The sequence below is a fragment of the Rousettus aegyptiacus genome, unplaced genomic scaffold (genome assembly GCF_014176215.1).
Source record: "Rousettus aegyptiacus isolate mRouAeg1 unplaced genomic scaffold, mRouAeg1.p scaffold_m13_p_3, whole genome shotgun sequence".
NCBI lineage: Eukaryota > Metazoa > Chordata > Mammalia > Chiroptera > Pteropodidae > Rousettus > Rousettus aegyptiacus.
Genome location: NW_023416306.1, coordinates 141,236,020 through 141,812,735, shown reverse-complemented (window position 1 = coordinate 141,812,735; position 576,716 = coordinate 141,236,020). Strand labels below are relative to the sequence as shown.

Sequence of the window (576,716 nt, the reverse complement as noted above, 5' to 3'; positions counted from 1 at the left end):
CAAGCCACAGTGTGGAATGTGGCTGGAAAAGAACAAATTAATCAAGGCTAGCAGGAACCTGCTTGATTAATGGATCAGCAAGTTTTCCTGAAATACATCAGACTGGCATAATCAATACAATAGCCAAAAGCAGAAAACCATTGCAGTACTAAATATATTTTCTGAAATAAGATTTCTAACTTTGTTTTGATCCTTTCTGAATTGTCTCATACTTACCACAGTTTTTATGACTCCATTTAAACGTAAATCAGTCACACCGGATGCTAGTCACAACTCAGCCTGTATTCTCAAGCATGCTAGGTGCCTGATGCTATGGTGCAAATAAAATAAACCCTGAGATCCACTCCCTTCACCTTACTCTGAGTGTGGAGAAAATCAGGATCTCATTCTTTTGTTTGATGCCTCCCATAAGCAATTCCATATATTCTCTTATGTCCCAAACATCATGTAGGATATTAAATGAAATTGCTTCTGAAATTTAAACGTCTATTTCTCAAGTGACTGTTCAAATTTAGCTTTTGATGATGAGTAACATACCCACAAGTTGGGTCTGTTGGTCTTTAGATCACCAAATGAGAATCTGTCTTGATACATTAACCCCTACCCTGAGTTAGTGGAACATTTACCCAGCCTTAGAAGGCTGAAAAACATTTCACCTTCAATTTCGAAGGCAATGGTATAAAATTTGAAAGGGAATGGACATTTCCTCTGTGCCTGTTAAGACATTAAAAAATATACAGTAAAATGGCTGTGTGTGTGTGTGTGTGTGTGTGTGTGTGCGCATGTGTTTTGTTTTACAATGTACAGTCTCCCTGTCTGGCACGACACAGACAAGGAGAAATGTGGCATACTTATTTCTGCCCCCTGTAAATCCTTTATTTCCTTTCCTGAAAATATCCAATGGCATACCAGCCATGACCAGCGTCTGATGTGTGTGTATAATTTCATGTTGATGGTATTAAGGATCGAAGCATCCCTAAATCCACCTCACAGGAAGCCAGTCCATAGCTGTTAATATTAGATTACACTCTAATTATTCATTCTATATCCCTCTTCACACCATTATTCCAAGACCAACAGATCAGGGTTTTTCACTGAATACCCTTACTATCATTCTTGAGTACTCTAGAGCTACATTTGTGTGTCCCTCTGGACAGAGAGACCGATCACAGGACAAAAAGGAAACCCACACTCTGCTCAATATCACATTAGCATGCCTCCTCCTATTTCGGTCACAAAAAGTCATTTCCCAGTTGTCCACATGAATAGCTCCTTTATCACTTATCAGTATGGATGAACCCAAACCACCCACTTTATGCAAAAGGGTAAAAGGGAATTGTCCTTTCTTAAAAAATAATAGCAGATGAATAGACCGCCTCTGCCTTTTTTCTTTGTAAGAGCAGCTGCTTCTGTAGCTTTACCTTATCTTCTAGAATTTACTGCCAGCCTACCTACATCAAAACCAAACAGGAAACTTCCCATGAAAACAAGAAACTGAAGTTTATGATGCAAGGAAAATATTTTTACAGAGAGGCAATGAAGCAATGACTGACCCAGGAATACAGCAACACCCTACCCTCCTTCTCCCTGGAAAAGTGTTACAGCCCAAATCCAAGGGGGGAAACTCCTGATGGGAGAGAGCAGCTACCTGACCTGGTGCGGGAGCCAGCAGGGAAAAAAAGCAGGACAACCTAGAGGAATTATGGGAAAGAAGGGTGGCTAAGTCCTCACCGAAAATGTTTATTTGACTATTTAAAAAATTCCCTGCAATCAGAGGTACACCCTCTGATTTTGAATAGAGCCGGAAGACAGGCTATTAAATTAATTGTTTTGCTACCTGTAATGTAAACACTCTGGCACGTCAGTGAAGATCTGGTAAATATTTTATATCTAACTGTGAGGTTGGGCTTCCAATCAACCATCACGCGTCATTCAGTTAGGTACTCAATAACTACTTTTCAATTGTGATAGCTAATAAACATTGAGCTCCTGTTATATTCCAGATCCCCTTCTAAGCACTTTTAAACACCTTTTGTAATAATTATCGAACCACTCCATAAGGTAGATTGAATTTACTTGTGACGGTTAATTTTATGTCAACTTGACTGGCCATGAGGCACCCAGATTGGTTATTTCTAGGTGCGTCTGTGAGAGTGTTTCTGGATGAAGTTACCATTTGAACTGGTGGACTCAGTAAAGTAAATTACCCTCCTCGTTGAAGGTGGTCGTCATCCAATCTGTTGAGACCGTGAATAGAACCAAAGATGGGGAAGGAGGAATTTGCCAATTTTTTCTCACCTCACCGATTGAGCTTGGACATTTTATCTCATCTTCTCCAGCCCTTCGACTGGGATTTATACCATCAGCTCCCCTGATTCCCAGGTCTTCAAACTCAGACTGAATGACACCACTGACTTTTCTAGGTCTCCAGCTTACAGACAACAGGTCATGAGACTTCTCAGCCTCCTTGATCACGTGAGCCAATTCCTCATGATAAATCTTCATATATATGTAGATCCTATACGTTATGATTCTCTAGAGAAACCCAAATAATACACTATTACAAAGAATACTGTGGCTCAGAGCCTTCAGTGAACTTGCCCAGACTTACAGCGAGTAAGTGGCAGAGGCAGGATTTGAGCCAGGCCTGTGTGACTCCAAAGCCCATCCATGCTCTTTCCAAGACACCAACAAATATCCACAATAAAATGTGCCAAATTCACTGGAATTTGAAAAAAAAAAAAATGAGGCAAGTCCATAGTTAAAATTTCGGTAAAATGAAAAGGTTCTCTTTTTCAGTAAAATGGAAAGTCAGACTCAGAAGAATTATTAGCTGTCGAAACACTTATCATTAAGCATCCTTGCCTAGCTCCGAGGGTCAGAAAAGTCAACAATCTAGAAATTAAAGTGCAAGCACATTTATCTCAAGAATTTAACATAGAAGACAGTAGAATGAACTTCTAAATGTTTTGAGCCCTGGGCTGGAATTCCAGAGACCTAGGTTCTCCTCCTAGGTCAGTTATGAAGTAATTGTGTGCCCCTAAGCAAATTGCTTGACTGCCCTGGTTTCAGTCCTGACCTGCAAAATAAAGGAGTTTGATTCTACAAATGTCTAAGTTCCCATCTTGATCTAGGGCTAAGATGTCTCAGAACTGACACTAATTCACCTCATAACATCCTAAAGAGACATGACTCATTTTGCAGATGAAAAGAAGAGATTCAGAAAAGTTAGGTGCCGTACTCAGTACTTTGTCACAGAGCTAAGCACTAATGTCTCTCCTGTTCTCCTTTATTGCCAGACCCCCATTCTTCCCCATCCTACCTTGGGATACTTCATTGACAGTGGCTGAGGTGGGACAAAAGGGAACCAGAATGCGTTTCTCCACCCTTCCCTAATGCTGACACCATATCTCACTACCTACAGTCATGAGGCTTCCTAGAGAAGCCTCCACATCTCTAACCCACCCCAGGCTGGCAATCATCCTGTGACATAGGGGAAATGGGGGCTATGAGGTAGTTCTCATCCATTTGTGTGGAGATGATTAACAGTGGATTCGCCCAGTCATCTGGAACCCAAAAAGGGTCTGTGTTGAGGACCTGCACTTCCTCTGCCAGTTTACTGACACCTCAACACAACCCTACAGTCTCTCTTTTGGCCACCTGCCTCCCACTTATTCCAGTTGCTAGGCACAAAACCAAACCACGGTGTTCTTCTGTACAAAGATGTCCTTGAGTGAAAATTCCAAACACAAGCTTATCATGTTACATGAGAGCTATTAAACAGTTTAAGCCAGCCTTTTGCTAAATCACTTGGGTTTGGCTGTTTTTCTCTACACATCACACACTCACACCTCCCCGCCAATCTGGAGAAATGCGCTTTTGCCCTGATCCAAATTTTCAGCAGTGTGCATATTAAGAGCCCTTTACCCCTTGTTTATTTCTTCTTTCACCATCTCAAGGTATTTTATTCCTAAGAACCTTATTTTTCCATTTCATAGTTTCTTGCTCATACTCATTAATTATGTTCTTTCCTTCCTCTGCCTTTATTATTTTCCTTTCCTCTGGCAAAACAAAACAAAACAAACAGACCAAAAAAAAAAAAAACCCTCTCTTTTTTAGTATTCTAAAGAGTTCAACATTGTAGTTTTTATTTCTCTTTATCTTTGTGGCACATCATTGGTCCTGAACACAGAATTCACTCTCCCCTCTTGGGATTTACCAAGAATATTTATTAAGCACTCACTTGTACACCTGCATGTATTAGGTGCTCTATGCATGCTTTCTCATTAAATCTTCACAACTACCTTATGAAATAACTCTTTCCCTAAAACGGTGCCTCTCAGGTGCATATAAATATAAATCACTCCATCCTATTAACATATTCTGATTCAATTGTTTTAGATAAAGCCTTAGGATTTGTATTTCTCGCAAGCTCTCAGGTGATGCTGAAGATGCGTGTCTGTGGACTGCATTTGCAGGTTTGGCATGTGTTGAAATAGTGGCAGTAATTTCATATGATTGAAAAGCTGATGTGAAAATTCTGCCTTCTGTGAGTGCTTGGTCCCCAGTGCCAAGCATTGCCCTTTCCCACCATCCTCTCCTAAAATTAAATCATTCCTCAAAAGGTCGACAAGTTCATCATGAACAGTGAATTGGTGACAAGTTCAGAATGTGCAGCCTGAGAGAAATGAAAGCACAGAGACAGAGAATGACACCAAAAGGGAAGGGAAACAGGGAGGCAACAGTTGTTAAAAGTGAAAGTGATGCAGTAAGAGACTAACAGGATAGGATACTTCCTCAAGGAAGATGTATGGCCCTCACCATGGAGACCAGTACAGGGGGCGAGACACAGACTCTGCCATCTTGGAACTCACTGAATCTCCTTTCAAAAAACATTTATTATGTGCCTACTGACCTAAGCTCATGCGCCAGGTACCCTCTTTATACATACACATTTTCTCATTAAATACTCGCGATCATTTTTTTAAGTAGCTACCACCCTCAATTTTACAGAAAAAAAAAATTGAGTCTCAGAGAAATTGGTTAACTCGTCCCAAGATAATTAACAATTTGCATAAGTAGGATTCAGTCTACCACTTCCCACTGTAAGTTCAAGGCTCCATAATTACACAAGCTACCAAAACACTGGGGGAAAAAAAATAAAGCCCACTAGTTCCAGAAATAGAAAGGACTTCTGCCTTTGAAGCTTAAAAAAAAAAAAAAAAAAAAAAAGCACGTGTGACTCAGAAGAGAATGAATCTGTTTATGCTACTCATGGCTTTGGATGCAAAGAAAGAAAAAGAATGTCCAGGAATACATGGTAGAGGAGGGTCTGTGTGGTGTATAGTGAAAAACTTCTGTGGTATCGTTATTTGGTATACCTCTGATCTCTATTACAAGGTTGGAATCCTTGAGAGCAGGGAATAACTATCCCTGAGACTGGCCTATCTCTGCAGGAGAAACAGTGCCCAATCTGTGTTCGATTACATCCCTTCCCACCCCTCCAGGCCTCCTGACACCTGTGTACCATAAATCACCCCAAGCATAATTATATCAGTTTTTCTGCACTGTCAAGTCCATCTTCTCTGTTTTCTAATAAACTCTTAGTTATTACATTAAAATTTTTTTAAATCAATTCTGTAAACCTATTTCCTTCTCCTTTCCTCTATTTCCCCTTTTCTTCACCACCAGTTCCTTTAGTGAGCCATCTTTGCTCCCTGCCTTCCCAACTGAAGTATTCACTCATAAGTTCTTATGATGGCTTCAGTTCCTACTCCTCTTTTTAAAACGTTTTCCTCCTTGATCACCAGTCACTTAATTGCCCTTTCTCTCTGACTGCTTATCGCATGCCTGATCCTTCTCAATTTTGCTGTGCTATTTAATTCTGTTGCTCACCTGCTTCATCTTGAAAAGCTCCCCCTGACTTTCAAAAGGTAGTGCTGCCTTGTCTTTTTCCAACTTTTTCAGTCTGTCTCTCACTTCCTTGAAGACTCTCTTCTTTTCACCCCTAAATGTGAATGACCTCTGACTTTAATCATTGATTTATTTCTATTTCCCCAGGTGCGCCCACCTTTAATGAGTTCCTCCCATGATAACTTTTCAGTTACCATATTTTGTGTAAATAACTTCTTGACTCTGGATTCACACCTCCATCTGGCAACTGAACATTTCTACTTACCATTTTCTAAGTAGCAATACCACCTCAAAACAACAAAGTCTTTCCCCTGATTTTACAATTCCTATTATTGGTATATCTATTTCCCATCTATCCAGTTAATTTGTGTCGTCTCATATTTTTAGCCCTTAAGACCCAAGAGACTGTCAAATCCTATAGCTTCAATCTCCCCAACATCTCTCACATTCTCCCCTTTCTTTTTATTCCTACTATTACTCTCTTAGTTTAAATCCTTGGTGGACCTTTAATCTGTTCTCTCTCTTCCATTTTCACTTCCACCACTTAGATAATCTCATTGTCTTCCTTCCTTCATTTCTTCCCACCTCCCATCCTTCCAAAGTCTTTTTGCCAGATAAATTTTCCCAAGACAGAGTTCTGGTCATGTCACTCTCTAAACCTTCTAGTTATTAACTGCACAAATAATAAAGCTTAAACTCCTCATCTTATTATTAAATAATCTCCAAGCAATGACCTTAACTTACTTTCCAAAAATTAAACCCTACATCTACTTTATTCATACCTTATTATGCAACCACCAAAGCAGACTGTTCCTTATTCCATGAACATTTACCATCCTTATTCTCTTCTGAGTCTCTAGCCATGGCTCCTCTATTGGAAATGTCCTTCCCAACATCAAACGCAGTTGCCTGTTTTTCCCCTCTAATCAGGAGTGATCTCTCTTCTCCCTGCTTTGAATTCCTGGAAATTGTACTTAAGTATCTTTAATAGTTTCTTCCTCAAGTTACTTTTATAACTTATACAATAACTTATAATAAAATGTGTGTAACTACCTTAGAATCTAGAAGCAAAGACAAGACATATATCCAAATAGCTATGACCAAAGAGTTTTCATGGTGGCCAATGCATCCCAATTTTTATTAATGATTATAGTGAATGTATGTGTAGAAGAATGGGGGAAGGGGCGGTCACGTAAGTTCTCACTGATAACACTAATAAAATATTACTTGTTAAATTTTTAAAAATATATAATCTTGGCAGTTCCTAAAGCAATTCCATTTAATCATCATCTCAGGTGGTGAAAACATATGCTAATGTTCTCAAACTATAATATGCATTGGAAGTACTTGAGAATCTCATCAAAGTGCAGATTTTGACCCATAGTTCTGCAAGAAAGGAAGGTAGGCTGAGATTCTACATTTCTAATAAGTTGCTAGGTTATGCCTTTGATGCTGGTCTAGGGACCACATTGTGAGTAGCAAGGAGTCTTAAACCATGATTAAAAAATCATGCAATATTTTCAGTGTGATAATTCAGATATACACTAAGGTTTATACTCCAGTTGACAGCTGCAGAAATTTAAAGTAGGATTCAAATGTATCAAAATTTATGAATTTAGTCTGAAAATGGGCCTTCAACTCTATTAAATAGCCTTGTAGTTTAAATTTTCTAATTCTGGGGAGCTCAAAACAATTCGGTAATAGAAAATCAATATAACATCCAGTTACCTGTGGTATGTAAGTGTGCACACCTACGTATTCTTAACCCTGTCAGCAAGTCTTGTTTTTTCCCTGTGTAATTTCACATGTCTTCTCTCATCATAAGGAAGTACAATCTTGTGAGTCTCTGGGATCCAATAATTTGGGTTTCTAAGAGCCCCTTAATGCCCCAAAGCCCTTGCACTAAGAAATCAGCTCAAAAAATTTTTTCTTTCCAACAAATTTCCATGACCACTAAGCCATCAGCCTGCAGAAAAATAAACTGTTTCCACACCCTGCGTCAATCAATTTCATCCCAATCTTTCATAATGTGGCAAGCATTAAGGGCAGAAATGAGAAGAACATTACAACTCTGATCATTTCCTCCATCACATCATTCAAAGAACTTATGGAGTTCTCAGCACAGACTTTCCCAACACATGATGCAATGGAAGGGTCACACACGCACCTTCTCATATGATTTGAGCAAAATGTCAATGTCTTTTTTCCTTCACATTGCAGGTGCCCCATATGTGACCACTGGACTCAGTTTTTCCACAATAAAACTATTTAAATTTCTTATTGGTGAGAGGTTAGTCTCTTCTGGTTCATGTTGGCTAATTTTATAAAGGCATTTTTACTCAATATTTCTGACACACAATATATCCTGTTATTAAGACCACATTTTAGAAGACCCAAATTACAGTTTTTATTAAGTTGCTATGTACACCCTTCTACCTCATATACTAGAAGTTTTTCCCAGGGAAGGACTGGTATTCTTCTTCTGTGGGACATCATTTTCTAAAAGCTCCGTCATGAGTCAAAAACATTATTCATCCCAAAATGTAGTAGATTATAAACCATTTCCTCAATTATTTGACAAAAACAACCATTCTCTCTTATTTGGGTAACAGCACTGCATTTTTCATCAGAGGGTTACCTTTCCTGAATTCTCAGTTCTTATGGTCCTGGTGGGCTATGACATGAACCAAGTCAGGCTGATGAAAGTAACGACCTAAAATTGGGGAAAGTAAGAAGGTGAGACTCTCTATTGGGTTGCTAAGCTGGTAAGATATAAATTGGGAGCAGCTGGTAGCCCTCTTGACCCTCTCAGAGTGGGCCCATCTGAGAGCAGAGACTACACAGAAGAAAGAAATGGAGTATCAGATTTAGATAATATGTGAGCACCTGGTTACAAATACCAACATATGCCTTTTTTGTTTAACTTGAACTGAGTTTCTGTTAGTTATAATTGAAAGTGTCCTGACTGATAATAAGACTTAGGAAACAGTATAATAGTAGCTGACCCCTTCACAGCACTTATTATATGCTGGGCACTATTGTGCCTCCTGTATGTTAACTCATTTAATATTTGCCAATATCCTATGAAGCACATGTTATTATTATCAACATTATCTCCATTTTACATATGAGGAAACAGACAAAAATTTCCTCAGGCCACCCACCTAATAAGCGAATGAAATTGGGATTCAAACTTAAGAAGTCTGGCTCCAGAGTCAGTGCTGTGAATCAAGGCTGCTCAAAGAGTGGCCCACAGACTGACTCCAGTCTATAAACTATTAACTGTCTGTGAGGATATATTGAAAGTAACTGCCTAGAAACCTTCATGGCGTCTATGGCCGTGCCACCCTGAACAAGCCCAATCCCGTCTGATCTCGGAAGCTAAGCAGGGTTGGGCCTGGTTTGTACTTGGATGGGAGACCACCTAGGAAGACCAGGTGCTGTAGGCATAAAGAATAAAAAATTAGGGATTGTAAGCTGACAAGGTCCTTGCAATCTGTAAGGCCAACCAATGGTTGCCTCACCTAAAACAAAAAAAAGAAAGAAGGAAAGTAACCTTCATGGTAACCTGACATCGCTGCAACATTTTTATTTGTTTATCTATTTTTTAAATGCCAGTTTATTATTTTTTCATAATATATATATATATATAATTTTTTAACATTTTATTTTTTTATTTTCCCCATCTCCCTTCCCTTCTGGTAACCACTAGTCCATTGTCTATGTCCATGAGTCTCTGTTTGTTTGTCCTGTTCATTTGTTGCTTTTAGGTTTACATCCCACATATAAAGGATATCATGTGATTTTCAAACTTTTCTGTCTGGTTTATTTTGCTTAGTATGATTATTTCAAGCTCCATCCATGTTGTTGCAAATGGCAGTATTTCATCCCTTCTTATAGCTGAGTAATGTTCCATTGTATATATGTCCCACAGCTTCTTTAGCCAATCATCTATGGTAGGACACTTCAATTGCTTCCATATCCTGGGCACTGTGAATAATGCTGTTATGAATATCGGTGTGCAAATATCGTTTCGAATAAGAGTTTTCAAGCTTTTGGGGTAAATACCCAGTAGAGAGATTGCTGGATCTCATGGTAAGTTAATTCTAAGTTTTTTGAGGAACCTCCATACCACTTTCCATAGTGGCTGTACCAATTTGCAGTCCCACCAATAGTGTATGAGAGTTCCTATTTCTCCACATCCTCTCCAACATTTATTATTACTTGTCTTGTTGATTATAGCCATTCTAACAGGTATGAGATGGTATCTCATTGTGGTTCTGATTTGAATTTACCTAATAGCTAGTAATGTTGAGCATTTTTTCATGTATTTGTTGGCCATTTGTATGTCCTCTAGGAAAAAGTGTCTGTTCAGGTCTTCTGACCATTTTTTGATTGTATTTGATTGTATTTGATTGTTTTTGTTGTTGTTGTTGTTGTTGTTGTTGTTGTTGTTGTTGTTATAGAATCATATGATTTCTTTGCATATTTTGGATATTAGGCCCTTTCTGGAGGTGTTGCTTACAAATATATTTTCCCATTCAGATGGTTGTCTCTTTACCTTGTTGACGGTTTCTTTTGCTGAGCAGAAGCTATTAGTTTAACATTTTTTATTTATAAAAGTATTGGTCCATGATGAATTGGAATTTTTTTTAAATTTTGTCCTTGACCAGAGTTTGGGGAACATTATTTAGCTTGGAGCATAAGCACAGTGATTTAGATATAAATCACAACCTTTCTTTAAATGCTCTTAAGTTTCTATGAATAATGTTGGTGTCACTTGGCAATCCCCAAATATATTACTTCTTGATTCAATTCCAATGTTTCAAAATAGAGTTCTTTGAGGTATTTTTAGTTCTCATGACTCTGGATTAGAATGGGATCCTGAGCTCTCAGTGGACTTTTAAAGATGCTAACATATTATGAGTTAAAGCTATATAGCACTAAGAATCTTGGCAATGGTTTCTTCCCAGTGAACCTTGCCCTAAGCAGACAGAGAAAAAGCAAAGGGATACACAATCCCAGCCAAATGAGAAATCACAGAAGGTAAGTACTAGGAAACAAGTGATCCCAGAGAGTTGGAAGAGGGGCTTCAAATAGAAGAGAAATCGAAAACAAAGCATAGACGCAAGCTGTGATCCTGCAGAGCTTTCTTACGCAGTCTGCTTTGAGGAATATACTTCAAGCCTGTGCCCAAGCACAGTCAAAGAAAAGCTGTCTAGGACAAAAGCTTAGTTCAGTGGGTCTAAAAAAAGTCTTTCTTGAACAGATACCCCACAAATGGACAGTAAACCCATGCAAAAAAAAAGTATGCTTGATATTGCCAGTCATCAGGCAAAAGCAAAATAAAACCACAAGATACCATTACACACCCACCAGAATGGCTAAAATTAAAAAGACTGACAACAGCAAATGTTGGCAAGGATATGTAACAACCGGAAATGTCATACATGGCTGATAAGAATGGAAAGAGTATTGGCAGTTTCTTTTAAAGTTAAAATATACCTACCCTTTGACCCAGCAAATCTACTGCATATTTACCCAAGAGAATTGAAAACATATGTTCACACTAAGATTTATACAAGCATGCTCATAGCTGAACTGGGAATAATCCAAATATCAGTTAGTAGGAGGATGAATGAACAAATTGTGTTATATTTCTATAATAGAATACTACTCAACATTAAAAATGAACAAAACTACTGATACATGCAACAGCAGCAATGAATCTCACACACAGGGAGAAACTGGACACAAAGAGTACATACCATATGATTCGATTTACATGAAATTCTAAAATAAGCAAAGTAAATCTAAGGCAAAAATTATCAGAATGGTGATTGCCTTTTGGGAGACAGGGATGGGCAGAAAGATTGCATGGAAAAGAACATGAGAGAATTTTCTGGGAAGATAGAAATGTTCTATATCATGATAGAGATATAACAGGCATGTATCAAGCGGACTTGATAAAATAATAGAGAAGCAAGAATGTCTGAATATTAATAATTGTTGAAGTTGTGTGATGGTATATGAGTATCATTATACAATTCTGTTTACCTTATATCTCTTTGAAATTTTCCATAATAAAAAGGATAAATACAAGTGTCTTGCCATTTAGTCCATGTGATCAGCATTTTTTACAAATAAATTTTTCCAGAAAAAGTGCATTTAAGATCCAAATGCCATTGTAAGAATAAGTACCACCAGTAAGATATCATGAGTATGAGGCAGAGTATGTTGTAATCTGGAGTGCAGAAGGTATGCTTTTCTCTTGATATATACTGTCCACCATTGTGTATCCAAAAATTCAAAGAGCTCATGATCAGAAAAAAAAAAAAAATCTTATTGATCTGCATACAATTGGTAATTGCTTCATTCAACACATAGCACAACTGTAGTGAAAAGTTCAGAAATACAAGGCAAAGGTTGTGAAATAAACACATTTTTTATTTTATCTTCTCCTTACAGCTTATTATTTTACTACAGATGCCAAATAGTGATATTTAAACCAAGCTATTTAAGATTTGATCAAAAAATTTTCTGTACATCATTTAGGAAATATTAGAAAAAACTTCAAAGTCCAACAACAAGGGAAAGAATTGTCATATAACATATTCTGTAAATGTATAGTCTATAAAGAATGATTTAAAACATGATAAAGTATTTATGCTTTATCATAAAGAATACAAATTATATATAATAACAACTCTTAAATATATTTACATTTGCAGAGGAAAAAACTCAAGAAAATAATAACAGTTAACATCACATTTGTACATCACTGGTGAGAAAATGAACGTTTTGTATTTTTTTCTTAATACTTATCTGAATTTTTCTAGTTTTCTCTAAAATTACTTTTGTAACAGGAAAACAAAACCAAAAAGTCACCTGTAAATGGGGAACAAGCCTTGCTACATATCAAATTCTTACTCAGTAACAGTACTAAAACCAAGTTTGTCATTTTATATTATGTGGATTTTCTGAGGAAGAACAATAGTGCCTGGCAAATTAGTGCTATAATAGCTTGCCTAGTAAGCCTCCTCTTTCTCCAAATGCTTTTAAAATTAGTTCAAAATACCCATTTTGATTATTTTCGCATGAGGGAAAACAAGGATAACAAGCCAACAACCATTTTTCATTCACTCAAATATCCTTTATTCCAAATTCTCTCACCATTTTCATCTCTCAAGTGATTCCAACAACATGCCATCTCTCAACCAAGGCACAGGGAACGATAGATCCTGGTCGACAGACCAACTAATCCGGGTTGAATCTCAGTGTAGAACAGAAAGGAAAATAAATTTGACTTAGTCTTCTCCCACTGAGTGTGAGGAACCTATGTGGCTGCCTGATTATAGAAAACAGTAGCTGGCCTTCCCTACCTTACTTACCAGGACCTCCAAACAGAGATAAATCAATACATTGCTATTGTTACTCCTGAGCACGCCATATGGAATTGAGCTGATGGGAATAGTTTAAACACAAAACCTTTACTGAAGCTTCTATGAAGAAGAATTGTCCAAGTCACCAAGGCCCACCTCTGGACCCCATTATAATCAATTCAGATTTGATGAGAATATAGCCTGCTGTTCTTAATGGTTTTTTGGCTGGTTGGTCTCATTCAGTGTGTGGGGGTGGGGGTAGTTTTTGTGGTTATCACTGTTCAGTAATACAGTTCATTCACTAATAACGGTTCATTTATTCATACAGAAGATCAGGTAGCATACGAAGCCATGCCTTAGAGTGGCACTGTCCAGTATGGAACTTACTTGCCACATGTGGCTAATGGAGCATTTGAAATGTAGCTAGACCAAGTTGAGATGTGTAGCTAGACCAAATTCACCTGAAATTTTGAAGACCTAGTACAGGGAAAAAAAAATCCTAATATAAAATAACTCATTAATAATTTTTATATTAAATGCATGCCGAAATGATAATATTTTAAATATATTGGGTTAAATAAAATTCTTTATTAAAATTAATTTTACTTATTTCTTTTCACTTCTTTAGTGTGGCTGCTAAAAAATTTTAAATCACATATGCCATGCGCATTTTATTTCTGTTGGAGAATGCTGGTGTAAAATGTGATTAGTATTCATTAAATAAGTAAGTACTTGTGACTACTCGCCTGTAATGTCCAAGTGAGAAGCAGCTTTATCCTATATAAACTACTCTATCTCTCAGCATGTCTGCCCTTATGTCTTTCAATTGTGACCTCACTTTTTATTTTCTCTGTCCTTGGAGAGTTAATACATATGGCCTGTCTCTCCCATTGGCTATCCCACAGGCTGCCACTGCTATCCCTGTTCTGCTGTTCTTGCAAGAATGACAAGGTATTGGTCAGGCACCCTAAGCATCTCTGTTGAAGCAGTCAAAACAGGAAACCAAGCACTGCAAGAAGTTCTGTAGGGCAACAGCGATGAGTACCTTAATGAAGGAGACAACTGCTTATGTGCCTCCACAGTCAGGTATGCCTCTCCTAGCTGGTACTCTGGTGACTTTTTAAAGATTCTTGTGAGAAGAAAAATTTTTAGCCAAAAGACACAAACGGTAAACTTGCTGGTTCTGAGATAATGAAGTTGAATAGGTTGCCTAGAGAATAGAGCCCCTGATCCCACCTGGATGAGTAAAGCCCACAGTTAGGCCACTAAGCCTTACCCTCTGGCTAAATGGCTAATTATTTCTGATAATGGAGGTCTCTGCTAACCCCTCACCTGCCCTACAGCAGAGCAGATCTATCAAGTGAGGAGGGTAGTAATTACTGGTGATACTTGCAAACACTCATTATCTAAGCTCCTGGGTCCTTAGGAGACAGATACGCGATATAAGGGGATCAACTCATAACAATGCCAAAAGGAAGCTGCAGCCATTTGAAAAGTAAAAGGTGGTGAGTGTTAATTTCTAAAAGTAAATTCAAAGAGTGTTATGTTCGAAATAAGACTTTAATATTGTACAGTTACTTATGTCTTCTGACATCTGAGAATTGTTTCTTGCCTTCCTGTCTCTCCCCGTTAGCTGCTGTGACTGCAACGGAGACCTCTGCCTCCAAACATGCTAATATCTTTTGCTTATGAACCTCCTTCCAGACTCCAATTTCTCATAGACAGAGGTTGTGTCATCTGCTGTATCCCCTACAGCTCCTTGCACTTTGGCAGGTACAGATAATGCACATCCAAAAGTAACCAAATAGATTGGTTACTTTTTGTCTTCAACTGCATTGGTTGTCCTCTCTTGATAGCAGAATATGCTCAAAACACTTCACAAAACCAAAGTCTGATGAGCCAAAGAGATCATCAGTTATGGTTAATAATATGAAACTTAAAAGTCACTTGTAAACACTATGAATATTATATTGTATTAACATGAAGAGTTGAGACTTCTCAGTTTCAAGGAAGATTTCTGATTCTATTGAGTTTTCAATATAGAATTTATTTTAGACTTTATTTTAGAAAATATTACAGGGGAAAGTGCAGAGAATGTGAATTCAACTGCAAAATCACCTTGGTTACCAATCTAAGACTCTCAAAAACACTCTCCTTTTCCTTTGTGAAAGTTTATAGAGAGTCATGATAGTCAGAATGGTGGAGCCCTTCCTTTTTAAGACATAACTGGGGTTTAATTTTGAAGAGAAGAAACCAGATTTCAAAAGATAGCCCCTATTGGAAAGTCACTAATTAGCCACAGATAAAAATGTCTGTGAGGGTTAATAGTTCTCACTCCAGTTGGGAGTTCTGTTTTACTTTTTACATATTCTGAATGTACTTGTCATAAAATAAAATCCCAAATTCTACATCCGTATAATCAGAAAAAGAGTTCTTTCCTCTTCCAAGTTTTTTTTTTTTACTTTTAAGAAGAAGAAAGAAAAAAAACAAGAAAATTTCAAAATATTTAAATCCTATATCTATTATAGTAAATGTTTTTTAAACATCATTCCACGAAATAATAGCTAACAAAAAATCTAAGAGAAAATGTATAGGTATAAAATAAAAAATATACACATATAAACCTCTGAATATATCATATGGAAAAACTTTTTATTTGGGGCATCAAAAGAGGGCTCTACTCAATATCATTAGGAGTCTACCTGAATCACAGGGCACATTACTGATTTCCCACCATTAGGTTTTTGTGTGTGTGTGTTTTGGGGTGGGGGGTTTGGCCTTTCTCACAGTCAAAAAACATTTCATTTGTTAAAGCTTTAAAAGTATATTTATCTTTTGATATGAAGGCCCACATAGACATGCACATAGAAAAATACAAAGTTCTGTACATTACCAAAAGGACAGTGGCATCTTTATTGCTATAGTCTTGATGTTTAATAACTTATGTCCCATCTGCATCTTCAACCTTATATGTATTAAAAATCCCAAGAAACCTCATCATAAAGCTTCTTACTACATGGCTCCCACTACAAAACATAGCAGTACTTTGTAGTATTATAGCACTTTCCATGCAAGAATAGAAAAGTATTTTTATGATCCTTTGCTTTCCGTCCAGATAACCATGGAGGAAGGTCAATGGTACATATGTTTTATTGAAACTCTTCTCCAGGAAAACATAAAAATAACAGAAGAGAACGATACTATGAGCTCCTTCAGGTTAATAAAACTTTAAAAACATTGATTGAAAATGTAAAGTTCTAACTCCATCTTAACATTATTATCAGCGTAATATTTCTTATCCCCTCTACCAACATCCTGTCTCCACCCAAAGACACTCCTCACCCCACCCATTATACTCAATCGCACAGTCGTTGAAACATAAAATATAGAAATCTGGATACTTCTCTTGTAGGACTGGAGTAACCTCAGCTTACCCAAATCATGAGTGCCTTGAAAGGCATGAGGCAATCTAACTGCCTAGACCAGGAAGAGGTCCCCAAACAAAAGTAAGAACAAGATGTTACTCTAGCCAAACATCCAGAAAAGTGTTTGTTCTTAATATATGGAACATTGTTTTGAGAGAGAGAGAGAGAGAGAGAGAGAGAGAGGGAGGGAGGGAGGGAGGGAGGAGGGAGGTGGTGGTCGTAACTAGAGCTATACTCGAAATAGATCCCGCCTATATACCCACTGCACTCACTACCTCCCTCCCTCCCTACCTCACCTCCCTCCCCTCAGATCCCTCCTCACTCACTAAATCAACTCCCTCCCTCTAGAAAGGAAGGAAGGAGAGAAAACCTATGCTTGTGATCAATTCCCACAGGAACCTTGACTAAGACAATTCAAGTTTGGTTTTATCTGACTCCTGTTCCATTTTCTTTGCAAACATAAACAGAAGAGCAATATCTTCCCTAGTTCTCACTATTTTGAGTGGCTGGAGTAGAAACTTCTATTTTACTTCCCTCCCCAACTCAATCATTCTTTTACTTTGTATCCGAATAACGGCAAAGAACCAGAGATAATTCCATCTCTTCCCACATTTAGTATGGAAACCACCTCTCTTCTTCTGTTTGCTTTCTCTAGCTTTTACCCATTTTTTTCCAGGCATACAATTCTATGCCACATATGGAATATGCTCCCTCACTAGAAGACCCTGATAGTTGACTTCCATGCCTCTCTTAGACAGGAAAGTCCTAGGTGGTTCATTTTCACACAGACATTAGTTTTAGTCAACTTTTCACAGTAAGGCAATGGATTAGAGGGAAATAATTGGGGTATCGGTTGAGATTCTTTGGGTTGCAAACAGTAAAAAACCCAACCCAAACTGGCTTAAACAAAAGAGAAGAAAAGGAGTATTTTATGGACTCACAAAATTAAAGAATATGTTGGATCTTGCTTACTGAAGGAGTTCGGTTCAGTCACAAATAACGTTTCTAGGCTCCTCCTTCCAGCTCTTCTTCTAGATAAGCGCCAATCTTTGATTCCACAGGATGTTTCCTAGCAACTTTAGATTCATATCTTCACAAACCCTAGTTCGACAAAAAGAAAATTTGCTTCCCCAGTAGATAAATGGCAGTGTCAGAACTGAATTTCATTTGATTTCAATTGGCCCACTTTTGATCACATGTTCATATCTGAACAAAAGACTGTGGCCAAGGGAATGACTAGTTCTACTTAGGTCACATGCTCTACTCCCTCAGGTTCAAGAATAAAGTCAGCCTCACATGAAGCGCATAGACTGAGAAGGGGAAAAGAGAGCCAGCAGTGTAAAATTGTGTCCCCAAGAATGGCAAAGTTAATGTGTTCATTATGCTATCCCAACTCTGTAGGGATGATCAAGAAATGCTTCAGAGAAGAGACTGAAAAAAACTTTAGAACTAAGTCTTGAAGGATGAGTAGGACTTTGATAGGCCAAATAAGGTTGAGAGAAGAGTCGACAGACCATCCAAAGCTGGGAGAACAGCATGCAAAATGCAGTAGACAGGCAAAAAGTCATGATCTTTTCCAGAAAATTCAAGTAAGCTCTGTATGAATGTGCCTGTGGGAGGTTACAATAGCTGAGGCTATAAAGTAAGCTAATCATGTTGGGTTTTATATGCCATGCACAAGCGTTTAGATTTTTATCCTTCATGAAGTGATGGAGAGTACTGAGTTAGGTGTATTAAGCCAGGATTTGATCCCTTGAGTAGTATAGAAGATGTGTTGAGATTGGTAAGACAAGGTTATGAGAATGGAGTGAAATCTCACTCAAAAAATATTTTACATAACCTGAACCAAGGTCATGGCCATGAAGATTAAGAAACGAAGCTAATAAAGAAGAAAATTCTGCCATTTGCAAAAACATGGATGAACCTTGAGGGTATTATGCTAAGTGAAATAAGTCAGACAAAGACAAATACTATATGATCTCACGCATATATGGAATCTGAAAAAAAAAACCAAAGCCATAGAACAGAGAATAGATTGGTCCTTGCCAAAGGTGGGGGGTAGGGAGTTTGAGAGACAGGTGAATGTGGTCAAAAGGTACAAACGTCCAGTTATAAGATAAATAAGTTTTGGGGAAGTAATATATAGCATGGTTACTATAGTTAACTATGCTGCATTATATATTTGAAAGTTGCCGAGAGAGATCTTAACAGTTCTCATCACAAAGAAAAAAAATGTGTAACTATGGAGGTAATGGATGTTAACTAAACTTATTGTGGTGATCATTTCACAATAGATACATATAGAAAATCATTAGGTTGTACACCTTAAACAAATACAATGTTGTATGTCAATTCTATCTCAAAAAAAAAAAAAACTGAAAAAGGAAAAAAAGGTGGAACTAAACTCAAAAATACCTAGGTGATAAAAATAATGAGGCAGATGATTGACTCAATGTGGGGGATGCAGGAGAAAAAGGATTCTTGCTTAGGTCTTTGGCTTGGAGGGCTGTATAAAATGGAATGCAGATTCACTAAAACACTGAATCTATGAAGAGTGGCCTTTCCATTAAGCCTTGGATCTAACTTTTCTGCTCAGGTTTAAAAAAAAAAAATACGTGTGAGTGATTATAGTTACCTTTCAATATTTATAGAAGGTTTTATATGACTAACCATTTCATTCACAAATGCATCCTGCAGTCCACCCACCTACACGCCCACATCGCATCTGTTCAACGTGGGTTATTTATGACACAGCTGTGTTAGCAGTTAGGATCCTCATGCTGCTCTGTCACAACACAAAACTAACAGATCCTCTCCACCATCTTGACTCTATTTGATTTCCAGCTCAATAAAGTGGAATATTGAGGAAAAGGCCTTATCACCCATTCTAGTCCATAAATAACATAGTTAAGGTCATTCTTGAAGCAATGAAATTCTCATGGTGACATTTTATCTCTGAAAAGTGATTTTTTAGTGGTGACAGAGTCCATTTGAAACAACCCTGGTATTTATGTGTTTTTATGTTTGTGAAAGATATCCCTGCAGGATATCCTCTTTAAGCTTTGCAGCTGTTGATAATGGGTCCCTGCCCAAGTGTGGATTTGTTCTACAAACACATTTATCATCTATCAAACATATTGGCTGGCAAAGGTTTTGTATATTCCATGACTTGTAACATTCTTGCTCCTAAGTATTCTGAAACCACTAAAACATTCATATTGTTCTTACTCACCCTTCAAGAAAGAACTGAAAGACTGACTCTGTCTGGAAGGTGATAGGATTAAATTGCATTTATGCTGAATCCACAGTGTGCAGGGAGCGTGAAGCTGTTTTCTAGATGAATCAGCTGATTCTTTGTGCTTTACAAGCCAAGGGAGGCATTAGTTAATGAAAATGTAAGAAAATAACTCATCTAACCAACACTCAATGGAAAAGAAAGAAAAACTAAGAAGAGAAATGAATAACAAGACAGCTACATCACCTTCCAAAGACAGTGCTTCACTCACTCCAGAACCTAAACTAGGAGCTGTGTTTCCAGAGAGATGGGCAGAAGCATGCCCAGAGTTATAAGTCAAAGAGGAAGCTTGCCAGGATGCTACGTGCGTCTCTCCCACAAGAAAAAGACCAGGGGATGGCCCTTGGGATATCAGGCTGTTCCCAGCAGCATCTTTTCAGATCAAAGGATCCAGGTGAAACTGAACCCAGTCTCAAATTGGACAGAACTTACTTTGGCTCAGAATATCATGCCCAAAGCCAAATCAGAACCAACCTGCACTGAAGTGAGTGGGAAAAATTCTACTGGTCTAAGAATGCTGGCATTCATTCCTTAGCTAACAGCTCACTGCAGCTGGACAGGAAACCGGGGTTTTGAACCGTACTGTTACTTTCAACTTTTTACTCTTCTGAAAGCATGAGAAGCTCTCCATTTCCTCCCAAATGAATGAAGAGGGTTCAAGCTCCGTATTTCATTTCTTTTTGGTTACACTGATGTCTTCTTTTTAGTCTTTTTCCTACATTATGACATTTTCTTTCCACCCCTTACCTCATTTTCCCATCTCCTTTGTTATGTTCCTTCTCTATTCTTTTTGTCTCTTTCAAGATTTACATTTTCTCTCCTCTCTACCCAATTCACTCCTTCCAAGACTTTCTCCCATTTGAGGTATTAATATTTTTACTCCCCAAAAGTTTGATAAACCTAAAAAGTTACAACATTCAGATAGAGAAAAGGTAAACAAGATTGAGAAAGTCATCAGGTAGAACAGACAGCATTCCTTAAAGTCTGATCCAGATACTATAGACGAAGTTTCACAAACTATAGTCTGATTCACTCTTCAGGTTCATATTTCTTCAATATTTCAATCAGCAAAATATGCCAAATCAACCAAGAGCAGAAGGTACTAGCGCAATGGCAGGGTCCCATTAAGCTGCCTCTGTGTGACTTGAGCCCTATTACCAGTCCTCTTCAAAACCCTCTGCCAAGCCTGAAAATCTTACCTTAGTGTCAATAATCAGTAAGAAAAAAAAGCAGGAAAGTTTTTCCAGAATCTCATGATAGCTCACTGATATGTCTTCTGAACCACTAGTTATTTAATCAAATTAGATCGCTGTTTTGGGAACAGAAAAGGTGAGTTGCAAGATAAATACCTTTCAAATGCTAGAAGCAAAGGTTTGGGGGGGGGAGGGGTATCAGAGGGACTCTTTTGATTCCAAGTGATAGAAATATAATTTGAACTAACAGAATTGAAAGGGAGAATTTATTAGTTCACAAAATCCAATGAAGAGTTGAAGGACCAAACTAAGAAAATGGCAAGAATCCATCTTTTCTCAGGAGCTCTTGGAACCAGAAACACAAATTCTGATTCCAGCTCTCATCTCTGCTTCTTTCTACATAGTAGCCCCATGTCTCACTGCATATCAGTCTTTCCTCCTGGCAGGAAACAAAGACTCTAAGAGCTCTCCTGAGCCTTGCAACCTACCATTGGAACCTCCAGAAAGAGACTGACTCTCTTTCCAATTTTAAAAATTCCCAGGAAAGAACTCTGATTGGCCCAGACTCAGTCAATGTCAACTCTGGGCAAATCAGCTGCAACCGTGGGGCTCATAGTACATACACATAAAAGATCGTGGTAGCTTTCACTGAAATCCATAGTAAGATTAAGGGGAGAAGTTCTCAAAAATTTAGTAGGGGAGGGGGTGCTATTAACAGACAAAAAAGATGTATTACACAAACAGAACACTTAGTGCCCACAACACATAGGCCTGAATGATAGAGATAGTAAAAAACAATGGCCAGAGAGACCAGATCAGAAGGGCCTTAAGGGACTGATAATCCATATCAGAAGTGAAGGGGCAGGGAGCAAGCTGTGCCTTTATTGCAGTTTTATAAGGCACTATTCCTATAGTTGGTTTCTCAGCCCCCAAAATTACTAGATCCAAAACACTAGCCATATAAAGCCCTGGAGCTTCCAAGCTATAAGGTTTAAATAGTTTACATGAAATCATCTCTCCTATATGAAATAAATATATATATTGGTCTCTGTTCCCAGTTTCTGAAACAGAGCTCCTAAAACCCTTGTAATTTCCTAAGTGATAAGAGCACTTGGAGCATCTTTTGTTCTAGGATTTGGTTTTGACCCTGGTTCCTGACAGAGAGCTCCTAAATCCCTTGGAATTTCCTGGGTGATAGGAATGCCTTTCCTTCTAACGAGGTGACTCTTGGTGGGCTCTGGGTTGGGGGCTGGTCACCAGAAAGACCATGCCATGATTAGAGGCTTAGAACTCTCAGCATTACCCCTCCCCTTTTCCCCTTCCCCTTCAGTGAGAGGGGCTAAAAATAAGAGTTAAAATCAATCGTGCCTATGTGATGAAGCCTCCATGAAAATCCCAAAAGCAGGGCGTTCAGAGGACTTTGAGGTTAGCGAATGAGTCCATGTACTGGTGGCATACCCAGGGACACAAGCTTCTGCGCTCAGGACACTTCCAGATCTCGCCTTATTAGCTCTTCATCTGGCTGTTCATCTGTTTCTTTTATCATATCCTCTATTATATAATAAACTGATAAACATAAGTGTTTCCCTGAGTTCTGTGAGCTGTTATAGCAAATAATAGAATCTAAGAGAGGGATCATGGGAACCTATAGTTTGTAGCCAAGTCAGATAAAAGTTGTGAGTCACCTGGAAACCTAATAGAAATTGGTGTCTGAAGTGGGGGTACAGTCTCATGGGACTAAGCCCTTAACCTGGTGTGTCTGAGTGAACTCCAGTTTGTGTCAAAATTGAATTGAAATGTAGGACACCCAGCTGGTGTCAGAGAATTGCTGGGTGTGGAGGGGGAAAAAAATCCACACATCTGGTTCATAGGTGTTGTGAGTGTGGTAGTAGTGTGAGAGCAAAGAAGCACACAGAAGTGTTTTTCCTTCATACTAAAGTATCTTATGTACCCTTAACCAAGCAAGATTATAAAATATGATACTAGGATGGACTCAGATATATGTAATGTCTCTTTAAGGAGCAGCACCTCCATCTCTAGAATGACAAAAAAAAAAAAATTAAACACGGGCTATTGTAGCAAATGTCTTCTTAAAAGTGGAAGTAAAACTACAGACATGCCAGAAACTTTCAAACCTTGCTCATCTACTAACCACTTTGCTTTTAGGAGAATTAAAACTGAAGAATTTTCCATAATCCTCAAAAATTATTTTAATAGTATAATATCATGAAAGACTAGGAACTATTAAAGGGATAAAATTGAGAATGCGTATAAAAGTACTTTGAACAATAAGAATTTTTACATAATTACAGTTAAGAGTTTATGTCTATCCTCCCAGGCTATTGTTTTTCAGAGAACTGTCTACCTGCCTTGCAGGAGTTAAAGCTGAAACTGACATTTAGTTGCCCTCTGTGGCAGGGTGGGTAAGACATTCGTCAGGTTTATTTCTATGAGGAATTATGCTGGAGGTTATCATGCAGTCAAGTAAACTTTTTTCTTACGGAAGATATGGAAAGGGGTCCAGAGGACTGGAGGGCCCGTTTTTCATTAAACAAAGTGATTTTGTTCTGAGGTTAAGTCCTTATGACCCAAAGTACAGGCTGGTATGCAAAAAGTCATGCATTGATTTAAACAATAATAAATTGAGGTCCAGAATGCAGGGGAAAATCTGTTCCCTCATGGACACTGAAGGCCATACAGTTTCACTGCTGTGATTTCAAAATAAACCTTGCACTTGTTAAGTTTTGAATTTGCAGCAAATATGAGAACTTTAAAAATGGATACTTAATCCAAACCAGTTAGATATGATAATTATGAAACAACTCTTATAACTCCAAATGGCTAAGTAAATAAGTAGAACATAAATCATTATAAAAGCCAATAAAATTTAGAACTTATGGTCAAATAATAAATTGTTAAACCATAAAATCTGGCAAACATGGTGACTAGAGTCTGTGTTATTCAGGATTCGGGATCTTTAAGCAAGATAATTGAGGAATGGGCTCATCCTTACAAAGCCCATGGGACCCATGGAAGGAGGTATGCTTTACAAGAGGTATGAATGAGTCAAAACTGTGCCTAGCACATGGAAACTATTCAATAATTATTTATTGAATTAATTAGTTGATCACTATGGAGTAGCTAAGTTAGTAGATTATTACTAAGTTCTACCAGTAATAAGGGGAAATTCAGTACCGTTCATGCCTAGGTGGCAGGTTACCAACATGGGCTCTGGGGCGGCCAAGCCATGTATGCCACGGTCTTTGCTTTCCAGATGTCATCGCAACAGATCATGGAGCTCCATCAATCGACTATCTTCTTATTACTATTCCCCACTATGCGAGATGAGGCAGCTTGGAGGTTATGACCTATCTGATTGCTCAAGTGGGTTCCTCCCATTAAGCCCCGCATGTCCCAAGATATATTCCTCAGGGCTCTTGATTTGTGATAGTTTCATTGGTGGAGTCGCTCTCAAATGAGTTCCTTGATACTAGGGAATGAAACCCCCAGAGAAGGTAATATGCCACAGCCAGCTTACCCTAGAAGATTCCTTTGAGCCCCTTGACTAATCAATAATAGCAACGACAACTCACTAGCAATAAAAATAATTCCTTACGTTTCTCTGGAGGTTTATGTTCAGACAGTGTAGTAATATTAGAGTGATGGCCTGAGAGAGAAGGTGAAAAACAAACCATTTTTTCATCTCCGGATCCAGTGTGTTATATTTGTATATCTATTTCATAATATAAGTCTTATGTGTATTTTTTTCCCTAAAGTATGCTTTATGCTGCTCATTCTTCACAGTTTAACAATTCAGTATTCCCAGGAACATCCTTTGGAGGCCTCTGGGCCTTTGCTGCTCAAAAGCCTCTCCCTCCCCAGTCATGTAATTCCTGATCCTTCTCTCTGAGGCCTCCCCCAGGCTTGACTATGGGCTCCTCCTTCTGTGATCCTATAGTACAGGGATCCACAACCCCTGGGCTGTGGGCTAGTACCAGTCTGTGACCTGTTAGAAAAGGAGCCGCACAGCAGGAGGTGAGAAGCAGGGGAACCAGCAAAACTTCATCTGTATTTTCAGCTGGCATCACCACCTCAGCTCCACCTCAGATCATAAGGCATTAGATTCTTATAGGAGAATCAGTTCCTGGTGTCAAAAAGGTTGGGGACCACTGGTATAGTAGTTCACCCCTTCTCACAGCCCTTAAGCACATTCTGCCACGGTTATAATTAGCTAGGCTGTCTGTCTCCTAGTTAGATTCTGAGACTCAGAGGGAAGGATTTTTTGGACTTAGTCATTTTGTGTCAAATCAAGACAGTAGACACTCAGTTATTTGCTGAATTGAACTAATTCCAAAATAAGGATTTTCAAATCAAATTTTCCCCAATTCAATTTGTATATGGAGACAACAGCCCTATATAAAATGTAAAGTGAATCACTGTAAACATTAGAAAGGAAAAAAAAAAAAAAGGAAACTTAGCACCTCTTATTAACCAGGAGGTTTCAGGAAATAGAGCTGGTAGAGATTCAATCAATCTGTTTTCTGCTCCACACCTCACCTTCGCCTTAAGAGATAGCTGGTGCTTCCAGTTCTTTAGCCTTTCTGGAGTTCTACTGTACAAGTTGGGGTGACGCTTGTTGGCTTCTCCCTCTCCTCAGATAGGCGTTCAGTGTTCTATGCTCTGCTGAGCCAGCTCCTGCTGATCCAAATGCTTCTGTCTTCCAGATTGTGTGGATATCTGTCATCAAGTGATGTTGCTTCACCCATAACCTTTGTTCTTAGGGTTTATTGCTTTTTAAATTTCTGATACCCCTCCCATTTTAGCAGTTTCCAGAGGAAGAGGATATAAAAAGACATGTAAAATTTCTACTGTATTGAATCAGACTTCTCTGAACTAATTATTTTGAAACACCAAGTTATAAGTTGGGTTAATAAAACAAATATCATTAATACAAATGACTTAAGAAAAATATCCTAAGAAATTGTATAATGCTCTATAACTTACCATTGATGCTTGAAAAGTATAAGGCAAAAACAAAACTCATAAAGAAAGGATAGTAGAAAATTGTAAGAAAAAGATAATCTTATTCTATGATTTGTAAATTCACACTCACTCCATCTTTATAAATTCTGAGCCATGTGAAAAATCCACTTCTGAATAGGAAGGTTACTGAACATATGGTTTAATTACAACTTTGTCTTGCAATAAGAGACAGGCTATCTGAACAGAATATCATTCTCTACTCACCTTAAACAAGAAATGTTGATGCAACAGAGAATTATTGTAAATAAGCAGAATGTTTCTGGTGTAAATTGGAACCCATGAACTAAACACCAAAGGAAAAATGAGTCATGAGAAGGGAGATAAACAAGAAATCTGGAGACCACAGAGCCAGTCCTTTCTGCCACCAACTAGCTATGTCAATGTTAACATTATCTCTTAGCTTTTCTGAGCGGCACTTTTCTCTTACTAAAAAACTAAGTTGAACTTTATCATCTGCCTGAATTTTCAAGCCAGCCTGACCCTCCTTCACCCCAGGAGCATGACAACTATAAGGCACATACATGCCCACTTTTTGGAGCAATGGTCTAGGACCATTGTTTTCCTTCCAGCTCCTCCTTGGTTCCCCTCTCTTGGCTCCAACTCCATTCTCTCTTTTGGCCCCATTGGTTAGGTAGTTGACTTCACTGTTCTGTATCTTGACTCTACTAAAAGGATAAAGAGTTTGACTCACCTTCACACACCATTCTCTAGTTTGGGCCCTGACTTATGCTAACATTCCATTTGTGCCCACCTCATTCACTTACAGGTAGAAAAAGGAGGAAGATTCAGACAATCATTTCTGAGTTCTCTTTCAGTTCTGGATCCCTATGATTCCATCAGCATAACAAAGCCTAAACAAATAAAGTTTTCTTTGGCCAAAATATATCTCAGCTGTGTTTGACCAACATGAAGAATGACAGGTTCATCTTCAGTAGGAAGACAAGAATTACTAAGCCTTAGATGCAGAAGGAAGTCTGTCTTATTTAGAAGGAAATTTCTCTTTTGTTACTGTTTTTCTGGTTAAAATGAGTCAGTGTCACTATCTATAAAATTCTTCATAGACACTCGGTTTCAATTACTTCTGTGCTAGAAAGAAACTGATGCCGAATGGAAAAATAACCTTAAAAGATATGAACAGCAGACACAAAGCTGCCATTGCTACACATTTCCTGGAATGAAGCCACATTTATCAAGCTTCACTTCTTGTAAATGTTTATTGACATGGAGCTTTTGACAGGAGTCAATCTGGTTGATAGCTTTTTCCTGTTAAATCCCAAGTTGTTTTTGCTGCCAAGAACTCTTAATGATGAAAATGCAGAAGTTGTGTCTGCATGAAGAGACAGATCCTTTGGGCTGGATTTCACCTAGCCCCACTTAGCCTGACCTTAATAAATAAGGGCAGCCATGCCGATGCCTATTTGATGAGGCTTGGACAAAATCAGGACACTGAAGAGAGTTTTATCAAGATGTCACAAAAGAGAAGAAAAGTAACATTTATTGAACATCTACTAAGTGCCAGAAACTATTTCAGGCACTTGGAAATCATCTTTTTAATTAAAATTATCTCTTTTGATCTTCATGAGATTCTTATAAGTAATACCGTCCCCCTTTCATGGATAAAAGAACCCACTGTAGAGAGGTACGTAAGTAGGTCAAATTCAAATAAGTGATAGGGAAAAAGAATATTATCCCAAGTCTGTAAACTGAATTTTGTTTACTTCTAGTGTGTGACCTTCAACTTTAATTCAACAAAGGATAATATTCATATGGAAAAATAAATCATAGAATCACATTAGAGGTCACTTACTACAATTTCTCTCATGTTATTATAGATAAGGAAATAGATCCACAGAGGTATAATGACTTGCCCAAATTACATGATTCTAACTGTACAAATTATAAAAATCTTTCTTGATTGACGTATTAGGGATTAAGAAGCAGCCCTTTTGTAGTTAATTGAAAATGCAATGTCCTAAATCAGCACAAACCGTTTCATTTGCTTTCAAATAACTGAGGCTGTAAAAAGTTCAGGTGGGAATTTCTAAGATAACCCAAGGACACAAAGTACTATTGGGTTTAACAAATATTTTCTGTCAAACCAAAGTCCTCCAAAGCATAACTGTTTTTATCTCTGAGTCAAAATGTGGCTAAGCAAGTTCCTCCACAATGAGAAGTAGCAAGTAGTCTGTGTTTTTTCAAAGCTCGAAATTAACATTGGGTCATCAGGTTTGCAGAAATGATGGGAAACAAGATAGGAAAGGAAAAAGGGGGAGGAGAAATAGAAAAGATGCATCCACTTAGAAACTAGGAAACAACATCAATTCCACATATGTTTCCATTGGTATAGGAATGATTTTGCATACAAGCTCACTTATATTTTCATATCTTGACCTTGGGTAAAAGACATGAACAGACTTAGGTCTACCCAGAGAGATTCAGTCTTAATCATAAAGCTGTTAGCCAATCTCAGTTATATTTTACAGGCAAAAGCAAATATTTAAAAGACTTCTCTTTCCAAAATGCAAATGCTCTAATATAGCCAAAGATAATCTATAATTTTAAAACACTTCAGAAGGACATCTACATTTTGGTTTTTATGAGCTTAAACTCCAAGGTCCAGAGAGTTATATAAATAACAATACTCAGGAAGGAAACTTATCTTTTGAATTGGGACTTGTGCAAAGCTTGGATATAAATAGTGCCCGAAAGAGGAATAAACATGATTCATAACTGTTGTCTCATGTGGTTAATTCTTCCAGTCAGTGAAGGACTAGATTCTCCACAGATGTTTTTACCAATTTTTTCTCTTGGAGCATTCAAGTAGGCGTAACTATTATTTAGCATCTGATTGAGTTGTCTGTCTACTAACCCTGGAGGACAGTGGAAAGATGATGAAGCAACTTGAAAACTGTCAAGGAACATTATTTAATGCACTTGATTTATAGGCAATCAACTCATTGGAATACAACTTTTATTGTAAATTAGCTGAAGCTTAAAAGATGCAGCCATCCCACGCTTGTTGTAACGCTTCAAACAGCAATGTTCTCTCTCTTGGGTTTAAGTTAATCTACTTAACAGATCCTCACTTGGATGTATACTAAAGAGGCCAACAAATGGAAAGGAAAAATCACACAATATAGAACAACACCATTAGTCCACAGCATTACACAAGTTTTCTCAAAAATGTCTGGTTATATTGTGCAACAGCCTTCACCCCTTTGACCAATATGTGCTGATGCATTCATAATAATTAGTAACTGCCTACCTTAAAACCCTTTGTTCCATTTGTACCAAATAGAAAGTAAATCACCCTCTTTTGATGGCCAGGAGATGGTCTGGGACTTGTCAGAAGATCCCGACAGGCTGGTCTCAGCCATTTCCCTCCCAGGAAGTGTTGTCAGGATGGCTAATGCAGAAAGTCGTGGCAACATCAAATGCTCTCCATTTAATACTTGTTCAGAAGTCAAGCAAGATAACACCGTGAAAATATTAACTGTTTATTTTTGAAAAACTTTACCTGCTGTTATCTTACTTAAAAATAGAATCTTTCTCATTCAGATAATAATTCCATCCATAGCTAGCAGCCAGCTTGGGTCTCATTTGCCTAATCATCATTTATATAAGAATTAGAAAGACATTAAACGATTTTTTTTTAACTTTTTTATTTTTACCCTTGAAAGTTATTGTTTATTTATGCCAGGGTTTCTCAACCTCAGCCCTATTGACATCTAGGGTGGGTTAAATCTTTGTTGTGGGGCCTGTTCTATACATTATAGGCAGCATCCCTGGACTCTACCTTCTAGATACAAGTAGCACCGCCTCCCACTAGCTTCCCAACAGAGTTGTGACAACCAAAACTGTCATCAGACATTGTCAAATGTCTCCCCACTGATAACCACAAAATGTAAAACACTTGGCTACAGAAATCCTGTCTTACCTAAATATGTTCTGCAAGAAAGTAGCATGGCTGTTGAACCAGGAGATGGAGGCAGGGAGGGGTCATCATCAGTCATTGCCCATAGCAGGGCACTGATTTGGGCAGTTTTGCTTACAGTCCAGTGAATATGGGACCAGAACTTATACTACCACTGCGATGGCCCCTTTGGGGATCTGAGTGTTTAGTATTCAAAGGCTGGCCAAGAGTAGTTGAACTTTAATTCCAAATAGCACAAGCTCCTTAGATACATTCAGTCCTTTATAAACCCCACAGCTAAGGAAAAAACACTGACCACCTTGATGCTTTCAACCACACCAGTCTCACTGGGCCACCACAGTACCAACTGCATGTCTTCTAACTTAAAGAAAACAAATTAGAAAAATAATGGTGTTCTAAAAGAAACTGTTTTTAAAAAGATGTTTTCATTAATAATGCTAGGGATCCAAGTTTGTAAACCGTGTGAGTCATAGGCAAAAAACTTGCCATTTTTTTGGTCAAAAGCAAATTCTCTTGAAAAACAAAATAAGGTCAACAGGTCACAGAAGCTCCTTTATCTTAGTTTGATCCCTCTAAGATATGATGGTATTAATCACTAAGGATTGGTCAAGAATGAATCACTACTCCTCATTTAGTGTTTTCATGCAACTCAGACCAGACAGTCTTAACCTCTCACTGCCCAGGTTCCAAATAAGAGTTACCTCACAGAACACTGGGGTTTGTTGGGCACACTTGCCTTGGAGAGTTTTTTGGTTGTTTACCTGATATCTACCCATCCATCCTCACCTTTCCTATAAAACTCCAATTTTTTTGGATGTGACAATTTATCTAACATTAAAAGGGTAGAGGGTACTTTCCCAAGCTTCCCTGGCAGGTGGAGTGGTTATTAGACCCAATTCTAGCCAACAAGAGAAATTAGAAAATTATTAGGTGAGGCTTCCAGGAAAGCACCTTAAAATGGAGGCAAATTAATTGCCTATGCCTTTCCCTCTGCTCTTTCTTCTTCTTCTTGCCTGGAACACAGTCACCATACAGGAGGTGGAACAGCTGTCTCAGGACCACGAGGCAACAAGCCCAGGCTAAGGATGGCTTAGCAGATGGACAGAAGGAAACGTGGTACCTGGTAGAATCTCTGTACCAACGCTGGTATATTAGTTTCCTGAGGCTGCTGCAACAAATTATAAAACCCTGTCCTAAAACAGCAGAGATTTAGTCTTCCAGAGTCCTGGAGGCTAGAAGTCAGAAATCAGATAGGGCCATACTTCCTCTGGGGGCCCTAAGGGAGAATCTATTCTCTGCCTCTTCAAGTTTCCGGTGGCCACATCACTGCAATCTTTGCCCCCGTAGTCACGCTGATGTCTCCTCTTCTGTCCGTCTAATCTGCCTCTGCTTCACTCTTATAAGGACACTGGTCATTTGATTTAGGGCCCATCCAAGTACTCCAGGATGATCTCAAGATATTTAACTTAATTACACACACAAAGACCTTTTTCCAAATAAGGTAATATTCAGTTTCCCGGGATTTGAATGTACACATATCCTCTGGGAGGCCACCATTCAACCCACTACACCTGATTGGCTACCTTGAGATTTCTTATTTATCCTCTTCCCCTCAAAAAAATAAAAATCTTTATCAATTTAAGCCATCATTATCCAAATTTCTGTAACTCACAGCCAAATACATTCCCTAACAGATTGCTTAACTCAGTGAGGACAATAGGAGGATTTCAAGAATGGATCCTGAGTCTGCTTTAAACTACCTGGGCTCTAAATTTCTATTTTTGGCTTTTTTGCGTAGAAGATCAAGTTCTGCTTTAGAATCTTAGTCCATTTCTCAGTGTGGACCCCAGAGTATTAGAATTACCTGGGGTGCTTATTTAAAACTCTGATTCTTTGCCCTCAAGATGGATTTGCTGAATTAGAATCTCTGGGAACTTATACCTCTAACAAGTCCCCATGAAGGCTGTTATGTCCACTGATGCCTGAGAACCACTGCAGTTCTTCCTGCTTTTTATAATGCTTCTCTGCATATTGACTTCAGTTTGATGAGTCATCTTTATCACTTAGTGCAGATTGTGTGCCTGAAATTCTGTTGATTTTGTAGTTAAAACTATTTATCTCCACTGATTACACAAAATCTATGTTTTCTTAACAAAAAAAAAATTATCTTTCTTATCCTGAGTCTTCACGAACTTCAAAAGCTACCTGATAGCCTCGCCTAGACTTTTATCGTGGATGCTATGTAAAAACGGGTTCTTTCTTAGTTACAAATTGCACAGCCAAAACATATTATAACATCAGATCAGAGAGAAAAAGGCAGCGCCTAATATACGATAGGATTTCTGGTTCTGTGGAGGGCCGCTATGCATCCTGGAGTACATGAAAAGAGGATTCCTCTTAGATTCATGACTCCATTGGGATTAATCAAATCCCTGGTTTGTGAGGGAGTTTATTATACATCCCTTTGTCCTTAATTTCTTTGATTCTTGCTTTTCAACTTCCTCTGGAGAGTGTGATGTATTAGTGTGATGTATTAGTGTGAGTATTAGTCATTTAGGATCAGGTGATAATTCCAAAGTGTGGCTTCAGATCATCCAATCACTAGTTATAAGTCCTTCCTTAAACCCCTGCAATTTCGCCATCCACTAAGTGTTAAAAAAAAAAAAAAAAAAAAAAAAAAAGCCAATTCCCTTCCCTCATTTACAGATAAGGGAGGTGAAGCAATTACATGAGGAGCCAGGCTTTGAACTTCTCCGACATCAGCCAATACAAGAGTCAGAGGTTGAGCTCTGAATCCCAGGGCTCTGAATTTCACTCAAAATTCAGGCTGCTGATAACAGAAGAAGCATAAAACTATAGTCAAGTGGCTGCACTCACAGCAAACTGACTGCACAGAAAAGGCTTCATGCCAAGGAGACGCTGATCTGAATCACATTAAAGGTCAAAGAAAAGGATTGTTTTATTTCCTAGAAACTGAACCACCAGAACCACACCCACCTCAAATCCCTTCCAAATCCCCTAAACTCAACTAGAAGCCAGCCCCAGATGGGGGAAGGGGTGGCAGATTCCTCCGGCTTTAAAAAGGGCTTTAAAAAGCGCTGTGACACATTAACCGCTTCCCTGCTAAGAACCTTTGCAGTCTCCAGAGCTGAAACCAATGTGTGTTGTTCAAGGCCCCCAAATGAACATTTGAACATTTATTTCTCAATGTGTGCTGGGATTGTTCCTCTGCCAGGCCTCCTCACCCGTCAGGGGACCTGCAAACCTACAGCAGAGAAACCGCCACACCTACTGATGTTTCAAATATTGGCACAAGTTGAGAGGACACGAGGCTCTCTTCCATGGGGCTACAACGGAGGCTCCGCCTCTGGTCGTCTGGTTTCTGTTTAGAGGGCATGGAGGGGGTTAACCTGCTTGGTCTCCACATGCCACTAAGCATGCTTAGAAAATGCTGCCAAAGAAACAGAATTCCATTCCTTTCCTAATTGTGTTGAGACTGCTGTTGAGAATGTTTTTACCTCTGCAAGTGGACAAATTTATCTATCAAAATCCTTTTCAGAAGTCAACAAATGCCACCTCGTCTGATTAATTTCCTCCAACTCTGAATCCCTGTAGCATTTCACACCTATTTCATCTACATGGCCTTTAGTGTGGCCTGCCTGGTTTTGTAGCTAGGTATATGTCTTATCTCCAACTCTGCTCTATGTCCCTAGAAGGCATGTAGAGTTAATGAGCAATCATCTTTAAGTGAATTAATAAAATCTTAGAGCAACATCTGTTTTCTATTTGGAGGCTATCATACGAAGTTGTTGTGTGGGAAATGAATGGATCAGTTTTACACTTTAAGCCAAAGCAGACTTGAACAAAAACATCCCTGGCTGAGTCAGGCAGAGACACAATGATTATCCCCTGCCTCCTGCCCATATTCAGAAACAAACCTTGAGTCCTAGATCTCTTGTGAGTAGACGGGCTGTCACTGCAACCAACGCCAAACTTCTAATGTTATGAATTAGAGACAATATGCAATGGCATTGAAGTAACTTTATAATGTTTAACAACAGCATGTGTGATGGCAGATTTGACATCAGTGCAGCTGCCTCCCTATTCAGAGGCAGAAAATAAGGATAAATAGGAAAATATTGGTTAGATACCTAAGGATAATAGAATCTTGGAATAAAATATCCAGTTGTCAGTAGGTTATAATTACACCTATAATTGAATTTCTTCGAGGTTACTTGCTCTTCAGAGATTAGATTTCAGCTATGCCAAAGTCTCATTTTTCATGGCTCCCATCCTGGGCCCTCCCCACCAGCAAAGGAAATTAAAGGTCAAATGGCTTTTTCAGAAGACAATTTATCACCAGTTTCTAGATTTTATTTTAATAAGAATTTATTAAATGCTAAATACGGACCTAACACAATCAACACTGGGCACCTGTGGTAGCTGGTCTCCAAAGATACCCCTCCAGCCATGCCTCCTGGCGTTCATTCCCCTATGTGGTTTCCTCTTTCATCAGGGCTCTCGCTTTGGAGACCCTGTGACTTCTTTTGAACAATAGAATGTGGCTGAAGTGAAGCTGTATGATTTCTAAGACTACATCATAAGACACTTTACAGCTTCCGCTCTTTGATCTTCTTGGAGTGCTCGCTCTGGGAGAAACCAGCCACCAGGTAAAAAGGACAAATACCCTGAGACTTTTATGCTTTGAGGAAGGCCAAGCTAGACATGTGAAGGCTACAGGAGAAAAATGGAGGGAGGGAGGGCGAGAGGGAGGCCCAGACAGCCCTTTAGCTGCTCCAGCTGTCTAATAAGAGTCAAATTTCTGAGACAAGAAGGCATCTTGGATGTCCAGCCCAGTCAAGCCTTCAGATGACTCTAGTCTCTTCTACCATCTAACTACAAACAGCAAGATGAACCTCAAACAAAAATAACCCAGCTAACACACACACACACACACACACACACACACACACACACATACACACACACACACGAGAAATGAAAAACTATTGTTCTAAACCTCTACGCTGTGGGGTGATTTGTTATACAGCCATAGATAATCAAACCAGTTCTGAAGTAACATTTTATTTTTATTAAAAGGCAAAGCCTTACCCTTGGAGAATTTAGATTACAACATGTCCACAGAAACAACATAATTACCCTACAACATAACTCATCTGCAAATATAAAAACAATCTTTTCCAACTAAGGAACTGCTTTAGGAGGCCTACAACTGAGTTTTAAAGGAAGAAAGTGGCACCAGCCTTGCCAAGAAGAGTAGCCAGATGAATTCTGGCAATCAGCGAGGGGACAGCTGTCACAACTATAGAGAGACTAAAGGCAGAGCTGAGAAACACTGATGAAACATAAAGCAGAAAAGTGAGAAGGGAAAAATGGCAAATTCACATAAAAATATTCAAATGTTCGTATTAAACATATAACCGAAGAAACACAAATTAAAGCAACACTTTTTTCAACTATTAGATTGGCAAAGATCTTTGGAAAATGATAATATTCAGGCTTTCAGGGTTCAGTAAAATCCATGTGTCCTCCCAGAAGTACACTGTAAATAAATCTATTCTTTCTGCAGGGCCACATGTATCAAAGCCTTTAACAATCATACCTTTAGCCTGTTATTGAAGTTCTAGGCATTTAACCTGAGGAAATTATAAGCCATTTACCAAAAAACAAAAAAATTATCATGTAAGGTTTTTTTAATAGATTTACTTAGCATGAACTAAACACAATCTAAATGTCCAATGACAAGGAAAAGGTTAACTCTGAAGGTGTAACTACAGGTGATATTCAAATATTTAAAAACTGGTATGGCACAGGTACTAACCGATTATAATTATAACCAACACACCAACCAATTAAACTGAAAGCACAAATAACCCTATCTATAGCCACTATGTTGCATAACAGCTGGATGTCAGCCTAAATTTTCCTCCATGTAACTGAAAATCATACAATTGTTAAAAATCATGTTTTTAAATAATTTTTAATAACACTACAGTGGAAAGTTAAGTGGGGAAAAAAACAGAAAAGACCTTATATAATATATAATCTATACACATATACAAATGTAACCAGACCCCCCAAAAAAAGAAGCAAATATATCAAAATATAGTTGTCTTGAATGATGGAATTATCGGTCTTAACTGGTAGGACTATCAGTCACTTATTCATTTTCTTTATGTGCTTTTCTATGTTTTCCAAATCATCTATAACAAATATGGATTATATTCGTAAGTTATCAGATAAAGTCACGTTATATAAAAAGAAGAAAATATAAGTAATCAGTGGGCTGTGGATGGTTGAAGTGTATGAAGTTGGAGTGATCAGTGAAAATGAAAGGAAGTTCTAGTTTGGGATGGAGTGTGGGAAACTTGAGAATGAAATTAGATCGAGCACCAAGAGAATGAATTCTAAGTGCTTAAACAAGGAAATCACAAGAGGAAATCAATGTTGGATGCAGACTTCTAACTGCTAGGAGGAAGTCTGGTGGAGAAAGGAAGAATAGCCAGAGAACTTCTATTCTAAGACAATATTCCTGACAGCTAAATCAGCAGGCACATTCATATCCACAATTTTGACTTTAGCAAAATACATCTGCTCTTGCCATGCATCCTTCAACATGTATCTCATTAATAAATGAGGCTTTGGTATCTTCTCTCAGTTAAGGGTCTGTGTTCAAGGTCAGAATTTTTACTTACTCAGTGGCAAGAGAGCTTTGGATTAGACAAGCTTTGGGTCAGAAATCTAAAGGTAAGCCTCTCCCTTTTTTTACTTTTTATTTGGAAATAATTCAAACTTACAGAAAAATTACAAAAATAAGAATAGAAACAAAAAGAATGCCCATAAACCCTTTACCCAGATTCACCTACGGTTTCAACTGTTTATTTTATTGTTTGTTCTGTCTTTCCCTTTATCTCATATACAAAATATACATATATTTTTAATCACTTAAGAGTAAGTTGTGAACATCACATGTATTTCCTAAAATAGGATATTCTCTTATATAACCATACCACAGTCCTAACTCCATTGATGAAATAATCTTATCTAATCTATTGTCCATATTCCAATTCTGTCAGTTGACCTAATATTATCCTTCGTTAGCGTGTTTCTCCTCTAATACAAGATTTAGTCTAGAATCAGGTATTGCATTCAGTTGTCACATCTCTTTAGTTTTCTTTAATTTGAAACAAATTAATTCCACAAAAAATTACACACCATACACACACACACGCACACACACACACACACAAAAGCATTCCTTTTGATTCAAACATCAGTTTCACTTGAATGACACACTTTCCAAATTAATTTTGCCAAGAAATCCCTTCCAACCTATTGCCCCAGATTTGCCCTCAATGTTCCTCATCTTGTCTGATCCTCTTACACTGGAACTCCAGGTAATGCAGATTCTGTTGGGGCGGTGGGTATAGTTATGTCCTCCCAAAGCATTTTTTTTCCTTAGCCTTAAAAGGACTCGTGACTGTACAATGTGTTTCAAATAAATATGAGCTGATGATCATTTACTTTAAGAGGTCATATTCTTCAATGCCTGACTGGAGAATGTAGCACAGACTCTTTTGTGGTGGTCAGTTACTAAATCACTTCATTGCCTTAGACCATTTCTCAGATCCCCTCCTCTACTTGTCTCCTTCTGAAGTACCATGACCTTTTGACAGCCAGCCTGACAGAGAGTCCATTCCTCTTCAATTACTCTGATAAATGTAGGAGCAGAGATGGCTGTGGTTGATAGGCACAACTAAACAAAAGCTCCAGATGAGACGTTTGATGGCTATAGTTTCCATCTGAGCCTAGGAGACAGGTATTAATCCACATAAATGTTGTAGTCGAACCGTATGGGTGGGGGAAACGTGACTACTAGACTGAAATCACAGACACTGCACGCTGAAAAACCACACCTCTCCCGATGTCACTGTGTATTTGCATGCAATCTCAGCCAAATCAACATCACCATCTTAATCAAGAGGGAATTACAGGCTTCAGCAGAGAGGTGACACTGTTAGTAATTACATCCGAGCCATTTTCAGACACACTGCATGCTGAGCTGAAACATTTAAACCATAGAGAGAGCTTGGGGGCTGTTTGTGCCCAGAGTAGCAATTCAAGAAGTCGTTGTGCCCACGTTCAAACCTTAAAATGGAAGTGCCAGACCCAAATCTAAAGGTCAGGGAACCAAAACAGCGGCAGCATTGTGGATGTGCACGACATGTGTGGAGGGTATTGCAATCCTAAGTGAAACTATCTAGACTATTTTTTCTTTTAATCAAAATAAATTATCTCTGTGCATCTCGTAGGGGGAAAATTCCCAGCACAGTTGTCATATAAGACATGGAGGATTTGCAGCTTGCCAGAGATACAATCTGGGAAGAGGACCACTCTGGCTGGCTGTGAACATGTTTGTGGAAGCCCAGGGCACTGTGCCCTGTGCGGACCTTCCTGCAGTGAATAGAAATTAAGGGAGGTGGGAATGGTGAGAGAACGAAATCAAACAACATTCATTTGTACTTAAAGGTTTGTAAAATTTTTCATCCATTTTTTCTCCACCCTGATTTGTATTCTCACATTTGAGAAAGAAAACCTGCTTAAATTAGAAAGTCCGAAATGGTGTCTGTGAATAAGGAAATGTGATTTTCAAGTGCAGGAGGCATTAAAGCAGGGGACATGGCTTTAGTTTAAAAAAGAAAAATGACATAGTTAACTGAGCCAGTAGCTTGAGCCATACTGGCCTCAACCCAAAAGGCTCTGTTTATATGCAAATAACTTTTTCTAAAGCACTAGAAAACACTTTGTTTCTTCAAGGAGGTAAACACTCTCTTGATATCTTGCCTATTCTACTCGTTTAGTTCTTTTTTCTCCCCAATACATCTAAAGCAAATGTCAACATTAGCACCTACTAGAAATGGTCACAAATTCCAAATTAATCATTTTTGTTGGTTAAATGTTGCCCCACAGGCTCCCCAGGGAACAAAGTCAGCCAGAGCAAGGAGAGAATGAGAATGTTGGGATCCCTGGGACTGTCTTGGTGGCAGCTGCGATGAGGCAGAGGAGGTTCCATCTCCATCCCTGGTTCTAGACATGTCAATGGGGCCAGAGCCCAGCCCATCTTGCTGCTTAGCTAAACTCCTTGCCTCCGACCACTAGCCTTCAGCAAACCGGTACCCTGACACCAGAAAGAGAGATCGATGGGTGAGTGGACAAATGGAGAGAGTCATGTTACCCTATGATCCAAAACCCTTCAGTGGTATATTAATCTCTCCAAGCTGTTACAACAAAATACCACTGACAGGATGGCTCAAACAACAGAAATTAATTTTCTCAGTTCTGGAGGCTGGAAATCTAAGATCAAGGTGTAGGCAGGTTTGGTTTCTTCTGAAGCCTTTATCCTTGGCCTTCAGATGTTTGCCTTCCTGCTCTGTCCTCACTTGGTTGCCCTTCGGTCTATGTACGTTTGCATCTGGTATCTCTCTGTTTCCTAATCTCCTCTTCTTATAAGGATACCAGGATTAAGGCTGACCCAAATGACCCTATTTTAACCTAATTACCTCTTTAAGGTCTTTATTCCAAATACACTTACATTCTGAAGTACTGGGGATTAGAACTTCAACATATTTGGCGGGGGCCGGGGGACAATTCAGCCTATAACACTGCTCGACCAATGGAATGTGTTGGAAGTGATGCTGTGTCCATTCCAGGCCCAGGCTTTAAGAAACTGGGAGCTTCCACTTCCTGTCTCTGCGATGCTTGGTCTTGGAACCCAACAGTCATGCTATAAAGAAGCCTCAGCCACATGGGGAGCACACGTGTAGGTGTTCTGGCTGAAAGCCCTTGCTAAAATCCTATCAACCACTGATATGTGGGTGAGATGTTTTCCAAGTGACTCCAATCTCAGCCACCCTCTGACTGCAACCTCATGAAAAACCCAGATGAGAATCTCCTAGTTGATCTCCGTCAATTCCTAGAATGATGAGAGCAACTAAAATAAGTGTTAAATTTTAAACCACTATGTTTTGGGATAATTCCTTACATAGTAATGAATAAATGAGACAGGTATTTTGTGTTAAATCCTTCAATTATAACACTGACAATTAATACAAATTTAAAATACAAAACAAAACACGGTTCTAACCAAATATTACACTTCCATTGGCTGGTAGTTTGTAAATTTTGTTTGCTCTAGCAATTCCAAAACACCTGGAGTATCTACTAAAATCATTCTTTTTCATGTCTTTAAAATGCTGTTCCCTCAATCCAAGCATCCCAGCTGCTTAGTTTTCTTGGAGTAGGAGCTTATTAACTTTTATTGAATAAACGAACAAGTAACCAGTCAAGGACTAACAATACCAAGGTCACTTCCTGTCTTTCTTGATTCTCTCTTGAATCCTTATAAACCCTTTTTAACAAAGTAGGCAGATCTGGCTCTGTCCTTGCCACTTGCAACACAATGGCTTTGATATATAACTTTTATTATCCAGTTTCCCCCACTTGGAGGATTTTTAGTGATCTCCTTCCAGTTTCTTTGGATTGCCTCCTTATTCTCTTCATCTTTCCTCTGGCAGTTCTGTTGTTTATCCACTTTTGTCTTGAATGGCTTTCAGTTATTTAAGGAAGACTGCCAAGCACCACAAGTTCACCAGGCACTGAACTCTGCAGTACAGAGGGTACAGTGGGTACAGAGACAGACACAGTACACACTCGCCTTCCAGTAAATGAAAATGCTTCTCATTGAGTATTAACACCTATTTGCAACTAGAGATAATCTATCAATATGCAAGGCTATCAGAGTCCAGGTCCAATTCTTCTTTATTTTGCACAACAATAAATCAAAAAGAAAACTTTATTTCATAGTGATAAATTCTTGGCTGCCTGGTCTTTTCTCCATCCTAGCTTCTCCATGATAATTAACTTGCTTCTTTGTCCTTAGATATAAAAATATTTTTTTTATCTTGCAACTAAACTATGGATAAATGTCACTTAAATATTTCCCCTACTTTTCTAGTCTTTCCACCGCTCTGGTTCCTCCCGCACAACACTGATAGATTAATCTTTTTAAAATACCATCTAAAAACTATCAACAGAAGCTATTCATACACCAGAGGACACTCTAAATGCCACAGCCTAAAACTCAAAGGCATCTGAGGCCTAGCCCCAACTCATTTCTCCCACTTCTTCTTCTGTAACACTCTTCATGAACTCTGGATCCAGGCAAATATATTGCCTTGTTATCCCACAAACACTAGAAGGCCTCCCTCAGCTCCATGGTATCCTTTCACTCTCCCATTTCCACTTCACAACTTATCCCACCCAAGCCCGACACTTGCTTGAGAGACCTTGCAATCCCTTTCTTTCATAATGCCTTCTTCTATGGCCCGGGATCTTAGAAGCAGAAGCTTCTATGAACCCAGATGATACAAACTTCTACAGACTCAGATATAGTACCTCGCATTGTCAACTCTCTGCATATAGGTTCCATATCTCCAGAAAGACTGTGAGCCTTTCAAAGGTAAAAGTCGTGTTTGTATAACTTTACATATCCAAGACCTAGCATGGTGCCCAATAGCAAATGCTCAATAAATGTCTGACAATCACGTCAATTGTATGTATATAAAGTGTAAGTATGCTGGCTTTGGTTATTGCTTAGACACAACTTAATTGACAGTTAAACACCTCACTTTGGTCAATGACCTTGATTTCCCTTCTGACCCTGTGATAATACATAAAGCTTAGCAAAATTAACGGCCACTAACGAATTAAATAATTGACCAGGAGTTATTCACTGTCAACCACTTAAAGAGATGTACAATCCTGTTTCTCAAACAAACCATGACACTTGATACCCCTGGGAAGTTATCAAACAGCATCTGAAGAATGGGCTAAAGGCACCAAAACAGGGAATCAAAATTATTTCCTTTTCTTCAACTCACAGGACCCTGGAATTAGCATCTATGCTGAAACAATGTGAAAGTGGCAAATCCACAAGTTTCTGACTTTACATATGTAAGAGAAAAACTAAAAAACAAGTCAGATGGTATAATTGAGAAAGCATTCAGCCCAGGGGAGCTGAGCTCATTTCTTACTTCTTGAGTGTGGAATGACTGGATTCTAAAGACCTCTGCCAAATGCCTGTGAAGGGAAAAGGAGTATAACCTTTAAGCGAATAGGGCCATGTTGCCAAATCTATATGCAATTAATGTAAGGAGTAAGAGATAATAAGCACCCTGGATTCTAGTTAGATTTCAAGTGGTACTTAATAAAACCACGGAAACAGAAAAACCTGACCAAGAATTGCTAAATCAAGGCAAAGCTTTCCTAATCATTTTTTAAATAGCTAAACAGAGCATTTTACAGTTGTTTGTGACCCAACAAATACAAAATACACGTTATGACTTTTCTTTAAATGACCAGATATATTTAGGTATTTCCATCGAAGACTCCTCATTTCATAGATGATTAAGAGTAAGGTTAAGAAGTATTAAAAGACTGACTCGTGGTCACACAGGCATCCTAACCTAGAGGTCAGCAGCTTTCCACTGCACCCAGTGCCCCTAATTCAAAACTGATAGGGCCTCTGGAGAGAAAGTCTCCAGAGATAAAGTGCCTGCATTAAATCACTCTGAAATGGACAGTACTAAAAAGTATTTAACATACGTTTGTGGTTATGATCAATTGAATTTCTTAAGTTGACTTCCTGGACTAAGGATGGCAAACTGGATTCTCCCTATGAGCTAATCTGATAAATTGTCTGAAGCCTCATAACAAGAAATGCTCAAAGGCTGCCTCTGGATTTTGTAGGAAAGACCGATACAGTCGATTAGTAATGTCTGCCACAGGCAAAGAGAGTTGCCTGCCGCATATTTGCCATTCCTTATTTAGATAGACACTCAGATGTTGAACTTATTGTGGGTTTTCCCTGGCTCTGACTGGTACTTGAAATCAGTCCTCTCAATAAAAAAAAATTGCTGTTTGAACAGGTCAGCCACCTCACAGAAGAATGATAGGGGGACTGTGAACACCATGCTTTAGGGAGATCCATCTCATTGGAAGGCCAAACCAGTATGTCTGAATTATTTGCTTTGTAATACATCTCAGGGAAAATGCACAGAATATGAAGATTCCAATTTCCCCTGAAGAAAAGCACATTATTCATCTTGTTGTTGACTGCAACTTCATGGGGAAAAGAGTGAGCTTATTGTTTATAATCTGCATTTATGAGATAGTATTACTTTTTAAAATATTAACAAATTTCTTTCTGCCATTACTTATTCCTTTTCTTTTTTCTATTTTTCTCCTCACCTCCCACTTCAAACTGAAGATCTATTTCCAGTGAAAGATTTGATAAGACAATAAAACTAAAATCACCTTCCAGATACTTGGACACATTTTGTTTATCCATTCTTCACTTGTTGGACATTTGTCTTATTTCTGCTTTTTGTCTATTATGAATAATGCTACTGTGAATATTCATGTATAAACTTTTGTGTGAAGATATGTTTTCATTTCTCTTAATTAAGTAATTACTCTTTTACACTGTTCCTTTTATTAAGGAAGCCAAAGATTCCCAAATAGGCTTTCCCTTTGTTTCAATGGCCAGAATTGAGTCACAGGGTCACCTCTGTCTGTAAGACTGGAAAAGAGAATGCTCCTGGTTTATTCTATCATGGGAGTTGAAAAAGGAAAAAAGAAGTTGAGAATGATTATGGTTATAAACTAACATTGTGCTTCCTACAGAGATGTGCCTACTGAATATTCCCACTTGAAGCAAAAGCACCTCCAAATCATCATATCCAGCTCTCAACTCATCATGCCCTCCCTCCCAACAAACCTGGTTCTTCTCCATCACAGCCTGGCTTCCTTGACTCCTTTCTTTCCCTCAATCCATCTCCAAGTCCTAGTTTACTCCTAAACACCTCTTGAATCTGTTCGCTTCCCTCTATCTCCTCTAAACTATTCAAGAAACCTTCATCTCCTCCCTGCATTGACGCCATTGCCTCCTCTTTCTCTCCTTCCAACCCATTCTCTACACTGTGCCCAGAACCACAGCTTCAAAGTGTACATTAGTGCACATCGTTGTGATACTTAAAATCCTTCAAAGGCTTCTCATTAGAAAAGCAATGATAAGGACTAACATCCATGAAGCCCCTTTACTATCTTGCCTGCCCCAGGCTTCTGCACATACCATTCTTTCTGGATCAAATGTTTCCCCCTATTTCTTTGTCTTATTAACTCCTACTCATTCTTCAAAGCATAGCTCAAACATTCTTCAATCTAAAAACTTCCCCTGATTCTCTGAACCAGGGCAGGTCTTCTGATACACGTTCCAAGAACATGTACTTTGCCTTTTCTACTTAGCACATACAATTAACTTGGTATTTAACATCTATCTCTCTTGTATGAAAGTAAGTTCCTTGGGCCAGGTAAACATTGTCTTCTTCTCTGCTCCTTCTCCCATGCCTAACACAATATCTCACACATGGGAGACACTCAGATAGTTGTTGAACATATACAAGAACAGAGCCAATTATTAACACGAAGAAAGCCACTGAAGCACTCTGCAACTGGGGAGCAAAGGGAAGAAGGGAATATTGAAGAGATTTTATTTCCTCCACAAAGTATAATATTGCCTTCCTTGTATACAAAACCTTCAGGCAGTAGCAGCCTTTGTGTACCTGATTACTAGAGCACTCAATATTTGCTCAGATATTATTTTCCAATACTTTCTTGTGTCAAGTTTAAGTCTATGGAAGGTTAGGATAATTTCAGATAAAGTACCTGAAGAGGACTACTGTGGCTTTAGGTACAAGGCTGATATCTAAGAAGATCTGGAGTTTAATTGAATCCCGATATCACCAAATTGTACCACCAGCGGCTTCTGGTCTCCAAAAGCATTGTAAGGAGAGAGGAAAAAGTTATAAGTGCTTTGAGGGCAAGGATAGTATATTATAATCTTCACCTTGCCTGACACATAAAGGACCAATAAATGCTCACTGATTTGGGACCTCGTACGGGTCAGTCACTCTCTGAAGACCTGGCAATTAACGGCCTATCTCACTAGACCCACTCCGACCTTCCATTTTCTCTCCTACAGTCTCTCGTGAGATCTCCGCTTTACAGAAGAAAAGACTCTATCTATACCCATGTCGGGGGTGAGTGACCTGCTTTAGAATAGCTCTTGTTTAAAAGTCGAGAGATAGAGACTCTGGGTCACACAAAAAAAGATCACAACTTGCCCTCTCAACGTAAGGAAACAAAAGTAGAAGCTGTGGGGCTCAAGCTCATTCTCTTCTAAGTGACAGGAAAAAAAGTGATTTTCTCTCAGTTGTGCAGCACATACCTGGCGATTTCTTTTTCCCCAGCACAGTGTGGAATTGCCTAATTCACTGCAGTCCAACTGTTCCTAAATCCTAATACTCTAGCTTTCTCTTTGATCTAACTGCCTCATAGAAAAGAGAGCCAAAAAAATGTACAAGCCTCTCTTTGAATCCTATTCTGATTCTACTCTGCTGCTCTGCCCCAAATCATAAGGCAGAGCATTATTTCAATCTAGGTTCCCTACTACACCTGCTGAACATCAAGCACTTAAGCCACTCGGTCAAGTAGAAATATACTCTTTGTGATGTCTGTCTCTGGAATCTACACCAGGCAACACAAATCAGCTCTCCACAAATGCTGGTTGAAGAATTTCAAGGCCAGCAGAAGACTTTCCAAGAGAAACATGGCACCTTTTGAATCCAATTTCAAATAAATGTCTACAAAGACAGTAGTATTATTAAAAAAAAAAAAAACAAAATTCTTCCTGAACCCATGTTCTATAGTTCTTTAGTTCAAAAATATATTTAAAAATAACTCATTCAATACTTTGCATGCAGATATTCAAATCACTTGGCACAGGATAAATCATAATTTTCACAATTTTACAAATAGAGAACTTGTTACGGGAGTGGGATTACATGGTCAATCTATACAGTTTGGGGTGTAAATAACACTCACCAGTAATTCCCAGAGAGTGAGGCTGAAACATCCACGTGACAGTAAATAGGATTTGCAATCTAATTTCCACTCTGTATCCTGAAATTGCTCAGGCCCTTCAGGTATCTGGAGAGCAAGTCCAAGCCAGCAAAGCTCCATCACCAGGCACAGACTAAAGCTGAGGGCGGCTGGCTGATGAATCACTTCCCTAGGGCAGAGATGCTAGCCAATGTCTCTAGTTCTCACAAGAACCGTAGAGGCTAAGGTGGCAGCAGTTCTTCAGGGCTGGGCTGTCCACTCCCCATGTTTAAGTTCAATAAAGGATTTCTTGCCAAATCAACCAGGACCCTTTTGATTAAGATTTTTTTCATTTTTCTCAATCTGCTACATCCACCAGGAGCCAAGATCTTCCAAGTGAATAAGGTGGGAAGGCCACATGTCAGTTCTCAAAGGTGTGAGGAAGTGGACATTCAGGTTGTGGTCAACCAAGAAGACAGAGGCCAGAGGGAGAAGAAGTGCTTCCTGCACCAGCAAAGCTATCCAAAGCACTGGGTCAAAAGCAAGGTGCCATGGAGGAAAGCAATGAAGCTTCCGGTCAAGATGGCAGAATTGGAAAATGCTGTGTTTCCCTCTTCCCACAACCACCTCAAAATTACAACTAAATTACAGAACAATCATCATTGAGGGTCCCTGAAGTCTACCCAAACAGAACTCCTATAACTAAGGAAATACAGAAGAAGCCACATCAAGACAGGCAAACACATGAAACAAGCTGGTCCCACATTCATGTGTGGTGGTTAAAATTTGGGATGGATATTTTTGCTGCAGAGCACCCCACCACCACCACCAAGGAGCTAGGAGTCCCAGTTCCTCATCGGGCTCCCCAGTCCCAGGTTCCAGAGAGAAGACCCCATAACCTCTGACTGTAAAAACCAACGAAGATTGTGGCTGAGTGAGACAACGGTTGCCGGAGTCCCAGACGTTCCTCTTAAAGGGCCCGAGTACAGGCTTACTTGCTGACAAACACGTTTGCTCTGAGTTCCAGTGCTGGGGCAACAGCTCAGTAGGTGTTAGAGACATAGGAACTGGCTTCAGGGAGAGGGCTGGAGAGGCAACTTTCTCCCAGACAGAATCCATTGGCAGAATCCATTGTTTCTTTGTTGCGCACTTTCTCCTCCTAGTGTGCAGATGTAGGTACCCACCATATCTGAGTCTCCATCAACCTGGCTAACACTGATTGCCCCACCCTAGTGATTCTATGAGACCCTACCCTATCCAGCTTTCAGGTCTATCCAAGCTGCTTCCAGTGGCTTTTCCATACAAACAAGCTGTCTTGAGCTGAGGACTTTCTTAAAACCTCTCAAAGGTTCACAAAACCCAAACAAGCAGCATCTGCCTTCAGCATGCTCCATACCTCTTGCTAAGCAGCCCCAAGCCTGGAACTAGCAGCAAATGGCCACAGTTCACAACTTAGCCTCTCCCAGGTACCTCTAAGCTCAGCACAAGTGGCAACCATCTGCAGTTCATTTTGTAGCTCATACCAAGTGGCCCTGAGCAGGGCATAGGCAACAACAGAAATTGACCTGCACCAGAACTCCTTCCAAGAGGCTCCAAAACCTGGTGGGCAGGTTCAGACCACACCAGGGCACCAGTCAACCACCTCCACAAATGACATACCCAAAGGCAAATGCAGCAGGCATAAGGGCCCTGGTAAAGCAAATCCTGCTCCATAGAGTCAGCCCCTACACAGCAGCTTCTCCACTATCATCACAGCCAGTTCTCACAACTCATCAGCCTAAGGGTCAATCCCTCCCATTGACATGCCAACAGCAATCAAGGCTCAACTACAATAGAAGAGCACACACAACCCACATAAAAGACACAGCTGGAGCAACCAGCTCAGGAGACCAGGGAGACTATGCCACTGGGCCCCACAGGACATGTACTACATAAAGCTACTCTACTAAGACCAGGAGACATAGCAGCCCTACCTATTACATAGAAACAGACATAAGGAGGTAGGAAAAATGGGGAGACCAAAAAATATGTCTCAAATTAAAAATCAGAACAAAGCTCCAGAAAAAAATTTAACAAAATGGAGACAAATAATCTACCAAATGTGGAATTCAAAACACTGGTTATAAGGATGTTTAATGATCTCAGTGAGAACTTCAACAAAGAGATAATAAACATAGAAAAGAAAGTCAGAAATGAAGAATACAATAACTGAAATGAAGACTACATTAGAAGGAATAGATAGTAGATTAGATGAAACAGAGGCTCAAATCAGCAATTTGGAAGATAAGGTAGCAGAAGACACCCAATCAGAACAACCACAAGAAAAAAGAATCCCAAACATTTAGGATAGTTTAAGGAGCCTCTAGGATAATATCAAGCACACCAACATTTGCATCATAGGGATACTAGGAGAAGAAAGAGAGGAAGGAATTGAAATCCTATTTGAAGGAATAATGACAGAAAAGTTCCCTAACTCAGTGAGGTAAACAGAGGTACAAGCCCAGGAAGATCAGAGAGTCCCAAATAAGCTAAACCCAAAGAGGCCCACAGCAAGACACATTATAATTCAAATGCCAAAGGTTAAAGAGAAAATCTTAAAAGCAGCAAGAGAGATTCAGTTAGTTACCTACAAGGGAGCTCCCATAAGACCATCAACTGATTTCTCATCAAAAACTTGTGGGAAGAAAGAATTGGCATGAAATATTCAAAATGCGTTGAAAAGCAAGGACCTACAACCAAGATTATTCTACCCTACAAAACTATGATTTATAATCAAAGGACAGATAAAGAATTTCCTAGACAAGAAAAAACTAAAGGAGTTCATAACCACCAAACCAGTATAAGAAATGTTAAAGGGACTTCTTTAAGAAGATGAAGAAATAAAGATAAAAAATATGAATAATAAAATGACAATAACTACAAATATATCAACAATTCCTTTAAATGCTAATTGCTTCAATCAAAAAATATTGGGTGACTAAATGGATAAGAAAACAAGGCCTTTACATATACTGCTTATAAGAGATTCACTTCAGATAAAAAGACACACAGAGACTGAAAATAAAAAGATGGAAAAAGATAGTTCATTTAAAAAAAAATGCTGGGATAGCAATACTTATTCCAGACAAAATAGACTTCAAAACAAAGGCTATAAGAAGAGGCAAAGAAGGACACAGTAATTCAACTTCTGTGTATTTATCCTAAGAAAACGAAAACACTAATTTGAAAAGACAAATGAATTCATATGCTCATTGAAGCATTATTTACAATAGTCAAGATATGGAAGCAACCTAAGTGTCCATCAATAGATGAATGGATAAAGAAGTGGTACATATATACAGTGGAATTTTACTCAGCCCAAAAAAAAAAGAAAAAAGGAAAAAGGAAAAAGAAATCTTGCCATCTGCAACAACATGGATGGAACTAGAAGATATTATGCAGAGTGGAGTAAGTCAGACAGAGACAGACAAATACCATATGATTTCACTTATATGTGGAATCTAAAATACAACATAAACAAACAAAAGAGAAACAAACTCATAGATACTGAGGACATTTTGATGGTTGCCAGATGGAAGGAGAGGTAGGGGGATGGGTGAAGGTGGGGAAGGAATTAAGAGGTAAAAAGTAATACTTACAAAATAGTTATGGGGATGTAAAGTACAGCATAGGAAATACAGTCAATAATATTGTAATAACTAAGTATAGCGTCATATGGGTAATAGACTGATCAGGGTGATCACTTTGTAAGTTATATAAATGTCTAACTGCTATGTCGTACCCCCGAAACTAATATAATATTGTATGTCAACAGTAATTCAAAAATTAAAAATTATTGTAAAATAAGGAAAGCAAAAAGAGAGAGAGAGAGAGAGAGAGAGAGAGAGAGAGAGAGAGAGAGAGAGAGAGAGAGAGGGGAAAGGGGAAAGAAAGAAGTGCCACAGCTGAGGCCTGAGTTCTAGCTGCCACCAAGAATGCCAAAGAGAATTCTTCACAGTATTTCTTCAAGGCATGGAGACCCGTCTCTCCTCAACCAGCCTCCTTCCTCAAAAGGCCAGAGCCCCAAGTGTTATTAGGGACAGCTCTTTCAGTTCACATACATACCCGCTTCCAAGTGGGCAAGCTGACCCCAGGAAAGTCAAGTGAGGGAAGACCAGTTCTAGCATCTCACCCATTCCTCTCTTCAGACCGTGACACCTACTCATTCACACACACGACTAAGGGAAGCCATGCAAGTAATTCTTTAAAAGAACAAGGAAAATGTGCTTCAGAATTATTTTCTGTCCTTGTCTGCACATAAAGCAGCTAACAACTTCTTCCTAAAGGAAAGGGAAAGGATGAGAACACAGAAATATAATCTCTGGCTGGAAGCTCCTCTGGTAGAGCAGCCCACCGCACCCCACAGTCTCTGCTTCCCTCTCCAGACCTCGTTTGTTGACAGGGCGTCACCCACTGAACACACCAGTTCTCATGGTCCATGACGCTGACACTATTCTCCACATTCTTTGGCAATTTAATGTAGTTCACAACTCAAGAAAAGAGAGTGAATCACGCTTCCATACCATGCTTTGTGTTTCTATAATTGAGAGAAAAGATCTTCAAGTCTAGCACCTTAGCTATTCTTTTCTCAAGTAGTGAGTTCCTTTATTTACACAGAACCATCGGCCCTGAGTATGCCGGGGTTTTCCCTCTGGAGCAGCAGGGCAAATACTGATAGTGCACAAGTTAAAGAAGTGAGAGTGTTGTAACTGCCCTTCTTACATTTCTCTTCATGAAACCAGAATAAATTGCAACTTGTGTACAATCTTATTTGAATCAGAATTCTTATTCCTGTTGGCAATTTTTCAACTCCCAAATAATAAAAAAGAAAATCGAAGATATACGTATCTTTCTAAAATAGCACTCTGTGTTCTCCTCCTATCTCTATTTTCTTTCCTTTGTCCTTAAGACTCTGCATTCCCTTCGGTCCACCTCCTTGATGAAGCCTCTGCTGTGAGATCTGCCTTCAGGTCACTTTCCCAGGATGGAACTCACCCCTCATTCTTCACCTCAATTATTTTTCATACAGAATCAAAAATTCCTTATGCCAGTGTTCCTACTCCAGAAGAACACACAGTGCCCCAGAATTTTTCCATTATGTAAAATAGAAGCTAAGTACAAAACAACATTAATATCAAAATAGCTTACCCCAGTGATGGGAAATTCTTGAAGTAATTGGTAATTGCTTATAAAATTTGATCCTGCATTCAGCTCCATTTATGTGAATTCCCCAAAAATTGGAAACTAAAAAGAGCAATCTAACCCTTAGCAACTTTCAACTACAGATCAACTGCAATCCAGTTATTTTGAAATAATCAACAAGAGAATACAACAACAGAAAGAAAGAATATATAATTGGAGGGAAATCAGTAGATGTTTGCTCAAACTAAAAAGCAAGATCAATATATGATTAATGATAGAGAGGAAGGTGAGTCAAACAGCTTTGGGATTTTTTCTGCATCAAGCTAGGTACATAAAATAAGTAAATAATGAAATCAACACAGTATTGCTGGGGTTTTTGCCATCAGGACAAAGATTAGCAGCATGTGAACCTGTCCAGTGATTTATTGAACCAGTCACTGCCTCTTAGATGAGTTATCTTAAACATTGCAGTTATATGCTAGTCACTGTGTACTGTAGCACCTCCTCAATCGACAAGGCACTATATGATGCAGTAATGCTAATACGGACTTTGGAATTAAACTGAATGGGTTCAAATTCCAGCTCTGTTACTTACTATCTGGTGCATGCCAGATGGACCCTGCTTTCTGCTCTGATGTTGAACTGTATGGATGACATCAACAGGTTTCAATAAACTTAAAGTTCTGCCTATGTCGAATACTGAAGACTCCTGACAAGAGCCCAGAGAAAGAGAGGATTTAAGGTGTTTTTTCCTTTGGCCTCTTCTCTGCAAGGCTCCCATGGGCTTATAGTACCCCTAACCAGAGATCACTGCTTCATGAAATGTGCAATGGTTTCAAACACCTCCCTCTCCTGAGTTTTGCTGACTCCTCGATCCTCTCCCTGTTTATTCAGACCTAGAGGTAGTAACAGCTTGCCTGCTCCTAATTCCACCAATGCTTCCCCTAAACCCTCACTCATAATTAGCCCATTTTGTAAACAAATCCTCCCAAGTTAACTACTTGTATGTGTCATATATGTTCTGTTTGGACCCTGACTGATAAACAATGTGGCTCTCGATAAATTACTTAATCTCTCTATTCCTCTATCTAGAAAATGGAGATAATAATAGTAACATACCTCTGAGATTTGTGAGGGTTAAATGAGTTATTAATACACATGAAACACTTAGAACAATACCTGGCATGTAGTAAGCATAATTATTTTATTTTTACTTTTATCACCATCATCATCATCAGTGCCATCGTTAGGCAGCGCTGGTAAACATAGGTGACATAGCCACTGTCCTCCAAGAGCTAACCATCTGTTTTCTAGCAGGCTGCGTTGTTTGCAGAGAGATGTTTTCTAAAGGAAAGACCCAGTGAAATCAGACAATTACTACTAAAAGTTGCTTAGGGGAAATACAGGGGTGATTTAACAACACTGGGCAGTTAAGATCAATGGTCATTACTCGGGGTCTCCAAGGAATTTTACAGTCAGCCGCTTGCTCTGCTTTTTCTCAAGGCCCTTTGATGTATCTTATCCTTGATTCATAGACAAGTAGAGCTAAAAAGAATTCTAACTAGAAATGTAACCCTTCATTTAGCACTTTATTTAGAAAAGAAAATTGATTTGACTAAAATGAGCTTTCAGGCCATTTAGATGCAGACCCTGCATGAGAAAAATAAGTGGGAAAAAAATATTGAAGCATTTTAGTCTTGCTCAAGGGACTCTCATCTAACAATTTGGAAAGATTTATTTCTAACAAAAGTTTCCTAAATCCAAGAAAGAATATAATTGTGTTCCCTCCCTAGAGAAGGGAAATGGATCTTAATAAAAGGAGGACGAGGAGGAGTTGGAGGAGGAGGAGGAGGAAGAAGAAGAAGAAGAAGAAGAAAGAAGACAGAGGAAATGGAAGTCCCCCAACCATTCTGCTGTGATTTACAATATCCATTAGGTTCAAGAGAATATGAATTGCTGTGTGTCCAAAGCATTTGACCAGGACTTATAGTCAATTCCAGGAGTGACAGTAAATGAGGCTGGGGGATACAATACCTCAAATGATCAGGGAAACTTCTAGGATATTATGTGTACCCAAGTCAAATTGCGAGAAACCCATTTCTTTGGGAGAATGAAGGGCTAAATCCATCCTTTTAAAAATTGGGATCTTTGAGGGAAAAGAAAGTAGATCTCAACCCACAATATTTTATTTCATCTCTCTGAACTTCTACTTCCTGTAAAATGAGAAAGTTGAACCAGATGGTCCCTGTGATTCCTTCTAGTTCTTCATTTCTAGATTTCAGTGAATTTTAAATTGGATATTACAGATATCAAAGAGCCCTTTTCACAGACTCAGATTCTATTACAAAGAAACAGATGAAGGCTACACTTCACTTGTGAAGGGATCAAAGTTGCTTTCTGATTTCTTTTTTTTTTTTTTTTAACATCTTTGAGTGGGTTTCTGATCTTTGAATCCGAAAATTCATTTTAAACTCATCCAGTTGTTTCAAACTCCTGGTGAACAAATTTAGTTGAAAGAAATTGATTAATGAGTAAAATGCCAAAGGCCACTTCATTAATATGTGCAATTAGGAAATGTACTTGGAAGACCGAATTGAAATTAGAAGGATGAAAAGACACTTCAAGCAACGTTAGAAAATGACAGAGAGAAGATACTTGTATCACAGATAACCAGCAAAGCACCAGTAGCTGGAACTTATTTAAAAACTGCAAATCAACAAGAGAACAATAATCCAACAGAAAAATAGGCAAAAGATTACAGTTTATAGAATAAAATGGCCAGTGAGCATTAAAAAATGCTCAGGCCCACTAATAATCAGGGAAATGCAGATAAAAACAACAAAGACCATCTCGCTACCATCAATTTGTCAAAAATTTAAATGAATGAGAATATCAAGGGTTGATGAAGATGTATAGACATAGGAACACACATGGCTGGTAGCAGTATAAGTAAAAACAGCTACATGGGAGACAGCATCTAATGAAGTTGAAGATATGTATACCCGAAGAGCTAGTAATCATATTCCCAAGCATATAATACAGTGAAATTCTAACAATAATTCAAGCAGATAGCTTATCAAATATTTTATAATAGCAAAAATTAGGTACAATCAAAATTTTTATCTAGCAATAAAAAATAAATAAATTTGGTATAATCCTATAATGGATTATTATATAGCAGGAAAATAAATAAGTTTTGAGCTGTATGTACCACAGAAATTTGTAAAAGAGTATTTATAATATTGCATTTATCTAGTGTTATGAAATATGCGAAACTACATTATTTATATACTCAATGTACAAAGTCATGGATGGAAATGTTTATAGGTTTTTGTCCAACATCAGGAAACTGGAAATATCCGATGAGGGAAACAAGGAAATTTGAGTAAGAAAGTATACACAGGGTAGAGGAAATTTCCAATGTTTTGTTTATTTTTTTTTTCAAATGATCTAGGGATGGAGAAAGGAAATTAAAAGATGAGCCTAGAACACCTTGTGGTACCAGGAAATATGGAACTACTCAAAAAAGATGTGCATATAGAATATAGGAGTCATCTTGAGGTAGTTACCAATGGCCAAATCTAGGACACTTTGAGTGATAAAATAATGACAGTAATTATATTTTATAGAATAAAGCAAATTCCATGAGTCTATGTTAATATATATATATATATATATATATATATATATATATATATAATGATAAAAGAGAAGGTACGATGGAAACATAAAAAACTTACCACATGGCAAACACTGAAATAATTGTTTCAGGCAAGATTCACCAATGGATGCAAATATTAGTAGGTAAAGTTATAATGAAAAAGGGATAATTGCATAGTGTCAATGTATTTCTACACAAGATACTTATTAATACCCATTAATTTCAAAGGAGAAAAGAGTAACTTCACAGTGGAGAAACCTGAAAAACATCTTTTTAACTAAGTGATCGATGTGAACGTCACCAGTAATGAAATAAATCAATGTTGGGGACTTCCTAATTTGATGCAGTGAAAAGGGCATCAAGTCACTTCTGTGGTATTTTTGCCAAACATGCATAATATGACCTTAAACATAAGAAGACACCAGACAAATCTAAATTGAGAAACATTCCACAAAATATCTGGTTAGTACTTTTCAAAAGTATCCAATCAAAAAAGACAAAAGAAGACTGAGGAACTGTCCCAGATGCAGTGTAGGACCTTGCACCAGAAAACAGATATTAGTGGGGAAAATTGCTGACATCTAAATAAGGTCTATAGATTAATTAAGAGTATTGTATCAATGTTAATTCCTGGTTTTGATCATTATACTATGGTTATGTAAAGTGTTATTATTTGAGGAAGCTAGGTAAAGGAGATATTCAGACTATTATTTTTACAATTTTTTTAAGTCTAAAATTGTTTCAAGATAAAATGTTTTACAAATAGCTGAAGCAAACACGGCAAAATGGCAAAGTAATAAAGTATATACTTCTCTGTATGTTTAAAATATTTCAGAGTAAGAGAAAAAATGAAGAATATGTAAATTTAAAATCTGAGTATAAACACGAGATTGTCTAAAGAGATATTGTAATGACACAGCAATTAAATAAGAAATAAGTTACTGTGGTAAGGGCCCAAGCTTTGAATCTGCCAATCTAGAGCCTTGATAAAAAATTAGAAATATGACCACTGGCATATTGAATAGTCATGGTCTTCTGACTCTATGCTAAGCAAAGTTCTTGGCATTAAATTCCTGTTCCTCTGCCTGTTTTCTCTTGTGCTGTTCATGTTAATTTCACTCAGACTGCTGTCACTGTAATACTTGCCCTGATTTGCTTTTCACCTAATTCCTCACCAGCCTCGAGGTCTGGGGTCCAATTTATTTTGCAGCTTTAGAAGTAATCGTCAGTTTATAGGTGGGGGATGGGGGGGAACATATGAAGGGAAATAGAAAAACCAAGTGTACAGACTAGTTGAAGAGATAATAAGCTCAGCTTTGAAATGTTAAGTTCTAATGGCTTCATCGTGACCTTCATGTAGAGATGCCCTATTAGCCATTGGGAATGCAGGTCTGGAATTTGAAACTGCAATTAGAATATGACCTGGGTATTTGAGGATTACCTACAGAAGATATGTGATGTGATAAGACCACCAAGGTTTGGGAATGAAACCTTGAAGAAAACCTAAGTTTAAAGAGTAGGAAAAAGAGAAACTAAGCTTTATTGGGAAGGCGAGAATGGAAACAGAATTATGCTTTATTACCAATAGTGTTAAATGATGTAAGAAATTCAAGAAAGATAAAAACTGAATGAAAACCAGCAAATTTGGTTATTAGAATGTGACCTTCAAAGCATCAGATTCAGCAGGGTAGTATGAGAGATAGGACTGCAAGAAGCTAAGGCCAAGGCGAATAGGAAGGGAATGGGAAGGAACAGATAATTAGTATGATTTGCTGAGCCTACTGTCTTCAGTGCTATAGTGAAAGACTGGAAGTGAAGATTTGAGAGGCAGAAAAGAGAAACACTGAGGAAGACCGCCTAGAGCCTCTGAGAAATCAGAATCAAAGTCACCTGCTGAAAGAGTAGTAGGAGAAAGGCTGAAGGAAAGTAGAGAGGTTTGGAGGGAAACTGATTTTAAACAGCATAAATATAAGTCCACTGCTACCCTATTTTCTCAACTGATTGTTAAGCAGCTCTGGAATAGAAAACAATGGATTCATACAGCATTTAATGTGAGTGCTTTTGGATTTGTTTTGTAACTTTATTTCAATAACCCTGTGATATAACTGGAATGGCTATTGCTAACCCTCTTTTGTCCATAAGGAAATGAAGGCTCAGTCATTAAATGCCTACCAAGATTGTACATCAGTCAAAGCAAGATTAGAACTCAGTTCTGTTCACTTCACTTTATTCACTCTAAGCACTTTGGAAGAAAGTGCTACTTTACACAAATTATCTGCAGCCAAGCAATGTTTTTTAAAAGCTCTCAAGAAAAGCTGCCAATGTGTGCACTGTCAACAGAATCATGCCTAAAAATCTTATTAGTTGAACAAGATTCTTCATTAAATTTGCTACATGGTTAGATGGGAGTTGGTAGCAGATGGTAGATACTGAAAGCAGCTCCTTACAGCTGAAAGCTGTTGGCAAGAGCATTTAGAACGTACGATGATGGATGACATAGTATTCAATTTGGGGAAGGTGGTTGAATCTAATCGGGTGACCCAAGGGTCAAGCTCAGGCTTAGTTCTATTAACATCTCTTATGATTCTTGCAGCATGCATAACAAAATGCTCATAGAATCTGAAGATAATCATAACTGATAGGTGATGAAAATATTAATGAGACATGGGAAAGAAAGTAAAAGGAACTTGATAATAGTTTAAGATTTAAAGTGAAGAGAGTAAGGAATTGCATAAGGTTTAAAGTAAAGAGATTTTTCACACACAAAAAAGAAATGAAAATATACTATAGTAGGGTAGAACCTTTACACTCTTGGAAAACAACGAAGAAGAACCTAGAAGATGATGGGTAAAAAATGATAATGCAGACAAGAGATTCAATTGAGTCTAGAGTTAAAATTACAACTGACCTGCTATCATTTACTTAACAAAAAAGAGGGGAGAAGAATGGATTTATGTGTCTGTGCACATATGTAATACACACACACACACACACACACACACACACACACACTGAGAGAACATCTCTGAAAGGATACAGGAGAAAATAACCTTGGTTACCTCCAGTGAAATAAACTGGTGGCCCACAAATTAAATTCAACCTACAGATTGTTACATTTGGCCACACATTATTGAATCTTTAGGCTAAGTATAAACTCTCCCATTTAGCGTAATTTACCTTATATCCAGCTGATTTCACACATTTATGTTATCTGCTTGGCCATTAGAGGGAGTTTAGTGGCCGAATCACTCATGCCACACACACGGACACAGCCATTTATAGAAACAGATAAACCTAGAAAAGTGCCCACACAGATACACACGGATATATTTTTAAAGGGCAACAATATGATCTCTGAGTAGTTAGATCATGGATGACTTCTTTTGCTTATCAGTACTTCTAAATCTCCTATTCAAAATGGATAGCACATTTATAAGATAAATAGTAAAAAATGGTTGCTCTTAATTCATGTTTAAATTAACATCAATTACTGGTCTCTGGCCAAATGCAATCATAGACTTTCCAGGGAGATGTGGTGGAACAATTATGCTGACAGATTTTGCTTTCCATTATCCTTTGCAATGTCTGAGCCTATGTCATTGTATGTGTCTTCAGCACAAGCCAGGGCAGATGAATGTGCACTACGCGTCGGTCACCCACATAAACTCCAAAAGCAAGCCAACCAGTATGGTGTTTACTTTTCAATAAGGAAAATATTTAGAAGGAATTTTTTAAAATTCCATTTTAATGGATAATATTTTAATGGATAGTTATAAATTCAATAATAGTCCACATCCCCAATCATCCAGTTCCCTTTTATAGAAGCAGCCAAAGTTACTAGTTTATTACTTCAGAGGTGGCCTATATCTATAAATAATTACACATAAATAAAATCTTTGGGAAAATTTTGTCCAGAGCAACGTCTGTTGTTTTTACCTGGCTATTATAAAAGAATTCGAAGTACATTTTTTAAAATTATGTGAACAGAGGTCACTTTCAATTTATTATGGAACACCATGGTGTTTGCTGTGACAGGTGTGTGGACATCTCGTTATAATGGTGGCCACAGGGACCAACTATTTTCTCACTCTTCCTGCTGTGGAGGAAGCGACAAGACAGGAAGCAAGGAGACCAGCAACTTAACCAAATATTTCAACCAAGCAAATCAACTGCTTTAGTGCTTTTAATGGTATTCCTCTAATCTGATCATTATTATTCCATTCCTTTCCGATTGCTGACAAGAAGCCTACAGAGAATAGTTAGTTTCAAAAAATGAAAAGGGCTTGATTATGAAAATATGCAACCTTATAATTTCAGTGACTATTTATCTTAGTCAGAGCTAAGTGAATTCAAACCCAATCCATCTTATTTCTACCTCCAAATCTCCTAAACAATCCTATTTCGGTATACGTGCTGCCCAAGCAAGCACAAACAATCCTGAAAAGACACGGTTATGTCTGCTTCTCCAAAGTCATTTATCATTTTTAAAAGAAAAGAGAGGGAAAGTAGTTTCCTACATAATTAAAAATCAAAGAGTTCCCCACTGTGGATGCCAGGAATCTAACAGTATTGTATGTCTTTGCCGAGGGGGTATGAAGAGGGGCTGGGATGTGTGTGTGTGGACAGTGGCCCAGGTGAGATAAACATCCTTCTATAATAACCCATGCAAGCGCCAGCCACACTAGAAGGGATTAAGGGAGAGGTGGTCTACCTTATCATCAGGATGTTACCACATAGCTGGTGACCTCTGTAACCTGGTCCTGACTGGTGTGAGAGTGTTTAGGAAGCAGGGGCCAGCTCTCTTCTCTCTCCTGCCCCTTCCCTCCAGCAATCTAAGTGGTGTGATTGAGACGTGCTGAAAGGTGAGCCTGTCACACAAATCTCCTCTCCAGCAGCCTGCCAAAATGTAGAGATGTGACAGGAAAGGTCAGGACTCTCAAACAGAAGTCTCCCTCATGATTTTGAGCTGTCATTCGGCAGGGTAGCAAGACTTTCTTCCACTTAATCCAGAGCCTGGATTCTCAGGCTCTTCTTCTGGCAAACCCTTTCTCCACAGCTCCAAGTCAGGAGCACATACTGTCAGCTACTTAGAACGTGATGCTATGCTAAGACTTGCCCAGAGTCAGTCGAAATGCTGAGTCTCACCATCTTTAGTTCATTTTGCTTTGCCCTCGGGCTAGCTAGCTCACTCCTCACTCACTCCCGTGTGGCCCCAAGTACACTACCCCTACCTTCAGGAACAAATTTTTGGCTTTTCTGACACCATCTGACCCCATCACCCCCAACACCTCTTTAACAAGATGTTCTCTCTCAGCCCTATTCTCACTCTCAAAGCTGGGTCTCTATCTTTAGCAAATCTGAAAACAGATGTCATGGAGAGATGAAAGTTAAGCTTATCTACTTCAGAAATTTGGTGATCATTTTTCACTCACCCATCCTCATTCCTATTCCATTCTGTGTCTGCAGGGCTCAAAGTCCCCAGAGCTGACGAGAGACATGAACAACACGGCACAGTTCAGGGGTAGTACTTGGGCACTGTCTACCCGTGCCATGTGACACGAAAGGTGCTGTCGCTTCAATGACTACACAGTGGCTGCCCCATTTTCCCTGTTAAGAGAAACACCCAGAGATGTACATTTGTATTTGTTGTAATAATCTCTACAAAGTAGATTAATTATCTTAGTTCTATTTTTCAGCAGTTAGGAGCATAAATGCCATCTAAAGTGTAATGTGGTAAGCCGGCTTTGTTTAATGAACCTGTATGTGTGTTTTTCCCTCGCTGAATGTGGACCAGTGACAGATTCAGTTAGATTGCTTGACACAAGACAAATGTTGCTTTAAAAGGATTCTTACCCTTAGATTTGGGAAGCCCATCTAACTGAAAGCCAAGTGTAAACATGATAAGGGAAAATGAGAGTAAATAACTCCCAGGCTCGCCTTGCACCCAAGGGCTGCTGGGCTGGATAAACACTGGAGGCCTGGCATTCAGTTTGTGTCTTGAGCTATTTTTAAAAACAACATTGTACTGAAATCAAGAATGTTATCATAAGAAAAACAAGAAAAATCTAATGGTTTCCAGACTAATTCTTGGGGGATCATCTGAAATTAGGATGAAACGCCCTGTCTGATGAGAGCACCGACATTTCTCAAAGGACTTCAGGGAAAATCGGGGTGAAGGTCTGTAGAATTGAACACTGCTGCAGTAGCAGCAAGGTCTCCAACAATCATATCAGTTGTTCATTAAAAAAAAAATAAAAACATAAAAAAATAAATAAATAACTTCTAAATTCCACTCCTGCAGGCCCCACCACGCCCTTGGATTTTTCTCTGGCATTTCACTGCCTGCTCCACCTCAAAGAGAAGCCACTTCTTTACCTTCCATTCCCAGTGCACCCTATGCTCCTGGACCACACAAGCCCACTGCAGTAGCACAGGCTGCCTGTAATCCTCCCCTGCACATTGTCATCTGACCCTTGTAACAGCTAGGGGCTTCAGGCAGCACACTCTCTTCAAAGATACCTCTCATCTGAGAGATGGGTGCTACAGAAAGCTAATACTTCACCCAAATCTAATAGAGAAAAATAATATGAGACCATACTAAATATAATATTTTGGGCCATAAATAACTTGAGATAGATATGAAATTTCTATCATCGAGGATTGTAATAGTGGGGAAGATGGTAATATGTGGGACAGGTGTTAAAGGGTGACTTAACACTGACATCTATCTGGAAGTAAAATAGCCTGTTAGTGTCACGTGTGGCGCATACAAACTGCGCATGTAATTATCAGATACAGACATTGTTTGTTATTCGGAGGCCTTATTTTTTGTGACAGGTTCACCACTAAAACTACTTCCAGCTGGTCAGAGACAACACCAGCTTACAGAGGGACATGCAAGTGAGAGATGAATGCACCAGAGGAATCAAAATGTGAGGATGAGTTTTAATTCTAATGACTTTCTAGGCACAAAACAATCCATAGCAACACTCCTGCCCCTTCATTATAATTTTTCCACCATGGTGCGTTTACCTGGGAAACATCTGAAGTTATTTTTCCCAAAAAAATACTAGATGGGAGTTCCGATTGATTCTTTGCTATCACCTGAAGGTTTTATTTAACACATTAGACACTGTTATTCCCCCTTCACACTCTGAGCTGAGTAGCTTTCAATACTAGCCATGTGTACCTGAATGTGGTAATTGTTAAATTTAAAGCAACTAAAAGGAGGACAGATTTTTTTTTTTGCAATGGAGGATATATATTATATTTACAAAAATCAAATCATGTGATTAAAAATAGATGAAATAGCCACTGGATGCTTTGGAAGTTTGTTTTGTTAGATTTGCAGATTTGGTATAAGCCAAATGTCTGAGCAAAATGATGCTTGGACAACATATCATTTAATCATATTATTTAATCATCTGCTAAAGAACCAGCAACATGTCCCAAACCTGTAAATCTAACAAAAATATATTTTGTAAGATAGACACTGAAACTTGAGACAAATGAACAGAAGGTACAAAATTATTTAATGGCACAATATGGTTGTAAACCTGAGTAAATGCTAAAGAGCCTAAGACATCCTTTCAGACACTGATTTGCCAAGGGAAAAGAAAAACTAAGAGCTTCTATGAACCAGCAAAATATCTGGCCCCCAAATTAAGGGCAGCTGACATGTCCTTCCAGGTCATCACCCTGCCTCAAGACAAAGCAAACATCATTCCAGAGAGACAAGAATCTTCTATTTGTCAAAGGAGCTACAGGAGAGGTCTCCGCTTTCTCCTGGAAGCCATCAAGCCTGTAGTCTCCACTGCCATCACCTCCTACCTTTCATCTGCCTGAATACCTTTTGCTGTGATTCAAGTCTGTCCTCTCTTCTTGGTTTATCTTTAGTAAAGACAAAAGAATAGTCAATCCCCATCTTCTTACACTAATAGTTTGTTATATACTTAAGACTGTATTATGCCCAATAGCAGATTTTTCTTGATGAATTATCCCCAGTCCTTTAGCACCTCCTCTCAGGCCTAATTTTTTTTTTAAGCTCTTTAATCATTCCTATGGCTCTCCTTTGAACAGTCTTTATGTGCCTCCTCAGGATGCAGAGTCCAGGCCAGGATACTGCATTCCAGCTGTGCACTGACAGTGCTGATTAGAATAAAGTTATGCCTAACAGACCCAACAGAGACACAGAGGAACAAAGACTAGAGACATTAAATCCCAACAGGTTTCCAGTCTTTGCTTCTAGTCTGCTCCCAAGGTCCCAAGGCATCCCTGTCTCATAATAATAAGTTCCTTTCATTTGCTCCATTTTCTGATACTTACAAGCTTTTTCTCACAAATTCAACATCTGTGTTTAACAGTTGTCCCCAAACAGAGCTGCTTTAAGACTAACAAGTCTCATGCAAGGCAGAAAGTTGTTAACAGTGAAATGCCAAAGCTTTGGCCACCTGGAGACTGTATCTAGGTATTCCCTCTTCCATCTTTGACCCACCACTTAAGCTTCATGACTCTTGTGGATTTGGTAGTCTTGGCTAGCTCTACCTGGATGGCTAATCCATTATTATCCTGATGATAACACCCAACTCAACCCAACTGCACAGCCCTAGCCCGCTCCTCGGCCTTTGCTAGGATCACAACCAACTATTCCAATGCCATCATTTCACAGACGTGGAAACAGAGGCTAAGAAAAATATAAAGTACATCTTAACATAAAGCTGTAACGCATTCTATTCATTTGACTCTTGCCAATCAATCCATGACTTGCCGCAGAGTCAATGAATTCCTCAGCAATACTTAAATTAATGCAGAATTTGCTAGCCAATGTTTAGCAGTGTGACCTTCAGTAAAGTGTTTTTATGGTTCTCCAGCTCTGTTTCCTCTTCTCTTTCTCAGGGTATTTTGTTTCTCTGAACACAAACCCTGTGGATGAGTACCCAATGGTCAATGGCTTTGACTGTCAATCACAAGATTTCTCTAGTCTCTGATCTCAGTTTCCCTTTAAAAGGCTATTTATTTTAACTCCATGACTATTAACAGGAAGAATAGCTCCAGGCAATGTATCTCAAATAGATTGTCCCCCTAGAAAAAGGAGGGATCTTTCTCACTATCTATTCATTTTCCCCTTATCATAAAGGGTTAAAAATCAGGATAGGGCCTGGTTAGTACTTGGATCGGAAACCACCTAGGAAGACCAGATGCTGTAGGTGTAAAAAAATAAAAAATAAGGGATTGTAAGCTGACAAGGTCCTTGCAATCTGTGAGGTCAACCGAGGGTGCCTCACCTTAAAAAAAAAAAAAAAAAAAAAAAAAAACAGAGGGTTAAAAAAGATCCTTCTTAATATGTAGAACCTGTGAATCCTACTCAAACTCCTGACTTTCTAGCTAAAAACCAATTTTTAGCATTTTGGAATATTTTGATTTCCACATTACATAAAGGCTATATGTGCAATTATTTTCCAGCCATCCTTCCTTTCATTCCTCTTTTCTTTCTCCCCACCCTACCACCTTCCATGTTCATATCTCTGCATTAATCCCCTCTGAATTCCTTTGTTTTTATCTTCATTTATTTCCCCATTTTACTGTTTGATATCTAATCTGAGTCTCCACAATTCTGGCTGTCCTTACCTTTTATAAATCTCATTTTAGGGTCCTCCAAGAACTGAATCAGGTTTTAATTTCATTTAATTTCCCATCAATCATTAACACTGTTCCTGAGCATTTATCCTGTATTTTAATAAGTAGTCATACCAGAGGAGAGCCAACTTGACTTTCTTGGGCAGTTTTGTTGTAAATATTTTGTATTCTATTCTATTTCTAGTCTCTCCTCTACATTCTGCTCACATTTGCTGGGATATTACACCTAATCCATTATCCAGAAAATGGAAATATAATACTAAGTGGCTTACTATATCCCCCATTTCTTTCATGTCATGAAAATTTATAACACTTAAAAGCCAGTGATCCCTAGGTCATTTGTCCTCAAGAAAGAACAAGTTTATTCTTGTGGAGTAGAATCTATATCAGATGAAGTTCTCACATTTTAAGATATGTACCCTTTATGCACAACATCAGGACAGCCTGCAAGCACCCAGCATCCATGCAGTGCCCCGATGGTGCAAAGCCCATTAGACAGAGGCAGGTGGGCTCTTGCCATTCAGAGGTAAGGACCAGTATTTCAGCAATTCACTTCAGATTCCACGCCAGATGTGGTTTCACAGAGAGATAATGATCCCCTTCAAACAATAGGGAATAACTGAGAAAAGTCATTATGTCACTGTTAAAAAATGTACTCGATTATCCTACCCTTGCTGTTACCTAATCTGAGTTTTATTTCTAAAGGCTCCTGAGTGGAAAGACTTAAGCACTGCACATACCTAGCTCATGAAGTAATTGCTTTCAATGTACATCAGATATTGGTAGCGGAATGTGAGCAACTGGGGAGTGAAGGGGTGAGGTAACTGGCGAATGAGGCAGCAGTTAAAGAAGTCAGAAAACTACACCTAAATTCAGAGCTCTTTCTCTGAAGAAAGGCAAGGATCCAGCAGATGAGAGCTGTTTACAGAACACCAGCTGGCCTGAGGTGACTATCCTGAGCCATCTGCCTCCAAAGAGGCCCTCACCTGGACTGCAGGCTGCTTCCTGGGGAGCCTCAGGCTATGAGCAATACTGACTTCCACTGACAGCCACCTCCCCCGACAGCCTCCTCTGGGAGCAACCAGTTGTCCAGGGATTAGATTCCGTCTCTCAGCCTCGGGCAACTGTGCAACTAACTTTCTCTGATGATCTTCTTTCAAACCTTCTGTGAGTTAGCAGTTCTCCTAAATTCCTGATAAAAGAAGCATTGAAGATAGATATATTTCATGTCACTGAAAACCAATCCTTCCACATCCTTCCAATAAAATATTATGCAGCCATTTGAAATGCTGCAGTCTTACTGAACAACAAAAAAGTTCACACTAACTCATTAAATTGAAAATGCAAATTATGAAGCATTGATTTGACAGTGTTTCTTAATAAATATTTATGTGAATATATTTTTAAAGGCATTAAAAAGTATACAAGGGCTTACACCAAAATATTAACTGTGATTAGCCAGATAAGTCTAGTATCTATCTGACACCATACATAATTATTATAATATTATTGACTATGTTCCTTATGCTGTACTTTACATCCTCCGTGACTGTTTTTATAACTGGCAATTTGTATTTCTTAATCACTTCACCTTTTCGCCCATCCTCCCAATCCCCCTCCCATCTGGTAACCACCCGCTTATTCTCTGTATCCATGAGTTTGCTTCTGTTTTGTTTGTTCGTTTGTGTTTTGTGGTGACCACTTCATAAGGTATATAAATGTCTAATCACTGTGTTGCATACCTGAAACTAACATAATATTGTGTGTCAACTACAATCAAAAAATTTAAAAATTTTTTTGAGTATAGGAAAAAAAGAGTAAATGTAATATATAATCATCACAGAAAAATTAGAATTAGATCATTTCCTCAGGATAGATATCTAAAAGTAAAATTATTCAATGAAAGGAGCAGATAATTTTTAGGGCTAATAATAATAAAGGGTTATAGCACCTTAAAAAATAATAGTGCTAACTGGGGTCATCTCTGGAGAGTGGAATACAGGTCACATTTTTTGCCCTCCCTCCCTTTTTCTAATGATTGGATGAATGTGTATAAATATGTAATTTCTTAAATAATAAGAGAAAGAAATTCGGCCTCTAAATATGGGGAGCAACTTCTTGATCCTTTTCTACGTTAGAGACTTATGGAACAGCAGTTGTTGAACAGGGGCGCTATGGTTCCCTAAGTCTAGGAGAAATTTTCACTGGCCACAAGAGCTCCCTGAATGTGCCATGTCCCAAAGGGGAACAGAAGAGCCTTATAAAGAAAACTGAGGTCTTGGAAAACCACAAAGTAAACACAGAAGAAACTCAGGAGGCTATAAGAGGGAAGTCCAAGTAACAAGGCTTTATAGATGTGTGTAAAGGACATAAAAACACCCTTTAAAAAATATATATATATATATATTTTGAAACTACTACTATGACCTTTTCTCGGTGATAAAAGTAGATAGAATTTTATCCATAACCATCATGATTTTATTTTTTGTATTTTACCACCTCCACCTAATATAAAACATCTGCTGCCCTCTTACAAGCTTCCAATTCTCCCACTATCCTTTGAGCATCCAGGCCCACCCCCTCGACTCTGATATCCTTTCAGTCAGTCAGTCTGTCTGTGCTTCATACATCTCTAAGACTTGTTTAGTTTCAATAATATAAAAGATTTACATGGTTTTTAAATCTTCAATGTGTGTATAACTTTGCCTCTTAAGGAAATTTAAGTTCCCTACCAAGAGATCCTGCTAATCGTCCCCAAAATACATTCTTTCCTTCTTCCAGAGAATTGGAGCTCCAGATTTTACCTGGAACACATAGCTACCCGTCACAAAGTCCGTGTTTCCTAGGCTCCTTGCACTAAAATTGACAACGTGACTAAGTTCCTGCCAATGTGACTTCAGTAAAAGGGTTCTGTGCAGCTTACAGGAAAGACCTTTAAAGAGAGGGCACATGCTTTTCTCCTTTTTCTTGTAAATGCAATGGATGGCTGGAGCTCAAGCAGTCAACTGGGACCCTGACATAAAAGTCACATGCCAAGGAATACAGAGCCATAAGACATGAGTAAATGGGGCAGGGCCCTGATAATATTTGTGAACCTTCCCTAACAGCCCTGGACTGCTTTTCTCTAGATTTATTTTATGTAAGAAATAACTTCCATCTAATTTAAACCAATGTTGTTTAGGGGTTTCTGTCACTCATTGATGAACCTAATCCTAAATGGCAAAAAGAGTGGCTGTATTTTCATTCATTCTACAAATACTTTCTGAACACCTACTGTGTGACAAGCACTGTTTTGGCTCTGGAAACACAGCAGTGGACAAAGAGGGCAGCATCCCTCTTTTTTCTCCAGTTGTGAAGCCTACATTCTAGCTCGGCATCCACACAGCTCCGAACAGTGCTATGCATCTAGGAGGTGCTGAAATATTTGATAAACAAGCTAACAATAAGCCTTCCTGTTTATCTTTTGGTTTAAAACTAATTTTGTGTTCAACAGTCCGAGAATCTTGGTACAAATAGTACTCAAAGAAACAAATCGCAACTGCTTTTTAAAAGAAATAAAATATATAACCGAGCTTTGCTGTTACCACATGTCCCCATCCCTCCCACCGAAAATAGGTAAACACATTAACAAAGCCTATCGTTGCCTTTTAAATTATAGTAAACGATGATAGTGCCATGATGTCCGCTCAAAATAATGCATTGTACTGTTACACATACTCCTCTATGCCTCCATTTCATTATCCATAATGGGAATATGGATAGAATTTATTGTGAGAATTAAATGAGATAATATCTCAGAAATGGTTAATAAATATTAGCTATATTCAGTTGATAATATATATTAACAGCTTTAAAAATAGTCATAGTCTTTAATTCAGTAATTTCATTTCTGGGATTCTAGCCTAAGAAAATAATCCTAAGTATGAGGGGAAATCTTATGAAAAAAAAAATGCTGCTCCCAGAATCATTTATAATAGACACAACCCGGAGACTCAGTAACCTTTCCCTGCCACTCTGACATCTTTCCAGTGGTGAGCTGAGGACTAGAGCTCTGGCCCAAGCTGAGATCTATAAACCCAGGACTAGCTGGAAGGACAGAGGCAGGGGTGGGAAGAGGCGGAGAAGAATGGAGAACTTAAGTCCAACTTCCTGGCAAGGCAGACTTACAAGAAGGGGTAGTTCAAAATGTCAAGTACATCAGGGTAGAGCAGAGCAAGAAAGCCAAAATGAAGCTTGACCCCTGAGAGCAGCCTCCTTGAGGAAACATTCTCGAATGCAGATCCTGGACATACGCCCTGAGAATGGGTGGGAAAGGAAAAAAAGAACCCTCCACATAGCATCTCAGGCACAATCAGTGGGTGGGCCAGAAGACGCTGGGTTCCGCATAGAAACAAAATCAAGTTCCATCATGAGAAGGATAGCGAAATAAATTATTGAATACCACAATAAAACATGATGCAATCATTACAAAATGCTGATTAGAAAGACTACAGTCATAGGAGAAAAATGCCTGACCGTTGCTAAGTACATAAGTCTATGTGCACACAATACAGGTGGTATATACTTACATACTTATATACATATAAATATAAAAGTACATACTATATGTATATATTTACATATACATATAGTATATAGTATGTACTTATATATAAGTACACATGTGTGTATATATATACATACATATATATACAGATATATAGCAACTATGACCTATGCATAGAAAAATACTTGGAGGAACAACATCAAATGTTAAAATTGTTTGATTAAAAAAGTAATGGTCATTTGCCTTTTTTCTCGATTTGTTAAATTTTATTTAATGGGCAGGTTTTAAACAGCTTTTATATCTAAAAACTTGGGCGTAAGGACAAAAAGAAAATCAGGCACATTCACCTAAATGTTATAGTGCCACTCTTCCAGAAATTTGTTTCTTAAGAATAAATTATGTGTGTCTTAGGCAATAAGCCGCATTTTCAGCCTTCCAAATCCTTCCTCCAAGTATCAACTGATGAGATTCCATAGAAAGAATGTTCTTCCCCTGGACTAGTTTTGGCTCTTGGGGAATAACTGTAACCCTTTCCTGACATGGGGTATCATTTAGGGGACAAAACTCAAAAAACTCATTTATGGGATACACACTTAATGGTCAGCAATTACCTGGTGTGTCCTTCCCAAACGTTCTAACTTGCTCTCAGGGTAAACTTTATTCATACATTATATAAAGAAGTACAAAAGGAAGTAAAATGCTACAAATATAAGGACTGTTACATTCCTCACATTATATATTTTGTCATTCCTACTAGGAATTTCTTAACAGAATAGATTTCATTTCAGTTCCTGAATTCCTCAGCGCACAAGTTCATCTTTGATTTTGGTAACTCTATGGCTGTGATTAGATCAATTCATCTATATGACAGATTGACCACATGATTACCAAAAGCAACTATTAGGTCTGCCAAAGACCTCCCATGAATGCTCTGAATCAAATCAATTCAGGCAAATATTTAGAATAACACCCTCAGTTATCAAGAATTGATTTTAAAATTAATTTAAAATTTTTTTTAAAAAGTTACTCCAAATTGTTGAAGAAATATGAATGTGAATTGGGCATTAGATAAGATGAAAATGAATATATATGGAAAGGAGACGATCCTTGACTTTAAAAATCAAGTGGTAAAATAGTAAATAAGGTGTAATCTCCTTCTAGGAACAAAAAATATGTTTATGTATAATTGGAAGGAGATCTGGAATGACCCACAATGAAGAATTGGCAAGAATAATCTGTGAATAATAGTGTTTTTATATTATTATTTTTTGCTTATTTGTATTTTTTCTATAATGCACATATGCTATTTGTAATAATAAAAGATAATTTTCAATTTTTTTTTTAAAAAAAAGCTCTCCTTTAGTTTAAAAATAGACCACTGCATGTCCTGGTTCTGGCTACTTACAATATTCAGAATAAAATGCCAGAACCCACTAGAAAACCAGAAATGTGAGAATAGCCTCCTCTTAAATAAGGAATAGAAACATAGAGAAACTCATAGGGAAAAGTTGCTCTTCCAAGATTCCCTGTCCAAGTTTTCCTGTAAAATGGCTTAACACATTTTGCATAAGATTTGGATAAACAGATTTTTGGGTTGTTTACTGAAACCAAATTCATATTCTCATCATTTTGATGTTACCCATCATTAATCACAATCTTCCGATGAAAATCTCCACTCCTAGTATGAGTTGATAGCATTCCCTTTAAAATATAACAGCTAGCAGAACTAGTGACCTTTGACATTTTTTATACATTGGTAACCCTAGGACATTCATCTGTTATAGTTAAACATAAATGTAAATTATTCATTGGCTGCTTCAGCTGTAATGCTTCCAAAGCAGCTGTTATTTACCTGGGCAACGGTCCTCAAATTAAAATAATTCTGAGTCAGCTCTGGGCTCCATGCTGCTGCTCCTTATGTTTAACAGATAGGTTGTAGCAGCTCCAAAAAACCTCTGTGGGCCAAGGAGTAAATAACCATTGTCAAAAGTGTAATTATACACTGTATTTATATTGTAGTCAGAGATATGATGATTGGGTAAATAATTAAAAGTGACAGGACTGAAACTAAACAAAATGACTCCCAAGGAAACAAAAGGCACTTTTACGCCACCTCTCAAACAATATACATATGTGTAGAGAATGTTATTTTTTCCTTCACCGCCAGAAACAGAAGTATATAGAAATAATTACATAGCTCTACTCTACCCTCCAAATTAATGGTTTGCACCTAGAAAAAAAAGTAAAATAAAATTGACTGTGCCAATCTTAAACACACCCTCTTCAACATTGATAAAGGATTTCCTTGCTTATAATGACTCTTACTATTTTGTGTGAGATTTTCAAACCAGAACAAAGCCTATAAATGTTTTTCAGAGTAGAGTGGGCAGTTTGGAGAAAGCACATAATTGGCTCTCCTGCAGGACTCTGCTGGGTCTTTGAATGCTCTCCATGTTAAAAATAAATGGGTCAGTAGATTCTAGTTCTGCCATGGCAGTGTGAGCGCACTATAACCTATCCTTTCTACTAATGGCAACTAAAAACTCTAACAAAAATATGGGAAGAATAAACTACCTAAGAACTGTGAAAGCAAATAAAAGCTAATAGGTTTGGGGGGATGGTAAGTTTCCTTTTTTTTTTTCTTTCCCCTTTTCTTAGGCAGCTTTATCCTGAGGGCAGGCCCCAGTTTCAGAGTAGTATTGCTACAGGCAGTTAAAATTTTAACAGAAACATGTCTTTCGAGCCAGAGGAACCAGGAACTGTTGACCCTGGGGGATGAAGTAAGAGAAATCCCAGAGGAAAAAGAACTAGAAAAAGGGGTCCCCTAATTCTGCATATGAACTCTTGGCTCAATCTAACTGAGCCAAGCATGCAAGGTACTGACTGAAATCAACACAGCAAAGGCTTCGAGAATTTCAATGAGACATAAGCCACCCATACAAGTGTCAGAGTAACCCCTGAACTATGCATGTGCAGGACAGACCCAAAGCAGCACAGTAAAGACGTATATAATTGAATGGAGATATAATCCACTGCCCACAAGGTGTGAACAATTTAGGGTAAGAACCTGAGATGATTGCCTGCTACAGTGAAAACATCAGTATTCTCCTGAGAATTATGAAAGAACCCAGAATCTACACAATATTATATTGACACTGTTCAGGATACAATCTGACAACCAAAGAAACAATAAAATATGGCTAATTCTCAGGGGGAATAAAATGAAAGATGCCAACATCAAGATGACCTAAAGGTTGAAAATAACAAAGATTTCAAAGGATATATTATAACTATGATCCATGAGGTAGAGGAAAACATTTGAAATCAGTGAAAAGATAGAAATTCTCAGTAGAGAAACAGAAACTACAGAAATAATTAGAAACTTTAGAACTGAAAAATACAATATCCAATTTTTTTTAATCCTCTAGATGGGCTCAAGAGCAGAATGCAAGGGAAAAACAAAGATAGATCAACAGAATTGAAGAATAGACGGAAAGGACTGAAAAAAATAATGGTCTCCAGAATTCTAGGACAATATCAACAAGTCTAGGATTGAAATTCTGCAAAACAATTACTATAACTAATAAATTAATTTAGCAAGGTGCAGGGCTCAAAGTTAATAAACAATATTAACTGTATTCTTATATACCACCAGCAAACAATTGAAAAATTAAATTTTCAAAACTTCTATTTACAATATCACAAAAATCATAAAATACTTAAGACTATATCTAACAAAAGGTGACCAAATGTCTTCACTAAAAACTATAAAACATTGCTGAAGAAAGTTAAAAAAAAGACTTAAATAAGTGGAAAGAGATAGTATACTTAAGGATTAAAAGTCTCGTTTTTAAGATGGCAAAATCTTTATAGTGAACTACACTCCATATGATACCAATAAAAATTTCAACGAGGTTTGTTGTTGTTTTGTAAAAATTGCCAAGTTGATTATAAAATTTATATAATACATAGGTTCTAGAGCATTTAAAGGAATTAAGAAGAAAGAGAAAAAAGAAAGCAAAGTTGGAGGACTTGCCCTACGTGATTTCAATACTTACTATAAAACTACAAAAATCAAGACAGTTGGTATTGGTGAAAAAATGAACAGATGGAAAAATGAAACAGAATAGGCAGATGGACAAATGAAACAGAATAGAATCCAGAAATAGGTACATACATATGTCTATTTTTTTTTTAAAGGTACCAATTCAGAAGGGAAAGTCATTTCCACAAATAGTACTAGGCCAGCTGAATATCTGTTTGAAAAAATCAAATATCATCCTTACTTCACATCATACCTCAAAATTAACTCAAAATAAGTCATTGTCCTATACGTAAACATAAAACCATAACACTTCTATAAAAAAGCATAGGAGAAAAAATTTGCAACCTTGGGTTAGGCAAGATTTCTTAAATGGACATCAAAATCAAACCATAAAATAAAAAGTAGAAAATTGGACTTGATAAAATTAAAAACTTTTGTTCTTCATAAGTCACCATTAAGAAAGTGAAAAGGCAAGCCACAGAGAGAAAATATTCACAACATATATCGAAGGACTTTTACATGGAATTAATAAAAAAACCTCATTACAACTCTATAATAAGCCTAACAACCCAAGTTTTTAAATGGACAAACTATTTGAATAGACACTTTACCAAAGAAGCTATATGGATGCTATAGGGATGGCCCTTAAGCAGATGCAATGATGATCAACATCATTAGTTATCAGGGAAGTTCAAATAAAGCCATAATGAGATACCATTACACATCCGTTAGATTGTCTAAAATTAAAAAGACTGAGCATGCCAAATAATAATGAGGATGTGGAGCAACTGAAATTCTCAAACATTGCTGGTAGAAATGTAAAATGGTACAACCAGTTTGCAATACATTTTTACAATTTCTAAAAAAGTTAAATATACACCTACCATAAGACCAAGACATTCTACTCTTATTTACCCAAGAGAAACAAACACATTTTTCCATACAAAGACCTATGCATGAAGGTTCTTCACAAGTTTATTTGTTAATAGACCAAACTGAAAATAACCCAAATGTCCATCATCAAGTAAATGGAATAAACGAATTGTAATATATCTGTGCAAAGGAATACAACTCAGAGATAAAAAAGAATGAACTATTGAGACATGAAACAACATGGACGATTCTAAGTCACTACACAGAATGAAAAATTCAAGCAAAAAGGAATACACATTTAATTCCACTTACATAGAATTCTAGGAAATACAAAGTAATCTATAGTGGCAGATCAGTGGTGGCCTAGAGAAAGGAGTGGAGGAAGACATGGACACAAAGAGTCTCAAGGAAACTTTTGAGAATGATGAAAATGTTTGTTATATTGATCGTGGTGGTTATACAGGTATATATACATAAGTCGAAACTGATCAAACTGTACAGTTCAACCATGTGTGTGCATTTTATTGTACTTCAATTGCACCTCAATAAAATTGTACCAAAAATAAGGGTGGGGGGAGAATCCAATTTACTGGTGAAGACAATAGGTAGCTCTATGGTTTGTTTTTCAGCTATAGGGTGAGCTAGATAACCTAATCAACTCACTGTGGAAAAATGTGAGGATGGATTAACTATTAACAAACACCCTCTTACATGTGTATCAACTTCACTGGAAAGAAAGGCATCCAAGTTTGGTCTATCCTCAGAGAGTAGGAGGAGAGTTTGCTGGTTCCTTCCCTAAGTGAGGGGTTTTGGTTTAAACAGGCACTCAGGGACCAGGACTTGGCCCTCACGGGATAGGAACTGGGACTGAGACTCCACTATATTTTTGAGAGCACTGAAAGACTACACCCTCAGTTAAAGGCTGGTCCAGAAAAAAGGTCCACTTGCTGACCCAGAATGAAAATAAGGAAGGTCTCTTGCCATGGGAAAGGTCTCCTCTGAGAACACGGAACCACAGCCTATTCTCATGTGGGTCTAGGGTTTAAATTTATTCTACCTCTGTAGTCATGTAACCCTAAGTAGAGAAATTAACTTAAATGGTGGTCTATCCTGGAAATCTCCTTGAGGCACCTGGCAGAAATGAATACCAAGCTTCTCCATACAGCAAAATCCTTAATCAGGCCTTACAGGATTCTGCCGATAATACTACAGAAAGTGGGCTCACAACAGAAAGTAACGAAACAGATGAGAAAACTAGAAAGGCAATATGCGTGCAAATGTATAGCACTTGTGTAAATTTTTGTTGCTAAATACTAGAATTTTTCTAAGCAGGGCAAAAAAGTAGCCCATAAAATCTGCTACCTTTTTTCTCAGTGAGGAAACCCTTTAAACCACAATACAAGTCCATGACGTGAAGGAAACAAGTTATAGAATAATACATATAGGTTGAGACTTCGTTTTGAAGAAAAAAATACAAAGGTTATATATTTGTATGTACATTTAACAGAGTATGGAAATACATACACCAAGTTTATTGAAGAGTGGGATTTAAGGATTAAAGTTTAAACACTTGATATATAATTTTTTTTCGACAATGAGCATTTGTAATTTATTTAAATCAGGGAAACTATTTTAAAGAGCTCTTTTGTTTGTAACAACAAAAGCAGCTATTTTGTCATTGAAATAATGGACAAAACCCAATTTTCCAAGTGCAGCACAACTGCTAGCTACAGGGAAGGCAAGAAACAGACAGAGGAGGATAAACCCAGGGTTCTTTGAAAAAATCCTGTTTTTCATGCTTCTCTTCTTTTGGTGTTCTGTCAGCTAAAATGTAATTATTCAGAAGCTGGTTTTCAGAAAGTATCCCCTTCTGAGAATAATGCTCATTAAGAAAAATCTGGAAATGATTCAAGAACTGACTGCAGGCCGCAGTTGCCTTACACAATAAACTTGATAGCCTGATCCCAAAGAGAATGGATCACAGCATTAGAAAAGATGGTAAGATCACCCTCACTTGCACTTGGCTTAGATCTAATCAGATAATCAAAGAAATTCTAGTCAGAGCAGGATGACTGGTTGTATATAAAAACATGAATACTAAAAGACACAACTCTACATTTTGAAGAACTGAGTTGTCTGAGATGTCTTACTAAAAAGATGTCTTTTGGAGGGAAAAAGATCTTACCTCTATAAGCAATGAGAAACGAATTTGCTATGTTCCAAAGTTAAAAGCTTTCTTGGAGATAAGAGGTATATAAAGCATAGGAAAAGAAGAAATTTCCAAGACATAGTCAAAAAGTGGATAGTTATGACATTTGTGTTAGTAAAATTCAGCATCTGAAATTTAGCATTTGAAAAGTTCATTTTAATTGAGTACATTTCATAATAAATCTATTAATTATGAGACTGAGTTGATTCTACAGTTTCCTTTTAACAAAATTTATCCTCCCACTGGCCAAATTTAACATATTGAGCACAAAAAAGAACAATAACTATAGGTGACTGTAAGATACCAAATACAAAAATCCATTGGTCCATAGTGATAGTCAAACATGAGAAAAGGAAAATAATGTAGAAAGTTTTTTGTTGAATGTCAGCTAATAAAAGTAGAAGTTACTTAGAAAACCACCATTTTGCATTCCCAAGGCAATAACTGATTCAGCCAAGGATAAGCAGTGTAAGCCAAAGCCATTAAGTGGAAGGTTGTGAAAAACAAGATATCTACACAGCACCAAATAATCACCCACAAATACTAACCATTTGCAAAGATAAAAAAAAAAAAAACTTTATAATGGAGAAATCACTGCTCGCCTACTTAACCGAGGGGTCTCTCCAAGTCAGTAATAGTAGGGCAACCTGTTATTATATTCTTTGATGTGATATTATAAAAGTACGCAAGATCACTAATAAAATCTTCTTGCCAAGAATGGTTAACCTGAATCCAATCAAGTCTTACAGTTTACAGGAAATAGAGGGACTAGAAGCCGTTAAAAAACAGCATAAGGAAACAACCAGATCCAGAATGTAGGCCCTTCTACAAGATGTGTTGACTTTAAAACCCAATGTCATTTTTTTTTAAATGTGGGGAGACTGTTCTAGACTAAAAAGACTTGAGATCTACAACCAAATGCAATGTGTAACATTGATTGACTCTTGGTTGGAGGGAGGGAGAAGCTATTAAAAAATTCTTGAAACAAATTGGAACATTTGATGATATTGAGAATTATTGTCAATTTTCCTTGGGTTGGTGTGATCATGATGTTGTGGTTATACAGGAGAATCTCCCTGTTCTTAGGAAATATATGCTTAAGTTTTTAGAGGTGAAATATCATGACGCCTGAAATTTATTTTAAAATAGTACAACAGTGTGGTCGAGAGAGGGAAGATTGCTAAAATCTGTCCTTGACCTACAAAACCACCAATATGGTTTAACTTAATAAACATATAGAGAAAAGCAAGCAATTGTTGAATCTAGGTGGTGGCTATGCAAGTGGTTATTTCAGTATCTTTTCTACTTTTCCATATTAGAAATTTTTTAAACTAAAAAGTTGGAGGGAGGGAATTCTTCTCAAAAATATTTTCCGTAGAAGACATGTGTCAAATTTACTTTAAATTTTAAAGAAATACCTTACCTATTCAAAAGAGTGGTTAGCTTTTCTTTATCGACTTATTCACCATTCATTGGAAGAATACTCCTAAAACCTGCCTTAACTGTTGCAAATAACATTGTAATGTTAGAATAGACCAACTATAAATCCTATAATAATCAGTACAAGATTTACAGGTGTAAACATCTGGTTTTATATCCAAATAACAAACTTAACAGCAGTAAAACAAATCATTTATTACAGTATATAATGTTATATTAAATTTACACAATGATATATAAAAACACATACTGTTTATGTCATACAGTAATTTAACATCAACAAGAATATCAAAACGAATACTACTCATGCACAAAACATGCATATATTGGTATAAAAAAAGGCAATTTTACACAATACTGTTTTACCAAAAAAAAAAAAATTTTTTTAAAGCCCTTCCAGACAGGGTCAGTGGTCCAATCTGGACTAGATTGCACTAACATGTTCGGGCCAATGCTTAGGTGGCACAGCGCTCAGTGAGCAATTCTGGGCTTGGAATCTTGCCCAAGGATTATTCCATTAGGACTGAATTTCTCTGTACCCAAGGACCAAAATTTATCTCAAAGGCAAATCTTCCAAGGGAGGAATGGTTGGATCTGCTGAAATTAGGGAGGAGGAAAAAGGCATCAAAATGTCTAACAAAGGGCCCTAGAAGTGGTTACTGTTAACCAGGGCCTAGGCACCAAGTGTGGCAAAAGTTTTAGTGAATCCCTTTAAGGTAGTACCAGCCTCCCTATCCAGCTCTCTGGATTTGGGGTCTGGTATTCAAGTTCTGAATCCAGTAAACCGAACAGTTCTGAGAAGAAAATAGAATGGGAGTACATCTGAGAAATGTAGGCTATATAAAAAGTTACATAAAATAATACCGTCCCTCGTACCTACTTCACACAATTGTATGAGATGCCCCTCAACAGGAAAGCCCTCGTGGAGACGCTGCCCCAAAGAAGCGAGAAACAAATGTATGACCTAAAATTCCATCTACCTGACCTTTTAAGATCAGAAGGTCTCATCTCAATATGACCTGAACATCAAAACCTGTACCTTCACAGATGTTCAGAAAATTTAAATAAAAATCAGCTGATTCCACAAAATTCATTCACTATCACCACCATTAAAACCTCAATATTTACTTCTAACCAGCAAAACATTCTTTACCTTCCATTAAAGGCACTAGTGTCCATATATGAAGAGACATAATTTACTTCAGTTTTATCTTAACAAAAGGAAAGCATTCTATGCAATAATTACACAAAAATCTAAGACGCCACCTTTTCTTCGGTCACTAAGAAAAAAACAATTTCTACATCAATGATGTTACTCAAACAGTCGTCATCAGCTTCAAAGAGCCAGACCGAAAGCGCAGGATTTTCTTCTTGAGGTTATGTGAAGCCTTAATTTTGACAAAGGTTTTGGTGGGGTTGTTGTGAAGGTCTGGGGCTGTGACCGTCTGAATCGGGAGAGTCTGGACGAACTGGGACCAGATTAAGCCCCCGCTTTCCTCCGAGTCGCTGGTGCTCGTGCTCTCCCCGCCGAACTCGCCCTCGCTCACACTGGACTCGCTGTCCCCGAAACAGTTGGTGGTGTAGTTACTCTGCTCGTCCTCGCTGGTGTCCACCACGGTGGAGTGGAACAGGGACTCGCACTCGGCCGAGTACTCGGAGTCGCTGGCCACGTAGGCGTAGGGGCTGGCGTAGGGCAGCGCCACCGCGGCCGGGTACAGGCCCGCGCTCTCCCGCCGGCCCCGCCGGGCGCGCCGCAGGACTTCTTCGTAGGACATCTCGGCGGCCGACCTCCAGCGCCGCGAGTCCGTTCGCTTGTGCTTGGGCTTGGCCACCACCGCCTCCCGGCCGTGGCTGTGCACCCTGCTCCCCGCCCGGTGAGCAGCGCCCAGCGGCCGGCTGGAGAAACCCGCCTCGGCGTGGCCGCCCCCTCCCTTCCTCCCCTTGGCTGAGGCCTTCCTGAGTTTCTTATTTGTATCCACATCGTCGGGGAACCGACACTTCTTACTGGGCGCCCTGGTTTTCTCCCTCACGGTGGGCAAGGCACCATCTGGGCCGTGGAGGGCTTGGACCCTGTGCTTCAGGGCTGAGCCCCTGGGGACAGCCATGGTCCGGGTGCCCCGGTGCGGCCTGACGCCCGGCTGCTGGCCCGGGACGAAGTGAGCCTTCACCAGAGGCCCATCCTCCAGGCTTTGTGAAGAAGAGCACTCGCTTTTGAAATCCAGGGTAGGCCTTTCTTCCACCGGAAAAGCTGAGGACAGCAGTACAGGCGGGGCAGGAGGGGGCACTGCTGGAGGGACGGCCTGCAGGCTGTTTTTCTGTGCCATCTTTTTCAGTGGTGGCTGGACAACTTTGTTTTCCTGCAGTGGGACGAGGGCTCTACCAGGACTCTCTTTTGGTGAGGACGCTGGGATCTGACTGCTTTCTTTAGGGGACTCCCCTGTCACAGTGGTGGGACACCGAGCATGTTCCTGGGAGGCTGGCTTGACATTTTTGGGCGGATGCTTGCTTTGAAGTTCAGCGGCAGCTCCAGGGGGGCAGCCGTCAGGCAGGGGCAATCTCTTGCTTTCCAGTTGTTCTGCCTTTGATTCCTTGGACCACTGCTTCAGTGGGGAGAATGTCCCATTGTCCGAAGAGGGGATTCCGCCAGAGGGCAAAGACGCCTGTTTAGAATTCTTGAGGTTCCCACTATTGCCCTGTGAGATGCCTGCAGTCGCCCTGACACAAACACTCCCATTCCTCAGAAGCCCCTTTGTGGGGTCAGCGTTCACGCTGGTTCTTGGTTTGTTGGTCCTTACAGGGTGTGTTTTTTTCTGGACCAGGCTCAGAATGTAGCCATCCATTTTCTTACAGGATGAAGGATGGGGAGCCGACCACAAACTGCTTGGAGATGGTAAGGAAGCATCTGTCTTGATGGCGTCCAGCTCAGATCGGACACAAATGTCATTGGCATGGTTACTCAACCTCTCCTCTTCCCTCAGGGGGTTGCCTGTCAGGCAGAGGAGAAACATTGGGCTCTGCACAGCCACGGCATGAAGCGGACTGGGATAGCGATAGACATCATTCCCGTTTTTAGACACCAGATCGCACTGATACTTGGGATTCACATCTGCAATGACATCAAGGGGATTAAATTGTGATGTGGAGGGGGAACAGCAAACTGTCTCTGAGGCCTGGTCTTCACAGCGGCCTTCTTTATAGTCCAACCATCCTATGAGATCTGAAAAACATTTAAAGGTACACTCTGAAGAAATGAATTGATCAGTACCAGCTTGACTCTGGCCGATTTCTAGGAAGAGAGATTTATGGGTAGAGAGAATGCCAAAGAATCAACAAATTGCCATGAGCTACTCTACTATTTCGCATACAGTTCAAACTAATGGATGAGGGAAAAAAATATTTAACAAAAAAAATTTTAAGATATATCTTCTGAAAGAAAAATATTCAGCATTAAAAATGCTTTCAAACTATTGAATAATATGGGGAAACACTTTAAAGTTTAATGAAAATCATGATATAATGCCACACTGTGGTTATAATTTTGTTAAAATTGTATATATGCAAAGAAAAAAGTCTGAGATGAAGCACACACAGATGCTAATAACAGCATCTCAGTGTGGTGAGAAAGCAAGTGATATTTACCTTCTTCTTTGTTTTCTATTTTCTAAATTTCCAACAATTTGTACTGCATTTTTAACTGGAAAAATAAATGTTTTCTGAGTCATTCTTTCTCTAGGTTACTCTCCCCTCTGTGTTCTATTCCTTGTTTTCCTTTAAAATATTTAAGATAAACTATACTTTCTGTGGGCTTTCAACTCATTTCATATTTTTTTAGAGCAAATTCTTAACAACATATGTTCAAATATAACTGTCAACTGAAAAGTCAGGGAAATTAGTCAAATTTCAACAGAGAATAATCAAATTTAAATAATAATCACTATATTTTCAATAGTGACGCTAACAAATAAAACACAGTACTTTTTTTTTAAATAGGGAGGCATTCTTGATAAAGTTTTAAAAGATCGAATAGTGATATTAATGAATAAATGTTCCACATCTCAAAAATATAAATGCGAAAATACAATGAAATCAAGTTTTCTTGCTTAATTAAATGATTTTGATCTCTAACCTTGGTGAATATTATAAATTTCAAATCCCCTTAATAACCTTCAATTAGAGAAAATGAAAGTTTTTATCACTGTTTAATGTGTCCTCCATTACATTTATTCACTGAAATACTGAAAACCAACCATGTGCCAGATTCCATGTTGTTTAATTTAAGGAAAATCTTCAGGAACTTCAATGATAATCAACAGTCTGGGGGAAAATATAGTCTAGACCCAAAAATGATACAATTCATTTGTAAAGAAAAGGTTATTATAAAATAAAAGTGCCACTCCCAATAAGTAGCTTATTGTAAGGAGAAACCTCTCTAGCCAATATCCTTACCATCTCTCCTTCTCCACTACCCTAAGGCTTATCTACACTTCACCATTCATCCCTTTTCCCTGCCGAAGTTAAGGAACAAGACAAGACATCCCAAGGCCCAGCCCAACTGTCTCAATTATGTGAAGATGTGGCATTTGTGAGAGGAGGGATCTGTCTTCAAGAAAAACCTATACCAAAGTGCTTTAAGGGATTTTAAAGTTTCCTTCTGAAACCAGATCTGCAGAGTGAAGGGGGGCAATTAACAACAAACTTGAGGCCCAGTCACTCTAGATAACACAGATCTGTGCTTCCCCAAATGATTATTGCTGACAACACACATTGTATGAATACAAAGACACGAGCCAATTAGCAGCCTCAGTTGTTTGGTGTCATGTTTGCATCGCCTAGACTCAAAAATTCAGCCTTATACCCAAGCAGAGAACACAGACAAACCAAGGAAGCAGGGACTTGTGCCAATACTTAGAGCTCCTCTAATCTCCTTATTTTCTCTGCTCGTCTGAGGAATCAAAACAAAGCAGAACTAAGGAAGGAGTCTGAGTTTCAGCAGTAATTCTGCCATTCATCAGATGAGGAGCCTCTGACAAATGGTGTATAAAACCAAATTTCTCTGTTCGATGAGAAGGTTGAACACAACTTCTGAACTCTCTTTGGATTGTGGAAAAACATGTACCTGGCAGTTAGTCCTGAACTTGAATCCTGCCTTTGCTATTTACTTGCTACATGGCCTTAAACAATACACCTAACCTAACCTCAGTAGGCCTCAGTATTCTGATACATAAAATGGATCTAACAACACCTGCCCCCTGCAGAACTGTTGGGAGGATTCAAAGATGTTAAATGTATGCAGAGCTTCCAGTAGAGTGTGTGACACATGGCAGATATACAAAAACTTCCAGTACCAATAATAGCATGATTCTCTCTGGAGATCATTGCGAGGAAAGCCCAAAATGGGGAACAATGGCACATGGCCTAGGGAGATCTCATCCCACCCACCTGCTAAAAGAAAAAGAGAATTGTCATCATGCAAAGCATTCTGGAAAACACAGAAAGGCCATTGTTCCCTAAAGTGCCAAGCAGCTCTTGGCCAGGATAATAGATATATTTAACTTAATGTAAGCTTTAGCTTTAAATGATTAAAGGAAGAAGAAAGCAGATCCAAAGTGGTTTTTGAAAAAAAATGTAAACAAATTAAACAAAGCCTAACAAAGTTTGTTACACAAAGGCTCAGAAATAGAGTTTAAGACCTATAATATTGGAACGAGATTTTTAAAGATAAGCTATCTTGCTACCATAAGACTATAAAGCCAAGTGGCATCCAAAGAAGATTAGAATAGTGGTCATCTTGGTTCTAGATGCAACTATGGAAGTAAATGTAGCAAGCCAATGAAATTCTCTGAGCCTCTGTTTTTCATCAGTAGAAGGGGTTGAAGCTAGATACCCTTTTAGGGATAGTTGACCCCTTCCAATTAAAAAATGTCTATTAATTCTACAAAATCTTACCTGCAGATTTGGGGCAACCATCTGAGATAGTCAAGGTTGCCTCCAAGGGGCTGCAAAAGCAGGTGCTGGAATGACAACTGGACAAACATTCACTGAAGACCGAGTTAGAAGAATTGGAAAGAGATCCTGAAGCCCCATCACTCAGCTCATAAAACCCTACAAATAAAAACACCATTTGGAGTTAAGATCATGTCAAGCAATAATATACACTTGTGCTTAAAAGGAAAAGGTATAATCATCAAAAAAAGATAGGAAAGGGAGACTTTTGCAGGGGAGCAACTTCGGCTCACTGGATATAGTGTCCTGATTTTATGGTTTTATTTCAAGCTATCTTCAGAAAAAGCAAAGAGCCTGTAAGTATGGGTACATTTCAAAGTTACACTCACCCTCAAATTGACCTTCCTCCTTGACCCAATCGTTAAAGATGAGTAAAGAAATAGACTTAGATCTGTCAAAGCCTCAGCGTTATCATGAACATTTCAGAAAGAATAACTTGAAGAGAAAACAAATCTATTTAAGGAGCCAAATGGTTTAAAAGGAAAAAAAAAAAAACTTTTGAAGTGGTCTCAGGAAGTTGAAGTGTGACTAATTTTCTACCCCAGTTCTGACTTTCTCAAGTTTCAAAGGAAGACCGCTCTTCCAGAAATTTGAATAGAAGCTTTTATTTTTAAACTCAGGGGACTCCAGATCAATCTCTTTATTAAAAATTTTGTAGTCAGGTTTAGTTTCCTCTCATGCAAGTAAACAGCAGTCTGCTTTTTAATTCTCTCTAGAAACAAACTCCACTGTCAATCTGCAGGTCTGGGAATGTTAAGCACAGGAGCCAAGGTAGAACTCCTGAGTGCAGAATCCTGTCCTTGTACACTCACACACTCACCTGAGCTGGGCCGGCTGTCTGTCTCCAAGTGCTCTTCAGATGTCTTTTCTACATCTAGTCGTAGGTCACTTATCTGCTTGTCAAGTTCTTGCAACTGGTTTAACAAACCAACGTCTCTTCTTCTCAAACAATTCTGATTAGGGAGAAACAGAAAAAGGAAAAATGAACACACTTGGTGACAAAGAACCAGAAAGTCTGCTCTAAGTCTTCAAATTACCATCTGGAGAGTTCGCTAAATCTTTTAAAATCAAAAATTTACTGGATGACCCAAAATAAAGAAAAACTTCAAGAATATGTCCTATGTTTTATTCCACTTTCTCATATTTTGTGGTGGGATAAAGTTTCTTCATAAAAACAAGACTTGCTTTTAGTTTCAACTAATGTATACAAACTTACTTTTTATAGGTAAGAATAAGAAAAAATGCACTAAGCTTTTATAAAATCTTCTGTGCCCAGCCAATTTTTTACAAAATAGCACTTCACAGTAGACTCTTTAATTTGAAGTAAGTGTAACAGATTTCCTACGAAATACTATAATCTTACTTAGGTGAGATTTTTCTGGCCAAATGTCCTGCAGAGCTTTGTTTTCTATTAGTTGCTTTGTGGAGTTTAATCAGTCTTAGGGCCTTTGAAAGTGAGAAACCAATACTTACAGCCAGTGCCAAGTATAATGTGAGCTGGCAGAATTCAAAACCCTCAAGGGAAAGTCCATCATGATTTGAACTCAACTCGGGTTTCCAAAGGTGACAGATTTGCAGTGCTAACTCACACCGCCACCTAGTGCTTCCTATTGCAAGAAAAGCCACACACACACACACACACACACACACACACACACACTCTAAAAAGGCATCTGGTTCAAATCACGAATGCCAAGTCTACAAATGAAAATAGTACCACAAACACTGACTGGACTGGAATTCTCCTGACATGCTGCCTTGCTCCCCTCTAGGGGACAACAGGAATGTGCCACTCACAATCCTGAGATTCATGAAGACAAAAAAGTGCTATTGTATAAGACAATGCAAATTATGTCAATGACCAGGCATAACCAGCAAGAATTGGCCCAACTCGATGTTATATACAAGTCTGGTCTGCCAACAATGAAACAGTAAAATGCCAAAAAAAAGACGTCTTGTACAAACCACACTGTACATACATCTGTATAAAATATATGCATATGAAGTATTGCTCCTTCTCCGTGTCCTTTGACTTAAAAAGATTGGGGACATAAACCATATGCTTGTTTGGTAGGATGAGTTTCTCAGGAAAAATGAACTAAACAAGTAAAGCACTTTGTCAAAAAAAAAAAAAAAAGGGAAATTATCTGAAAAGAGATCATATAAGAAAACACCTGACAACCACACAGCATCGCTGTTCCTTATTGTAGGTGGGGCATTATCAAGCATGTGTCTAGTTTCAGATAGTATCACATGGTCAGATAAGGTTTTTGTTCTTCTAGGTTTTTTAGTTGTTTTTTTTTTTTTCTTTTTCTGTTTTCAAAACTACATTTTTGAGGTCACTGAAACAAAGCTGCCGCCATTATTTTAGGCGGGGTCAAAAGCTGTTCACCAATACATTAAGCGCCAAAGTTCTTTTTCTTCCTCATTAATGAAGATAGCACAGAATGACTGAGATGCTGACAGAAATTCAATAAGATAGATGGTTCCTGAAAGCGGGTTCTCTCTTGTCCTACCTCCATCACCAGTCACAGCTGGCAGTACGTATAAAATATGAGAGAGGAGGGGGCATTTTCTCCAGCCAAATTGCCATCATTTGCGTCTGTTTCAGCTGCCTTATACAAAGGGCTTCTATTTGAAATTAAACGGCAGCCCAGGCAAAAGCTGGCATGCTGGGGAGAACCCTGGGAGGGGCAGGGCTCCTACGTGCGCTTCCGTGTAATCGTAAAATTCACCGTTGGACAGTTAACCGCACCACAAGCCCCCTCTTCGGCTTTTGTCCCCTCTCGGCGGGAGGACATGAAGCTAAGACGACCTCCAAGTGAAATGGCATTTTAAATGAGGGCTTTGGAAACCGGGGAGAGGGTAGGCATCCGTCTACCTAGAGAGAGTGAAGGTTACAACCAGGCCACTCTAAGAATCCCGAAGGCAGAGCGGAAGAGCCACCACCCCCTCCCGCAGTCCGCGCGGGGTCGTCAGCCCCTCACCTGACACAAAGCAGGCACACGCCAGCCCACGCGCCGCGGGCACACGCGGGAACGGGGGTCAAGGAGGCACGGGATGGGGGTTCCCGGAACCGCGAGAATTTCCTCAGCCAGAGGCACCCTCGCGCCCACCCCAGGTCACTGGCCCAACTCCCAGCCCCTCTGCGGGGACAGCGTGCCCCCACCTCCCGGCACGACCTACCAATTGCTTGCGCAGCAGCAAGATGTTCTCCTCCAAGAACTTCTCCTCCAGGCGGCTGCGCTGGGCCGCCTCCCCCGGTAGCTCCCCGGCGCGCGGCACGGCGGCCCCCGCGCCCCCAACGCCGCGCAGGGCGCCCCTGACCAGCAGCTCCTGGCGCTGGCGCAGGTACTCCAGCTCCGCCAGCCCAGCCAGCGTGGCCTCCTGCCGCTCCCGGGTGCGCTGCCTCTCCGTGTCCGCCTCGCCCTTCTCCCGCCAGCGCCCCTCGGACTCCGCCGCGCGCTGCTCGCCCCGGGCTGGCGGTGCCTGCGGCTCCAGCTCCCTCGCCGTCCCGGCGGGACTCGGCTTCATGGCCCCCGACCCTGCAGCGAGCACCCGTCACCGCAGCCCGGCCGCCGGGGCAGAGGAGCAGGGCGCTAAGGCTGCGGGCGCATGCCTCCCGGCGGCTGGGCGCGGCGGCGGGGGCGGCGGCCAGGAGCGCGGAGGAGTCACGCGCGGCCGCGGGCTGCAGCCGTCCGGGCCAGAGAGGCGCCGTCCGGTGCGCCTCGCGTCGCTCGCCGCGGCCCCGCAGCTGATAACGCCCTGCCCCGCGCTACGTCACGCGCGGCGGCCCGGCAAACCCCCGCCCGGCGCCCGCCTCCCCGCGCCGGCCCCTCGGCTCCCAGGCCGGCTCCCCCTGGCTTCCCCCTCGTCTGTCAGGGCGCCGTGCGCGCTCAGCGCCGGCCTCCTCCCAGCTCGGCCCTCCCCGCCCCTCCCTCTCTCCTCCCAGCTCGGCCCTCCCCGCCCCTCCCTCTCTCCTCCCCCGCTCTTCCCGCGGGTCCCCTCGCCCCCTTTTCGGGTTTACTGCACCCAATTTTTGCCTCGCTCCTTATTGGTTCTTTTCCACCGCACAAAGCAACGGGCGAGCACCTCCAGCCCCAGCATCCTGTTACAGCCGGCCTCGCAGGCAGGGTCCGCGAAGGGACGCCGCAGTTGGGCTCCCAAGAGAACTTTCTGAAACTCGACCGAGTTGCAGCTCACAATCTTAACCCTTTCCCCGCACGCCCACTGTTCACATCCACTCAGACAGCGTTAGGCTTCTCTCACCTTACCAAGCAAGGTACCGCGAGTGAATTCAAAGACTTCTGTGGGGTTGGATTTGTTGACTCCACTTCGTAAAGGCAAGCACTACAAAGCACAAAGCAGTGTTGTTCTAAAACTGTTCAACTCAGTTTTGTTGCTATTTTGATTTTCTTACGGAAGACATTTAAAATTAGGCAGGAGGATGTCGCTGTATAGCCAGCGGTTGCAATCCTTTTACTAGCTCCGGGTTTCTGTGTGCGCGCGTGCGCGTGCGCGCTTTGCTTTTTGTTTTTTATTGTTATTTAGTCTGCACTCACAAGAGCTTGAACTCTGAAACCAGACTGCCTAAATCTGAATCCTAAAATTCCAGCCAAGACTAGGCGTACTAGCAAGTTAACCTCGCCTCTCTGTGCCTCTGTTTCCTCGACGGTAAAATGAGCTACTAACAAAACATGTCTGTTGTAAGAGTTGTAATAAAATATAGTACAGTGTAATATGTGTGTGGGGGGCGGGGTGCGCTTACAATGTGGCAGGCACATACATACTATGAGTTATAGGAGAGTAGCTTTTTTTCCCCCTCCAGAAGGGTTTATAACTTTCCCCCTGAAGTAGCATTTGTGGTATAATCATCTGCTTGGGACACTGGTCACAGGTGATTCCAGTGGGACAGGGATTTGAAAATGTCACTTGTCTGTGGAAAAGTACATCTGTTTTAAAGCAGCATATCCAAGAGCCTCGGAAACTGAATCAAGCAAGTCACAATGGCTGAAGTTCAAGCAAAGTGTGTGAAGGAGTGCATCCTCTATCATTATTTCAGATTCTTACACCTTTGCCCAGCTGCTTACCTACGCTATGAATTATACATTTTTCCCCTCTGTGTAATCTAACCTTCCCTCCAAGATCAGTTCACTTCCCTTCCCTGAAATTCAGTTAACTGAATGAATATCTGATTCTTACCAAATGTTATTTGTACAGTTATTTATCTGGGTATATGCACATACATCTACGTACATAGCTGTTTATGTGTATCTCTTCTTTCCAATTATATTATAAAAGTTTCCTGGAGACACAGACTGTTTTAAAACTCTCTTTGCATTACTGTACTCGGGACAGTGCCTTTGCACGCATTCAACTGATGATCACTAGAGAGAGAGACTCAAGAAATTATCTTTTCATTAACGTACTGTTTAACTTAATAGTACCCATTTAATTTCTAAGACAAATAGGATCAAGTCAATATTTACCAAAAAAAAAAAAAAAGTGTGTCCTTGCCATCCTCCATCGACCTTCCCATTGCTGCCCTTCACAGACATAAGAACTATAGCTACAACTGAAATTCATAATTAACAAGGTTATATATTAGATCTAAAAATAGAATTATGTTCAGGGGTTCGTCAGCATACAAAAGGTCACCTATGCTTTATGCGTACTGTGTGCCAAACATTGTACTTGATAATATGGGAAATAAATTTTCCTCCTAATTTTAGTAAAGCACTAACAAATAATAACTGATAATGTCTGCCAAATGCCACTCACCCATGTCCTCTGTCATTCATTTTCTCATTCTATTCATTCCTAGGCAAGTTTCTTGCTTTCTAGTTCTGAATTAGATTCCTTCTAGCTAGGTGGAGTCTATTCCTGTGGCCTGTGTTATGTCACACCTCAACAACTATATTTATATAGTTGGGGGGGGGGGGAATTGAAACATGTTTTTGCACACCGCTAATAAATCTTGTTAAAGAAGATAGACAAGTCGCTATTTCTTCAAACCACCCTACCCTTCCCACCCTTCTCTTCACCAAATGCTACTTAGAGCTGGCTCATTAGTCCAAAGCAAACCATTTGCCATACAGCTTGTACACCTCCATGAAAAAGTGTTCTCCGCAAGTTTAAATATTAAAACTAATGTATTCAGATAGTTCCACCAATAAAATGGTCACAAATGGGGGGGAGGGGGAAGTTATGCATTCCAAAGCATCCATTACACATTAATAAATAATGCTGTTCATTCATGTGCCAGTTAAAACAAACTCAAGCTGTCAAATGAAGTTAGAAGCAAGGAACTCAATGCTATAATTGTTTTTCCAGGAAAACTCCCAATGTTGAGTTGCCCCTATTCTCGTCTTAATCCAACAGCCAAATTTTCTCTCTCAGTGCAGTCTAGTCTTCTGGGTTTCCTTCCTCTTTGATTCTTTGTTTTGATTGTAGGTATCTGCGAAGCAGTTGAAGATAATCGACCCACTGCTCACTGCTCACTGCTTCCTTCTCCTGTCAACAGGGTCTCACCTCCCTCTACTGTTTTGATTTTTCTTTCTTTTCCTTCTTAAAGCAAATGCTAGTGTTTCTTCCTCCACCAATGCTACTTTGTTATCTCCTTTCTAATATCTTTCAGCTCTAGTTAGTCCTTTTGCTGCCCAACTCCTGACCCCCGACTCCAGGCCTCTGTCTTCTCAGAAAAGCTGCTAATGACACTCAGAAAGTATGGCACTAAAGATGGGGTGGATGTCCTGCCTGGAGGATCTGGAAAGTAAGATAAAGCTGCCAGCATGAAAAAGAGTCTTGACTGAATATATCACAGTTGTATATCTATATTTCCTAGGTAGAGACAGGAAGGGGCCCTCAGATCACACAGTCTGACTCTTTGCCTTTGGGTAGAACAGTTTCTAACAGCATCCCCATCAAAGTCTGAGTATCATCCTACAAATGCCTTATCCAGCAGTGAACATTCTATTGCAGCCAAGCAAAGTAAAGAGCATCAATTGCACGTTTTGCTATAGAGCAAAGCAACAAAATGATGCCTTGCAGCTTTTATGGCCAAACACAAATGATGTAATTGGGAAAAGCTGTCTCCGAATAGGAGGGAAAAAAATAAAGGACAATCCTTTGAGTTGGGGTGATGACCACCATTTGAGGGTCTAGGATCAAAGCTCAAGCCAGACATCAAAGCCCATTTGAATCTAATGCCAGAAGAGACAACAGTGAATTAAACGTCATATATAAACTAATTATAGCTTGACTCCAACAATCTGGCTTCAGTGAGCACATAGAGAAAAGAAAGCAGACATTGAAACAAAAGATCAAGAAAAAAGAAAGTTGGTAGAAGACTGGGCAACATCATGGCCCTGACCACTCTAAAAATCTTTTTAGGGCAGAGTGGAAACAGCAAACTTTTGACAATGCTGGTCTTGTTTGCAAGGCTGTGTATGAAACAGCTTCTTACATCCTCACTGACTTCTGCACAACCAAACACATCCTTATTCCTGGAAGGGAAGGTTATCTTTAACTCTATTTTAGCATTGACAGAGGTTCCCTGTCAACAGGTTTCTTTTTAGGAAGCACAAGGTGATTCCATGAAGTTTGGGGGCGAGTTCTTCAGGAAGTTCAGGCTTCCCTATACAGCACAGCATGTGTTCCAAACACTTGAGTTTATCTGGGAGTGACTCGCATTCCCCACAGTCTTAATCACTGACATCTACACCAACTTCAGTCCCTCAGCTCTGCCATTTCCACTAGTCCTGTTTACAGGTGGAAGGCACAGCATACCAATTATGCAAATACCCTAGAAGTACACTCCCTGGTACTAATACCAAGAAATGATTAATATTACTTCATCCACTGGCAAAACTTTAAAGTGTTTCAAAAACAAGTGGCTTCTTTAAACAATTGTATTTGGTAGATTTTGCTCTTACTACGGTTTATTGGGACTGGTCCCATTTATTTGAAATTCTCAATCTCATGAACTGGTGAACTGTGGCACATCTGATTTGATACTCCATAGAACATCTTCGTATCTCTTTATAGATAAACAAAATAACAAAATCTAAATCTATAACAAGCCTTTTTAACAAGAAAAACATTTTAAACCAAGCATTCTTATAGGATGAAAACAAATATATAACATTGCACCTCTTTTAGTAATCATTCAACAGACATTTTAGTATTTAATACATGTCAGGCATGAGGGATACAATGGTGAACAAATCAGACACAGTCCTACCTTCATGGAGCTTAGAATGTAGGAGGTAAACTGGCATTAATTAAATAATACATACATATATCTGTGTGATATATATGTATATTCAGATATATAATTATATACACTTCCAAATATATATATAGTTCCATATTAAGAGACAACTACCATAATTTGCAGAATATTTTAAAAGCAAGTACATTCTATGATTATATCCAAAATGTCATAATCGAATGAAATCACAAAAAATTACTGACCTTTATAAAACTTAAGTTGTTTTTTTACTTTTTATTCTTTTTTTAAATTTACTCTCATTAAAGCTACATTTGAAATAACTATGAGATACTTGCTTTATAGCAAAATAATTCAAATTTTCATCTAAATATCATTCACTGAAAGGTGATCACTAACATATATATTTAAACTTAAAGATAACTAATTACCTTACAGATCTATTACCTTTTTCCTCAGAATATACTTAGAAAGGAGAAAGAGAAAGCATCAGTCTTGAAAGCATCACTCCAACTCTCGATACTATGAGCAATTTCCAGTATGGTTTCCTGATCATTTCTACACCAGCAAAGAGAAATGACAGAGGTATTGTCTTTAACATGGTTATTAACATGAAAACAGAAGCTTTTGCTTTAGGATTTAGACAACAGGTCCCGTTCTTCCACTTCCTTTGCTCCTACGAACCTAGTCTCTGAGGACAGCAGAAGCAGAACCACGAACTCAAGCTCCCACAAGGAGTTCTGGGCCCCTGTTTGCCCCCAAGACCCACAAAGCCACTTTAATTAAGATCCCTGGGGGGCCTAGGGATCCCTGTGGAAAAGCCCCAATGCCATTATCACCCCGTGAGCGACACAAAGCGCTCCCGGCTTGCTGAGGCTTAGGTGGCCTCACCCCACGGGGGGCGCTTCCTCTAATCCCGTTGCGCCTCCCCAGTCGGCCGTGTGAAGAGTAGCACGTCCACTTCAAACAGAAATTGTGCCCTAGGTATGTTTGGGTTAAGCGGAAGGCTGGGGGTTGGGCGGTGAAGACCCTCGGATTCAAAGAGAAGTCAGCCGGGATGACCGGCAGCGGCTACATGCGGCTGCAGCCCCCCAGAAGCCGCAGCCGCTGATGTGAGGGTTAGGGCCTCGGTTTCCATCTCCCTCCGCACCCCGGGGGGCTTTCTCCCCCAAGCTGGGAATCTTTGAAGTCGAGGAGGCTGGTTTTGTCAACAGATGGGACAATTCCCCTCTGTTCAGTTTGGTCCGTGCAGACTGAATTCAAAGTCGAAGGAGTTTTGCCTCAAAATGAAGAAACACTGCCATTTTGTTGCACCTAACTCTTCCCCATCCCGGGTCCTATGGAGTAATTTAGTTGACCTGCCCTTGCCTGTAATAGAAGCTGTCTCCACAGGAAAGAATCCGATTCTAACGTGTAGCTCTTTCTGATGTAGTGAGTGGATTCAGTCAGGCCAGCCTGGGTTTGAACCCCAACTGCACCACAACCCACACCCCATAGTGCTCACCATACATTGCTGTTGCCAACTTTGACCTCTCTTAGCCTCGCTTTTTTCATTTGTAAAATGGGGCTTATATCTAACCTTATAGAGAGGTTGTGAAATATCCGGAAATAAATGTTGTTTACCGCAAAGCCCCAAAAGTTGTACATGCACGTGCACTCACTCACACAGAGAATGGACATTTAAAGACATTCCTATGAGATAAAAATTATCATTAGCCATTGCTTTGACACTTTTCATGTTGTTTTGAAATTTTTCCTGAAGCATACATGGCATATTGTTTTCAGAACATTTTATTTGGTTTTGAACTGTAAGTAGGTATGAGAGACTTTTGAAGAGGAGCACTGTGGTTTCACCCACTGGCACTGCAGACTGCCAAGATAAAACACAAGGATGCTGCCCTTAGAAACCACATGGACCAGCACAGCAATGTGGTGCATTGGAAAGAGCATAGGCTTTGACCAGGGTTCAACTGCCTGAAAAAGTCCTTAAACTTCTCTGAGCCCCAGTTGCTTTATTTGTAAAATAGTCTCCCAGTTAATTCACAGACAGTGAATATGAAGGATATGGTACATAGTAAATACATCCTTCTTCCTTGTCCTTCATCTTTTATCTGAGATATTATTTATGTTTATTAAGTTTATTTACCCCCTTTTTTGCATAGCCTCTTATTTTGCAAAATTTTAAAACATAAAAGTAGAGAGAATGATATCATAAGTTTTCATCACTCAGGTTAACAGTTATGAACAGATCATAAACAGGTCCCAGTTAGAAATGAATACTTTGATAATTTGCAGCCCAGCAGATATAAAACAAAATTATAGATTAGAGCTATATTCCCATTATTAGTTTAGTGCCAGGCATACAATAAGCTCTCAATAAATGCTAGATATTATTATGCTGGATTTGATGATGATGATGATGATGATGATGATGATGATATCAATTATTTTTTTTTTCTAAACTTATCCAAAAATTGTCAATGAACTTTATAGAATACACCTTTCATGCAAAGGGTGCAAAGCATTTTCCACAGTCCTCAGTATAGAATGATGTAGAGAGATGAAGTTATCCAGAAGAAAAAGCAGTGAAGTGATTCTCCCAGCCTCTCAGGACAAGACCCCAGTAACTGGTTTTGAGGTTCTGATTGTTCTTGCACACCGATGACTTTCTCCCTTTTGTCTTGTCTCACCTACTGAGCTTAGCAGTGAGCTCCTTGAGAGCTTACTCTATGCCCTGCGCAGATTTACCTGTTCAGAGCAGGACTGGGTGATTGCTTAATGTTCAAACCCATAGTGTCTGAAGTACAATACTATTAGAAAAAGAACTAGGTAAACCAAATTAGCTTGAAAGTTGAAGTATCCCCAACATCTAGACTAAGTTCCCTTTTATTTGGGTTAGAGAGATGTTTTTTGTGAACAACTATATCTACTATGTTACATAGATTAAAACTAACAGATCCTTTTGGCCATTATACATAGAAACACTGAAGCCAAGAATGTGACTTCCAAAACTCAGAAGGAAATTCTTGGCTTAACTATTGTTGCCTCTCTTGTTCAATTAAATTTAAACTCCTCAAGGGCAGGGACAAATCCCGCTTCATAACTAACTCCCTCAAAACAAAGCCAGATATAAAGCAGATACTCACAAAAAAATGCTTGTTTAATTCAATCACCTTTCAAGGTAGATTGAGATGAAATCCCCTGTCTGTGATACACTGAAAAGATCAACTTTGGAAAATTCTATAAATAGATATTCAGAAATAAACCAAAATTTGGGTGCTTTTCTTGTCTGCTCCACTTTCAGAAACATCTTGTGTAAGTTTGTGTCTTTTAAGAACATATGAGGAAACGAGAAAAAGAGAAACAGTTCCAGTTTTGAAAAGATAAGAATAAAGTCTGATAAAGACAAAAGACATGTGGGGTGTGTAGAGTTAAAACAAACTCAGACATCCCAGCCTGTTTGAAGTTGACAAGAAACAGAGAATGGCTCACTGGTTCATTATGGAGCACAAACAGCTTAATCAGCATTTCATCAGTGAGGCGGACACCATGGGGTCTTAGCCAGGCCAACTGGCACTCTGTAAAAAGCCCTGGGCATTTTTAAGCCTTTCTAGAGGGCATTTCTACCTGAGCACATATGTGTATTTGTGTGTACATATGAGCATGAGGAATGGCAGGGGTATCGCTGATCGGGAGTTTATACTTTCTCATTTCTTCCAGTAATGGAGTTCCTGTGAGATGCTTGTACAATGGTTTGATTTTGCATAGTCATAATTTGAGTTTACTCCTTCATGATAGTCCATAGCATCTCACAGTGTCCTACTAGGAGCTTAATGAAGGTTGGTTGAATTGGGTAGGTGCAAGGGGTAGAAATTGCTAACATATTAAATAAATGCCATTTCCACTCAGGATATTACTTTGGCAAAGGCTCTTCTAACTGAAAATGCTTCCTTTCACAGATGGCAGCACATGACACCACCTCTCTGAGCACAGAAAGATTTACAGTAAAAACCGTTTAAACCCTAAACCCTCTGTCCTACTGAACATGTACCTGACAGATGCAAATACACTGTGACTGACGCTGGGCTCGTCCCAGAATTTTTCCAGGAAGCCAACTGCCGACCGCTGTGCCTACAGCTGCTTCAGTCAGCTCAAAAGGAGGGAAACCTGGTCTGCTGCACAACGGGTGTCCTTTATGTGTCATTCTGTATCGTGCACCTGGGGGATTTTTCACTGGCTTAGAAAAAGCAAGGCAGAAAAAAAAAAAAAAAGCCCAAAGCTTATACACACACCTTTTCCTTCCCCTTTCAACTCATTTCCACAGCAAGAATGAAGTTTCTCTGTTTTCAATAGAGGTGAGGTTATTTTAGAATTACAACACATTCCGCTCTCATATACCAATTGTGTCTTCTGACTTTGTCCAAACCACATCACCCCTCCCTTTTCTCCCTCCTTCTTTTTAAATATACTCCGCCTTCTGAAGACCCGAAATTGGCAGCTTGGCAATGGAGAGCAAAGGAAATTAAAGGGGATCTTTGGCACACTAGACTATGCTGAAGGAACATAGGAAACTGAGAGCCGTTTAGTATGTGACTCAAGTGGGGACTTGGATACTAACCCAAGGTGGGAAGAATGCAGACGCATAGGGTCTATGTTCCTAGACATCACTAAGTAATTGCCCAAATCCTTGGTCTTTACAAAAAGTTTGTCTTCCTGCCCAATGTGTCTTCCAAGAAAGAATAAAATTAGCTCTTTACCTTTCCCTCATGTCATCACAAAGAACTAAAACCCAAAGCTAGATTATTGTGTTTCAGTCATTCGTGAATTTTTTCTACTCCATGTGTTCTGATTGGGAGCCTATTAGAAGAATGTGAATAATGAGGCTACATTTCCTATTGACCCAGCTGTTTATAAACAAAGCTCTTCCTTCGAGGAAAGGCAACGACATTTAAATTGCTGAAAATTATCAGCCTCAACTCATCTGAATTTCATCGCAGTGCTACTCATTCAGGAAATAGGAACCACAAGAGAAGTTTCCCTTTTTTCCAAATTGCCTCCAGATGTGGCATACAGAAGAATCTTTATATTAAAATATCACACATTAGCCAATGCCCTACAATTTCTTCTTCTGTTACTTTGTTCAAAAGATAAATAACAAACCACTGATCATAGAGAAAAAAAGCTCTAGGCGTTGTCTAGGATCATCTTTAAAATTGCAAAGGCCGTCAACCTGCTGCCATAGCCTCCAGCCACCTTACCCTGCCTTACTTTGTCTTTTTTTCCATAGCGTTTCACACCTTATTACACTATACAATTTGCTTATTTATTACGTTCATTATTTATTGCCTGTCTCTCTTGCGAAAATGCATGCTCCACAAAAGCAGAGATCTTTGTTTTGTTTACCAATATATCCCAAGGGCCTAGAACTGTGTCCTACACACTGTGTTTGCTCAAATAAACATTTGTTGAGTGAATGAATGAATGAGTCAGTTTGTCAGTTTTTATTAAGTCAAGGTCACTAGTCCTCACCTTGAAATTGACACTAATGCCACATGTCAAATCCTATATAGGCCATTAAAATATCACAAGGATATTCCCAATCTTATTCCCAGATACCTTTCACTTTCTCTCACCCCTTTATCCGGCTTCTCTTCCCAGAGTATCTATTTTCGCCAATCACAACACAATCTATTAGTCCTAATACTAAAATTCTTGTTTTATTACTCTTTCCTCTTCTTCATCCCTCAGACCACTAACTAATGAAATTCCTGAAGATGCTTCTTTTTGTATCTCTCCAATTTGTCCCTTTCTCTCTATTCTCATTGCCCTTGTCTACAAAATTATCACCTCAAATTAACTCCTAATTGGTCCCTACCCTCTAGTCTCACTCCACTACAGTTCTTTTGTATATCATAAGCATCATTTTGATCACACATCAGTCCTCTTCCAAAGCCATCTGTGATCTGGTCCACCTAGCAAACCTAATCTTCCTGAATGGTCAAATGGTCAGGAGTTAATTCTTGAAAAAAATAGAAAGTGTTGCATAGGCAAATGAGTTAGGTACATAGGGGTGGAGGAAGGGGCAGGGAAGAGGATCATAACAGCCAGACCAAGGAATTTGAACTCCATCCCAGACACTGACTGAAGACAGAATTCATGGACTAATTGCAAAACGCTTCTATTAATTTAGTAATTATCTACCGTGTGCCCGCTATACCTCTGGCTGTTTCAATACCCTGGGGCTACAACAGGAAATAGTTATTTCTTGGAATTCTGGGACAGTTAAGGAGGAAAGACCAAACACCATCAACAAACTACCCACAGTCTCTGTTTTTGTGCTTACTTGGCCACTTCTCATGGTCTCAGATGATCTCTCAGATGTAAAAGAAGCAGAGTTAACCGGGCGAGCCATCACTACACCAATTTTCTTGCTCGAAGCTGCTGCTCCTGAAGACTTGGGCCACAGGTTATTTAGGAAAAACAAATGAAATGTTGCCTGTAAGTCACAAGTCAACAAACCTTTTCTGTAAACAGCCAGGTAGTAAATAGTTTAGGTTCGTAGGCCTTACATTACACTCTGTCACAGCTGCTCATCTTTGTAGTTGTAACACAAAAGCAGCTATGGACAAAGCTTACACAAGTAGGCAACGTTGTGTTCCAATAAAACTTTATTTTCAAAAACAGTCTAGAGCTTACTAACCTCTGCTCTAAGATATTGGGATATTTTAAATCAAACTCTCAGTTTCAATTAAGGGAGGAAGTGTGGAAGAATATTATAACAATGAGTTTTGGAGCTCGGAAAGCTAAAAAAGAATAGAATCCTGACTTTACAACACCATTTGGGGCATTAGTAAAATAAACTACAGTTTCCTAATCATAAAATGAGAAGCAGCATGACATGGTGGCCTGGGGTCAGACTGCCTGGGTTTAAATTCCAGCTCTGCCTCTTTCTACTTTCTGTGATCTTGGGCAAGTTTCTTAATCTCTCTGAGCTTCAGTCTCCTTAGCTGTTTTCATGGGGATAAAAAATATATATAACCTACCTCACTGAGAGGATTAAATGAGATCATGCATTTTAATTGCCTAGAACATAATAAGCACTCAATAACTGCTATCTTTATTTTTTTAACTATTACTGTAAAGTTTCCCAAAAAGTGGCTATTGAGACATTATGTGAAAGTCTGTATCTTCTTATTTCAGAAATTAAAAAGAGAGAAAGTGTTCTGTTTTTACACTCCTGTACTTCCTAAACATTTTTATACAATTAGAGGAAGCTGAAGTCACCTTGTAAACCAGCTACTGCTTTTTCATATGATTGCCTTTAATTTAAAGATTATCATGCATAATATATTATGCTTAAGTCAGGATTAAATTTTTCCACTGATTTTCTTCTTGCCTCCATCAAGGGTTTTGCTGGACAGGACTTTGTCTCAAAAAGAGGCTGCTTTTGCTTTTTCTCAATTACGAGCACAAAGAGTTTCTTTCAGACATAGTGTCTTTAAATCAACGAATGTGATTTTTGTCTCCAATTACAACCAAGTTAAAATTCTCCAATACACACCGGATTTCCCTTCCCAAGCTATACCTAAGAGTGTCTCAATTCATCCAACACCATCAGGAAAATACAGGACTGAATTTGGGGTGTCTTCCTCCAGAGCACCCTGTCCTTTTGGCTATTGGTGCCAAAACCCAGGAAAGAAAATAGATTCATGAGCCTTAGAAATCTTCTGTTCCGGGGCACTGTGGCCACAGTTTAATTATAATATACGAGTAATAGTTCAAAGCACAAAAAACAATATATATTCTCTTTCACGTTATATGGCACATGTCAAGAGTAATATTGCTCCAAAATATGTCAAAGCCAATCATGGTCTTATTTGAGTGACAATCTCTAGGACCACTTTTGTTGTCTGTTATTCTTTATTAAAATGCATCTCAGAAATCTTTATGGTTCTTCACATGGCGATCTCTTGAGCCAGGGGTGTGGGCAGTTTCCTTCTGGTCATTTCACCTCAAGGAAGCATAGTGACCTCTTTGCCTGCTCAGACAGTCACAGGCTGCATTTCAGGTCATCTCAGACAATCCAAGCCACTGTATACGTTGTGCTCTTTGTTAGAAGGAATCAGCCACAGGCTCAAAAGCAGTAAACAGTAATTAATATGCAAATTTGCAAGTAACTTGCCTCTTGGTGTTGAGGCTTCTTTGTTTGCACAGTCATGGACAAACTGTGGTTTGTCTTAGCCATAATTAGCAGGATAAGTATAAAATTATGACATTAATTGTTAGCTGGCTTTTTAAAAATGGTAGTATACCCCTGCTGCGTCTGAGATTCTACAACTCAGTAGGGGGTTCCTTTAAAAATGAATTTTAAGATGCTGAAATACCCATTTAAATTAAAAGGCAAACAATGAAATGAGTTTGTCACTTCAAAAATTCATAGTTACCAGGCAACAAATCATCAATGCATATATTAACAATTAGTATTCGGACATCAGTTGACCTTATTCCAATGTAACAACAAAAAAAAAGAGGATCATCCTTTTATATTACTTAATAATAATAATGAAGAGTAATATTTATTAAGTGCTCTGTACCTAGCACTCTGCTAAGCACTTTTGTTGCATTATTTCCATGAACGCTCACAGCAACCAGACCAGGTGGTGCTATTAGTAGCCACATACAGATGTGGAAGCTGAAGCTTTAGATAGGTTTTTTTAAGAGAGGTTTTTCTAGGTCTGCTCTCTAATTGTGGTGTCGTCAAGATTTTATCTGCAGCCCTAATGTCTTCCGTTTTTCCGTTCTGTCTTCTCTGAGAGGTTTACCACTTAGCTGCTTTCAACTAATTCTTCACCAGCATGCTGATGATGGCCTAGACCATATTTCTAGCTCTGAACTGTCTTTGAAATTCTAGTCAACAGATTCTCACTTCCACTATCATGTAAAGCCTAGATCCCTTAGCCTGATACTGAAGGCCCTCCACAATCTGGCCCAGCTACTTTCCAACTTTTGTTTCTCATTTTGCTCCCATTATTTAGTGCTAATTGGCAAAGGCACTACATTTGTGCCGGAGGGTGAGGTGGGATGTGAAAGGGGAAAGTCACATTTTAAAAAGCACCTATTCTTAAGGAAGATTAGGTGAGGATTCAAAGGAAGCAATGATCAAATTCTAAAGTAACGACTTTAGATTGCCTTGATTGTAGAGAAGTAGGACTGGAAAACCAGTGCCTGACGTTTGGTAATACAGCCAGTGCCTTAAATATAGCATGAAGCCACAAAGCCCTTGGTAATGGTTCTCTTCCGACTTGATCCATATAGCTTTGGAAGCTTTTATTTTCTTTCCAAGTCTCAGCTCTAGATTGCCCCCCACTCCTTCACTCACACAAAGCCTTCACTGCTTCTCAAAAGTAGATTAGGAATTCTTCTGATCTATTTCCACTCCACCTTCCTCTGATGATGACAATATGATATCACACCATGGTATAATTATGTGTTTGCCTGGCTGTCTTCCCACTGAATTGTGGGTACCTTGAGGTTTGGAAAAGATCTTTTCCCCTTTGTGTCTCCCCCTCCTAGAACGGTGCTTGGCACCCCACTGGCACTAGTTGCTCTTTGCAAACCTCCGGACAGTGTCAGACCTGCTAACAAAGTTAGAGTGCGCCTTCGGAGAGGAAATTAACAATTCAAAGCTGAGGCCAATGAAAAGGAAGCTAGGGGAGTAATCAGGGGAAAATCATCCCCGGCTGCCCAACCTATGACTGAGGGCTGGGAATAGGAGCAATTGCCAGAGGAAATCTTAGAAAGACGACTTCACAAACTCCTCCACTCCAGAACTTGCTGAAATAAAACACGGGCACAGCCCTGGAAGCCTACTCTTCAAATCTGGCAACTTTGGGCAGGTTTTCTGGGGGAAGAGGAGGCGTAGCACTTATTCTACTCTTTCAGGAGATGATGAAATAGTGGTGTCACTAGAGGCAGTTTCCCCAGTACTGACGTAGTAGGCATTAGGAGTCAGTGAAAACTTGACCTAAATGGGTGTTCAAATGGATATACGCCATCAGCCTGTGAGGCCCCTTTCTGTGGCTCCATAGTGCAGTGCCAGAGACAGCCAGGGCAGGAGAAAGAAGAAAGAATTATTAGAGGAAGAAAAACATCCCCATGTTTTCAATATGCCTTCAACCTCTTCCTCCCCCCACATAAGACCCATCAGTCATAGAAGACCGAGTCAGCATCAGTTATTCTCAAAAGGTAGGAGAGTGCCCAAAACACACATTGTAGGGGTATAGACAAAACGTCCTTGGTTATTCTGCTAGGACTAAAATCATAACCCTCTATCTGCCCAGGACTGCCTTTGACATGTTTGCTCTCTAGTTTTCCATACTTTCGCTCCTTTTAAAGCCTTTGTGCAGGGTACAATGGGGTGGGGACTGAGGAGAAGCTGAGGGTGCTTGGGAGTAGGCACCTGTAGATTCAGCTCCTGCCTTCCAGCAACAGCAATCTGAATTCTCCATTCTCATTCGCTTCATCCAGGACTTCTATTATTTTGCTTTTTGTTGCTCCACTTCGAATTTCATTTTTTTAAAAAAAGAGTTCTGCTTACAGAATAAAAAGTGAAAACCGTGGCCCTGGCCTCACTCATGAGTCAGGCAATCAGGAGTACTGATTAAGCACAGGGATTAGGGCCAAACAGCCAGGGCTAGATCCTGGATTGGTTATTTACTTGCTGCATGACCTTGAGCAAGTTTCTTAATTTTTATTCCCTGTTGCTTAGTTTCTTTACAGAATGTGGTTAATGATTGTACCTATCTCAACGGGTCATTGTGAGGATTAAAATGAGTTAGTACATGTACAGTGTGGTGAGTAGTCTTGGGACATGGTGAGTGCTGTGTACTTCCTTCTACTATCATTAGAATGTGGCCCCCATGAGAGCGAGGATTTTTGCCGTTTTATTTATTTCTGTACCCCAAGCACTTAAAACTGTCCCTGACACACAGAAAGTACGTGATAAATAATTATTGAATGGATCAAATGAATACATTCTGCTACCAACATTTGTGGAGGCCACAGGGCAGTATCACTTCTAACTGTCCCCCTCCCCTCACTCCTAACACTTGGTCCCTGGTCTGAGAAATGTGGTGGCGCCTCGATAAAGATGATGGCATGGGACAAATGACACTGCAAGGAGAAGGATGAGAAAAGACCTGGGACTAGCTCTATCCCTAGTATACTACGGCCTCAGTCTCTCTGGACTAGAAAATGTGAAGGTTGGAACCAGAAGATACAAGTACATGCCTCAGCCAGGGGACTGACGGTGAAAGATACCTGACCATAAACTAGACATAAAACCAGGTGGCTTATTTGGTAAAACCAGGTAGGCTCGCAGAGTCATGCTCCCAGGAAATAATGTTTCAACCAAAAAATTATCCCAAAGAACCATCAAAAATTATTCTAAAAATCTGTAATTCTCTTTAATTACAATACACTGTTTCTCCATAACAACCAATTAGATGTTTTATTACAATTTTCACTCAGAGTTTATGAAGAAAAGAGGTACTGACCTGAAAATTTAAGAGCTTCTTTAAAGAAAGCACTCTCCGGCCCACTGAAAACCTTGAAAACCCATGCACTCCATGTGACCACGGAATGGGATGCTCATTATGGCTGCCCCTCTCCTAGGAAAGAAGCGAGTGGCAGCACAGCACACTTAAGATTCATTACTGCCAGTTCAGTAGAAATTACATGTATTAGCGCTCAGATTAGATTGTTTACATAACAACAATTATTATAAGAGGGAAGGCAGGCATTGAAATGTGCTTGTGTGGTTGATACATGAATAATGAAGAAGCCCACACCACATATGGTCTACCTAATGAATCTTTTATCCGGGCACCCAAGGTGAGGCACAAATTATTATTGGCGGTAGGGCAAGCTTTCGTGAACATAGGGCTAATGGAACTCCTTGTTGGTAAATCATGTTAGTTAGACCCAGCAAAAAATCCAATCTCCATTCTTCCCTGTTGCAAGCTAAATTTGATCTATAAGATTAAGGTAATGATTTACCCTAAGGAGCTCTCAACTCGCTTTTGAAACTTTCATAGCTTTGCTCCGAGAAACATGGAATTTTCCTTTTTTAGACTAGAATCTTGGACTTTGTTTTAAGTTATGGTACCTATGCCTAGGGGCTTCAGCATATCACATATTTGTCAGCTCTTTTTAATACAAAGCTGCCTTTCTAACCTAAAGTAATCTTGACTTAGCAACTCCATGGAAATAGGTGTATCAGTGATCCAAGGTTTATTCTATGAACTCAGTGAGACTTTGGTGTTTAAGCCTGGTCTAAATAGTTCTGACCTAGGTTTCTTCCACATGTGGAGATTATTGGTCCTTTCTTGATAGATTCTAGTTATATGCCCTGGTTTAAAACAAAGCCATCCTATTGGTAGTGGTTGGCTTTCCAGCCTCTCTCAGAATCTCTCTCCATCTGCTCTGAATTCTGTCTAGTAGCTTTTGAATATTCATTCTTTGTTTCAGTCAAATACCATTAAGCATCTACTAGGGGTTATGCATTATTCCTGTGTCATGCATGGGACTGAAAAATACAGTGCCTAATGTCTCTCTGGTGGCCACTGCCTCTGCCACTGCATCTTCCCTCAGTCAACATTGACATTAGAGGTCCAATTTTTACTTTATCTCCTCATTATTTTTTTTACGTTAAAAATATCTGCTCAACACAAAACAAATAGGAAATACAGATAGGAAGGGGAAAAAAAAGATCATTGAAATTTAAGGTATTTGATCATTACTTGTTCTTTCCAGGTAAGCAGATATCATAATACCAGATCAATATAAAAGGGACAAATGCATTTTTGTTTGCTTAATTTTTTATGTGAAAGAATATATAAATTCACAGAAGTTTGCAAAAAATAGTACCGTTCACCCAATTTCCCCCGATAATCATCTTATATAACTATAGCTTGATATCAAAACCAGGAAATTGCACTCATTTTTGTGTTTGTGTGTGTATGTGTGTATTTCTATGTAATGCTATCACGTGAGTATTCATATAACCACTAACACAATCAAGATACTGTTTCATCATCATCAAGGAACACCCTCATGCTACTTTTTTATAGTTGCACTCACTCCTGTCTCTAACTCCTGGCTACCATCAATATATTCTACATATCTACAATTCTGTTCACTTGAAAATATTACAGACATAGAATTATGCAGTATGTGACTTTCTGAGTGTGGCTTTTTAAACTTAGCATTATGTCTTTGAGATCCATCCAAGTTGTTGCATGTACTAATAGTTCATTCTTTTCTATTGCAGAATAGTAGTCTATGGTGTGGATATACCAGAGTTTGTTTAACCATTGAAGGACTTTAGAGTTGTTTCTGATTTTCAGCTATTACAAAAAAGGCTTTTGTGAACATTTATGTACATGTTTTTCTTTGACCGTGTGTTTTTATTTTTCTGACACGAATGCCTGAGTGCAATTGCTAGGTTGCATTTTTAGTTTGATAAGAAACTGCTGAACTATTTTTAGAATGCTTGTATCAGAAATCTAGTTTCTCCACATCCTCATCAGCATTTGGTATTGTCATTATTTCTATTTTAGCTATTCTAAGTAAAAGGCATTTTTAGTAGCAACAGTATCTCAGAAAGCATGGAGATAAACACAATGAAACTTAACTTTCTAACTACTTTTTTTAAAACTAATAATTTTTCTTTATAATTTGCAAAGTGTTATCTGATGTTTATATCATATTCTATCTCATGAAATATTAATTTAGCTTCACCTACCTAAAAAGTAATAAAACATCTCATCCGGCATGGACAATTTATTCATTCAGGTGTCATGTTATCACAGCACTAATTTAAGATATTTTGAAAAGTGTGCAGGGTTTATAGGTAGATCCCAGAATATTGGTGAACAGAGCTTGCATTCCTCAACAAGTTGTCTTTATATCCCATTTTGCTTGGCAAAGTCCTGGTTTATGCCTGTTGTCCAGCATCTCAAATGGTCTAGCATTTTTTTTTCTGGATTTTAAACCTTTTTAATGAAATATAATTTGGAAATGTTGCATTAACATAAGCTGAGGCAGATTTAAAAGACTTCCACACTCAGTATTTCCAGCTTCTGCCATGCCACACCTCATAGTGTATGAGATGGATGTGTAGTGAACAAAGTTCTCACCTTAATCCATGGTTAGATCTCAAAGATCACTGGCAACACTCTGTCTCTCTTCTCCTGATCTTTCCATGTGAAACAGAACTCACATCTCTCTTTGAAGGATGCATACAGAGCAGTCGATGATAAAACAAAGAGCATTAAGATAAAAGCAACCAAAGGCTACTAACTCACATCTTAGGGGATGGTAAGAGAAGTTTTTGAAGCTTTTGCCCTGGCAGCCACGTAGTATACCAGCTAGTTGTGCTATGTATGGCCAATGTCAGAGCCAGAGAGATGCTGGAGTCAATGAGAAACATGGGACATAAAGACACACTGTAGCATATGTGAGAGGGCCTGGAGATTAAGTTTTTAAATAGTGGTTTTGTTATTTATTGTAAATCTACAGTTTTTTATTTAATTGATACTGTGTTTACATTGCAATAAATCCTTTTGATAGCAATGAACTTAATAGAAATGAAGGAAAATATTTAATGAAGACTTAAGTACTAAATATCCAAGAAAGTTAATGTTGAACATGTTTCTCACACAAAAAGTTCGTTGGTATTTGTCATTCTCCATGGAGGTCATACTGATATCACTGACCACATGCAAGCCAGGAAACTAAATCTGCTAAGGAAGCATCAGTGTCAATGGTTAATAGTTATTTTAAGAAGAATGTGCTAGAAGAAAAGTTAACCACTAAAGCTTCAAGAGTGCATTTACACATCACTCTGTGAAGTATGACTTTTTTGGTTTAAATCAAATGACTGTTCTTCTAAACACATTTCAATGTATTTTCAAGTCCAAGTTTTCTTGTGTACACAAAAAAAGTAAAACAAGAGATGTTACGTGTTGTCTCCATTAACGAAAGCATTGTTAAATGCCACCAGTTTCATGTTAGTGTCATTATTTACTTCAAATAAAAAATCCTTTAATATTAATATTGGGCCATTGTTTTTCATTCAATTTATGTAATCAAAATAAAGCTTTTATATGTTTACTCCTCCACACCTGATATTATTATGGATGCTATTGAAAATTCCATTTAAAAGTTTGACCCTGAAAATAAAATTATTTTTGTAGTGATAATAATATAAATTTTGGTGGAGTAGAATGTCATGGTACAGACAGATTCTCTAGTTATAGAACAGAAATGTACTAAGAATTAGTATAGTGCTCATATAATTTATAATTATATCCAAACAAATTGTGATATTTTATCAATCAAAAATGAAGCTACAACTTAAAAAATGGACAAACATAATTATATATACATAACGTTACTGAATTACAAAGCTAATGTTGAATACCCTAAATTATGTTCATTAGTCAGTGACTCTGGCTCCTTTTCAATGTCTTTGAAAGATAATGGTATTTAGACCCTACTGTCCTCCCATCCAACTCTCCTAACAAGTAGAAAATCTGAAGATATTCTTTCAAAAAGTTAAAGAAAGCAGTGTGAGAGTTCTGGGATCATTGAAAACCATTATCTGATAACGGATTTTCTATCATTCTGATATTCAATTTAGAAATGGGATGAAAGAGAAGAGTTAGGAAAATTGGGCCCCATTGACATTTGGAAGCCTTAAAAAACCTTTAGTCACATTGATCATTGGAGCTCCTAGGCTAAAGGCAATATACAGAGATAATACAAAAGAATCTTCTTAAAACATGTTGCTTTCTTTATGCCTTAGTTTTTGAAAAGCTGTGAATCAATTTTGTCATCAATTAAATCTCATTTAAATGCATCAGTGAGCTCAGTATTTGAAGGAACTCTATAGTAACTCAAAGCAAAGCAAATTAGCTTTTGCAGTGTGTATAGCTAGGCAACTTAAGACTTCTGTTAGAGTGATACGGTTTTTTGTATATCAAGACTTTTTATAGTGGAAAACTTGGTTACCAAAAACTACACTCAATTTGTTTATGTGAAGCACAAGGCCCATAAAAACCTCATCTGGTGTGAGATGGTCTCAGATGAGCCTTGTCGGAAGACAGCAGTATGAACATCATAATCCCGCTGATTGATCTGAAACACTGAAGAGAGACGTCTCACGAGCCATTGAAAACCTATATCCACAAGGAGGCCTATAAACCCCGAAGTCTTCTCTTCTAAGTAGGATAGGGATGAACCTCTGATCCAGGTGATTAAGGAAAGAAAGCTCAAGGTCCTAGGAGACAGCGTCTTACGTTTTGCAACTGACTCTAAGTTTCGAGTCCTGGAACCTCGGTGGACTAGCTGTGTCACCTGGGGAAGCACTTAGCCACTCTGGGCCATCCCTTACCTGTAAAAGGGAAACAATAAAGTCCCAATTTCAAAGGGCTACTGTGGGGGTTAAATGCAAGAATGCAACAAAGTACCTGGTGCTTAGTAGGTTTTTAATCATTGTTAGCTGTTTCTGTTTGGCACAACAGAGTTGTAGAGGCTCCAGTTATGAAAAAAAACTAAACCTGGGAGGGGAAAAAAAAAAGTGCTGATGGAAATAAACATGCCACACAGAAAAAGGTGCCAATGTCTTCAGCAAGAATATGCCTCAGGCATTTTCAGTTCAACAACTCTGTACTATTTCTCATCATTATCTCATTTAGAATTACAATGAAGAATGTCAAGAATAATTAACCCCATTCTATAGTCCGGAGCCTGTCATTGCAGGTAGGAAGGATTAGGTACCAGCTCTGTCAGTCCTGACATGTGAACACATTCAAGCACATTCCCCCAATAATACGATGTCATCGGCCTCTCTTTTCCAGTAGGCTCAGTAAATTCCCCACCCATTGCATAGTGACAAAGATTGCCACTTGCATTCATCTCGTGCTTGATAGCACTTTTACAGTCATAGAATAGCAGCAGCTCCTAAAAACACCCAGCCTTTTTAAAGGCTTAGAAACGACAACAGCAATGAGTGGAGCATCCTTTTAGAATCTGATGCAGTAAATCCTCTCTCTGCTGAGCTGCCAGCCTAGAAGGCTGCTCCCTCCTTTGTTAGGAAATCTAGTCACAAAAACCTACAATAAAATGTTGCAGAAGCATCAATAAAGGATGTAATGAAATCAAATGAGTTTTGTTCCTCCCATTTGCATGCAAAGTATATCAAAGGAGCATCCAGTTTGTTCCTGAGACCCACACAATGGATTCTTTTGTGTGGGAGGAGAGAAGATATATGAAGCTGAATTAGGAAGCAATTCTAATTAAAAGGGCTGTGTTTAAGGCTCCAAAGACAATGCAGTCTTTGCTAGACAGTTAGCTATTAGATGTGTCTGGTTGCCAAGCTGGTTTTATGGTAATTGGACCGAAGGGGTGGGGGGTGGCGGTGGAGAGAGCCCAGGAATACTACCACTGGGTCCCAGGCTCCAGGTCACACTACCTCCCTTCCAACTTACTCCTGTGTGACCTCAGGGATAATAGTACCTGCCTAATAGGGTGGTTATGAGGATTAAAAGAAATAAAGCATATAAACCACTCTGAGCAGTGCCAGGCACATGCTAAGCACTCTACAAATGTTAGCTATTATTGTTATGATTTCCTCTGACTTAGCCCTACACAAGCGCTAGCTAGCATGGGCTGGAATTACCCAGATAACAAGTAAATGGGACCCTGAAAAGGTTTGCCTTTGGAGGCCACCTGCTATGTGGTGAAGGGAAAGTTGTCTCTTGGTAAAAAGAAAATTAAAAAAATAAAGCCTCTTGAAGTCACTACAACTTTCTTTCCTAGAGAAATGGAGTTCCTCTTGCAAATATGGGACATGTACCATTTGAGTTAGCTCCCCTGTTTCCTACACAATTTTCACACTTTGGAGCTTTAGATTCAGAGAGTTGGTCGATGGCACCTTGGAGATGAGTTATTCCCTGTCAAAGCTGTCTGCAATGTTTCTCCAGATTCTTCATGTATCTTCAATGGGATCCACCTTCTTGAAAGAGAGCACACAGGCTACCTGGTGCCAGCTCAGATCTGTAGCCGAAACACTACAGCCTCCTTCCCTGTGTGGAGGGTCACACTTCTAAAGGAACCAGGGACTTAGCATTTGGCTGCTTCCCCTTTGCTCATTCACTGAAATGCCTCTGGAGTTTCCTGCAGCGTAGGAGAACCAAAAAGTCTCGGTTTTGTAACATTAGTGTCATCCGTCATTTACCTTATTTAAAGGGTAATCATTTTCGATTAAGAACATGGGTTAGGAGAAGTTTGAAGCATAAACTTAAAACTGGTGAAACTACAGAATATGAGAAATTCAAAACCAAAAGAACCTATAGACAGTTCCGACGGACATGAGGTACCTGAAGACCCTCACATGCACTGTAGACAAAGAAGAGAACAGCACAGTCCCCACTACACTTAGTCACTCTACAAAGCACAGGATATGTACCTGGATGCTCATTTCGAATATGGGTTTTATTATTGAGAAGATGTAAATGGGCCTAAATCACAATGCCTCTCATAAGAGAAAGCCCTGAGGAATAACGACATGAAGCCATCACTCTCGCAGTGACATTTTAAAACCAGTCATGAGCAAGGGAGAGGAACAGGCACGGGGAGGCTACAAAGGGGGCTTTCTTTACATTTGTAACACTGAATTTCTTTTTAAAAAGGACTTACAGCCATTATGGCAAAATGTAAATATTTGTTAAATCTACATGGTGAGCCACAGGTATTTGTTACGGCCCTCTCTACCCTTAGCTGTATGTTTAAAAGTAGTTCAATGTAGTTTTAAATAATTGTGTAGATTTTGAAGGAAAAGCAACAGAGTGGCAACAAAAAAGAGCGTAGAAGTCTTGGTCAGAACAGTGCAATGAAAAGCAAACAAAACAAGTGATAGGCAGCTCAAAGCTTCCTTCAGGGTAGGTTGCCAGACTGACTCCGGAAGGTGCAGCTCCTGGAAAGGAAAATCCATTCCCTTGGATGCGGCCGAATCTGTTTTAAGTCAAAGCAGCACAAGTGCTGGGGTGGCCTCCATGACGGGGCACGGCCCCTGAACTCATAAGCCGCAGCTTGACGCAGAGAGACTACTTCCTTTTTTCCTGACTTCAGTGAGGTAGTGAAATATAATTTTAAATCATCTAACAAATATGCAACAGCAACAATGTAATGGTTTGGATACTAATCAGTTTGGACAAAATTTTGATGAAATGGGAAGTAACTCTGAAAACCCTCTTTTGTAAAAACTTAAGTTGGCATAACCAAGAAAAGGTGCAATCAGAATACAGATTCGGAATTGAATGGTTGTGCTTCTTCATGAAGGAAAAAATAAATCAAAACAGAGAGGAGAAACCAAGATAGGGCGAATAAATTCAGCGTTCAGCCTAAATGTGAGAGCATCTTCCTAAGCAGGCTTACTTAGCAAAGAAGAGGCCAGCCACTCTCCATCGTCAAGTGCCAGGCCATATCGTAGCAGAACAAGGCTGCTGTGAGGAAAATGAAATCTGAAAAGCCATAAAGTATTGATTTTGAGGCCTACAACCCATTTGAGGCCTTTAGTTCATTTCCTTGTGATAAAAACTTCAAGGTAAGTGGCAAGGTGAAGAATAACACCATGAATCGTCTTTGTTCATGAAAAAGTCCTTTGACCAGTATTTCTCTGACACAGTAAGAGAGGCTGTCTCAAATCAGGCTTTCCTTCTCCCTAAAACTGACCACATAATAAAAAGATAGAGCTAAACAAAACCTCTTCTGATGTGAAACTGCACACGATGTCACCTCTCAGCATCTCTTCCATAGTCATGGTCCTAATACGGATTGCAAACCGATGGAAAAAAAAAATGGTTTCTATTTGAACCTGCAATAATATTTTAACCTAATTTTCAACACACTGTGACTCCAAAAAGACAAATTGCTGAGAGCCAAGCCTCATGTACATGTTTTCAGACTGTGTAGACCTACTGTGACTCATCCTTCCAAAAAGCTCAAAGAGACTCAGAAATGTTTTTGCTATTTTTTTCTGATAAGTAATTTAAAGTACTATATTAAAACAAACATAGATGGGGTGTTTGTTAGAATCTTTTGGGTTGCAAGTAACAGAAATCAATTTAAGTGAGAGAATACACAAGGAGGATATATTATAAGGATACAGGGAGAGTCTCAGACCCGAAGGACGAGAGACCATATGAGACCTCAGGAGGGGCCAACCTCAGGGAATTTTCTCCCTTCCTCTCTCTCTCTCTCTTTGAGAAATAGCTTTATCTTCTTAGAAGAAGGTCTTTCTGAGCTACTGAGTCCTCATGAATAGGAAATGAGCATCAGTAGCTTGCAAGTTCACAAGTTTTATAGTACCAGTCACTCCAATTGCTGGCTTACGCTCTCACTCTCTTCCTTTCACATGCCCACTATCATCCTGAGTTCTCTCACTCAACTCCAAATGCGTAGTTGAGCACGCTCACTGGTCCAGCTTAAATCAGGTTTCTACAGCCCACAGGACAGAGTTACACAGCTGCCGAGGATGAAGCCAGCAGTCTCCAGAGAAGAGGAATCTGGCAAATGACATACGAATTTCACTACACACATTACAGAGCAGAATGCCTTCATGCAAAAATATTTATTGAACACATCCTCTGTGCCTGACACTTCTAGGTTCTGAGGAGACAACAGTGAACAAAAAACACTCTTCGTCTCAGTAAGCTCACATTCTGTCGTGGGGGAAAACAATAAGCAAATACCCAATAAACACCAAATGTATCGTGTGGTTATAAGTGTGGTGAACAGTGATAGTGGCGTACTGGTAAATGTTTAACAGCCAGCTTTAGGAAGGCATTCAACAATCTCCACGGTGTAAATGCTTCCACCATGATCAAATTTCAAGCTGCCAATGTGATGTACTGACTGTGGAGTTGGGAAGAGATGTGCAGTAGTTTGCTATCGCAGAGTAGATACACCATACAGATAAAAGAGACACAAATAACCTCAAGAGCATAGATAGGAGTAAAACATGGCAAAAGGATAAGGAAGTTATGAGTTTTGAGTGTTTATTACCTTTGTTTTTAATATAATTAATTTAATTATGAGTTGAATTATTCAATTTTTAATTATGGCTTCGTTTCATAACTGGCTTACAAAATTCCTAAAAATTTAACCGTCAGCTCTTACAAGCCAGTATGAGCCAGATCCAGGATACCACTGGCAGTAGAGAAAATAAAGCAGGTCGAGGGCCGGCACACTAGTTATCTACTGCTGTATTCAAACCATCTTTAGACATAGTGGTTTGGAATAAGAACTGTTCTTTTAAATCTCACAAGTTTGTGGGCCAGACATCCTGACAGAGCTCAGCAAGACAACCCTTTTACTCATGAACATAGACTGGCAGATGGACTCATCTTGAGAGTCCAAGATGGCTTTGCTTATGCATCTGGTGCCTCGGTGGGGATGCCTAGAAGGCTGGGCTCTGTCGGCACTGTTGACTGGAGCACCAACACGTGGCCGCTTCAGCATGGTGGTCTCAAATGATCAAATCCAGGACTCCCTCGAAAAAATGTTTTCAGAGGCAAGAAGTAGAAGCTGCCAGTCTCTTAAGGCTAGGGCCTGGAAACTGTCCCAGGACCACATTTGCCATATTCTATTGCTCAGAGCAACCATGGAACCTGCCTACATTTTAGTAGACAGAGACCCCGTCTCTCAACAAGATCTGTGGCTATCTTTAATCTACCACAGACAGAGAATGGTAGTGGTGAGAGAGCTGTGCTATTTTAAATATAGCGGTTAGGGAAGACATTTCTACTAAGGTAATTTTTTCTCCCCCTGAAAAATAAAAGTAGTAAGGAGTGAGCCATATGAACAAATAAAACATGCCTACAGTTTTTAAGTCCAGCTTTTGGCAGCCAGTTCAGACAGAATCCTCAGACCCTACTCTGCCATAAGGATATCTCAGTGGAAAAGTTTGAGAAGCACCAATTAGACCAACTTCTTCATTCCCCAAGTAAAGAACACCGAAGCCCAAAACACTCAGATGTCTGCTCCCAGGTACCAAGCAAGGCTATGCTAGTTGGCAAAAGAACACGACTTGAGCCTGGCTCTTCTACTCAGATCTCCTATTTAAAAATCCGGTGCTTTTTCTACAATTCCTTTTTCTTTTCTTATTTTTACAAAATTTTTTCTAAAGTCAGTGTTATCACGTGATTTGGAATTTGATACTTTTCTATCTTAAACTGCACATAAATTATATCATCAATGAGAATGTACACTCCTTGAGGAGAGATACATACTTTTACATGTCTCCACGGCAGCTATGTATAATAGTACAATCTATATACTGCACGAGACATCTGACTGGGTTGGGGAGGGGGTTGAGAAGGAGGCTGAATGGCGCGGGGGTTGAACACTGCGTTTGGCTGTGTCCTGTGGGGCGGGGCTACATTGCCCAGGAGGAAATGGCATTTTTTCTCTGTGCCTACAAAGGAGAGGCTATTGGTAACCATTGACTTCTCTTCCAAAGTGCACATTGTCTAATGTAGTGCTGGGCACACAGGAGATCCTGGGCTGGGGGTCTGGGGAGGTACGGAGTTCAGGGAGTGGGGCACGCTGATTAATAGCAATCAGATTCCTCCAAAAGTGCTCTTATGGGCATGCTTTAGTTATCTGTTGCTGTGTAACAAGCCATCCCAAACTTAGCACAATAAAACAACTATTTTATTGTGTTCACAGACTCTGTAGGTCAGGAATTTGGAGGGCGTACAGCAGGGATGTTGTATGTTTCATAATGTTTGGGGCCTCAGCTGGAAAACCCATTGTGGGCTGGAATCACCTGAAGGTTTCTTTACTCACATGTCCTATGCCTAGCCTGAAATGACGCAAAGGCCAGCCTCCACCAGGACTGTCAACAGGAACACACACGTGTGTCCTCTCCATGTTATTTCTATCTCTCACAGCATGGCAGCTGGCTCAGAGAGAGAACACCTCAGGAGGGTTTTCCACAAAGCATGGCTTCCGTGAGAGCCAGGAAAGCTGTGTGGCCTACACGGCCCAAACCAGCAGCACCTCCAGCAACTTGTTATTGGCTACAAGTGAGCAAGTGTGGCCAGCTTAGACCCAAGGGCAGGGAAGTGAGACTATTCCTCTCGACAGTGGCGTTGCAGACAAGCATGTGGGATGAAAGATGCTGTAAAATACATCTTTGGAAAATGCAGCCCGCCACAGGGCACATCTCTTTAATAACCCAGTACCACAAAAAAGATGAACAGCAATAGAGGGAATAAGCCTCTGAGATGTCCCCCATGATGCTCATGGTGAATGGCTGTCTGGAGCAAGGTTCAAATATACTGCTTTTTGAGGCCAGAACCTGAATCTCCAAAAGCCCCTATCTTTTAAGTCCGCTATCAGGGAGTGAGCTTAGCGCCAGTGACGTGGGCAGCTGCATAAACGCATCGGCTGCTTTTTGCCTTTGGACTCGGTGGTTATGCCACCAGGAAATTCTACAGATGAGCCCGACAGCTTGAGGGTTTGCTTGCCTCTTTTTCAATTTCTGGGCCACCAACTAACTGTCAAAGTTACCAGGGCTCATGCCAGAGCCAGATATTTTTAACAGATGTGCAAAGAAAGTAGCTCCCTTATTACATCTTTTTAAGTTGTCTGATGCTATAAGATGCCCTTTTTAGTCTAGCAGAGGGTTGGACACCCCTGGCAAAGCAATTGTAGCCATTTCCTCTATTTTAGTCCACATGAAATAACCAGTCATGATCTCAAAACCCTTTTCTTCTTAACTAATTGGGTGGCCTTCTGCAGCTGGGCCATGAAACCAAGGGAAATTTCAAAACGAAGAAATACATATAATTTGTTTAAGTTCTGAAGTGCATTCCTCCCACCCCACCCCATGCCACTATGCCTTTCCATTAATATAAGATGTACTTATTTGGCTTAAGAAAATGAGATGAAGAAGTCACTAACCATAATCCTAAGTACATTACAGTGACCTCTTTCTATTTCTACCCCATCACCTCTACCTAGACTTCACACTTGGACAGTTTTGGGGAAAGTGTGGTAAAGCTATTATTTAGCTACAGAATATCTAAGCCTACCCCTTCACCCTCTTTCCTCTGGCCTGGTATTTCTCCAGTCGTGCTGTCTGTGAAATGAGCTGTCACCACGGCAGAACTCATCAGATCAGAAGTAGGAGAGAGCTGCACACCCACAAAAACAATTCTACTGGTGAGAACAGAATTCCTTTCCTCTACTGAGTGAGTTAAGTGCATATAAACAAACTACTTTTACTATTCAACTTAAACATAAAATTTCACCATTTAAAGTATGCATTTACCTCCATTGCCCATTAATATCTGCTAAAATGAGAAAGTTCTCTGCTATATTCTCGTTTCGCCTCCTCCTACCCCCCACCAAAATGACAATGTATAATCAAGGTTACAAAGAACAGAGACTAAAGGCAGGCATGTTTAGAAGAAGAAATACTTTCGAAATACTTATGAAAGGACGTGAGAGTTACAATCTAGGACTTGTAAGGAATGAGAGCTTTCCACATAGCTTTGTTAAGCCCCTGGCCTGAGCCAAGTCCTATGATGCTGGAATTCCATGTGAGAGAGCTGAGGGGACCCACACACAGCTCTCAGTGGGACATGACTAGGCCTATAGCACTGAATGTGTGAATAGGCCTTTGGAGTTAGTAAGAAATAAAACATGGAAGTAACTAGGTCTTGCAATTGACAAAAAAAAAAATTTGCTTTCCATGGTAACAAAGTGGTCCGTGAATTTCAGTGCATTTCTTTTCCTATCCTGAACCCCTAGTGTGAAAAGATGCAAAAATCTAGCAAGCCAAAGCTCTAGGCTCACCCGACCTGGTGAGTTCCCCCAGGGCTAGTGAACTCACTGAACTTCACAACCACTGAAGTTCCACTAGAAACAGAGGTGCGAGCAACTAAATCTGCTTGTATTTGTGACCATGTATAATGGCTAATTGTATCTGTCAATTTGGCTAGGTCATGGTACTCAGTCAAACATCAGTCTAGATGTTTCTGCGAAGGTAATTTTTTAGAAGTGATTAACATTTACATCAGTAGACCTTGAGCAAAGCAGATTGCCCTACATAATGTGGGCGAGCCTCATCTACTCAGTTGAGGGCCATAAGAGAAAAGACTGAGGTCCCCAAGGAAGAAGGAATTCTGCCTCCAGTACGCCGTTAGATTAAAACTGCAATATCAGTTCTTCCCTGGGTCTCCAGCCTGTTGGCCTTCCTGTAGATATCAGACTTGACATCCCACACAATCACATGGTCCAGTTCCTTAAAAAGATCGGCCTCACTGAGTCTCTCTATATACATACATATCCCACTGGTTCCGTTTCTCTGGAGAACCCAGACTCCACACTATGTCTATATACTTTGCACTGCTTACTGGCTGATTCAGTCATGCGGCAGGGACTGTAAGTTGCCTGAGCCATATCCATTCATCTCTCCTTTCTTGGTATCAGAATCCTGATCTTATTTGGGGTGGTAAAGTTCTACCTAAAAGACTACATTTCCCAGTCTGCCTTAGAGCCAAGATGGCCACGTGACTCAACTCTGTTCATTAACAAGCAAACACCATTGCTGATTGGGATTTACAGGAAAGTTACTTAAAAGGAAGGAAGGTTGCTGGCATACACTTTTTCTCTCTTTATCAGTTTCCCTATCTAAAAGTATGAAATGGCGTTTGGAGCTCAGTGGTCATCTTGGACCATGAAGTCATGTGCTAAAAAGGGCAGAGCAGACAAATAGCAGCTCTAGATTGCCTATTTCCCTTTTACTTGAAGGAAAATTGAACCTCTTTAAAAAGGCATTGTAACTTTCAGTTTCTGTCAACAACAGTGTATTGTATTTCCTAACTAATCAAACAATACACAAAAATGAAAATAATTCAAATCAAACCTCGCCAGGTCTCAAACTGAGATCAGCACTAGTGATCTAGTCTAGCTTGCCCTATAAAATAGATAATATTATTATTCCCATTTTACCAAAGATGAAACTAAGGTACAAAGAAGCTAAGTAACTGGCCAAGGTCACACAGTCAGTACATGACTAAACTGAGATTTGACGACAGATACGCTCAATTGCGATCTGTACTCTTAACCACAGACCTCAGTGGTTCCCAAGGGTAAAGGTAAGAATAATGGATGGAAGTTACAAGATGCAAATGTCAGTTCAATATAGGGAGACTCTTCTAATAGTGGGGGCTTGTCAATAACTGTGTAATCTGCATGATGAGGAAGTAACTATACTGTCATCGAAGTATTTAATTAAAAACTGAATACTACCTATCAAGGATGCTGGTTTGTGGTTTATTAACAGTCTATTTCTATTCTTCCAAGTCTATATGTGTGTTTTGAGTGAATTAAGTACTCCACACTAGTAATTTTTAAAACAAAGGAAAGGGTAGATTTAAGGACACTGGTAATATTCTAGTTCTTAATTTTGGTAGTGGGATTGAGGGTATTCATTTTATCATTGTGCTTCATTACTTACATATATGTTCCACATGTCTTTTAGTACATAGTAAATATTAAATAAAATATATATTATGTATCATATATAATTTATATTATATTCATTATTATATTGTATTATATTATATACGAAGTCATACAGTATATATTTTTTGCCTAGCTTTTTTCACTCAGCAAAATTGTTCTGAGATTCAGCCCTTTTGCTGTCTGTATCAGTTGTTCATTCCTTTCCACTGCTGACTAGCATCCTATTGCATGGATGACATGTCACAGTTTGTTTATCCATTGATCTGTTGATGAAAATGTGGGTTTTCTCCAGTTTTCAAATATTATGAATAAAGCTGCTATAAACGTTCCTGTGTAACTTTTTTATGTGAACATATGATTTCGTTTCTTGTAAATAATGTCTAGGAGTGAACTGGCTGGTTCCTATGATAGGTGCATGTTTAACTTTTTAAGAAACTGCCGAAGTGGTTGTGTCATTTTACATTCCTACAAGTAAAGTGTGGGCGTTCTATGTCTTTGCCAGCACTGGTATGATCAGTTTGTAATTTTCACTTGTCAAATGGGTATGAAGAAGTATGTTATTATTGTTTTAATTTGCATTTCCCTGATGACTAACCACGTTGAGCATTTTCCTCTGAGTTTATTGGCCATTCATATATCTTTTTTTGTGAACTATCTTTCAACCCATTTGCCATTTTTAATTGGATCTTGATTTATTATTAAAAGAATTCTTTGTATATATTGAGTATAAGTACTTCGTCTGTATGTATATGTGTTTCAATATCCAGGATGGCTCTTCACCATGCCATGTTAATGCTGGAACATACAAGATAGCTTCTTCATTCCCGTGTCTGGAACCCAAGCTGGGCCTGGACAGTTGTCTCTCTCTTCATGCCCCCTCCTAGGTGGGTAGCTTAAGCTTTCTCAGAAAATGGTAATTTCAGAGTAGTTAGTCCTTTTGTGTGGTGGTTGGATTCACCTAGGAGACCAAGGCAGAAGCTACAAGGTTTCTTAGATTCAACTAAATATTCAGATGCCCAAACCACAGTCATCCACACTTGGTATCAGGAAATAAGACAGGAAATTTGCCAGCAGGGCAGAGCAGTGTTCCTTTTCTAGAAAAGTAGTCCACACAGCAGTCCACATAGCCACCTGTGGGCTCTTCTCTTTAGTTTTCCAGGGTTCCAGTGTAGAATGAGACCACATGGGGTGCATGTGGAATCCTCCTGGGCTTGGGAGCCTCATGCCCCACAGGAGCCAAAATTTTTTATAACAACCACATAGGCATAGCTGCCAGGGTCTCTGCAAAGGACGTATTTTTTTTTCAAAAGTCACTGCTTTCAGGTAAGCCCAAAGCTACGGCTTCCTCTCATGTAGTTAATTCTCCTAGTCCAGACACAATTTTCCATGAGGGGATATTTTTGCCTTAAGTTATACCTAGTAATAACACAGTTATTATTGTCAGGTTTCCAGGGAAAAGTGAGAGAGAATGTTAACAGAAGGTAAAATTCTCGAGGAGGAGGAGAAAAGATTTTGTAAAATCCTTCACCCACAGTGGGCCAAACGAGGCAGGACCCTGACACAGTGACTTCCAGCTTCATCAAAGATGCCCATGCCCCAAGACTGGCCTAGAAGCAGAGATCCTGGTCATAAAACATAAAGAGTATCCTGCTAGTGACTAAACAGAACTCTTGTCTCCCAGTCCCTGACTATTCCATTGACTGCTAAATCAACCCACACAGAAAATTATAGTGAAAAAATCCCCTTAACCTCTCTATGTATCTCAAGTTACAACTGTAGCAAGAACTTACTCATATCATTCTTGAGAGTGAACCAGTTAACATTTGCAGAGCAGACAAAGGATAAAAGGTATATTAATAAAAGTACCAAGCATGCACTGGGGGCTGCTTATCCTCTGGCTACTTGGCATTCACAAACCATTTAACCACTGTTTGCAAAGTATCATCTGTCCATATCCAGTGCAAACAACCTCCAAGTTATAAGGGAATTCTAATCCCAAACTACTTTGTCATTTAAAACATTGGTTTTCAAGACATGGTATTATTCTGAGTTGTTCTTTTAAAAGATTAATTAGAATCTCATAGTTTAAAATACCTGAATGCAAGAACCACTTTTAATATGTATTATGTAAAGAATTTTATCTTTTAGAGAAAAATTATTTTAATTATAGGAGTAACACATTAATTTAGATTCATTATATGGAAAAGTTCAAAGAATACATTTAAAGTAAAAGTCTTCCTGGTTCCCTTCTCACCTAACTTCCCTCCTTGGAGATGAGCAGGATGTCAATTTATGGTGCATCCTTCCTTCCCTCTTGCACTACATTTATAATTAATGTTTTGAAGTACAGTTGATCCTTGAACAGCTCAGGTTTGAACTCTGCAGGTCTACTCATATATGGGTGTTTTTCAATAAATACAGTAGGCACTCCATATCTGCTGGTTTTGCATCTGTAGATTCAACCAACTATGGATCAAAAACAGTATTTTCAAAGTTGAATCTGAGGGTGCAAAGGGATGACTAGAGGCTCAAAAGTTATTAGGGGATTTTCCACTGTGTGGTGGTCAGCATCTCTAATCCTTTGTTGTTAAATGGTCGTCTGTACTTCTTTTGGCTCAGTAAAATTGTTATAGTGTACATCTTAGTCAGTTCGGGTTGCTATATCAGTATACCATAGGTTGGGTTGCTTAAACAATGGAAATTTATTTCTCATAATTCTGGAGGCTAGGAGTCCGAGATCAGGGTGCCAGCGTGGTTGAGTTCTGGTGAAGGTTCTCTACCGTGTTATGTCCTCACAGAGCCTTCCTTGGTGCATGCAGACAGAGAAAAAAAGAGGGAGGTAGAGAGAGAGATTCCTTGTCTCTCCTCTTTTTATAAGGACTCTCTAATCCTATAACAAGGGCCTCAGTCTCATGGCCGAAACTCACCCTAATAACCCCCAAAAGGTCGTGCATTTTCCTGATACCAATCCCCTTGGGGATTAGGATTTCAACTTATAGATTTAGGGGAGGGATGCAAACATGCACTCTATAACACTACAGATTCCATGTCCCTTAGAAACCATTAGATATACAGAGAACCCTTCAGAAAGTTTAGCACCAGGAAATGTTAATCGTTTCAAAATTAGCTACACACATGTTAGAGAAACCAAGAACTTGTTACTTTTCCCTTAAGAAACAGGAGATGTCGACAGTATAGGAGAGGAACATGATCCAGTAGCTTCACTCTATAAACATTCTTAGAATCCGCGAGCATTTCCAGCAGCCCCAGTACCCTCCTGTGACAAGTCTGAGAGGAGCTGGCATTTCCGAGTGGCGCGGTTCAAGCGCCAGAGTATGCAGAATAACGCATGCATGCAGCGAAGTCCACACTGTCGGCACCACCCCACGGCCCCGCCCTCTCCCCTCTGAAGTTTCCATTACCCCGGGGCTTTGATCTGGTAAACAAATCTGCCTCCAATCACGTGGCAAATGTTGCCCTTCTCTCACTCTCCTCTGCTGCTTGGGAGAACTGAACAATTAACAAATAGAAAGTGTTCTGTGATGGTTCATTATTTTGTACCTGATTTGGGCAGACTTGAAAAATGGCCCTTTCAAATAGTCTCTTTTGCTAATTTCCTCCCTTCCCTTCCCCCAGAACCTAAAGTCTGGGATTCTCCCTAGGGATTTTATAGAAACCAGCCCATCTGGAATATTCTGCTGACAGAAAGTCAGTAATTGATGCCAGCCGGAGAAAGCATGACTGCTGCAACTGCTTTAATTCCAGAAAAGTCTTACCTCCCTCACAGTGTTCACAAGCCAGACCTTGTTTTATTCGGCTGTGTAGCCTCAAGCACTTAACAAAGTCTCCAGAACCCAGTGCCCAGTAGATGTTTGTCAAACTGAATTAATTGCCTTGAAGTCACTTACTCTCTCTGAAACTCATTTAGAGATGGTAATAATCATATACTTCACAGTGTGGTAGTAAAGACTGAGTGTTATTTGATCATATTATTTGGTTTCTCAAAAATATGTGTTGGATTCCCATTGCTTCAAAGATAAATTGGGTGCAGTTTGTCACACTTTTATGTGTCAGGGAGGCTTTGGAGCTTATTGGATGGCTGCCACTCACGGGGTTACTTCATCTCTCTTTAGAATTAGTTTCTTCATCTTTAAAATTAGGAAAATAATACCTACTTTAGAGGGTTATTGTGAATACTAGATGAGAAGACATGTAGAACTCATTGCACAAGCATTGTAAGTTGTAAGTGCTCCATAAATGCTATTACTGTTATATGCTTAGTCTGTACACTGTGGGCACGTGACTAGAACTCAATAAATGCTCAGTGAGTGGATAAGTGAATGAACATAGCCTGTATCAGGAGTATGTGTGGGCTGTATGTGATAGAAACCCTACTACTGTGACTAAACCGAATAGATAGTTAATTTTCTCATGTAGTAAGAAGCTCAGATGTAGGCAGCCTAGAACTAATACAACTATTCAAGGAAGTCATTGGTGACTTGGCCCTTTCTTATCATGTGATCCTCATCTTTAGATCTGAGCAATGCTCTACTTCCTGTACTCCATTCAGGAAGAAGTTGCCTCATCTGTAAAATGGCTGGCTCTCTTTCCATTGAACTGTTCTATGATTCACTAACTAACTTAGTATCAAATAAGCATTGCTCATCTTTTTTTTCAAAGACTGCTTTGGTTATATTTGGCTTTTCCCTTATTTTCACAGGCATATTTTGCCTTTTGTGGATAAATTGTTTTGTGTCCAATCAATAAGCCATGTGGATATCAATTTTACTCATGCTCAATATTCAAGATGATAATTTTTAAAATATTTGGCAACATAAAGAGATTTTTTTAAAAAACGTTAAGTACAAAAAAGGCAGGCTATCATAGTTGATCTAGGTCCTGACATGGAAAATTCCTTATATTAAGTGAATAAAAGAAAATCACAGACAACACTTGCAGATGATATCATTTAAAAAAACTAAATTAAAATAAAACAAAAACTGGGTGAAGTGTGATAATGAAGACTTTCACTGTTAGCTCTAGTTTTAAATAGAATTCTAGTTTTAAATTATTACAGTGAACATATATTCATATATTACTTATCTAATAAAATTAATCTAAATTAATGAGTATAGCCTTATAATAATGTAATTATATACCATGATGTACAGATAGGGTAGAAATTGGAGACGATTCTAGAAAAATGAAAACAGATGTGTCAGGCTAGTGAAAATTTAGAAAAATTCCTTATTTGTATTATTACTGTTAGTAATATCGCATTACATGTTGAAAACTATGATTCCCTCTCATAGCTGTTCGAATGAGGCACAGGTAGATTTCCACAGCAACTCAAGTGAGGCATTTTCTAAAAGATAACCATAAGTTTTGCTGATTGAGAAATCAGACCAGTGCAGCCTCAGAAAGGACCAAAGTTTGGCAGAGATTATCTAGGATGCTTGAAACCAAATTATTTTGGCTGAACTTGCTGAAAAAAAAAACCTGTCTCTCCAGTTTGTTTTCTTTTTCTTTTTTTTTCTTTTACCTCCAGTACTGAAAGCCAAAAACACAGGACAAGAACTGGGATGATTGGTACTTTCTCTCTCCCCGAGAGCCTGTCCACACAATGGCACAGGGTGTTCTGTGCTCAAACTGCAGAACCAAGCTGGCTATTGTTTACGGTGAGGAGGCTAGAGCTTAAAGACAGGGCCTGCCAGACCAGCCACTTAGCATTGCGCTGTGATCCTACTATATGATTTCCAAATGGGAGGACATTACTTGGATCATTAGCCTTGACTCCTATACAAACCTAGTCACTCAAAGTAGCTCAAAATAAAGCAATTGTGATGGGAAGATTGGGAAGATTCTAAGTTGGGCATAGAAACCTTGGTCAGGAGGTCCCTGCTGGAACATTCATAACTAGTTGCCACTAATTAACTCTTATTAGGTGCCAAGCACTCAGCTATTCACTTTACAAGCGTGACCTTAGCTCGTCTTCTCTGTGACCTTAAAAGGTCACATACACCGCACACTCCCCATTTTATAGAAAGTCTAAATAACTGACTTGTCCAAGTGAGCTGAGACTCAAACCTACCCATTTTGATGATTCCAAAATCCACACTTTCAACCTATATTCAACATTTTTTCATGTGCATTTGCAGTTGAACAGTTTTGGACCTTTGAAACAAAGGACTCATGGAAATTTGAAGAACATTTCTTTGGCATTGGCAAAAAAAAAAAAAAAAAAAAAAAAAGTTCTCTGTATAGTATCAATGCTACAAAGTCCATAAAAAAGTAGCCAGACTTAATTCTACTAGTGTGCACAACTGGCCTTTAGGCAGTTGGGTGTTTTTTTCCCCCAAGCAATATTTCATTTGAGCCACAGTAGCCTGTAATGTATGGCTTTAATATATTACCAAGGGAAAATGTTCTAATGATTTACTGGGGTACACATCATTGGTATTATGAGGCAGCATTAATCAAAGCTATGGAGTTGGCTTCTGAAAACCATTAGGTAAATCCCACGCTCTACATTTAACATATTCACCTTGTACCACAGTCTAAAAGGAATGAAAAGATCTCATTGCCTTTGCTTTAAAGCTGCCTGCCATTAGTAAAACTAATGTGTGTGTATGTGTGTGCATGCATATGTGTGCACATTTACCTAAAAATTTTAACTGCATTTTAAATAAATAATTGTTAAATGGTCTCTTGACCTTTAGCAAGTGACCACGTCTCTCTCTGAAGGAAGAAAGGCCAGTTGCCTCATTATACATTCTGAGGGGGAAGGCCTGCCCTGGATTTCTACCTTAGCTGCCAACTGTAAGAACCAAAATATCAAAACAGAAGCCGTTCACTTTTTAAAAATAGATTAACATCCCTTATCAGAGACGAATACAAAAATGCTGAAAAACAAACTCTGATGAAGGAGGTTGGAGAATGGGGGCCTATGAACACGAAAGTGAAAACTGGATCAAGGGTACATGCTCTGTCTCTTCTCGGTGGATACTGTATCCTTATTGACAGTCCCCTGCTAAAATCAAAACAAAACAAGTCTGTTTACTTTTCTGAAGTGCAGAGTAGTCTGGCAGAGATGTCACTGCTGACAAGAATGAGAAGGGGCCCCATAATAAAGACCAAATGCTGGTGCTCATTTCTGCATTTTTATTTTCTCCATGTACCAATTAGCCCTGGTACAATGTAAGAACGCTTATATTTTCTTGCAATTTGAAGTATGCTCTTACCAGTAAAAATTGATCAATCAAAAGAAAAGGAATAGTCACTAGAGCTGAGGTACCACTTCTGGATTTGCTCAGAGGACTCAGGATTCCCTGTACTAGAGGAGATGAGATGCCGTGCCTCCAAAGTTCAAAGGGCCCATATTTTCTGACCTTGTTTATGCTGCTCCAGGCCTGTGTGTGCCAGAGTGTGCCAGAGCAAGCCATCACACTCCCTGCCCTGGACAGACATGGCAATGCTGGGAGCGTGGGCAGCCAAGTCAGGGCAGTTGTCAATGAGAGAGACAGGAGACCGTATCCTTTCCAGGGAAATACCCTTGACCATGACGGAAAAAGAAAAGAGATCAAATGATGGCAGGTCTGGGCAGCATTTTACGTCTGGTAGATGAGGAGTCCCTCCTCTCATGAAGCTAAGGGGATGGTCAGGTTTAATCAAATAAAAACATAAATAAAATGTTAATTATCAGGCACCCTGCGGCCTTTGTACTAATCGCCGTTTCCTGCCAAAGACTCCCAAGATTGCATTGGTAAGGGACTCTCTTCAAGAGCGTTGCAGAGTTTTGTTAGTCTTGTTCATCATCCTACACGAACAACCTTATCTTTATTTACAACTTATTTTTACCAGTTGACATTCTTCAAGAGCAGATGTTCCACCTGACCTCAGAGTGCCCCCCTCAGCAGCAGAGTGGCCCTATTCTGAACTGATCACCTTGTCCTGCTCTAGGGAAACCTACGTCAGAAAACTGGTTACTAACTGGATACTTTAGAACTTAACACATCATTTAAAAAAAAAAAAAAAAAACTACAAGCAATCTCATAAAGTGTTGGTAGATGTTTAAAATAAGATTTTATTAAAGTGGCAGTGTGCCTGCCATCAATGGCTCTACACATAATGTCTCTTCTACTGCATAAAAATAGTCTAATTAATGTTTACTTCTAAATTCCTGCCCACTGGTAGGATGGTCACTACGGAATATACCTCTGTCCCGGACAAAGTAACATTTAACATACAGTCTGTAAACCTTGAAGAGGCTGCATATTTTCCTTTCATCTTCATCTACACTACATTCTATAACGACATTTTCAGCTGCTCCAGAATCCATTTATTTGATTGTTTATTTACCCACATGCATTTCAGGAGTAGAAAATATATCAGGGTGAGGGAGAAGGCTGTCAAAGATCTTCTTTTACCAAACAATTTCCCAGTTCTCTGTGGTACATTAATTTAACAGGACTGACTCACGGAGTAGAAGACCAGAAAAAAATCTTTATTTTTGTTCAAGCTCCATTCAAGTCCATTGTCTGAGACAAATTGTTCCTTGAACCCTGGATGAAATCTCAAGTGAGCTTATGGCTTACTTACTCACTCCTAGATAATAAGCAGTAGTATCACAATCACATTATTATTTATTATTAATACTTAGATGATAAATAAAATCAGAATATAGCCAGACCCTACAGCTATCCAATTATCCTAGTTAACAGTCCTCTGACCACTTGCAGCTACAAAATAACTCACAAAACTCGAAATGCTTGGTCTTATACTGAGAATTCTGAACTACATTTTAAGTCGAACCTTCTTCCACTTCACAGATCAGCATTCTGCAGCAGGAAGAATAGTAGTGAGGAAGATTCTTCTGTTTCGTTGCTTCTCCTACTTCTGCTCTTCCCAACTCCCCAGGCTGCCCCAGGCTCCTAGCGGAGTGTTAAAGGAAAGAGGCAGGAAAGATCTTGATTGACACCAATATCATCTGGGGTTGAGTTCCCCTGGCTGGAGAGCTATCTTAAGCTGATGCTCCCTATATTGGGTGAGCATCACACAATATATATCTTGCACTTTGCTCCATCGAACTCACCACCACCCCAACACCATTCGCTTCTAAGAAATTCTCTCCTACCATCCAGCGTCAGCCTTTTGTATCTTTAAGGTGGGTGTTGGGCTTCAGGTTATTACCACCCCCTTTGTAGGTCCTCTTTTAGTGGTCTAGCACCTCACTTTAGAATGGAGGCATACTTACTACCTATTATCTAGTCTTGGACCGGGAAAAAGGGTTCATTTTATCCACTTGTTATGGAAGGATTCGTGTATTCCACAGGAAGCATCTTGACCCTCCTAGATGTTAGCAGTATAGCCGCCATACCAAACCTGCGTCCCAGAATGCCTTGCTACACTGCCTGCATCCAGTGGTTTGATCTGAATGCTGGAAATCACTTGGACCAAAGGAGACAAGATGAAATCACAGCAAAATCCATTGGGCGGGGGTGGGGGCAAGATTTACCTTCTCGATCTTTTTTAAAGATTCTAAAAGATATCCCTGGACTGTCTTGAGAGACTCAGAAAGCTAACATCCACACATACGCACCCCTATCCAAGGGGCTCACCCCTGAAACAGAAGCATAAAGAGGCTTCCCCTGCTGCTTCGTTTTTAAACTTCCTCCAGCCCATTTAATGACTTTTATTTTGGTAGAACAGCTCTGTATCAATTAAAAGTGCTGGCCAACATCCTGGGCCAACCTCGGCCACTGAGTGCCAGTCATTAGAGTTTAACTTTTATGGAAAGAAGACCTCTGAGGCCAGGTGAGCTTTAATTACACCTCTTTTGTTAGTTCAGAGTTTTGTGTTATGCCAAGAAAGCATTAGTCTCATACCTTGTTTATACTAGAGAAGAATGAATGGGGCAAAATTGCTGCTTTCCCCATGTTTCTAAATCACCCTTTTCTTAATAGGTTAAAGCTAACTTCTTATAAAACCTTAACAATGAAACATCATGCTTGAAAGAAAGTCTCAGGTTCTTGGCACCGAGCATTGCCAGCACTTCATGGTAAGATTTTCCTCTTAGCTAGCTGTTCTTTTCCTTTCAGCAGGAATGCTTTCTGGTTTTTATAGCCAACCGGGATGAGAGAAGCAAAACAGCACGAGGTATTCATGGAGTCATGTTACATTAAATTTCTCTAACATACGGATCCATTAGAGTTTTCTTTCTTACTTACAGAATACCATTGTGTATACATTAGGATTTCAGTCCTCTAGAGTAGGCCTGCTCACAAGACATAGGAGATTAAAGAACTGATGTCTCTATAGAAAGAGAAATAACATGTCAATTGTGTTTATTTGTTGAGTTACATGATTAATGCTTTCTCATGTGAAGATGGAACGGAGAAAAGAGGACACGTGACACTGTTTAGATAATCTCCAAAGAAAGATGGCGTTCTTCCTGCAGGAAAAGCGTCGCCTTTCATTTAAAATATAAATGGTCCTGACGGCTTGTAGGGAAGAGAAAGATTTCTTATGTCCTAAGAAATGAATTCAAGATGCTCCTAATTTAGTCTCCAAAGAAGGAAGATATTTAACATGCTAAGGGAGAAAGAAAAAATGGGAGGGAGGGGGATTAATGAAGAATCTCATAAAAACAGGGAATTTAGGGGCCTTTTATGAAGCTTTATGTTCAGAGATGTGAAAAGAGTCAATGCAATTTGAATTAAAGTACACGTTTAAAATTCTTTAGTTGCCCAAAACACATTTTAACCCCGCTCCTCCTTTTAATTTGTTCCTCATTTTATGTGGATAATTCAATCAAATAACACAATAATGCTGAGAGTTTTCTAAACTCTAACTTGGAAAAAAAAATATGTTGATAAAGTTTCTAAATATTCTCTTCTACCTAGTTGTTCTTCTTTTGAAAAAGTAGGTGGCAAGGAAGTGCGAGTTCAAGCTGTTTATTTAACCCATGATTTCACAAGGCTCCGAATTGGTACATGTAATTATCATTAATAAGCATCAAAAAACTTGTGTGTTTTAAAAGACTATGTACGGTCTTGTGCTAGGTGTTATATTCATTTTTTCTTTAAAACTATCCCCACTGCTTCACAGGAAGTTACATTCTAAACGAGAAATTCCAGATGTGAAAGTGTAGCAAGAAAAAGAACTAAAAATAAAACTATGGTTTATTGATTATGCTTCTGAAGAGAAAAACCACCACAAACACGCGCGCGCGCGCGCACACACACACACACACACACACTTTCTCATTACTGATCAGTGTGACCACTAATATATAAATATATAATGATACACCTTCTAGAAACCTATTAAGGGGGCAACTTATGTCATCTTTAGCACTTGAAGAATGGAAACCACATCCTGTCATCTCTATGTAATCCCTTCAGTGCATGGTCCCAATGCCGTAAACCCAAGGTCTCTAGAGCAGTCACGGAATGAAGCTATCGATTCATTGTGAAGCACACGTTCCTTTTGTTACTGAGAAGCTCAAATCCCCAAAACTTGACGTTTGTTCATCTCCTGAGAAGCAAGCGCTTTGTTTACAACATTAAATGGTAAAGGTTAAAGCCAAGAACCAGATTATTACCTTTTAAAAAATTATCCTCCCAAAGGACAGAGATTCTTGTTAAAAGGAGAGGATTTCAAAGTTGCTTTAGCAATGTACCTCTGGGTGTTATTTTTCAGGCATCATAAAGCATTTGTATTCAGCTGCTTTTTGATCCAAGTAAAACACTTCTAAAGATAAGTGAGGTGTGTTTCCTGAGTTAAAGATATCTTTAAGTGACAGATGCAAGACAATAAAAGGCCTTTTTCCAGGAGTATAGAAACTGGAACAAGGACAAACAAATTTCAAGACGGTTGAGAGATCGAGAAACCTAACAGGACACCTCACATTTAACACATTCTCAACGGACTTCAGACTTCCTGGCTGTTCCTGAACTATTTCCCATGCAGCAAGGCATCATATATCACTGTCAAAACATACCCTGGCTGATACTTTCCACAGCACTCGGACAAGTCCTCGACAATTCAGTATACATGAGAACAGGCCTGCAGACGAGGAGGCAGTTTGAACTTGTATGAATGATCTCACCAGTGCCAGTTGTGCATATGCATTAATTCACTCGTTCATTCAAGAAACATTTGAGGCCTGCCTCTTCTAGTAAAGGCTCCCAATCCAGGCTAGCCATCAGAATCACCGGGGCCCTTCCATCAGCTGTTAATTTGGTGGGTGTGCAGTGGGGCCTGTGCATCTTAGTTTTCACAAGCTCCACAGCTAGATTTGGAACTACTCCTGCAGTATCTTAGGATATCCCTGATAAGAGGAGGATAACACGGAAAGGGAGATCATCTCCAAATCTTGAGCCACCCCTTCATGCCAACAGCCTATTCTGTTCCTTTCTTCTTACTGAGTTCCAGGGCCTTTCTAGGCAAGCACCAGTAGTGGAAAGATTGGTGGTAGAGAGAGGAATGTGAAGAAAGGAGGAGGAGGTTAAAAAATGAAAGTGAGGCTAGCTCTCCCTTATCATTTTATTGCTTCTCCAATTCCAGCTTTCACTAATGGTTAAAGTATTTATAACAGGCTGACCCTCCTGCCGGTAACAATTATAAACTCTGGACAAAATATAAAAAACAGTCATTTGAAGGCACTGGAGGAAGACCAAAAGCAGGCAGGAACAGAGAATATTCATACCCTAAAAGAAGGAAAACACACTTGTTGAGATCCACATTTATCTAGGACACTTCCAAATGCCCACAGTCATGAAGGATATACCCAAGCAAAGGGGGCAATCTCGCTGGGCTTGAAAGTCAGAATCAGAATTCAGGGCTCTCAGACATGCCAGAAATTGAAGAAGGGCATGCCATAGAGAAGGAGGCCACAGATTGGGGAGGCCTAATATTTGCAAACAAAATTTCAAACTCTTAGCTAACTACTGCACTACACATGTACTGGGTGAAAATCCAAGGAACCTAGTAGAAGGCAACATCTGGAAGCCTGGAAATACTGAGTAGATATGTCAACGGTTACCTTACACTAAAAGACCTAGTTTAATATTCATGCCTCTCTAATCTAGAGGGGCTTGGTAAACAACTTGAATATTCCATTGAATCCTAGAAGGGCCACAGCTTAAAAATAAAAATGGCTTCCAGTGGCTAAGGGCTATGCTTATTAATGCCGATCCTGTCAAAATTCAAATAGATCCTTATAAACTTCTGCCTAAATTACCCAAGACTTATTCAAACCTGAAGAGATCTCATATTCAATCCCTTTTTAAAAATAAAATATGGGCTACTTTTACTTGTATCAGTCCTTTCAATACTCATGTACTCATGTTGCTAATTAATAAACCTAACGGGAAAGGCTCCTGATTTGAGACCTCAGAGAAATCAACAGAATTGTGATTTTCAGATTCATTACATTCCTACCCAAATACTATCCTGTCCTCTATGCCTCCCATAAGTACATATTCATGGCAGCAGATACACATGCAGCCTTCTTTAATAACCAGAAGTTAAGGAGAATTGGCATTAGCTTGCTTCATGGGCAAAAATCATGGGACTTGAGGACTTATGGAATTGCCCTCATATTTTTCTCAATGTCCAAATAAATGACCTTAAATGATTCAATTTTTTCCATATAAATCCACTCTAAGACAACAGGAAGATAATCTAGTACAACAGGAAGATATTGCTGTGATCTGATGTAAGTTGTTCACAGGAAGACTTCAAATATCTCTTAATAAAATTGGCAGAAAAGGACATAAAGTTACAACTCTGCATAATTTTGGTCTCTGTAATTGAAATTTTGTAACAACATAATTAACAAAATAACTAAAAAATCTGAAACTTCAGAATTTTGGTCATGATCTGTCTAAAGGCAGACTCTCTCTCTGCCCTCCTTCGAAATAAAAATTATTCCATTACATTCAAGGCCCCAAACTCAAGGACAATTTTGAGAGGATAGTCAGGATCCTTACTAGAGCTTACTAAGACATGATTCCCGTCCCCCCACCCCCACCCCATGAAATGCTACGGTAGAAATTTCACACAGCAATGCTACACTTTGCATATTCCTAGCTATGCCAAACCCTTCTCTCTAATTATTCCAGAAAGACAAGGCTGATAACAAGAGTGTTAATTCAGCATAGAAGTTCACACTAGAAGCTTGTTGCCTGTCTGAACAAATCTTGATCTGGTAGCTACAACACACCATCTATGCCTGCATATGGGGCAGCAGTGGCTAATTGATCCAAGCTCCTGCCCTAGGCCAATTAGTGCTTCCTTCTGCACTAACTCTGCACTTCGTGTGCTGTGCAATCCCTGATATTTCCAGGCAACACTCAGCTTTTCTTAGTCAGCCGCCATACAGATTATGAAATCCTTCTACTGTCCACTTTGCATACTACAATTTAACGACATTCACATTTTAATCTCACCATTTACTTCCCCTTCTAGATGAAGAGAAATCCATGACTGTTTAATGGTGCCTTAGGGATTAAGAATGCCTAGGTCCTACTAAAGCCAACCATACGCCTACCATGTTGCTCAGAAATATACCCAAGGGAATTAGTGCATCTGTCTGCCAGATTATACAATAATATGCAGGGCAGCTTTATTCATAACAAAGAGTGGCAACAACCCAAATGTCCATCAACAGCAGAATGAATAAATTAACTGTGGAATATTTATACAATGGAATGCCACGTGGTGATAAAAAAATAACAAACTATTGGTATATACAAAAAATATGTACCAATCTCAGAGACTTATACTGGACGACAGAAGCCTAAAAGAAATGGCTATATATTGTATGATTCCATTTAGGTGAAATTCAAGAAGCAAAACTGACTTGTGGTGATAGAAGTCAGGAAGGTGGTTACTTCCGGACAAGGAGGGCTGTGTTTTGACTCATGGAGGGGCATAAAGGAAGCTTCTGAGCTGAGAGGTTATTTGCACTGGTATGTATACACATATACGAAAATTCATTGAGTTCTTCACATTTAGAACTCTTCTGTATAAAATATATACTTTAGTAAAAACTACACACACACGAATGTCCAAGTCAAATCTTAGTCAATCCTGATTTAATACTATTTTTAGATGGGTCTTACCTTAAAAATGACAAAGGCATTTCCTGTGCGAACTATACTGTCACCACTAAACACGCAGCTACCGAAGCTGCTCCTTTGCCTAATGTTCAATCTGCCCAAGGGGATGAACTAATCACTCTGACTTGACTTTGCACTCTGGCGAAAAAAAAAAAAGGACATGGTAAACATTAAACAGATAGTAGATACGAATTTGGAATTGTTCAAAACTTTGGGATGCTATGGAAATAAAAGGAATTTTTGACTTTTTCAGGTACCTGATTCAAAAATAGTAAAGACACGAATAATTAACTAAAATCTATTCAATACTGAAAAATATCTATCAGTTGAGGTAAACACTGATAGACAATATGTTAACCCAGAAATCGATGAATGCCCTTGCTAACTCACATGTGAAACCAGTGGAAGGAAAACCGGCTCAATTTAGACCGACTATAACTGGCTCATAACCATCAATCTAACCTTCTAAAAAACAATACTTGCAACCACAGGGACATTTTCTCCATAAGGATGGGTCCTGACAGCTGCTCATGAGTACCACAATCCATCCAATGATTGCTAATTAAATTGTCCTATGATATTTTGCATCATGAGTCAAATTAAGTTCCACAGTAGAAAAATATAAAAAATGGAAAATTTTTTCAAAATTTGACCAAGAAGTGGTAGAATCATGTCTTATACTAACGTAACCCAGGTAAACCTGAGAAGGCAAGACAAAATATAGAATTTCTATAACTCCATCTCTAGGCCTCTAGAATATTTACAAATGGTTTTATACAACAACCTCGGTCTTTAGGCCATTAATATATATCATCGGTAGTCTGTTAAGTTTTCAGGATGGATAAAATCCATTCGCTGATGAATAGCTACACATTATGAAAGGAAGACATTGCTAGACGTTATGTTCCCAATCCAGGAATTCCTACTTTGCTATTGGTTGTGAAACTCGTTTCACTGTATCATTCATGCAGGATCTCTGCTGGGTTTCTCTCCTAACACAGAAACTTTACTTTCAAGAAAGGTAGAAAGAACAAATGAGACACGGAAGCTAAAATGGTCCCAATCAGGGGGTGGCAAATTATAGCCCATGGGACAAATCTAGCTTGCAGATTGTTTTCACTTGGTTCACAAGTAAAAAACCATGTTTCTTACGTATTTCAAGTTTGTAAAAAAAAAAAAAAAAAAGGTGTGGGGGGGTAGTGGAGTAGATATGAATTATGTGACAAAGATCATACATAGCCTGCAAAGCCTATGTAATATTTACTATCTGGTCCTTTACTGACTCCAATTTTAAAGATTCAAAAACCCTTAATCTGCTTTAACCTAACGTTTGGTCACTAGAGTTAAGGGCCACACAATCACTTCCTTGGAGCTCATACAGATTTTCTCATTAGCACATCATTATAGGATGCCCTATGTAATTGGGAATAACTCCACCAATCACTACATTTTGCTGCATGCAGAACTAGCTAAATACTGTCAGAAGCTAATCTAGTATATACTGTCTTAGGCCAAACACAAACAAGCCACATTTCCAAAGGAGAAATCATCTAGCCGCTTATATAAATTCTAGTTCAGTGATCAGGTTCACTAGAAAGATACCAGGGTGTGTTAAATTGGAAAAATGGCCACAAATTCTTCCCATTCATATGCATACTCCTTTGCATTTGACTTTACAGATCTTTCCATCGGGAGATGGAGTCTATTTCTGGTCCCCAATTCCCGGGCCACAGACTGGTAATGGTCAGGTCCCTGGCCTGTTAGCAACCAGGCCACATTGCAGGAGGTAAGCAGTGGGCAAGCGAGCAAAGCTTCATCTATATTTGCAGCTGCTCCCCAGCGAGAGCATTACCACCTCAGCTCTACCTCAGATCAAGGCATTAGATTCTCATAGGAGCATTGGCCCCTGGTGCCATAAAGGTTGGGGACTTGTGTGATGAGACACAAGGCCCAGTTAGTAACCTCCATTGCCATGCCAACAGCCAGCAACCACTGGACATGTGAATAATGCCATCAGCTATCAATTGCCTGGAAATGCATGTGTAAGGCCAGAAAACATCATAATAAGCAGAGCAAAGTTGTCCCTGTTGAGCCCAGCTGCTCATCCACAGAATTATGAATTAAATAAATGGCTGTTTTAAGCCACCTAGTTTTGGGGCGGTTTGCTTTGCAAGTTGAAGCTAATCAGAGATGCCTCCAGAAGCAAATAGAGGCAAATTTTACCCAAGACAATAAAACAAAAACAGAACTTTTTGTTATGCCCAATCAAACCTACCATCTTCTTTGTAAGATTAATAGAAGACTGTTAATGTGTAGCAAAGGGCTATTGTTTTCTTTCTGTGTTTACTATGACTCTACTTTTCTTCATTTTTCCGCTCCCTTTTCTGAAACAAAACACACTCCTCTACCTGTTTCTAAGAATGAATCAGACCATGGCTTCATCTGCTGACCTCTTGCTGGACCTGTTAGCCACTTCCAACTCCAGGGGTCACTCAAGTCATGGAAATACCTCTTCTTAATGCTAGCAAACAACCCCATCAGAAATATGATCTAAACATTTCCTTTATATTTTAGAACATACAACAAATAACTCTAGACCCAGATACTCAGACTTGTTGTTATAATTATATAGAATTATACATAGTCAACATGTTATCCAGAAAAAAAAATCAACCCAATCACCTACTGAAATAATCCTGGGTACCTTTGGTACTTTTATAATCTAAGAAACTGTTGAGGAATTCAACCAATGGAAATAAAAATAGTTACCAAGATTACCAAGAAATCCCATACAACAATCCCAATTGGTAGAAATACCTCCTATATTACAAGTTAATACTTACTCCTAATGTAATATCTTGTGAAAAATAAAAAAAAGAAAAATATCTTTCTTCAGGAAAAGTAGATTACAAAATGTCAACTGAAAAAGTTATCAATGTTTGTCATGAAGAAACTTTCAACTCTTTACATATGTATCATATCAATTGTGCAGTACTAGGCCTGTTCTTTACCTGTGACCTTTGTGTATACCAAGAACTATTCCTGGGACTCCTTACTAGCTCCTTTGAAGATTTTAAACCCTGTTCACTATCACCATCTAGGTTTTTTCAGAAGTCTCATAGGAGTGACCCCTCTGAAGTTAGAGAAGTTTATTGATTTGCTTGAGGGTTTTTACCTTGGTTAGGGGTCCCTGAATTTAAGAGATGTGTCAGAAACTTATCCCTCACTGTGGATGAAATTATAAATGAGATCATTTACACTATAAAGATCCAGCAAAAGAGCTTTGATTTGCTTGCTCTCTTGGTAATTAATGGACCATCACATAGCTTACAAGATTTATTGACCTCACAAGTAGACATCTGCACTCTGGCTAATATTTCCTATTGTTTCTAGGTAAACACTTCAGTACAAGAGGAAAAAATATCTTTAAAATAGCCAGACACAGGCTGATTACTCTTTAAGTTTTGACAGTCTAAGATTTGAAATCTACTCTCTGGGCATGGGTTAGGGCAAATAAAAAACTGACTTCCTGAAATTTTCTGAACTATAATGATGGGATTTTTCACTATAACAATTCCGTTTTTCTCTAATGCATCTTTAAGAGAGTTTTTAAAACTACTATGCAACTGATATTTGATGACCAAATGATGATTCTATACTAGGAAGAGACAGAATTCCTTGTGGTTGACCTCCTCCAAGAGAGGCAGATGGCCAAAAAGGAGAGAAAGACAAACCCTGATATGGCTGCCTGGCCCAGCCCCTAAGCATCCACATCACACTGTATGACCAATGTATCTCAGAGTTAGCTTTTGTTATACGGATACACCCCTGGATGTATGACAGAAAAGAATACTTCAGGAGGTTTGTTCTCAGCAATATCATAGGAATCCTCAGGCGTCTACTCTCCAAGTTACTCATCTATAATAAAATGGTAACATTAGAACATTTAAAAATGGTTTTTAAAATATATTTTTTAAAAATCTTAAAAAATATTTTCAAATTTAGAATTATTCTTGGATTGGGGCAGTAATCCACCATGCACTAAGAAATGCTATTTCACTTATTTTTATAGAAAAAAATGTTTTGAGTTTTTAATAGAAAAACTATAATACTGATCTAAATACGGTTAGCATTTAAAAAAAATTAAGAGACCAGAAATAGGCCAGTGAAAAGAAATATACTGAAGTAGTTCTGAAAGTAAAAACATTTATTCAAGATTCTCTTAATGTACAAATTTATTTTAGGATTTATACCGAAAGAGCATTTTGAATACTCGTTACCTGGTGGCAAGGCGTCTAAGTCCAGCAATAGTAACAGCCTTGATCTTAACAGAGTCCACCTCTTGATAGCATGTCTTATAAATAGTTCATTCCAGAAGTTGGAAATTATAAAATTAAATAAAAAAAATATTTTTAAAGCTTATTAACATCAAATATGCTGTTTAATTTAGTTTTACGTACCTAGTTTTATGCCAAAAGAATTGAGATGGTTGGCAGAAAAATATAGACAGGAGTCACCCTGGCCAGAAATAATCCTATAAAATAAAATACTGATGAGCAGGCATCAAAGATTTTTTTTAAAGAAAAGTTCAAGTGCACAAGGAATGGAAAATCAAAGATTATACTTCTACCCTAAAGTTAGAAAAGGCAGGTTTTCTGTGATTAGAGGGGGAAAAAAGCTACCAATACCTTTTAAAAGAAAATGCTTTCACTAAATAAAATCTTTCCCAAACAGAAAAAGGCTCAAAACTAGCAGCCCCAGCCTTCATCCTATCCAGAGACTTGTAGATGAACATCAAAAACATTATAATCCACAGAAGGCATTTTTCTTCAACTTATTTAATGGGAACTATGACAAACAGCCCTGTCCACAAGGCCTTAGCAAAGAAAAAGTTTCTTAAGTGAAACCTAAAGCATTTTAGCAACCAAGTATCAAGGAGAAAGAAGCCTGAGGAGCCGTGGCACAGGAGGAAACACGTGGAAGGCTGACACGCTTCTGAGTTGCCGGAGATTCTTGCAATTCCTATCTTCATTGAGAAGAAATCCTCAAACTCTTCCTAAGTTCCAGAGGCAATGGGCCCTATTAGAAGTTTAAAGAATTCTAAATGGCTCTTCAGTAATTCTCAACTTTGAGTTATATTAAAACCATCTAAGAAGGTCTTTTTACTTTTTTAATACCAATGCCTGGGCCCCACCCCAGATCAAGAAATCAAATCCCTGGGTACAGAAGTTCCCAAAGGTTCTAAAGGACAGCCAGGGTTGAGACTAAGTAACCCAGAAAAATGCTGAGAAAAGTCAAGGATGACTATAGTTACTGTGTACTTCAACTTCAGCTGTAACAGAAACAATTTCCAAGGAGATAAATTTTTCTTTGCTAAAGCAGGCTACCCTTCTCAGGTGCTTACATCTCTAGAGGAAGAAGTTGAAATCCCTCAAGATGATGCCACCCACCACTTATTGAGCACTTATCTGGTGCCAGGCACTGTGCTAGGTATGACCCCCGACATTATTGGTAATCCCAACTGTCCTGCACACTAAGTATATAACTCATTTATGCAGGCAACTGTGAAGGGAGAGTTTATTTGCCCCTATTGCAGGGCAGGCAAGTGAAGAAACTGGAATCTGCACCTACGGGTGTCTGATTACAAAACTATGCTTTATTTTCTTTTAACTTTATGTATTTATGCTTTGAAGGGTCATCCAGTCATATTTCACAGTTTATAAAAAATGAAGCTTTGGAATGCATACAGAGGTATATTAAAAAATTACCCTCAATTTTTTCCTATCACAACTGTAGTTCAAATACACAACAGCTACAGTCATCCTTGACTCCTATCACTTAGCCTCTGTCATCTCCAATACCAAGACAAAGTTAGGGGTTTCCTGTTTATCCACCCAAAGATATTTAGTGCATACATAAGCAAACGTGTGTATGTAAGCATGTGTGTGTATATACCATATATTTGGATTCCTTTCCACTCCAAAGTAAAGAATGGTAGCATAATTCACACACTATTTTGCATATGGCTTTTTTTTACTTTAACAACGTATCTAGGAGATAACTCCATATCAACACAAACATTTTTGGATTCTTTTTTATACCACACCTTATTCCATTGTACAGATACATAATCACTTTTTTTAATCAGTCCCTTAATGATAGACATTAAACTGCTTCCAATTACTTACTGCTATAAAAATTTTTGGAATGAATAACCTTGAGCAACATAATTTCATAACTATGTACAGGTAATTAGCATCTATAGAATAAATTCTTAGATGTCAAAAGTCATACCCCTTCCACTATTTCATCCTGCTTCAAGAGTCTAGAAATAACTCACAGTCAGACTCATGATGATTTACATTTAAATTATTTTATTTAAAAATTTTACCTAAATACCCAAATTAGGATTTTCATTTTAATAAAAAAATTAGAAATCATTTTTCAGAATATGCTCAAAGACCAAAATAGTCTGAGAGATGATTTTATGCCAGAGAGAAATGACTTCAAAATCAAAGGCACAAATATTGTACTGGCTCTCACTTTCCATTCAGAAGGTATCTGCTCCTGAGGACTCTGTGTCCCCCTGGATGGTGCTGATGCTCAGAGACTGAGAGCAGTCTTCCAGGTTCACTGAGGGTAGCGTCACAGACATCTTGGCAGGTGATGTCTGAGACGTGAAGAGTGGTACTGCTTTCCCGCCTATAAAAAGAAGAAACTCATTCAGCTAAACAAGTGTATCTTGAGAATTTATGTACTTTAAACTTTACTAAGTAATATAGGGGATCGAAACAAGGATTGCATATGAAGTAGTTTCTTTTTTCAAGGTGTTCTGAATTTGTCAGAGATAAAAATACACTCTTCATCGTTTCCACTCCCACCCGTAGACAGAGATATTTGAAAAGTATATGTTTTGATCTGAATGTGTACATCCCCTCAATTCATATGTTGAAATCCTAATGCCTGGTGTGATGGTATAGGAAGTGGGGCCTCTGGAAGGTGCTTAGGTCATGATGGTAGAGCCCTCATGAAAGGGATTAGTGCCTTTACATAAGAGGCCCTAATCCTTCCACCATGTGAGGATGCAGTGAGAGGTGCTGGCTGTGAACCAGAAAGGGGGGCATTGATCCTGGACTTCTAGCCTCCAGAAACGTAAGAAATAAATTTTTTGTTGCTTATAAGCCACCCAACCTATAATATTTTGTTATAGCAGCCTGAATGGACTGAGGCAGTATACAAGTGCCAAAAGTTGTGATACAGATAAATACTAGATAAGATCGGTATTGGAGATAGTTTGGGATGAAGAATTCATGAACATATTTAAAAACCCAGAGTGAGGTGAGGGGGGAGGGGGAAAAAGAAATAAAATGCTAAATAAATAAATAAATAAATAAATAAATAAATAAATAACATGTTTAAAGAAAAAGAAAAGAGATTGGTATAAATTACCAGTAAATTAATTAAATATGAACTTTGACAAAATAATAATAATAATAATAATAAAATTTTTTAAAAACCCAGAGTGGACTAAATATATATATCTATCTGCATATACCTTAATTCATTCCTCTAAAGTTAAAGCATGCCACCTAAGAATACAAAGAATATCAACTTGGTATTATTTAAGACTACAAAAACCATCATTCCAGATGTCATGGATTTACCATAAATTATAACATAAGAATAATAAGCATCTTAAAAACAAATTATCGTAAACAATCTTAAAGACATCTGAGTCAAAAATCACAGTAATTTTTCTAAAACTTCTTTATATTTTTTAAGTATTTTCTACAGTATTAAAGTATAATTTTCCGTTAAATTTTTATAAGGGCCACAGTAAAAGTAGGTAGTTCTGAAGATTTCAATGATGACTAAATTACAGCTGCCCAAGATGATCAGAATACTTGTAAAAGACAAATGCACTTTCTATTAGGAAGTGTAACAATGATTATTTTAATATTATACTTCTCTCTTTTGTTATCTGTATTGGTTTCTTTTTTTTTTTAATAAAAGAGGGAAGGGAAATAAGATTTGGCATCACAAATATCACAAACAGTAATACCACAGTAGAACCCTTTAAGAAAGCAATTCTTATGTCAATTTAAACAGAATAAGTATTTAAAATAGGAAAATACTTTTTGAGATTTAGCTCTGTCTGGATATAATGTAAACTAAAATCAAGAGAAAATAAAAACTGCTTTGAAAAAATCTCTATAGGACATAAGCATTATTTAAATATTCTGACATTTTACAAAGCCATAATTCAAAGTATACAAAATAACCAAGAGAAGTATCCCAGATCAGAGCTTACTTTGTAAGCAAAGGAAAAATCACACAAGGTATAACTATGGCTGAGAGCAAAATTAATTTTCAATTCAGAGAAAAATCGATTAAATGCCTTCCCCCAATTATTAAGAAAAATTTTATTCCTTGACTTGCAAAATTACAGATACTAGATACTCTTCATTTCTGTGTTATCTAATTTCACAAAATTGCTTTATATGTACCTTCATTTTCTATACGCATTAAATTACTTATTAAATTGTAAGTAATATTACAAAAGCTATAACTTTTTTTTTTGGATCTCAAAGAAGTTTCCAAATCTCAAGGACCATATTAAATTCAATTATTATAAAGTTATGCTATTTCTTGCAGCTACTGCTTTATATTTATATAGCAATTAAAATTTTACAAAGATCTTTTCCTCATCATTTCATCTCATCTTAAAGGTAATTCCGGGAGACAGAAAAGGCAACTGAGGCACAGAGTTACTGAAGATGGCTTTTCTGAAACCATATGCTTACTAACTAAACATCTATAAAGCCTACTGTGTATAGAGAGCTAAAACGGTACTGAGAGGATATACAGATGAAAAGAGAAATAGTCTTCACTTTCAAAAAGTTTAAAACCTGATAACTGGAGATAAACATACAAGAATTCTGAATTTAAATTAGGTGAAAGCAGCAGGTGAGCAAGAATTAAAAGATGTGGAAGGCAATGAAGAAAAAGAGAACAAAATAAAGTCAAGACAAAGTGAGTATGTTAAGGGAATTCTGAGTATTTTGATATCAAAGTGTTGACTGGATAAAAGAAATAATAAGAAAGAAGGCCTTAAGGAAAGACCAGAGTCAAGTTCCGTAAACAATAATGAGTCACAAAAAATTTTGGACATAGGAATAATATGAGCAAATGCATTTCAAAAGAGAGAGTTCTAAGAGTTGTATAAAAATGAGAGAGAAGAGGAATCTATGGAAATAGTCCATGTAAGCACTGATGAGTGGAAATAGATTCAAGATATTTTGGAGGGAGACTCAGTACTTACAAAGAATTGAGTATCTTTGAAGAGAGAAGTTTAGTTGATTGAGTAGGTGGGGAAATACTGGAATCAGTTACATACTTGGTGAATTTAAATGCCTGTAAGATGTATGAATGGACTTTTCCAGCAAGCAACCAGAGTCAAAGATGTCAAAAATTGTAAAGCGGTTTTAGAAATACATAAATAGCAGTCATTTATGCAGATATAATAATAATAACAATAAAAATAGTGATCAACTAGGGAGAGAAAATAGACTGAGAAGAGAAATGATGACAAAAATATGGAGGACAAAGAAAGGTGAATAAAGAGAAAATAAAGGAAAACAAAAGGGAAGTGTCAGAGAGATAGTAGGGAAAGACCCAAGAGTGAAGAGTCAGTCACACAAGGAAGAGATAGTTTTTTAAAAAAAGAGTCTAGTATAATTCATCTAATTCAAAATTGGTAGAGGTAAGGCTACAACTCACTGCTCTTTGCCCTATACCAAATACCTTAATTACCCACCATAAAAAATTATTACTTTTAAAGGTTGTTGAGGGAAATTCCATTTCAGTTGTGGTATGTAATGTCAGGGGCAGCTAAGGAGAGGAGTAGTGATAAAGTTTCAAGCACCAGTCTCTATGTTAGGTCAAGGTCATGTCTAGGGTCAAAATGAGTGAAATCTATTGTCCAGTCACTTGGGAATGGTCCTATCCAGATAGTCTGTGTGAAGCTTCTTTCTGTGTGGGAAGAGTGAAGAGCAGGGTTGAGTGGGGGTGGGGGATGGGAGAAAGCATGGATCCTGGAGTAGGATAGAGCTGGGCAGCAAATATCAACTGAGCACCTACAATGCACCAGGCACTGTTCTAGACTCTGGAGATTTCAGCAGTGAAAAAAAACAAAGGCTCCAAACTCACTGAAATAATATTCCAGTTGGGTATAGGGGAAAATGGCAAGCAAGAAAGGAAATAAACATAAAATACATCAGGAAGTAATAAGTATTGTAGAGAAAAATAGATAAGAGGTAAGAGGGATAGTGAGTAATAAAGCTTTGGGAATGTTATGTAACTTTTTTAAACCCTAGTTGCCTCATCTATAAAATTAAGATAAGAGCATACCTACCTCAGAGGGTTTTGTGAGGATTAAATGGGATAATGCATATAAAGTGTTTTGTATAGTGCTGACACATAGAAAGCACTCAAAATAGATTAACTCTTCATATTAGCTCTTTTACTTTTATATAACTCTTCTTGGGAAAGAAACTATCCAAAAGGGCAATGACCCTCAGGGTGGGCTGGAAAAGATAGTCGACTTTAGGGAGAGGGATAAGAATGGTTCACTGAAGTTCACTAAGAAAAAACTCCACAGCTCTAGAAAGCCTCTAAATAATTATGATAATTTTAATGCTAGTAATCATGACATAAATGAGTTATGTCAATAAAATGCACTATTTTATCTAAAGATGTTTCTTAATATACATGTTGGGAAGACTTTATGAAGTATTCATTAACATAAGCTAAACAGGCACAGTTTTAACAACTTTGGAAGGGAAATTGTTAGACTGGAAACATAAAAAAAGTATTATTTGATTCCTGTTAACACGCAAAAAGAGTAACATTCCTATCCAGTTATGGCCCTCACAGACTTTAACTTTTTTAAAAGAAAAGATATCTTAACAAATCACCATTGAAGCAAACATAAATTTTATACCAATATTAGATACAGTTTGTTTTTAAAGTTTGCCTTTTTAAATGTCCACAGTCATGTTATTACTCTATGATGTAATTGTTTCAACAGCTGTTTTCAGGTTTTTTTTAAAGAGACTATTCCTTGATTCCATGGGTTTGCAGTACGTCATTTAACCTGGCATGCATTTAAGCTGGGGTGCCATTGAGTGAGACCATGTATTTGAAGCTTCCTAAGATTTATTTAAATATATTTTTGTAGACATTTGAAGTTCAAAATTTTTTTGCCTTTTAAATATTGAAAATTCACTAAGAAATTTTATGTTTTCTGTTCTTTGATACTGGATTTATAAGACAAAGGAACAGAAAAGCTAAAACAAGGATTTTTAATGTCCATTTAAGATTTTGCCTATACTTTATATGTATATTTTTTTAAAATATACATAACTTTCTAAAGGTTTTTAGATTTAGATAATCCACTTCATCAGCAGGTTTTAGATTTTGACTCTAATCTTTAAACACTTGGTAGCCCGTTATTACATCTCTGTTAATTGCAAACTTAGAGGAATTCAAACAAAGCACTCTCTCCTAAAAGAACATGAGACAAGCAATGAAAAGAAGGAAAAGTTTCCTTGGTAGCTACATAGAAGAGGACAATATCTCAAACTCCTCATTCAGAGCAACTGCACTTAGCATAAGCCATCTATCTGAATCTGTGTTAAATATGTGCTCCACAGGGGGCAGGGACTTTGTCTCATTTACTCTCACATTCTACAAAGTTATAGCATAATGCTAGGCACACAGAAGGCCTTGAAATGATTGCTGAACCAAAACTGATTTGTTCCTACCTAGAGAGTCTATGGTTCCTCATGACTAACAGCTTGTTAGATTCATGCTGACCAGATCTTTTCTTTAAAATCAGTCCTCAGTTCCAGCAATGCAGTTGCTTCCCAGCTGTTTATGAAAATGTTACAGTATTTCAACTGGAGTTCTTGAAGCATTTTTCCTGTCCATCCTGGACTCATCTACTCTTACTTTCCTTGTTTAAGCAGCTGCTAAACTATCCTGCTGTATTCAATTCTCCTCACATATTTAACCCAGCCCTGCAGATTTTGCAACATTATAGTTTCAGTGCTTGACAACAAATGCTACAAGTCTTGATGAAGACGGTGCTTAGTCATTTGATGTTTAATATGTAATATTTTATTTTCCTCTGCTTTCCAGAATTAGTCACTATTAAATATTTCTTTCCTTACTTTCATGTTTAAGGGAGTGATATAAAATGTTACTATAGTCTTATCCCAAATTATGTTTTATATATATAAATTCTATTATAGTTTTTAAGTTTACTATTGCTTCTGTTTTTTGAGATGACAAATGCTTATTTTAAAATTTATAAATTAAGATAAGATTCTTCCTATAGGAAGAATAAATGTAATGGCACCTGTAAAAACAACTCTAATTCTTTTTCCTCTAAAAAGCAATAGTTAATGTGAAAGATTTGTTTCTTCTTATGCCAGGTTCCAGCTGCTTCACTTTGTTTAAAACTGACTTCAAAGTTTAAACACTGTCCTGTCCCAACAAATAACCTCCCCCAGATGGAATTATCTCAAGTACTATCCTCAGAGCTCTGAATACCACACCTGCAGGCTTTTAATTCAACATTTTATAAACTTTCCAAAGGGAAATGATAAATTTTTTTTTTCTGTCTCCTAACTTCTAGAGAGTTGAGTTTAGTGCATGAAGAGACTTCTACACCTGGGGAGAGTTTACAGATATTTTAGAGAAATAAAAAACTGGAATTACTATCTCTACTATGCTGATTATTATGAGAGAAAGAAATTGTAAGAACATTTAAAAATGTGAATAGGTCAAAGTTCAACAATTTTTAACGTAAAAATCTTACCCGTAAATACAGATGCGAGGTACAGATTGGGCTCAATTTGTGTCCGATCCATATCACCTGGTGAAGCGACAGTTAAAAAAATTTTTTATAAGAAAATCAGTTAAGCACAGACATAGTCATGACTCATTTCTATTCACTATGAAAGAACAAGAACCATATGCACTTCCACAGTTGCTCTCATAAAACCAGGTAAACAGTAGCCTGATCTAGAGGCCTTAATAGAAAGAAGGAAGTTAAACAGATGAATTTTAATGATTGTCAATAAAATCATACTTTACCTAATAGATTAGTATCTTTATGCATCAAAGATTCAGGAAAGGGGGAAGCAAAGGATCATAAGAGAATTTGCAATTTGTATTAAGAATTGCAGGGGCCATTTCTCCCAAGGTTAAATGTTTTCAGATTCTCTTATGTAAGGATTTAGTCATTACAGAAAGAAGTTTAGAATTCCCCTTCTCCATAGGCCAGCCTGGGGCAATATTGCCCAATATAATCTTCGGCAAACAACCAACAAAGTTGTCAGGGAGCACAGAGAAGCCCTACAATGTTAAACCACAGCCAAATTTTAATATTAAAATGAAACAGGCCGGGGGAAACTCTGTGTGGTTAGAAATGTTAAATAAGTGAAGAGAGAAATGGTTTGGAAAAAATTCGTAATAAGGTATAATCAGTTTTTTCTAAGCTTCTTCTAAGATAAAAAACTCATCTCTAAAGCTTCCTTTATTTCGCAAAAAATTCAGGTGGATTTAAAAGAAGATCATTAAACGAATGTGATTTTAAGCATTACATAGTGCATTAAACTGAGCAATATATTCTCACTGGTGACAAACATTCATGTTAAACTATTGTAGATATATTATAGGAAACATAAAAATTAAATATGTTTAAAAATTAAATGTAATATAAATCAATGAAGAAAAATCAAAGCTTAAAAAGGATAGTTTTAGAAGAAAATATAGTTTTATAAGGATAAGACTGTGGACAAATACAACTTACGTATATTGATAATCTGCAAATAGACCAAAACTGAATATTCAACTTTGAAATTGTTTTAAAAAAAATCTCTGAATTCATTAAAAGTGATGTTACTATGATGTCACTACTAGACACTACCTATGGTCACTTCCCATTCTCCTCTGAGTTTCTGAGAGCAACAGAAGTTCTCGCTTGGCCCCTCCAGGTTATTAGAACCATCTTTCTACATGGCACCTAAAGGATATTCGTGGAAACAGGTATCAGGACCACCTCAGAGCCCCCTTCCACTGAAGAATCACTTGTTTGTAGCAAGAAAAACTAAGTTCAGTCTTCTCTGAAGTGGTTGCCTCCAAGCCCAGAACTCAAACTTACCTGTTATGTTACGGTAAGAAATACGCAACATCATTCCCTTTCATACAAAATAAAACTGGGTGGAAACTAAGAAATAGGAAACTAAAACTTTAGGTCCAACAAGGGTTCAATTAAAAGAAACTTAAGTGTCCTTCATGTACCTATCATTACACAAGGTGTTGTGAAGACCACAGAGAGAAGTAAGATACTGTCTCAATCCTCCTTCACTGGAAAGACAAAACTAACAGAGCTGACTGAGAGTAGTGAGCAAATCCTCCAACTAATGCTTCTGTTCCACCTAATATATAAGGGATTTTAAGAGGCTAATACCTAATTGAGCTCCCTGCCTTTTAATACTGCACCACTGCTATCTGCTGATGTTTCCGCTTGTATAACTCACATTCTTCTACTGGTATTTTTTCCTTTCCTCTTCTTGATCTACGGTCTTCTTTTTTATTCTCTTTAAGAAGGTGATATATATGGCTTTGCAGAAAGGAGTTGTGAAACCTTTTCTAACCCAGTGATTTTCGACAGAGGCTTGGGGTAGAGAGAAGGGAAAGCCTCAATCACTTTGAGAGCTTTTTCAAAGTAACAAGGGCTCCCTCTATTCTGATAGGCCTACACCTCCGAAAGGGTGTATCCCCAAAGGGGGTTGCTGCTACAGTGGAACACTCTTCTAAGTGCATAATAATATAAATGTAAATTTCATATGCTCCATTTTCTTTGCAATAAAAAATGGAGTATGTTTTAGTTAAAAAAATGAATTTTAACAGAAAAATTACAGCTATTTCATTACGCTAAACCAAAGCATACTTTAGTTTAGTCACCTCTTTATATTCAACAAAACTAATTAGTATAAACATCTAAATTGAAATAACATACAAAATCTGTTATTATTATTATGTCTTCAATAAACCACAAGCCAAGTAAAATTACTGCAATGTTGGATTTTCTTAAAGGACAAGAAAGTAAATGGTTTCTCTTCATTTTCCCTGAGATTCAGTTCTTTGCATATAGTTGCTCAAGAAATATTCAGATGACCAATGTTTCTGAAATCTTTACGTCAAATGGATATACCACTTTGTGCTCTTTTAGAGATTTTTTTTTTTAGGGGAAAAAAAGGCTACTTTTTTCTAGCTATTCGATACTGTGGTATGTAAGATTTTTTTTTAATTGCAAATAAATGACAACCAGACTCTGTATAGAGAGGTGGCTATAAGCTAGTGGCTAAAAGCACAAAATCAGAAGCTAAGCTGCCTAAATGCAAATTACAGTGCCAACACGAACTAGCTGTGAGACCTGGAAGAAATCACCATTTTGTGCTTCAGTTTCTTCCTCCACTTCATGGGTTTCTTATAATCATTAACTAAGATGATATATATAAATAACTTTGAGTAGTGCCTACAGAGTAGGCACTCAATAAATGGTAGTTTTTATTATTATTTACCCTGTGATTATTTTCTAACTTTTCCCAATTGATAAAAAAAAAAAAAAATCATTTCTGTTAGGCAATCTTTTCAAAATCATCCTATTCTTACTAATAAGGAGAGGTTACTGACAAAGAAATCAATGTCACAAATTAGTAGTAGGAACTAACACCCATAGCAAACAGCTCTTTCCCCACCTCTAAACTTTTTCATATTCTTCTACTAGGATATGTCTTCAGATACTGAGACCTGTAAGTAATAATCAGAAATTATTTTTTCTACTTTTTAAAAAATCTGCAAGGAAAGAAATATAGTATAATGTTTAAGAGTATAGCCTTTGCTTTTGGAGCTGGACTTGGTCTGACTACCAGCTCTGTCCTTTATTAGCTATGTGACCTTGGGCAAAATATGTAACCTCTCTGAGCCTCTGGTTCCTCAAATGAGAATAACATTACCTAACTAATTGGTTTGATTAAGGATCTTAATAGAATGTCACATATAGGAAGTATATATAAATGGCAGCTATTACACATTGTTGTTGTTATTATTAACATAAATAAAACTCTCATCTACCAAAACTGGGGGAGAATCTTGATTTCTAGAATGATTTCTCCTAATAGTAAAAAAAAAGCCACTATGTCATTATCAGTGACTTGTCAGTTATTCCTGTAACAAGTAGTGGCCTCATAATTTTCACTTGTTGGATGATGTTTACTGGAAGAGTAAGTATTGTGCTCTGCAGGTGAGGATTAAAGTAGCAGACACAACCTACACCTGGCCAAAACCATCTGAACATTCTTTATCAAGTTTGTTGATTGACATACTTCCTCATTCTGTTGTTCAAAATTAAAGAAACATAATACTCATTGGTATTTAAGTCAAAGGATAAGAAGAGAAAATTTTTAATTATTTAATCTACAAATTTCTACAAAAATTCTGAATGGTTAATACTGACTAAAAATTGTCATAATTACCATGAATATAATTTAACCTTTTACTTTCACAGCAAAAGGGAAATGTGTCAACCTTTATTTAAATGTTTAAAGATACCACAAAATAAGAACAAGTGATCTTAGATCTGGAAATAGAATTCGAGGCTGGGAAAGCAGGGATACTGCTGAAAGCACTTTAAATTAGGGCACACAGAGGGAACTGAGATTGTACCACTTGTATATTATGCTTCTTCCAAACACGCCATATTTCAATACTTTAGCTTTTTATTTTAAATGGTCATTCAAAATCTTGTAGCTACATAATGCTAATTTTAAAATAAACCATGTTTTTCATACTATTTCAAAAAGTGGTATTTAAAAGGATAGAAACTTGGACTTTATAATTTTTATTTTTGGTTTGAGAGTTTATCTTTTGCTCTTTTAACTATCTTTAATTTAGTAAGAATCAATAGTATAGCAATTCTTAAATCTGTAAATCATTACATTATTGTTATACAAATGCTTTATGGGTTACTTAACAAAACTATATAATACTATAGAGTCATTAACTGCAAAATAAGGACATATAGACAAAGACTCACTGATACATATTTTTTAACCAACAAAACAAGAGTTTTTAAATGAGTAATGTCCAGAATTTGAAACAAAATCTAATAAGGAGAAATATAAAATGTAACAACATTCAGAACAGCTAGATCTTCTATACTAATTTAAGTTCCTTGACAAAAAAAAGATTATTATAAATATTATTATAGTAGTTAAAATATATATTAAAAAGTTAACACTTTTAAAATAATCTGCCCAGATTAAGTTACTCATTGGCTGCATATCTAGTAGGTATACACCATGCTCCAGTAACAGCATTTTCAGAAGCAGTATCTTGACAGCAGCATAAAAGCTTATATTCAAATGCCAAGAAGCTGATTGGAAATTCAGAAAATAGATGAGCCATCTATCCTGAATACAAACCATGGTTTATTTGAATAATGTATATATAATTATTCAAGCTCATTAAAAACCATTTAAGTGCTTGAATGTATTGCTGTGTGGTGTTATGACAAAGAGAGTTCTGCCTTTTAGGGGCAGGAATGTCTAGAGGGACATTCCAGCATTAGAATTTGGTTGAGAACTGAGAGACTTGATGTTTTAAGAGACAACTTTATCTGCAATGCACTTCCTGTGGGTTGAACAGCCTGTGACACAGCTACTAAAACATGTTCCTCTCAGATAATTATTTATAAAAGCATCCTATAATGGTTTGAAAACAAAAAGAATCTTAAAAATTGTAATAGGTTTGCCTCATGAAAGAAGCCATACATTCTGTATAATTTCATTAATTTAAAGTACAAAAACAAGAGAACTAATATATTCTGTTATAAGTCAGAATAGTGGTTACCCTTTCAGGGGTGCAGGCTGTGACTGAAAGGGAACATGAGGGGGTTTCAGGGGTGTTGGCAATGTTCTGTTTCTTGAGCTGGGTATGAGTTATAAAAGTAGCTTAGTTTTTGGAAATTCTTTCAGCTGTATACTTATGTGTAGTTTTCTGTGTGTATATTTCCATAAAAAGATGAAATTGAAAAAAATAGATTTGTTTCAGGAATTAAAAAATGATTCCTTTACAGTTCTGAAGTGTTCTGATGTTATTGAAGTAGCCAAACAACTAACCTTACTTACTAGGTAGTCTTTAATATCAAGTGAATGGTTACTGCTAGGTCATGGGCCATCCTGCTGAATATAAAGACAAATTCTTTTTTTAAAATCTTGAAATATCAGTGAGCCAAAATTATTTAGAAGCAGAGGTGATTGTTGTTGTTCTAATTTGACTCTCACAGGACTCATTGTTTAGGATATTTGATCTTCTGCAATAATTAGCCACTCAATTAAATTGAAAGCACAAACTAATCTCATTTTAACTAATCGTGAAAGCATTTTATTAAGCATAATATTATAAAGCTCATTTCTAAAATATTAATACATTCTGTAAAAGCCATTTAATTACTTATTTTTAGTGCAAAAAAAAATTTGCTGTTGCAGTTTATAAAAAGCAATGACATCATAACTACATTTAAACTCAATTCTAACACTTATTCAACAATAACTCCTAAAACTTAAATCACATGAGTCTACAGTTGTTAGAGAAGACCACGACTATCACATTATTATAAATGACCTTTGATAGCAAACAAAGCTGAAGGCAAATAACTCCTTAATAGTTACTAGACTTTCTGAGATAGAAATCCTTTCTAAATATAAAAACTTCATTCAATTTATGGCCTGTGACTATCACTAAAAATACACTGTATTATTTATATAGCCTTTACAGTGGATTTTCCCATATCTAGCCATTCCTAAGGTTGGAAACAAAAATTTAATGTGACATAGTGACCAGTTCACTTGACCAAGACCAGACCTGGTAACTTTTGAAAAAGAGTGATAGAATGAAAAATGAGCTTTCAAATACAGGAAGCCACTAGAAAATAAGAACACCACCATTCCATGTCCTAAAATTAGAGCTTTAAAGATTTTCTATTTAATAGTAAGTTTCAGAGCAAGGGGGTGGGGAAGCCAGCATGGATTCTGCTCACTGTACACACGACACCAATGGGAATAAGGGCCAGTCCAAGTTCTACATTACCATTACTCTAGGTAATAGTTCCAAGCTGTGAGACACAGCTGTATAGGCCCTGCCAGCAAGGCCATAGCAGCAGTGCTTTGATAGCGTGGGGCCCTGAAGTGTCAGGATATAGAGAAGGCAGCAGTTGTTGGCTGTGAAAACAGTCTGATACAAACCAGATGGGAACTTACTAGATGGGCAACACAAAGGAAAACAATTGGCTCATTCAACAAAGTCAGGCCTCTGCCCCAGAGAATTCATAGAAGACAATAACAGTCACCCAGAGTTGATGCAAACAAGAAACAGCCATGTGGTTACAGTTTAAAGAATTGTTTTTCCTCAGACTAAACAAAGTTTTGATTTCTAATTCTTGTATTCATTAATTGTAGTTTGGTGTACAGGCCTTTTGCCAAAGACAAATATTTCCTTTATACAATATATACTTTTGTGGCACCAAGAGAAATATATGGGGACATAGAAACTAATTTGGTGCTGCTTCCTGTAAAGTGCTATGAACATAGGCTGAGCTATTTCAGGAAACTGGCAAATTTAGAAAATGATTGATCATGCTGACATAGTAATTAGAAAATATCCAACATAATATTTCCAGGACTTCCTATGTCTGATTTGTTTTAATGTAGGCAGAATGACATGAAAAGCAATAATAATCACAAGTTTCTCAGAACTACATTTCTACCTAATTGATTTTTTTCCCAGCTTCATTAGTTGGGACAGTATCATAGCAATTATATTCACAGGAAAAAAGTGCCAGGGTTCGCTATAGCCTGACTGTGTGAAGCTCATTCAGAATAGAAAATGCCTCTACATTCTGAGTTGACAAATATAATATAGATTAACAATTAGATTTTAAGATAACTTTGACAGTAACATTTCACTTAAAGACTTTTGTAGGTATATATCCCATATCAGAGTAATTGATTGACTAAATTTAATCCTCAAATCCAAAAATTCAGTTTTCGTTTTTATAATCAGAGCTGAATAACTATGTAAAAAGTAGGAAAAGAAAAACTAAAAAAAAAAAAACATGTTATTTATTTGAAATCTTATATAAGAGGAAGTAAGAATAAACATCACTAATCAATGAATCAATTCTGTTAAAAGTTTGTTAAAAGTTTTTTTCAACACATGAACTCTCTTACAAAATGATTAACAAAAACAGTCTGTCTTAGATTTATCAGTAAATTATTTCTTAGACCTTGGCTTAACTCATGAAAAAAAAAAACAGTATATCATTAGGTATACTGATAATTATTTAGGCACTTCTTCAGAAATTGCCCATTTCTACTTTCATGGGATGCTTATACATATAAAGATATCAACTCAATAGACTAGCATAAATTTTATAAGTAATTGCATTTAACAAGTTTTTATTTCATAATAGATCCTGATATGATTTCAGAGAATAAGCCAAGGGCCAGATCACGTAGACCTTTTAGGTCATAGTGAGGAGTCCGAACTTTATTCTGGTACAAAAAGAAGTCTTTGGAGGATTTTGAACAGGGAGTCATGTGATCTGATTCATATTTTTAAATATGAATCGCTCTTGCTCTGGGGGGGGGGGTAATAGACAACAAGGGATCAAAAATGAATATAGGAAGACCAGCTGAGATACTTCTTTGGATAACATTAAGGTTAAAGGATATTATGCCTAAAAAATCAACTGCAGAACTACCGAAGGTAGAAAACTTAGTTTAATATCAAATCATTGAAAAAAATCTTGGATAGTTTCATTAGAACACTGAAAAGCAGAGTATCGAGCAACAATTTTTAAAAACTTCTGTGGACATTGAGACAGAGTAATGAGGTTACTTAACCAACCTCTGTGAGCCTCATTTTTATCATCTGTGTAATAAAAACAATTATAGAAATATTTTTACATACTCACAAGTTTGCTGGAAAAATGAAAGTTACAGTATGTGGAGAGTTCTTTGTCAGCTGTAAAGCATTTGACAAATGCTTGTTTCATCACTGTAGGTTTGGGGGAGGAAACGGATCTACCATACTTGGCAGTGATTATATTCTGTCCTAGTATATCTCTATGCAAAATATACTGACTAGAGCATGATCAAACTAGTAAAGAGCTTGATAAAATGATATAAAACAAGGAAAAGAGTATCAACTTTGTACTCAGGTAGATACAGACTTGAATTTCAGATTTTCAATTTCTAAACTGTGTGCTATGGGAAAATTAGTTAACCTTCATGAACCTCTCCTTCTCTCTTACAAAATGGAAATAAAACTACCTGTATGGCATGTACTGCAAGGAATAAATGAGATATTGTAAGGAATAACATGTAGTAGTCAAAACCTACTCTAACTCCTAAGAAACCACTGGTTTGTTCTCCATTTTTATAATTTTCTTTCTTCAAAATGTCATATGAATATATTTGTCATAAAAAAACAGTATGCAGCCTTATGAATTTGGCTTCTTTTGCTTTATATAATGCAGCTGAGTTTCATCCATGTTGTTATGTGTATCAGTACTCCATTTCTTTTAATTGCTCAGTAGTATTCCATCGTATGGATGTACCACACGTTGTTTATCCAGTTACCTATTGAAGAACATTTTGGTTGGTTGCAGTTTTGGGTAATCATGAATAAAACTGCTAAAAAATATTTGCGTACAGGTTTTGTGTGAATATAAGTTTTCAGTTCTTTTGGTAAATTTATATTTAATTTTATTTAAAAATTGCCAAAATGTTTTCCCAGGTGGTTGTAGCATTTTGCATTCCTACCAGCAATGTAGGAGAATTCAAGTTGCTCTGCTTCCTCATCAATGCACGGGATTATCAGTTTCTTTAATTTCAGCCAACCTGATGGGTATTTAGTAGGTAATTTTTAACTAGCATCTCTCCAGTAACTAATGATATTGAACATCTTTGCATGTGCTTAATTATCATCTACATAGCTTTTTTGGGTGAACTTTCTATTCAAATCTTTCACCCATTTTTAATATTGGGTTGTTCATTTTCCTACTAGGAGTTTTGTGAGTTTTTAAAATAAATTCTGGATCCAAATTCTTAATCAGAATGGATTTGAAGATATTTTCTCCCAATCTACAGTTTGTCTTTTTTCATTCTCTTAACAGTCTTTTGAAGAACAGATGTATTTATTTTGACTAATCAATATATTCTTTTATGATCTATGGTTTTTCTGTAATATCTTAAAAATCTTTGTCCAACTAAAGGTCACAATGATTTTCTCCTAGAATTTCTGTAATTTTAGACTTTATATTTAGATCGAGAATCTGTTTTGAGCTCATTTTTACACATTTGCGAGATACGGGTTGAGGTTCCTTTTTACATACAGATGACCACTCGTCTCAACACCATTTGTTGAGAAGATTATCCTTTCTCCATTAAATTCTTTGTCACTTCTGAAAAATCAGTTGATTATACATATGTGAACTATTTTTTGATTCTATACTATTCCATTGATCTATTTGTCAATCTTTATGCTGATATTACACTATCATGATTACTATAGCTTTATAGTAAGTTTTGGAGTCACATAATATAAATCTTCTACCTTATTTTTCTTTGTAAAAGTTATTTTAGCTATAATAGGCCTTCTGCTTTTCCTTACTAGTTCTAAATTTAGCTTGTCAATTTCTACCAGAAATCTTATTAGAATTTTGATTGAGATTGCACTGAATCTATAGATCAAGTTGAGAAGCATTGACATCTTATTTTTGAGTCTTCTAATACATGAAATTATCATCGTCTATCCAATTAGTTAAGTTCTTTTTAATCTCTCTCATTGGGTGTTTTTCTAGTTTTTAGCACACAAATATTGAAAATATTTTATTAGATTTATACCTAAATATTTCATGTTTCTGTTGCTATAATAAATTGTAGTTTTTAATTACAATTTTCAATTTCTCACTACTAACACAGAGAAATATCATCGATTTTTATATATTGACATTATAGCCTTGACTTGATAAAATCATGTATTAGTTTCAGGTTTTTTTTTGTTTTTTTGTTTTTTTTTGTAGGCCTTGTTGGACTTTCTACAGACAATCATGTATCAGCAAATAATAATGTTTATTTTTCCTTTTCTAATACATATGCTTTTTATTTCTTTTTCTTGCATTACTGCATTGGCTAGGACTGCCAGTACGATTTTTGAATAGGAGTAGTGACAGGAGACTTCATTTGCCTTGTTTCTAATTTATTGGGAAAAGATTTAATTTTTCACCATTAAGTGTGATGTTGGCTATAGGTTTCTTATAAATGTCCTTTATTGTGTTGTCCTTTGATTCTCAGTTTTCTGAAATTTTAATCATGAATAGATGTTGAATAATGTCAAAAGCTTTTCTGTATCTATTGAGATCATCACGTTTTTTTTTTCTTTAGTCTGTTCACATGTTGACTAATATTGATTTTTGAATGTTGAACCAATCTTATTTTACTGAATGATCCCACTTGATCAAAATTTACTATCTTTTTATATATTGTTTGATTCAATAAATATTTTGTAGAAGAATTTTGTGTTTATGTTCATAAGAGATAAATATTTGTCCATAATCATCTTTTCCAGTAGTATCTTTGTCTGGTTTTGGTATCAGAATAACACTAGAAAGAGTTCTTTCCTCTTCTGTTTTTTCAAAGATTTCGAGTACAGTTGGTATTATTTTTCCATCAAATATTTGGTAGAATTCTCCAGCAAAGCCATCTGAGCCTGGAATTTTGTTGGAACATTTTAAACTAAGAATTCATTTTTCTTTAGTAAATATAATATAGGTTATCAGTTTCTTCTCAAGCGAGGAGATAAAAATTGTCCATTTTAACTACATTGCCAAATTTATGAGCATAAAAGATATTCATAATATTGCCTTACGATCTCTTAATTTCTGTAGAATTTGTACTAGTTTCTTCTTTTTAATTCCTAATAATGATAATTTGTGTGTTTTCCCTTTTTTTTCCTTCATCACCTTGGCGAGGGTTTATCAATTTTATTAATCATTTCATAGAACCAGCTTTGGGTTTCATTGAGTTTCTGCTATATTTATGTTTTCAGTTTCATTCTGCTCTTTATTTCCTTTCTTCTGTTTATTAGAGGTTTGATTCACTTTTCTTTTTCTGGTTCCCTAAAGTAGAGACTTAAGAGTACTGATTTCAGACCTCCTTAGTCTATCCTAACATAATGACATAAATTTCCCTCTAATCACGGCTTTAGTTGAATCTCACAAATTGTGATGTGTAATTTTTTATTTTTATTCAGTTCAAAATATTTTCTAATTTCCTTTGTAATTTCCTCTTTGATTAAAGAAAGGTTTAATTAAATGTGTGCAATTTAATTTCCAAATATTTATAAATATTCCAGGAATCTGTTACTGATTTTTACTTTAACTCCACTTAGATCAGAGCATACATTCTGTACAATTTCAACTGTTTTAAATTTGTTTCATGACACAGAATAAGGTCAATCCTGGTGAATGCTCTATGCGTATTTAACAAGTGTAATCAGCTTTTCATCTATTAGGTCAAGTGTTGTTGCTTAGGTCTTCTATAGTCTAACTGATTTTCTATTTACTTTTTGTAATTCTTACTAAGGAGAGTTAACATCTCCAACTATAATTGTGAATTGGTCTATTTCTCCACAGAGTACTACCAATTCTTCCTTCATGTATGTTAAAGTGATGGTGTTAGATATATACATATTTAAGATTGTTATATCTTCTTGATGAATTAACCTTTTATCATTATTTAATGTCTCTATCTCTGGTAATACTGTTTGCTTTGATAGTCTTTACTTTGATGTGGCTGATGTTCATATAACCACTCGGGCTTCTTTTAATTAGTGTTTGTACTGTTTATCTTCTTTCTATGTTTTTACTTTTAATCTATGTCTTTACATTTAAAGCAAGTTTCTTGTTAACAGTTATTGTTTCTTTTCCCCTCATTTTATGCCCTCTTTTGGGGTAATTTAGTAGTTTTAATTTAGTACTATTTTAAAATATTTTAATGATTAGTTTATAATATACATCTATTACTTACCATAGTCTACTTTCAAAAAATATTATATCACAACATAAACTGTTAGAAACTTTCATCAGTATACTTTTAATTACTCCATCCTATATTTCATGCTATCATTGTCATTTTAGTTTTAGAGGCTCTATAAATAGACAATATACTGGTATTATTTTTGCTTTAGACAATTATCTTTTATAGTGATTGAAAATAAGAATTCTTTTATTTATACCTTCGTTTTACCACCTCAGAAGCTCTTCATTTCTTAAATCCAAGCTTCTTTTTGGTTATCTTTTAATTTCTACCTGAAAAATTTCCTTTAACTTGTCGGTCTCTCAGTTTTCATTTACCTGAAAAAAAAAAAAAGTATTTATTTTGCCTTCATTTTTGAAAAGCACTTTTGCTAGATACAGAATTCTGGGTTGACTTTTCTTTTTCCTTTGAAAATGTCACTCCATTGTCAACTGGACTGTGGGTTTGAATAGAAGTTGAAGTATTTCTTACCTTTCTTCTTCTGTGATATACCTTCTTTCTCTGGCTCCCTAAAACATTTTCTCTTTCTCTTTGGTTTTCGGTAGCTTGAATATGGTGTGCATAAGAATTTTTTCTTTTAATCTTGCTTGGAGTTCTCTGAAATTCTTGGATCTGTAGTTTAATATTCTCCATTGTTCTTATAAAACTATTGGTTATTATCTCTTCAAGTACTCTTTTCTGTTTGCTTTCTCTTTTCTTGTTTGAATTCCAATTAATGTATATTAGGATACTTGATATTGTTCTTGGATGCTCAAAAATTTTTTCCATTCTGTTTCAATTTCAAATTACTACCATCCTATTTACTGATTCTTTGCTTATGTTGAGTCTCCTGATAAGCCCAGTGAAGTCATTCTTCATCTTTACTACTGTTTTTCCCCTTCACATTTCTATTAGATCCTTTCCTATAATTTCCATCTCTCTGCTCAAATTCCTATCTGCTCATGCATGTTGTGTCTATCTTTACTACTATCTTTTGTCTATCTTTTCTATGAATATAATGATTTCTGCATTAATCATAGTTATTTTAAATTCGCTGACAGTTCTAACAACTGAGTCATCTGTGAGTCTTGTCTTAATTGCTTTTGTCTCATAAGTGTGGATTGTTTTTGTTTTCATGCTTTTTTTGTATGACTGAATTCCAGACATTCAGTGTAACTAAGACAATAGAAAATGAAGTTAAGTGGCATTTAAGCTCGGAATTGGGGACTTCTCTTCTTCGGCCAGTCCATTAATGTAAAGAATTGAATCAATTAAGTCAGGAGTTAAGTTGGCTTTGTGTTTTGTTGTTGCTGCAGTTAACTTTGGTGTAATACCAGCTTAAAAATCCTCTAGTGTTATACTGTGTTTAGGGTGGGCCCTAGTACGCCAAAGTGTTTTTCTCAATGTTCTTGCTCTACCTTTAGCTTTCAGCTTCACTGTGCGTCTACAAAAAAAAAAAAAAAAAAAAAAAAAAAAAAGGGAGTTTCTCCTCTCTACACTCTTGTACCTTACCCACTGGTAGGCTGCTGCTTCTTATTACTCAATACTTGTTGGTCTCATAGTGAGGGACAGGAAAGGAATAGTTCTCTGTTGTCCTGGTCCAGCCTCAGTCCCAAGCAGATCCTGTATGCCTGGGTCTTGTGATGGGGGTTTCTCAGTGATCCTGTCTCTATTCTCGGTGGCAGCCAAACTCTTCCTTGTCCCTTTAGCAAGTTTTATGTAAGTGAGTTTCCTATCCTCTTTCCAGCAGTAAGAGCCCTCTAATGGTATTGATATAAGATTGTGAGATAAAGACTATTTCCTTCCTCTCCCCCAAAAGTTAATAGGTTTTTCTTTACTCTTCCCCCAGCCACAATGAGTTTTCTCCTACACTTTGGAGGTGACAGATATGCTGCCCCTTCCCCAGTGACTTGAGGCTTTTGTTCTTACAGGAAAATGGTCCAAATAGGGCATCCAGTCTTTCTGGAACTCTTCTCTTTCAGGCCTGTACAGGTGAAGGATCATCTCTCTAGACTCCTGCCCTGCCTCCTAATCTTTCTTTTTCTAGGTCTGTGGAAAAAGACTTCAAGTGAGGATAAACGTTCCTTATATCAGTATGTGTATGTTTGGTCTCTAGCAACGCATTAATAAAGTCCAGCCAAATACAACTTATGCACTTGTATGGTGACTTGTATTTCTTCCTGTGATCGAGCTCTGGCACACTTAGATAATGCTTTGGTCCCATCTCTTTAGAGGATTCTGTCTTTCCTTGGACCTTGGGCAACTTAGTTGTTCTGTATCACAAGCTGTTTAATGGGTTTAAAAATGTTATGATTTTGTAGTTTATCTGACATTTTATTATAGATAGGGTAGAAGTGACACTCTTTCCACTTTCTTCATCCGACGTGGAAAGAGAATTCCCAAATCAGGCAACATTTAAAAATGAATTTCTATTTTATTAATCAATAATAGCATGGATTTGCAGGAGATACATTTATTCAGATAATGCTTGTTAAGCACTTGGGTTTGGGGACGACTGGTTTTCCACACATGATTTTGAAATCACTTGTTATATACCTTAGGAACAAAAAAAGCAACTTAAACTTTTAACTATGATTTTAAAATTGCTAAGATCAATTATAATTCTGATAGCTATAGTAGTTTAGCTATATATGAAATACAAAGGCAAAAATATACCTTCTTATTGAAAAAAAGATTTCATTTGCACTTGGTCAGAAATAGCTTCTAAATATACATAAGCTTTGAATTTCCTACTTCTCATATATTTAAAGTCATAATTACTATATGTGTTATATAAAAGGTGCTAAGATAGCTAGGAATTAAGCTCAGAATATAACGTCAAAAAAATCTGTGATTCTGTAAGTTTATTTCCAATAAAAATGTAACCTGCTTTTGATAAATTACTACAATCACATTTGTCACTTTTTGGATTTTGACATATTTTCTGAACAACATATATAATCTACAAATAAGAAAACTGAAAAAGCCTGAGATTTTCAAGCAACTTTGACAACTAACCTGCTTTAGCATAATCACAAAACACATGATCTACATTTTCCCTATTGATTATTGTATAGCATGTCTGACTTTCTAATTATTATTATTAGTGTTTTTTAAATTTTAAGAGAAAAATGAAAGGCGGAAAATACTTTTTAAAGTTAGCTATTTTAATATATCACTACAGAATTAATTGTTCCTGGTTCACAATGAATAAAATGATTTAAATCTAGTGTTTCATCTGTATTGAAGAAAGTTAACTTGCACAGTGAAAGGAAAAAAATTAAATGACTTAAAAAATCACTTAAAAAGTTGCTTTCACTATAAAACTATTAGACACATTAATTGGGACATAGTGGCAACATATATGTGGCCGAAAATATACTCAATGAATTCAATACCAGATGAAGGAGTTTTACTCTTTGACTCCAAAGATGTCATTTGTCAGAACAATCAATTCAATCTTTCTTTTATATTCAAATCTTAAAGTAATAATCAAGAGGGAGTGGGGACAAGGATTTTACAGATTTACCAGAAGCACAGTGCTAGAACCTATGTCTTGCCATATCCTCTGTTAGTTTTTAATGGACAATCATTGAAAGAGCTGCTACTGCTGGTAAACTGCTTGATTTTTTTGTGCACACATAGTAAGCTATTATGCATTTCAGAGTAAAATACTTCCTCCTGAAACAGCCATAATTTGGGGTTCAAGTATTCTTCAAAACATGTATCTGCCAAACAAGATCTGGTTTTGATTCCCTTGTGATAAGGTGAATTTGCTTCATTATCTTCAAGGCCTCTATGTATGAGATAGGATTGAATTCCTTCAAGGTCACCCAAAGTCCTGAGAACCCTAGAGAATTATTTTGGCACTCTAACTCTCCTATTCTCTGAAACATTTGGCCATGTCTCAGAGTTTCATCAGAGAAAAAAATAAAACCCAGAAAATGTATGGGAAAAAAGTCATAACTGACTGTATTTGCCAAGGCAATTATATTCATTCAAAAAATATTCAGTATGGAGATATGTATCAATTATAAAGTGAAACACTTGGCTTCTATTTAAAATACTCTATTTATAGCTCACTGGGTATTTATTTGTCTTAGTCAAGCTGACAAAGGTCTGCGCTCCTAACTTATGTATTCAATGTAAAATTAAATGAAACAAATTTACACACATTAAATCTACTGTTCTAAATTCTTTCTAAATAAAACTTCCTCTTACCAGTTAACAACTTGGTTTCTTTTATTCCAATGATTTTTATTGACTTATTAAATGTTAATTGGACATTATTTAATGGCACTGTTGTAAGTCAACAAAAATTTAACTATTGCCATCTTGTGGTCAGACATTCATATAGATGAAACAATGTCACTTTCTTAAAGAGAGGTATTTACCTTTAAAATCTTACCAAGACATTTTCATATAAGCTGAGAAAAATGATCATTTTACTGCACATAACATCCCCCCAGGAGACATTTATAATTTTAAGAAATTATAATTTTTTAAAAACTAAATTAAACATAAAGTCATTGACCATGAATGATAACAGTATTCAGTAGAAGAACATTGTCAGTCCTGATACTATGTTAGGAATATTCATTTGCTTTATACACTCATGATTAATTTTTAAATGCCATAAGAAGAGTTTTATAGGCAATTATCTGTAGGATTCTAAAATATAATATTAATGCTACAATACCAAAGTTATAAGGTTAAAAAAGTAGTTGGGAAGGCAAAGTTGTCACAAGTTGGAGCAAGAGAGGAACAGAAAACAAACAGAAAAGTAAAAACCTAAACCTCATATAGCATAATATTAATAAACAGCTTCTTAATTTGGGTCCTCCCTAAAATGCCAAATGCATAGTTATATTTGCAATTACGCGGGCACTCAATAAGTGGAATAAAAAAAGCACAATTATAAAAACAAAGAAAAATATTCCACCACTTAAAATATTCCAAATACTTCTTCCTGGATTGTGAATAGAAAGTTTTAAACAGAAGGCTTCTTAATTTCTACTGCTAAATTTCAGAATTTAGGTTATATGAAATTTAAATGACTAAAAAGCAAGAAAAGTTCATTCATATGATAGCATTTAATGTAAGAATTCCTTGTTTTTAAGTTGTACTTGGTCAATATCACCACATAACACTAAATAACCTTTACAAAGCACCTTACTTAACAGCCATAACCCCTGCCTTTATCATATTATAATTCAAAATAGACAACTATGATATAGATACAAACCCATACATAGATAAAAAGACATTCACTTGTATAAGAACCAAAAGGTAAGATTAAAGGGAAAACACTAGCTGAGAGTTTTTAAAATCTATTTAAAAATAGAGTTTATTGGTAAAAAGAACTAACAAATATATCGTCAAATATGATACCAGATTATTTAAATGGACCAAATGAGAAAAAACAAAAAGAAGACTTAGCAAGATGTATGTAAAAGTAAAAATTTCTCATTATATATTTGTTCGATATCAAGACAAGTATCAAACTATTATATTATTACAAGAAAATGAATCTTACCTTGCTGTTGTGAAAGTGAAATTTCAGATTTGTTTCTTACACATATTACACGACTTTGTGCTGGCTTGTGTTCAACTTGCTTCACATCTTGGTCTTGCCTTTGTTGGTACTAAAGAATTTAAGACATGAAGTCATAGTATTATTTTTAAAGTTACTATAAATTAATTTGGACAATTAAATCACTTAGGTACATGCCTCCTAACTGCCCAAATGGGTAATACAGTACATGTTACTAAAGAAAAGATATGCAAACAAAATCTTTAAAAAGATTTGGATAATACACACAGATTTCCAATATTCAAATCATTTGTCTATTTTTACTAGAAAATTCAGAGCTACTTATAAATCAAACTATGCTTGATATATATAAGATGGATTTAGACAAGATAAAAACTTAATCTGGCTGTAAGCTCTCCCATATTACTATTTTTGCATAAAATGAACATTTGCATAATGCACTGCAATTTTCAAAAAGCTTTTATGTATAGTAACATCATTTAATTCTCACAGGTATAAGAGGTATTGTTATATTCCTTCACCATTCAAGAAATGTATACTCTACCATAAGCCTCACCGTTGCTCCTTCTTACCTACATAACCTAAACGAATTTGGAATTTACGACAGTCAAAAATCCCTTCACAATCACACATCACAAATTGTGATGACTTTAGCCATTTTCTTTCTTCCCTTTCCTATTTTATGGGCCTAATTACGAATGAGTCCCTAAAAAAAACAGCTATTAGTATATTTGACAGGAACTTAAAAAGAAAGATATCTCTGGACTCATAAACAACTACAAGCAGAAAAGAATCTGAAACACCTGTCCACATGGACTCAAATGTAAACCACCCTGACTGGCAGGCACCTATTTACAGATAGAAACGAGTAACTTTAGACTGCAGTCGTAACAACGAGCTTTAACTGTGGTCTTCTAAGTTTAGAGTCATTTGTCATGTAGGTTTCTGCCTTGAAACAAGTATTATTTCCATGTGCATTTCTAAGATGGGTACTATGACTATCTATGGCTACGTTAGCTTAGAACCTCCTTATTGATTCTCTTCCCTACCCATAGTGATTAAGGGATGAGCATTGTAGATCTAAAATGCTTGTGTTCAAATCTGGCTGTCATTTTCTAGCTTTGATCTTGGGCAAGTTATTAACCCCTCATACCTCAATTTCTTCATTAATAAAACGGGGATAATAATAACTAACTCATGAGGTTGTTGTAAGTATTAAATGAATTAAATATGTAAAGAACTTAGAACAGCATCTGGCAGAGTAAGTACTGTGTGTGCTATTATTATTACTAGCCATATTTCTCTGATAAAGAAATCTAATGAATGAATTTTTTGAGGTCCATTCTTCAGGTAACACTTCATAGTTTTATTTTAAAATAGGCCAACAATTAAAGACAGTAATCTTTATTTCTAAAATAGTTTTATTGAAACATAATTGACAGACAATAATTTTCACATACTTACAATTTGCTAAGTTTTGGCATATGTATATAATATCCCCATGAAACGATCACCGCAGCCAAGAAAATATATTGAACATATCCATAAATCTCAAAAGTTTTCTCAGATCCTTTTGTGTTCCTTGCCATTACTATAGTTTGCATTTTCTAGACTTTTATATAAGTGGAATCACAGAAAATGCATATTTTGGAGGGGGGCGGTCTGTCTTATTTCCCTCAATGTAACTTTTGCGAGAATCATTCATGTCATTTTATGTTTCAGTAGTTCATAGCTTTTTGTTGCTGAGTAGTATTCTTGTACAGATTATACCACAGTTTGTACGTTGACCAATTATTGATGTACATTTGTGTTGTTTCCAGTATGGGGGCTACTACAAATAAAGTAGCTACATTCAAGTACAAGTCTTTCTGCAGACATATGTTTTAGTTTCTCTTAGGTAAATCCTTAGGAGTAAAATGCCTGGGTTATATAGATGTTTAACTTTTAAAAGAAATTGCCGAATTGTTTTCTAAAGTGGTTGAATCATCTTACATTCCCAACTAGCAGAGAGTTCAGTTGTTCCAGTCTTTTTAATTCTTGATATTCTAATGGGTGTGAAATAGTATTTCTTTGTGATTTTAATAAGCATTTTCCTAATGATTAATGATGTTGAGAATCTTTTTATGTGCTTACTTACCATCAGTGTATCTTCTTTAGGAAAGATATCTGTCCAAATACTTTACTTTCTAATTGGATTGTTTTCTTCCTATTGAATTCTGTGAGTTCCTCATATATTCTGGACACAAGATAAGTGATTTCTAAGTATTTTCTCCCAGCCTTTGGCTTATCTATTCATTCTCTTAACAGTGTGTCTTGAAGAGCAGAAGTTCTTATTTTGACAAGACCCACTTGGTAGTTTTGTTCTTTCATGGATAGTGCTTTTGATGTCATTTCTGCTTAACCCAAGGTCAAAAACAATTTTTCTTTTATTCAGAAGATGTTAACAGATATTTATTCGTTAGTAACTAGTTTTTCCTGATCTTTGTTTGATCACAGGTTATTAATACTAAATCCTACATAATAGTGATTCATAAAGAAATCTTTATTTTACATATTTTCAGCTTTCATTCTCTATATCATGCAATGCTATACAATACCATGCAATGAATACTTACTGAGTAAACTACTCCACAGTGAGAAATATACTGCTATTACACAGATATAAAACTGTACTTAATAAAATGAGCATTTTTTTTTACATCTTAGAGAGTAATTACCCTATTTTTTTAAATATATGATTGCATGGACCTCTGGTTTAACTCAATATGAAATTTCTTATCTTTTATGGTAACACATTTTATAAATTTTAATGTAATAAATATTTACTGAGTACTTATATGTACAAATAACTGAGCTAGAAATTACATGGGGTTATAGAGGTATAAATGTTAATAGCTACCTAACCTAGGTAGCAGGCATTTTAAACACATTAATTTATTTTTAAAAATTTAAATTTTTAATTTAAAGACGAGGAAATTAAGGCTTAGAAGAAGGCTAAGTGATATGTTCAAGGTCACAGCTAGAAATGAAATGAGCTAAGGTTTATATCCAGGCTTGAGTAAGTAAATAAAGGAGGCATGATTTGAGGCTATCTGACTCCAAAGACTATGCTCTTAAGAGTGTACCATACTAAGGCAATATTGTTACCATTCTCATTTTAAATAAAGCAAAGTACTATTGACCCTGTACCTGAGGAAAATCTTCAGCTGCTACTGGTAATTTAACATCATTTTCTTGTGCTGTCAGAAGTGTTGTGGGAAGAGAAAGATGAGAATCTGGCTGCAACTCCAATTCTCTCATACTCATTGGACCATTACTAGCACATGAATCTTCATAAACACCACCTGTTATCAAATATACAAACAAAAAGTTAAAATAAATTGTTTCTCTTAGACAAAGAATAAATAATTGACTAAAATTACCAATATTCCTTACCTACTGAATTAGAGGTAGCAGTGTCCTTCAACCAAACACCCAGTACAAAGCCTTTACTGCAATTAGGACCAAAACTCATAGAGAATGCAAAAAGTGACTATGTTCAAACAAATCTATGGACTGTTCTAAGGTTCCAACCAACAAGTTGCTCATGCAACCTAGACCAAATCTCCATTCCTACACACCAACTCCTAACACATTAGCTTACCTTTTTTTTCTAGTAGGATTGAACAGAATACTTTCTATCTAAGGGGCAATTTCTTGGCTAGAAAATGTTGGTATTGCTTAGTGTTGTTCTGTAGATATTTTTCTTCAAATGATCAAGTTACTCTTTTCTAGAGTTTATATAGAAGAGCAAATGACTGACAATTGCCAAGAAAAGTATAAAATATAATTTTAAAAAGGGAAACTTGCCCTATCAGATAACAGAATGTGTCATAAAGACAGAATAGTCTAATAATATATTTTAGATAATAAAGAATGTTTTAGGTCCAGAATACATAGAATAAAGAATCCAGAAATATATTCCTACATCTATAAGAATTTAATATGTAAATTGGTTAATATTTCCATTCAAAAAGATAGTAAAAAGATAGTTTACATAATAACTAATGCTGACACAACCGGCTATTTATATAGAAGAAAATCAGATGGGACTTCTACCTTACACTAGCTGTAAAAATAAATTTCGGATACATTTAAATATAAATATATACTAAATAATGAAAATCTTGCAAAAAAAAAATCTAGGAGACTACAAGTATAGCTTGCATTATGGGAAACCTAACCAAGCCATGAAAACAGAAAATATAAAAGACAAAAATATAACTATGTAAAAAAATTTCATTATATGGCAGAGATCATAAATAATGTCAACAAATGAAGTACAAATTTAGAAAAAGGTATTCGTAAAACAGATGACAGAAAAGATCTAATAAATATAGAAAAGTTACAAGAAAATTTAGAAGTTAAAAGATGGGGAAAGAACCAAATGGACAACAAACATGAAAAGACATAAACTCAGTAGTTGGAGACACGTTTTTATATTTCAACCGACAAAAATAAAATAACATAAACACAATTTCTGCGGGGGGATGTGGGGAAAAGGCTCTAAAAAATTACTGATAAAAAAACATTGGTTTAAACTTTTAAGACAGTAACTTGGCATATTTATTTTAAAATTAAAAATGTATTTGCCCTGGGACCAGTAACTATTCCTGGGAAACTATTCCATAAATTTAAAATGCAACGATATGTTAGGATATATGTGTATGGATAGGTACTTGAGCATTATTTACAGTGGAGGGAAATGGTAATAAAGTAAATATTCATCAACAGAGCAAAGACTGAATAAATTATCAGAAATCCACACTAAAAGGTTTTATGCCATTGTTTAAAATAAATCTAAGCAATATCAATTGACCTGGAGTAATTTCCAAAGAGTTTACTGAGTAAAAACAAAATGCAGGTGAGTGTGCATGATATAATCTCAACTTGTAAAATAATGATACACACATACATTTATGTGTGCCTACCGTATACATCTCGTGTGTGGATGTGTATGATTATATATATGTGTAAGGAAAACAAAGTTTATACACCAGAATCTTAGTATGAGTTACCTGGGGTAAGGCATAATATGGGACAGGAAAAAATTGTGAGGAGGAGGAGGGTGGATGAAGGGCTCTCAAAAAAAAAAAAAAAAAAAAAGAGTCTACAATGTAATGTATGATATAAACATATTTTGTTTTTATATAAAATTATATGTGGTTAATGTATGGGTATAAAGAAAAAATTAATTAAAAGGCCACAAGGTATATTTTTATGAAGAAAAAAAACTAAACATAGAAACCCAGAAGGTATATAATCAAACATCTTCCCAAAAGCATTTAAAGTGCATAATAGCTTTCAACTCACGTAACACTCTATCATTTAACATATATTTACTGACGATACACTAGGAGCTACATGCTCTGCTAGATGACAGGAATGACAGTGAACAAAGTAAAGTCCCTACCCTCAATTGAGATTATAAATCAGTGTAATAACATCAACATTAGGCAGGTGACATTAGAGGACTATACAGAAAGCACATGACAGGTACCGACTCAGTGATAAGGTATCAGGAAAGGATTCTATGACAGCAATCATAAAAACGTTGGATTTGCTGTGCCACTTCTAAAAAGTATGTTCTTTGAGTGTGGGTATATTGTCTATATAATGTAAGTTAACCCTTTGTAAGAGGGATGCTTAAAGTATTTCGTTCAAGTCCAATTAATTTAATGAATCATAATTTGAAATCCCTGATTTTACTTTCCTAGAATTTTCTTATGACGAAGCAACCATGGTAGACTTTCAGAGAAGACTAAGTCCACTTGGAATTGCCAGGAGCAGCTTTGGATCTGGCATGTCTAATAGATAATTCCATTTGTATGAAACCCAAAGGCACCTCAAATTCCACATCCATAAAAGCCCACTCATCTATATTTCCTCCTAATTCTGTCCTTCCTCCATATTCCCTCTCTCTCAGTGAATGCAAATACCATCTATTTAATTATTCTAGCCAGAAACCTGGAGATTTCCTAGACTTCTCCTTCTTTTGTACCTCTTGTATTCAAACTATAAATTGTTCATTCTCATAAATTGTCTCTCATGTCTCTCTTTTTATATATCCTTGCTGCTGGCTGAATAATGTCTCACCAGGTTTACTTTAATAGCTATCTAATCAGCCCCCTTGCCTCCGGACTTAATCCTCTCCAATTTGTCCATCACATTGCATCTCAAATGATCTTGGTAAATAAAAGGCAAATATGATATCACTCATTTACTTATAATCCTTAAAGATCTGTGAATATTACAAAACTTTCAGAATTAGTAGAAACTCAAGATTGAATTTTCCACAGGAATAAAGTAAGATTGATGTTATTTTCCATTTTGCACAAAAATTTATTCCTACCATCTAGCATAAATCCAAAAACTACCTGATATATAATTCAGGGTTTTTTAAGACCTGGTTTCTGCTCACAGCTCCAATCTCATCGCATCCTCAGCTCTAACTCATTGATAAAGTACTTATATTTCTGATTAAGTCTTGCTATTCTTTATCCCCTTGTCTATATTCTGCCTGGAAGGTCACTCCTCACTCACTACATGACAAACATCTATTCGTCTTTAAGAACTCATTTCAAGCAAGCCTCCTCTCATGCATGAAGCCTTTTTTGATTGTCCTTCAAGACACAACTGTCCTGTACTCCCATTCTATATGGACTTCTTCACAATAACTATAATAATTGATTGCATATTTTTGCCATCTCTTTTAAAGATGGCAACTAGTTTTTCCTCTGACTAGAGAAAAAACTAGTTCATTATGGACAGGGCCTTACCAGGTTTTATATTCCAAGCACCCAGAATGTGCTTAGAGCATAGCGAGCATTCAAAAAATATTTCCTGAATGAATAAATGAACAAACTGGAACACGCTTATCATAATTCACCATCTGGCTAATTCCTTTAAGATTCAATTTCACACTGGCTCTTGTGGGAAACCTCTGAGCCCTCGGGGGTGGGTTGAGTTCCTCCACGCTCCCAGAGCAGTCTGTGTTGTACTAAACACATGATATTGTAATTGTTGTCTTTCTTGTATTTCATCTACAGTAGTTTATAAACTTCCTTGAGAGCAGACATGTGTTATCTCTGTATTTCAAGTGCCTAATATAGCACTAATGTAGTTCCGGATACACAGTAGGTATTCAATTCAAGTTTTCTGAATATATGAAGAGCTATAATGGATAGTAAATCCCAGGGTCTTTACAATTTGTTCAAAATACCAGTTTATATTTTAGAGTTACTTGACCCAAAATACACAGAACTGGAATTCAAACTGACATCTGAAACTCTAAAAGCCCAAATTCTTAGTCACTTTGCTTTATTGCCTCATCTATATGTTCAATCTTATATTATGCCACATGACTTATTTTTTTCAATTAAATTAAACAATATCTACTGTGTACCTACTATTAAAAATACACTATATTGTAGGTAACCTGCTAGACCCTATCACAGTATAAGGAGGGACTGAATACGACATAGTCTCCTGGATTTATTCTATAACCATTTAACTAGTACTTAGTTGTTCCCTAGTACCTATCAGCTCTCATGTGATCTGCAAGAGCCATCTAGTGTCAATTCTGTTTAACTGCAATCTGCATAGATAACTGGATACAAATATGTCACAATTTATGTTTTTATAATCCTACTAATTTTGAATCCTACTAATTTAAAAGAATATAAAACATTTAATGCACAAAATGAGAAATAATTCCATTCTTACTTTACATTTATTCCCATGGAAAATTTGGTCTTGAAATTCTTTTAATTCTGAATGATATAAGGTGTTTACTCAATATAAAATTGAGACTTTAAATACTCTATACTAATGGTTTTCTAACTTCAGGCATTTCCTTTTCGGATTTCTGGAAAATCTGCATCTCTCCAGAAGTTGTTTTCACTTAAGAGAATGCAACAATAAAAATGAGAAAATGGTAAATGAGAATATATATAGTTGATCCTTCCTCACTAATTCAAAAACTCCTTATCTGCAAATTCACCTACATGATAAAATTTAGTTGTAACCCCAAAATTAATACTTATAGCACTACCGTAGTCATATGAGAACATGTGTAGAGAAGTGAAAAATATGAATCACCCTAATACACTTTACCAGCTGAGGGTGAACGTAAAGACGCTTTGCTGTATTTCAGCTCCTACCTTGCAAACAAGTGTCCTTTTTACTACTTAGTGACATGTTTTAAACATTTTTGTACATTTAGTTATTGACTGTTGTTTAAAATGGCCTCCAAACATAGTGTTGAAGTGCTTTCTAGTGTCCCTAATTGTGAGAAGGATGTAATGGGCCTTGCAGAAAAAATATCTGCATTAGACAAGCTTCATTCACGCATGAGTTATAGTGCTGTTGGCCATGAGTTCAATGTTAATGAATCCACAATATATATTAAATAAGTGTCTTTAAATAGCAACACACATAAAACCAGGTTATGTATTAATCAACAGACAAAAATGTTATGCAGAGGTTAATAGGAATCTAACCCTATATTTTCCCGAGGAGCAACGGTTCAGTATTTGCTAATTCAGCATTCCAGGTGACTCTATAGAACACAATTACTGCAAATAAAGAGAATCAACTCTAGTGATTAATATTCTCTAGTCTGTTCTAATTCCCCAAGTGTTACAGTAGAAAGTTTAGGTAATAAAGTTCCAAAATAGTCCTGAGTACACTGAGCACTGACTTTTATATATAGTGTAAAGAATGAATTTCTACAGTATTATCTAATTTAATCTTAATCCTAAACAAGATCTGTTATATCAAAGTTTTGATGTGCTAGTTATATTTTTTCCAGTATACATTAAAATAACTATATCACTATTAAAAATGTTTAAGGGTACATATGCATATCACCAATATTATAACATGTACCACCTACGCAATGATTCATGTACCAACACTGAAAAATGGGTCACATTCGAGGAAACTGCTGTAGATCTCACAGAAAAAGTTGTTAACAAACTTTTCAATTATGACAGCTCTTTTTAACAAAGAAATCTTGCAAGGTCCCACCTAAAAATAGTTAAACACTTTTCTCAATTTCAGATTAGGAATACTACTATAGATTATAATACAAAACAGAATACAGCATTCGGCATGGAAACAGTACAAAGAAAGTATAATGGGATTCAAAGTGAATATCCTGTCAGATGATACATCAAGAAGAAATATTTTGGTGTATACCTGTAACTGTGTTAAACTGCTGAGGTAATGGCTTAAGAGCGCATTTTTGATCCAAAGACTCTGCATTAGTGACAAGCTGCTGCCCATAGACAGAATGTCTCATTAAGATGTTCTCTGCTGCTGCTGTCAACCTAGGCCTTTGTCCTTCGCTAATTTCACCAGCACTCCTTTCCAAGTCCTGTAAAAAGTTGAAACAATTGTTAAAACCATTATATTAAAACCAAGTCAAAACAGAAAGTATTTGTCAAATACCATGCATGATCCAGACCACTTGACTACCTAAAGGTATTTTAGAAAGTGCTTATTATATCACATACATGGTACATGAAAGAAAAGTTTAAAAAGTTAGTTTAAAGAGGCACTTAGCCATAGGCTTTCTTTTTAATATCTTATTTTTATGAAGTTAAATAACCATTATCTACTTTTTCGAACTTCGAATTAGATATCAATAAAATACATGAGAAAATTTTTATTATTTAAGGCACTAAATGCTGGAATACATTACCTATTATTCACAAAGCTTCAAATCAGAATAGAAAATTTATCTCTCATTCTTCATTAAGAACAATTGCCTAGATTTGTTAGTGTAAACTTCATAATAAACAACTGATGAGAATATATCTAAAATGATATAAAGATTATGCCTAAACAGTTACATTTTTAATAAGTAGTCTGACTAAAAAAAGACTACTTTAATTATGTTCAATAAAGTTCTGTATGAATAAAAAAAGTACAAATGTTTCTTTATCAAATATATGAAATAAAAAACTTTAAAAAAATTAAGACTTCTATTTTCTTTCTGTTATTAAAAATTAGGTACCTAATCATTACCATGTTTTGTGACTTGGAGATATTCTAATTAATGAGTTTACTAAACAAGACATGAATAAAAATTCCAATACCTGGAAGCTCTCATGTTTTTCACTTGAAAGGAGTTAATTTCAACCAAGTGGGATTTTTTTACTAGAATATGTAAAGAAATCACTGCTGAAACATTTTCGATGACTCTGATGACTACAAAATAAAATCTAACTTCTTAGTGCAGAATTCAAGATTTTCTACAACCTGCCCTAATTCTCCTCTGTACACTTCTATCTTTGTTTGATTTCTAACCTGACTTTTCTTTGGCAATACCAACTGCCTAAACATCATTCAAATAGAAAATGATGTTTTGCAATTAATACAAAACCCTTAGAGACTCTTGGGCAAAGTTCAGAAGAACAATGGCAGATACATTTTCTCTAGAAATTAATTAGAAATATTTCACAATGCCTATATTACTCTGTCACTACTGTGTAAAATGTTGTGTATTATGAATCAATTTTCTAGGGTACTTATAACTGTTGAACACCTTAATACTTTATGATCCTACTGAAGATTTAGTTAACCTATTCACAAAACGCTCTCACACTCACATGTATTATTTCTGTATTTTACCCAAAGCTTAGATTCATGTAATTCTTTTTTTCTAAGTTACGCTGTCTGTAACTAATAGTAATGTATCTAATCCAACTGTATGAACGTACAAATCGCAGTTTTGCCATCATACTGCTCTCACTGACCTAAACCCCCCTCCGGGCAAACACTGAGAAAGACTGATGGCTAACTTGATCCAGTGTGTTTGAAGAAATGGGCTGCATCATGAGGCGGTGGTGGCTGGAGGGGCTTTAGTCAGAGGAACGATTGGGGGCTTGTTTCTTTCCCTCATCAGCCTGAGATCATCTCTGCTTGCCCCTTAACCATGAGGATCTTGGCAATGACTCAGGCTAAGATACTAGTAAGCCTAGAGCAATATCAGGAAGCAAGAAGGCCCAACTGGGGTGAAAAATTACAGGTGAAATCTGACCAGGAATCCATGGGCATTCATTCCTTCACCCTCTTCTCCTCTAAACCCTAGGACTACATTATGAAACCTCCATACTCCTTCCTAAATATCTTAGCTTGTGACGCCCTTACCCAAAAATATCTTAATGGGCTCCACAGACCTTACTACCACCTAAAGTTATTTATGATCATCTGCTTCAACCTACTTCTCCAGACTGATCTCTTTATCTAAAGCTCTAGTCACACGGAGATTTTCAGCACTTTCTAAATATGCCCTAATCTTTTTTGGCTCTTGTCCTTAACATATGCTATTTCTACTTCTGAAAAGTCCTTCCCTTTCACTGCTGCCTGGAAAAATCCTATGGGTCTTTAAAGATTCACATCACTATCATATCCTGTAGAAAGTGTCATCAAACTTCAAGCGGAGTTCTCCATCCTCTGAACTCATATAGACATACAAACACAGCTATCTGACCTTTTATTGGCACTATAGAGTAATTGATTAAGCCCATATCTCTCTACATGACTGCTAGCTATTTATAGGTAGGAATCCTGTCTCCTTTTTATCTTTTCCAAGGCTGTATCTGGCATATAGTAGATACTCAGTAAATGGCTGTAGAAAGAAAAAAATGAATGAATAATTCTCATATACCACTTAAAAGAGTTTCATTTTTGTTTTTGTTTTTGTTTTGTTAACTGTAGAATAAGAAGGCTGGAACAGATGGCCCAAGTGCCTTTCAGCCGTAAAACTCTATAGCCTTGTGATTTCAGGTTAAAGTTACTACAATGCTGATCTCCAAATAAACTGAAGTATTAGTATGCTTTAACTAAAAGTAGAAATATTTTGTTATTTTTTTCCTGCGTGTAGATCTAACAAAAAAAAAAAAAAAAAAGGTTAAAAAGTACCTCTGAATGATTAATTGCTTGATGTGAAACAAGTGATTCCTGGTTTTGTTTAGCAAGGAGAGAAAGAACTGCACCTCCAAGAAATTTTTTATGGGGCATTCTAATCACTTGTCCTTCACTGGGAGGATCATCTTCCTGAATGAAATATAAAGACAATTAATACATCAAAAAAATTGTATCAAACAATTGTATTTTTCACAATTTATGATTACTAAAACTTAGCAGTTATCATGAAAATGGTCATATTAGCACTTAATGAAAAGAAGATGGATTCTCCATTTTTATTTATTTCTCATTCCCATTTGACTAAATCAAAAGCCTTTTATATTTGACTCAAATATAAACTATGATATAAAGTAATTTGGTTACATTTAAACTGGAGATTATAAAAAAAGGAAAATTAACTCTGTCATGTGACTGAGTTATGATGATTCATAAATATTTTATACTTGGGCTCACAAGGTTTCCAACTTCCTTTATGGAGTACCCAAAGCAATGCCACAGTGTGGTAAGGAGGCAAAGCACTATAGTGATGCTGCAGCCTAGACAACAAGCAAAAATGAACAACTGCAGGAATATATTAAGGCATCTATAAGATCTTCAACTGTCCCTTTGCCTTTGTGCTGACTGCTGGTACTTGGCTGGGGAGCAGGTTAACTGTGAGCCCTCACTGGAACACCCAGCCTAGGCTACCTGGCACCTCAAATTAGAACTGTCTCCAAAATGAAGTACAGTGTGGGCCTACGAGTCAGAGAAACTGGATTCCTTTGCAAATACGAGTATTAATATGATTTTAAATTCCATATTTTTTTTTTACTTAAGTATTTTATTTTGAATGAAATAAAGTTTATTAACTCTAGATTACAAGTCCTTATTTCCCCAGCTGTATACAGATAAATACCTACTGGTACATGACTTCAAGTTATTCCCAGTTTTTCAAGATTGTACTTCTACATTTGACTTTATTATGAATTTGTAGTATATCTGATTTAATCTTAGTAAAACTATCAATTAGAGTTTCGTTTCAAATGTAGAAAATGAAAGATGTTAGTACTGGTTCAGTTCGGTTATTTACTTTGAACAAACTTAAACATGCTATGGCACCTTAAAGTTCTAAGAATGGATAAAGATGCCATAATGACATTAAATAGGACAAATGATAGTATAATGCTTATCTCAAAATAAAGACATCTCATTTATGCTTTCCCCCATGTTATTTTATACATTATATCTATTAAAATACATAACATGACAACTTAAGGGCCATTTTTTTCTTCCACAGAGCTAGATAATAACTAAAAAGAGTTAGTATCTCTGGGTCCTATTTCAGTATTTTTTTTAAGCCACTGAATTCAATTACTTTTTAGCAAAAGAATTATAATAATGGTTGGGGAAAACATAAACGTATCATAATAGAGTTAAAGTCCTGCCCTAAATATTGTAAAGGCAACATCCGACATCAGCTAGCATTTCATTACCTAATTATATTAACTGTATTTTTCAACTACTGGAGCCACAGAGGTTAACGATTTTCATTCTCACAATTATAATAAAGAGATATGAAAGAAACCTTAAATTCCTTCATAGACATTTTATTAAATTTTATGTCTATAACCCAAATATTTGAGAAAAAACCCTGATCAATGGCAAGAATTCATTGAGAAATTCTTCACATCAGAATTCAATGTAGAGTCAATCATTTCTTACCATTTCATGGGCATCATGCAGAGTACTGGATAAGCTATCATTTAGGTTTGTCAGATACAGTCCTCCATCTCCTAGAACTAAAAATTAAAATGTGAAACTTTAGAAAAAAGAAACATAAATTTATAAAATAATCTGACCATAAAGCCATAGAACATTACATTTAAACTACTACAATAAAAACACTGTCAAACTTAATAAATAACAAGTCACAAGTTAATCTCACCAGTATTTTTAAAGTACATTTTTCAACAAAGATGAATTTCTGTTTCACAGGCTTGTCACAAATTATAAACATCAACTATCACTATGAAATTGAGAAAGAGGCTCGCCTATATACTACTGATGTAATTGATGTAATTTAAAACTGGTTAACCTTTCTGAAGAGCATGTTGGCAACGTGTCATTACTTTAAACGTGCATTCTCTGACTCAGCAATTCCACTTCTAGGTATGTATTCTAAGTTGTCAGATAAGTGCACAAATATATATATATATGTACATATGTGTGTGTGTGTGTGTGCAAAGATGGTCAATGGAGAGTTTAGTATGGAAACTCTGAAAACAATCTAAATGCCCACCACTACGGAAGCTCTGTTTTAAATAAATAGCACAGCCACTAAAACAACAACAACAAACAATGAGATAGAGCTATATGTATTCGTTTAGAAAGATGCCCACAATATATTATTAAGTTAAAAACTTCAGGTTTCAAAACAATATTTCTAAAATAAAAATACATACACATAGAAATGTATTGAGTTATCTATATGTGCATAGAAAAGACTGGAAGGGAATAACTCAAACTATTAGGAGTGATGCTAATTCTGGAGGGTGGGATTTATGAGGTTAAGATCCAGAATAGTTAACGTGCCCAGAGTCCATATTCTTCCCACTATACCATGTTAAATCTTGAAAATTAAATAGAAACACTTTGAACAGAAAAGTATTATTTAGGAATTATCAAAATCTAAGTATTACTTAGGAATTATCATAATCTAACCAATGAAATCGATTGATACAAGTTAACTTACTCCTGGGAGCCACTTTTCGATTACAGTCAAATAAAATCTCTCCTTCAGAGATGTGTCTATCTAGAGTTTCAGTTTCAGTTTCAGTGGCAGTAATGCTCAAGGTGCTCTCCACTGTTGAGGAATCAGAACTTGGTATCTGTATGGGGGAAGGGGCCTTGGTGTCAGCAGGAAGCGGCATCAAGGGAACCGGCTTTGGAGGTACTGGTTGAGCAGTAAAATCCATAATCTCAGGTTCTTCATCTCTGGCCACAGACATTACACTAAGAAGAAAAAGACATATTTCGAACTTATTAGGCCATTGAAGGCCTATATTAATTTTGATATTCAAAAGCAAATTCAAAGGTAGTATGCCTCCAAAAAAGTATTTCTAAAATCTGCACTATTATAATTAATTAACAAGATTTCGTTTTCAAAAATTGTTTTCATGCTTTAATCATAGGCCATCTTGAAAGTTCTACCATCCACAAAAAAATCTACATGGGGATATATGGTACTATAAAAAGCGACTGCTCATGGTAAATGAAGATTCACACTGGGAAGAAAACGTTTTCTTTTATTATTGTTATTATATTATTATTGTTATTATTATTTATGCCTATAGCACCTGGTCTTCCAAGGTGGTCTCCCATCCAGGTACTACCCAAGTCCAACCCTGCTTAGCTTCCAAGATCAGATATCGAGCTTGTTCAGGGTGGCATGGCTGTAGACCATGGACTGTGGCTCCTCTGGGGTGTGAACCCAGGACCTTCTGCATGTAAAGCAGACATGGTAACCACTACACTATGGAAACAAGTCCAAAAACATTTTCTATTTTATTGACAGTATGCTCCCAAAAAAATCTATTTAAAAAAATGTAAGGTATAAATAAATTTGGTAAAATTTTAAAAACTTAAAATTTGTGAAATTGCTGTCTACTAAAGTATACAGTAGCTAGTGATTTACAAAGCTTCATTTATCATTTCTGATGTTTTCAATGGGTCACATAAGTCAATTTCAAATGAAATGTACAGTTCCTAAAAGTGAATATGTTATCTTTACATAGCTCTCGGGTGAAGTTCTTCTTGAAGAGAGTTGGGATTCTCTTCTTCCAATGGCAGGTCTCCATCACCCCATGGCTTGGGAAACTCTGGACTTGATATCTTCAGTTTATCGATAGAAATCTCTGACAAAGTTGGGGTAAGAGCTGCTGCAGGAGGTGGTGTAGTAACGGGGGTAATTATTGGAGTATTAACAAGTGTGACAGCAGGCATGTTATTGCCTAAAGATTTTTTTAAAAAAAGAAAGAAAAAAGTCAAAGATAAAAGATAAAAGAATTCCACAGGAAGACAAGATATATTGTTTCAGAAGTCCCATAATATTTTGGCATACAAATAATGGCAATAATAATTAATCATAATAATGGCCACTAATGGAAAAATTCCCAAATTAATTTTGTAAAATATAAGAAAATAACCTTGGAAAGCATCAGTTTTAACATCAAACTGATGTTAAGGTAGTCTAATTGTCTATTAGATTATACATTTTAAAAAGTAGCAACCAATTACTTAGTTTCCATGTAAGAAAAAATGATTCAAACCTAATAAGCAACAAGTATATGTATGTATACTAATCTATAAAACATTTTATAAAACAAACCATGAAATTTTCTTTAACAGTTGCTAAAGTTAAAACTGAGTAAAGAAATAAGGTATCTACCTTTTTCAGCAAATATTTCCTTCACAGGAAAAGCTACATCATGATCTGAATCACAGGGAGAAGAATCTGGAGTTTTCACCAACACATACTCCTTAGGAGGTGATGAAGGTGAGCGAGGAGGAGTTGGCTGTGGGGTAGCCACAGGGGTACACACTCTTGCCTAAAACAAATTAATAAAATAAGGTAAATGTGCAGATAATCACCCAAAGGTAATGTGAAATAATAAAATAAGTTCATTCACAGATTACATAGAATTTAAATGAATCAGGGGAAAAAATAGAGCACTAAATACTCTGGCTTTTGAACTTCTAAGCTATTAGTTTCACGACGAGCCTGTAGAAAGCCTCAGGTGACTGAAATAGTTCTGCCTCTGAAATGGCCACCCTCACCCCCTAAAAAAATCTTAGGCTGCCTCTTCTGATATAGAAAAGATGATTAAACAGACACAGATGAAGATCAAACTCAAATACAACCTTGGGTAGACCATGTAACAGAAAGAAAGCATTTTAATTAACTGACAAGATATCAAAAAAATCAATCTTTTAGCACAAAAGAACAGAGCTTGTAAACAGCAATGAAAGAATAAGAACAAGCGTGGCGGGTGAAATGAAGACAATATAGAGGTGAAAAGTACCGGAGAAGAAAAGAATAAACATTTTAAAATCAATTTGTTACGTAGGTAATCATTCAAAAGATTCAAAATTCAAAAAGTACAAAAGGATGATAGTGAAAATTAAGTCTCCTTTCCTACCCATGTCCTATTTACTTGGTTCTCTTCCTCAGAGTTATCAAATATAATCTTAAGTCATTTCATATGTATAGATTATCTATGGAATAAATACCCAGAAGTGAGACTGCTCATTTAAGAGGCTAATTGCATTTTTAATTTGAATACATGTTGCCAAATTTCCTTCTAAGGGTTGTGTTAATTTACATTAACACCAGAAAGTATGAGAATTCCCATTTCCTCAAGGTTTGGCAAATAATGGCATTATCGAACTTTAAGAGTTTTACTCGTCTAATCAGTAAAAATAGGATTTATTTCAGTGATTTTCTTATTATTAGTGAGATTGAACATCTTTTTATACATATGGAGCCATTTTTTGTGTGTGATCTGTTTAGATATGTCTTTTTCCCACTTTTCAAATATATTACTTGACTTTTTCTTCTCATTTAAAGGTCTTTATGTACTAGAGTGATTAACCTTTATTCTGTATTATGAATTACAAATTGAATCACAATTTAAAAACCATAAAGCATATTAGAAATTCTAGAGCATTGCTTAGTAATTAGCATATTCTTAGCCTTGATTTTTAAATGAAATACACTCTATTTTTTTCTTGACTGCATAAACCTGTATCATAAGAGCACTGTTTTCAAACACTACTGACTCAGCATCCTGAGAGGATTTGAAGGTATTCTACTAGTATTGGTAATGGATAATGATGATAAACTATTAGTTACTGAATATTTACCAAGTCCCAGACACTAGATTAAGCTCTTTTTATGTGTCATCTCATTGGATCTTCCACAAAATCTTATACGATGGCTAAGAAGATACAGTATCATAAAGATGTCGGTTCTCCACAAGTTAAACCAATTAAAATGGAATAATTCCCATAAAAATCCCAACAAAATCTTTTATGAAAACTAATTTTAAAATATATTTGGAGGCCCAAGAAAAGACATGACAATTCTGAACCTAAGAAACAATATGACAGTGGGGGAGAGGAGCTTGCCCTCCTAGATATTCAGTAGGCAGATTTTGGTTAAGCTGTGTTTATTTAAACTCTAAACATTTTACTCTGTTATACAGATGAGACTAAAGTAACAGAGCTGAGGGTTCAAATTCAGATCTTACCAACTCCAAAGTCCATGCTAGTAACAATTACATATACTGCCTATTTATATTGATTTTTCTACATTTTCTCATTCAAGCACCCTCATGTAAGTATGTGCATTATACAGGCAGTAAACAAACTAAAGTTAATTAGCACTGAGAAAACCATAATCCTGATGACATCTGCACTGCACAAGTTACCAACGACCTAATAAAGGACAGACCAAAACTATGTCCTAAATACTTTGTACACTAATCACATTACACAAATTGCTTAATTTTATGATTTTGTTTATGCCTCAAATGAAACATTTTAAATGTTTCACCTACATAAAATGATGTCTTCGTGATCTCTAGGATCAGAAGTGACTACAACTTTTTAATAGAAAGTAATATAGAGTACATTTTGGTTTTGTATACTTTTGTGTTGCTACTGTGGGGGTTCAGAACAAGTCATCCCAAGATGTACTTCCATAATGTGCACATTGTTTTGAGCTAAAAATAACTTTAGCTTCAGGGTCAAGAGAAATTTCTGCTTCTCCCTTTACCTAGAACTTGGATTACGGGCCTTGCCCATAATAAAAGATTATACTAATTACTGAACATGCAATGACCTTCTGAAGCCCCAAGACACATTATCTCATGCTTAGCTCAGAATGTCTTATGTACCCATTTTCCCTTTCAGTCTCTTAACCTCTTACGCATGCAGGGTCTCTAACTCCCTCATACATGCAGACTTCCCATACTTATGTATGTATTAAACTGGTTATTTTCTTGTTAATCAGCTTCGTGTCTATTTGAATATCAGACGAACCGAAAGAACCTTTAAGGGTAAAGTTTCTTCCTCTCACACACTATAATAGATTAGAAGCTCAATATAATAAGACTCATTAAACAACAAAAGTACTTAGAATATATTTTCTTTTAAAGACTAATAATATCAATTTACATTAGAACCAAAAGCAACATGTGCTCATTAGTTGTATCTTAAATTATTTTTAAACAAAGCTATAAAAGCTATTTTTGGACAATTGGGGAAATTGGAATATAGACTATACCACATAGTATTAACGTATCCATGTTAAATTGTGGGAGTATGATAATGTTATTTTGGTTATATAAGAAAGTATCTTGTTCTTAGGAGATACTGCTGATGCTTTTAGAAATGTCATGGTATTTGTAACTTTCAAATAATTTTTTAAAAAATATAGTAACATATAAAGACAAATAAAGGAAGTATGTAAAACGTTATCAACTCATAAATATAAGTAAATGGTATATGTTACCTTTTTCATACTTTCAACTTTTCTATGGATTTAAAAATTTTAAAATAAAAAACTGGGGGAATTGGTACTATAATCACAATAACAAGGAATCAATCTCCACCACAAACTATAACCTTATGATACCAATTTAAAACTTGTCCATTTTACTGCTCTTTAATAAATGTATCGGAAGTTCCCCCAGGACCCCAAGTTATGAAAGGAGAGTCGCACCTACCGGCAAGTATGTTTTGCTTGTTGAAACCTCCCCAGAAACACTTGTAGCAACAGGACCCTGCTTCTTTGCTTCTCTGTCACCCAACATGACAGCAATGGTTTCAGCAAGAGCTTCATTCACAAAATGACTAATCATGTGCGAATTCACAGGAACCCCAGCATCAACAAAAAGCTGGAGGGCTCCACTGCTTGTTCCTTCCACTAAAAAAATGAAATAAGTTCAGAATAAGTGTGCAAGAAACATGTTTTCGATCCAAGCCTTACTTATTAAAATTTTAGAGACACAAATATATGTGTATGAGGGGGTGGCAAGAGGAATAAAAAATACATCTACTTATTATGAAAGAATAAGATGATAACTTACATAACAAACATCCTCTTTAAATAAACAAAAAAGAGAAGGAAAACACAGAGATGAAAATCTACTTATATGACCTCTTTGCTACCACAGAATTTAGTGATAAAAACGATTTACATCCACATTAAATGTTCTATCTGAAAACAATCCATATTTCAAAGAATATGCAACAGGAAATCCCATGATAGATCTTGGTCAAAATGCAAAGACACAATGACTATTAGACTAATGACTTTAGAGAAATGGTAATTGCTTTATAAATATGAAAACTATCTTCCTTCTAGTTTCATATACATCAATTATTAACACGATAGGCTGACCTTCCTCAAACTTTAATAGTAGTTTATGTGCTTAGCATCAGAAGCTCTATAGGTGTATTAATTTTCCAAATAGATTGTATCTTCACCTGTATGAATGTACATGAAATTTAGTAAAACTTCCTTAACAGATTTTTCTAGACTTAAAGTGGCTAAGTTTCTAAAGATTTGTATGGAAAACATGTAAGACTTGATCTATACAACTTGATGGAGATGTGACCTTTCCAAAGAATGTTCCTTAATTAGTACAATTATGTAGCAATATTAAAAGTTCCCTAAAAAATGGATGTATGTGTCTTGGGATCACTTGTTGAGGGATAAGTAATAGTAATTTACTCTGAAGTTACCATAGCAAAAACTATTACAATCCTTAATTTATATTCGACATTTAATGTCAATATCTCTCTTTTTTCGTTTCCATTGTTTGGGCATAACCAAAAATCAGAACATCTTCTGTTGGAAAGCCCAAAAGCCCCACCTACACATAGGCAAAATAAAAGCAAATGGACAGGCTTTTAAAGAGAGAACAGGATCTAATGACCTAATTTGGAAATTTTAAGATTTTCATCCAGAAAAATATCAATTTCCTTATAACTTTGTTGGTCAGTTTTTTCCTTCCTTCAAAAAATGAGATAATGAAAGAAAACCTGAGGAAGTAGCAATGAAGGAGGCATTTGAGTTATACTACATAGGAAGAATTAAGCAGATTCAACGATAAATTGTATGGATCTACGCTGTGACTGGGTAGTGATTGAGGAAGACCAAAGAAAAAATAGAATAAACAGTAACTCCAAGGCTTTGGAGATTGAGTGCTTAGAAAGTCGTGATGATATTAACAGAAATAGAAACAAATGAAAGAGGAGTTTGGGTTAGAAAAATGAGATATGTTTTGGACATGCCAAGTTTTGGATGCCAGAGGAACATCAAGTAGAAATATTCATCAATAGGCAGACAGAAAAGAGATCCACACATATATAGCTGATTTTCAACAAGAATGTCAAGGAAATTCAATGGAAAAAAAGGGTAATCCTTTTAACAAATAATGCTAGAACAACTGAATATCCATATACTAAAAAAATAAATCTTGATCCTTACTTCACACCATGCATAAAAATTAACTCAAAATGTACCATAGGCCTAAATGTATAGTCTAAAACCCTATGTCTTCTAGAAGTAAATACAGATAAAAATCCTAATGTTCTTGAGTTAGGCAAAGATTTCTTAAATAGTACACCTAAAACATCACAAACTATAAGAGAAAAATTGTTAAGTTAAATTTCATTAGAAGTAAGCCTTTGATCTTCAAAATATAATGTTGAAAAAAACCAAAGGTTAAGATACAACTAGAACATATTTGAGAAACATATACTCAATAAAGAACTTGTATCCAGAATAAAGAACTTTTTTACAACTCAATAATAGGAAGACATAAAGCCCAATTTAAAAATGAGCAAGCCATTTAAAAAGATACTTCACCAAAGTAAATATAAAGGCAAATAAGCATATGGAAAATTGTATATCGTCATTAGTCATTAGGAAAATGCAAATAAAAACCACAAAGAGCTATCTCTAAGTGTTTATAGAATGGCATAATAATTAAAAACACTGACAACAGCCAGCATTGGTGAGGACATGGGGCAACTGGAACTCTCAAATACTGCTGGCTAGAATGCAAAATATAATAGTTACTTTGGAAACATGTAGCAGTTCCTTGTAAAGTTAAACATCTATTTACCATATGACCAAGAAAGATTAAAAGATGCGTTTAAAATGTCTGTTTGCAAATATTCATATCATAGCTTTATTTATAATAGCCCCAAACTAAAACTCTATAAATGTCCATCAACTGGTACATGGATTAACAAATTATATCCATACAGTGTAATATTACTACATGCAACAATTGTTGAAGCATTAAGCTAAAGAAGACAAACACAAAAGACTATGTACTATATGATTACAAATATATAAAATTCTGAAAAAGGCAAAAATACAGTAATAGAAAGCAGATCAGTGGTTGTTAAGGCTGGGCGGGCATAGGAGAGGGTTAGGAATTAGCTGCAAAGTGGCATATGGGAACAACTTTTTTGGATGACAGAAATGTTTTTTAGTATCATGATCATGTGGGCTAATGTACAGCCGTGTTTATCAAAACTCATCAAACTATACAATTAGAATTGGTGAATTTTATGGCAAGTAAATTGTACCTGTAAAAAGCTGATGGAGAAGGAGGGGAAAGAAAAGGGAGGGGAGGGAGAAGAAAAATGAGAAAGAAGGAGGGGGAAGAGAAGAGAGAATAAGAGGAGGAAGATGAGGAAGAAAGAGGAAGAAGAGAACAATGTGGGCTCCATAAAAAAAAGAGGCTCATTTATCCACTCAGTGGATACTTATATTCTTATTAGGTGTCCATCAAGGGCTCGGCACTAAAGGAGAAACAACTTAAATTCTGAGTAATTTTTATAGTCTAGTGAATGAGACAGATATGTAAACCAATCATAATACAATGTGATAATTACTAAAACAAAGATATATACAAAGTACTATGGGAAATAATAGATTTGGTGTGGGACAGATGGAAGGTAATATAATCATTTGAATGCTGCAGTATGAAATAAGAGAGTGAGGGAAAACTAATGTCCACGACAGAGAAGAACTGAGAAGTAATATGGGAAGAGCTTGTCTTTTGTCAGCCAAAGACTTCTAGACTACATAAGTCTACAATGACCTGAAAGTGTCTTTTAATAACAAAATAGTTAAAGAGATTCCATTTCACTTACCAATGTCAGAAGTCAATGGTTCACTTGCCTCGCTGGCTGAAACACTGACATTAGCTAGGGCCTGTTGTTGGATTGGGAAGAGCCCAGAGATGATTCTTGACATTATTTCTTGTTCTACCCTAGGGGATAAAAGGATTCCTGAATCTGATTAAAATGTATAAAGTGTTAGAAACATCAACCCTAAAAAATAATTTCTACCCATGGACACAACATTCATGTGTGAAGCAGGCATTCTGAAAGCCAGATCTGAAAAGGAGAAAAAAATCAAATGTATCCCCTAGTGAAATAAACCATGTGAAACAGATCTTCATGTGGAAGATTGTTCATTACATCGAATTAGTTTAATTTCAGATTAGTTTAATGAAAAGTTTAACAGACCTTCTAAATTCATAAGGTTTAGGGCAATGATTAGCATATCATATCCCTAAAATGTTGGGTTCCCTACTCTGAAAGCACACATACAAAACCATACAAGATCAGAGCTAGAAAAGAAGTCTAGCTGCCTTCTCTCTTCGAGGAATATAGACTGCAATACAGGTAGGTAGTATTCCTCTTAAAGAGGAAAGAAAATTTATTTCCAAGGTCATTTTCAGGGAGGAGAGAGGGAAAGAGAAGGGGAAAGGGAAGGGGAACACAATAGGAGACTACTACTGTATGTTAGAGCAGTTAACAGAATGAGTAACAATTTTTATTATTCCAGTAATAGATGTTCATTGTGAACAAATCGGAAAATATATAAAAGTTGAAAAAAACAGATAAGGCTCACTCATAATCTCAGATTCAGAGATTAACACAGTTAACAATTTGGTATGTTTTTCCACTTTATTTCCTATGCACATTTATTTTTTTGAGTTCTTTTCTTTTCTTTTCTTTTCTTTTTTCTTTTCTTTTCTTTTCTTTCCTTTTTAAGCCTATAGCACCTAGTATACCTAGGTGGTCTCCCATCCGAGTACTAACCAGGCCTGACCCTGCTTAGCTTCTGAGATTAAAGTAGATCAGGCATGTACAGGGTGTCATTGCTGTAGACTCTATTTTTGTGAGTTCTTATAAAGTACAGTTAAATCAGTAGTTTAACACACCACTGTGCTATTAATCTTTCAACATCATTAAAAATTCTTCTAAACTTAATCTTGATAACTGTATTAATATTCAGTTTAGTTTATTCCATAATTTCCTTAAGATTTCTCACAGGTAAAAACAGGGATAAAAAATAGTTCATAAGTTTATAAAAGTAACAAACACGATAGCGCCTTGTTTGTAGTAAGTGCCATACATGCTAAGTAATCTATCACCTAATATCAGAATTGTAATTATTTTCTAAGGATAAATTTCTGAAAGTAAATCACTGGATTAAAGAATATGTACATTTTTAGGCTTTTGTTACTTAACAATAGCCTCTTTTACCATAATAAACAGTCTAAGTAAAAATGCTCAAGGACAGAAACAATATCTCCAACAATTAGTTAAATCCTCAGCAACACATCAAATAGTTTCCAGTGACTACAGCAAGGGAAAAAATTTAATAAATAAAAGGAGACAAGGAATATTTTCAACCAAAACTTAATACTTTTCATTTTTATATGCTATTATGATTCTGTTAACATCAATGCCACTATAAACTCACCATTGAATTAAGCTATTTTCCAATGTTTCTTTTCTCTGAATTACTTTATCCAGAGTATCAGCAGTGGGCTGAAAAGTAGAAGCAACTGGTGGAAATGGAGGACCATTATATTTTGTGGAAACAACTTTAACACCTCTGTTAAACTCCAGAATTGGTTCAGAGTATTCTGGAATTTCATCGCATTTTTCCTCTTCCTGATAATAAAAATAAAACTATTATAGTCATGTATCTGTTCAATATTTACTGAGTGACAAGAATAGCCAGGGAACTTAGGTAGATGAATTAACCAACACTTCTAAATTAATGAACCACATTTCAATTAGGTTATATCACATTATTTATAATTTATACATTTGTCTAGCACATGGAAAAAGAGTGGCAGAAAACAGTTTCTAAGCTTTGTTACCTGTATGACATCAATTACTTCATCAAAGTTAGTTCCTGGAAACTTCACCTCTTCTTCATCTACCTTCATAAATTCTGGAGTCTAAGAAAACATTTTCAGAAAGCTTTGGTTGTACTTACTGTCTTTTAAATTTATATATAATTTTTCATATTTCCACCCATAGCATAAGCTTATAATTACATAGCCCTATTTTTTTTATTTTAATATCCTGTTCAGAATTGATTTCATCACTAAATGAAATCTAAGGTAGTCCCCAAAACTACTATGTTCTCATTTCAATAGCTATAAAAATTAAATATAAATTTTTCTGTCAAGGACTCCATGAACAATACAACTTAAGTCAATTGATTAAGTTGATCTGATTGTGATTTCTCTCCTAGAATTAAGATAAAGTGTTTATATGTGTATATATAAGTATATACATATATAAACTCACAAAAAGACAAGATACAGAATCAAATAATTCAGAAAGATAAAAGCTACTTTATAAATTTAGTCTCTAGGCTTCAATATATATAATCTAGTCACCAAAAACCACAAGAATCTCCTTCTGACAGTAGAATAATAAACAGTTCAAAAGTTATTTGTTGTTATGTTTTTAAACAATTATGGTGAAGAAAAATTAGTGATGAAAAATTAAATTGGGCACAAATGCATTTAGGGGCAGTTCTATTTTACTATTTCTGATCCGGAAAAATTGTTGGCATTCTCCCTTTCCTTAAAACTGTATCCTTGATAACCAAATTTGCTTACAAATAGATGAAACCTGGGAAAAGTTACAGTATGATGCTGCTATAAAGTCATAATTTTGTTAATAGCAAATACTGGGAAGAAACGTATATATTTGCATCATGTCAATAGTATAATGACAAAGTAACATGCCAAAACATGAACTCCAATATTTACGATAAAACTCACATTCAGAAAAAACTATACTTAATTCTCATTTAACACAAGCTTCTCCAAAGAGAGAAATTCTTTCTTCACATATGAGAGCCTTACAACTTAAGTAACCAAAAAAATCACACTAAGGATTATTACATTTGGAATGTTGATTAAATGTAAAGATCTTAATTAAAGTTTCTTTTTCAAGTTTATAAGCAATTCCAGATTCATTTTGAATCTTTTCCTTAAAATCTAAATTATTATGCTGGGTTATAATTATAATGGAAGACTTTGCATGGAACATCATTAGTTAAAATCTATAGTCAGACATTACTCAAAACTATAAAAATTTCTCAACAATACCTGTATCCAGGTGTTCAGAGGAGGAGATGCTTCCTTGGGACTAGGCAGAGATGGACTGACATCAGCACTACCATTTGAAATGCTATCAATATCTACATTGGGTAAAACCTAAAACAAAACACAACATCCAGATTTCTGTTCCTCATTTTGACTCAAATATTTTTCAATCTATACATCAACAACATTTATTTAACTTTTTTTAATTATAAAAAGGTATTTTACAAAATTTGGAAAATAAGGGAGAACATACAAAATCCTATCTTGAAATAACTTCATTTTCACTATTCCCTTTATCTTCTTGTAGATAGCTAAAATATAAAAGTTTCATTTCTGATTTTTCATTGTATTTAGGTCATAAACATCTTATCACACTTCCATATAGACCTCATAATTATATTTTAAGTGGCTGTATAATATTCCAACAAATATACATGCCTTAATTAATCATTTTTCTGTTGGCTAACACCGAGGATAGTTCAACATTTCCAATATTATATGTGTATTGCTACAAAAAACTTCATATATATATGTGTATATACATATATATACATATATATATATATGTGGTTGTTTTCCCTAACAGGGCATGAAGATTTGAGATTCTTGGTAATTACTGCCAAAATGCAATCCAAATGACCATCACCTAAAACATAATCTATTATAAGTTTTACCCAACCTTCATCCAAATTAGATAAGTGTCTCGGCAATAATAGTTTTATTTGGAGGTATATTATTTTAATTTGTATTATTTCGGTAACTAGCAAGATTTAAATTATTCAGTTTGCTTGTTTATAAACTGTATTTCCTCTCCTGTAGAGTCTTATTCACATTCTTTGAATATTTCTGGATTTGCATCTATGATTTCTTATTAATTTATGGAGATTTTTATATTTAAAATTAATCCTTTTCAAGGCAAGAGTATACAATGAAGTAAAGACAGTCTCTTCAATAAATGGTGCTGGGAAAACTGGACAGATACATGCAAAAATAAAAAACTGAACCACCTTCTTACATCATATACAAGAACAGACTCAAAATGGATTAAAGACTTAAATGTAAGACCCAAAACCATAAAAGTTCTAGAAGAAAACACAGGCAGTAATCTCTCTGATATTGCTACTAGTAATTTATTTTCAGACATATCTCCTCGGACAAGGGAAGCAAAAGAAAAAATAAACAAATGGGGCTACATTAAACTAAAAGTTTTTGTACCGCAAAGGAAAACATCAACAAAATGAAAAGACAACTGACTAAATGAGAGAATGTATTCACTTATGGTACATCTGATAAAAGGTTAATATCCAAAAATATATAAAGAACTCATACAACTTAACAACAAAAAACCAAACTATCCAATTAAAAAATGGGCAGACACCCTGAAGAGATATTTCTCCAAAGAGGACATACAAATGGCCAATAGACATATGAAAAGATGCTCAAGGTCACTAATCATCAGAGAAATGCAAATTAAAACCACAATGAAATATCACCTCCAGCCTGTAAGAATGGTTATCATCAAAAAATCAAAGAACAAGTGTTGGTGAGGATGTAGAGAAAAGAGAATCCTTATACACTGTTGATGGGACTACAAATTGGTACAGCGTCTATGGAAAACAGTCTGGAGGTTTCTCAAAAAATTAAAAATTGATATATCCTTTGACCCAACAATTGTACTTCTGGGTATCTATCCAAAGAAAATCAAATCAACAATTCATACAGATCTATGCACCCCTATGTTCATGGCAGCAATATTTAAAAGAGCCAAGATATGGAAGTTACCTAAATGCCCGACAAGAGACAGACGATTGGATAAAGAAGTTATGGTTCGTATATACAATGGAATATTACTCAGCCATTAAAAAAATGAAATCCTACCATTCGCAATGACATGGATGGACCCAGAGGTTATTATATGAGTGAAATAAGTCAAACAACGAAAGAAAAATACCATAAGATATCACTTACATGCAGAATCTAAGGATCAAAAAGAACTAATCAAAAACAAACTCACAAATATAGAGGACAATCTGGTGATGGCCAGTGGGGAAGTGAGAGGATTTGGGGAGACTGGGAGAAAGAGGTGAAAGGTTAAAGAAGTACAAATTAGTACATGGTCAAGGGGATGGGGAGCACTGCATAGGGAATGCAGTTAGCAGTAATATAATGGCTAGGTGTAGAGCCAGAGGAGAGAAAGCAATCAGGGGGATTGTTTTATAAACTATATAAATGTGTAACCAATGTACTGTATACTTGAAACTAATAATAAAATAAAATTTTTTAAAATTTTTTTTAGCATATTCCTTTCATATAGTCTCACTATATGTTTTTCTTTTTATTTAGGATTTTTTTTACATATTTAAGTTTTAGATTTTACAGATTCAAATCCATTTTTCTCTCATATCCAGACTTAGTTTCAGCTTTGATAAATATATTATGCAATTATCTTCTTCTATATTTTTATAGTTCGTAGTTATACCTACCCTATTGCCTGTTTGGAACTCATCTGCTATACATTAGGAGTTTTAGAATCTAAAACTGATCTATTTTCCACATTGCTAACCAATTATACCACACATTATTTCATTTATAAGAATCCTATTTTCTACTACACATTACATTCTTTTTTAAATAATTAACATTATTTCAGAAATACTTTTTTATACAGGACCAGTACCAAACACTTAAACTTTTCTAAACCTTTTGTCCTTCAAATGCCAAACTGATTTTAAATATCAAGTTTAAATAAAAGTCATTGTTTTTTTAAATTACAATTTCACTTAAATTATACATTTACATAGGAAGACTTGACTACTTGAATATTTAATCTTCACATGTAAGTCCTTTCTCCATTCAAGTCTTCCTAAGTTTGTATAAATATTGAAGTATTAATTACACAAATCACACACATTGTCTTTATTTTTTAAATTAGTTATACTATTTAATTGTTCTCTTTGGAATATCATGGAGTCACCTGGAGTCACTGGCATAGAAAAGGTAGCTTAAACCTTGCAAAACAAGGATAGATAGAGACGTTACATTAACATCAGTTTTAAAGAACAAAAGACTCATGATGAAAGTAAAGTTTTCATGAAGCAATATAACACATTTTAAGTACTGAAGTCCAAGATTTTTTTTCCTAAAAAATTTCTGTTCATGTATTCTGGCATACCTGTACAGTAAGTTGAGGAGGATCCTTTTTTTCCGACTTCATTTCTACAACTGCTATGTTAGGTTTCTTTACTCCAGTTCCTGTTTTTCGAGATGATGGAGGAATAGAAGTAGTCACTGTTACAGGATGGGGCTTGTTTACAATTACTCCAGCAGGTGGCATGGAATCACTATTACTTTGGGTTTGTCCTAAAAAGTTTGGGGGAGAAAATGAGTCAGCCATTTCAGAAATAAAGGGAAAAATCTAATACACAACTTGGAGCTTTATGGCTGAATTCTCATACCAAAGAAAACACTATCTGCAATCACTTTTCCCTCTACCCTCACCATTTTCAATAAATCATGTCACCCTTTTAGCAATGACTAACATTTATTTGGCACTCATATGTACTAAACACTTCACATACACTATCTATGTTATTTAACCCTTTAATTTAACCCTCAAAACAAGCTTATGAGGTATTAATATTACCCACATTTTACATTTGGGGAAACAGAGGTTTAGAAACATATAATCTGCCAAAAGTCATAACTGTTTGTAAGTGACAAAGCCAAGACTAAAGTGTACTGCATTTTATTGTATTATTTTTATTTTCGAATTCCATAAAGCAACAATAAACAGAAATAAAAACAACCACAAAATACTACTGTTTGACTACAAATAAATAGCATGTGGGCCAACTATTTGATAACTACCATAGCTGTCAAACACTTGTCAGCTTTCACTTCAAAAGTTCTACTTGTTTCCTATATTTCAAAGCAAAGAGGGACAATATAGTGCAATCATTAAAAACACAGACTCTAAATAAAGCCAGACTGCCTGGATTTGAATCTCAGCTCCACTCTAGCTCTGTAGCCTTTGATGAATTACTTAACTCCTCTGTGTCTGTTTCTTCATCTATAAAACTGGTATATCACCATGTGTTTTATAGGGTGTGTTAAATAAATTAACATATGTAAAGTGCTTAGATCTGCACCTGGCATACAGTAAGGACTTTATAAGTATTAGCTATTATATTAGTAAAGGCATGTTTAGACAGACATTAGCTACCAAGTTGACATGTCATTAACCCATAATATCAAAAATAAAAAATTCTCTCCTATTGCAAATATTCATCTTTAAATCATTCATCAAAATAAAGGAAGAATAGCAATGGCACTAAAAGAAAAAATAATAACTAACTAGATTTGAAGAACTAGTGAAAGCAAAAGTAACCCTGATCAATTTTTACAATGATGAGTCTGATGGACCTCGAATAAGTAAAAAAACAACTATTGGCTTAGAATACATATCCACACAATATTTACTTATCAGTCTAGTTCAAAGGTACATAAAAGGTCCTTTAAAGACTTCCTTTAAGACATGATGATATTAAACTGGTCAAAACTCTTGAATTCTTTAATTTTATGAATGTCTATGATATGCCCAAACATTTTTAAAATTTCATTTGATCTACAATAGTGTATTATAAAATACCAAAAGAATGCTTCTTGTGAATAAAATTATAGCAGAAACCCATATCAGAGTTCGATATTATACAGAGTAAGACACATTCTGAGACCTTACCCACAAATATAAACAGCATATAAAGGAAAAAATAGGTGACTATCATGTCAGCATCATCCTGTAAGTTCTGCTACTGCTAATAAGAATTTTAAATTTACTCTATATATTTTGTTTGATCTTACCTAAAAGAATTGCCATAGGAATCAGATGACCTTCCAGTGTACCTGAAAGAGTAGGCATTTCTCTGCTTGGGCTAAACAAATACTGCTGATCACCATGAGGCAGCATAGTAACAGAATGTTGTGGTTTAGAATCTATCTTCTTAGGTTTTGTTGCATAAAAGTCGGTTTGTGTTCTTATTGACTTGACTTTAGTGCCTGTAATAATCATCAATGGCAGATAATTTTAAATATTTTTGGAACATGTACTATCCAGCCTTCTAGAAATACATAACTCTTCTTCACAGAAAGATCTCATTCTATATAATAAGATTATAGCACCCCAAAATGGAAGGAACACATAAACCAGGAGTTGGCAAACTTTTTCTTAAATGGCCAGATAGTAAATACTTTATTCTCATGGGCCATGTGGTCTCAATTGCAACATCTCAGCTCTGCTATTGTAACATAAAAGCAGTCATAGAAATAGATAAATAAGCGTAGCTGTGTTCCAATAAACCTTTATTTATAAAAACAGGCAGTTGACCTACAGACCATGGTTTCTCAATCCCTGAAAATATGTAACAACTTTTACAACTACTATGACAGAACAGATACAATGCCTAGAAAACGAAATGTTGAGTTAAGATTAAGAATATGCAGACTGTATTATTTAAGTCATTAAAATTTTTTCTATAGGTACAAAGAAGTTAATAATCATTTTTAGAATTAAATTTTTTTCACTGTCTAGACTTTACTCATGAATAATTCTTATTAAATATTTTTAAATTAATTTACTAGTAGTATTTTTTTATTTTGGTAGCACTGGTTAACAAAATCCAGTAAGTTTCAGGTGTACAATTTATTTGTTTTTTATTTTTTAAATATATTTTTTTACATTTTTAATTATTATTTATTTTTTTAGGTGAGGCAACCCTTGGTTGACCTCACAGATTGCAAGGACCTTGTCAGTTTACAATCCCTTGTTTTTCATTTTTTATGCCTATAGCACCTGGTATTCCTAGGTGGTCTACCATCCAGGTATTAACCAGGCCCGACCCTGCTTGGCTTCAGAGATCAGATAGGAGCGGGCTTGTTCAAAGTGGCATGGCTGTAGATTCAGGTGTACAATTTAGCAGTAAGACATATATATATTGCATTGTGAGAATAATTCTGAATTATCAGCCTTTATCCTTTGAAAATATGTACAGTAATCAAATTCTATACCTATTAAAACCTTACAGAAATTAATATCATTATACATTTTTTTCTATTGCTATGAAGTAAATCTGCTTGTTTATATAGACACTAAATCTTGAATTCTTAAAGAATTAGAAACTGTTCTGATTATCAGTTAGTCTTTTTGAAGAAAAAGATAAATTTCTATGGAATCTGAGAAAAATGAAGGAAAGTTAAAGTGCAAAGAAAAAGAAACTAAAATATTTTCTAAATAAATTCCTGACATCATTACATTTTTATTTTTAATATGCGAGTTTTATGAATCTAAACTTTTAAATATAGTTTCACGATCCCAGGAAGGAAATTTTAGTATCGCCATCTGTATTTTTTCATCCTGTTGTCTAGTATTCATTCATTTGATTGAATAAATATTTTCTTGAGTGTTTACTTAAAATATATTTTTTCACAAACAAAAGAACTGAGAGTGAGCCATGAAAGTGTCTAAGGGATAAGGTCTCTAAGTAGAGGCAAAAACAGGTGCCAAGATCCAAGGATGAGCATGTGTCCAAAGGTTCTCAATCACTTCTACCATTAAAAAAGTTACTTAATGAAGTTATTTTTGAACATGAAAATGTTTTAAAACCTTGAGTTATTTTTTTCAAAAGCTTTCAAAATCCCAAATATAATTTGATAGAAAAGTTTCAATAAACAAGAGGAAACTTTAGGGTAAATATCATCTATTCGGGTAACCACCATCCATAAGTTATAGGCTTTTTACTAAAATAATAGTAGGATTTCTAAATAAATCCCTACATGATCACATAACTTTTAAAAATGAAAACTAAAGCAACTGCCACTGCTCCAACTTCCAAAAAGTATAAGAAAGAAAAATGAGTTGGCATCCACTAGTCACCGTATATTGTCAAAGTGGCTTATTTACTGCTAAAATACAAGTTGAGGAATTTTTAAATGTAAGGCCAAGAGACTCAATATTTACCTAAGAGTTATATTTAGATATACTAGTGATATGGTAGCTGTGATAAGTGAAGATATTTTTAGTTGTGGACAAAATAACCAAAAAAAAAAAAAAAATTCACTTTTTCTACCTGCTGTTCTTTGAGAACAAACAAAACTGTTAAAGCACCCATAAGCACTGTTATGATAATATACAGCATATGGCTAGTCTTCCTGTTCATAAAAATCATGATGGACCAAGGTCTTCAAGGAAATGACTGCTTTCCCTACATTATAATTTAAACTGTTCGAGATTCATCATCTCATAAATGAAAATTTAATCATGCTTTGCTTAAAGATACCATTTAAGTCTATATTTTTTTCCCACTTATCCCTACCTTGTGTCTTGAATCTGGTATGTTTTTTCCCACTTATTTCTATCTTGTGCCTTGAATTGGGTCTATTTTTTCCTTCTCTCTTAGAAGGAATTGTTTTTCTATCCCTAAGCATTGAACTGTATTTATAAGTAACAAATAAAAAGCAATAATTAAACTTTACATATTAAACATTTTTTACATATCAACATTTTTTATGGTGCCATAAAAAATGAGGTACACCATAAAAAAATGAGGTTCCTTACCTTTAACTCGTTCTATTATTCTTGGTCTCTGTGGTTTGCATTTAGGAGATGGAGAATTAAATCTGAGATATGGTCCTTTTTTAAGAGTGCTGCGATGGCCCTGATAAACTGGTTTTCCATAAATTTGTAACATATAATCTTCATCTTGTATCACTGTGTTTGCTTTCAAAAAACCCTAAATATAAAAAGTTATTCAACACACCAGCAAAATAGTCATCAAACACTTATCTCATTCTTCAAAAGCCTCCTTTTACCAGCTTAAATGTTCTATTTTAAATGGCTCTTAAATTCTGGACATAGTTTTCAAGCTATAATTTTAAAGTTTTATAGTTTTCAAAAGCAAGAAAATTAAATATAAAAATCATCTACCCCAGAAACATAAAGGTTCTTCTTATACTACTAAGAATAGTTTCGGCATTAAAAAGTATAGTTTAAACACATTTTAAGTATTACATAAATCAAATAAGTCTTTAAATGATTTTCTATATTTCTGATCCCACCATCAATCATAATCTAAATGCCACAGAAAGGTAACATTTTTTGAGCATCTACTATGTGCTAAGTATTGAATTAGATGCTTCTTTAATCTGCCCCAAAATCTCTATTTGGCATTAAGAAAGTTACAGCTTAGTTAGAGCAGCCACAATATTCCATCCATAGCATCTAATAACCATGCCTAACAATCACATTTGTTAAACTAAAAAATATATACAAAATATAAACAAACAAAATATATACATATACACACACAAAGATGAAATACAATTTGAGTATCATGAACTACTAATTTTTGACTAGGTGATCTCCATATATACCTGCCACAACTAAAATACTGTGATTCTTAGTGTAAGATCTCAGAAGGAAAGAATTATACATTTTGTGCAGTGCTTTTCACATTATGGATATCCTAAACCTAAATATCAATAGTTTAAAGACAGTTTACATTTGCACAGTCCTTCTTATTTTTAAAACATTTTCATAGTCACTTCATTATTTTTATCTTAAAAGAAATAATCAGTTATAATGAAACATCTATGCCATAAAACCAAAGCAGGATCTTACTTCTCTTCTCTCTTTCTGTAAGCTTGAAGCAGGCATGTTCCTCATAGGTGGATTTCTAAAATGTTCTTCTTTTTGTTTTTGAGAATGTTTTCTTGGAATTACAGAATTATTTATGGTTTTGTCTTGCTTATTGCTTTTAATATCTTTACCCATATTATGAGTTTTCTTGATTCTTTGATTCTTCTGATCAAATTTCTTTTGTTCATAATCTTTTCTTGCCAGTTCATCCTTAACATAACCAAAATTAAAATTACTTAAGAACTATCCAAGTAGTAATGCTTCCACATCAAAAGCATTAGAATTCATTTTCTTTGTTATAGAAATACAGTTTAGCAGTTTTAAATGCTTTATATATAAATGATATTGGCTTACATATGAATACAAATTCTCTGGAAGAATAAACAAAAAACTGAAAAGATTGGTGTATTCTGGAGTAGAGCAAATCAGAAATAAGAGATGAGGTACAGAGGTAGGAGGGCAAATTTTCATTATAGACCTTTATACATTTTTTGATGTTTGAATCATATGACTAATAACTATTCAAAAACTAAATTAAAAAATATTTCCAAAGGAGTAAACAACTTTGTAATAAAACTCTGAAGTAAATATTTATAAATTAAAGTTGCTTGAAGGTTTAAACAAACATATTTTGTATGGAATCCACAGTAATAGAGTGCCATATATAGCTAGCTGTCTGCAGAGCCACAGCTGATCTCCAAGTCTTTCTACTCTCAGTTCAAATTGTTTCTGGTGCATCATTAGATACTCTAATATAAATTCATTAGATACTCTAATATAACTTCTTAGATACTCTAATATAAATTCTCAGATACTCTAATATAAATTCATTAGATACTCTAATATAAATTCTTCACAACCACATTAGAGACATATATTCTTAAACAATGAAATGTAAAAATATATTTCATTGTTTATTGCTGTGAAAACAGAATGGACACTTCATCTTGCTTTGATTGTGGATAAAAATAGACACATACTTTACAGTCAGGAAAAAAACATTTTGTTCCCCTAGGATAAAAATAATACGTTTATCGTGTCTAGTTCTGTTCCTTCAGATACATAAAATTTTAACAATTTCCTTTAAATTACTGACCCCCTAATAAAAATAACTCTCCTAAATTTTTACAAGGCTAATGTCTGAAGATACACTGTAAATGGGAGAGAGCGTCAGTTTTTCCATCTGGAACTAACTTCTGTAAGCTCAGTGACCTTAGAAATCTTGTGGGATATTTTCCCTTTAAATAATTTCAGCGAGTGTTTTTACTTTAGTAAGCCAATGCTTCTAAATCTGCTGTCTTAAAACATTTTTGTAAGTATATTTTTCTCTTTTTTAAATGCTTTTGCTAAATTTTCTTTCAAATACCCATATTTTACTTATTGTCCAATAATTTTCCAGATAAAAGCCACAGTATAATTTCTGAGATAAAGCACTTATTAAGCAAAATGAAACATCACTAAATAAATATAATGACAGAGTGATATTAAGAATTATAAGTAGAGTATAATTTTGTAACTACTACTTACAAAACAGTGGGGGGGGGGGGACTGTTATAATTTTGTACCTACTAGTTACAAAACAGTCACAGGGATTTAGAGTATAGCATAGGGTATACAGTCAATATTATTGTAATGGCTGTGTGTAGTACCAGATGGGTGATAGGGTACTGAATAAATGAATGAATGAATGAATAAAAAGAATTATGAATAGACTTACACATAAGAAATTTGAGAATAAGTATAATACTCATAAATTGAAAATGTTATTTCCTAAGAATTCACTCAATTCTATTTTTTTTTCAAAGCTACCTGAATTTCTTCAGAAATAGTTTTAATCCACTCATCCACTGTCTTTCTGATCCGAATCTTCTCTGACACCTCTCTACAAAAGAAACAATTTTCTTAAATTAACATTTAACATCCTGAGAACAGAACCAGGATCAGATCTCTCATCTCGTTTTGAATCTACTTGTATCCTTCATCTGAAAAGGAAAAACAAATGTTATTAGTTTCATCGAATGCTTAAAGGATGTCTGAAAAGCACACATAGATCTCAGAAGATTCGTACCAAAGAGAGAAATATAATTAAAGGTAAAATTCGCATCTGTAAAAGTAATAACAGCATGTATATATCCAAATTTCAGCTTCTTAGTAAGTCACATCATAAAGGCAATAACCTTTTCTAAATATTGAAATACACTAAACAAAATGAAGCACTTAGAAAAAAAAAAACCTGTAAAACTAGCAGCTTCATAAATAATCCGAGGATACCAACATCCTATCTTACCTGTTGGTAGATAGAGCATTGATAAACGAATACATGGCAGCTCCATCCTTCGCACGAATAATAGCTTCCAGGTTTTCTTCAAGTACTTTTTTATTGTTTTGTACTCCTCTCAAAATCTTCTCTGCATCTTTCAATATGGATCGTGTGCTGGTTGTTTGAAGTTTAATGTAATTCTGTGGAAGATCAGCAAGTGTCGATATAATCGGAGATTCTTTAGGCTTAAAAGAAAAATAAGGCAAAAATGTTACCATGTAAAACTCGTATTAAGTATTTTAACTCAGACAGGAGCTATTACTATAGTTGGGGCCATATACCATGCCAATACATTATAAGGACTTATTTAAGAGCTATAAAAGAATACTTGGCAATTAAGATTTCTTTCCATTTCGTAGTACTAATAGGAATAGTAGGTGAAATGAGGCTGGGAAGTACACAGTGGTGGTAGGTAGACCAGTGGTCAATAAAAGCCATATCTGCTAAAGAAAGCTAAAACAAATAAGAAAAAGTTGTCTCTAGGTAGGCGTGGCAGACATTGTGAACTAGGTAAACAAGGGCCATCTACAGTTTTCTCTCCCCCTTCTTTTGCCTCTAACAGAAGTTGGAAAGCTAGAGGGGGATGTGGCTCAGTCCTAGCCAAGGAGCAGGAAGGAGAAATCATGAGGGTTTCTGGAAAAGTCTATAAAGAAATCAGACTGGGTTGACATGTCTTTTTTCAGTGCTTTGTCTTAATCATTCTTCTTGATTTCTGTCTTCATAACTTTGTTGTTTACTCATAATTTTTACCTTTACTAATCATCAATTTTAATATCCTCTTTTCACTTTACCTGGAGTATGCCATTTGTTTCTTTCCTCTTTTGGCCAAGATCATAAAGAACATCATCAGACTTCTGCACAGTCACTTTAGCTGTTCCTAGTTCTTCATAGGAAGGAAATCTTTGAGAGAACAGAGTATCAACACTGCAAAAAAAATTTTTTTAATTAAGTTCCCTAAATTGTCATAAGTTCAGAAAACAGATGATTACATAAATCTTTGATATATTCTGAGTTATATGAATTCTAAATAGTATCCTATTAAAATTGTATAATTAAATCAATCATTTATATGATAAAACACTTGTAACAAAAAAATCATAGAAGACAAAATTACACAGACTAGACTAGTTTAGGCATAATGGGGGAAAAAAAAAACAAAAAAAGGTTTTACTTTGAAGAAGCTAACATTCAGAAGCACTTCCAGAATGGTTGAGTAAGAAACTCTAAAAATCTACTACTTCATAAAAACAGAGAACACTAGAAAAAATGGTCAAAAACAGCTTTTTCAGAACTCTGGAAACTTCAAAACCCAAGGAACATAAATCAAGAAAATGGCTGACTCTCAGTAAGAACAGGAAGTTTTTTTAACTTGCCCCAATCCCAGTGCTCTTTCCCTGACTCTGTGATAACCTTGAAAAATAAACAAACAAATAAACAAAAACAAAAAACAGCCTTGCAACCACTACGATGAACAGAACAAATCTGGAAGTCTTCGGAAAGTCCCATTCACAGAGTTTCTCTTTATCTGACTTGACTCAGCGCTAGCTCAGTGAGAAATCCAATCCCCAAGTCATTTTTCAAAAACAATGGCGACTGTTTAACATCTTTGCTGCCTGAGGTGGCCATATCAGTTGAGGCAAACAGGGCTGCCAATAAACTAAAAATTGAGGATGAGATGTTCATGGTGGAGCTTTGAAAAATTCCAATTAACATTGCTGGGGACCTAGAAGGTCATGTGCATGTACAGGCCTATGTACATGCCCAAGAAAGATCTGAGAAGGGCCTAATCTGTCATGTCTGGCTGACCTTGAGGCTCTGTAGAAGTAGGAAATTAAGGTTAAGACAGATTTGTAAACTGCCAGAGCACTGAATCTGTGCCCCAACACACACACACACACACACACACACACACACACACACGCAGTCTCTGGGTAAAGAGAGGGAAATTTAATCATTCAAAGTAGTTAAGGAAATCTCTTTTCAATCTTTAGCAGACTTAGCTAACCAAATACAGACTTGCTGTACATGACAAAGAATATATACTTTACAGAATTACTCCAGAAAAGAGTATCAAGAACAACAAACAAACCCTGGGGCATGATAGGGTGTAGAAGAATCTGATTTCCAGACTTACCACATTATATTATTTAAAATGTCTGTTTTAACAAAAAGTTGAGACACCAAAGAAATAGGAAAGTATAACTCAGACAAAGGAAAAAGCATAGTCAATAGGAATTGTCCTTGAGGAACCCCTAATATTGGAATTATTAGATAAACACTATAAATTAGATATTACTAAAGGAAGTTATGCTAAAAAATTAAAGAAAGTATTAGAATGAAGTCTTATAGAGAATAACAATCAAGATAGAAACTATTTTGAAAAAAGGGACTGAAAGCAAATTCTGAAGTTCAAAAATACAATAACTGAAATGTAAAGTTCACTAAAGGGACTAACCAGAATATTTGAGTTGGCAGAAGAAAAAACGAGTGAACTTAAATATAGGTTAATTGAGATTATCTATTATGAAGAACAGAGAGAAAAAAAAGTGTGAAAAAATTAAGAGTCTCAAAGACCTGTAGGACACCATCAAGCATGCCAACATACAACATAGTTCTAGGAGAGAAAAGAAAGGTCATGTGCACTACTTAACTATACAAGGAAATAAAATAACGGCCAAGTAGAATAAACTCAGAGATCCATACTTAGACACATCATAGTCAAACTGTCAAAAGCTTAAGACAAAGGGAGAGTCTTGAAAGCAGCAAGAGAAAAATGACTCATCATATATAGAGATTCCTCAATAAGATTAACAGTTTACTTCTCATCAGAAATCAGGGAGTCCAGAAAGCAATGTCAAAGTGCTGAAAGAAAAAGAATGTCAACCAAAGATTCCATATCCAGCAAAAACATCCTTCAAAAGTAATCTTAGATTGTTTTAAATTAAAATTTAATTGTAATCCCTAGAGCAATGACTAAGAACTCAAAAAGAAACAAGGGAATTAAAATGAAAACACCTATCTAATACGAAAGAAGGCATTATGGAGGAAAACTGGAATAAAAAAATCTAAGGAATAGAAAAAACAGACATGGAAGACATAAATCTTACTTCATCAATAGTTACAGTAAATATAAACAGATAAAATGTACATCTTCACATGAAGTTATTCAAAATGTGCCTCATTTCATTTTTGTTACCATAGTTTTCATGACATTCAAGATAAATAAAATTATCGTGGCTTAGATTTACTTGATTTAAAAAATTTTTTTTTATTATGTAAAGTTTCAAACATACATGAAAAGAGAAAGAATATTATAATGATTTTCGTATACCCTATTTAACTACGGTAATCATTAACTGATGGTTGTCCTCATTTCATTTATACTTCCAACCCAGTTTCCCCTACCCTTCATTGGATTATTTTTTAAGCAAATCCCAGATGCCATTTAATCAGAAATGAGTAATATGCATTCATTAGAAATTAATAATCTGTATTTTAAGAAAATTAGATATATTAATTTTATAACTACATTAAAGAGGAAAGATGTTAGAAGTAGTAACTAAATCTAAGATAATTTTAAAAAGCAATGTTGTATGTTTATTAAAATTCCTAAAGAAACTTTAGAAATATGAACAAAGCTCTTTTCAATCTATTGTTTATTCAAACCTCTTGTTTTTACCTGTCTCTTCTCTCAGGATTCCATCCTCTTTTTGACCTAGTTAGTGAAGTTTTGTCTGATAATTCACTTATTCTTGTTGAAGAATCTTGTCTATTCAAAATTTGTTCCAATAGTCTTACATGCTCTACAATAAAAGAAATATAGTATCATTTTCAGGTACTAATTAATTTTTTTATATAACATTTCACATGTCTTGGTACTAAATTAGCTTCTTACGATGATGATCTACTCAATTCACTCTACAATGTAATATATACACTTATCAAACAAACCTAAATATTTATAATTCATGAAAATTATGCCAGCAAAAGTTTAGGCCTGAGTTTATTTCCAACACAGAAAAAGGGAATTCGAATGAGAACTATTTTCTTCACACTAACTATTAGTTGAATCTTCCCTTTAGCCTACAACTTTTTTTTTCTGGTGAAGTTGTTTTTTTTTAAGGTTTTATTATTTTTCTGAATTCCTTAAAACTCATTAAATGTGTCCAAAACAAGCTGTGTATATATTTAAATAATACCAAGAATAAAAAACTTATACATTAACATTTTCTCTTTTACTAGAAGAATTGTATTTTATTAGAAAGATTATATTTAAGGGCTTAATTATTTCAGGACACTTATAAAAGTTAATATATGAGCAATTTTTCCAACTGAACACAGTAATAAATGTTAAATTTCTGAGTTTTATTATTGAAATTCATACCTATAAACAATAAGGAAACATGACCTAAATGATCAGTATTTTGTTTTTATTCATTAAAAACAAAATTTGTTCATTAAAGGTTTAAGTAATAACCTGCAGAAGACAGTCAGAATATAGTCATAAGTGTTTTATTTCCAATTCCTTCTATAAAGAATCTAAAGAAGCTTGATTTGTCCAGTAATCATCATTTAAAGAAAAATATTAAAAATAGAGATCTCATATTAGTTACTACAAAGCACATTAGAAAATTATAAGTCATGAGTGAGGAAACCTGTTCCTATGTTGATACAGGTATAATAATAGTGGGTGCTAATAATAATTGCTTTATTACCTGTATGACCTGACATCTCCACATTTTCTTTTTCTTCCACAGGATTTTCCTTCTTTGATATTTTATCATCCTTTGAAACAGGTACAGGAGCAAACCTGCGAGGTGCTGGTGTCTCCAAAGGAGATTTCTGTTTATCAAAATCCATATCTTCAACCTCTCTTAAAGGTTCTTTTAAAGAAAATGAAGAAAAATATCTAACATATTTTATGAAAAAAACTTTAAATTGTAGAGTACTTTCCCCATATTTAAAAAAAAAATTAAACTGTATATACAAATATACAGAAATAACTTCATCCTCACTACAAATCAAAAGAAATACAAACTAGAAGGATTTCACACTTATAACTAATAAGAAAAAAAGCAATATGATATATACAGTGCTATTTAAGCTGTGATGAAAATGGCACAGCCATACACTGCACATGGCAATAAAAACTGGTAAGACCATCTGACACTAAGCATAGAAAGTCCTAAACACTCAACAGACCATCCTTTAGTCACTAAAAATTAATATTATAAAGATAATTATGAAAAACATGGGAAATACTTTGGGTATGCTAGTTTAAAAGTACAAAATTATATTTATGCTACAAATACAAAAAAATGATGTATGCCCAGGAAATAGCATAAAAAAAAATATAAAGTTTAATTTCTTGAATCTTTAATTTACTCTTTTTTTTTTCTTTTATATCTGTTACTATCACTAAAATACACAAAGAAACCAATTCAGTATAGAACCAATAAAACATACACGTCTTTCCTTTAAAACTCAAATTTAAAAAAAAAAAAACAAAACAAAATTATGAGCAAGTAATTCTCCAGAATTGAGTATGAAACAAGTGTCCACTTCTACAGAAAATACATGGCTGGGTCATATTGAAACCTAAGTTCTGGCAGTAGCTCTGACACTAACTCTCAAGCCAGGTGACACTGACCAAATAAGTCATAACCTTTCTGTGCTTCATCTTCCTCCCTTCAACTTAAAAATTGACTCATATTACTTCACGACAGTTTTGTAAGGACCACTCATTTGTTGTAAAACATAAAACACCTTACAACTATAAGGACCCTTTAAAATGTCTATAATACCACAATGTTCTAACAAATCAAATGTTGGGGATATTGTACTACGTGGATCTATATATAATTCAAGAGATAGCCTTTGATTTTCATAAATTCATTATTCAAATATCAATAATTTGGAAACACATTTATTCACTTTAAAATCCAAAGGTTTAATACAAATAAGCTATGTATTCCTCTTTGATTATAAATATTTTTAAAATTCTATTAAGATAATCTTGTATTACTAACTTTCTAAAAATATTTAGAAATAGTTTATAATTGTTTTCAGGTGGTTTCTCTCCTAACAGAATCAAGAAAAACAGTAAATATTCAGTTTGTCAGAGAAATGGAGAATTGATTACAAGCATTTTTGATACTAGATAAGTAAACTTTTCTAAATTTACAAGTGCTTCTGACAATTTATGAACATTATTAATTAAAACCACAAAGTAAGGCATGATCCATAATTTGACTGAATAAGTTTCAAAATAATCTGAAAATTACTTGACCTAAAAAAAGAACTAATTTTATGAAACACTTAATCTTTGACAACCACAAAGAAAATTCACAGCTCACATTTTTAATTCATAGAGAACTACATATTTTTACCTTGTTTGGAACTGAATGTGTTATGTGAAGATAGATTAACACTACCAAGATGAGAATAGTCTGGTTTTACAGAATACTTTTCCACTGCTCTGGAAGGAGCCATAGTAACAGGCTGAAAACTACTAGTCTTGAGTGCAGCGCTCATGAAATGAGTCTAGAAGACATAAAATCATTTTATTAATTTCAAATATCATTTAAAAGAGTTAGATGAAAAAATGCATTGCAGTTTATTAAAGGACTTAAAAACAATGTATTAGATTTAATAAACAATGAAAGCACATACATGACTTGCAACTATCCACTGTAGCAGCGACAGCACTAGAAGGGCATAGTAATACAAAGACCGAGGATTAAGCCTGGCTATGTTGTGTGACCTTGATCATTTTATTTAACCATTCTAAACCTCAGTCTCTTCCTTTCTAATTCAGAGATGGCTCAGGGGCCACTGAAGCAGACTAGATGGCCAGAAGAAAGGGGCCCTAGTCCCTTGACCTCTACTTCAACCAAATAATTTAAAACCAAAATATCTCATCTTTTACATCCTAGATGATTTGGTTTGAAGTAAGGAGTTAAAAACCATTGCTAGTAAGCACTCAAATAATAGCCAGACTTAGTAGCAACAATAACATATGCATTTATATATAAGTGGAAACTATAATGATAAGTTTTCATCATTTATTAAAATATCTGGATTATATAGTATCTTTCCTAATAAAACTGATTTCGAAAGAGATCTTTATGCCAAGGAAAGAAAACCTAAATATATGCATAGTTTTATAGAATTATTACAAATGTGTAGAGATCTCTCTTCATAAAATAGATGGGAAACTCAAGAAATTTAATTTCCTTATGCATTTATTGAACTACTAATATACTTAGTATGTCACTGAAACATCAACTTTCTCTGTAATTATAAGGTTTATAAATAAGACGTTTTTATGAATTAGCAAAGATTCCATTCTTCCAAAATCAGAAAGTCAGTAACGTATGGGTTTATTAATGGAAGGATGGATGAATGGCAGACATGTAGGACAAATAGGACCTTTTCCTTAAGAAATCAATGTCCTTCTCATATATGTCATCTCATTTTCTCCTGGAAAAAAAATATATAATATTTTCTAAGTAAAGAAACCAAAGCTTAGAGTATAGTTATTTGTATACTGGGAATGAACTCGGATAGACTCGTTTCTAGTCTCTCACTGGATAACACACTGCATACTCAATTTTTGTTGTGCATGGAGTACTTACCAAAACTTTACTTTGTATGCCCATAATTATGACAATAAAAATACTATCTTCAGTCACATGAAAGCTCAAGACAAACTCTATTAAGAAGTCTTGAAAATTATAGCATAATAGTATTCACTTTGTGATAATATATTGAGCTATAATAATTTTTATATATTCTTTTGAATGTTATATTTATATTTAAATTTTTAAAGTTTTAATGTTGCATATTAATTAGAAAAAAAAAACAAAGAAAATTAAAAGTAATGAATCCACATATAATGCTGGTCATTTACTCATTCAAAAAAGCATACTGAGTACCACCCCAGGATCTGGAAATTCCACAATAAATAAGAAACTCTACTATCAGCTTCTCATGAGGACAATTCTTTTTTTTTTTTTTTTTTCTTAGCTCAGTGCCTTTTATTCAAAAGACACTAAATGTTCATTCTTTTAAGTAATTAATTGCAGAAGCAATATGTATGCTGGATGGTTCTCATCCACAGTGTGCATCAGAATGATTAGAAAGCTTTTGTTTCCCAGATCTCATCTCAGACCTGCTGTCTCAGAATCTCTGAGAGGTACAGTACGTATATTCTTATAAAGTTTTCCAAGTGATTCTGATGCACATTCCCAGGCTAAGAAACACTGATGTAAACAAATAATTGCAATGTGTGTGCTATAAGCACTTTAAAATGGTATGACTAGAAATACCACAAAAAAACATGACAACTATAAGGAGAGGTCTTCCAGAACTAGTGACATTTGAACTAGAATGTGCAGAGTTCTCCACATAGAAGGGAAGAATGATAAACAAATCATTAAGAACTAAAACTATTATAATCTAATGAACTACTGCAATAATCCATGAATATTAGCTTAAAGATCCAAGTGATAAATGACTATCTGCTGGCTTTGTTACAGATACCTGAATATCTATTTGTTGTTGTTGTAATTTTTCAAGATGTCTAATGTGCTGCTCCATAAACACATTCATTTGCTTTTCATGATCATGACAATGTAGTTTCTCATGTTTATTCTGAATGCTTGTTTGCTGCTCTGTAACACGTTGTAATTGTTTATCAGTCTCCTGTAACTTATTCAGTAATTCTGTAACAGAATTGACTTTTGCTTCCAAATCGCTCTGCACCTAAAAAAATATCAAAGTATCAAAATATGCTCAATTACTAAAAAGGTGATTTAAAACAACTGGTACTGAGAAATGATCAAACGAGATTTTTAAACTCTAAATCTGATGACTTTATGTCTTTATTTTTAGAATCACAGAAATAAAAGGTACAACATAGCTATCCTTAAGATCTTTTCTCTCATAGAAAAAATACCAAATTTGCCACATAAAATTTTTTATAATGCCATAAATAAAATGCTTAAATTAAAAAGAAGTAAACAGCAAAACAAAGTAGCTTTTGATAATTCACTTAATCTCAGGGTGAGTTAGGTCAGCAGCCTGGAGTCTAGTCTTGGCTCTGCCACCTAATAGCTCTGGGACCCATTTACAAACTGAGGGGATTGGCATAGATGATATCTAAGGTCCCCTCTAGCTCTAAAATAAGAATGACCAACTGTTCCATGTGCCCAGGACTGAGGAATCCCTAAGATGAGCTATTTTCAGTGCTAAAATTGGGAAAGTCCTGGGTCCTCTAGCATTATCACAGCAATGAGGGGTTAAGTATTATAACTCCTGGGAGATAATATACAACCCAAACAGGAAAATTCTTTCAAATTGAAAGCAACTAGAAAGTCCCTAGTCTATAGTTGGACATGACCATTTATAGACTCAGTTCCTAATAAATGTTTTCACACTTTACAATGTAGTTATGAATGCGTATCTGGAGAGAAAAGTATACTTTTATTAGTGGAGCCGCTGTTGCAATGGCGGCAGCAGTTGCTGCAGCCACAGTTGTAGCTGAATCGATTCCACTGGGTGAGGTTCTAATCTCCTGGGTAATGGCCTCCTTTTCTGTACCAGCATCCTCTAAAAGATGTACCTTAACTTCTTTAAAAACAGGCATGCTCTGAGCTCTGTAAATAAAAAGGGAATAAAAATTCAGTAAGCTAAATTGAACTGTTTCAAGAAGCACCTATAGTGGTAATCTGCTGAAGATGGGTTTTCTTGATTAAAAAAAAAAAAGTATAACACCCGGTTTTCCTTATCAGCATCTTACCAGTCATTTGATTAATGAACTCTATAAAGGCTCAGGTCACTAAACACTAAAGAAATAAGAAGATAATTCCTTGAAGGTAGTGATATTTCAGAAAAAAGACATGGGCATAAATAATCAAGAAGTATGAAATTTAAAATGTACAGAAAAAACTCTAAGAATTCAAGTACCAAGTTTTACCCCCAAAGGCAGATAACTCCAGAGGGACTGTTAAACTGCTAAGAAAAATGTTTTGAATTGTAGCACATTTAGAGTTAATTAACAATATCACACAGTTCATTAAAATGGGCACCAAACACACTATTAAATAGCCTGAATTAAAAATGAGGCCAGCAGATATATACATATTTGCAATAAGATTTTTAAATACTAAAAAAAAAAAAAAAAAAACTGGTACATCTTGTTTTATATTTGGCCTAAAGACAACAAAATAAATCACTGACAAAACTGAAGAGTCCCCAGTGAAAGAGTCTAAGCAAAATCGGCAGGAACGTGCTCCCTCCTTAGCTGCTGGGCCCCTCCTTGGTTTTTAAAGAAGGCACAGAGCAGCTCTTAAACTTACTCCTCTTTGGTATTTCTTCATTTCTACTAAGAGCATAGTAGTCTCAAACTTTTGAAGTTATCTTGACTTCTTTATCTTCTGCTTATCTTCTCATATTCAACTGAGTCATCAAGTTTTGTCAATTATTTCATCACAATTGCAAGAACAGTGACATAGAATTATAGAAGCAGGGGGAACCAATAGGCTAACTATCCTAATTTCCTAATTTATAGATGAAGAAACTGAAGTCCACAGACATAATGGGATTTACTTAATTAAAGTCACAGAACTAGTAAGCAGCAGTGAGAGTCCAATTCCCAGAGACCTTCCCATGACACCTGGCTTTCTCTCAGAATAGCACTTCTCCCTTTTCACTTCTCCCTGTCCAGTAAAACACTTCATCACCTCTTGCCAACTATTTTCATTCATCCAGTTTTTACTTGCTTAAAAACTTCCCACACATTATCCTCCACCATTCAAAACTCTAAATTGTTGCTTACAGACAACTGAACAGGCTAATTTCTTCTGTTTGGCCTTCTACACTCCATCCTCTAGCCATGCCCTAGTTTTCTATATATACCTTCTATTACTTCACAAAACAACTCTCCAGAGTTACACTCCTCACTGGCTACGCCACACCACTCCCATAGCTGATGCCATGCTTTTTCTTACTCTGTTCTCTCAATCTTCTTCTACCCACTTGCTATATCCTTCTCCTTTAAGATCCAACATCAGCCTCACCCTTTTCGATAAGCTTGTCCTTCTAACACTTCCTCTTCATCTCTCCCTTCATTAACTTCTGTTGCATTTACTGCCTATACCACACAATCAAGGCTTGACAATTAGCCATGCTATGGTTTAAATGTCTGTACAGAACAGTTTAATAATATCCTGAATGTAATGCTGTTTCCTATAACCTCTAATCACTCTTTCCTCCATATAGGTACATATTAGCTCCCCAATTAAGCTCTAAACAACCTGGGTTGGGCACAGGGGCGGGGAACTTTTTATATACCAAACAGCAACTATTAAAGAGTTAAGCACATAACAGTTGCTAAATATATGTATATTTAACTGACTGAGTGGTGTACTAAGAAAATATAATTCAGATATTCCCTATCTTTCAGTATTCCTTTCTGAAGTGGAATGAGTTATACTTCATGAACTCTCATTCTACATTAGCAGGCTAATTGACAAATAAGAGAAATAAAATTATAGGGCTAGATATCAACTTTATAGGCTTTTAAATTTTATTTTTTCCAACTATCAAATTAATAAATCCTCAGTGTAGTAAATGTAAAGAGCTTCTAAGTGTAAAGAATGGGAAAATGCTCATAACTCTCCCATTCAGAATTATTTCCTACTCGTCTTTTCTTAGAACTTTTTCCTTTATTCTTAAATCCTCTGAATCCTCTCTATTCCTTCAAAGATTCTTTCTGAAGAATGCCCTTTTTCTATGAACACTACTACTAACCATGCATTTATACAAGCTAAAAATCTGGGATACATCAATTCCCGTCAATTCTATCTCCAAATTATTTTCCATCTCTGTCTTCTCCTTTCTAACCCAGCATTAATCCCACCTCATTCCCCCACTCCTCAATGTGTTCAGGACAAATCTAACCCATCTCTCAAAGAGATCCTTGAAAAATATATAGCCAATTGGTTTCCTACACTCTAGTCCAGCCCTCTTCCAATCCATTCTTCAATACTGCTAACTGACTAAGCCTTTTAAGAAATACGTATCATGCTTTAAAACTTTTAAATAACTTGCCATTTTTCTTAAAGTCTTAACTCCTTTAAAGGCTAACTCCTAAAAGGCTCCAATCTATTATACCTTTTATTATTATAACTTTAGAACATATTATAATATCAAATAGGGCAAATTCATCATCCATTTTTGTTTTCCCAAAATTAGCTATTCTCAATTGCGTGTGTTCTACATGTATGTATTCTTAATAGTGTGTGTATACACACACACACACACACATATATATGTGTGTATATATATACATATACGTGTGTGTGTGTGTGTGTGTGTGTGTGTGTGTGTGTATATATATATATATATAGAAAGAGAGATTCTCAACTGTATGCCCTTCCAGGTAAATTTTAGAATCACTTTGCCAAATTACATCTACCATTTAAAAAAAAAAAAAAATCAAGTGACATGGACTACAAAGAAATTCATTTTTTGAGACATAATTAGACTGTCTTTTAATTCAACATCAGAGTCATTTTTACACTTCTGATTCCATTATTATTCCCTATGTTCCAATTACCTTCTCAGAGGCCCTTCCTAGTTTTTTTTTTTTTTCTTTTTAATTCTGTTCTTTCATCCTGAAATGGGGAGAGATCTACTGTCAACAGATAAGAAGGGAAGTGTTCAGGTACATCTCACTGTCTACTTGTTTACAAACAACTTCACCCTCTCAGATCTGTGAGTTCTGAGAGGTCTGAGAAATTTCATTTCGGAGAGTTCTGACTTGAAGGCAAGTTGACAAAGTCCCTATTGTGGGTGCAAGCAGCCACTTCTATGGGAGGACAGCTAGATAAAAGTGGTAATCAATTTCTGTCCAACTGAGTCGGATGTAATCTGCAATTTTAGTTCAAGCACAGAATTTAAGAGACTGCACCAGCCCTCATGCTCTTACTTTTGTTTTTTCTTCTATATTTACAACTCCCAGGATATACTACGCCATCCAGATTCCTCTCCTAACCAACATATCACATATTGTTAATTGTAGGCTAGACAAATGCAAAGAGGAAAAACATTATGAGGCCGAACAACCAGTTGTTAAACTCTGGCTGGCTCAGATCACACTCCTGTGGTTTAGAGATAATATTTATTTTTGTTAGTCCAGCATTTCCTAGAGCATAAAATATATACTATGGATAACTAGGTGGAAAAAGAATAAACTCTTTAATAGATGTGCATTTGTTTTAATTATATCATAACAAATACTGATTTTCAATTTACAGAAGTAATATAAAATTTCCTTTTTGAATAAAATGAAAGTTCAAAAGTTAAGTACTACGGCCATGCCTCCCTAAACAAGCCCGATCCCATCTGATACTGGAAGCTAAGCTGGATCAGGCCTGGTTAATACTTGGATTGGAGACCACCTAGGAAGACCAGGTGCTGTAGGCATAAAAAATAAAAAAAAATAAGGGATCGTAAGCTGACAAGCTCCTTGCAATCTGTGAGGTCAACCAAGGGTTGCTTCACCTAAACAAAAGTAAAAATTTTTCCTATTTTCTAAAGGGCTTCGATTATGCTCGGGTTCAGAAATAGAATATATTTAGCCTAAGAATACGTATCACGTATCTCATTCTGTCCCTATAATGATAAAATAAATAAATAAAAATTGCTTCCAGAATTGTGAATATACTCTTTCCTGTTTATGATGGTGCTGTTGTCAAGAATGGTTTTGCATTTCATTGCTATTTAAGATAAAGTTGGGAGGGAACATTAGGGTATAGTAGTAGCCATGGCCTCCTTTCACTCCATTCAGATACTGAGCTTGTCTCTTTCTCAAATCTTGACCAGGAAAAGTCTAAATATCTTTTGACAGTAAAGAACAGGTATTATGTACTTGGAACTACTTGACCACTGCCACAAATAGTACAGTGACAGGATCAAGAGTACAAGCTCTAAAAGCAGACAGCCTGTGTTGGAATTCCAGCCTAGTGACTACTTGCTAAATGACAAAGGGAAAATCAATCTCTCTGTGCTTCAGTTTCCTCATCTATAAAATGGGAGTTCTGTAAAACTGAGATGGTAATGGAATTTATTTCATTGTATTTTGTGAGTATTAAATGAGTCAATGCACATAAAGTATGTAGAACAGTACCTCTTCTACAATAACCCTTAAGTTATTGAGTATTTATATGTGCTCAGCATCATGAAAAATGCTTTATACAGATTTCTATAAAGTACATATTTCACACATTGAAAAGGATTTTTTCCTATGTCCAAAGCGTAAATGAACTGAATTTTAGAGAACCACATAGAAACACAAGAAGTGACCCACCTATTTCCTGTAAGTGAAACTTACTTTTGCTTTAAAGCTGCTCTTAGAGCATCTTTCTGTCCCACGGTGTACTGAGAAATAAAGATGTCATTTGCTGCAAAATCAAGATACAAAACTACACTTCAGATTCCTAAAAAATTATTAAATTTTAATAAGCTACTAAAAAAAAAACCCTTTTAACTAAAAGAATATTTAAGAACTCAGCAATAAGATTTCTCAATTTAAAAAAAAAAAAGGGGGAAAATAAAAAGACGAAAAAAGACAAGGAACAAGTTAAGTGACTAAAATAACAGTCATAATCCAAGACCCTAGGGGGAAAAAGCGTGTTAAAAAACTCGAGGCCAAATTGGAAACATTTGCTCAGACTCTAAAGAAAACCATTTAAAATAAGATAAAACCAACTGCTTTAAAAATGTCATTAAATAAAATTTTCAAAGTACATTTTAATCTATTATCTTACCAAAGACTATCCAAAACTTGAATTCAGAATTTATAAATAGGTTTCTAGTACTAAACCTGTGCAATAGTTGGTAGTAATAAAATTACCTTTACCACAGCACACTTTTTTCTGGATTTTAGAGATTCTATTAACAGCTGAACTTAGAAAGCAAAACTAAATTAAAAATAAAAATAATAAGAAAAAAACTATAAGCCCGTTTAATGAATGTCTAAAAATCAATGAATATCTAAAAATCTAAAATTCCATCCTTTCGAAGGCAATTTTGACACATCACAACACGGGTGAACCATTAAGCATGCTAACTGAAATTAGTCAATCACAAAAAGTCAAATATTGTATAATTCCATTTACATGAGGTATAGTGAAATCCATAGAGACAGAAAGTAGAATGGTAGTTGCCAGGTGTTAGAGGGTGGGGACAAGGGAGAGTTAGTGTTAAGGAGTAGTCCAGAGGTTCGGCTGAGGAAAATGAAAAAGTTCTGGAGAAGGATGGTGGTGATGGCTGCACAACAATGTGAATATATTTAATGCCACAGAACTATAACTTAAAAATGATAAATTTTATATTATGTATATTTTACCACAATAAAAAAGTCAAATTTATCCTTTTACCTTTTTGTCTGTTGCTCTCTTCTGTTTTATCCAAAGGCAACCCTTGCACTGCAACATCTTTAGAAAAATTCTTCAGGATATGAAAGGAAGAAATGAAAAGCTAAATAAACTTTGTGATTTATTATTCATCAAGTATTATTAACTAGCTCTGTAACTACTATGTTCTGAGAGGGCAGGACTGTATGCTTCATATATTTAATTCCCAGCACTCTCACAAGGCTCAGGTACCCTGAAGCTCTCAAGGATTTGTTGAATGAGTGAGCAGTGAGCTTTCAAATGAGTTGATGAGTTAATTAATAAGCAAAAAATCACGATTTGCCACTTTTAGCAGAGCAAATTATGTAACATCTCAGATGCTACAGTTAAATGTGAAAATCTGATTCAGTGAGTCCAATGGAGCACATGAGGATAGCCAAAGCATGGCACAACATCACAAATTAACCACAGCACTCTTTGTCACTAAGCTTATATTATGTGTGATCTCAGAAGGCTTCTCTATACAGGTGACACCTACTGACAAATAGCTTTCTGTACACATTTGTAACCCTAGACTTTATCTCTAAGATTCTAGTCAGTGTTAAGACACCATAACTTTTTAAGTACCAGATTGATTCAACATTGCAATTCCCCAGCCTTAGATACACCTTTTTGGGGGGTCTACTTCAAAAAAGTGAAAAGAGAAAATTATAAAAGGAAACTGATTCAGGCTGCCGACTGATGACAGGTGTCAACTTTCTAAAAATAGCCAGTGAAATTAACAGTACAGTAGAATGCAACTGGAAAATTAATATAAAGAACTACAAATCAGTAAGAAAAAGCACAGCACATAAATATGTAATTCACAAAAGAATAAATATAAATGGCCATATGCTTCACTAATAATAAAAGAAATACAAAATAAAACAATGAGATGCCATGTCAAATGGCAAAGGTGTTCTGTTTAATTTTAATGCTCCATATTGGTAAAGACGGAGAAATAAGTCCACTAATTCCACTTGTGACATTTTTAACAGTTAACACATCATTCTTTATTACACAAAAGGTACTTGTATTACGCACTTTACATATGATAAAAATGAAGCAAAAAGAGGTTAACTTGCCTAAGGTTAAACAGTTGGTTAAGAGTCAAATCCAATGGAGAAAATATATATTAGTATAGTCTTTCTGGAGGCAATTTAGAAATATTTCAAAAAGTATATATATCCTTTGATCTAATAATTTCACATCTAGAAATTAATTCTAAGGAAATGACCCAAGATGTTCACCAGAATGTTCATCACCTGGTTGTTTATATTATCGAAAATTGGAGGAAAAAACCTTAATGTCCAATGACAGAAATATCAACAAATAAACTATGATACATACATACACTGAAATTCTATGAACCCATTAAAAGTTTCTAGAAAAAAAAATGACATGGAAAAATATCCTTAATACTATTTAGTTATAAAACAAAATATAATATTTCATAACATATATATACACAAAGAAAAAAATGTTAACAGTTGTTGATTTTAAGTTGTGGGATTTCTTTTTTCTTTTTGTATTTTTGTACTTTCTACAATGATTTTTAAGTTTTATTTTCCTTCTACACATTTGTAAGGATTAGCCCCAAATAGTCTGAAAAAGGACATCTTCTGATAGTATGGGAAAATAGGTATGAATAGAAGCAGATATAAATGTGAGCATATTAGGCACTAACTCCTTTAGTTTAATGTGGATTGACTTTCTCATTTAAAGTCAATCCACATTATAATTTTAAAACTCACTTATGAAACAAAAATATGATGCAAAGAGATTGCAGTTTGTGTTCATTGTACAATAAGAATGAACTAGGTTTGCTTCGCAGGCATATTTAACATTAGACAAATCTACACAAAATGAGCTGATCCCATATTAAAGGTAATGGAATCCTGCCTGATCATCTTCATGACAAATGTCATCCATTTATCCTCAATTATATATTGTGTATCTATACATCTGGGAAATTATTTAGGTAATAGAATTCAAATAGCATTAATCATTAAATAGGGCCTGATCAAAAAATAAACAACAAAAAAAACAATCCGAAGACAAGGCATTTACTCAGGCACCAAATATAGCACATAATTATACATTTTTACTGTGAGTTTTTGACAAAGTTGACGATAGTTTCAATTTAATTCTTAGTTTACCAATTTTGATTTTCAAAATATTACATTGTGAAACTCTCTTCTTTATAGGTCTGTCAAATTGACAATATGTCGGTATACATTATGATTAGTGGTCAAAGTCTAATTAGACTGCATGACCAAAACATTATATTTCTCATAAATATTTTCAGCATGATAAATAAAAAGCTTAAGATGAGAATTTCACGTTTTTGTCTCTTAAAGACCCCTCAAAAAAAAAAAAAAAAAACCCTCAAAAGACCTCACAGTAGTTTGTATGATGTATAATCAGCTCACTTTTTAAAAAAATTATGTTGTTACTATTCCTTTATTTTAACATAATTCCCTGGTTTAGAATACCTTTTCCTTAGATAATAGGAGAGCTTTTTTTTTCAGTTTCAATATTTCTCTCAGTGGTCATTATCTTAAGCCACAATTGTATGTCAAATATTTCGCTTGGTAAGTAAAATTTAAATAAAAACAAGATCTGCTGCTAATCAATCATAATTTAAGAACACACTACTTGATAATACTGAAGATTTTAACATGAGCATAATTAGGAATCCTTCTGCTTACAGTTTCTGACACAGCGAGATTTTCTAATGGAGGCTGGTGATAATTTCTAGCAGAAAAGTCTGATAAACCTAATAAAACAAAGAAAAGAAATCAATTTTAGTGATTTTCAAATCAGAATCTTACATTTAGAAACTGTACAGGCATGATTCAAGAACTATAAACTCCATATTAATGTAAGACCTAAATTGGAAGATACTTTTCATGCAAAAAAACTTAAGAAAATAAAAGTTTTTACAACTGGCATTTTGGAAAATATGGGTCTGTACCAACAATCAAGTAAAATAAGTATAAAATGTTTTAAAATATATCATTACACTGTTGGCTCTGGACAAACTAGGGTAGACTCATTTGCCACAAATAAAATATGTACACAGTATAAAAGCCTGATTAATAGTAGGCCTATAATTTACTGTACCCAAGAGCTGCATTACAAAAGCATTTTTTGTTTTTGTACATATATTCATTAATTTGATCCTTACATGACCAGTGAATTGGGTAAAAGATATGTTATCTTCTTTTTCACTGAGCTCCAGAAAGGTTATGTGAATTAGAACATGGAAGCCATCAAATGGCAGAAGTTGTGCTTTTCTACTATGCCAAACTGGATAGCACAATCCAAGTAGAAGGTAGAACATTTGGTTAAAAGCCCTAGTAGTGAAAAATAAGCTCATCATACAAGTAAAGTGTTTCTATCACTGATGTGAACAAGAACATTTGCCAACAGGACACAAAAAGAAAACACAATAGGAAATGTTAAATTTCATTCATTTTTTCTATTCCATAGTGTTCCATGTAAGCTGTGCCTGGACATTTTCCCAGGGAATACGGTCAATATTCAAACACCTGTACAAACTAGACATAGCTTACGTTTGTGAATTTAAACATTAAAAATTCTCTAAATTTTGAAACGAAATGGAAATAAAGACCTTTTACAAAAATGAAAACTGGTTTAAAAACTAGAATCACATACCACACAACGTTCCATTCAAGCTAGTTCCTGTTCTAACAGGAAGACGTTTGTTTGCAGATAACGCTGGAGGTACACAGGACAACTCATCTTTCAGCAAAGCCAAATTATCTGCCTGATTTGGAGAAATTACTTCACGAAGCCTCTTCGCTGGTATTTTAACCGTTTTTTTCTTTTTCGGGATAAACTCAGAGCCTTTCATATTACTGCTAACAAGTCCCACAGTTCTGAATTGAGTAACTTCCTTCTGGGTCCATAAAACTTCAGAATAAAATTTTCACCGCTTTGAAGACTAGGAAGGGGGTGGAGTAAGAACCAAGGAAGTCAAGAGTATGATAAAGAAAACGTGAATTCCAAGTGATTTTGAAATATGCAGTCAGCTTTTAAATAAAACACTGTCTAAACAGACTATGCACAAAGCTAGAAATTTTAATTGTAGTATCTAATCCAGCATAGAAACCAGAACACTATTTTCACCCATTAATCTCAGTCTATTAATTCACCATGCCAGTGAATCTGAAAATGGGGATGACAAGAGAATGGACGCGTTAACAATAGTAACCATAGTAACAGAGCATTCCTCCCCCTCCCACCCCCCAACCCGCGAGCTGGCAGTTCAAAACCTAAAATAGATATGGAGGCGGAGTTAAGTTTGTTGAAGACAAGCAGGTAAAACCGAAATGCTATTATTTTTTAAATCACCCACATTAAGAAGCTTAATCGTTTTCTTCGGCCAATGCGTCTTACACACTCCTCCAGATGCAACCATCGAACACCTAAATTCGCCCTCTGAGTCTCCAGAAAACTGGGAAATGCCGCAGGCACTGATATAATCCGACAACAGCTTCAGTTGCCCGCGAGTCAACACCCACTTTCCTTTAAGCCCGCCCTTGAGATAGAACACGCATGCGCGCCAAGAAAATGGTCCAACCAAAGAGCCAAATGCTCCCAGGTGCTCCACCATTTCTTTCCGGGTGGAAACAAACTCCCAACACAAAAGGCTAAAACGGGCGTGATTATTTTTAAGGCAGTACGTTACCCCACAAGACTTAAATAGTGAATAAAACCCGAGAGATTCATCGAAGAACTGCAGAGCTCCGACTTAACGGGTAATACTACTCGCTTTTATTAGGAACTCTTTACGATGTAGTTCCCGAAGACCGTTAGAGACGCGAATTAAGTAAATTAGTTTTACAAAACGTTTGGACAGTTTCGTGTTATTGTTGGCGAGGAAGTCAGGAATAGAAAGCAATGTCTAAAGAGACAATCACAGAAAGTAATTTTTAGGGTGTTTTAGAATTATATCATGATGTCGACTTTTTTCTCTAGAGTCCCCCGCATTATAACGAATCGGCGTCGAAGGATCTAAGGGCTATTTGACATTGTCTCTCCCACGTGTTCTCTTCCATCCAGCGGCTTTGGCACCCGCCGTGACCCCGACTCTCCGCCCCCGAACTCGACTGGCAGCGCAGCCCCCCAAGCCTGTGCTGTTCTCGGAAGCGAGAGCCTGTGCTTAAGTATGATGTCTTTTCTCTGCCCTCAGAATCCCGGGTTCCCGGGCGGGGGGCGGCAGGCTACGCTTCGGAAAGGTGGCAGGTCTCTGAATGAGGCCGCGGCACATACGTGGGGCTATGGGGGGCTGCGGAGGGCAATGCGTCATCTATCCCCAGTGCAGTTTTGGGACCTAGCGACCGTGTCACTGCGCAAGGGTCGTAATTTGAGGCACCCCCAAACTGGGTTTGAAGAATCAGGGTCTAGTCCTGGGACAGTGAGTTAGACAAGGCATCCATCCACGCTTCGACCTTGAGCTAACAGGCAGGAGACCCTCGGTTAACTGAAAAATCCTTTGTAGACACAATGTCGAGGCCAGTACCCCTTATCTGATATGCTCATTTTTGAAGACGCACTAATTAGACGTTTCCCTTTATGCATTACTAGAGGCTTTAAAAAAAGAAAAGAAAGCAAAAAATGTAATCTGATGTAAAAGCTAAATAAATTTTATTTTTACATCCCATCTGTCAGCTTTCAAAGAAGAAATCCTAGAATTAAAAGGGAACTTAAGGTCTCAGCTTTGGATAACCTTTTAATTATTCCTTGCAAATTATTTCTTATTTCAGTTACATTTCCATTTTTCATTACTGGGCTTTTACGTATGTGCTTGTTCGAAATTTGTTGTAGAATATAGGTGAATTAAAAGATAGAATGACAATGTCACAGGTGTAAGAGACTCGAGATGATTTAACGCTCTTCTTTTTAGGTGTAACTTAAATGTGAAAGAAAAAGTAACCTTTCCCTTCTTAGGTCTCTTAAGGTGTGAGCATAGGCACTCATTACAATGAACAAATGACTTGATTTGGGTCTTACAACCCTTTTAATATATATCAGAGCTGGGGTCCAAACCCAAGTATTCTTGCCTCCTCTAGTACAGTACTCAAATGAGCATCCTTTAGGCCTTGAAGCCAGCCTTTAAACTCAAAGGCAGTATGCAGTGATCTTTCAAAAGTATTTTTGCTCTGATTAATGATTGCCAGTTCATCAGACATAACTTCCTAAACCTGCTACAAATAATCTAAAGTTAAAGGGATATGTGGTAGAATCCTATTAAATTATATCAACTGAACAAGTTCAGATCAGTTCAAACATCTGACTTATCAAATAAAAGACACTGATAGCCCTGAAACAAACAAACAAACAAACAAAACACATGGCTCATGAGATTGTTTTCTTTTGTTATTGTTTTAATTGTTAACATTTTTACTTATTTGCTGTCTCCCACTCTCTCTATACATATATACACTTTTTTTTTTCTTTTGCTGAACCATTTGTAAGTAAGTTGCAGACCTCAAACCCTAATTCTTCAGCATGTATCTCAAGAACAATCTATTACATAACCAGGATAAGATTATCACACCTAAAATGTTAACACATTCAGATCTCTCCAATTACCCCAAAAATGTCTTTTTAATTCAAAAATGTTTCTTTTTTGATTCAGGATCCAAAGTTCACACATTGTGTTTAGCTGTCATGACTTTTAGTCTCCTAACTAGAACAGCTAGCTCTCTGTCCCTTTTGATTTTTAGAAGACCAGTCTAATCTTACAACTTGTTCCATATTGTGGATTTTCCTAATTATTTCCCCATGATCTGACTCAGATCATGGGGAAATAATTAGGAAAATCCACAATATGGATTTAGTGAAGCTGTCTGTGTCTATTGTGTTCATAATGCTAGGTATAATCACTTGGTTAAGATGATGACTGCTAAATCTTTCCAAATAAAAAGACAGTTTTCCTTTTGCGATAAGTAACATAAGTAACATATGGAGATGCTTTGAGATCATGGATATATTGTTTCCCAACAACCTACCATTCAGTGGTTTTATGATCCATTCAGGTCCTTGCCTCAATCACAAGATTACCAATTACCAGTACCAGTTATGCAGGTACCAGACTACTGATAGAGGCCAAGGACATCAGAAGAATCATTTACCGTAAGCTAAATTTGAACAGAATTACAAATTTGGCTCCAGGCCTGGTACAAATCTGTATATGATTCTTCAAAAACATGGAGGACATCTCCCCCATCACATCCTGGTTAGTCTATTTATTTTTAATATTCAGAAATTTCTGAAAATTGTCCTTGTGATATTCACCTGAACATACTACCTGGAAAGATAAGGAGGTTATTATTATTTTTAATATATATAATAGCATAGCATGCTAAGGATTTTTTAACCTCAGAATAGATTGAGGGAACTAATTTCACCTATCGAAAAAGAAGAAGCTTTTTTCTTTTTACTTTTTCCTTATTGAGATATAATTGACACACAACATTATGTTTCAGGTGTACAACATGGTTCCATATTTATATATATTGCAAAATGATCACCACAGTACATCTAAGGAAGAGGCTTTTGAAAAAATGATTTAGCCAACAGAAGTTTAGATTTCATTGACTAGACTATTACAGCTTATAGAGGCCTCCATCACACAGTCATTTGTAATCCCCTCATTTTTCAGGTAAGAAATCAGGCCTCACTGGAGACAATCAAGCAAAGGTTGGACAACTGCTTTGCCAGAACAGAAAAAAAACTCATGCATCAGAAAAGGTTTGAGCTTGATGACTGATACAATCTCCCTTTACTCTTAAGGTCTCTGGTTTTATGATATATTTTCTTTGGCACAAAAATAACAGCATTGTTATAATCATTCCCGAGATCTAATCCAGAGATTTTGGAATTCTTATCCCTTCCATTCTATCTCCAGGTTTCAGGGATGTAATCAGAAGGTAACCTCTGGTTCGAGTTTGCCTGCACGATAACAAACATTTGATATAATATCTGGAAAACTAAGACCAAATAAAAGGGCAGCCATATTGCTGCAACCTGTTCCCACCATCAGGTGGTTTGCTTGGCTGTTGGTGTTTGTCAGTCAGCATAATTTATCACTAAATAACTACAAAGTAGAATGCTGAAAGACTTAGAAGACACCAAATAGCAATTAAATTTGCAAATCATTTATTTAAGTAATCATCTTCAATATTTTCTAGGAACAGTTGCCTACAGTTATGTATACCATAAACTTGATACAGGCATACCTCAGAGATATTGCAGGTTCAGTTCCAAACCACTGCAATAGAGTCAGTCTTTTTGTTGGTGAAGAGTCTTGCCTTCAATTTGTAAAACAACTCAACGTCTGTGAAGCACAATAAAGCAAAGCATAATAAAATGAGGCACACCAAAAAAAAAAAAAAAAATGAGGTATGCCTGTATTGATGACTACAGAGAAGAGCTCTAGAAATTTAGGAAGACTTAAGAAAATTGCTGTTAAGTTTGGTTATAGGTTTGGGAAGATAAATGAACAATAAAATTGAATAATTGAATTAAAATTGAATAATTCTAGAGAAAAGGAAACCATAATATTAACATAGTAGTCTTTGAGTAGTAGAGCTATTTCTCTTTATTTTCCAAATTCTCAAGAAAAAGATTATATTTTATGATAAACTTTATTTCATTTTTAAGGAGGAACTATATACTAATAAGGACTGGATATTAAAAGACAACACCAATAGAATGATTTTAAATAAAAAAAATCATACTAATACCATTGAGGCGCTCATCTGTGTCTTATCAAATAACCATCATTCGTCACTGTGAGTTGTATATTAAGGGGCAAGTGGGATAGATTCAGCACAGTGTTACCAGTCTAAAGCTTACAGAACATTTAAAGATTTCATACTTTCTGCTTGTGACCTCTTTTTGAAAAAGTTATATGAATTTTAACCTGAAATAAAAGGATAGCAATAGGGAAAAAACATTTTGGCATTAGAATTAGCAAATATGTAAATTTCTAAGATGTTATAAGTAAGGAAATCAGATCTGTTTTCTTTTTTGGTGTGAGCTGTAGAAAATCCAGTTTGCTGCATGCCCTCCTGAAGTACAGCAGGTATACTGTACAGCTCAGCAATTCAAAAGGTTAGGGTTTCATGGATGCCCTTTTGTGCTTTCAGTTAGAGCCTGTTGGTAAACTAAGTTCCTTAATGCATAGTTTTATTGCCCTTGTATTTTTTCCACAAAACAATGGGTCTCATTTAATACCTATTTCCACAAAAGTTATCTTACCAGTTCTGGGATCTTTTGGGGCTGTTTTCTGAATAGGAAGCCAAAAGAATTCTAGTTTTGAACATTTACTAACATTTACAGTAATGCATCTTGTTCTTTGGCAGGAATTAGAAAGTTAGACAGCTTCATTGTTTTCTTTTTTATTAAGCTTTTTATTTGATATTATTTAGATTTATATGCAGTTATAACAAAAAAATAAAGAGATCCCTAGTGCCATATACCCAGTTTTCCACAATGGTAACAGCTTAAAAAACTATAGTACAACATTGCAAGCAGGGTAATGATATGGATACAGTCAAGATACAGAACATTTCTGTTACAAAATTCTCTCATGTTGCCTTTTTATAGCAACACCCTTTTCCCTCCTACCCCTACCCCTACTTAAACCCTGGCAAGCATTAATATGCTCTCTATTTCTGTAATTTTGTTAATTCAGGAAACACAGTATGTTACCTTTTGGGATTTTTTTTCACTAATTCTTCAGAGATTCATCCAGCTATTGTGTGTCTTTAATACCTCATTCCTTTTAATTGCTGAGTAGTATTCAGGTATGGTGTACCAGTTTGACCATTCACCAATTTAAGAACATCTGCATTGTTTCCAGTTCTTTTACTGTTATGAAAAAATTTCTATAAACATTCACATGCAGGTTTTTATGTGAACATAACTTTTCACTTCTCTTAATAAATGACCAGGAATGCAGTTGCTGGGTCATGTGTTATATGTTTAATTTTGTAAGACACTGCTTTACCAGAGTGACTATATGATTTTACATTATTACTAGGAGTGTCAGAGTGATCCAGTTTTCCACATCCTCACTAGCATTTGGTACCGTCACTATATATTTTTTAATTTAGCCATTCTAATAAAGTGTGTAATGCTCTAGCATTGTGTTTTTGTTTGCCTAACAGGGTAATATTATAGAATATCTTTTTATGTGCCTATTTGCCATCTGTGCTTTCTCTTACGTAAAATGCCTTTTAATGTCATTTGCCATTTTCTAATTGGATTGTGCTTTTATTGTTAATTTTGAGACTTTCTATTTAGTAGTTCTTTGTCAGCTATGTAGTCTGCTTTTGATGTCAGGTCTAAGAACTCTTTGTCCTAAATGTTCATTTTGAATTAATTTTTGTATATGTTGAAAGACTGAGTTTGAGGTTGCATTTTTTGCTTATGGATGTACAATTGTTCCAGCACCATTTGTTAAAAAGCTTATCCTGCCTTCACCTTAATTGCTTTTGCACGTTTATCAAAAACCAGTCGGGCACATTTGTGTGATTCTATTTCTGAGTTCTCTATTTTGTTTTGTTGATCTATGTGTTTGCCATTCCACTAATACCACATAGTATTGGTTACCGTAGCTATATAATATAGTCTTGAAATCAGGTAGATTAATTCCTCCCACTTTATTCTTTTTTTCAAATTTGTTTTAGCTATTCTAGTCCCTTTACTTTCCATATAAATTTAAAAATAATCTTGTCTGTATTTTCAAGAAACCTTACTGGAATTTTAATAGGCATTGCATTAAGCCTGTCTATCAGCTTTGGGAAAATTGACAATCCTTATTATGTTCAGTCTTCTAATCCATGAATGTTTTCCAATCCATAATATGTCTCTCCATATATTTAGGTCTTGGATTGCTTTCATCAGCATTTTGTAGATTACAGCATATAAGTACTATACATGCTTTGTTAGATTTGCTCCTAAATTGTTTTTTTTTTTTTCTTTTTGAGTGATTGTAAATGGTACTGCCTTTTTACAAGGTAGAAGAGCAAATTGCCTTAAACCTGGAGATTTAAGTAGACAGGGTCTTTGGGTCCCATAGCTAGCATTAAAATTTTTCATCCTAAATTTTATGGTTCTTTGTTGTCATTAATGATGTGGTTAGATATTTATAATTATATACATGATTAGATACTTATAAAATATTAATAACTTCAGATAGACTTGTTTCAGTTCTATTTCATAAACTTTTCTAGTTTTGATTACCTAACTCTTCAGCTAGCCTAAAAACATTTGTTCACAGATTAATAAACTTTTTAAATTTTTAAAACAGGTGACTAATAGACGTACCAAAAGAATATGGCGGCACAAATGCCAGAGTCTGATCAGATAAAACAGGTAAGGCTTTATAATTAAGGAAAAAGCATTTTGCAAAAACTTAAAGGCACTTACTGGATGCAACCATGTCAGTCAGCAATCTCACAACATAACTGTTTGAATTCCATTCCCCAAAATGGGTATTAAACAACAAAGCAGATAATTTGACAGATAATCCAGGAAAGAATAAATGTTTAATGAGAAAATTTCACTATATTTTATAGCTCATATTACATAGGTCATATTATACCCATTTAAGTTAGCAAAAGAACCTTTGATTTCTAGTATTACAGGATATTTTGCCTAAGTAAAAAACATCAGTAATTAGTTTCAAAACATTTTATTTTAAAAAACAAATATTAAAGAACTTTCTGATGTGTTTGTAGTTTAAGGAATTTCTTGGAACCTACAATAAACTTACAGAAACTTGTTTTTTGGACTGTGTTAAAGACTTCACAACAAGAGAAGTAAAACCTGAAGAGGTAAGAAAATTCTAAAAATACTCTTAAGCTCATCATAAACAATATCAGTGGGATCCTCCTAAGCATTTTGCTTACTCCTAGTTATTACAGGAATTTCAGCTACCTTTTATGTTCCATTGCTTGGAGAAACTGAAGCAGCCACGGACATCTAGTTTAATGGTGACATTTAATATGACAGTCACATTGAACCAAGGCAGACTTTTTAGAGAAGATGCCTAAGGCTGGCTGAGTTATCGTACTGTAGTAAATACTACTAATTAGCTTTCAGTCAAGATGGCCTGGCTAGAGAAACCTGACATGGCTTTTCTATCTGATCCTGAGAACTCAGATTAACTTTGAGAAAAGCAGAGCTTGAATTCTAATGGCTTATTTTACATAGGTGTTTTCTAAAAATCCAGTCCTTTTGGAAATCATAACTTTCAATACCACCAAGCCTTTATATATTGGCTCAAAGTGATAAAACTTCTTCCAGTAGAAGATACTGATGAACATTCATGCCAAAAGTTCAACATGTAACCTGCAATGAATAAGTACTTATTAAATAAATGACAAAGTTTAATAGCTGCTAAATGTAATATTCTTCTTGGTAAAAAGTAAAAGGTTGAGAATTAATGTTAAGAATGGAGTTTCCTATTAACAAGGAACAAACTTGCTACTGGGTCTACATTTTAACAATCAGAATAAAGGGATAGGAATGTGGGCTTTCAGTTATTAAGACATATCTGCAGAAAATCTAGTCCAGATGGCAGGGACTTACTTACCATTGTTCTTAGTGCCTGCAAACTCGTAGGCATTCAAAATCTTTTAGTTCTTGTATTAACAATTGAAAGCTATGGTCACATGGAATTCATTAATACTAATTAATTCTCAGATATAGTCAAAAAGAAAAGGTACCTACTGGTTGTTCTTTTAGAATATATGCATTTTTTAAAATTAAGATTTTTGTGTTGCCTCTTTGATCTTTTTTTATTTCTAGACCACCTGTTCAGAACATTGCTTACAGAAATATTTAAAAATGACACAAAGAATATCCATGAGATTTCAAGAATATCATATTCAGCAGAACGAAGCCCTGGCAGCCAAAGCAGGGCTCCTTGGCCAACCACGATAGAGCAGTCCCGATGGATGGACTTTCCATGAAAGATTGCCAACAGCTGTTGCACTGGAAATGAGGATTCATCTGATAGAATCCCCTGAAAGCGGTATCCACCATGTTAAACCATCTGTCATGACTGTTTGGCAAATGGAAACCACTGGAGAAACAAAATTGCTGTTTACCAGGAATAATCAAAATAGAAGGTCTTATTGTTCAATGAAAATAGTAAGATACAACATTTGTTGAGGCCTTAAGATTCAGCAGCTTAGCCACTTGATTAGAAAAATAAACCATTGTTTCTTCAATTGTGACTGTTAATTTTAGAGCAAAATATGTGTTCAATCATGTATGAGATAGAAAAAAATTTTTATTACTAAAAGTAAAATAAATTGAAGTATCACTGAGCAGTTGTTTATACTATATAGTACCATAGTATTCTGACTGGACTGTGGATACGTTGAAATATTTTCAATCAGGATCATCCTCCAAGCATTCCTGTTCATTCATGTCTGCCTCAAATTGCTGGTAAATACATAAAATAGTTATTTGCTGATCATTTCAATGCACGATCATTTTCTTGCCGCCCTTCTTGTGTCAGGGTGGGCATTACACATTCTTATTCTAGCTACATTTTTATATATTTCAGGAAACAACCGATCTGAGACTAGCATGGGAATGTTTAAGAGCTGACTGCTATGCTCTAGTGGAGTCTGTTGTTTTGTGTTTTGTTCAAAAGCTGAGAATCAATATGAATGATTCTGAGTCAGACCAATAATACACAGTGTATTCTCAGTGGCGACATGTGATTTGTATAATAAACCGTGAACCAAAGGTAAAGTAATGTCTTATGATGAAATGAATCTGAAAACAAATCCAAGCATTTTCAGGAAATTCTAGTTGATGCATAAGCATATCAAGCAGTTTGATAAATGTAAATGGAATAATACCTATAAATAAATTAGCTTACAACTAGATTTCATTTGATACTAACCTAAACTTGTACCTAAGAGAATACTAATTATCCCATAGGTTTAAACTTACCAAAGTGATTTCTATGTTTTGCCATATTAATTAATGGAAAGTAGCAGTATTCTACTTTGGTAGTTTGCTGTTTTCTATATTACATCTAATTTTTAAACATTAGGTCTTTTAACTAACAATACCATTTAATTTAAAGGCCTCTGCTGAGTTTACAATCAATAACTGATATCTTTGAACATACAAAGACAAAATATGAACAATGCTATCTTTAAAATGAAACTTGAAAAATGTATACTACATAACAAAACATATAATTCATTATAGTCAAAGAACATGAAAGAATTGGCTTGTTTTATCTTAAGGCCAGAAAAGCAACCAAAAATAAAGAGATTTTACTCATTTTACTTAGGGCCATTCACACACATACTTTGCTATTTCTATGTAATCAAGCCTAACCTGGTTAGTTATCCTTTTCATTTTACAAAAATAATTAAATATGTGCTTACCTGGCAAATAAGGGGAATTTTGTGTAACAGCATCTCAAATACGTTGGGAGGGAGAGTGTGTTTAAAAACCTTCAGAAGTTCTTGTGGTTGCCCACACACTAAAAGAGCATTGCTGAGATGTTCAACCCCCATTCTGTGCTCTCCTGAAACAATAAGTTTAGAGCAAAATTTTAAAGTTCTATAGATTACAAAAAAAGCATCAAGAATTAAAACATAAAACATATCAAGCTAAAGACTACATAAACAAGTCTCAAAGTGTAGAAAGGTGAGGGGAAATCTTGAACTGCCAAGTAGATTCACTGTGGTAAAGGTGAAATGTGACTAACTTTATGACCTAAATTACAGTAAGAGTACCCTCACTGTTTTAAAGTTTTCTTGTTTTGGAAATGTCCATGCTCTGCAATTTGGGTATGTCCGTGGGAGGGTGGGCTGTACTGAGTCTTTTTAAAGGTGTTCTGTTATTGACATGAGGTAGGTTATCTTTACAAATTTGACTGATAAAATATTATAGATGAAACATCTCGTTAAATGATGCTTTTTAAAAATAGTTTCTATTGTCAGAGTTGAAACAATTTAGTGTGGCATGAACTATAGATCCGGGAAAAGAAAATAAGATTTCTGAACTTTTAAAATGAGTTTTAGGATGATTGGCTGTAAAGTAATTAAGGATGAAAATCTGTGACGAGTGGAATTAATCAGAATTAATTAATTAGAATTAATCGGAATTTCTGTTTAAGTGAGAACATGGAATCACTTAGTCTCACTCTTGCTTTAGGAAACTGAGGCAAAGATCAGTAAAATTAAGATTTCAGAGCTAATGTCAGAATTAGTCACAGAACCTAATCTGAACTTTGAGACAGCATTGTGCTGCCTCTTTTCGAGTGTTACATAATAACAAGTTTTAATATAACTAGGTAGGAAATAAAATATATTTCTCTACATTTAAATATGACATTAGATTCTTAAGAACAAATGAATTTTCCATTTGTTGGTTGAAATATATGGCCCTATGAAGATGTGTATGGTGGACCAAAAAAAAAATGCTTTCCAAAGATTTGTATTAAACTGAAAAACTATGAGAAAGACATGACCTAACTTAGACACATAGACGAAGCAAGCCTTGTCAATATGATGTAGGTTTTAAGACAAGGTTTATGTCTATAGACACCTAATTTTATGTTTTCGACATAAGAAATTTTCATTGCTGAGTTTTTAGTAACTTTTCTTAGGCATTTAAAGGACATTTCTTAGATGAAATACTTACTAAAAGGTTTATTTTAATAAAATTACAGATTTGAGAAAATGGTATATTAAGTCAAAATACTTTGTATTAATCCTTTTAAAGAAAAAAAATATAATAATGCCTGCTCTTAAGTTGATGGAGCTAACGTGATACAAAACCAGTAATCAGGGTCAATTAAATCATCCAATAAATTCAATCAAATCAGCTAATTAAAATTTCAATCAAAATTACTGGCTCTGTGGTCCCATATCAGCATAATTACAATTGAGATGATTACAAAACTATACTGAGAGCAAACTAATGAAAATTGGTGTCAGCAACAGAGGGGAGTGGAGAAAACTGAAAAAGATTGCAGAAAACCAGGTGAAAAATTATTGCTTTAGATTACTGGTTCTCAACATAGGATTTACATTGTAACAACCTAGGGAGGTTTAAAAAATACTGATGCTTCTTGAGTCCCACCCCCAGAGATGCTGATTTAATTCATTTGGGGTTTGATGGGGATTTAAAAACTAAGCAACCAAGATTGAGAACTGCATTATAAATAAAATATAGTATAAGTACATAACCCTTAAAGGGCTAGTTAATCAGTTTAAAGATTCACAGAAATAATGTTACCATTATGAGAGAGAAAAACTTAAAGCCACAAATTTTCAATTTTTTAAATCATCTCAATATCTAACATTTATCTCACGTCTAAACTATTACATGATAGCTCTTAAACAGTGAATAAAAATACAATGTAATAAAGTGTTTTTTCTTTTAATATTCAGAAATTGCCATATTTATACTATTGTAATCAATAAATGTTAAAGCTGAAAGGTTCTGTTTTAATTGTTCCTATCTCTAGGGACTACCTATATCTAGGGATTAATCCAGATTTTATGAGGCCCCAGTTTATATAATTTGGGGGTTCCTGTTTAAGAAAAAGAATATAAAATTATGAATATGAAATTGGTAGGCCTGTGCAAATGAAAGTCCTTAAAGGTTATACTTCATTACCTTGTGTAAAATCATTCCTTTTTATATCATTTAAGTTCTACCTTCATTTTGTCATTAATATTTAACAGATTTTAGTCCACTTATAAAACTACCTAAAAGATTAGTAAAGAATAAAATGCTAACATTTCAAATTATGATTAATGTGCAATGATTTTGAATTCTGCAATATTAATTTCTCAAAAACTTTATCATGGTATTCAGCCACTGAATAAAGTAAAAAATTTGGGTATTGCTATGATCTGGACTTGCTCTTTGTTTTTATAAATCCTGAAGGATGCTACCCTCTTAAATGCAGGTTGAAAAGCAAAATCTTTTTTAAAAGGACAATAAAAAGAAGGAAAAACAGGTACAGGTACTGTGATATGCAAAGGCATTTGCAACGTTTGGAAAAAGATACATAAATGGGTGTAATGCTCATTTATCCAGCAACATCATTTATCCTTTACATAAAAAACCTCAAAATAATTTTTTTCCTTTACAAGGTTTATCATCAAAATAAAAACATGATTATTACATACATACTTCTGTAATACCGATATTATCTACCATCATTTTACCTGACAGTATTTTGAAGTTTTCTTAAATCTATCTGGAATTAAATGGGGAAAAATTATAATTCAAAATACAGGTCAGGACCATTAAGTGCAAAATAGCTACAGGCATCACTATATTAGAACAAGAATGATCATTCGAAATGATTTTATCAAAAAGTATTAAGGATACTCTAAGAAGGCAGGAATTTTTTTTTTTTTTTTTACATTTTGATTAATGCAAATAGTCATTTGTAAAATTCATTTACTTAGAATTTTACTTGACAGTAAGGGAGGTGTTCTTGTATCTGGCTTTGTTTCTCCATCTGCCCACTTCCAAGACTGGAACATAAACTAGAACACTATAACCACTGGAACTGGGCAGCGTGATGGAGTGAAAATGCTAGGAAAGTTTCTCTTTAAACTGAAGTAAGTTGGTTAACACACCTAGCTGGTAAAATCATTTGACATACAAATAACAATCGATGAATATTCTTAAACATAAATTATCATTAACAGCTGCTTACAGAAGAATGTTTATATTCTTACCTCTAGATAACCAAAGTTCTCCCATTTGTACCTCTTGCAGAAAAAGTTCTTGCAATTTTTCATTTTTTGCTGGATCCCACAACTAAAAGATTCACAAAATATTTAATAATAAGTAATGAATGTAAGAGATTTGGTTACTGATCAAAATTATTTAATTTTTACTTTAAAAAGCACACTTTGAACCAAGTCTCAAAATCTAAAGTATGACTAATTCAGCTGTTCTTTATAAATATTTAAACCAATTTCTTAAAATGGAGTTCGGTTTCAGGCAATAAAAAATACACGGCATAGTCAAGTTAGGTTACAGTGCTTATAATAACTCATCTGTATTTTACTCAGCTAAGTACACAAAGCAGAAGTCCTACTGTAGTTAACTATATAACAAAGGTAGCTTTTTATGTTGCAAAACTATTTTCTTGCCTAGGGTATTAACATCGTTTATTGATTTTGGCAAAGGGCGTGGTGTGGGGTTGGCAGGGCAGTGGGTGTTGTTCAGAAGGTTGCTGTTGTTTGCTGCAGCCTGCTTCATGAAGGTGAAAGGTCACTGGGTGCCGGCATCTCTGGCACCATAGACAGGGCTAGTCTTTAAAGGTAGAGTGGCCAATCCCTACCCAAAATATTAACTATTAACTCCACTGCCAGTCACTTTAGCTTCAGTCTGTATATCTGGTGGGGTAGACGGGGGAGGGAGGAGTGGGAGGTGCATTGTGTTTGTTTAAAATGGAATGAATCTGGGAATTAGGATCATATTCTACGCTTTTACTGGCAAACGTCCTAATGCTTGCTAACAACCACAGGTTTCATTAGACAGATATTTAGTGAGCACTAGTGACAGCAGTTCACTCTAGAAAAAGCTGGAAAGGGAAGGAGACCAAGTCCCCTGTGCCCATCCCCAAGGAACCCAGAGTCCAACTAAGGGAAAGGACAAGGATGCATAAGATTAATAACACATTAACAATGTGTTATTAGACTTCATAAAACATTAACAATGAAGTCTAATGTCCTCTATACAGAGACATTAAATCTATTTGGGGAATCAGAGAAAGTGTCTCAGAAAAAAAGACAGCAATTGAGATGTGAAGAAAGAAGCTCAGTGAAAGTCTGATGAAGCAATGCAAAATTGCAGGCAAAAAAATCAAGTGATCTTTATTCAGCTGGATTATGAGAGGGTGAATGTAGCAACAATGATAATTACCAATTACTGAAGGCCAGCTATGGGCTAAGAACTTTACATATATTATCCCCAACCCTTAGTAAAATAAGGTTGTCAATACAGAATGCACCTGTGGACGGCAGTGGTACCAAGCTAAGAGGGCTGGTCTTTCACCTGCAGAGTAGGGAGCTACTGCAAAGAGTTCCATATTCAGAGCTACAGTTTAGAAGGTATTTACTCTGACGGTATAAGAGAGGCAGGGAGACAAGCTAGGAAATTATTACAATAGCCTAGGTAAACGGTAATAAAAGCCTGAAGTAGTGTGGAAGCAGTGGAAATAAAAAGGAAATAAGATATGAGGTAGAGCATAGAAAAACAAGAATTGGGGACTGTCTGTGGAGGATGGGGTCGATATTTAAGTAAAAGGAGTCAGGGTCACAGTATCATGAGAAAATCAGAGGAGGTGCAGTGGCAATGGATGAGATGATAGATTTATTTACGAACATGCTAAGATGAGATGCCAATAAAGCATCTAGGAAATAATCAGGCTAGTAGATGAAATTCGGGACCCTGGGTCTAGAGCAAGTACACTTGAGATCACTTGGAGAAAAGAGAAGGAATTCCAGGGAGATGAAGGAACAGTGCAGAATCTGAGGGCAGTGTTTCACAAAGAATCAGCTGAAGGAACTATTAGAACTGCAGTTTCTTAGGCTCCACCCAGACCTACTGAATCAATCTCTAAGAGCAGGGCCGAGGAATATTGACAAGCTCCTCAGGTGATTCTGAGAAATTCTGAAGACTGAGAATCCTGCCCCATAGCCCTCGGTCTACACCTGCCCTTTCAAATCAGAACTTCTGGTACCTACTCGATATTTTAACAAACCCCACAGATAAATCTAACACAGATGATCCATGGACCATAGTTAGGAAAAAAAAAAAAAAAAAAAAGGCCTGTGGGAAGAGATCCTAGAAGATGTGGGAAGAGACATCTCTCTGTGCCTTACTTTACTTGACTATAAAATTAGAAGACTAGAGTTTTCATGAGGATTATATAAAAGAACGTTTGAAAAATCCTACTTCTGCCTCTTCCTCATTTGAAATAATTCAGATCTTCATTATTTCCCAGCTGGATTGCCACTGACTGATTTTCCTGTCTTTTTCAACTTCCCTCCTTTACCCTATCCTCCGAAAAGAAAAAAAGCACTCATTCTCTGAAATAAAGTCACCATCATTATCCACCATAATAGAAAAGTATCAAAACTTTCCAGTTTGGCATTCGAAGCTCTCCACAATAAGATATCAAACTACCACTTAGCTATCTCTCTGGCCACAACACTCTTTAAATAGTGGAATATTGTGGTCTGTGCCTCTGCACAAACTGTTTTCCTCTGCCTACTAGGCACTAAAGAGACAATGGAGAGTAAAAAACAAAAACAAAAAAACAAAAAATGCAGACGAGGTCTGCCTTTACAGAGCTTACTCTAAAAAATAGTAGCATTAATCAAATAATCACATATACTATATAACTACAAGCACAGATAAGAGCAATGAAGGAGGGGGACATGGAGCTGAACCAGGCTCTGCCCCTGTCAGGTACCAGTCCTTGGCCTGTTAGGAACCGGGCCACACAGCAGGAGGTGAGCAGCAGACTAGCGAACATAGCTTCATCTCTTTTTGCAGCCACTCCCCACAGCTAGCATCATAGCCTCAGCTCCACCTCAGATCATCAGGCATTAGATTCTCATGGGAGCACCAGTCCCTGGCGCCAAAATGGTTGGGGACCACTGCTCTAAGAGTCTCCATCTTGAAATCCCAGAAATCTCTTTGACTTCTGCTTCTCCATGACCTTTTAATCCATCAGCATGAACTGTCTATTCTTCTTTGACAATTTATCTCACATCTCTTATCACCAGTGACAGCACTGCAGTTCAGGACTTTTATGACCTCTCAACTGTACAGCTGCAATAACTTGTCCTTTCCTCCAATCTACCCAGCACACAGCAAGCTGCCTGATCAGTCTAGCCTAAAACATTTTTTTTTCTTTCCTTCTTTTTAAAAAATGCCTGCTCAGAAATGGTCAGTAATTCCCCCCATTGAATCTGAATTCCTTATCCTAGACTCAAAGCTTAATGCAACCTCTACTTTGCTCTCCAACCTTACCTCCCCACGTGACTCCTTTGTCAAAGTGGTCTACCGAATGGGCCTGGCAGATCCTCCACTTTGCACATTTATGTACAGTGCAGTTCCCTCTGACCTGAATGTTGTTTCCCCTGAAACCATGACCCACATTTAACAAATCCTTCCAGGCTCAGTTCAGTGCCACCTCTCCTTCAAAGTCTTCTGTGAAGTACTCCACGTTTCAAAAACAGCCACTGCAATATTTCCGGTCCCACCTGCACTTCCAGGACCTTGCCTCCCCTATCAAGAAGTGGATTCTATTTCCTCTCCCCTTGAAACTGAGCAGGCTGTAACACTACAGAAGTGGCCTGCGTGAGCACACACGCACACATGGGCACACGCACAAACACAAACACATACTTGCCCCTTGGGACACAACCACCATACTGTGAGAAAGACCATGTCACATGGAGAGGGCATGTGTAGGTGTTCTAGCCAACAGTCCCAGCAAAGTGGACAGCCATCATCAACTGCCCAACATGTAAGGGAGTGAGCCTTCAGATGACCCAGCTCCTAGCTCTGGAGTCAACCTGCATGAAGTTGAGTGCATCAGAAAGAGCTAACCCCACCCAACCCTGCTCAAATTGCAAATTCAAAAGCAAAAGAGATACTGTTTTAAGCCATTATGCTTAAAGCAGCAATAGGTAAAGTAGAATAAACTCCATGATAATTCTGCCCTGAAATGATCTTCCTCCTCTAAGCTCTTGTTACATGGGTGTTATTCTTCCCTTATTGCCAATCTCTGCCATAGCTAGGATGATCTTCACACATAGGAGGCTTTCAAGTAGGTGTTGGTTGACCAACTGCATAATTAAACGTTAAGACTTAATTCTTCCTGAAAATTCATAGAACCAAAGAACTCTCTGTAGCAGTTTTAGAGCCGATGTGAGTTAAGTTGGGCCCATCACCAAGATGACTGTGATTAATATCTTTAAAAATGATTAATTAAATTCTTCTTTGGAGAAAAAGAGAATATGTTCTGCTTCTGAGCTAGAAGAAAGGCCCTAAAGGACAGAAGTGGGCGGTGTAGGAGCACTTCCATGAGCCATTGTGGCCGGGCCTGGGTTTTTAAGTGTTTGGCACAGCTCTGGTAGGGGAAAGTCTTCTTTGCCTTCTTTCAATTAAAAGAAGCGCCTGTATTGTATGGTTGCCTTTTCATAACCCCAGATGGTTTTCCTTTCTTTCCATTTGTAAGCGACATTAAAAACTAAACCTGAACCGAACGAACATAAGCGGGGCAAGGGCAGGTGATCAGACGCGCCTGCTCAGGAGCCAGCCAGGAACCCGGAGCCGGATCGCAATGGGCGGGGAAGTTACTCACTATAACGCCACCTCGGCGTCGCTAAAGCACTTCACCTGGGCGCACGGTCTCTCAGCCTTTTGCTGCCGAGCTCTTCTTTCTGCAAACACAGAGTGGCACGTGCTGGTTAGGAGCCATCCCGAAGCCAGCCTCGCCCAGTGGGCCCGCCCCGCCCGCCTGGCCCCGTCCGGCCCCGCCGCGCCTCTGCCGCCTCCGACTCACTGTCCCGCAGGCGGCGCTTGAACGCGGGGTCTTCCCGCCGCTTGCGGTCGAAGTAAACACAGTAGCCCAGGAAGGCGACGGCGCCGCAGGCCGCTAGGGCCGCCAGGAGGCCGAGGAAGGAGCGGACGCAGGGCATCCGGCCGCGGGCGTCGCAGGAGCCGGGCGTTGGGCGCGGGCCGCCGAGCGCGGGCGGCCGGGCGGGCCGGCAGGGGGCGTCGGCGCGGCGCCCATCCCGACCGCGGGCCTTCGTGTGCGTCGATGCCCCGCACCGCTGCCCGCGGACAGAGGAGGAAACCGCGCGTCCCAGAGGGCGTGTGTGAGAGGTCTCACCGCCACCGAGCGGCGGAGCTCTCTTGGAACCCAGGTCTGTCGCACTCTAAATTCTGAACTTCACTTACCCAAACACACCCCTGTCCCTATGCCTGCGACACCCATTCAGGCAAATCACGGTATGTCTGGAATCTAGTTAGCTGGGTAAGTGGATCCTCCTTAGGCATCTGTTCCTTCCCCTGCAATTATAAGGTTACTTTAGTCATCTCCTAGTTCACAGCACTGCCCACCGAGCACCTGAACACTAGCCCATACTCCCCAACCTGGTCTGCGTTGTCACCTTAAAGGACCTAGCAGTCCAAAGTCCCCAACTATCTTAGCTCAATAGCAGGAGGAAGGAGGAATTTTGAAGTAATAACAAGTAGCCTGAAAACAAAACAAAACAACACATTAATTTGCTGGGCTGAGTGTGACAGCCAAAGGTCCCAGAGCAAAACCAGCTCTGAAAGACCCATAATACTAGCCTAGATGCTTTTCTTCCTGTTATTTGCCTTATTCGGCAAACAGCAGAAAGAGTGCAGGTGAGACTTTACTTCAAATACCAAAGCTTTGATTTTTATACTAAGCTGAAGAGAAGGATAAGCTAGGTAAGGACCTAAAGCACTAATTTATCTTTTTTGTTAGGTTATTCAACTGCTCTTTAGGATTTACTGATCTTACTAGGGTGTGAATATCAAGGTGTCCATCACTGCTGTGACTATCAATGAGGCTGAGAAGCAGCCCATGCCCTCACAATTAAGAGTTAGTGGGTGTAAGTTAAATATAATTGTTTTATTGAGTGCTATATGTTTCTTCCTATGACAACCCAGTCTTCTAGCTGGGAACTTGGGCTATTGTCAAAACTTGATTGTAAACACAAACAGAAGAGAGGACATCATCAGAATCCAGTGTTACTGGGATCTGGGAGTGGATTTTTGGTTCAGAATCTTGGTGTTGGATTTAGCTTAGCTCCAAATGATCTTTGTCTAGGCTGACTGTTCTTGGCTCCTAATAAAACCACTCTACCTCCTTTCCGCCCCCTCCCACGCTTCATTTCCACTGACCTCATAGTAGGTCCCTGCAGTACATGGAGAGGGATAAGGCCAGGTAAACTGTAGAGCGAGGTGGGTGTTCCAGGTACAAAATAAACAGTGACATGTAAGGTTGGAGAATTATTACAGCAATTAGAAAGAAACAGATTACTCAAGTTGAAATTGCCACAGAGACCCTGTGGGAAAGAAATTCAAAATTTTTCAAACAAGTTTCTATGGTAAGTAAATTTTCTCAAATATAGACACCACTCTTGCAAATTTGGTGATCAAAATTCCTACAAACCTTTGGTAATTTTCCAAACTGAGGTAGCATTGACAATTGTCCCAAAAGCATAGGTCTCCTTCTTTTAAACAGCTTTATTGAAGTGTAATTGATACATAATATTTACTTATTTATATACCTACAGCATCTGGGCTGCCTAGGTGTAACTTACATATTTTAAAAGTATTATAATTTGATGCATTTTGACATGTATATATCCATAAAACCATCATCAAAATCAAATTAGTAATTACACCCATCATCTCCCAGTTTCCTCAGGTCTCTTTTTAATCCTTTATTCCACCCTTTCTTCCCCACCGTCCCCCCATCCCCTGATTTCTGTCACTATAGTTTGTATTTTGAAGATTTTATAAATGGAATCATACAGTATGTACTCTCATTGTCTAGCTTCTTTCACTCAATAAAATTATTTTGAGATTCATCCATGTCGTTTTATCAGCACTTCATTTTTATTGGTAAATATTCCATTTTATGGCTATACTACATAAGTTGAACCATTCATATGTTGATGGACACTTGGATTGCTTCCAGTTTGGGGCTATTACAAATAAAGCTGCATAAACATTTGTATCTAAGTCTTTATATGGACCCATCTTTCCTGTTAATATCTAAAGGTGACATGGCTGGGTCATATGGTAAAAGCATGTTTATTTTTTTTAAGAAACTATCAAACATTTTTCCAAAATGGTTATACCCTTTTACAGTCCTACCAACAGTATATGAAAGTTCCAGTTCCTCTATATCATTTCCAACATTTGGTATGGTCAACCTTTTAAATTTTAACATTTTAGTAGGCATGCTGTGGATTCTCACTGTGGTTTTATCTTGCATTTTCCTGATGCCTAATAACATTAGGCATCATGAAACACCGTTTTTAAAATGTGGTTTTTTAAAGTGTTTTTTTAAAAAAATTTTGCACAGCAAAATTGAGTGGAAAGTAGAGAGGGTCTCCACAGACCCCCTGATCCCAGACACGTACAACCTCCCTACTACTAAAATCTTAGAATGGCATATTATAATTGATGAGCCTACATTCACACATCATTATCACCCAAAGTCTATAGTTTACATTAAGGTTCACTCATGATATTGTACAAATACATAATGGTTTTGACAAATGTATAACATGTATCCATCATTATAATACACAGAATAGTTTTGCTGCCCTAAAAATTCAGTGCTACATCTTTTCATCCCTACCTTTCCCAAACCCTGATCTTTTTATTGTCTCCACAATTTTGCCTTTTCCAGAATGTCATATACTTGGAATCACATAGTATGTAGTCTTTTCAGACTGGTTTATATAATATTTATATAAAGTTTCATCCTTCTTTTCATGACTTGATAGCTTATTTCTTAGTGCTGAATAATGTCCCATTGTCTAGATGTACCACAGTTTACTCATCTACCCACTGAAGGGACATTTTGGTTGCTTTCAAGTTTTGGTAGTTATGAATAAAGAGGCTATAAAGATCTGTGTGCAGGTTTTAGGGTGGGCATAAGTTTTCAACTCATTTCAATAAACTAAGAATAGTGTTCAATGGATCACATATAAGAGTAAGTTTAGTTTTGTAAGAAACTTAAGACATCCAAATTGTCTTCTGAAGTGCCTGTACCATTTTTGCACTCATACCAAAAAGGAATGAGAATTCCTGTTGTCGCAAGTTATCACCAGCATTGGATGTTGTCAGTGTTTTGAATTTTTGCATTCTAATAGGTATGTAGTGGTGTCTCCTTGTTTTAATTTCCATTTCCTTGATGACATGATGTGGAACATCTTTTCATATACTAACTTGTATATCTTGATGAAGTGTGTTAAGGTCTTTAGCCCATTTTTAAACTGGGTGGTTTCCTTATTGCTGAATTTTAAGGTTTTTATTTTTATTTTTTGGTATATTTTGGATAACAGTCTGGTATGGTCTGAATGTTTGTTTCCCTCCCTCTCCTCACCCCCTCCTCCCCAAATTCAAATGTTGAAATCTTAACCCCTAATGGTATTAGGAGCGGGGATTTGGGGAAATAATTAAGTCATAAGGGTGGAGCCCTCGTGATTCAGATTAGTATTTTTATAAAAGAAGCTCCATAGAGCATCCTAGCCTCCAGAAGTGTTTGTTTATAAGCTGCTCAGTTTATGGTACTTTTGTTCCAGCAGCCTGAACAGACAGAAACAGGGTCTTTTATCAGATGTGTCTCATATTTTCTCCAGTTGATGGCTAGTTTTCTCATTCTCTTGATGAATACCATATATATGTGCTTATTTGCTATTTATCTTCTTTGGTGAAGTGTATGTTCCAATCTTTAGTCTATTTTTTTTAATTGCATTATTTGTTTTTTGGTTTTCTGGGTTTTTTTTTTTTACTGTTGAGTTTTGAATGAAGGGTTCTGGCCAGGGAATTCAGTCTTCAGTAAGAATGCAACCATTGCCTCTACGGAGTAGAAGCTTTAAGACAGCACTGATGTTATGGAACAAATGCTAGACTTGGAGATCAGAAGAAATGGGCTGGAGTCCTAATTCTGTCATATACTATTCCCTTGACCATCAGGAACCTGTTTTTTAATGTGTTAAAACAAAATAGCAATGCTTCTTTCATGAGGTTGAGATGGTATGAATTGACCTTGATTCACTGATAGATTACTCGGTTCTACCAGTTATCTTCATTTTATTGTGAAACAACTCATTGGGTATATTTTTTCCCCCAATTATGAAATATGTCAAACATAGTAAATGATTGAGAATAATGTGATCAATGCCCAGTTTATCAAATCCTGGCATTGCCATATTTGCCTTACGTTATTCTGGAGGCAGGAACAGATGCCCCTCTGTATGCCCTCCTCAAACCCATTCCTCTCCTCCAGGGAAAGCCAGTCCAGAATTTGGTGTTCCTCATCCACGCTCATGTTTTTACTTATGGATACATATACAAAACCAATGTATTATATTGTTTTGCATTTTCAACTTTTATAGAAATGTACTTATCACTTGGCAACTTGCTCTTTTCACTTGTTTATCCACATTGATATATATTTAGCTCTAGTCCATTTTTAACTGCTCTGTAGCACTGCAGTTATTACACCACAAATTGTTTATTCTTCTACTGATGGGCATAAATTTTTTTTTTTTTGTCAATATAAAACCATGCTGCAAGTACTAGTCTAATATAAGACTTCTTGAACGTATACAGTAGATTTTCTCTGGGGTATATGGAACTGTTGGGTCAAAGGGAGTGTTCACATTCATCTTTACTAGGTATCGTCAAATCCAAAATAGATGTATTAATTTACACTTGCACTAGCAGTGCATGAGTTCCCATTTCTTTACATATTTGCCAACATCTGAGATTGCTACATTAAAAATCTGTGTGACATCATTAAGAAAATACAAATTAAAAGCACCTTTGAAATACTACTGTGGAACTATTTGAATGGCTAAAGAAAAAATAACCAACTGACAGTATCTAGTGCTGACACGGATGTAGTACAATTGGAATTATTGTGTATTGCTGGTGGGGGTGCAAAATGGTACAGTCATATAATCCAGCAACCTTTCTCCTAGTTGTTTACCCGAGAGAAATGAAAACATATCCACGCAAAAACCTTTATATGTGAATATTTATAGTGGCTTTATTCATAATTATTAAATGTCTAATAAAGTTTTTAATTTAATACAGTCAGATTAATTTAGGTTTTTATTTGAAAGCAGGTTTGGATAGGATCAAAGAGAATTCAAGAGCAGTTAGCACTGAGTGGGAAAGGTACCCATCAAAGGAACCACTAGCAGTTAAATCTGAGTGGATTCACAACGATTTTGTCAAAGCTTAGCTATTACAGGACCAGTCTTAGAGACCATGACTACATCAAGGAAGTGGTTAATTCTACGAATCACTTATGGGACTGCCCAGACACATTCCTACTCGGAAACCAAGAGAAACATCAGCAGTTTGTCATCTTCTATCAGAGAGCAAGAAAAAGGTCCTCTGGAGGATGATAAATATGTCAGAAAAGAATATAACAGAAAAGAAACTAGTTGTAGGGTTTACAGACAAAATATAGGATGCCCAGTTAAATCGGAATTTCAGGTAAATACATTTTACATAGGACATACTTATACTAAAAAAAATTGCTGGTTATCTGAAATTCAAATTTAACTGGGTCTTGTATTTTTATTTGCTAAATCTGGCAAGCCTAAACTAGTGACACTCTTGAATCAGACTGTCTTGTTAAATGTAACTTTGCCTTGAGAAGAAATCAAATTACATGTGCAGAATAATCATTTGTCATATTTATGTGGAAGTTCCTTAAGCTTTTCACAATAGAACTTTTCAAAATGAATTTTGCATGATACAGATTACAAAATGAATATAGCTTCATAAGTTAACCACAAATTCCGGAAAAGGTTTTTTGTGCCTCTCAACAAGAAAAGCATCATTTGATTTTGTAATAAACTGTAAAGGACTGAAAAACATTTGTACTCTGAAAACACTAAACACATATTTGTTAAAAATTCTCCACTAGTGCAAACTCCATAAGAGTTTTTCAGCCCTCACGAATGATAAATGCCATCGCATATTCTTCCTGTAATGAGATAAAAATCTGTGTGTAACCACAGGAAAGTAATGGAAGCAGGAAGAAGAAACAGGGAGAGAAGGAAAAATAACTCAGTTTAAGAATAGTTTAAGTTGGGGATTAAACTGTTAAACATGTCTATTTTACATTTTTCAAACGATATTTTAACATCATCCCTTTTTGAAAAGAATCCTGAAACAAATTTTAAATGTCTGGCTTTGTACATAAGTATCACCTGTAAAAAACAGAAACAATAGCAATTCGAAAGCAATTTTTCTCAACTTAAGTAAACGTAATTTCTGACCATCTTTACTGTGTGTTAGATGCTAGACCAGGCACTTTGTGGGATACAACTGTGACCAAGAAGTACATAAGGAACTAAACATCTAATAGGGTAGAAAGAAATGTGTAAGTAAACATAATACAAGGTGAGTTGTCAAGGAAAATAATACAGATTGAAAATGCTATCAGAGCATAAAAGAGGATGATATTCTGGTGGTGGTGAGAAGTCAGCAAAAGCTTCATGGAAAAGTAGCTGCTGAGATAGCTCTGGACAAGGAGGGATGAAAGTCTTCATGAGGACAGGAGTAAAAAGCAGAGGTGGGCAGCTGCAAGGTTTGGGCAACATCTGAATAGCTCTGCTTGACCTGGCTCCTGCCTCAGATCTATTCCTGTCCTGACTTATTCCACCAATTTCTCTTCCTGCATGTGCTTAGAGCGCTTTACTCTCTGTGATCTTTCTTCTCCCATTTGCCTAGCCAATTCGTGATCATGACTGGGCTCAGTTTTTACTGTTGCTTTCTCAGACCACCTTTCCTTTAAAACATGTTGGGCTCTGTATTATTATCTCATGGCACACCAAAACTTCATATACTTCATGCCTGCAGTTTAGAATTACACGGGTTAACTGTTTAACATCTACCTCATTAGATTATATATTCCATGAATATGTGGACTTTTTTCTGTCTTATTCACTGTTGGGGCTCCTGGGCCTTAGCACGGCACCTGGCTCAAAGAAGATAATAAATAAATTGTTGATAAGTGAATTCTGGTAATAGTTTTTATGTGTGGTTGAATACAGCATCAAATGCTTTCACAATGTTTATAGCTGTGTTAAATTACAGGGCTTATAAGAAAGGTATATAAGCAAATTAGCTAATTCACATAGATTTCCATAAATTAAAGCAATTTCATAGAAGCCATGTATGTACTAAGTACAAACATCTCCCTTAGTGAAGGACTAGAAAGCTAGACATTTAACTCAACAAATAAAAAAAGTACACAATGGAATACTAAAATAGAAATCTCCGTAATCATCAAATAACTGGACTTTAATAGATAGCACCTTCCATTTTAGATATTAAAGAGTGTCTTTATACTTTTTTTAGTCACATGCAAGACCTATCTATTCAAAGTTTAGCTAAATTTAAAATATGCCTACTATGTGAATTTAATACCTAACTTTCATAATCTTTCCCAGGCCATGAATAAAAGATTTTAACAGTGTCCATATACTCATTCAATGAATATATAATCTTGTTTTCTGTAGTAAGGTCCCAATACTTCATTACTAGATTTATATCAATTAAAAGGGATAATATTCAAGCTGACAACTAGTTATCTCAGATTTACTGAATTTGGTACTGAAGGAAATCATTAAAATAGCTAATATATGAATCTAAGGCTGCCTCTTCCAACTGCATTTGAATGATGCTTTTCATTTTTATAATGATCAGAAATATTTTATTGTAAAGACCAAAGAATATATTGAATATGCTGTTTCGTGAAGTCTGATTTTCCAACTGTAAGTACTGGCACTTAGGAAAAAAACAATCACTTAAAAGAAAACTAAATATATAAAGCCTATGTTTAAAACATGGCCTTTATTAATACTGCCCACTGAGCTCCATTTTTTACTTTACATTGAAATACTTCTGCTTTGCAAAGAAAAGACAGAAAAGTGCATTTTACAAGAGTACTTTTTTGTTTTTAATTCTCTGTGAAAATGGAAGGAATCTGAATCACAAGTTCACAATGTTGTAAAATGAAATTAAGAAACAATGATTTCAGAAATGCTATGCCATCACTAGTGTTTGGCTCTGACTTTGTTCTTATAAATCAGATCCTGATATACAGTCTAGAGCATCTAGGTTATTACTCTACAGCATATTATAAACACAGAAAAAGAGGTTTAAAAAAAACCCCTTTCAATGTACAAACATGAATTTAAAAACTGATTTTAAAAAATCACTTTTTTACATAATGTATATGGCAAAACTGCTTTAAATACATGATTTTGGAAGACCTATTTACAAAATGTATCAGTCTGTGGAACAATTCACAGACATAGCATACATAGTTGCTTTACTTAGTTGTTGCATCTCAACTTTGGGAGATATAAATTTATTCGGCAGTATAGCAAACATAAAAACTGTGACAAAGTATCTTAAGGGCAACCAAAAATTTGATCCTCAAAACAGTTTAAATACTAGGACTGCCAAAGTTTTTAAAGGACATACTTTAATGATCCAGATGCCCATTTATAGTTCTATACTGTTTGAAGGACTGAGACAGACTCCCTTCAATACAGGCAAAGCTGCTGGATGCAACCTCCTGTAAAAGGGACAGCTGAGCTGAGAGCTATTGTCATCCAAAAAGTGAATTAACCTAGAATTTTCTTTTTTTCAATTTTATTAATATTTTAAAAAATACATAAAAATACAACATCCAATGTCTGAATAAATATATTTAACAAGTTGCAAGATAATACCTTATTTTACACAAAATTTTCAGCTTTAGAAATCTTGTTAAATAACTTCATTGTTGTTATATATTTCATTTTTGTCTTTTTGTAACAAAATAAAAACTCTGAAATTACATAGAAAAAAGACAAAATACTTTTGTCAAGGGATAAGATAGTCCACTGAAAACTTATTCACAATTCCACTGTAAACATTAATAAACATTAAAATATTTGCATAATTGTGTGCTCAAAAATCCTATAAAAAGTGGAAGACTTATTACAACTGTAGTTTTCAGTCAACTACACTTCCTTTCACAATTTATTTTGTCCCATTTACACCTTTAAACCTGGGCACACTGCTGAACATATACTTTGGCAGTTCTAAATAGCAAGTGCTTCCACAAAAATAAGAAATAAAAACAACAACAATAATAAAAAAAAAAAACATAAACCCCCAACTCACCAAGTGTTCAAATACATCTTAGTGAAAGTGCAGCAGTAACTATTCAGCTGGATACTATTTTGATGTTTATCATGTGCACTTGCTTGTCTATGATTTCTATAACACCTGAAAGCTTTATCATACAAATTCAAATCTGCTAAGTGCCCTTTTCTATCTTCACAAAAAAAATGAAAAAAAGTTGAGGAAAAATTATGACAAATATGGCAGGCTGCCTAACCTTCAATTATTAATCGGCTTTTTTTTTTTTTTTTTTTTTTTTCCAACAGAAAAAAAGAAAAGAGAAGGAAATAGATACAATCCAGCCTGGAAGAGTAGACAGGATATACTTAGCAATGTCAAACCAGTTGAGTGCTTTCTGTGGTTGTATTTCAGGGTTTTTGGATATATGTCCATGGCAGCAAACTGCTGGCCAGGTAGAGAAAATGAATATCACCTGCATTCTACAGCAAGTACATTTTGTGGGGGAGAAGATGATGAGGGACTCATTCCAGTGTCTGACGAAGCAGATGACATGGAGGCTCCTGCATGAGACACTGCAGAATCAAAACAATGACATTAGACTCAAAAACTATCAAAGATTCCGAGCCACTGGCAAGTTAGAAATACATTTCTTATCATTATTCACTTAATTATAGTCTTCTTAAATGGTGCGTGAAAAAATAACAAACTGTCAGCAAAAAATTTGGTTGGCTCAACTGAGTAGAATTGGTCTCTGATGAGTAAATTTCAAAAAATTCAGTTCAAAAAAGATACCATAAAATGTAAAGACTAAAAAGATATAAACTCTTAAACCCCTACTTGAAATATACCCTGGAAGGAACTCGCCCCAAATCAGAAACAAGATCAACCAGAAATAAATTCTCACTATAACAAATTCCAATTTTACCTCTGTAAGAGAATTCACTTATCCCAGAAAATTTCTTATAACAAGCTTGGCCTCCTACCTTTATCCTGCCCTGGTACACCTGAGGGATACAGCATTCCCATAAGCAACAGTAATTATCTAGCTCAGGTGTCAGAATCACAGAGATCAGGATGGAAGTGTGGGTGAGTGATTAGAAAAAAGTCCTCAAGTGACTTTAACGTAACTCTCCAAAAGGACATAATATGGATTAAGGATCATTACCTTAAGAATTAGGTACTTTGTCATTTTTTAGTTTTTACTTTTATCTTCACTTTCTTTGCAAAGCTCTCCTGTTTCCTGCCAATCTTAGCCCAATTTAAAAGTTTTGTAAAGTTTTAATTCCTATTTTAAAGTTTTAATTTTAAGTGTATCTCGTTCAGTGTGCGTGTCCTACCAATATGACATATAACTCATTACTACAATTCTAATGGTCTCACTTTAATAATTCACTTCGCCCTACAAAAAACTAAGAGAACAAAAAAGGGAAGAGTATAATAAGAAACTTTTTAGTTGAAACACATCACCTTTAGGAAACTCAAAACTGTTGAGGGTCCTATGGAGAAATTTCAATTTGTTAATTTGCTCTTCTTTTAGTATTTAAAAGTTCTGTGAAGACTTCTTGCTATTTACAGTATTTAAAGGACAAACATGAAAATCATATCCCTTTTATCCCAAACATATCCCTTTCCATTTGCTCCATCATATATCTAGGAATTAAAAACTGTTGGACAGAGAGCAGAATGATTCAAAACCACACAAGACAAAGGTCATTCTATCAGCAACTCATCATCTGCCATAGGTAAAAAAACTTCTCAGTATAGGCAAGCCCATCACATAATTTACTTTTTTCTTTTTTTCAAGAAGGAGCCCTCTTGGGGTCCTCCCCACCTATTCCTATTCCTGGAGTAGCTGCTTTCTAGGGCTGCTACGCAATGGTCATTCCAGAGCTTCCATTCACCATCACCTTGAGATTTTCCAGTTTTCCTTTGTGGGATTCCTTGTTTGCTGGATGGATCTCATGTTGTCTTCTTAGCTTAGCTTCTATTTTCTAGTGCCAACATTAAGAAATCTGACATGAGAAATCTAATCTGAGAACCATTTTTTTTTTTTTTTTTGTATGGACCTTTATATGGTAAGCTTTTAGAATCTCTTTATCCAGAGGTTCTGAAATTTTATAATGTGCTTTGGTGTGATACTTATAAAGGTCACAGTCCTTTCGATCTCATATCCTTCAGTTCTGGACACTTTTCTTACAATATTACTTTGATAACAACTTCCTCCTATGTTTATGCAGTACTTTTTCCAGAAATCCTATGATTCAGAAATTGATTCTCCTGCCCAAATCATATACTTCTCATTCTTCTCCCCTATTGTCTTTTGACCTACTGAGATTTCTTTAGCTTTGCTGTCTATCCCTTCTAGTACTTTTTTTATTCCTGCTATCACATTTTGAATTTTAAGAGATCCATCTTGTTCTCTGAATTTTATTAATATTATCATATTCTTGTTTCAAGAATGTAATATCTTTCCCGTATCACTGAATGTTAATTATAGTTTTGTGTTTTTATATGATACACATTGTCTGTTTTTTCCAAGTTCCTTTTTATTCTCATTTTCTACTTTGGTTTCTGTCTTTCTGTAGAGGCTATTCTATATGGTCTTATGGATTCCATATTTAAAAAAAGGGACATTAAAAAGTGAACTGGGAGCTGTGCATGAGTATGCAAGGCTTTTCAATGTTGGGTACTGCACATGTAGTAATTAGCAAGTATCTTTCTTTTTGGTTCAGGAACCTCCAAATGTCGGTATCTATATTAGATCATTTCTCTTGCGTTGTCCAGTTTCTTCAGAGGAATCCTTCAATCTCCTCCCAGGAATGAGCATAAGCTTGGTTGCCAAGCCAAGCAGGGAGCCAAGAGGATAAGATCTTTGGGTTGTAAAAGCATAGAAGTCTCACCATTCAGTATTGCAAACTGTTGCTCAAACTCATTCTTTTTGATTTAGCATTTAACCCTCACATTCAGCTATCACTGGTATCCCTGAGTCTACAAGCCTATGGTGTCCTCTCACCTTCCAATAAGTTAATTTCCTAGTTTATGATAGAGTTGTGGGAAAGGTAATTCATTATACAAAGTAGGGAAAACGGATCCAATGTCTCCTTCCATTTTCAACCAACCTCCATTTTCCAACCTTACCCTACAACCCTGCCTTCAGGAGCTTTTCTAGGGCAATGTGGTATGAACTGGCTTTTTTCTTGTTTTGTCCCACTGTAAGAATAAAAAAGCTTAGCTTTTGGCATTCTTTTATCTGCTAGGATAGGTACAGTAGTTTATCTGCTTCTTAGCTTCTAAAAGATATACTGTTGATATTTCTTGTCTGCCATAGTCTGCTGTCTCAGTCTCTTGTCCTTGTGGGTATAAGGGCTTTTGATTTCCTTTAATGGTATTTAAGTGGGGCTTGGGGATAGAGTTGACATGAACATGTCAATGTTAAACTAGAAGTTAATCCTATATATTTTTAAGGTCCAGGTCAGACACTACTCTCTCTCTAGGACTACTCCAAAGTAATCTCCCCTTTCACAAACTCCTTTACTTGTTACTAGCACTCTTGGGACCCTGATCACATGCTATCCCTCTAGCCATTAACAAATTTGAGATCAAGGACGGTATCTCATTCATCTCTGTACTTCCATCACCTAGAAGAGGTCCTAGCACATTGTATATATGCATTAATGTTGTTAAGCTGCACTATCTTATATAGTAATTGCTTAGGAAATGACTTATGATCCCAACAAGATAATCTCCTTGATGATAAGCCATTTGCCTATTCATTTTAGTGACCCTCATAACAAATACAGTGCCTGTTAACAGGCAGCCAATAAATGTTTCTTGAGCAGAGTGAATTTCAGAGGGTGTAACCTTCTTCTTGAGAACCCACCACATTCAGTAAAATCACACATTTTGCAGAACAGTTTGCTGAGTCTTTCAAGAGTCTCATTAATTTAGTTTTTGACTCACTTCAACAATAGCAACACAGAATACTAGAAATCTAAAAACAACAATTAATAAATGCTTATTATATTTGAGGAGTGACAAACACAAATCTTCTAAAATGATAGAAAGGATATTTGAAAAATAGAGAGAAAACTTATAATCATATTACCTTCTCTGTCTTTCTTTTTTAATCTTTTTCTCCTCCTGTCAATGGTTGCAACTTCTGACTTCAAAGACATGTAGTATTTTCTGATTTCCTGCAGTTTTTCTTGGAGAAAAGAGATTCTCTCTGTACTGTTCATATTATCTAATTCATCTTAAAGGAAAAAAGTTAATTAGAATTTTAAAATAATACTAATAGAAAAAAATATGGCAGCTCTATTAAAAGTCCAACTCATAAATCATCAAAATCTTTAGTTTATTAAAACCTACCATATTAATGCAAATAAACCTCTATAAACAGGGAAGACATTAAATTCCCGAATTTTTTATATTAACATTATTACTTGATGTATTATTTAAATGATTAAAAAACCCCATCAACACACAGAAACTCTGATCGAGAATTATATTTATCTAAATAGTTTCTTTGTATTGATCATTTCCTTATTTATTAGTCAATTGTCAACACTAGAAAGGGAATTTCAGTTTCATCAGTTATATAAATCATACAAATCTTATAACTAGAGAACTTCCTCCAGTCAATATTTATGAAGTTAGTATTATAAAAAGAAATGGATTTGTATTTAAGATAACAAATGGTGATTACTAATAAAATAATACTTGGAAATCTAAATAAGTGAATTTGCTAATCACTATTCCTTATTTTAACATTTTAAGGTATACATCACTTTACAATATACATTCAAGTTTTCTATAAGCTTCTTACTGAGTTGAAAGCTCCACTTATATGTCCTAGGGGATGAATTCGGATGTTTTTCTCTGTGTTTATCTTTTTCTCCATCTTTGATGTGAGGGGATATTCTTGCGGGAGATCGCGTAAGCTTCTGCGGCTTAGATGCACTAAGATGCTTTACTGGGGTACATTTGCTTGAATTGTCTAGGACAGGAAGATCTTCACTATCACTGCTTTGTCCTGTAATAGGAAGAAATTGACTCAGATCATAAGTGATAAAAATCTCAAGTATCGAAATGCAACAGACCCAGCAATTATACTTTTTGGTATCCTACATATGCGCAGTATAAAAAAATGGAAATCTAAATGCCCACAAGTAGGAAAATGGTTAAAAATTATATACTATTGAATACTTTGCTGAAGTTGTTAAAAAGAATGATAAGGTTCATATGAACAAAAATGGTAAACTAGCCAATATACAGTTAAATGAAAATGCAGTTATAAAACCGTATGGATAGTACTGCCCTATTTATGTTTAAAACAAAACATAAAACTACCCAAAAGAGGACTAACCAAAAGATATACATGCAAAAGCACGAAAAATATCTTGATGTCTACACTCCCTTTATATAATACATGAACAGATATTTGTTTGGAGCTCTACAGCCCTCTCACCAAATTTGTACTTAGAGATGCTACTGGTTTTCACTTAATAAATCAGAATTCTCTCTCAATTTTGTTTTTAAAGCTCTCTACCCTACTGACTCTCTTTTAAAAGCTAACTTTGATTTCTGCTGAAAAGGCAAAGTTGAGGGTTATATCCCAGCCCCCTCCCCTACCTGTATCTGTCTATATTGCCCCTTTTTTTGGCCTTAAAAAGAGACCGTTTCTGGGCAAACTAATCTCTTCAGCTATACTCTTAAAACCATCTATTCCCGGCTCCTCTGAAATTCTTAATGTCAGTAACCATCTTCTTTTACCATCGACTTCTTTTCCAGAGTCCACCAACATGTTTAGATGCTTCCCACCCTTAGAGAGAGAAAGAGGGATAGAGAGGAAAACTCTCCCCTTTAGGTGGCATTTCCTGTCTTCCGTACAGGGTCATATTTCTTGAAAGAAATTCTTTGTTATCCTGATTTCCATACCTTCCAATCATGTCCCTGTGCTCTTGTTAGGGTCCCAAACACTTTGATCACCAAATTCAAAGAATATATTTTAATCCTATTGAATATTCTATAGCATTTGAAACTCCTTATTCAAACCCACTAGTGTTTACTGGTTTTTATTTATATCTGATCAGTTTCTACTCTAGTCTTCCTGGCCCGTATAAAGGGATACCCCACATACTTTTCCTTTTGGTCCTTTTTCTTCTCATTTTACAACTTTCCCACAGCAATCTCATTGTTTTGCAATCCTTTGACAGCTATCTTCTAAAAACAGACTTTTTTCTAAGTGCTAGGCCCCACTTTTCCTAATACTGAGTACTTCTAACTCTACATTCCCTAAATTAATCTTCCAACAACCTGCTGCTACTCCTGTATTCCATGTTAGTTAACCAATTCCTCATATCTGAGTCCTAGTGACTTTACTTTCCAAGTCTCTTTAATTCATTCCTTCTTTCACTTCCTTAGTTAAGCTAAAGATTCTTTTCAAAAAATAAAATTGATCCATCTTCTTTCTTCCTTCCTTTTTAATGTTTTTAACTTTATTTTGAGACAATCTTCAAACTTACAGAAAATTTATAAAGTTACCAAAAAATGTATTTCTTAGCCATCTGAATGTAAGCTGCCCTACCACACCTGAGTACTTCAGTGTTTCTTATAAATAAGAAATTCTTGTATTAGTTATCTACAAATTAGTCCAAACATAGTTTAAAACTACAAATGTTTAATATCTCACATGGTTTCTGAGGGTCAGAATCTGGGAGCATCTTGGCTGAGTGGTCTGGCTCAGGAGATCTGGTAAGGTTGCAGGCAAACTTTTACCTGAAGCTGTGGTCTCTGATGGCTTGACTGGAGCTGAAGGATATTCTTCTAAGGTGACTTACTCACATGGCTGATGGCAGGAGGCCTCAGTTTCTTGCTTGCTGTTGGCAGCATAAGCTCAGTTCCTCACCACATGGGCCTCTTCATAAACTGCTTGAGTGTCCTCATGACATGGCAGCTAACTTCTCCCAGAGCAAGTGATCCAAGGGAGAGCAAGGAGGAATTTGCGATGCCTTTTATGACTTATTCTCCCAAGTCGTACTCTATCACTCCCATTTTGTGAGAAGTGAGTCACTAAATTCAGCCCACACTCAAAGGGAGGGAGTAAGGCTTTGCCTCTTGAAGGGAAGAGTATCAACAAATTTGTGGATGTTTTTAAAACCACCACACTCCTACAGAACCGTAATATAACCATCAAAATCAGGAAATTAACACAAATATATTACTATCATCTAACACTCAGATCCCATACAAGTTTTTCTACTTGACCCAATAACGTCCTTTTAGAGCAATAGGATCCAGGTGAGCATCATATACTGCATTTAGTTGCCACATCTCATCAGTCTCCTTCAATCTGGAACAGTTCTTCTTCCTTTGATTTTCATGACTTTGACATGTTTTAAAATTACAAGCCAGTTATTTTATAGAATACCCTTCAGTTTGAATTTACTGATGGTTTCTCACGATTACATTCAAGTTAAGCATCTTTGAGAGTAAATCACAGATGTGCTACGTTCTTCTTGTTGCATCCTGTCAGGTGGTACGTGATTTCAGTTTGTCCCATTATTGGTGGTATCCACTTTGACCATTTGACTAAGGTGGTATCTGCCAGGCTTATCCACTATAAAGTTATTCATTTTCCCTGTATAATTCCTGCTACATTTCTAGTCTCATTTCCCATCACTCTTTCTCTATACTCTAGACCTGTACTGTCCAGCCACTAGCCACATGTAGCTAGTGAAAACCTGAAATGCCTTTTACCTATTATAAATGTTATGCTCCTTCTTGGGCACATGTATCGATTATAACCTAGAATTTCTCTTTCAGACTTGTATGAGGCAGGTTTTGAAGGTAAAACTTTAAGTTGTCAAAATTGACCATGTTTATTTCTACTATATTCTGTGACTTAATTTTATTCTTTATTGTACATAAATCTGTTTATCATGTAATCTGTTTTGATTTACTAATGTCCTTGTTTTTTTTTTTAATAAGAACTTTGTTTCCCCTTGTTTTAAAATTACTATACGGTTTAGAAATTGGCTTTTCTAAAGGAAAACATTCCATTCAGAAATGTAATTTAATCTGCCTTTACCACCACAGCAAATGTTTTCTTTTTATTCAAGTTACGCAAATATGTCGCTCTAATATTAAACTACTTTATATAAGAAATAAAAAGGAAATAAGCATAAAGAATCACAGCTATCTCAGCTCTTAACAAAACTGACAAGCACCTCAGATTAACAATTAATGGAAAAGGCTATTTTCAGAACATAATAAACCAGATTTATTTTAAAACTGACACAAATGATCAAGCCAACAAACTGCTGAAAATACTAACACTGTACTAAACCCAGCTTTGAAAAATACCAACCTGTTCCATTCTTTTCATTTTTGGCTACAGCACTTGTTCGCTTTGGGGTACGCTTTTGTTTTTTTGCCAATAAGCCGCTATTTCCATCGCTTGACCTTTTCTGACCTGAAAGAAGGGGAAAGAATTAGAAAAAAGTCTGGTGCAAGTATATTTACTCACCTTTTTACTCTACATGGATTTGTACATGTTCAGTTTAAAAAAGGGTGGGGGGAAAGGAAATGGAGGAAGGGGGGATGGAAGGCAGGCACGTACTTTATAGATCAAGAGTTCCTAAGACTCTTAATTTACTAATTTTTGGTTTTAATATAAAGCTAATTTTTTCTCCCTACAAAGTCCTTACCCTTCTCTCTGCTCTCTCTTTCTTGAACAATTATACTACAGGTACCAGAGGCAATGCTGGCTTCAAAGCCATTTGCTGATTCCCTCTCACAGAGACCTTCTTGAGATTCTTCAGCAATACTATCAACTTCGATGGTTATGTCACTCTCACTTTTTATACTTCGAGACTCATCTTGACTGAGAGTAAGTGGTGAAGCTACTGAAAAGTTATGCTGTACTACAGAAGGTAGGGCAGGTGGAATAGAAACAAGAGAGTTAGACTCAGAGCTTTCAACCACTACATCCTCAATACTGGTCTTGTCCTTTTCATCCAAATCATCCAAATCGACTTCATGGCAAACCAAGGTTTCAGGCCCAATCAGAGGCATTGCATCCTCTTCTTCTTTTAGTGGAGTATTTACAGTTTCTTCAGCTGGACTCTCAAATTTTGCACTAGTCAATTCTTGAATGCATTGCTTTGATTCTGCTATTAATGATGGCATTCCTTCATTTTCTATTTCAAAATGTTGTTCGAAATTTAAGTTTTTCATTCCCTCGGATGCAAGACAATCACTCGTCCTTTCTTGAGATATGCTATTTGTCATTTCCATTCCATTCTCAATTCTTATTTTTTTCTCCGGTGATGACTGTCCCAGTATTTTCCGTTTCAACTTTTTCTCTTTTGCACATTGGTCAATGTCATCTTCAATAGTAGAAGAAAAGTTTTTACTTTCTAATGAAGAAAATTCCATATGAGGTTCACTTCCTGCTTCATCGTGGCTAAATGATGACATTTTTATAATTTCTAGAGAAAGATCTTTTGTTTTGCTTCGTCTTCCTTTTCCTTTAGGGGATTTTTCTACCTCTTTCTTAACTTCTTCTACTTGTTCTATTTTATTTCCAAAAATCTGTACTATTTGTTCATTCTCTCCAACATCTAACTTTGAGTTTTCTAAAGACTGCATTTGAGTTCTATCATTTTCCTTTAAGATATGTGCAGCCATCTTTGGATTTTCTTCGTCTAGTTTATCAGCATTTAAATTTTCATTTTTTTCTAGTTCTTCTTTACTATCAGGAGAAAGTTCTTCATTCATTAAATTCTTTTCTAAAAGGTCTTCTGTTTCACTATCAGATGAACATGAGTCTACAAAAGGAAATGTTATATTAGAAAGTTTTCTATCTTGATTATCAAAGTAATTTTATAATAAAGAATTCTACCAAAGACAAATAAAACTATTGATCATGTACCTCTAAATACCTCTATATAGAAATTTCTGATTAAAGTTAATCATATATTTGTGCCAAAATGTGTGTGTGTGGAGGGAGGGGGAAGGATATCAAATAAATTCCATGTAAAAATACATTACACAGAAAATATTACTATCCTAATTCTGTAAAAGAACTATTTTGCAATTTTCACTAGTATCATATTTAAGGCTATGATAATCCTCAGATAACTCAAAGGACTAATACTGAGATATGAAGTTATAAAGTAGTTTGATCTGAGACCTACCAGGGACTGATTAATAAATATGTTGGCCATTTTGTGTCCTTAGAAAGGACTAGGACATTCTAATTAAAATAATTCTGGAAAGAAGAGACAAACAAAATGAGTGATTTGAATTTCCAAAACTTTAAATACTCTTCTGATTAGGAGACATGGAAGTATAGGCTCACTACCTTTTTGCAAACACAATCATTCTCTTTAAGTCAGAGAATTTTTAAAATAAAGTAGGGTTCTAAGACTGCATAAGAGCTGTAAAATATAAAAATTCTGCCCACATGGTTCGCATATTCTGAAGAAGTTCAAAAAGGCAAAATTAAATTAATTTTGTAAATTAAAAGGTATATAATTTTGTGATTTTACCATATACAGAATTTAGAATTCATTTGTTCTCATGTTTAAAAAAAGGACTTCTTTTATATGTAGTTTAACAAGACTACTATGTATAGTTTTGAAGGTTGTACAATGCATGAGGTCATGACATATAAGAAGGCATCTTTCACTTTGTAAACAGCTTGCATCTGTGTATTATTGCAACCTTCCAGAAGATGGCAGTAAAGAGGAGGAAGAATGCCCTTTTCTAATTTGCACACAAGCAACATATGTATTAATGGCAATCCTGTAGTTCGGAACAGCTTTTTCCTTGAAGGAGGGACATTTTTATATAAGGCAACTATTTAATATTTCTTAAATTACATGGAAAAACATGTAAAGGTAGAAAAATGGGAAAAAACGTAAAATAAGAATAAGTTCACCTATATTCATCACAAAACATGTCTATACCACATCATTTTGTGTTCTTTGAACAGCATAATCGCAGCTTTGTTAAAAGATCCTAGGTGACAGCACTGGATTACAGGAGACACTGGTGCATGCTTTAAAGGACAGTGCAGCACACAGTAGGATGCATGGCTTGTTAACCCATCCTTAATATAAAATAGACTATTTCTACAATATTGACAAGAAAAGGTATTTCCAAATTAAACCAAAACATCATTAAGTTTTAAGTAAACATGTTATACTAAAATAAATTTTCTTCCAATTTTGTAGTTTAAATAATATGAGATTAAAAACCTAGATCACTTTCTATGAATTTCTCACACGACTGACATTGTATTTATATTATTGATTTTTAAAAAATCAGTGATCCTCAAAATTGAGCACCTTCCATTCCATTTGACAGAGGTGAGCTGTCTGGCATATTGCTGCGAGCACTTCTGGTACCTGATTTTCCTTCACTGTTTGGAGTCTTAGACAAACCATATGGCATGTTTGATGAAAGGGTGGATTTTAAAGGTGGTCGTCCCCGTTTTGACTTCTGCCTCTCTTCATCCCTCTTTTCATCTTTTTCACTGTCTTCTTTATTCTGAATAACAACAACAAGATGTATGAGAAGGGCCCATGCCTTATGAAAAATAAACATTCTGTTTCTTCAAGGAAAACTATAATTCAAAAAGGTTAGATATCATATATGTTTCCTAATCCGTACTAACAGAAAAATTACAATAGTTTTCTAACATATTTTGTACTTTTATGAATATGATGTCCCACAGTTTATAACACTGCAATTATATAGTAAAGGTCAGAGTTGTTGTATTAGAAAGCTGTACAACAACTAAGCACCCCTCTTGTTCCTTTACTATTCCTTGAGGAAATGAAAGAGATCTACCATAAAACAGACAAAACACAAGGCGAATCTCTACCACAAAGTTTGAAAACTGAGTGTGTGCATGAGGATACAACTGACTGGTAGGTATGTGTTTTAAAATGTAATATTAGCTTCCAATATTTAAAAATCAGATTTCACATTTTAAAAAATACAGTTGTCTTAAAAATTTATGAAATCTGGGAACCCAGACCCTGCATCCCACAGCAGAGTGGTTAGTTCCACCCTTTCTAGGTGAGGAACATGTCTTTTTGGGTCACTATCAGTCCTACTTTACCCTCTCTATATATAGCCTCTATGGCAGGGGTTCCCAAGCCCCAGGCCACAGACTGGTACTGGTCCACGGCCTGTTAGGAACTGGGCTGCACAGCAGGAGGTGAGCAGCGGGCCACCTCCCAGTGAAGCTTCATCTGTCTGTCTTTGCAGCTGCTCCCCAGAGCTAGTATCATCACCTCAGCTCCACCTCTCATAGGAGCCCTGGTCCCTAGTGTCGAAAAGGTTGGGGACTGCTGCTCTATTAGCACTTGAGTTTGAAGCCTGAGCATTAGAGGGTCACTGGTTTTCATCTTTCCCCAAACAATGTGGTAATGTGTTTATATTTTTCACTTTTGTACCTTCTGGATTATAAGGAAAAAAAAATCACAATTACCTTAAAAGAATCGAGATTATTACAGTGAGGAAACAAGATTTATAAAAAATATGATATAATTTCTGTACCTATCATAAAGGATATGAATGTATGAACATACTTTAGCTTTTTTCTTCTGTTTTTTCTTTGGTCCACCTTTGTCCAAAGGCCAGATAATCCTGTCAGCCTTTACCCACTCATCATACCTTAAAATAAAGAATATATTAAAAATTCACAATAATATCTTATTTGAAATGTATTTACCAAATAAAAACAACAGTGAGATAAACTAAAGTATTTGTTTCTAGTGTTGGCGGAAATTTGAATGGCACAGGAACAGGTTTGCTGGTAACAGGTACCAGCCACTGTACTAGGTAAGTGCTTTGTATACCTGCCAAAAATAGGACAAGGCAAGAGAATTCAGATAAACAGTCTTAGAGGGAGAGCTAGGTAAGCAAACTCTAAATAAATTCAACTGTTTAAACTGCTCTGTTTTCTACAATTTCCATAGATCTCAGCTTAATGAAATAAACTGATTCTGCACTGGAATTCATTTTATTGACCAAATAATTCGAAGATAAATTAGGTGAATGCAAATTTAATATGATCAGTTCCAGATATATGAAGTCCTTTTCAACTCTTTTCTTCCAAGAACTCTCTCTAGCCTCTAGTATTTCTAATAAAATTTTATTCTGAACTAAAAGTTCAAGACTCTGAAATTTTTTAGAGATATTTCCTTTCTTTTACCTAAGTTTATTCTGTTTAGCTCATGTTGAACACCCCTCACTTCCCCTGTACCTTTTTTCAAAAATCCTGACATTACTTTTGAATTCCAATATAGTTAGACCAGGTTACTAATTAGGGGCAAATAAGAAATTAAGCTTTCTAGAACTAAATAACAGTTCTTACATTATGCAAATACATAGGTATTTATAGAGCTCTATAGGAGCTCCAGTGCCTGGTGCAAAAAATCTAAAATCTGAACATTTAAGCAGAAAATTACAAGCAGTCCTTGCTTTGAACTACATCATGTTAATGGAAACCATACCTTCATTTCATAATCCAGTTACCATGGAACTGTGCAAAGTAAGGACACAGTTCCAATATCCACAAGTTTCCGTTGACATACCATGGCTACCTACACTATGATTTGAAAACTATCTCCTCCTGAGTCAACCCAATATCTTCATCTCACCAGGCTAAGTATCTGTACATTCTTACCTTATTTAGAAATATTCATTCATTTGGGCATTTACTGAGGACCTACTAGCATACCAGGCACTGCATAAAATGCATGTAGAGAATAACAGGGAGAACAAGGAAGACCCTTGCACTTTGTAGTCTGGTGTGAATGACAGACATAGAGTAAAACCAAGTATAATCTGATAAATGCAATAGGAAAGTTACATATCTGGTCCAGGACTAACAAAGAAGGAATGAGCAACTCAACCCAATTCCAAAATTCCACAGGACATACTGGACAACCAAGAAGCACAGGCCTGATCTGGAGTACACCTGATCCAGGCCACACTGGCCTGGTCACCACAGTGTGTCATATAGGTATTTCCAGCATTAATATTGCCACCCAAGGGTAATCCAAGGATTTCTTAATTAAGAGACCAGGACTCCCCTCACAGTTGTCCATGGTACCCTGTTTTAGAACTCCAACTAGGTTCTTTCAGGGTGGCTCTATGTCAATGAGTAGACCAGAATTATACCAGCTTTTGTAAGTATGAGAAGGCAGTGAAAAACCATGAACCAGTTAAGTAACTATTTAGGAAGAACAGGAGCATACAATAAAAAGGTCTGTTAAGAAGAATCATACAATAAAACATTAAAAAGATGAGAGAGAAGATAATAGGAAGGGGAAGTTCTAGAAAGCAGAACAGAAGAATAGGCACACACAGATGGTAAATAAGAACAGATGATTGTGAACTGGACCGAATCCAAGGAAACAAGAAGACCATAATGTGCTGTAACTGCAGAGGTAGTGACTCAAAGTTAGTAAATGTAGTCCTTTCCCCATGAACTCAACGATAGGTACATACAAAACAATGGTGAGAAAGACTAAAAAGTTTATTTCTAGTGCTTGTAGAAATGTGAAGGGAATAGGCTGGTTTGAGAAAAAAGAAAAAATTTAAAGGTTTCTATGCAATAAACCAAAATTCTTTTAAAATGATGCGAGATGAAAGAAACCTAACTCTCCCTCTTTAAAAAGAGTTAACACTAGAGCATTTACTAAGTGCCCAGCATTGTTCTAAGCACTTTGTATGTTAACACAGGTATTACCACTATTTCTCACATCTCTACAAAGTAGGTACTTTATCTTGAGGCATAAGAGAGTATACTGAGAGTATGCAGGGAAACTCTGGAGCACTCTGGCTCCAAACAAAAACAGAGAAAGCAGATATATCAAACACACAGAATTTCTAAAGGAGAAAGAGAAAAGTCGTCCCTGACATTCAGGAACTGGCCCAGTACTATCATCAGCTGGGCCTTAGTGTTGCTACAGAGGTGATCTGGCAGTCATAGCTAGGTTGTGTTCTTCTCCTGTTGAACATGAACATTTTCACAGACCATCAGTATCAAACAAGTCTGCTACATGACTGTGATGGATCAAGAAAAAAACAAGACCACTCCCTAATTGTGTGTAAACACAGAAAAAACAGGAACATTGTCCAAGCCACAAAATTGACCAAACATCCTTTTTTCCTGACTGCGGGTTCTTCACAAATTACAGCATTACCATTGGTCTATAATATACAATACTATGTGATAAAGTAAACATACATGTCATGTAATATATATTACATATATATTATATATTTTATATTAAGATAACCAATTACAGAATTAACTCCATTTCTTGATAGCATCCAAACTGGAGCAAAGCCCCATTTCTTTAAACCCTCCCCCCAAATCACCTAACAGAAACTCAAATCTAAGTCCTTTCTAACATTCTTTTATTAACCCATTCAGAATCATTACAATATTTGACACAGGCTTGATTTCTAATAAATTTAATAAGTAAACATAAAACCCACTTGCACTCTTGAGAGCTGTAGGCCTGGCTCCCTGCCTATGTCCTACAGGTGTTCCCACAGACTCCCGGGCTATGGCTGTTCCCAAAGGTGGTGCCCTGAGCTTTCATTTATTCTTCTAACACCCTCTTACTGAGTCATCCCATAGTATCTCCATGCTGTGCATTCTTCCTCACTGTAAATGAGTACTAAATCCAATTTTTTAAACTTCAGATATGATCCAAGTAGCCTTTGGCTAGAAGTACTGACACAGCTAGTAAAACAGTGAGAATGTTGGAAGTCTTGGAAAATTAGGATATAAGGTGTGCTTTGTAAATACATATATACCATTTGCTTTGGTTCTTCACATTAATTTGATCTTTTTGAACCACAGAAATTTCAATAGTAAGAAAATACATTTCTTGCTTACCTGACATTCCATCCGTAGTAATGTACCAAGTATAAAACTTCTCCATCATCAATTTCAGTGCTTTTAATACTGGCTTCATAGATTTTCTGTGTTTTCCCTCGTCCATATTTTACTTTCACTTTGGTTCCTGTCAGGCAGGGTTCCATGTCTTCCTCATCTTCCTCCCCTTCAGAGTCACATTTGCTTTCAGTTTCTTCCCTGCAATAAGTTATAACATTGACAAGGCTAATAACTTAATGGAGAATGAACTAATATATGCTAAAAGAATCCAACATGTAGAATAGTCACAACCTAAGTATTACCTTAATAGCATGTCAGTGGAGGAGGAGAAGAAGGAGGAGAAGGAGAAGATTTTTATGGACTATTTACTAAGAAATTTATTCATTCTGTAAAGGTGCACTGTACTAAAAGTAAATCCATACTTCTTAAAGGCCAATCAATAATCACAGTTCATGATGATGTGGAGTTAAATAAGTTACTTTTGGTAAAACAAAGTAAGAACCATTTGCTCTGAAAAAGTCTTTAGAATTCATACTCAAGTATCACCTTACATGGAAAAATTACCTAATGATAGTTTGTAGCTTCCTGTAACTAAAATGTCTTGAATTTAATTTATTACTATTTTCTGCTCAATTTAGAATGGTTCTTAACAAGACTATTTTTTGTAGACCAAAAAATGAGCAAAGGCTATCTGTCTTAGTGCCATATCTTTTAAACTGGTTTATATTTTAAAGATTTCCCCAAACTAACAAAGAAACAATAGATATTTGACTATCAGGTCACCTGTTCAAACTATGGGACAGAAAGCAGGAGAAAAAAATCTTTGGGTATTTTGTACTGACTTCTATTTGTTTTTACTCATCTCCCATTAGCTTCTGTTTTGATAATTGGGTATAAAGGAGATTTACATTGGGAGGGCCAACAATACTTTTAATATTTTTACAAATAAAATATTCTGTGTTAACCCTGCACGGATTCAGTAGAGATCTGCATCAAAGGTCATTCTAGTGTCACAAGAGTTTAAATGATTAAAAGGAGGTACTGTACTCTATAATAAACAACAGGGTATTACTTCAGAGACCACCAGGGGATCTGACATAAAAAACTTTGACAACCCATTTGCCATGGGAATGTTTTCTCTCCAAGGGCACCTTCCAATTATAGCCAGATAGGGTAATTTTAAAACATTATGAGAGAATCTACTTAAAACTGAAATCTCTATAGATAAAGACATCTCCCATTTCCATGATTCCTGCTATAGAATGAGAATAGAGACTATGTTTGTCTATATATTCGATTTTTATTTAATAAAAGGAAATATTTTTCTTCATTATATATTTCTGACATTTTCTCTAAAACATTTGTTCCATTTATATATCAATTACAAAGGCTTTTAACCCATTTCCTGTTTGCCCCGGGAATACTTGCCAGCAGCGCTTGTGGCTGCAGTTTTTAGTCCTAACCTTACCCCCAAAGTTTGCTATGAAATATCTCACATATATTATTATTTTCCCATTGCTCTAGTATATGGATAGTCTTTGGAAACAAATGACATTATTCTATGTATAGCACTCTGTTTTTAGTAGTGTTATTTCCATTTGCAAAATATAGTAATTCTCAATCGCTGAAAATGTCAAATTGTAGGAAATGTAGCATTCCTACATGTGATGTTAAATTAACGTTGGCAGTCAGCTGCATTTTTTTTCTATATGGGAAAAGAGTTAAAAGCACATATTATTTATCTATACTCATTATATTTTATGTATTATATACATATTATAATATACATGTTTTGATGGTTATTTTTAACAAAACTTCACACATAGTTAAGCCCTACTTTTTAAGTGATTCACCTTTGCTTAATTTTATTGTCCATATATTTGAAATACTACACTCACTTCGTTATTCTCAATTCCAATTATTTCCTCCTACATTTCCTAATCCTAATTATTTTCCACTACAGAATTTCTTTATTCACTAATCTAATCCACCAGTAATTGTGCAAGCTCCTGTACCTCTTTACTGAATCATAAAATTCTCTCTCCCACTCACCAATCATTCCTATTTTTAACAAATATTTTCTCAATAGTTAATTTTCAGATGGATGTCAGCCACTAGTTGTATGCAACAGGCAGGCCACTTTTCCCAAATTTTGCTTACCTACTCAAATTTCTAGAAAATTCAAGATCATGTAATAATTGAAAAATAACTATGGAGGCAAGCTTATATTACAAGTAAGTGTGTTATGCTATTGTTGCTGAATTAAAATTCATTTTTTAGTAGTAATAAAAATTAGTAAATCTATTTGACAACACAGAAATGGCCAGCTAAACAAAGATATTACTGTGATCTAGCTGGACTGCCTAATCTTTGGTTATTTTAAGTCAATTCAGTCCATACATGTATATAATACACGGAAAAAAAATACAGTTTTCACTCAACAGCAAACAGGATGGACATTAAAAAGCTGAAATTTATTGGTGTGATGTGGGGCAAGAATGTACTTTTCAAACAAGAATCAGGGGTGCATGCCACTTAATCTAATACGATAACTTGAAAAAGAAAAATGTCTTAGATGAAGCTAACACACAGAAACATCTGCTAGTACTGTGCACCCATGTGTTTGTTAGCTTTCCCACATTGTACCTTTTTTAAAATGGAATTTTTGCTGTCGCTGTTTCCTCTTGTCCACTTCCTCCATTTTTCTCCAGCTCCCTTCCCTGCTGTCAAGTGCAGGACCTTTCTTTTGACTGGGTGACGCAGCCTTCTTTGAGGCCACTGTTTAGGGCACAAGTGCTATTAAAATGGTGCGACCAGTGTATTCTCCAATTCCGAAAGGCGATACACATCATCTTCACAATGTGTCTCACCTTCATTAGACAAGAGGAATGGAAGTCCCAATAAGAAAACATTCCCTCAAACCTGAATATCTAAGCAGGAACAGAGAGCTGCTGTATCTCAGACAAGTGCTTCTGGAGAACAAAATAAGATAATGTACCTCTCTTGGCTTTTTTCTTCCTCTTCATCTGAGTCTTTGTCAGAATCCTCCTGCTTTTTTATTTTCTTCTCCTTTTGCTTTGGCGTATTTTTTCTCCCCAGTAGTAGGTCATTTTCCTTTTTCTCTGTAGTTTCATAGTAATCTACGTCCTTATTTTCTATATCATTATCTTTTAATTTGTCTTCTGTTTTCTCTTCTTCAATTTCCTTTTTAATAGAATTTGCATCTCGAGCAATTCTCCTTCGTCCCTAGTAGAGTGGATAAAAGCTTTAAAATAGCTATCATTACCAATGGGGGGAGGAAGCAGAAAAATATCTTTTTCTTAAATCTTCACAGCAATGACTAGCCTTTTTCTGGCTTGAGACATGACAATGACAACCCATCAACTCCTGTATATTTTTCTCTTCCTCTCGAAAGTAAAATAATAACCCATGTAAATTATTTAATTAGGTCCAGGTTTACTATGACCCTTGGTTATAGATACTTAAAAAATAAAAATGTTCCTTCTTCACTACATTATTTTCTCACTTTTAATATTTCTTGACAACAACAAAAGTTTTAAAAATTATCTAAACATCGGTCATGTAAGTTGTGAATAATAATATATCAACCCTCTTAATTATGGACCTTTTTAAAGCTCTGTGATCTCTAATTCTGTTTTTTAGGATTTCATTTACATTATCGCTGTATTTCTGTGCCACTACATTTTTGAAGAACTGAACTACATCAGTGGCCAAAAGAGAGAGGTGATTTCTTTGAATGAGTATCTGAAGAGCTCACTGGGCCTGCAGTATACTGTCCTATCACTAGCAGTCTTTACCCAGCCTCTTGCTGCATCATCAACTGACCGTGAAACTGTAAGCCTTTTCAATATCTACTAAATTCTTCTTTAAGTCAACCTCTACAACTGGCAGAATTCCCCTCTACTTGGAATAAAGTGAGTTTAATCCTCACTTTTTTAATCAAAGAGCCAATAATTTAGGGAGCACGAGAATACATTACAATTAATATGTCAGTGTAACAAATGTTTTCCCTAGTTCCTAACAATGTGTTAGTTAAAATTCAGAGATAGAAAAAGACATTTATTTTTCTTATCACTAAGAACTAAAATGTAAGTTCTGTGAGAGCAGGGACTCTGTCATATTTACTTCTACATTTTCACATCTAGAGAGTATATGGCACATAGCAGGTGTTCTTTAAATAATCTGTAGGTAAATGAATGAAAGCTACTGTTTTCTATCAAAATTTCAGTCTGTATACCTTTGTCTCAGAAATCCCATTTTTAGAAGTCTGCCCCTTATATTCAAATAAATTACGAGGACATTTTAACAATCACATTTACTGCTGCACTGTTTGCAATCATAAAAAATTGGGGAGAAAATCTTGAGGAAGGTAAATTTATGATACATCTATACTATGCAGGACTCTGCAGATCTTTTACATAAGATGAAAAAGGTCTTTATGTAATGACAAAAAAGTATGTCCACAGTACATACAATAAGGATATTATTCAGTCTTAAGAAGGAAGGAAATTCTGACACATACATAGATGAACTTCGAAGACATAATGCTGAATAAATAAGCCAATCTCAAAAGGACAAATACTGTATAATTCCACTTATATGAAGTACCTAGAGTAGTCATATTCATTATGGCACAAAGTAGAACACTGGTTGCCAGAGGCTGAGAGAGAAAGGAATGGGGAATTATTTTCTAATGGGTACAGTTTCAATTTTGCAACATGAAAAAAGTTCTGAAGATGTATGGTGGTAATGGCTGCACAACAACGTGAATGTAGTTAATGCCACTAAACTGTAAACTTAAAGTTGGTTAAGATGATAAATTTTGTTATATGTATTTACAATTTTTAAAAATTAAAAATTTTAGAAAGAAAACAAACCAATTTGAGTGTTTCACAAAATTCAGTAGAAGATTCCATTTGTAGATGACAATCAGAATTGACAATATTTAAAAAATGGTTTCTGAGCATTTTTCAGGTGATTTCACCTCTTTCACTAAATATTATTTTACTGAAAAAATAACACGTATTACAGTCACTTCTTTGAACTTGTTTGATAGTGTGATAAATTTTATTTCTCCTAAAATTTGATAAATCCTTTTGTGTAGACATCATTTGACAAAGATCAAAACAGTGGATGACAATTCCTTCGTAGGACTCATACACTAATGGAGAGGAAGCATTATAATACCAGTGTTCACGTGACTAGAAAACAAGGCAGAGCCTGAAAAAACAGATACAACAGCTGTACAGTGTGCTATGGAGTAACAGAGAAAGAAAAGATCGCACTGTTTGAGAACGCAGTTGTTATAAAAAGGAGATTCATCCATGCAACAACTATTTAATAAGTCCTTACTGTGTGTAAGCCACTATTCTATATGCCTGGGATCCACCAATAAACAGAACAAACACTTATTCCTGTACTCATGAGGTGTGATTCTAGTGCAGAGTGGGGTAAAAGAAACAATAAACAATAAACAGAATAAGTAAGTAAATTACAGATAAAAAGAGCAATATTAGAGGGAATGCGAGGTGAATATTTGAGGTTAACCTCAGATGAGAATGACTTGAACAGAAACAAACAAAAAACAACAGGAGGAATGGTTTTCAGGTAGAAGAAATAGAATATGATATGTTTTTTAAAAAGTAGCTAGGCTAACCTGGCTAAAATATAACTAAATATTGGAAAATAAACTAGGTTCATTTAAGTATATTTGTGCATATCTGAAAATGCTCATAATAAAAAAATTTTAAATGCTTGAAATAAACCGGATAAAACTAGTATTAACTACTTACCCTTGGAGATTTTAATTCTATTTCTTCTCTTTCACTTTCACTATTTGAATCAATATTTTCCTCAGGTTCACTCTTCACTTCTACTAAAGGCATTTCTTGGTCTAGTTTTAGAGACTCTTCCATTGATTCTTCTAAGTCTTTTTTTTCCACTTTTACTTTTGGTTCATGGTGGTGAATAGTTCTGAACTGAATATTTGCAGAACGGCAGTACTCCTCAAAACCATAAAGGTACCTAAACAAACAATATTTCTTTTTAATAAATAATAAATAATCTTTACATTTAACTTGAATACTGTATCATTAAAACTCATGTTTTTAAAAAGTAAAAATTAAGATCTTTCTTTTAAGTACTTTTTCTATGCTACTAATTTCCTGTTTTTTTTTTTCTAAAGGATTATAAACAGAAATATTGATCATAAAATAAAATTTCTTACTGAAAAAATCTGAGCTTGTGGTAACTAAACATAGCTAGTACAGTTTTGATCTGAAGGTTGTCCATGCAAAAGGTACAGTTCCATAGTATGTACCATCATTTCAGACTGTAAATACTGCCTTGCATCCCTGACTTTGAAAGGAAATTAGGGCAACATGAAAAATAAAGTACAGACTTAGTGCACTGAAATAACTTTCAATCACAAATATCTATTAATCTAAATATTTTTATTCACTTTCTCTAAATTCAATGTTCTTTGGTTAATGTGTTCTTAACTGTTAACAAATGGAAAATAGTCTCTGTAAATATGTATTCTTTTGACGAATAAACTATACTACTTACTTTCTATAAGCAGTTTTTACATTGTAGGAAGCAGCGGAATTCAAAATAGGAATGCCCAGGTCCATATAAATTTGCTTCCATACAGCACCACTATCAATCTGGAAAATTAAATTTTTATTTGTTAACATTTGCAAAGGGAAATAATCTTTATACTAATATTCTATGGTCATTAATAAAACGTGTTTATTACCTAAAGTACATGTAACAGTAAAACATCAGATGACTTAACTTTTTACATCTCTACTTACATTATCACATCCACCTTGATGATAAACCAGTCTAAAGAGTTTGAAGAGATTGAGATCTTTATAGCCCAAAACAGGTGGTTTGTTGATTGGAGTACCTATTTTTAATATCAGAGGGTAGAAATAATGTTTATTCAAATGGAAAATACTAAGTTTAAAAAAAAATTTTCTCACTTCCTAGATTTCATTAACCAGAGGCATATATTTAAAGAACCTTAAATTATGTAAGACAACACAAAACATCCTCTATATTCTTTATACTGATTCGTGGTGGTCTTTAGATTTACTTTCACAACTAATAAAATTCCCTCTTTACCACTGAATTAGGTAAAACTAAATTAAACCTTGGAACTACAAGGTGTAGCCAACAATGTTGCTGGTTCCAGAAACCTGAGCAAGAACACGCACATTGGAAATGGCATATTTTAGGCCACAGTTTCATTTTTCACTACTTTAACACAAATGTTAAGACCGTTAGCAGTAATCTGAAGGATAATTTCTGAAGGCTATAGAATGTCTCGGATGAATTTATCTGAGGATTTTCAGGACTAACGTAATGTCATGAAGTATGATGATTTATAAAGGTTCTATTTCTTCTAACTTCTGAATAGAAATTCTTTCTATTTAGATACTGATCTCCTATTATGTTTAATATTTTGAGATCAAGGATCAGGCTAGTTCTTGCCATAAAGATAGCAGGAGTAATAAATGGGTATTCAAATTAACATATTGACACTTCACTTTCTATTACTTAAATATTATTATATGTTTTGGTTTTATAATCTCAAGGAAATTAAATTTAATTATACCCAAACTACTTCCTATATATTCCTACTCAAAACAGATATTAATATTTTTATTCCAAGTATTTATTATTAGGCTTTACTTTAAATCTAAATCCATATATCCACGATTCTAACAAAAATAATACATAAACCTAGACTCTGAAACTGTAAAAGGAATTATTACTTTCAATTAATGAGCATGAAAGTACCTCTGTCTTCCATAAACTTATAAAGCTGTTGAAGGAAGTTGTCCCTCTCTTCAGGATCAAGTTCTTCCTCAGGCTGTAAAGGTAAAATACATAATGATATAGAACAATGAATATGATAAGATACATTGTCTTTTGTTGTTTGTTTGTGAGCTCAATGTAAGGGAATAAAATTTTAATGAAGCTAGGAAATGTGAATTTTCTCAAAACCCTACAATGCCAGATTTTACCTATTATGATAGAGTTGATTTGATGCAACTGTCAAGATAGATATACAATCTCTACTCTTCAACCCATTTATCACTCTAATACTGCCCTTGAGTACCACTATAAAAACTAAGATTAGCCATGAGAAAAAGGTTTAGGAATGGGTGAGTGTTTTCTCCTCACTTGGTATTTGGGAAAAAAACAAAACAAAACAAAACATTAAAACGCCATGTGGTCTATACAAATATATTGATAGATGAGCACAATTACAAATGTATTAAAAATTTGTTATTGTTGAATGAATATAAAATAGGATGCAGGATTTTTTTGTTCGGATAGTGCACTATTTATTAAAAAGATAAATGCATTTAAATGAGCTATGTAAATTCTATTTTGTCCCAGATTCCACCATTCTACTCTTGTATCACAGTAGCCTGTTTTTCTCATTTACCTGGCCTCTGCAGTTGACTTTGCAATCCCTGAAAATAAGACAATGAAAATGACTTCTTAGGGAAGGAAACTAGATAAACACTAATTTAGGTCTTGAAGGATGGGGGTACTAATGGAAACATTCATGTAAAAACAATTATCCTACAAATACCTATTTAAGTATTACTTTTTACTAATTATATAAACTTAATGATTTCTTATTAAATGGCTCAGGTCTGGGCTCTAATCAAACAAATGGGTTACGGGTTTCAATAAAATATTTTCTTAAAAACTAATATTTGGGGAAATAATACTATATGAAACAAAACACTGATATGTTTCTTCCATATAAATGATCATAACCACTATAATTTCAGAATACTACTTTTCTATGTTTCAAAGAAGTAGTCAGAGTTTTGTCCTTCAAAGCCATATTCAAAGCAAAAGCAACTGTCAGGCAATAAATATTGCATGTTGACAGTCCAGAGGGTGATAGACCCTTTTCAATTTTGTATCCTTTAAGAATTTTAAACTCTAATAATATATATCCAGGACCAATAAGCATGCAGTTGAATAGAATATATAATGAAAAAAATATATATGAGACAATCAAGAGAAAGGGAGTAAAATCTTTTAGTACACTCATTCGGAATGATTTATATAACACAGGAATACTTTTAGTTTTATCAAATATAAAGAAACTTAAGTCAAAATTTTACTAAGCCTCAAAATTAGCAATTTACAAAGTTAATAGGGGTCATTACTAAATGTTCAAATTAAGAGATGACGGTTTTAAATATAATATTGTATGTCAACTGTAATTGAAAAATAATTTTTTAAAAAAGCATTTATACAAAAAAAAAAAAGATGGTAGTTTTCTCCCCATGTAAATTAAATATTTTGCTTTCGCAAGGTTATTAGAAGAACTCCCAGTGAGTTAACTCAAGAAAAAAAAGTAATCGAGTAGCCCAAGAATCATTTCAGATGTTAATTTTAAGACTTCCAGTATGGGGAAAAAACCAGAAACATCCTATGCCACACTAGTTCTATGCTTTGCCTATTGCCTATAACCACAATATTCTCTCCTCAGACTAACGACTCATTTCCATTATTTAAAAAGGCACTGATTTGAAATCAAAGTTGCCTTTGAAACAAGAAAACAAAATGAAGCCATCAAATGCAGGTTAGGTATTTATTAAGATTGAAGCAAACACTTGACAAATTCTTAGTAATTAAAAATATAGTTTTATAGATAAAAACTGGTGGTTTAAATACATTTAATTTAAAAGTCAGTGGATGTCCAAGAGTGTATTAAGTTCCACGAGAAAGCATGGTTATAGAATTTTAAGTTTAAGTGCACTTATTAGGTATAAAAACAGGATATAAATGAATAAAGAATTTCACAAATGCCAAGTTGGGAGGATATTTATTTTCCACACACAAAAAAGGTGAGTCTATAAACAAAGTTTTAAATTTACCTGATGGTCTTTGCAAAAATTAAAAATTGCTTTATCTCTTACAATAAGCAATCTTTTTTTGAAAATAGCTGTGTTGTTAGTCACCTTGGGAGTAAAATTGCACATGCTAGAAAACCCCTCCAAACTAGAAGAATACGTCTGTATGACTTTTGTATAGGGGCTCATATTTGCTATTACGGTGTGCTTTCTCTGTTCATGGTATCTTTGTACATACAGCATTTCTCTTCTGGTTAATAGCCAGAAGATGCTGCATCCCTCAGGGGTTTTAGAATGGGAGAGGGTGTAATAATGGGAGGTCCTAGAGAGTCCACGAGACTACTGATGAGCCTTCTTCTCTTCATTTAGTCAAGCATGTGAATGGTAATTATGCATCCAGTAAAACAGCAGGGAAGGGAGTTAAGGAGATATAAGAGACATGAACATGATCATCATTTCAAGAAATGTGCAGTGTCAGTTAGCATCAATATATACTACCGAGTATTATAGATAGTTGTATATTTATCTACACTACTAGATCATGAATTTTATGACTTTAGAAACTATATCTTCAAATTCAGTTCAAACATCTCATCTATTGATGGTTACCATAAGTCAGGAACTATGCAAATTACTGTGATTAAATGAGAAGACATGGTACCTTCTACTTTTGACCCTCTGAGTTTGACAGGGGGTGCTGAGATGTAAAACAAGCTAATCTGATACAATGTGATAAGTTTTCTAAAATAAATAAAAGAATAAAGAGGGGGTGAAGGGTTCTGCTGGGCACAGAGTGATGGTGATGGTATTAGGGAAAATATCCAAATATGACGAGCAGACAGCCCAGGAGATACAGCAAACAGCATAAGCATGAGACTGGCAAAGGCAGGTTGTGATTATGAAAGGACTTTGTGATGATATGCTAGAGAATCTCAACTGGATACTCCAGGTAGATGTGAGTTCTAAGAGAGTTAAAGAAGAATTAGATTGGATTTGTGTTTTTAAAAGCTCTCTGCCAAGAATGATTTTGATGGATTAGAAGAAAAAAAAGCTATTACAACAGTCCACAAGGAGGAGGATCAATGCCTGAATTAGTCTTACCATCTCATGATGGAAAGATGACTCTACCCTAAAGGAGAAAGATGCTGAGACATTTTTTGAGTTTAAGTGTAAGCTGCTCATGTTTGTAGTCCTCAAAGTTCCAAAACATTGTAAATGCTTAATAAGGTCTAGAAAGTTAGAAACATGCCTATTTTATTCACAACTTTACCATGACTTGCATTTAGGTTAGACACTCTATCATGTGAATGAAAACAACTTCTGCGAAAGTGAACTGAGGTTTTCTTCAATTGTTCATTGTGTTTCAGGGCTCACACTAATCATAATATAAATGCAACAACACAAGTCAGAGAAAAGAGAAAAGTAAAAATAGCAGAGGGTATTCTTAAGTAACAGGTAGTTGTGGCACAATCACTTGCCAGCATTCACCTCATTCATTTCCCAAATACATTAATCAGAAAAGGAATAATTATTCACTGAGAAATGGCACAAATTCTAGCGAACAATGGACTTTCTGCATTTCATTGTGATGGGAGATAAATACATTTCATTATGTATTTTTTAAAAAGGATAATACCTTGAGCTATTAACTTTCTTAGCTATCAGCTCTACTTTTGAGAACACACATTAGGAAGGTGAACAAAAAGTGTCCGAATTGTCCCAATATATGTGAGTAAAAAATGATGCATATATACAAAGCCCCTCAGGCCCATGTAACTTACACACAGTGGGTCAGGATTGTTTCTTAGCACATAACAGATTAGAACTACAAAAACTGACTTTTTGAAAGTAGGGAAAGGTATGATTGAACTGTATCTTTGTGGTTTTCTTGTAAAGGTACACATCTTTTGTTGATGGATATCTCAGTTCTCACGAACCCCTACAAGTACTCTTAATAAGTTATTAATGGTGTTAATAACACGTTCTTTTGTGTGTGTGTGTGTTCTAGTATACTGTGCCTATTTTTCAATACCCAAATACTGTTTTTGTGAATTAATGTAATTCTGGACAACAGAAGCTTTGTTCACCCTTTCTATTACTGTTTATAGCCCCTACTCTGATCCTCCTTAGCGGCTGCCCTTCTCACCACACCCCAGGAACTTAATCACACATTCTCTGAACTCCTCAATTCTTACAATCTCTTGATCTCTCATGTTGAGGACTAGGGGTGGGTGTTAAGACAATGCCCTGAAAGCTCCACTTTGGGGAGCTGCATACTTCAAGTACATCAGAAGCGATAGCTGTGGGCCGGAAGACTAATGTGAAACAGCAGCAATAACCAGTAGCTGCATATTCTTTCTGTATAAAATTTTAAATTTCAACATATTAAACAGCCCCACTGCTTTTTTCAAAACTGTGAAATAAATACCAAAACAACTTAACTAAGGGTTAACACATTGAGCATTTATAGGTCATACTGAACCACTGTAATTCAGGCAGAGCTTTGTTCCTACATAGAAGACTGTTGGATTTTCTAAATCTTATCTAGTGTTTATTATTTTCTGAGTTTTTAAAACTTTCATTTTATTTACCTATTATAATTAATACTGGTAAAGGGAATACGCAACACAAAGGTGATACTCAATACAGTATATCTGACAACAAGCAGCTTATGAGCAGTATTTTAATAGGTGGCGAGAGGAAGCTATAAGAAGTTCCATACTGCCGGAGAATAGTGGAGGGGAAGAATAAAAAGGTGGGCATGTATCAAATTATGAAGAGCCAAACTTATAAAGACGTAAATGTTATCCTATAGGTACTGAAAGCCATTAAAGGGTTTTCAGCAAGAACCACTTATGTTTTAGAAAGGTGTTTATGGGCAATGGATTGGAGGTGAAGACAGACTAGAAAGGAAAAGAATAGTCAAAAGACATCTGAAATAAGTGGGGCAAGATAAGAAGGAGAAGGATTATTAGTCAAGAACTCTTACTGCCTGCAAGTGACAGAAAACTATCCAAAGTAGCTTCAGCCAAAAAGAATTAATTTATAAACTCACAATATTATATAAGGAAATGAGACTGCCTACAGAGTTTATTGCCTGAGAAAATAAATCTATTATGAGATACTGTATCACATGGTTCCTTCCAAAGTGAACTTCTGGAACCTTGCTACAAACTTTCCAACGCTTCCTTTCAAATAGCAAGTTGTTAGGATAATTGTATAGCCTACATTCATTCATTTACTCAGAAACTATTTAATAAAGGCTTACTCTGAGCCAAGCTCCATGTTGCTGTCTGGTAGATATTTATATTGGTGGGGAAAGGAAAATAAAAACCAAAAAAACCCCTAATATCCTATGTTTTCACAGACCTTAAATCTAGAGGAAGAGAGAAATTTTCCTAAAAGTCTGTGAAACCTTCTGTAATCTCTCTAAGCTTCAGTTTCCTGACTTATAAAAAATCCTGATGTGAGAATTAAATAATCTTACTTTAAAAACTCCTAAATCTCCAAGAATAAAAAAGAGCATTGGAGTACTTTCAAGTTTTCCATGAATAAAAACACTCAATCACTTGTGATTTTATAATAGTAGAATATTATTCTAGGAATTATGTATATCAGTGATCCCAAGAAAATTCAAAAATTAGAGAAATGGGTATCAATATTTCTAAACAAAAGAGAACATTTCTTTTAAAATTTCACTAAATTCTACTAAATATGAAGTTCACTAAATTCATTACTAAACATGAAATTAGATAAGATTTTTGAAAGATCCCAATGCTTAAGCCTACCGATAGCGAACCAAAAGGATAAAAAAGCTAAGACTAGTCGAATTCCCCCCATATTGTCTTCTAAACAATCAGCTATTTATTTTATTCTTAGACAACTTTCCTACATTCATCCAAAGTGAACATAAGTCAGAAGTAAATGAATAAATGATATCATAACTTATGTTTACCTCACTTTCAACTAATTTAAAAGATCAAAAGGAAATTCTGTATTATCTTTTCTAATATAAAAGTTTCTTTATAAAAAGACATAAATAATATCCATGAAAATATTCCCCATCTACCAGTCAGTTAAAATTTAAAGCCATCAACATACACAGGATCTATTTCCTGTCAGATTCTCTAGTCCCTTCCCACACAGTAACAGTATGAAATACATTTCTTGTACTGGAATCCTGAACTACCAATGCTTAAGAACTCAAAATAACATTAAATAAAAAAGATGCTCCTCCATGGTAAAGTCATAGACTCTCAAATCTCCTTATTAAGGATATATTAGGGTGCTCAAGCATCAAATATAAAAACAATGTCCACTGCCTACTAACACTGCAGACATATTTTAACACTTGTATGATTCTACTGCATAAAATTTACAAACACTAAATAACAGGCTATAGTACTGTTATAGTGGTTTACAGAATGTTGTAAATGATCTTTTTGATCATTATAAAGCAACATTAATCTTCATGAAAAGCACAGCATCATTACATTTCAGGAAGAATAGGATCTGTAATGTAATACAATAGCTTAACCTCACTTATGTAGTAAAGGCCTGTAATGACTAAGCCAGGTAGGCCCTGGCTTATCAGATTTTAATTCATTATTATACCGTATCCCTTTTTTCCTTTGCTATATATAGATTCAACTGCTTTTCAGTTTATCAATATATTAAAATTTTAAAAAATTACTTTCAAGACAAGTTAGAATGATTCAGCAACTAAATCTAAATCCAAAAGCAAAAAATGCAGCTGATTTTTTTTTCCTAAAGCAACCAAATCTCACTCAAGAAAAATCTACCTGTATGGCCAGAGAAAAAGAGGAATTAGTTTCCATCAAGGAATTCAATCAAGTATATGTTACGAAAAAACTGACCATTTGAAAAATAATTTAAAATAATAATCATATAAATCAATGTCTACATTTTGTAAATTTGCTTTTATTTTTCAGTAGATAAAAAGCATCCTGGTTCACTTAATTTTAACAGGTTCATATTTTAAGTAATACATTTGATGAAGATATTATCCTTATAAAGTCCTGCCTTACCTTTTTAAATTTCTTTACTTATTACCTGCAAACAATAGGTAACTGAGCTTGCCTCTGCTCTTTATTCCTTTTTATTAATATTTATTCACAGATTGAATAAAAAAATATTTTTATGAAATTAATAGCTGTAATAAGAGTACTGTTTACTATTTTATAGCTATCCTCTCCAATATTACTACAAAGCTCTTTTTATCGTCTTTGTTTAAAAATTTCAGGGTTTTTTTTGGGGGGGGTAGGGGGGAGTAGGGAAAATGCATTCTGAAAGTACACCAAATAAAAGTATTAGCAAAAATAGATTTATCTTTTTTTAGTATATGGCAAAATAAGATCCTAACTAATGTTAATTTAAAAAAAAAAACCAAACCAACCAAACCAGACTGCAATAGTTCACACCCTGAAAATGTGGCCTATTTATCCTAAAAACATATATTCTATAAATAAATACAAATACAAAAATCACATTTAATATTTAGACTTTAAATCCTGCCTTTTGCCAGATTGTCTCATCATTTTCATTTCAAAATCTATCTCATGTTTCAGAAAAATAGCTTTCATCCTCTGATATTCTAAAAATAGACTCCTACTGTCTCTTTTACAAAAAAAACAATTGCGCTTGGTTACAAGTCCTACCATATCAGCTACATCATCAATACCTAAAATTCTTATTTAACCCCATTTTTGGCAAGCAAAATGGTAACTAAATATTAAAAAGATCTTACCTATATGCTGCATTTTCTTTCAAATGCAAAATGGTTAGATTCCCCTTCTACTTAATCAGTACAGTGTCTGAACATTTTTCAGTCTGACTTGCAAATATTTGCTTTCCCTCTTAGGGCATAGCATCCGCAGGGTTATACAGGACTACTTACATTCTCTTCCACATAAAAATCAGACATTACATGAAAGGAAAAGAAAGACAGCCCATTTCAAAGCATCTGGCAAACCTCCATTGGCAACCTGCCAAGCCTCTGCTAAACCTTCCTGCCTTTCCGAGCATGCTCACTTAAAACCAACAGCACGTTACTATGGCAACTCTGTAGGCAGCCTGTAAGTATGAACCGCCATTCTGATTTCAGAGTGCAAAAAACCAAATACTGCAGGGGAAGTAAAGGAGAGAAGTATTTATGCTCTTCATCAAATACAAGTATACTCATTTTATTTCATAAATTAACATCTGTACATGTAAAACAGAAACAAACATTCTACATTTTTCAAGCAAATATTTTTCATGCTCAAATAGATTTCTTTTTCAGTAAACTCATTCTCTTTGTCTGCCCCTAAGCCCCTTTACCTCACAACAACCAAAAATATACTGGACAATTTGTTCTATTTGACAAAACACTGCTGAATAAATAGACAACAATATTAATGTAAGCAATTATGTGGTACTCCATGAATGATTTCCTATAATTATAGATGACATGTAATATTACAAAGAAAACCATTAGCACTTATAAAAAACAATCTAAATCTTTTCTATGATTATCAAACTGCCAATGAAATAGTCTTTCGGTTTGGATAGATTTTTTTTTTTATTCCTATTATCCTCGAAATGCTGTGAAATGTCTAAAACAGTAAAGTTTCAATGTTAAAAACAGACCAGACTTAGGTTCAAATCCTTGTTCACATTTGAACTGTGCCACTTTGGGAAAGTTACTTAAAATCTTTTAGACATTCACTTTCTGTTAAAAAAAGATAATATCAGTTACTCCACATGGTAACAATTTAAATCAATGTAATATACCTAAAAGTTACATCTCCTTCCTCCTTGGTTGTTTGGAAAAGACGTCAAAAAACAAAGCAAAACAAAAAAAAACATGTTTGCACTTCTTTAACCTAATAAGTTTTTCTCTGTAACCTCTTACCAACTAAAAATTAGTTCTGATTTACCCACTGAATTAGAAGCCAAAAAACTCCCCTTTCCTCAAATCGAGTTGAACTAGAAAGACAGAAACAAATAATGTAGAGAATCTAGACAGAGCGAAAATATACAAAGGTATCATTTTTACTTTAGAGTATTAAAATATTTTCATATATTACAAACATGAAATTTCACATACCGCCTCTTCTTCTTCCTTTTTGGCCTCCTTTTCTTTCTCTTCCTCATTTTCTTCAGCTGGGCCATCTTCATCGTCACTACTGGATGACTCAAGGATTTCACTTATATCCATTTTCCAATTATCAGGAACAACTCTAGTTTTTAAGAAGATGCTTGCGTTCTGCAGCCCTAAGAGTAAAAATATGCTTCAGTAGTTGTTATGAAATTAGCAGCATAGAATAATAGGAAGACATAACAGTCAGAGTCAGAATAGCTGTCACTCATAAAATGATAAACTTGAACATATTTCATAATTGTTATATTAATGTTTATTATTACTCCAAAGAATATCATAAAACATGAAAAGTTACACTTACAAAAAAATTATAAATCAAATGTTTTTTCTAGATATTAAAAAAATAGCCAAGTAAGAGTGGATATTAACTCCAAACAATTGAAATGGCACCAGAGAATATTGTCTTGCTTTAGTCATTTGGAGCCACATCATGAAACAATGGGTTGATTCACCCATACTTTACCTGGTTTAGCAGAGAGCTCAGATTCAGGTAAATTGAGAATGTCTACTTCCTTGATATCCTTTCTTGCTACAGAATAACTAATTATAGAGAAGAATAAAAGAGAGAGAACCATTACTAAAGAAAAGTTATTACTTAAATAGTCCATTTTAACACATAGAAAAATATACACCTCAAAATCACAACTATTTTGCCTATAAAATGTTTTTAAAAGATCGTGTATATCCTAATGCTTAATAAAAAGCAAGAGGTAATGTAAGCAAAGCTAGTATCTTCATTCTGATGACTCATACACTAAAAGTACATTCATTTAAGAGCCTCACATTTTTAATATTTCAATCTATGCAATCCTCCCCATAGGATGGGGTAGAGTTTAATCAGCATGATGTTTTCCTTACAGAAGATAACATATCTATTTTGATCGTTAATATTTCTTAAATATACAATTCAGTTTACTAAAAAGTCTAATAAAGGTAATTAAAATAGTTTATCATTTTAAGATATGTGATACGAAATTTTTCAGAGAATTACAACATAATAAATACATATATATTTTTAAATTTAATATATTTTTTGGAAACAAGAAGTTGAGGTTAAGGAGTTTCTAAAAACATTACTTTTAATCAGGAAAGTAAATAAATAGTCTCTATATATTCTTTTTCTGAAATTTTAAACAGAAAAAAATCAAAATAATTATTCTGGTTATATAAATTCTATTAAAAGTAAATTTCATACTTTATAACGTAATAGTACACATGAGAAAATAGATAATTTTTATAAAGAGAAAATAAGTACCATGCTTTATTAAAAAACTTTTTAATATTATTCTCAAATTGTTTGGTTTTTATATAAAAGTTTTCAGTAAACCATAACCTACATTACAAAAAATCACAATATATTAAGTAACAACTTCTCAGTTCATGAAATGATTAGCCTTTTTAAAAATATAGACTTAGAATACCTAAGAGTCTATCACTGTGATTCCATTTTTTTTTTGTCCCAATGTAATACTACTAAGTGATTCATTACTCACAATTTAGAATCGATAAATGATCGAACTAAGCACTGGTCTTTTTTCACTATGATGTCATCATTACAGCTGGGAGATATTACCTGAAATATAAAATAAGAACACAGTAACTCTTATTTTAAAAAAGACAATTCCAGATCCCCTAACTTTTCAAATGGATTATATTTTACAAGAAATAGCTTTATTATCAATAGTTTTCATTATTAATAAATTATTTACAAAAGATCACCTTATAATTTTTATTTAGCATATTGATTTTCCAGATATTTAATTTATACAGTCATCATATTATAAAATGAATAATTAAATATAAATTACAATGTGACCACCACTTTTAAAGTATTAGGATTTACTCTCAGCTAAGTAACTTATTTATTTCCATAAAAATAAAATGTATGATCTGTGATGAAAATTTGGCATATTATAAATTTTAAAAATACTCCTGAATCAGGATCTATTTTGAAATAAAAACCTAAATTTCTCTTTCTTACCAGGGCATGTAAAATTATTAGTAATTAATACAAATCTGAGAAAATCTGAGTAAAGAACTTTTAATTTCTTAACTTTTAAAAATAACGAAAGTCTCTTCCGATTATTATATAAAAACATGTAAAAAAAATAAAAGTCTGAACATAGTAAATAATCTCTGTATATTCTTTATAGAATTTAATATTTAAAAAAATTAGTCTAACAATAAATAGTCTAACAATAAATTAGTCTAACAATAAACTACTCATTATTACCCTTAACACTAGCCCATCTGCTACAATCTAGTAGCATCCACAGAACTTTAATCAATGATGAAAATCCTCAATATCTGCATTGACCAGTACAATAGCAATGAAACACATGGGACTGAGCACTTGAAATGTGGCTAGTGCAACTTAGAGATAGAATTTTTAATTCTATTTCATTTTCATTATTACATTTAAACTTTAATAACCATGCAGGGCTCACAGCTATCATATCAAACAGCATATATCCAGATAATTAAAAATTCTTGGCAGTCATATCAGCAGTCTTAACATTGAATAAAAATAAATGTGTGCTTGTTAGGTGCTGGTACTTATTAGATTAATAATATATTTGTGTCTGTCCTCAAGAAGCTTACGGTGTAATGCACGGGTAAACACAAAAGATATACAGAAAGAACACAATGGAGAAAAAGTACATTGATACCACTAGGCATAGAATATGAAAACACAGAGAAGTAAGATTTAACCCAATCAGGGGAAGGAAAAGGTGAGGCAGCAAAGGCTTAAAGTAAGTCTTCAAGGGTACAAGTAGGTACGGTTCAAAGCTTAATTACCTCACCTGTGAACCACTCTAATGGCCTCCAAATTGATTCCTGCAACCTCCAGTCTTTCCAACAACAATCCATCCAACACACCACTGCCTCATTAACATTCCTGAACATGCAGCTCAAATAATGTCTCTCTTCTAATGAAAAATTCTAGCAGAATTATGTCCAAATTCCTTGGAAGGATTTTTAAAGACTCTTCTGTCTCAGATGCAAATTATCTTCCCAGTCTTATTTCCTATTATTGTCCTACTCACATCTAATATTTAGCCAAAATGAATTCCCAGAGCACATGGTTCCATGAACCCTTGCTTTGCTGCTTTTACTCATCTTGTTTCCTCTAAGGAAGCCCTCTAGTGAAGCTGTTTACTAACTTTAAGTCCCTTATAGATCAGCGCAAAAGTGCCTGCTTCATGAAGACTTTCTGGATTTCCTTTAAATAAACGTAATATTTCATGATAAGAAGTCCTAATATTGAACATACACTACTTTATATTATAGTTACTTAAATTATTTTCTGCATTAGACTATAAAATCATCAAATGTAAGGTTAGTGTCTTACACATCTTTTATTTTCTACATTACCTGAAAAATAATACATTTGTTGAATAAAAGGATTTATTTTTTTTAAATCTCTTGGCAAATTATGACCTGAATATTCTGAATCCAAACCCCTTTACTTGTCTGCCTGTAGAATTGAAAGGTTCAAAAAATTTTCAGACTCTTTCTATGAAAACTAAATCTATTATATAGGAATTGAGTAATGTATTTATATGCACATAGAAACCTAGAAACATGCCTCAGTTTTTTAAAGGATTTTAATCTAATTTGGAAACATTTTGTGCCAAAATTATTATTAGAGGTATAAGTGATATAAAAACTCAAAGAAGAGGGCCTAATTATGTTAGAAGAAACCCTGCAAAAAATGTAGGACTTGAGCTGAACCTTAATAGAGTAGGAAGAGGAGAAAGTGGAGACAGGTAAATTCTAAGTATTATTGATTCCTCTCATGAAATAATTCTCTTACCTATCCCTTCTTCTTATTCCTTCCCCAAAAAAACAAAGATCAGTTTTCTCTATCAACCTATTTAAGACTTGCATTTCCAAAGCCTACGTATCTCCTTTCTTTCCCCAGTACTTTCTGTCCTCCTTCAGTATCTGCACCAAAAGTTTTTTAAATTACTATATAAATTTTAATTACCATGTAATCTCTTTTAGATGTATATAGTAAGCTTCTTGAAGGCAATGTGTTATAAGTCTCATACTTCTCTCTCTTCTGAGGAATGTAGAACAAACTTGAACTCAATGTGGATCCTCAGTACATACTAGTGATTTAAGGCAGGGGTAAAGGCTTGAAGGAGTGAAGTGTCTTATGGAGGGAACAGTTAAGAAATAACCTGAGTTACGTAGAGAGCTTACAATGAAAATGGGAACAAACCAAGAGCTAGGGATGGCCTCAAATATTCATTTAAAGGAAGCAGAATTGATATATTAGGCAGAGTAAGTGAAGGGTTTTTTTAGAATGGGACTATCATGATTAAATCCTATTTTTAAATGATTTCTCTAAAAGAATTTACATCTAGAAAATCGATCTGAATTTAGTAAAGAAATAATTCAATAACTGAGTCAAGGGAACTTGGAGGTACTTACTGTAGATCAGGTATAAAATAGTAATGGGAACAGAGTTAAAGGAGGCCACTGGACACATTTTGAAAAACTAAAAAATCCCAAGAAATGATCGGTTGTAGAGAATTAAAGAACAGAAATAACAAAAGAAGGCAGTCAAGTATGTGGAACCTTGATTTTGTAATAAAGTCCAAATTAAACTCGTGTAATACTTTCAAAATATTTTAAGTGCTTTTTAAAAATCCAGGGGAAACAAATATTTTAAATAACTGATTGATTAACTCTGCAAAATAACCTTACTTACCAAAGCAGGATACCATTCAGTCGTCTCAGATGTAGATACCACACTTATAACTTTTCCCAATAATTCATCATTGAGACGTCGCTTATCTTCATCTTCTTCTTCACTACTTTCTTCATCCTTTTCATCTTCATTACTTAAAGTTAAAATAACTTTATCATGATCTTAACATAAACCATTTTTGATAAAGAATGGTGTGAATTTAACACGTACAATTCAATTTCTAATCTGGATCACCCAGAACAGTAGCCTCTTTGTTCTTACTAGAACTGAAGAGATGAAAACTTCCCTAGCCCCACAGAAGTGGTCCTGAACTGTCCATGGTAACTCTGAGTCTACTTCACTAGATCAATGAGGGCTTGGACTTAGGCTCTCCTGCCAACTATTCACTGGGACAGGAAAGTCTAATTATGTCGGCATAAAATATTTAATGTGCCAAGGACATTTTTTTCAAATACATTTTTTTAAAAAGACTGCCTTTCTACTTTTTATGTATGCCAGATGCCAGATAATATAATTCTAATTTCCTAACAGGTTATAAAGAGATCTCATTAAAATACAAATGAAAGTTTATTTAGGTACCTATTTGGATAACTAAAACAATCAGACAAATCTGTAGTGTGGAATAATCTCACAGACAACTGGCCTGTGCTCTTCAAAAATGTCATGCTGTGAAAAGACAAAAAAGGCCTGAGGAAGTTTTCTAAATTAAAGAAGACTAAATTTAATGCCTGATCTTGGATTAGATTCTGGAATCAAGGAATCCTATAAAGGCTATTATTGAGACAACTGGCAAAATCTAAAATAAGACTATGTTATTAGAAAATAGCATTATTTGTTCTGTCCTAGGTAAAATATTTAGGGGTAAAATGTCAGGATGCTTGCAATTTCCTCTCAAGTGGTTCAGCCAATTAAAATTATTATTAAATTGAAAAAAATTATAATATAGAGAGGGAATGATAAAGCAAGAATGCCAAAAAAGTTCGGTTAGTGAATCTGGATGATGAGTATATGAAAGTTTACTGTTTTATTCTTAAAATTTTTATGTTTGAAATATTTTTGAAATAAAAAGGTTAAAATATACACATACCCACTTAAAATAGGAAAATCTTATCAATTATGGATTTTGGCAAAGTAATTCGAAACAAAAATAGCCGCTTTGAAAAAGAAGTTGTAATAATTATTGGGCAAAGTAGTGGGAAAAATTAAGAATGAGATCAGCTCAAGGTAAAATGTCTAACATAAGGATATAAGATACTATGGAAAGGTTACCCAAACAAATTTGCCATCTTTAGAAAAGTCATTTATGTAATGGCATAATAATTGTAATGTTATTGTATATAAAAACACTCACACAGGAAGAGAGGACCTCCTTCCTCTGTTTGTCTTCTTTGCAATTACAGGAGTTCCAAAATGCTCTGGATTTGTTAGTGGAAGCTGGTCAAGTGTCTGGATAAGAAACAGACAAATTAAATCACATTTGCCTCTACATTAGTAGCCTTTGTTCAACTCAAAGAATCAATGTCACCCTACCTCACTCTCGGCAAAATGTCTTTCTCCTTTTAGGCAAAGTGAGGTGCGTCGCAATGTTCTCTCATCACCATCATCGAACACTACAATAAACAAAAATAAAGAGAATTTATGCTCACTGAATAAAAATTTAACTGCACAGAATGCTATTATTGTTATTTATCTGGGGCTTAATTAATATTTCTAAGAACCATTTGTTGTTTTGCAAAACCTTTAAAAATGTACACATCACATTTTTCATTCTATCGATATCAAAAAAACACAGGTTAGATGGATGCCCCCAAGTACTTAAGTGTCTCCATTCACTTTTTCAAGTTCTATCACTACCAAACCACCTTCTTTAAACCATTAGCAATCAAGTCGAAGCACAGATATTAAATTACCTTTATTTCTAGAATGAGCAAAAACCTGGTTTTGAAAAAGTTATGAGTTTTTTCTCAAGTCATCAATGGAACATCTCTAACTTAAAGAAACTGATAATGCTCTTGGATTATCCTACTGCTTCCACTTACTTATATGATAACCTACCATAGTAGAAATACTGGCTACCAAATTCTAAAGTCATAAGATTAAATTTTCTTTTGGTAGAAGAGGACGTAAAAAGTTTAGAAATAAAAATTGAAACAAGGAAACATAAAGATAATTTAAAAACAATATTTTTAAATAAGTCATAATTGCATGGAAGCTTTCTTATAAAAGTTTTTACTTTTACTACATTTTTTTTTAAAATCATGCTACTTGAGAGGGAGACCGAAAAAAAAAAAATGGCGCAGATGATAGAGGCTCTGTTCACCCCTCTGGCGACCAAATCAAAGTTGTGACGGAAACTGGAGCAACAGTAAGGAAAAATCACCTGGGATCTAGAGGAACAAGCCATACAACTAGGAAAAAATACAAAGAATCACCCTTTAACTGCAGAAGGTAGGATGGGGCGAGGATGTGGGGCTGCCCAGTCTCCAGGGACTGAGTGAGATGGAGATTGTGGCAGCAGCAGCAGCAGACGCCTCTTAAAGGGGCCGCATCCGCAAGCGGATTTTCATGGTGATGAACCTGCTCACTCTGAGCACCAGAGCCAATTAGGCTGCATGCAGCGGGTACCACAGACTTACAGGGAGACACTGTCAGAGTGAGGGCCAAGGAGAGACTTGCTCTGTAGAGAAGTGCCGGCGGTATCCATTATTCCCTGTTGAGCCCTCCCCACTACCAGTGTGCGGGAAACAGCGCCAGCCATGACATCATCAAACTGGAAAACAGAGGTCGCTCTGCCCAGAAGATTCCCTGAAACCCCGCCTCCCTCAACGTGCAGCCCCTCCCAAGCCACATTCAGGTTTCTTCTCAGCAAGTCAGGTGCTCCTTGCTGAGCAGCACCTAGACTCACACTGGAGGCAGCTGGACTTGGTATCTGGTGTGGATTGCTTGCTGAATTTCAACAGGTGACCCAAGAGGGGTAAAGACTTGGGCTAAATCTGGTCTGCAGCTGAACCCCTCTCAGGACTGTGCCACTGGACAGACAGACACTTCACAAATCCACACTAATAAGACTGGGAGACTTAGGAACTTTGCTTGGTACATAGAAACAGACACAGAAAGGCAGCCAAAATGGGAAGACAAAGAAGCAGAAACCATATGAGAGAACAGAACAGAGATCCAGATATAATGGAGTCAAGTAATCTAATGGATGCAGAGTTCAAAATACTGGTTATAAAGATACTCAATGAACTTTTGGAAGTGTAGAGAACTTCAACAATGATCAAAACAAAACAAAACATGGAAATGGAAGTTATAAAAGGGAACCAGTCTGAAATGAAGAACACATTATCTTAGATGAGAAGTATATTAAATGGAATAAACAAAGAAATAAACAAAAGGATCAAATGGCCTATCTAGAGGACAGAAAAGCCTCTAAATAGGCAGAATGGCAAGAGGTACAATGCCAAGACTATAAAAATAATTTAAGGAGCATACGGGACACTTTTAAGGGTCCAAATATCCATCTGATTGGCATAACTGAAGAAAATCTCGATGTTGAACAGCTGTTTGAAGAAATAATGATGGAAAACTTCCCTAACCTGGTGAAGGAAATGGACATAAAACCCCTGGAAGCTCAGAGAATTCCAAAAATCAGGGATCCAAAGAGGCCCACACCAAGACACATCATAATTAAAATGCCAAAGGTTAATAAATACAAAGAAAGACTATTAAAAGCAGCAAGAGAAAAACAGATAATTACTTATAAGGGAATACCCATAAGACTAGCAGCTGATTTCCAAAAGCAACTATATAGGAAAGAAGGGCTTGGCAAAAAATATTCGACAGGGTGAAGACCCAGATCTACAACTAAAGCTACTTTATCCAGCAAAGCTATCATTTAGAGTTGAAGGACAGATAAAGAGCTTCCCTGACAAAAATAAGCTAAAGGAATTTATCACCACAAAGCCAGCATTACAGGAAATGTTGGAGAGACTTCTTTAAGAGGAAAAAATACAAAAGACTCACTTTAAATTAAGACACACACAGACTAAAAGGAAGGGGATGGAAAGATATTGCTTTGATGGACCTAGAAGGCATTTAAGTCAGACGTTGAAAGATAAACACTATATGATTTCACTTATATGCAGAATCTAAGGAATAAAAAGAACAAAATAATCAAAAACAGATTCATAAATATAGTGGACAATTTGGTGATGGACAGAGGGGGATTTGAAGGGCTGGGAGAATGGGGTGAAAGGTTAAAGAAGCACAGATTAGTAGCTGATGGATGATCACAGGGATGGGGAGCATGGCATAGGGAATGCAGTTACCATTAATACGTTGGCTAGGTGGAGGGTGAGGGGAGGGAGGGAGCAATTGGGGAGATTGTTTTACAAACAATATAGATGTCTAAGCAATGTACTGTATATTGGAAACTAAATTTTAAAAGATCATACTACTTGAAAACTCTGTTCAAATATTTAAGGGAAGGAATTTAATAATTAACAACTAATATTCAACATATAACTATATTATTTTGATAATTTTATAGGTTTAATTTTTCAGAAATGTCCTGATTTTTAACATCTAACATTTACAAACCTTATTAAAAAGAAGAAAAATTTGACACTACCTTGATTTAATAGTATCTTAGATCTTTTACCTTTTTATCTATGTAATTACAAACCTGCCTTTTTTTTTTTTTTAAATGCCTACAGCACCTGGTATTCCTGGGTGGTTTCCCATCCAAATACTAACCAGGCCTAACCCTGCTTAGCTTTTGAGATCAGACGAGATCTGGCACGTTCAGGGAGGCATGGCCGTAGACACACCCTGCATTTTTAAAAAGGGTTGTTTTATTAGCAAACACTTTGCCATCAAATCATAAACTTGTTTTTTTTTCATGCTGGAAACTTAATTACATAAGAGCACTCAACTTCGAAACTTACCTCAGTCATTTCTTTTTTGTAAGTACATCTAGTTTAGATTCTCTTACATGCAGAAGACTACAGAGACAATTAAGAGCTCCTGAAGCACATATTCAAAGAACTATAATGATTCCACAAAAGCTGTTTTATACATCGTCATTACAGATATTAATGACCAACAGACACCATGACAGGATATAACACAACATCCTCCAACAATTACATCACTAATCTATATTTGATTAGCAGTGTCTTGAACGTTTATAACATTTATATCAAAATGATTTATATGGTGTCAAGTCTAATGAATAAATCACTGTTCTTTTAAAAGTTCAAAATCTTCTATGGCCATGAAACCCTGAACACGCCCAATCTTGTCTGATCTAGAAAGCTAAGCAGGGTTGGGCCTGGTTAGTACTTGCATGGGAGACCACCAAGGAAGACCAGGTGCCGTAGGCATTAAAAATAAATAAATAAATAAATAAATAAATAAATAAATAAATAAATATTTCAAAATCATAAAAATTATACCAAACTTAAAATAATTCTTCACATTAGTATTAATGTCCATAAATATACTAAAAAATAAAATCTTAAAAGTTCCAATTTTCCTTAATGCCTACAATACCAAAGATAGTGACATTGGACGCACACAAACATACTCACATATACACAAATTTAAGTGGAGGTGTGAGGGAGAAAAATGAGAATATAAGCCAATTAATAATATCAAATTTATGCAACAAAATCTTTTCCACAGTATTTTATTAGTAATCAATGGCAGTCCCAAATCAAAATATTCTGATGAGAAATTTTGATGATTTAATATACTTAAGTACTTGTTTTTTAAAACAATCACTTCGATTATTTTTGAATGAAAAAATTCATTTCTTTGACATATTTTACCATGAGTTGAAATAATGTAAGAACCAAAGGAACTTCTCAAAAGACTGTGATGCAAACGACAATTTTTCAGCTTTCACAGGAACCCTTCCAATTTCAACTAAATAAGGAAAACAATATAAGACGTTTTTTAATTCATAAAACTATTCAAAGGTATGTATTTGAGTACTTTATACAAGTTTGTTAAGCCATGTAACTTCTCAAGATTTTCTGAAAGACAAATAGAAAACTCAACAACATAGTGGACCTATTAATCACGACGTCCCTGATTACCAAAAGCATGAAGAAATTCCATCCATAAGAAGTTGTCTCTGTAACTTCCATGGTAGAAGTGTCATCTAAAAGAGCACAAAATTGTAGGCATTGAAGAGTGACTGGCATTTTAATAATGACTGGCATTTTAATAAGAGTGAAATAATTCACTGGTGAATATAGTAAATGTAGCTTCTTTTTAGTTCAAGATCCAGCAGTTCCCAACCTTTTTGCACCAGGGACCAGTGCCCCTATGAGAATCTAGGGCCTGGTGATCTGAGGTGGAGCTGAGGTGGTGATGCTAGTGCTGGGGAGTGGCTGCAAATACAGATGAAGCATTGCTTGCTAGCCCGCTGGTCACCTCTTGCTATGTGGCACAGTTCCTAACAGGCCATGGATAGTATTGGTCCAAGGTCCAGGGGTTGTGGACCCCTGATGTATACTACAGCATGCCAGAAAAAGTCAGACTATTAGTATTTAGTGATTCAATGAACTTCCTTATACTTGCCAAAAATAAGATCTGAATAGACTATTCACTGAATGCGACAGAACAGATGTTACAAAAGTAGTATCTGTCATTATATTACATATAAATACTAAACCCAAATTTGAAAAAAAATAATAAAGCTGACACTCTCTTGATTAACATTAATTATACTAGGCAAAATAATGCCAAAGCAAACAAATATACGAAGCCTAATCCCAAACTGTTAAAATTCAAAGAAACAAAAGCAGCAAGGATCTAATCTAACTACTAAATACAAAAGATCTACCCGTTATCATAATTTTGTTAGGTGCTGGAGGATAGTAAGATAATAACAGTAAATTAATTTTATTTACCCAATATGTAACTGGCTATCACTTATTAAGATTATATCATGTCCTGATCCTCACAGCAGACTCTGCAAAGCAGGAATCACTACCTTCCTTTTATAAAGAAATTGAAAATCGGAAAGTTAACCAATGAGCTAAAATTTACTTAAGGGAAGATCAAAATGCATAATAAATAGGTATGAAGCAGAGGAATAAAATAAACATGGGAGGAAGTCGAGAATTCTGATTTTGGAAAAACAAGTATCACTGTATATCACAGTTCTGATTAACAAAATATTTCACATAATGTAGTAAAAATTTTAAAATTAAAAATATAAGTATGCCCTAGGTAAAACCAATAGTTCTGTTACTTATAAAATCATTTGAGAGAACTATAGAAGTCCCTCATCAGCTAAGATCAAAATATTCCGGAACTTGGAAACTTAAGAAATTGACATTCATATGTCTAATTATATTATTAACAGAATATCATGAGAATGCTAAGTCTTATGGAATAGATTTCTTTGTTGCTTAGTACTTTTTTCTTAAGGAATGATTTCGAGTCGATGGAATAATTACCTGGTTTTGAAAACATTTTGTGGTTGATTTTAGTTATAAAAACATTTGTAATAAGAGGCCCTAACTCAAGTAAAAGCCTGAGAATAAGCCTGCAGCACATTCTAAAAAAGTCAGTTCATTTACCAGTTTAATCTAAGTTTCAATTCCATTAATTAGGACTTCCATGAACTCTGATACAACTGATGTGCAAAATAGTAACTACAAGGCATAAAAAAATTTGACTCAAATATAATGTAACAAAAATCTATAAATGATCAGAGATTTTAGTATTAAACTTGATATATGATGTATATGTACATTTTATATGTAAATTACTAAAAATTAGTGATAATTTCTTTCCTTGGTATATTCCTTATTTTTCAAATTCAATGTGCTGTTTTTATATTCCAAAAAAGCAGAAGAGTTTTACACTGACAGTTGTATTTACCAGGAGTTAATGGCAACAGTCAAGTAAAGATATGATTCTAATCCCAATTTTGACACCTTTTGAATGACTGGACAGATAACAACACAGTTCCATACATTACAGATTCTTTATCTTTAATGCAAGGATAAAAGCTGCCAAATAAATAAATTATGCTAGGAAGCACTCTTTTATGATAGGAAGAGGAAATATTTCCAAGGTTCAAAAAAATAAACAAAAATATCTATGAGCTGGAGCTATTTATTATTCAACACTAGAGGCAAGGTATTTAATTTTTAAAAATTGAGTCACATTACATCAATAATCTCTTTCTAGATTGGTTATTCAGTCATATCAGGAAAAACTAATACCCATATGAGGAGTTAATGTGACTGACTCATTGCTAACACTTGATTACCAATGATCGTTAACTCCTGTTTGATCACAACCAGCAGTATGGTATTCTCCTTCGTTTCGTTTTTAATAGTCTGAAATAATTTCAAGATCTTTTAAAAAAGTCATGAATAACATTCATACTTTGTATAACTTTCTGATTCTACTTATGCAACACTTTGGTAGGAACTAGAAATGAAGAAAAATTCCCGAAAAGAGCAATTAAACCCAATAGGTAGTAGGTACTCAAAGAAAAAGAAAGTTTATGACCTTTGAGAGGTCATACATTTTATTTTGTCATCTTTTAAAATCGTTATACTCCAACCATTCTTTATATGGTCTGCACCCTTCAATACCTAAACATTCTTTATAGTAGAGTACTATATTGAGTATACTTAAGTGAATAATTCCTCTCAACATCTTAACTTTTATACGTCACTCTGTCTCATTATGTAGATACAAAAATTTTAAATATTTTGAGTTTTTCTCCCAAATAAGTCTGTTTCTTGTCTTTTAAAAGTGTGTTAGACTCAGCGATTGTACATATAAAAAGATTCCTGGACACACCCGATCCCATATGAGCTCAGAAGCGAAGCAGGGTTGGGCCCGGTTAGAAGTTGGATGGGAGACCACTGGGGAATGCCAGGTGCTGTAGGCTTAACTAAAAAAATAAAAATAAAAAGATTCTTTGAATGTCACTCAGAAATACTGGAGAAATTTGGGGTCCCAAATCTGATTTTTTTAAACAAGCGCTAAGTGATTCTTATGTACACTAATGCTTGATACATGAATTACATGCAATTACAATTCTAAGCTCTCTGAGAAAAAAAATTATACATTTCATCTGTAATTACCTATCACAGAAAATCACTACAGGGAATGCTCAGTAGCAACTAGTTTTTAGAAATGATAAAATGCCATTCATGTAAAGGGTAGAGATCCCTATTTATAATTGAAGGATTATTTGGGGGTCTGGAAACCCAGAATGTAAAAAACTGAAAAGTACTGCTTCTGCAGAAGCATATCAGTAAAACTGCACAAGTGCTTTGTATGCAACCTTAATATTAAGTACCAAATAGGATGCACTATTAGTATTTGAACATGCATCATATAATTTCTTTTGATTCTGCACACAACTCCTGTAATTTTTTACCACTGCCTTGTTTAATATAGCAAAATTGTATTTAATTAATCTCTAAGAGTTAACATTAGCTTAGTTTTTAAATGTCTAACTATCCATAGTCACAACTAAGCTTTCTAAAAATATGCAGATCAGAATAATAGATCATTGTGAACCAATACCAACTTTTAGGAGGTCCAAGAAGAACGAAAATGATTAGAAAATAGTAGTTACATATAGTAAATCACTACTAGTACTATTATAAATCACAGAGTAAGAAACAGGAAATACAGTTTACAACCAAAGCTGTATTCTTCACAGCTTTGAACATCAACTGGAGATGAACAATTTTTACCCAAAGCAACAAATCAAATAAACTAAAAGTAAACCTAAAGGGCCATTTCTTTTCCTTCTACAAGGAAACCACAACACTATTAATATACTGTTTACACCAAGACATATTATAAAAACCAAACAATGCTATAGTTGTTCGGTGTAAAACAAAGGATTGGATGTTATCCAGAGGATTGTGCAGTTTGAAAGTACTGAGAGGAATAATGGTTTAGAAATAACTGTTTTATTCTCATCAACATAATGACAGAAACTATGTAAGTACTACATTTAAGTTTTATTTACATGTATTATGACACTTGTTACTACTCACTACAGCAAAGTTTTTTAAAGCCAGTATAACATTAAGAATGCACTCACATTAGTAGCATATGTCTTTCTTGAAAGGTGTTACTAACAGAGCCTTCACTGTATCAAAAATAAAAAATTAAGCTATAGTTACCTAGGCTTGAATCTATTCTGGTTTGAATTTTAGTCTGTAAATTCTGTGGTAACAACTATATTACCCTTATATAAAACCAACAGCAACTATGTAATTTTGTTTATAATTATAGAATAAAAGATTGCAACTATATAATTTTAATTATAATTACAGAAAGGGTTAAAAAGTCTGATTATTTACAATATTAAATTGTACTGACTTTTCTTATGGAACAAAACCATATAATTTAACTTTCTTGAAAAAGAAATACCAAGGTAATCTAAAAAACAAGTACTTTCTTGAATGAAACAGCCACAAGTGGCCAAGTTACTATAAGAGAGAATTATTTTTGTTACCAGCAAGGACCCATTAAAATCTTAGCCAACTATATCAAGTAAATTGACAAGAAAGAATACATATTTCTCTGCCAACATAATGATTCAGTGTATTTACAAATCGAATCCTATGGTATAAATTACTACTTAACTACTTACCAACAGTATACCAACTAGCATCTGTCAACTTGCTGATAATAGCTTCCTGAAAGGATCCATCAGATGTCCTTGTTTCAACAACAGCTCCAACCTGAAATATAAAATTAAAATTTAATTACTAAATTTAAACAAACCAAATAATCTCCACTAACTGTATGACTTGGGTTGTCAAAAAAAAAAAAAAAAAAAAGATACTTACGATAATTCTACCTTATATTGGCCTAGATCTTTATTATTTATAGTGCTCATGCAATTTGAGCTCCAAAACACTTTGGTGTATGGTAGCCATTGTTAATTATCCCTATTCTACCCATTGGAAATTGTGGTTCAGAAAGAAAAAATAATTTGCAGAATCCAGGATGACAATGAGAACACAGTCCCTTAAATCTTACTTTAGAGCTTTTACTGTAACATACAGTCTTCAAGAAAACTGCAAAATTTAAGAATCGAAAAACCATAAGACACAGCAAAAATAGCTTCAATTTTCTTTCATAGAGATATTGGATTCAGCATTTGTATTTAAAGGACCTTTTCAATAAAGGTTCCCTTGGAGAGAAAGGAGTGGACCAGCTGACCTTCTTTCAGCTTCCAGACCTTTGTATATCAGATATTAACCAAACCAATATGCTGACATAACAAAGATTTATTACATAAACAGTGAGAAATGGATGAAAAACATAATATAGGTATTTATTAAATTGAATTATGAAGTCAACATAGTTTACTTGGTAAGTAATCTTATAACAACAGAAGACACATATGTGGCAACAGGTAAAAAACAAAATGAAGAATTCAATCCACGAATTTAAAACCAAAAGTGGCTGAAAACTCCTGCTAATATATTAAATTAACTTTTGTAAGATGTTTACCATTCTCAAATTAAAGACACAGCCATTGTAAGTCATAATTTATACTATTTAACACTTCATTTGTATTTGTTTCCTGATTAACATTCTTATAAAAATTTAAAATTGTATCTACAGATGTAAAATTCAATGTTATTGTATGAATTTATAATTCATCATTTCAGATTGTAGTTTTTTTGTTTGTTTGTTTTTTGTTTTTTTTAATGCCTACAGCACCTAGTCTTTCTTGGTGGTCTCCCATTCAAGTACTAACTAGGCCCGACTCTGCTTAGCTTCCTGAGATCAGACAGGGATCGGGCTTATTCAGGGTAGCATGTCCATAGATATCATTTCAGATTTTAAACTGTAGAATATACGTACTCTTAAAGGCCCTTTTACTTGATCATCTTGCACCAACTGTGTAGTATTGTCCTGTTTCAGGAGTACCTGAAAAATATTTTGCATAATAATTCACATGTTATTCTTTAAACAATATATTTATGGTAACACTGTAACAACGTCTTTATGCTTCCTTAGCATCCTGTGGTTACTTCTGTTATAATAGTTATTACATTGTCTTATATTTATGTTGATCGTCTCTCATTAACTGTGAGTTCCTTGGAGGCTAGAGTCCTCCTTCATCACTATACCCCCAGCAGTTAGCAAATGTCATACATATTACAGGCACTTAATAAATGTTTGCTGAATTAATAAACTATAGAAGATTTATAATCTGTAGTGATTATTGTAAAAGCTTAAACTGTCTTCAAGAAGTCATAAAAGGTTCTGTCACCAAGTATACAAAAAAAACCAATATCAACTTTTCTACTACATGTAAGGTAAATTAAAACCAGAACTTTCTGGGTCCTTTATTAAGTAAACCTGAATAATAATCATGATACATAATTTAGTTATAAATAAGTACTCTTTTCTACTACAGATTCTCCTAAATACACAGGGTAAACATCTAAATAAAGTACCCAAATACAAAAATTCTAATTCCAGGTAATATTTGCTTAGACCTTCCCAAACAATCAAAGTATTGATTTTAAATGGAATAAATAAAAAGCCAAAATACTAACAAAAAGTTTAAATTCTCAAAGAATTACAAGTAAATATTTAGTAATCAAATCCTGCCTAGCTGAAAGAGTAAAAAGACTATATGAAACAAAGAAGAAATTAATGTTAAATGATATCCTAATAACAACTGAAGAAAAGTTTCACTGGCAGATCAAAATATAAATAAATTTCATAACAATCATAGGTAAATCTACTTATCCACCAAATAAAAGATATCTTTCTAGTTCTTAAACTTAAACATGCATCAGATATACTTGCAGGGCTTGTTAAAACACAATCACTAGACCATATCCCCAGAGTTTGTGTGTGTCTCATTTTAAACAGGTTCCCAGGTGAGGACGATGATGCTGGTCCAGGGCCACACTTAGAGAATCACTGCTCTAGTTCATTTATTCATGTCAACATATTTTTGAGTGCACACTCTGTCAGGCACCTCTTTAGGTGCTGAGGATAGAAAAGTCAAACATTTCCTCCTTTCATGGTGCTTAATTTTTATAGGAAAAGATCAGATATGTAAGTGAAAAGTAAATTGCAAAACTGAAAGTACAGCATGATCCAATAACGATGACAGCACCACTATTATGATATGCACATCACTTGGTAGACCACATCAAATCTTTTTACAGTATCCAATATAACTTTCGTGAACTTAATTATGTAAACCTAAAATGTTAAAAATGTTTATAACAAGTGCGAAATACTTTAGTAATCTAAATAACTAAGATTATTAAAAACATTTATACAAGAGAATTACTATAAGGAAACAAAAAATATTAATGGTAGTATTTGAGAGGTAAGCTATAGGTATTAATCCTTCAGTATGTTTCTATATTTCCAAATATTGTATGGGAACAATGTAATTAACTTTTTTCCTGGTCGTCAAAGCATCTAAAGAATAAAATTCCTAAATCATTTTTAATGCTGTCTTGAAAATGTAATTCCCACTGTATTGTTTTTTCCTAATTACGTGAAATTGTCTCAGCATGAAAATTATAAAAAAGGAGAAAATAGATTATAGCCTAGGCAAGCATGACACCACAGATAGGAAAGATCCAAATGAAAAGAAGTATCATGGGCATAGTATTTCCATAGAAGCATTTTGGAACAATTTCTCATTTTGAGTTCTTTATTTCTCAAATCTTAATGTGCTTTTCCTATAGGTTTAGATAAAACGGTGCTTTCACATAATTGTGACTCAATAAGTAATGGTTCAATAAATAAAATGCTGATTTCTAGTTTCCCCCTCCCTAACTTTCTTCACTCCAGAGTTAATAAAGCTGTTGCATTTAAAAAAAAAAAAAAATTACCTTAACTTTTACCAGCCTTTTCACAGTCTTAATTTTTGCCTCACAAAAGGCACCCCGGTACTTGGCACTGACATCTGTTCCCACTGTCAGGTAGGCAGGCTCATCCCCCGCCTGAAGAAAGGAATATAAAATGTGAATTTCACTATTTTGCCCTCATCCAACTTCAAGACTCATTAAGACGTTCTGTGTTTAAAGTAGTAAGAACATTAACACTATTTACTTAATACCATCGATAATTTTTAAAATACCTCAAAGCACTATATTTATTAATAATATTTTTTAAATAAATTATATCCTGATAACATGAAACATTTTATACTGTAACTAGGAAGTATCAGTGGGGAAATATAATAATGTTTTATTCCCCAGACACAAAATGTTTCAAAAATTCTACAACTTATTTATTAAAAATAAGAAAAAAGTAGAAAAGTATAAGTACATGCATATTAAATGTCTCATAAAACTTTGTAATTCAATTATGGCCTCCAGAAAATTTTCTTTTCAAATTAAAAGAAATGTTGCTATTAAAATTAACACTAACAATATATAATTAAATGTTTATTAATAAAGCTACATAAAGGCAACGTCTTTTTGGATGTAACAGTATAGATAATAAATGAAGCCAATTCTTTGATAAGGAGGTTATTTGAAAAAAATCCTTGCTAAAAGCTGCATTTTAAATGTTTAAGTCTAAATTCAGCTGATGAATGCAGAGATATCAACTGATTATTCAAGATTTAGAGCCATACCTACCTAGTCTACCACACTAACCTTCTTCGTAAATGTAAAAATATTAATAACCTTTAATAAGACTATTTTTAGGCAATGACCATGGTACTTTGAAAGATGTGAGAAATTTTATTCTACGATTCATTTTAATCTTGACAGTAACAGAATGATTCCTATCTAGTCTGTTATTTTACCTCTTTTTTCCAAAGTTAAGTGTATTCATACAAACTTGATTAACGTTGCCAAGTGCAAAGATTACATTGATACTTAAATATTTTTAAGTCCAAAATGATTATCATTTTCCAATTCTCCCAAGTAACATTAAAGAAGGTTACATATGTCACTTTGAGAAGAAAAGCAAAAGAAAATTTGGGAAAATGTTATATTTCAGAGTTTAATACACTGAAACAGTAAATAACTAAGGGATCAAGTATCTTTTAAAGTCAGTGCATTTACAAATGCAAATTGAAAAGAAATATTTTGGCAAGTATATATCTGACCTGGAACACTTAATGCCACAGCACTACAGATTGATTGCTATACCTTCAGTTTCATTTAAATATCACATACGATGTTTAAATATTAGTTGTCTTCAGAAGAATATATATATTTTTAGGTTGAATATGTTTAAAAATATTATAACAATCGAATTGTACTATTAGTTTTAATTCACCTTCAAATATTTTAGCCACAGAATTTCACTTTATCCCCAGCAGAAATGATTCTCTTACACAATCTACATATTCTTTCCTTAGCAAATCGCATTGGCACTGGGGAAAAATAAAAATTTTAAAAAATTCCCCAAAGAACCAAAGCAGGACAAAAGCTTTACTTCTGCAAAGGTTGCTGCCAACACAGGAAGTGCTTAAAAATACTAGCCCAATGGACAACAATGGAAAGGCTGCCACAGCCTTTCCAAAGTGCTATCGCTTCGGAGAGGGGCCGAACTGACTGCATTTAGGCACAATGATCATTCCTCACTCATTCAATACGACCTCATTTTCAGAAAGCGCTGCTTAGTAGAGGAAATCAATCTTGAGTAGCAAAAAATAAAAACAAAAAAAATAAAATGACATTCCACAGCAGCAGCCTCACGACAGGCAGTGTCCAGGGCACGAGGTTCAGAGCAGCGCTGACTTCACTTACCTTCATTTTTATTGGTGACCTGTGGGGTTCCAGCTCAACGAGCTATCTTCTCCGTCACTAGAATCACGGGGAGGGGAAAGAAGCATAGAATCAGTCTACATAGAGGAGCGACCCAGGGAAAGAAAGTAAACAAACGCCAACGAGGAACAGCAGAACCCTCACCAACGAAAGGATAAGATCCTCTTGGAAGGTAACCAGGCAGGACTCAGGAGCTGGGGGGCAACCCGTTTTGCGCTGGAGTTCGCTAGCGGCCCACCGCGCCCCCGCCTCGCTCTCCACTTGGACCCGAAATGCTCAACTCGGAGCCCCAGGACCAATCGCTCTAGAAAAGGACAGGGAGCCGTTTGGGCTTCCCCGAGACCCCGACAGGCGCGGTCGCCGAGCCTTTGCTCCGCCGCCCCCCGGATACCTCGACTTCGGCCCGCGCCCCGCCTCCGCCGATCGGCCCCCTCGGCCCGCCCCGGGCCCGCGGTGGCGGCAGCGGAGTGTCACGGCGCCATTGCTCTCCCTCCTCCGCTCTGCACCATGTCAGGAAGAAGCAGCGCCTCTTCACCCAAAGGGGCAGGGGCCGCGGCCTTCAGCTGGAGGCGCGAGAGCCAGGGGCGACCCGCGCAGGGGGAGGGGGCCGGGGGGCGGAGAGGAGGAGGGGAGGTGGCCCGGACAGTGTGTGGGAGGGGAGGGGAGCCGCACAGCGGCAGCCACCGCCTCCTCCCCGCGCCCGCCTCAACTTTTTGTACAGCCCAGAGAAGGACCTGTCCCCCAGCCTCTCCAGGTCCTGCTGCGGACTCTACCGGGGAGGACGCGCCGCGGAGTTGGGGGCCGGCTCCCCAAAGCAGCCCGCTCCCCGCGGCGCGGAAGCAAACTTAGCGGCGCGGCCAGCCCCACAGCCATTTTCCCGGGGAAGCGGCCGAGGAGGCGGCTGCGGCGGCGGTCCCGGCACTTGCTGCCGCTGCTCCGGGACGTGCCCCTTTCCCGGGGCTCGCCGCACCATCTGCCCAGCATCTCCTTCTCCACCTCCAAAGCTTCCAACTGCACCGGGACCCCGGGCAGCAGCAGCAGCTGCTATGCTGCTTCGTCCATTCAGTGTCCCCCGCTTCCCTCCTCCCCACCTACCAACTGCGGGTAAAGTGCGCGCTGTCAGCTCCCGAGTCCTCCGTCCCACCAAGCCCCGTGGGCCCCTGTCTGGGCAGCACCACTCCCGGCCGCGGCGGCAGTTCCTGCGCCCGGTTCCCCACTCGCCCGATTTACTGCCACAATCCACCAAATAACAAGCTGTTGAGCAGGCTCGCTTCGACACGAACTCCTATTGGCTGCTCATGACGCCGAAGAGCTTCGGGTTGGAGCCCGCTGCCTGCCGTCCTCATTGGATGTAGCTCTGAAACTTCAGGGATTGGTGCGAAAAACAGCAGGTAGGACATATTCCACTTGTCATTGGCTGTGTCCGGAGTCTAACATTACTGGAGAATCAGGTATTGAGTAAGCAAGTTCTGAAAACTGATTGGAAGAGACAACTCCGGATGTGCTTGATTGAGCACTGATTGGTAAATTGAAGGGTCAGGAAGAGCAGTCCCGCACGAGGATTGGCAGTGGAGTGTCCCACCGAAACCGAACCCGGAGCTGCGGCTAGGACTTGCACGGGGGGCGGGGCAGTGTCTTTCCAAGGCGCCTGCGCTAAAGCGGCTGCTCGGCGCCATTTTGTCTGGGCAGCGGTGGCCGCAGCTCTATCGCATTTCACGTTTCTGGTGAGTCAGGAGGACAGTTTTTCTCCCATAGATTCTTTTCAAGGCGGCACCCATCCATGGTTCCCTCCAAGGCAGCACCTACTGAAGGTCAGAAGAGTCGCGGGTCTTTTAAAAAGGTCAGTTGGAAGCTATGGTCGTCCGATTGACTGGGGGATGGCGCAGCTCTAGCGGCACCGGCACCGGAAGTTAAGGGGCCACAGGGCAGCCATGGCAAAGTGCTCCCTGCCGCGGGGTGGGGAATGGGGGCGGGATGAAAGGGGGCGAGGCTTCCTCTCCCGCCGCCGGAGAGTCAGAGGCGGAGAGGACGCGCACATCTCTTTCTCGGGGCCGATCCCTTGGACTCGTCTCGAGAGGTTTTCTAGAGTTTGTCTGGCTTCTCTCCGAGCAGTTCTTCCTCCCTTTAGACGCGCATTTCGGGAATTCGTCATATTCTCAGCCAAGCGCCTGCCACTGGTTGTGGGCGCCTTCTTAATTAAGATAGGAAAGGCAAGGTACATAGACATATTCTGCGTGGGGAGAGGCGGGTCCGCGTGCTCCTCACGCAAATAAGCTCCAGTTTCGGAACGCTGAGGAATTCACTTGAACAGAGACTCTTCTCCGACCTTGGACAAGCAGCTGTTCCACGCTGCATGAAGTTACGCTACTTTTTCGAAGGAAGTAACAGTGTTTTCGCAGGGACAGAAAACACCTTGAAAAAAAGGACCTCCCAGACAGGATCTTGTCAGGGCAGCCATTGATCTTGTTCTATTAGCAGAATCTTGTGTTCTGTGAAGTAAAACAAAAACGTTTGAAATGGTGGAAATAGAGTATTAACTGGCAAGTCATTTTGAAGAATGAGATAATTGGGAAAACGGAAAATATCGCCGATAATCCACGTTGACTAAATTTACTCACGAGAACGGTTTAAGTAAAGTCGAATCAATTTTTCATTCATAAAGTGATTTTTCTCAAATTTACTTATTAATACGATGAACCGTATGTTAGCCTTTTTATTGAGTAATCTAGTCACACTGATCTGGATATTTTCTTAAAATTATCTCAATACTTTGTATTGAACTCTGTTACTCTGTATCATTGAGGTTCCAGAGTAGAAAATGATTGAGTGATTTAATAATTGTTGGGTTTTGTTGGCAGTTGACCTGAAGAAAACGACTTCTCAGAGACAAAAATACCTGGAAGGATTTATTTTTTTCTTTTTTTCACAATAAACACCTTTATTACAGGAGCTAAGACAGGAGGAGGATTGTTTGCTTTTCCGGCCTTGATTTTCCTCAGATAGAAGAACTCCATCCAGCTCCTTGCCCTCTAGCGCGTAGCCATCTGCTCAGCCACACACTGGCCTGTTCTTGAAGCAGTGCATACAAGGAGCTTGCCTTGCTGGAACTGTGCCTCTAGAAGACTGCTGATTTTGGCATTCCTTTTCCTTTCATCGTATTTCTTCTGAATTTTCCTTGATTGTTTTTTGTTTAAAATCTCTTCCTCCTCAGGAAGGCCCCCTTCTTGCAGCCCAGGGGCAATGGCATAGTGGGATGTGTACCACTGTCGGGTGCTGTTAATGAGCACGATGCAGTTCTTTACTAGGGTCTTCGTGCTGACCAGTTAATTGTTGGATGCATTGTAGACAACATCTGCCCTTGTTTTGCGCTTACAACACTCGGAGCCTCAGGAGAAGTTCCCCACATCCAGCCTCAATGCGCGGTACTTTTTGTTGCTTCCCTAGACCCGGACTGTGTGTATGCGGCTGCGGCGGGGGGCCAATCTTAGTATTGTCAGTGGTCGTCCCAGCTCATATTTTCGCTTCTTGTGGTAGGGCTCTCTCTTGCCCCCCGGTCTTGCGGCGCTTGTGCCAGTCGTCCCGAGAGGGTGCCCATGGCTTGGCGCCGGCTGGAAAGAGAAAACGCAAAGAGTCATGGTCCGACCTGGAAGTATTTCTGAGGTGAGTTCCTACATCTGTAAATATCTTTAGAATTGAGGAGAACGCCCGGAAAAGTTTTTTGTGGACCAGTAAAGTAGAGCTATTAATGGCAAAATGGAAGAACCATAGTTGAAAGATGTTTCATTTGGTCAAAGGTTCAAATGAATCTGTAATTAGCTTCCTAATGTGATATTTTAGAATGAAATCTTAAGCTTAGGACATGACTTTACCCATTCATGCAGGTCTCATTTTTGGACTTAAGTACTTAATGTTTTTAACATTTTTGTGATTTTTTTCTTCCTATTTAGAAATTTGGCATTTAGAAAAGCTATTTCAATAAGTTTAGAAGGGAAGTGGGCTTTTTTCCTTAAAGAAATTAGAAACAATACTGCTGAACTTTCCAGGAGATAATCACCTATCATTCCACTATGAAACTTTCAATTATTGTCTGATCAAAATAACACATCTGTGGGCTATGGGAGATTACTAAAAAGCCAGGAGTAGAACACAAAATCTATTCCCTCTACCAAAAGGTAATTACATTTTAAACTGCGCTTATGTTTCATACAGAGGGGTTTCTCTTTTTCATTGGTTTTGTTTTACAAAGTAAAGGTCATTTGAATCAGATTCATTTTGTCACCTATGTTTTTTGTATATATAGAAAACATTGGGAACATAAGAAATATTTTGTTTCTTAACGGATTTTTTCTTGGCTGCATAGTGTTCTACAAGATAGACGTACCATAATTCATATAACTTGAGCTCTTGATTTTTCTCTTAATAGCAATATTGTGTTTGAATATCCTTGTGTATATTTTACAAAATTTTGCATAAGAAGTGACATCTATGGCTAAAATTTCTGGGCATCTAGATCTTCCTTCACTTATTATTCCTTCAGGATAGATTCCCAGAAGTGGAACTGTAAGGCCAAAGAAATTACATTTAAGTCTTTTGATCCTGTGCAATTGTCCATCAGAAAGCTTTTGCTCTTCTTGCACTTAAACTTTTTATTGTCATTTCTGCTTTTATTACACTTTATGTTTTTTCTTTAGCTTTATTTTTTAAGTTTCTCTCCTAGATCTCTATTGAAAGTAGAATTATTACAATCTTTAAGTCACAGCATATAGTAAAATAAATTTGAAAATTTTTTTGGACCTTAAGAATTCTTAAAACTAATTTATTTTTATTTTTCACTTTATAATAGGCTTTTGTATGGTGAAACATTTTGCTACAGAGCAGAGACATTTAAAGCTTGTGAAAAAAAATTGTTTTTAAGGTATAGTTAGTTGCATTTAACTTTTTTTTTGTTTCCCTGTAGCCTTCTCTAATGTTTCCATCCTTGTATGCAGGCTCATGGTGATTTTGTGCCCTCACAGGAACTTTTATATGCCTCATGGCAGTCGTTTGGCTCTTCCCCAGTTTGAGACTCTACTTCCAGAGGGCAGCAACAGAGATTTTAATCGCTATTACATTTGCCTACCTGATACATGATAGATGCTTTGTCAGTATTTCTTATGAATCTCTATGCACTTTGTATACAAAATATGTAAAATAAGCTAACTTATGTTTTCTTTAACAATAATTTCTTCTGAGAACTCATGAGACTCCTCAGATGCTGTCTTAACCCTCAGAATTATTTTTGTGTTCCAGATATTTGATTTCATACTAAATTTATTTGTAGTTGCTAATGTTGTTTTAGAGAACTCATTAAGAACAGTTATTCAGGATTTTATTTTCTTCTTTTTTTTTTAAGGACTTTATGATATGTTAATGGAAAGAAACTAAATGAATAAAGCATCGCTAGACCATCTCAGGTATGAATAAAGGAAAATTATGATAGAATTATTTCTGTAAACTATATCAATGGGCCCAAATTAACAGAATGTTTCCTACAAAATCAAAATTGTCAAATTTTTAATAATGTTTCTGTGACAGAAACCTATTTTGAAAGCAAAATGTTTTATTTGGTCAGGGGTTACAATGCAGCTATTTAATTAGCTTCCTAATGTGTTATTTTAGACTGAAATCTCGAAATTAGAACATCCCTATGGATTTGTTCACCCATTCATGTGGTTCCCATTTCTGTATTCTTAATCATGGAACACTGAACATTTTCCTGATTTTTTTCTTTTACTCATGGTAAAATACTTGACATGTAGAGAGAGGTCTCATCAGTGAAAGTGTTCAGAAGTGAAGCAAATATTTTTTTAACCCATTTCCCATTTGTCCCAAGAACACACACTCACTGATGGTGCTTGCAGCTGCAGCATTTACCCTGAGATAACTCGTAGATATAGTCCTAACCTAACCCCTAAAGTTTGCTGCAAAATATCTCACTTTTATTATTTTACCATTACTCTAGTGTATGGATAGTCTTTGGAAACAAATTACATCATTCTATTTATAGCATTCTGTTTTTAGTAGTGGTATTTCCATTTACAAAATGTAATTCTCTATTGCTGAAAATGTCAAATTTTAGAAAGCATAGCATTCCTACACGTGATGTTAAATTAACACTGGCAGTGAGCTGCACTTTTTTTCTCTAAATGGGAAAAAGGGTAATGGAAATTTTAAAACAGTCTTTGTTTTGAGTATGTGGACTATAGCATACTGAAATCTAAAATAAGTCTTTGTCTTCTAGAGTGATCCTCATTTTATGGAAAACTGAAGGAAGGTTTTTCAGTTTTAAAAGACTTGGATTTGCTATCTTGAAAATTCTGTTTTTGGTAAGCAGTTTTACTTAACTATTTTTTAATAATCAAGATCAGCTGTGTTACTATTACATATGTCTCTTTTGAGAAATGGAATTTGTTCCATTGTACAGATGTTTCTGTAAATATCTGTGTAGAGAAGTAGAACAATGTTGTGTTAAATGTAGCTGCTTTCCTAATTTCATTTTCCGGAAAGTTACAAAGTGTGTATTTGTAACCAAAGCGTCCTTTATAGTCTCTGTATGTCTTTTGCCCTATTAGATGCCACTTCTGATTTTATGGCCACATTGTGTCATAGATACTGGATTTCCATTCATATATGTGTCTAACTAAAATGACAGCATGTTTCAGAATTTGGATTCAAGCTGGTCTAGGTTACCTAGTAGCATTCCTACATGGCAAGGATCTGTGCTCAAGGAATTTATTGTCAGTAAAAGGAAGAACATAATTACACATGTGAAAAGTAAATAAAAGGTTATTTAAGAAGAATGAATTTGGATAACTTTTTAAAGATTTAAATCATGGCTCAAGAATAATAGATTTTTGAAAAGTTTATTATGTAATCAACCTAAATTGTTTATAAGAAGACATTGTTTTATAATGAAAAACAGAAAGCTTATTTAGTGATCATTGGAGGCTTTTCAAGGTTAGTGAGATATAATCTGTAAAATTAGAAGAAAGGGGGATATTCTAAGTGGATGGAACATTGTGATCAAGGATGCAGTTGTATAAGAGAAGCTAAGTTTGGGACAGTGAGTAAACCAGTTTGGAGAGGATGACTGACTAAAGATTACATTGGGAAAATTGTAAGACCAAACATACCAGTATTTCTAAAATTAGCTGAACATCAGAATTGTGTGGGGTGCTTATCCTCTGTACAGGTTTGGCAACCTCTAGAGAGCCTTCAAAGCTGGATGTTCAGATTAATTTTTGTTTTGTTTTATTTTCAAATTGGAACCAAACAATCACTTTAATTCTACCCCAACATTAGATTTTTTAAATTTCCTTCTTCCTTGTCTGTACGTATATTCTTTCTTTCATCTTAACAGTAATTTTTGTTTTTCTTTGTCCTTTAACATTGTAACAGGATTCAATATGACTACACAATTTCCATAATAATTTTAATGTCTGAAAATATTCAATCAAACTGTTTTATCTTTAACTGCATTTTTCTATTTCCTGACCATTTAGTTTCTAGTTCTTCAATATTATGTTGCATTTATCATCTATGGCATAGAATATTTTCTGTCCTTTGGACTGTTCTTTTAGTATTGATTTAAGAGGTCATTGTGTCAACATTTTTATGACTCTTGAAACATCGCCATGTTGTTTTCCAAAAGAGTTATACTGTCACCATCTCTCAGAGTTTAATGGCCAGCTTTGGGTAGTCTGTAATCATTGTTGCTAATTTAATAGGTGAAAAATATTTTGAGCTCTTTTTTTCTGTGTAATATTTTGTTAACTAGTAAGATGGGACCTTTTACTATAATTTCACTTATTAGTAATAGATGAGTTGCCTATTCAAGACTTGTCCATTTATATTAGAGTGTTGATATTTTATTTTTCAATTGAGTTTATTATATACTATTTAATCATAATTTGCTGTAGCTATTTTTCCTATAGACTTTTAATTTTAGTTATTTTTGCTGAAGGTTTTTGAACAGACACAGAGTTGTAATATGCACAAAATATAGTGCAAAATTATTTGGAAACAGTGTCCAGTGTGACTGAGAAATGACAAAAGAATTGGAGGTAGGGAGACAATTAAGATTCTGTTACAGTGGTGTCAGCATGAGATGAAACTAGAGTAGGCCCTGGAGTGAGAAGAATAGGTAAGAGATTGTGAAGAAAAAAGGTTGACAGCATTACATTTCTTAAGTGATTATAGAGGTAAAAAAGAAAGAAAACAAAACACTCAAGATTTTAAGGAGCAGGAAATAGATCATACCATTAACTAATATTGAAAGTCAGGAGAAGCCACTGTTTGTTAAGGAATGTGAAATCAGTTTTAAACATGCTAATAAGAGCTTGAATGTCCAGTACACATTTATTCTTTTCTTTCTCAAAGTGCCTATGAGGTCCCTAATCAGGACAAAACATATGCTTGACCTCATATTTTCTGTTTTGACCTTCAGTTTCATTCAGGGGCTTTCTTATTTTTGATTTTTAAAGTACAACTTGAAAAGTTTAAGTGGGTTAATAAGTAAAGTCAGTGTAGGGAAACCAGATGATTCTCCAGCTAAATTAAGGGAAGGTTAGTTTTTTATGTTTTAAAAATATAGTTCTAAGAGAGTGTCTTATATATGTATGTTTTTAAACTATTCAGATATGTGGGGTGAAATATCTTTCCATCCTCTTACTCAGCGGACCAAGTTTTGTGTTTCATTTTATTTTCATTTTAACATAGAGAGGTAACATAATTTTGTGCAACATGACTGTTTAGTCAGTATTTAAATATATGAAATCTAAGAATGTTAATTGTCTTGTTTTGGTTAACCACTTTTATTTCAAAAGATGAAATGTAAGTGTTCAGTTCAAGGAAGGACTTTGGCAGTTAGACGTATCAACATGTAGAATAGGCTAACTTTTGAGTATTCTTAAAGAGGAAGAACTTAATTTAATTAGTTAATCTCCATTGGCTTCCTCTTTTTCCTAGGGCTTTAAAAAGTGTTTTCTGCCATTTAGCAAGGGAAAAGTTACAAATTTGTTTTAGAAAAAAGTTTTTTAAATGCTTTGTTAGGTACCAATCATAATATTAATTTTTTTTTTATTTTTGATTCGGATTTTTAATGTTTTTATAAAACCTAAGCCTTTTGGGATGGTAGATGAGCTTATGAAATTTGACCTACTTCGCTAAGGTGTCAGGACTCTCTGATCTCATTTAAATAAATGTAAAAAAGTTTTCCTGTCATCATACTAGCTTTGAGTTACAAGGACATAAAGTATTTATAGATTGAGAAAAAGTAATTAATACATTCAGAAATATTTGTGCATTAGTTGTCAGTATTGTTTTTTAATGACTATGTGATTATGTGTATGTTTTTTTTAATTGCTTCTCTTATTAATCACTTGCCTCTGGTACCTTTTATTTTTCAAAGATTAAGTTATTTGAGTTACAGGATGTAGGTCTTCTCCATGCTCCCCATTAGAATAATAGCTTTAAAATTACTCAGGTATACTAAAAAAGATACCTCCAGCTTTAGAATGTGTAGGTACAGCCAGGCTTTTTGTGGGAAGGGGTGGTTTTGGTCCGATCTCTTAACCTCTAAGCCTCATTTGTAAAATGAGGATAATAAAACTGACCTGACAAATGTTGAGATTAGTATTAAATGAGTTAATACATGTAAAGTGCTTAAAATGATGCCAAGTGTGTAGGAAGCACTCAAATATTTGGTGGTGTTAGTTTGTAGAATGATGTTGTATAGTGTCTGTCATCAGTGTCTGTCATTCCAAGAATATTTTAAAAGAGTATATTATTACATTTATATACAGAAATAAAGCATTTAGACTTTTCGCCTCTGATTCAGTACCTTCCTGAAGCTCATCAACCTCTCTAAACCTTCTTCTCCTCAGGTATGTTTGGTGTAGTCACACTAAAACTATCATGGCTCCCCCCTACAAGCTCTGTGTTTTCTCAGTTCTTTGTTTTTATTCATACTTTTCCCACCATCTAAAATGTTGCCCTATTGCCACATATTCAAGAGCTACCTTTTAAGTGAAGCTTTCCTTGATAACCTACAACTGTAGGTAATCGGTTCATATGAATTTCATATATTTCTTCTTTCATTATTCCTACTACTTTCTACATTTTAGCTTTTTATTCACTTTTTATCCACTTGGATATTCTTTATTAAGTTATGAAATTCTTATAGGCAAAGAACTAACTGTACCTAATTTACCTTCAAAGGTTTAGAACTTATCAAAGTTCTTGGTATTTAGTCGGCACTCATTTGTGGATTGAAGGTTTGTAAAAGGTATAAGCAAGCTAAATGATATTTCACTGACATGCATGCCAGTGAAATGTGCTTTGTTGGTGTTTGTACACTAGGAACGTCTTGCCTTTTGGGCTACTTAAAGTGAGATCACTTGAGGTTTTAGGAATTGGGTCAGATTCAAGGTCATGTAGTGGGTAGAGCATAATGGGGACTATCCACAGTTCAAGAATTATTATTATTATTTTTTTTAAGAGAGTATGTCTGATTAACCACTAGAGGGATTGTTTTTTTCACAGTAGATCTGCATGCCCATTAATTTTCCTCATCACCAGTGATCCAAATTTATGAAAAGTTTGGCTAGGACTTGGTACATCTGCTGCCAATAACAACATACAAGCCACATGGCTCGATCAGTTATTAAACTCATAATCTCACTCTACAAGTACATTTTTCTTATCACAGTACCATTAGGCCTCTCAGCATGAAAGTAGGGATAGGCTGAGATAAGAAACTGGGTGAGATATTTCATGAAGACACTTATGTGATTCTTGGTTATTATAAAATTGATAGGGTCTTGGCCTCTAGATTTAGAAGAAATGAGAATGGTGAGAAATGGGGAGATAAGTTAAACTGTCAGGCTCATAATAGGCATTCATAGAGCTAAAGTGGCAATTATGTACTCTTAGCTAAAAAATTCTCAGAACTTTTACAGTAGTTCAGTGACATGTTGGATTAAGTATCCTAATATAAAAACACTGTGTTTGAAAACCAGATGTTCTGTGCTCCGATCATAAGCCTGTTCTCATTTGTTGTGACTTGGGGCATACGTTACTCTGCATGAGTATTTACTTTTAAGAGTATAAGGGGTATGGGGCTAGGTATTTGTAGTTCTTGATACATAACAGGTCCAAGCCACTGTATTTTTCAAATAAGAATTCCTAAAGGATACTTGTAATATCTCAAAGATTAACTGATATTTAATAACCCCTGAGAATCAGAAGTATCAGACGTTAACTCTATAATTTTAGCACTTAAGGAAGTTGCTTCCTACCATGTAGGATCAAAGTCTGACAGAACTTTATTGTCCTGCCTACCTTACTGTTTTATTTAACAAGTGTTCTAAATGCTTTCATTGGCTGATAAAATATATTTGAAATAATAGCTAAGCAAGTGAAGATTAATTTTGTTATAGTAAAGTTTCTGTTTTCTGTATATGTGTGTACTGGCCATACACACAACAAATGAAAGTACTGGGTACTCCAGTATTTTTTTCCTGTATTTATTTTTAAAAAGTCTATTATAACCCACAAAATTGATTTTATGACTTCCTGTATAGGTCTCAGCCTTCTGAGATGGGGGTGGCGGGGGTGGGATTCAACTAGATAATGATGCTTTACATTTATTTGATAGTTTAACATTTTACTGGGTACTTGATACATGCTGCTATACCCTTAAGTAGGATAGTTTAAAAGTTAAGATACAAATTAATTGTTATCTGTAAATGCTTTGTTTCAGCAGCAGTGGAATTGGAGGGGGCTGTGCAGAGTGGCATGGGGGAAATGTTTCTTTCCTTTTTTCCTTTTGTTGGCTTTATGTTATGTTTAGTAGTGTTAATTTATTGAGTCTGCTAATCCTAACAGTCCACTTAGGGATTTATATTCCTGTTTTTTGTTGTTGTTGTTTTTTGTTTTGTTTTTTGTATGTAGGGTTACCTCAAATCCTGTGGCAAGCATATACAAAAACTTTTTCCCCAAGTAGTTTCCCTTAAACCAAGCCAGAAATCTTTTTAAATCTTCATGTTCCTTAGTCATAAAACTGCTCCTAGTGTTTGTATAATTTCGGTGGCTTAGACAGGACAAGGAGGGGGTTTTATATAGAGGAACATAACAAAAAGAAAAGCCATCTTTCTGTTTCTTATTCCTCTATTATCATATGATATTGTCTTAAAGGCTTTTAAATTGCCAGGGGAACCTTGGTAACCAAGGCAGCCTTTTGCTGTTTTCCTCTCAGATGTGAAGTTCTGCATTTTATTACACCATCAAGAAGAACTAGTCTGTTACCAGTAAATACTTAAGCCACAAAACTTGCTTCTCTATGCTGCCAAGTACTTCCTGTTTTTTCATGTTTCCATTTAGGGAAAAGAATGAATTTAGAGTAGATGAGCCCGAGTTTCATGTTTAAAGCAGCTCTCCTGATACTCAGTTTGGAAGCTGTATGAATATCGAGATAAAGGGGAAATGGCACATCATACCTACTTATGAAGTCATTTATCAGAAAGCTTCAGTTGGCTTCATATCATGAAAGAGGGTTGCCAGGAAGAGATGCTTTTGTTGTCAGTAGTAATTAGCATATAACTTGACAGCGTTGTGGCTTGCCTTTAGATTAAATATATTTTGTTTGTGAACGAATCATTGCCTATGAACAAAGAATTCCACGTTCATTTCTAGTAGACTTCTCTAGAAATATGTAAGAATTGCATTCAACCACATTTATACCATTTTCAGTCGGAACAGGTGAAAAGTCAGATGGTGATTAGAAAAGAAATAGGCTACATTGTGAATATAGACTATCTTTGGACAAAAAATACAGTAAAATGATTTTAATAATCTTTTACAATTAAACTTGTGAATAAAAAGAACATTTAGTGATAAAGTGGTGGATTATCTGTCACTTTTTTGTCCTATGAAATCAATTTCTAATTAGGCGTTAATAGAATGTGTCAGTAGAACATACTTTCAATGTAATCTTGAATCCTTGATATTGCTGGAAAGGGTTGTGTTAAGGTTCTCTTGCAGTGGTAGAGCCATGTGCTTCTATAAAATTTTCTTTGACCAAATTGACCTGGCCTGCCTTAAGTCAGAGCTATTTTTCTCTTTTTTGACCTGTCAGTAAAATATGAAAGGTGCTTTTTAATTCCTGAACATTTAAGCAATTTGTTCCTTATCTGCTCCGTGGCATTTTGGAAATTTTCAGAGAACTAACGCTGAATTTTAAGATTTTTGAAACCATCTACTGTAAAGTTTCTACCATTTACTTCTTTTTATCATCTTACTATGTGCTCATATTTCTGAGACATGTGTTTCTTTAAAAATTTAGTGAAAAAAGAATGTTTTCCTAAATACCCTCCTGACCTACAGCTTCATCCTCCACTTTGCTTTATAACAGAAATCTCATCTGTTGAAACCCTGTAATTGTTTCTGTTGCCATGTTCTCCTTTTAATAACCTGTGTCCAAATCAGTGATTCTCAAATTTTATTCATAAGCATATCAAGTACTTTTTCAGGGTACAGATTCCTGGGCCTCACTTCAGACCTCATGGTTTCAAATCTGTGGCGAATTCTTACACAGGTGGTCTTTGAACCAGATGGAGAAAGTTATCCACCACATGTAATTCCCATTGTCATCTAAATTCTGTTCATCCTATTCTTATAAAGATTAGTCTTTTTACTTTGAATTATTGGCTTCTCAGAAGTTTTTTCTTACTACTTACAGACATCCTTAGTTTTCCTAAATTTTCTAAATTCACTGATTGGAGAATTCATCCACCAGCTCTCCAGAAAACTGTCCCAAATTCCCTTCCTTGTTTGTCAGTTTATCTTCCTCTCTTTCCAAAGCACACATTTTTAGTTCAGTATGTACATACAGTATATTTATATATGATAATACAAATGCACATATTTCTAATATATCTTGCTAGTGATTTTAAATGTTCCTTTTTTTCTACTGGGGAAAGAATTGGATTTTACTTAACTTTTTAAATCTTTCTTGGCAATGTGACACATTTTAGGCATGCAAATGTTTGCATTGATTCTTTTCTACTATCACTTGGTTGCCGTTGACAAACCAGTTTACCAAACAAAGACTGTACGTTATCATCTTTTTATTTCTAATTCTCATATACTATTTCCTTTTCTCTAAATTATCACTATTTCCTTGGTACCAGCTTAAGAATAATTCCTTTCATATTACATTGGTCTTGAAACCTGTTGGCTTTTCCTGGAAAAAAGTTTTTAATAATTCTCATTCGGACTTTTTAGTTCAACTCCTTAGTCTTCCTAAAATTCCACTTCGTGATTTCACATAGTAACAATCAAAATTCCAAATTGTACATTTCAAAGACAAATTCAGAATGTATAAGGACACTTGCTCTTCAACAGCCTTTATATATTAACCATATTACACCAGCATTTACTTTTGCAAAGAGCTTTTATTTATGGACTAAGGATACATATAATATGGCAATTACCTCTTGAAGGGGTTAGATGGTCAAAGAAGGAATATTAGTTTTATTTGTAATGTGAATTATCTGTTTGAATCTTTTGCCAATTTTTAAAAATTGGGTTATTTTCTTATTGTTGAATTTTATGAGTTCTTTGTACATACTGGACATGCCCTTTGTAAGATGTGTGATTTGCAAATATACCTAGAGTTTTCACTCTCAGTGTTTTTAGGAGAACAGGAGGTTTTAATTTAGATGAAATTTAGTATTTCAGTTTTTTTTTTTTTCATTTGTGTGTCACGCCTTTTTGGTATAGTATCTGAGAACTCTTTCAAATTCACAGAGCTCTTTTGTTTTCTTCTAGAAGTTATAATTAAGAGTTTGAGGTACATTTTGGCTTAAGAACACTTCCGAGTTCATTTCTTTATATGTAGGTATCAAGGTATGATTTGGTTCTTGATGGTTTCTGTTTTTGCATATGGATTTCCAATTGTCTAGTACCATCTGAAAAAGCACTATTCCCTATTGATTTATATTTTCATTTTTGTCATTTGATCATATTTGTCAATCTTTTTAGATTATTTGTTTTGTTAATGTCTATTAAAAAAAACACAGTTCTAAAATTTTAAAAATGTCTGTTATAGTAACTTCAGTCTTGAAATAAGATGGCATGGGCCTTTTTTTCTTTTTTGAAATTGTTTTGGCTATTCTAATTCCTTTTCCCATATAAATTTTAGAAATGGCTTATGGATTTCTTACCACCACCACTATCCCCAACCCCCACCCAGAAAAGAGCTTGTAAATTTGACAGGGTTTACAGTGAATCTGTAAATTAGTTTACGGAGACTTAACAATGATACTGAGTCTTCAATTTGTTTAGTTCATTCTATCACCAACATTTAAAATTTTTCAACATAAAGTCTTGCATAAGTTTATACCGAAGTATTCCTCTTTTGATGCCATTTTCAGTAGTACATAATCATTTTATACATGACAAAATTAAATAATGTACCCAAGGTGACATAATTATTAAATGACAAAGCCAGGTTGAAATCTACATGAGCTTATAAACCACTAACCTGGTTTTAATTATGCTAGTTTTATTATGAAATTGGTGCGGTTACAGTGATGGGAGAGAGGAAGCCCTAGCTGTTAATAAGAAAAATCCCATTACCATGCTTCTATAAAAGAATTGATCCTCCAGAGTTTACATATTTTCTTAGCTTAGGTTTTTCAGATCTGTTCAAATCATAAACTATACTTGTCTTAATTTATAATCCTTTGATCAACACATTTGTGAACCAGTGCTTTTAGATAGTTTACCTCATGCTGTTCACTAGTATGAATTATTTCAAATAAAAAAAAAATGTGTACCTTTAGCATTTGAATGTCTACTGTGTGCTCACCAGTGGAGATAAACACAATTTCTTTTCTTGAAGAACTCCCCTCTGAGGAAGAATACGTTTATTATAGTAAGCGCTGTAAGAGATGCATAACCGTGGTCAGTGGTAGAACAAAAGCTTTTATTTGGGGTTGAGTACTCTTACTCATTTCATATGTTGCAGTTCCTTCTTTTTAATAGTTCGACAACCTGTGGGAAACTTGTAAAGGGCTTTGAGAGGGAGAAATTAATTATTTTAGACTTTTTTTGGCAGATGGTTGGAGTCCTTAGGAAAGACCAGTTAAGAAATAGCCTAGCCATGGCGAATTCAATATGAATATGGTAGACCACAGGAAAGTAAAACAGAGGTCAAGTCTGGGTTCCATTTTCAAAGGTAAGGAATTCAAGTTAGGGGAGCAATGTTAGGATAGAGTGTTCTACTTGAAGATATGATTTTCAGTTGTGGGCTTTTTTCTGGTTTCTTAATATTTCGTTAAGTACTTTTACAAAGTAAGAAAGGAAGTATTATATTCTTAATTTGCTCTTCAAATCTTAATTTGAAGAGTATTTTGTTTCAGTCAGTTAAGCATATTGATGACATACAACTTGATTTTTCTCATTTCTTTTTCAGGTCCCTTTATGAATGGTAGAAATAAAAGCAAGCGGATAGTTTTAATCAGATAAGTGCTTTTTTAGGCTAAATATTTTTTATTATTTGTAATCTCTAATCCAAACTTTATTCTTTAACCCATTTCCTGTTTGTCCTGAGAATACTAGCTGGCGGTTGCAACATTCACCCCAAGGTAAACTCGTGGATTACAGTCCTAACCTTACCCCCAAAGTTTGTTATGAATATCTCACTCTAGTATATAGATAGTCTTTGGAAACAAATGACTTCATTCAACTTATAGCATTCTGTTTTTAGTAGTGGTATTTCCATTTACAAAATATAGTAATTCTTGAATGCTGAAAATGTCAAATCGTAGAAAACGCAGCATCCCTACACGTAATGTTGACATCGTTCTTCAACAATTGTTAGCCAAAGATTCATTTGATGAATCCGATTTTTCTGAAATAGACGATTCTGATGATTTTTCAGATAATGTTTCAGAAGACTGTACTGTCAGGCCTTCATCCGATTTGGAATCTGATGGAAATATCCCTACGTCAGCTAACTCATGTCACACTCTGAAATGGTCAACGTGTATTATGATTCCACGTCAAAGGTATGATTTTACTGGCACACCTGGCAGGAAAGTTGATGTCAGTGATACCACTGACCCACTTCAGTATTTTGAACTGTTCTTTACTGAGGAATTAGTTTCAAAAATTACCAGCGAAACTAATGCCCAAGCTGCCTTGTTGGCTTCAAAGCCACCTGGTCCAAGAGGATTTCCGCGAATGGATAAATGGAAAGACACTGACAATGATGAACTAAAAGTCTTTTTTGCCATAATGCTACTACAACGTATTGTGCAGAAACCTGAGCTGGAGATGTTTTGGTCTACAAGGCCTCTTTTGGATACACCTTATCTTAGGCAAATTATGACTGGTGAAAGATTTTTGCTTTTACTTCGGTGCCTGCATTTTGTCAACAGTCATTCTATATCTGCTGGTCAATCAAAGGCCCAGGTTTCGTTGCAGAAGATTAAACCTGTGTTTGACTTTCTTGTAAATAAGTTTTCAACTGTTTATACTCCAAGCAGAAACATTGCAGTCAATGAATCACTGATGCTATTCAAGGGGCAGTTAGCTATGAGGCAGTACATCCCAATGAAACGAGCACAATTTGGTCTCAAGTTCTATGTACTTTGTGAAAGTCAATCTGGTTACGTGTGGAATGCACTTGTTCACACAGGGCCCAGTATGAATTTGAAAAATTCAACTGATGGTCTGAAATCGTCACGCATTGTTCTTACCTTGGTTAATGACCTTCTAGGCCAAGGATATTGTGTCTTCATCGGTAATTTTTATACATCTCCCATGCTTTTCAGAGAATTACATCAAAACAGGACTGATGCAGTTGGGACAGCTCATTTGAACACAAAACAGATGCCAATTGATTTGAAAAAAAGGATTGCAAAGGGGACAACTGCAGCTAGATTCTATGGTGAACTTATGGCACTGAAATGGTATGACAAAAAGGAGGTGATAATGTTGTCAACATTTCACAATGATACTGTGATTGAAGTAGACTGCAGAAATGGCAAAAAAACTAAGAAGCCTTGTGTCATTGTGGATTATAACAAGAATATGGGAGCAGTAGACTTGGCTGATCAGATGCTTGCTTCTTATCCTACTGAGTGCAAAAGGCACAAATTTTGGTATAAAAAATTCTTTCGCCACCTTCTAAACATTACAGTGCTGAACTCCTACATCCTGTTCAAGAAGGACAATCCCGAAAACACGATCAGTCATGTAAACTTCAGACTGACGTTGATTGAAAGAATGCTGGAAAAGCATCACAAGGCAGGGCAGCAACATCTTCGAGGTCGCCCGTGCTCTGATGATGTCACACCACTTCGCCTGTCTGGAAGACATTTCCCCAAGAGCATACCACCAACATCAGGGAAACAGAATCCAACTGGTCGCTGCAAAGTTTGCTGCTCGCACAACGACAAGGATGGCAAGAAGATCCGGAGAGAAACGCGCTATTTTTGTGAGAAATGCGATGTTCCACTCTGTGTTGTTCCATGCTTTGAAATTTACCACACGAAAAAAAATTATTAAATACTGATCATCATCATACATTTGTTACATTAGGATTAGAGACAAGTTCTGTTCGGAAATAACTCCCAAGAACAGTTACATTTTATTTTCACATTGAAAACCACTTATATTTTCTTTGGCCTCAAAGAGTGTTTATGTAAAATTAACGCTAGCAGTGAGCTGCTCTTTTTTTCTAAACAGGAAATGGGTTCAAACATTTTTTATTTTTCTTTTTTAGGTACCAGTTATCAAGATTTACTTACAGTAAGCAAGGTACTCAAATCTTTTCTTAGTTTAAATGTATGAGTTATAAAATGTAACAGGTAACTTTACATAAAAAAGCCAGGGTATGACTTGTTCTTGAGTTGTTTGTATAATAGTTAGCTGTTCATGTATAATGATTTGCTATTTGAACTACACAGATGCTCAAAGTTCAGCAATGCCCTTGCTGCTAAAACTTAGTGATTAGATACATCACCTTCCTAAGAAAACATAACTGAATGGAGTAATACTGTCATGAGCCCAATAAATGGTGTATATGTATATATGTGGTATACTTGGCCTGAGTTCATTTTTTTTTTTCATGCTAAGTCCTACTGTTCAGGTTGTGACAATTCTTGCAGGCAACAATACTGATGATTCCTCAGTAACCATTGTTTACAGAGCACTTCTATGTAGTCTCATTTATCTTATAGCATAAAATATGGGTTTTTATTTTGAACTTTACGGATCCAGAAATATTTTAATTAAATAGCAACTTTGTGGATACTTAAATCCACTCAACAGAATAAAATATTCTTGACTTTCCAACCTGAAACATGTTTCTTGTGTTACACCTAAAGTGGCCGATGATCAAAATCACTTCACTAAATACAAAACTGTAGTAGTGTCAGTTGCCTCCTAAGTTTGGTAGGTACTTTTTACACAACATCCCAATCTTTAGATTCTAGTTGAGTGATGGAATGGAGCTTTGAATTTGATTCCAAAGCCTCTGTTTGCAGTATTTTAACTAAGAATTTTTAAATAGGTATCAACATTTTAATGCTGAGTAAATATGTGCTTAATTACCTCCACCAATTTTGTCAAGCAGATAGTAACCAAACTTCAGTCGTTACAAGACAAAATTTTAATGAAAATTGGTCAGTAGGTATGTGATAATCCACAGGGCTAAATAGTTACATGGGAACTGTAATAGAAATTTAAAACAGCTGCAGAAGTGTTACATATTATCATCATCTGATTCATCTTCTTCCTTCAAAGATTCCTGTTAAGAGAAAAATAGTGTTTAAAATCAAATTTTTAATATAACAACCTGAATCTAATTAACCACTTAATGAACAGTGATTTAGAATAAGATTCCCAAGTAAAGAAAATGGTAATTAAATATACCTTGCTTTAACAATTGACTATATTCTTTAGAGAACACACACAGTATGAATATTAAATGTCCTGAAAAACCCTATCCATTTTCATACACCATTTTGGAACTAGGGCAACTTTATCTCCATTGAGGATAACCCAGAAAATTTCTATCCTTAGTTCAACTCAACTCTTTTTATTTAACAGAAATCAAACCAAGTTCCTTTATTATTCAACACTCACATAGATTTTTTGTGTGGTGTCTTACCTTAGCGTATTTCTCAGCTTCTTCCCTTATATCTTTTGGAACAATTTCATGTCTTCCTTTAGTTACTAGAAATTAAGCCATATATTTAAAATGAATTAAACATGAGGACTATATTATGCAATCTACCCAATTCACAGGTATGGTCCATCTATGTTAACGTCGTAAAGCTGTACTTTGAGTAATATAAGATGCTTTGAACTCATTTTTATGTGTCTTCTCCACATAAAAGATTAGATCTACCCAAATTTAGCTCTTGTGGACGCAAAGGATAAATTATGCAATAAGTTATCTAGATGCTATGATAAATCCCAGGTATTCACTAATATACAGCATGATTTAAAAAGAAAATTTAACTGGCCTTGAAGCTCTATGGTTACCACGCTAGAAAGAAAAACTGGTGAATTCTCTCAGTAATATCTTAAAAACACGCAATGAAGTATTCACAACTTCAGTCAATTATTAAGCAGAACTTTCCTTCAAAACGATTACTTGGTTCTGTCTTTCTTTGTTCCATGATCAGGTGCATTTTGGCCACCCCCACTGCAGTTGAACATATGAATATTTCATGACCCAGCAATTCCACTCCTATGTACATTTCCAACAGAAACACTACACAGGTGTACCATAATAATTATGCATGATGTCCACACAACTATATTATTTACTTTATTTAAAAAAAAAAAAACTGGGAAAAGCCCAATCGGAGATGAATGAATTGTGGTAAATTTAGACAACAGAACACTATACAGCAAGGTAAATGAACAAATACTATTTAAAATACAAAGCAACATAGATGATGTACATTAATATGTTGAAAAAGGGACAAAAGAATACATACTGTATAATTCCATTTACATAAACTTCAGCAGGCAAAACTATCGTGTTAGAATTCAGGATAGTGGTTACTTTTGGGGAGAAGATAAGGACTAATTTCAAGGAAGGCCTAAAGGGGTGATCAGGACTGGTCTATTTGTTGACCAGAGCAGCGGTTACAGGAGTACATCCATATTGTGATCATTTATCATTTGTTATTTGTGTACTTTCTATATGTGTATGTCACTAACATTATTTTAAAAATTAAAAAGGCACACAGTAGGAAATTAGATTTGGTACAGATGACTCCCAAAGCAAATAAATGGACAAAAGTAACTTACTTTCTCCAACCCAGCTGAGCTCTAGTTCAAAAGCTTTATCCTTAACTTCATCGTGCACTATGTAAATTCTAGAACAGAAAAGGGAAAATTATAACAACCATTTGGTCATCTACAAACACTGTAGTTCATGCACCACTTCAGCACACATTAGAACTTCCATCCCTAGTATCAATATAAAATTATACATATGCCTTATACATAGTTTATATTTATGAACAGCTGGAAAAAGGCAAATCACAAAAGGATTAATATAAAATTGAATACTACAAATGGTTCAATATACTTTTACAACCCATTTGTTTGATACACTGTTTTTGAGGCATAACTAAAAAAGATACCGCATAACTAAAGATACCTCATAACAGATTTCACTGGGAAAAAGTGATCATTACCTGTGCCTTTTTCAGTATATATATTTTCTCTATCATTAACTGATTATTTTAAAATAAACTAATTTTTTAGTTTGCAATTATTATTCATCTATCTGCAACTTCTTGGCAGGAATCTTTTTAAACCCTAGTACATATTTTAAGAACTCTATGCCCTTCTGGTCTTTAAACTACAGTACGTGCCAAACTGCAGCAAACAAGTAGGCACACTGTCATGTGACATATTAAAAGTATCAAAAATTTAAGTACAGAGCAAGGCTTTCCTATTTTATACTTTCCATTATCTTACACATCTTACTTTTGGAAGGTATTCCTAAAGCCTGTGATATGAGAAATCGCCTTACTTTTTGGAAACTAAGTAAAATGCACAGTGTTCAATTTATTAAATGATGAGGGATGGCTTTTCTACATGGAACTAACTCATGTCTACTGTTATACCTAAACATAAAAGGTGTGGTGAAGGCTGATTTCCAGAAGCATTTCTCAGTGAAGGAAACTGAGTTTATCATGTTAGACTATTGTCAATTTAATGAGAATTATTTACTTTCTTTTTAAGCAGTTCTACTGTATACTTGTGTTCTCAAGTTATTATTAACTGACATTTGTAAAATGGGACCTGCTTCATAACTGGAAAGGTCTCATGGTATAAAAAGGTGGTGATGACAGAGTGGCAATAGCAGGAGTCGTGGACAATTAAGACTTTAAAAACTCTTTGAGATTTTAATATTTTGTTTTTAAAAAATTCAGTTTAAAAGAGATTAAGAGTACCATTAAGTATACTACTTATTATATAATAGAGCTCGCTAGGACTTTTTTTCCTTGCATGTATGATTAGATGTAAAACCTGAGGCACTTGCACAAATTGGCTAACTAGACAGACCATGTTCATGCAGTCCCATGTGAAACAGGTGCTATGAATTCTCTGAATTATATTTATTACTTTCAAATCTGAAAAGATGACTGCAAAATCAGCACTTTATTGGGTTTTTTGAAATACTAAATTCCCAGAAGAATCATGAATTTTGAACCAATGACACTCAGGATTACTGGCTTTGTTGTTGCCTACTATTAACTGTTACATAGCATTCCACTCTATGTACCTATAATATGAACCACTTTAGGCTTTCTTAAACTATATTTAAATGTTCTGAATACTGCTCTTCTTGTCTTGTTATAAGAACTATTAAAATTAATATATCTTGCCTAAAGAAACAGATTATGTATATGAGCCAGGTTCATGTATCATGTATAGTAACAATTAGCTGTAAAATGAAAATAAAGTTTGTAAATTAAGATGATTATTATTGAGACTTGTAAGATTTGGGAAGTTGGAAACTATGAAATGAAGCTTTCAGAGGTCCACTGTATCCTCCTAGACTTGAATTCTGTCACCTAAACACTTTATTTTGTTATAAGCTATTTTTTTCCCCAGCCCACTAATAGTCACTTGATACGGATATTCTCTTCCCTATTTACATACTAAGTTATCTTCAAACAAAACAGTCTCATAGAATTAAGGCATAGTGGAATATTTTGTCAATGGTAAGGAAAATTTCAACTTACATTTTTGCAACTTCTTTAACAACATCACGGCAGGTCATTTCTTTCATCTACAAAAAAAATAAAAATAAAATACATGTTATGAGTCACAAGAACAACACTTTCCACTTGTAACTATTTTCAGATTCTTTTCATGACCTATATCAATAACCCACACTCTTGAGAAAGTCTCAAATGTAAAACCAAGGAAAATAACCTAAAATCCCAAAAGACCAGAACCGAAGTTTCTTGATTCACGTTTTAATGTTTAATGTTTTAATGCTTTTAAATTATTATGCCAAAATATTCTGGACAATGCTTGTGTACCACTAATTTTGTGATAAGTATTAAAATTTATTACAATCCAGGCTGTTCTTGTTGATTCACAGGCAGACCCTCATGTTTAAAAGACTGTAGAAGAGTTTTGTTTTTTTTTTTTCCAATTTAGGATAATAAAATACAAACAAATCATGAGTACCTACTATATACAAGATATAGAGAGATGAATAAAAGAAGTTTTCCCTTGTGGAATTCAATTAAAGACAAACTTCAAGACAAAAATGTTAGGGAAAGTTTTGAAAAAAGATTTGAATGGGTTCTTAGAACACAGTTGGATTTGGTTTGATTTTGAGGGAGATAATGAAAAGCACAAGGCAAAAATGGGAAGCCAAAATCCTGTTCTAATGTATTAGAAGCAATCAGCATTCTTAAAGTGAACACTTGGGAATCAGAATAAAAAAAATAGCCCCTAGTTGCTCAACAGTTTGTATATGTATTGGTACTAGAAATAACCAGCACAAGATTTCATTAAGGCAAATGGGTTTCTGAACATACATGGCAAGATAAAAAAAACATTTCAGTAAACTGCCATTTATATTCTAACTGTATTGGGGAAGATGGAAGATGGAAGATGGTGAAAGATGAAGGGTATTCATAAAGCTGTCCAGATGAGATAATTCAGTTACTTTACCCCTCTAGGTTCATTAATATTTTATTTTTGGTGTTTTTTAATTTAAAAATCCTGATGCTCTGGCTGTACAACCACATGAGGAAGCAGCAACAACAAATCATAATTTTAAATTTAAGAATACCAGTCTTATTAGGAAATAAATCAAGTATGTGGAACCAACTACAAAAGTAATTGGCATGGGCTCTTCAAAAAAATACTGGGGGAGAGGAGGACAACAAATTAGAAGAGATATAAGAAATTAAGTGTGTGAACCTTAATTATATCATGGGTTGAAAAACTTACAAATGACACTGCTGAAATTACTGAGGCAATGATTATGCGCTGAATATCATGATATTTTGAATGTGGTAGTGGTAGTCTAACAGATGGATACTAAGGCATTTAAGGATGCAATGTGATGTCGGCCATTTTTTCAAACAGTTCAGAAAAAAGCATACAAATAAAACATTGGAAAATATTAATTACAATTTAAATGTAGATATTTTTATATAATTCGTATCTTTTCTGTGTTTATATTTTTTCATGTTAAATTGAGAGTGAAGTGAAGGAAAGGAATACCAATCTTCATACTTGAGACCTTATGGGTTAAGTTTTAGATTTAGTAAACATTATTTTTCAAAGGCACAAGCAAATGTGAAAAGGCACATTTCAAATGGCAAATATATTCTTACATATGTTCATGAAGTTTTTATTTCATAAAATATTTTTGGCAAACTGTTAGAAGAAAAACAAGCCAGAGCAGTTTTGTAGAACAATAGTTTGCAAATTCTTTAAAGGGCTAAACAGTAAATGTTTTAGACTTTGTGGTTCACATAATCTTTGGTCTCTTCCAACTAAAATTCTGTTTCAGTGTGAAACCAGTCGTGCCATACTTTGTTGACCTAATTTAGGGCATGTTTTTGTCATTTAGGTACACATATTCCTCACAGAAGTTATCTCTCTTAATTCCTAGCTAGGATTTGTTGGTATTGCCATTCTTCACTAGGATTTAACCTAAGAAAATCAAAAGGACACTTGACTGCTCTAAATACTGTTTTCAAATTTCTACATAGTACTAAAAAAAAAGATGAAAGCAAAAGGGAAAAAGAGTAGAAGACAGGAAATTAATTAGTGCTGCACCAGGAAATGTATAGGGGAAAAGAACACTGATCTAAGTCATGAGGTCCATGAACTGTTCATAACCAGCATAATTCTATGATTCGAGCCCGTGTGTTTAACCCAAGGTTGTGCTTGGGTTAAGGGATCTATCTAAGATCCTTTTGTCAATTTTATTAAAACAAAAAATATGTATTAGTTTTATAGGTCTAGAACTTGGCATTAAATTCCAAGCACTTAAAAAGATGAGTTATAGAGCCTGGCCTTAATACGCTGAATGAGCATTTGAGCATGGTTCCAGTACAGCATAAATTATGTGAATTTTTTTCTCGCTAATTTACCAATACACCAAAAAATCATATGCCTACTTTTTAGGGAAGTTTTTGGTAAACAATAAGGAGTTCGTAGATAACTTCGAATTTAAGTTGATCAATTTGGCCAAAAAGAAAACCAGTAAAAGTTTTAAAAAAACTTTTTTACACTAATAGCTGAATTTATGGCTTTGAGGCAAAGAAAAAGTAGGTAATTGGAACAGGAAAGGGTTTCTTTCATGACTTAATGTAGGTAGGAACAAAGAAAGAGAAGTGCTGGAGCAGTAAGACTCTTCATGTAAGACTTCCACAGACCAAAGTTATGTTCCAGAGAAGGAATTACATGATAATTTGTACTATTCTGGAGTAAGGACATATGTAATAGGCTGCCATCAAAATCATAAAGGAATCCATGACACAACTATGTAGGTAATATGTTACCACTTTTCCTATTCAACCACTTAACAGCTACAGTAAGCTCAGCTCGAAACAATGAACAACACTGTATCCTTGGACCAAAAGGTTTAGTTTGTGGTGATAAAACTTCACTACATGAAGATAATGTTATAGCAGAAATTCAAGCATTGAGTATACATTACCTGAAGCTTTTCTATTTCTGTCTTTGCAGCTTGCCTGGCTTTGCCGATAGCACAGCCCCAATAGCCCTATTTAAAAAGAATACAACAAAAATATTTATTATTCAATTAACGTACTATCATAAAACATTAATGACTATTTCTATTTAAAGGTTAATGAAAGGATATTAAATGACTTTCAAAATCAAGTATGGAGAAATACAGTAAAACACATTCTAATGAACAGAAAGAAGCTCAAAAAAATTAAAATACCAAACTTAATTCTAAAATAATCTGGCTATATCCAAAGAAAAACAAGTATCATTACATATGTTTCATGAACTACAGGCATTTGTGAGGGTAAGAATGAAAAACCTTTTTAGCATGAGAAATATTCCTATGAGTTCTATACTCTTAAACCATCACTATTATTTATATTATAAGTTATTTTTAAAATTAAGGATGCCCATTTATACTTGCACATGACAAAATATAAAGCCTTCATTTTTTAAATTAGTAAAAGCCATAAAAATCTTAGAAGATAGGTAAGAAAAGGTAATTAGGCCCAAGAAATACCACTTCAAATTATTTTTAAAAAGAACCCTGAACAGGCCTGATCCCATCTGATCTTGGAAGCAAAGCAGGGTCGGGCCTGGTTAGTACTTAGATGGGAGATCACCTAGGAAGACACCAGGTGCTGTAGGTATAAAAAATATTTAAAAAATGAGGTATTATAAGCTAACAAGGTCCTTGCAATCTGTGAGGTCAACCAAGAGTTGCCTCACCTAAAAAAATAAAATCCTTTTTAAAAAGAAAGATACCCAGTTTTAAGACATTGCTAATATAGTAATAAAGGAAATATCACATATTCACAAATGTTATGTTCACTCTGCAGTTTCAATAAACAGCATAACAGCCACTAATTTTTCCTCTGCCTCATATCCACAGGTTATTGTTATTAATGATAAACAAAAAGTTGCTTTCCTTGAATGACTTTCAAAGAACCTTCATATAACCCAATATACGATTTAAGTGCTGGTAAGATATCATTAAACTACAAATAGAATTTCATATGATTCAGAATTACTCACATATGAAACACCTGATGGGTCAATCATGTAGAGTTGTGCACCGTCATTCACACTGTAAGATCCTAACATGAAACTGCATAAAAGTAAATAGTTTAAATCACAGTTCTTAATACCATAAAGGTATTTTTAAAACAATAATAAAATGCAACTATACTTCCTGTAATAAACCACTAATATATATATTAACTCATTCAACATTTTGAAAGGTAGTTTCAGCAAAAACTAGTACATTTTTTAAATCATTCAAAATTCATGTGGCTTTGTTCGTTTAGCATTAAACTTTCTGATGAAACTTTCCTGGGAAGATAGCAGTGTACGCAAAGCGAATGAGAGGGCCTAATAAGTAAAGGCACAAACTAAGCCAAGATGACAGAATTCCTGATGTCAGTACACTGAATCTACCTCAAACTTTTGTTCCACCTTTCATTCTTTTTTGGCTATTCCCTCATATTCCTCCAGTTTTTTTTCCTACAATAAAACAAACTGTTTCAATGCATTTTTATATGCCCAACAAATTAGTCTATTAAATAATCATATGAACTACTGATTTTTTCTGAAACTGACATTTTCTTTCCCTTAGAAGTAGAAACCAGCCCTATCTTATATATCATTTCATGTACAAAATATCATGACAGCCACTATCCAGTCCCCACCCTTACTATCATTCTCTTTCATCTTCCACTTGGCCATGGGACTTCAGAATATATAACTGACTATCATTATTTTAACATCCTTCAATGTTTCCTTAGTATGGAGCAGACTTCTGTATGATCTAGCCCCTTCCCACATCTTCAAATATCATATAAACCATATAGTCTAAACACCAAGTATACTTGATTACCACTGCATTACCTGAAATGCCCATGTAGCTTCATTCCAGTCCCCTTGCTGTAAATACCCTTATCAGTTCCCCTATACTTCACACATACTTTCCTTGCCAACTCTCCAGAAAGAGGCAGTTCCCTAAAAGATGCCCCACTATACTCAATACAAACATGCCTTTATTATATCACCTCTAAAATTACTCATCTTTGTGGCCCCCATCTATGATTGACTCAGTGTATGCTCAATAAATGTTTATGAAAAAGTTTTCTCTCCATTATTCTCCTTTAAAAACTGAGAAGGGACAAATTCAGAGCTCAGCTGATAGGTTAAAAAGAAAGGTATTCTCTGAAGTCTGAAAGTGTTTCATAATGTAATTTAAGTGAGACTTAAGAACTAATATAAAAAATATCCACATGTCTAACCTATTGCCAATAGAATAAAACTCAGGTTTTCTCTGTCTTTAGTAATTTAAATGATGAGTATAAGCAACTCAAAGGTAGAGCTACAGCTAATAAACTTCCTACAATCTTTAACAGTGGCATGCACTCAGATGTTAATAAAAAATGTTTTATTATGACTGTTTTTTTTTAACATTATAAACTAGATATGTCTTTATTTAAGGAAAATCTAGTCATGACAGATCTCCTCTAAGAAGCCGTATTTCAATGTTTACATGTTTCCAGGTCTTGATGCAACTGAATCCAGCTTTTCTCCAAAAATAAAAATACCAGCATTTCACCTTAACAATAAAAAACTAACAGGAACTTGAAATGTAATTTTGTATGGATTCATTACTGACTGCTGAAAAACTGCCATTTAAGAGCATACAGTATGCTAAAAGTATACAGATGGAAATTAATAAGAAAACTGAGGTGTCAGTATAGTTGGCTACCTAAAAATGACAATAGGAATTACCAGTCTGTAATTTCCTGAGAATGTCAGGGTCTAACATCAGAGAATTTTTTTTTCCAGTTTTACTAAGAAATAATTGACATATATTTGTATAAGTTTCACATGTATGTACAACATGAGGGTTTGATTTATATATATTGTCATAAAATGCTTAAACACAATAATTTCAGTTAACACCCATCATCTCATATAAATACAAGAAAAAAGTCTCCTGTGATGAAAACTCTTAGTACCTACTCTCTTAACTTTATCATAAAGCAGTGTTATCATACAGCAGCATTAACTATAATTATGTTGTATATTACATCCCTAACTACTTATTTATCTTATAACTGGAAATTTATACCTTTAGACCAGACCACCGTTCTCCAGAGACTTTATCATAATCAGATTAAAGTTATTACTATGAGTTCTGTTTTATCATCAGTTTAAATCTGTATGTTTTTCACAATTCAAAGTTTTTATGTAGTTTAATTTCTCTAATGCTTCTTAGTAATAATTCATATTTTTACGTGTATAAAAGGCTACAATGCTAGAGAAAACATACTTATAGTACAGATCTCACTAAATATCTCGAAAATTTCATACCTGCAGCCAAAAGGTCTAACAGCACTGTAGAGTGTATATGCATGTACATACATGGCCACTCTGTCTGCAAGATGCTATGGGGAAGGGGGAGAGGAAAACAGAATAGCTTATTAACAAACTTCTATTACTGTTCAAAAGGCTCCCCAACATGTTGTCAACTTACTTTTAGTGGAATGTTATAGCCAAAGTTAGATCTGAAGTTGGAAGCTTCTTCTCTTGCAATGTCAGCTAAAGAACGAGCATCTGCCAACAAACCTGCTACTGCCTGAAAGAAAGTAAGTACAACTTAATAGATATACCTATTGTAAATCAAGGAATATATGTAATTATTGTAGGCTTATTTAATAGTTTTTTGACAAGCACCATCATTAGAAATAAGGTGTTTGGGGGCGGGGGGGTTAAAGGCTTTTATAAGGCATTCTCGGATTTTAATGCTTAGGTATGGGATTACAATTTTGAAATTTACCAACTGTGACTTCATTGCTTTGTCCAATTATCACATTCAGAAGAAATATTTATATAATTAATTCTCCACATCTCTCCACTTACCACTTTATTATACAGAATAAAACAACAAAAAAGAATAAAACTATTGGTCTTGGTAAGGATTGATCTTTATTTAAAGCAGTTCTGTGTTCAAAAGTTATTTAAAATTTTGGTCTAAATGGCATAACCTCAAATCTCCTTCAGCCTACTGACTAATAAATTACAATGACAAACCACATATCTTCCAAGACTGAAGGCTTGGAACTGCAGTTACCAAACTACGTATTGAGATATCCTAGGACACTGTAGTGAACTCAAAGTTGTGGGGCATTACATTTGGGGGAAACTCTTGTTGATGTAGTTCAGTTTTTATATTAAATCATTCTACATTCCTTTCAATACCATGATATCACTGAAAAGCTGGGTTCCTATTATAAAAAATAAATACTAAGCAAAAATCAATGTAGAGCAGAAAATGAAAGGGGCAGCATATAATATGATTCCAAACTTTAAGAAGTTATGCAGAGCAAATTAGTAATTGTGGTTGTTTAAAAATAAAAATACCTTGTTTTCACTCTGTATTTATTTATTTATTTATTTACCGCTTCTAAGTTTTTAGGACATAGACACTAAGTTGTTTGGACCTAAATACATAACAAATAGAACCACTGGGTATTTCTTTTGGCCCAAGGAAGCAATAAAAAAAGAATTACTGAAACACAGGTACTAGGAACCAAGAAAGTCTGGGAACCACTCGCTTATGAGATCTGCAAAATTTTAAAAGTGATATCAGAATTTTTAATTGCGTTTTTTACTACTGCTACCAACTAAGAGTAACAATGATGAAAATTCCTAACATACTATACACTCATTAATTACATGCTAATCATTTTACATAATTATTCTTAACCTTGCAACAACTCTATGAGGTAGGCACTGTTACCACTCTAGTGTAACAAGTGAGGAAACTAGAACAATTACACCATTTAAATCTTCTATTGTTTGGAGAAAGCTTATTGTGAAGTCCAAGAATTCTCAAATCACTTCAAGATGACAATTGTGGAAATAAAACATTAATCCTTAATTGTTTCCAACCCTCTTCAATGTGTAATGTTTTGCCAATTTCTAGCTATAAGGAATGCCATCTAGTTTCCTGACTTTAAATAATAAATGAGACAAATCTGAGTATTTTAGGACAATTTTTCTATCACTAAAGTGCCTATAAGCACATATTTTTTTTCAAAATACACCTACCTTAAGTGTTTTTACTGGCTGAAAGAATGCATAATTCTCTAATTCATCTCCTATCAACTAGGTTACAATCTGGCAAGTTTCATCAAAGTATATCCGTTTCACTGGAAATAATAAATTTGTTCAGGAGAGAAAATATGTTCAGAAAAAATAATCACTGAAAAAGCAAAAGAAAACCTTTACTTGTAGCTTTACAGTTTCCTGGTTATGTTTTACCAGTCCTTCTTTGTATTTGTGTGTAACAGAAACACCAAAGTTAACCGAAGAATGACTGGGTCCTATAAGATATCAGAATAGGTTCTGCAATAACATGTAGGCCATTTAAATCCAAGTTTGAACCCCAATTTGTATCTTTACCAGCTGTGAGTCTGTTTTCTCATTTGTAAAAATTGGATTAATATTAATTCCACTGGGTTTTCATGATTAACCAAGACTATGCAAAGAACCTCCAGCATAGTACACTGCACACGGTTTTCTCTTTTTCATATGCTTTTCAGTAAGCAGGGTTACAATCACTTCCTCTTTAGATTGATGCTTACTGAAGAGTCTGACATCTATCTAGAATAACTTCACTGTACACCGGTAATATAATCATGGCGTGTAATTGTGCAAAGCAGTCATTCAGGATACCAGCCGCATGAAATAAATACAGTGGTGCCTATAAGTTCATTTTTCCTTTCATTAACCATCCTTCCTGGTGCTCCACCTTACTATAGAGATATCTTCTGTTAATATCTTCAGTATGACTGATCCCCAAAAGGAATACAAAAAGCTAAAGATTCTTCGTCTCAAGCATTTGCCTTCACTGGTAATCTGTGCTGCCAAGACCTCTTTTCTATATACTCACCCCTCTCTCCTACTCATTTTCTTAAGGCAACTTGGTTTTCATAACTATGTCCAATCAGGTTATGAGAATGCTACCTTTCTTTTCGATAATAAACTGTTCACAAACCAGTAATGCTGTAATTACTTCTGTGGCTGCTCTCTGATCTGTTTCTGCCTCAATACTAAAGTAATACATGAGTTCTTATAATCACGTTTTAATATATACCAATTAATTACACCAGAAGAAATTGGACAAGGCAAAAAAACATTTTTAAATGTAACCTTACCATTCCAACATGCCGATCAACATTAAAAAGTCGTTTGTTGGAACCTTCTTCATAAAGTTTAGAAAGAACTAATTTTTCTACCCCAAAGACAACACCGTCTTTACATCTGATTCCAATAGCTGTACTGAAACAAAGAGATAAATTTAATGAAAATAAACTTTTTTTATAAACAAGTTTTAAAAAGACAAAAATAAGTAGCATTTACTTTTTTAAAGCATATCAAATATTTTAAAACAAATACATTTGAACACTAGAAAGGGGAAACATCCTAAAGTCTGATAAATTAGATCCATGTAAATGAACATATGACCAATAAAAAATATCTACCATATTATCACATAAAAAGACTTAATACATAAGTGAAAAAACATGCCAACAAAATATGTACAAAATGGCACAGTGCCTGCCATATGATAGCTGTATTTTAACAAATGTTGACTAAACTATTGTCCATCAAAAATGGTTCACAATATGCACAGAAAAAAAATGCTATACACAAACTAAAAAGTTAGCAGTGACTAATCTGGGTGGAGACATTATAATTCTTTTTCTTTCTTTTGCTTGTTTGCTTTTTCTGCAACATCCATTTATTGCTTATAATAAGTATATAAAATAAAATATATGCTATGTACAAATTTAAACCAAAAGATCTTAAAGTAACCTCTTAAGTAAAATATGGAGAAAATATATTGCCATTTCAAGATGAAAATACATTAATTACTTTGTTTTTCTAATTCTTTTAATAAAGGGAATTCTGATCAGAAACAACCAGAAAGTGAAGAGCAACATATTTATTTTGCAAAGAATTTCAGACACTTCTTCCCCATTCTTCAGGTATCTTCAATGGCTCTCCTTTTAAGTTTAAATTTCTTGCCCCACCTTTCAAAAATCCTGAGAATTTGCCAAGTCCATCTACCTTATTTCCTATTATAAATCCTGTGCTCTACTGAATTCAACCTCACTGTCATCTCTTAAACACCTGTGTTTGTTTTTTGCTGTTATGACTTTATTGAGGTTACTGCAGGTGCTAGAATATACTTCCCTCCTCACCACTGCATATTTAAATAAATTGCTACAAACTCTTGCAAATTCATTTGAACTTAAACTCTATAGCCTCAGGTAGCCTTTCCTAATATTCCAAGTCATCATCTTCCTCACTGTTCAAAATCTAAAATGTTCTTTATTCTGAACTAAAAGTCCTCAAAGTGTGGTCTGTGAAACCCCAGGGAATCCATGAGACCTTCTTAAGGGGTCTATGAGTTCAAAATTATTTTCATAAAAATACAAAGACATCATTTGCCTTTTCCACTGTGTAGTCATTTGCATCGATGGCACAGTAGCACTGGGTAAAACTGCTGGCACTTTAACACAAATCAATGCAGTGACAATAAATAGTAGCAGTAAACTATTAATTACATTTTTCACTGCTAGGCTCTCACAGTTCAAAAATAGCCACTTTTAGTTTAAGAATATCCTTGATAAAGCAGTAATTAATTTTATTAGAAGATAACCCTTAAGTTTTTATCTTTTTATTATAGTACTGAAGTGGAAGGTACTCAAACAACTTCTGCTATAAACCAAAATATGATGGTTGCCCAAAGGAACAAGCACTGGTAAAACTGATTATTTAAACTTCAGTATTTGGCAGATTTTTTACTTTTTTTTTCTAAAATGAACAAGTGAAATTGTCACTTCAAGTAAAACAACTGACAGTATTTTGTTGCCAGTGATAAAATTCATGTTTTCAAGCATAAATCGGAATTTTAAAAAAATATATTCACCAATGTGAGCTTGTCTGGTTCCTAATACTTACAAACTTTTATGCTCATAGTGATGGTAATATTAACAACTATGACATCTCTGACAGTTTGTAACTAAGCATGTCAAATTTGGAAGATTTGTTATAAGTCAGCGAACTAACATTTTCCAAATTACCAATTCATAATATTGCAAATCATGCATACGTAAAATATCCGAAGTGCAAGACAACCCAACAAATTTTAATTTCAAAGAATAAAAAGTTTATTGTTAAGTTTTTAGATACCACACTGCAACTAACCTTTAAGAAATTACCATTTGTCTAGTTTTTGTATATAAACATACAACAGCATCTGTAATTATCAAAAAAGTACTCATTTTTCCAACCACGTATCTGTATGAAGCCTGATCTGCTTCATGTGCTTTAGTAAAAGTAACAGCATGTTGAAGCAGAAGCAGACATGAGAATCTGTCTTCTATTAAGCTTCAATTAACTACTGAGATTTACACCACTCTTCTCACTACATTTTTTTAGATTTTGGAAAAGTTATTTTTCATTAAAAATGAAAGTTATTTTTCATTAAAAAATTATCAATGTAAAACATTTTTAATATGTTAAATTATTAATGTTAACATGCAGTTGTGTTTATTATTACTCTTAATGAATTATTTTGGTTTAAAATCTAACATGGTTAAATACTGAGAGAACCAGTAACTTGCATAAATAAGAGCTCTCTTGGGTCACGGTAATTGTTGGTAGAACCTAGGGCCTACATAAAAAATGCTCTTTGAGGTCCTCAGTAAAAGGATCCTGACACCAAAATTTTATGTACATTTTTATTCTAAACAATCTAGCGCTTATAGTTACATTGTACAATTTTCTTTTCATATTCTGACTCCTCAGTGAGGCTAAAGGGGAAGATTATAATTTAAACTTTTGTATATTACCTTCTGGGGTATACTTTTATAAAATTATGATCATGATATAGTTTAATAAAGTGCTTTTAAGTATTAACATATGTCGTTAATTGTTTCAGTAGTTCCTATACTTAACAGAGATTCAAAAATATTTTATTTAAATTCCTAAGATTAAATTTTTCTTTAAAAGAATTTATCATCTTTTGATCCAAGAAATCAAATCAAATTATTTAATTAAATGTCTAAATGTTTCCTAACTATTAGTTCATATGCTAGACTCTTAAGACAGTCAATATGCAGCCAAAGAAAACAATGATATAACCCAAGAATTTGAAAAAGGAAAATAGGCTAGCAAAGATGATAATGAATTTGGTTTTATGCACTGTATTTGAGACATGGTAAAATGTCCAAGTAGATAATCCTGGAATCAACTGGAAATATGGGACTGAGGCTAATGAAAAGATGTGGCCGAAAAAGAGATATAGAAACGACTAATAAATTAAAATGTTAGGGCACATATTATTTTACACCAAAGTAACATAACAAAGGCTAATTACCAAAAATATAGGAAAGGAGCTATTTAATAACTGGTTAAAACACACCAATTTCAAGTAAAACAGTGTTTCTTACCTACTATTTTCCACAGCTTTCATCGCATACTCAACTTGAAAAACTCTTCCATCAGGAGAGAATGTGGAAGCTGACAGGTCATACTAGGAGAAAAAAGGCAACAATAAGCCTAAAATAATGTACTGGCAGTAATAATCTTGGAATTTTTTTTTCTAAATGGCTTACACATCAGAAATGTGTGTTAAATCTCAAAGATTTTGCTTTAGCATGTCAGAGCTGCAAAAGTAGCTAATGAAAAATTTATACACTTTAGATTTCTGCTATTGAAAAGCAACAGATAAAAGTCCTAGACAAAAATCACAAGTTTTTCACACAAAACACAAAGCTTATTTTTAAAAAAAAAAAAAAAAAAATTACTACAGTATAGCAGAAAAAGCACTGGAATCATAATATTTTAATTCATAGCTGTGTCACTAACAAACTGAAGGACCTTACACAAATCATTTAGGATTGAAACATTTAATAAGCATATGTTAGTCACTGTATGGGAAAATAAAGAATGTTCTTGAAGTCCTTCATTTTCAAATCAGATCAGGCACAAAGTTAGGTGCTAGAGATGCAGCAATTAACCAGGAAAAGGGCATAATGAAAATAAAACAGAGTGAAGTAATAGTCTGAGGGACTACTACAGATTACCTGCTGAGGAAAGGCATTGCTGAGCAGTTATATTTATTTAGACTGAGTAACTAGCCATTTAGGATACGGAGGAACCATCGTGGCATCTGGCATAAAGATCTTAAGGTAGACATAATCTTCGTACAATCAAGGAAAAGAAATAAAGCCACTGTGTCTTGAGTACTATAATGGTAGAAAACTATATCAGACATGTAAGGGCCAAACCATTCATCTGGAAAATGAACTGCAGAGGTAACAAAAATGAATGGAAACATCAGGTTTCCCAAAGGTGGTGGCTTAGACTAAAGAATAAGAGATAGAAGGCATTATCTTTTGAGAGTCAAAGAAAAACTAGTTAATGGATTGAAAAATGAATCATAGATTTTTTTCATTTGAGCAACTAGAACTGGACCATTCACTGAAAATTAAAGATTGTAGGAAATGCAAAATGGCAAGGGAAGGAGAAAACCCAGAGCTCTACTTAGGACATGTACTTTAAAATCCTATTCATCAAGTGGAGAAAAATGTCAAGTAGACAAGTCTTTATATCTGGAGTTCTTGGAAGAAATGAAAATAGGCGATAAGCCTTCAACCATAGTGCTTCCTTAGTTTCAGTTTCCTGATTTGTTAAACAGAGATCCTTAATTCTACCATCGTAATACCAAAATATCTCACATGGTTATAGCATCAAGTATTTTTAAAACGTTTGTAGAATGAAATACTATCAATCGAAGGTGTTATTAATGTTGTTGCAAAGTCAATTGGCTACAACATGCATTATTAAGCGATTACTACTACTAAAAAAGTATGACATAACCTTAGCATCTCCTAACCGAATGGATTAAACCATTCCAAACATAAGCTGCCTATTATCAAACTCGGAAAACTAGTATTTGGGTTTAAAGCTGAGTATCAAATCTTTTGAACTGTAGCTATAGATGAGCTAAGAAACCCATTATTCAACGCTTCTAGTGCAAACAATAAACATTTCTAAACAAAATTATATTTTCTATGTGAAGAAATACATACGGGGAGTAAGCAAATGTTTGTTTACATGCAGTACATTTAACAAAGGTAGTAAACCAAACAAGTTAACAAGTCCAACTTCGAAATCCTCAACAGTCTTGTCTATTAAAAGTCAGAAGTGGTTACGTCTCTAGCTAATCATTTCAATGTTTACGGTAATGTGCTATTAAGAATTTGTGCAGGAAAACCCTGGACAAAGGAAAAGCGAAAGGATTTTTCAGATTTCACTTATCAGATAATTTTTTTATTGTCCCGACAGGGTTTCCAGGGAGTCGTATGGAACGGTCGATCACTACACTCGAAGGGACGATAGCGAAGGCCGCGTGAGTCAGCAGCACCCTAGGAACTGCAAAGGCTGTCCATGGAGAGCAGCGTCTCAAACCTCGGAACCTCGACACGCCTTGCCTCAGTGGTTCTCAGGAGGGACTGACACCCAAACCCTTTATAGACTATTTTAGGCCCCACAAGTTTCCACTTTCGGTTTCCCTAAGATGCTGAAGAAAGTGACTCAGCAATCCAAAGCCTCTCCAGATGTTACCGCTGCGCCGCCAAGCCCGCTACACCAGAGCTTAAAAGCTTCAGGTCACCGTCGCCGCAGACTCAGGCCTAAAAATCAGCGTAGGAAAGACGGCCGTTCAACAGACAACTAGAAGCGACCCACTTGGCCGAAGGCAGTCCCAACGCACCCAGAACTGATGTACCCCAAGCGGTCTGTCCTACTTCCCTTCAACGCTAATCGTTACACTAGACTATTGTACCGAAAAACAAGAACTCACCCCGGTACCGATTGAGCTCATGCTGCTAAAACCAGCAGAACGCGCAGCGCTTCAGGGCCTAAAACGCACCCTCTACACCGCAGCACGCAAACTAGTAATAGGCTCTTTCATTGGCGGATCTTTCGACCAATAGCCTTCTCTGTAGCTCTTTCCTCAGTCTATAGCCCGGTGAACAGAGGATTGTGGGAGAAAAAGGAGAGGGACATGGCGGGCGACGCTGGTAGGCAGATGCAATGGAGGTGGAGTTTGGGAAAAGCAGGGGAATCTCACCTCTTCAGTTTCGGCACTCAGTGTTGCTGAGCTGTTTTGAGCTACGTTGTATGAGAACCTGTACCATTCCATTTCCTAGGAATGATTTACCTTTTATATTACCCATTTATTTTGCTACATTATTCTTTCTTAGAGCAAAGCGGAAGGATGGTCTTACCAAGACCAGAGGAAACGGTAAAGGAGAGGTCTCCCTTTGGCAGCCAGGTTCTGACCCAGTATTTTGAGGACATCGCCTTCACCCACCTATACTCAAAAGGAAGGAAGTTGCACTCAAAGAGTTTCGCCTTTGACCTCAGGAATTTTACAGAACCAGTACTTTTTTAAAGAATATAACTATTTAGTAGAATTAAGGATAAGATTAATTAAAGATATATATTGAGCTCTAATATGACCCAAGTACTCTGTTAAACACTGGTGATAAAACGGTGAAGTAGACATTACTCTATCCCTCATGGAGTTTACATTCAATGGGAAGAAATAGCCAACAAAGAGTAAATAGGCAAAATAGTTGGACCTTGTGATAAGGTGGAAGAGACAAGAAAGGTTGGAACTTCAGGCCTGGTGCTTAGGTGCTTAGACTATCTGGATGGGTGATATTTAAACCGAACTTTTTGGGTCATTATCGGAATGTGAACTTGGAATGTTATAGGAACCGTAAGCTCAGTGTAGCCTGTCACGGTGATTAAGTAGGGGAGGGAAGAGGAAGTGGAAGTGAAATCAGATGTGGACATGGGACCAGATTTTGTAGTGGTTTTGACTTAATCTGATTATACTCTTATTAGCATTTTCTTAAACTGCTAAATACTAAAGTGTGTGTTTCAACATTTTACGTAGTGACTGCATAATTATGGAAATCAGAAAATTAACATACTGTTTTCAAATATACAGGCTTTTTTTAGATTTTGGCAATTCTCTCAATAATACCCGTTGCATCAAAAGAATATCCAAAATTGTCATGTCTCTAGTCTCCTTTAATTTGGGAAATAGTTGTCTCAGCTAGTCATAATTTGATCAAAATCAGTTTTTCTTTCTTCCTCTTAGAATTAACATTCTTTACCATAAAAGTCATGACTCTAGAATCCTTTCCTCCCAGCTTCTGTCATTTGAGCTGAATGGTAATTACCCTGAGGGTCCAATCTCTTAATTGTCAGTCAGTTACCTGAAAGAGGCCTTATTATTTATTGATTTATTTTATTTTATTTTTTAACAGCTGCAGCACCTGGTATTCCTAGGTGGTTTCCCATCCAAGTACTAACCTGGAAGATCAGAAGAGAGCAGGCACGTTCAGGGTGGTATCAGAGAGGCCTTATTTTAATCGAACTAGAATCCCCTTCCTCAATTTAACGGTCCTTGACTAGATTATATTAAAGGAAAATAGCTAACTTCTGCTGTTCTTCAATGTAGCTAACCTCTTAGGTTGAATGTTCTTTAATCTGCCGCCTAAATTGTAGGAATCCAGTATGCCATTTGATAGAAGGTGGCTAGCCTCCGTTCGTGTTTTTTAAAGAAGATAAATTGGGCAGTATTTTAAAACACGTCAGAGCGGATTCAGTGACTTTGTAACGATAAATTTTTGCATATTTTCAGCGATTTTGGAATGGATACACAATAGAAATTATTTAAATATCCGTAAGTGTTGAAACCCGATATAGCTGAAAAATCATTAAGGGATAGAAAAACAGCCCCATCACGCAGGCGCCCGGCTAGCTCAGTCGGTAGAGCATGGGACTCTTAATCCCAGGGTCGTGGGTTCGAGCCCCACGTTGGGCGCAGAGGTTTACCTTTTGCCTTCTGAAGGAATCTTATTTTAAGGTTTTCCCTAAGTACTATTACTAAGGAGGGTTCTTTAAACCGCATTAATTTAAATAATTTCAATATTAACCAGATCTTTGGAAAAAAGATTTCGTTTTGCAAACAGGTCTCAAACTACGCTTGCGCACTTAAAAGCACATATTACTCTTCCTTTCTGTACTCCCTTCCCAAACTCTTTAAAAACAGAGGAAATTGAAAAGCTGCTGTTTAAAGTTGAGACTCGTTTTCCATGTTAAAATGCATAGTTGCTGGTAGAGGGCAATTTTCGCTATTATCAAAACAAAATACGATCCCCAATTTTGGCAGCTTTTTCCCAAACTTAAGAAATCGTATATAAAAGCAGCTGGGGAGGCTGGGAGATTTCGGAGAAAATGTGTCTTCCTTTTTTATTTTACTTTTTCTTACCTTCATTGTAGAGCTTGCCCTAGGATTGTGAGTAGGTAGCGAAATATCCCGTGGAGACTATACATTGAGAAATGTTTCTTTCTGTGTCAGATCTGTACAACCAAAATAGAATATACATCAAGTTTTCTCCCATGGTTCTTAGGACTACATTTGGATCTATCCATCCATTAGGATAGCTATGAGGAAGTTAATATTCTGGGAAAGGTCAGGCTTTTTGAAACAGGAACACGAACTGAAATGTGGAAATTCGGTGGGCAATTAAATATTTGCGGAAGGCAGAATTTTTGCCTTCTTCCTTATTCACTGAGAATTTTGAATTATTCAGAAAGAGAACATCCTCACACACCCGTACCACCCACATCCAGGCACGTCCCAGGATCCCACTCACCAGAGCACATAGGTGAACTATCCATGCTCCCACCTAAAGCCACCCCTATCTAAAGCACTAGTTCCTATACCTCTGATATCCACCAGCTTCCCTCCTACTAAACTACCAATTTGTCTCGTTTTGTTTTCTTTAACATGCAAACGTGCTGTTCTTTTCCAACTTAAAACAAAAAAAAATTTGTTTCTGGGAACGCTACCATTCTATTTCTCTGTTCCCCTTTGGAGCAAGTCACCCAGTGGCCTAACTTGACCATACCTCTCCTCGCATCTCTTAACTATGTCAATGCCCTTCAGCCATACCAAAAAATCACTTATAGATGAACAATTTTGATGTATTACTCATTGTAGCAAGGGAGAACTATAGGATGTCTCAGTAAGAGGGTGTTACAAAGAACCTACTATAGGATTTGGGCCTTGAGTAATTTGGGGGAGGGTCCAAGGAAGTGAGGGCTCCTTCAGAATTGGGTGTTCTCAGAAGGCCAAGGCAATTCTTTGACTAAATTAGTAAAGTAACAGCCACTCAGTAAGATGTTCGGTATTCTGAATTGGAGAGTGACCAACTTGTCTAAAGTGGATGTTCTCTGAGATGCCAATCCCAAGTCCTAGGCCTTCAGCCCTTCTGACTATCCCACTATAAATTGACTGTCAATCGTAGTTTCCCACAAACTCTCTCCTCAGGTTTGATAATTCCCTAGAACAGCTGACAGAATTCAGGAAAACAGTTTACTACTTATAATTTATTATAAAGGACATACATAACTCAGGAAGAGCCAAAGATAAGCAATGCATAAGGAGCTTCCATGCCCTCTTCTAGAACACCACCTCCTAGCACCTGGATGCATTAAACATCATGAAAGCTCTCTGAAATCTGTACTTTAGGGATTGTTTGAAGGCTTCATTATGTAGTATGATAGATTAACTCGGTCTCTAGTGGCTCTCCTATCACTGGATGATGTAAGGTAGGGCTGAAAGTTCTAAGCTTCTAATCAGGGCTTGGTCTTTCTGGTAACTAGCCCTTATCCTGAAGGGACTCAGGAGCCCACCAAAAGTTGCCTCATTAGAACAAAAGACACTCCTATGTACCCAGGAAATTTCAAAGCTGTATAAAGATGCTCCTAGTATCTCTATCATTCAGGAAATTATAAGGGTTTTAGGAACTCTGAGTCAGGAACCAGGTAGAGATCAGATATATCCCTTATTACATCACACTTGCCTGATTTGTCTTTTTTTAAACCACCAAGAAGTGAGCCAAACCCTAATCACCCTATTCTGATTGGCAACTACACCACCACCCACTTTACCCTATTTTTTCCCATAGAAGGTAACATTATGTCTCATTACTCTTACCTACCCCCTTGGAATGTAGGTCCACAGAGGCAGGATTTTTGTCTCACTGATGTATCTGAAGCACCTAAATTAGCATCTGGCAGGTGTTCAATGAATGTGTTGAACTAGTAAATTAAAAAGGGTGTCTTAGTTTTCTACAGCTGCCATAACAAAGTACCACAAACTGGGTGGCAAAGAACAACCAAAATTTTTGTCTCAAGAGTTAAGGCTAGAAGATTGAAATCAAGCCATAGGCAGAGTCATGCTCTCAAAGGCTCTTAAACAATCTGTCCTGTGCTTCTCTTACCTTTCTGGTGTCACCAGCAATCCTTGGGTGTTCCTTAGCTTGCAGCTGGATAACTCCAATCTTTCCTTCAGTTTTAACATCCCTGTGTATCTCTGTTGCACATGGCATTTTCCTCTTCTTAAAAGGACATCAGTCATATTAGGCCTCACCCCAATGATCTCACCTTAATCTTATTACATTTGCAAAGATTCTATTTCCAGATAAGGTCGCATTTACGTGTAGTTGGGGTTAGGACTTCAACATCTTTCTGGAGCACACAATTCAACTCTTAACAGTGGGTTCCATTTGTCAACCTCAGCCACCAGGTATCTGCCACCTTACAGCTAGCTATAAAGGTCTACTTTGGTCAGAGATCCTATCTCTTATTTATTTGAGGATAAAAAACTTCTCATAATCCAAATTTGACAAAAACTAGAATTTTAGAAATTGTTTACTATTTTAAAAATAACAATGTTAAAAGTAAATCCATACAATTGACAATTTATAGTACATCTAGTCCTGGCAACCCCACTAGGAGATTTCAAAGTTAAGAAATAAAGGGGCTTTGTTTATTTATGGAGCTTATATTCCAGAAAGGAAGATAAAACCTGTATAGAAACAAATACAAGATGAAAACCCTAAGTGCCTCAGTTACAGTTAATGTGGTTATGGGAAAGATCACTACTTTGGGAGAAAGGGTGCTGTGGACAAGTGGTAGGAACAGAAGACAGAGATACTTTTAAGAAAGAATGTATTAGGAAAATGGGTGACAAAATTGAACTTTCATAGTTTTATTCACTGGCTTACCATTGTTTTCAAGTACTTCATAATCTAATCCTAAATTATAATTAGCAATGCCTCATCTCAATGCCAAATGCTTTAAGATATTATGTAGAAAATTCGATCCACTTAGCTCAAACTAATCCCCAATTACTAAATTCTACTCATAATTCAGGAACAAGGTCAAAGACCTCCTCTGAAGTTTTCCTTGACTCCCTGGTCACAATTATATCAGTAACAAGCAACTAAAACCCTTTATGGCACCTATGACATTCTGGTTTTTATCATCGGTTGTGTACACACCCACTTCTGACCTGTAAAACCCCTAAGGATAAAGGTTCATGTCTTACCGTTGTACCATTAAAGTACTAAAACTACACTAGGTACATAGCAGACAGTCAATATATACTGAATGAGTCTTAGACTTGAGCCACTAAAATAGTAGTACACAGTGACAAAATAGAGCTAGAAGTATTTTAAAAAGTAAAACATCCACAACACACCAATATAAAAAATTCAATCCTTTCCTATGCTTAATGGCAGGAACAAGCTCTTTTGAGTATTAGTTGATATTAGTATCTTTAATACATAAAGCATATGGCAAAACTAGGAAGGATCCAGATAAGGACAATCGAAATTATTAAACTATACGTAAGAATGGACTTGGGATATATAGTCCAGAAAATGTCAATTCCTACTCTCTTCCGGAATGAGTGTAGATATGTATTATTTCTCATCTTCAAAGGTACCTAGAAAGAATTAAATCAGCAAAATTTCATAAGAGGTAGTAGTTCATTAAAAAGAAAAAGAAAAACAAACAAAAATTAAAAATAAACAATGACCAAGTACATATTTCAAAGAATCTCTGCCCTGAGAAGATAAAAAGCACACATGAAAAGATGAAAGATTTTATGATAAATGTCCAAAAAGCAGTTGCATAAAAATACATAAAATGAAATATCTTTGCATAAGACTGAAATATCTTTTTTCTTAAAAATGTAGAATTGTTCATAAAAGAAACTGTAGAGTAAGAAAGTGTACATTTCCATGCTTTAACAAATGCTTAACTATACTACCAAACATTCTCGGTCCAAAGAGTCAACTACATTTCTGGAAAAGCACATTATTATAACATGGACATGTGAACACCAAAACGAACAGATTTAAAAAAATAGGCCTACATTAATATTTGAAATAACTGGTAATAGTAATATTATTTATTCTTTAAATGAAATAATTGCTGAAAATAATGAAACTAATGAAGTCTCTAAAGCCCAAGACAGATGTGAATTATGTTGTTATTGTTTTTGAAAAATGAGCTGTGTAACAAAGTTCTAAAGCTAAACTGCATTACCATATTTTGATATAACTACAACAAATTTCATAAGCATTAGCTACACAAAAGTCAAGAGAATTAAATATTAATGCGAAGAGTAATTACATAAATGCTTTTACTTCCACAAGTCATCTCTGACAGCATCCTACATACTTTGTACAATTTGTTTATAATTGATCTGATATTTGAAATAAAGCAAAGTTGAATTTATTCAAACTTTTATTTCTCAGTGGAAAATGCTCTCTTCATCAGAGGTGGCTGAGCTTTTCCGACATCAAACATCATTTCCAAAGGTGGGTTATTAAGAGAACACCAATCAGGAATACGGCCTGCCTGATTATAATACTCCTTTGAGACTGAACGGCTCCCAAGTATGTCTTGCAGTGCTCCAAAAATAGCTCCTGTGTGGTAAAAATATTTTTATAGCTAAGATGAAAAATTTTATCAGGAAATTTTATGTACACGTATATCTACTTCATTTTATAACAGAAGAGAACAGATAAAATTCAGCAATGCATGTTCACATTCTTCAAATTAATTCCAGTTTAGCTGTTCAATAGATTTTTTTTAAATAGGATAAGCCGTAACTTCTGTGTTAAAGCCCATAGAATTAAACAGCCTATAGTAGATTATAGTAAAAATGATAAGTATTACTGTCTCTAAAAGCAAGTGAGATAGAGTGTGGTGGAAACAGTTCCAACTCTGTGTAAATACAGTAATACCCTTAGTTTTCTTTGCTACAACTCTAAGATTATATGCCAATAAATAAAAGGGCACTGTAAAACCCAAAAAGCATCATGATAATGCCCTAAGAATTTATACTGAAGACCTCATAAAGACCCACAAGAAAGTCTTTAAAAAATAATTTAGTAATTAAATACATTGTCCTAGATCAAAACACATTCTGACAAAATTCTACTTTACTAGAAATACAATATCCATTTAAATCTCAATACTTTAGCTGCAACTGCATCACTAAATACATATCCGAGTGTATACAAATATAGATATCCATGACTGCTTTTCTCTTTAACGTAGTCTCTTTATTACACTATATCCTTATTTCAATAAAACTATTATTTTCTGAAACACTCAATGAACTCAGTCACAAAATAAAGTATAATTATAAAGAGATCAATTTTTATATGGCTCACAAACTAGTTTTGGAAGGAATTAAAACAACTGTTTTAAGGAATAGTAGCATCACTGGAATAAGTACATAACTATCACTATTATGAGGGTGATTTTACTTGGACAAAGTTTATTTTAAAAAATCAAAGTGCAAATACCAAGACAAATACGTATCTAATACTGAAAATAAATAATTTAAGGAAAAGTCGATTATCAAAGAAAGTTAATAGTTCTATTTATTAAGTGGGCAATTTTGAACATTGAATCATCTATTCTAATATATCCATTAGTTACACCATTCAAGGACTAATTACTATATAATCATTACATTTTAAAAACTAAATTCTTACCTCCCAACCAGGCCACACAATTAGCCTTTGCAGGTGGAGTATGAATTCGGAATGTCTTGGTGCCAAGTGCTTTTCTATATTTTGGTTTTTCTACCAAATATCTTATTTCTGCAAGTAATCTGTGGAGAAATCCTGGCAACATAGATGTGCCACCTATGACTACCAAGTTCTCTGCTAGTTGCTTCCTGGTGTCTATTGGGCACTGTTATTCAAGAGAGGAAAAAAAAAAAGGATTTATCCACAACTGTATAAATAATGCTTGACTAGGTTTAAGAAAATATACAGCTTATGCATTACAAATTAAATAGGTGATCATTTGTATTATAAAAGGGGCCACTGAAAGGTTTCTTTACCGAGGGAGTTTTTCATGAAACAAATATAACCACCATGATAATATTGCCGGATACTCATATATAACTTTAAGATTTTAAAATCTAATAGTATAGAATTTTAAATTCCACAGGGTATATGGAAGTAGTATGTGAGTATTCTCATTTTCAGGATGGAATGACTAAGTTGAGCAAACAACATAAGAAGAAATAACTTTTTATACCTTTTTCAGTGAGGAAAGTGTGGAAACTTAATTTTTCTAAGGTGTTATCTTCACAGTATTATATCCAGAACTGTTGTCAAGTGGGAAGATAACATTCTTAGAAAAATTATGTTTCTACATCAGTTCTAAGAATTAGGAATGTTAAAGTCCTTCACTGATGTTATGTTTTTCAGAAAAGTCTCAGAGGGAAGCCCTATCTTCCAAGGTGATGGTATTTCACATGGAGTTCTATAATTCCACAGTCATTAAACAAAAGAGACATGTTATCATACACCCAATGGAATTTAAAATTCAATACTACACAAACCTGCATCTGATGAAACTACAAATCACACTAGGTACAAAATAAGAATCTGTTATCATTGCTAGGAAAAAATGCATGATATATCCATAGTATTTATTACCCCTGGTTTTAAATGTTGTAGATACCATATCTTAGTGCAAAAGTAATACTAACTATAAAATTTAACATAAAAGCTAAAAAATGTAACCAACGGCTAAAATAAAAACACAGAAAATAACATTTAAAAACTTTCTCTAAAGGGCTATAGTCATAAATTTAAACATTTTACAAAATAAAAATACCTGCATAAGGGAATCCAATATTAAAGTGGCCACTGATTTCTCTTCGTTATCTTGTTCAAAAAGAATTTCCACAACTGAATCTCTGATGAGATTAAAAGCAGAGAGTGCTTTGTTGGCATCACATAATATGATGCAGAATATACCATTCCTTCTATGGACATATTTTAAGTACCAGTACTATGTTAATATAGAATAATTATTAAAACATGTGTTTGCATTTGTAAATAAAGAGAATAATAGTACCTGCCTTACAGGTGTTGAGGTGAGGATTCAATGAGTTAACAGAACAGTGTCGGCCACACAGGAAGCACTCCCTAAGTATTAGCTACAATTATTATTATAATATGTATATATTTACATATATTTTGTCCAGTTATACCTCCTTAAGCCTAATAACAGAAAAGCAGAATTCTGTAAAAGTCAGTAAGATTCAATAAGCAGATCAGTAGTAGTAATACAATAGATTTAAACACAAACGACATTCCCCTCCCTAAAATAATTTGTTTTAAAAACTATACATGGCAAACATTATTAGTTGCCTAGTAAAAATACCCCTTTTCCATTTTTGTTTGTTCTCAAATTAAAGGAAACTTATTTTTACATAAGGAAAATCTTTGTAGCAGTGGAATAGTTCTATATCTTGACTGTAGTGGCAGTAATTACAGAAATCTACCTGTGATAAAATTAAGCAGAACTATACATTACTTCGATGCCGATTTACTGGTTTTAATACTGTATTATGGTTAGGTAGCCACTGGGAGACAGTGGGTGAAGAATACATGGGATCCCTCTATGTTATCTTTGCAACTTCCTGTGAATCTATAATTATTTGAAAATAAAAAAAAGAACTCCATGTTTAAGGTAGCTACAATGTCCCACTCCAGTTGAAACTATTTATCAGCCTCCTTTGCAGCTAGACATACCTAAGTACCATACAATAAGATAGAGGCTGAAGCAGTATGTGGAACTTCTATTAAGTTTCCTTAAAAAGAAGAGGAAGCATCTTTTCTTTCCCTTTCTAGGACTGCTTGCTTGAAACACAGATGTAATCGTAGCTATAACTCTAGCAACCACACTGGACCTCAAGGAACAGGGTTAAACCCCAAAGATGATAGCTAGAAAGATGTATGAGTCTGGACTATCTTACTACAAACTCCTTTTAAATGATACAAATGTCTATCCTGTTGAAGCCACTATTTTCATGTTTGTGTAACTGGTACCCAACCTGAATCCTGATGAATGTAATGCAAAAGTAACTATACATATGGATATATAAACACTATTATTAAAAAAATCGGAATCATACATGCATCCTATTTAAATCTTTTTTGAACTTTTTTCAAAACATAAAATTCTCTTCATGAGACTCAACCTACTTGTTAACTTTCTCCATTTCATCAGGAAAGTATACCGAAGTCTGTAGTTCTCTGAACATTCATGGCTAGTCAGCTACTTGCTGCTATGCTTGCTTGCTTCTGCTTCTACCAGGTGAGTTAAATGGTAACTAAGGATCAGTGTTCTTTTTCCAAATCTTTTATTAGTGGTTGATTTGATACTGAAATTATGTAATTTAACAATTACTACTTAACCAATAAAATATTAGAGTTGAAAATAAGTTGTGTTTTCTATGTTAACTGTATTGAATGCTTTGGAAAGACAAAATAATTGTAAGGTCTTTTTATATGTTTAATACAACTGTAAAAGTCTGGAAGAAAGTAGCCAGAGGGATTCTGTACCAAGAGTAATTCACAAATAACTAAATTCTCACTGTACTTAAAAAAAAAAAACCGTGGAAATTATAAACCACGAATTACTCTTTCATGCAAACTTAACTTAGAACTCTAGAAGCAGAGTTATCCTTAAAGAAGGGGTCTTAGAAAGAAATCTGGCAAATAAATACTTATTTATAAATTTTAAGTTAAAATAAAATGTTTAGTATATGATTTTTAAAAAATGGTACTTTCTTTTAAATGACCCTTCTTCTGATTTACCACTAAACTGTATCTAATTAGAAGATTTCAATGAAACTAGATTTTAGTGGTAGGAAAAATACGTTAGCAAACAATTGTAAATTGGGTTTGGAAAGTGAAACATAGTGGCTTTTTTATTCCCAATGTACTTCTCTAATATAATGTAACCCAAAAGGTGCCATATTAGTTGAATTTCCTTACACACTTATTTTCTTCTAAGCTCTATTAAACAATCAGGAAAAAATTTAAGTATTAATTTAGCGAATATAACTTATATGAGATAAAATGATAAAAAGTCACTAGCAAAAAATGTTACTTTCTCACTTTTTGCTCCCCCAACCTACCATCTTTATCTGTATATTTATGTTCATCCTTTCATATCTTTTTAATATCTCAACTTCTATATTAATTATCTCAAATTCTAATAGGATCTTCAATATTTGCATAATAATTATTTTCTGTATATCTTCTGATCTAATATTTTACAGATGGAACTTTTATAACACAAATTTTATAAAGTTTGGATATAAACAAAAATTATATTGTTGCCAATATAATTGTGTAAGTCCTTAACAACAACTTAAACTGCATCATCATTTAGAATAATCTAATGAATAATGAAAAGGTGAATTACTACTAACTGGTTGTAAAGATTCAGCATATTTGGAAGAATGCATTCTTTCTGACAACGTTTTAAAACAGAATTCAGCAAACTATGTCCTTTAAGTCAAATGCAGCCTATTCTTTTTGCAAATAAAGTTTTACTGGAACAAAAGCTTACTAGAGCCAGGTTCACTTATCTACATATTATCTATGGCTGATTTTGCACTCTAACTGAAGAGCTGAGTAGTTGCAACACAGACCATATGACCCACAAAGCCTAAGCTATTTATCATTTGTCCCTTTACAGAAAGTCTGCTGAACCCTGTTTTAAAGTATCCGAATTTATTCTCCACCTCAAAAAATGGTTAGTTTCATAAATTAAATTAATTCTGAATTACTCTGATGAATAACAATAATTTTTAAAGTTTTATAAAATTAAAAGTTGAATAATGAACTTAATCATGGATGAGATTTAATGAAAAACATATAATTGTTATTAATAATATTGAAGACTTACACAAATATTTTAAAAGACCAAAAATTTATTTTATTTCATTATTTTGCTCATAAAAATTAAGGTCTAACCTGATTGATCCAAGGACATGTAAAATCTTCTCTCCATCTAACGGGTAGTCAACATCTGGTGGTGGTGAGGGACGCTGAAATATAAATATTAAGAGCCTAAGTATACAAGTGTACCTCTGAAAAAAATATATACATATACGTTTATTTTTACTTACCTCAGTATTCCCATCAATATTAAATTTTGCTGCTTGGATTTGTAGTCCACGCTTCAGATCACTTACAAAGCAAATGCGCACTTAAAGGAAAGAAAGCAAGCTTAGTTATGGTTTGTGATTGAGTTAATCTATGTCCCCGTTAAAACAATGTTATCCAAGTGAGCATGCTAATCACCCATTCCTTCAAATTTTATAAATTACCCATTTTAAATTAGATTTTCAAAATTTATTCACGAATAAAAAAACTTTTTCATTCACCAAGGAGTTAAGACATGTTGCGTGTTTATGTTCCATAAAACCACATTTCTTAGAAAACCACCTCTCAGGAAACTATTTTTCTTAATATTCCCTATAAAAGTGTACCATAATAAAAATAAATTTTAGCATATAAAAATGTAGTTATTCTAACTAAAAAGAACTTTTTTTAAAAATAAGATTGATTTACATCTCTATCCTAATCTTATGTATCAATTTCTGATTTTTTAAAATCTTGATTAGTGAAAACCAACTAAATTTTGCTCTCCTTAGTTTATGGTTTTGTTGCATGATTATTTTTTCCCTCTTGGCATACACCAATACCATCACTTTCCTTCTACTATATCACCTTATTTTTGTTTTGCACTTGGAATATTTACTCTTTTAAAGATTATTTATATTGCAAAGCACCTTTTATAAGCTGTTTCAAATTATTTTCAGAAATAAGGAATAAAACATTTTTTAAGTAGAGACAAAACTGATGTTCAATGCACAAAATCTAATGATGTAATTACTTACAAAGCATGTTAGTTAAATATATATTTATATATTAGTTATTTTTATTCACTAATTCAAAATATATTTAAGAATCTACAATATGCTAATATTCTAGACAGTAAGCCTAGGTGCTCAAGTTACTTACATATTTTATATTTTATTCAAGTCCTCTGAACTATCTAAGCAGGTTAAATTTAGCCTACAAGATATTATATACTTGGCAGAAGAAGGTGCCCTTCTTTAACCTATTTCCCATTTAGAAAAAAAAGTGCAGTTCGCTGCCAGAGTTAATTTAATTTGCACAATCTTTGAGGCTGAAGCAAATATGACTGAATTTCAATGTGAAAATAAAATATAAAAACTGTTCTTGGAGTTATTTCTAAACGGGACTTGTCTTTAATCCTAATATAACAGAAATGTATACAATTATCAATATTTACTAATTTTTTGTGTATGTGGTAAATTTCAAAAGCATGGAAGGACACAAAGCAGAAAACATCATTCTACACAAAAATAACAAATTTCTCGCAGGATCTTCTTGCTGTAACTTGTTTGCATCATTTGTTTTCAAAGACTATCAATATACTAGAGCGATGTGATAATAATAATAAAAGCAAGATATTTTGTGGCAAACTTTGGGGATAAGGTTAGGACTGTAATCTCTGAGTTATTTTGGGATAAATGCTGCAGCCAAGTACTGCCAGAGAGCATTTTCAGGGCAAATGGGAAATAGGTTACAGAAACTAAATTCATTCACTGAATTAAAAAGCCAAGAACAGATAAATTATACTTAAGAATTTAAAAATAATTTTAAAAAACTTAGGGAATTACATAAGTAACATAATGTGTGAGAATATGTGTGTTGCATACTTGTTTTAATAGAAATGGGTTTCTAATGTATATATTATTCAATAATGCTTTTTCTGTTAATGGATTACAGATCTTTTAAATCAATACAACTACCTCCTTCTTTCTAATAACTACATAGTATTCTTTATTATGAAGTTACCAAATTTCACTCAACATTCCCCTCTTAGTTGGGATGCATACTTTCAATTTTAATAAATATACTAGATTGCTTTCTTAAAGATTAATCTTCAGTCTTTACTAATAGTAATATATATTTATCTTTATCTTCCCACAATAGCACAAATGCTGGGTGTCCATATTTCAAATTTCTGCCAACACAAACAAAGATGTGTTTCCCTGACAAAGGGGAAAGTTAAACATCTTTTCACAAATAAGAGGCTATAAAGAAAAAAACAATCCGAATAGTTAACAATTGTTATATCACGGGGGAAAGCACTAAAAAAAGGGAAGAGAAACTATTATTTAACCCGAGATATTTTTGTATTTTTTGAGATACTGCAGTAAGCCTGTACAAAACTCTGTAATAACTGAAGAAATTTTAGGTAATTATACTGCATAAGTAAGCAATACAATATACAAAATAGCAAGAGCTATTTTGCAGTCCTAGCTCTAACTCTACCTTTTGTGAGACACTAAACAAATCATTTCATATTTCAGGGCCCCAATTATACCAGATTATCTCCAAGGTCCATTTAACTCTAAGATCCATTAATAATTCTCTATTAAATATTCTAGAATATTAATTTTACATAACACTCTCAGTACTGGAGAGCACTGTATTACATTTTAAATGCTTTTCCTTTTAGTGAATCAAAATACCAGAAAACTCAATTTAAATATCATAAAAATGCACTCTAGCAAAGGACAAGTAATATATCTTATTAAAATGAATCCAATATACTTAGGCTCCAAATACAGAATTTCTGAAGTCAATAAAATGACTGACTTTATAAAAATTTATTTTAAAAACTAGAGTAAAAAAACTACACGACAAAAAAAACTAGTGGCTTTCTTAAGCAATTTAACTGTTATTTCATACTGTGAAAACTACTAATTCCCTATTAACCCTGTATACCATATTTGCAATTGAAAAGTTTCTTCAATAACACATCATAAATAAAGCCAAAAGCTTACATAAATCTGAAGAAAACTTAAAATTTTATATTATTCCACAGCCTATATGTTAAATATTTCAGGATATTACATTATGAATTTAATATATTTTATACTTGTGTAAATATTTTAAAATGCATGCCCCCAAACCAAGGATGAAAGGGACATAAACAGGAACTTAGTTTACCTTTAATATCCTCTAAGACACCTTCTGGAATTGAACCTAGAACAGAAATTTTATTTAGAACTATATAACTTTAATAAGAAAAAAAGTTTTTTAAATTGCATTCACATTTCCATTTCAGCAAAAATTTTAAAATTGTAAGTGCTATAATTTTTTTTAAAGCCAAACAGAAAAATTAAATTTGCTTTTAGAGAGGAAATTTCATCAGAGTCCAGCCAAAGCACAGAATTTGAAGCCAGATGTGTACAAAGTGCTATAGGATGTCATATACTCACAATTTCATTAAAACAAGAGATCTTAAAAATATAGTAGAATAATTGGTATTAGATATAAATTACCTTTTCTACCATAAAAAGATTTGTTAGTTATCTCGTGGTACTTAGAAGAAATGTAGGGCTTAAACATGACTTTTTTTTTTTTTTTTTTACAAAAAGCGAAGTTTCAAGTTTGTTTATCTTTCCTGTGATAATAAATGTCAATAACATGGTAACATAATACATATTATTAAAAAGATCACATGCAGACTTTTAATTTTCTCCTTCAAGGTAAAGGTGACATTTTAAATAATGAGAGAGTATCTATTCAAAGAAATCTATATTAAGAATCTTTGGTAACAACAATTTTTGGAAGATGGATGTTTGGATACATGATTTTGTTGCTAAAAATCTTGTTTTCCAAATCAGACTCAGAAACAAAAATTTTCTAACCTAAGTACAAAATCTCCTAAACTCAGAATTTTTAACCCACTGTTAAACATGTAAACATATTCTGATTGTTTTATATGAAATAATTTGCATCAAGAAAGATAGAAACTTAAGAATAAGTTGCTGAAATGAATTTGGAAGAAGAGATAATGTGTTCACTTCAGAAAGTCTTAAGTTTGAGTTGCTTAGAGACATGCCTAGTTTATATCTAATAACCAGTTGGAAGCAGAATATCATGTTTAGAAGGGTCAGGCCCAACGATACATTTGAGAATCAACAGTATAACTGAAAGCCAAGGGGAGAGATATGTCAAGAGCACATGATAATCCACAATGTCAAAAGTTTTAGAAAAGATTCAACTACTAGACTTGGTGATTAAGAGTTCAATAAGTTATAATTAGAGCAATGTCATCAGAGAGATGTGGGGAAAAAGAGAATAACTACGCAATAAGGTTTAAAAAAATGTAAGTTGAAGAATGAAAACAGAATGCAAACTCTTAAAAGTCTAAAATGACTTTACCCATCACAGAGGGAAGGCTCTGTTCTTTAGCAGCGCCTGTGTCAACAGTACATTGTTCCAATAGCTGAGTTTCCAACTCCCTGAAGGGAAAAAAGTTACTGGAATTAAAATACTATAAATAATATCTTTATCTTATTTAATACTTTTACTACCTAATGCACTTTGATGCTTTAAGTAGTTTTATCCTTAAAAGATGAATACACTAAAGAATACTATGGAATGAAATGAATAACGTTAAATGTCCATATTACAAATCCTCTATTAATCACTGTCAGAAAATTGCATGTTTTTGTGACACAAGTAGAGCAAATGTGCTAAATTCCAAGAAACTCACCTGTGAAGAGCTTTTCCTCCTAGGGGGAGTGCTCCCCAACAATTCAGTACTGGGATTCCTTCATATATCTATAGTGTAGTCAAGGGTATTACTATTTTAAGAGCTAAAAGTGGTTTCCTTATTCTTTTCCTTACCTTTTGCATTACTGTTCGATATCAGAAAATTCTTACTTCTTATTTTTAAAAGCTACAGAGAAATAGTCTTTTTCCATACTCCAAAGAAAAAAGTTAAACGCACAAACACACACACAGAGAATTCATTAGTTAGTGCTAGGGTGTCCAATAAAGCAGCCACTGACCACATGAGGCTATTGAGCACCAGAAATGTGGCTAGTCTGAATTCAGATGTGCTATAAGAAACTTCACACCAAATTTAGAAGACTTAGCACAAAAAAAGCCCCTGTAAAATATCAGATTACAACTTTTTATACTGATTGTATATTCAAATAATATTTTGAATATATTAGGTTAAATATACAAATTTCATCTCTTATTTGTTTTTTTAAAATGTAGCTTAGAAAAATGTTTAATTACATGTTTCACATTGTATTTCTATTAGACATAGCTGACAGAGTAGTGCACAATACTGTACTGTGAGTTTGTTACCTTTTTTATATATTATTTTTGCTGATGTTCTGTAGGTGTATGTATGAAAGTATATTTATGAAAAGGTAAAAAATATACTAATAAAAGCATAGGTTTTGGAGACAAACATGAGTATATACCTTGGTTATATGACCTTGGGTCAACTATCTATCCAAACTTTCAATCTTCTCATTTATACAGTAATACTTACATTGCAGTGTTGTTACAAGACTTACACACAAAATACTTTATATTTAAAAAGCTATTGCCTAATTTAGTTCCTTAGGAGCTAATGAGTCTTGATATCCTTCCCATAATATTTCTTCTACTACGCATATAGATCTCAAAATTCCAAGAGTCTTGCATTTATGTATTTTGACCTCCTTTTCAATGTAGCAATGCCTACTGTCATATGTCTGGGATATATTTACCTATACTTTGCTTAAATGCTTCTAATAGCAAGGAATGTACCAATTTATATTCAGTAATTCTATTCTGGAACAGTGTAAATTACAAGGAATTTACCTGAGGTGAATAATGTAAAAACTACACCACTTACTGAGCAAGTTACTATGTGCCAAGTCCTTTGGTAAAAAGACTTTACTTCACTCAAGGCACCCAATACTCCTGGTGAGGGGAAATTATTATAATTCCCATTTTATAGATGAGGAAACTGAGGCCCAAAGAGATTATGCTACTGAAGCAGCATAATACAACTAGTAAGAAGCACAGCTGAGATTTACACTTATGTGTGTATTTGATTCCAAAACCCGAACTCATAACCCCTATGCCATTTTGCCTCCATGACAGCCCCTGGATACAGAAAAAAATGTATTCAGTATTCCACAGCAAGCCGTCTAAAGACAGACTTCGAGTCACCAGAAGTTTAAATTTTTATTGATTTAACTTTCTCATTTCCATTTGTCTACTCTCCATAAGATCTTTTCTTAGAACTTGACTATTCTAGTCAACTCTTTGACATCTCCTAATTAGCTGATGTTCCTCTTAAAAACTGAACATAATATTCGTGAGGTCTAATCCCTGGAGTATATACTGGGATTAAGTTATAATAATAATTTCCATAAAAACTAAATTTAAGTCTTACAATTCTGTGATTTTTTTCCACATAGTAATTTGTATTTGTACATAGTAATCCAAAATAGACTGATGCAATAAAAAAACCATTGGTAATAAGCCTAATTATCTTAAAGAGTAAAAATTGCAAAATTAGCTGCTTCACAAAAAAGATACAGGTAACACCAGGCTTTCCCTATATCCACAATCCAGGACCATGGCAGAGTTTATCCCAAGAGTCAGAAGAGCCATTAGATGACTTGGAGCAAGCAAGACAGAGGGAACCTAGAAAACAACAAAACCAGAATGAGTGTCAGCAGTTAAGGGTGTTTCCCTCACATTTCAAATACATTTGAAAAAATTCACAGAAACGTTATATTTATTTATATTATGATACCTAGTCAACCATTTTATCGCATTAAATTAAACTAATTCATTGATTTGAATTTACACATAATTAAAATATATTTTAATAAATAACAAGTCTTTAAATCCTCTAAATTGTTTTAACCAAAATGACAATTATGAAACATCTTTATTAATTCTTGTTCTCTCTCTTTTGGACAAAAAACTGAAAAGGATAAAAGAAGAAGTCCAGAAGGAGGCAGGGGGATGGCGTAGATGATAGACGCTTTGTTTATCCCTCTGGCAACCAAATCAAAATTGTGACAGAAACACGGAGCAAACAGCAAGCAAAGTTGCCTGGAATCTAGATGAACAGAAGCACTACAACTTCCAACGGTAAGAGGTAGGACAGGTGAAGACGCAACACTGCCCGCAGCTGGTAGCTACAGACAGGGACATGTCTGTGAGTAGACTTTCACAGTGACAGACCTGCTTGCTCTGAGCACCAGTGCTGGGTCGGCTACACGGGGGGCACCGGGGACTTACAGGGGGACAATGAGTTGTCAGAGTGCGGGCCGGAGGCAAAGCTCTCTCCTGGGCAGAAGTGCTAATGGTATCCGATGGTCCTCTATTGAGCCCTCACCACCCTCAGTGTGCAGACATAGCACCGCCATAGCTGAGACATCATCAAACTGGTAACAGAGGTCACTCTGACTAGAGGTTTCCCTAAAGCTCCATCTTACCCAACTCGCAGTCCCACCAAAGCCACATCCAATTGTGTCCTCAGCAAATCAGGTGCTCCTTGCTGAGCAGCACCAAGACTCACACTGGTGGCAGCTGGCCCCGTTTCTGGAGTGGTTTCTTGAGGTGACAATAAGTACAGCATCTGTGGATTGCTTGCTGAATCTTAACAGGTGGCCCTGGGGGGGCGCAACCTGGGGGTAAACTTGGCCTGCAGCTTAACCTCTCTCAGGACTGTGCCACAGGACACCTACTACACAAAGCCATGCTAATAAGACCAGGAGACTTAGGAGCTTTGCTTAGTACATAGAAAAAGACACAAAAAGGCAGCAAAAATGGGAAGGCAAAGAAGCAGAAACCATATGAGAGAACAGAACAGATATCCAGGAATAATGCAGTCAAGCAATCAATAGATGCAGAGTTCAAAATACTGGTTATAAAGATGCTCAATGAACTTAAGAGGAACTCAGTGAGAACTTTAACAACATAAAAATGGAAATGGAAATTATAAAAGGGAACCAGTTGGAAATGAAGAACACATTATCTGAGATGAAGACATATTAGAGGGAATAAACAGAGTAGATAAAGAAGAGGATCAAACCACCGATATAGAGGACAAGGAAGCCAAGGACACTCAATCAGAACGACAAGAAAAAAGATGCCAAGACTATAATAACTATTTAAGGATCCTATGGGACACAATTAAATGTAAAAAGATTCATGTCATAGGGGTACCTGAAGGAAACAAGAAGTTGAAAAGCTACCTGAAGAAATAATGACAGAAAATTTCCCTAACCTAGTGAAGGAAATAGACATACCACCCCAGGAAGCTCAGAGAGTCCCCAAAAAGATGAACCCAAAGAGGTTAACACCAAGACACATCATAATTAAAATGCCAAAGGTTAAATATTAAAAGCAAGAGAAAAGCAGTTAGTTACCTACAAGGGAACACTCCTAAGACCGGAAGCTCATTTCTCAAAGGAAACTATGAAGGATAGAAGGGCTTGGCACAAAATATTCAACATGATGAAAACCCAGGATCTACAATCAAGAATACTTTATCCAGCAAAGCTATCATTTCAAGTTGAAGGACAGATAAAGAGCTTCCCAGACAAAAATAAGCTAAACGAATTTAACAACACCAAACCAGAATGACAGGAAATGTTGGAGGGACTTCTTTAAGAAGAAAAACGAGCATCAAAAACATGAATAAAGAATGGTAATAACTAAATTCCTATCAACAAGTACCTCGAATGGAAAAGAATTAAGTGCTCCAACCAAAAGACAGAGTGGCTGAATGGATAAGAAAAAAGACCCCTACAAATGCTGCCTACGAGAGACTCACTTCAGATTAAAAGCTATACACAGACTAAAAGGAAGGGGATGGAAAAAGATATTGCCTTCATAGACCTAGAGGGTATAGCACTGAATGAAATAAGTTAGATAGATAAAGACAAATATTACATGATTTCACATACATGTGGAATCTAAAGAACAAAATCAACAACAGCAAAAACAGAAATAAGCTCATAAATACAGAGACTATTTTGAGGGCTACTCGATGAGAGGAAAGTTGAGGTGACAGCAAAAAAGGGCCAAGAGATTAAGAAGCACAAATGGATAGTTACAAAATAGTCATGGAGATATAAAGTGTAGCCTAAGGAAAAGTTAACAATGTTGTAATAAATATGTAAGAGGGAGGAGGGGTACTGGATTTAGTGGAGTGACCACTTTGCGAGTTATATGGATCTCTAATCACTGTGCTGTGCAACTGAAACTAATATGCCATTGTATGCCAACTATAATTAGAAAAAACTCATTGAATTGTACAATGTAAATATGAGCAATTAATTGTCTACATTTCAATAAGGCTGGAAAAAAAAGAGGTTCAGAAACAGATTTGGAGAAAAATTCTAAACTTAACAGAGATGCCATTATATCAAAATGAAAATACAGAAAATACAGAAAAAGAATTCTTGTCTTTATTCACAAAGTTTCTACTATGAACTATATTTTTAAAATATTTTAAATAGCAGTTAAAATTAAATTGAAGAACTATAAAAATCCTTAGCTTTATGTGACATTTTTCAGTGAGAATTTGCCAGATCTGGTGACGCTCCGAATATCATAATTTATTCAATCAAAATATGAAAGCCTATCATAACCAAATGGCAAATAAAATAATGGCTATTATTTCCCCTAAGTAGATATAGTAGGTATTCTAGTCATATATGAAATAAGGATACACAAACACAACTAAAACTCTAAGTAGAAAAATAGAGAACCATCTATTTTATTCAGATAAGAACTGAAACGACTTCTCATTTTGTTTTCTGTTCTCCCTAATACAAACCAAATTTCTAAATCTATGATATCAGTATATATGGGAGGGTATGTAATCTGTTTCTCTGTCTTACTAAACTATAACTCAGAAATATTAACTGCCCTTATCTCATAAGGACATTGTGATTTATGATATATTTTGAGTTCAGTAGAATGTATGAAAAATAAATTTATGTGCTTAATTTCTTTTGTACTGTACACATTTTCCACAATCTTATAGTTTCTCTTGCTGAAAAATCCTAAATTCCTAAGGCAGAGATTTTTTAAAAATTTAAATTATATTTTCTGTATGATCTTTTCGTAGAATATAAAATGTAAAATCTTAAGTCATAATTTTGGTCTTTAAAATAATTTTGACCTCTATGAAATGCAAGTCACAAAAAATATTACTAATATCAAGATGAAAGTTATCCCCAGCACTGCCTACTTAGTCTAAGGGAAACATGATTTGAATAGTCCATTTAAGAAGAACTTAAAAATCTAAAGTGAAGGAATTGAAGAATTTAGAAAAAGTAGCATACCTAAACAATAGAATCTAGAAAGGCCTGGAAGAAATATATCAAAAACTCAACAGCACATAATATACTCCTTAAATCTGAAAAAAAAAAAAAAAAGTTTCCAAATAGAAAAACATATTAAAATAACAGAAATATCATGAAGAAGAAATCTTCAATTATCTAAGCAGTGGATGAAATGCTAATTATGCATAAAATAACCATATAAAGAAAGAAAATAAATGATGAATTTGAAGAGGCTTACGTTTACTCTGTTATCTGGTTCCTTTAATGTGCTGTGTAGTATATACGATAAAGGAAATAAAATGAGGACCTTTTAGTTTAAGCTTTGAGTACCTACCCAAAACAACAACATAAAAAACAAGTACCTCAAAATATTTGAAAAGAACACGGGTGAGTGTCTCTCTGAAGTGGGAAGGACACAGTACTGACTCAATAACCACAACTCGGCGGTCTCTGGGATTCACCAACAGATGCCTGAAAAGTAAGTTTTGTTTTTAAAGGTAAATAACAGTTTGTATTTATTTTAGTACATAATGCAATTTGTTAATGATAGAAAAACTATACTATATTAGCTTAAGATTCTTTATGACAAAAAGACATCTTCATTTTATTACCCAGGAAAGATAACATTCCTGACCTCTTACTACATTCCATACACTATGTCAGGAACTTCACATCTATTAATTCATTTGTCTCAGAAAAGAAAAACTACAGCCTAGTCTGAATATCTTGAACAATTAAGAAGACATTTTCTTTATTTAGGTTATAAAAGTAATAAATGCTCACAAAACTCCAATTATAGAAGTTTATAACTTGGAAAAAATAAATACCTTCTACTTCTATTACCCAGAAACTACCACTTACAGCATTTTGTATGTATTTATTATTGTATATGTGCACGTATATATTTTAACGGAAATAGTCATTTCATAGATGTTGGTCTGCAACTTGCTTTTTTCAATTATCAATATATCTAAGACAACTTTCTGTATCAGTACATATAGATACAGAAGTCTTTTTTAGTGTCTGTGTGTTTCATTATATGGATGTACAACAATTTAATTATTCGGTCCCCTTTATTAATGGATATTTGATTTGTTTTCACTATCTCCCTATGCTTGCCAGTTTTCGCATCTTCAAATATATCTGGAAAAGGCTGAAAATAAGCAAGTAAAAGTAGCACTGGAAGTCAATCTTTTTTCTCTATCAGATGTAATATATCCAAATATTACTATGACTGGCATCAGGAAAATCTAATCACAAAAGCCAGGGAGAAAAACAAACAGAATTGCACCCTACCTGAAATACAGTATGTGGATGAATTCCTTTAGGTAGGAATATAATTCTTCTGTATTGATATTATATTGAACAACTTTGATAGGCTATGAAAAATTAAAATAACGTTATTAATTTATAATAAAATAATCCCACATTATTAAAACATGTTTATTTTTACTAATGCATTTTCTGGTGATATATCAAAAGCAATCTGTATTGAGAATAAATGCAAACATTAAATGTAGATTAATCACTTACATTAGGAATCCTTAAGAACTGGCATGTCCGAGATGATGGAATTTTTTTTGTTTATGGGGATAAAAGTACATCCACAAGGAAGTAAAGAGCTATACTCATTTGCGTTTTTCCTCCATTAGACTTATAATTTTGGCAGGAATGATAAAAATCAGCATCGATTCAAAAGCATCAAAGGCTTTTAATCACTCCCAAAGCATGGACACTTTTCCTTTCGTAACATTGCCCCACTTAATGACTTGTAAAATGTCTACCTTACTGTTAGTCTACAAGCTCCACAGGACAATAACTATTTCTGGCTTGCTTATGACATATCTTCCTTCATTTGATACAGTGCCAAGCTCAAAGCATATAACTCACAAATATGTGTAATAAAAATGAAAACATACATCATTTGCACTAAAGCAGTATATGCAAATACTATCAAACCAACAGTACTGCCAAAAATAATATATAACAAGAGCTTTACCTATGATCTTCAGAAAGCTATAAGTACTCTGATACATTACTGTCAGACTCTTCATTTACTCTTTTAAAGGAAAGACTATCAACTTTCATGATTTTATGTAGCTTCGAGGTTTCCAACCATGCATAGCTGAATATAGATCAATCTTTACATATATGTCTTTTAAGATAAAGAGCTGAAAGCACTAAGAAAAGTGCCAATGAGAATGTAAAAGTTTTAAGTCCAGTCAGGATCTATCCAGTAATCTATCTAGTAACATAGTAACACCAATGACTATAAAGCAAAATGAGAACAATGAAGACAGGAACTTTCGTCACACCTTGAATACCATACTACAAATATCTACTATATTTCTGGCTTGTCTAGGATTTGCAGCAAATCTTGAAATTAAAATCTTGAAAACAGTAAAATAATTTCCTAATCAAGCATAATTAAAAAGATTTCTGATCAATATATTTCATATGTTGATCTTATTGATGCATCCCAATACCAAATATAAACTGATGTACTAGTCTCTTCTGCTACATGTGCTTCTATAAAACAAAATATTCTCATATTCAATTGTTAAATAAGGGAATACTGTCTGTATTAATGTGAAATTTGTATTAGTTCATATTAGGAAAGATGAGCTAAAATTATAATAGTGATTGCCTTCATCAAGAAAAAGAAAGTCATCAACTCTGTGGCTGTACAGATAGCATCCTTTCAGATCTATTTTAAAAAGTTTATATGACCCTATGCACCAGGGGCTCCCTTCCCAGAGGGACCCTTTCATAACTATTGGGCTGAATTTACTCTTGGTCCAACCTTTACAATAGGCACACTGGCTGGCTCAGAGCTCACTTCCATTTGCATTGTCTTAGCACCCACTGACCAACATTTTCAATCCATTATTTCATTTTATTTAAGAAATATCCTCAAGAGAGCCTCTAGCCACATTTAGTTGCAAGCCAAAGCTATTCCAATTTTTTCCCGACGGATCAATTATTGTTTTCACTACCGCTCTGATTACAAAATTATATGGGTTTTATGTGGTCTGCCCCAATGCTAGTTTTTCCAAAAGTCTGTTTTAATGATCAAAGCTAGGTTTTTCAAGGATGCAAATATTAAGTTCCAGTAGAAACTTTTTTCTTTTTTAATAGGCAAGGCAACCCTTGGTTGACCTCAAGGATTGCAAGGACCTTGTCAACGTACAATCCTTATTTATTTTTTATGCCTATAGCACCTGGTCTTCCTAGGTGATACTTGATTTTAATAGGTGAATTTTATGGCATTCAAAATTATTGTTGTTCTATAATTCCTAATCTGTCAAATTAGCTTTGAAAATAAACTGTCTTTTGAAAAATGTTTTTCACAGTTCTTTGGATTCTGGAATTACACATAAAGGACTGAAGACCTGGCTTATATTTTGAAAAGGGTCAGAAAAAGTTATTCTATGTTATAAAGCTCAGAAAATTGTTTTACTAAGATTAAAAACTTTCTCTTGGTATTATATAATTCCATCTACATAAAATATACAGCAAAGGAAAATCTTTAGAGACAGAAAGAATATGAGTGGTGTGCTGGAGGTGGGATTAGTGATTGACTGTAAATGGGCATTAGAGATCTTATTGGGATGATAAAAATGTGTTAAACCTGGACTGTGGTGATGGTTACAGAACTTAACATATTTACTAAAAATCAATGAATTGTGTACACTTAAAACAGGTGAATTTTATGGTATGAAAACAAACTAAAGACTAAAAATTTTTTTCTTGGGCTACAGTCATAAATTATACATTCAGCACTATTCTGATCAATCTTATTTGAAGTCACATTTTAAAACATTTTACAGTACAGTATTTATTTTGCTAATTTGTTTTTAAAAATACCTTAGGCATGCCAACTTTTTTTATCACACTAGGAATTATGCATCTTGGACTAGTTTCTCCAGCAAATCCACACCTGTAAATAAATACAAAAATTGAAATATTCATAATATTCTATATATGTCACAGAAACAAATTTTTCTGTATCTATTTAAAAGTGGTAGTCACAAAAACAACTGGAAACATCTCTGATGCATTCAGAGAGACAAAAAAAAAAACCACCTAATTCAATTCCGGTGCACCTGAGTTCCAATTCTTAACACCACTTACTCATAACTGCCTATCAAAGGTAAAAAAAACACTGTTTCAAATTAGCAATACTGACATAAAGCAGAATACTGTTTTAGGGCAGCATTTATTTCAAGTTTTTAATTTCACTTGAATTTTACTTTTCCCTCTTTAATTACATCTTCCCCCCAACCACCACCACTTCCACCCCTGACCTATGGATGCTGCCATTTCCCCTCAAGAACTGGCTCTCTGAAGGCAGGGTGTCTCCTCCCACTTCCTCACAGCATGCACCTGGGGCCTGGTGTACCCAGGGCCTGGCACCCCAGGCACACTAGTGGGGCCTGGCACACCCAGGGTATGGTCCGTGGCTCCACCTGGGGTGCAAACCCAGGACCTTCTGTGTGTAAAGCAGACCTACTAACCACTATACTATGGAGCCACCCTCACCTGAATTTTAGGCAATGCATCTCTACGATCCTGGATCTATACTGTATCATGTCACTTAATTCATATGTTACTCATAAGTCCATCATTCTAATATATAAACTTCTATACTGACATGTCTACTTTTTAAATTATTAATATTTAACATAGTTATAATCACAGTACATACATCATGAACCCATATAATCTTCTACCTACATTACAGTCTTCATTGCTATCATGAACCCATGCATCACGAACCCATATAAGCTTCTACCTACATTACAGTCTTCATTGCTATCATATTAAAAATTGCATATTTCATCCTTTTAAAAAACTTTTCTGAGTATTTAGATATTTCCATTTGTTTCATGTTAGTAAAATAAAACTTTGCTTAAAATGTTGCTAAAAAATGATCACCATTTTAGTCTTGACAGTATCTTTTCTTGTCCTGTCCAGTTTTCAGTACTGCTCTTCTCCTATTCCCAGATAGCTTGCTCCATCTTCTACCAATCACCTATGTTTACATGCATAGTGCACCTCAAATTTCCTAGGATGCAATTCACTCACCAACTTCGATTCCTCTTTTACTTCATAAATTTGACTTATCACCCTCCTGTTGTCTTTGTCAATAATCATCTTCCTCTATGGTAGCTTTCTGCTTCTCAATTTCTCAACATAGCCAATGTAATTATCTTTGGGTGTCGGCCTAAAGGCATTTACTATGCTATTGAAATAAACCTTTAAACATAAATAAGAAAATATAAAAAAGGAAAGATCTTGCATAGAACAGTAAGTGAATGTTATGAACCAAGGACTATGTTTAATTCAATTCCGGTGCACCTGAGTTCCAATTCTTAAATAGGCTCTTTGACCACTTATTCAACAAAGTTATTGAATACCTACTGTATGACAAACATTATTTTGACTTCATATATGTTTTCAAATGTTCTATTTCAAATATATATAAGATGAAATTTTAGCTGTCACTTTCTCTCTTGAGCCTAGTACAAGGGTTCTCAACCTGGAGTCCAAGGACCACTATGATAGTCCGCCAATCCCTGAACTCGTGCAAATATATTAAGATTTGTGTATACGTGGCTTTCATTCAGTCGTCAAAAGGATCTACGCCATACGTTTGTCGCCTTTTAAAACATGTTAAATTTTCTAATCTGAGCCTGGGGTGAGGGGGCACAATCTCCTGAGTCTCATCTATGGAGTTTCACTTCTTAAGGTGTTTAGTCTCCCTAATTTGACTTCCTACTACTCTTGGGGAGCAATGGCTCCATTTTAAACATATCTGGATTTCCGGCAACAACAGAAGCTCCATTCGGTCTTCAATGATGAAGAACGTCATCCGGCGTTACAATTCATTGCTAGCTTCCTAAATCGCCAAGCCCAGAGAAAGCAGGGTCCAGGTCATCGCTGTCACTCCCTGCACTGGTAACCCCAAAAGGTCTGGTCGACTTGGAGTAACCCGGAGCGGCGGCGAAGGCAAATATCCCGAACCTTCTGGGCCTCCCTAGGATTCAGAACTTGACCTCACCACCAAATCCTCGAGATTCTCATCGCCCACGGTGGATATAATAGGCGCCATCATTTGAGGAGGTACTGGGAGGGTGGAGGAGGAATGGAGACGCTTGCCCTGCGAACCTGAGATGAGGCTTGGGTTTCGGCCACCCGCCCACCCTCGGGACGACCGCAGCCGGCGCCGCGGCCACTCACTTGGTAAAGGCCTCTCCTAGATCTATCACGACCGCCGTTTTCTCGCCGCCGCTCCCCAAGCCCTCGTACAGCGGCATGGTGGAAAACCACGCCGTAAGAAGGAGACCGCGGACGCAGAAGCCGACGGACCTCGGCTCTCAGGGGGAACGGCCAGCAACGGGGCGACGTCGAGCCCGTGGTGGCGTCGGCGGGGGCCTCACGTGGCCGCGGAGCGCCGGCCCCGGGCTGTCCTAGGCTGTGCCTCACTCCGCGTCGGACGCACATTCTCTCAGGCATCCCGGTCCCCTGGACTAGGAGAGAGGAGATGCGCCGGCCGCCGCTGATCTGGACGCAGGGAGCGCGGGGACCGAGATTGGCAGAGGCGATCAGGCGCAGCGGCCGCCCTAAGTGGGGCGGAGCCGACCTCTGGTCCTCCTGCCGGACACGCCCCCAAGTGGTGACTGCGTTTAAGGTTTTCCCTCCTGGTCCATGGCGACCTCTTTGGTGACCGGGTGGCTACTCGGGGAAGACGAAAGCACAAAAACTTTGATTTATGCAGTCTTGGGGCAACATTTGCTGTGTCATGTTTTGCTTATAACTTATGCTTCTCAAGAAATACAGAGAATAGGTGTTATCTTCCTACCTGTGCGAACCGATGCTCAACAGAGATTAACGTTGGCAGCGCCCCAACAGCAAAGCCAGGATTGGACCCCAAGACTTTGTGGTTTCAAAGCCTGTACAAATTATGCTTTAAAAAATAATACGTACGTATTTTTATTGGTAGTAATTCCGCCGAAAGTTTTCATGTTAATCCAAAAAAAGTTAAAATAGCATCTACGAATCTATGTATGGAGGAACGGCCAAGGTGGTTTAATGGAAAGAACACTGACCAAGGATTTCTATTTAACCGGAGAAAATTTAGTAACTCTGTGCCAATATGCGCACACAGTAGGAATTCTGTAATGTAGATAGTTTACAACTTTATCATTTCATAGTTCTGGTTTTTGTTTCTCTCTCTGCCGGAGTTGCCATGGAAACGAATTATTGGACTAGGTCTCTGCCTTGTCTCTAAGACTATAAGAAGAGGAATGACTTGTTTTTTTCCACTATGTCTGTCTTACCTTTTGTAGATACCTGAACTTTCCTATAAGGGTAAGATCTTAATAAGAGTTAAGGTTGAACACTGCATAAGTTTGGGCAATGTGATGTTAGTCGAATTCACTGATCATCTTCCTGAAAGCAAGTTGCCAGAGGTAAGAGGATGAAGTTGGAATGGCAATGGGGAAGGAAACTTCAAAAAGAGTGGATGATGATGAAACATTTTGCTTAATAGAGTAAGAGTGTTTGAACAGGACCCTTCACTAGGATTCATATTCTATTTCTTCCACCTCTGGCAAGTCTCTCATACTTCTGAACATCCATTTTCTTATCTACAAATTGTCATATCTCAGAAGGCATTTTGAGGATCAATTGAGATTAAATTTGTGAAACGATTTTGAAACTACAGCATGTTATTTTTACCTATCCTGTGTTTTTCGTGACTATTAGTTTTCTAAGGATGTAATAAAGTATGGCAAACTAGGTGGCCTTAAAACAAATTTATTCTCTTAGAGTTCTAGAGGCTGGAAGTCCTAGATTAAGGTTTTAGCAGGCAAGGTCATGCTCTCTCTCTCTGAAGGCTCTAGGGGAGGATTCTTCCTTGCCTCCTTCTAGCTTTTAATGGTTGCTGGCAATCCTGGGTGTTCCTTGGCTTGTACATGCATCACTGAAGTCTTTGTCTCCATCACCGGGCCTTCCCTGTGTGTCTCTTCATATGATATTTTCTTCCCCATGTTTTCACATTATTTTCCTTCTGCGCATCTCTCTATGTCTAAATTTCCCTCTTATGAGAATACCAGTTATTGGATTAGGGCCCTAATCTTAACCCAGTATGTTCTCATCCTAACTTGATTATATCTATGAAGACCCGAAGTCCAAATAAGGTCACATTTTAAGGTTCCCAGGGGGCACAAGTTTTAGGGGAATATTACTCAATGCAGCACACCAGCTAAATAAATGTTGGTGTGCTCCATGGTTCTGCCTTTAGAGCTTCTCTTCTTACTATATACCCTCTTCTTTGACAATCTCTTTCCCACCTATACATACAACTAGAGCTAGTATTTGAGTTCTATTTGCTAGCTCTGTTTGCTTTATATAATCCCGCTTATTTCTTGCCTTAGCTTTATGAATTAAGCATTATCTCCATTTTACAAATGAGGATAGAGAGGCCAAGAAAGTTTAGATTATGTGCACAAGGCCTCTCAGCTCTTAGTGGGAGAGCAGGAATTCAAAACAAGACAGTCTGACTCCAGAGCCAAAGCTACACTGTGTAATTATGAAGTAGTTATACATTATATGTTAATCCAAATAATTATATTTTATCATAGAATTTTACAATCTTAGTATATGAAGTGGCCTAATAGGTTTTCAAGTCTAAATCTAACCCAATACAAGACTCTTCTGTTGATCACTGATGATAGTTGTCTCTCCAAACGTTTCCAGTGAAGAGAGGACTCTTAACTAGTTGGACTCCACAAAATACTGAAAATGTGATTGTTAATACAATTTATTTTTTAAGAAAAATACTGTAAGGATAAGAATCATTTTAAATAAGCAGTCTTCTAGCAGTTTGGTTCAATAGACCTGAGTTTAAGTCCTAATTCTGTTAGCTGACTGACCTCAGGCAACTCCATTAAACCCTGGTCGCAGTTTCCTCTTTCATAGACTAGAAGATGTACAAGCACTAATAATCTAAACTAGGTTGAATTGGAATCTATATTCCTATAGCTAACACTTTTTATTCTCCACCACTCTCCCTGCTTTTTTTTTTTTTCCAAGCTAGGCATTCCTGTTCTTCTAACTGTTCATTTTCATAGTTTTCAGGACACTTATGAGCCAATCTACCCACTTCTAGAATTTCTCTATTTTGTTAATGTGTCCCATAAATTACACAGTACCCAAGATAGGTCTGAAGAGAGCTTATAGTTTGATAGGGCTCAACGCTTTTGCTCCAGCTGCTATGCTTTGTTAATATGTAGCAGTGGCTTTCTGTGTTTTATTTTCAGTCATATCATACTATTGATTTAGTTCTGTCTCACTTTGAAAATAAAAACAAAATATGAACCTAAATTTGAATCTTTATACCTCTTTCTGTTAAATATAATGTAGCTAGTTTTGATCCATCTTTCCAGCCTTTCTACATCATTTTTAAAAACCCAGGTATTTTTGAATCAAGAGTTTACCGCTAAACATGTTAAATATAATGTCACCCACAAGTTCGAGAGGAATGCTTTCAAGATTTTCATTCTTTTAATAAATGCTTCTTGAAGACTTATATGCTAGGCCCAGAAACTACAAAAATAGAAAAGAACGGTCTCTGCTCACAGATTATGTTTGGAAGATAGGCAAAGTAATAGGTACCATACTGAAAATATATGGAAAATATTAAAGGAAGACAGAGGAAGAGACCAATCAACTGCCTAGGGAATGGTCAGGGTAGCTTCAGGAAGGTAGGCAGGTAGCTTCAGGAAGGTAGGCGTTCATTCATCCATTCTTAAATTCAAGGAGATGCTCAGTCAGGCACTGGAAGTACGAACATGAAACAAAATTACAGGCCTGAGGAGCTTATAGTAACATTTACAGACAAGTAAACAAACTTAAAACTATCGATAAAAGCTAATGCTTGGATGAACATGGTGCTCTAGAGGCAGAGACTAGGCAGCAACTTGAAAAATTTTCAGGGGAGGTAAGAATGGGAGTATGTGACAGAGGACATAATACATAAACTCTGTCTAGAAGCTCATTGTCAGTTTTCCAATTTAGAGCTACAGGGAGGGCATTCCATGTTAAGACAACTGCATGTGCTAAGAGTGTAAGAAATATGGTAAGACTAGAGCACCTGGCATATAGTAGGTTCTGGATAAGTATTTAAAAACTGACTAATATATTACTGTAAAGTAATCTCTTATCTACTGTGCCTTTGCTCTGAGAACACGGACACCGTAGACTAGACTATGGAGTATACTTTCAGTTTTTTTGAATGGATGACAGTGGCATGGAAAGGTGGCCAGCTGAACTGCCCCCAGCTCACCTTATAGCCAGTTGGCAAGGAACAATAGGAAACTACTTTAGACTCCGTATGTATCTAGCTATCCATCTGTGTGATTGACCACAATAGTGCTTTTGAAGCTGACCTCTCAAAGAATATTTCATGCCACATTTTATGAATGCTCATGTCACATTGTAATAAAACTTCAAATAATGAACCAGAGTGCACAATGAGCTGGAATTATGAGCTGTGTCCCCTTTTGGGAAAGAAGTAATTCACTAGAGAATAGTATCAGGAACTCTTTTAAGGTCAGGACACATTCGGGCTGATTTATCATTCTCTTTATTTCTGTAGAATGCCATAATGAAAAGTTATTGCTAACTGTGAGGTACAGCAAGATGCTAAAACATCAATCACAGAAACAGGTATCCACCATATTTAAACTTGTAAATATAGGGAAAATTGACTAAAGTATTTAACAAAGATTTTAATAAACCATATATTGAACATGAAAGTATTTGCTGAACTTGCATCCTAGTTCATTAATGTTCACTATAAATGATTTTCATGCTGTGCCTACAAGTGGTTGGACAAAAATGTAAATTTTTTGGTTTCCTCAGTTACATATCTCAGGCTAAGGTCAGTTTAGGATAGAACCTAAGGACTTGGATTTTCTTTTTCTTTGAATTATCACTAAGGTGAGAAAATGAGCCTTTTTTGGTCTTTTTTGCATTATTTTCTTCTGTTAGTTTTATACAGAATGGTTTGATATTTTATTCTTAGAAGGTAAAATCAATAAAAATAGTTAAATTGACCTGATTTTTAAAAAATAGATTCAAATAAAATGATTTAAGAGTGTCTGTCAGTTACAGTTCAATTACTCTAAGCTCTTATTTAAATCCAAGGCAATGATGGGGAAACATTATTCTTTAGAGATTTTTGATCTATGTGTAGTAACATTATGGTTTTGTTCAGGCATCATTAATAATAATGCTAAAGAAAAAGTCATTCTTATACATTTTATAGTCATTCTTATACATTTATTTTATTAACAAGTTATGATTTCTTGATTAGTACATTCAGGCACAGTGCTAAATTTGTTATCATTTGCTTCTCACAAATCCTCATTAGTCAACAATTGAAAAATCTTTTTCAGAGGGGTTATGTAACTTGTTTAAGTTCATAATGTTTGTATGTGACAAAACCTGGAATTGCTTTTGTTATTACCCCACACTGACTTTTGAGAAAAATGACAGCTACATTATAAATGTGGCCATCAGGCACACCTAAGGGGAAAAAATCCAGAGCCAAAGCATTTAAATAAATGTGACAAGCTATATCTAAAATTAAACAATGCATTGAAGGGTGTGATTTGTTCAGCTACAGAGAAACTATTTCCAGACAGTCTAGATTGTCTCTAATCAATGTGCTCAGTAAGGGAAAGATATTCCATGTTCTGAAAAAGATCCCACACATTTTAGCTGCAAATAGTTAATTAGTCATTTTGTAACCAAAAGGAGAGAGTAATCCTTTAATGTCCATATGGCATAGGTTTTCTGAGCTTATTTTTGCATTCCCTTCATCCTTTAAATCCCAGCTTGACAAGATCATTTGGCAATGTAAAGAAACGTTACCATGTTTCTATCAGAAAGAACATGGAGCCTCTTCTTCAAGTCCTTATCAGACAAAGATTGTTTTACCCTCTGGGCTTATTGCTTTAAGTTATAAATCTAAATAACAGAAAAAATGATTAGAAATTTTACATTAATCAATTGTTAAAATATTTTAGACGTGATTGTAATTATGTTATTATCTTTTAGAGTTGCATTATGAAATATCGTGGATAAAATTACATGAGATCTGTTTCAAAATAATAGAGGGGGCAGATTTAATTTGTGGATGGGACAGATTGACCATGCATTGATGATTGTTGGGCCTGAGTAATAGCTACTTGGGGCAGAGGGGAAATGTGTAGAGGTTTCACTGGTTTGTATACTTTTGTATGTTAAAAAGTAAAAGTTTAAAAATACTAAAAAATATGAAAAGGTTGAATCACTTCTTCGGATATATATTTATTTTATGATAACTCTTACCTGAAAGTACACCATTTAAGCTGTAAATATGTTCTGATAGGGTTGCTTATTGTCATATAGAACAATATTTCAGGACATTTTTATTCCTATTTTGGCATAAGACATTTTAATGTAATTTTTCTCATTGGGGTCCCCCCAAATAGTTTCATTCTTTCCATTATTTCCTAGGATGTTTTATTGTGGTGGACATCATTGTCATTTTACTATTGTTTTGTGGTACTATTGTTTTGTAACGGCAACAGTTTGGGAGTGTGTGAGGTATACATCCTATGGAGGTGGCAGGTATACATCCTGTCAAAGTTGTCTGTGGTCTGGAAATATTTGAGAGGAACTGATCTCATGATTGGGTTTAATTATAATGTCTTCATTCTCATCAATCCATAAACATTGTCAAAGCCTAGCTTTATGCCTTTAGTGAAAATGATATGCCACACTGTCTAAAGTTGTCAGTAGGCATATTGAAAGAATGAAGAGAGAACTGTCAGCCTACTCTCTGTCATTCAGGAGCAAACGTGGAAGCAAAAGCAAAGTGGCAAATGTCCATCAGCTAGTGAATAAATGAACAAAAATGTGGTACAGCCATACAATGGAATAGTATAAACTACCGATATATGCTACAACATGGACAAACCTAAAAGTCATCATGCTGAGTGAAAGAGGCCAGCCAAAAGACCGCATAATGTATGAACTACCGATACATGCTACAACATGGACGAACGAACCTAAAAGTCATCATGCTGAGTATATGATTTATTTTATATTAAATATCCAGAAAAAGCAAATCTATAGAGATAAAAAAAGAGATTAGTAGTTGCCTGGGGTTCAGGATGGCAACAGGAATTAACTATAGATGGACTTTAGGGATTTTACGGGGGTGAAGAAATCTTCTAAAATTTATTTTTTCACTTAAACATTAGAAATCCAATTAAGTCTGTACATGTACATGCATTCTCACTTCTCACTTTTTAATGGCTATGGTTTTAATGTGTCATTTAATTTTTTTAGCAGAGCCCTTTTGGTGATTTTTTGGGTTATTTTTAGTTTTCCACTATTATCCAAAGCTACAATGAACATCCTTATAAAAAATATGTAATCTTTGTATAGTTGGGCAAGTATATCTATAGGATAAATTCTTTGAAGTGGAATTGCTAGGTCAAAGGATATAAATATATGTATATATTTTTTGTCTATAATGCAGCCCCCCAAATTATACCGATCTATTTTCCCACCAATAGTGGATACAAGTGCTCATTTCTTCACCTTCTCAAGCAAAAGGTATCATCAGTCTTTTTATTCTTTGCTCATTTAGTAGATGGAAAATAGTATCGCATTATTATTTTAACTATTATTATTTTAACTATGACAGGGGTTGAATGCTTTTCATGTGGTTATTTTATATTGCCTCTTTATGTTCTTTGCCCATTATTTCATTGAGTTGATGTCTTCTTAGTGGCAACACCAGAATTTCTATACAGAAAAAGGTTAAGATAAGCAATCTTGTTGGAGTGGTTAAAGCTAAACCTTGTTGGAAAGGTTAAAAGTTAAACTTTGTTAGGAAGGTTAAAGACCTTGCCTTGAATCTGTGATTTCTTGGTACTTTACAGAGGACTGAGAAAAAGTCAAAGTCCTTATCAAAGAATGGAGGACAGGTGATGGAAATTGACTTCCCATCTCATCCCCCCTTGATTTCACCACAGCTTTTATTTTTATGAGTTCTTCATTGATTAAATAAATTAGTTTTTTTATGTAATGTTTGTTGTATTTTTTCCTGTTTTTTTTCAACTATTTAAAGTAATTTTTACTTTTGAGAAGTTTAATTTTTTATATGAACTATTTTATCATATTTTTATGGCTTCTGGAATAACTGTTATATTTTTAAAATACTTCCATAATGAAATACTATAGAAAATTTTACCTATTTTTCCTGGCACATTTATGGTATCATAAATTTATGTTTAAACTTCTGAGCCACCTGGGATATATTTTTGGCAATAAAGACAGAAATCCAGGTTTAAAAAAAAATGGTTAGCTACTTGTCCCGTGTAGTTAACAATTTACAAAAATGTTACTTCTGAAATTCTGACAAGATCTAACTAGAGGAAAATGAACACATAAGCTTCCTTTTGTTGTAATTACTAAGAACTTGTTTCTGTATCTTTACGATATTTCAAGAAAGACACTTTTTAAAAAATATTTATTCTGGTTTAGAATAATCCTTTACACAAATTAAATGCTGTTAAAATAAAATTATATCAGGGGAGAACAAAATATGAAATGGCTAGATACATCCATACAGTGTAGTTCAACCTGAGGTTGACTTTATTGTCACCAATACAAGACAGTTCTTTGAGAGTAAGTTTCTATTATTTTTTTGTGAGTCACTCAGCAAACCTTCCCTCCAAAATTTATCATCTACCTCGTAGAATAATATGATTTATTTAGGTGATTTCTTATTGCCCTCTTTTTAAAAATTGAAATAATATACAGCTTTTAAAGGCAAGGAATACATTTTATTCAACATCATAGTGATACAAAAAATAATTTAATAAAAAAAGATTCAAAGAGCTTCCAGAGTAAAAATAATAATAATAATAATAATAATAATAATAATAATTTTTTAATAAATCCATGCATGCCAAGCTATAGAATATGTATTATAAAAGGCATATTTGTGATCATTAAAATTTGGGATTTGGAATTTCTAAAAAATGAGGTAGTTTTCAACCTGTGATTGGGGATTTTCTTTTATAGGTTTTTTTCTTCTTTTGTTAAAGAAGAAACCTAGGTCATATCATGCCCAAAGCTTATATACTGAGCATACTGTAGTTCAAAATATTTCAAGAATCAAAAGATAATATTATACTTGAATACAAAACAAAAAAAAGACAGCCAGAAAAATGTTTCCATTTATTAAAAGACTCACAAATAAGATAGATTAGTCAAGCCAACCCTCTCCTTTGCTAAGTCTTGGGAGAGAAAAACCCAGGACATTAACAGATAAGGCCCTGCTTCTGCGTCTATGTCCTTGAGGCAGAGGGAGCATGACAATGGTATACAGAAGTGAGAGGAATGAGTTAGAAGACAACAGTATAAAACAGTATGAAAGGTCTAAGCCCTGATCACCCGAAGCTTCAGAGCTTGACATTAGATATTCCCTGTAGAATGATGCTCTAAGACTTTACCTGACTCCTCTGGCCCTCTCCAAAACTGGAAAGATGACACATCCATGTTGTGGTTTAAGATACTTAAAGCTTCTGCTTTAACCTCGGGGAAAGCATGACTTAAGTGATCTTCTGTTCTGGGGCCAGAGGCAGGAAATTGGGTACAGGCTGATTGGTGTCATTTTTATTTCCCCTTTCATCCACATGCACAGAATAAATGAAACTTCTTTTCTCTCTCTTTTTAAGTGCATGATTTTAATGAGTACTTAATTCAGTTTGATCATGCCGTGGGCTTGAGAAACCACAACAGGCTATATATATTTTTTTAATGTCTACCCACAGAAGTCATTCTGAACAAAAATGGCCTTAGCTTTGGCAAAACACAGGCAGTAATTAAAGTGAATATGTGGTCTTTTTGTTCAAATTATTAAGTTTTTTTGGTTTTCCTTGCCAATGTAGCACTGTGATGGGAGAATAATGTAAGATTTTTGAGCTCTCAGTTTCTGAAAAAAAATCTTCTCAGGGACATAAAAAAAATCATTCTCATTAAGTACCAACACTTACTTATATGTTGACATTTATTTGTTTGAGCTTGATATGTAAATATATGTAAAACATGTATTTTTCTTTATTTAAAGTGAAAAAGATTATCTGATTTTCATAGGGAATTTCAAGGGGACCCAAATAGCCAAAACAGTTCTGAAAAAGAACAGAGTTGAAGTATTCACACTTCCTGATTTCAAGACTTATTATAAAGCTACAGTAATTAAAATAGTGTGGTATTGGCATAAGGATAGACATATGAACCCGTGATATGGAATTGATATTTGAGAAATAAACCCATACACATACTGGCCAACTGATTTTTTTTAACTGTAGTAAAATACATATTACATATAATTTATTATCTTAATCATTTTAAGTGTGCTTTTCAGTGACATTAAGTGCATTCACATTGTGCAACCATCACCATCATTCATCTTCAGAACTCTTTTCATCTTGCAAATTTGAAACTCTGTACCCATTAAACAGTAATATCCCAATTGATTTTTGACAAAAGTGCCAAGTCTATTCAATGGGGAAAGAACAGTCCCTTCAACAATTGCTCTTGGGACAGTTGGGTTTCTACATGAAAAGAATGAAGTTGGACCACCCTACCTCACATTATTTACAAAGATTAACTCAATGTGGATCATAAATATAAGAGCAAAACTCGTAAAACTCTTAGAAGAAAACAAAGAGGTAAACCTTGGATTTGGCAACAAGTTCTTTTTTTTTTTTTTTGAGAATTTTTATGAGTTTCTTTTAGCTAAACTGATGAGATATTCCAGAGAGCAAGATCTCAGATGCTCCAGCAATGAATTCTTAATATAACACTCAAAGCACAAGCAACAACAAAAAATTAAGTAAATTGGATTTCATCAAAATTAAAAACTTGTACATCAAAAGACATCAAAAAATGAAAACCTATAGAATATGAGAAAATATTTGCAAATCGTATATCTGATAAAGATTTAATATTCAGAATAAATACAGAACTTCTACAACTGAACAACAAAATAACAAAAACCCATTTAAATTTGGGCAAAAAACTTAAGTAGATATTTCTTCAGAGAAGGTGTACAAATGGCCTATAAGGATATGAAAAAATGTCAATAGCATTAGTCATTAGGGAAATGCAAATCAGAATTACAATGAGTTACCACTTCACACTTACTATGATGGCTATAATTTAAAAACTGAAATAATAACAAGTGGTTGAAGATGTGGAAAAATTGGAACCATCATATATTACTGGTAGGAATGTAAAATGGTGCAGCCTCTGTAGAAACAGTTTGGCAGTTCCTCAAAAAGTTAAACAGAATTATCATATGACCTATCACTTCTGCTCCTGGGTATATATTCAAGGGAAAAAAGAGTGATTTAAACAGATACTTATATGCCAATATTCATTGCAGAATGATTCACTATGGCCAAAAGGTGGAAACACCCCAAGTGTTTATCAACAGATAAATCGATTAAAACACACACATACACACACACACACACACACACACACACACACACACACACACACTGGAATATTATTCAGCCATTAAAAGGAATGAAGTTCTGATACATGCTACAAACGTAGATGAACCTTGAAAACATTAAGCTAACTGAAAGAAGCCGGACACAAAAGAGCAAATACTACATGATTCCAACTTAGATGAAATATCTGGAGTAGATAAAATCACGAGGCAGAACATACTTTAGAGGTTACCAGGGGCTGGGGGTAGAAAAGAATGGAGAGTTATTACTTAGTGGTTACAGAGTTTCTATTAGGAGTGATGAAAAAGAAAAAAAAACATGGTGATATTTGCATGACATAATGCTATTTACTTTTTACACTTAAAAATAGTTAAAATGGCATGTTTAATGTTACAGATGTTTAACCACAACAATAAAGGACCTATTTGAACATACCTCAGTCTGAGTTTCATATGGGTATTAGAGACTAGTTATTTTCTAGAGATTGTGAAGAGAGAGACATAAATACATATAAATTTAGAATCAAGGTGAGGAAGAATGTTCTTCTAAAGTTTAGAATCTAAACCTCTGGGTTTCCAATTTTGTTTGCATCAGATTTCACCCAATCCAGATGATTTGTTTCTACTCATAAAGATCCTAATTTGTTAAGGCTGGTGTGGGCTGGAACACTGATATTTTCATCAAGGTCCCCATAGGGTAGTGTGAAACAAAAACAGTGAGAATTGAGCTTCAGCTATTGCCCGGAGAACTCCTGACTGCAAGATTCTCTTGAATCTTTGCCCTTTTAATGTCAAGGTTATGTTCCTGCTCTCTGTCTCTCTGGCTCACAGTGAGGGCTCTGGACTTCCATCTGCAGCCCCAAGCCTGGGGACCAATCACAGAGTCAGTCTTCTGCTGACTCAGTACCAGGTCACAGTGACTCAGCATCTGGTTGCAGCTGTTCCCCCTGGTTTGATCTTGTCTCCCAGCTCCAACCTTGCTCCCATTTTCTATCCCAGTTTTGATAATTGGGTCTTTCTTTTTTTTTTTTTTTTTTTGGTCACCAAACACCTATCCTTTTCTCGCCAGTTTACTCAGGGGAGTCTGTCCCTGAATCTTGGTCTCAGGACAAAGGTTTTTCTGTTTTGACTCAGTCTTGTTTTTGTTTGTTTTTATTGAAAACGCCCACCTTTAGCACTTTGTAAACCTTGTTCTATTTCCAAAACCCTCCAAATTCCCAGTCCCTCTTCCAATACACATGCTTCCTGTTTAAATTTCCTGTCTTTTCCACTTGATCCTCAGGTATTTGGTGACTTCCTTAGGTTCCCACTTCTGACTCCTGAAGGAAAGGGCTTTTCAGAGTCTCATAGAGAAGTGAAAGGATTTTGGCTAGTAGATTTGAGGCCCAGTTTATTTATTTTGGAAAGGTAGTGCCTTCAGTCACCTGGAGGAGTGTTCTTATTCTCCAGTGCTAGAGAAACTAGCTCAGGGCTTAAGAAGTAGGCTGACTGGCTGCTCATGATTGGTTTGAGGCTTAAGGGAACAAAGGAGGGGAGACTACAGTTTTCCTTTGGGAGTACCTAGCCCTGCTCACTGGTCTTAAAAAGGAAACAAAATTTCCATCTGGTAAAGCAGACGGTGAATTTGATGGATGGGTTCCTTGGGTCATATTACTTAAGGTGCTTTGCTGTGCAAGAGAACCAGTGATGGTGTTAGTGGTGCTAGTGGTGTGTGTGTGTGTGTGTGTGTGTGTGTGTGTGTGTGTGTGTGTAAGTAACTGGATTTATAGAAGGGGGTTGCATATGACAGATTGTGTGGATGTTGGGGAGCATTCGGTCTGGGAAATTGAACAAGCTGGGAGGAACACAGGCCATGGGGATCCATGCTGGGACTGGGGGTGATACAGGCTGTGGAATGATTCATACTGGGGAGAGACATCCTGGAGAGATTCAGGCTGGGAGAGATAGACCAAGGGGATACAAGCTGGGAGATACAGGCCGGGTAGGGTTGTGTTAGTTTTCTATTGCTGTGTAACAAATCATCACAAATGTAGTGGCATAAAATAACACCCATTGATTAGTTCACAGTTCTGCGGGTCAGAAGCCCAGGCACGGTGTTGCTGAGTTCTCCACTTAGAGTATCACAAGGCTAAATTTAAGGTGTCAGCTGGGCTGTGTTTCTTCCTGGAGCTCAGAGTCCTCTTTAAAGCTCACATGGTTGTCGGAAGAATTCAATTCCTTGTGTTTGTAGAAATGAGACCACATTTTCTTGCAGGCTGTTGGTAGAGGCCACTCTCAGCCACTAATGGTCACTCATAGTTCCCGGTCATATGGCCCCTTCCATATGCCCTCTCATGCTTCTCATGCTTCACATCTCTGACTTCTTCTCTGTCTCTAATTTCTAGATCCAGATTTAAAGGGCTCATGTAATTAGATCAGACCCACTCACATAATCTATTTTAAAGTCAAATGATTTGGGACCTTAATTACATTTACAAAATCCCTTCACAGCACCTAGATTAGATTTTAACTGAATAACTGGGAGATGCCATATGCATATCAGGGGCCAGGAATCTTTGGGGCTGGCTGAGAATTATTCCTATTAGAATTCCTGGGGGATACAGGCTAGAAGGATCTAGGCTAGACGATATAGTTTGGTGGGGAGAGATGCAAGTTAGGATGTGTTCAGGCAGGAGAGACAGAAAGTGGGAGGGATCCAGGTTGAGATGACTGCTAATTTTGGAGTAATATAGGTTGGTGGGAGAATATGTTGAGGGTATGTGGGTTGGGGAGAACATAGGCTGGGAGGATAAAAGCTGAGATGGATACAGGTTGGAGAGTAGTACAAACTGAGGGGGAATATAGGCAGGAGCATGATACAAATTAAAGGAAGATACAAGCTGGAAAATGGTAGAAGCTGGAATGAGATGCAGAAGGCAGGCTTAGCACAGCACCAGTGTAGAGACTGGGTGCCTGAAATGTAACTATTCTGAACCTGAGTTCTATGACAAAGGTATACTCAGTTGTGATAGAGGCCTGAAGAAGAGCGTTTAGCCCAGCTTAGGTAATCAGGGACGGTTTCCTGGAGGTGATGCTCAAGGTGAGTCCTGAAGATGAGTAAGCATCCTTAGAAGAAAGATGAGACGAGCGTTCAAGTCCCATGAAAGAACATGAGCCCAGGCACAGAGGTGTCAAAGTAGATTATGATGCTTAGCTGTAAAGATAAATCAGTGATTAAGCCATTAAATGGTTCCCTCCTTTGAAACAAGGTAATGCCACTGAAGACAGCATAGGAAAGGAAGTGCCCTGGACTGTAAATCCAGAGGTATGGGTTTTTGTGTGGGCTTTTCCCTGGGACTGGGCAGTCTCTTGCAATTTCAGTGTCTCTGACAAATAAGGAAATTGCAGCAGATATACACTTCCATAACTATACAGTGTTTTGAGATTCTTAAATAAGAGAAATATTTTGAATGTCTGTACTAGGCCAGGCACTATTACAGTTCCAATCTATTTTCAGGTATGTGAGAGATAGAACTGGTGCTAATTAAATGATTTTTCATAAAATACTAAATCATTTAAATAATAGCACAATCTTAGCAAATTTTAAAATGTTTTCCGCCTATTTCAGAATATTTCTGTTTAGGAAAAAAAAATAGTGTTAATGGGTGGACATAGTCCAAATTACTTAAATGCAAAGGCCTTCTTGATTGTAGTTTTTGGTGAAATTACAAGAATTTCAGAATTATGCCCAAACTGAAATCTATCCCCAGATTATTCTTTCTATTATAACTTCAAATTAATAGGTTCACTTCTGCTCTCAGAAGTTCCTCCAGGGGAAAAAAATTCATTAGCCATCAATTCAGGAAATACCTGCTTTTATACCTCGAAATAAATACCTCATCAACTGAGTTTGTACTCTGTCTCAAATAATAGTATTTATTGAATTTGCAATGGATGTTAAAGATACTGTGCTAAGTACTTTACACATTACCTTATCTAAGCCTTCCAACAATCCTAGGATATCGAAACTATTGTTATCCTACTTTGAAGCTAACTGCACACTGCTGCTTCCTAAGCAGTACTTCTACATAAATTCTAGCATACTTGTTTGCTCTCTTATCCTAGAAGGCCAACTTATATTATAGATAGGCATGTAGATTGTCTTCTAGGCAAACTATTCAGCAAGTTCTACTTCCTTCTACAAGGCGCAGGCTCAAAGGCATGGCCAGAATCTATCATTAGGAGGATGGACTTGTAAAAAAGGCGCCACTTGAGAACTCTGGTCTGAAAATTGGCTTTTAGGGGGAAAAGATCTTTCTAAATATGACATTAAATGTCACTGTTCTGCTTCAACCATGGAGGCTATTAAAAATCCTTAGATGCTGTGAACACTACGCTAACCGATCAGAAGAGACCTCGGTCTGTTCTAGGTATTACCCACCTCCCCTTTACTTGGGGATGGTGGGGAGGTGGTGGAGGAGTTGAGGCTGGGAAGGGGAGGGCATTGAGAGCAATTGGGTACCAGCTTGGGAAAATGGCTTTTCACTAACCAATATGAAGGTGCTTCATTATTTCAACATCCAGTGTAAGTGTACCCGTGTGTATAAAGTAAAACTCCATCCTCCCAAACCCCACTGAGCTTTACAGAAGAAAGTGTGCTTCTCAAGCATATTACCCTCAGTCCCAAACTGCACCTCCTCAAAGTTTCTATTATGGCATCTAAAGAAGACTAGAAGAGGGAAAGGAGAAATCTAAGAGTCTCCTCTCTACCTCTTGACTCAAGTACCTTATTCCTTATTTTCCTAGTTGGAAGTCTAACCCCTGGGCCTGGAGGCAGAAATGGAGAAGGAGGAAGAGGATGGAGGTAAACATCTTTGCCGTTGTTTCTTTCTCTGTGGTGGGGAAAACATTTATATCATTTAATATTTTTATTTCTTCCTCATCTTTATCATCTGCTTAAGATGCCCTCATGTCTGCCACATTTCATCCTCCCAGATTGAGGGAGAGGGGAGGGGAGAAGAGATGAAATCAATTGCTTATATTTGTGCCTTAGGCAAAAGAATGGGCCTGTAAAACTGTTCATGAATTAGTAATGCATTGCACCACATGGGATTTGGTCATAGTCCTCAAGGCTGTGTCAAACACAGCAGCATAATGGAATTCGAGACTCTAAAATCAAAAAGGATAGAGCCAAAGTGCTCAGGCTTTCGTCTTTGAAACAAGGAGCGGTATACACACTGGAGAAGACATGTAGTTTCAAAAGCAGCACTAGAGAATCTAGGAAGCAAGTAGAAGTACGAGAAAAGAAAACCAGAAAAATAGAATTTACAGACAAAAAAATGGAGTCTAACCAGGAAAAAATAGCTTTGATTTTTTGATGAACCAAGCAGAATATGATCTGAGTGAAAAGTGCTCATCCATGTAAGACGACTGCTGAGAATCATGTCCTAAAATGAACGTTAGCGGGCAATGGTAAGTGCCTTAAAATGCCTTTTAGAAAGAGAGAACTGGAAGGAAAACAAAACATGTCACTATGCCTGAAAACCACTTAGAGAAAGCTCCTAAAAGCAAAAAGAGAAGAGAAAAGAAAAAAATATCACGTGACCATTCCTTTTATCTTTACTGGGAATCTTCTGGAGACAAATTTATTTCTTCCTTTGTGGTGATGCCTCATACTTTAGACTGTCCAAAAGTAAATAATTTTTTCTGTATGAGACATATTTTCAATTATTCTGATTCAGAAGGAAAATTTTTTTCCCCCTTGGCTATTTTTGTAAAAAGTTATGGAGGAATTGCCTTGAACTGATTCTGCAAAATGCATCTTTTATGTCTACTTTATATTGGAGGTCTTGACAAAAATAAATAAAACAAAGCATATTGCTGTGGCTATTTTAAAGGATTTTGGCCTGGATGGAATATAGAGTTCCAGATTCAGCTTGAAACGATTTTTTTCTTTCTTTTTAAAAATCTTAGATCCAGCATATTTCTTGTTTATGTATAACTCCTCTTTAAATGAATGTGAACTTGACGAATTAAAAAGATTGCAGACATGTAGTTAGAAGGGGACTTGAAATATCAATTGACCCAATTCTCAAGTTTCAGACAAGGTGTATATATGCATGGATTAACTCCTTCTCATAAAAATAATTAAATCCTGAGTCTCAGAGCAACTTATATTGGCATATCTTTTCTTAATTTGTGTGAAGCTGGTCCAGCTTCCTTCACATGTTAATAGTATTCAGTTTGTGCTTCATAGTTGTAAAATGATGAGCATTACTGTGTTTATTTTGGTAATAAGCTTATGGCCATGATTGAGTCGTCAACAAATACTTTTTGAACAGCTGCTACGTCAAGGCACTGCCGTAGGTGTTGTAGGAGTTGTGAGGCTATAAAAAAACAGTCTTAATTCAGAGAACTTACAATTTCTGTGGGGAAGGCAGTTACATAACACATGCACTGACTATATTAAGACATGGACTTTACACATAGGCTTTATTAGATAGTCCCTCTCTGTAGTAGTATCATGAAAAAAGATGATGAAAATCAGTACCACTTTTAGATCATTGAAGAAGCATGAGAAAATTTTATATTATGCATTATTGGTAATGTATATGTGTGTCTAATCTTTTCCTCTCCACTACATTTAAGTTCTGTGAGAAAAGTTGAGTTTGATTATATATCTCCACGTATAGCACAGACTTTCCACAAACCAAAAACACTTGTTGATTAATTAACCATGGAGCTAAACTCAATGCCAAAATAAATGCATAGCCCACATTAAATGATGCACTGTTTATTGCTTAATGACTATGAAACAGAAACTCAAGTCTGCAGCCATCTAAGGCAGTTTGGCCAGAAGAATTAGTCAAAATGTATAGGGACAGAGAATTTAGCATGAGGTTAGTGTTACACTGAAGGAAAGTCTTCTTTTTTTTTTTTTTTTTTTTTTATGCACTGATGTCTATGCCATATTTAAACCTTGGCAAGCCACTGTTCAAATCGTTGGTCTTATTCCAGTTATGAGCTCGAATAATATCTTCATTGTAATGGTATTAATACTCCATTGATAATATCCTGTTCTCTGCTTTTGCTGTTAATGTACTGCAGAATATATACTTGTGTATCCTAAATGTGTTGTTAATACCTAAATCATATTTTTAAAAAGTAAAACAAGCAACATTTGTTGGAAAGCAGATAATAAAGAATAATGTAGTTAGCCACAGTTAACACATTGGGTAATTTTCTCACATTTCTCTGTTCAGTGAGTTAGCAGTGTTTCATCAGAAACCCCAACCCAGCCAGAATGAAATTCATCATTTTTAGAAACCTAGAACAAAAGAGAATATACTACCCTTTTCATTAATCTACTCCAGTCTCTGAGAACTTTTCTTACAAGAATGCTTCCTTGGGCCTGAGTTTTGCCGTTCCTTGGTAAAGTCATTCTTTTTAATTCTATTCTTAGTGGAGGCAGAGAAGAGTAAATATTTTTTCTTAGCAACATAGGCAATAAATATGCATACCATTATGTTAATAATAAATATCTCATGCCCATTATTTAAGATAAGGAACCTATTAAAGTCACCGACTTATTTACCACAAGGCATATAAAAAGGGAGACAAGGGTGGAGATAAGACTCTTTTGTCTGACATAGTAATAGGCAATTCATACCTTTCCTAGAGTTATAGTTGCCATTTTGAATAGTTACTCATGATGATCAATTCATTTAGGATTAAAGAGTATATACCACAGGAGACATTAGACCTTCGATGTTCAAATCTCTTAAAAAGAATTTTTACAGTTGCACAAGGACATTATTCATGACTACAAAAAAATAGAGATAAGATTTCTTTCTTGTAAATCTTTTCATCCTTGGGTTTATCCAGAAAGTTTCTTTTTAAATGGCTGTATTGTTCAGAAATTTTGTTTCTGTACCTGCATTAGTAGCCTTTCCTTCTCTTATCTTGTTTTTCAAGGTAACAGACACAATTCTATTTGTTAGAACTGAATCAGAAAGTTCAGGGCCCAAACAAATCTAACACTTAATAAGGAAATAAAGAAAATAACAAATTTTTAAGAAGCAGGGAATGTAAAGCACATAATATTCTGTTTCTATAATAATAATAGATTTCTTTGGGGAGAGCAGAGAAACAAGAGGATTCTTCTGGGTGTTTGCATAATAAGAGTTAAATAATAAAGGTAGATAAATATAATGGACTCGTGTTAACAGTTAAAAACAACTTCGGTTAATAAAAATTTGCTCTTCCAAAGCTTTTTTTAAGGAAAACCATTTTGTTAATGGATTCATTCTAGCTACTTATCTTCCCAATATACTACATACTAAAGACTATTTAGCATTATTTACATCATCGTTACCATAACCATCAAATATTTATTGATACCCAGAGTGAGTAGCTTATACTTAGCAATATTATTTTACACTAAAGTTGACTCCTGGAAATTTCAAATTAAAAAATTAAAAGCAACCAGAAATCTCCAACAGCAAATGAGAATTTGAGAGTAGTTGGGCAGAAAACATTGGAAGATACTGAAAAGCATGAAGTGTTAGGAATGCCAGAAAGGAAAGACAATTTTTTTTTGTAGTGAAGATTATCCTATTTACAGATGACCCTGCTCTACATAACAGCTCCTATCTATTTCCTTCCATAATTAGACATCTTCATTGTGTGCCTTGAGAGCCAATAATAACACAATCTAAGGAAGGAGTTTTAGAGGGTTCAAAAATAAAGGGAGGGAAAACTAGCGAAAGACAGGGACAATTTTGAGGAGATCCCAGGTAAACTCAGTCCTTAAATGGCGCTTCCCTTAGTCAGCCCCACTCGAGGTCTTGTTCTCTTTTTACAAGACCAATAACCTAATTTTTGTGGGCATCAGAAGCAGATCTGTTACAAACACATATAATCTAGCTCACATATCTCATTTCAGCAATGACTTATGGGTAATATACATGGGAAATGAAGGTGTCAGATAGTTACTTGGTACTTGGGAGTCAGAATAAAGGGAATTAGTTGATCTACTGTGAAGCATTTCTAACCCAATTTAGTGATATAGCCTTACCAAGGACACCAACTCTGGATTGCCAAGATTCTCCCTTCTGGGTGGTGTTTGAATGGACGTTGTCTGCTTCTGGGACTGGTTCTCCTGTTCTTTGTTATGTGTGACCAATGTCTGTCTGACACAAAGGTTTTTTACTAACCAAGACAAAGTAATCACCTAATACTACAAAGGTAATCAGATACAATACAGGACGCCTAGTTAAATTTGAATTTCAGATAAACAATAAGTAATTTTTAGCATCAGTATGTCTAAAATATTTTTATTTACTAAATCTGGCAACCCCAAAACTGCCTTCCTGAGCTTCCTTGCTTGTAGTCTTGCTTTACCTATAATAGGTAAATAATGTTCATTATGTGGATTTACCAATTTGACTTTTAGAGTACAAATTTCTCTGATTTACGATTTGTGTGTGTGTATGTACTGGATGGAAGAAAGGATCTTGTTATCATTGACATGTACCGGCAGCAGCTGCTGAGATAAATTGCATTAATCAAAGTTGTTTAAAGGAATATAGACCATTTCAGAAAGGCTAGAGGACTACTATAAATGAATTTGAATAAAAGCCCTTTACTTTTACTACATAGCTGAAATAATTTGTGTTAAAAAAAAAAAAAAGGAACTAGGAATCCTATTATAGGAGAGGGGAATTGTGGAGAATGAAAAACTTTGTAAGGTAGGTGTGGGGCGTGGGGTTCTGTTGAGGACTTAAGGTGTCATGCATCTCTGAGGAGGAGAACACTACAATGTTAGAGAGCGGGCAGAGAGATGTCAAAGAAACTTTGTGTGTAGGACTGGCCCTAGACATGCCAGGAGCTGGAAGCCTTTCCTCTTGCTGTCTTCCATTTGGTCCTCTGGTCTGACCTCAATGATTAGGTGGTTGTTGTTTTCTATGTCCATTTTTTAAATTAAATTTATTGGGGTGACATTGGTTAATAAATCAATTTTTTTTATTAGTACCATACTACATAACATTGTTTTTATGAGGTGTGCCCTGAGTTTCAAATAGCTCACTTACAAATAAGCTGTTGAAACACAACTTGGTTGGGCTCTGTGTGGCTTATCCACCTGACGAGTATTGAATCAGGCATAAGGCCATGTCACAGTATACTGTATGACACTGTATTGCATTGAATACACATCAAACACAGATGGTATAGATTCAGTTCAATTCAATCACATTCAACAACTATTTGTTGACTACCTTTCTGGAAATACAAAGACAATATATTCTAAAGAGGGATGGAATAGATAACAGTGTATAATTGTGCCTTGTGTTAGGTGTGGGGGTCAAAGTTGAAGACCTTGTTTTGACTGACTTCAAGTTGTTTACCAATAACTACAAAATGGGACTAAGACAACTATTATAAAGAAAGGAAGTACTAAGTACAAGAGATAGTGTATGTAGAAAATGCTTTGCAAGTATAAAGTGTTGTGGTGTGGTTCTAGAATGGGCTTTAGAGTCCTGACAACCCATTTTACGTACAATTAGGAGTAATAGAAAAAGGAAACAGTTCTTGAGAGATTCACGAACAGAGGTCATGAATTCTCGGTGGCCACATTAGCGTAAGACCTTGGGCAAATAACACAGCCTTCAACTTCAACTTTCTCCCCCAGACTAATGTCCAGCAGCGGATTACCAAAATACACCTTTCAGAGTTATTGGGTAGATAAAACAGGTAGTGGCGAAGTATCTAGCATTTTGCCTGGCCGGAGCAAGGGCCCAATAATCCGTACTAATTAGCACTTACATTCAGCTTCTCTGAGCGATTGAAAAGGGAACGCTTGTGTAGGGCTACTTTACAGGGTCCTATTTAGGGGCACAGCTCATCATTAGTTTCTACAAGGAACATCTTACAGCCTCCCACTTGCGCCCCTTGCTCTAACCAAGGACCAGAGAAATTCATCTTTCTAGCGAAAACGGTGCCAGGTCTCTTCTCCGTAGGCACCGAGGGAAAGCCGTGGCAGAAGCCCAGGCTGCGAAGAAGGACCGCAGGGCAGGGGGCGTCCGGCCCCCAGCAGGACCCGCCCCGGCTCTGTCCGTAGCGCAGGGGCAGAGGCGGGGAAGTGGGCGCCGAGGGGCGTGGGGCGACCGCATCTAGTGTCAGTGCCAGTGGAGCCGGGGCGGGCACATCTTACCTCCGCCCAATCCCCAGCCTTAGCCGCGCCCTCATGAATAAGCAACAAAGCGAAGCGCCCTCCCCCTGGCATCCCAGACAGTGGAGCGGGCCGCCACCGCTGCAGGGGCTGCCGCGGGGATGCCGAGTGCGGGCGCCACCGCTCTCCGCGCACTGCTCCGCTGAAGGCGCACAGGTGAGGACCCGCCCGGCTCCTGCCACTCGGGCGGCCGCGGCTGCAAACCCAGCACTGGGGCATAGACGAAGCCCGAGCCTCGGGCTGCGCGGGGTCGCCCCGGGAGCAATGCAGTCTGGGGAGCGCGGCACTCCGGGGCGCGCCAGGCGTGCGCCCTGCGCCCTCGCCGGAACGCGGTGCCCGGCGCTGGGTGAGCAGGAGCAGCTCTTGGCGCTCTGGGTGCCGCGCGCAGGCCTCGGAGGACACGCCACACTCCTTGCTCCAGCCCAGCCAGCCTCACGGCTCCGCACCAGCGAGCGGGCCTTTGTGCTGGCGGAGCTTGCAGGGCTGGCTGCTTTTGTGTGGGCTTTTCTTTCTTCCCTCTTACCCTCTCAACCTCACAGCAGTGATAGAGAAGTTCTCTAAGACTGTGATTTGCTCCTTCTAAAGCATCGATCACAATGTTCCCGACGCCAATCAATGTTCAGCAGCCGAAGAGCAAATGGGGGCTGCGGTGGCCACCGAAATGTGTTCTGTTACTTTTCAGAAAACAAACAGTTGAGTGTTTAGCGCAGAGATGTCACTGAATCTCCTTACTCAGACCAGTCCCTCAGGACACGGCAGGAGGATGGCCCTTGGAAAGGTCACTTAGTTTGAAAGAGGGCCTGCTGGTCAGACGCCGAGGAGCTCAGGCTGTGCCTGAGACTCCAGAATGGTTGTTGGGAGGTGCTGTCTGGAGCTTCCCAGATGTCGCATGTGCGTCCTGGTCACAGACAGAACCTGACCCGTGTAGATTCTGAACATGTAGAGCCCTGGCTGGCAACGAAGCCGCCAACGTCTCTTAAGAGTTTGGAGTTCTCAAAGATGAGAAATATGGTTTCCAGGCTGATCTCGAGGATCTGCTAGGATCTTGGCACTTCATTTCAGGGCAGAGCTGATGTGGAGGAGAGGAGAGAGGCTGCTTTAAGGTGTCTGCCGTCTTCCTTTGGAAGTTTTAGTTTTAAACTTAAGGGGGAGAGAGAGTCGTTCATATAACCACCTATAGAGCTCTGTAGGATTTCTTCTGTAAAGAGCAAAGTGTGTGGCCAGAATTTGCATGCCTCTCCCTCCTTTTTGTGTTATTTCCCTGATCACAAGTGTTGCTGTCGGGCTCCAAGGAGTCTTGTTGAAGCCAAGCGCTCACAGAGTCACAGACCGACTCGTTCACTTGTGGGCACAACCCCACTGTAGCATCTATTGAAAGAAAGTGAAAACAGGTGAGGTTTCATGGAATGAGAACATTGCTACTTACTTTTATATAGAGTAGAGATTTAAGTGTAGTCCGATTTACTCTTCTAAATAAGGTAGAGTTGTTATATTTGTCATAGTAATGAACCAAACACTTATGCAGCAGACTTGATATTGATTGCATTTGTTCACAAAATTCCCAAGACTCACCGTGTCTAATGTAGCTACAGCAACAGAGCTAATTAGGGAGATATGGGTTTGTCTTTGTTTTCATGAGAAGCTTCTTACTGTTATATTCTGACAATTCCTGTTAGACTTTTCAATATCATAATTTGGCATTACAGAAATGATTTGATGCTAAATATAGAAGGAGGAAGATGGGCTTACCTATTATGAAAATTTACGCTTTTTAACTAGAGATGTACTTCATTATTTAGCAGACATTTGCCTGAAAAGTTGTGTATGGAATTGCATTTTTGTTCATTGAGTTTTGTTTATTCTCACAACAAGAAGATGGCTATTTCAAGGGAACTTGGGTTTAATTTCTGTAAAACGAAAACTTATTCCCTAATTAAGATGTGTGGTCAATCCTGTTTTACCATATTGTATTTACTTGGTGATTATAAGAAAAGTGTCTGAATCAAGTTTCAGCTTGAAATGTTAGATATTATTATGTTTGTTCCTTGACATGTCTACCTGAGAATTACCTTCTCCTTAAATGTCAGCTAGTACTTAGAGATCTTGTCAAGCAAATAAGGTTTGTGGACCACAAAGAAAAGAAATGATGTGTCAAATTGGGTCACTGAAAAGAACTGTGTGATGGATGGACAAGAGCTTGTTGACCAAGATTGATTAGGACAGGAATCTGCGAACATCAGATAATTCTAAGTCACTGTGTCTACATGAGAAGCTGAAAGGGGAGGCTCCATGGAAATAGCTAGGGATAAAAAGGATGTTATGGATACTTCAAATTGCTCACATTTCTGTAGTTTGAGGAGAATGCATATCAGTATCACGCTAATACATCTTAAATTGTATGATATCTAAAACTTTTTCTTCAAGCCATTTTCATGTCCATTATCATTTTCTTTTTTGTCTCTCTTCCACCTTTTGAAGAAAGCAGAATGAGCATTATTATCTCCATTTTGCAATAAGGAAAATGAGTTTCAGTGATTTTTTTTTTTTTGCCTAAGGTAAAGCTGGAACTTAAAGCCAGTTTTTAAATCTTCAAGTCTAGCTTCTTTTACCAGGAATAGGATGATGTGATAGGGGTGATAAGCACAGACATCTTCATTTGTCTACATTGCTAAATTGTAGAGAATGAAGTTTGTGGGCTCAATATGTAGAACTTAGCTGTGGTCTGCAGGATTGGTAAAGCACGATGCTGATAGCTGCCAGAGTAACCATCTTGACCCAGCCTACTTTACCTCTTCGCTGTCAGCACTGATGCCGTTTCCTCCTGGGTGAACCACGCTTTTCTTTGTGGTTACTCTAGTCTCCCTCCTTCCTCTGTGGTCAGAAATGCTGCTGAAAGGATCATCTGTCATTCCAGTTACTTAATTTACAGTGAAGGATGGTTGGGGCCAGATGATCTTAAAGCCAATATATCAGGCCAGTGACAGTTGTCAATAGGACAATGAATCAGAAATGAGGTACCTTAATGCCGTGTGCTACAGTTGGATTTATAGTGTCAGAGTCTTGATAAACTTGTCTTTAGACAAGTGAAACAGTATTGGCAATGAGGGCCTTCAGTATTAAAACAAAAAAGATAAGATGATGACAAATTAATCATTAAGAATCAGGAAAAACACAAAAAGGAAAGATTATAAAGGCAAGCAAAGAAGGGAAAGTCTCCTTTTCCCTTTATCAATCACTGAATCACTGATTGGATTTTAAAAGATGAGATGGTAATTGGGAAGCAAGTCGACCTGAGGCTCTGAGACTTGTCACTTGTTACTATTGATCTATTTTTAAAAAAGAAAACAAATGCTGAAAACCTAAAATATAGCAAAATGAGAATACAGAAATTATTACTATTATTAAAATGACACATTTAATAAGAAGCCCGAATTGGCTAGGCAATGAAGAAAACATACAGTTAGACAGTGGATAGACTATGAAATGTCATTGAAAATCTTATAATCTAAAATGGAGACTCTACACTTTCTTTTTCACATTCTTAAATGGTTATTTGTACTTCCTTCATGCTAGCAAATATTTACTGAACACCTCCTCTATGTGCCTACCATTATTAGCAATTATATGGCAAACAGAGTAAGCTGAAAGATCAGTGTTTGTGTGCAAAGAACATAATCTTACTTGAGGTGACCAGACCTACAGATATGATGCTTTGTGTTGGAGAAGCTGGGAGAGGGGTGGGAAGAGAATGGGTGAGTCGATTTTGTGACAGAAGTTAGTAAACAGGATGTGACCTGGGGGCCAAGGTTTGGATGCCTGCGGTAGGAAAGAAGGAGGGAGCTCAGACTAGTGCGGTGTCATCAGCAAAACTTACGAACCTGAAATGAGTATGGTGCAGAAGAGGGCAATATACTCAGCTGGTGATGGTGTCTGTTCCTGGGCACTAGTGCTATACGGTTGCATTGCAGATATGGAGTTTGACAATTGTAGGTTTGGTGACGTGAAATGCTGTGTTTTGAGAAGGCAGAGAGTTGTAGTGGCAAAAACAGGGAACTTGAAGTCTGACAGAATCCACAAGTTCAAAAACAGACAGGATTACATAGGTTAATTATAAGCCTGTAGCTTTCTCATCTAAAAAAAAAAATGTGGATAATGGTAGTATCTATCTTACCAGATTGTTATTAGGATTAAATAAGATAATTTATATAAGACATTTACAACATTTGGCACATAGTATCCCCCAAATGGTAGCCATCTTTATTTTAGTGTATGTGCTGCCAAGTGAGTGGCCATTTTTTATTGAGTATTGTCATTTTTATTCTTAAGAATAAACCATCTGGATTGTATAAAATGGATTTAAAAGGAGAGAGTCTGAAAAAGATCATTGATTTAGAGGCAATTAAAATAATCCAGTGAGGTGACAAGAAGGGCCAATTCTAAGAGCTGTCATGAGGAAAGGATCCACAGAAGTTGTGAATCTAGAATGTGAAGGAGAGAAGAGGTCACAATGACACCAAAGTACAAATGAAGAAGATGGTATGTTTCCGGTGGCATCTAAGTAACTTCCAGTAGACAATGAAAATCTAAGGGTAGGCAGGTTTCTTTCCAAAACCTCACACCAGCTATTTATGTATGGTATTTGTATTTATATTGAGAAAAGGAAAATATCAGGCAGATGGTCATTAGTTTTTTGGCATACTCTACAGCCCTCCTGTGTCCTGAGCAATTCTTAGGGCTCTGCTCATATTTCTTATATATTATACCTGGAACTCAATTTACTTTGAAAAATGTAGCTTTATTGCTGCTGTTTTTAACATGCTGGTTCCCTTTTCTGTCTCCTTTTGAATAACGCACTAAACAATAGCAGCATACATTTTAGTTGGAAAAACAGTGACCAGGTGTTTAAAAAAACCTGATTGTTAAGTCTAACAAGACAGCTAAGGCTGTATCTTTTATGTTGTCATTCATTTGTCTTTGAAACTTGAATATGCTTAGACTTGACAAAGAAAAAGAATCTGGACTGTGTCTTTTTAAGATTGTCAAGATAATGCTTGACAGGACAGTTTATCTGCCCACTGGGGGCAGAAATGCAGTAAATTGTTCAGAGGACTGCTGAGCCATTAGGATACCCTGATAGCGACTGAGAGACAAAGTGCTACTGACTTGCTCTGAAAGGGAAGCTTTTTAAGCTATTAGAAGCTAATATCCACTATCAGTTAGCAATTTTGTTAGAATTTATTTATCTGAATTATTTGTCCTGATGAATATGGTGAAGGAGAAGCAGCATTCTAACTCACAGTATGAAGGAAAAGTTAGAGAGATGTTCTTTTGTTTGTTAATTATGCGTATGTTTGAGTTGATTTAAGATAATTGAGAGACAGAATTCTAATAAGCAATGAAATCTCTTCCTCTCCCTTCCCCAGCAAAGGAGACTATATGCATTCATTTGTTTATTCAGCCAGTATTTACTGAGCATTTCCTCTGTGCCGGCACTTGCCAGGGAAGGGATACATTGTCGAGGAAAAAAAAAGAAAAGATCTTCAAAATATGAGTGCAGATGGTTATTTAGGTTTAGAAATATTGTGATTGAATTGACAATGGTCAGTCTTTCTTATTTATTCTTATTTTATTTATTATTTATGTCATACAACTCCCATGGGGGACACCAAGCTCATGTCTATGTGAACCTGTACTGTGCTTTGAAAGATGGAGAAAGACCTGGAACTTGAAGGTCATCTACCAATTTCTCTGAATCGCAGACGTATTCCCTGCTGCCATTTCTATAGGCTGTCTTTTCTGCTTCTTTAAAGTTCAGACATCGTTTTGAATAGGGGGGAGGAGGAGCATATGGCTGCAATACACAGACAGAATAGGCTAGCAGTTCACCCCCACTTTTTTGTTGTAATTGGATTTAGAAAGCAGGTGGCCGACACTTAATTACAGGAGGAAAGTCTTTTAGAGCAACAGCAGAATTCCCTTCATACAAACATTCTAAAGCTCAAGATCTAGAGGAAAATAAAAACTTGAAGGAAGATTATGTTTTCAATACGAAATTGAGGTTATATTAAATCTTTATCATTTGCACACCTCCATCTGATTTGATCATAAAATTATATTCTCCATCCCCATGACTCCAGAACATATTAAATAAAATATTAATTCATTCAGTTAGTCATTCCTTCAATTATTTGGGTGCCTTGCTTGATGACAAAACCGAGAATGTGAAACTATTTGTATTTTTATTTAATGTACTATAGACAAAATATGAAAATGGAATAATGGAGGTGGAAGGCATTTCAAAGATTATTTTAATTCTTCTTTTTGTCAAAGGAGAAGTTGAGGTTATTTGCCCAGTTGTCAAAGGAGAAACTGAGGCCATTTGCCCAGTATCTCGTAGCAAGTTTTAACTACAGTGAAGCTAGGATTCAGGAATCATTTTTCTGTTGCCGGTCCATGTCTCTCTAAACTTTACTGCCACTCATGATGGCCTGTTTTTTTTTTCAAGTTTTTATGAGAAGCATGGGATCAGTAGACTAAGCTGTTAGGCCACACCCTCCATCTTCTGGGATGGTTAGTAAGATTTCGCTGAATGGAAAAAATATTTGTTCAGGAAAGGGCAGCTCTCTGAACAGCTCAGGAGTAACCAGAGTTCTATTGCTTTTACATATCTTCGACTATCTAAAATTTAGTAGTTCAGCTTGTCTACCCAGAAATCTAAAGGTGTAATGTCATCAACTACGAGCACTCTTGCTTACAGCTCTCATATATTTTTGTTTTAAGGAAGGGAAATAGAGGTGGCAGGCCGAATACTATTAACAAATCTGTTACCTGGCTATGAACTGGGATGCTTTATGGCTCATCTAAAGTATAGTGGTAACTAGTGGCCAGAATGTTGACATGTCATTCCCTCTGTCAAATATCTTTCCCATATTCTCTCCATTTAGAACAATGCTAGCTATCTATATGTAATTTAATATTTAAATAAAATTGCTTCAAACCCTCATCCTACATATGGGGAAATTTAGCATCTCTCTCAGTATCTCTGAAGATTCTTGGAGTGAGGGACAGTGTCTTATGTTTCTTCTAGACATCTCTGGCTTCAATTTTATTCTGCTGCTCTATTTATGATCCTTGATATGCTCTTCCTTTTCTGCACAAGGCACCATGGCACCTCATAACATCAGCCCATTCCTGTATTCTCCTAAAGTACTGTGGATTTAAGATTTCTATGTAACAAATTACCTCCAAACTTGGTGGCAATAAATGTTTATTATTTCATCCCATTTCTGTGCATTAGGAACTTGGAATTAACTTAGCTGAGTAGTTCTGGCTCAAGTTCTCTCAAGAAGTTGCAGTCAAGATGTCAAATGGGGCTGCAGTAATCTGAAGACTTGTCTCGGTCTGGAAGGTCAGCTTGCAAGGTGATTCATTTATGTCGTACTGATAGTTCAGTAAGATGCCTCAGCTCCAAATCCACAGATTTCTTTTTCCTCCTATAGAAAAATTCAGCCTTCTTTTTCTCTTTAGACATGTAGGACTAAGGACTTGACCTTTTCTCTGTCTCAAAAGAATCTATAAGACTAAATGGGATAACATGTGAAAGCTTTGAATACCTTAAGGGGAAAAGGCCTTACGAAAATGTAAAATTTTATATTTTATGTGTGCACATCACTTGCTTAGGCAGATAGTTTAATGATTAGATGTGAAAGAAAAAGTTTAACTTTTATAAAGATAAGTTTTTTATTTTAGAATTTTCATTCCCTAGGTTTAATTTTCTAGAAAACCTGCAGCATCTGAGAAATTTCTGATGATGAAATTCAGCAAAATAGATAAAAAGAACTAAAACCCTTAAGTTTGGGGGGAAATTAGCAGTTTTGATATAGTTTTAGGATTAATGAGAGTGTGAGTAGTTTTTTAAAGTAATACAGTGAATCTTAATTGTATAATTTATGTATATTCACCGAGAATTGCTAATTTAAAATGTGTTTGGGTTCTCTTAAAAAGATTTTTTCTTTTAATAAATGCATTTATTTATATTAACTCTTTTACCTTGTCTAATCCTTAAACTTTGAACATGAAGTTTTTGCTATAATTTTAATAACTGTTGCAGAGAAAGAAATAATCTAAGTATTTTAAAGATAAAATTTTAAAAACTCTTGATTATAACTAGCATTCACTATTTTATGACATTTTATAAATTTTAAAACATACTTAAAAAGTTCTTTGAATGTAACATAAGATTTACTTTCTATATCCTTGACATGTTACTATTTCTGCAGTCATTTGACTACATGATTAATAGAGGAATTTGGGGAGAATATTGCAAATGTGACTTCAAGGTAGTTTATTTCAAGTAGACATTTAAGAAACAATGAACTTGGTACTTGAACTATGTGTACCTTTTTCTAGAGAGCATCGAGTTAAATCAGCTGCAGAATTCAGCAGGGAAAAATGAACTGGGTTATCCATGTCTCAAAGGTACAAAGAAATAGAACAGTTCTCTCTTACGTACCACCTCTGAGCATGAAGTCAAGAAGATTATTTTACTTATAGTTTAATTTAAAGGGGCTTATTTACAAAATATATTTATATGACAGTTTGATATGCTTTATTTTTCTGTAGGACTCAGTTACTGGAATTATCAGCACTACCATCTTTTGTGCAAATTTCTCTTTCACTATGACAAGAACAATTGTGTTGCACATTTGTCTGGCTTTCTGTGGCCTTCTACTTCTCAACATTGTCACACAATGTCTGGCCTTCCCTCAAATGGAAAGAAGGGAGATAGCTCATGTTCATGAAAAAGGAGGGCAATCTGAGAGGATAAACACAGATGACCTAGAAAATAACTCCATTACTTCAAAGTCCACTCACCAACCAGTGGGCTCTGAAGATCCAATGAGAGGGTTAGTGAGACCATCAGCAACGTCATTAAATACAGTATCCCCTATTAACAAAGAAACCCATTCTATGGGAGGTGAGCTCGTGCAACTCAATAGCCCTGATGTTGACGTTGCTACTGAACCAGTAGTCTCAGCAGGGGAAGAAGTGTTTGGTTCCAGCCAGCCAGAGAGGACGTCTCCTGAACGTTGGCTTCCCAAGGCCATGGTAACCAACCCTATTACTGCAACTGCTCTGATTATTGATGAGAAGAAGGAGCCCTTCAGTAGTACCAACGTTCAGCCCATTGGAGAAGGGACCACAGAAGCTACACAAGTCTTTCTGAAGTATATGGACAATCAATTGTTTACAACTGAAAGTCAAGAAGGAGTTAGTCTGGGACATTCAACCTCATCCTTTGTGAATGCTAAAAAAAAATTAACCACCAATCCAAGGGCTGAAAAATTTGAAGCAGGCACAGAACAAAGGACAACTTCTTGTGCTGGTACTGAGCCCACAACGGGCACTGAGTCTGGAAGCCTTCTGTCTGATAGGGAGAAACCGTCATGGATGAGAGCTGATAATACCCAGGCTACTGTCACTAAACACAGGCTTACAACCTCTGAGTACACTCTAAGTGTTGAGCTGGAAACTGATAGCCTGCTGGGAGCCCCAGAAGTCACAGTGAGTGTCAGCACAGCTGTTGCAGCTTCTTCTGTTGTAAGTGATGAGTGGGATGACACCAAATTAGAGAGTGTAAGCCAGATAAAGACCCCAAAACTTGGAGACAATACAGAGATTCAGGTGAGAATGGAAATATCTCAGACAACCCAAGTAACTGAAAGTGGCGTAGAAGGTATGGAAAGGGGTGAACCTTTGACAGAGCCTGCACACAGGGCTCTGGGGCTGCCTAAAGGGGAAACACGCATGGGGACAGCCCCGCTAATACCACACGAGGATAGCAGATCATCTGCCTTCACCGAGCAAAGTTCCTTTACTCCCACGAAGCTGATGGAAGATACGAAATCCTCTGTCGGAAACCTGTTTCAAAATACTGCAGGCTTCTTGGAACCCACCAAGGAAAACAATGCTATGGTTTTTTTAGAGACTCCTGTTTCCATCTCAGAATACGAGTCTGAGACATATCAACCACTGGGAAATACGTTTAAAGGTAAAAGAAAGAAAAACAAAATTTGTTTAATTTGGAATGTGTTAATTTGGTTTTATTATTTTTAAAAAAGTGAGATATAATTGACATATAACACTGTATTAGTTTTAGCTGTTATTTTATTTTTCAGAAGTGACCATTTAAAAATAAGTTGTCTAAGTTTTAATGAAAAGCAACAGTGAACAAATAAAAATATTTTATATAAAAATTACAACCAAATATAATTCCTGCATATAGACCCCTGGTATTGAACTGGGAACAATCTGTCCCCTTCCTCCACATCATTTGGCAATGTTTGGAGACATTTTTGCTTGTCACAACAGAGGAGTGCTGTCGGCTACTGTCAATCAGTAAGTAGAGGCCAAGGATGCTGCTAAACATCCGACAAGCCATGGGATAGCCCCCCAACAGCGAAGCTTTATCTGAGCCAAAATGTCAATAGTACTAAGAAACATTGATATAGACTAATATTTTTTAAACATTTTATTATGAAAATGTATAAATATAAAAGAAAATGTGAATTTGCTATATTTTTAAGTGATATAATAAACATGTGGGATACTTATTTACACGTTGTTGTAAACAATACTCACATCCCTGATATTTCTTACCAAAAGCTTTTGGTAAATATTTGTCTCATAATATTAACTGTGTGAGTTCTTTGATTTTGTTTCCCCCCAAAGAATGTCATCTAGAAATGGGAGGGGACCAATATAGATAAATCTTTTCCGCTGACTTGACTCTGCACGTTCTACTTCCTCTTGGCCTTTCCATCTGTGAATGTTATGAGCTGACAAGCCTTACATTTGTTGCTGCTGGATAATGTTTTTCTTTTATTATGTGTAGTTGGTCAGATAACAGCATGGCGAAGGAAAGATCACGTAATGTGCATATGCTCATTCCAAATTGTTTTGGCATATGTACAGCTTGTTATTTCAGCTAATTAGACTAATTAATGAAAAATATCAAATTAATAATGTCTTTCATAAAGTGTTATTGGGATTGAATTAAAATGATAAAAGATTGAATTTTTCATGTCCAATTCATTTTTTAAAGACTGAAAGACCTTGTAAAATGTAAGTTTTCCTAGAAGCTCCCCAAAAATGTTTTGTAGTTGATTTTTAAATTCCATGAGGACAGTTGGGTCCACATGACCATGAAGATATTAGATATGACTGAACAAGAAGTTTACTTCAATTCTCCACAGGACTTTAATATATCCATAGAGCAATAAGTCATATAGTTCAAAATTATTTATTACACAATAGAATCCATGCTTGTTATGTACTAGGCTTGCACTAGCTTCTATTTATACAACCTAAAAAGTAAAATGAATTTAGTAATTGTTTGATTATTTTGATTTTTGACTATGTTCCTTGATTAGTATAATTGCCTCACTTAATTACAGTCTTTTAAAAGGCAACTTCTTTTTTATTTCCAGGACATAGCATGATACCTGCAGCATAGTAGTTGCTCAATAAATACTTATTCAGTGGATGAGTAAATGAAGATAACTGGAATTATCCAATTTGACTGCCTGCATTGTCCAAATTAGTCAAACAGCTTCTAAATATTCTTTATAGAGAAAGGAACAGTCAAATAATTCCTCTTGATCTAATTTTTTTTTTTTAGAGTTAACTCTCATAGAGTTAAAAAGAATGTGAAAAGTTGAGATTATTGGCACCGGAATTTAGAGAATATCCAAAAAAGCTTTTCTACCCTTTTTCTGGTAGTTATAAGCGTTTTTCAGAAGTAAGCAACTCAAATGCCAATCATTTTAGGGCCCAAAGACTACTTAAAACATTATTCCCTTTGGGAAATGCAATAAATTCTTGGTTCGGGGGTACTATGAACAGATGAGAATCCTGAGATTATAGTCAGTCTTCTGATTTAGCTTGTTCTTCAGCTGGTTCAGTTGAAGATTAGGTTTGAAAAGTAATCTACAGTAATTACATTACTATTTTTTCTCTACAGGAAATAGAAAGAATGAGAGATGTGGAGCGATTTTGAATGCTATTTTTTAAATTTCCATTACTATTTCTAGTTCTCATTCTTCTTTCTCTAATAGCAGTCACTTCCTTATTCAAAGGACTATGCCATTTTGATATTTCTTGCTAGTTCATGAAACTATGACTGCTGACTATACCTTTATTTTTACATATTTGTTCTAAAATATTCATTTTGCTTTCAGAAATGAGGGCAACATGGAGGATGCATACTGCTTAAAATAATAAAACTATACATCATTATCTTTTTGTGACAAACAGCATTGTCCTAGGTGCTGGAGATACAAAAAGGGCAATGAATTCTAGCTCTCAAGAGGTTTACAGTCTTATTGGAGTAAGAAAAACTTAATCAGTTGTGTAAAAAGCAAATGTGTAAGAACCCTACTCTAACTCACATTATCCTATAACCAGGTTTATCAATCCATCAAATGTAAAAATCTCTTCAATTCAAAAGAAAAAAGTCCAAACTGAATGGGGATCAAGAAAAAAAAACTTTTGGAAAACCGTACAAGCTCAATTTTGAAGCAAATAAATAGTTTCCAATGAAAAATATTTTCAAATAATAGGAAGTACCATGATGTCATTAATAAAAACTTTGAGAAAACCTTTTCAGCTATCCCCAGAATGTTATTTTTTTCATTGTATAATTAACTGGACTTGCTAATATGCTATGTATCTAGAGTTAATATTTTAAAAAAGAAAGCTAATAGAGTCTTCTATAAATTAAGTTTTAATAATGGCTCAGAATTTGAAATTTCCAGCATAGTTCCTTCCTAAAAATGGGGCAAATATCGACCCTTATAATTAGTCTTAATAATTTATTTTAGATTATAATGTTGTCTGGGTAGTGGATCTATGATAGATATGTCATACCCTATAAGTCTGTTTCATTCTCTTTTATGACCCAAAAGCAAATTCCAGTCTTTGACAGATTGTCCCTTCGGCAACGGCAGACTGCCCTTTCTCGTGGCTGAATAGTATTCCAGTGTGTGTGTGTGTGTGTGTGTCTTACAACATCATTATCCATTAGTCCCATGGTTAAGAGCACTAACTACGTAAACTTAGGCAAGTTCCTTACCTTTCTTAACTTGATTCACTACCCCTGAAAGCAGCAACTCTGAGAACATTTATTTATTGGCATTTTGTTTCTGAGCCCTTCCCTTTGCCTTTTCATTCCCTAAAATAGCTATCTGAGTTTTTTCTTTCTAATTTGTTAATTATATAGTAACTTTTTAAGGTAAAGGGATTCGTTCTATTTTAAAATGCTGTTTTCCCTCTTTTAAGACATCGCCACTCAAGAGATGACAACAGTTGTTCAAGAAGCAGAAGCCGCTTTATCATTGGTGACACAAGAGCAGCAGGTTTCTACCCTCGAAGTTACCAGAGAAAATGGTGAGACTGAGGAAGGAAGAGAGTCCCCCTCGGCCACATCTGATGTTGCCAGTGTTACTCAGCTGCCGAGGAGATGGGAGCCTCTGGCCACTACAGTTTCCACTACAGCTGTGCCTCTGTCTTTCGAAGTTACTCCCACCGTGGAAGGTCTGTAAGGGAGGGAATTGGCCTCAGCGTTTTGAGGGTGGATTTTCTCTGTGAGTCGATCAGCAATAGAATGAGTGAGGCGGATGGCCCTGGTACCAAGGTGCATGCACACACCTTACCAGGAGAGTGAACAGGAAAGGTAGGGGCACTCTTCTTTGGAGAGATGTCACACAGTCTAAAAGGATAAGGGGGTAGTTTCTAAGAAAAATTTCCCTGTGGCTTATCTCTGGGACCCAGGAAGCCCGGACCTCACTTTCTGAGAACTCTCTCCTAACTTGAGGGCTCTGGCTGCTAGGGAGTCACAGAGTGAGGTGAAAACAGCAAGGACCTGGCTTTGAATCCCAGCTTTGGGCCTCACTGGTATTGTGGCCTCAAGCAAGTTTCTTAATGTCTCCAAGCCTTAGTTCGTTCATCTCTAAATAATGCCTACCTGTCAGTGAAGTTTTCAAATCTGAGTGATCATCAGAATCACCTGAGAATTTTTAAAAATTATTATTTAATTTTTATTTTTGGACCTCACGTGTCTGCCTCATCATTGATCTAGGTGAAATGCGCTTTTATTTATTAACTGAGTTATTTTTAACAATGTAATAAATACCTTCTAACCCTGCCCTTCCCAAAGCCCTAGGGACTTGTCAAAACTTATATCTAACCCCTTGACTCTTCTTTTCTCAACCCCTTCCTCCTCTGCCTGTTAATCATCATTCTGAATCTGGTGTGCATCATTTCCTTGACTTCCTTTTCTTTTCATTTTATTGCATCTATATTTACTCTTAAAATTATCCATTAAAAATTTTTAGTTGTTTTTAATTGTATAAAGAGAGTATTGTCCTGTAGATAGCCTTTTTTGGACTTACTTTTTAAACTTAGTATTATATGGCTAAGATTTACTTACCATAGCTCTTTTGTTTTGACTGCTTATAATATTCCATTATGAAAATATTTCATAGTTTATTCATCTAATCTTCATCCAGTCTCTCCTAGTGGTTTGCATTTGGGTCATTTTCAGGTCTGGCTATTGTGAACATTGCTTCTATGAGCATCCTTTTTCATATTCCCCATTGTACATGTGTAGGAATTTCTCTTGGGTATATACCTAGGAATTGAATTACTGGGCCATACGGTATATGAATGTTTGACTTTAGGAGACAATGCCTAACTATTTTTCAAAGTGTTTGCACCAACTTACACTTCCAATTTATACTTTCAAAGTGGTTGCAATGTATATGAGACTCTGTGGATCCATATCCTGGGAACTTTAAAAAATATTTTCTCAGTCTCACTGCCAAGAAGGTTCTGAGTTAGTAAATTGGGATATGTGAAATGCATGATATCAACATTAAAAAAAAATTACCAGAAGGGATTCTGATGTCCAACCAGGCTTGCAGTATACTACTATCCTAGAATTTTTGGATTTGGAAGTACCTGGGGCTAAGTTTGGCTGCTTTAAAATTGAACATATTTGAAACAGAGATCTAGGCTCTTACTCTTCTACTTGATTTTTAAAGCTAGTCTTTGGCATATAGTTTTATAAATTTTTGTTAAATTTTCTAAATTTGGTAATAAATTATTATATCTATATCTATATCTATATCTATATCTATATCTATATCTATATCTCTATCTATACCTCTATCTCTATCTCTATCTCTATCTCTATCTCTATCTCTATCTCTATCTCTATCTACATCTATATCTAATCCTGCAAAATAAATAATATTGTCAGTAGAATAAATGAGGGATTAAAATTTAAAAACAAAGTTCTTATTTGAGACAATATATTTTCCTGGAAGATCAAGTATTTGCCTTGCGTAGCTGGACTGATGCGATACGGGGTAGGGGATCTGGTCTAAGTGGCAAACTCACCGTATATAAGGTATTGGTTCCATTAATCGTTTCTTGCTTAAAAAGTAAAAGCACATGTGTGCATTTCCCATAACGATCATCTTTGCATCAAGTCCTGTCTCTTGTGTTTGGCAGACCTAATGGACACAGTCACTGGGCCAAATGAGGATTTTTTCACACCAATTTTGGGCTCTCCAGTGACACCCCCTGGAATAATGGAGGAGGCACCCAGCATTTCCCCAACATTTCCTGATTCTGAGGCATCCTCTGAGAGAAGAACCGTTGTTCCATCTATAACCCATGTGACTACAGCTGCCTCATATGGCCTGGACCAACTTGAATCTGAAGGTATCCATGCTTAGAAGGGAATCTTTCCTAGGACTGATTGAATGAGTCACTGAGCATAAAGGCTGTTTTTGATAAAGATTAAGGAGAAGTGGATACAATCTGCAGTGTAGATCAGGGGTCAGTAAACTATGGCCTGGCCAAATCTGGCCTGCCATCTGTTTTTGTATGGCCTGAAGACAAAGAATGGTCTTTGTGTTTTTAAATAATTGAAAAGGAAATAAAAGAAGAAAAATATTTTGTGACATGGAAAAGTTATACGAAGTTCAAATTTCAGTGTAGATAAATAAAGTTGTATTGGAATACAGCCACACTTTTCATTTATATAGTGTCTGTGGCTACTTTTGTGCCAGAGAAGCAGAGCTGAGTAGTTGTGTCAAAGAAAGACCAAGTGCCTACAAAGCCTAAAATATTTATGATATGGCCCTTTACTGAAAAAAGCTTGTTGACCTCTGGCCTAGATTAATAGTTCTTAACTACACTTGAACTTTAAAATCATCTTGGGTAACTTTTAGAAAACCCTAATGCTTGAGTTGTCCCAGCAATTTCGATTCAGTTGGCATAGGATGGGGTCTGGAATCAACATTTTAAAAGAGTGTTTTAGATGAATTCAATATGCAGGCTCAGTTGAGAATACTAGTTTAAATGGAAAACTTGAGTCTCTCCACCAGATTTTCGTGGGTGAAAGTTTTAATGTGGATTGTATTTCCTTAACCATGCTCTGGTTGAGCATAGTGATGGGTTATTCTCCCTTATTAACATCTGTGGATTAGTATGTTTCACTATTTGGAGATAAACAGTCTCCTTATCTGTTAAGACTGAGAAATTCATGCCAAATTTCCTTTCCAAGAGATTGTCTTTGAGCATGAAAAAGATGCTTGGAGCACAGCTACACAAACAGGAAGACTGGAAATATGAAAAAAGGTCATTTAATTAATCAACATTTTGACAAGTGAACAGCTCTTGGCTAGAGGTACAAAATGTCCAGAGATTTGTAGTGCTGAGCTTCTTAAACTAATCTGGAAGACGGGTAGGCTTTGGGGTACTAAGTTAGCCATGGTTTTGATGCATTAAAGACATAGAATGTGTTGTTATATTTTGTCTACTCTACAGCATAGAAGGTGGTTCAACCAGGCTTGCAGCAGACTCTGTTGCAGACTTTCAGGGTAACACTGTAGTTTTCTGACAGAGAAATATGACACTTTAGGAACAGAGCGGAGAATTCCATAGTAGAATGCTGGCTTAAGAAAGGAATCAAAGCGAACTCAGAGGCTCACAGCTCTTGCACTCCACATTAAAACAAAAAATCATATGACTTTGAGTTCAGTTTCATATTAGCTGTCAGCTCTTCTTGATGCCGTCTGGAAAAAGCAGGTTTCCCCACATTAACCTGAATTAGAGATGACAGCTTTACCAAGCAGGGCTCATTAAATCAGAGAAAAAAAAATCGTATTTGTGAAAAATCCATATTTGTGAAACTGCAATAATTTTCTAAATTTGGTAGAAGATGGCAGTTGTATTGAAATATGTTAGAATTTTTTTTAACTTGCCTAAGGTGTCCTGAGTTTTAGTTTTTCCTACACAATTCAATTTTAGCTTCTTTTTGAGAATATGTTTTGTCAGTTTTTGATCTAAGTTATGAGCCTTGTCAAAGCTTAGGAAAGACATTTCTGGTCTGAAAATATTCTTTCTGCTATGTTGTTGAGCTTAAGACAAGATTTTGAATGAGCACACCTTTTCTCCTAAATACCAGGGAGTACAATTTATATTTAATTATCATACATTAGTAATTCACACTTTTGTGCTTGTGCATGTAATCTTCTAAAAGCGGAAGTGACTGCACTTATTTGAACCAATAAACCTACTAGTTTTCTAGTTGTGTTGGAAGCCTCCATTTCCAATGGATATTTTTTCACCTTGCCTAGAAATATAAGTGCAGTTCGAGGCTTTGACTGGGTGAAGCATTTTAATCCTACCATAGAATTATATGCAGAGAAAGAGAATTTATTCTTACCTAGAACAGTGAGTTGTACTATGTCAAGTTATCTACCGGTAATGTGTTGACAAATGACATACGATTCTCCACTTTAAGATGTGTGTGTGTTTTAATTACATTATTGAACTCCTCACATGTTATTTTAATATATTCCTTCCCACTGGGGGACAGGAGCACTTCTCCGGAGAGTGAGGTATTTTTCTCAATGGGATATGGGCAAGAAACCTGCCCTTATTGGATGCCGGACACCCAAGGAGCAAGAGCTTTTGTGAACATTTCTGAATGTTTATCCTTTAAGGAATAATGAATGACCCAATGAACGAAAACATTGTATATGCCTGACACACTGTCTTCTTGTCTCCTTCTTTATATCTCTGCAGCATAATGATGAAGGGAGTGTATTCGTTTCCTAGGGCTGCCATATCATAGTAAGGTACCACAAACCGGGGAGTCACGTAACAGAAATTTATCCTCTTGCAGTTTTGGAGCCTAGAACTCTTAAATCAAGGCAGAGACAGGGCCAGGCTCCCTCCAAAGCCTCTAGGAGAGGCTTGATCTGACTGGTCCTTTGCCTCTTCCACCTTCCGGTGGCCTCAGGCACTCCTTGGCTTGTGGCACATAACTACAATCTCTCTCCATCTTCACATGGTTGTATTCCCTCTCTGTGTCTCTGTGCCTAAATGCCCCTTGTTTTATGGCACTGGCTATCGGATTAAGACTTACTCCAATAACTTCATCTTAACTTGATTACATCTGCCAATACACTATTTCTAAATAGGGTCACATTCGCAAGTATCATGGGTTGGGGCCTGAACATTTTTTGGAGTGGACACAATTCAACACATAACAGGGGTCTGCTTCTGAGGAGTTTTCCAGCTGGCTCTGAAGGCAGATGTGCTCTGTCTCTAGAACACCCACTTAAGAGGTGTGCATTGGTAGAGAGGGAAAAGTTTTGGAGTGTTTTAGATTTCTTAGTCACTGAAGAAAGCCTGTCTATAAATGCGTAATTGCTTTGTGCCTATTTCAGTAAGTCTTTTACCTTGTCAGCAAAAATTCAGTTTGACTTTTGAAGAGATAATAGTTTACCTGTTACCTTGCCTGATACACTTTACTTTGTTGTATTTTTTTGTTTAGGGAATCAGTGTTTTCAGGATAACAAGAAATGCATTATACTTATTTCAGGCACAACTCTACCAGGGTTGTATCGGCATCTTTGACATATAAACATGACAAAAGTGTTGTAATTTTTTATTCAAAATAGGATAACGTAAATTACATATATATAACTACATAAACTAATTCTTAGATATGATCTCTGTAGAGGTCGGTATTCTTTTTTCTTGTTGAATAGTTATGTCTTTCTCTGCTCCAAAATGGTAACCTAAAATTTCTGATTATTTATGAAAACTTACTTGTAATGTTTTCATTTGGGTTAACTGTCTGATATAAGTATAAAATATTTTAATACTTATATCAAATGAACTGGGACTGTCAATATTTCTTACTTAAAGAACTGCTTTCTGTATTTTAGAAAGCTAACTGAGGATATCTATTTATTCTAAATAAATCAAACTTATTTAAGCCTTTACTCTATTCCTACAGAAGATGGCAATTCATCTGTGCTGTAAAATTGTAACAATTTCGTAGGGTAGAAAGTTATTACTTTAACAATACAATATTCAAGAAAAGCTTTATCGTGAATCTTTTTGTATCTGGTACTATGTTTCTAAGAACATGTGGGAGACAAGAGTAGTAAAGCAGAGGTTGCTCAGATTTTGTGAGTAAGGTTTTGGTAATCCTTCCTTACACCCCAGCACTTCCTCTCTTAATGTTTGGAAATCAATATCTGGGCCTTCCAGCTTTCCAGCTAGTAGGAAATGAGAAAGCACTTCGTGCTCACTGTGGTGCTGACCAGATAGACTTGGAAACAGTGAATTTACTTGGACTCTCCTAAGATGTCTCTGGTTAACTTATTGCTCTTCTGAAAGAGAAGAAGAAATACTAGTGTCTCTATTCTGAAGAAGGTGAATTCTTGGTCTGACTGGTCCTATTTAATAACTTTCTGAGTCTTGAGGCTGTATATATAATTCAGTGGCATTATCTCAGCTAATTCCCGTTTTTTTTTTTTTTTTTCATCTCTTTCAAAAGGCCCATTTATTACCAGCTTTGTGGAACAAATCCACAATAATTGAACTGCTAGAGAATTACCTTTTTAAAACATATAATGTATGTTATATGTAAGCATTTAACAAAGACCTTTTTAACATATAAAAAGATTTTTAATTCCTAGTATCCAACAGAAAGGTCATGTTTGACTTTTTAAAATATCTTGGTTTTAAAAAACATAAGAACAAATATATCATTTACATTCAGTTTTTTCCTTTCTGACTTTTTTTCTTGTTTTTCTAAGATCATTTTGGCTGTCCTTATATTTAGGTTTTTAAAAACTGCATTTTTGATGTCCTTTTCCAGCCAGGCAGCACATATAGGGCAGAGGCTGTCATTATTTTGTCATTTGTTGTTTAATCTATTTCAGCGACACCCACTTTTCTGCCTTTGTGAATGTGTGTCTATGTGTATGTGCACATCTGTGTGTATGCATGCATTGTGCGTATGTGTGTATATTTAATTTCATGAATGTTTTCTATAGTCCTCTAAGAGCATTTCTAATATATATTTGTAGCACTTCTTAATTTCCTTTGCTGAAGAAATAGTGGTGTTATATTTCCTTTCTTATCTGGAGTTCTCCTAGGGATTCTCTCTACTGATAACATAGGAATTTCAGGAGAAATTCTTATTTGAAAAGTATGCCTTCATTTAGATGACTGATATTTTTTAGCAGTGTGGTGGCCTCATAGTTGGTATTGAAGTGATATGCTTTGTCTCTTTCTTTATTGGTCAATTAGAAATGAATGGGGGAATGCATTCTTTAAATGGCATCGTGGAGAAGTCTCAGAGATATGTTTCTTCAATAGTGCCACTGAGGATACTTTAGAGTTCATGTAATTTTTATGAGAGAAATGTTTGCTCTTCACCTGCATTTTAATTCACAAAATCAATTTTTTTGGCCTTCCAGTATGTACTCATTTTCAGAGAGTATTTTTAAAAAATTATTTTCTCAATTCTTGTGTAACTTTTCAATTCAGAAAGCAGCTAAAATGGATGAATGAAGAGATATTAAAAATCTCATATTGAGGCCATATTTATGAAACCAAGTTTATGTGATTTACTTCTGAATGCTACTGTGTGAAATATAAGATTAAAGATCAAGTAGAGTGTGGTAAATTTGAACTATCACTGCTGCTTGCAGTACTGTAGTACAAGGTCAAGGCTGTTCACTCTAATTATGTTAAAAATGGGTGCAAGTTTTAGCCTTTCTTCTTGGAAGTGCTTTGAATTTAATTTTGTTTCAATAGCAGAGCCACTAAAATGATACACAAGTGGAGAAGATTTGGAAAAGAGTATTCAATGGAATATGCCCCTCGTTTGATTTTAGTAATTAAATAGTGGATCCACCCTCCCCTCACCTGTTCTGGCAAAAACAATGAGAGTTTGCCAAATATGTTAGTTTTCATCTTTACATCATTTTCAAGTATATTACGTGGCATATTATGAAACACAGAATTGCTGGTGGTTTTAGTTATCAACTGCTTTTTATGGTATGTCACTTTGTTTTCTTGTCCTGAAATCATCATACTTTCTTTGGCATTTATGATAAATTTCTGTTCTTAAGAATGCTCCGTAGGGATGTGCAGTCAATTATTTAGCACTCAGACTGGTCGCCACATGTTTGTTACTAACGCTCATTTAGTCAGTGAGCATTATGATATATTACCATAACATCAGTACTGTGATGTGACCATAAAACTTTGCTTATAAATTCTGCTGTTGAGGAAAGAGAACTAAAATTACTCTATTTTCTAGTATGCTTTCTTATCATAAGGAATTAATTTATTGGTATGATCTCCATAAGTAAACATCGTTCTAGAGTTAATTCATCCCATCTTTTTTTTTTTTTTTTTGGCACCTTTGTTGCCCAGCACCAGAAAGTTATCACTGCTTAGTAAGCTTACCCTTGGATAATCATGAAATTTATCATAATAATAGCTCGTGATGGCAAAAGGATTTAGCTTTGTACATATTGAGAGGTTTTATTTATTCATTCATTTATGTGTGCATTTAATAAATATTTGGTGATTCAGATTCAAAGAAGTAATGGAAGTAGGTCTTGCTCTTTAGGGAGCATAAATTTTAGTAGAAGAGGTAAGACAGATACATAAATAACAGAAATCCAAGGTAGAAGATAGGAAACTATCACGAAAAAATTACGCAAAAGAGTCTTTGAAGTTTAGAAGAGATAGCTTAGCCCCAGCTTAGAGAAACAAGGAATTGATATTTATGCTTGTGAATCTTGTATGTGATCGTGTGTGGTGTTTATGTTTATAGATTTGTGTGTAGTAATGTTCTGTTGATAATTATGAGGAGATACGTGGTGACAAATCTAAAAATGTGGAAAGCATTCTAGAGGTTGGTGAATAGATACCACACACACCACACTAATCATCAGTTATTTAACAGGCATGTAATCAAGCATGTTTTTCTGATTTAGCTTATTGGTTAGATGAATTATTTCTTAAGAATCATTTTTAATAATAGCAGTGACTGTTTTTCAGTGTAGAAGAGGCAACCAGGGGCCTAACCTTGGGCTGACAAATACCTCATTTGTAGGAAACTATCATATCTCTCTGGAGGAATATTCAGAACCTCAAGCAAAAAGTTTCTTTCTGAGTGAGTCATCTGGGCTCATACTCCAGGGTTGAGAATCCCTGGGGGTTTTCATGTGTGGTGGTTTTTATGCATTTTTTGAAGCAAATGTGTAGCTTGAAACCACATCATGAACTGTGAAGATTTCAAAGGCATTTTAGATGTTTACAGAAAGTTAAGGCTCTTTTTAAGATATAATTTTTGAATATGAAGGTAGACATAACTCTGTTTTTTACTGGTATAAACATGAGAATTTTATTGCCTTTGAGTATAAACAATTACAAACTTTAACAATATATAAAACAACAAAAGGATATTATCGACTACACGTTATCGGGCTGTGTTCATGACCCTGAAGTTGTTTTGGCATCAGACAACATCTTAACATGTAAATGTATACATATCCCAAAAGGAAAATATTAGAAAAAATATAATGCATCAATTTGAAAGACCTTACAAGATTTAAAAAATTTTTCACATTGGGAGACATTAAATTAGTCCTGAAAGATCTATGTTGACTCCGCCTGCATTTACCAGTGCCTTTTTTTCTTTAGCCATTCTGCCTCCTTCTACATTGTTCACTATCTCCAGACAAAATATTTTATTGAAACTTCTTTTATAAAAACAATATAAAGGACTTCCTAGGTTTTAGCATGGGAAGGAGATTCTTCACGTAGGCAGAGGGTCAGACTCTGCTCCTTCTGGATTTTCTCAGTGTATCTTCCTCACATGCTGAGTCCTATTTCCTATTAAAACTCTAGTTCAAGCATAGATGGAAAGCCCCTTCACTTGTTTCAGCTGAAATTAGTAGAAGATTTAAAAATAGTTGGCTTAAACCTAAGGGAACACAAAGCAATAAAATCAAGAAAATAAAAGGAACATGAAATAAATTAGGCTCACAAGGTACAAATCCCTCTCTGGTCTTACCTTAGCTGACGAGCTCCCAGGGCTCCCATGCCCTGACCTGTTCCATGCTCTGTCTGAGAAGGATTTTTATATTCTACATCCAAAGCACTGGAACAATTTTTTTCAGGCATCTTGCCAGGCTTTCTGGCTTCTCAACTCTCAGCTTGTTTCTAGTACAGAAAGTAATTTATTTTCTCCTGCATTCCTGCCCCCATATAGGAGAGCCTAGATCAAGATGTAAATTTCCTCTAGGGTCCACCACTGAGTAAGGAAGCCCCAACCCCACATATATAATGTCTATCCTGATTTCCTGATTGAAGGACATACCCTCAATCCCTACGCAATTGACAGCCAGACAACTGTCATGATTGACCCCCATGGGTTCATTCCCATATCTGTTAAAAGTGTGGCATGATTCAGGTCTAGGCAATATAACACTGTTCTCACCATACAAAAATTACACATTTATGGTGATAGGATCATTTTGTCACATTCTGTAGCAAATAATACTCAGGGCTGTGCCATTCAATAAACAGAGGGCTTTGAAGTTAAAATTTAAAGAGGACAGGAAGGAGAAACAGAAACAATTCAGCTCAAACTCATCTTCCTTTATGAAGCCTCTCAGACCACCCAGCCCCCACTGATGGGCAATATAAGTGACTGGAAAATAGCTCTGGCTCTGGTCTCAATTTGGACATACCTGAGTTTAAGTCTTAGCTCCGTCATGAATAAGCATTGTGATCTTGATCAAATTATGTAATTTCTTTAGACTTCATTTTTTCCATCTATGTAAAGCAAGGATGTTGGTGTTCCTCCTATCTCTTACTGTAAGAATAAGATGAGATCTTGCATGTAGTAAATATATGCATGACAAGGGATAAGTACATAATAAACATAAATATTTTACATCATGTACCAGTTAAAATTATATAGAACTTATCATGTTCTACTATGTATTAATTGCTATGAAATATTCATATCTTCTTCATGCAACCATGGATCAGGGACCAGATAGATAGTGTAAGAAAGCAAAGAGGAAGATGCCTAAGACAGTAGAGAGTGGTGAGTGTGATGCAATAGAGAACATACACTCCCTCTGCTCCAGACAACTGCTGTGGATATTGCCAGGAGAATGCGAGCTCAGCGATGCCAGATCTCAGAATTTTTCCAAGATAAGTTGTAAATTCTGATCTTTATGTGAAATAGTTTGATTTTTGTGTGTGTTGGGAATCCATTCAAATATTTGCCTATTCTATTTCATTTTTATGAATATGCACACCACAAATGGATCTGTCTTCCCAGACAGTGACCATCAGTTTGTGCTCTCAGCAGAATTCTCCAAAACCTCCTTAAGGGCAGGGTCAGACCTTTTTGCCTTGTGTCCACGATGGCAGGTAGGCAGATGATGACCTGTGATGGAGTACACCGTTTTAGAACCATTACCTTGTTTAATCAATGTGTTTTCTACTTGATTTGTCTAGCTCATTGTTGCTATTGTTTAAAATCTAGTGCCTAATTTGGGCCTGGGGTTGAACATTTTTTATGTGAACAAAGCAATGTTTCTCTGTCAGGTTCTGCTAGAAATTCAGTGGGAATTTGCTTAGATTTATTGTATCCCTATGTGGGTTGAACATTATTTCATATTATTTCGTTTCCTTCTTGTGGGAATCGATACCAACATCTGTACTCAGGCAGGTAAGGAGAAGTCAATAAAGTTAAGTAATTCTTTAAACCCACTTTGAGAAGCCATATCAGGAGGAAGAAAAAGGAAGAAGGGAGGAGAGAGATCCTTCTCTAGATACATGATTGGAGTTAACTTGTACAAAGGTCATTTCCCTGGTGCTCCCCTCCCCCCCCAAATGTGACAAAAGTATGAAGGTAGATTTTCCTTAAAAAGTTTCTATTATACTCATTTGAATCATATACATAATATAAATTTAAAAATTACATTGGAGCCCTAGAGTGACATAACTAATTTTGAAGAGGAAGATAATGTTAAATTAAAGTGCCGTTCAGTTTATTTCTGTTCAGTCAGTTTATCTTGAGGGCTCATTTTGTGCAAGGCACTATGCTTGATCTTGCAGGGTGGGGCAAAAGGAGACTAAGACAAGGCCTCTGGCTTAAAGGAGCTAAATGCACACAGGTATGATAAAACAAACATGATTCTACAAATTAATATGTAAACCTTATTTTGGGTTAATCAAATTATGTATTAAAGTCAGAAGGGGAAATTTACTTTCATGTATTTTTTTGAAAAATCAATAATCACCCTAACCAACCTGTAATTTATCTTTTGAGTATATGTGGAATTTTATATACAAGTTTTGTATATGTTTGCTTAAAGCAATTATTCCTTTAAGAGTACTAAATTATTGAAGAGAAAGGTTTTATTCTGGATGGCTCAAAGTTTATAGATACAATATTTATATAGCTCTTATGTTTCTCTTTATAGCACCCTTGAGAAATATAGTAGTATTGCTATAGTCTTACTTTCCAGAGGGAAATACATAAAATGTTGTCATCTGAATCTAAAGTGAGTTGTTTAATGAACAGGAGTTAGATTCTATTATAATTATTGCTCTAGGACTGAATCTATTAAGATAGCTCAATTTAATTTGGAGCAAGATTTATAGTAGATACTAGAGAACTTCAATTATATGGAGTCAAGGCTGAAAAGAGATTATGTCATGACCAGTAAATGTGAGGGTAGTTATGTAGACTGATCTTTTGGGCTTGCCACCTAGATATAGAAGATGATGTTATCAAGAGTAGAATCTTCTAATTTAGAGAAAGTAATAAGAAAATATTTAAATATCTATGTGAAACGTGGGTTAAATTCAGAACATTTTGCAACTGGTGTTTGAGGTGGACAGATGATCTTGTCTCGAGCTTTTTTCTTTTCTCAGGCATCTACCTTTGAAATATCATTAGGTTAGAATGGAGAAAGTTTCTAATTATTATACTCACTACTATGAGCTATTGGGAAGTTTTTAACTTTAGTAAAAAAATTTTCAAGAAATTGGTACAGAATAATATAAGCATTTAAAAAAGATAACTGTATAAGTTAACAGAAATGTTTAAAGCAGAATATTTAATGAGAAATAACATTTAATATTTTATCTAATTTAAAAGTGCAGCCCAGATTACAGATACCCTGATGAGTACTCAAAATTGCAGAATTTGAAAGTGTTGTTTGAAATGCCAATAAGGCTCTTACTCAGCCTGTTGGACCCACTACATATATAGATGATATCAATAATTTTGAAAAATACATTATTTGGATTTCAGCATCTGATTAAGACTCTGATGGACTCTATCATAGCAAAGTGACTAGATCTTGGGTAAAACATACGTTTTAATGCATAATTAGGATTGCAGATTGTCAGAAAAATCTCCAAGGATTGTGCTTTTTAGCATGATTTGTCCCAAATGGGAGCTGAAACCCAAGCAGTGAACTGTAAGGAGTAAGCAAATTGGAATGTAAAGGTGCTCTAGGAGAAATAGCAATATCAGGAGGCTACACTTGAGCGAGTAGCAAGAAGAGGGACCTGGATAGAAATTCCCATGTTAGGCCTATGTCTTTGAAAGGGGAATAAAACTGTTCCAGGTCTGTAGCACAACCTGACTCTCTACAGAAACAAATGTAAATCCCTTTTGGAAAAAAATGGAGATCTATAGGTTTCCCACAGATTAAAACAAAATAAATATGAGTTTGTAATAAAAGATCAACCAACTAACAAGGAAACAAACAGCCATGACTGAGAGTCAGAAGAAAAGGCAGATAACTGATTGGCCTATTCCCTACTCAGGATCTTAGATTTTAAAGTTATCAGAATAGAATATAAAATAATCATTACAAAAGGTAAGAAAGAAAAGATGAAATCCCCAAATTGAACAAGTAATAAGAGGCTAACAAAAATGAATTGTTGGGGAAAAAAATTCTGAATAATTAAATGGTTAAATAGCAATAAGAGAGAGTTAGTGACCTGGAAGATCAGTTTGAAGACATTATAAAGAACGCAGCACTCAGAGAAAATGAGTGAGACAACATGAAAGAAAAGTACAGAGAAAGTCAACAAATTCAAACATATCAATAATGACAATAAATATAGGGGAGTAATATGATGTAAGCTTTGGATTTCTTGTACATGTCCTTTATACACTTGAGAAGGTTTTTTTCTTTTCCTAGTTTGCTAAAATTTTTGTTTGTTTTTTGGTCACAAATGGATACTGGATTTTTTCAAATGATTCTTTTGAATCTGTTTTTATGCACCTATTGAGATGATTATATATATATTTTTGTTTATATGAATTACACTGATTGATTTTCAAATGCTAAAACAGCTATATTTTTGAGATAGGCCCAACTGGCCATAATGTATAATCCTTTTTATGTATTGGATTTGATTTGTTAAAATTTTCAAACAAAATAAAATTTAAGACAAAATGCATTAATGGATGTGTATAAAATACTGTACCCAACTGTTAGAGAATATATATTATCTTCAAGCACATAGGGAATATTTACAAAAACTGACTATGTACTAGTCCATAAAGCAATCTTGATAAATTTCAGGTAATTGATACCATACAGGCCACATTCCATTCAGTTAGAAATTAAATTAGTTCGATTCAGTTAGAAATTAAAAATTAGAAAGATAAATTGTTCCATACCTTTAAAAATTTTTTTAAAAACTTTCTATTCTAAATAACTTATGGATCAAAGAAGAAATCATAATAGACAATGAAAATAATTAGAAATGAATGATAGTAAAATACATTAAACCTTATAAGATGATGTAAAAGGGTATTTAAAGGCAGATATTTAGCCTTTAAAGTTTCTCTAAAGCCTGAAAATTAATGGGCTAAGCAACCTCTACCTTAAGCTATAAAAAAAAGAACCCCAAAGAAAATAAAAGGAATGAAGTAATAAAAATTATATTTTATTATTTTATTTCATTAATTCATAATGACTTGATGAACTTTTTGTAAAATTTGTATGGAAGAGTAAAAGCCTAAGGAAGAAGAAGTTGGAGGAGAGGGCACTTGCCCTACCAGATATTAAGACTGATAAAGCTCTCACTCTTTCTGTATGTATTCGGACAGTATGGTCATGGACAGGGATAATTAAAATGACTAGTGGAACAGAATAGACACATTGAAACAGACACACTTCTATAGGGGGTCCTCGATATGTCTTAGAGATGGCACTGCAGAGCAGGGAGGAAAGCATTTTTTTTCCCATAATAGTTCTGATTGTCCATATAGAGAAAAATTAAATAAGGTTGAATGTAACATGATACACAGTCAATTACATATGATATAAAAACATGTGAAAGAGAAAACTTAAAAATTAGAAAAAAATTACAGACTACTTTTCAGAACTAATGATACAGAGGATTTTTTTTTTCTGACACAAAACTTATTAACCATTAAAGAAAATATTGATAAATTCAGGTATATTAAAACTAAAAATTTTTATAAGAAGATACTAGAAAGATAGTGTGGGTACAACCCCCAAAACTAGAAGATACTTGTAATACATGCAATTGATAAGTGTTAGTGTCCATAATAGAAAGAACTCAAAAGAAATCAATGAGAAATGACGTACAACCCAGAAGAAAAAGGAACAAACATAGAATAGGCATTTTACAGAGATGCACAAACATATAAGATACACAACCTCCTAAGCAATTAGGGAAATGCAAATTACATCTACAGTGGCATATCATTTTAAACACACTGAATTAAAAAGGCTAATGTTTGACAATACCAAAGGTTAGTGAGGATGTGGAGCTAAGGAAGTTTATCTAGACATTATTTAGTGTTGAATATTTCTATTCCTTTTGACCTAGCAGTCACACTTTTAGGAATACTCCCTAGAGAAACACTTGAATAGGTACACTAGAGATCACGTATGAGAGTGTTTATAGTAGCACTATGCATAACAGCAAAAAGATTGGCAACAACTTAATAACAGAAATGTTTATTGACACGAGGATAACAAAGTAAATAGTGACATAGTTCCATAATGGAATACCATAAATCAGTGCAATTAACAAGCTAGTGTTTTGTACAAGGTGTGTGAACCTTAAAACCATAATTTTGAGTGAAAAAAAATAAGTCCCAGAAAATAACATTCAGTCATTTTTTTATGACATTAATGGGAAGAAAATATTAAGATAATAGAGGAATATGCAAATAGATGCAATAGTGTCAGTAATAATCTAATTCTTAAGTTAAATGATGAGGTCTCTGGGGTTCGTTTCAGTATTAAGCTTAATAATAAACATTATGTATCTTTTCTTTTGTATATATCTATTATTACCTGATGAAAATGTAAAAGCACTTAGCTGGAAGGAATATTTAAGGTTTTAGAAACATAATGAAATTCTACAAATTCTAAGTCAGCTTAACATTGTTGAATTTTGTGGTCATTATTTTAGAAGCTTCTGGGGTTCCTCAACCCCTTCTGATCCCAGAGAGCCATCTGCTGGAGAATCACTTCATGTCTGCAACACACGTTTAATTTTTTCTTTTCTGAATTTTAAGTTTTGAGTCCAATATGATGCCCAAGTTAAAAAAAAAAATTTGGAAAATAAAAGCTGTGCCATCCCTAGTGCTTCGATCACTCTTCATCTAAGAAAAAATTTTGCGACAGTGGCTTTTGATTATATTGGTATAGATGTTCCCTGGAAAACACATTCCAACGAACGTTTCTTCGTTTATAAATATGTCACTGGGATGTGTCAGAGCCATTCCCTTCAGAGGGGCTGTGGGAGAAACTAACACATGCTCAGCCTTTGCCCAGCAAAGCCACTCTGTCTCTTTTCATTGCTATCCTTCCTCTTCTGCATGTGCTCTAATTTATTTACCTTAGACTTAATTTAAAATTTTGTAAAGGAAAGAAAAAGGCCACTTAAAAGAGAGGTTTGACACTTTAATGAATGAATAGGCAAAAGACAAATTTCAAATTAATCAATGCTATTCCAAAGAGACAGTTCAATAAAGATTCTCTTCTTCCTGTCAGTCAAAGACAGGTTATGTTGTGGAACAAGCATTACTGATGGGGTTCTTCCAACTCCCATTATTGGGATGACATAGTCTCAACCAAGGGTTCCCCTTTGACTCAGTAACCCTCTGGGAATGCTAGCTATGTCTTTATCTTCTGGAAATCTAAAAATGTCTATACTGTGACAAAATGGAATGAGAACATTTTTCATGGGAACTGCCTATGAAATAGAAACTAGACTTAGTAGCAGAGTCAGATTACTCAGGCTGGGATCATAGGGCAAATTTTTTCCCATGTCTTCTATTGATTTTTATTGAGAGTTAACCCATGGTCCTGGATCTGAACAAAATTAAAACTTAGTTTTGGTAACCTTAGGCAGAAAGGTTTGCAATAAATAAAGAAAATAGGCCTGACCTAGAGAGTCAAAATTTTCAGGTTTAACAAAACAATTTGAAGCTCTGCTGTGGTACTTGAGCACCCAACGCAGTTTTATCACCAGTCAAGTATGCTGTACGTAAAATAGAATTCATAAAACTCACTCTTTGTTTAGCCAACAATGTAAGTTTGGAGGATAATGCCTACAAAGCACTTTGAGTTCCTTAGCAGAAGAGCACCATGTAAGTACAAAGTATTGTTATGGGTTATGAAACAGCTGTCAATCAGGGTCCTTCTGATAGGGTGTTTCTAGAGAGAGTACTCCCCAGTTTTATTGTCAGACTTGGAGTTAGATATCTTATGCCAGGCATTTCAGGACAGGGAGAAGGAGAAGGAAGGCTCTACCATGGTGGGAGAGATGATGATACATATGATATGTTGACTTAAGCAATGTCCTCTGAATCACACCATGAAGTAGCACCTTTTCATTGGCCTAGACTTTCTTAGATGTAGCCCGCTTTTCGGGATGGAGTAAGATGACTTTTGAGGTCCCTCGCATTATTTTTATAGCTCTATACTTATTTTTTTTCCAGCTTTATTAAAGTATAATTGACAAATAAAATTGCAAGATACTTAGAGCATACAGTATGGAGATCTGATGTGCACACATTATGAAAGGACTCTCACTGTTGGATTAATGAGCACATTCACCACCTCACATATGTACCTTTCGTGTGTGTGTGTGTGTGTGTGTGTGTGTGAGTGTGTGTGTGAGAGAGAGAGAGAGAGAGAGAGAGAGAAAGAAAGAGAGAGAGAGAGAACATTTAAGTCTTATTCTCAGCACATTTCAGTTATACAATACAGTTATCAACTGTGGTTACCATGTTTTGTATTAGATTGTCAGACCTTATTTATCTTGTAGCAGAAAGTTCGTATTCTTTTACCAACCCCTCCCTATTTCCCCTAACACCTCCAGCCCCTGACAATCACTTTTCTACTCTCTGTTTCTATGAGTGAGACTTTTTTTTGATTCCACCTGTCAGTGATACCATGCAGTATTTTTCCTTCTCTGTCTGACTTTTTTCACTTAGCATAATGCCCTCCAGAGTCATTCATGTTGCAAATGACAAGATTTCCTTCTTTTATTTAGGGCTGAATAATATGGCATTATCTTTGTATGAATATATGTATATACCACATCTTTATCTCTTCATCCATCATTGGACACTTGTTTCCATGTTTTGGCTATTGTGAATAATACTGCTATGAACACGGGAGTTCAGATATCTCTTTGGGATAATGATTTTATTTCCTTTGGATGTATACCCAGAAGTGGGATTGCCAGGTCGTATAGTTCTATACTTTAAAGAGTAGGAATTAATTGAATGCATTGAGGACCAAGCAGAAGTTGTTCTTGATGGGTGGTAGTGGTCAGAAGACAATGGCTACAAAACACTTTGAGTTCCTTAGCAGAAGAGCCGATGAGAGCCGAACATTCAGGGCTTGGAGGTCCGGCTTTGCCTGTGCATTTCTTGGGGATCAGTATTATATTGTCATAATTATGCCATCAAGTACACCCTCTTAAGTTTGTGGAGAGGAAATGTAACTAAAAACGATTTTATAATGCTTTAAAAAGAAATTATTTTTAGCCTATAACCAATTTCTGTCTACAGGAGGAAGGTCAGCAAAGCCATCAAATAGTCTTGATCTGTGATAGTTTTCTCCAAAATCCAGTGATCCCATTACTTTTTCTGTATACAACTTCCTCCTCAGCCTCTCGTTTATGAGTCCCTGGTCCATCATTTTTCCCCTTCAGCTCTTTTGAGATATTATTTACATGTACCACATATAAGTTTAAGGTTGATGATTTGATACACGTATATATTGTGAAATGATTACCACAATAAGATTAGTTAACTTCCACCCCCTCACATAATTACCTTTTTTTTTTTTGTGGTGATAACATTTAAGATCTATTCTTTTAATAACTTTCAAGTATATAATACAGCAGCAATCCCCAACCTTTTTGGCACCAGGGACTGGTGCTCCTATGAGAATCTAATGCCTGATGACCTGAGGTGGAGCTGAGGCGGTGATGCTAGCTCTGGGGAGCCGTTGTAAATACAGATGAAGCTTTGCTTGTTGGCCTGCCGTTCACCTCCTGCTGTGCTGCCTGGTTCCTAACAGATCACAGCCCAGCACCAGTCCATGGCCCAGAGGTTAGGACCCCTGTAATACAGTATTGTTAATTGTAGTCACCATGCTGTACATTAGATATTAGAACTTATTCATTTTATTGCTGAGAGTTTGTACCCTTTGCCTAATCCCTTTTTATAATCCCTCTCTTCACACATAATCAACTACCTCTGTCTGCCCCCCCACCCCCCCGTTGAGCTCTCCTAGCAAAATTTGCCACTGGTTAAATATCTCTGTCTACTCAACCCCTTTACCCACCTCCGGCAGCTAAATGTGGCTAGAGAAAAACCCACAACCATCTTAATATAGAAAAACACACAACCATCTTAACAAGTCTTGCTTTAAATTTATTATGTCACATTTTAAGTGGGTCCATAGGGCTGCCTGGCAGTTATACCACATATGCCGAGAGAATTCACTCACTTATTTTTCAGGATGACTATTTTGCACTTTCTTCTCTCACCTCAAACCACCAACATTTGTCTTTTCCTCTCCAGTTTTTTTTTTTTCATTTGACCGAGAAAGTAAAAGAAACACGACGATAACTTTCACAGACTCCTGCCTGCACCTGTGCTCGCAGCAGCGGAGTGGACCCCCGAGGCAGCCCGTGCACTGGCCTGCATTCCCTCGCAGTCATAACAAAGAAGCCAACCTTCTGCAGTGGCCACTGTGTGCCAGGCTTCGTTCTAAATCCCTTAGGCATTAACGAGTGTGATCCTTACAACAGTCCTGTGAGATAGGAATCATACCGATTTTACAGACGAGGCAGCTGAGGCACACCAACATTCAGCAACGTCCAAAATCACATAGCCATGATAAGTTGATGATTTCGGACAACTTTTGTTAAGGTCACTACTGACCTCCAAAATGTCAGAGGCAGAGAGGTAACATCAAAGCCAGAGGGACATTGTCAGTTCCGACTTAGCCTTTCCGAAGTGCTTCTCACTCATTCGGCTTCCTTGGCATCCCGCTCCGCTTGATGTTGCTGCCACCGCAGGGGCCTCCTCTGTTTCTCCTTTGCTGGATCGCCCTCTGCTGGCCAACCTCTGAACGTCGACTGCTCAGGGCTTGGGCTGGACGACTTTTCTTAATATCCACACTCATTCTCTTGGGGATTTCAGCCAGCCCGAAGGCTTTAAATATTTATAAATTGATGACTACTAGATTTTTATCTCTAGCTTTGACCTTCCCTAGGCTTCTAACACTTCCATTTGTATGTCGTAGGCATAGCACTCACACAATTAATGTGTTTCAAATAAAATTCTTGATTTTGCTCGTATCCTTTAGTTCTTATTTTTAGTAAGTTGGGGTCTTCCTTCCACATCCCACATTGCAATTATCAGGAGGGCTCTACCTTTAAATTAAATACCAGGTCTGACCACCTCTCCCCACTTCCAGTGCTACAGCCTTATCCAGAGCTCCATCATCTAGTCTCTGGGTTTTGAAATAGCTTCCTAATGCATCTCTGGTTCTGGTACAGCCTGTCATTCATTATATTTATACATTAGGTCTGGCCCCTGCTACTCCTTTTTCTTATTTCCTAGATGTTCTCTGTCCCTCCCTGATGCCCAGCCCGGTCTTTGCCGCTCTTTGAAAACCATAAGCACACTTCTGCCTCAAGGCTTTTGCCTTTGCTTTTCCCTCTGTTCCCCACTGCTGGGAATGCTCTTCCTAAATTAGCCTAAATTAAACAGGAGAATTCGTTATTTCGATATGATCTCTGTTCAAACTTTACCTTATTTGAGACGCCTTCCTTCATCTCCCCATTTAAAATAGCAGTGCCTGGCATTTTCTATCTTCTTGCCAGCTTTAGTCAGAGTGTAATGTTGTATCGTACGTCTGTTTGCCGTATGTCTCCGTGAAGGCAGAGATATTATTGCTCTGTTCCTAGTGCCTGCAACTAGGTACTTGATAAATATTTATTGACTTTTTGGAATAATGACAGGTAGTAAGTCCTACAAAGTTAAAGGACAGGAATGAAAAAGACTAGATGTAATCCTTCTTTTAAAGTAAGAGAAATAAAGCCTGTAAATGACGGATAAAAAGGGGTATATATGGAGAAGATGGTCTAGAAGTAGAAGAGGAGAGTCTCAGATTCCTGTCTTCATAGGTTCATCCAGGCTTAGGGTGGGGACCTGAAGTATTTCTAGAAATTTAAAATTGGTGAAACAAAATAGAATTGGCCATCTTATCTTCCTTAAACCTACTCCACTTGAAGCATTGAAATGACAAGTTGTACATTTAAGTTATGATAGTAACAATAATGATTTTTCCACGTGTTCCTTTTCTGAGTGTCTTTAATCAATATTCGATATCCCAGTACTCTTTATTTTTTTATTATTTTAAAAAATCAATTAATTTATTTTTATGATGATATTAGTTAACGAAATCTGGTAAGTTTCAGCTGTACATTTTAACAGTAAAGCATATATATATTGCATTGCATGTTCACGTCCCATAGTTAGATTTCTTTCTGTCATCGTAAATTTATATATTTGACCCCTTTTACCCCACCTACCTCCCCTACCTCCCCCTCTTCCTCTCCTCTGGTAACCACTAGTCCCAGTGCCCTTTAGAGTTGGACTGAGAACGTTGATGTAATTGTTTCCAGTTTCTTGGGTCACTTCTCCGTAAAGAGAACAGTTCCAGGAGTAGATTTATCTACCCCTCGCTTAACATTGTTATGAGTTCTACTAACTGATGTGGAACAAGAATGGAAAGAAAATAGTGCCAAAATAACAAATTCCCTTCTTTAGTATTATAAGATATAAAAGGATTGAGACAGTTCCTTTAATCTGTGTTAGTATTTCAGTGTACTTTTCAACAGATAAATCTTTAACGACCTCCAGAAAACAGGAAGGGGATGTTTCCTACCCTCTTGAATATAAATATGCCTAACAAAAATTCATTACCTGAACTTTGACTCCAAATTAACATGATGCTTAATAATCATCTGACCTATCCGTGATTTCGAAAGTTTAAAGTGTTGGTGAATGGCGGGCACAGAATCCTGCAAAGCTCACATCACCCAGTTTGGGCCATAAAATTGTGAAAGGCCAAGCACGATTATTTTATAGCCTTTAGGTTATTTCAAAAGATTTGTTTGTAGGCACTCGCTGCATTACTTCATTTCTCATTGACTTCTTTTCACCCAGAGGGGGAAGAAGATGAGGATGAGGAGGATGAGGAGGAGGAAGATGATGAGGAGGAGGATGAGGAGGACGAGGAAGAAGACAAAGGCGCAGATTCCCTGGATGAGAGCATGGATGGCGACACCGAGCTGCGTGGGTTTACTGTCCCTGGCCTCACATCGCAGGAACCTGACGTGGAGCAGGAAAACATGGACCTTCTGGAGGGAGCCACCTACCAGGTGCCGGATGCCCTGGAGTGGGAACAGCAGGATCAGGGCTTGGGTAAGAGTCCTGCGTATTTCCCTTTCCCTCTTCCCACCCCTTCTTTCACGTTTCTGAGGTGACAGCTTTCTTTCGTTGGTATTGATTGTGGAGCAAAGTGGATTTTCCATTTTTATTTATGGATGGTTCTTTTGGGAAAGTTATCAGTTTTTTTTTTCATTATGTTTATATTTAATGCTCTTAAATAGTCAAGCTCCAAACAGTCTCCCACTAAGAGCATGGTTCCCTAATTTTTGGAAGGAGTTCTGTCTTTCCTTCCCAGCTGGAAGACAGCTGTAGGCTTTGGGAGGGCTTCCAACTGCGGAGGAAATGTGTGTACCAATATGCTGGTCTGCAGTCAGAAAGCAAATGTATCTTGTCACCCTCTGTCCTTTTAGAATTTACTCCCTCAGGGGAAATTCTTCCCTGGCTTCTGGCTTCTGGGCAAGCTTTTGGCAGTCCGATGACTTTTCTGTTCATTCTGATAGTTGTGTTTTTGTGAAACAGAGTCTCATTTTAGCAGTCAGGGTCCAGAGAGCCCCATGCTTACTCTCTTTTGTGCGTAGCCCACATTTTAAGCGGGAGACTCCTAGGATGCAGGCTGACCCTAACTTGACATCCTCTTCCTTATCAGCGGGGCAGCTCCCCTGTCTGTCTCCCCTTGGCTTTTTCAGAAAAGACACTGCTAAGCTCTGAGTGATTCCTTGAGGCCTCAGTCTCTTGACCTCAACTCTCAAAAACCTCCCTTCACCCAATTCACTTAGTCTTTAACAGCTGGGTCCCTTTATAATCTTCGGTGCAGCAGAAGTTAGGCTTAAGAGTCATATACTGTATAAGCGATAAAGATACTCATTTCAGACTGTGAAAAACAGTCATATTAGTTTTAGGGATTTCATTAAAAATCTGGATGTTGGTTTGAGACTTTGCTCTGGAATATCATACTTAGTGTGCCTTGGTGCTTGGTTGAAACTTCCAATTTAGAATCCTATTACGTATGATTTCCTAAAGATTGTTCTCCTCTCCTCCCATGAAAACTCTCTTTTAGATCAGTGGCGAAGAAAGTGTGAGTGCATTAAAACAAGTTTGGGATGGGAAAATTACAGCGTCTGTTTATTGCATGATTGGGTAGCTTAAAACAACCTCTTTTGTGTTTTTAAAGCTCAAACTGGAATTGGTAAAATCTTTAAAAGTTTGCAATCAAAAGAGGAACCCTTTTCATAATCTCTAGAGCCAAAGAAACATGCTGGAGGTTATTTAATGCATCTTTTTTTCTTTTATAGAGGTCTTTGTCCTTTAAATTTGGTTAATCGGTTTATACAACACACCTAACTAAGCACTCGCTATCTCCTTGGCACTTTGTCTGGCATTGGGAACACAGAGAAAAACAAAATAGCGCCTTTTTCTTGTTTAGAGCAGAGCCCATTTCATAAAGATTTCAGTGAAGGGAGAGTGAGTTCTATAATGAACATAGGTTATGAGAATGCAGGGCAGAAATGTAGAAGGGACCCATTTATATTAGCTCGGAGTGTGCAGAGCTGTCACTTGTAGGATGCATAGGTAAAAGATAGCTTTCAGGGATAGGGGGCCAAAGAAAAAATAGGCACGAAGGCATTGGAGGGATGAAAGAGCATGGCGCATACATATGGGTTGGCCAGGACATTGTTTTTTATCAAATTTTTCTTATTATAATAATTTATCATTTCCCTAGGTGTCTCCTACCTTTTATTGTCATTTCTTTTCCTGATAAATTTATTTTGTCCACACGTCCTTCTCATTGTGGGTTTTCTGGAAACCAAAACAAGAACAAATCTTTTGAGTTGTTTTTTCTCACACTGTTGAAAATTGTGTTTGAGTAGTGTCCGAGTCTAGAATTTTATTAGCTAATCAGCTTTTTCTTGGATTGACAGGAGTATCTCCTCATACTCAAAACCAGTAACAACTTCTGGATCAATATTAATTGATAGTTTCCTAAATACTCTCAGATTAGATAAAATAAAGGAAAACCTCCCCTATTTGTGATGAATTTTGTGGTATATAGAATAATAGCTTCCTAAAGATGTCTATACCCTAGTCTTTGGAACCTGTGAGTATATTACCTTACATAGCAGTAAGGACTTTGCTGGTGTGATTAAGGGTCTTGAGATGGAGAGGTTATTCTGGATTATCTGGGGTGGGGGGGTTGGGGGGATGGGGAGCAGTATAATCACAAGTGTCCTTAAAAAGAGAAGGTAGGAGGGTCATAGGTGGAGAAGATGTGATGATAGAGGCAGAGGTCAGAGTGACGGCTGTGAGCCAAGGAATGCTTGCAGACGCCAGAAGCTGGAAAAGGCAAGGAGATGGATTCTCCTCTGAGCCTCTAGAAGGAATACAACCTTGCTGACACCTTGATTTTAGCCCCTCAAAACCTATTTCAGGCCTTTGACCTGCAGAACTGTAAGATAATGAATTTTTGTTGTTATAAGCCACTAAGTTTGTGGTAATTTGTTACAGCAGAAATAAGAAACTAATACAGATTTCAATAAGCATTTTATAAGCAGCATCATTTTAGAAAGCAGAGATGCGTGGTAGCTGTAGTCAAGAGTGCGAACATTGTAAAACTAAGTAGTTATTCCTTAATGAATCATTAAAAATGCAAACATTGAGACCCTTTAAAAAGTAAACTTATTTAGTACAGTAACACTTCAATTGGCCATCTTCTCCTTTCCTATTTTTAAGTGGGTGATTTTTTTTTAGAGATTGTCATATTCCATTTCACAATATGAATGGTATTCCAAAGCAAATGCTAAAACCCGTATAAACTTTGAAAAATGAACAGATTGAAGTGGGTAGTTGGGACTGGCTAAAAATAATGCAGATTCTATGAATAGATTATAGTTTTGTTTCCTGTGAAAAGCAGAAAACTTAGATGACTTTCTAAGGCAAACAGTAGATTCATAGCTGCAAATTCTCTGTTTTGAAGTTTTCTGCATTGTCACTCATTGTCTCTAGCGTTGAAAAGAGAGAGCTCATCTTCTTGATCTTGCTGTTGGAAGGTGACTGTGGAATGAACTGTACATGTTAATAGGACGTAGAGAATCAGGAGTGAAAGTTCCATGTTATGGTTGAAGTGGATTGATTAATTGGTAAAATGGCAGTAGCATACAGGAAGCTCTTTATTCACACATGCAGAATGAACTTCTTTTTTATCTAATAGTTTATTTTCAAAATTAATGGCAAGAAACTGTACAGAAAGCAGATAGTTGACCACATTCCTTCTTATCCTGTTGCCATGATAAATCACACAATTATTCTTTTTTAAAGTACAAGGTCAATATGACCAAAGTTGAGTCAGCATATCCATTTTAATGTTTAAACATTTCCAGTGTAATTAATACTTGGAGATTTTTCCTTTTTTGCATTCCTTTTTGCGTATCTGTTAAGATGCTTTAGCTACAGGTAGAAGAAACCTTAAATTGGATTAAAGAGTAAGAAGTAAATTTTCTCTCAAAACAAGTAGTCTAGAGGTAGAACTCTTGGGTCAGTTGACTCAGTAGCTCAGCTGTCATCAGTGACCCAAGGTTTTTCCATCTTGCTGCACTGTGCACTTCGCCCCCAGGCTGGCTTCCTTATAGCTGCAATGGCTGCAGCAATTTTAGAGGTCACACCTAGACAAGACATTGTCCAGGGGAAGAAGACTTTTTTTTCCACTGTGTTTCTTTTTTAAAAGTGAGGAAACCTTTCTAAGAATTCCCCAGTAGAATATTTCTTGCCTCTAATTGGCCAAGGTCAGGTCACATGCCCATTTCTAAACAATCATTGGCAAGGGGAATTTGATCACATGACTATGTGGGTGTTAATCACCATTCCTATTACCCATGATTTCTGTGTTTTTCTGTTTTCTTTTCTTGTAGATGATACTTATCCATGTCTCTTGTATCCTCTAGGCATCCTATTAGTGATCCTATTAAGTTAATATCTTTATTTTATATATATTTGAGTTCTTGAGTTCTGAATGAAGGCCTGAAGGTGGTATTGTTCCATTTTCTTCCTCAGGAAGAGACCATTTTTGGAAAATTTACAGTTCGGTTGCCGTCTGGATGGATAGGTCTTCCAAAAGCCATCAATTAGTTAAGAATTATTATAGCAGTCTTCACTTTTTCAAAAGCCTGTACCTAAAATTGGAATGGGGTCTTGATTTAGGGAATGGAATATTTTTCTCTGGAGGTTTTTAAAAAAGCCTGATAAATATTCAATTAACAATTTAAAGATGTTTGTGGAAAGCAGAAGAATGAAGAGCACTCATGCATCTATTTTTTTTTCATTAGACATTCATTGAGCACCTACTAAGTGTATGCTGTATATTGTGGAAATACTGAGAGGCTGAATTGTAGAGAGATTAATTGCCATGGGGCAGAGAATGGTCCCATAGATATGAGGTCGGTGGCCAAGCAATTCCACAATTGGGAACTAACACATCACTTACAAATAGGGATTGCTTCGAGTGGGCAACCATCTGTGAGGTGTGACTTCAGGGGTGCTTTATCCAATCCCGTAATTTATACCACCCTTTCTGCCTTAGCATGGTGTCCACTTTCAATATCAGATACTTCCTATAGATTGAGATAATGTATCTTGAGAAGGCCTCAGAAAAATGCAGATCTGCTATCTGGGTAGACAATTCATTAAGATATTATCATTTATTTATTGTTATTAATTTATCAGGTTCATGAGCTGGTGATTTAGTATGATTTGAAAATTAAAGAGAGAGGAACACAGGACAAATGCGTTTTGAGTTGGGAGGAAGGTAAGAAGGTAGGCTGAACTGCAGGTAAAGGGCGTGGTGGCTGGACCTTATAGAAACTGAACCCTTGACTATGAGAAAGTCAAACCCTTAGCCCCAAAGCGTGTCAGCTCTTCTCTTTCGGTTCCTTGTCCTCCTCTTCTTATTCTTTTGAAACACTTAATGTGTAGCTAAGACTGAACAATTAAATATAGGGCAAGATGGGCTGTGACAGCAAAGAAAAGAGGCTCCGCAAAAGGATAGTGGGAAGTGTGAGATTTCAAAGAACTCTTCATCGCAACAAATGTCAGTGAATTTTGATGTATAACATGTTAAGCGATGGATTAAAAGGTTGCTCAGGAAGCTGCTGGGCTAACTTAATTAAATAAGTGTATAAAAGGAGAGGGAGGAATGAACCCTTAATCCAATGTAACCAGCACAAAGTGAGTGGCAGATTGGCCAAAGTCCCCAGACAAGTGGCTCTCAATGGGAGGCTCACTGGACTCATCTAGAGAGCTGTAAAAAATACTGATGTCTGGGTCCTACCCTAGAGGACAACTGTTCTAGATGGAATCCATTGCTTGTTCCCTTGGGGTGAGGCAGCTTCTGTTTATGTAGGGGGATGGAGAAAGAAAATTTAAAAGAGTCTTTCTAATGACAGCTCAGTGTAATGTAGTATCTTGGATGAGATCTTGCAACAGAAAAAGGGCGTTAGTTAAAAACTAAGGAAATATGAAGAAATTATGGTCTTTAGTTAATAAAGCAAAATGTTTCTATCTTCTATGAATGGAATCCCCATTAGTGGAGATTTACATTGCTTTTCATGATCTTTTGTGTATTGGATTAGTGTGCCTTAAAGAAAAATTCAGCTTTTTACAATCACAGAGAGATAAAATTTAAAGTCAATATCCATGTTTTAATTTTCCCAGAAACCCCATGGTCACATTACAGACTCCTAACTCTGGACTGTGGAGGTTGTATCCAGACTCCTGCATCTGGGATGCCGGAGCATCTCCCGGTATGAGTTCTGTGGGTGAGCATCTGCCGGTTACCTGGGGTTCCTTTCTATTCTGAGATGGTACCCAAGGTGTCTGGATTTGAGAGTAATGCCATTCACTCTTTCTTTGTAAAGAACTGAATTACTTTTCCTACAAAAAAGGAAAAGACTTGAGTGCCGAACTTTTTCACATTAGGCAAGACACCCTGGTGGCCAGAGTTTAAATTAGAACTTGTAATCCCCGCCTCTCTTTGCCTCATGAAGATGAGCAAGCACATAAGAGAAATTAGGTCTGCAAAGGAGGATACTTTCCAGGTCCAAGGTATTATTTCTTCATAGCTCTTTCCATTTAAGCTGTTGCTTGCTAGCAAATTAGCAGTAGTTGGGGATTTCTAGGGGAGAAATATATGTCCCTATGCCTATGGTGAAAGATTCAACAAATGCAAGAATTTAGTAGGTTTTAAAAATGCATTTATTGCTGAGTTTTCCATTTATTTTATTTTATCCTGTTGTGTTGTCAATATTTTTGTCAGAAGCCTTAAATCCTCTTTTTGGCATGGTGTAGGTTATAAATAGATTAAATACATAGAAATTAATGGACTTCCTTCCTGTTGCCCATTTCCAACTATATTTGCAAAGTGTACTGAGGACCACAAATATAGAAATTTATATGAACCAAAAGTCAAAAAGAGAGCAGGCATGCCTAAAGAAAACCAGGTGCTGACCTAAAAACACTTTAATTTACTTTGTTTTTTCCTTTCATTTTGATGTTCACGACACTTCTGATGAATGGTTCTGTATATTGACGATAGCCAAACTTTTGTATTCCTTTAACATAGGAAATGTTAAGCTGTTTGGAAAGAGGAAGGGACTGACAGCATGGATAATTTTGCAGGTTATGCTTTTTTTAAAAGACTGACACCGATTTTTCACAGCTATTTATAGGACTTTTGTACCAAGAATCTCAGACAGACAGAACTGAGGCTTCGGGAATTCATTCATCCCAAGAGTCATAGGCAGAACTTAGATCATTAACACACACACACACACACACACACACACACACACACACACACACACCACTCATCTTTGCCCAAGTGGAACACTGCAAATTCTATCTTTTCCTCTAAGTTTTTCTTTTCTTTTCTTTTCTCTTTTCTCTTTTCTTTTTTTTCTTTTCTTTCCTTTCCTTTTCTCTTTTCTTTCTTTCTTTCTTTCTTTCTTTCTTTCTTTCTTTCTTTCTTTCTTTCTTTCTTTCTTTCTCTCTTTCTTTCTTTTTTTGAGAAAATGAGTGAGAAGTCGGCTCTAAGTCTCAAACACTAATGAGTGAAACCCATACAATAATGTTTGTAGAGAGTCTCTACAGCACAGTGGCAGCCATAACTACCTATGTGTATGATTGTGTATGTGCAGAACATGGAGCTAACTCCCTCAGGCACGGAGCCTCTCTGGGGTTATTCCTGCATTGAGGGAGAGAAATCAGCCTTGGGTGTTAAAATAAAACATTTTGCACCAGCTGAATCTCTCCAGTACAGTAGTAGTAGGTTTTGCGTGATGGAAAGGAACTGCCAGCCTCTCAAGCTGGCCTCAGGGAGCCAAAGCTATTTTTGAAATTCAAAGGATTGGTGGCAGAAAGTAAAAATACAACACAGTGAAAGTGAAGGAGGGATTAAATGTTAAAACAAGGAATCAGAGATTGAGATCAGGTAACTTGGGGATTCAACGGTTCTTGGATTTGAAACATTTCTTAAAATGTGTTTATCTCTATTATACATCCCTGATATATTCAAGGACCTCCATGATCTATCTGGGGTCTATGTTTCTGCTTTGTTTTTCCCAGGCGCTCTGTCTGATGAGGCCTGTGCCTCACTGGGCTGTAGTCGCTGACACCAGAACACACATTTCTGCAGACATGGCATCTGTCCATACCCGGCTTTTGCTGAAGCCTTTCCTGGCACTCTTACCATACACCGAGCCCTCCCTTGTGAAAACCCTACAGTAGTTGTCAGTATTGCTCAATTTCCATTCTCATTTTGCTTATTATTTTGGGGGCATCCTCACAGCATTTAGCACTCCGCATTGAGTACTGTTGATTGCTTAAAAGGGGTTTCTCTTCCAGTTGGTAGGCATTTGGGGCCTGAAACTGCCCAGCACAGTTGGGAGGAGGGATGGGGATGCTTCAGTGCACTTTGCCAGTTAAACAATAGTCCCTTATGTAACTACTCTGGATGGCAACATGGGGATAGAGTGGGATTTTAAATGGAGTTTGTACAGTTCATGGGGAAAGATGGTAACTGATCAAGTGTTGAGGGCTTTTCATAATGCTTATAACTGACATTAAGCATATGTATCACATGGCAGGTAGACTTTCATGTGATCTTAACTTTTTCTGGTTTTCTCCATTTACCTCAAAGTTTTTACATCTACAGATTCCTTAGTTATAGCATGACTTCAGGTCATAAACCTCAGATGGCATTTTGAGGCTAGGTTTTTTTTGGAACATAATCTAATGTTTTATTCTCCAGCTTTACTGAGATATATTTGGCAGATAACATTGCGTATGTTTAGGGTGTACATGTTGATTTGATACACATATATTGCAAAATGATCACCATCACAGTGTTAGCTAACACCTGCATCATGTCTTGTAATTGTCATTTCTTTTTTTGTGTGTGAGGAGTAATCTAACATTTTAGAATATTTTTTAAGAATGAACTTTGAGTGATCCTACACTGTAGAAATGATCAGACTTTGGAATTTTTGGGCTGACCACCTTTATAATCCTTAGCATCTGATCAGATGAAAATCAGATGGTTGCATTCTCACAGTGATCAATCCTTTAAAAATTTTCCTAGTAGTTAATTAGCTAGCTTAATAGAGATAAAGCCTTTGATAGCATCTATTAAAGAATAATTTAGCTATGGCATCACCTAGATGCAAGTGAGAAGTTTTTTAATCCTGATTCTCTCTCCTACTGGTTCATTGCTTTCCTAAGTCAGAGGATTGAGTTGTCTGTATCTCATTTCTGGCTGCTGCAAAATTATAACTATAGTGTCGTATTTTAAATGCTTTAGGGTCCCAGTTTGAAATTACCTCCCCCCACCCCTTTCATGTCTTTAGCGCCCTGTAGGAGGACCTAGGTATTGTGTTCTTGTATCAAAGATTCACTAAAAATAAATTTGAACTTGTTGTTTAGGAATATCATTCTGGAAACCTAAGCCCAAATAACTCAGCTCCAAAGTATTCATCTTTATTTCTTTCATGATCTATATGAGATAATAGACTTAAAGCTTTCTAGAAACTGAAAGCTTTATTGGTATTTTCATAATTAAATTATGTTTCATTAGAGAATTGGGAAAAATCACATTTCCTTTACTAGGAATGAATTTCTTATGTGAAAATTCAGCAGTCACTTTTCCTTTGGAGAGCTGGGAAAGGATTCTTGGAATTAAGCCAAAAAATAATCTCTTCATCAGCTACAGTTAATAAAAACATTAATAAAGCATATTACATCTGAAGAGAATGCTGTGAACTAATTTCTTTGTAATCAGAATGCACTTGTAGGCTCAGCTGGGGAATTAATAACATGTAAACATCTAGTAGGCTAGATGAGACTTAAATAAGAAGAAATACTGAGAGAAGTGGGAAATATTTCAGAAAGGAAGAAATTAAGTATATTTTATCCTCTTTAAAAAATACAGAAGGTAAGCAATGATAATGTTAAAAACTTCCAATTATCTCTTGATTTGAAGTTACATGCTACTAAATTAAGGTAAATTACTTAATAGAATGTTATCAGTTCACTGTATGAAGAATCTGGAATATGTGGAATTTCCCAAATTTTATTTGTCTTAGTTAATCTGGATCAGAGAAAGAATGCACTTAACTTTTGCATTTCAGAAACTACAGCAATTAAGTGATTTTCCCCTATCAAGACCATAAAAGAAAGATGCTAAAGCATCAAAGCTAACCTTAGTGATCAAGTGAGGTTGAAGTCAGCTGGTAAACTTGTTCATCTCACTTCAGCATTTGAGAATTAATAATCACAGCATGTGCTGTCCCAGCTCAGAACTTTCTGCTTTTCTGTTGGACAAAAGATTGTTTCACAGAACCCGGCACAAAATATAAATATATGGTCAACGAGGGGTCCCAGTTTCAATTCATGTGAAGAATCTTCAAAATAAACTTTACAACTATACACATTATCAAGACCCAGGGAAGAAATGTAAAACAAAGGAACACTCACAGCTAAGAAAATTTTGACTTACACCTTCCATCTGTTAAGTTTTTTTGCAGAGATGAAATCTTTCTGAAATAATGGATGAAAGAGAACAGCAATTGTTTGGAACAGGATGGATTTAATGACTCCTTGGGGATAAATATGCAAAACAACATTGGTGACTTCCAACTGCATAAAGTTTGATGTGAAATAAGCAATAGGCACCAAGTGAAGTATCAACTGGGTTTGTTTATCACTGTCCTGGTAAAGTAGTGCACATCCTTTAAAGTATTGCAGGACCAAGGCCTTAAGCTTCCGAGTCCTGCTGTGTAGGAAGTACAGGGGTAATAGAGGCTCTGCACACAGACTTAAGGTGAAGAGTTGTTGCTAGGTAGACCTTGCTATTCAGTGCTGAGCCATAGAAACCACACAGGGATCTAAAGACAACTCACGTACTTAATCCACCAATAAAAGGGAGATGGGGGCAACTATGAGAAAATCACGATGTGGGAAAGTTCGTTTTCAGTGGAATCTTGCAGCCTTTTCTTCTTCTTTCTCCCTGGTCGTCATCCTCATCATCCTCACTTTTCACTCTTCCTTTGAGCACCAGTGGCACCCGCCCAGGATGGCCCTGGGATCCTGGGGCTTCAGTCTTCTCTTTATCCCTTTCACCACATCAGTACACTCTTTAAGACTTTGATTTAAACACTTTTTGAGAGACCATCAATAATTCATAGTCATTAAAAAGATAAATTTTCATAGAAGATATAATCAAGATTCTCACTCAGATATAAAATGAATGTGTATCAAAGGTTTTTAAAAATTCATGAATTAAAAAAACAAAACAAAACAGGCAGAAGCTACGACTGGTTCAAAGGAGAGATTAAAGAATCACAAGTGTACATGGAGTCCAGGACTGTTTAAATGAATTTACAAATGGATGCAGGACTGACTTTTTCCCACTGTACAGTTAATTTGCTTGTTTAGAGAAGAATTATTTGTATTGCTATTAGTTAGCTGTAATTTAAAGAGCTGTGAAATAGACTAAAGGCAGTGCAGAGCCCTGATGGAATCAGACAATTCTCAGAGGCTCCAACACTCTAATAAAAAGATATTCAATAATCTCTTCCTTATTCCAAAGGTTAAATTTTTTTCTTACATACTAAAACAAGGATACCTTGTAACCCCAATTTGTTTGCAAGCATTTATATTGTGAAAGAGTATTTGTTAACTAAAAAGATTGAGTGGTGGACTTTGGATAAGTGAGAATGTATCTGCCAGGTAAGGTCAGTTGCTGTAACAAACAGCTCCAGTGTCAGTGGCTTAACACGGTAGATTTATACTTGCCCTTTTCCTAGTTCCCACTGTCTCTCAGTTACACTCTGCCAAGTAAGTGTATTCACTATCTTTGTGGGCCTAAGCAACTTCACTGGGTCCTCTGCATCCATCCATAAGGCAGGAAAAAGAGAGAATTTAGGGGAAGGCTGCTTGCAGCTCTCAGCCTGGGATGGACTCATTTTCCTTCCACTCAGATTCTGTGGTGAGAACTAGTCACATCACCCTACCTGGATGAAGGTGAGGCAGGTTGTGGTGGTGGTGATAAATGCTATTTAGCTGAAGCAAAACAAGCTTGATGAGAACTTTGCATTTTCAGGGTTCTGCTTCCAGGTACACTCACCTTAGAAAGGCAAATCCCAGAAAACTGTTTGCTATTTATAAATTATTGCTAGACCATTAGCGATGAGCAGAATACAGTGTCTTCTCTCTATAAGCGTATGAGTCATGGGAAGGAAAATCTGTAATGTGAGGCAGGATGTGACATATGCTGTGAAAGAGGGAAATGCTCTGAAACTACCAAAGGGTAAAATAGTCATTTCAGCCAAAGGGAACCATGGAAAGCATTAGAGACAACGTGCAGGATGGCAGTTGAGAGCCTAGAATTTGGAGTCAGGAAATCCTAAATTCAGGCCTTCGCTTTACAGCCATAAGCTCTGGACTAGTTTTTTCATTTTTCTGAGCCTCTGTTTTCCTAACTCGAAAAAGGGCATGATAACTCTTAGCTCATAGGGTTGTTGTAACATTACATAAGTAGATATATATGTGCAAAGCGAAGCAGAAGCTCATTTATATGAGACCTTAATGGTTAGGTCAATTTCACTGGGAAGAGAAAGGTAAGAGGCCTGGTAAGAAAGGACCCTGGGTTGTTCCTTTCCTCCTTATTTCCTGAAGGAGCTTTTTTAGACATTGGAAGTTTCCAATAAGACTGTATTTGAGAAAAGAGAATCCACTACCAAAAATAAATGTGAAAACCTAGGTGTTCTTGAGTATAATACTTGAACTATTTAAAAATCTGGCATGGATTTATAGTGGCTTTGCTGATTCATTCTTTGCTACAAGACCCAGTCTTTGTCCACACAACACACAGTTAGCTGTAGGTTTAACCAGTATAGTATGAGGAGATTTAAAATGAAACAACGTAAATAATTGATTGGAGTTTTTTACTTTTCAGATATTACTTCTTCAAGGTACAGATGAGGTTTCTGTGTCTTTTCTATATTTTTGTCTCCAATTTTTTCTCCCCCAGATTAATGATATATTTTAACTTTGGGGACATGTAATTACAGAATGTTGTTAAGAAAGAAAAAAAATCACAACACGGCTACTTTTAGGACATTTAGCATAAAGGCAGTAGCCTTAAGATATAAACTTGAAAATTGAGTGTTTTGTTCTACTTGGTAGCATCGTGCAAGTTTATATCCAACCTCTCTGCACCATGAATGTCTTAATAATTTTATACAGATGAACATAATCCTTAGGAAAAAGCAAGTGTGGTACTTCTTAAACATTAACATGTGTACAAATCACCTGGACATTCTGATAAAATGCAGGTTCTGATTCAGGTCTGGGGTGGGGCCTGAGATGCTGCAGTTGAAAGCTCTGAGGAGATGCTGATGCTGGTGGTCTGTGGACCACGCTGTGAAGGGCAAGGGGCCATTTGACATACTCTTCATCTGGGAACTTGAGGAAGCCTCGCTTGGGAGAATAAGGGATGCAGAAATTTGTTTTTAAAAGTGAGTTCGAATTTTATAGTATCTCCTTTTATTAAAGCTGCCATTGATTGAGCCTCCCTATTTTCCATTAAAGACAGAATTCTTTATTTTTTATTTATGTTATGTTATATTATTTTATTTTTTTACTCTTAATTGCAGTGACAAGGGCATTTCATCTCTCTCTGTTTTCGTATCTTCAAGAGTGAGTTCTTACTGAACAAGGGGCACTAGAAAAATTACAGGAGTATATTATTTTTGCAAACTGGTACATGGATGCTTCCTTTCACTATGCTATGCTTCTACTTTTTTCCCTCACCATTCATTTAGATTTGAGTTGTAACATTTTCATGGGGCAAATTCCCAAAGAGGTGGGAATTTCTCGAAGCCAAATATAGGCATAGAGTAGGTATTCAGATAAAGAGGAGCTATGCTAGTGATGCATTTCCTCTAGTGAGGCATTTATTATGCTGTAGTTATTCCTTCTCATTTAGCAAGGCTCTATAGTGAGGGGCATGGCAGCCAGGAGTTGCCATTGAGGTCTCGGTCCCTAATTTTCTGTGAGATATGTTAGTGAAATACACACTCAGTTTTTTCTCTCTGTGAAGTGGAGATAATGGTCTGTAACAATTATGCAAGATGACAGGGCGACCCCTGAGTGCCCTGGGGTCCAGTCTCAGGCACCACCTGCAATCAGTAAGTGAAAAGATGGATCTTCCTCCAACTCAGCAGTAGATGTCGCTACAGTCAACTAAAACCCTAGGAAAGCTCTGGCCAAAAGGATTCTATTAGAGGAAAAAGGAAAGGAACATACTAGCTACTAAACTTAACTGAGCATCTACCCCAAACTCAAATCTTTTACATCATATTATTATTTATTATTTTCAATATTATATGTTATTGTACGGACAAGTCTCTTCAGAAAAAAGAAGTTGATTTAGCAAACCATTCATTCTGTTCCATCTTTCATTCACCAGTTTGTTTATTCAAGAAATACTAGGCACTTACAAAGTGTGAGGCGCTTGCCATGCTCCGGGCTTACAATGGTGAACAGTACAGATGGTCTGGCTGTATGGAACTTCCTGTCTGGTAAGAAAGACAGGCAATTAAAGAGGTAATTACAGTACAGAGATCTTAGTGTAATCATAGAACATGTGCTAGATAAAACTGAAGCAGATGACAAGGGAACCTGGCTGAGTCGAGGGGGGATGGGTGGTCTCTGGGACAAAGTGGTGTTTCAGAAGGTGCCCATAGCATGCATCAGGGCACAAATTAGAAAGCTAGCCTTCGGATTCCTTTACTCTATTTAAGATTCTCATGGATTCTTGTTGTGGTTCAATTTACCTCCTTTGTCCTTATTTGATGACATCATTTGAAATGTATAAAAATTACTTTCTTGATTTTACTTAGATAATTTGAAAGATCTAAAAAATTAACCATGTTTTATATTACTGTTATTACTTCTCATTTGAGATATTGAAAACTGCTTAGTATCTTTTATATGGTAGATACTTTGACAAATACTCTGAAATGTTTTATTAGTGTGCGATATATGGAAGATAAAATTGAATGTCGAAGCTGTCTTTCCCTTGTTTCTACTTTTATTCCTCACGGGGGTTTTGAATTCAAGAAAAAGCTTCATGTTTCCACAGGATGTCGAAGTCAGTAAAACACATCTGGGAGCCACTTTGGCAACAGTTATGTGACCTGGCTGGAGGGAAGGAGTGGTCATGCATTGGATAGCAGACATTTTAAGCAGATAATAAAGAATGAAATATTGATAAGGAACATGAAATTATTCTGTTCAATATTTGCTGGACTTGTGACTTACGAATTACATTTTGAAATCCTAAATTAAATTTATCAAGAGTCCCAGATATTGATTTTTGGAAGAGTAAAATCAAGTTAGTAATTTGAGGCTGTGTGCATTTCGACCTCAAATCTGCCTTCCTATTAACCTTACCTTCTGTTACCTCTGCTCTGGCCTTGTGTGTGCTTCATAGCCTTGCCACACTGAACTCTTTTCACACTGAGCATACAATGTTCTTTCATTTTTCTAAGGTTTTGCATACCCAGGTCTCTATGTGGAGCTCCTTTTCTCATATCTCTCCTGTCTGTCTGTGGAATGCCTACTCAATCTGTAATACCTGACGCAAATACCGTCTTACTTGGGAGAATTCTCATAAATTGATAATTTCCTTATTTATACTTCTATAGCTCATAGTGTTATATTGTATTTAATGTATTGTATGTCTGTCTATCTTATAAGGTTCTGAACTACTTGAAGGCAGGGAGTCACTCCTTATTCATCTTTGTTTTTCCTATGCCCTATCATAGTTATAGCACATTTTAGTGACTCATTTAGTGGTTGTTGATTGACTAAAATAAATGTGTGAATATATGTGCATACATGCATGGATAAAAGTAGTTACTGCAAGTATTTCTCATCTCAATGCAAATGTCAGAAACTGTGGAAAGAAGAAACTTGGAAGTTACAACCGGCTAACTAATCTTCCAGGTAAGCCTTTGATATCTGCAGGTACATCCTGAGCTGATGTCCAGGGAATTTTTAGACTAGATCTTTAGAGTCTCTTTAAGTTATAAAAGTTGATAACTTTATTTTGGCTATGCCACTTCAAATAAAAGAGTGAGTACACTTTCCTTGTAACACTTTTGCCTGCTGGCTGAAAAACAAGGGTAGTTTTGCTCAACTTAACTTGTCATTGTCTCTCTTCTTAGTTCTCTGAAATCTACTTCTGTTGTCCCTCAGTGACAAATCATTAGGCTCATTCCCAAATGAATTGGTTGTCAGGTAGGCATCATTAAGGCTAGTGAAATGTCTCAGTCTCAGCTGAGCAGGGCACACATGATGTTATCTGATCCTGACAGGCATGGTGATGTGGTGTTCCAAGAAGAGAAGAACACCTTTCAAGACTACAGCATACCTCAAGTGTGGGCAATTACTCTAGTCAGTGAGTAATAATCAATATATAAAGCTTAAGGTGGGGACATTAATGCTTCCTTTAATGCAAAACATTAGCAACTAAAGGTTTTTTTGGAGGGATAGGACAGGAATGAATTGATAGTCTACCTTTCACTTCCAAAGTTGATTTTTATAATCAATTTGCAGACATAATCCATTCTGAGGGTTGTGAATAATAAAAAGAACTAAAAGCTTTTACGAGATCTGTTTTTAGTCAGCTTGCCTCATATTCTTCCTTCCTTTTAGTCCTCCAGCACTATGTCACATTCATTATTATCCTGAAAAGAAAAATCATTCAAGCCACTTAAATGACGTTTCAGTGACATACAATCCATTAGAATTCAGAAGAGCCAGCGCTTTCCAAAAAGAAATGTGACATTCTCCTTTGCTTATTCTTTCTCTCTTTTTATTTTACTTGAAGTGAAATTTCAACTTCTTTTGAGATTTCTTATTTTATATATTTTCATAAAATCATTATTGGTTTTACCTCCTAAAACCACCTGCTTGGTTGGTTAAAAGGCAGAGGTTAATATAAGTTCATTCCTCATTTTTGTTTGTTTATCATGACTATGAAGCAATATATGCTCAAACCAAAAATTTTGGATAAAATATATAATGCTGGAATTATTATGCCCAGGAGCAGCTGGGTAGACTTCCGGCTCTGTCCACCACCAGAAAGAACCTTTATTTTGAGCAAACCGCAAAATCACTTGGAGGCCAGAGAACGGCGCAAACGTGCTGCCATTTCCCTCAGGTTGCCTCTCAGGCCATGCTGACTCTCCTTACGGGAGTGGTGAGAAGTCCCTCTTCCTTGGTCTCCTCTCCCCTTCCTCTCTGCCATTCTCCCACTGGGGCTGCAGCTTTGTCCTGTGGTCTTGACTGGAAACTGGAGTCTAGAACAATGCCCACCACATGATAGACCCTCAATAACTTTTTATTGAATAAATTTAGTTCTCAAGGGAAGTATCAACATAGAAATACAAACCTAGATGTACAACATTATTGCATAATGTTGATGCCTGAGGCCAGAAGACCCTCTTCCCACCAGGAGAAGATGGGAAGGCACAAAAGAGATGAAAGGAAAGGAAACCCATCCTGCCACATCTCAAGAGTTTTTAAAGGAGGTAGGAAAATTCACCTACAATTCTTCTACTCAGAGGAAACAAATGACCTGTTATTCTCCAGCCTTTTTTCTATGTATTTTTTTTCTATAGCTGCCATTATGGATTTTCCATTTTATATCAGTGCAATCTAAGTTACATTGTAGCTTAGTCAAGTAAAATATTTCTGCTTAAATTAGTAGTAACCAAATTTATTTGTGACAGTATTTTTCTTTGATTCTAATACCAGTGATTTTTACATTTTAATGCTTCTAAATCATGCATAAGTAATATATCCAATATGTGTTTTAAATGTCAATAGTAAATCTAAATCAATGACTTCTTAGAGGGTCTATGAATATAGTATATGGAAATAGTCTACAGTATAGTTACTTTTGATATTTCCTCATGGAAAAGTGACCAGACTGACCGTCCTTTATGGTTCAAAAAAATATTTCTCTGAATGCATCAAAGTCTCCTGATCCCTCCTTCTCCCTGTTTACTGCTTTTTTTCTTTACATAAAAATAAAATTTTGTTTTATTGTGGTAAAATTCACCTAACATAAAATAATCATTTTAAATTATACAATTGAGTGGCACTTAATACATTCAGTGAATGCATTAAGTGTGAGACCAGCATCGCCTCTATTTAGTACTAAGTCGTATTCATCCCTTGGCACGTGGAGGCAGAGAATGCATAGACATGACTGTGGTATGTTATAACACAGCTATACATGCTGCGATACTAGTATCAAAATTCACTAAACATATATGCTGTTGGCAGTTGTAGAATTGTCCTGGGAGTTTCTAAAAATTAGTAGTCATTTTACGTGAGGTAAATCAACAAGCAAGACTATCAACATGTGAGAAAAGCTTATGGAGACGAGTTCATGTTTAGAGCAAGGCACAGCGTAGCTAGGGCCTCTGCCTCAGGATCTCAGCTTTAATATATCAGCTGAGGCTGTGGTCTCATCTCAAGCCCTGACTGGAGAAGCATCTGCTACCAAGCTCACATGGTGGTTGGCAGAATCCAGCTTCTTGTAGGTGGTAAGACTAAGGGTTTCGGGACTTGTTGGCTGTTGGCTTAAGGCTGCCCTCAGCTCCTTGCCACATGGGCCTCACCACAGGGCAGCTCACAACATAGCTCGCTTCATCAAGGCCAACACATGAGAGAGTCTGTGGGCAAGAAAAACATCACAGCCTTATGTAACATGGTCATGGAAGTGACATTTCATCCAAGTGACTTTTACCATATTCTGTTAGTTAGAGGCAAATGACAGGTTCTGCCCACACTCAGGAGGAGTATCAGGACACTCAAGGACCACGGGTATTAGGAGATGGGGATAACATGGAGCAAGGTTGCTGTATAAATGGGTCATCCAATCACTCACATCTGTCTGCAGAGCTGGCTCATTTCCATCCTCCACTGAAGAGTAAATTAGGTAAGGAAACAGACTCATACTAAAGGGCAGCGTGGGCATGAGGAGAAGCTCTGTGGGGAGCATGCCGTAAACTTGCAGTGTTGCATAGAAACCACCACTCACCATTTGTTTTGATGTGTCAAGGGAAACTGGAAAAATTTGACAGTCTCTGGGGAAGATGATAAATAGTGCTGATGGCTGGTGGGCTTAGCCTTAGTGTCTGATTTGAGGTGTTTCCTGGAGCCTTAGGACTTGAGGGAATAGAGAATGTCTGCAGTCACACAATAAGGAAATGCAGGTAGATTCTCTTAAGTCAATGGCATTGTTTGCTAAGAATTCATTCTCCAAGGTTCTGTGTCAGCTAGACTTATTTCAAAGAAATTGTAAAACTACTGAAGGGCTGTATTTGATGCATAAAGAGTGAACTATACTTTGGCTGGCAACATATTTTTTTGTGAAACATTTTTTCATCTCAAATGGTATTACCCTGTTTAATCAATAATATCATTTGTCTGATTTTGCTATGAATTATATTGAATCTTTCAAAAAATTAATGACACCTAGCTCAATATCACATACATGGCAAACACTAAATAAGAACTGCTAAATTAATGAATGAATATAAAAGAATATATTATTGGAATACATGGTAGCTTTTGAGCTGCTTATTTGAATACAACAACATCCATTTGTGTAAATAGTCGTGTGTTGTTTTGAGAGCATTCTTGCTCCTTGATAATGTGATGTCCTCTGCCTCAGCTGGCAGTCGTCATTCTTTGCTTCCAACACTGCAGTGCATACAGTGGTTGTGAATTTTTTTTACAGTGGTCGTGAACTTAAGAAGCAAAGATAGTGAGAATCAGAGGTATCTCACAGAATCAGAAACCCTTTGACAGCTACTACCACTCATTCTTGATAGGTGTTTTTAATTAGAGTTTTGCTAAATTTCCATGCTTAAGATACTACGCTAAACTCCTCAGGAAGGATGGTTAATAATTAAACATTTTGGGAAAAGTTAGTGAATGCATCAATGTTATGAGTGGAAATTTCTTTACGTGATAACTAATTCTGTGCTGGAATTGTTTAAGGCAAAATTTTATTACCAATATTTTGGGTTTTGAAACAGCTTATTCTTGGTTAAAAGTGTGTGGATTATCTGCACTGTCTCAGGTAGGCCTCTTTTTGCTAATCTAGCTGTTTCCAGGCTACTTCTTGGATTACAACTTGCATTTCATATAAACTGAGGGATTACAAACTGTATTTTTAAATTGCCTAGGAAAAAGTAGCAATAAAAAATAAAAGACCAAATTCCAGCCAGGTGGCAAGTTTCTGTCTGTTAGTTTTAGTGTATCCACGACTGCTCGCCTTCGTCAGTCTGTGTGATTGAGAGCTAACCGTGCAGCTTGACGTGGTTCTGCTTTCTTACTGATTAGGGCAGAGTGAGCTGGGGAGGCTGTGATAGATGGGTAGCACCACAATGTTCTTGGCATGCACTGTGAGGCTGTGTCCTTCTCCAACTCATTAAATCAAAGCAGGATACATAAATACCAGGCATAGCAAGCCTTTCTTGGGATGCAGATAATCAGATTTTCTGCTCATTTGTGAAGAACCGTGACCTGCCTGCTACCTTTAATAAAACGTTATTTTAAAATATCACATAGATCATCTTTTTCACCTTTATCTCTGAAAACCCTTTTCTTGAACCCATGGCTCCTGTTATGGGCCGGTTATATCCTCCATCCCCCACCCCCAAATATGTTGAAATTCTAACTCCCAGGACCTGTAAATGTGACCTTTTTAGAAATAAGGTCTTTGTAGATTTAATCAAATTAAGATGAGCTCATTAGGATGGGTCTTAATTCATTGTGGCTGATGTCCCTATAAGAAGAGGGAGATTTAGACACATCCACATACACAGAAACACGAGGAGAATGTCACGTGGCGACACAAGGACACACAGACACAGAAGGGAAGAACTATGGGAAGGCTGAGGCAGATGTTGGAGTGATGCTGCCATAAGCCAAGAAACAGCTGGTGTTACCAGAAACTGGAAGAGGCAAGGAAGCGCCCTCTCTCAGAGTCTCTGGCGGGAACACGGCCCTGTCAACATCGTGATTTTGTACTTGTAGCCTCCAGAACTGAGAGAAAAGTTTCTGTTGTTTTAAGCCAGTTTGCGGTGCTCATTATGGCAGCCCTAGGACACCAACACATCTTCTTTTGAGCTCCTGCTTTCTTTCTCTCCTTCTCTTCACAGCCAAGCTGCAGTTTGGCTAGTTTGCACCACCCCACTAAAACTGTTCGTGCTGAGGTCTTCAGGGCCCGCCCAGAGCCGTTAGCCCCGCAGACCCTGGAGCCTGCTTGCCTGAGTTCAAGCCCAGACTCCACTCCCTGCGAGCTGTATAAACCTAGATAAATTATTTAACCTTTCTGTGTCTTAGTTTGTGTTTATCAATAAAAATGCCTATCCCTGGAGGCTGTTGTGAGGCTTAAAAGAGTCGATACAGCTGAAGCACTTAGCATAGCTCTTGGCACATAGCTAACACTTACTGCGCATTTATTTCCATTAATATTATTTGCCACATATGTCTCCCCTTTTCAGTCTTTACTTTGCCTTTCTGCAGCATTGGACTCTCCTGCCCCTCACCTTTCTATGATTCCTGTGCTCCATTGCCTCCAGTTATCCTCCCTGCCTCTGGCTGCTCCTTTTATTATTAGGCTTCTCTCAGAAGGCATTGTAGCTAGTGGATAGAGCCCATGTGCTGGAATCTAACAGACCTGGGCTCAAGTCTCAGTTTGCATTTATTTTTAAGTGAGTGACTCTGGACAAGTGAGCCTTTGAGTCCCAGTAGTTTTGGATAAAACAGGAGATAATTTGAACTCACCAGGTTTGTGTAAGGAGTAAATGAGATATATAAGCAGAGGGCCCAGAATAAACTGGTTTCTGACTTTCACCTCTACCTCCGGCTCATCCTCTGACCCCCTAGTTGAAAGCGACCATGTAAGGCTCTGCCATTGTCGTCCCCACAGCTCTAAGGGGAGTTATTTACTTGAAGTAAAATATGATTTAGCAGCCCTGCCCCACCCCCTCCAACTTTTGGTGTCGAGGTAGACCTGTAGAATATGCTTAAGGAGCTGGGAAAAGTCCTATAATATGGAAACTTCAGTCAAATTTAATGTTTTAATTTCGCTAACCTCTACATTCAGTGATTACTAGGTCTCATGGCTTTGATTTCTCTTACAGTTCTTAGAAACATCCTCTTTAAAGAAACCAGGCTTTGGATTTGGAGAGGATATCAGGGGAACCAGGTGTGATGTCTGGTGGAAGTCAAAAGTTTCAATCCTAATTTCTGCAACGATTGATTCTAAGGAAGCCAATCAGGGGGGCTGAGCAAGGCAGTGGGAAATCCCGGAGTGTTTGTATATGATGTTACCCAGGGATGGTTGCCATCAGTAGGAGGCGGGCTAGAGGTATGAGAATTGGATTTTGAGTCCCAGTAGTTTTGGTGGGTGGGGGGCCAAGATCAAGCCTTGGAGGAGGGAGTGGCATAAACCGGGCAGGATTTCGAGGCCCGGCCAATGAGCCAGGGCACAGAGAAAGTCTCTGGTCTTAGACTGGGCAAATGATCAGAATTGAGGATCTGGATCCTTTGGACTGAGCCAGCACAGGGCTAGGGAATCTGGAACGTAACTCGGTTCTCAGCTTGACCACGCGGGGCCTCGGGGCTGAAGCAGGAGTTGTTGGTGCAGGCCGCTCCTCTCACCATCACCATGAGCACTGAAGTAGGCCACGGCTGTGTCAGTAGTTCCCAGCTGCGAAGACCTAAGGAGGGAGAGACGTGGGAAATAAGACTAACAGATACATAGGTCATTATTAGTTGTGACCATCAGAAAAACACACTGAGGAAGTTTGGGAATCCGGGAGCTCTGAAAATGTCTTCCCTTTGTGCGTTTGCTGCACACACTCCGTGAAAAACCCCATGTCAGCCCACACACCCTGGAGATACCTTTCCCCCTGGTCTTGATTTCTCTGAATAGTAGCCTTTTGCAGCCAGAGAAGTATTTAATAAATGATATTCTGACTTAGAAATGCCCCTTGTGATAGCGTTATTTTTACATCTCTTAATACAGATTCACTGGGTACAGTTCTATTGGGATAATCTACAAAATTAATGTCATATTTGTCCAGTTATTTCTTGTTTGCAATATCTTGATCTAAGGCTCACAAATGCTGCAGTATTTAGTGATCAAAACAGTTTTTTGAGGACCATTAGTTATTAAAGGATAAAGATATTTTTGAAAGCTTTATACCAGACCTTCACCAGTCTTTGCTGATTGTAGTTAATTTATCTGTTGGAATTAGGACCAAATTGCCTTCCTCAAAGTTCATGGAGTTAGAAGAAAGAGGCAAATGGGTGCAGTGGGGGTACAAAGCCAAGAACAAGCTATTCCCTGTTAGTGACAGAGAGTTATGAAGAAACAACAGCAAAGCTGACTCATAATGGTGCTTTTACTACCCTGTTTAGGAGACTCTAGAGATGAATTACTCAGTCTTTTCAGTGTAGGCAGACAAGTGAAAAAAAATGAATAAAATATAGCTCAGGAAAAGATGAAGAAAATATGCAATCATGATCCTATTAACTAAGATTAAACAACTAATCCAGTATTGATTAAAGTGGACTATAATCCAGTGGACTCGATATGAAGATATCGAAAGCATTTCTCCTTTTTGCAGATTCTAGGACAGTTTTATGTTTTAGTTTGTCTGAATCTCACTTTGTTTTCTGTGTGTTGACAACATGGCTTAAAACCGTAAACATCCTGACAGATCCTGTTACTTAGCTTTCCAATTGCTTGAAATCTGGAGCTGCGATCATAAAGGAGTCCACCATTCTGTTAAAAAATACCAGGAACTCACATATAATGCAGCATCCAGGGTTTTATATTCCGCACACATCGAGGGGTGCTGCCTTTGGTAAAATGAATCAGAACATAAAACTTTTCCTATGCATTAATAACTGCTGGCTCCGGTCAAAGACCACAGACTCCAGCTGGTTGTTAATTCCCTATAAACACCATACAGAGAGAGAGAGAGTTATTGTTTCAGAGGGTTTTCGGTGGTATATTTTTGGTGAGTCATGTGGTGTGAATTGGTGTTTACAGGGTGCTTTTGAGATGATTAGTGTTCTAAACGTTAGTTGAGTCATTTCCAAGAGTCCAGGCAGCAGCTGAAGAGACATTTTGAATCTCCATTTCCTAGATCTTGTGCACGCATACTTAATGAAAAATGTTGGCTGTAAATGTTGACTTTAAAATTAGAGATCACTCTGTGATGAGTTTTAGCATCTTTGCCAGGGCTCTTCTGAAATCTCGCCCCCCTTTTCACAGTGATTTCTCTGTCTAGGTTTGGACAAAGTTTTTGGCAAAGTGGCCTGCCATCTGGCATTCAGCAAGTCCATCAAAAGTGTGACCTCCCAGATTTATACATACCCTGGGAAACATGAAACACCCAAAGCCATTTAAATATTTTTTGCATCCTTCTCCTGTTCCTGAAGACTCTCGGCCTTAACCTATGCTAATGCAGTTCACTTCCGATGTTCATCTACACCCCACAGGCCTTTCTCTTTGTGTCTCTAGGATGGGTTATGTGCCCCCACTTTAAACTGTCTACTTCTGCTATCTCTTTCCACCACATTACACAGCATTTGAAGATCCGTGCTATGGGAATCGGTCACCTGTCCTGAGTCCTTGGGGCTCATCCCTAAGACTCTTCTCAATACGTCTCTTTCTATTCTATGGTCTATGAGGCAGACCATATTCCTGTGCTTGCTTCTGTAATTTTACTGCTCTGTAAACAAGGCTGCAATGAAAAACAACAGTGGAAAAGAACTGACTTTCCTACCTTTTAATTCTGGGCCAGTTATAAGTACTGTCTTCTTTTGATGAAGAAAAAGAAAGAACCAGATTTCAAACAGGAAAACAGATAATAACCTATGACACTCCAAAATTCTCTGCATTTCAATTTGTGGGTATATCGTAATTGTTTATATGGCTTGTTTAAATTTTCATACTATGCTGTTCCTTCACAGCAACATGACCTTTATTTCTCTAGCAAGTTCTTCTGCTTGGTTCAGATTTGAGAGTAAAGAGTGGTTGTATAGGTGGTAGTGAGTGAGTGACAACTGAGTCTTTGTACATTTGCTACAGATTGTTAGAACTGTTTCTTTAAAGATCATCTGGTTCAGGTAACACATTTTACCCTAGAGGACACTTAGGCCCAAGAAGCTAAATAGCTTGGACAGAGTTGTAACAGGTGGAAACCCCAGGTGTTTTATGTCTCAGTCCAGTGTTCCTGGTCAGCATATCTAGCTGCCACCCTGATTTCATTCATTTGATCTCTGTTCATCAAAATAAACACACACACACACACACACACACACACACACACACACACTCATGCACACACACACACGTGCACATGCACACACACACACAGAATATAGCATTTTAGAGAAGCACACTCTTTAGGATCAGTCATACTTGGGTTTGAATTCTACTCAATGTTGGCTAGTAATAGACTTAATTCATACCTCTGAGCTGCATTTTTTTTCCCCTCATGTATAAATTGAAGGTAATAAGAGCACCAAGTTCATAGGGTTGTTGTGAGGATCAGTTATCTAATATGTATGTAAACTGCTTAACAAATTGTCTGGCATCTTATCAGTACCAATAACATGTCTCTCTATTTGCCAAAAAAAAAAAATGTCTACCTGTATCTCATCCATGTATACCAGGCACCGGGCTAGGGCAAGGAGTTGGCGCAAAGTGCTACTTCTTATTACAGCAGGAAAGCATCAGACTTCTTACTACAGCTCTTATACAATTCAATTTAACCTCGCTTTGGTTATATTATGTTGTTTATATGCTGTATTGGTCAGGGTAAGGTTGGGCTGTTATAATGAAGAGACCCCAAAATAAATCCAGTGGCTTAAAGAAGAGAAACTCTTTTTTTCTCGTATAAAGTCTGAAGTAAGCATTCCAAATGCGTAGGAGGCTCTGCGGTATGGGTGATTCAGGGATGCAGGCCCCTTCTTGTGTTGTTTCTCTGACATCTACTAGGGTATTGTGGATGCTGGGGTTGCAGTTGGTGGGAAGAGGGGAAGGAGGGTGTGAAAGAAGCACATTTGGGCCACTAAGTCACATATGTCCCTTCCACTTATATTTCCTTATCAACAACTTAGTCACAGAGCTACCTCTCATTGCAAAAGAATGGAAAACTAGGGCAGCTGGGCAGTATGTGCCCAGATACAGTTCCGGGACTGATGAGCTCCGGGATTCCTTCTAGTGACATGAAGCTCCCATTGGCCACCTTATGCTAAAGGTTCTCTTTCTTCTCCTAACAAAACTCTTCATTGTGTATCTCATGGCACACAACTCACATGACTTTATTTGTTAAGAACTTTTATTCCGTTTCATGAAACTGTGAGCTTTGGAAAGGAACAAGCATATTTTTCTGCTCCTCACAGCACTTCGTAGGTATCAGAAGACCAAAAAATATTTATGGCTTAACTGATTGGTTGGTTGATAAATGTGAACCATTTGGAGCTCATTGGAAAAAGAAATTATAGATACGAAGTACTGCAAAATGATTTTCTTTGGGAGTGAGGCAGAGCTGAGAGAGTAACCTCTAAGGTCTTTTCTATGCTCACATTTTATGATTCTATGACTCAGCAGTTCTTAAGTTGGGAGAAATCCCATTTTAGTTCCCTTTAGTGACATTTTCTCTAAAAATTTTTTTATCATCAAGTTGAACTCCTGAATAAAAGTTTTCATCTCCTCCAATGGCTTCTGCAAGGTCCATTTAAGACACATAAAGCTTTAAAAGAAAATATTCTCACCTCTATGAATAGAGCTATATTTTTAAACCATTTAGCGTTTCAGGCAAGGGTCTGAGTATTGCAGGATATTAAAATGCAGGACCATGTAGTTTGCTGAACTTTTGAATCACGTTTTGTACATTTAAATTTTAAAACAAATCTCTCAGAGATTCACTTTAAAAACAGTGTATTAAGCGTTTATTCTATAAAAATCTGAGTCGCTGTTTTGAAGTTGGCTTCTATCAAATTTGTTACTGGTAGACAGGGACTACCAAAAAATGTAAAGCAGTTCTTCTCCAAACTTTATTAAGCATTTTAATCATCTGGGAATCTGATAAAAATGCAGATTCTGATTCAGAAAGTATGTGGCAGTGGTTGAGATTGTGCATTTCTAACAAATTCCCAGGCGACATTCTGAGGCTGTGGGTTCGGGGACCAAGCTTTGAGCATGGATGTAAGGAGCACTTCCCATTAATGTAGCACTTTAAAGATGCTCCGCTATACTACTTATTTAAATAGGTAATTACGTAGCCTCATATTCAAGTTATTTACATGTATAATTTCTTTAAGACTGTAAGATCCTGAAATCTAGAAAAGAGCCTCATTTATTTCACCTCTCTCCTATGAATTTAGCAGACTTTCATGTATTTCATAAGCCTTTAAAAGTATTTGTTAAATGAATGATTGAAAAATTTCACTGAATGCTTGTTTTATTCCAAGTAGTAAGTAAAAGACATACACATCTATTTAACCTGCGACATATTTTGTTGCTTTCTCTATCAGAATTAATTTATGAGAGAAAATGTAGCCATGTGGAGGATCGAATTGGAGGTATTTTTTCTTAGTGCTTTATTTTCCTCTCTAGAGTGAGACTATTGATGTATGCATTAACACGTGGCTTGAGCTATTCTCAGGTCTCCAGGAAGCCACAGAAGCTATTTAGAATGAAGCCATACAGGATTATGTTGCTTTTTCCATTTAGCAGTGGCATCATAGTCTGTGCCTTTTTTGAAATCCAGGTCCAAAAAAGAGGATGCTTCCGGGGTCTGACCCAAGATAGGTGGGAAATAATGGACATATTTGGTTGCCATGGACCAGACCCAAATGAAATTAATAGACTTAAATGATGACGCATGAAAATTTCTGTTTTAATCTGCATTTTTAATGTAGTGTTTTGTGCTCAAATCTTCACATACAAATTCTGTGTAATACTGTAATTCTGTTTTAATCTGAATTTTTAATGTAGTGTTTTGTGCTCAAATCTTCACATACAAATTCTGTGTAATTCTGTGTAATACTGTAGTTTTTCCAATGAATGACATTCTGACATAATTGCTTTAGGAAAAAGAAAGAATAACTTTGGATGTTATTAAGCCAGAAGGCCATACAGGTATAAACTGATAGGTAGTTAACTCTATTGCCCATTTCAATATGGTTTCAAAGGCTTTGTTATCACTCAGTTGGCCAACATAGAATCCTAGAGAAGTAGAAATTGGTCTTGATGATGCCATAAGATCTATGTGCCACAAATCCTATGAGAAGTGAAATGGTTTGTGTGATATTCACACCAAACTTGCTTAGCTCCATCGTCCACCTCACAGGTGGAGTAGCAACTTGGCTTTGTCATTTACTCATGTGCTCTACGAGACCATGAGCTCTGGGCTGACAGATCAGGGTCACTTACTAAGTGACCTTGCACAAGGTGTTTTTTCTTTTTTCTTTTTCTCTTTTTTTTTTTTTTTTTTAAATTAAGTTTATTGGGGTAACATTGGTTAATACAATTATATAATTTTCAGATGTAAATTATAATTTGACATCTGTATATTCTATTGTGTGTTTGCCACCCAAAGTCCAGTTTCCTTGATTCCCTTAACCCACTTCACCCTCCCCCTACCCCCCTACATTTGACCCTCTTTACCCCATCTACCTCCCCCCTGCTCCCCCACCCCTTACCCTCTGGTAACCTCTAGTCCATTGTCCATGTCCCTGAGTCTTTATTTGTTTGTCTTGCTCATTTGTTGCTTTTAGATTTATATCCCACATATAAGTGATATTATGTGATTTTCAACTTTTTCCGTCTGGCTTATTTTACTTAGCATGATTATCTTGAGGTCCATCCATGTTATCACAAATGGCAGTATTTCATCTCTTCTTATGGCTGAGAAATATTCCATTGTATATATGTACCACAGCTTCTTTATCCAATCATCTATTGTAGGACACTTCGGTTTCTTTCATGTCCTGGGCACTGTGAATATATTTTTGCTTTTTTGTGTTTAAGTTTTTTTACCTACAAAATGAGGATAATAGAATAAACATCCTTTGGGAGGTGCTAAAGTCACTAAGTCTTACTATTAATTTCTCAACATTAGCTTCTCTAAGAAGCTAAATCTTTTTGGCTCTCTAGAGCTTACAGTCTAGCAAGAGATAACATATTGATAAACACTGTATGGTATAGAAAAGTGAAAAACATTACATAAAGACACATGCATGATTGTTATAACAGGTGGTGGTATGACTGACGTGATCCTTTACTAGCCAAAGTTATGGAAACTTGGTTGAGAATCCTGCAGTGCTAGAGACAACATAGCATGCTCCCAGACACAGTGATTGCCCTCACAAAACCTACATTTTATTGGGGGAGGGGGAAAGACATTAATCAAGCAATCACCAGCCTTTAAATTTTAATTATGATGCGTACCATAAAGGGGAAGAGAATGTAGCCAGAGATTTTATAGCAGAGGTCCTAACCTGAGAGGAGTCAGAGAAGGCTTTTTTAGGGAATGTGATATCCTGCAGCCAAGTGATGCCTTTAAAGTTCAAAAAACACATTAGAATCCTTGTACAGCATCCTACTGCTAACAAGTCTATTCCCTTTGCCTGAAATTTTCCTTTCTCAGCTCCCAATCCACTTTGCCCACATACCTGTGAAGGCTGGAAGAAATGTGCCTGGAGCTAAGAGGAACTACATGGAGGCTGGTGAATCAGGCAGGGACCAAACCTTGAAAGACCTTGATGACCAGGTTAAGCTTTTGAGATTTTTGTGCTGTGAGCAGTAGGATGCTGTACAAGGGTTCTCATGTGCTATTTGAATTTTAAAGGCATCACTTAGCCTGCAGGATGTCTTATAAGGAATGCTAAATAGTGAGTGGAAATGGAGGAGCCAGGACAGATGTAGGGAAGCCAGTGAGGAGCTTGTCACAATAGACCAGGCAAGGGGACAGGTCATTTTTACTGGGACATAGAGAAAAGTGAATAGATTCAAGAGTAATTTAAGAGGTAGGAATCAAAAGGTCTTGGTGGTGATTGGATCTTGGGAGGGAGGGTGAGAGAAAGAAAGTAATATTAAAGGTGACTCATAGGTCTCTATAGCTGATACAGTGGTATGGGTAGTGGTGTCGTTACTGAGACGGGGAGGACCAGAGTAGGACCCGAGGTAAGGGTAATGTAGGGATGGGGAGGAGAGATTATAGGTTATGTTTTGGGTATGTGAGAGAGCACTTGAAGGAGAACTATGCTAGGGCTTAGAGAAGAGGCTGAATTGGAGCTATACATTTTGTAGTCATCAGCATTGGGTGGTAACTGATGCCATGAAAGAAGATGATAAATGCCTAGGCAGCAAGTTTAGAGGGAGGATATTGGCCTGAAAGAGGACCCTGGGAAACTTTAATAATTCAAAGGTGAACCTTGCACTTCTCCAACTTCCTCCTTTATAAAATGAGACAACAGTAGAGCTGTTTTGAGAACTGCATGAGATGTTTGCAAAATACTTAGCATAGAGCTGGTATCCAGTAAGTGTTCAGTAAATGTTAGCTGATATAATAATGAACAAAGGAATATGGTTCCCCTTGGACTTGCTTGGACTGAACTGGATGCAAGTAAAACAGCCAAGAGCTCTTTTCCAAACTCCACAGACCTTGGAGAAGGGTCTGTTTGTCTCCTCCCCTTTTCATATTATTGCATCCGCAGGGTTAGGCAGTGTTTTACTAACGAAATTTGCCTTACCAATTGGAAATCAAAGCACAGAGGTGAAAACCATATGGACTATGCTCTCTACTTGAAGCCAACATTTAGAAGGTGAAAGTCATGCTATGGGACCTGAGATGTGCATTGTTGACAGGTTACTGCAAAATCCAGGTTTCAGTCTGTTGTTTTGATTCTCTACCTGAGAACCTAGATGAATACAAAAGCCTTTACCAAAGGTGCTTCTGGGTAGAATCATTCACTCTCTAAGCCATAGGAACATTGAATCATAAGGGAACCAACTAGGATTCGAGATCAGGATTCAGTAATTGAAACTTAAAAAAACAAGTGTTGCAGTGGAAGAGTCTGTGCTGTTAGAAGAGTGAGCTTACTATGTGGCACCCTCACGTCACTATCATTAACTTCAAAAATCCTCAGAAATAAGCGCATTTCTCCCTGAGTTTCTGTAGTAGTAAAAATACTCTTTAATTAATGCCTTTATTTATTGTTTGTGATGGCCATCTTTGCCATCATGGGGATTTAACCACTTGTCTTATATTAATTTTGACAAGATCTTCCCTGTGAGATATAAGCTCCTCGAAGTCATGGATTGGGACTTGATCACCTCTGTATCTTATCTCCAACAGGAGCCACGTCATAGAAGAAGTTTAATAAATTGTTCAATTGAGTCAACACAGAGAATCTATGTAGGCTTATCAGGTTCAAAACATTTGGTTCTTCTGAATCTACGTCTTTCTTCTACTTTATAACCTAAAATAGATGTTATCTTTGGTGCCAAAACCATCGGATATAAAATTTAGTGCTGACACAGAGAGAAAAAAATGTGAAATGTATTTGTGATGATGACGATTTTTTTATGGTTCAGAAGCAAGTATATCTTGTGGCGGTGAAAGATCATTTCTTCTCTATAGCACAGTTTTTCTTTGATTTTGCTTAAGTTTTTTCTCTCTCTCTCATCACTGAGGCTTAGTACTATTTTGATCAAAGGTCCAGTGGGTTGATTTTCTTATTTCTGAAGTAAAAGGTTTAATTGCAAGCACAGAGCTCAATTACTTTGTTCTTACTCAGTGTCAGTCACTTAAAAAGATTCTTTTTCTCCTCTCCCCCTTCTCTCACGTTCATACATCGTAAGTCTCGTGTTTTTCCTCTTGCTTGTACAATCACCTTCCCTATGCCACCCTACAGTTTTTCTCATTTCCAATATTTTCCTTGTGGTTTTGTTGTTGTTTTCTTCAAAAAGTTGCCCTTCTGTTAGAAAAAGTGCCCAAATCTCTCTAGAAGGAGACAGGCATAATGTGATGACTGCCAAGGTGAACGTTTGGCTAATCTGAAGGGCAGGAGAAAGCCATGTCGGTCAGTATTTCAAGGATATCTTTTATCATCAGCACACAAACTCAGTTTTCCTTTTAGGTAGCCTCCTATGAATTCCAGGGAAGCTATTTGAAAAGCATGTCATCTATTGGAGTAGTACAACCATTTAATCTTCTTGGTTCATCTGTGATTGAGTTCATAACAACTTGATGTGGCTTGCTGTCTTTATATTTTTAGAACGTGAGAAGTAAGTGTTAGTTAGCAAAGTTCAGATGACAAGATGTTCAGATGACAGAAGATAAGTTGTCTTGAGGACGGGGCCTTGGGTTTATCCTGTTGTAAGTCTTTGTGACTTTAAGTCTCCAGAGATTCTAGTGTCACCTTTACCTCTCCTGTGAGGTGACATGTATAAGTTTCTACTCAGCTGACGGGGGTTCCTTTTTGCAGGATTTTATTGGCGCTAACTTGGTAACTTTAACAGCTTCCTCGCTGTCACACCCCAGGCTGCAGACACACACTTTCCTTTTCTGCTTAAAGAATATTTCTAAGCTCTGCCTCACTGTGCTTCAGTTCTGCTCATTCATCTGGTTTCCTTGGTTTCTGTCTTATTGTTATCTACCCAGGTTTTTCCACTTTACCTAGCTTTTCTGGATGGATGCCTATTTGGGTAGTTTGCCTGGCTTTTTGACTTGGTGAGTCCCTAAGGCCCGTTTTTCCTATCTCTATGCAGAGCAACCTCCAGTCCCTCACCCAAACTCCTAATTTCTACAACTCATACAGGCCTGGATTCATTGCCTCAGAATCCTACTTACTGGAACTCAAACTCTACCATTAATCTGGGAATGTGAATACATCATTTGAAAATTATTCGTGGTTATTGGTGAAGAGCATGGTCTCTGGAGCCAGACTCCCTGGGCTCAACTCCAAGGTCTGCCACTTAGGAGATTTGTGATCTTGGGCAAATGACTTACCCTCTCTTGCCCAGTTCTCTCATCTGCACAATAGAGCTAACTGGTATACCTCTCTTACCTGGTTGATATGAAGAGTAAACATGTTAGTCCATGTAATGGGCTTAGAACAATGCATTAGCTACATAGTAAGTACAGTATAGTATTAACTATTACTAAGAAATTGAAGGCCGCGTTTGCTGAATTCTGACTCTGCCAAAAAGAAGCAGATGGATCAGATCGACGTTTACCGAAGGGAGGTTCATAATTCTCCTATGAGAAATTTTAAATCTTGTGCTCTCATTTGGATGAAAACATGAACACATTAGGATAAGCATATTATAGATTATTTGGATGGCTGACTGACTATAGCTGAGCATGCCATGTGATTGGAAATCCTGAGTCTGCATTGTGTTGATGATCATGTTCTCATGACATTGACCATGACATTGAGATAGGCTGCAGGAAGGCAGTGCTGACCAGGGTCCTTGGAGAGAAGAGTGGCAAGAATGGAGTTTCCAGTAGCACTTGCAGCCCGAGCCTGCCATGCTGTCAGGGACCAGCTCTGTAGCAGTCAGTGCAATAGCCTGCTTGTGCCAATTTGGATTTTATTGAGATTCTATTTAATTTTTGATTTCGTTTTGGTTTTATAGTTAATATAAAAGAGCTATCAGAATTAGGAAGTTTTAGGTTTAGGGTTGTATTTTTTTAAGTGACATCATAAAAATAATTTCTTAGCATTGGAAGATCATAAGAATTTTTATCTTGTAAAAGGAATCTGTCCACATACAGTCATGTGTTGCTTAGTGATGGGAATATGTTCTGAGAAATGCATCATTAGGTTATTTCTTTATTGTGCAATCATAGAGTTCAGTTACACAAACCTAGATGGTACAGCCTACTACACACCTAGGCTATGTGGTGTAGCTGATTGGTTCTAGGCTACAAACCTGCACAACATGTTACTGCACTGATACGGTAGGCAGTAATAACACAATGGTAAGTATTTGTGTATTTCAACACATCTAAACATAGAAAAGGTACAGTAAAAGTACGGTGTAAAAGATTTTAAAAATGGTACACTCGTATAGGACACTTATCATTAATAGAGCTTGCAGGACTGAAAGTTGCTCTGGGTAAGTCAGCGAGTGAGTGGTGAGTGAGTGTGATGGCCTAGGCCACTACCATACACTTTTGTGGACTTCATAAACACTGCACGCTTAGGCTATACTAAATTTATAAAAATTTTTCTTCAGTAATATCCTTTGCTTACTGTAACATTATGACTTTATAAACATTTTAATTTTTTAGCTTTTCAACTCTTTTATAGTAACAGTTTAAAACACAAACACATTGTACAGCTGTACAAAATATTTTCTTTCTTTATGTTCTTACACTTAAACTTTTTTTCTATTTTAAAAAAAACTTTATATTTTAATTTTCTCACTTTTTAAACTTTTTATTAAAAACAAAGACTCAAACACACACATCGGCCTGGGCCTCCACAGAGTCAGGATCATTAATAGCACTGTCTCCCACCTCCACAACTCGTCCCACTGGAAGGTCTTCAGGGGCAGTAACATTATGGAGCTGTCATTTCCTGTGATAACAGTTCCTTTTTCTGGAAAACCTCCTGAAGGACCTGCCTAAGGTTCTACATGAGGAAGTGCCACCCTTTTCAGAAATATGTCCATGGCAGTTTTCTTTATTTTTTTTTTCTTTTTTTAAATCATAGATTTGCTCATAAACAGATAACACACCATAAACATTCCTCTCTATTAGTGATGGCTGTGACGTCCTTAGTTGATAGAGATTTTTCAGCTCCATTATAACCTTAAGGGACCATCGTCATGTATATGGTCTGTTGTAGACTGAAACTTCATAATCTTTCTCAAACTTGAGAAAGACCAGACTGTTCTGTGGTTCTCAAATGCTGGTTTGCAGATTGTGCTAATCAGGTTAAAAAAAATTGGGGGGAAGTATAACTTGTTAGAAGTACATACTCCTGGGCTGTGTCCTGGAACTGCTGAGCTGAACCTGTGAATCTGTATTTTTGCTGAGGTGCTTAAGTGATTCTGCTAAGCAACAGGTTTGCGTCTCTTTGGAGCTGATGACCTCTCAATGTTCTTCATAGCCCTGGGATCTTAGAATCCGGGGTCTTCATCTTTAAAATTGAGATAATGATACTTGTCCCTTTCTTACTGCACAAGGGAGTCATGAGCATTAATGAGACAATTTTCATAAATGTTTTTGGAATGAAAGTACAATTTAAGTATAATATATTGAGGCCAGAATTGAACTACATAGTCTAAGTATGCGAATTGTTCCTGAGGAACAAAGAGGTGACTTAGGTCCTTAGAGGGCATCAGCAGGCTGATTTTTGCTGCCAGGGATCCAGTTTCCAAAAGTGTTGGTCCATCTCCAGCATGGAATCAGCCCAGTGAAACCTGGCACATTACTGGGAGATTTACAAATCAGTACTTGGTGGTAACAGAGGCAGGGAAGCTGTTATAGGGAACCTTATGTTAATTGTACCAGTTTCCTTGGGCTGCCATAACAAAGTACCATAAACTGGGTTTTAAAAACAAGAGAAATTTATGCTCTCACAGTTCTGGGGGCTAGAAGTCAAAATCAAGATGTTGGCAGGATTGGTTCCTTCTTGAGGCTGTAAGGGAGAGAGCCTGTTCGATGCTTCTTTCTTTGCTTCTGGCACATGGGTAATCCTCAGTGTTCTTTGACATGTAGATACATCACTCCAGTCTCTGCCTCTGTTGTCACACGGCTGTCTTCTCCCTGTGTGCCTCTGTAATTTCACATGGCAGTCTTCTCTCAGTGTGTCTCTCTCCTCTTTTTATAAGGACACCAATCATATTGGATTAAGGGCCCATCCTACTCCAGTATGACCTTTTAACTTAACTTACATCTGCAAGCATCCTATTTCCAATTAAGTCACATTCTGAAGTACTGGGGTTTTGGACATTCACATATCTTTTTGGGAGACACAATTCACCATGTTTCTTCCTACATAGGGAAACAGCATATTTTACATTTCTGAGTGAATTCTTTTCCCAAAATTGATTTAAAATGCAGAAGATATTACCCTTTAGAAGCTACATTATATGTCATGGTGAGGTCCCTGGGGTAGCCTATAGCAACTGATTTAGTTCACAATGTATCAGGAGTAGAATTTCTTCTAAAGATCCCATAGAATCTAACCAATATACCAGAAGAGGTGTTGGTGGGAAAATATGTTCTAAGTTTCAACTTGGGGTGTTAACACATTTCTCCTCATCAATCAGATCTTATAAACTTCATACTTGTGTTCGTTTCTCTTATCTCGATTTTTCTGTGCTAATTTAATTTCCCCCTTTTTGGAGTGTTCTTGTTTCCTATTTTGGTTCTAGCATTACTTTTTATATTGTTATTATACCTGAAATCCCTTGTGGAAGGAGTGTGGAGTGTGGAAGAAAAATATTGTGCTATCAACAGCCTTTGTCTCTCTTACCTATTAAAATTTGCTTGTCCTATTCCCGTTTTCTCAGCTGCTTCTCTGTAATTCTAAGTTCCATCTAGCCTTCCAGAATATTGACTCCTCTACTGTATATGAGGAGTTCTGACGTATTCACTTTATATCTCACAGTATCGAGTCTGAGGGCCTTTCAGAAATGAGAAGTGGGACATTTTGAGGGGTCGACATTGTGTGCCCTTCAAATCATATTGTTTAAACAAAGTCATTTTGTTGGCTGCAGAGTCAGCCCTCTTCTTTCTGTTCCAGGCTCCTTAATGAGCCATTGTCATCTGTTCAGGGAAGTTAGTCCTTGGCCTAACATTATATGGCCCTTCCTTTAGATGACAAAGAGTTAATGGGAAAATTAAAAAATTTTCATAAAACCTTTTCTGAAATCAGGTAACAGGTACTGGTTAAAGTGTTATAAATGCAGGGTGCCCAAATATCTTTAGAATAATCAGGTCTGAATAAATTCAGTTAAATAGACTTTTCTTTTTTCTTTGATTAAAAAAGATTGTGTTGATTCAGGTCCTCTGAGAAGCAGAGTCGAGATGGGGTTATGCATGCAAGAGATTTATTGGGAGAAACACCTGGGAGAGATAAAGGAAAGGGAGCAGGAGTAGGTTGGAGAGTTTTCAGATTTCAGTGTAAGTCTGACTTCTGTGAAAGGAGAGGTGAAAGGAAGAAGGACTGTCTTTAAGCCTTCACCCCATTCTCCCAGCCCCCCAAACCTTCCTCCCCTCTGTCTGTCACCAAATTGTCCACTATATTTTTGAGTCTGTTTTTGATTAGTTTGTTCTTTTTATTCCTTAGATTCCACATGTAAGTGAAATCATATAGTGTTTATCTTTCTCTGTCATACTTAAATACCTTCTAGATCCATCAAAGTAATTTTTTCCATCCCCTTCCTTTTCATATGTAGGGGTCTTGTTTTCTTATCCTTTCAGCCACTCTGTCTTTTGGTTGGAGCACTTAATTCTTTTCCATTTAAGATACTTATTGATAGGAATGTAGTTGTTACTATACTTTATTCTTGTTTTTGATATATGTTTTTTCTTCTTAAAGAAGTCCCTCCAACATTTCCTGTAAAACTGGCTTGGTAGTGATAAATTCCTTTAGCTTATTTTTGTCTGGGAAGCTCTTTATCTGTCCTTCAACTCTAATGATAACTTTGCTGGATAAAGTATCCTTAATTGTAGATCCTGGGTCTTCATCACATCGAATATTTTGTGCCAAACCCTTCTGTTTCACATAGTTTCTTTTGAGAAATCAGCTGCTGGTCTTATGGATGTTCCCTTATAAGTAATTATTTGTTTTTCTCTTGCTGCTTTTAATATTTTTTCTTTGTATTTAATCTTTAGCATTTTAATTATGAAATTATGATGTGTCTTGGTGTGGGCCTCTTTGGATCCCTGATTTTTGGAATTCTCTGAGCTTCCAGGGGTTTTATGTCCATTTCCTTCACCAGGTTAGGGAAGTTTTCCATCATTATTTTTTTCAAACAGCTGCATAACATCTTGATTGTCTTCAGTTATGTCGATCAGATGGATATTTGGAGCCTTAAGAGTGTCCCATATCCTCCTTAAATTATTTTTATCGTCTTGGCATCTTATCTTTTGCCATTCTGATTAAGGGTCCTTGGCTTTCCTGTCCTAGATAGTGCATTTGATCCTTTTCTTTATTCACTTTTTTTATTCCATTTAATACACTTCTCATCTCAGATAATGTCTTCTTCATTTCAGACTGGTTCCCTTTTATGATTTCCATTTCCGTTTTTATGTTTTTTATCTCTTTGCTGAATTTATTTACACTTCCCAAAAGTTCATTGAGCATCTTTATAACCAGTGTTTTGAACTCTGCATCTGTTAGATTACTTGACTGCATTGTATCTGGATCTCTGTTCTGTTCTCTCATATGGTTTCTGCTTCTTGGTCTTCCCATTTTGACTGCCTTTCCATGTCTGTTTCTATGAACTAAGCAAAACTCCTAGTCTCCCAGTCTTATTAGTGTGGATTTGTGAAGTAGGTGTCTGTCCAGTGGCACAGTCCTGAGAGGGTTTCAGCTGCAGGCCAAATTCAGCCCAAGTCTCTACCCCTCTGGGCAGTTTTAAGATTCACCAAGCAATCCACAGATGCTGTGCTTATGGTTGCCTCAAAGGCCACACTAGAAACCGAGGCCAGCTGCCTCCAGTGTGAGTCTAGGCGCTGCTCAGCAAGGAGCACCTGACTCGCTGGATATCCAGGATATACCTGGATATGGCTTGGGTGGGGCCATGATTTGGGGGAGGTGGGGTTTCAGGAAATTTTCTGGACGGAGCGACTTCTGTTATCCTGTTCATGAAGTCTCGGCTATGGCTTGGCTATGGCAGCGCTGTGCCTGCACACTGGGAGTGGGGAGGGCTCTACAGGGAACAATGGATACCGCCGGCACTTCTCTACAGAGCAAGTCTGACAGTGTCTCCCTGTACGTCCTGGGTGCCCACTGTGCGCAGCCCAATCGGCAGTGGTGCTCAGAGTGAGCAGGTCCATCGTCGCGAAAATCCACTCGCGGCCCCTTTAAGAGGCTTTTGCTCAGTCACTTGAGACTCCCCTGCATTCTCACCCTGGCCTACCTTCTACCATTGCAGAGTGCTTTCTTGGATTTCTCTCTAGTTGTATGGCTTGTTCATCTGGATTCCGGGCATTTTTTCCTTGCTGCTGCTCCTAGTTTCCGTCACAATTTTGATTTGGTCACCAGAGGAATGAATGGAACCTCTATCATCTACACCATCCCCCCCCCCCCCCGAAAGGGACGTCAATAAATATTTCTTTAGAGTTCTATATATTTTTTTATGCAATTTTTATAAACATTGTTCCAAGAAGGGGTCTATAGTCTTCATCTGACAGAGGGGTCGATTGCATAAAAATGATTAAGGACCCCTACTGCAGATAGTATTCAGTAGGACTATATTAAATATTTTAGCTCAGTTATCCTTTACCTGGCTCCATATGCATGAGAACAAAAGCCCCAATTGTCATGAGACTATATTATCGTGGAAGATGATTCATTAATTTAACAGAGAGTGTCCCTAGTGTGCCAGGCTCTGTGTGTTGCTGAGCTGCATCAATGAGCAAGACAGACACAGTTCCTACTACAGAGAGTTTAATTGGCTAACAGGAAAGGTAGTCATTAAACAAGAACAATTATAGTTATATTACCATGTGATGTGTGATGTTAACAATATGAGAACAGAACACTCTGGTTGCCCCAGGAGAGGGGGCTAACAGAGGACCCCGAAGAGACCTCCCTGAACAGTACCCTAGAGAGTGACTAGGAGTGAGCTGGGAGAAGAGGAGGTAGAGACAGGTTAGAGTAGGTACAGAAACCTGCAGGAGAGGCATACTTAGTTTGCTGTAAGAATGGAAATCACGCAGACCTTGTAAGCCCTGTGAAGAGGTTTAGACTTTTCTCCAAAGGCAACAGGAAACTTTGAAGGGGATTTAAGCAGGGAGTGATGTGATCAGATCACTTTTCAAAACTATTGCTTGTAAAGGAACGAGGGAGGCACTTGTGGTACTAATATGAAAAATAATGGCAGCCTCCTATGAAGTATATGGTAGGAGAAAACAATGTCAAGGAAGACTATTCTTGTTTGACTTCTTTTTGGCCCTGCGTGCATGACTGGATTTTGACTTTCAATTTGTAAGTCTATCGTAAGCTGCATAAAAATATTGGAAGCATCTTTCTTAGAGTTAAGATGTTCACAGAAGCTATAGTTCTCCCTGAAGTCTATTGCAGATGCCTCTGTGTGAACATAAAACCTCACACGAATCTTGGAGCGCTTTTTCTCCATAATGTTGGACCACAGAGGAAATGGATGTTGTTTGGTTAGATAGATTCTCATAGTGTAAATTTGTTACTTAGCATTGATGGCCTTTAGACTTCTACATTAAGAAGAAAATAAGCTTATCATTAATAATGTAGATGGTTATATTGCAATTAAATGAAAGCTCTCTGGCTGCCTCTTCATAAGTAACTTATAAATGAGTTCAAGGTTTGTTTGTTACTAGGTAAAAACAAATCTATTTTGGTTGATGGCTAATTCAGGGCCAGGCACAGTTAGGGAGCTCATAAAAGTGTTCTCATGGAATTGAGTCTCTGAGATAATCAGATTTTATTTCTAGTGTCTAATTGATGCTCAGAGCTTTGGGATTTAATTATGTCTGTTAAAAAAAATATAATTTAATTTCTCTTCCTCTCTTTTAAACGTAACTTCAGTCTTCACTTCAATTCATAAATATACAAGGCTTTAGAGATATTTTCTGCCACAGTACTTGACACCTATTACATACTCAACAAATGTTGGATTCTTCTTCTAATTGAATGAAAACATACAAACACAAAACCTAGGTAAGACTTTGATTTTAGTTCCTTTGTTTCTTGCCTAGCAGTAGACTTTATACATTTTATGATTACTTCAGAGAAATAATCTAAGTGGGAAATTTTTTATATTGTATGTTTTAATAAGAGGAGACTCTTGTTTTCTAGTCGTCTAGGCAGGCTGACTTGGGTGTTTGCTCTAGTAGGGAGTGTAGCAAGTAGATGTCATGTGGGATGTAAGGCACAATGAGTTAAGTATGTATGGATAGAATATGAATTCTACCCTTTTCCTTCTCTATGGCACCTACCCAGCTTCCAAGAGGGCTCATGTAATACCCTATCTTCTATCCCTTATCATAATGTTTTCAAGGTTCATCCATGTTGTAGCAAGTATCGGTACTTCATTCTTTCTTATGGTTGAGTAATATTCCATTGTATGTAATTGTATGTATAGACCATATTTTCTTTATCCATTCATCACTTGATGGGCATTTGGACTGCATCACCTTTTGGCTATTGTGAATAGTGCTGTTATGAACACTAATGGACAAATATTTGTTTAAGAACCTGTTTTCAATTATTTTGGATATATACCTAAGTATGGAACTGCAGGGCCATATGGTAATTTTATGTTTAATTTTTTGAAGAACTGCCAAATTGTTTTACATATTTGTAAAACAAATATGGCTGCACATTTTACATTTCTACCATCAATGTCTGAGAGTTCCAATTTCTCTACATCCTTACCAATACTTGCTTCTCTCTCTCTCTCTCTCTCTCTCTCTCTCTCTCTCTTTCTCTCTTTCTTTTCATTATGACCTTCCTAATTTGTGTGAAGTGGCATCTCACTGTGATCTTAATTTGCATTTCCCAAATGACTAATGTGTTCAGCATCTTTTTATGTCCTTGTCGGCCACTTGTATACATGCTACAACAAAGACAAACCTCTGAAACATTATGCTAAGTGAAAGAAACCAGGCACAAAAGGTCACACATTGTATACTTCCATTTATGTGAAATATCTCGAACAAGTAACTATAGACACACAAAGCAGATTAGTGGTTGTCGGTGTCTAGTGAGAGGGGAGTGTGGAGAGTGACTGCTTAATGGGGATGGGGTGACCTTTGGGGTGATCAAAAACATGTCGGAATGAGATAGAGGTGATGGTTATGAAACATTGTGAATGTGCTAAATGCCGCTGAACTGTACACTTTAAAATGGTCTATTTTAGGTTATGTGAATTTTATCTCAATTAAAAACAAATCTTCTGGTTAGATGTTGAGTCTGCACTGCCGATTCTAGCAGCATGGTGGACTAAGTTTGGATTTCTACCTCCTATTACAAACAGAGAAATCCTGTATAAATTAAAACAAAAAAAATTAAATATGTAACTGAGCTTGAAAGGAAAGCCGTTGTTTCTGGAGGTGGCAACTCGAGGCCCCAGCAATAGCCTCCTGAGCTGAGGTTGTGATGTCTCGGGGGAACACTGACCACATATAGATGCTGGGATGAGGAGTGGAGTTTAACACCAATGTCAGGTCAAGAGACATGCCTTGGACTCATGTAGGGCAGGGAGCAGGATCTAAGGCCTCTGCATTAGAACACATTCCGGGAAAACTGCCTCCTCTGTGAGAGTGGGTCTGAAAATACCCACCGCAAGCCAGGAAAACAGCAGGGGGCTGTCTCTCTTCCTGGGGTTCTAAGTGGAAGAGAAAAAAAGACACTGAAGCCCCATACCTGCCTTTATCATAAAGAATCCACAACTCAGAAATTAACGCACAACCCTGTTCCAGGTGGTGTGCTCAGCACAGGCAAACGAGAAGCTGCTCATCGGCAGTGACACTCATGCAATGCAGGGTGCACAAGATTCCTGGGGAAAAACAACCTCCACAGAAAAACAAGTTCATATGAAAAATTATAGATCACACAAGGAAACAGTCTAGCGTGAGAGAAAGTAAGTAAACAACAGACAGGAGGGTTCGCATTTCATGAACCTGGCAAAATTGAAGTAGCTTTGAAATGATTAAAGAATAAGAACCTTGAGATTGGCTTTACTACTGTAATAAAAAGTTTCTCTGTATAGTTGAACACCTGCTCCCAGGGAGCATGTGCAAAGTTTGCTTAAGAGATTTAAAAAAAGGGAAAGGTGGAGACTAAGGTTCTGCACCTGCTGTCCTATTGTGGTCTGGGGAGACCTTTAGGGGTTTTTTCCCTAAGGATCAAGAGCTCAGGGAAACTTTCTTTTCAGGTAATCCATTTAGATGACAGAAAAGCTCTGCCTTTGAGTATTAACCTTGCTGTTCAGGTGCTATTAACCAAAGATTTGCCTTAATTTCTCTTGAGAGTGCAGCTTGCTCTTTGCCCATTATTATGAGGAGTGACACATTATGAACTGTAAGTGGAACTTTTGGAAGCAAATCCTGAAGCTGCCTTGGAAGGCGCTTTAAGACTCATTCATCTCTCCATTTCTAATTGATTTCGTCTGTTAGCTGAGCCATTGCACTAGGGTAGTGAGAGCTTCCTGTTGATTAAGTAGAATCACGTCAGAAAGCTTAGATAAGGGTCATTGGCAAATGTGAGACTTCAGAATTACCTGGACAGTAGCCAGTCTTCCCTTTGCCTAACCCCACGATCAAGCCATGGCTTTTATCAGAGGGGATCCCAAGATGTATAGAAAGGAGAGAGTTGCATGAAGACCTTATCTTGAAGCTGAACTGGTCTGTAACTTTACATAAAATTGATCATGAGGCACTGCAGGTAGGGCTGAGGTTTGCTAAAACCTCACAGATTCAGTTGATCTGGCAAGCAACACACACAAACTTGTTTTTGCACTGAAAGTTTGATGATACTGCATTTCAGGAAGCAGTGAACTTTCCGTTGAAAATCAAGTATAAAGATCAAACTATTTTCTTCTTCACCAATGGAAATGTGAAGAGAGACCTGTAAAAGTGAGTTGGGAAGAATTTCAGGTCCCTGAGTGTGGACTCGATGCTGCTGAGTGTAAAACCATAGACCAGAAACCTCAGCGCTCGTTAGGACTTGTTAGTTGTTGTTGTTGTTGTTGTTGTTGTTGTTATTGATTGTTGGTGTTTCTTGCCATCAGGTGTAGAGGAAGGGAGCAATGGAGGGTATCATGGTTCCCTTTTGGGAAGAGAAAGAAACACACACTTCTTCTTTATACGGCCTGTATTTCAAGTTCCTAACAGCCTTCTCATCACTAGAGTTGGTAACCATGCTGTGTATGAGCAGGGTTAGTGATAATAAATGACCTGGCAAGACGCGCAGTTGATTACAAGACATTCTCTTTGCGTCTTCCCAGTAGTCATCTAGTATCATCATTCCTAAGGCTGCAGTTAACTAAAGGCATTCTTAATATTACTTGAAAGTAGAGATTAGTGTATCTGGGCTTTTTGTACCCTTCCCTATAAATATCAGTGCAGAGCCTTCAGAATTAATTGCTTCTTAGAAGCGTGATTACTGCTCACTTAGCCCTATGCAAAAAAGAAGTGGGTCATTCTATTCATCGAAATCTTGCTGTTTTGTAATTATATGAAGAACAAATGGTTACAGATAGGATTTCTGTGTGATTTTAGGCAGGTAAATTTAGCATCATTAGAGAATAACTTGTAGCTGGAAGAACTCGAGGTTCTTTTAAAAAACATGCAAACAATATTTAAAACTTGGTTAAGTTTTATTATTCTTGAATGTGTTATGTAAGTTGGAAAAAAGCTTTGTCTGTTTCTTGGGCTAGAAGAGGCACCGATGCTTAAATAACAAGGAAGAATAAGAACTGGTCTCTATTTATTTCTTGACACTAGAAATACTGTAATTGAAATTTAGTTATATATTCTTTGAATGAAGGACTATGTTCTGACATTTCATTTTTTATTTAGGTGGAACATACATTCTTTTCATTGATTAAGAGAAAAATCAAGTTTTTTACATTATTAAAAGATATAAATGATATGAAAATTTTATTAGAGACTATGTAACCTTTTCAAAATTGAATGTAGACTAAGTGGAACTAGTTATAAATTACACCTTACACAATGCTATAGGGGAAGGGTACATTTAATAAATTCAGGTAGCCTGAAGTCCTTCAATTAAAATTAACTTAGAGAAATGGAGATGGCGTCTGCTTTGAATTTGGCCAGCTTGCCTGTCTTCTTTGCTCCTGACTTCTGTTCATTGTAAGAGTTTGTTTTAATACACAAAATAAATAAAAATGGTCTGGCAAAGGGCAGGCCTGCCTATGTGGTGGCAGAATTAGACTAGTGTCTTAGTTTGAGTTTTCCCTAAAAGCAGACACTAAGTCTGGATTGGAGTACAAGAAGTTTTTTTGAAGAATTGACCCCAGGAAACATGGCAAAGGAGTGAGGGTGTGAGAGAGGAGGAGGTGGAGAGCCAGTGAAAGGGGTGTTCATGAGCGGATTGTTGCTGGGGCTCCTTGCTGCTGGGGATTTTCTGAGATGCCATGTGGGACACACCTCGGGTGGGGGGTAAATTGGAGACTTTACCTGGTATGGTAGGCAGAATAATGCGCCCCACCAGAGATGTTCATGTTCTAATCCTCAGAGCCTGTGAATGTGTTACCTTACAAAGGGAACGTTGCAAATGTGATTAAGTTAAGGCTCTAGCGATGGGGAGGTTATCACGAAGATCCTTGTAAGAGAGAAGGAGAAAGAGAAAGAGAGAGAGAGAGAGAGAGAGAGAGAATTTAAAGTGCTATGCTGTTTACTTTGAGTATGATAAAAGCGGCCACAGATCATGGAATGCCGATAGCCTCTAGAAGCTGAAAAAGGCAGGAAACATGTTCTCCTCTAGAGCCTCCAGAAGCAACCAGCCCTGCTGATACCTCAACTTTAGACCATGAGACTGATTTTGGACTTCTGACTTCCAGCAATATAAAATAACAAAATTATGTTGTTTAAAGCCATTATATTTGTGATTGCAGCTATAAGAAACTAATATAACTGCTAACTTGTGGCCCTCATTGATTGAGGATGGCTTCTTGGGCAATATTTCCTTGGTGCTTCTGGCCAGCCCAATGGAAGCTCCTGGGACTGGAGGACATCCTCAGTCAGGGAGACCCTCGGGCCTGCTGGGGAAGGATGCAGACTGCAGGACACCTCTGCAGTGGGCCAGGGCACCAAAGGACTCGGTTGTGCCTGGAAAAAAGATTCGATCAATGGAATGTGGAAATGTCCTCATAAACACTTGGAACTAGCTCTTTTGGGTTGTTTCCTATGAACAGTCTAGGTTTCTGAGCCCTTCTGATCATTCTTTTGCTGTCTCTTCTGCCTGACCTTTAACCGTTGAAGTTCCTTGGTGTTATGACCTTGGTCTTGTCCAGTCTTACTCTAAGATGGTTAATTTTATGTGTTAACTTGACTGAGCCATGTGCTGTTTAGACTGTTGGTCAAACATTAATCTGAGTGTGTCTCTGAGGGTGTTTCTGGATGACATTAACACTTGAATTGGTAAACCGAATAAAGCAGATTGCCCTCTCTAACGTGAGTGGCCCCCATCTAATCATTTGAAGGTGTGAATAGAACAAAAAGGCTAACACTCCCCTGACTAAGGGAGAATTCCTTCTGTCTAATTACCTTCCAGCTAGGACATCTGGGTTTTTTTCCTGGCTATGGACTTGAACTGAAACATAAGCTCTTCCTGAGCCTTGAGCCTCCAGCTTTTGGACTGGAACTATACTATTGGCTCTCCAGGGTTCCCAGCCTGCTGACTCACCCTACAGATCTTGGGACTTGTCAGTCTCCATAATTGCATGATCCAATTTCTTATAAATCTCTTATATATCTTCCTGGTTCTGTTTCTCTGGAAAACCCTGTCTAATAGATACTCTGTACTCCAGGGTGATCTTATCTATTCTCTTGACTTCAGATTCCATCAATACACTGATAATTCTTTTTTATTTTATTTTATTTTATTTATTTTATTTTATTATTTTATTTGTTTTGAGTATATAGTACATTGGTTACACGTTTATATAGTTTATAAAATGATCCCCCTAATTGCTCTTTCTCTCCTCTGACTCTCTACCTAGCCATTACATTAATGCTAACTGCATTCCCTATGCCATGCTCCCCATCTCCGTAACCATCTATCAACTACTAATTTGTACTTCTTTAACCCTTTGTGACTCTGTTTTTGGTTCTTTAGATTCTGCATATAAGTGAAATTATATGGTATTTATCTTTGTCTGACTTATTTCATTCAGCATAATATCCTCTAGGTCCATCTATGTCATTGCAAATGGTAGGATTTCATTTTTTTAGTAGCTGAGTAATATTCCATTGTATATACAAACCATAATTTCTTTATCCAATTGTCTGTTGATGGGCTTTTAGGTTGCTTCCATATCTTGTCTTTTGTAAATTGCGTTGCCGTGAACATAGGGGGACATAGATCTTTACAAATTATTGTTTTGGTTTTCGTTGGATAAACACCCACAAATGCGATTGCTGGGTCAAAAGGTATATCCATTTTTAAGTTTTTTTAGAAATCTCCAGACTGTTTTCCATTGTGGCTATACCGATTTTATGCTGGTAATTCTTAAACATTGGTCTCCAGCCTGAGTCTCCCCATATCCAAACTTTTAACTGCCAACAGACACATCACATGGATATCATGTAGATACTTCAAACTTGGAGTAAAACTCGTTATCATCCCCCTAGGGATTGGCTCCTGCCTTCTGTATTCTGTCCTTTTTATATTGCACTCTCATCCCATACTCAATATCTTCAGTAATGCTCATTCCGAGTCTTAAGTTTCACTCCAGGATTTTTGCCACTTAGGGCTAGTGTTGCTGAATGTCGAGCAACTCTGGCACACAGGACTGACTTGGAAAAATCCTCAGGCTAAGCAGGAACTAAGAGATCTAGTTTATTCTCAAACAAAGACACACACGCACACGCACACATGCACACACGTGCACACACACACACACGGGGTGGGTGGGTGGGGAGAAAGACAGATGTATACAGAGAGCAACAGAGCCATACATATACACTGACAGAATTGGAGAGATGAGGGAGGGAAAAAAAAGAGAGACACAAACCATAGTATGATATACAAAGACACAGAATGAGAGAGTTGGAGGGAGATGCAGATAGAGGCAGAGAGAAGAGGGCGTTTAACAGAGTAAAGACAGGGAGAAACTAGAGAAGGAGCCAGAACAGGAGACAGGTGAGCTGATATACACCAGGCCCCAAGCGGGATGTCCTCATCTTTAGAACTCCAGGAAGCCGTACTGTGTGCTCTGATTTGGACACCCTGGCCCACATCCCATACCCCTCCCCGAAGTGACCCGCTGGCATACTGAATAAGCATATGCTTTAGAGCCGTAAGAGCCTGGGCTCCAGTTCCAGCTCAGTTCCTTTTCAGCTCTGTGGGTTTTAAGCATTTTACTTAAGCTTCGTTTTCTTTATCTGTAAAATGAGGATAATAATACATACCTTGAAAGCTTTTTGTGAGGTGCTGAACAAATCTTAATTATTAGCTCAGACAAATCCTGAATCTTCTCTGGCTCCCATCCCTTTAGTGAAAAGGAATTTATGGGTATGTCTGGGACGAACATAGCCAATAAAATATTGTCATTGGAAATAAAGGAAATTAAAAATACCCTTCTAAATAAGCAATTTGGGACCTTTTTCAGCCACAGTCTATTAAAAACCAATGGCCTCCTTAACAGTTGTTAGGAGGGCAAATTGCTGTACCAGGGACTACCATGTACAAGAGGGCGCAGGCAAGCATGAGGAAGAATTGGCTTTTAATAATCCATGTCTACTTTTGTTTTCTGTGTATCACTCTTCTGACTAGAAGGAGATCAGAAGCCTCATTATATTGGTGTGCTTTCAGCCTTACATTAAATAAAATTTCAAACAAGGTAACAGACCCGAATCAGTGGGATTAGAACGCATCTGTAGCTGTGGGCTGAGGAACTAACCAAGGGGAAGGACCTCAATTTGTGTTCTCCAGCTATCCACTATAACCTCCATTTACAAGGGTTTACAGAATTTTGTGGGAGAGTTTTTTTGGGGGTAAAATATATTTTTTTCTTATTTTAAAAGTAGTAAGAAATGATAAATAATTTGGAAAATTCTAGAAATATAGGGAATGAAAGAAAATCACCCACAATTGTACATGCATTGATAAACTCAGTTAACATTTTGATGTACATTGTTATAATTATACATTAAGTATATCCACAAATTTAGGTTCACATTATGTGTATTCTATTTTTAAATTTTGCAATATGTAATTTGAACATTAGTATATTTCTTTAAATAATTTTAATTTTCAGATAAAATTCCACCCTGTAGACATAGCCTAAGGTTCTTTCCCCTTTGAGTGTTTAAGTCAATCCTCTACGGTTGGATTTGACGTTGTTTACATGTTCTTCTCTATTGTAAATAATGTTGCAGTGAACATTATTTACATAAAATTTTTGTACATGTTTTCTACAACTGGAACTTCGGATAAAAAAAAAAATTAGCTTTCTTTTAAAGCTCTAAAAAATACTGATTGTAAATTCACCTCACACCTCCAAAAAATTGTATCAATTCATACCCCTTTCATCAGTGTAATGGTTCTTCATTAAAAAAAAATTGCAGTTGTTGGTTCTCTTCATAAAAAATTATTTTATTTCTACTAAAAATCTTTCCGTTTTCTTCCTTCTTGCTTTTGCATTCTCTTATCAGTTTCTGCTCCCGAAGTTTTAAATTGATCATTGTGTAAAAGTTATTTTGACACTCCCTTAACTGTTTTGCTGAAAACAATTTACAGAACCCTCATGAAAGAGAATCATGTTTACTCAAACATTGTGAACTCGCTTGAAAGCAATAAATATTTTCTGAAAAAAAAAAGAGATATTTATTAAGCACCTGAACATTCAGTGTTAAGGACCCTGGTGGATGCCTGAGAAGCACAAGTCGTGACCCTCAGGGGTCTCATGTTCTTAATTGGGAAAACACAATTGGGCTTACATACTCTAAAGAACAGTGTTTTTTCCAACACTTTTTAGACCTGTATCCCACCAAATAATGTCTCATTATCTTCTCACTAGCCAAGAAGATTTTGCTCGGCTTTTCCCCGGTAGTTCCTATTATACACTACAGAACTAAATCCATTTATTGTGCTCTTTCAAACTGCCGGTGCACATAGGCACATCCTGTGCAGACGTGCCTTCCCTCACTCGGTGGAGAGTTACTGCATTAAGGGTCATCTAAAGCAGGTCTCTGAATTTTACTCTAAGAACCTATATGGACAGTTTCCTAGTGAGGCCTGACTGAATAAGGTCTGAGATTCTCTTGGCAATGAATTTACTACTGTTCAAAAGCCTATCAGTGCGTTGGACCCTGGCTTCATCTGTGCCTCCTTTTCTTTTTCTCCGAGCTACCCTTATCCTGCCCTCCACCAGCAATCAGCCACCACCACCACCCCACCCCTCCCCGCAGCTCACCTCCACCACAAGGCACTCATATCAGCATCCCCGCTCCCATATCTCTTTTGTTTTGCTCTTTGTAAAATGCCCAGCTGTTCCCCTTCTAGATATCTTACTTCAGACGTTGGAGCTCTGCCTTCTGCCCCAGTCATTGGCTTCCCTGCTCTGTGCTTCACTCTCTTGGTGTCTACACTGCTGCTTGCCATCCACTTCTCATAGACCTGGTGGCCTAAGCCTTTCCTCACTGAAATTAGGTCCCCAGAACTTCTCCTGGTGCAGTGTAGAGCACAATGCCTGGCCAAAGCAATATGTATAATAAATATTTGTTGAATGAATGAATGAATGAATGAATGAATTGGAAGCATTCTTTTGCTTGAATTTAACTTTCTGTCATGGGCTTAGTTAACACATGAGACATGTTAACACAATATTCATATCACATTTTTCTTTTTTCTCCCCTCTTATCCCAGATTTCATTTTTGTTTTCTAGTTTCTCTACACCAAGTACTGTAATAGACACTTTACATGTTATTTATAATCTTCACAAAAGTCTTATAAGACAGGTGTTACCATCTTCATTTCACATATGAAGAAACCAAGGGCCTAAGAGATTTGCTAATTTCTCCAGAGTCACTCAGCCTATCAGTGGTTGACCTCGCTTCTCCTTGGACCATTCTTAGAATCACTAATCCTTGGCCTCATTCTTGAGATTCCTGCACTTTCCTCTTGTAACCTTCCGATGACTCTGATCTTGTGCCGATTAGTCACTGCTATCTTTGCCTGAATCCCAGCTGAGACAGAAGGAGCAACGAGAGAAAGACAAACCTAAGAGATCTTGCCAGGTCTTAACATGAGAGATTGAAGCTGTGGAGTAATGGAGACAGAAGAACCAAAAGTGTTTCCATATTTTCAACCCAAGGGAATAGAAGAGTAATGATATCACCAAAAGAAATGGGAAGTTGAGAGGTCTTATTCCTGTAGGTCACTAAATCAATTAGTGTTTAGAGTTCCAGTGACTCTTTACTCCCCAGTTAACCATTGGCAAGTCTCTTAGCTTCTCTGAGTTTCAGCTTCCTCGTCTTTTCCCTGAGTATCATCTTACCTGACTCTCACATTTGTCATTGTTTTGCTGATCAAATGATGCAATACAGTTGAACATACTTTGTAAGGAGGTAAGGCCGTATACACGTGTTAGCTGTCATCACTATTGTCAGATATATGAGTACAAAAGTCACATCATAAGTGGAGACACTAACTTTTGGATAAAGCTTATCTATGCCAAGGCTCAGCAAAGTATGGCACATAGGCCGAATCTGGCCTGCTGCCCGTTCTTGTATGGCCTGTTAGCAAAGAATGTTTTCTTTACATTTTAATATGCTTTAAAAAAATCAAAGGAAAAATACTCATGACATACAAAAATTACATGGAATTCAAATGGCAGTGTCCATAAATAAAATATACTGGAACATGTTCAAAGCCATTTCTCTATGTATCGTTCGTGGCTGCTTTCTCACTGTAGCAGCAGAAGTGAGTAGTTGTGACAGAGATGAATTGGCCTGCAAAGCCTAAAGTATTTACTGTTTGGCTCTTTCCAAGAAAAGTGTGCCGACCCCTAGCCTGTGGTTTTTGGGAGCCAATTCTGGACCTGCCTATCTGCGTCCTTCCTTTCTATATGTTGAAGCTCCTGGAGAGGAAAGGGCATTTAAGGAAATCTTGAAAGCCTTTTTAAAAAACTAATTTATTTTGTTCGATAATAAAGCTAAAATGAGAATGTGTTCATCTTTTGTCTCATTTTTGGTGCTTTTAAAAAATGAATTTAGATTCAGTTTTCTAACTCTAAAAGGCAAGTAAGGATAAAAAAAAAACAACAACAAAAAAACCAAACAAACCACCTCTAACTTCAAACCATCCTTCTTCACATGGTGATTCTGTTGCATGTTCTTATTTGGATTGATGCTTCCTTCTATTCTTCACACATGTATTTTCAAATGGTTGTAATAATGGTCTACATGGCATTTCATTGTTGATGTAGTCCTTTGCAGTTAGCTTTTGTAAATATTACTTGATTATTGCTTTTATTTTCCATACTGGCTGCATTGTGATGGAATGGTACAGTTCACAAGCTATATATATTTCAGAAGTACTTCCTGTCCTTTTGCCTTTGGTCAAATTTTTCTTCTTCAATGTGAAAGCAAATGCTTCCCTTCGGAGCCAGGGCTCGGCCACCCTGGCCTGCCCATTGCCCCTTCCTACCTTACTCTGCTCCGATAGTGATTCAAGTGCAGAATTTCCATTGGGCTTAAAACCTGAGAACCAGCTCAGGAGAAAATGTCAGATAAGAAATAAATTTGATATTTTAAAGGTGATTTCCTCTCTCCTTCTTTAGGTCTCCCCCTAAAGTATTTAATAACAATAAAAAATACATTTAGCAAACTAAAATGTTCTCTATTTGTACAATGATATGAGAAATGTGTTTGTACTTTCTGTTGCATTTTTTTTTTTAATAAATGAGGTTTAAAAGCAATACTATTAAAAACAATACTGTCATGTTAATATTGTTAACCTTTTGTCCATATTTCATACAATGAAAACTTCATTGTATCAAATAAACTTAATACCATGATATATGAGTAAGTTATTGAATTAGCACAATGAAATATAAATAAAAAAGGTGGTGTTTAAATTTTATTTTCTTATTTTCCTTAGTGAGAAGCTGGATGGAAAAACTAAAAGACAAGGTAAGAGAAGTATTTTCTTCCTTCACATTTACCTGAGAGGGCATGGCTTTGGCATCTGAAAGATCTTCACAGTAATGGAGCTTTAATTCATTATTCTGATTCTAGTAATCGAGGCAAAGATCGAGGGCTCAGCATGAAAGTTCTTCCTTTTAGTTTCCTTCTTGTATTACACTTATTCTGTGGAGCACCATTTATTCTTAAGGCAACATCCGGAATGCTTACCTGAATAACATCCTCAATGTATCAAAGTGGAATTCCTTCTAGAGACGTTCAGGAATGTCATCCCATTCTATTGGGCATTTCTTGTCCCAATACAATACTCTTTTAAGCCTGACTTTCCTGCACGAGGAAGAAATACCTTGGATTTTGGAAGGCATTGATTCTTTTGACCAAGGACAGATTTGATTTAAGAATAAAAGTTTGAGATGGGGAGGAGCATCTTTAAACCATAGTGGGGTGGTGGGGGATAAAAAGCACCTGAAGACTCGGGCACGCTCCGTAGACCCACTTTTATGTAGCCTATCACCGTGTCGCCACTTACTAAGTGATCATGAGCTGACCTGTCTGGAATGGCCAACTACAGAGAAATAGTTTTCTCTTTTGCATTAATTGTGCCATACTCTTAGTAATTGACAATATTAACTTCCTTCCGGGTTCATATTTTTCATTTTCTTTCAATTTTCAACACTCTCAAAGTTTCCATTTTTGGTTACTTCGTAATTATAAATTGGAATTAATCATAAAAATATTGATGGAATCCTGAATTCCTCGCCGTAGTCTGTGTCAGATCTAAATTACTATAACCCAGCTCAGATTTAACTGAGGGTTTAGTTAAATGAAAATCTTTTCAACTGCCAGATATTGAGTTACCTCTAATTCACCTGTCTTAGAATATACTTCTGTTGATGGTAGATATAGATATCTTTTGTATTATTTGGAGTCAATTTTCTCCATATTTGGGTGATTAATATTTATTTGGCTATAGCTCAGTGTTAAACAATAAGATATCTAATTATGATTAAAACAATAAAATTATATTAATCTTCCTCACTATTATTTTTCTGCTTCTCAGTAAAATTTAACAAATATAGTGTTTGAAAATGAGGCTTTGTGCTCATATGTATTAGAAGGGATGTTGAAAATTTTTAAGCCTCTTGAGATTAATGGAGGGCATTTTGGTATCATTAATACAGGGTCCAGTTGTCTCAGAGAAGCATAATCAGATGAACTGAACAAGATTTGGGGGAAGGAAAGCTCAAAAATTTAGAACTGCCTATATTTACATTGGTAATGCTTCTTGTTATTTTTCAGGGGAAAATATGCAGTCAAAAGTAAACAGGCTTTGATAGTTTAATTTGGGAATCCATGTGTCATTGTTTCTATAGAAAATATTCTTCTGAGTTATACAAATGAACAAAAAATAGAATTAAATAAACAAGTTTTGGCATGTAGCCTGTTTTGAAGTTGAATACTGAAAATTTTTTTTACCTGTATGTGTGTACACACACACACACACACACACACAGCTTCGCCACTCCATTTAAAAATCCGTGCAGCTCTAGAGAAAGACTATTCCATTTCTCTTCCTGTGGGTTCTTCCTTCTTATCTTGTCTCAAAGGCCTGGCACCTTCCCTTGTTCCTTTTCACCAGGAGAAATAAGTTTATGTATCACCTTTAGTTTTCTGGATTATTTTGAAAGTTTTCCAACATGCTCTTCATTTTCTTCTGTAGCATTTTTTCAACTATGTCTTAATTTTTTCAGAACTGGCAGAAAAATGGCCGAGACTCCCCTCATGGTTGACTTATTTAATGCCTTGCACATTCATATTTTGACTCTTGAAGGGACTCACTGTAATCTTTCCCATGTCTCGCCTTTCCCATGAGTGAAATATTATACAACTTACTTGACACCTATGTTCATATGTGTATACACACAGGTATGTATATATGTATATCTTCCTCCCTCCATATCTTTCTTTCTTCATCTAGTTAGCTATCATCTATAAATCTCTTGTTAGTCATTATCTTCAGAAACTATTTGAGAGCAATACTTTCACTGCTTTGATGAAAGTCACAGAATCCCATAGAACTGAAAAGTAAATTACATATTTAACTAGCTCTTCAGCCAGCCCAGGACTAAACTTCTCAGTTTAGTAGCTTCATTTAATTTTTCCCAATATTTGTTTCCCTGTTAGTTAGTCAGTCAGTCAGTTAGTTAGTTAGGCAGGCTCTAGGAAGGATGATGCTCTAAAACATTCTGAAATATTTCTTTTGTTGTTATTGTTTAGTCTTTCTATAATAGAGTTAAGCTCAGCTGTAAGTGATAGACTACACTCAATGAAGTGGCTCAACCCAGGTAGAAGTTCATCTCCGTGTCTGGAAGTAGCAGTCAAGTGTTAACAAGGAGCAACTCTTTGGAGGGTCAGGCTCCTTCCATTTGATGTTCCATCATTTGAGACCTTCATTCCCAAGGTCACCTCATGGTCCTAGATGGCAATTCCAACTTAGCCAGGTCCATTTTCTAGCCAGAAGGAAGGAGGAAAAGGGAAGCTAAGACGTCTCTCTCCTCTTAAAAGGGAAGATGAAGATGTTCTGTCATCCTAAAGGAGGATAGGTGGGTAAAGGCTTTGTTCCGCTTTTCAAAAGCATGTCCTGGAAGTCGAACATGGCACTAATGTGTCATTTCCTTAGTGGGATTTAACACATGGTCACACCTAGCTCCACGGAAGGCAGGGAGAAGTAATTGTTATTCTGTACCCAGCCCACATGGAAGCTCTATTGCTCTAGAATAAGGAGGCAAATGTATATTGAGGGACAGTTCTTATACTCATTACATCATTAACCTTCTTCCTGGTTACATGTATAAGGTCATGGTGCTTGTTGAGAAAACCCTAACTTGGCTTCCTATTGATATATTTTTCAACACCTAAATTGCTTCTCAAAACTGAAGATGTATAACCATTTTAGTTGTGTAATAAAGCCAGTCCTGTTGTTATGTCACCAAGATCATTCTATTTCTTTTATTTAGCTTTAGGAAATTATCCAGAAAATGGGAGGCCCAGACTATATATCTCATAGCAGTGGCTCTCATTAATGTAAAAACAAACAAAAAACAAACACAAGCATAAACAAAAACCAACTATATCAGGTAATATTTTGGCTTACAATCTATTTTTAAAAGTAAAACTTGATTTGGAAATAATTTCAAATTTACAGAAAAGGTATGAGAATAAGAACAGTACAAAGAATACCCCTATACTTTTTATCTGGATGCGCTTGTTTTTAACATTTTACTTCATTTGCTTTATCAGTTCGCTGGTACTCCCTTCCCATCACTGCCTTTTTTTTTTTTTTTTTTTGATCATTTGAAGAAAATACGCATACATCTTGGTGCTTTTACCCCAAATCCTTCGGCATATATTTTCTATGAACAGGAATATCCTGTTAGCAAACATAATATGGTTATCAGCTTAAGTTTATTTAATATCAATACAGTACTTTTGTCATGATTCTTTAGTTTCCTTTATTTTGAAACAGTTTTGTAGCCATCTTTTGTCTTTCGTGACACTGACATTTAAAAACGCAGGTAGTCCTTTTTTTAAAAAAAATAGAATATCCTTTATTTTAGGTTTGTTGGATGTTTCCTCATGATTAGATTCAATGTACACATTCTCAGCTGAAATACACACAGTGCAGCTCTGTCCCTCTCATGGTATCACGTGTGGAGGCACAAGGTACATCCAATAATTTTGAACAGAGAAAAGGTACGAGGCAGGATTTATAACTGACAGAATATGTACGTGCGTCTTCATTCTACTGGAAATAAATCATAGATGAATCTAAAAGAAGGGCTTGTTTTCAATTAGTTTTGAAAGAGGAATGGTTAAATTGTATTTGAAGAGGATAGTTTGCTTTGTTGCCATCTTGTAATTTACTTGTAATTTTAAAGCACAGGCAGATGACACATGAGGGGACAAAAAAGGAGAGAGATTAACTGATTTTTTTTTGAAGTTTACATGATGTAGAGCTCTAGAAACAAGAAGTCAAATGTGTAAATAAGAAATATGGCAAGAGTACCATATTTTGTAATATTGATGTCATTGGTGTGGGGTCGTTACAGAGCATAAGGAGACCCACACAGAGCTGGATCAAGCTAAATTTCCAAAAGCTCAAATGTCATCCTTTGAGTGTACAGCTCTGTACCATCCAGACCGCCGTGCTTAAAGTTGATCACATTTCAACATGCACATATGTTTCCGTGCACTGGGAATGGTAATTTAAAAAATATATATTTATAGTTCTGATTAGAGTCCCCGAACTTGGCTATTGTCCAATGTTTTCCCACACAGAAAAATTACAAAGTTTGATAAGCCTTAAGCAGATCTGGAAGAACTTTAGAAAAAAGTTGAGTTTCTGCAAAGCATTAGTAATTTGTTGAAAAATGACTAGGCTTTGTTTCTCTAGGAAAAAACACTTAGTATGCTGATGAATAACGCTATTGTTCTCAAACTAATGGAAAAAATTCCATATTCTGCCCTAACTCAAGACTCTGGCAAGCAGAACTAGTAAGCAAGCCAGCTGTGTGCAAGACAAGACCTTCGTGAGGTCTTGTCTATTTCTTTAATTTACTTCTGGAAACGTTAGGAAAGCATCACAGACTGCATATTTTAGCACTTTTTAGAAAACTTCTATTCTCTGTCCCTCTCTGTTTTTGTCTCATTCTGAAAGATACTAGAAATAGTTTGTGCTATATTAGAAATTTTAGGAATAGTCAAATAAATGAATAGACCCATGTCCCCACCTTCACCCCCGCCAAAAGAATGACTATGTAAAGCACTTGTTACAGCTTTAAAATTTATTAATTGTTTATGTATTTAGTCTGGTTTACTTCTAGAAGGGGCCTTTTGGGGGACAAAACAGTGTCATGTTCCCCCATAAAAGGGCTCTAGTTAGCACGTACTCCTCTAGCCCTTAGGTATCTTATTGGCTAAGATGCAGAGGGCACTTAGAGTGGTGTCCCTACCCCTAGTTTGGTAGGTGCTGAACTACTACCACAAGCCATGGAATCTGTGGAGATCACACTGCTTTCTTAGGACCAAGGTATCCATAGTGACTACGTGAGGATGTTGGAGACACGCATAGGTTTGATACCCCCAGGCTCTTTTATAGGTACCAGTGTTACTGGCAGTGATCTGTATGCCCTTCTCTGCCACTTTCTTTCTTTGTGGCTGGGAACACTCAGAACTCCCTCCCAAACCCTGACTTTGGTCTTGTCCCCTGGGCAAATTATTCCTTTCATATAAATTAATCTGTCCTCTCTGGGTGTACACTTTCTCCTCGTTCTTGTCTTTTCTGCCTGTGTTCCAGCATCTAACATCCTTCCTCTTTCCTTTTCAGGTCCCCCTTGATTCCAGAAGCCCTCACCTTTTACCCACTTACAAACACATTCTTTTTTTCTTTCTTACTGTAATGCAGCTGAGATTGTGAGTGAGCAGACCACCGATGTCAAGGCTCTCCTTTTGCCCTCCAAGAAACACAGTATTCCAGAGGGCACTTTATCCACTCTGGAGCTCGACTCAAGCTGACATTTCCAATTTATTGCATTTTAATAGTCTTGACATTCTCTGAAGCTTACTCCATCCATCTTTAATACAAATTATATTTCTGTCACCCAAACCCGATGTTGACAAATGTGCATAAGCAAGTAGCTAGAGGTGCCGCTAGGTCTGGCTGATTTATCTGAAAGCTTCAAATAAATTGGAAATATCCCAAAATAGTCATACCTTTCTCTCTGTTGCCTTCTCCAAGAAAAAGTAACTTTATTCTAGATGCTGTTCTATTTTATAAGAAAGCAGACGGGAAAATTCTCAGTGTCTATAAAAACCTGCTGCCATCCAGCAGAAATGAGGAACGCAGGGCAGTGGTCTGTTCAGCATCCTAATGTGGATTTCCTTTTCTCTGCAGGCGGGCTATATGTCTGGGATGCTGGTGCCTGTAGGGGTAGGGATAGCTGGAGCCTTGTTCATCTTGGGAGCTCTCTACAGCATTAAGGTGATGAATCGCCGAAGGAGAAATGGCTTCAAAAGGCATAAAAGAAAGGTATGGAACCAACAACAGCAAAACCTAATCAGTTTCAGAACATTCTTTTTTTTCTAATTTGCTCAGTAAAGCACACGGGGCTTAACGATGCATGAACAATCTGGATGTGCCCAGTGGTTTGGATTAGCTGCTCTAGCTGCTGCCTTGCCTTCGTTCATCAGTGTGTCTTTTTAAAAGGGGCCTGTTTCTCAGCTTTGCTCTGTGGCTGAAGGAGTCTAATGCTTTTCTGTTTTGTTGTTTTGTTTTTCTACAGCAGAGAGAATTCAACAGCATGCAAGATCGAGTAATGCTCTTAGCTGACAGCTCTGAAGATGAGTTTTGAATTGGACTGGAATTTAATTGGGATAGTAAACAATGTTATTTTATTTTTATTTGGGGGCAAAAAAAGAACAACATCCTGCCACATTGCTGCTGTCAGCCCATCAGTCTCATTATCTGCTGGGCAGTAGATTTTTCCTGCATTGAGCAGAAGAGGCATGCTGTATACTAAATGTAATATGCAGTGTTTGTTTTTATTCTGTAGTGAATTTTCCACAGACATGGGCTACAACTCATAAAGATACAGCACACAGTTGTTCAGTAGGAGTTGCTAGGTAAGGTAGAGTAAATATTTTGTATTTTTCCACAGTGTCTTTTCCTTGGTTTGGATTACTCGCACTAAGTATAACATTATTGCTACCAAGGCATGCTTAACTCTGAAATAGAAATCATAACAAAGAATAACTTGTGATGAGTTATTATAACTCTACCTACTTGAAGCCAAAGGCTTGTGGGCCATGGTACATGTTACATTTGCATCAAAACTAGCAGCAACTCAAAGTGGAATCTTTTTCATCAAGAAAATCTCTCAGCACATTAGGATTATATGTAGATTTGTATATATCTTGCATCATGTTTTTCTGTCTCCCAGTTTTATTATCTTTGTGTTTTATTCTCATTCTTGGCCAGGAAAAAATGCACCAGAATTACTACATTAAATTGACCCAGTTTTAATATACGTTTGCTTTCTTAAATAGTTTGAGTCCAGCAGACCTATCAATAGATTCTTATGTGTTTATCATTAAGAGATGTGTTTTTTGGTTTACCATTTGACTTTGTCAGGAAGAAATGAGCGAGAAATCAAGAATAAAATGAGGGAAGGTAGCTCCCAGAGCATTTATCTCTACCATCTGGCTCTGGGCTCGCATGGCCATTATTCTGAATTATTCAGAGGGTTGCTTTTCTATACCTGTGGTCTTGGCCATGGAATGATTGGACTACCATGCATCTTTATTTGGCTTATTTAGAAAATAGATGTTCTATGGTAGAAGCAGGCTCAGTGGCCAGAGTCCTGTACACAACAGAACTTATCAAAAACCAGCCTCTTTCAGGGCACCCCACTTCAAGGTTGTTGGGCTATGTTAGATCATTTCTTATTCCCTTTGGAATGTAATTCTTTGCCACATCTTTTGAGCCTGGGTATTCAGGACTTACAGTAAGTTGAGTTTTCGGCCCAAAAATTCTCATGGAAGAATAAAGGTTATTAGTAACACTGTTCATAGTGCTTTACACCATGGGAAACTTTTTCACATTTTCAGAGCCTGTTCCATGATATTTGAGGCAAGTTGTACAGTTATTCCTCATAGCTACCATATGAAGTAGGACGTAGTTTTTTATTCTCCCATTCAACTGAAGACAGAGCTGAAATAGAGAAACAAAATGATTATCCAGAGTTATACCAGGAAGAATAAGGACTAGAACTCACCTGGACTCAAACCATGCACCTCTATCTTTAGTTCAATGCCCTTCGTACACACTTGGGTGGAAGCCGCGATATTTCAGAGTCTTTCTTTAAAACCAATGTTCTAACGATAAATGGCTACTTGGTCAAGGAACATTTCATATGCGTTTATGTCTTTGTTAAATGAATAATGCCCTACTAATTTCTCTCTTATTCACATATATTTTTTCCTCTCACACTTCAGCTATTTCCTTTAAAAATACATAATTTCGAGTATCATCTCTAGGAAACTAATTAAGAAACCTTTCTAGAAGCCATTCTTGAAAGATAGCTGGCTTATACAAATGTTTTCATGAAATAATTTTAATTCTTTTTGATAAAGGATGTAAACAAATGTGTGAAATTGATCAAGAGAAATGAAAAACTTTGTACAGTCAAGTACAAGTGTGTAGTCCACAAAAAGCTCAAGGTCAAGTTTTAAAAATGTAATTCAGAACTATGATACTCCCAAGTTATTTGTGATTTCACAAGCAGAGACATCCTGATACTGCAAAGGGTATGTTTTCCTTTTTTAAAAGCAGCTCTTTGCCGTGAGTATTCCTAAATTTAGAAGGAGGCAAGCATGATGGCATTATCGTCTTTTGTTCTTGACAAGCTCTTTATAGGGGACACACAATAGGCCACTTCATTTAGCAACATATGGGTGATACTGATGCCTCAGGCTACTCTTAATCTGTAGTCTTAACTAGACCATGGCTAATAGATTGAGCCTCAAATCACAGTATAATAATGTCACGAATAGCATATTTTTATTTGTCCAGAGGGCTATGGGGATGACATGTATGTGCTCTTAGGCCTAAGCGGAAATGTTCCTGCAGTCCTTTTGGGAACAGACAACTATTCAAAGAAAAAGACTTTCCTTAGGTCACAGATTTCTGTACAAACTCTTTAAACATCTGGGGTGAACGGAAGATGCTGTGGATGGCGCAATTGGTGTATCTATTTTGGCCATTTTCTTTGCTGCCGGTGGCCATGGAGTGATGATTTTCAGTGGTTGATTTAGATTATTTATAAGGATCTTTAAAAGGTTGCCATGTTCTTAACGAAAACTGGGATTAAGTCACCGGAGGAGATGCTGAACAACACAGTTCAGATTAAAAGTAGTAAATCAGGTGCCAGTGGGTTTACCTAAAATAAAGGATTCATATACTTATATTTGCACATTAAAAGTAAAGATTCAACCCTTTATTCTAACAACTAAGCTTATTACACGTAACAGTGAAACAAATAGATCTGTCTGGAAAGGGAGGGTGATAGCGGCAGCTTCAAGTACTAACACCTTCTTCTCTGAACGGAACCTACTCTGTGAGGACTGCAGGTGCAAGGGACTGCGTCATCCCCAAACTCAAAAGAATCACCTGGGACACTTGGTAAACATGCAGATACCAAGGCCCTGCCCCAGACCCACTGAATTGAAATCTTCAGGGAGGAGCTGGGGATGCTCATACCTCAAATTCGGGGACACAGCTAGGAGGGCATCTATCCAGAGAATGACTTCCTTATTCAAGAGATGAGGGAGGGCAGGCTCCTGGGGGAAGAGACCCTTCCTTCACTGGTCAGCTATCCGAGAAATCACACCTGCCATAATGGAGAAAAGAAAACAAAAGGAAAAAGGGTGGCAATGTATAGAAAAAGAGTAAAATACCGAGACGGAGAGAAAAAGGTTCCTCTTGGCCCCTGATGTCTTTTTCTCTAATTAGAAGACAGTATTAAAAAGAAAGAAAAAAAACTTTAGTTTTTTTCTCTCCCATAAGCTGCTGCTTTTAGTGGCTGCTGGCTTAATTTATATGCAATATTTGGAGTTAATTAGTATCCCAGGGAAACAGATTCCCTTAGCTATGCCTTAGCCTTGGCTTCAGCTCTTACACTGCCTCAGAGGCTGTCTTCCAGAAACATTTCCTTAGAGTACCTGTATCTCATATAGTCAAAAATGTTGTGGGGAAAATTTTAAAGCACAGTTTTAGAACATATTTAAAGTAGTTTAGCGTGACCAATTAAAGCTGGTTCTTTATTTTGTTATTTCTTTTTAAAGGCACTGACTTAAACCAAAACCATAAAACTTTAGAATAAAACATAGGCTGTAAACCCTCTGACATTGCTCTTAGTAGTATTTTTTTCCTGGTATGTCTCTTCCAGCAAGGGAAACAAAAGAAAAAATGAACAAATAGGGCCCCATCAAACTAAAATGTTTTTGCACAGCAAAGGAAACCATTGACAAAATGAAAAGGAAAACTACTGAATGGAAGAAGACATTCGTCAATGATACAGCTGATAAGAGGTTAATATCTGAAATTTATAAAGAACTCATACAACTTTCCACCAAAATAACAAACAACCCCCAATTAAAAAATGGGCACAGGACCTGAAGAGACATTTCTCCAAAGAGGACATACAGATGGCCAATAGACACGTGAAAAGATGCTCAGTTGTCACTAATCATCAGAGAAATGCAAATTAAAAGCACAATGAGATATTACCTCACACCTGTCAGAATGGCTAGCTAGCATCAGTAAATCAATGAGCAACACGTATTGGCAAGGATGTTGAGAAAAGAGAACCATTGTGCACTGTTGGTAGGATTGCAAATTGGTGCAGCTGCTATGGGAAACAGTATGGAGTTTCCTCAAAAAATTATAAATAGAACTACCTTATAAACCAGCAGGATAAATACTACTTCTGGGTATTTATCCAAAGAAATTCAAAACATTAATTTCTAGAGATTTATGCACTCCCATGTTCACTGCAGTGCTATTTACAATAGCTGAGATATGCTCATCGATAGATGGAATGTTACTTGGCCACAAAAGAAAATGAAATTTGTGACAGCATGGATGGACCTAGAGGGTATTATGCTAAGCAAAATAAGTCAGACAGAGGAAAACAAGTATCATATGATCTTGCTTATATGTGGAATCTAAAGAACAGAATAAATGAACAAACAAAACAGAAACAAACTCATATATACAGAGAACAAACTGATGATTGCCAGCTGGGAGGGGCATTTTGGGGCTGGGTGAAAAAGGTAAAGGGATTAAGAAGTACAAATTGGCAGTTACAAAATAGTCACGAAGACGTACAGCATAGGGAATGTAGTCAATAATGTAATAACTATGGTGCAAGGTGGGTACTAATTGAGATCACTTTGTAAATTATATAACTGTCTAACCACTATGCTGTACCTGATACTAACATAAAATAATATTGAATGTCAACTGTAATTGAAAAATAAAAAAATACATAAAAATTAGAAAAAAAAGGCTATGACTTAAAAGTCAAAACATTACAGAGATATCGGAAAACAATATAGAGCAGTATAGAGCATTCTTAATGCTCAGTGTTTCTCTCCATGTGCCTCCACATTTCTTCTTGAAGTGGAAGTACACATGAAACCTCCTTATTAGGTCATAACTTGGGGGAGAAGTATCAAATCACCCACAAGCATCGGGATTTCTGTGGACATGAATAATCAATGTTCCTACCAGTTGCCAAAAAAGCAGCTTTTGGAAACAGGATATATTACTTAGCACAAGATTTAATTGCATGGCCTTTTGGCAAGAGAGACTTTGTTATAGTTACAGGAAAATCTGAAAAAAGCAGGATTATAACTGAAGGAAAAAATCTTTACTTTTTACGATATGTGAAGGTATGGTTACAAGAGAAGAAATATGAATAGAGGATGAAAGAAAAGTTATAATACAAGGCAGATGTAAAGATGGCACAAAATGTTAGAGTGTACTGGAGGAGGCCAAAATTCTGGATGGACTGATGCTTGGAAAAAAAATAAAGAAAGCAAGGAGGAGAATGCAAATGAGGTGGATCTTAAAGCTACACAAGTCTGTTTTTCTCCAACCTCTTCATTTAAGAAAATTATCTTACACTAGGTAGAATGAACATGGATGGGAGGGGATTGAAGTCCAAGAAAGACGAGGAGTTAAAAGGAGAGTGGTTCCTGTAAATGAGTTTAAGCTCAGTTAAATGTCTTTTTTAATTACGGAGAGTGCAACTGACAATATATTTTTCTAGGAATAGCAAATAATATGAAAATGAAATAATAGTGTTAACTTAAAGCCCTTATTTGTACATTTAGTACCCCCATGAGATATGCACTCCTTTTTGGGACAAAGCTGTTAGACTGAAAGGGGATAGACTAAGAAGAGACATCAGATTTTTACTTTGATAATTATGAACTCTGGCTGTCAACATAGCTGGGAACATAATTCTGTGGCTTAAGTTTTATATGAAGAAAAAATAATTAGCACTTATTTTGTAAGCCACCGTTAGCTTAAAATGCATTTGGATTATACTTTATTAGATAATAGATATATCCAACTCCTTATTAATTAACCCAAATTTCTATTAAGTGTATGTAGGATAAATGAGAGGAAGGAAGAAAGGAAGGAAGGAAGGAAGGAAGGAAGGAAGGAAGGAAGGAAGGAAGGAAGGGATTTCCCCCAGGAAAGAGCGGCAAAAATACCAAAAACAAATCACATGCTCCATTTTTCTAGTTTTCTTAAAAACACAGAATAATATTGAAGTAAAAAAAACCTCTTAAACCTTTCCACATAATAAAAGGCAGCTGGAGCAGTAATACAAATAATAACCATTAATAATTTGTTATATAGAGTATAAATGCTCATCCTAAGACTGCAGTCTCTATATCTGAAGTTCAAGACTGATTTTGCTGAGACATGTCACCCTTAAGACTGAGAAGGAGTAAAAAAAGAAGAATTAACTGCAGGTGGAAACATTTCTTTTGTTTTTCTTCTGATAGTTCATAGGTGTGGGAACAGAGTGCAACCAGAATGGAAGGCAGTGGGAGGGCTCTCCTGGATTATTTTATTATCTTGAAGGTGGAGAGAGCGTTTGCTCTGATCTTAAAAGACTGAACTGGCTCAACGTCGCTAATCATCAGGGAAATGCAAATCAAGACCACGAAGAGCTATCATCTCACACCTGTCATGATGGCTATCATCAGTAAATCAATTAATAACAAGTGCTGTTGTTGGGATTGTAAATTGGCGCAGCCACTATGGACAGTACAGAGATTCCTCAAAAATTTAAAATAGAGTTGCCAGATGACTTAGCAATACTACTGCTGGAAATTTTTCGAAGAAAACAAAAACATAAATTAAAAAATATGTATTCCCCCCGGTGTTCATGGTAGCATTACTTATAATAGCGAAGATAAGGAAGCAACCTAGGTATCTATTGATGAGTTGATAAAGAAGATGTGGTACATGTATAAATAGAATATTACTCAGCAATAAGAAAATGAAATCTTGCCATTTGTGACAACATGGGTGGACCTAGGGTGTATTATGCTAAATATGTCAGATGGGGAAAGACAAATAACATATGACTTCAGTTATATGTGGAATCTATAAAAACAAAACAAATGAACAAACAAAACAAACAGACCCATAGGTACAGAGAATAAGTTGATGACCTATTGGAGCATGGGGAGATGAGTGAAAAGGAAAAGAAGTTTCCAAATACACTAAAATTAAACTCTTGGCCCATTAAAATATCTTTTTAATTGGAAAAAAGCAAGATAAAAATGATTTTACTTTATTAGAATAAAGGTCTAAAATGAGTGTATATGTGAAAAGTTTGAAAAATTATACTATCAATTATCTCTAAGCAGTAGTATTAAAAAAAAAAAGAGAGAGTGAGTACTACCTGATAGGCGTTGGGGGAGATTCTTGGACTTTTAGGGTCCCAGAGTTTGCACAGGCAGCTGATTGCTCAATTGGCAAAAACAAAAACAAAAAAAAACTAAACCTGGTATCAGGTCAGGAAACTAGGATTTTTGTTAACCAGTTTGCTATGCCTCTCAATAATTTCTTCCTAGAAGAAGGGACCAATAGCATTTGAAACTTTCATGCCATGCAGCACAGTCATAGAGTCTGTGTAGTTTCAAGCTTTTTCATGACCAGACAGACCAAAACGTACACCTAGAAAAGAATAAGTCCAGCCTCCCAAATGGAGAAAGACGTTTGGATACCCAGATTCAAGGCCTTTTGGCCTTTGTCTTCCCAAAAGGAATTTTAATACAAAACCTCCAATGATCAGCTTCCCTTATTTCATTCTTTGTGTAAGGGATAAAGGAAAGGAGAAGAAATCTGAAATGGTTCTGTAATTGATCTGATAAAGTTCCAAAGGTCTGTGTCAAGGGAAGTGAGGATGGGTAGTGATTCTATCTTTGGCAAAGCAGGAGCACTGTGATGTTATCATTTCCTATTGTCTCAGTATTTACCGAATGTCTTTTATGTGTCTGATAGTGTGTTAAGAGCTGGGGGAGCAAAGATAGCAAGACATAGTCCATGACCAGAAAGAGCTGATGGCCTAGGGCAAGAGGGAGTAAGTGGGCCATTTCATCACAGGGCCATGATGGGATCCGGAAAAGGAGCATCTAACCTTGCTGAGATTGGGGATGTTTCTCCAGAACTGGTAACATCCAACCTGAGGACAGAAAGATGAGTAGGGGTTAGTCAGGCAAAGGGGAGAGTGGGATGAGTGGTCCAGCCTACGAAATAGGACTTTATTCAGAGGGCAATTAGGAGTCGTGGAAGGGTGTTATGCTGAGAAACAATATGGTCAGGGCTGAGTTCATGAGAAGGCTGGATGGCATGGTTAAAGTAGAGTCAGGGGTCTCAGTCAAGGGCCAGTGCAGCAATGAAGTTGAGAGAGGACTGTGGCCTGGACCAAGGCTGCAGAAGCGAAGTGTGGAGGGGCAGGATGGGTTCCAGAGGTTTTCAGGGCAGGGGAGCAATAAGACTTGGGGGTTGGTAAGGTGTGGAGATGAGGGAAGTGACAATGATTAAAGCTGACCTAAGTCAGGGCACTTTAGAGGCCCTCCAGATATCACGGAGCCCAGTGTCCCGTCTTCCAGAGGAACTGACCGTGTGTTATCCTAGCATGTCCAGCCTGAGAAAAATAACCTACAAGTCTGAAAAAATGTGTGGGCAGCTTAAACTTTCTACGGAGTGTAAGTATGTGGTCATTCGCTGTCACTTTTAACAGCAGGTTCCAAAGAAATAACTTTAAATTTAATAAAATCTTCCGAATACCTTTAGGTGATTATATTACTTCGGTTGAGCCCTAGGTATGAGTTATAGCTAGGATCTGATTGACTCTCTTGATTTATAAAGACTAATATGAGAATTTCTTAGTCTTTGACATGAGAATGAAAGCTCAGGATCTTTGTTTTGTTTGTTTGTTTGTTTGTTTTTAAAATGAGGTCATTCATTATTCTTAATAACCAATTTTATACATTTTATACCTATGGAACTGCTTTCCAATCTTTTTTTTTTTTTTCCAGTTTCATTGAGATGTAACTGACAAACAGCTCTATAGAAGTTTAAAGTGTACAGCATAATCACATGACATACATTATTGTGAAGTAAATACCGTAATAAGTTTAGTTAACATCCATCTCCTCATGCAGTTACAAAAAATGTTCTTCCCTTGTGATGAGAACTTTCAAGATCTCTCAGCAATTTTCATATATATACCATACAGCAGTGCTAACTATAGCCATCATTGTACATTACATCTCCAGGACTTATCTCGTAACCGAAAGGTAGTGCCTTTTAACCACCTTCATCTAATTTCCCTTTCCTCCCCCACCCCCCCAACCCCACCCTCCCAAGATCTTGTTTTTCTTGAAAACACATCCAAGGAGCTTCTGTCAAGGCTGGTCCACGTGAAGATGATGTCGGGAATTCAGTGTGCAGCCTGGAGACTCTCATGAGCAGTGAGGGCCCCATATCCCAGTGCTAAGTGGTTTCTGTGGCCTTTTGACAATTGTCATGATAACCACTAAATAGTTCATTTTCCTTAGCATATGAAATATAAAGCAAGTTTTCCACAGTATCAGCACAAGGCCAGGTTCTGAAGTGCCCAGGGCAACAATGTAGGATTGAGGAAATGCAGAGATAATCATTGCTAACATTTTGGTCTGTATTTTTCTAATCATTTTTCCTGCGTATTTATGGTATGTTATATATATATACTTTAATTTTACACAAAATTAAGATTATAATTTACATGCTATCTTGTTACCTTCTTTAGCTACTATTTCTCATGGTTGTTTTTAAAGGAATAGAGAAGAAAAAGAGGTTGTGAAAATCCTGAAGTTGTATTTAAATGAGCAAACTATTTTATCCTCATTAAGATTTGCCTGATATTTGATTGTCTATGACTACTCAGTTACTTCAAGTCACTTCCAAATGATGTAATGAAGACATGGTTGAAAGAAGAAAAATCTCTATAAACACAATGCCTAGGGGCAAATGTCACATTCTTGTGCTTTCAAGGATTAGAGAATACTTTCTTCTCTTTGCCTTTTCCACCAAAGCAAAGATTGCAAAATTTTAGGCAGTAAGACTGAATAACCATGAGTGTAGATAATATGTTGCATTGTGAGCAGTAGTGGGAAAAAAATACATTTACAGTAGTGATCTAAATTGATTAAAGGCTTGTTTAGGTCAATTCTTTCGAGTCTAATTGGTATTTTTGTGTCATTTATTATGACATTACACACATATTTTCTATATTTAATTGCACTTGGCTAAAGCTAAATAAGGACATGCTCCCTATAATGTCTACTGTTTTCTTCTATCATTGTTAAAAAGAAGAATCACAACTTTTAACACTCTCCTTCGCATCTTCACCCTGGCCTCTCTTCATCCAACCTCTCTCCATCCTTTTAATCTCTGAAGGGTCTGCAAATGAAAGTGAGTACAGTTGATATAATAGTAATGTTTTAGGGAATAACGTTGGAATAAAAGTTAGGAAAAAAGTCCTTTCCTTCATCCCAACCATCGCAGCAGCAATCGGTTTCGCACAGGCTTCCACCAGTTTGTGCAGGTACGACCTGATAGCACCTCGTTTCTGGCACATACCACTTACCTTGACTTTCTGCCTCGGTTTGTCCCAATGTTTGGGTGTGGGGCCTTGCTGGGCACTCACACAGGTACAACCTGGAAATGCAGGGGAGCTAACCCGATAGGCTTTAACCAATAGGGATGGAAGCTAATAGATAAATGCACCCATGTGGCCAGTTGTCAGGTTGATTACATGAGGCTCCTTACAAGTTTCTTGGGATAGGGTATTGGTTGCCCATTACAGTGCACCTTGAAAACTCTTCCTTCCCTGTTTCACATCCACACGAGACTTTATTTCAGGCTCTGCTTTCCAGGAGCGTAGGGTGCAATAGTTGGGATGGAGATTTTGGAGCACGATCACTGGTCAGAGGTAATAAGAATCCTATTATTGGCGCTAGGTGGAGTGGTGATACCTGACCCGTGGCATCTTACTCTTATCTGTGGTGGATTGGGATGAGGTGCAGGCAGAAGGCAAAGTATTGGGTTCTGTGGTAGCTCTGGTCCTTAAACAGTATGGGATTGAGTTGGCTGGTGTTTTCTTAGACTGCTTTGGAAGCTTTGAAAAAGGAAAACAAAGAAAACGATAGACTCAGGTAAGTCAATGATCAACACGAGGAATGCTGTGAAAGCCAGAAAAGCTTCCATGACGGTGTTTCAGGAGACTCTCATCTGTGAAATTCTGATAGTCAAGGTCACCCTCCCAGCAAGCAACCTAGACCAGCCAAATTGCTGCATAAGGGCAAGAGAAATCTAAATAGGTGATGAAGGAGGGAGATGAGGAATATCATTATGGTCTTAGGATTAGTTGTAAAAGCAGCAACTGCTTTTGTAAAGAATATCATGGCTGGCTGCCAGCTTGAAGGGGACAATAATGGAGTAAATTTAAAGGGGGGGGGCACAAACAAGTGTAAGAAATGGATTGTACCAGTCACCGATTGTGCAACGCTCCAAATCCTCTTGCTCATGCCTCTTCTGTGGTCACAAGGTCTGTGCAGGCTTCAGTCAGCTTTGCACAGGTGCAGCCTGACAGAGGCGAGCCTTATGCTCTGGCCTTCTCGTTTATCTGAGGCTGGAGTATCCTGACAGTACACCATGAACAGTGCTCAGGCATGGACAACTCACAGTATGAGGGAGGTGACATCTGTAGGGCCACTCTTGATCAGTGGAATGAAGGTCGATGGATACTTCCATCTTTCCTCCCTCAGGCAGATAGCTCTGAGCTGCAATTTATAAAGCTGCTCAGAAATCCAGTGGGAGCGGCAGCTAGTTGTCTGTAACAGTGGCCAACTTGATGATACATCCTTGATAATCCTTTCTCTCCTTCTCTCTTCACACCTCCACCCTGTTCCCTGAGATCACATTTCCAAACAAACTGTTGCATTTAATTAAGCCTTTGTCTCAGGTTTTGTTTATGAGAAAACCCACACTAGGGCAGAGGGAGAAAGAGAGGACAAATTGGGAGTATAAAGCAAGAGAAGAAACTGTGACCTGGTATTAAACTGCAGGAGTATTGCAGGATATCAGAGCCCAGTTTAGTACTACGATATCTCCAATAATGAAGATGACACATTTAGGCCAAGTGCTTCCTTGTTAGAAATTCTATAACCAGAGGACAGAGCAATTTTAAAGCTGAAAGTGTCCTTTGATCTATTGGCCTCTCTTTTCCCTGTCATTGGTGGCCTTATTTAGTGCTTTACCTAACGTAGATAGTGATTTAAAATGTGGGTTCTGGAGTCAGACTGCCAAGATTCCTAATCCCAGCTTTGCCTTATTTAGCTGTGTCAACTTGACCAAGAAATTCAGTTTCTGCCTCAGCCTGAATTCAAGGAAGGCTGTAGTGGGAGGTGGGTGTTTGGGGTGGGGCAGCCCCACTGGAGCAGAGCTGTGGCCCTGGAAGATGAAACCTGCTACTGCCCAAACCGACCCAGCAGGACGCAGGAAATGGGGACGAGAAATACCCACACCTTTCTTCTCCTGGCTTCCCATCTCAAGCCAGTTCCTCTCATTGGTCCAAATCAACTGAAACTACAGGGCGAAAAGGCCCTGTTGATGAATTCACAGAGGCCAGTCTCCCAGGGACACACAGCAGTACAGAGAAGGGAGCAGGACAGTACAGGGAGTCAAGCTCAGTATTACCAGCCCCACTTCAATAAGTGTTAATGTTCTCATCTGTAAAATGGGGATGCTGATTGTAGTGGCACTTAACCTCATAAGGTCATTGTAAATATTAAATGAGATGGTGCATGTAAAGCTCGGGGCGCAGCGTGCACGGTCCATCGCCATTAGCTCTTCTCACCACGTTAAAGGTTATCACTGGGCTGCAGCAAGGGACACTTCTTTTGTGGACTGTAACCCTGATTCCAGGAGGCTCCACCCACTGGTCGGAAAGGCCGCTTGTAGCAGATAACCCAGCTAGGCTTGCGTCTGGTGGCAGACGTAGACGCCTAGTCACTGCGGGTGAGTAATACACTGAGGGGCGGCTCTCTCTTCTTCCTCACTCCTCTTTTTTGGCCTTGTGGGTATTTAGTACATCAAGCTAAGGGAAGGCTTAGATTGTCTGATGGATGTGGCCGACTTTATTTGTAGACTCAAATTTCTGGGCTGAGCAGTCCCAGGCATGGGCATACATAATCTCTTACCTTCCTAGAGAAATGACAAATTGGTGTGTTTATGGAGATCCTGGGACTGACCAAACCCACAGGTGCAGGCAGGAGTGGCTTCGAGCTGCACATTCCCCGCTATTCTGGTGAGGGAACCATCCCTCACTCCCACTGTCCTCAGGCGGGACCCAGATCCTGGCCTGGCCAATTGTAATGCTTCTTTTGGAACTGAATTCATTCATCCAGGGGCCCAAAGATGACAGTTTCCTAAAGAGAGGAGATGTACAAAAAGAATCAATCTCTCAGTCTCTTCCAGATATAGGGTTTCTGGAAGTTAAAAGAAACAACTGAAAAAGAAACCTTTAGTTTAAACTGCAGGTTTAAACTAGGTTTAAAGGTTTAGTTTAAACCTTTAGTTTAAACATCCCAATGATCAACTGCAGGTTTTTTATTTTGCTAGAGACAATAAAAAACATATTGGTTTAAGACTGCAGGTTTTGGAGTCCAAAGGCCTGGTTTCCAATGCTGGCTCGTTACTTAACATGACCCTGGGCAAGTTTCTTAGTCTAGGGCCCTCTTTCCTCATCTTCAGGGTGGGGATAATTATTGTACCTTCTCTCCTGAGTTCAACAGTTGGTAGTAGTGTAGGAACTGGAGTGGATGAAGAGGGGAGGGTGTGACAGACTATGACAGTAAGTAAGATCATGTAAGGAATTGCTTAGCACAGTTCCTGTATATGGTAATCACTTAAAAATGTTAGCTATTATTGCTTATATTTAAGGAATCTAAAATATATAGGCATCTATGGAAGTGCACAAAGCCTTTCCCGGCCCACAAAGTTCTATGTGAGTTTACATGAAAAAAATCACAGAGGTTTCAGCTGCTCGTCTTGACCCCTGAAATAGAGTCAAGGCCAGTGTTCAGGTGGTGACTGCAGTCTGACTCAAGATGTAGCATAAATCAAGAAATACACTTGCCAGCGTCAGTAGGATTCAGCCAGAGAAGGTTTTGCCTTATTAAGTGTATCTCCCAGTGGAAGACAATGTAATGGCTCTGTCTGAATCCCAGAAGGAAGTAGATCCGGGAGAGCCCAGTCCTTCCCTCCTGGTGCGACAGCCTTGAGAGAGACTAGGAAAAGCTGGTTCGGCTCCGGTGGGGCCTGCGTCTGATCACATGCTGGGAATGCTCTGGTCGTGTTACTATCACACTGTCAGGATGTCTCTGTAAGACTCAGTCCTACCTGCTACTTCTCACTTAGATGGGAAAGACACTCCCGCAGCTGAGCCGCAGCCCGGAAAGAGCCACGAGCATCCGCTGTGAGGCCTATTTCAGCTGCATAAATGAAGTTATTTTCGAAGTGCCTGGTGTTAAAGAGTGCTTCATTCAGTTGAATTATTCTTAACATTATAGCTGTTATAATGGGGGTGGGGGGGAGCGGAAGGAAATAGAGAAAGCCCTGTTCACCACACCACCACTCCTATAATCTAAATATTTCATTTTCTCTTGTTCCCTTCTGGTCTTGTCATATAACTATGAGAATTTTATATGCAGAAATTCCATTTTGAATTTTTACTTCATTAAGCTTTGCAAACAACACTTGTAGTCTTTTTATTCTCCACATTAACAAAAATTTATAGTCCACTGCTAAACTCTACTACCACACTCACTCATCTCAATTATGAGAGCATTTTTTTAAAAATCTGTATATTTTTAGGGGCAGGTGTCTCACTGATTGCCATTTCCATCATTTTAGAATTTACTATTTTGTTTCATGTATAAAATTTGATTTTATTCTCTTCCCCTTAGTCTTCTTGCTCTTTGCCTTTCCCTGAAATTGGCACTTGGAAGCTTCCGATCTAAATATCAGACCCTGTTGTTTCTGTAAAGCATCAGACTCTCCTGGAAAGGCATATGTAACTCCACAGTGTGTTCTAGCCTGCCTCTCCCACCAAAAAGAGGTAAGTCTTATAGACAGACTCATTCTGCATTTGGACATTAGGGTCACCCTGCAGCAGGGGCAGTAGCTCTAGCAGGAGCAATAGTACCCCCTGTCATGCTTGGAGGATGTTGGGTGTCCAGAGAAAGGAGAGGGGACCCTAGGGTGATGGGCCCCTAGACAGAGACAGACTCTTGGACAAAGACAGGAAGGCAAAAGAAGAGACGGAGAGAGTTCCAAGAATGTTGGGAACACATCCTGCCAGCTGGTTGAACCATGCTAAATTTCTGGACTCAGAATGAAACAAAAAAGGACAGTGTGTACCCCAAAGTGATATATCATGAATCGCTCCTATTATCCTATGAGTAGGTTGGTCCCTCACAGAGGTGGCTATAAACCTTAAAACTCAGAGTTGCTGTGTTTTGAGAGAATGAATGTATCCCTAGTTTGAGACAGTCTCAGTTAATGCCTGTTGTCCTGGCATACTAATTAATCTTGCTCCATCACTCTCAAAAGCATAAATGATATGGTACCAATAATATGTTCACCCTAATTTTTGAGAACCTCAGTATGATTCTTGAACATCTAAGGTTGACTGAGAGAACTGACACATTTGGTGGGAAAAAAAAAACTGTTAGCATAGAAATGTCTGTGAGCCTGAAGTTCAGAGGCAGTGGCAAAGAGGTAGTAGCCACAGTGATCTCAAGACAGGAAGGCTGGTGTTCCTTCCCTATGGCCCGGGGGAGGGGCCTGAGCAGCAGGAGCACCTGGAGTCTTGGGGGGAGAGGGGCCAGAGACACAGCAACGCAGGAAACTGAGTTATTGAACAGGACCAGCAACACTTGGGATGAGGGTTGGTAATCATCTATTTCCCATAAGTGGAGAGAGAGAAAAAGGGCTGATTGAGTTAGGATTCCAAAAAGACTAGATGGGGTGGAATCCCATGCTTTGACTCTTCCAGTAGCCAGCGTGTCCTACAGAAACAAGAGTATCATCAAATAAGAAAGCAGACTACATCTTATGAGTCCTTGTTCCTGTTCTTACCACTATAAACTGCTATCTCTCATGGTCTGGCCAGTCCCACCTGCCCTTTGCTTCTGTTCATATCCCTCCCATTGGCTCTCGTTGGCTTTTCTGAATCAGAGGCCGTGTGGAACACTCCTTGCTCAAACCAAGGATGCTGGTTCATCAAGGAAGCTGGGAAGCTGAGCAGCTGTAGACACAGCTGGTGCCTCAAAGCCCTTTCAGCAGTGTCCGGCTCTTTTTTTGCTGAGTGTATACTTTTCAGGAGGCAGCGCCTATATCTTTTCAGCCACACGAAATCATCGGAACGTTTACCCGCTGTTGGCTGGAGTGGGGCTCTGGAAGCCATTTCGTCAGGCACAGCAAGTTTCTACTGCTCTGCTTCCAACAACTCAGCATTCCCAAAGCACACGCCGTCACCCCCACCCACACTTTTAAAATATCTCCCCAAGAAGTAGCAAGTGCCTTTTTTGACCGTGTCTGCTGACATGGTTTTTGATTTGGGAAAGAGTGAGGGGCCGTGTGGAAGCATCACACTCTGGGATGTCAGAGTCTCCTTGGCAGAGCCCTAATTAAGGACTCAGAATGATTGACAAGTGGTGGAAGCTCACAAAAGTGCACTTGACATGTAGCAGAAGTCAATGTCTGAGTTATAAAAAACAATTTGGCAATTGGAGACCTCGAAAAATCTTTGCAGGTAATACTATAATTTTGTTCCTTAGTTATACATTTATAAAAAGACTCTGAAATGGCTGCCAGATGAACCAGGTGTAATATAACTTGGTAGCAAATTTTATTGTTTAAAATTTAATGGAATTTATTTTGTGTACTGTGCAGTCTTACTGAAACACCGTCTTTGAATTTATTCATTTGGGGTTAGGAATCTGTTAATGGGGACATCTGATTTACTCCTGAGGGTAATAAAAGTTTAATGAGAAGGCATCCTCCCTGCTCCAAAAAATATGAAGAGATGGAGAAAGAAAATTAACACATGCAACATTCTTCCTGTGCTCTGTATTTGTACGTGCTATATCCAGCCGCGCCATTTTTGGGTAAGAATGAAGTCACATTCCTTTTTAATATTTAAATGACATGACCATGAAACCCAATCTATCATCACAAGAACAGCTTTCTTCCTAGCCTCACCACTAATGACCTCAGACTGGATAATCAGTATCTCTGAGCCTCAGTTACCTCATGTCTAAAATGGGGATAATACCAGTAGCATCCACTTCTTAAAGTTGTTATGATTAGATGAGAAAATACAGAATGAAACTGCAGAATAAAACATGATAATAAATATTAGAATCTCTCTCCAGCACAATGGGCCCGTTCTGGTTACATGTATGCTCTCAGAGGACAGAAAAACCAGAAATAGCTCAGGTCTTTAAGGAGAGGGGATTTTTTAACTGTTATTGCTTTTTCTGCCACAAGGTGTCGCTGGTGGTCCCAAAAGTTAGTGCGGTTCTCCCTGGCTTCAGCGGGAGAAGAGAGCTCTGAGGTTTGGCAACATTTTAGGTGTAGGGAACGGAGGAGAGAGCCTCTTTCCCATCGACACATTCAGCTGTGGTTGTTCCACGACAATCTAAACCTGGGTTCCAAATGCTACAGCTCTTTCACAGCACTGTCCAAAATAATTTTCTGGGATGATGGAAGTATTCTATGTTGGTGTGGTTCGATATAGAGGCCATCCGCTATATTGTGGTTATTGAGCATTTGATTACTTTTCCCCCGATCTCCAACTTTTTGGAGCTCTAATTGACATAAACATTGTTCAAGTTTAAAGTGTACAGCCTGATAATTTTATACACGTATATATTGCAGAATAATTACTACAATAAGGTAACATTTCCATCACCTCACATCACTCCTGTTACACCATTGTGATATCACTCCTATAATTACTTCCTGTTGAGTACATGAAATGTGGCTCGTTGACTCTGGAACTGAATTTAACATTATATTTCATTTTAATTAACTTAAATTTAAATGGTCACGCGTGGCCAGTGGCTACCATTTTGGTGCTTTAGGAATACAGCTCTCTCAGCCTAAAGCACACATACACATACATGTAGACATCTATAGTGTGTTGATGGATATCGACCAGTTCTCAGGGGGGAAAAAAACCCTCCAATAACCTTGATTTGTGATTTTGCCATTTTCCATGGCCAATTTCAATGAGAAATTACTAAATGTGGAGTTGGGAAGCCAAAGGCAAAACCATCTCTCATGAGTCAGTATGGATTGGCTCTGGCATACCACTGAGGGAAAGCCAACGCAAAGATGTGTTAAAGAGGTGGCCACTGCTGTCGGTGACGGCTGCTCAATCCTGAAGACACTTCTGAAGAATGTTGGAAAGTGCATCTTAGAACTGGCTTCTTAAAAACAGAAGGCGGAAGCATTTATCTATCAGTATCCTGGCCAGGATAGCCATGTGGGCCGAACCTCCTTGCACTTCTGGTGTATACTTGCATGAATGTGGAGTAGATTCCTTTACACATTTCAGGAGCTTTGGAAAAGTCCTGACGCAAGAAAAGAGAGGTGCTACCGCTTTGATCCTACATGAAGTGTGTTGAATCCTATGTGGGATGAGCCACTGGTAGCAGTTGGAGTAAGAATTGGTGCTGAGAAAAAAATAAAGTGTTGAAAACGGCCCATCTCTTTCATTACTCATATTGGCTTATCTTTCCCCCCTTCCCATCTCCTGCTGAACTCGCTGTATTAAGGAGTACCCTTCGAAGTGTCAATCAGTGACAATAGCTGCAAAGACTTATTTCAAGGGATTAGTAGAGTGAACTGTGGTCTCCACTGCTGCACTTGTTTCAGAGATCATATTAGATATCCATCACTTCCCTCTAGTGTCATCCATTCTACATTTCTCTCACCATCGGGTAGACTTCAGTCAGTGTAGGTGGCTTACCTGGGGGAATAACTAAGACAGACATTTGTTCCTGGGGAAGTAAACCCATATCCGACTTATCCTTGTCTAGTTATGGTTGTTGCAATGGTCCGTTCACAACATCACAGTTAATAGAAGCAATAAGGGATGGCCCAGTGAATACCCGGGGTTCCAGACATACTCCTCCATGCTTTCGTTGTATATCAGTAACCTTTGCTCATTATGGTAATCAAGGTTAATTATCTTCACTAGAACAGTGTGTCTTTTCTTTGCCTACTGATCTGCAAGGAGGAAGACCCCAAGATGACCAAGTGGTAGTCTCAGCTTCAAGCTCAGTGAACCTTTACTGTGGCCCCTGATTTCCAACCCAGGGAACCAGGATGTACATTTCAGAAGAGCCTAGGTTTACAGGGTGAGGAAACATAAATTTTATAAATGAGTCACTGTGAATACGGTAAAAGAGGCCCAAACACTTACTACTTCTTAATTCCTTTACCTGTGAATTCTAGCTGATGTGTCTGTCAATCATTGGCTTGGTACATAACCAGCATTTTGGAGGGGAGTGCTCCAACCCCACAGCATAGCATCCCTGAGCTAGTGCCTTAGCTGAGCCTTTGTTACTTTTTTATTATTTTTTAAAATTTATTTTTATTTTTTATTTATTATGGTGACATTGGTTAATGAAATCCAATAAATTTCAAGTGTACAATTCAACAACAAGTCACACATATATTGCATTGTGTGTTCACTCCCCATAGTTAGATTTCTTTCTGTCACCACATATTTGACCAGCTTTGTCCCATCTACCTCCTCCCTCCTCCCTCTTCCCTCCACCCTTCCCCCTACCTTCTGGTAACCACTAGTTTACTGTTCATGTCCCCATGAGTCTCTGTTTGTCCTGTTTGTTTTTTTGCTTTTAGATTTATATCCCACATACAAGTAATATCATGTGGTTTTCAACTTTTTCTGTTTGTCTCTTTTTGCTTAACATGATTATCTCAAGACCCATCCATGTTGTCACAAATGGCAGTATTTCATCTCTTCTTATGGCTGAGTAATATTCTGTTGTATATATGTACCACAGCTCCTTTATCCAATCATCTATTGAAGAAAACTTTGGTTGCTTAGCTGAGCCTTTAACAAGCCATTATACTATTCTGTTAGGTGGTGGTCATGGTCTACCTGTGTCATACATACATAAGCCTAATTTCTTTACTGTAAATTGGGTCCCTTGGTCTGAAGTAGTGTTATATAGGATACCATGTAGATAGATCAAACATCCCATAAGCATTTGGATAGTGGGGCTGGAAGAAGCACTATAAGTAGGAAGGCAAACCCTTATCCAGAGTATGTGTTAGTTAATTCTACTATGGACAATCATAGTCTCATTTAGGATAGAAATGGTTCCATGCAAACGAGTGGCTGGCAGTTCTTCTAAATGGATGGAACTCTATAGAGGGCTCTCTCTCTCAGGCTTTTTTGCTAGCGGTTTGGCTTTTAATAGTGAAATAGCATATCAACCCTGGTGAGGGAAGCTATCTTGTTGTTTCCACGTAGGGCTTGTTTATGTGGAACACGTCTCCTAAGTAATGTTCTCTGGCAGGCATTAATGCGAAATACGAAGATCTGTATACTTTCATAGATTTATGCACATGTCTTTTCCCCGGACTTTCTTGTCTTTAAACTTTCACTCTCGCTCTTCCTGAAAAACCAGCCAAGCCATTTGCCACCAGCCAAAAGTACAAATATATTAAGTACATTTATAACTCAGACCACTTTTTCCTTCCTACGCAGTGAACCACCAAGAGTTGTATTCCCCTTTTACTCATCAAGAGGATTTCCTTTTACCACTGTCTTTCAGGGCCACTCCTGAGCAGGAGTTTAGGGCAGAAGGACCCCATTTATTGCTGACATCCATTTACTGAGCAGACTACTCTGTGAACAGAACTTGAGAATCCTCCTTTTCCATTGGTATGAGTTAAGAAAGAGAGAGATGTTAGAAAAATAGAGTTTAGGTGCCATCGGTCAACTGTTGACATAATTTGTTTCTGCCTTGGGAACCTACCTGAGCCTGATCCTGAACGTACAGTTTCTATAGCAATGGATTGCTGCTGCACTGCTGACCACATGGTTTGATGGATCTAATCATACCCAGTTCACGACGGGCAATTCTAGTCACATACTCATCAATGTCTTCCCGTTCCCAGGAGCTCTCTAGGAGTTGTTGCTGTTGTGCTTTCTCAAAAGGCAAGTATTTCCTTGTCACAGAAGGCATGGCATTGCTCCCGAACCCTAGATTCTCTTATCAGATCTTGTCAGACTTCAGACACCGACCTTATCATCTCCGGATAGTTCTAGTCCATTGTACCCATTGGATCATGTGGCCAAAGTGGCAGGGCAGGTTTTAATCACACTCTTAATTTTCTACAGAGTCTTCTTTTTCTCTGGGTGTCACTCAAAACTGGCAGGTTTTTAATCACTTGGTATATGAATTGGGATACTACTTCCAAGAGCCATAATTGTTAATTCTAAAATCCAGAGAAGTCCAGAAAGCAATATATCTTTTGCTTGTTGGTAGAGATCATGAGGTATTACAACTTCTCCTTCAGATAAGGGAGGGGTGGTCAATGCATCCCAGATCATTTCTTCTCTAAAAACTTCATCAATGTGTCAGTCTCCTTGATTTTTTGTGGAGTTTTTCCTCCTACCTCCTGGCACAAGTGTTTCTTACTAGGGCATTTAAAGTGGTTTATTTCTTACTCATAGGTATAATTAGCATTGATATAATTAATGTGGTGGACAAATGTGATATGTGCAGAACATCAAGACAATTGAAATCTCCACAGACTATACCACAAAGGAAAGCTCTTAGACAAGGAGCAGTGAATGTACAGTGCTTGCCTTTCTATGTTAAAAAGTGAACTCTTTTGATTGTCCTTACTAATAAATATTGAGAAGAATGTACTTGCCAGATCAGTGGCCATATGCCATAGCAGAGGGTATGCTGATTAATTCAAGTGAAGATGCTCTACCCAACATAGCTGCTGAAATTTGAGTCATCACTTCATTAGGTTTATGGTAGTTCACTGTCTTCTGCCATGATGCATCTGGTTTTTGCTGTAGACAGTCAGGTGACTTGATGGGAATTGCCACTCACACATGACTTAAGTCTTTGATAATGGCTTTAAGCTCTGCAATTTCCCCTGGGATGTGACATTGATGATGGTTTATTGTAGTGGGTAAGAGCAGGAACAGTTTCAAGGGCATCCATATAACTACTACTATTATTCTGGCTCTTAATCCACAGGTCAGGGAATCAATCGAAGGTTCTGCCAACTATTAAGAATATCTATCCCAGTTGTACATTATCAACAGAATTCTATTTACCATCTGGCACACCTTCCCCACCCCTGAGCTCTATCTATAGGAATATGATTGCATTTCAGGCACACAGACTTAGATATTTCTATTTCTCCAGTACATAATTACCCTGGCAGATAGACACATATACTGTTAGGGGAAAATCTGGGAAAATATTTACAATACTTACAGTGTTTTTGTAGATTCCTTCTATAGCCTCTCCTTAAATCAGTGGATTTTGGGTTTATGTACTGACTAACATGTGGAAACAAGGCGAGGGACCCTGGTTTTCCATTATTGCTGCTTATGCAGGTTTCTACTCTCCATTTTATTGGTTATAAAAGTTAAGTAATACCTGGTCTGCTCTCCATCTATTGTCTCTCCATCTACGATTGCTACAGATACCTGGCATTCAAGGTGTCCCAATTTTCACTCCAAGTCTTGCTGACCAGTAGATGACATCTACCTTGCCTCTGACAATTAAGCACTGCCATTTGCCTTTCCCGAATCCTCTTAGTTTCACTTATTCTATGGAGCCCAGATCAATGTCAGATTCTTCCATTTCCAACATTGACCTTCAGAAGACAGCTAACCCAAGCTTTTCAAATATCTCAGAGTCCCTCTCAGCAATGCATTCCTTATTGTCTTACCAGAGGGAGTGTCTGTGGGCCTTCCTGGGTCATAGTCAGTTGGCGGGTTTTTAGATCTCTCACACAATATATTCTTCCTACCATTCCCACCTTCCTGAGGCTTTTGATCCTGTCAACACTCTGCCAAGGCAGTTCCAGCAGCTCTACCTCATTTAATGGATGTAATTATTCCGTCCAAGCATTAAGGAACCATCCCAGCAGTGTATTAGAACCACCTCCAGGTGTCCTGCCAGGTCAGAATACCCTGAGTTACGTAAAAGTGTTGTGTGAGCTTTTCACAAGAGTGGTCTTTCTTTATAGACATGAAGATTGATACCAAGGTACCTGGGGGTTTATGTGTGGATAAAACCCAAAAAGTTCATTTTCTGACAAACGGAGACTTCCTCCAGCTTATTAAAGGAGATAAAGTTTACATAAGGCCAGACCGAGAAGTTGATGGCTGTGGAAACGAAGCCGCTTGTTCCTGCTACACTGGCTTATAGAGAGACTCTCTGGGACTCTGGGAATTGCAATAAAAAAGGTTAGTGTCACTAAATGGTCACCTCGACCACCAATTCTATAAGTACTGTAATCATTACTGTGATTCATGTAGAAAACAGGCACCTGAGAGCTTTAAAATGACATTATTGTTTTTATTAGATAACACATTGAAATGAAAATATTTACTTTGAGAATCCTGAATGAATTACTGTTGGTAATTTGCATGTAAATGGAGTTCTTTCTTCCTTTGCTTTCCATTACAGTCCTGAAAAATCAGCCTCTGAGGAGTTAAATTTTGAAGCCTAGCTAAGGTTAGGAGTGTTTTCCTGTGGTCCATCAAGCATAATAATAACAATGAATTCTCATAGGGCGCTTACTATGTGCCAGGCACTGTTCTAAGTGATTTACATATATGGCATCAACTCAGTCCTCACAAGCCTATGAAGTAGGGACAATATTCTTATCCTCTCTTTACAGATAACTTTTTTTCATCACTTCTTAAAGCTGTCACCCACCAGTGAAATGAGCAGGGTTGATGGGGGTAAGCTCTCCAACCTAACCAAGCCACTTAGAAAAGTTGCATCATAGGCCATCCTGAAGCTATGTCTTCTGAGTCCTGTAAACCATTTGATCAGATATTTGTTTCTGTTTCTCTTTTGGATCTAAAGAGATCTAAGCAGGCAGTAAATATTTAAGTGGTGTGGACACTTGTCTAGCAACCTGTCTATGGGAGATGAAAGAGAGGCACATTAATTAACATTCCTCCTATTGAGAGGTAGAGTCTAGTTCACCTCCTCTCGAATCTGCGCCGGCTTCTGTGACTTGTTTTACTAGACAATGTGGTAGAAGTGTTACTGTGAGGCTTCTGAGGTTATACTATACCTAAAGAAGACTTGCAGCTTTACCTGGATTTCTGGAGAGCCCTGTGCTGTCATGTAAGAAGTTTGACTCCCCCGAGGCTGCCATGCTGGAGAGGTCATGGGTATGTGTTCAGCTGACAGTCCCCGCTGAGCCCAGCCTTCCAGCCAGCTCCACCTGTAAGTGAAGTTGTCTCGGGCCCTTGCATGAACCCACCCACTAGCTGGCTATCACCAAGTGACCTCCAGTGAAACCACATGGAAAAGAAGAGCCACTCATTGCGTCCTGCCTGAAGTCCCGACCCACAAAAATCTTTAAATTTAATAAAACAGTTGATGTTTTAAGCCACTAATTTTTAAGGTAGTTGTTACACAACCAGAGCACTCTTCAGTTTTGAAAAGTGACAGTGGTGACAGCAGGGGATGGTGAGGGGGTAGGGTATGGTGAGGCAGTGTGGGTTTTGGGAAGTATGTATGTACACATGCTGGAGATTTGCTAATACATTTGTAACTGCGTTCACCACTGAGTTTCTGGCAAATCAGAGGAGAGAATGCTGATAACTTTCAGTTCCAGTCATAAGTCCTACCTGAGGCTTGTTTGAACTTCCTTTCTCGGGGCCATGAAACACCCCAACCCCCTTTTTCTATCTTAGGTGATTGGTTAGAAGTGGGATCTTATTTATGCAACCAAAAGAGCCTGAATGAAGAGACTCTGTAAGGTCCCCCTTGGCCCCTGTGTCCCATGACTCAAAGGGCTTTGATTAGACCATGACATTGACACCCTTGGAAACAGTATCTGCTTCCTGCTCCAATGAGAAACCTCCAGCAGGGAGAAAGAACCACAGAATGTCTTCCCCTTCATCCTTAAGATCTTTCTCTAGAAAATCACTATTATAATTTGGGGAAGAAGCTTAGGTGTGTAGACCCAATCGAAGTAGTGATTAGTGGTTGAAATCCATAATTATTCCTGAAGACGATGAAACCTAGTGATTACAAGCAGCCTCCTGGGTTCTGCGACTGCCTGAAAGTTATGTCTTTCATATCCTGCAAAGCAGTGCTTACATAAAGACTAATTATTTCCGTGTAATCACCCACAGAAAACATCCTGGCATGTAGCTAAAAAAGAAAATATCACCACCATACAACAGGTAATATGAGAAGAGCAGAAGAGATCCTTTGGGGACAAAAAGACACCTTAACTGTCCCAGATCAGAGCTGAATATGGATGCTGGACAGTCTGAGGAACAACGCACAATTGGGACTTAGGGCACAGCTCACTTACTCCTTTGTGCTTCATTTTCCTAATTCGCAGAGTAAGTGCGATAATAGTACCTATCTCATAGGATGGTTGTGAGGATTAAATAACCAACTAAGTTCAAAGCATTCAGATCAGTGTCTGGCACCTAGTAAAGGAACTAAAGTTAGTCATGACCAACATCATTGTAGTCCATGTCCATTTCTGAGTGATAAATTATGTATACAGTGATGAGTCCACATGACCAGAGCATCAGACCTATGAGGATGAAGAGGATGATAAATGCTGTAAATGTGGCAGATACTGCTCTATCTCATCAGCTTGGGGCCATGAGGGTGATTTGGCTGCTCTGTGGAAAAGGAGGCAAAAGAGACCACCAGGTCGAGGGCCAGGACCCTGGGTTTGTGTTCTGGCTCTGCTATGAATTAGCCAAGTATTTTAAAACCATCATTCTTAAATAACAAAACAAACAAAAAACCCCTCATCATTCTTACTCTTGGGCCTCTGTTTTTTTGTTTCTTGATTTTTTTTTTTAATAAATGAGAGGTTAAAGCTTCTTTCTATTTCAGCATAATGCATTAAGATGGCCCTTTCTTTCTTCTCCCTGTGTTTAAAGCTACTTACTATATTATTACAGCATGTTCTTATAGTTTGTCTCTAAAATTTAGCTCAAAAATCTATTCACTTTTTTCCATCTCTGTTGCCACATTCTTCGTACCTAGAATCAGGGAAATTCTACCTATGCTTACGAGCCTTTAAGGATATTCATTCAGTCAGACACTGTGGTGTGCAGGCATGTTCTGAACTCAGTAAGATGGTCCCAAGAGGCTTCCTGTCCCCATAACTGCCTGGTTACTCTTTGTGGTCTACGCACAGTTTTCTTCCAAGCTGTCTGTGTGGCCAACTCTCCTTATGTGACTCTGGGGAGGAAGAGGACACTCTTAGTCCTGTTGCACTTGCATACAGTCGGCTGTTTTCCCGAATGTCTAGAAGGCTAACACATGGTAACTGCCTATCAGAAACTTAGGCTACTTTAACTGCAAGTCTTATATTGCTTGAGGTCAAATACCACCACCTCACAGACATATTACTGAGATCCTTATGTTAATGAGTGGAGGAATGGTGAATCACTTTACACAAATTCCATTTACAGACCACATTTTCAGAAATCTAATATCTACTCCTTATTCGCAAGAGAGTGGTGTGTTTGTGGCAAAGAGAGGAAGAACACACATTTTACATTATAAATCTTGCTAATTTTTTTCAGTTCCTGGAGTAATGTACTCAAAGTTCATCGGTTTGAATTGGTTTAATTTAGGATCTTCTATAATTTAACAGGATTTAGTTGAGCTAGCTAAAGTAAATTTATAGTTTAAACCAGATTGCAGGAGTACAGTTTATCTTATCAAAGAGTAGAAAATATTTTGGCATTTTAAGAAACATCTGTGTCCATTCTAATAATAATTGTGCTCATTCCAAATGCCCTATCTCTTAATTCTAGGAGTCCCTAGTCTGGCAAGGCCTGGCTTGACAACAATTTGTCAGTGGTTAATTTTTGTATTGTTGTAGTTGCAACCCATTAACCTGAGCATGGACCATCAATCAACACAGAAGAGAAAAGAGCAGAGGCAGACAAAGTCATCTCTAACAAGATGGAATGGTTCCCAGATCAACAAAACCTGACTGGAAATTGATTTAAGCTATTAACATATCTGAAGGGAAAGCTGTCCTTCAGAAGAGGTGGTTGGCAGTGGGAGCAAGGGAAAGAGAAATTCTCAGAGGCCAATGTTGGCAGTGTCATTCAAGTTCTGTCTGGAGGTTGCCCTGGTCCAAGGACACAGCCTGTCCTGTCTTAGTGGAGATGAATGCAGCAGAGCCTGAAGCTATCCAACATCTATCTGAGTCATAGAGCCAACTCCCAAGGTCCGATTCCATGCTCACGAAGTAGTCTTTCTCCTAATTATACTTTGGGTTGCTTTGCAGAGTGCTGGCCAGATCATTCCAGTATCTAGCTGATATATTTCTTGTTATAAATAATTGGTTCATAAACTATTTTATATTGTGAATACATTTTAATTTATACCTCTCTTCTGGGGTCACCCATCGTCCCAACACCCCTTGAGCAATAGACTTTGTCACTGATGATGACTCTATGGCTTCCTGTTACACCTGAAATTCTTAAAAGTAATCAAACTGTATTTTTAAAAAGTAGGAGTATTTACTCACCGATTTCATCTCATTTTTATTTACATTCCCTCTTCAAGATAAGCAAATATGTTTGCTCCCATTCTGCAGGTAGAAAAGTTGAAAAATGAAAAATTTCCAAGGCTAGTTAAATAAATTTCATACTAATTTATAAGCTCTTGAAGTCAGGGCTTATATATCTTTTTTATATTTATTTATTTTTTCTAAAGTTACCCAGAAGAACTTTCCATATTGAGCTCCAGTTAAATGTAAATAACTGAGAGTGTGAATCCAGGTTAGTGTTTTGGTTCTAATTAAAATGGGCTCATATTAATAATTTTCCTTTTTCGAAGCCTGCTGTCCTTCAGACTTGATTAAATTTTAGCCTTGTTATCCGCTGCACCCACCCTCCTGCCCCAGAATTACTCGATGTGAAACATTTGACGAGGTTCAAGTGAACATTCTGGCATGTGGAGGAGTGGGTTTGTTGTTTCAGAACAAGAATCATTTAACAGATTTGTGCTCAGTGACTCCATAGTCTGCTCACTGGCATTTAACCAAAGGAAATACATCAAGAGGAAGGAAGAATATATGCAAAAAGTTTATTGTAGCATCGTTTATAAACAAATCTGAGACCATTTACAGGTTCAAAAAAATGGCCAAATACATTATGGTACATTTTCATAGTCTATTTAACAGCTATAAATCAACTATGAATATTATATGGCAACATGAAAATATGGAAGAATGCTTACCAACTATTTTAAGATAAAAAATGCATAATGCTTGTGTGTACTATATCACAGCTAAGTGAAAATAAGTATGTGTATATATATATATATATATATATATATATATATATATAGGAAATGGACAGATTGCAAGGAAATATTAATACAAGTGTATTAGGAATATAGGTACATTTTAGAATTCTCCTTTCATGTTATAACATTATGTACCAATAAATATTTTTATTTTTCAATAATAACTGTCAAATACAATTATAAAACAATGAGAGTATCATTGTCAAGGTTCATAGTTAGCTTTATTTGGACACTTTTGAGGTAATATTGTTCTTTCATTGGAATCGTTTGGTTTTGGCAACATTCTTTTAGAATAAACATCCAGTTCTTATACCTTTCAAGATTATTATTAGGATAATATATGTATTAAGATCTTCTAATGTTGTATCAAAATCTTAAGGATCTCTTTGATTACAGCATAGTACTGAGTGATATAATGTCTGGTGTACTGGGCTAGGACAAAGGTCCTAAGTTCTCGTCATCACTCTGCAATTTACCAGCCCAGTGAGCTTGGAGATGTTCAACTTCTGTGGGCACAGTCCCTTCATGTATCAGATGGTCTTCTATGATCTTTCAAGACCTCTTTAACATTACAAATCTTTTAATATAAACTTTAAGTTCAAATTTACTTTTCCCAATTCTATCCTTTGTCATATAACATATTGGAGTTCTAAAACTCATCTGGATTTTTCTAAACAAGTTTCATAGAGTCCTAACTCTGGGAAATTTTCCTTAAAAATTTAACATCCTAACATTTGTGATATTTGATCTTTACACTCAATACTTTGGGGAGGCTAAATTTTTAGCATTCAAAGAAGGGGTTTCCTGTGTTCCAGCAGTTTACATCTCTCTATCTCCAGTTAAATGATTCTGTTTTGAGTGTACTCAAACACTTGGCCTTTCCCACCCAAGGGCATGTTAAAACAGATTGCCAGGTCTCAGCCCCAGAATTTCTGAATCAGAAATTTCTGATTCAGAAATTCTGGGGTTAGACATGAGATTCTGTATTTCTAATAAGTTCCAGCTGACGGCAATTATGCCGGTCTAGGGACCGTATGTTGAGAACTACTACTCTAGGAAATACTTGTGTAGCCCTAGAAGGAGGCATGTAGAAGGATAGATGTGCTGTACTTGTTGCACTATTAGGAATGGCAAAGTATTAGAAATTGTTTAAATGATTCTCCGTAGGTGAATAGACGTATAAACTGTGGTGATGGTCATCCTATGGAATATTGCACAGCAGGTAAAAAAGAGTGAGATAGTTGTTCCATTGTGTAGTGGTTAAGAGTGTTAGCTCTGGCATCAGATTGCCTGTGTTTGAAAATAGCTGTTCAGCTTTGAAGAAAACAGAGAATCTACATTATGATTTTAATGTAATATGTTAGGATCATTTATTTTACTTACAAAATAACTTTTTAAAACAAAGAATGCCTTTTGCTATGTTCCTAACTTATAGTGGATCTGCACTTGTTGAGTTAATTAGAATCAGATTAGTGAAGTCACAGACGGTGAGGAAATCATCAATAAGGGTGACAATTTCTACAATAAATATTCTGACAAATGTGTATATTTAATATTTAATAAACATTCATGATCTCGAGATTGTATGTCAAAGTCTTTGGCTTTATTAAAGCTCTTCGTCTTTCATAACAAACAAACTAACAATTTAAAATGCATGTTGTCAAGATGCAAAATAATTTCAGATTTGTTTGACCTATGATGACTAGAATTTAAATATTTACTAACCTTCCCTCTTATCTAGCAAAACAAAGACTAATTGTTAATTCATTGTATTACATTTGGAAAAGACTTTCATCTGAAGACTCCTGTTATTGAAGCCAATGACTTCCCATCTCAACTTAATTTTGGTCAAACATAATTTAAAATATTTGGGGCTATTTTCAACTCTACCAGCTGTGTAAATGTGGAAGCATGTTTCTTTACCTCTCTCTGCTTCAGTTTCTCCATTTGTGGAAATGATGCTAATAGTACCCACTTTAAGAGATTGCTATGAGGATTAAATTAGATAATATATGTCAGTATTTGAAACAATATTTGGCTGATAGTTACTATTATTAAACATTGGAAGCTCTGTCTAAGTCACAGTGGGTGAAAAAAATCATGTCGTAGAAGTATATGTACAGTGTGACACTATTTATGTAAAAAATACTCAAAACAATGCTGAATGCTTCTCATGGGTACATGTATGTGCATGTAAATACGTAGACAAGGACCTGGAAGAAAATTTTGCAAACTGATAGTGCTTACCTCTGGAGAGAGGAGAAAGGGATTGGATTAACTGGGGAGATGCCCCGAAGGGGACTTTAGCTTTATTGGTAATATTATTTTTATTTTTACAAAATAAATTTATTTAGTAATAATTTTGTAATTAAACATTACTAAGACAATCTGTCTTTTTTTTTCAGAGAAAGTCACCTAATGGGTTGATTAGAGATTACAAAAATAACGTTTTGATGTCAAAAGTGAAAAAATTAAAAGATTGTTACTTATAAAATATCCTTATATTAATAAAACTGAATTTCGTTCCTTTTTATTATGGACAATAATTCAGACTGCTGCTAACATTTAATCATTTGTTTTAATTGTTAATGAAAAATGCCAATCTGCTCTTACATTTATTGTCAGACTTCTGCCTTTTTTCCCCCTTTAAAACTGTTTTTAATATTTTATTAGTAGTTTGGCAGAAGTGACATAATATTATTCTCCTTTTGTACTGCATTTATTCATAGCCAGGATCATTCTGCATAAATCAACACTGTCTCCTTTACAATTTTTTAATAGTTTATGTCAATTTGTTAAATTATGAAAGACACTTTTGGTCTACTAGCTCCAGTAATGAATTATGCATCAATCAGTTTTCATCTCTTTGGTTAATATTTAAGAAATATTAGAGAATTCTCAGTTATAGACGATAGACACACTGAATTATTATGCTCTCCCTTCTTTTCTCTCCAGGCAGGAGAACAAACTAATGAAAATATATTTCTGAGAATTATAATAATGATAGAACATTGATTAGGCAAAAAGTTTATGGCAACTGCTAAGTGCTGAGAGAGGCTACACATACATCAGGAGACTTTAAATCAGTGACTATCAAGCTTTAGTTGGCATCAGAGTCAGCTAGTATCTTTTTAAAATATAGATTTCTGAATCCCATTCTCAGACAAAATGGGTCAGGGGTTCTGATGCAGGTGGAATGTGAGTCATACATTGAGAAGCATTGCTGGGGCCCCTTTGGTAGTTACCTGCTGCTGCCAAATGCCAGCTACGAAAGCTGCCCTGGTCCTTTTCTTCTCCTTCTTTTTCTTCTTCGGCTGCCCAAATATTAGGAAACTAAAGGACACCATGCTATGAGAAGGCAATCAGGCTGCCTGGCACTGAGAGACTTTGGAATGGGTAGTTCAGCTATCTCCAGGTAAAGAATCTTTGTGCAGTCTTGAAAAATAAAATGAAAAACAGGGTGAGTAGGTCTATAAACAGACCTTTTGTTTTCTTTCTTACATTCTCACACTAAGTGTTGGGTCCCCATTAGTATTTGCAACCATTTATATACTCAATGAAATGATCTTTTTCATCAAAATGGACCCGGCCTGATCCTCAGGAGCTCAAATTCATGCACTCTTCTGGATGACGGCTAATCTATTTGATAATTGAAATTATAGTTATCTGTCCTAGGTAACAAATATGCATGCTAGAGATGGTTGTCAGAATGTGCCCCACCCTCGCAAAAAAAAAAAAAAAAATCCATGTCCTGATCTCTGGAATCTCTGAATATGTTATTTTACATGGCAAAGTGGAATTAAGGTTGTAAAAGGAATTAAGTTTGCTAATCAACCAACCTTAAAATTGGTTCTAGGGAGAGTATCATGGATCATCCACGTGGGCCCAGTGTAGACACAAGAGTCCTTAAAAGTGGAAGAAGGAGGCAGAAGAGATCAGAGTGATGCAATGTAAGAAGGAGTCAATCTTCCATTGTTGGCTTTGAAGATGAAGGAAGGGGACCACTAGCCAAGCAAGGAGTGTCGGCAGCTTCTAGAAGATGGAAAAGCAAGGAAATCGATTCTCTCCTAGAGCCTCCAGAAGGAAATGCAACCCTACTGACATTTTTATTTTAACCCAGGGCACCCCTTATTGAGCTCCTGACCTACGAAACTATAAGCTAATAAATTTGTGTTGGTTTAAACCACTAAATTTGTGGTAATTTGTTACAGCAGCAATAGAAAAATAATACATTTGGTGAGGCTTCTAGGAGTCACGGCGCTTTAATCTAAAACAATGTTTTTTCCCCCATGGGAACATTAGTCATTATGGAAGACAAGTTTAGGAGATACTGGGAAGCACAAGGAAGCCTGGTGAGATCTCTTAAATCCCAACATATATGGTAAGGATGTCCATACAAAGATCCGTCTCCCAGGACAGTCATCCTGACCTGCTCCCTGGACCGTAATTTTCCTCCCGGCTGCCAAGCTCTCCCCAGTGCAATTCACCCTTCACTTCTGTGGTTGACTGCGATTCTGAGCCCCTCTCTGCTTTCCTCTTACATCCACCCCATGCAATGTTTCTGCACCAATACAAGGAATTCTGCTCAATGTCTTCCTCCCACAGGGAACAAAGAAGACTCTTTCCCCCTTGGAAACACGGTAGACTCGGTCAGGCGGGGTCACACATAACAAGAAAAGGACATGAAATTCACCCTTTTAACCTTCTTGACTTTCACAATAAATTTCCGGTTTCAGTGTTTGCTAGATTAGGCTACTTAGAAAAGTAGGCTCCTCATTTGTAGAAATATTGATTCTAGTTTTTCTGCAAAAGCTTTGCTATTTTAAAAATTCTAGAATCTGTCAGAATCTGTGCAGATTCAAGCCACAATCAAGGTACATCTTCTGTCCCTCTCTGTCCCACTCTGCCTTCTCCTGCTTCTCCTATTGCTCTATTACTTCTGCAGAGGTTAGTGGATTGTTACAAGTGAGTGACCCTCCCCTGGGAACCTTTCCTCTCTTTCCTCCGATAGCTGCATCTCCTGAGATCATTGAGACAACATTTACCATAGTGAGAGGATGATTTATCCCTTTGGAGTGAGGAGAACAGGATCTCCCCCAAAGTCTCCCTGTGCCAGTAAGTGTTCAGGTACTATGGCTCCTGAGCAGAGATTCTGTTTATTCAGGAGGAGCCAGAATGAAAATTCTGAGGGCTGGGCAGGGGCAGTCCACCATCCTTGAAGAGGGGCTGTTGGTCTCCTGTCTGTTTCTCAGCACGCAGGCTCTTGTGTGTCTGCTACGAGCTGTCTGAATGCTGACTACTGACAGGCTGATTCTCTCCGCAGAAGTTAGATGGCCCATTTTAGTTATGTGGCAGCTTGTTTTTTCCTGATTTCTAGGAAACAGCACTGAAGGACCAGCTACTGAACCTGTGTGCATTCATTCCTTTTCTCCAGTGGGGCAGCTGTGAGGACTATGCTGCCGAGCTACAAAGCTAAGTTGCTGTGAACAAGGAGCTTCAGAGGCAGGATGCCCCTGCCCTGCAGGGGCCTCAAGGCTCCATCTGAGCTCCACCTGTGCTGGCCAGTCTCACTCCAAGTAATCTGCTTGAGAGGCCAGCAAGCCACCCCTTGGGAGCGTGAGAAGAGCTGAGCATGCACCCAGCTGTAGGCTGGACTGTTTCCCTTGTCCAGCAGACAATGTCCCATGGAGAGGCTGAAAGAATCCATGCAGCCCAAAGAAAACAAGGTGAGGATTTTACCCTGAGTTTCGACCTGGGAAGGGTCAGAGCTTCTATGGACCATCAGTCACCCACGTGAGAAGGTCCAGATGAGGCCGTGCCTTAGAGCCAGTCCCTCTTGCTCTCCTTTCGGGATACGTGCACAGTGGAGTGCCCTGGCAGCTTCCAGCAGCCCACACAGCACTGTGAAGCAGTGTGCTCTTTTCCCCTGTCTTTTCCTACTCAGTAGAGAAAAAGACTCTGCTCTGTGCATTTCCATTCCTTCGGCCTCTGGCTTGCAGCCTGTTGCAGGACTGGTGCACAACAAACATTTAAGGGACAGAAGAACAAAGGAACCTGAGGCTTTGCACGGGGTGCCGCCTGAGGGTGCCCAGCAAGGTGGGAGTAGTGAGGAGCATGTCCAGAAGGGGTGGGAGGAGCTTTTTCTAAAATTTCTCCTGAGACATGTAGCAGCACACATGTTTTCTTACAAAGAAGCACTGCTAGGCAATCCCCAAGTTTCCTTGTGGTTTTAATCAATGACTGATTTAATGACCCTCGAATCTATTGTGCGGCTGCATATGATTGGGTACATCTTGCTTTGTATACCTGCAGGGGACGCCCTACACATATGAGGCATCAGGTGTCGTATCAGACTTGATAGTTTTCAGCAGGTGGTAGGGATGCCTTGAGGAAGGGACTCCTTTGCTGAGTTTAGACTGGGGCAGGGCTGAGAATCAGGGCCCAGCCACTCTTTGCCTGACCAGAGCCACCCAGAGCCTCTCACGTGAGTTGACCTGGGCTTAGATCCCCTCCCAGAGCAGTAGGTAAGGGTCAGGCCACATCCGGTAGAAGCCATGTGGTTCTTGTCCTTTCGTTGTCATCCCAACAGGCCCCCCGGACCTCTAGCTTCTTGTAACCATGGTCCCTTGGTTACTGCTCAATGCTTTTATCCTAACGGTATAAATGTAATTTTTCTTCTTTCTGGAGAATCTTAAAATCACAATTAAAAATATAGTTGTTTAGAACATGAGCTTCGGCTTAAACAGGCTTGAGTTTGGATTCAGCTGTACAACCTTAAGCAAATCCTGCAATCACTTTATGTAGATTGGTCGTTCGATCCATTCGCTCCTTCATTTGGTTATTTCCTCAAAAGTATTTACTGAGCATCTACTCTGTGCTGAGCATCAGGTTGTTTAGGTCTCTGCTTTCAAGGAAATTAACATCCGGAGGAAGGCAGATGTTAACCAGATACCCACGCCGATAATGAAGTACAATGCTGGTAAGTACTGTGAAAAAAAAAAAACCTACAGGGAACTATGAGGATATAACAGGAAAACTTGAACTAGTTGGGTGAGGCAAGGAATGCTGAGATTTGAAAAATGAAAAGAAAAAAAAATTTAACCTGGCAAATATAGGAAGCATTCCATCTGGAGAGAGCAGCAGGAGCAAAGGTCCAGTGTGGTCGGACACGAAGTAGCAGTCAGGGGAGGACGAGGGTGGGAGGCCGATGTGGCCTGGATTTATAGGCATGGCGAGAATCTTGCACTCTGACTCAAGGGCAAGGAAGGGTTTTAATCAGATAAGGGACATGATCAAATCTATTTTTAATATTTAAAGTCATGACTCTGGTTGACATGAGGAGGCCAGACTAGAATGGGGACAAAAATTGATGGAGAGAGGAAAAGACCCAACGAGTATTAATTGCCCTGTATTTTCACGGAATAACCAGTTAGTTTCAGGATTCGTTTCTCTCCCTTCCAGACCTCTTTACTGTGGCCCTGCTCTGCTCTCTGCAATGCAGCCTGCCAAGAATTTTCTCTTCTCTCCTCTGGATGTCCTCGGTGTTCTACTGGGACTATCAGCCCCACAAGTAAGCCATGAATTATTTAAAATAATTTGTTTTCCAAGAGATGATATTTAGTCTCGGTGCAGATTTTTGTGAGGTATAAAGAAGCCAGAGCGGCGCTCACAGTTCACTATGGGTCCCAGGGCCCAGCCAAAGTGATTCGGCCTAAAAATCATGTCTTTCCCTGCTTCTAAACGGGAGGCAGAGGCAGCTGACTCACTTACCTGCCCAATGAATCATCATGCCAGAGCCTGCTTTGGGGGCGCACTGCCAGCACCACAACCCCACCGCAGCCCTCTGACAGCTGCTGGGGAAGCCCCGCTCTTCACAAGTGGGTCATGCCCAGGGTCATGCCTAAAGTCCAGCAGTGTTCATTTACATATTTAAAGTAGGGGGCTGGGAATGCTGAGGAAACACTGAGCTCACGGCAGGAGCTATGAGGCTGGGGGTGTGTGGCCTGGGCCACCCCCTACCCTCTTTTCCCATCCCGAAGGCTCCTTGATTTCTTATTCTCTGCCTACCAACTAGTAGAAATGCTCACGAAATTTAGAAAAGATAAATCTCTCAGTTCCCTCTAGGGATCACGGCCAACCTCAATAAAGTTACGCCCCTCGTCAGCGTCTTTGATCCTTTTCTGATCCTGTTTAGACTTGCCGGCAGGATGACCCAAGGTCTATTGATTCTATGCGTGTTCCTTGTTCCTCATCACTGAGCATTCTTAAGTATTCCTGGGTAGAGACCAGCAGAATAGTAGGCTAGAAAGAGAGAAAGAGAGGTATGAGAGAGATGCGCTTGGAGAAATTAAGAAATGTTTGGGGTGTTTTTTAGAAAGGCGGGTCTCCTGAAAAGAAGAGGGAACCGAAGAAGACACCAGAAGTGCCCTGCTGGACATAATGGCTAGAGGCAGAGCCCTTTGTCATGTGGCCTCCGAGGGAGCCCCAAGGCTGCTTGCTGGTCCTTCTCAGGGCAGTGTGCTTGTGGCTGACCAGGGTGAGTTATGCCCACAATAGATACCAAGGGGGGTCTTCAGGCACTCAGGTCTTGATTCAGTGCCAGTGTCTTCTGAGCAGGCACCACTGCCACAAATGCCAGCTCGCTTAGAGAGAAAGGAGGATTTAGTAAAAATAGCTAACACTTATATAACCCTTCCCATGTGCCATATATTAACTATAAGTTAATATATGTAATCCTATGAGGTAGCTATTGTTCTTACTCCCATTTCATCGATGAGGAAACTGAGGCACAGAGAAGATAATGAGCTTGTCCTAAGCAGACTGGTTCCAGAGCCTGGGTCACACTTTCCTGCCTCTGGGTGCTGTCTGAAGAACTGGTCAGAGCCTGCTGTTCCCAACCACTTCCAGCATGAGTCCCTGAGGCCCTCTTCCAAGATGGAGTCTCAGCCCAGCTCATTTTCTAAGCTTAGCCTGAACAGAAATGTCCACAGCCTCTGTCTAAAAGCCTGGAATAGTCTTATTAATATTAGCTATAACAGCAGTCGTAGCTAGCATTTATGGAGCACTTTGTCTGTGCCAGGCATGTTACTAAGCTCTTAATAACAAATCTTCGTCACAGATGTGCAAGGTGGGTATTGTTATCGTCCTCATTTTCAGATAAGGAAATGAGGCTTAGGGAAGATAAGCTACTGCCCAAGGTTATGGGGACAGCTGGGTGGTAGAGACTGATTCTGAAGCTGAGGTCTTGAATCTTCATGCAGTGCTGCTCATGGCTTTCTGCCTAAAGGTGGTCATATCCGTCATGGCCGGGGGAGGTCCTGGGCAGTGGGGTCTCCTGAATAGAGTTATGCATTTTGGAGTCAGACGGATCTGAGATTAAATCCTGTCTCAGTACTTGTGTGACTCAGGAGCATTACTCAGCTTCTTGGAACCTCAGTTTCCTCTTCTGTAACCTTGGTCTAATTCCACCTTCCTTATCCTGGGTTATTTTGAGATCGAAAGAGAAAATGCAGAAATTCTTAAATTGTAGGTATGTATGTACTGCCTTTATGATTTTTGCCACTATTTAAGATTTTCCATAAGCTGACTTAAAATAAATATTTTAAAAAGGAAACTATATTACTACCAAAATGAAAAGCCATAAATAGAAGATAATTAAAAATTCATAATTCTTAAAATAAAAAAAAATTTTATGTGTACCTTTAAAATGATTTGGCATTATAATCAGCAGTACATATGCTACAGAAAATGCTAACATACTGTAATAAAGTACATATAGGTCAAAGGACAGCACACAGTGATCATTAAATGGTTGCCATTCTTCTCCTGCTCCTCTGCTTTCTGCTGGTGCCTGCCCTTGCCTTGTGGTGACCTCGAAGGCCACAGATCCCAGGTTGTTTGGCTACAAGATGGCGGAGAGGTGCATGCTGTATCAGACCATTGTATGTGAGAGAAATAAGCCTTTGTCATTGAGTCATTGTGGTAACTAGCATGAGTTACTCCGACTGACACAACAGGGTAATGAGGGACGGCTCAAAAGAATAATGCAATGAAGAACCACCAGAATACATACAAGAAGAGCTTTGGAAAATGGTGAAACTTAGAAGTAAAACTCATTTGTTCTTGGTGTCAATGTGTCAGGAAAAGTTTTAAAGGTTGGGACCAATCAACTATTGTTCCACTTTAATGTAGAAGATGCCAATTTGTCAATTTATAGGGTCGAATGTAGCCAGATATCCTTTTTGGCTGGTCAGCAAATTCTAAACCTTGAGAAAAGCCACAGAGGAAGGCAAATTACTAGCAAGAGGCTTGTTGGTGAGCCTACAATCAGGGTGAAGCAGCTCGGCTGGCTGCAATAGCAGGTTGGCGTGATAGTTTTGCCTGTAGCCTGGGGTTTGAGGCCCAGCTCTGCCATTTATCAGCTGTGAACATCTGGACAATGCACCTCACTTATCTGAACCCCAGTTTTCTCGCTCAGTAAAGGGCAGTGATAACAGCACCTGCCTCTTAATCACTGTTTTGTATCACAGTGAGAATTCATTTCCACTTGGGCAGCAGCTTCTTTCTTTTTGCTTAGCTCAAGGCAGAAATAGTGGCTTTAAGGCTCTGGGCTCTCTGATAATCCACGAGCTCGTGGCCTATTTGCAGATGCACAGCTTTTAGCAAATGGTCACCTTAGCTGGGCCTCACTGAGCACAATTTTAAAGAGTAAATAGTGAACATAGGTGAGAAGGTGGGCAGCCCTGATTAAAAGAGGGATGAGGAGAATGCAAGCAGTGGGGAGTGGGGAAAAGGGTGGATGCACTTAATAAGGAAACGAGAATATGCGAAAGCTAATTTATCAGAGAGGGGAGTGCTTGGGAGGACTATTCAGGAGGAAAAGTCATGTTTTCAATGTAGGAGAAATTATTGGATTAACCCAATTGTAGGTGAAGGTTCACTCATAAGACATTTTGTTTGTGGTCATGGATATCTGGGAAAATTTGTATTTATGTTTTCCACATAGAAATAGAATGAATTGCATCAGTAGAAATAGAAAAACCTGTTTGGTCAGTCTGGTACTTGACAGTGCAAGGATAACTCAATAGCAAGAACAGTGTTGACTTCTGCAACCACAAGAGGGAGACAGAAACTGGTAGGGAGCTTGGAGGGAGTTTGTGCAGAGACAATACCTGAGACCTTTTGGGGGAGAATGTTGAGGTTAAAGGGAAATGTGCTGGGGCTGTGTGCTGGAGTCTTTGTGACCATGGTAGCTAGCTGTCTGTTGCCTCTCCCATCGGCATGGTCCAGGAAAGCAGAAATAAACCTAGTGTTTATGAATCTGTTCACTCTCCTCTCCTGTCGATTCTCTCCCAGCAGAGAAGGATTTCGATACCAAGCATGACCGCATGAAAGGACTAACAACTGAGGATGTTCACCATATGTCCCCAGTACCCTTCACCAAACATGGGACTTCCCCAAGATTTAGAATCAGAATCGGCATTGACAATTAATTGGATCAAACTATGTTAGGGTTCATGTGTGATCCATACGGACATCAGGGCTGGGGGCGTCCACCTCTGGGACTCGCAGAGGTGGTGGGGAAGGACAAGGAGTAGAAGTATCAAGACAGGGAAGAGTCCTGCGACGTCACAGCAATCTGCAGTAACCTAGGGCAGAGTGAGTGAGACTGGGTGAAAGGAAACTCTCTGGGATATGCGCTGCACTTTGCCAGGCGGAAGCACCACGCAGGGAAACACTATTCACTACAGGAGAGAAAAAAAGGAAATCCAGGATCTAAAAAAAAAAAATCACAGCCATCACAAGAAATGACATCAAGCCTCTCTACTATTGGAAAGGGCATAAACACGTGCTGGGGAAGAACACACTTTATGAAAAAGGATTGGGGAATAGCAGGAAATTACAAATCACATAAGGAATAGGATAAGAATCCCACTGCCCTTTGCCAGAGCCTTCGGTAAACAGCAGCTGTATAGACGATAGATGGAAACACCACCCCATGGTGTCTTTAATATTGCCAATTCCAGGCAAAAACTGTGGGGGGCTGCAGCTAGAACTGAGGGCATAGTAACTCTTTCTGCAAGACAAAAAAAGCGATATAAGCCAGATTGCTTCAGCAAAATTCTGAATTATTTCGGTGGTTTACTGGTGTTCACAAGGGAGGATTAGAAGCATTGGTATAGAAGTGAGAGGCTAGAGTTTCAGATTTAATAAACCGAATTCAAGCCTGTTCTGTACTTTTATTAAGTATGTGACCTTATGCCAATTCCTAAAACTCTTAAAATCTCAGTTTCTGAATTTTTGACATAGAGATAACCATATGTAATTATACCACCCATCTCAGTGTTGGTTGGGAATATCAAATTAGATGAGATATGTGAAATTTCTTGGTAAATTGACAAAATTCTATCTGCATTTTTATTGTAAGAGCAATAACCAGGGTTGACCTGGATGTCATATTATCAAGGATGAGTGCAGGCAGTGGCTTCCAAGAGCACAGTGGCAGCTAGTTCCTGATTCTATTTCTCAATGAATGAAATTCTCCTTCTAATGGTGTATCTGGCTTTGGGAAACCAAGTTGTATTAGTTGGTTGATAAACTTGTATCGAAACTCTGAAAATGCCACATCATTGAAATAAAGACAATAACTTATTGGAGCCTGTCTTCACCCCATATTTGGCTTGGGGAAGATGCTCATAATTATTATAAAATATATAAAACTCAAAAAGCATTTTTAAGTTTGCTCACCTACAGTCAGGTTGAGCAATAAAGCAACAGGGTTATCAAAGAGATTTAGAATGTGAGATACTGAAGAGTTACAAATTCAGTCCAGAGTCAGGGCCTGAGAATAACATTCAATTTATTTCAGGAAATTCAGCACTGTTTCGTGATTTGAATGAGTTAGCCACTTTGTATTGCAACAGAGTTATTTCTCTCTTGCAATTAGTTACAACCCCGAATTTTAAGGGGTTTAAGAGTAAATCAGAACATTCTCTAAGAACATGAAAGCTTTACAGGGAGGAAAATTTTGATAATGAGATGCTGACATCACCCCCTTTTGAGGCAAGATATTTCAGTCAGTGGCGTCTCTCTAACCAGGATAGCAAAACGTGCAATTTTAAGTTGAGAAGAAAGAATGGCACAGATTCCTCACTGGTTCAAAGTGTTGGGACATAGGAAAGCATTTTCCAGCTCCCAGATGCTTTGCAACTCCTAGATGGAATCATCACCCACCAGGTGAGATGCAGAACTGGCAGCTGCCCTCGGGGGTAGGGACAGGGCTGGTGGCTGCCTGCCAGAAAATACTTTATACAGTGCTGGAAATGCATTCTTCCATCCATCCATTCATTCCACAGATATTTGTCACATATCTATACACCAGACACTTTGCTACCTGCTATAAGACCTATAAATTTTTATGAGCTATAACCTCTGCTCTCAAGATGTTTACAGGCCATGTATTCTTGCTCCAGGTTACTTTTTAATGGTCTTAAGCACTCATAAACATTTTTTTTTTTAACATTCAGGTGAAATTTACTAACATAAAATTAACCACTTTAAAGTGAACAGTTTGGTGGCATTTAGTACATGCACAATAATGTGCAACCGCCACCTCTAACAAGTTCCAAAGCATTTTTATCATTCCAAAATAAAACCTCATGCTCATCCTCTCCTCCCGCCAGCGCTAGGCAACCTCTAATCTTTTTGTCTCTATGTATTTACCTATTCTGAATATTTCATATAAATGGAATTATATGCTATGTGACCTTTTGTGTCTGGCTTTTTTGACTTAGCATAATGTCTTCAAGGTTCATCTACATTGTTGTAGCCTGTGTCAGTACTTCATTCCTTTGTATAGCTGAACGATATTCCATTATATGTAAATATGATTTGGATTTCCCCAGTGACTAACGATGTTCAGCATCTTTTCATGTGACAGTAAGTATTTTTACAAGGTAACCAAGATATCTATGAGTAATGATGCCAAGTTGTCTAAAAGACATCATCACCTATGACCCTGGGAGGGAGTGGGGACCGAGATCACGGAAGACTGGCAAATTTTGATAGGAAGAGGGAGGTAAGGACAGGCCTGGAGCACTGCTTGAGTTTGGGGGAGGAGAGCAGTTGTGTACAAGCATTTGACAGAGGAAACACCTTGGCAACCAGGGGAATGACTGAAGCCTTTGTGTATTGAGGTTGGAAGAATGGCAAAATGAGCTTGTGTGATCACGGAGAGAAAAGTATGGATGGCCAGGACCAGCCTCCTTATTTCACAATTTCTCTAAGAGTGATTGCTCTGCCGATGAATGATCTTTACTGCTCAGGGAGGAGAGGCAAAGCTGTGCATTGGTCGTTAGAAAACCTCTCACCTGGAAGCACAAGCGACAGCAGCCTTTATCCGAGATAAGAAAGGCGAAAGCGCTTTGAGAACGTCAAGAGTCCTCTCCACACCGTGAGGTGGCACAAGTCTCATCTTCTAAACCGCAATTTGGGGCTATATAGAATGAACTAATTTTTGTTTTTAATTAAGAAAAAAATGTTGCGTTTTTCAATTAGAGTTGAAATTCAGTATTATTTTGTTAGTTTCAGGTGTACAGCTCAGTGGTTATACATTGATATAATTTGCAAAGTGATTTCCCCTGATTAATGAAGGGACTAATTTTTTAAGGATTGTTTTTAAATGAAGAATTCTTGGCTATAGCTTTGGAACACATAATGTTTTTTCATTTTTATCTGCCATCTCACACTTAGTAAAAAACCCATTCTCATCAAGAGAATTGCTTTGGAGCCAATTTCCAGAAATAGAATTTAAATTCCCAAAGGAGTATTTCCATTCCACGGATGATAATACTGAGCCTTGACCTCGGAGGGTCACACTTCATCTGTACTCTATTCACACCTCCTTCCTGCCTCTACATAAAATGATAGCTGTACCGAGTATTGTAGAATGTTGTTCCACAATGGCTTTCTCATGCTGAACATCCTGGCTAGTTTCTATCCCCATCATTTGCTGAAACTGCTCTCTCAAAAGGAACTGATATCTCCTTAGTTGCTGAATTCAGTGGCCTTTTCCTGGCCCTTACTTAACTTATTGAACCTAGTTACTATTTTATCAATCACTTTTTATATAGCAGGCACATTACTAAGTACTTTATATATTTGTAGTGTGGCTGCAGATCTAACTTGCTATATAACTTGCATGTTTAGAGAAATAAGTAATATCTTAACTTTTTCTCTAAGAAGCTTGGCCTTCTTTTCAAGTCCACACCCACTGGGGAAAATTATTTAACTGTCCAATCCTATTCCAAACATAGAACAAACCCATAAATTAAACAACCACCTTAGGTAGCATTGAGTCTCTGCTAGATAGAAGTGCTCAGCTTCTCAGAGAAGCTCCCTCCCTCGCTCTGTTTCTTCTTTTCTAAAATGTTGTTTAGGGATATGTTGGGATGGGATAACTTTCCAACATGGGAGAACCAGGCTCCTTAGGGGTGAGGTCCTTTTCTATTCTGGTTTCCAGGCTAATGTCCCTTGTCCACCTGGGTGCTGCTTACTCTACTGACAAAGATGGCTACAGTCAGAGGCTGTTTTTGCCCTGGACAGGCTATGGTCCTGCCCCCCAGCTGGCTTAGCCTCCCCTGCAGTATCGCTGATGGAGGGCTTCTTTGAGATCTAGGTATAATCCCCATTTGGCCCCAGCTCAGGGGGTCTGCTTTGGGGTCCTTCACCACTGCCATGGAGATCCTGCTTCCACGTCAGGATCTCAGCCATTGTGGGAGCCTACTAAGCCCCATTGTCTTCCTTAGTCACTCTGAAGTTGCATTGGCCTTTTACTCTCTTCTCGAAGCTCATTCCCACCTGTGGCCCTTGCAGTGTTCTGTCCCCAGATTTTCTCATGACTGGCTTCTTCTGGCCTTATGGACAGGACGAATTTCCCCAAGTGCAGAGGAGACCAAGCCCTGAACCGAGAGAAGAGATCCTTTGGTGGAGAATGCAGAAACAATTCAACACACTCACCAAAGTTAGAGTCAAAAGGAAAGTTTATTAGAAATGAAATAACACTCCGCAGACAGAGTGCGGTCTCCTCTCAGAGGCAGAGAGTGAGGCGGACAGTGAGAGAAACAGAGAGAGAGACAGAGTAAAGGTACTAAGAAGGACAGTGCGATGATAGAGAGAGATGTGGAAGGGTAGTAAGAGAGGGAGAGCGCGGGCATGAGAGGTTCACATTAAAGGCACTGCGAGGAATCCTGAGTGTTCAGGGAATTCAGTTTATCATTCTTTAGTTCTTATGAATTACAGTTTAAAAGATTTTGTTAACCCACTTCCTTTGATATGGGCATAGAGTGAGGAACAAGAGTATGTAGCGTGAAAAGGTAAGAATATGCAGTGTGCAAGGCCTGCTGGCAATTCTTAGCCTTTAATCCATAGGTTCCCCATGGCTTTAGCCATAGGGAATGACTCTTGGTGCCTGTTTCCCCTGCATAGGTATGGGGAATGGGCCGTCAGCAATCCCAGCAGAAATCTTCCTTTGTTCTGCAGGTGTCCTCCTGGCCTGGCTGCAGGGCTGATCAGCACATTGCAGTCTCTGATTGGGCCTTGATTAACATTTTAATTCTCTTGCCTCCTCTCTACATTAATATGGGTCTCAGCTCAAATGGCTGAGAAAGTAATGATATTAAAGTCAATTCTTAATATAAAAAATAGATTTCGAAATATGTTTGGATTAAATCAGCAGCATGTGTATGTGGAATAAATGTAGAGAACTATGGAAATATCTCTGCAAAGATCTGTATATTGTTTCAATTTTGTTCTCACCTGAATAACAGACGTGCTAAATATGGCCCTCAATTTAAACCTTCTCATTTTATGTTTTTAAAAATTCCGTACCAAATAGATATTCTCTAAGAAATACTCAGCCTACGACTCTCTCCAAAGGTCTGCCTTTGGGTGACTGGGGCCACTTTATAGGTAGCCACAAGAACTGGGAGTACATGGGAGTTTATGTTCACATTAGCCTCCTCTGGTCATCCTTACCCAATGACTGACCGGTGCAGGAGCGTGAAAGCCCAGCGCCCCTGCCATGAGTCCTGACAAACTTTCAGTCCTAATTAATACCAGATCTCCTGTGGGATCAGGCAGTGGCTGGACTTCGCCTCAGTTCTCATCCTTCCTTGCAGGGCTTCTTCTAACATTTTGTCCTGTGTCCTCACTCTCTTACTGTTTTCCTCAGGCAGCATATCCTTAATAACTCACCTGTTCCTGAATTCTCATCTTAGGGTTCACTTCTGAGAAACAACTCAAGAAATGGAGACCACTTGTTTAGTTTGGTGAGCAAGAAAGGATTCTCTGAGGAGGTGCCACTTGAGTTGAGACCCATAGGACCAGAGGAAAACAGTCATGAAAAGATCTGAGGACAGAGCATTCCAAAGGCCATGAGGTGGGAATGAGCTTTGGGTACTGAAGGAACAGAAGGGAGGCCAATACAAGTTCAGAATGATTCAGGGAGAATTACCTCACTTCCTTGCCTTTAGCCCACTGAAGTCTGACTTGCACTCAATACAATCTTTCTCATTTTCACTTTGTAGATGCAGGAGTTGATAAAGTTTAGTAGCCTGTCCTCTCCCAGCACAACCTATGGAGAGAGATCTGAAAATGGGAAATGACCATCTAAAAGATTACTGACCCTAAATAAAATTGAGGTTACCTTGTGTTTTTCTGCTGCAGTGCTTGAATAGCATTTTCATTGCTTAAGAGTCACTTGCAATGACCAAATATATCCAACAATAAGAGGGCAGTGGAGATCCTGGGAGAATCTGGCTCAGTTTCTATGTGTCCTTGGTGCTTTACCCAAAGAAAGGCCTAATTGCGGTGCCTGGTAAGGAACTGATATAATAATAATAATAATCTCTATATCTAGGGAATCATCTCATTTTAAGTGTAATTGTGTGCCAAGATATTCCACAAAGTATATGAATGTGACGCTGGCCAGGGCAGTAAAAGAAAGCAGATGAGAGTCTGGATACTCCTGGTAGGAAAACCTTGCTGGATCAAACTGTTAAGCTGAGATCCAGACAACTCTGATGTGTGTCTTGGCTAGGGAAGAGAAAATGCCTTCCTGAAAGAAAAGCAGGAAGCAAGGAGATTCTTTTTGCTTGAGCCTCACTGGGAATTGGTTAATAAGGATATCCCAAAGCCTTGCAGCATAAAGACCAGCTCACTTGACCATTGATTTGGCCATAAAGACCCTCACCTATTAAATTCATCTTCTTTGTTGATTCTTTGTCAGAATGAATCAGTGACCCTTCATTATTCGTGCAATTGGATTTAGATTTAAATTTTTACAAATAAAAAATGATATAGCTGGGGACTGAAGGCAAACCCCTAAGTACAAATATCACAAATAGGACACAAAATCATATTCTTTAAGCAAATCTATCTTGCTCAAATTGTTAAGGTATTTTAATTATATTTTCATGCCAAGATTTTATTTCTTGCTCCAGGTGCACGTAATGAGAGATAATTGGTACACTTTCTTCTTGATTCGTGTTATGTTTTGTATTTAATGCAATTTTAAAAGGAAGATTTTAATAGCATATTGATTATCTAGGCCTAAAATCTCTTAATTTTTTTTCCCATTTGGTTCTATTTCATTTTGTCAATATTTGTGTCAAGCAATCTGCATCGATTTTAATGAAGGGATGTTATCCAGCGACCTTTCATAAATAAATGGCAACGTGCCAGAGCAAACAGGAATCTTTTGCCAAACCCTTCTTGGCTGACTTACCCATTCGACTGACTGGCATCCGCACCGTTCTCTCATTTTCAATAAGAGAAGTGGCAGCATACGAGAAGGAACGGGCCTCACTGATTAAACAAGGAGACCAAGTAATTTGCTTTAGTCATCACACAGCTCAAGGGCTCCGTGTCGTAATATACTATGCAACAGTTTGTGGGGTCTTTGAGTGAGATACCAAACTTACTGCACTAAACCCCAAAAGTAAATAGGAGAGAATTTTTCTTCTTTGACCTTCGGAAGTTGATACCAGCAGGAAAATAGGGGAAGGTCATTTTCTCCTGGTAGAGAGGGTGAAATATGTATTGCATCTGAGGTGTAGAGCTTCTCTTTAATCTACATCCACGATTTTCTGTTGAGTTCTGTGTTCTACACATTTTATTATGTGTTGTACACAATTGTAGCCAGAGAAAAATCAAGCTGCATGTGTGTCCTGAGAAGTAGGAAGGGAGAGAGGTGAAGGCTGGTCACGGGGGACTACCTGGCAGAGGATGCACCCCAGAAACCAAAAGATGTTTGCCATCCAGAAGGCTGGATCGAGCCCACCCATGTTAACATCCTCTAGATCTGCCAGTGGACTTCATTCTTCTTCTATCTATATCTGTCTTCTTTTTTTCTCTCTTACTCATGTAAGAGGAGAGAAAGAGGACAGAAGATGGAGGTTTTTTTGGTACTGGCTGATGCTCCATACTTTTCGGTTGTTACCATTTTTAGCAGATAAATAAGCTAATAAATGATAATTGTGGTAATAAAACTTGAACAGTCCTTTTGCACACAGAAATTCAGTCTTATAGATCATTCTATTATTATAAAATAAATTTATGCTAGTTGTAAAAGTATCAAGTAGAAAGACATAAAGTGAAAAAAAACTCCTCATCATCCCCACCCTCTATTCTCATTTCCTTAAAGTAATCATTGCAAAGTGTTTTTCAGAAATTTTTTACAGACATATTTTCAAGCACAAGTATTTGATTATTTTATACAAATGGGATTGTACTTTACATATTATTAAGTAACTTGATTTTTTTCATAATCATAGTTTTGACATTTTTCCATATCCATGTGTACAAATATATAGTTAGGATAAATATACACTTTATCCAACAAAGACACTTGTTGAGTGACAAGGAGTGCTATTACTAATGCAATGGCACACAGTTCTGAACTGGAAATGTTCTTGGCAAATTAGAAATTTGGTCACACTCTAGATCATGGTTTGAAGCCAATCTCTCGGGTAGTTTGCCTGAAAATTGCAATGTTTCCAAGGGGATTAAGAGGTAGAAGAATCCATTAGAGAGCAAGAACTAGAGATATTCTCATAAAATAAACCATGGAAAGCTTTGGCTAAACAAACAACTAACACTGCCAAACTCTAGCAAGTTGACATTACAATTTTTGTCTTCAAGTTATATGAATGAGATATTGGGGAAGATGTTATAAGGAGGATATATTTCCCATAAAAGACATGAATGTTTTAACAATGTTAGCAGGACAGATTGATGGACCAGAGAATGAACTAGCTCTCCTTCAAGGACTCGGAGACTGGCAAGAGTCAATGAATGGATTCGGGGCTTTTGCAAATCCTATTCCTATGTAACTCTAAGTCAACCCTGCAGATGATAGTTTGCTTCTCTTACCTCACTTAAAGAGTTTTGCACACAATGGGGGCTTAAGTGGGACAGGGGTTAGGAAGATTAACACTGGCTGTGTTATCTCTAGCTTGAACAATGGCCTTAGGGCATTTTTGGTCCTCTATTGAGTTGTGCTCTGTGCTTCATTTAATGGAAATACAGAGTGGGGCTTGGGATGTTTTCTTTGACAGAGAAGCAGCTGTGAGATAATTGGTGACCAGAGGTCAGAAGAGCTACAGATTTCTAGCCACTGGAGTTCTCACAGGCAAGACAACATGATACAATGTTCGAAGAGGAGGATGGGATGTCACCAGCCTCTGTTTGATGCAGCAGATTGTTTCTTCCCCCAGCTCTGAGGAAAGGACTAATTTCATTTTTATGTGACTTGCACTTATAATTTCTCATTTCTAATGGGATGTTTTCCAAATTCATATCACCAAGCCAGCTGGCTGCCACATCTGCACATCCCTTTTATAGAATCTACCTAGCCCTATGTCCTTCTTTTTAGTTTGATCTCTGTCACGCAATACCAGCACCTACCAGAAGTCCTCTTTTAACTCTAAAAATAAAAGGTACAAACTGAAATATAACGAATTCAAAATTCGAGTATGATAATGTAAGAAGTATGGATACAAGCATTGGAAAATTATTTTTCTCATCTGTAGGTATCTATCAAGGTATAGGTGTCAAGTGAATGTCATGAAATTGTACACTGCCAATGAGGTTTACTAGAAGGAGCACTGGACTGGAATCAAGTAGACCGAAGTTCTGTTTCTGGTTCTGGTTCTGAAAAGGAATTTTCCACTCAGATGACTAACCTTGTAATCAGCTCTTTGTTCTGCTTCTGTAGACATGTTTGCCATATAGGCCGAAGGGCAGAGTGATCTCGAGATCAGCTGAAGACTCACCCCTCATTTTGATTGTTCTGTCTCAATAACAGATGTATTGCCTAAATTCCTGTCTAAAAATCTCATATTCCGTAACTGCCCATAGCCTGTAGCAACTGCCACATGCAACTCCCACAGTCTCTAATCCCCTGAGGACAAACCAACCAGTCAGCTCATGCAAACCGCAACAGCGCAGATAAGCTCTATCAAAGCAAGATTGCCCCTGAGCTCCGGGTCCAGATATTCAGAGCACTAACTCTTCTGGGACCACTGGCGTAATAAACCTGAGTTCTCCAATTCTCCAGGTAGTGCTTGGTTTCTCACTGGTCTACTTTTCTGCAGTAGTTCTGACCTTGATTCACTGTGTAATCTGGTGTAAGTCTCTGGGCTTCAGTTTCATCCTCTGTAAAATGAAGCAGGTGGCAAAAGTTGATTTCTAGGGTCCCTTTCAGGTGTAACGTTCTCTATGATTTTGATACTTTGTTTTCTTACAAAATGAAAAATCACAGAAATTCTTTGCATTCAATCTTCTCTCTATTTTCTTCCTAATTCTTATTTCGGTTTCCCTGAAAGAGGCGCTGTTTTGAGTCCATTACTCCTTCTTTCTTCATTGCTTGAGAAGGTCATGAAGACTAGAGGAATGAACAGATTAGGAGAGTGCCTTCTAAATGTCAATTGAGGACCACATCCCAATATTTCACACATTGACCTGCTTCTGAAATCTGAAATTTCATCCTCAGAAGTTTGTTTTCTGTGGGTGAGTCACCTGCACTCAATTAACATACATATGCCCCAGGAGAGGCAAGACAGTAAGGTTGTTTGGGCTTAATTAGAATGCATTTACCTGGGTTTTCTCAAAGAGCTGTCTAACTGACCATAGCACCTTAGAGAGAAAGAGTAACAATGGGAATAATTTTATAGGGAAGACAAGTAACCGATAGATACATCAAAAGTCGGGGCAATGCCTGATGTTGCTACCTACTGGGAGTCAGATTCAGAGGCAATGAGGAGCTAGGGAGGGGGCGAAGGGGAGTTTAATAGGATACTGGAGTGGGGGAAGTTGTGGGCAGCAGCGGATAAGGAAGTCAGGAGACACCGAGGGCCCCCCCACCCAGAACAAATTTGCCTCACAATTTTCCTTAGCCTGGTTCTGTCCATGTTTGTCTGTATGAAACTCATGCAGTTCCTCATTGCTCAATGGGTACTTACGAGCAAGAAAGCAGAGAAAGGAATCACTGTGCATTAAACTTGTGACTCTACTCTTTCTCCCAGTTCCTCTAGAATCTCTTTGTTTTCGTTTTGCTTGAATTTCAGATCTATAATTAGAGTTGAGAAGAAAATGTTCTGCACAGGGAGTTTTGCTAACACCAATGTTTCAGGAGAAGAATTTTTTTAGAGGTGAAGAATACGGTAAATGTTCCCCCATCCCTTTATAGAGCACACTCTCTCTTAAGAATCTAAAGATGGAAGGTTGCTGCAGTTTCTTTCTAAAATAACTCATTTAAGTTAAGGGGGTGAACACTGAGAGTCTGTCAGTGTTGCTAGTGGTCACCCCTCAGCTTCCAAGAGCGTGCAGGGCTGGAGGTGCATGCCAGATGATTCGCTTTCCTTCAGCATTATGCTGCCTGAGGAGGTGTTTCCTTCATTTGATAGATGTCATTGTTTTATGCTGTTCTGACGTTTTGTAACACGGCTTTTTTCCTGCAAAAGTAGATTATACAGCATCTTTTCTTGCTTCAATAATTTATGTTTTTAACCTTACAGACAACTCTGGATGTTATAGTGATGGAGTAGTTAAGGAAGTTTGGTGAAAGTGGGGTAGATCAAATCTGTGTGTTTCCTGAAGAAGTAGTAGCTGTGAGAAGATTTTTGAAAAGGTCAAATGCAAAAGTGAGGAACACGTCTTAACAGTTACAGATTTTAGAGTTATCTCCTGAATGTCAATCATTTTTTCCTTCTGATGAACTTGATCCCACCAAACTCAGATGCCATGTTAGAGATGAAAAGTTTTTATTTCCATGTGATTTTGCTTTGTTTATTCTCTTTTCATGATTCTTTCGCTTTGTCTACTGGACCAAGAGAAGCCAAAGGACATGACCAATTTGTTTAGCCAACCAGTGAGAAGAACACAGCAGATGGAAATAGCTCATCTTCTATCTAGACCTATAGTTACTAGCTGCCATATCCTTCAGTACAAGCCCCCTGTCCTTACAGTGGTAACACAATCTCCGACTCCTTGGAACTACTTACGTGTCTGTCCTTCTTCCCCTGCAGATTTGGATCTTCGGATTGTTTTTAAGTCTATTTCCTCCCTATTGTTCAGATTCATTAATTTCTATTGTTCCAGTTCACTGATTCTTTCCTCTATCTCCTCCTTTCTGTCTGCTGTTGAATCCATCACTGAGCTTTTTATTTCAGTTATTTATAGTGTTGTTTAATAATTGAAATAATGGAGGAAAGTGGAGGAGACAGGAAAGAATAAGTGAACTGGAATATAGAACAATAGAAATTTTCAGTGCTAAATTTCCATTTGGTTTTTCTGTTTCTTCGCTGAGGCTTTCCATTTTTCATTTGTTTCAAGAGTATTCATAATTGCTTGTTGAAGCATTTTTTTTTTATCATAGTTCAAAACCTTTGTCACATAATTCTAAAACTTCTGTTGTCTTTATGTTGGCATTTAAATTTTTTTTCACTTAGTTTGAGATCTTTCTGGTTCTTGATATAATAAGTGATTTCCTGTTGAACCTGGTCATTTTAGATTATGTTACGAGACTCTGGACTTCAGTTAAGATTTCTATTTTAACTTGCTTTATGTGACACGACTCGGGCAGGGGAGGGAGGGCCCTGCCTTATTACTGCCAAGCGGAAGTGGAGGTCCAGGTTTCCCACTCACTTAGCTGACGCCTGAGGGAGGTGGGCATCTCATTACTGTTGGATGGGAGTTCCAGCTCCCTATATAATCTCTACTGACACTGAAGTGGGGGTGACTTTGTTACCACCAGGTGATGGTGAAAATCTTGACTCTCCTCTGGGCCACCTCTGACAACACCCCCATGTGATGAGGAGGAGGAGACATGCCTCCTTCCTACCTGGTACAGGTAGAAGTACAGGCTTCCCATGTGGTCAGCACTAACACAGTGGGGGCTAGAGAGAGGAGGAAACAGGAGATTCATTACTGGAAAGGATAAAATTCTTGGCTTCCTACTTGGCCATCTCTGACACCAGCCTGGTGGGGGTTTTGGGGTGCCTCATTAAAGCCTGGTGAGGATGGAAGTCGAGGCTCCCCACTTAGCTTTTTCTGGTATGGGTGAGGGTGAGTCCGCAGTTGTTCTGTGATGTTATGATGGAGTACACCAGTTACTGTTTAAAAGTTTTGTCTCTAAAATCATGAATTTAAATGTAAAACTTAAAATTTAGAAAGCTTTTAGAAAAAAAAATGTAGGCAAACAAATATGTTGGTTATCTAGGGTTAGAGAAAAAGTTCTTAGGCTTAATACCAAAAGATGATCCATAATAAGAAAAACTGATAAATTGAATTTCATCAAATTAAAAAACTTTTGTCCTGTGATTCTGTTAAGAGGATAACAGACAAGCGATGGACTGGGAGAAAATATTTGCAAACCACATATACACCAAAGAACTAGTATCTAGAATACATTTTTAAAAACTCTCAAAGTTCAACAGTAAAACAAACAATTCATTTGGAAAATGGACAATGGACATGAAGAGACATTTCCATCAAAGAAGATATACAGCTCGCAGATAAAAGCATAAAAAAGATGTTTAATATAATTAGTCATTAAGGAAATGAAAATTAAAACTTTAATAAGATCTCACTGTATACCGACCAGGGTTGTTAAAGTAAAACATACCAAAGACACCAAAGGCTGGTGGGGTGGTGGAGAGAATGAGCCTCTCGTGGCGAGGAGGCAGAACGGCACAACTACACTGGAAAACAGTTTGGAAGTTTCTTAAAGAAAACTAAACATGTAACAATCACAAATCCAGCAATCGAAATGTTGGGCACTTATACCAAAGAACCAAAGAATTAGCCTCACACAAACACTTGTACATTAATGTTTATAGCAGCTTTATTTATGATAGTCAAAACCTGGAAACCAACCAGTCCTTCAACGGGTGAACAATTACACAAACTGTGGTGCACATACCACAAAGTAACACTCAGCCAAAAAAAAAAAGGAAACAAACTATTAACATACAAAACAACCTGGAAAATTCTCCAGAAAATTATGCTTAGTGAAAAAAGCCCATCTCAAAAGTGTACACACAGCATAATACCATTTGTATAGCATTCTTGAAATGAAAAGATTATAGAGGTGAAGAACAGATTAGTGGTCGTCAAGGGTCAAGGAGGGCATGAAGGCAGGAGGGGAGTGCTGTGGTTGGGAAAGAGCAACAGGGAGAGACGCAGTGATGGAATTGTTCTGTATCTCGGCTGTATCAATGTCAATATCTTGGTTGTGATATTGTCCTCTCGTTTTGCAAAATATTACCTTTGGGGGGAAAACTGGGTAAAAGATACAGGGACTCTTTTGTTTTTATTTCTTATTACTGCATACGAATCTACGATTGTTTCAAAGTAAAAACTTTAATTAAAAAAGACCTAACAAGTCAGACAAAGGGGGAAAAGGTTTTCCAGACAAAGATAACCAGTCAGAAAAGGTAAGACTGAGAGATCAAGTGGTTCCAAATTCTGGGTCCTTCTGAACCATGCGGAAGAGCCTTCGGTTATGGACCAGCTCCTCTAAGAAGTAAGGAATAATGCATATGAGAGTCTTTTTAAAACTGCAGGCTTACACCCAAAGCAGGCATTATTGCGACCAAGTGTTAATAGCTACTACTCTTCCAGGGGGGTTGTGTTCCAACAAAAACAGGACAGCTTGCAGAATGGCAAAACCCCAATCCACAGGTAGGGGTCACTTAGCCAGACCTTTAAATGTAATGCTGGCAGGGTGCTGTTTGGAAGGGTCACCTCTGGGGCAGGTTACGCCTGCTGCATTTTAAAGGAAGGTCAAAACCGATGGCTTTTGGGATGCTGCCTTCATTTCCAAGTCTGGTCACTTGGCTGTATTTCTTTTTATTCTCTCAGTTTGTGGCAAATTTCAGCATTGCTTCTCCTGTACTCAGGAGGACAAAAGAGAGGCCAGAGGGCAGCGGAGGGAACTTGGCAGTCTCTGTTGGAGGTGAGGAGAAGATGCAGATTAAACGCATCTGTTGGGAACATTGGTGATTTCAAAGTGGGCTCACTCACCTTCTTGTCCCCTCTCCAAGGCAATGCTGCGCCTTTTGTTACATATATCCGTCCCCTTGCCCACTCCATTACTTTTTTATTTTTATTTTTTTCAAAAAAAATGGATAAGGATGTCTTCCCAACAGAAGGAAGTCATACTGATCATTCGGTTTGTTGGGGATTTCCCCACCCCTTACTTTTGGTCGGCAAGACCAGAGTGTAACAGAGGCAGATGTACATCCATACAGCTATTTCCTCACATAGACTTTTTTTTTTTTTCTAACTTGCTTTCTAGCTTCAGGATGCTTTTTCATCTCTGGCTTAATCTTGGCAACGCCGTTTCTCCCCTTATTAAATGTCCGTTAAGTCTCACTAGCAGCGGCTGAAAGCGGAGAAGACTGTGTGTTTTTATGATTGTGTGAGTGATGGGGGAGAAAGTTGCATGTGGTGTCTGCTTGTAAATTTCCTTAGTGAAAGTAAGCATCGAAATTCCTTTCTAGAAAATCCACTGGAAGTATTCTAACAGTCGGCAGTCAGAGCGTTGCCACAGCGAGCATTTACGGGCCACGTGCTAAACACTGGGAGAGGTGCCGAGGGTATGAAACAGTGGCGCAGGTCCTACACAAGGGCCTTTCGGTTTGTTAGTAAAAATGGTAAACCACAACAAGAACGACAACAAAAAGGTGGGGTGGCGAGGGGAGGGTCTGGATGATCTGCTGTGTGACAGGCAGGGCATTAGTAGCGTTACTAAGTGCTCTCAACCATTCCGCAAGGCAGTGAGAACCATTCGGCATCAGGCGTATGGGAACTGACAAGCAGAGAGATTAAAGAATTTGTCCAGGCTCGCTGAACGAGAAAATGGCGATGGTCAGGTACAAACCGGATCTGCATATTCCATACTGTCTGTAGATAGAAAAGAGAAAAATCTGTAAATGGGCAAATGCTAATGAAAGGCCCGGGGAAGTGGCAGATGATCGAGGCTGTAAAATACCTGAGGAGGGAGAGGTGCTTGTGCCAAGAGCCAGCACTTGACGGATATGGACCTTGTTTAACATCTAAGCTAGAGGGTGTTTTCAGTATTGTCTTAATTAGATGTGAGAAGTGTAACAGCAAGCCAACTCGAGCACATCTATGCATTCTATAAAGTGACACAAATTATCCCCTTGACAAAACATGAATAAATGTTATCCTACCTACCGTTTTTGTCAAAAAGAAAATAACTTCCTTCAAATTTGGCTCAGAAATTTCTAGTTAAGAAAATGTTTCTCTATTCTGTTTATTCCAGGACACTCTTGTCTGTCTTCCTCCTTCCTTCTCATTTCCCAGGAGAATCTGCTTTTGCCCAGTCTTTGTCTTTCAAGTTAGCCGGTCCTCCAAAATACAGAAGATACAGAGTGAGTACCAAAAATATACCAACAAGTCATTATTCAAGGAGATTTTTATCCTTTGGGACTTAGCACAGGCTAAGGAGAACATAAGGAAAAAACGAAAAAAACAAACCAATCTGTGATCTGTGTTATAGGGCAGAAATGACTAACGTGGGAATATTCTAACAACCTACCTCTTTCTGGCTCTCTAGCAAGACTCCTCCAATTATGAGCTCAATTGCCCTCTTCTCCCTCCAGCTAAAGAGGGATGATCCTTTCTTGCCTCCAGAAAAACTAAGTTAATCCACAAAATGAAGGAATGGGGAGCAGGAGAGAGAGGACAGGAAGATGAAAGCGTCCAGAGGGAGGCTTTGGAGTGGATGTGGAATGGGAAAGCACTGTGGTTGTCTGGGATAAAGTAATTGCATCTCCTTCCAGATTTCAAGTAAGTTGAGACAGATGTTCGAGCAATTTTGTGGTTACTTTAGGTTATGGATGGATAAAGTTTCTGCATTTTCAAGAGCCAGAGATATTTCTGAATGTCTCACAAAGCTTACTATATTCCAGGACTTAGAGACCAGCAGGGACCATCCTGCCTGTCTCTCTGGGTGGTTGGAGGGAGGAGAGTGAGCAAAGTAAATCAACTCAAGGACAGCCAGTGTATATGCAAGGATCATGTGTGAGTAAACTATTAGGTTAAACTTTTGAAACAGCCAATTTTGCAGTTGTTAGTACATGACCTAAGAGCCAAGGTTGTTCCTCAGGGAGGGGAAATGGTGACTGAATTAATTGGACAGAGTCTTCCAAAGGCTTCCAATCCCATATGAAGTTATTGGTCTGATTTTAATATGTTTTCATTAGTGTTTTATATCGGATTCAGGAAATACAGAGTCAGAAGAATTTATAACCAAAGGCAAATGTAGAGTGATCCTACAGTAATTCAATTAGCTAACAAGATTAGATAAATATAATTGGTTTTTTGAAGACATACATTTTATAGAATAAGGAATGTGAGTTTTTAATCAAAAGATAAGCAATGTGCAAGCATTATTCTTATATCACAGATTTTACATGGCAAGCTGAACAGGGAGGCTCACCTCCCAGGGTGTGAGCAAACATGAGAAGAGGTAAGGCTTGTGAAAACAAACAATCTGAAAGTTGGTGGAGCGGTTTGTAGAGGCAAAGAATGATTATTTGCAAAATAACCACCATTTTCTCACTGGGCGTTTTTCCACGTGAAAGCCCTTGTCAAAACCATTCTCTGTCTTCAGAATAAATTTCCAGTGCCTTCCTCTCCTCAGCCTTCTGTGCCCTCCAAAGGGCTGAGACATCTTCCCTGTGTAGTACCCATTGGTTCTGATGGGACATCTAGGCTGTCACCTCACTCTGCCTGGTGTTGCATTTAGCAATGCTCTCTGACCACCCTTCCTCACACCCACACTCTACAATTGAAAGCTCCTTGATTTAGGGGCCTTAGTTACTGGCCCACCTGAGGAATCTAAAGCCTGTTCCTCAGATTAGACTGCAGAAGGACCCAGCTTCCTCTTCCCTGCTTCCTGACCACTCCCCACCTACAAAACTCAAGAACATGGGACCAGGGAAACAGAGAGTGGACTATTTACTCTGAGACACTGAAGTTGTTCACACTTACCCTGACATGTGTTAACTACTTGTTAAAACTCTTTCTTAATGTTGTGAATTAGAAAATATCCACATACTTTTTTTCTTATAGGCAGAGTATAGGGAGTAGATTAATGTCCCATATTCCAAAAGTTTAGTTCTCTCTCTATATATTAGTTAGGATAAAACTAGCTGCTATAATAAATAAACCTCAAACTTTTTAGTGGCTTAACACAAGGCAACTTTATTTCTCCATCATGTAACAGTCTAATGTGTATAATCCTGCTCAGCATGGAGCTTTCTGACTTATGGTAATTCAGACAACAGTTTCCTTCCTTCTTGTGGATCGTCTATTTTCTGCTTGCGGCTAATGAAAAATTCTGAAAATGACACATATAATTTCTACTTACATTCCATTGGTGAGAACTAGTCATGTGATCACACCTGGCTGTAAAGTGCACTGAGAAAATAAATCTATGGTTTGAAAGTCACCTCCCAGCAACAAATTCACACTATGAAAGAGGGAAAATAAATTTGGGGGGTTAGCTACTAGTCTCTGTTGAACTATGCTAACTTAGTGTGGTTGAGAACCATAGTATTAACATACTTATCCCCCACCTAATGGTGTCTCTCCAGCCCAGCAAGCACCATTTCCAAAACTGTCCTTGAGGTGGATTGGATCCTGGTACTGTTTAAACTGCACTGTAAGACCCAAGCCAAACCTTCGGGAACTTTGGCAAAGCATGGCACCACGGGCAGTGGTAGAAGCATCAGCAGCAAGTTGTAGATCAGGTCCCAATCCACTGCTGGCAGCTCTACCAGCCCTTTCCTATCCTGTAACTTTACTCTAGATGATTGCAAGTTTGGAAAAAGATACGCTTATTTCTCACCCTTTTGCTTTTGCTAAAATAAATGTTTTTAAAAGGCCATGTCCTCTCTTTTGTCTTGGCCACAGACATGCCATCTAGACTGAGGAAGACTCGGAAACTTAGGGGCCATGTGAGCCACGGCCAATGCCCCATGGGCAAGCACCGGAAGCACCCGGGATGCCGAGGTAATGCTGGTGGCATGCATCGCCACAGCATCAACTTTGACAAATATCACCCGGGTTACTTTGGGAAAGTTGGTATGAGGCATTACCACTTAAAGAGGAACCAGAGCTTCTGCTCAACTGTCAACGTTGATAAACTGTGGACCTTGGTCAGTGAGCAGACACGGGTAAATGCTGCCAAAAACAAGACAGGAGCTGCTCCTATCATTGATGTGGTGTGATAGGGCTACTACAAAGTTCTGGGGAATGGAAAGCTCCCAAAGCAGCCTGTCATCGTGAAGGCCAAATTCTTTAGCAGAAGAGCTGAGAAGATTAAGGGTGTTGGGGGGGGGGGCCCGTGTCCTGGTAGCTTGAAACCACATGGAAGGAAGTTCATTAAATGCTCACAAGGATTTTTAAAAAAACAAAACACAAAACAAAACAAAATACCAAGTCCTAGTTATGCTTGTTTCTTTTTTGGCACTCAAGACTATTTCCACAGTAGCCCTAACACAGTGCCTTGCTCAGACAGGTTCTCATAAATATGTGTTGAATGAATAGATAAATGAACATTGATGGCTTAGCAATGTCCAAGGGAAGTTGGACATCAGGGTCCTAAAGATTTTATACACCAACGAACCCTCAAACAAGGAGAATAGAATTTGTTAGTGCTAATGTAAGATGGGGACTACCTAGTGGAAGGAAGCTACCCCAGCTCACGTTCTTTGACTTCGGTGCTCATGAAATGCTTTTGCTGGATCCTTTCCAGTCACTATTTATGAGGAGTATTGGTTTTGCAAATCGGGCTGGGATAGTGTGAAGCTGATTGCATCAGAGCCCAGCACTCTTACCATTTAAGCTGGAGAAGCAGAGATCGTGGTTGTCAGCCTGGGTGCCAGTGGGCTGGGTTTGAGGGGAGGGAAACAGGAAGTGGTAGTATCCTTAAGACGGAGACAAATGAATATCGAACAGGTGCTTTAATAGCTGCCTGGAATTCAGTCAAAAAATTTATGACCAGATGGAGAAATGGGTAAAGAAAGTATTTGTAAGAAGAAAATAGCATTGCAAAAAGCATTCCAATGACCCTGAAGATAAACCTAAATGAAATTTTAACCTATTTAGTATCCTCAGATCTTAGTGAAGCAGACTACCTATTTAATAGTCCTCAGATCTTAGAAAATGAAAAATGAAAAATGGGCCCTGAAGGCATCTGAGAGGTGATATGCAGTGAAGTTCCTGGGGGAGGTCGATTGCACCTAGAGTAGTTTTTCCGTGGATTTAGGAAGGGTCATGGGGCCACGCAGCTGTGCTTCACTTCCTGTAGTGAAGTCTGGCAAATGAGGAGGATGGAAGGAGCACAGGAAGTCAGAGAAAAGATAAGGTTGGCTGGTAGTAGCCATTTTAGAGATCTAACAGGACAATTGAAAATGTTTAATAGCAGACACCCATCCATTGATTGGGACCACAAACTTATGCTACCAGACACACGTAGGAGTAAATAGTGACACTTCCATTCATTTACTAGAAGTAGTTCTTAGGCAACTCGTGAGATTGTCTTCAGTGACCTTTATCTCCCCTTCTATTTGTTTCAATCTCCTTTAAAGCTTTCGTCAGAAACAATATCATTACAATTAATTAATTCCTCTGCATTCAGTTCTAAAAGGCGAATACTCATGAAAAGGGTCACAAATAAACCCCATACAGATTAGAAAAGTCCTGGTTTACGAGGACTTTCACCAGCACTTTCAGCTGCTGGCATGTAACCACCGGCTAAAGACACCGAGGGTCAGCAGTTTTGAAGTAATTTCTTGACTTTCTAGCTCTGCAGGACCAGAGGCAATTGACACACTGTCACCAGGAGAATGTCATCTGCTAACTGCCAGAGGACTAGCAGGAGGACTGAGGTGCTGAGCCCCCAAGGTGGCCCCAGGGATCCTTAATTCCAGGTATTGACATCCCTGTGTAGTCACCTCCTACAGTGAAGCCACAGAATGCTCGCAAGGGATGGCTTTTGAGCTAGACATTGCATAAAAGACACTGTAGCTTCTCCCCTGGTTTCACGGATTGCTAGCTCTGGAGGAAGCCAGTCATCAAGCTGTGAGGATGCTGAAGTAGTACCATGGAAAAGTCCACATGTAGAGAAACTGAGGTCAGCAGCACCTTGATAACTATCTAGGTGAGACACCTTGGATATAGACCTTCTATCTCCAATTAAGGATTCAGATGGCTGAAGGTCCTGCGGACATCTTGCTTCACGAGAGACTCAAGACAGAACCATTCAGCCAAGCCACTGCCAAATTCTTGAACCACACATATGGAGTTATGAGATAATTAATAATTCTTATTGTTATAAACCACTAATGTTAGGGAATCGTTTGTTCCGCAGCATTAGATGAATAATACAAGAACCATGTCTCAAAGACACAAAATAGCCTTTCCTTATGGTCTTTCTATGTTTCCTTTTCTGTAAAGTTAAAGCTGCAGGAAGAAGTAACTAAGAGCACAGGCTTTGGTGATAGACCCAGATCAGATCCCAGCACCATCACGTCTCAGCTTCGTGACCTTGGAATAAGTTGTTTAACCTCTCTGAACCTTAGTTTCTTCATTTTCCAAACTGGAAATGGAAGAGAATGATGATATCCACTTAGGAGAGCTGTGGATTAAAGATGATATCTGTAAAAAAAAAAAAAAAAAAATCCCAGATTCCGATACAACGTTTAATAAATGTTATCTTAAAAAAAGGCAAAGTGGTCCAACAACAAAGGCAGAAACCCTCCCCTCAGTGTTTCTCCCATAACTCTTTTCTGGCCAGATGTACATGAAGTTAACAACAATTTGAATTCAGTTCAACTTTGCTTGCTATTAAATTCATTGTTCATTCACTGTCTTGCTTTTGTGTGAGTGAAAATATCCTAAGCATAGAACGGAACACTGGAGTCTGTGAGATCGCTTTGAATAGTACATTTAATTGAGAGAACTCTGAGAATAGTGTCTGCCTTCCTTTATGGATATGGTAACACTGTTCAGATTTTAATTATGAAAACAAGTTCTTTCTCAATAGATTTAGTATTTTCTCTAATTCAGAACATGGGAGACATGTCATTACTGCTTTTCCTATTACTACAAACGCACATCATTGGAACTTTATCACCGACAGATACATCTTCCAGAGATACTGGTAGATTTATGGTAGATGAATAATTTAGAACTTGTGCAGACCCCAAATTCCAGGCTTAAATTTTTAATGAATTTATCAGCGTGATAGATTGATACAGAGTTGCACCAGAATATAAAACTACTAAATATTTATAGTGACTTTTCAAAAATGGGGTTATTCTACTTTCCCAAACTAATAACTTGAGCTGTGAAGGCAGCACTTTTTTTTTCTTTGCAAGAATATTTTTTCAATCTTCCAACCAGTTAAGTAAGTTGTTTAAGAATGGACCTTGTAAAATTCATGAAAATGGCAGAAACAAAAGATTTATTGAAATTGATGTTACTTACACTCAGGAAAACCTATTGCTGGGTTAAAAGAAGGTCTGTGAGAATTAATTTTAAACAACCCTGTAGGATAGATCTCCAGCATTACTGCTAGGCATTTATTTTATTCAGAGTAAGTAATTTGAGAAGTTTCTACATAATTATATTTCTTGTCAGGGTTTCCTGTTATTGCACTTTAGACTGTTGTCTATAGACCTTGTCTATTGGAGATTTAAACAGGACATTAATTAAACTATATTTGGTTTTCATGATGTGCACACTTTTAATTTTTTTTTTTTTGAGACGGAATTAACCCAATTTTAGACTTTGGCAAACAAGTTCAGTCCTTCATACAGATCCACTTTGTATCAATCGGGGTTCAATTAGAGAAATAGAACCACCAGGATATGTATATATATTTCAGACTTTATTAGCCTATTTTTATAAAATCAGTATCTCCATTATATTATATATACACATAATCTCCATAATTTATATACATATGATTTTTAAAATGGAGATTTCACCATATACAATGTGAGAGCTGGTAAAATAGTCTCTGTAAAGTTGTCATCTCATTTCTGATGTGGATCCTGAAGTCTGCAGGTAGGCAGTTGGGAAGGGAAGATGGACAAAAAGTGGAGAGATCAAGGAATGACTGGAAGCCATGAGCAAGAGCTGGAACCTATCTCACTTTTCACTGCCTCCCACTTTGATGTCTTGCAGGAGAAGCTGGTACCTTTTGTTGTAAAGCTCAACACATACCTGGTTCAGCAGTGGGGGAAGATGTAGGAGGATCCAGGGCAAGGTGGAGTTAATCCAGTTACTTTTTGGAAGGGTAAGTGATAGGCCTGGTCATTGCCTCACATTAATGAGATGAACCAGCTGAAAAGCAACAACAGGTGTGAGCTACAAAAATGTCTGCCTCCACCTTCTGAGCGTACAAAATAAAAACAGCCACAGCTCCACTTTCACCCTCCAAATCTTACATGAATTGTATTTTTTGGCCTTTCCAAACTGGAAACTTAGCTGGATGGAAATTCTGAGATAAGTAGTTCAATCTGGCCAAACCACTGTAAGCCACCACATCCCTGCATATTTATACTACTTGTTTTGTGCCTACTTTCCTTACCTGGTTTCAGATTGCTTTACCAGCCAGCACCTGCAGCTCTTCTTTTGAAGGGACAAACTTGGGCTTTCCTTGGGGGTACCTGGGAGTTTGCTTTTTTTTTTTTAAGACAAGCCTGGACCCCTAACTGAGATACAGTAACTGGAATCTCTGCTTGGATCCAAGTTCCTCAATAATAAAATTCTTATCTGGCATAACATTCTTAAATGGCCCAATGGCTGAAATTTTTTTCCAGAATGTTATTTTTCTTATGGTAAGACCCCTGAAAATATACTCTGCTATGCTTCTCTGAGGTTGCCTGCCCATCTTCATTGATGGCTTGACTGATACCTGATTTGATAGATATCCTAGGTTCTAGATCCCCCATCCTTTTTTTGTGACCTGATTTGTGACCTGGACTCACCATAAGATTTTTCACATGTCCTTCCCGAGAATATCAACTCCGACTTGTGCTTATTGTGTTCAGATCTTGGTCCTTTGACCCACCAGCAGACCTTCTGGATCTGCTTGTCAGAGCTTTCTCCAGACTGATCTGTCTTGCCTCTGCCAGCGCCCTGTTTCTGACAAAATAAAAATGTTTGGTAAGTGAAGAAATGTAGAAGCCAAAGGTTGAAGAATAAGAATAAAGACAGAAAAAATACTTATTTAACAGTGTTTCAGATATTGTTCGAGGTGTTGGACACATTGCAGTGAACTAACCACAGTTCCTGTCCTCATGGAACTTACCTTTTCATGGGGACGAGAAAGACCATAAAGAAAACCAAATAAATATATCACATATGAGGTAGAAATAGTGCTAAAGAAAATAAAGCACAGTAAGGAGATAGAAAAAGGACAATGAGGATGTGCTGTCTTGAGAAGGTGGATTGGCAGTCCTCTCTGGTGGGGTCACATTTAGGCAGAGAGCTGACAGAAAGGAAGGAGTGAGTCAAAGGTAGCTCTGGGGAAGAACCTTCCATGCAGATGAAACACAAATGTGAAGGCTCATTAGCTTTCATGAAAAAGCAGGGAATTATTGCAGGCTACGTTAATTGATTAGGAGGCATCTCTTAAGCACTTTACATATATTATCTCTTTGAATTCTAAAGTAGCAATGTTGTGATTAGTGGTGCTATCAATGTTTTTACACACAAATTTTTCTACGTTTATTTTAATCATTTTCATAGGATACATTCCTAGGAACAGAATTTTAAGTCAAAGAATATGGACATTTTTATAGCTTTTGTTATTTTATCACTAACTTGCCTTCCCAAAACACTGGACCAACAATTTACATTGCCTCCAGAAATGTACAATGTAAAAAAGAAGTATTAGAATGGCATGTTTTGTTGCAAATGTCCATAGTCAAAGGACAGTTTACTATTTCCTGAGAGTATCAGGTAGAAAGGTATTGTTATCTAAAAGTCTGTGCTTAGTAATGCCTTCTTTAAGGCAAATTTGCTTCCAGGGCATATTCAGTCAAAATCCACAGTATTAAACCTACTCACCAGCTTCTCATAGTACTGAATTGGGATCAGAAGAGGTTTAGGTTCTGGCTTGGCCTCTTATCTAGGTAGCTTTGGGTAAATCTCTTAATTATGCTGAGATTCAGTTTGCTCATCCTTAAAATGGTGATTTGTACTTGGTAAGGATATAATGAGAATAGACTAATATATTACATATGAAAGAACTTTCTAACTCTGGAGCAGTCTACATAAATTAGTTAGCTAATATTTACTAGGCATTTGTCTTACAAATATGAAGCAAGTGTTTATTATTAAAATATTTTAGTGGGTGTTTCCCTGTGTGGCCTCTTCTTTTGGTAAGAGAGCTCCTTTCCTTGGAAGACCCTCACCCCATCTCACCACATCCCACCCCACCTCACCCCACCTCACCCCACCTCACTCTTCCCCTCAATCCACGTGGTATGTGGAAAGCTGAGGACACTAGGCTCTTGAGGTGAGCACATGACTCAGACCTAAACCAATCATTATATAATTCTACCCCCCAGCACCAGTGATTGGTTGAGGAATGGACATGTGACATAATGAGAGGTAATCCTGGAATACTTGCATCCAGAAGAGCATCCCTTTTTTTCTGCCCTGAGGATAGGTTGAATATTTTACCACCACAAGGAAGAACCAGCATTATGATGCAGCAAAGCAGAAGAAAGGGGAGCCAAGAGACACAAAGAGAAAATCCTGACAGCATTGTGTGAGCCCCCAAGTTTAGACCTGCTTGCCTTGGACTTCCCAATTACATGAGCCAATGCATTTAATTTACTCAATCCAGTTTCAGAATGATGTTGTGTAGTTTGAAGCCCCCAGATTTGAGAATTATACAAAGCCTGTTCATTTGTGTAGTATTTTTTGTTTCCCTAAGTGTTCTACATATTATACGTTTACCATTGCTTTCTCCTAGCAGCCTTGTGACATAAGCATGGAAAGTGCTACTGTGCAATTTTAAAAGTGAAATGCATGGAGCAGTGAGTGTGGTGGTCATGAGCCAGTTCGGCATTCAGGTTTAGACCTGCTACTTCCTCCTTGTGGGACTTGGAGCAAGTTACCACCTTCTCTGATTTTTTTGTCTAAAAAATGGGAAATAATGCTGGTCATAGAGATTTTTCAGTGCATTGAGCTAGCAAGTAGAAGTGCTTATTGTAGTACCTGGCTATAGAAGGTGGTCAGCTAGAAAAAAGTAACTGGAATCACAATTTATGTAAATCCAAGAGCTGGTGAATGTTAGTGCTGTGATCCACACCAGACCATAGCCCACTGTTTCTTATACTTCACAGCGCTCTCTCATTCTTTCAAGGGCTGTGTACCCACAAATCGCCACAGACTTTTGTGTGGGCTTGGGAGCTTCAGAGTAGTCGAGAAGCACTTTGATGGCTATTAGCAAAATTAAAACAAAATCCACCCAAGATCCATGGGCCTGTTCTTCTGGAGTCCTCCAATTCTTTCCCAAAGTGGTTTAAAACCTTAAATTCTGATTTGTAGAAATATCGAAGGATATTCCTAGAAAACCTATTAAGATAACTTTTACAACAAATATTAACCAAATCAATAAGACAACCTGAAGGAAATGTATCCAATAACTGAATATTTATTTCTGTATTGAATAAGTAAGTAAAAAAAATCAGGGCTCTTACTGAGTTTGCTGACTTCATTTCTCTTTCCTTTAATATAATGCAAATGTTGACACACAAATTGAGTAGTGGAACAACTGCCAGATATTTTAAGTGCTTGTTGCCTCATTTGAAATGGATGAATAATTGCATCATATTTCTATATATTAAAAGAGACAGGAGATGTTTTCACGGGTCTGTTTCCTGTGTCTGTTTTCTTTTGGTTTTGCCTGAGAAACCCATTAAGGTTTGTGTTTAATGATCTGATTGAAGCACCCACATACCCAACTAGTTAACGTAGTTAACTTTTCATTTCCAAGGCAATAAAATACCCCAATCTCATGTGTCTTAAGCCCAGAAGGAAAACCACTATATGTCATAAACCTAAGGCATGCAATGAATAATGTTTAACTTGCTGCATTCAAGCATTTCAATGTGGTGACACAGCATATACACAGAAAATGCAGAAGAAGCGACATCGTTAGGACTCTATGCTTAGTTTTGTTATTGAGATAATTGAATTTTTACTCTGCTGTCACTAATCTTGCTTTACTAGTTTTGGTTAAAATGTGAGGAAAACACAAGATGATATAAATGCTAGTTGTTATTCAGTGTTTATAAAGTTTCTCTTTAGAAAAACCTGTCTCCAAAGATGCTTCTGGAAACGTCAAATGCATGAAGGTTATTCATGATTTTGCTGCCACTAGTACTTTTGCTACCTGGAAAAGGTATATTCCAAGCATTTTAATCTGTTAGCACTTCAGTAGTCATCTCCTAACATCGGTAGAGTCAATATTGCTTTTAATATTGGCATCATTACCTGGTGACTCTAAATGAGGCTCATTGGAAAAACCCAAATATTCAGAAACTGATTACCTATGCTCTGTTTACAGAAAATGGCTTTGGTGGGGGCTAAATTTAGAAGCAGGGCAGCAACGCACTGGGTGACTGCTCTCTTGAGATCATTTGTTAATTGAAGAGAAGTAGCCAAATTATTTTCCATTTCAGAGATGTTTATTTATTTATTTTTGTAAGCTGAGGGGATCCACAGAGTAACCAGCTATCTAAATACCATTTCCTTGCACAGAATGGGCAAGGTGTGTTTCAGTGATCCCCGGGAGACCTGGTGGGAAGCAGAGATGGAGCTGCTGGAGCGTGCTCATTGCTCTGTGATTGCACATCAGGGCTGAGGGGTGACTGATGGTCTTACTGATGGACCCAGAAGTTAAAGTTTAGTCTCTTTGTTCCCTCCTTGCAAGTGAAAATTTTATTATAAAGAATGGTTTGTGTACTTGCCCTAAATCCTTTTTGGTTCTTCTTGTTTTATGACCACAGTGCTTCGCTGTAGATTTTCCCCTGTTCTAATGCCTTCTCTTTGTCATTTATCATGCTGACAGTTTAATAGAATTGCAGGCCTGGCAGATGGTGCTGGGATGTCCTTTCCCACACAATGCTAAGGAGCTTTAACCCTATCAGGGAGTCTCTTGACACACTATTGCAAGAAATTATGCTAATGATCCTGATATGACAAAGCCGCAACCAGGAGAGTAAAAGCGTACTTGCATCAACTTCATATGATTTTGTCTTCAATGCTTCTGGTGAAGTTTATAAAGAAGGTTTCCTTAGGATCCTTTGGGGGCCAATATGTAGGCAGCTGTGATGATGCATTTAGTTAAGTTAATAAAAGCTCACGAGAGGGGATGAAATGATTTTTTTAGAAATGCTTTAGTAGAGTGCAGGTTATTTTCCAGATAATAGCAAGAAGATCAGAGTCTAGCAAGGCAGAATGAATGTGAAAGAGATTACAGCCTAATCAATTAAAAAAAAATGTTGTCATTCATTGAGGATATACTATATCCCAGACAAGGATCTACTTTTTTAAACATACATTAATTTAATCTGCTCACCAGCCCTTTCAGGCAATTGTTGTTATAATGAACATTTGCTGAGCTTTACTATCTTCCAAGCACTGTACTAAACACTTTACAGGTGTTTGCTCATTGTTTCTTTTTAGTGACTTTACCCCTTTATTATCTCTCTAATATCTATTCAGTCCTGTGAGTATCTACTGCTATTGCCCCAAGCCAGGCCACCAACAATATTTCAAAACTTTTTTATATAAAGAGTTTATGAGAAAGATCAAAACACAATAAGGAGCCCGCCTTTTACATGCTCATACATGTACACCCCAATGGGAATGCTCCGATCAAGATAGGAAACATTTCTAGTAGTCTCACTCATGCCCCTCCCAGTTATTATCCTCCGAAAGGAAACCATTATTCTGACCACTATCACTATAAACTTTCCTGTTCTTGAACTTTATATAAATAGAATCATACTGTATATATCTAGGGCCTGGCTTCTTTCACGTAACATTAAGTCTATGAGATTCATTCATGTTATCACATAGATCAATAGTTTGTTCTTTTTCACTATTCTATAGATTGCCATCATATGAGTATACAACAATTACCCATTTACAATTGTTTCTTGCCTAAATTACCAATTCTTACCTAAATTACCCTTTAATTGTTCTATTGGCATCTCCACTTGCCTTCTATTCTTTTCCTGCATTCTATAGCCAAAATGGCTTATACTGTACTTTCTAAGGGATATACGTACAATAAATCTGGCAAGTGCTAGAATTCTGACCGGTCTGAGTTGTATTTTGGTATAAGAGAGTCCAATTCAACAATTTCAATTCAACATACATTTATTGTGCGGCTAAGGCATGGCTTCTACTCTTTAGGAATACATAAGAAATTCATAAGAAGACAGTTGTATAAATTAAAGTGCGATTGGTGGTACAATTGTGTAGAATACCAGGTATAAGGGGATCACAAAGAGTATGAAAATTTCCACCCTTGGCTTTAAGTCCACATGCACTGAAAAACCTTCTAATTAATGATTGGCTTTCAACATACCTGGATAGCTGAAAGCAGGTCCTAAAGAAGAGGGAGAAGCAAGTCAGTTAAGAATAGCATTGTTAAAACAATACACTGGGCTTCTGAGTTCGAAGAAGCTCCCAATGTATTGTCGCCACATCATATATTTGCTAGTGTAATCCTGCCCTTGAGAAATTGGGCAGTCTGTTTATGTGGACAGTAGTTTCTCTTCTGAAATGCTGAGAACCTGACCCCACAAATTCAGTACTGCCAGGCGACATAGTTTGAGTACCAGGTATCCTCCCTTTCTGACATCTGCAGTTCTAGATGTCAGAACTGCACAAATTAGGCATTCAATGCATAATTTTCAGTTTGATATAACAGTGAAATATAATAAAAGGCTTATCTGCTTACCTAGAATAAGTGTTGAAGAGAAGACAAATGGTCAGTTTCTTGTTTATATAATAAGATATTTTTCTTTAGTTGATGATGCAAGTAAATCTGTCTGTCCCTGAAACTCTCAAATAGTTCCTTATGTTTATGTAGGTCCTATGAAGAAGATGAGGCTCAACTTTATGATTAGATTAAGTTTATCAAGTGGAGCCACATAAAAAATTGGAAATTATCGGTTGGTTTTATTTATCATTCATAATTTTTTTATTTCCATGAATTTAGTTTTTCCTCTGAATTTGGTAAAAATTCAGCTATAAATTTTAAAAGCTGGTTTATTGAAGTATTTACAGAAAAATATACAAATCATATGCAGCTCAACAAATCTTCCTAAGGAGAACATGCCTGTGCAAAGTTGAGCATTTTCACGTTTTATGTAGCTTTTTGTTGTTTTTCTTTCGCTTTTTTTTTTCACTTAATGTTATTTTATACGTCTGAGCACTAATAAAGTCTAAATATCTTTTTCAAATGTTATTATGTTTATATATAATAGCTTTTGGAGCATTTCTTCTCTTGTTGGACACTTAAGTTTTTGTCCCTTAGCTGTTTAAATAGTGCTGCAAAGGGAATATTTGTATAATTGGCTTTTTCCTTTCTTCTGAGCTATTTTCCTGGAATATGAAATTGCCAGTTCAAAAGTCATGAATTTTATAAGGCTCTTTTTACTTAGTTTCAGATTGCTTGCCATAATGTCAGTGAATAGTACCTTGAATAAGACTTATGTGTGCCTGTACACCAATGCATACATTTGGTTTTATCCTTTTAAATTTATTTTAGCTTTTTTCATAGACGTATGATTGGATAAGGAACTTGATGTGGTTTATATCCATCTACTGTTATCTTCCTATTAGTCGGCTAATAAATTTTGGCAAATTTATGCAGAGACATCTAATTGTATTTAAGGATGTGGGTATATAATATAGTTAGTGTTTAGTTATCTGAATTTAAAATTAAACCAAATACTTTAAAACTTTTGTGAAAACAAAGAATCCCAGTGAGCCATCATATACTTAAATTGAAATTTACTCAGCATCTACTTTGAGGGATTGGTTTGTTTTGTTGATGTGGAGATGAGGGTTCCATTAAACTGGAAAGCTCCATTTAGCTCTTTTTTTACCATTTAAAAAAATTGAGAAATAATTGACATATAATATTGTATTAATTTTAGATGTACGACATAGTGATTTGATATATGTATATATTGCAAAATGATTACCACAGGAAGTCTAAGTTAACATACATCACCAGAGTAGAATTCTAACGGAGTAGAATTTTAAGATCTACTCTGTTAGCATCTTTTAAATATGCAATACAGTATTAATAACTATAGTCACCGTGGCATACATTATATCTCTAAGATTTATTTTAAAACTGGAAGTTTGCATCTTTACCCATTGCCCCCTTCACTCTATTTAGCTCCTTAAAGAGCAGAGACTAACTCTCTAGTTGGTATGGCTGTTAGTGTGGTTGGGTCCTGGGAAGAGCATGTATGGATATGTTGGCTATGAATAGCACAGCCTCATCCTTTTTGAAGGAAAAAGCTCCCAAGAGCTGAGACCTCTAATAAATGATGGAAAAGTGGGCATGGAGTATGAGTTAGGTTAGACATCTAGACATGAAGAGTTTGAATTGAGTTACCCACGAGTTATTTTGACTAGTTTAATAGAGGGGATCAAACTTCTGAAATAAGATAAATGACTCTTGGGAGAAAGCAAGGTGTAATGATACAGAGCATGGACTTTGGAGAGAGATAGAGCTGCATCTGAATCCTGCTTTCTTTACTTGCTAGTTATGTGACCTTGGAGATGATTCTTTGCCTCTCTGAAACTTAGTTTCCTAATCTGAAAAATGGAAATAAAATCTACCTCAAAGAAAAACTGGCAAGTTAAAATGAGATAATGCATATAACACCTGACACATCCCACGTACTCAGTGTATACTGAGTATTGCAATTTTCTCATGGATAAGTCTATAGACCCATAACTTCATGAAGACTGTGAGGGCTGCCCTAAAGAGGGACCTAGAAGAGAACTTGTTGCTTCTGTGTCTTGCTAATGTAGCTTTGGGAGAGGAAAATCTATAATAAGAACTATTCACAGACTTTTCTTTTTTTTACAAGTCAAATTTTAGAAAGCCATGTTGTCTCCACAGGTTTTCAGGCTGTTAAAACCTTAGAGGCATGTACCGGGAGAACTTTTTGCTATTTGAGAAAGAAGATGACTCTACACACTGTATTTACTGGATCAATATGGCTGGTGCTATGATTTTAGTAAAAAAATACCAATCGTGGATACCACCTTTAATACCAAGGTGCTAATACGCAAGTCATTTCGTGTCTCAGATGCAAAACAAAAATTGTAATTCATGCCTAATTTCTCACTAGAGGTGGAATATTGGGTATTGATAACTATAATTAGTGTTGAAACTGCAAATGAATTGTTCCTGTATCACCTGCCAGGCAGGTTTCTCTCCTGCCAAGCAGTTCTGGGAACTACAGATAGAAGAGTAAAATTATTTTCGGCACACCTTTTAACTGCCTGTAATGTGTTAATGGACTTGATCGATAGGCCATCATCATACCCCCCGCATGCCAGCTTTGGCTGTGCAGCCAGAGTACCACTTCTGGAGTCCTCTGGGAGACAGTGTGGAAAGGACATTAAGAAGCCCTTCTCATGAGATCAAAAGTGACATCTGACTAATGTGTCTAGATACAGTTCTTCACAAGATGGGAAGCCTAGTATACATGCTTAATCCTAGTCCTCCCTACAATATGATGCTGTGAGATTGTCACAGGCTATTCAGGCCACATTTTCCTAATGTCTTTCTTTATTGATTAGAAGTGGAAAGATGAAGGAAAATGCACTAGACAAATACATGAGAAATACCTTCAAAACTAACTTTATCTTAAAATTTTAGAATGTTGTGAACAATAAATGAACACATGGATTTTTGAAAAAAATAATCTTCATATTCATATTCTTTTTTTAAAACACTTGTAATTCTTTTTAAAACTCTGTAAATTCTCTGTATTATAATATGTACAAGAAACTATAAATTCATAGAACTTTTCTATAATAATCTAAGAACTATAGATTAAGGAAAAGTCTTAGAGCGTTCAGTCCAATTTACTGTACTTGTGTTATTATTTCTAAGTTAGGTATACTTGTGATAGAATGTGAACTCCACAAAGACATAGAAGATTTGCATAGTTTACTGCAATATTTAAACTGCATAAAAGCAGTGCCAGGCACACAGTAGATGCTTAATGAAATTTCCTTAAATGTGTGAATGAATATTTTTTAAATAAAAGATACTATCTTAGTGGAGGCATCTCAAAGGGAACTTCAGTTTTTCCATTAGATTCATTGAGTTTTGTTTTGTTTTGTTTTAAATCTTTTTTGATGCTTACGGGAGTCAAGAGGGAATGTGCTTTATGGGGTTTTTAACCACATCGAAGAGATCCACAATCTGGAAATACGGGGGAAACAGTTATTTGACATATTCTTCTGATCTAAGCAGGCCCCAACATCCCTTGCTTATCTTCATGTTAAACAAGTTTACAAGAGGAGATGTCAAGCCCAGAAAAGTGTTTCAATGGATGTTCTTTTCTCTTGTGTCTAACCTAAAATGGTCCTACTAAAAATAGTTTGCTTATTTTTGTTTGCTCCTTAGTGCAAGAGAAAAAAAAAAAATAGAGTTTGTCAGTATACTTTACACTTATAAGTTTGGGAAAACTGTTATTTTAGTTTTTCAATTTTTCTCTTCTAACATCAATCAACAATATTTACAGTCTATATTACAAGCCTAGCACTCTGCTTTTCCATGGTTTTATACCTTTGATAACATTTCTCATTCTTTTCTAAATCAACTCCAATTTGTTCCTAGCTTGCTTAAAATATGATTCCACAAAACTAGGCATACAATGGTGAGTACATTAGGAAAAACAGCTTGTGCATGGGCTTTTTCGGGGGACCTAGGCTCCCTTTTATTTATATCCAAGACGAAGAATATTTATAAATGAAACCCCTACGCAGATGTGGCCTTGGGGGGTGGGGTGGTTACAACCACAGAGAAAGACTAAGAAACTTAATATTTTCCAAAATGTCTCCACTGGTATATATTTTTTCTTTCATAGAAAATAAGTAGCACCTTATAATTGAACTTTAAAATGTTGGACATTTTCTTGCTTTGGCTCTGCATTGCATTAGAGAGTTAGTCCCACAATTATGTGAATAGCAAACCACCCCCAAACCCAGGAGCTTACAAAAACAAGCATTTACTTTCACGCTCATGGGTCTGCAGGTCAACTACAGTCAATTGATTCAGCTGATCTAGGCTGGCATTGGGCAGCTTTGTTTTGTAGCTATTGGTCACCCAAGCTTCTCTTCAGGCGAGTGGGTTGCTATCTACTCCACATGTCCTCTCATCCTCCTTGGACCAGTGGCTATGCAAGGCATATTCTTAGGAAGAAGGACAGGAGTGCGAGAGGCACCATGTTGAAGGCCTCTGTTCATGTCATCTCCTAATGTCCAGTGCAAATCATATGTCCAAGTCCAACTTCTATGGGAGCAGAGAAGGATACTGCATCTACAATACGAAAAAGTGAGAATGAATATTTACTGAACAGAAATCTAAAAGATCATCCAACCAACTTGACTGTAAACTTTATATAAAGACATGAGTTTTGCCTATTTTGCTTGCCAATGTATCCCCAGGGTCCTGCACATGTAGTTTCTTGATGAACATTTGCCAAATGAATGAATGAATGGAGAAGCCATAGAATAGAGATCCGGAAATAGCAGACTAAGAATAGTATTAATGGCAAGAGAATAGAATATTCTTCTTAAGACATGCCTTTTAATAAAAGATATTTTTAAATGTATGACACAATTTGTACTACGGTAACTGTAATGTGCACACAAATATATTTCTGTGTCTTTTGTATTTGTCCTATAGTCAGCACAATTTAAGAGGCACTCTTCTGGCCAGGCGGCCTTCCCATACTGGATAAGCTTGAGGGCATCCTGCCACTTGCAGTGACTGCTGAGCCTGCCTCCTGATGAGCTGCTCTGCCTTGAGCTGCCTTGCCTGACCAGCTCGCCTGCCAAACATGAATCGCCCCAGGGAGATTGCTGCAGGCCAACATCCCCAGTTACTGTAACCCTGACCCGCTGGGTCACATGGCTTGAAGCTGTGCTGCAGGGAGTACTTTAAGTGTCTCTGCTGTCCACCCCAGTTAGAGTTAGCCAAGAGGTTCACACTTCTCTATCTTCCTGCAGCCTTTGATCCTGACACAGGAAGGTGCAGGAGGCCCAGCTGGCCTGCTGCCATATCACCTGGCAATGCTAGTGATCCTGCCTGGTTATCCATGGTGGCTGTAGTTTCTGGAAATCACTGACGAATTGCCTTGGGAAGCCAAACAGTTTTTCTACGGCAGATCTAAGTCTGGCTGTTAAATAAATGGTCTTAAATTTGGTCTAGATTGAAACCTCATGCAGAAAAAAAGCAGGGTGATTGGTGATTTCAAACATCTCAACAGAATGTAAACTTGGGGCAGGCAACTTGTCTGCTTTGTTAAACATTATCGTCTCAGTGACCGGCACCAGGGCTGGCTCACAGTATATATTCAGTTAGTATTCTTCAAATGTATGAACAAAAAACAGATGCATTCTCCCAATTATTTATATGTGGCTTCACCGTAAATTTTTCAATATGCTATTAATATGCTGTTATCAAATTAGTGTTGCTTTAAAATAAAATTCTATGTTTAGAGCAGTAACTGGCACATAGTAAGCACTATATAGTATTTGATGAAGCAGAATAAGTTCAAAACAAGAACAAAGTGACTTTCTTGTTTCTGTTTTTCCAATTTAGAACAAAGTACAAATAGTCTAGCTTCTCTGTCATGACTCCCTGTTCCCCCAGTGTCTTCCCTCAGGTAAATCATGCCACTGATGTGGTGATAGTGATGATGGCAACAATAAAGCAGTTAATGACATCTAGTATTTATCATGCCTTCACCGCACACCAGGCACTGTGCTAAGTATGTTGCATGCATTGTTTTCATTTCATTCTTAAAACAAATGTATTAGGTGGAGCATATTCTTATTACCTTTTTACGAAGGAACCCATGGCTCTCTCGGACAGAAAATAATGAAGTCAGTCTTTCAGAGTCTGTGTCTTTGACTGCTATGTTTTCAACATGGAAGGGGACTGCAGGTGGAAGTCCTCTTCATGTCCTTGTCAAAGACGTTGATGTCAAGTGGTAGCTGAAAGAGGAGCACAGGTTTTATAAAGTGCCTCTGAAAACTCATCTTTCTTGTCTTGAGGGAAAGTAATTGAGATCTGCGGCTTTTAACAGGTTTCTTAGTTTGGCCTGAACTCCAGAGAAAACCCAAATCTCCTTTCTTCTGAGATCCTCCTTGGCTCTGGCTCTGTCTTAAGTAAATATGGAAAGAGATGGTAATAATGGTCACAGTGAAGTTAATTAGCAGAGTGGGCCTTGTATAACTGAGAACTCCACGGAGGACTTTTTAGAGAGTTTAACTGAGATGCCAGAGGCAACTGTGTCTCTTGGGGCAAGACATCTGTACTTTTGGCATCTCTGTGGTACAGTAGAGGGTTTACTGCAGGGAAATTATCTTGAGCGTGTGTGTGTGTGTGTGTGTGTGTGTGTGTGTGTGTGTGTGTGTAGTGCTGTCAGCTAACACCAAGAAGTAGACAGCTACAAACTTTTCATAGTTAGCTGTGACTTTGTATTGCTCTGGGGAAGGTGATGTGTGGAGGTTCCCTCTTGAGAATAATGCCCAGAAGAGGCTGTGCACAGGCTGACAGTAGCTCTGCTAATCCTTGCCTTGTCTCTGACACTTTCCTGGATGGATTCTGTTGCTTAGGCTCTGTAAATAGAGGTTCCCATGACAGCAGGAGAGAAAAAGGGGCCTGAGCTTACAGCTCTCTGATCACCTTGAAATTCCTTGCTGAGATGATGGGATGCTTGTCCTTCCATGTGAAAGCCACATTTGTCAGTATCTGATAAGTTTGCCCATTCCCAGGGCAATGAGGGCTTCTGTTTTTCTGTTTTCAGCCTTAGCAGACAGCACAATTCGCAAGGTGATGTAAGAGCCCCCCGTTTATCAAGTTCAGTGGGACAGCTGTGGAGAATAGTGTGTATTATCTGAAGAAAAGTTGATCTGGTGTGACTACCATGTGAAGTGTGGGGAAAGCATCCAGGGCTCAGAGAGCCTGAATGTAGCTTGAGTCTGCCTCCCTCCCTTCAAGGCTCACCTCCATCCATTGTACTTCATGAAAGAGGTTGTCACTTCCACTGGTTTTCTACCTGGCCCTTAACCATCATATTCAGCACTATTCTGGTTTCTGCTCAAAACGACAGGACTATGGGTCTCCCTCCAGCTCTGCAGTGCTGGTCCCGTAGAGAAATGATCATTTTCTTTACTGCTTTATCCCTAAATTACCCACAGAGTCTCTAACTGAAGGACACTGTGTGTACAGACATTTTAGCAATGGTTTTTGGGCAACAGAGGTTTTGTGTTCCACAGCACAGCATGGAACAGGGTAACATTGAAAATGGAAAAACAGGAAACTACGTGATAACTGCTATTCTTAAGTGCCTTGACAATTTATGACGGAATTTTTTCTGGCTTCCCTACCTCGACAGGGCCCTCTTCTTCTCCTCACTTTCAGATGAATCTGTAACGCCCAATTCATTCTTCCTTTATTATGCCTAGTAATTTAGCCTTCACATCTCCCTTCTCCACCCCAAAATAATTCCTGACCTGCTTTAATGTGGCCAAAAGCTTAATAAGAAGCTTTGCTAAAGACAAGGCCTTTTACACAAAGGCCTCTACCTTTAGCTGTGCAAAGAACTAACAGGACCTTTAAAATTACATCTTTTCCCCTTAATTTGGTAAAGGTCAAATTCTTTGGGCCAACTCCCTTACCAGTTTTGGTAACTCTTAATTTACCAAATTAAAAAAAAAAAATCCTTTTTAAGCTAAGGACAGAGATTAACTTTACTTAGGATGTTACCCAATGTAACCAATTCTGGAAGTCAATTCTGCCAACAACAGTTCTAGTAAACACTTGTATAGCACTTATTCTGTGCCAGACACTCTTCTAAGCATCTTCCAAACTTATTTATATCACACAACAACCCCATAAGTGAGAACTTACATTACGTGCATTGCCTGCAACACATTACCTGCATTACAAAAGTACAGCGTGGCTCAAATCACTTGCCCAGGGTGACACGACTGGTGCTTAGCTGAGCCGGGCAGGGCGGGTTCAGAATCTGCGCTTTACCTGCTGCGTGATTCTGACTTTCATACAAATAGAAGGATTGTAAGGTGTGTGTGGTAGGGCAGGAGACACTTTAGTTCTCTACTTAGGTCACGTTGTCTATATATATTGCAGAAGTAAAATGCCTTTTGATGGCAAAGAAATGTTGCAAAGTAACACCTTTGGTAGTCCTACTGTTTATGGTCTCCTCACCAAAGCAGAGGAGGAGAGTTCTCCAATATGGAAGTTCATAGCTTCTATGTTTTGCCATAACTGGATTAATCATTTAATAATTGTTTCCATGAACCTGGAAAGTCAATGGCATAGGCACAGTAAAAATTTCATTTTATACTGGCCACAAGAACAAAACTGTTATTGTGTAAAATCTCAAAACTTTAAGAACTGCGTTTCTGATTTGCCAGGGTCAACAATGGGTGCTTCGACCTGTTTTAGAAAGTTCTCTCTGTGTACGTTGGCACGATGTATGTAAGACATTAAGATCCGTGGAATGACGTGGCTCCTTCTTCTGTTACGTGTTTTCATGCAGTTCCGTAAGACTAAAATATCCCCTTTGGAGGGATGGTTCAGTGTCAGTATCTCCTGGGTGAAAAGGAGAAATACATAAACGTGCTCCCAGTCTATCTGAGCGTTTTTACCAAATTGCGAACCCAGTGGGTAGTTGGAGACAACACCACCGGGGGAGTGAGGCTGCATCTTTTAACTTTTAATCCCATCATTGAACTTACTCTACTGGTTGATTTAATGCTACAGTTAAAGGTGGTTTTATACATGATTAAAAGCCAAAACCTGTTGAGGAAGAACTGATGCTCTGACTGCCTTTGGTGTTATTGAATTGGATTCCTGAAAATAAGGATCACCTAAAAGAGTTATTGTCAGTGCTTTGACATAAAAGGATTCAAGATTTGTCAATATTATCAAAATGTCAAGGAAGCAGTAGTTAAATTTAGAATCTTAGGAAAAGCAGCATAATAGTAAAGGAACCTGGGGCTATAAGTTGGAAGTTATTTTTAATCCACTACTACTATTAACGCTATCACCTGATTTGTTAGGTGGAGAAGTTTCTTTCTCCTTATATTTGTGATTTTAAAGTTCAAAATTAGTTCAAGCATGTAAATAACTCAGACAACCAAATGCTTACTAAATGTTTAGAAATATAAGTTTAGAAAATGGGTGATCCTAAATAGGCTAAAAGAAAAATAGTGAAATAAAAATATATTAATACATTCAGTGAGATTCAGGAAAGAAAATGGCCAAGTTAATACAAACCTGATCTTCGTTTTTGCTGTCTCAACCCTGCTGTACATTAGAATCACCAGAGAAAAAATTTAAAATATCAATAATGAGCCCTCGCCTTGGATAATTAAGTAAAAATTCCAGAGGGTAGGGATTCCATCAAAACAGAGAGCCTATTAAGTATTACATCTAATTATTGTCTCCTTAAATTATGTAGTTATTTATTCCTTCTGCATGAATTAGTTAGTTTAGTTTTTTCTCTTTTCCATTTCCAGACTTCAATTCATCCTTCTTTACCTAAATTAGAAGGTCCTTCCAAATGCCAGAGGTCAAAAGCCTAAAATGATGATAGTACTTCATTGGGTAGAGAGGTTAAATGTTAATATGACAATGATATTTTAAGATTTCGTTCATTTTGGTGCTGTAACTTTGCAGTGATCAGCCTATTGAAAGATGACCATACATGTAGTTAGTGACAAAGTCGGAATATAATCTAGGTCTCCTGACTCTTTCTGTGGTTGCATAACAAGATAAGATTCTCAAACCCATACTTTCTTGAAAAGTGCAATGTCAAATACCTTGCAAAATTCCTTGGGACGTATGAATTGGCAGCATCCATTTTAAAGTTGTTGCCACACTAAAGTTATGATGCTGTTTGAGGAGCATAAAAGGAGTCTCGAATTGCCCATATGTCCTTGCTTAGGAGAGGGTCGTGACTTGTTTAGTGAGGACATTTTTGACCCTGCCTGGATGAAGGTAGTAGATAGTATGTTCTTCAATGTAGGCATAAGTGCTGTCACTATTCATCAGACAATGTCAAAATAGCTTTAGCTTTATTGCTTGTTTTAAAAGGTAAATGAATCTTCCTTTAAGGAGTAACAGAATACTTGGCTCTAAGGACTTGTCTATAATAAACAATCTTAATCAATCAATCAATTAGGCAAATATTTATTAAACACCTATTCTGTGCCTGGCACTAGGCATTGGGAATACAATGGCGAGCATAAATAGAGCCAGGAGCTGCTCCTGTGGAGTTTACGGTCAAGTGAGAGAAATAGACAAATAAAGAGGGCTTTTCTGAAGAAGTAGCTTCTAGCTCTAGATGTGAAGAAAAAGTCTTAAAGGCAGGGGGCAAAGGATTGAGAAAGTCTTGCAGAAAGAAGGAACAGCAAGCACATTTAAAGATCTAGAGGTGAGAGAGAGCAAGGCTTTTTCAGCAATCTCAAAGACATTCGCTTGAGACAGTGGAATGAGGGGAACAGAGAGTTGAGACTGTAGATGTAGACAGAGATCAAAGTCTGTATTCAGTGATTAGGGATGTGGAATTCATGCTAAGAGGCCTGTGGAAGGGCCATGCAGGAGTATTAAGAGAGCTTTGTTTTAAAGAAAGCAGACTGGCTATGGTTTGGAGATTGGATTAGAGTAGGGCAAACCAGTTACAAGGTTGTATGGTAATCCAGGCTAAGAGGAGAGTTGACTGACCTTGGGTAGTGGCTTTAAAAAATTAGAGAGATAGACTATTATCTACTGGTGATATTTATCAGTTTCTCATTTGATAGAATCAGTATTTACAGAAACGTCTTGAAGGATAGATAGCCCATAAGCTTTCAAATTCAGGTTTTGGATTATAATTAGTTAAAAATAATAAGAGAGCTCTGTATTCGCAGTGCATTTATCAGTGTGATTCTACTCAATGGTGCTTAAATATTGTGCCATCAGGATGTATGCTTTTGTATCTTTCTGTGGGTGTTCTTCAGGCTGTTGTATAGAACAATATATGGGATCCTCCTTAGAGACGTCCTGAAGCAATTTATTCTCAGAGCGCGCTCCAAATGGATGTATGCTTCTCCTGAGTTAGTTTTGAGCTCTGTCTGTGATAAGTGGTGTTAGTGATCGCGAGTTCTTTTTTGGTTGGTGTCTGGGAACCCCCGAGTCAAATTATTGCTGCTTCTACAAAGTGTATTAGCCCGTATGGCATTTATTGACCTCATGCTGGCTTCATTTTCTGGTTTCTATTTTTAGTTTCATTCTCTTCCTAGGTCCTTATTTGGTTATTATTATTATTTTAAATCTTTCGATGTTTTATCTTTATAAACCAATTCCTTTTTGAAACAAGATTACATATAAATAATTGTAATACGAAAAGAACTTTTTGGATCTTTGTACCAGAACAGTTAGGAAGTTAATATCTGAAATATACCCTTAAATGTTTAACTGTGAATTTAATATTTAGTTTCAAGTTTTTGGAAATCTAAGAGTTTCCTCTTCACTTGTAAAGGAAAACCATGCATTTCTTGGTCCTCTTTTCTCTCGATTATAATTTGAGCATCACCAACTTCTTCCTTCTGATTTAAGCTGAATAGTAGTGTTGTCTGTATTTGTAAGGAGTAATTTATCTTTACCAGTGCTTCTATAATTTTTCATATGGGAGAATCTTTGAGTATTTGCAAAGATCCACTTAAAAACATAAATGCAGTTATACTAGGTTAGTCTTTCTGTATCACAGAAGTAACTCCCTTTTTCCTTTGACAGCCATGCTCTGTGTTATATACTAGAAATACGAATTTAAAAGATTTATTCATGTCCCAGTGGGGTGGGGAGTGTAAGGTAAACGCGTGACAGGCTGAGAGAAGTTTTAAAAGCAAGCCTTTATTAGGAGAGCGCTCCTGGGCAAGGAAGGTTCTCTGGTCCGGAGGAGAGGGACCAGAGAAGTCACGCCCTGGGACGGGAGGGTGTAGTTTTTATAGGGTTATGTGGGGGTAGGATATAGAATGGGGAATGTCAGTCGAGCATCCGGATTAGGGTGGTGGCAGATTAGGGCGGTGGCGCCAGGGCTTTAGGGTGGGCCCTTTCAGGATTCCAAGATGTCAAACTGGGAAGCCTCCAGGCAGGCCTCCTTGCCCCTCCCTGCCCCCCAGACCTAACAGGGAGTCAATTGTATCTTTACCATATAAGTGCCCCCACAGAGAGGAGGCACAGTGAATGCCTTACCTTACCAGGTACCCACTTTTTGTCTTGGCTGTGAAAACAGCTCCTCTGAGACAAACTCACTGCATTTCCTTGTTCTATGTCTGATTGTACCAGTGTTATGCAGACCCAGCCTGTGTGGGTGTATGACTACTTGCTCCCCATTTTGAAGTCAGAAGGTTTGGAATTACATGTCATGCAAAAGACTGCAGCTTCTATGCAGACAAAAATCTCACCATTGCAGGCAACCTTTTAATGCTAGCTTTTGCTTAATGAAGTCTCTTCCACATTGCCTCCGTTAACCTATGATTGGAAGATTACTTTGCCGATCTGGATTCAGGGAATTCTATTAAAGGATACATTCTGCAGAAAAGATATTCTCATCTAGTCTCTGATAAATCTGTTTTGCAACACCGGCATTGATTTACATTGGTGGATGTGGTAGAATCCAAAAATGGCCATAGTTTTTTTTTGCAGCATTCCCATCAAGAGGCAGAATCTATTTTTCTACCCCTTAAATCTGGGCTAGACTCGTAACTTGCTTTGGCCAAGAAAATATGGCAGGAACAATATAATACTATTTCTGAGTTTGGGCCTTAAAAGTCCTTGCAAGCTTGATTCTCACTCTTGGGACTTTATTGCTGTCTCGAACATGCCTGGGTCACCCTGCTGGATGATGAAATATTAGGCCCAGTCATCCCTGTCCCCCATCCACTAGACATATGAGAGAAAACATCCTAAACTCTTCAGTAACCAGCTGACCCTCTGCTGACCACAGAAGCATAAGTGAGCCCAGCCAAGATCTGTCAAATCTGATCAGATCAATAGAACCACCTAGTTGATCCCATAGGTCATGAAAAGTAATAAATGGTTGTTATTTTAAGTGACTAAAATTTGGAGTTGTTTGGTAAGCAGTAAAAGCTAGATAGTAGGAGTGCAATTTTGACATTACTGCAGTGGTATGCAGGTGCTAGTGGACTTCAGGGCAGAGAAGAATGAAGGAAGGAAGGGAGTTAAAGAAAAAGAAAAAAGAATAACATGTACTCAGCACCTTCTGTATACCCAATTGCTCTTTTTTAAAAGACCCTAATCAATAAAGAAACAAGTCTCCTGAACATTATAGAAGATCACACACAAAGACGTGGATTAAAATATTCTAATTAATTATGATTTCCAAAGACTTATCAAAATGAGCCTATGTTATTTATGGCAGTGGATTTAAAAAATATCAAGCGAATACATGCCATTTATTTATGTATCCCTCCAGCATCTGAAAAGTTTAAATGAAGACTTTAACCAGACTCCATCACGTTTGTATACCATCCAGATGGTCTCAACAACACATTGCTTTCTCAAAGCTGTGCCCTTGAAAATGGTTCTGGCTGTGAGAACAGTGGTCAGAGTGTACATTCGAAGGAAAGGGGAGGGGATAAGGAGACTCTGATTGCCCAGATCCAGCTCTCAGGTCAACCAGCAGACACACCCTCTTGGTGACCACCTCCAGTAGCATTTGCAATGACTATCCAAGCATAGAACCAAGTGATACTTATGCTCAGATAACTGTACCTGGAGTACTTTATTAGCTTAAGAATCTGAAGCTTTTAGGACTATTTCAAGATGTTATAAAACTTTTTATGTATTCGTTGTCATGGAGCCCTGTTTTATTATTTATGAGAACATGGAGAGCCAAAAGAATTAGAAACCTTTAGTCAGACCTTATCGCATTCACTGGAAAGGAGATAATTGTAATTATGGAAGAAATTAATGTGCAGGCAGGCGGCACTCTCAGGCACATTACACATAAAAACTTAGCCGCCCTGGAGAATAAAGAGCTAGAATGGGTTTTAGGGTTTGTCGTGTTTGTGTTTGTGTGTGTATGTGGGAGTATTCATTTTAAGATTAGTAAAACCATATTTCAGGAAGTTTGGAAAATGAAGGATTATTCATAATCTTATTACTGTAACAATCACTTTTTGAATTTTGAATATCCTAACAATACAAAGGCATGTTACTGAGCCGACCATCCTTTGTCAGCTGATTGATCTGACTGCTCTGTCTTGTGGGGGAGAGGCTGCGTAACTGGCAGCTTTTCAGGGCAGTCTATTCAGAATAAAGTGGAGAAAGATTTATACCCCAGCTTTGTCCTCCTAGTATCACACATTTGTCTGCATTCCCTCTGTACCTTGCACGTTCTGGTTGCATGTACTTGATCAAAGCAGATGCACTTTTATGTGTCAGCATCAACAGGGAAGCCCTGGGGCAGGATGCTGGAGGTACGTGGCATGGGCAGGAGGTGAGATACTGCCAGGCTGTGTCTGTGTGAAGTCACTGAGAACCCACACAGAGTTGGTCACTGCAAAGGTGAAACTAGAGGAAGTAAATTAGAGCATAAAAGGTATTTGACAGTCTTTTACCTTCTCTCTTGAGAGAGGTACTCTTTCTGGTAAGTTAGGAGCCTCCTCTAAATCAGCTGGGTAGCCAGAAAATAAACAAAAACAAATGTCCACTTCAGTACCGATGTTCTACATTATTTCAGGGTATTCGAAGAGCAAGTTTTATAAATGGGATCACCAACACTAAAAATAATCATGAAATAAAACCTTGTAAACACATTTCTTGCAAATTAGTAGTTCTTGAAGCTAAAGGCAAAGTTATTCTTGAGAATGTTTTTGGCAATAGTTATTCAAGATGTGAATGTTTCGGACACATATTCTGAACTCTTTTTGTCTTATTGACAAGTTTTTAAGTTTCTATTTTCTTTGATTTTTCATACTACCCATAATGTTTCTTTCCAACAATTTATTTTGTCTCCAGTGTTAATTGCTTCAAGAACCACTTACACTTAAACATGCATAGTATATCTTTGGAAAACAAAGGATAAAGAAATTATTTGAAAATTAAACATAATGTTTATGGAAGAAATTCAAATGCTTTTTGATTTTAATTTTTTAGTAAATTCACTTTTTATGTGTCAAAGTCATCTTGAATGTTGGTGGTCATTTTGCCAGAGGGAAAGAGAAAATTCCAAATGGCTTGTATTAGCTCTGGCCGGGATACAATTGTTACTTTTGTTCAGAACTAAAATCAGTCACATAGCCCTCATAAAACCACAAGGGGGCAGGAAGTGCAATCCTGTGGTGTACCTAAAATGAGGGAGAAACATAAATATTTGGCAAACAGTACCAATGACTACCACAGCATGTTTGGCATTTTTAACAGGTAATATTACAGAAAGCCTTGTATGATAAATAATCTTCAGTAGGTACGGGATTGTATAGTGCATGGTATTTTAGATGTTTAAATTACAGAAAGTTATATTTGTAAAAGAATATTTAGCAGATTTGAATGAATAACCAGCAAGGCAGCTGTTCAAAAAGGTTATAAATATTTGTATTAGCTTTAAATTACTGTAAATCTTACTCTGAGTCCTTATTCCCCATAGGAATAGTGGAAAATGCAATCTCAATATTATTGGGGCTCCCGAGGGTTATGCAGTCAGGAGAGATCTTTGGCTAAGCTCAAACATCAGGGAGATACTCTGTCTTCAGTCCTCTGGTCACTGACTAGAGCTTTGGGTCAAGCCCAAATTCCACCCCTCTGGGGCTGGTAGCTCTGCTGCCTTTGGGTCAGGAATGGAGTCACCAGAATCCCTGAGGCTGGGAAGATCAAGGCTAAGGGCCCAACCTCCCTCAGGGCACCAACTGTGATTCCCCGAGAGGCCACTCTACTTCCTGGGACACTGTCATCCAGCAGGACCCAAGCGTTTCCATGCCTGAGGATCACCAGCCTTTGTCCCATTCTCAGTTTGAAGCAAATTCTCTGTGTCCTCAGGTCTTCTCAAAGAACAGAAAGAATGGCTGACCCTGAGCAGTTTCTCTTTCTGTAAAGCGCTTAAATTCAATACCCTACCTTTTTTATTGGTCCGTTAACATGATTCCAAAGTCTCTCATATGATTATTGCCCTAGTTGAAAGAACTGAAGGAGACTTGTTAAAGGAACTGCCACAGAGCAATTCCTAGTAATGCGAACGAAGTGTTAAAGTGTGAATTAACTTTAGTAATAGATAATGGTCAGGGCAGGGTGGAGATGGGAGGAGAAAATTAATATTTATTGAGTATCTACTAAGTGCCAGGCCTTGGTAAGGTATTTTCATATGTTATTACACTTAACCATCACAATGTCAGTATTAAGTAGAAAATATGATCCCTTTTTATAGAGGAGAAAACTGAAGCTCAGTGGGTTCTATGTATGCATAAAACAAAATAATAATGATAGCTAGCATTTATAATGCTTATTATATGCAACCATGGTTATAAGCACTTCATGAACATAAACTCATTTAATCTTCACAATAGTTCCATGAAGTAGATACAATAGCTACAATATTCTTATTTTGCAGATGAGAAAACTGAATCACAGAGAATTCAGGAGACTTATCCAAGATCACACAACTAGCTCAAAAGTCTATGCTCTAAACTATTGTATTACATGGCTGAGGAAGAGGGAGGAGGAGAGGAAAAGAGAGGATGGGAGTGACAGAGGGAGGCAGGCAAGAATGGAGGATGGAGGCAGAGAGAGAATGAGAAAGGTCATAGACAAATTCTAGAATTCATATTTATTGAAACTACTTAAGACTTCTCCAAAGAAGTTTGATGCATTTCCAAAGAGCTGGACCTCAAAATAGTCCCTTGATGGAGCCTGGCACCTCAGGTCAATGAAGAGAGAACTCTGCTCTGATTTCTTGGACAGATTTTCAATGCTGAGCTCCCAACCCCTTTCAGTCTTATCATAAGCTGAAAGGTAAATTAACAGTGCCTACCATTCCCTAAGACTGGCATAAAAAAGCAGAGTTAGCATTCCAAATAGGGCAGCTGATGACTTAGTGGTTAAATACTCAGAAAGGCTTTCCTGACATTGGAATGTGAAGACTAAATTTTTTTCTTCACAAATGATAGTGCTTATCACCTGATTGGCTAGATGCCAGATGCTTCTAGCCAAACTGTGCAAACTACATGGGGTCAACTCTTTGTAAATAGTGCTGATGATTGTACAAGACAACACTGACCCTTGGATATTAAAACATTCTTGGCTCTCCAAGCAGCCAAGTAACTCTTAGCTCAAGAACATAGGTACACTATATTAGTTTCCTAGAGGAAAAAAAATATTAGTTTTCCTTTCTTTCACCATCTTTAACTGGTAATTCCAAATAGGTGGTTGAAACGACTAAGTGACTTGTTACTGTCATGAAAAGGGTACTTAAACCCCAGATTTTTTGACTCCTAGCTAGTAATCAAAGTAACGAAGACTGGATTCCGTGGATTTTGTTTCATTAACGCTTCCAAGGTAAAAGGATGATGTGGTATTTTAAAATGATTTTATGATAGATCGTATATCTTTAAATAGAATTTATACCAAGTGATCATATTTAGTTTTTAATGTTATTATTACTTGATATGATTATTTTAGCATCAGACATAAACACTGTGACTATCACATGAATTATTTTACAAATGATTTGGCTTTTTGAAAAATCAAAACAACCAAATTCTGTATACTCAATTAGTATAAGTATCTAATCTGACTTGAACAGATGATCAAAGTAAATATGGTGCAGATATCAAAACTCACTTGAAATCACTGACAGATGCCCTGTGCTTAGTGCATTAGAAATATTCCTGAAAAGCTGCATGCAAATCAAATTTTTGTAAGTTATGATTTACTTGGAAAATTGATTTACTAGGGAAATTAGCTATGTGACACTGGCTTTGAGGAACCATTTTGTAAATCAAATAACCATCTTCAATCCTCATTTGTTTAATTATATCCTTTCTCATTTTTTTCAGAATTGATTTTAGGTATACTGATAATCCACCTTTTATAAATATGAATTTTTGTATTTTGGTTTGTGAAATCTGGTTGACTGAGCAAGCAAACATACAAAAATTCTGCTCCCC

At 36.8% G+C, this 576,716-nt stretch overlaps 10 protein-coding genes, 1 non-coding gene and 5 pseudogenes across 30 annotated transcripts; 7 read left to right on the top strand and 9 right to left on the bottom strand.

Annotated features, from left to right (window-relative positions):
* The first annotated feature begins 9,243 nt into the window (after positions 1–9,243).
* Positions 9,244–9,362, top strand: LOC118601461 (annotated as a pseudogene).
* A 68,562-nt stretch (positions 9,363–77,924) lies between these two features.
* DACT1 (dishevelled binding antagonist of beta catenin 1) lies at positions 77,925–87,558 on the bottom strand. 3 transcript variants are annotated; one of them, XM_016129002.2, is made up of 4 exons: positions 86,986–87,558; positions 84,620–84,752; positions 83,743–83,898; positions 77,925–81,013 (listed from the first exon to the last, which is right to left on the bottom strand). In XM_016129002.2, exons 1-4 carry the CDS (start codon positions 87,331–87,333, stop codon positions 79,113–79,115), a joined length of 2,538 nt encoding a protein of 845 aa, XP_015984488.2. In that variant the 5' UTR covers positions 87,334–87,558; the 3' UTR covers positions 77,925–79,112. The 3 variants fall into 3 exon arrangements, with proteins under 3 accessions (XP_015984488.2, XP_015984489.2, XP_015984490.2); XM_016129003.2 differs by having other exon boundaries at positions 77,925–80,902; positions 86,986–87,556; XM_016129004.2 differs by lacking the exon at positions 86,986–87,558 and adding an exon at positions 86,535–86,906.
* Positions 87,559–137,944: 50,386 nt separating this feature from the next.
* Positions 137,945–222,050, bottom strand: KIAA0586 (KIAA0586 ortholog). Of its 4 annotated transcripts, XM_016128985.2 has the most exons (32): positions 221,849–222,050; positions 221,146–221,434; positions 220,176–220,243; positions 217,450–217,519; positions 216,402–216,471; positions 211,488–211,662; positions 210,548–210,769; positions 208,393–208,546; positions 206,719–206,886; positions 205,683–205,806; positions 202,795–202,927; positions 201,971–202,188; positions 201,493–201,565; positions 199,666–199,893; positions 198,604–198,778; positions 195,855–196,049; positions 194,167–194,354; positions 190,998–191,105; positions 189,750–189,830; positions 189,344–189,537; positions 187,720–187,838; positions 184,269–184,468; positions 180,929–181,088; positions 180,272–180,491; positions 179,234–179,493; positions 178,204–178,280; positions 176,497–176,631; positions 173,767–173,944; positions 167,716–167,870; positions 164,509–164,617; positions 146,642–146,698; positions 137,945–140,460 (listed from the first exon to the last, which is right to left on the bottom strand). In XM_016128985.2, exons 2-32 carry the CDS (start codon positions 221,342–221,344, stop codon positions 140,309–140,311), a joined length of 4,665 nt encoding a protein of 1,554 aa, XP_015984471.2. In that variant the 5' UTR covers positions 221,345–221,434; positions 221,849–222,050; the 3' UTR covers positions 137,945–140,308. The 4 variants fall into 4 exon arrangements, with proteins under 4 accessions (XP_015984471.2, XP_015984474.2, XP_015984475.2 ...); XM_016128988.2 differs by lacking the exon at positions 221,146–221,434 and having other exon boundaries at positions 221,849–222,049; XM_036238557.1 differs by lacking the exons at positions 137,945–140,460; positions 146,642–146,698 and adding an exon at positions 159,193–159,310 and having other exon boundaries at positions 221,849–222,049.
* LOC118600655 lies at positions 179,826–179,941 on the bottom strand (annotated as a pseudogene).
* A 59-nt stretch (positions 222,051–222,109) lies between the features above and the next one.
* On the top strand, positions 222,110–231,276 carry TIMM9 (translocase of inner mitochondrial membrane 9). 4 transcript variants are annotated; one of them, XM_016128994.2, is made up of 6 exons: positions 222,110–222,251; positions 222,472–222,659; positions 225,161–225,291; positions 228,818–228,882; positions 229,248–229,343; positions 230,320–231,276. In XM_016128994.2, exons 4-6 carry the CDS (start codon positions 228,844–228,846, stop codon positions 230,452–230,454), a joined length of 270 nt encoding a protein of 89 aa, XP_015984480.1. In that variant the 5' UTR covers positions 222,110–222,251; positions 222,472–222,659; positions 225,161–225,291; positions 228,818–228,843; the 3' UTR covers positions 230,455–231,276. The 4 variants fall into 4 exon arrangements, with proteins under 4 accessions (XP_015984480.1, XP_015984482.1, XP_015984478.1 ...); XM_016128992.2 differs by having other exon boundaries at positions 222,111–222,251; positions 225,161–225,249; XM_016128993.2 differs by having other exon boundaries at positions 222,121–222,251; positions 222,556–222,659; positions 225,161–225,249.
* TOMM20L (translocase of outer mitochondrial membrane 20 like) lies at positions 226,893–244,645 on the bottom strand. Its single transcript, XM_016128990.2, is given in 7 exon segments — positions 226,893–230,961; positions 231,927–232,069; positions 235,251–235,332; positions 239,938–239,981; positions 240,104–240,496; positions 241,439–241,640; positions 244,538–244,645. Coding segments are annotated over 7 exon segments (1,026 nt in total). The 3' UTR covers positions 226,893–230,907.
* Positions 244,646–248,159: 3,514 nt separating this feature from the next.
* Positions 248,160–304,433, bottom strand: ARID4A (AT-rich interaction domain 4A). 3 transcript variants are annotated; one of them, XM_016128975.2, is made up of 24 exons: positions 304,082–304,433; positions 302,969–303,025; positions 301,094–301,204; positions 299,088–299,153; positions 297,862–297,952; positions 288,738–288,817; positions 288,559–288,653; positions 287,208–287,340; positions 283,981–284,060; positions 282,951–283,027; positions 282,434–282,600; positions 273,239–273,311; positions 272,248–272,342; positions 272,000–272,097; positions 271,225–271,456; positions 268,410–268,657; positions 265,412–265,609; positions 262,083–262,167; positions 260,832–261,033; positions 258,186–259,307; positions 257,846–257,950; positions 254,303–254,509; positions 253,583–253,729; positions 248,160–250,049 (listed from the first exon to the last, which is right to left on the bottom strand). In XM_016128975.2, exons 2-24 carry the CDS (start codon positions 302,972–302,974, stop codon positions 249,946–249,948), a joined length of 3,822 nt encoding a protein of 1,273 aa, XP_015984461.1. In that variant the 5' UTR covers positions 302,975–303,025; positions 304,082–304,433; the 3' UTR covers positions 248,160–249,945. The 3 variants fall into 3 exon arrangements, with proteins under 3 accessions (XP_015984461.1, XP_015984463.1, XP_015984462.1); XM_016128977.2 differs by having other exon boundaries at positions 260,892–261,033; positions 304,082–304,325; XM_016128976.2 differs by lacking the exon at positions 304,082–304,433 and adding an exon at positions 303,131–303,391.
* LOC118601196 lies at positions 291,914–292,032 on the bottom strand (annotated as a pseudogene).
* LOC118600744 lies at positions 292,473–292,591 on the top strand (annotated as a pseudogene).
* A 200-nt stretch (positions 304,434–304,633) lies between the features above and the next one.
* On the top strand, positions 304,634–323,874 carry LOC107502123 (piggyBac transposable element-derived protein 4). Of its 5 annotated transcripts, XM_016128979.2 has the most exons (6): positions 304,634–304,826; positions 306,521–306,646; positions 308,379–308,439; positions 309,267–309,351; positions 319,146–319,265; positions 319,503–323,874. In XM_016128979.2, the coding sequence occupies exon 6, from the start codon at positions 319,835–319,837 to the stop codon at positions 321,599–321,601; it is 1,767 nt and encodes a 588-aa protein (XP_015984465.2). In that variant the 5' UTR covers positions 304,634–304,826; positions 306,521–306,646; positions 308,379–308,439; positions 309,267–309,351; positions 319,146–319,265; positions 319,503–319,834; the 3' UTR covers positions 321,602–323,874. The 5 variants fall into 5 exon arrangements, with proteins under 5 accessions (XP_015984465.2, XP_015984464.2, XP_015984466.2 ...); XM_016128978.2 differs by lacking the exon at positions 319,146–319,265; XM_016128980.2 differs by having other exon boundaries at positions 304,655–304,710; positions 319,146–323,874.
* On the bottom strand, positions 305,881–306,859 carry LOC107502121 (annotated as a pseudogene).
* PSMA3 (proteasome 20S subunit alpha 3) lies at positions 322,684–341,377 on the bottom strand. Its single transcript, XM_016128984.2, has 11 exons — positions 341,229–341,377; positions 338,812–338,894; positions 335,506–335,629; positions 332,820–332,921; positions 332,657–332,730; positions 330,332–330,404; positions 329,265–329,330; positions 326,314–326,360; positions 324,362–324,429; positions 323,208–323,272; positions 322,684–322,844 (listed from the first exon to the last, which is right to left on the bottom strand). The coding sequence occupies exons 1-11, from the start codon at positions 341,247–341,249 to the stop codon at positions 322,800–322,802; spliced, it is 768 nt and encodes a 255-aa protein (XP_015984470.1). The 5' UTR covers positions 341,250–341,377; the 3' UTR covers positions 322,684–322,799.
* A 1,818-nt stretch (positions 341,378–343,195) lies between these two features.
* Positions 343,196–343,268, top strand: TRNAK-CUU. Its single transcript has one exon. It is a non-coding gene; the product is annotated as a tRNA-Lys (tRNA).
* A 3,788-nt stretch (positions 343,269–347,056) lies between these two features.
* Positions 347,057–370,286, bottom strand: ACTR10 (actin related protein 10). 5 transcript variants are annotated; one of them, XM_016129001.2, is made up of 14 exons: positions 370,092–370,233; positions 368,937–369,107; positions 367,716–367,788; positions 365,145–365,227; positions 364,211–364,319; positions 360,076–360,183; positions 358,241–358,308; positions 357,907–357,986; positions 356,686–356,721; positions 353,763–353,842; positions 353,608–353,681; positions 350,450–350,531; positions 349,312–349,513; positions 347,387–348,231 (listed from the first exon to the last, which is right to left on the bottom strand). In XM_016129001.2, exons 3-14 carry the CDS (start codon positions 367,722–367,724, stop codon positions 348,050–348,052), a joined length of 1,113 nt encoding a protein of 370 aa, XP_015984487.2. In that variant the 5' UTR covers positions 367,725–367,788; positions 368,937–369,107; positions 370,092–370,233; the 3' UTR covers positions 347,387–348,049. The 5 variants fall into 5 exon arrangements, with proteins under 5 accessions (XP_015984484.2, XP_036095366.1, XP_015984483.2 ...); XM_016128998.2 differs by lacking the exon at positions 368,937–369,107 and having other exon boundaries at positions 347,057–348,231; positions 370,092–370,283; XM_036239473.1 differs by lacking the exons at positions 368,937–369,107; positions 370,092–370,233 and adding an exon at positions 368,787–368,922 and having other exon boundaries at positions 347,057–348,231.
* A 22,403-nt stretch (positions 370,287–392,689) lies between these two features.
* On the top strand, positions 392,690–489,762 carry ARMH4 (armadillo like helical domain containing 4). Of its 2 annotated transcripts, XM_016156123.2 has the most exons (9): positions 392,690–392,806; positions 399,948–400,071; positions 401,273–402,701; positions 405,989–406,243; positions 408,224–408,436; positions 428,838–429,095; positions 481,750–481,781; positions 487,747–487,881; positions 488,135–489,762. In XM_016156123.2, exons 3-9 carry the CDS (start codon positions 401,330–401,332, stop codon positions 488,201–488,203), a joined length of 2,334 nt encoding a protein of 777 aa, XP_016011609.2. In that variant the 5' UTR covers positions 392,690–392,806; positions 399,948–400,071; positions 401,273–401,329; the 3' UTR covers positions 488,204–489,762. The 2 variants fall into 2 exon arrangements, with proteins under 2 accessions (XP_016011609.2, XP_036095019.1); XM_036239126.1 differs by lacking the exon at positions 399,948–400,071 and having other exon boundaries at positions 392,700–392,806.
* A 57,361-nt stretch (positions 489,763–547,123) lies between these two features.
* On the top strand, positions 547,124–548,054 carry LOC107516413 (60S ribosomal protein L27a-like). Its single transcript, XM_036239546.1, is given in 2 exon segments — positions 547,124–547,562; positions 547,966–548,054. Coding segments are annotated over 2 exon segments (528 nt in total).
* The last annotated feature ends 28,662 nt before the right edge of the window (positions 548,055–576,716 follow it).

Coding starts and splice junctions, on each gene's coding strand:
- DACT1 (XM_016129002.2), bottom strand. CDS start 87,333: ATGAAGCCGAGTCCCGCCGGGACGGCGAGGGAGCTGGAGCCGCAGGCA. Junction 84,753..86,985: donor TGCTGCTGCGCAAGCAATTG/GTAGGTCGTGCC, acceptor CTCCCTAATCAG/AATTGTTTGAGAAGAAGAGA. Junction 83,899..84,619: donor AGACAGCCGGCCCAGCTCAG/GTGAGTGTGTGA, acceptor TTTTATTTGTAG/GGTTTTATGAGCTGAGTGAT.
- KIAA0586 (XM_016128985.2), bottom strand. CDS start 221,344: ATGAAAGGCTCTGAGTTTATCCCGAAAAAGAAAAAAACGGTTAAAATA. Junction 198,779..199,665: donor TACAGAAAGAGAGAAGAGAA/GTAAGATCCTGC, acceptor TTTTATATTTAG/GGTTTTTTGAAAGCAAACAC. Junction 181,089..184,268: donor CAAGCAAAACATACTTGCCG/GTAGGTGCGACT, acceptor AATTTGTTTTAG/GCAAGAGTGTGTACCCCTGT.
- TIMM9 (XM_016128996.2), top strand. CDS start 228,844: ATGGCGGCACAAATGCCAGAGTCTGATCAGATAAAACAG. Junction 228,883..229,247: donor AGTCTGATCAGATAAAACAG/GTAAGGCTTTAT, acceptor ATGTGTTTGTAG/TTTAAGGAATTTCTTGGAAC. Junction 229,344..230,319: donor GAGAAGTAAAACCTGAAGAG/GTAAGAAAATTC, acceptor TTTTATTTCTAG/ACCACCTGTTCAGAACATTG.
- ARID4A (XM_016128975.2), bottom strand. Junction 262,168..265,411: donor TACTACGGATGGAATGTCAG/GTAAGCAAGAAA, acceptor CTTTATTTTAAG/GTATGATGAGTGGGTAAAGG. Junction 261,034..262,082: donor AACAGAAGAAAAAAGCTAAA/GTATGTTCATAC, acceptor GTTGTTATTCAG/AATAAAGAAGACAGTGAAAA.
- LOC107502123 (XM_016128978.2), top strand. CDS start 319,835: ATGCTGAAAATGTCAAATCGTAGAAAACGCAGCATCCCTACACGTAAT.
- PSMA3 (XM_016128984.2), bottom strand. CDS start 341,249: ATGAGCTCAATCGGTACCGGG. Junction 335,630..338,811: donor AAAGCTGTGGAAAATAGTAG/GTAAGAAACACT, acceptor TCTTTGTTTCAG/TACAGCTATTGGAATCAGAT. Junction 326,361..329,264: donor CAGAAATAGAAAAGCTTCAG/GTAATGTATACT, acceptor TTTTTTTTGTAG/ATGAAAGAAATGACCTGCCG.
- ACTR10 (XM_016128997.2), bottom strand. CDS start 370,168: ATGCCGCTGTACGAGGGCTTGGGGAGCGGCGGCGAGAAAACGGCGGTC. Junction 364,320..365,144: donor ATCCACATACTGTATTTCAG/GTAGGGTGCAAT, acceptor CTTACTTTTCAG/GCATCTGTTGGTGAATCCCA. Junction 350,532..353,607: donor CATGTCCTTGGATCAATCAG/GTTAGACCTTAA, acceptor TAATCTCATCAG/AGATTCAGTTGTGGAAATTC.
- ARMH4 (XM_016156123.2), top strand. CDS start 401,330: ATGACAAGAACAATTGTGTTGCACATTTGTCTGGCTTTCTGTGGCCTT. Junction 429,096..481,749: donor ACAGCAGGATCAGGGCTTGG/GTAAGAGTCCTG, acceptor TATTTTCCTTAG/TGAGAAGCTGGATGGAAAAA. Junction 487,882..488,134: donor TCAAAAGGCATAAAAGAAAG/GTATGGAACCAA, acceptor GTTTTTCTACAG/CAGAGAGAATTCAACAGCAT.